At 30.7% G+C, this 432,584-nt stretch overlaps 4 protein-coding genes and 1 pseudogene across 10 annotated transcripts; 4 read left to right on the forward strand and 1 right to left on the reverse strand.

Moving 5' to 3' along the window:
* Positions 1–623: 623 nt before the first annotated feature.
* LOC126741012 (protein mesh) lies at positions 624–39,027 on the forward strand. 3 transcript variants are annotated; one of them, XM_050447264.1, is made up of 19 exons: positions 625–913; positions 2,313–2,525; positions 10,971–11,158; positions 11,213–11,408; positions 11,463–11,692; positions 11,832–11,985; positions 12,048–12,200; positions 16,504–16,764; positions 19,204–19,389; positions 19,457–19,670; positions 19,742–20,008; positions 21,567–21,841; positions 23,622–23,871; positions 23,928–24,106; positions 24,161–24,370; positions 28,558–28,820; positions 28,907–29,090; positions 36,228–36,402; positions 38,144–39,027. In XM_050447264.1, the coding sequence occupies exons 1-19, from the start codon at positions 715–717 to the stop codon at positions 38,343–38,345; spliced, it is 3,999 nt and encodes a 1,332-aa protein (XP_050303221.1). In that variant the 5' UTR covers positions 625–714; the 3' UTR covers positions 38,346–39,027. The 3 variants fall into 3 exon arrangements, with proteins under 3 accessions (XP_050303219.1, XP_050303220.1, XP_050303221.1); XM_050447262.1 differs by lacking the exons at positions 36,228–36,402; positions 38,144–39,027 and adding an exon at positions 32,359–33,201 and having other exon boundaries at positions 624–913; XM_050447263.1 differs by lacking the exons at positions 2,313–2,525; positions 36,228–36,402; positions 38,144–39,027 and adding an exon at positions 32,359–33,201 and having other exon boundaries at positions 624–913.
* Positions 39,028–58,076: 19,049 nt separating this feature from the next.
* Positions 58,077–201,622, forward strand: LOC126741233 (protein kinase C-binding protein NELL1-like). 2 transcript variants are annotated; one of them, XM_050447606.1, is made up of 14 exons: positions 58,077–58,757; positions 144,072–144,221; positions 154,240–154,400; positions 161,182–161,448; positions 165,601–165,756; positions 166,044–166,172; positions 174,098–174,191; positions 174,256–174,444; positions 174,781–174,900; positions 178,120–178,380; positions 178,436–178,672; positions 178,994–179,327; positions 180,590–180,845; positions 196,882–201,622. In XM_050447606.1, the coding sequence occupies exons 1-14, from the start codon at positions 58,688–58,690 to the stop codon at positions 197,296–197,298; spliced, it is 2,841 nt and encodes a 946-aa protein (XP_050303563.1). In that variant the 5' UTR covers positions 58,077–58,687; the 3' UTR covers positions 197,299–201,622. The 2 variants fall into 2 exon arrangements, with proteins under 2 accessions (XP_050303563.1, XP_050303564.1); XM_050447607.1 differs by lacking the exon at positions 174,781–174,900 and having other exon boundaries at positions 58,078–58,757; positions 196,882–201,620.
* A 30,609-nt stretch (positions 201,623–232,231) lies between these two features.
* On the forward strand, positions 232,232–258,572 carry LOC126741303 (nose resistant to fluoxetine protein 6-like). Its single transcript, XM_050447698.1, has 12 exons — positions 232,232–232,642; positions 241,048–241,238; positions 241,292–241,437; positions 246,475–246,551; positions 247,603–247,802; positions 247,921–248,096; positions 248,227–248,395; positions 257,312–257,499; positions 257,690–257,798; positions 257,861–258,041; positions 258,103–258,245; positions 258,298–258,572. The coding sequence occupies exons 1-12, from the start codon at positions 232,318–232,320 to the stop codon at positions 258,454–258,456; spliced, it is 2,064 nt and encodes a 687-aa protein (XP_050303655.1). The 5' UTR covers positions 232,232–232,317; the 3' UTR covers positions 258,457–258,572.
* A 17,499-nt stretch (positions 258,573–276,071) lies between these two features.
* LOC126740976 (cytosolic carboxypeptidase Nna1-like) lies at positions 276,072–356,541 on the forward strand. 4 transcript variants are annotated; one of them, XM_050447189.1, is made up of 18 exons: positions 276,072–276,183; positions 280,079–280,449; positions 304,016–304,245; positions 307,918–308,070; positions 308,481–308,710; positions 312,488–312,634; positions 326,535–326,655; positions 326,756–326,890; positions 327,784–328,064; positions 328,119–328,278; positions 328,361–328,588; positions 331,749–331,840; positions 340,904–341,099; positions 350,824–350,988; positions 351,360–351,508; positions 351,877–352,047; positions 353,320–353,433; positions 356,230–356,541. In XM_050447189.1, exons 2-18 carry the CDS (start codon positions 280,407–280,409, stop codon positions 356,465–356,467), a joined length of 2,853 nt encoding a protein of 950 aa, XP_050303146.1. In that variant the 5' UTR covers positions 276,072–276,183; positions 280,079–280,406; the 3' UTR covers positions 356,468–356,541. The 4 variants fall into 4 exon arrangements, with proteins under 4 accessions (XP_050303146.1, XP_050303144.1, XP_050303147.1 ...); XM_050447187.1 differs by having other exon boundaries at positions 276,077–276,226; XM_050447190.1 differs by having other exon boundaries at positions 276,078–276,226; positions 353,320–353,474; positions 356,230–356,404.
* A 30,904-nt stretch (positions 356,542–387,445) lies between these two features.
* Positions 387,446–388,489, reverse strand: LOC126741396 (cytochrome b-like; annotated as a pseudogene).
* Between the last annotated feature and the right edge of the window lie 44,095 nt (positions 388,490–432,584).

Below are 432,584 nucleotides of genomic sequence, written 5' to 3' on the forward strand. Positions count from 1 at the left end.
AATCAGCACCATTTTTACATTATTCTTATTCAGGGTTACTATTGGAGAAATTTACAGTTATAATTTCGGCCCTAGATAATAGTGAGGTTCTAACATAATTATACTATGGTGCCATCACATTTGCTTTTATTATAAAAGGCTTCAAACTGATCCAAACGAAAATCATTTATATTATATTTTATCTTATGTGTTTTTGAGAGTACTATAATCTGAAATTCTATATCACCATAATGGGCATTAATGTTTGAGATGTTAAAAAGTATTAAATTAAGGTAATTCGAATTGGACTTGCCATCATAATCAATAACCTGATAGTCATCGAAAAGATCATTATGATCCAGGTTATTTAGAGAAAGTGAAGAAAGTCATATTGTCAGAAAAGCCATAGAATTTTATAGAAATAAAATAGTGATTCAGGTTCTTCAGGAGGTGCTAACAGATGTTATTGATTTTGGCTTCTTAATGAATTTTTATTAACTAGTACACCTTTCTTTATGTACAGTATACATAAGCCCAGAGTAAATATTTCACAAAAATGTGTGTCACACACAAGGCATGCTCCCGCGAACATATAGTCATAGATAACGTAATTAACCTTATCTCACTGATAATTACTTATCGAGCAGTTAACGGATCATCAGTGCGATCTTAACTAACAGGTTGATTTTTCGACAACCTATGGTTTTATAGTAGTTTTACCTTCATAGTTCCAAAATGGAACGTAAATTATTATTAGGTGTAGTATTTTTTGTGCTGTGTAGTATCGCTTATAGTCAAGACATTAGTGAGGACGATGTAGAAGCAGTACCGGGAATTAGTATAGATTTAAATTCTTCAGTTGGCGACCCCATTCCAGCAGAACAGCCTGGTAGTGCAGCGCTTGGAAATGATACTTCTCAAAATGGCACATATGGTAATTTGGGGAGTTTTGCACTTATTTAATTTTTTAAAATTTATATTCCTTGTTTTTTTGGTGTGAAACTGATGGATTGTGAAATATTTTTTTGGGCGTGGCTCAGTAATTTGCCTTATTTAGGTACGTCGATTATTATTTTTATGTTTGTTTTAGTTAAAATCCCTGCTCTTAAATGGATTATTAAGCTTTATTTACTGCTTACCCTCTATAGAATTCTTTGTGTTGCTTGGCCGTCTCTCTTAGTTAAACGTAGATGCGAATATTGCTCTCTCTTTTTACACTTAATCTGGTGACTAATATGAGTTAGTTAGGCGTGACTTTGATAATTGTTATTGACAAAATAAATGTTAAGTTAATTTTTTTTGTATATTACTATATTCATAAATAAGATATTTAGTTTTTAAATAGGTCCGGGACACCCTGTATTTATTTAAATTTTCGGTAGCACTAGTTTATTCCAAAGATAGGTAACATCGTACAATAAATAAGAGTTAATAACAAGATATATTTTAAGAATCTTAAAAACAATTTAAATTTAAACAGCGTGTTTGACTACAACAAAAATGGCCCAAATATAGTACCAGCTTTCATTAGTGTTTTGCCAGACTATAAATGATGAATAGTGTGTTGCTTATTTGGTGTTGCTATATTGTTCATGTTTTGCAGGTGTAAACATTTTCACACATTGACACGATCATGATATTCATAGTTTATGTATTCAATGCTTTTCCTCTATTAATATTGCATTAATTTTGTTCATAATTCGTATTTTTATTTCATGAATATAAAATTGGCATTTAAATTTCTTATTATATTTTGCTTTACATGTTTTAACACTAAAATATTTTTGATCTATTAGTTTCACAAACTTGGTAAAACTTTAAATAGGGTGTTTTTGAAATATTGCTACAAAATTCAACGAGACGCAATCATGAAAAAGTTCTTATATAATATAACTTTTGTCATAAATATCGATGTACAGGGTTGTAAAACTTTAGAAAGATAACATTATTTTTGGTAAATTTGATACCCTTGTAGATATTTTTTGGAACGGAGTTTCTATGCATCTAGATTATTATTGTTTTATTGTAAAACGTTTTTTGCGGCCAGATTTCATCCAGCACGTCTCTGGACTTTGTGGCAATATTTAATATTCAAAATTACATTTTTACAAAAGTTCGACCACACAGTAAATCTCATTACACACTTTTTTCATTGCCCAAACCATAGATGTTTTCAAAGAATTCTATGGTTCAGACAATCACAACATTAATTCTTTTGGAACCACTTAGGTGAATATTTTAAATGGTAATTCGTATAACTGATAAAAAAGACCCTAGTTTTTAGCTAAGTGGTTTACAGGAACAATACACTAACATGCTTGTGTTTGTTGTAGATGATCACCCCGTAGATTCTCCCGATCCTAATCCCGAAAGTAGCGACACTAATAGTGAACCTAATCCTAACGAATCTGAATCATCGAAGCCGTCTTCCGACGTAGAGGCGGTTCCGGGTGAAGATGTATCCCCCATTGACGAAACTAGTTTAAAAACTGGACAGAAAATATTGCGATCTGGGAAATATGTCACTTATTACGATGCTGATTATGGTTAGTGATCATGCATTTTCTTCTTTATTTTAATTATTTATCTTGAAATATGACGTGTCTACAAAATGATGCTTTGCTTTCATTTATATTGATTATTTTTTAAATATAATTGCAATAATAAAAAAGGTCAGAATCAATCACTAAAATTTTAAAGCATAATTTGCTAAAATTTTTATTTATAAGTAACATAATTTAATAAAGACAAATTCAATCCAAGAATAAAAAAACTGCATTTTGGTCACATTTTCACAGAGATTTTAGTACTTGTTGGGGATTAGGCTTAGGTAAAATTAGGGCAAAATTTGACAAAAATACGTACATTTATTTGTTGCTTTCGGTATTTCTTATATTTATTAATTATTTATTATTATTATATTAATGATTATCTTATAAAATTTAACCATTATGAATTAATTCTTGCTGTTTGTTATAAGTGGCACAGTGCTTCATTTAGTCTCATCACTTTTGAAATAAATATTAAGTACTATGTGACATACAGGTATTTACGTCATTTGATAGCATGTACTACTTAAAACAGATTTCAAAAAAAATAGAAAACTATTATTTCCATTGATACACCGTTAAGTTCTACATACAGAGTTATTGATGATCGATGGTACGTTGGCCGTACATGGAAAACGGAATGTAGCATTTTTCTAAAAATTGGTAGCCATGGTAACAGACATGCTCTATCGTCTAAAATATTTTCAGTACTGCAGCGTTGCCGCTGATATAGAAGAATGGCAACACTTTTGATTTTTTAAATGGAATATCTTATATATTTTTAGATATTTTGATTTCCTGTTTCGTTTTGAGCCTTTTTTATCATACTTCCCTATACATATCTGTAGCAGTTTAAAAAAAAAAAAAATAGTTTTCGTGTTATTTGTTAAAAACCAGGGGATAACAATTAAATTGTATAAAACACAGGCCAATTTAATCAGCATTCTATAGGGTCATCGAAAATTAAATTAAAATTTTTCATTAACTAAAATGGCAAAAAGTCAATTTTTTAAACGAAACCCCGTATATTTTAATTTTTTATTCTTATAGATAGTTAAAATACTTCTAATTTAATATAACAAATTCATATATCTAAGGAGCCGCGTCTTAGAAAGAAATACTTATTTTCGTGAAGCTTGATAATCTTAAACTTTTTTATTTTGTAAATTACGTAGTTAGCTATTAAAATGTCACAATGGTTTAATAAAAATGCAGTGACAGTTTTAGTTATAGTATTGCCATTATGTTTTATAATAAACTTAATTTAAAAAAGAAACATTTTTATTAACTACTCAAATAAAGTTTTGATGAGAATATTTATTTTTCATGCACAATGTGCTCAAATAATAGCAAGAACATGTAAAAAGTTTAATACATTGCATATAGATTTACGACCAGTCGATAAAAAGACTATTTATACCACAAAATACTTCGTTAGTTATATGTAAAACTCATAATAAAAAACTACCAATATTCTCTTAACATTTATAAAATCGTTTTCTGGTAGACATATTTGTCGCTCTTCTAATTTCGCTGTTATCTAGCTCTTCAAAACAGGTAATAGCTCGCTGACGTAGCTCTTCTTTACTGCTTACTGGTGTTGCGTCCACCTTTTTCTTTATATTACCCCACAAATAAAAATCAAGGGGTATCAGATCTAGCGATCTCGCCGGCCAATCCCATGAACTTTTCTCCATTTTAGTAAATAAAAGATGGTATACCTGCGGTATATTTTTCTTTGTGCCTCTTATAGGGGCTGGTCTGTTTGTTTTGGTCAGTTGCTTTTTCCTGCTGACGGTTATCCAGGGACCTGCCTGTTCTTTCCCGTTATTTGAAAGTCCAAATATGGTATCAGGATCCTTGGGATCAGTGGATAATTCTTCATGGTTTCAATTTTCGGCATTTTCTATTTTGTTTTTGTTTTCAGAGTTTCCAGTGTTTTGACTTTGAATGTCACAATTCTTCTCTCTCTTTCTCTCTCTTGTTTCTTGGACTTGCCACTGTGTTATTATCCTTGTCACAAACATCATCAAAGATGATATTGACATTTGAACAAATAAATTGCATTCAATATATGTAGTTTCTGAAATTGAAAGATAGAAAGTCAGGGCAGATATTGTTTATTTTAAAGGGAAAATGTAAAATATGTGTTATTTTAATGCAGGTTTGAGAGCTTAAGAATTTTTAAACACCTCTAGTAATCTACATTTTTAGAAATAAAAAGAAAAATAAATTTCCACATTTCGCATATTCTAACAGTTTCTGAAAGAGAAACTTGTGGGAAACATATTCTGTAGTATTTTGAAGGAGAAAATTGGAACAATTACATTATATTAATACTTCTTTTCAAAAATTTAGCTGTAAAGTAACTTTTAATAATAATCCTCAAATACGTTTGATATAATTTATGATGGGCATAAAATTTTTGCCTTAAACATTTTTTTTTTCAAATATATAATTTATCCTTTGTTAAGAGCTTCAAAATTATCTAGAGTTTCGTATCGACTTTTACTGAAAATGTAGCAATACGTTTTGTTGTGTTTACTTAACATTTCAGATAACAGGTGTTATTTACTGCCTATTTCGGAAATAGAATGAGTCAGATAAGCGAATTATTACACCACATGAATCACCTATAATTTTCGTAATTTATATTACTAATATTTTTTTGCTAATTGTTTGAAAGGAGGCGTGAAGAAATATGTAAAAAAAATATGATTATTTGTTTTTTCATATAGATATTAGTCACCAAGACACCAAAGAAAAAGTAAAATACTAGAAACAGGAAAAATATCGAATCTCGCTTAGAACGTTATACAGACCACTTGAATGTTATTGAGTTAGTATGAGCCATAGTGATATTTTCTTTTATATATTGTAGTATACGATAAAAGGCTTTAAATAAGAGATTTTTGTTGTCTTATTACACTAGAAGTTTTCTAACTTCTGACTAACTGTACAGGGATCTTTTGACCTATGTTTATATTTATTGCGATTGATAAAAAATAGTAAAAATTCAATATATATTACTTATTTCAGTAAAAGCTAAAGTAATGTAAGAACCACCAGGTATCTTTTGAGTAACTTGTTGATTTGTTTAGAATGGTCTAGGGCTTTTAACTTCATCATTAAAAACTGGTTTTACATAATTACATTTTAAAACAAATTATTAAAAAAGCGTATTTTGGTTTTAATTAAAACTTATTCTATGTGTTAATGTATTTCTATGCAAGACAGGAAAATTTGTATCAAATAATGTTTTATGTTAAATATTTTTTAATCAATTGAAACGAAAATTTTAATTATGTAGCGATAAATGTACTGTTTTATCAAATTTTTTATCTTATTTACATTACACGCCATACACGAAATAATTGGGGTATATAAATAAAAAAATGTGTTACTCTAACAGTTTATGTACCAATAAAAGTCACAGGAAACCGAGGAAATAAATAAAATTTTGACTAATGTTATAAAATTATTATTTATTAATAAAATAGGGCCAAAAAATATGAAGCTTTGTCTAGTTCTCTACAAATATTGCTTTCATTTCATATTAAATAAATAGGTGTGTTGTATTAACCGATAACAACAGATAAAAGAAAAATACTATTTACCTGTTTTATTTTTGAATTAAAGGTTTTTTTTGGATTACAAGATAACACTATACGACGTATTAACTAATTACGGTGAAAAAATTAAAAGGCATATTCGGAAGCGAACTTCATCAAAAAAATCATTATAAAAAAATTAAATGACAAGTCGATCCGGAAATACATTATTTTAAAGATACAGGATTTTAAACTGTACTTAAAAAAATAGTTTAATATAATAATGAACTTATTTGTGGGATTTTTGGTAAAATTTTGCAATATTATTTACAATGATAACATTTAGACTTAATTAGATATAAATTATTAAGTTCAGTGGCGGCTGATTGACACAGTTTAGACCACATTATTAACAAGAAAAATGTATGCTACTCACATTTATTGCATGCCTCTACCTGGACTACACATTAATGGGAATAAATAATTTTTTTTCACGCATTTGGGAAATCCCACCCTATGAAAAGTGGCCAAAATAACTTGTAATTAAAGAAAAGATTTAATTGATTATTCTAGAATGTATATGCCTATCCCTGCGACCCAAGGGAGGTGTGAAACATATTTCATCATCATTTAAAATTAAAAATGTAATTTATACAATTTTGATAACTCTATAATCAGTGACAGGAGATCAATTTTTCTCCAAAAGTCAAAACAGTATTAACGAAAAGTAAATACAAAAACTTCCATTTATTTATTTTATTATCCAATGGCAGTGCTAATTACAAAATACATATATTTAACAATCACATATTTAAAAATAAGTACATCATACCGTGTAAATATTAAATTATCAGGGAAATAAACTTAACAGAACAACGACAATATCAATGGATGGTGTCCTGTACCTGCCTCAGGAATGTATGTAACCAGCCAAAGAAGTCAATTCGAGAATGTTAATTACTCAGTCTGGTGGCGCTCTAGAGATAAATTTATTTAAGTGATAATTAGTACGATGAATTGGACCGTGAAATCTAATATTGCCTCTTGTCCTTGATGGAACATGCAAATCAATTTTTCAAATTTTTTTTCAAAAATTTTTCAAATTATTCAGGTGCTGACACCCTACTATAAAAAATTATATAAAGGGTTAAGACATCTCTTTTTTAATAGCATACTGTAATAAGACCTATATTTAGCAATTCTTTGGGAATCTTCATAATTAACTAAAATACTCAGCCTTTATGCTACAAGTTTTAAGAACCTGTGCTTAACCAATTTGAGGCTGTTACTGTGAATTTCGTAGAATGGGGACCAGTTACAAGATCCGTACTTAAGGTGATAACGCACAGTAGATGATTTAAAAAAAAATATATCTCTGTATTTTTGGGTGATTCCTCTAATAAATCCAAGCATCTGAAAGATCCTAGCAATCGCATTATCCAAATGAGCAATAAACTGGAGGTTCTTGTCTAGTGCGACACCTGTCAAGATCTCTGATAACAGAGACTCTTTCAAGTTTATATCGGATAATCTTGTAATTGAATTCCATACAATGTCTAGTCTGGAAAAAGCTCATTTTAGATTTAAAAGAATTCAGTGACGTACCATTTCTCAAACACCAGTCTAATAGGTTATCCAGATTATATTGTAATTTTCCATAGCCCTGAAATGATTTGACAACACAGCTTAGTTTTGGATCATCTGCAAAAAGCAGGTAATTGCAGTAAGTAAAACATTCATTAATATCATTTATGAAGACATTGAAAAGGAGTGGTCAAAGGTGTGAGCCCTGATCCACCCAAATTACCCTAGATAGAAAACCGCTAATTCGAATAATAAACCTTCTACTGAATAAGTAACACCCAAACCAAGACCAAAGTTCCATCAATCCCAAGCAGCTTAATCAGATGCCTTGAAGAAGTTGGTGTATATTGTTTCTACCTGAAAACCTGCCTACCTATGTGAAGTCCATGTGATTAAGGAGGTTTAACTCTGTAGATCTACAAGATGTAAATCCAAGTTATTGTTGCAACTACTGTATAATGGATCCAACAGTGAGGACAGAAAGTCGCAGACCAAGCCTTCAAAAATCTTGAGAATTGCACTAAGTATTCAAAAGGGACGATAATTAGCAATAGAGGCTCTACCATCGAATCATTATATAGGTTTAATAAAGCTCTCCTTCTAAAAGTTCCAAAATACTCCTCTTTAAAAGGGAGGTTAAAGATGTAATGCAGCGGTCTAGATAAGTTAAAACTGCAATTTTTTAGAAAAAGTATAGGTATTCCATCTGGTACTGGTTTTTTTGAATTTTTTTGAACACATTCTTTTAGTTCAATAAAGAACCATATCGAAAACTTTCTGGTTGAGCAGTTCATTATGATACAACCAAGTTGAGAGAGAGCCATATCTCTGTAAAGACAATAATGCCATGATGACATGTTAGTGATAAGACAATCCAAATTAGTTTTTAATCCTTGGGTATTTAATTTTACACCCTTGGCAACTTAGCTAAATAATTAAATTATACTATTTATTATAATCAAAGATTTATAGATCTTGGTCGATTGTCTACGCAAGAATAATGTCTTATAACGTTTATAAATCTACAGTTCATACCATGTTCACCCATTGTTAAGGCTACTTGCACACCTTTTCAGAATATTTCTCAATGTACGGCGGCACACTTTACAACTTTAAAAAAATTACATTGTATCGACATATACGATCCTTTTGTCTCAAATCTACATACTTCTTGAATTTGAATTTGAATTTGAATTTTGAAAAACTACCCATGGTTGGTATAAAAATTGGAAGAATTCAGCCATGAATCCTAAAAAAAGTCATTTTGGGGTGTTCCTCATGTAATCAAACCAATTAAAAACCAATATTTTTGAAGAAAAAAATAATTTTTTTAAATCAAATTACATGATACTTTTTTACACAGGATTTGCAGGATGCAAACTAGTTGCTCCAAATCCTGATTTAATATTCTCTGGCTCATTTTGACTTACCCCTTTTCACAATCTGTCCAGTAGGTTTGGCACTTTTTTTTCGGGATTCAGCCTTGGAGACGAGATTCGTCTCTCCACTGATCGAGAATTTCTCTCCATTTTCTTTTCATTGATGCGAATACAGCAACACTAATAGGCTGCATTAAATGTGTGGTATTGGCTGGGAAGGTAGTTCTATAAATATAATTTATACCATTAGGCTCTATCACCCTCATTTTAGTCGCCGAGTGCGTAATTTATTAGACAATCGTTTTCCTGATCGTTGTATTGGCAGAGGAGGACCTCAAGTTTGGCCACCAAGGTCATCAAACTTAAATCCACTGGATTATTGCCTCTGGGGTGGATAAAAGCTCTAGGGTACGAAATACCAGTAGAAAGTCAGCAACATGCACCAGTTGGTCGTTATTCTCTCTGATGGATTCGACGTGAAGCAGGAAATGCTAGAAGAACCACATTTCGAAGAAGTTTTTGTCGCTCGCATGTTTTGTTCCTCGTGGTCTATCTTGGATACAGTTGTCATAAATATTCAAAGCTTCATATGCAACCATTGGCCGTAAAAGGTCTCCATTAGTATGCCCCCAAACTATTACTGATGGTAGCACGGGAATTCTCCTAAAGTTTTTTCACTCTTTCTGTGTTCCTCGCAACCACCACCTTCCTAAAGCTAGGATCAGTCACGTTCCAAGCTTTTCACTTCTCTAACTGCTAATCAATATTATTAAAGAAATTTAAAATTTCATTACGATCCACTGATGCTCTTTATGTTGGAAGCCATTCTGACGCTTAAATGGTTCCTTTTTATCAATGATTGTAAGAAATCAGGTCCTGGGAACTGATTTTTGAATGTTCGAACATTTTTTCCTTGTTCATTCAAGATTTTTTTTATTACCTTACGAATATCAACCTTTGTGTGAGGAAATCCCCAATAAGCGACAACACCCAATGTCTTTGAAATGAGAGCCTCTTCTTGATCACTCAACACTTTTGAACGGCAAACTTGGACTTCATCTCGCCATAATGAGCAAGTAACCCCCAATTTACGATAACTCGATTTTAATAAGATTTTGCTATTATATTATAGAAATATTTTTTAGTGCGTAAAAAGATTACATACATATATGTGTGGCAAAAGCTGTAATATAGTACAAGTGCACTAGCTATAATTAATCGTAAAACAATAGCACCTGTGCTTGAAAACTAGATATTTAAATGAACATTAAGGAACTTTACAAGACTTTCTTTGATATTAAAAGAATTAGTCAGCAAATACATAAAATATTCGTTTCTCAAACCTGCTTAAATTTTTTGTATCAGTATTTCGACATTTATCAGAACTTTTACTACTGCATCAATTTCTCAGAAAATAAAAATATTCTAAATAGGAAGAGTGGAACTGATTGCTGATGATTACCCATATTAATGTATTTAATGAATATTAAAGTAAAAATAATAGTAGGACTGACATTAGATAAATAATTTGGAATTTTAATTTTTGATTTTCAGCCATAAGTCTGAGCAGAAAAATAAGCATAATAATCAACCTTTCATTAGGGGATTCAGTGCCAACCACCATTTAGTTATAGTATTATACCTTGCTTATTTCCTCTAAATTTTTTTCTTGTGCATTATTCTGGTTTATTAAAATCGGAATGTTATGTCAAATTTTTCTAAAAATAAGTTTTAACGAAGCACGACACCCACTTTGCATAAGTTACAAGAATTTGTTTTATTTACAAAGTCTAGATTTTCTTAGAATGGTATTTGAGATTTTTGTAGACATTTAAAAAAGTTTAAATGCTTATGGTGTTTTAAATAACTGATTCATTAAACTATATGACTAACACTATATATTAAAATGTTTATTATTCGAATTGTAGATCCCATGACATCAAGAGTAGCCCCTCCTGACACAGATCAAAGAGGAGGTTCCGGTGTTCCATACACGATCACCGAAACCCGATTAAACACCATTAGAAGACTATTTATGTACCCTTACTATGATCAAGGCGGTAATGCTGACAACGAAGGAGATTACCAAAAGGAAATACAATCTTCGTCACCACAAGTAACACTTATTAAGATTTAGTGGTAAATATTTGTTTAAAATGGATATTTTTAGGTTCACAAAAATCTTAATTTCCAATTGCCCTTCTTCGGATTCCGTTTTAACTATACCAGGTTGTCACTTAATGGGTTTTTAGAATTTAGCGATCCACCACCGAACTTGGATTATCCATTAGTATTTCCAGTAAGAGATTGGCCTAAGAGAAATGATCCTTCGTTTATTGGAATCTTTTACAGCAAATGTCGAATTGGTAACCTTTTTATAGATATTTTTTCATGTATTATAATTAACTAATTATTTATAGGTAACTTAAGAGATGATGACGAAGACCGGAGGGCACCTGGAGTGTATTTCAGAATGGAAAGAGATTTAATAGGCAGGACTGATCAGATGGGTGTAGAAATTCGAGAAAGGCTTAAATGGGATATCAGGGAAGGAGTTATTGGATCAGAGGCCTTTGAACCTAAACACGCTATAATTGCCACTTGGAAGAACATATCTTTTAATGGTGGTTTTGCTAATGCTCTCTGGCAGGTAGGAAATTCGGGATAGTCTTTAAGTCGTAAAATTACAAAGTTAAATATGATGCAATATTAAAAAAAAACTTGAAATACTTGTACGTTACTGTGAAATAATAATACTTCAGTTAAATATAATTTTACTCGATTTTAAGACAAATACTTTCCAAATGGTTCTCGCTACTGATGAAGTCTATACTTACGCCATGTTTAACTACCTCAACCTTGCCTGGACCAGTCATACAGAAGCCGGAGGTGATACGAGAAGAGGCGAAGGAGGTGTGCCAGCTTTTGTCGGATTTAATGCAGGTAATTTTACAAATGCTTTGAATCTCTATAGTTATTTGTTTTTAAATATTATTTTATAATAGGCAACGGTACAAGAAGCTGGGAATATAGTCCGTACAGTCAAGCTTCCGTTATCAGGGATCTTACAGCCAGAGGATATGCCAACGGATTTCCGGGAAGACACTTGTTCCGTATTGATGAAAATATTCTTGTTGGAACATGCAACAAGGATATAGGTATGTTTTAAACAATATTCTAGATAATATTCATATTAAGTTTTACTATAGGAAGATCCTAAAAAAGTTCATAAAATGGTATGTTAATAAACTAGTAATGTCTTAAGATAATAATTATTTTGTATGTCTGACATACTATAAAATAATTAAAGTATTGGACTGATTGATTTGAACAGGAAAAGTCCTTGAAAAGAAAGATCCTCTGGATTGGATTTAATTTTGAAGATTATTTATATTTGCAATTAATTCAATTTATAGTTAAGAGGGCACTAAATTGCTAGGTAAACTTCTTTATGTAGATTACAAGTAAGTGCAATTTTTAAAACGTGTTAATGATTCTATTAGCTCTAGAGGAATTAATAAGAGGAATTATTATCTAAAAAAATGTAAATCATATAATTTTCTTAATGAAACTTTTAAAATAAATTTAATGGGTAAAATATATATTTCAATTAAAAGTTATCTGTATATTACATCGTAATTAGTAAAAAATTAAATAGTCCATTGAGCTTATAAAACCATAAAAGATCAGAATAGTTTTAGGTATACAACGTACCAATAACTTGATGCTTAAACATGTTCTCGATCACTTAACTGAAAGGTATGTAACTAACAGTAATATGTATTTTTAAAATATGAAAATGCGTTTATTTTTTGTTAATTTATTTTAAATTTTAATATTTTATCTAAGGATGAAATTTGGCTAATGTCAAAATTAAAAAATTCTTCTGAAAAAGTTACAAAATAAAATTGTTATTTTATTGTTATGTGACTAGATAAACAAAATTAATGCAAACAACTGATCATTGAATAGCAGTTATATCACCTTTATTATTGTCATGATTTTTAGTTAAATCTTCATCGAAATTTTGAATCACGATTTTTTTTTCTTTCTAATATTTGCTATAAATATTAGAAAGAAAAATTGATAGACCTTGATAATATTTCGTTCTGAAGAAAGGAGGATAAAAGGGGATTAAACTGGATAAAAAGTTTCCTTTAAATGTTTTACTGTCACCTAAAAATATAATTATTTACCAGTTTCCATAAAACTCAAATTATATTTGTCTATAAACCACAAACCTTGAAGTTATTTAAAAAACTACAAAGTTGGATTTTAGCTTTAGAATAAAGTTTTGCTTGCAATAGATACACAGGGTGAGTTTTTTTTTAAATGATAAATGCCCTGTTACTTTCCTATTTTAAACAGAATGATGTGTTTTCTATTTTAAATATCAAATCTACGTCAGGTGTGAAGCCTGTTTGCGAAAAAAAATTAATCCATCTATTAGTTACAGAATTATGACTATGTATACGTATAAGTATGTCACTGCAATAAAAGAAAAATTCTTACCATCCAATTTTTGATTATTTATCGTTTATTATGCCTAAAAAGTTATTTAAAATGACCACCTTTGACTTTCAAACAATTTTCTATTTTTTTCTTAAAATGAGTTTCGTACACCCTGTAAGATCGTTGGTGTTGCTAATAAACAAGCAGAACAAATTCTATTTTCTATGTCCACTAGAGTCGTAGGTGCAGTGGCTATTACTTTATCCTTTGTAAATTCCCTTAAATAAAAATCAAGCGGAGTCAAATCTGGCGAACGAGCAGGCCAGTTGATAGGACCACCTCGACCAATCTACCTGTTTTCAAAAATTTCATTTAAATAATTATGGGTCAATATAACGTGGAGTTACGTCCTGCTGAAACCATACTTTTGTTCTTTTTAAACACAATGTAGTTGTCAATAAGACGTGTGACATAAATATAAACATTAGTATTACAAATTTTCATGGCAACTGCTATTAGTATGGTTAAAATTATTTTTAAACTTAATTAAAATAATTTTGATCATAGTTCTGTAGCCAGCAGAGCAATTTTAAAACTTTTTTGCAAACAGACTTCACATTTAACGTAAATTCTATTTTTAAAATAAAAAGCACATCAGTCAATTTAAACTAAGAAAGTTACTCTCTGCTCCTCGTAGGTGTAAATGTCAAAAATATCAGAAAATATATCCTCCCATAAACTTATAATGTCACCAAAATGACAAAAAAAATTGCGGCCGTTCTTAACATATTGCATTGTAACACTTTAAAAAACTCGCCCTGTATACAATAGTTTTTTTTTCTGTAATTCTTTTCACAAAGTCATCGATGTCTTGAACAGGAGAGGTATGTTATACATTTCTAATACATCTCTGATATATTATGATTTAAGTTTGATCTATTTACATTAAGATGGTTTTATAAAATATACAAAAGAATTTGGTCAATATCGACTATTTGGTCGGCAACCAACATTCAGCAAAGATCCTTTGAAGTGGTTATTGAATGGATAGTTTATGTTTGTTTATAATCTTACCTGATTTTAAGTATTTATTATATTAATTAAATAATTACTTTAATTAAAAGTTCAGGGACGATGTACCAAAATACTTTTTAATGAACTAAGTTTGCATGTACTCTTACCTATCTGCTGTTTATCCTTTTTAAAAGATCATTAGATTCAGCAGTATTGCCATCTTATTTCTAAACTCCATTTAAATTAATTCCAATTTTTACATCTGGGGAAAATAATTTAATTGGTAATTACAGGAAATTGTACAGTCAGCTATTCCCAAGCTTATGAACAGTTTAATTTATGATCAGATATATTTTTATACTAGGGAGCGGTTACTTGGTGAACAACTGAATACATAAACATGGTTTTAGTCGTGATATGTGTACCGTAACCAATTTACTAGTGTTTCACACCCTTAAGAGTGTATAACAAGTCAATGTGACATATACAGACCTCTCCAGGGCTTTTAATAGAGTTGATATCACTATTTTGATGCATAAGTTATCCCAATTTATCTTTTCGCATGGTATGGTTCCTTTAGTTTTACTATTTTTTTTCTTCTAGGGTTCAGTAGGTACTAATAGTTAGTGCTAGACCACGCCTTGTCAGTACAGTATTTGGTGTTCCACAGGATGGCCACTATTGTTCCTTGTTTTTATTAATGATGTCATAGTTAGTAATAATACATTCTTATTGTTTGCTGGTGTTCTGAAATCCTATAGGCTTATTAGTTTGTTTCAAGATATATTTCTAATGCAAGACTACTTAAATAGGCTAATAGATCTACTAAGAATAAGAAATTTGACTCCTTATCTAATGAATGGTGTTAACCTTGGATATACTGACTTTGTTAATATTATTCTTACGGCGTCAAAAGTTTTGGGATTCGTGTTGCGTAATTGTAGGAAACTGTCTGTTCCAACATGTAAAAGGTTAAACCTGTTATTGGTGGTCTCAGTGTTGGAATATGGTTCCATGATATGGTCTCCTTATAATAGAAACAAGTCTTTAGCTCTTGAAAGAGTACAAAATTAATTTATTAGCTTTTATCTTTACAAACTTCATTTAGGAATCCCGGGGGACCACATATATGATGATGCTTTATGATGAATGTATTACATATGAAAACTACATCAAAGAATAAAATTAGTATATAATAAAATATAGACCTTCTTTTTATATATAAACTTCTAAACAGGCAGATGGTTTGTCCAGCTCATAAGCAGGATACCATTCAATGTTCATCATAGCACTAATTATGCAATGCACATCTATTGAAAGGACTTTAAGACTGATCATTGATTGGGGTATTGAAATTCCTTTTAGTCATTTTAAAAATTTTATTTTACTACTAACTTAGGATAGGTCTAGTGGATGTAAGACTGTAACAGGTTTATTAATGCATTGATAGTGGTAATAAGATAAGTAACTGATTAATGTGTAGCGTGGTTCTCAATTATATTTGTATATTTATTTTTTTTGTAAATTTATGAAATATATATGGTTAGTTAAGTACCTAGGTAATAGTGGTCAAGTACTAATTTTTATTTTTGTTGCATAATTTTTTGTCATGGGGTTGATCCCTTATATTTAATAAATAAATAAATCAAATTACACCTTTTGCCTCAACGATCCACTTTGGGACATAGAACTCTTGCCTACTAGTTAGTAATAATAGTATTTTCCATATTCATGGCTAATTACAAAACAAAATTAAAAAACAAAAACTCCTAAGCTTTATATAAATATCTACTAACCAGTATTAAAAACAATTGTTGCTACTGTATTGCAAAAGTTAAATTGATTAAATGATAGAGATATTTCAAATGCCAACAGTTAGTTTTAGAGAGTTAGGAAAGTAATGTTTGAAAAAAATAATGCCATATTTAAAATCTCTAATGTAGAATGATTTGATTATAATCTTCTGATATATAAATAACCAAATGCGTTTTACAGATGGTGCAAATTTACCACTAATGTTCGCCCCCGAATCTGGAAACATGTTGGGAGGCACCGTAGTAAACATAACTGGGCCGTGTTTTAATCCTACCGATCAAGTTATTTGTAAATTTGATGTTGCCGATGTGGTTTACGGTACGGTTGTGAGTAGGAATCGAGCAATTTGTATACAGCCGCCACTTATGGTAGAAGGATACGTTAGATTTGAGATTGCAATCGGACCTGGAGTTTATAAATGGAAAGGAAGATATTATGTTGGTAAGCTTTGTTTCCTTTTTTATAACCAATCCATTTTTACTTATTAATAATTTATCCTATAAAATCTTAATACTAAACTAGTAATTTTCCTTCATACTGGATTATACAAATTTAATATAATTTTGACGATCTTTTGTTTCTCTTAGTTCCTTTGAGATGTGCAGTTTATGAGATTTATTTATAATAATGATTAGATAAACGTTTGTTTATCCACATTTTTATACAAAGCTATGAGTAAAAGCAACTGTACATAACCAATAAATGTATGATTAATAACAGTTAATTTAGTTAGGGTGTACACTATATATATCTCAAGAACTTTTGACCTCCAGTTAGGAAAAAAAATCATGACAAGTATGGCAAAGAGGAATCGTCCAAATTTTTAAATTTGCAAAGTGGCCATAAGACGGCACCGTCAAATTAAAAATACAAATTTAAAATTTCCTCCAAATTACTAAATTGAGCTTCTCATTTTTAAATCGCTATATCTCGTATACTCTTTAACCAGTTTAAATGAATAAGGTGTCGTATCTTAGTGGACTTTTGCAGTGACATAAGTTAGTTTAAAAAAAGAAGTTAGATGGCGCTGTTTATCTTCAACAATTCCGTACCATACCATTCACTGTCCAACGATGTCGGATGGATACGTGATATTGTCAATTTTACGCATCCAGTGAGAATTATGATCACACCAGTAATGCGTGTTGGCCAGGTTTACTGTAGCATTGCTGGTAAATAAGGCTTCACCTGTCTATAGCACTTTATCCAAAAAACGACGATTGTCCCTTATAATATTAAGAAGCCAATGACTATAATTTAAGCGGTTATTATTTTAGTTGATTGGACTCTGTAAGTCAATAAAAATCTGGCTTGAGCCGAAATTATTGTTAAACGATTAAACACGTGCCTGGAATGATGCATCCGATTAGGGTACTGCAAAGGGATTCCCGATTCTCATTAGTTTACATGATTTTTATAGTATAAGTAGTATAAGACTGCAATATCTCATGGTTTGATATTACTTACAATTCACACAGTTAAGACTTTTTAATCTGGATAATAAGCAGACATTCTACTTGCTCAACTTAATTCCATATTTTATATATTTATTTGTTAGATGATACTTACAGTCTACAGTGAGCAACACTATAACTTCTTTTTTAAAACTAACTAATGGTACTGCAAAAGTTCATTAAGAGAAATGAAAATTATCTTTCATATTATTAGAAAAATAGGAGATTGGTGGACGTGAGGGTTGGAAGTGTTATGTATCAAGAAATCGAAACTAAATATTACAAAACTAACACCCTAACTAGTAATCTAAGCTTAGCAAAGCCAGACAGTGCGAGGCCTGACCGAGGAGAGACAAGACAGCAGTGGGCAAGGAACTCTTCCGACGAAATTTAATTTGCTTTTATTAAATCTAATTCTCAAAAGATCTAAATACAAGACTGTTTAAATGCATACAAAGGATGGCCAGAAGCCAATACACAGAGAGAAATACCTTGCTCATTAAAATTGGCTGTGTAAATTTATTTATTTAAAATTAAAGTGTACAAGATATAGCGATATAAATATGACAACACTTATTTGTTTCCCCTTCCCAATTGATTGATATTGATCCAATAAAACTTAGGCTTAAGCAGAAATCCTTCAACCATCATCAAAACTTTCCAATGACGTTATCAAACTTATTTATTATTATATATATTTATTATTATTATTTATATTTTAATTTAATAATTTTGGTCAACTTTGTATTTTTATTTTGACAGTTTTGACTTACGGCCACTTTCCAAAGTAAAATATTTTTTTGAATTAGTTTTTCTTATGAAACTTTTAACTAATTGTCCCAGGTCAAGGGTTCTTATTCTCAGTTCTATTGACGAAATGTAACAAATAAAATTTAAGCTAATAATTCAGAGATAAAAACGGTCTAAAAAGTGTGAACTAATTTAATCAAAATATAATTAAGATTAGGTACATAAATTGAGTATTTATTGTCATCTATTAATAATCTATAATTAAATAATCTATAGTGTCTCAAACTGGGGAAATACAGAAAAAATAGAGTGCATTCTCACAAATGCAATTAAATAAAAATATAAAAATATATAGCTATGTTTGTCTTTCTTTTTCATTGTCATATACTTGATATATGAGGGGTTCGATTCCAAACCTTGCCTTGTTCAGATTGAGTAAACTTTACGATACGAAAATACTTACTTGAGAAGAAGAGTAATTGATTTTCATTTAATTTTGCAGTTTCCGTCAAAATTTTAACTTGTTTAGTTTATATCACAAATCTACCAAACATATCCACTTTCTTTGAAACATCTTAATACAGTTGCTTTTTTAATACACTATAGTTAGTATATATTTCATTATTTTTACTTTATATTTGCTCACAGAATATTTTTTCTTATAAAATTTTAATAGAAACTCCAGCAAGCGCCGCTCAAAAAATATATTTCAAGGACATGAAGATTCATGATAAAAATCCTCAAGAGATTAAAATCACGTGGGAAAAGTACAATTTGACTACAAACGAAAACGCCAACATTAGGATCTCATTATGGGGTTACAGAGAAACTTCTATACGACCCACATTACTTTATATTACAGGTAATGACTTTTACTTTTATTTAGATATATCTTGTATTTATTTATTGTATTTATAAATACATTTTAGATATCGCCGAAAATGTTCAAAATACCGGTGAATACACAATTATACCGCAGCAGTATCAAAATAGAGATAACACTTTTTTGACTGACATGAAATTCGGCTTTATTCAAATAAACTTAACCGAGTCTATACCCATACAATATGATTACAGTGGAACTGGAACATCTACTTCAACATCTACCCAGACCACTACAATCAATCCAGTGGTCTGGAGCAGGTAAGTCATTAGGAATCTTTCTCTCTTGAACTATCTAACTTAGTAAATATTATTTCTTTTTTATATTTTAGGCCAGTTCCACTCGGTTGGTATTTTAACTGGCAATGGGAAAGATTATACGGTACGAACTGGCCAAAAACGTTGTGCGATGAATGGTTAAGAACGGACAGATATTTGAAGAATTTCGCTCATGAATTACCACAATGTCCCTGCACTTTAGAACAAGCCTTGGCCGACAAAGGAAAGTTTATGCCTGATTTTGATTGCGATAAAGACTCAAATCCCACTTGCTACTATAATAATCAGGCTGTACATTGCGTTAGAACTGGATCTCCAACGTAAGTCTTAAAAAAAATATACAGGGTGATTTTTATGTTGATACTTTTTTTTAACTGTGTATAGAACTCGGTAAAATAAACATTTTTTTCAAATAACTTTATTCAAAAAACCGAAAAATAAAAAAATGGCATTGCCAAAATGTTATAAAAATGAGTTCAATACGGTCCTCTCTAATTTAAATAAGTTGTTCAAAGTTGTCACCATTAACTTTAACACAACGATTTGCTTGACGTAACCACCGTTCCGTAACGGCACGCAATAGAGAAATCGGTTTTTGTCTAAGTGTTGCCGCAGCCTGCTCAATACGTGCTATTAGTTCTTCTTGTGTGTCGATAGGCGTCTTAAAAACTAAACTTTCATATACCCCCACAAAAAAAAGTCACATGGATTTAGGTCTGGCGATCTTGGTGGCCATGCAACTGGTCCATTTCGGCCAATCCACCGATTTGGGTAACTTATATCCAAAAATTCGCTCACTTGTCGTCTAAAATGGGTAGGTGCTCCATCCTGCAGGAGCCACATAGCTTGCCTGATATTCAGTGGCACGTCTTCTAACAGAACAGGCAGATTATTTTGCAAAAAGTCCAAATAAACATCTCCCGTCAAACGGTCTGGTAAGATAAATGGTCCAACAAGTATCCCATTCACAATTCCTGCCCACACATTAGCAGAAAAGAGGTGTTGACAATTGGTTCTGCGAATTGCATGGGGATTATCAACAGACGAAACATGCGTATTTCGAAAATTGTTATTTCCGTTTCGGGCGAATGTTGCCTCGTCCATGGCTAAAATTTTGTTCGAAAAATGTTGATCATTTTCATGTTGTTGTAGGAACCATTCTTAAAACTGAACTCTGCGGGGGAAGTCTTCAGACAGTAGCGCTTGGACACGTTGAACGTGAAAGGGATTAAATTGATTCTCGCGCAATGTTATCCATACTTTTGTTTGACTTAATCCGACCTGCTTTGCAACAACTCGAGTAAAATTTGTTCTTCCCTATGAACATTTTCAGGTCTTCTTCCTCTTCCTGCATGCCCTCCACGATGTTCCCGTAAATCGCCAGTATCCCTAGCCCGTTGAATAAGATTTATAAAACTTCTGGGTGTAGGATGATTCCGCAAAGGAAAGCGATCTGCGTATAATACCGAAGCAGAAGCAGCACTTTGAAGACACTCTCCATAAATAAGCAACATATCCACAAGTTCATTGTTTTCATAACGATGTGCCATTTTTAGGATTTGCAAATTTAAAATTAACAACAATAAACCAAAAGTGTCTAAGACTAACTGATCGGTACAATGCGTGATCGATAATACAAAAATTCGAGCAAAAACTAAACATAAACAGACGATGAAAAACAAACCCATAATCACTTTTTTTATTCTGTATGTCCCTTGTTTTTGAGTGTATCGAAAAAAGTTATTTGAAAAAAATTTATATTTTACCGAGTTCTATACACAGTTAAACAAAAAGTATCAATTTAAAAATCACCCTGTATAATACTTTCGAGTCTTTCTTTGTTAGAACTATCCCACATTATCTGAAACTATTTTTTAGTCTGGAAGGATCAGAACAACAATGTTGTTATGACAAAAATCACTACTTAATGTTATCGTACGATCAACAATGGGGTTCCAGTCCCAAACGTTGTCACAATTTAGGTTTAATGCCGTACCAAGAGGCTACGAAAGTACCAACTTTGTCTCAGTGGTTTAACGATATGGTACCGAAGTACTTATGCTGTTTGTGGCAAGAAGAACAAGCTGTTGGATGTGAAACTGTAAGATTTGAGAGGCGGCCTAGTCAGGATTGTGTTGCCTATCAAGCTCCAGGTAAATTAAAAACTTAGTATTTAATTATAATATCTAGATAGAATTATATTATTATTAATCAACCCTTTGGTCTATACTTTGGTGTTAAAACAAGTGAAGAGGCGAATTAAGTTGACTTGTTTGTCAAATATCTGTCTAGTGTTTACTTTGATATGTCGTATTGAGTTCCTGATTATTATGCCAATCTTAGAAAGCAATTTAATGTAAACTCAATTAATACCTGCATAGGATATGTGTTCAGTTAAATTCTTAATTTAAAATGCAACACTTTTGGTCCTGATGGTGTACCTGAATTGCTACTTAATGAGTGCGTTTGTACTTTAGCTAAACCAGTGTTTAATTTGTTTAATATATTAAAGGGTGTTTTTTCTTCTTTTGAGGGTGTAATCTAAATGGTTTAGATTTGAATATATTACAGTGATTGTGTGTGTTAAGAAGAGTAACGGTGGTAAAAGATCTTGGCATTACCTTGGATAGCAAATTATTACTGTACCACATATTGAAAAATCCATACAAAGCCCATATTAAAGTTTAGATATTGAGATTTAGTGGTGATTTTTTATGTTCTGTACTAAAAGTCTTGTTTTGTTCATTGGTACGATCTAGTTTAGAGTATGTTTGTAATGTTTGGTCTCTCTGTTATAGCTCTCTTAATTAAGAAAGCGTTTAAGGAATTGTTCCTTCAAGTTCCTAAAATTAATGGATATACTGACTATAAATCAATTTTATCTATGTTAGTAGTGAACACGTTCAAGTTAAGACAAGTGAGGGCTGATTTACGTTTTATTTTTAAATTACTGAATAGAACTATTGATTGCAATTATTTATTAAGTAGACTTAGCTTTTGTGCAAATAGACAGTCAAGACTTAAACGTTTTTATGTTAATTTCTACAAAAATACTTTCGACCAGCATAGTCCAATTACTAGTATTTGGTTTTTCGGCATTTTAATATGTATGGATTGGACTTACATGTTTCCAATTGTATATTTAAAAGTTCCCTCAAACATGTGAATTTTTAATATTTTATTTTGCTATTTAAATTTTAGTTTTTCCTTTTGTAAATTAGTTAATACCGTTAATAAAGATAAATACATAAATTAATACAACACAGGCCTGGTTTTACAAATGTCTGTTTTCTTTTATTTTCGGTTAGAAAGTATTTGTTATACAGTACAAATATCTTGGTTAAATAATTATTCATCGTACCAAGACATCGGTATTTTTCATCTGATTTACTCTGGACATAAAATAAATTATCCTAATGTAGAAATGCACCAAAATCGGGAGCACCTCGAAAAGCTATTTCTCGAAAATTAAAGTTGCCATACATATTTCCGACTCCAATTTAAAAAATGCCTTGTAAATGACAAAATTCTTATTGTTCTCAATAATAAATTGAAGTCTCTAATTCATATTCTAATTATATATACGCCGCATTAAATTGCAGAAACAAATATGTTCATCGTTCTAAAAAGTTTCCATACTTTTCTGATGTTAATACTTTAAAAGTAAAATAGCTCAAAGAGGTGTTAAAATTTCTACTCTCTAATTCATAAGTCCAATTACATCACTTACCTAACTCAATCCCCTACTTTCCTCTTCTAGAGTAAATTATAGATATTTAAATAAAATTTATACTTGGATAAAAGATTATGGCCAACAAATATTGTCAAGACTCACAATCTTGCGATGTTTAATTGTTATTTTAAGCGTTTTTTTTTCTAAATACATTTTATATAATTTAATTTATATAAACTATAGCCTAATAATTTGTCTAGGTATTGCCGGAGTCTACGGCGATCCCCACATAGTAACTTTTGACGACCTCGAGTACACCTTTAACGGTAAAGGAGAATTCGTGTTGATCAAATCCCAGGCAAGATTAGATAATATCGAGGTTCAGGGCAGATTTGAACAAATGGATCCTAATCTATATGGTGAAGTCAAAGCTACACAATTGACGTCTGTTGTTGCTCGCGGTAATAGTTCTACCGTTGTAGAAGTTAGACGAAGACCTGAATACGCTAGGTAAACATTTTACACATTAACTGTCGATTGATACAACTAATAATAATTATGTTTAGGTGGAGATACAGGTTAGATGTTATAGCTGATGGAAAGAGGGTCTACTTTGATAGACCATCTTTAAAATTCCAACATTTTCCTGGCGTTACAGTATATACTCCTACATACATTTTGAACCAATCCGAAGTAATTATGATGTTCGATAACGGAGTTGGGGTTGAAGTTTTAGATAATCAAGGTAAATCCTGACATATTTTATGTATACTGTAAGTTTCAAGTTTCAATTCTACAGGTTATATGACTGCAAGGGTATATTTGCCATGGACGTTTATCAATAAAACTGCTGGTCTATTGGGTAATTGGAGTTTTAATAAAGAAGATGATTTTACTTTACCTGATGGCAGTAAAGTTAGTGTGGTTACGAATATTAATGATATGGAGAGAGTATATAATCAGTTTGGGACATTTTGGATGGTTGATGATGTCCTGGATTCTAATAAAGGTAACTTAAACCTATTTATCTAACGAAGAGCTCTAAAATGCTCTAAAATCTATTTTTTATTTTTTATGAAAGTTAGATATTTTTATTTATTCATATATTTAAATTTTTAGTTATTACTATCCGATAGGGATAGTATTCAATTACCATATTTAAAAACACCTTTTTTCAAAACACCATTTTTACTCCCAAATATGTTGTTTGTATCTTGTATTTTTATGTTTTTCTTATGTTTTTCTCAAAAAAATCACAGTTTTCATATAATAATTTTATGGATAAGAATTAAATATCTCGATGAGTCGATATGAACACGAAATTGTTTTTTTTTAGATATATGTACTCTTTTTAAAACAATTTTTTTATTATAATAATTAATATTTATTATAATTACCTTATTTTTTATATATTTATTGTTATTTCCTATATATTTCACGATAAATAAATTGATCAACCTACCTATCAAATGAGTATTTTGAATTACAAAATACGACGAAGAAGAATTCTGCCGTATTTGCGCTATGATTAAGGTAGTTATAGAACAATTCTCTTAGCAGCAAAATCTAAGAATTTTAGGTCTACCCGAAATTAATGAAAATACTATTAAAATAATATTAAAATTTCACGTCGAAAAGCAGAAAGTACGAATAACAAAAGTACACATGGCAAAATCTTACAGGATTGGCAAAATGGGGAATAGTTCACGTACAATATTTAACTCTTAATAATTTTTCTTTAAAACAGGAAGGTTTTGCTAGAAAAGGGGAGGTTTTGCTAGAAAAGGAGTCATTTGAGCTGGTTCAAAATTTGCAGTAAAAGACTGCATTGTACTTGTTACAAAAGCAAAATTGGAGAATATCTGTGAGAATATTTTTGAACCACCTCTCAGACAGATATGGTCAATGAAACGTATGTATTTACGACCACAATCTTTAATCATATGAAGGAAGAAGAACATATAATTATTATATTGGTTGTTAAATAAATAAGGCCTTTTATTAGGTGAAATAAAATACATAGATCGAATAGTGCATGGATAGCGAAGTCTAGGAAACAAATGCTATTCTACTCAACCATACATCCATCGATATTAAACCAAAAGGAAATCAATACACTAAACTGCAGACAAATGCTATAACTACAGACCTATTGCAAACATCGCCAAGGTTTTTGAAAAAAAAATTAAACAAAGGATAATAAATTTCATTAACAGTATTCAGCCTTGTCCTATAATGAATACTGCTTTAGAGATTAAAGATCAACTTGAAAGAAGAAGGTGATTAAAAATAAACATTTTATTTATATGAGGCTTCAAAAAATTTAAAACTTTCTCTTTGCATGTTTGTTGATCTGTCGAAGGCGTTTGACATGGTCGACCATATGACCACGGCACTCGAGGATCATAGATTAATTACGATCGATCTAAGTAAAAAAAAAACAGTCAGTTCAGATACAAATCTACAAAGTATAATTTTTAACTGTTTGGTTTTTGGGGCCACGTCTTTTGTTACTTAAGTTATCCCTTTGAAAAACTCCTTATCCAAGGAAAAATTGTTAGCTATGCTCACGATACTGCCATCTTCTACTCTAGCGACTCATGGACAATAACGAAACATCAAATTGACAGGTATTTTCAGCAGGTAACATATGACTTTATAATCTCTAAATACTTTAAAAACAAAATACCTGCCATGCTTTTCCTTTACGTTCAAGACAGCAGAGGCTAAGTCAATAAAGTATTTGGGTCTTGTCATCGACTGGCATTTAAAATGGGACCTTTGTGGGGCAGAATTAACTCAAAAATTAAGGACTTTGATTTCAAAATTACGACCTAAGGGATTTTCAGTTTATAAGTGCTTAAAGATTCCTTATTTTTCCTTAACACAATTTTATTTATCTTATGTATAAAAAAAGAATAGTTATAAATAATGACTCTCCCTTGCTTTTAAAATCTATGAAAAAAAATTAATATTAGGAATCAAAATTATAATAAAATTAAATATATGTGTAAAATAATGAACTATACCACTCTGTGGTGCTACGTAGCCGGCCCCGTCTTACAGGATGAGTGATTTACAAAACATTTAGTAATAGTAATATATGATAATTATGGCATATGTAAGAAAAATAAAAGTTTATGTTACGAGTACTTAGCTACTTCCTAGGCACAGTACCCCCAAATTCCTAAGTTTGCCCCGCTACAGTTGCATCCACATAAAAAGACGACTTGATCTTATAAATCCATAGACCTATCCTTTAAATCCCATATACTTCCAAACAGGATCATCTAGTTCAAAGATTCATCAAGATACTAAGATTCGTACCAAATAACCCTAGAACAATGAGCCTCCTATTAGAGTAAAACTCACTTCTGTGACAAAGATAAAAATGCAAAACTATATTCTAAAAATGCTTACCTCTATACCAGAGGGTATAAAAACCAATGACAGTATGAGTGACGCCATTTTGCCAATAGTAGAGGCACGTGCAAAAGTTTTAGGACTAAAATCGTCGTAAAAAAAGCCAGTATAAATCCGGAAAACTAACCAAACAGCATTATGCCCATAAAGGCTAAAATTTGTAATAATTTCAAAGAGAGGACTAATGCACTTTTCGCACCATGGTGGTTGCACTCGAAAAGGGTCAACCATCTCAATTGTTCCACGAACCAGGATGACCACTTTGAAACTAGACCCAAGTTTTTAATAAGTAGTCCAAAGCTTATATATGATAAATTAAAGCAATCTTTACTACAACCTGCCAAAGCCCAGTTGACAATAAACCAAACTGTCAAAATCAATAAACTTAGTAATATCTAAATATATTCCAAAATTTATATTATAATAACATGAACTAAATCATGAACCATTATTTTAACAAAATGGAGCACAAGCTACGCGGCTCGGGCTAGCATAAATCTGCTTAAAAAAGTTTTCACAAATCGCGTAATATTCCGGAAGGGAGCCATTTTTTGGCCCGCCCGTTCACCCGACCTCACTGCATGTGATTTTTTCTTGTCGGGCTACCTAACAAACTAAGTTTTCGAAGAACCTTGGCCTCCTACTCTTGAATAATTCAAGGCGAGAATTCGTCAGGTCATTGAAATAATTCCTCAGTACATGCTCCATGATATAATGAACAATTTTAGAGAACGCCTTCGAAATCCTATTGATCGAAATAGACCTTTAAATAATAATATTATTTTTAAATACTGTTTCTGAAATGCTTTTTCACGTAAATTAACATGGTAGCAATGAAATTTGCAAAAAGTAAGCGTGTTTTTTTCTATAGTCATTTCAAAAATGCAGGTTTGACTGCTTTACCCTGTATATAAATAATAATTAGATAAAAACTGTATTGCCCGATTTTATTGTCGGCTATAAACAACCAAACAAGGGTTTTTTTACCGACTCACAACAAAATATGCCGATTAAGACTTTAATTTTATATTTTAATATATCAAGTAATTTGATACCACTTCTAATTTTAGCGGAAGTGTTATTAGTATTAACTTATTTTCAGTAGTTCTAGAGATAATAAATATTTACTTTTTGATTTTTCTCTAGTTAGTTATTATAAAAAAAAATCATAGTTTGGAGTGAAAAATAAAAATAATATTTTGGTTTAAACATATTTAATAACTCTTTAAATAATCTTGTTTCCACTATAATCAGAAATACATTGAAAGTCGATATTTGAAGTCGGTTACCTCAACAACTTTTAATACAAACTAGTACAAACCAGCTAATATTAATAATCTCTGTTTATAAATTATTTCTATTAATTATTTAGCTATATATAATATTTTAAGCTATATTTGTGCTTTTAAGGAATTCAACCATCATTAATACGGCCCAAATATATATAATTATTTATTTTAGTTTAATAAAATCTTAGATCTTTGAACATATTTCCTAATTTTGCACTCAAAACTACAATCCATATGCGTTTAGCAAATAAAGACAATGTTTAATCCGAAAAATAAATGATGTAAGTCAGATTCTTTAAGCCAGATTCACGGTTTTTCATTCATACCTATACATCATATCTATTTTAAAGCTTATAATAAATTCCAAATATAACTTATTATACTAATATTACTAATACTTTTTATCATACTTTTCTTGACAAAAGAGGTGAAATATAATAAAAAATGGCGCAGATATAACCGTTATTTTCCTTATTTCTTCCAGGAAGAGCTATGTTCCTTCGGGAAAATGGCCAAACGTCAGCTAACTTTAATAACAACAGTTTCATACCGCAATTCTTAATGATGCCTGAAGATATTATACCGGCCAATAGGACAAATATAATAGAGCGAACATACCAGATCTGTTCTACGAAAATGTACGAGTGCTATTATGATTATGCTATGACTTTAAATAGAGATCTGGCACACTTTACCCAAAATTATAAGGCGTCGATTTTCCAGTTGAAAGAGGTTTTGAGAACTAAGGTAATAAGTTGGATTATCACACAAAACTACTTGAAAAAAATAGAAAAATTCCGTGTATGCTTAATATAAAACATTCCTTTCCCTAGGTGGTTTCTTGCGGTATATTACCGACTCCAAGATTCGGTAGAAAAAGTACTTTCTTGTTCACACCAGGTACCAAAGTAACATTTGAGTGCGATCAAGATTTCGTGCTGGTAGGAGATCCTAGAAGAACATGTATGGCTACTGGTCAATGGGATATACCAGAGTATGGATACACCTACTGTTTGCGTAAGTCTAATCATTATTTACTGTTTTATTTAATCATTTAGTTTTATTGTGGCAACCAAGCATTAAAGTAAACTTATTTTATGTAAGGGGGGATGGGAGATCAGGGTAAAACATTCTATAAAACATAAAAGTTTGGTCTCTTAGAATATATCCTGGATTTCTAAAAAACTTTAAACGTTAAGATCGAATTCCTGTAGGGTTTATCTTAACTCATTAAAATCCGTTAATATTTGTTTAGTAGAAATAAAAGCAAAAGAAATGGGTCATACCACCTGCGGTACTGATAATGTGATGTCAAAAAATTAATGAAAAAAGAAAGTTAAGAAAAACGGGAAATATTAAAGAAATAGTAAGAGACTTTTAGTAAGTTGAATAGTTCGAAATAGTTATAACAGTACGGGATCCCAAAATACGGGAACCCAAAATACATTTTTTAGTCCCTGAGTATAGTGAATAAGCTAAAAAGCTGCAGATTTACAAACGTAAGTTGGACACACTTTTTTACTCTCTTTGTTTCTTTTGTTTTTTCGTTTATCCTTCCATCATTTTATTACCCAGAAAAATCTAAGTTACCAATCTTAAGCTAATATATCTTATGTTCACAAACTCTTATCTTACAACCCAAGTTCTAAAATGTCGCATGTCATAATTTTGTAAGGGACTTTATATTTAAAAGCCGTCATGTTTGCAATTCTTCTACTTACTACCAACTTTATTATTTAGGAGTGTTTTCTAAAACTTTTTAGTTTATTTTTTATGTGCAGGTCCGTATAATTTAAAGATATGACGTAGAATGAAAATATGATTTAATTCATCTACGTACATCTTACGTATATCTGGTTCTCATTTAATTGCAAATATTTTGCTTATCTATTAATGATTCATTTTCCTGTTTTTTTATTTTTATATGCTTACTTCACTTTTGCTTCTGATTTTACTTTTTTTAGCAATAGAATGAAAAAAAAATACATATTATGCTAGGGAAACAAACTTTTATTTTATTAATTTCACATTTTTAATACCATCATGTATATTTACTTTCCATGTAGTTTTTTTTTGTCTCTGATCAAGTAAGATATTAACTTTAATAAACAAACACCCTATTTAAATTGAATTAATGTGTTTTACTGCTGAGTGAGTGAGTGTGACTGAGACAACTGAACATACAGAGAATTCACGAAGCCGGCCTGATAGATTCTTTTTTTTTATCATTTAATTTGGTAGATATTAATCAGATCTAGGGAGTCGTTCTTGTTGTTTAGAACTTTTAAATCAAGTCTTTCGAACAAACTCAACTCCCTAGAAATAGTCCCTGCAAACCGGTTAGTCTTGCCGAACTATTATTTATGACAAAGCAAATACTTTTTAACAATTCTCTGAAGGTATATTCCAGTGTATTTTCAATAAACAATTACCCTATAGAAAAAGAAGAGGGAAGTGGCTGTGTTGCTCGAAGGATAAGACAAATTAATCAAACTAGTTGTATTCAAATCAATTTATTTTTAGAAGCTTAGCAGAGCGCTTTCGGCGTATGAGCGATCATCAGTGCTAACTAAAAATGAGTTAGGTGTTATATGCGTAAAAAAACATTATAGCTAAAGGTGAATGAATGGAATGTAGTCACTTGTCAGTTAAGCTGCAGTTTTTCATAGTGGAAACACATTTGATGGTATGAAAATTATTGTAAGGAATTGTTGTAGTCTAATTTGTACTACCAATTTATAACCAACTCGCACTACCTCACATCATTTATGAAAATGATATATAGACCGATCTGTCGCTACTACCACTCTGACAGGTTCGCATAATATTGAATTTAAAGTGAAGTTGACTGTAGGTTAACCTATTTTGACATAGTATTTCCCGCCATCTATGAATCACAATAAAATGTAAACAAAACACAAAGGAGACTAACGTGCTCCCCTTTTTAAATACTGTTCGTCCTGTTTAGTGTTCTGTATAGTCTTAAGTGTGTCTAAATGTACTGTCGTTCCTTACAATAATTTTCATACCATAAAATGTGTTCCCACTATGGAAAACTTCTGGGCTTAACTGACAAGTGAGTACATTCCATTCATTCACCTTTAACTATAATGTTTTTTTACGCATATAACACCCAACTCATTTTCAGTTGGCTCATACGCCGAAAGCGCTCTGCTAAGCTTCTAAAAATAAATTGCTTTGAATATAACTAGCTTAATTAATTTGAATTACCCTATGCCCAGACTTTTGCACAACAACCAGTTTAATTCTTTGTCATGCTTATTTATATCTCGATGGAAGATAACCTTGTGGTAGAAGCTGTATAAATATATTTCTCCGAAGCATTTACCAAGGTAGGCCGTTAGATATTGTTAAACAAACTGTTCAAATTCCGTAGTATATCCGTAGCATGTCCCTAAATTGCAATCAAATACAGGACGAATGTAGAAGCATTTTATTAAAAAACATCTTATTCGTTTTTAGTGCAAAGAAAACAAAAGGACACTCAGCACCAAACAGTGTAAATATGTTGAGTTTAGGCCATCTGCTTACACATCTACAGTGACAAATTTCATTAAAATGGAGCGAGTGGAACTCATAAAAGATTTAGGAGTCCTCGTTAATTCTAAACTGATATTCACTTCCTATATTTTTGCTTGCTATAGTAAGCTCCTACAGTAAGCAGAAATCTTGAAAAGAAATCCAAAGAATTTCCAACATGGACTATATTAAGTTATTATATACATTATTCATATGCCCTCATTTTAAGTGATACACTGTTGTCGGGTCTCTATCCTTTATAACATATATCAATAGATTGTACTTGTTTCATGTACTTCTCATCATTTAGACTCAGATTTGCTTTAACGTCAATTAAATCTTAAATGCCTTCTGGTGTTTGGATAGCCCATTATCCTGAATTGCGTTTTAAGTTCTGTTACTTCACAACAAAAGTTTAAGAGACAAAAATACTTTGCAGAATTGCATTTGAGTTATAAGGAATGGTAATGAGATTTCATGGTGAATTAATTTCTCTTCCAGGCTGAGAATGATCTCAGGCAAAAACTTAATATAAATATTAAGATTTATATAATTTGATTATAATATTTCTACAGTTAATTATAACATGAAGTACCCCCGGTACATCTTATTTTATTTTCCATTATCTAAAAGTTTTGCGTATGACAATGCCATACACGTATAATGTTGAAACAATTTTTTAATGCTTAGTTGCATCAACTCGCCTAACCCCCTCATTAATATTACATTTACCTTCTCTTATTAGGTCAACAAGAATACTCTCAATGGCAATTAGCTCTCGCATCAGGAGTAGTCTTTGCAGTACTCATACCGTTACTCGTTATAATAGCCTATATTGCTTATAAAGTTCTTCAAAGATTCACTAGTACCGAAGATAGTTCGTGGCAGTACCAAAAACCGTTAGGCAGAAGTCTTAGTCCGGCCCAAACCTCCGAAGCCTTCAGCAGTGACAGATCTAGCACCGACAGCATGTTTAAGAAAAAGCGGAATTACGATAAAAGTTACAGAACACATGAGCCTTTAACCGGTTTACCAGAGACAGAGTTCGAAGAGAAGGAGGTGGACCCTAACGAGCCAAGTTTTGAACCTAAAACGCCGGTTAGTCCTACGCCAAGTTCAGTGGTTTATAGTCAGCCTTTCCAGAGTCAGCCCGACTTAGTTGCTCAAGATAACCGACAAAGATTGACTTATGGGTCAGATGATTATGCTGTTCCTGTTAAAAATAAAACCTACAATAATCCAAACGTTTCACCAACAACGAAATTCCCTGGTGCTAGACTTACTGCTGCTGACAAGGCGAGGATGAGTAGCCAGAGTAGTATTATAACCGACGTGTAGGGATTTTCATTTTGACAAAATTCGTAGCATGTGGAATTTTAAAATTAATAACTATGTGATCATTCCTAAATTCATATTTTAAGGCATGCACGTTAAGTGACTTATATTTTATAAATTTTAAATTTGTTTTTTTATATCGAAATATTTATGTTTTTGTTCTGGGAGGTGTACGTACATTATGTTTATAAACACGATTTTTTTTGTATTTTAGTAAGCTCAATGTGAAATATAAAGGGTATTTTTAATATTATTTTTAGGGAAATTCCACATGCTAGGAATAATACGATTCGTACGAAATTTCACGGTAATGAGTACTGCAAGGTATATTCCTAGTTTGCGGAATAGTACCTAATGTTTTTTATTTATAATACACTAATGTCCGTCCGTCCGCCGATTTAAAATTTCGTTTTGGATTCATAGTTGTATTTGTAAAGTGGAAAAGTCCAATGTTTATTATTATATCATATGTCAATAATGGTAATAAAATTATGTTTTTTCTAAATGATTAATTAAATTACGAAAGAAAAACATTTTCTGTTACAGGATTCGGATAGTAATTTAGGAATGAAATGGTCATGTAGAAAAAAGTCGACAAACTATTTTATTTAAAATTATTTAAACAAAAATTAATATTCTAAAATATAATCCATAAATATCAAAAGTATATTTCCAGCATCCGAGTGCTCAGTTACACCTGTACGTACTTAGGAGATTTAAATATCATGTACTGATTTCTTTTTTTATGATTATTTATTTAAAACTAATAAAATGAAAAAAAAATCCCGGTATGATAATTATTGTCTACATAACAGCTATAGCATTATAAATTTATTTATAAAATTATTAATATATCTATAAAGTTATATTTTTTCTATTTAATTTAATTAATAATAATCCTTATTTTATTAGAAACCCAACACAAGACATGAACACGATTTTGCAGTAGTGCCAATAAGTACAAAGGATATATACCATAAATCCTTTCTATGACTAGCTCCCAAATTTGATAAAAAGTTTTAGACTTAAATTTTTTGCTCTAAACTTGCTCTATACACAAAACAGAGATAAGGTGCTTAACTTATTCAAAATTACTGTTTGAAAATAACGAGCAGGTTATACGTGTATTTTCCTATAGGTAATAATCAATACAAATGTAACAATTATTTTGATATTTAATATTTTTATATAGTGACATTTAACCCAATAAGGACAATACCCGAAGTGGCTGCTATTTCCACTAATGCAATCTTACTTGATTGTGACCTCTTACAAAAGAGAGACTTTAACAATCAGAATTACTTTGCTTCAGTGTTTATTGATTATATTCTGTTTTATAATTAAAAGTACTTTTTGGACTTGATAAAAAAATATTATCATAAATTCTATTTACGTATAAAAATACGAAGACAGGTTAACAAATCTGTAAGTATAAAATAGTTCAACATTTATTTTCTCTAAAAAAATAACTCTACCCATGGAATTAATAAAATACAATGATGGTTTATAAAAGATTTTCATGCCTATATCATTGGTCCATTGACTCGTATAGTAAATTTAATTTTTAAAACGGGTATAGTTCTTAATAATTTTAAAACCTCTATAATATCACCCATTTATAGAGCTGATGATAAGACTGATTATATTAACTATGGCCCGATTAGTGTTTTATTAATAATTTTACCAATGTGTTTGAGAAGTGTTTAAAGTACATATTAATAATTTTTTTACAAGCAAAATATATTACCCAAAAAATAGTTTGGCTTTGTTGGAGGGCCTAGTATATCTGATGCTGTATATGAATTGACCAAACAAGCCGGTAACAGTGTAAATAAACAATGTTTTGGCAGTGTTTTTAGACTTAGAAGAAGCTTTTAAATTTCTCTAAAAGACCTTAAATTTATATGGGGTTAGGAGTTCGTTTCCTACAGGTCATTAAAAATTATTAGGGGGTTAGAAAACAAATTTTAAAAATAAATAATGAATTTAGTCAATATACCTATGTTAAAATTAGTATTCCTCAGGGAAGAATTATTGGGCCCATACTTGATATATATTAATTCACTTACTAATATAAGTGTTAACAATAGTGCACTAATATCATGTTAAGATGACATACATTTCATATTTTCTGGAAGATAAAAGACTGGTTAATTTTTTTAATTAAGTTTAAATATTTTAAAAACCAATTATTCAACATTTTCTATCGCATAGGTCAACCGCCCAAAGTTTAACAATATTAAACCAATTCATATCAATTGAGACTAAAGAAGTTCAATTTGTCAAGTGTCAAAAAGTCAAGTATCTTGATATTATTGCTGATAAATATTTAAAGTAGGGTTAATATATCATAAAATTTACAACTAATATTCGTAAACTCATTTATTACTTTAATACAGTGCATTTACAATGAAAGGAAAAAATTCATTTTAAATTTAGGTACTATTTTCTTCTTTTATTTTCGGACACGTCAATTAGCATTATCACTTCCGCGTTTTTGGGAATAAAAATTTTCTATACTGGGTACCTCAAGAAGAAACTATGGCGAATTACCATTAAACTTTGTAGCAATTCTATGATATATTTTAAATACTGTTACACAGTTCAAATTTTATTACTAGTATAAAAAAATTACCGTATCAGCTATTTCAAACTCTCTTTTAAAGTCGAGAAATACTACTAAAACAATATTGTTATATTGTTATACCATCAATGGCGATTAGGAATCCATCACAGGTATTTACAATAGACTTGCAGGAATAATTCTAATTAATTTAAACCAATTATAGTATTTTTAATATTTTGTTTTTAAAATTTTGTAGACCAGTATTTTTTTAATAAAATATGCCAGAAAAATACAATTTCTTAAAGATCCAAAATTTAATTAATGGTAGTATTAAGAAGAAAAATTGGCATAGGAGTTATCCTAATCTGAAGATAACCATTTTATTAATAATAAAAAAATTATCAAAAAAAAATAGCTAAATATTTTATTCTGTTTGTTTTAGGGATCAATCAAAACATATAAACATTGTAGTTCTTATTGAATGGTGGTGGATTTCATATAAATAAAGAGCAATAAATTTAGAGTAGATATTTCAAAAGATATCAGCAATGTATTTAAAAAAATCCTCAATAAAAAAAGTGACATAACAAATGTCAAATTTTGATGCAAAATTAGAACACTAGAATACAATTGGAATGGACTGACTTACTAGCCTTTATATTCTATTAAAATCTATTTTTGTGTAAACTAATTAATTATATTATTAATATTAGGTCAACAAGAGTACTCTCAGTGGCAACTAGCCATTGCATCCGGGATAGTATTTATTGTCATGATCCCACTTATCCTGCTTTTCTTGTATCTGGCATACATGTTCCTTAGGAAGAAACAAAAAGAGCAGGAAGAGGAGGAGCTTGTAAACCAGCACAATGCTGCCATGAGAAAAAAGTAAGTTTTAATATATATTTTCTCTTAAAACGTAGTTTTAAAATGTGTTGTTAATTAAAACGTCTAATATTATTAAGTATAACTAAAATAAGTATGGTATTTATAACTTGGTTTGATTTTATTTTTTAACTAGTTAATATTTATAAAGTGTAACTTTTTAGTGACTTTATATTAAGTACGGCAAATTTAACCCAATCATGTATTTCTTTAAAAGTTATACAATCAAACGAAAATTCCAATACAGCAGGAGTGGTATAACGAAATATTTGGAATGAGATCCTTGTAGTTATTTCTTTTATTTCTTTTATATAGTCAACACTTTTTTCGTTCTTAAAGCTAGATAAACTTCTTATATATTTAGATTGCTTACTAGTTTTGATATTTTTTAATTTTCAATTCCTCTAGATTGGTCAGTACTTTCAGATTTTTCTATCTTTCTTTGAAGTATAGTAGACTTCATATGAACCGCTTGAACCTGGTGTTAATTGATTTTCTGGTTGCCCGATATATTTTTCTAGTAATCTTTGTAATTTATCTCAATTTGTAATATAACCCAGATTTTTCAGTTGCTAAAACTTTAGTTTTTAGATATCTCAAAAGATTTCGTTAAGCTTTGATAGACCAATCTTTGAATACTCGTCTAATTAATTCATCAATAAGTTTGTCGTCACCATTAACTCTAACCACTGATTTATTAGTGTCTTTTTTATCATTGAATCTATTAATATTTAGTAGTATTTACTGGTTAGTGCCTATGCAACAATTACATGACTGTATGTAAATGTGATACGCCTGAACAAACATTATTGTATCAAGCTGAAGGCAGAAACACCAGTGGGCAAGTTGTGGCAGTGGCAATCTTGTATCAGCAACAAAATAATTGCTGACAACAGTTAAACAATTCTATATAAAAAATAAACAATCAGTTAATCCTCTGGTCAAAACTAGCCTCCTGGCGGAAAAGAATTTACCTTAATTAACTATGTTTTGGTCAATTATTATTGCTCAATAGATGCTCTTTTCAACGATACCAAATTTGTTAAAATCTGTCAAACCGTTAAGAAGTCAAAGCAGAATATACTGGTTTGTTTTAAAAATGTGACAAAATTTTTTAGTTATTATGCGAAATTTGGTTTGAGATACCAGTCCGTTTTTATTGTGGTATTTTCAATTCTTAAAGTAATACATCTAAAAATTAATTATTCTTTCTGTTTCAGTGGTAAATTGTAATTTAGGGTGAAAAGAGTTAAAAATTTAAAAAACTGTTTGAATTTCAGTAGTTGAGACACAATATCATTACTTAATACATATCATTACTTAAGTAATGATATCGGCAGTTTTGACAAGCACTTATTTTATAGGTCCAACATGATTATATCGGCACAAACCGGGGTAAGACAGTTACCCATTGCCAATCCAAAAATCTGTTTATTGAAATTACCCCCAAAATTAAAATATTTATTTTCAAAGGTAAAATTTAATAACTGAACAAATTGATCTATTGTCGGATTGCAATGTGGTTGTATTTTGAATCAACGCTTTTTTATAAGTCGTATAGTTAGGTCAGTTGGAATATTGGTAAAAAAGGACACCACATCTAGCGAAATCATAACATCATTTGGGGGTATAATAAAAACACAATAAATACGAACTGCTATCACAAACTCATCTTTTCCAAGCGTTTTTTGTTCTAAAAAACTAAATTTGCATCGAATTTTCATCCTATTACTTTGATTTCTAGAGAAGCTCAAGAAGCTGCCGCAAAAAAATTAGCAGAGGCTCATGAGTACGACGACGACGAGACTACTAGTAACGTTACCAGTAACGTTACAACGGCCTCACCAGTTCCAACACCTGCAAATAAATCATCTAATGTGAATACGCAAAATAATAATGCAGCTCCTGCGTCACCTACTGGAAACAAGGAATCAACTATATATTAGTATTAATCTGTAATTATAATTTGTAATTAGTTTTAGTATTAATTTTTTAGTTGAGAAGAAAACCACTATTGAACAAAAGTTTTACCGAGTTTTAGTATGGTTAAGACTATATATTTTTGAAAATATCCTGACATGTTATTTAAACAGAAAACGCTTTAAATTGTATGTTTGTATTAGTTATATAATTAAGGTAGCTATATATTTCCTAAGTAACACTTTGACAATAGTTTTTCTCTGATAAATTTGACTGGAAATATCAAACCCAAAGTACAATGAATTTATATTTTAAATACCTTTTTATACGATTGTATGATATAAATTATATTAGTGTACCTTATATGTAATTAAATAAGTTATTTATATGAGACGCAGTATTCTTTTTAGACGTTTTTTTAAGTAATAAATATGATTAGAATAGCTTATTACTCTAAGAAAAACGTCACTCAATAAGTCCCAAGCCTAACCAGCAAAATTATCTTATATTTTAAACTCAATATTCTTTTTATAGAGCGATGTCTCTTTGCGAGAGCGATTCATTATTTTACCTTCATTACCTGTATTACCTTCGTCAAAAGCGTGGGTAATGCTCAAGACTTATCGAGTGAAGTGTTTTTAAGAAATTATTTTCATTCCTTATATTTCCACATTTTTTAAGGTAAAATATTAAAAGTATATCTTTTTAGTAGTACTTATATTATTTTGTTCCTAACCTCCGGTATTAGGACACTCACACAAGGTCTTTAGTTATTTCCACATAATTTAAAAAAATGGAATAAAAACTTGGTTCCTAAATATATTGTCAAAACCTATATGATTTTAAATTTAATTTAGTTAACCAAGATTTATTAGTAAAAATTTTTAAGTCTATAAAAAGCAATGCATTTGGATCTGACAATTTAAATATTAATATTATTATGATTAGCCATTCTGTGATTATTAACTCTTTTATCTCTATTTTCCGGAAAAGTTGAAAAAGACTAATATTGTTCTCTTAAACAGAATAATCCATTGGAGTATAGGAACTCATGTCCAGAAATGTGTCATTACGCCACTACGGCCCTAAGACTCGTTTAAATTTAGATAAAATATTAATTACCTAAATAGGATCTGATGCATTTATTTTTACCTTTTGTATAATATGATACCATCACAACAATTGTGATGACAACCTCAATACACCGATTTAAACGCCGCACATGATTTTGGCGGACTACACTTAAAATTTGATCCTCATTTTGAATGATTTCAAATGCTGCTGTTATTCGTCTAATTAAGTCTAGCTCTGATTCTACTCGAGTTTCGTAGACTAAAGACTTTACATGTCTCCACAAGAAAAAATCGAGTGACGTTAAATCGGGTGTTCTAGGAGGCCAAGAAACTGCTCCACCTCTAGCAATCCAACGGTGCCCAAACCGCTGAGCCAAATACTCGCGTACTTATACAGCAAAGTGAGCCGGCGCTCCATCATGCTGAAACCACATTTGCTGTCTAACGTTTAGTGGAACATTTTCAAGGAGTTCTGCGAGAACTTTCTCCAAGAAACGCAGATAAATAGGTCCTGTTAACCGTTCCGGTAGAAGGTATGGCCCAATTAAATAATCATCAACAATGCCTGCCTATACGTTGACAGACCAACGATTCCGATGTTTTCTTGGAAAAATTGCATAAGGATTTTCTTCGTCCCAAACATGGCTATTCCTACTATTAAAAATACCGTCTCTTGTGAAAGAGGCTTCATCGGTCCACAAAACATATCGTAAAAAATTTGGTTGTGCAATGATGTGATCCAGAAGCCATCGACAAAATTAAACTCTAGAATGATAATCGGCTGCAGTCATCCCTTGAACTTTCTGGAAGTTGGAGGTATGGAGTTGTTGCTCGTGTAGTACCCGCCAGACAGAAGCGTTACTCCGTATTCATATTCTTAGCGACGTCACGTGTGCTATTTGATGGTTCATCGGCAACTCGCTCAAGCACCTTTTCTTCAAATTCGACCGTTCTTACGGTTCGAGCAACACCGGTATCATGCATCTTGGTCTTAAACATGCCTGTCGATGAACCGCAATAAACTTTTTGTATCCAAGATGCTGTCGTTCGGGATAACGTTCATGATACAACGGCGATGCTGCTCGTGCATTGCAGTTTGTTGCTCCGTATGCCAAATGCATATCCGCCAATTCTTGAATGCTAAAGTTTTCCATTAGCAATAAATGTTTAAAAATTGTAAGCTATAAAATTTTTAAACATGACAATGAGAATTGATATTGATAAGCGTTAATTTCAATTGTTGTTATGGTATCATGTACAAAAGGTAAAAATAAATGCAGCAGATCCTATTTAGGTAATTAATGTTTTTATAAATTTTAACGCGTCTTAGGGCCGTAGTGGCGTAGTGACGCATTTCCGGACCAGAAGTTTGATCCCATAGTTCTGAAACACCCTGTATTTGCAAGATCATAGATAAAGCTACACAGTCCAAACTTCTCGTTCCTGTATCTAACAGGACAAATCTCAGCCTCAAAATATGGGTTTAGGTTTACAGATTTTATCTCTAAATACCTCAAAAGGATATATACTTAATAATATTTTTGGACCTAACCAAGGCATTTGACACTGCGGCGAATCCTATGTTGCTAAAACACTTAAGACCTAGAGACTAAAGCAATTAGACCAAACAGTTTCTAACTTTACATGAATGGCACAGCTATAAACTCATCATTTGCCAATGTTGTGAAGAATTGCATTTATAGATTAAGCAAAATATCTAAGGGGTCTACTATAATTTTTACCTTAGATGGGATTTACATATTCAATATATTATCACAAAAAAAAACTGTTTCATATATTTTATTAAATAAAAGTTAGTTACCAAAACAAAATATTTTAAATATATACAAATCACTTATGCAGTCTGTTTTTTCATACGGTTTAGTAGTTCAAAGTCAACGTCCCTTACAATTTTTGTACAACAAGAAATAGCTCAAACGAAAATCCTAAAACTAATATTACATAAACAAAGGGAAAAACTGAATTGACAATATTATTATGACTAACATCAAACTATCGATACTGGCAGATGCGTTTGAGCCAGTTTTGTCAGACTATAAAGGTACATCGGAATCGGTAAGAGTAACGTTATATTAGAATACGTGCTGCAATAAAAAAGCCAAATTTTGTAAGTAGACCTAACATTGGCCGGCATAATTTTTAAGGTAATTTCGGAAAACTTTGTCATTCATTTGCCAGAGATCGCAGCCAGGATCCAGATGTTAAGAAAGACGCTTAATTAGCCTTATTCGCAATGTCCCTACCATTTTGAAAAACAATATAAATCTAGATAATGCCCTTGAGGTGGCTAATGACCAGCTGTTTCGTGTTAAACATCGAATGGCCTATAACAACCTCAGTCTTAATGATACAACAGCAACAAATCTCACAAGGATCAGTTAATGAACAAGCCGTAGAATAGGCAAAATTCTTGGGCATTTGTTTAGACCCTGAGCAACGGTCCCCGCATGTCGCGTCGACTAGTGGGCTAAAAAAAATTGAAAAAATATTTATGTCCTCATATGCCTAAAAAATATAGATTTTTCAGTGATTTAATGTACAAGGAAACTGGTGCAGTCTATTGCTAAATTACCACGGAAAGGAAAATATAAAATAAATAAAATTAGGTCAGAGGGGGTCACTAGACAAATTTTAAAATGTAGTACAAGGCTGTCTAAGACAACATCTTCAAAAATGTAGAGAACAGTATATTACCCGGCACCCAAAATTTACGAGATAATTCCTTTGAATTTCAGAAATTTTAATCAGGCCTAATAAGTAACATATTATAATAAAATTCAAGAAGACATTTTTATTGTCAACGTCAAAAATTCTAACGTTAACTCGCGTTGACTGTCTGTTAATTGTTTCCAAGCTAAAAAATCACTAAACAATTAAAACCGAATAAAATGTCGAGAAATGCATTCCTTTTAAAGCCCCATGGAACAATTTATAAATGTTTAGAACTTTTTTTATTGTTTTTGCCAGAAGAGACCAATAGTTTCAAAAGAGTACTGACAGTTAAAGCAAGCAAGTCTATAAATTCTAGAAAATCTAAAATACAGGGATTTACAATAATCTAACCTAAGTAACCTAATTTGGGGTCAAAATGGTACAATCAATCAAGATGAATTACTTAAAAACTAGATACTGTAGAAGCAAACATTAAGCTAAACGTAAGTAAAACCCTAAATAAACCCTATTGATCAACTTTTAACTACAAAATACGAATAAAATAGGAGAATAATTTATGTATTTACATTTTCATAATAATATGTTTTCTATCTTTCTTTTGATCGTAAAATGTGAGAAAAAATATAAATGTCACTGAAACCAAACATATAAGACACACACATTTCAAAAGAAACCTATTGTGGATTAGATGTACCATTATTAGTACTTTTATTAATGACAATAAATATGCTTGCTTGTTGGTTTTGTCTCTATTCTTCCGTTTTTTTTTTACGAAAAAAATATTTTCCACAAATGTCACTTATGATTATGAAGTCATTTAGGGATATAAAAGAACTCACCAATGGGAGTATCACATGATCCATAATCCCATTTTTTTAAATATAAAAATAGTGGAAGCTTCCTTTGCAGGTCTAGATCAAAAACTACCTAATTATGGTTCCCCCCTCTAAACGATTCAAAATAATTTATATTTCTTTAAAAGATATGGTCCATGGTAAGTTCTCTTTGGCACATCCTGTATATAAATTCAAGAAACAGAGAAAAAATATTCCTGTAACACCAAAATTTCCGCGTTGTCGCTTCCTCGATGTCTAAAATAACATTAGAGAAGTATTACTTTCAACAGCCCATTAAAATTAAGGCAGCACACGCTCACCTTTCCACTGATGACATCTTCCGATGCCAATAAATACCGAAATTGGTAACTTTATACCAGTGGCAACTGGTCTACGGATACCCTGCATACACACGTGTCATATGAGCACGTGTGTAACGGATCTTTTATCAATTGGCCGTGTCGACTTCAAAAGGGGAGAAACCGACCGTCTTGGAACATGGTCGAACGCACCCGATTTGACAGGTGGTGCAGAATTCTTACTAGGAATACGCTACGTTACGTCATGTGGTTAAGTTAGGTCACCGGTCACCACCGAGGGTGGCACACATTAGTCTTATATGTTTGTTTGTTTTTTTAATAATACTAAATCTGGCGTTAAATAAAGAAGCATTCTTATACAGCATGTTCGAAAAATAGACGAAGATATTTCAATGGGTGATTCCTTATAAAAAAAGATGAATAAAAGTTTCTAAAAACATGGGTCCGGAAATGCACAGTGTTCAAGATACAGGGTGATAATTTTTTTTATATTATAATTTTTTATTAATATTAAAAAAAAAAGATTAACTCGCTTCTTTTGAAATTTGGCAGTATTACTTGTTGTATTAAGAGGCTAATTTAGTCCTAAGTAGATTAAAATTATAAGGTCCAGTGGCGTCCTGGGGCACTGTCTTAGCAAATATTATTGGCAAAATAATTTACGATACTGCCTTTTTTTCAACCTAATATTTGTGGTTTGATTAATTATTTAAAAATACAACTTTTTTGCCTTTTGTATTTTTTTCGTATCTCACTTCGTCTTCGACAAAAAAAATAAATTTTATTACATGCCACTAGACAAAATTGGTTTATTAATTTTTGGTAAAAAATCACAGATCCCTTGGAAAACAAAAAATCATTTCTGCATGGAGGTTTGACATTGACAAGCGTCATTTGTTCTAGAAAATAATTATTTACCTATTTTTCATGGTGAAATTTCTCTAAAAAGTTTTTATCTCGGTTTTTATGATGGAAAATTACAGTTTTGGGCAAATGCCAGACATACGTGTAATGTATGCACATGCTTACAGTAATTGTTATGCAGCGAGACGCCTGTACGCAGAAGCGTTTCCCCAACGGCAATTTCCAGATAGTAAAACCGATAATAATATACCAACTAGATCGTATAAAAGTATAGAGGTAGATTTTCTTATTTATTTGTCATGATGTTTTTGATAATAAAGTTACCTAGGAAGTTTTGCCATTCCCACCAATGATAATGGCCGGCCGAGGCCCGTAAGAACGCCTTAGTTTGAGGAAGCAGTTTTACGTGCCGTGGAAGAAAATCCTGGTGTAAGTACCAGGACTATAGCAGCTCGATTAGGGGATAATCATTCCAACAGCACTGTGTGGCAGATTCCCTTCGAACAACTCTTGTATCCGTATCATGTTCAACGTGTGCAAGCACTACTACCAAGAGACTTTCTGTCCCGTTTGCAGTTTTGCCAGTTGTATTACGAAAAAGTTAATAATAACAGAAATTTTAATAAAACCATACTTTTTACGGACGAAGCTGGATTTTGGCGTTATGGTATTATTAATTTTCATAATACTCATGCATGGAGTGACAAAAATCCCCATGCTTACGTGCAATGTAGCCACCAAGAGCAATTTTCTTTAAATGTGTGGATGGGTGTTGTTGGTGACAATTTAATTGGGCCTTTCTCTTTACCCTTAAGATTAAACGGAGAATCTTACTTAAAATTTCTTCAACAAGAATTGCCCGTATTGCTGGAATAAGTTCCTCTAAATGTACGTAATCAAATAACTCTTATACACGATGGAGCTCCTCCTCATTTTAGTATAGCGGTTAGACTTCATATTAATAACACCTTTGGGGAAAATTGGGTTGGAAGATGTGGACCAATTCAATGGCCACCTTGCTCCCCTGACTTAAATCTAATAGATTTTTATTTATGGGGACACCTTAAAAGTCTGGTTTATGCTAGTCGCATACAAACAATAGAAAAGTTAAGAAATAAAATTTTAAACGCTTGCGAAGACGTGAGAAACAGACCTCGAATTTTAGCTCGAGTGCGTCATTTAATGATTCGACGAGTGAGAAGGTGTACAGAAATGGATGGTGGACATTTTTAACATTTGTTGTAGTTATTGTTGCAATAAAAAGCTCCTAGAAATGTTTTTGATTTTTTATTTTCCAAGGTACCTGTGATTTTTTTACCAAAAATTAATAAAGCAGTTTTGTCCAGTGGCATCCAATAAAACGGTATTTATTTTTTTTGTCAAAAAAGAATTATCACGCTTTAAATTATAAAAAAAAACATGTATGGAGTGCCCTCTATAAGTGAGAACCTTGTAATATTAAATTGGAATTTACCAAGTCAAAAAACCCCCAGATGTATGCAATTTTCATTCAAATATCTGCATAACTACCAAAATTAATAAGAAAAAATAAAAATAAAAATAAAACTTTAACACCCTCTATCTTAGAAATTAAGCATTTGCGGACATAGGTTTATAGGGACTTTTTTATTATTTTTAAGCAAAGAAACTTCACTATATTTTTTCGCAATATTAATGAAACACCCTGTATATATAATTGATCTGAATGTTCAACATTAAAAACCTATTCTTTTTACAGATTATACTAGTAATGTTATTTAGTACTTGGCTTTTAGATTCTGTGTTAGATATAGTAGGGGATAATAATAAAAATATTCATAAATGGTTTTTGGCCAACAGATTTTCACTAAATGCATCGAAGGCCAAAAAGTTACACTTAAAAGGAAATTCACCTGATATACTAGGTGTGATCTCAACAAAGGAGTTATTTTGGATGCAAAATTATTACTAAAAAAAAACATGTAAATACACGGGAAATCTTTAAGCTTCAAAGGAGATTTATCAGGACCGCAGTTGGTCTGGGGTACCGAGATTGTTGTAGGCAGTACTTCAAAGACCTTCATATACTTACATTTCCTTGCACCCACATCTATCAGTGTTTAATTTACGTTGCTAATAACATCTTCTACTTTAGAACTTATTCAGATATACACCATAACAACACCACTACCCAGACAGCATAAAAACATTCCATGGATATGCCCAGAATACCTACTGGCATATTCATATATGCCAGTAATATCTTTTTATTTTTTATAGTATATTCTAGGTATATCTGTTGCATTGGGGTTATTTAATATATCATGTACCTGCAATATTTTTTCCTCTTTTATAATATCAAAGGCATATCTAACTATTTACACAGTATGTCAATTTGAAAAGTGTCAATGTGAATATTTAGTAAAATATAAAAGTGGTAAGAATGCTGTTTGGAATAACTGTCATAGAGGTTGAAAAAACTAGAACCACCATATTTTTGTCAAGATATAAATTATGCTTAAGCACCTCCCATTTCAACATTTATATTCAACCTCCCTCTTGTGTCATAATTTAAATTAACAGTTTTTTTAAATAATATTCATCTACGCAAGAAAAATTGTCCCATTTACTACTCAATGACCGTTAATTAAATTGCCAAAGGAGTATCCATAATAAGAATACCTCTTTAAAACTTATTTCAAAATGCATTTTTTCAACACAAATATGTTCTGAATTAAAAGTTGTCAATTGATACCCATTGACATTCTTCTTTTTTATTTTTTTTAATTTATAAGACTCAATTTCTTATTCTTTTCTTAAAGATCAATTCACGTCAAGATTCTTTTGCAATAAAATTGAAAAATAGCATGCAGAACAAAAAAGAATGTAAGTGTTACTTACTGTAAATTGTGATTAAAGAGAATAATAAAACATATATTTTGTAACTACAGCTTTAAATAAACATTGGTCTTGAAAACCGATAAAAACTATACATTTTATAGCAAAAAACTAAAAGAAAAAATAAAAAAAAAATATAAAAACAAACGTTAGTAGATTAAACTTACAAATTATTAAAATAAATATTTTTCAGATATTTAAACTGTTAATTTATTAGTCGCTTAATCAGCTCTACATTACACAGGTAAAAACAGTAAATATTAAAAAGCAATAAATATTTAAGAGTAAAAAAACTAAAAATAAAGAATGTTCAGTCATATTTTTTTGTTATTCTATATGTGTAATTTATCTTAGAGCTGGCTTTCAAGAATATCTCTATTTCTTAAAATGAAAAAAAAATCAGTATTGGTAATTAATTAAATCAGAGTAAACAGCGAATTAGATACATCCTTACATAGTAAATCAGAGCATAATGAAGGCAGATGACAGTCACCGATTATCGGTATTTAAATTTTCCTGAGAGCTCTGATGCTTAAGTTAAATAAATGACAATAAATCAATTGTATTGGAGCAGAAGAAAGTAACAAAAGATATAATAATTTATCTAAATAATATTTATTTTTAAAATAGTATATTAACTGCAAAACTAAAATACATAAATCCATATATATAATTCATTTATAAATATTTAAAAAAAAGTTTAATTTATTTTAAAACTTATGCCCCTGGAATATGAAAATTAAATATTCGCTGCATATCTGTTAAACATATGCCAGAAATATTGCTTTTGCATATACGATATATGGCATATTTGTGAGATATTTTATGCATATTGCAACATATTTCGTCAAATGAGATATAGGTGGCATATTCTAGGGATGTTGGGTGCCTATTACCAGAGAGCTTCCATATTAAGTAGTTTTAAAATTATCAAGGTTGTTCTGATGCTAACAAGAATGAAAAATAGGAGATAACAGATAAAGTTAGCAATTACTTGAGTATTAAAAAAATATCATTGATTTTTGTTATTTTTTTTTTAATGGAAGCAATAATACCAAAAAGATAAGGTTTTCTAAAAAACTGGAAATTGCAAATCTTGCCCTGATGCTATTGATAATAAAAATGAGAGATGTCAGTCAATCTTTTTAGCAACTGCTTTAGTATTTAAAAAAAAAAACAAAAAATTGGTTTCAATTTATTCATTAGTTCAACAGTATTAGCAGAGCTCTAAAAGTTATTGTACAAAAACACAGTTAAAATTATAAAAACTTTTACAATTTTAACTGTACTTATCTGTTACTAAATATACTTTTTATCTGTTTTTATATTTTATTACAATTGAAATGATTTAAGTCAAAAAAAACTATAATTTTTGCTGTCTTATTAAACTATTTATTATGAAACAATTTGTTAAAAAAGGCATTGTTAATTTATTAAAAATTATAAATTTACATTAAAAATTTAAAAACAAAAAAAACTATTTTGGCTTTCTCGTAAAATAAACATGATTTTTAAAATCCCCTTGTTATAAGATAAATTAGAACTCAAAATCTATTTTGTCCTTATTAGATGCATAATTTTGAATAAAGTGGCGACATAATGCAAAAAAAAATATTAATTTCCTAATTATGAATGAAGTCTTTTATTAGTGTAACCCACTTTACTATCCTGTATAAAAAATAAGACGTTTAGGACAAAGCAAATCTTATCTTTAAATATTATGGTAGAACTATTCTGCATTCCTGGGATATCCCAGAAAAAAATCTTTGTTTCCAAAACTGATATATTAAATGTAATTTGTTAGAATTTGATCATCAAACTTTTAAATTAATAAAGAAACTTGACAATATTAAAATCACACGTTTCTAATAACAAGAAAAAAGGCGTTTAAAGAAACGTCAAGAGTCAAAAATCAATATTAATTGTTTGGCATTAATTTGTAAATCTCGAATAATTGCCAAGAATAACTTTTTAGAAGAAAAAAGTTATATGGCAAATTTTGTATTGCGAATAAAATGTAGAGGTAAATAGGCTGTTATTTTTAAACGTAGCATATGTTATATCTTGAAACATCCTGTATATACCTCTTTGACTAACCAAGTTAATTTAAATTATATTTACTTGAAAAAAAATATTTAAACTCTACTATTTTAAATAAAAAGTTTATATTAGTATTATTTCTTTAATTTTTTTTGAAAAAATTAAATTAACTCCATTTAACTTTTTCTATTAAAGGGGTGCTTATAAGTCGAAAACGGAAAATGACAAGTTTTAAAATTTACCTGAAATAGGAGGAAAAAAATTGATGATTTTCAAAGGCCGATTTCTCAAAAATTTTAAATGTAACACCCTGTACTTTTTAATTTCACATGAAAACCTGTTAAATCCCCTTTCCAAAAATGTATAAATTGTCTTAAATTCATTATTTTTTTTACAGAGCCAATTTTAGTAAATGACACCTTTGTGAAAATTTTCCTAAAATACATATTCGGTGATTGATGAACATTTTCTGGTAATTACCTATGTATCGCTATAGCATGATCATAAATAAATAATTTGCGCTATTGTCATGTCTATAAAAAGTATTTATTCTGTATATTAAATTACAACTATTTACAACAATTTTAACAACAAACAATTGAAGAAATTAATTCTAATTTATAACTAATAAATTAGCTGCTGAATATGACCCCCATTTTGCTCGGAACACAAATGTAGACGGAGAAATAAGTTGCCGAAGGCGTTTTGTAGCATTCGCGGTGTAATTTGGTTGAAAACGTTTACTATGTTGTTGCGCAGTTCATCCAAATTTCTTGGGGTTGGATTCTAGCAACGGTCTTTTACATATCCCTATATACAAAAATCTGGAACCCTATTTATCTGTTTCCAAAAGCAATATCTAACGAATCCCTTGCGACCCTGGAGAAGTGTGGTGGTGTACCGTTTTGCTGGAAGTAGACCGTGTCTAAAATTCCATCCTGCTGAAGTTGAGGATAAAAAAATTTTTTCAACATATCGGTGTAATTGTTTCCATTCACTGTTGCTTCTTGAAAAAAAAATGGCCCATTAATTTTAGATTTCGATACTGCACACCAAACGTTCAGCTCAGGAGAATCACTTTCAAATTCGTTAAACACTCGAGAATTTTCATCTACCCAAATTCGGCAGTTATGCTTATTTACTCGACCACTGATGTGAAATGTTACCTCATCAGACATTATTAAATTGGTATCCGGCTCATTTCTAAAAAGATCTAGTAGTGTTTTGCACATTAAATATCTTTTTTGAAGGGCGCGATTTGATATTTTTTGGAAAGTTTGAATTTCGTAGGGTATAAACTTAATTATTTTTAGAATTTTAGGTACTTCACTTTTTGACATATTTGTCGCTTGAGCTATCTTCCTAATAGATATTTGGTTATTGTTTAAGGACAACACTTCTTTTACTAGCAAAATATCATCCAACAGATTATCTTGTCCATTTAGGTTTGTTCTAACTTTTTTTTTAACTGTTCCCTCCTGGGAAAATGGGCGTACCCAATGAAGTGTAGAATTTCGTAAAGGCGGAGCCCTTTCAAAAATCAGCCTAAATCTTCTTCTCGTCTGCGTAACTGATTTGCATTCACTAAATAATAACACACAACATGCCTTTTCCCCGGTGGTAAACATATTTAAACCTTTCAAAATCTTTACAAAATACAAAAATACATATAGAAATCAAATTATTGGGACTGCCCAACGAATAACGTTAAAAAGATTTGAGAGTAGTCGAAGCCCACAAAACAAATTGTGCAACTCACAGCCTCCTTGACAAGCTATAATTGTTATTGTTGTCACTTGATACCGAGAATATTATTTAATAGGTATTTATTGTAGGAAAATTTTCAAAAAAGTGTTGTTTACTAAAATTGGCTCTGTAAAAAAAATAATGAATTTAAGACAATTTATACATTTTCGGAAAGGGGATTTAACAGGCTTTCATGTGAAATTAAAAAGTACAGGGTGTTACGTTTAAAATTTTTGAGAAATCGGCCTTTGAAAATCATCAATTTTTTTCCTCCTATTTCAGGTAAATTTTGAAACTTGGCAACAATGTCAAAAAAAACTTTTAAAATATTGATGAAGTTCTGTGAAAGCCGCAGATTGTTGTCATTTTCTGTTCTCGACTTATAAGCAGTTAAAATGTGTCAGTTTATAAATGGACACCCTGGATTATAGCTATACTTACATCTTCATATATTTACATCATCATAAATAAGTACTATTTAATATACTCCAACTTTCTGATATAAGAACATCAAGATTTGAATACATTTTTAAATTTAAATCTCACTTTTATATAACACAAGTTACAATCAACTAGCTATTGCAGACAATATGTTCCCTTGATTCAACAACACCTGTTCAAAGCACACCAATAGTGCTCGATTCGTTTTCACCCTATTTCCGGTGTTTTAACCCTTAACAATTTACGGTATATAATAAAAATACACAACAAGATAAATGTTTTATGCGATGTAAATTCAAATAAAATTAATTTTTTATCCTAATTTTTTAATAAAAATTAATTCATGTATATGATTGTTTTTTTTATATTTGGATTTTACAGAAAAAACTATGTTTCTAAAAAATTAATATTTCTGTTGGCAAAAGTCAAGAGTAAAATAAAATTGGTTTTTAAATTTAAAAAAAAATAGGTTTTTAAAATTTATAAATTTTGATATATAATAAAGTATAATTAGGATAATATTTTTCAGAAAATCTTTTTTAACTAGTCGAGATATGCAGGTGGTTATAATAATGTGCTTACATAGAATTAATAAGTAAACCAGAATTAGAAAACTGATTAGTTTTAATTTATAATTTTTATCAGCTTTATTTGGATTCAAATTATTAAATCTCCTGTATGTTTTATATAACTTTAATTTGAGAATTTTTATGCTAGAATAACTTTAAAATTTTACACCAACTTTCAAACACCCTGAATATTAACTTATAAATATCAATATTAAATTGCTCTAAATTAATTAATAATGTAAAACTTGAGCATGTTAAGCTTAATATTTTGATAATATCCCAGTTAACTTATGTTGGGAAGTATTTTGGTAATACCTCTTTTCAGAGTTTTTTCTCCTCCAGGGTTTTTTATTCTCTACTCTTTTCATCTTTTCCTAAAAGTCTGAATAAGTCTAAGATATAAAAGAGCTTCTGCCTGACTTTACAGTTGTATTAAGAGTATTTATACTTACATTTTATTACGTATGAATTATTCTGGAGCTGCGCGGGTGTAAATAGGTACAATTATTGTACTACTTAGTTTGTAGTTGCTATATTATTCGTTACATATTCTTTTTACATATCCGGAATTTTATTGTAAAGAAAAGTTCTGAAATATTTTTTTTTATTAGACTCTCTGGGTTAGTACAACAAACTTGTTTGAATATGTATTTATTTTTTACTGTTTTTGACATAATCTTTAAAGTTACTCTTATATAAATTCCTGTAGTAGCAATATATCCAATCAATTTTTATACTTATGCTGGTAAAAGTATTCATGGACACTGTACATAGCACCTTAAGCCAAACACATACATATATGTATATGTAATATTCACAATCCATATTTTAAATGCTTGAAAACGTAATGTCATTTTTCCATCTTAGTTTTTCCTAGATAAAGATTTTAAAACCCTCATACAATAATAGATATAATATATATATAGGGTGGCCCATCGAAAACGTACCTCAAGGCATTGCAGGGTGGGAAACAACTTTTCGGCAAAATCCAAAAATACGTCAAGTATGTTTGTCAGGGGGACAACTTTTGACATAAAAACCATTTCAAAAAACTTAACCCGCTAAGCGGGGGTGATATCCCCTATTTTTTTTCAAATGGGGCGGGGGGTCAAGTGGTACTTCTTTAAAAGGGCCTTGTCATTCCCTATACAATGCTTTTTAGTTTTTAAAAATCGAGTCACTCGTTCAAGAAATATGGTTCTTTGAAAGTTAAACAATAATGTGTGACGAAAAATGCAAAAAGCGATTTAATGCTTTACCATATTAATCAAGTAAATACTTGAAGTGCTGTCCGCCAATATTCATACAGTGATACAAATTATCTTCAAACCGTTGCCGAACGTTTAGAAGCATTTGCGATGTCACTTCGCGACATTCGTTAATAATTCTTCTTTGCAACTCTTCTAATGTAGCAGGTGGAGTTTTATAAACTATGGATCTTATGTATCCCCACAAGAAAAAATCTAAGGGACTTAAATCGGGTTGCGTACATTTAGTGAGAAATTTGGAGGAGCTCCATCTTGTTGGAAAATCAATTCCTGTTCATTGTATATGCGGTCCTCTTCTATTATATTTGTTAGAGCTGAGTCGATGGAATTTTGTACCAAATCTCACTACTTATCGCCTGTTAAATTTCCAGGGTGGAAAAAAGAGCCCACAATGAAATTTACAAAAATACCAGCTCATACTTTTAACTTCTGGGGATGTTGTGTGTGTGTTTCGTAGAAAATCCTTGGATTGCTGTTAGCCCAATAACGGCAATTGTGGCGATTTACTAAACCATTTAGGAAGAAAGAAAACTCGTTTAAAAAACACACAATTAATATGAAATTATCATTGCTGCAAGCGACGTTAAAAGTCATCTTCACTCAATTATTGCACTAAGCGAATTTTATAGGTATGGAACTTGTATTTCTTCAATACCCTTTGGACACTTATTCGAGACACACCCTTTGCAATGACGAATTGGCTTGTTTTTAGCGTACTATCAACTTCCCCCAATACTGCAATCTCCATATCTTCATAAAACCCTACTACATAAAACCCTAGCTTCATAAAAATTGATATTTTTATTCACTAAATGTGCCTAAAGAGTTTGCCGCAAAAACGACAAGTTCATTTAAAAGACAAAAAAATTGTTTCTTGCATTCTTATCATTTGTTTAATTGAAATGATTAAATTAGTATTTCGACTTGCGGTAGAAATGCCTTGCGGTACGTTTTCGATGGGCCAGCCTGTATAATGAAAAGTTAGTAAGAGAAGTCCTTTCTCCCCAAATAAAAGGTTATCCTAATTTCAGGAAGAAAAATTTCGGCAAGTGTACTTGTTATCATCAGACTCTAAAATATATTAAAAATAGTTCATAATAATTTATGAATTTTTTTTTCTAACAGTTGATTTCAAAAAATACCGACTTAAATTGTAAAATTGTAAAAAATTTACAGAGAGTTACTGAACACACACACAGATTATAAACCATAACAGATAATACTTGAATAGTACATTTCACAACATCTAGTAAATAGTTAAATTTACGTTAAATTTTTGGTAAAAAACTTCGATATCGAGGGTATACCCAAAAAATTAAGGAACCCAAATTTTGGAAGTTGTTATCACGACTTTTTTGAGCATTACTTATAAAATTCCAACGGTTTTGGCTTAGTTTTATTCTTCCAAATTTAACAAAACTATCCGCAAGGTCGTAGCTCTTATATTAGCCGAGATAACGCATTTTTAGGGTCCATATTTAGGCTCAAAAACAAGGTCGAAAAATTACTTTTTCCGAACTTTTATAGTGCTCTTATTATCTTAGTTCTGTTTAAATCTTGTAATAACCTAGTGTTTTTGTGATGTAGGTAATGGAAGCAAGCCGCTGATATAGTTAGTTCGGTTTTGAAAAAAAAAACATTTTTGGTGAAAAAATTCGATACGGCGGGTTATACCCGAAAAACTAAAAAATCAAAATTTTGGTTGATATCTAAAATCTATAAAAAAATTAAAAAAAAAAGCTATAAAAGTCGATATCTCGACACCTATGAGCACTACTGAAAAAATTCCAACGGTCTTGTCTTACTTTCGAACTTCCTAATCCAACAAGACCATCCGTTGCTCTCACATTAGCTGAAATATCACATTGTACTTGAATTCTGTTGTAACCCAGTGTTTTTGGGGTTACAACAGAAGCCAATGATTTAGTTAGTTCGGTTCTGAAAAAAATAAATTTTTGGTAAAAAAGTTCGATACGGGGATTCGAAACCCCGACTTCGGCTCCTGTGGGTATTATTTGTAAACTGCCAACGGTTTTGGCTTAGTTTTATTCTTCCGAATTTAAGGAGACTATCCGCAAGGTCGTAGCTCTCATATTAGCCAAGATATCGCATTTTTAGAGCCAATTTTTGGGCTCAAAAACGAGGTCGAAAAATGACTTTTTCCAAATTTTCAAAGTGCGCCCATTCCCTTAATTCTGCTCGAATCCTGTGATACCTAGTGTTTTCGTGATGTTTTCGTGAGAAAGCCGCTGGTATACCAAATCTTGGAGGCCGTTATCTCGCCTTCTATGGGTACTATCTGAAAAATTCCAACGGTTTTGACAAAGTTTTGTTTTTCCAAACTTAATGGGATCATCCGGAATGTCGTAGCTGTCATATTAGCCGACATACCGCATTTTTAGGCCCATTTTTGGACTCAAAAGCGAGGTCGAAAAATGACTTTTTTTGCATTTTTAGAGTGCTCTCTTTACTCCTGCTTCGCTTTCTTACTGCCATCAATATGTCGAGTAGTAGAAGCTTTTTCAGTGTTCTGTCACTCTTCTTATCTTCTTTTCTCTCATTAAAATACCTTTATATTTGTGTTCGAAGATGCATATGCTATTGTTAAGCACGGTCCGTACTTATTCGTGAATAGCGAATTTGTTGCGAATATTTAATTATGAGTTTGACAGTATTGTGGTTTACCATCTGGTGCATACCGATACCATCACGATTAATGCTTATCTGAACTGGCTTATATCATTTAAAACTAGAACTGTATACGCAAGATCTACATGACAGGCAGATGCAACTTATGGATATCCAGTGCATCTGCAGACTCATAAAACCTCGCTATATCGGGATTCCTTTTTATGGAGAAGTGCAAGTCTATGGAATCAACTCCCAAAGCACGTCCTTCTTAAACATTTTCTATTACAACTTGCAGAACTCAGAAAAAAATCCACAGATGATACACAAGACACCTATGTAGTACAGGCGCTATTTGTAATACTCATAGGGCATTTATGCCCTTTTGTGCCATTGTATTCCGTAAAAAATAATTAAGTGGTTTAATAAACGGTATTATTAGGTTTGTTTTAGCAGAAGTTTGACCAATACACAAACGGTTTGGAATCTGCGCAGACAAAAGTACGCTTTCTAGCAAAACTAATCCAGGATTTTGACTGCCTGTCGACTGCCTGGGATATGCGCAAGGTATATGTCAAAACTCTGTTTTCTTTTTTTGTTTCTCATTTAGATAATCAATAAGAAATCTATATTGGATTTGGAGTTTGATCTTGTAGTTTGATCACGTTTCATTGTGGGCTGGTTTTAGAGTTAATTTACTACTGTATTTCTTAAATATCTAAAGGTATATATATAAAAAATTTAATAAAATTCGGCGTAATTTTACATTATATATTGGGTATATAAATATATCCTAATTTTTATTATTACAGGTTTTAAGAGAATCGATAATGTCATCAGACTCTTCAAGTTCGGACTCAAATCATGGATTTGATTCTAATCTATCGAGTGATGATGGACTAGTAGATATCCTGTTCCAAGGCCACAAGAAATCAAAAAAACGAAGGCTACCTCGAAGTTACTGTACCACTATACAACAATCAGGAATTTGTTGAGCATTTTCGAGTTAGCAGTCAAGTGGCTCAAGATATTGGCGATAGATTTGCAGAAAGTGAGTTTTTGAGCCTATGAACAAACATAAATTATTTTGTGGTTTGCAGGTCATAAAGCTTTTTCATTTAGAGCTGCCTTTTTTACGTTAATAAAAGGATGATACATTTCCTAAGTAGAATGTCACCAAATAGCCATCTTATATTGAACAGACAACTATTGAACAACATCTTAGAGAATATGGATTCTCAGGGGCCATTGGAGCTATTGATGGTGCTCCTATAAAGATTGATAAGCCTAAAAATGATTCAAACTCATATTTAAATAGAAAGAATTTTTACTCCATCCAGGCCAGTTAAATAAGAAATACCTATTTACAGTTTTTACTGAGTTCTACCACTTAAGCCTTTACCATTTTTTGATTAATATAATTTTGGCATATTATGTCTAAGAATTCTATTTTTTTACCTAAACAACTATTTTGTTCACTCAACATTTTAAAATTATTTTCAGATGCAAGTGGTTTGTGATCATGATTTATTGATAAGAGTTTTTGTTGGATATCCTGGCTCTGTTCATGATAGCAGAGTTTTAAAAATTCTCCTCTCTGTGCGGAATTGGTAAAGAGCTGTCAAGATTTTTATTTACTGGGAGACAGTGGCTATCCGTGTTTAAGAAATCTTTTAACTCCATATAAAGATAGAGGAAACTTTACAGTAATAGAGGGAAACTTTAATTTAAAGCTATCAATAAATCGATATGTCACTGAGCATTGTTTAGGCTTGCTGAAGCCAAAATGGCGACAACTGGACCATATCAAATTAAGCAAAATTGATAATATAGTACACTTTATTCGGGCCTGCTGTATACTACACAATTTATCTCTAATAGGAAAAAATGTAATTGCCGAAGCTGAAATAAATATAGAACTACCTTTAGCTCGGATGCCGGACAAGATGACGATAATCCAGATATTAATGATAATAGGGATGCTGCTGACCACAGACATTTTATTGCTAGACAAGTTTTAAGGCAGCCTTGGTATTAAAAGAATGTGGGTGGTTAATCAGCAAACTTGGCATAGGTACACCATGAAAAATGTTTGTGTCATCTTTATTATATAATGAAGATATTTTCTTCGCTAGAAACTGTTGTTACGGTAAAATAAGAAATTTTTGGACGCCTACAAATAAAAATATTGGCTATTTAGAGAAAGTTCCTACAGCATGGTAGTAAAATTACCATTAACATCAATGGTATGCCTTTAAAAAATAATATTTATACAGTCATAATACAATAATTACTTTTTTTCAAATATATTTATATGTACAAAATAAATAACACAAAACCTAACCAACAAACATGTTACATAAGGGTTTTGAGTTGCGAAATGTCAACGTTATGTCATAAAAAGATGTTCTAGCACATATAAGTCCGAAACTGTTTGCAACGTGGTTTCAAACTGGTCATACGCAACTGCGATATACATCAAACTAGTTTCAAACCATCCCAAAATTCCTGCTAGAACAAACCTATTATTATCTATTTCTATTCTGATTCCGCTATATTTTTCTACCCTTAGAACTTGCGTACCGTGAGTAATAACATATATCTGGTGATTTCTACATCAACAAATTATGCAAAAACATTCATCGGCAAAGGGGTGGCCCCTTGCTGCACCACGACGTCCACAACAGCAAAAGACAGATGGAAGAAGAACCGATTCACGATTCACCCCCACCGTCCGTCGTCGTCTGACGCCGCGACGGCTCGGCCGTCCTGTCCTGCGTCGAAGCGCCCCGACGATGGTGCGTCGGCAACGCGCCGGCCGGCACTTGATCCGTCAAGTCAGTCCAGTGTCGCTCCGACTGTCGCCGACGCTGTTTTCATCGAAAAACGCGCGCGCCGCCGTCTCCCGAGCCGTCGCGGATTGTCGTGCCGCCTTTTTGCCGCCCTTAGCCGCCGCCGCCCTGCCATGGGCCTTCGGCCGCCCGCCGCCCTTCTCGGCTAGATCGCCCCAGCATGGCCCTGCTCACCTGGACGCTCATCGCGGTGTTCCTGCTGTGCAGCAGCCACCGGCAGCTGACCCAAGGTGAGTCTTTCTAACCAATTCTGCTAAGTGCTGACTGCTGACACTGACTACCACTGCAACCAACCCCCCTTTTTCTTTTGACGTTGCTTATTTGCCCTAGTTTTTGGGCAGTGTGTGTTACGCGACGCACGAGGTTATTTTTTTTTAGACTTATTTATAATTTCATATAGGCATTTGTTTTCTGTCTATTATACAGAAAATTGAACATTGATTTATAATAAAAAAAAACTTATGAAGGACGGATTTAAGTTCAGTGGCAAAATTTAAATGCTAGAATATCTTAAACAAATTATAACTAAAAACGAATGCATAACTTAATAGAATATGATGATTCAACTTTGTTTAAAATGTATTTTATTTAGCTTCTATTTATGATCAATAATCGTTGCTAGAAAGAACTTGTACCAGAAAATAGTAATTTTTCGCTATATAAATTTTATTAAATAATATATAAAATATATACAAGTAGTTATTTAATAGCATGTAGACAAATTTAGAGTATATTTTTTTAAGCTTATTTATAATTTCATATAGGTATTTGTTTTCTGTCTATTATTCAGAAAATTAAAAATTGATTTATGATAAAAAGAGGCTTATTAAGGACGGACTTAAGTTCAGCAGCAAAATTTAAATGCTAGAATATTTTAAACAGTTTATAACTAAAAACGAATGCCTAACTTAATAGATTGTGATGATTCAACTTTGTTTAAAATGTATTTCATTTAGTTTCTATTTATAATCAATAATCGTTGCTAGTAAGAATTCGTACCAGAAAAAAGTATTTTTTTTAATACAAATTGTATTAGATAATATATAAAATATATACAAGGGGTTACTTTATTAGCATATAGGCAAACTAAAAAGGATGCTTCTGCAAGTGCTAAAATCTCAATCATAAATTGGTCATTTCTTTGAAAATTGATTCATAATAAAAAGAGGCCTATTTAAAATGGCTTCAGTTCTGTGGCAACTTTTAAATGATGGACAATATTTAGAAATTTATAACTAAAAACCCATGCATAATTTAATAGAATAAATAAATAAATCTGACCTTTATTAAGTGGCACTTCAAAAAATATCGAATTGACAAAGTCTAGCCAATTTTGCTATTCTACTTAACCATCATATTACATAGGAAAATTACTAGTCCATAAAGAAAATTATAAGTCCATGAGACCCTTAACAAATTATAATAATATATGAGACAAGATTACTTTTAAAATTCCAACCCTAAACTTAGCCTTAGTTTAGTGCGGTTTGAATAAAGTGTGGTTGCAACAGAAACATGGCACACATTAAATTATTAAGAGTATTTAACAAAAAAGACATAAATTGTAGTTTAAAATTATATATTGTTATTTGTAGTTTGCAGGCGGTATAAATACACGTAATAGATAGATGATTATAGCAGGCAAAATTCCTTAGTGTGTCTGATTCAAAATAAAAACTGTTTTAAACTTATACTTAAAATTTAAAATGTTAAGAGTTATAAACTCTACTGGCAACTAATTAAAAAAAAAGATATACAAAAGAAAAAGTTAAAAAAAAATTAAGTTCAAAATTTAAGAAGGTTATAAAACATGTATGCTTGGCATTAACCTTGTGATGTGTTGATCCAATAACAAAAATACTATCTAATTGCATATTTCCAGCATAAGAGTTGATAATATGATGCAAAAAGGCACCCAAATTAAGTCTCCAGTGGTTTTCCATTCTTAGCCTTCGAAGTAAACCCAATTTTTGAGCTTACATTACTTGAACTCTATTTCGTTCAAGGAAACTGAGGCAAGGATAACATATAAGGTCACGATATTTAAATTTTGAAGATCTAAAGACTCAGACCATAGCTTTCTTTTCAAATTAAAATATGAAGAATTACAATACAACAACTTTAAAGGATAATATGCTTTCTACCTAACTTGACCAACGTGACAATCAAATTTTAGTTGTGAATCCAATAATAGACCCAAATTGCGAGCCGCAACCACATGTACTCAAGCGGAATATGGTCAATACAAATCTTTATATTAATTTACTCAACCTTAGTCTTTCTTGCAAATAACGCCACGTTTAATAGAGTTTAAATTTAAATTATGTTTTGATGATAAATGGCATTTGTGCAAGTTCATTATCAGCCACATTACTGGCTTCAATGAAGTTATTCTAATCAAATAAAAAATACAATTGCATATCATCAGTATAAGGAAAAATTTTGCAACGTTTTGACGAGGTTACTAAATGCGGCGTATAGATAATAAAAAGTAAAGGACCCAAAATCGACCCTTGTGGAATTCCATATAAAATGTCTAGCTTTTCGAACTAATATGATGGTCAAACATTTATTTAAAATATAATTTATTTTAGTTTCTATTTCTGATGTTCTTGTATTAGCAAAAATACATTTAATTCAATATAAATCTAATTAAATGATAGATAAAAGTTAAAAAAAGGCATATCTTAATGACAGATAATCAAATTTATTCGCCATTTATACCTAGTTTATCAGCAATATCAATAGAACAAATTAATAATGATTTAAGCAAATTACTGAAATCTTCAGTAGATTATTTATTGATGATAAAACTTCTAAGTGATTCCATCGACAGCCATTTTATTCTGCAATAAAACTTTTAAAAACCACTTACAGAATAGTATAAGACTCAAACTAGGCAATAATTTATTAGAGTTTAAGGAATCTAAAAATCTAGTCTTAAACTTTAAACATATTACTCTTAAAGTCATTAAACTTAATCTTTAAAAAAAGCATATTCGATGTTATAACTAATTTATTCATATAGATTTTATCTATTGCAAAAATCAAAGCTATGTTCTGGGAAACACTCATTTAATCCTTTTTTAATTTTACTGATTACGTATATAGGCAATTTTTGAACAGTCTTGGTCAAAAAAAGGGTTAAAAAAGTACAACATTTCTGTTTAAGACTTATATTTGGCATAAAGCGTAGACATAGAATATCTCACAAATTATTGTCCAAAATAGTGTGGCTAATATAACTGGATCGTGTACTTTACATTCGGTAGTATGCTTTTATAAAATTATTATATTTAAATATCCTGCATATCTGCGAAATTAAATATAGCACCGGTATTCATAACATCGATATCCGAAAATTAAAAGTTGTAACTGTACCACCTCATAAGACCGAAACTTTTAAGAATTGATTTACTTATCAAATTGCCTCTGTTATTAATAAATGCACTACTTTATAAAATTATAATTAATACAGCTTTATTTAAAATAGTAATTATTTATACATCTCATAATATTATTACATCTCATAATGCTTTCTCATTTCTAATTGATCTTTCCCGTCTTCTGATTTTTTCTTTACTCCCTCTCAATCTTTTGTTCTCCCTCTTTATTTTAATTTCTCTTATTTAGTAGCTAACTATTTTGTGGCCATCTTCTTTTTTATATAATTTTTCATGTACTCTAGCACTGCCTCTCCTCGAAGCCAAATTGATGAAGCTTCAAAAAGTTTATAGTTCAATTATTAATTTTTTTATTTATAAGCATATATATTTAGAAATAAATAAATCCATATTATTGTTATTTTTATTATAAAATATATATAATAGAAATTTTTACTAAACATAAATGCATAATTTGAAGGAATATTATAATCAGATATTTGTTAATTAACAAATTTTATTATTCACGTTATACGAATCTGTTTTTATTATTTGTTGCTAGTACAAAAATATTTATTTTAATATAAATCTTCTTCAATAAAATATACTACAGGGTGATTGAAAGTATATGACCAATTTTAAAGTGGTGATTTTTAGACCAACGTTTGATATAAAAATAGGTCTGATATTTCTGCCTCTTCAAAATACAGGGCGTCAAAATTTTTTTAATGATCGTTCATCATCAAATCTTAATACTGGTAAACAATTTTTTTTAAATAATTTGGCAGTGCTGTTTATGATTAGAACTAACTGAATTTCTGGTGAAAATTCTGAAAGAGATATACTCATTTATGAAATTAATAACTACAAATAAATGGCTAAACACTAAATTTAATTCACAACATTCAATTGATAATCTTATTGCTATAAATGTATTTAATTTAAACATTAAAAAGACAAGAAATACATCGCCTAGTTTAAATGGTATTACTTATTCTATGATTGCCCGTTGATCCCATAAATGCAAAAGAAATTTGTATGTATACCATTGAATAAAATCATTTTAGAGAATAACGATTGCGAGTATATACAATAAACCAAATAGTATAAATGAATATAGGTCGATATTATTAATGTCTTGCGCCCAAAATTTGAGAATCTAAAAGCCGGTTTAAAGTGGTGCATAGAATATAATGATCAAACTCCTATGATGCAAGTTGAATCTAAGCTAATAAGGGAGTTGGAGACTATATTGCCCATTTGACTTTAAACATACAAAATTGTTTTACGAAAAATTGATTTTTCGTGTTCCTATAGGGATTTTACCTTAGGAATACAAAAAGCTGGTAGGAAAAACTAGCTTATTGAGATTAACATTATCATAAGCTTTGGATATATGAATAAATAGTATAGATATATAGTGTTTTTTTATGAAACACTAATATGGCTTAAGTCATAAAAAATTGTACGTATTGCAATCACCAAATCTCTTACCTCACTTAGAACCAGAATTCAACATACTAGTTTGATCAGAATATTTTATCCACAATTTTAATCTGACCTTTGTAATATTTTCTAAAGTTATCAGGGGCAGGTCAATATTATGACCTAAATTCAATTATTCTTTGTGGTTTGTTGATAGGTTTCATTATGATATTTTTAAGTATTTCGCGATCTTCCTCTAAAATGATTTTATTAAATGCAGTACATAATATTTCACTCATATTTTTGGATAATCATGAAATAGGTAAAACCGTCTAAACCAGCAGATGTATCTTTGAAAGTTTACATTTACTTTATATATAGCAATAGGCCTACAAACTGAATGTTGAAAATTTAACTTCATATATTTCCAGATAGTTACTTAAAAAGATAAATATATAATATTTAAAAACTAATTTGCAGGTCTGAATCTAGAGCTCAAGCTACTGCAAGCAACTGTAAGATTTAAAATCAGTCAAAAATATCTGAATTGGTTGATTGATTGCGGAAATTAGTTAGCTCGATATATACGGAATTTTCAAAGGCCTTTGAACGGCTCATTATATGATATTTTTTTGTAAGGTTAATACTTTGGTTTTTTACATTTGACCAATAATTATTGCTAGAAAGAACCACTTTTAGTAAATAGTATATAAAATATGCATAGCTTAAGAGAATATGATAATTAGAGATTTAATTAATGCATATTTCAAAGCAAGATCAAGAAAAAAAATCAAAAGAACTAGAAGCTGTTTGTTTAGTTTTTTGTAAAGTATCTTCCGAAACACCACTGAACTTTTTAAATTCAATGTAGTTAGTTCTAAGTAAATCCCTTTCTATAATAAATAATACTACCAAATTTAAAAAAAAAAGCCAAACTATTTTTATGACTTTCGTGATAGACCGTTAAAAAACCCTTAAAAGGGAATTAGTACGGAACATATATACAATTTTCGTTATAAAATCACAAAAAGAATTATCTTTTGTAATTTAGCAACATACTTAGATCTAAGACCCGATAAATATTTTTATGAAATTTATGTTAAGTAAATATTTTATTATCATAATATTTTAATTTATGCATTCATATATTAAGTCAATTATCTTTGCACTAGTACAATTTCTTTACTAGACGATCATTAAAATTAAAATTAAATACATTTTAAATAAATATTTAACGATCATATCCTTTTAAATTATGCATTCATTTCTCATTTCTCATTTCTCTTTAAAAATTGTTTTTTGACCCAAAATTACTAACCATAAGCCATAAACTAATTATAAACCATAATTTGGTACACTATTATGATGGTTTAATTTATATTTTTTTCATATAAGTGCGCTTTTAATAAAATAAATGCTGATACCTAATTTTTATACGTTTGTAATAACGTTCTTTTACGCTGTTGAGCTTATGCAGATTAGAAACAATAGAATTTTCGCCCAAAAAGGCATACTACTTTTTAATTGTTCCCAATATACTATCACAATTTCACTTGTTGCTAGTATATAAAAATATTTAATACGTCAATGATGTTGCTCAATTCATCGATTTGCAAAATTTTTGCTTATTCTTACATTTGGTTTCACATAATCGCTTATACATTTATTAATAACATAGTATGATCAGCAAAATTATCAAGTGTTATAATAAGTTTTTAATATAGTTTTTACGAAGCATTTTTATTTCTTTAAAAGTGCTTTAATAGGACATTTTTAAAAATTAGTTAAAGAACCCATAATTTATTTGGCCCTCGATACTGCAGCAGAATTCATGAAATTGAGCCGGCTATAGCACGTGGAGCAGGTTTGCAGATACAACGTTGTCATATTTCATTTTTTTTCCTGATTTTAAAGACGTGAGAGATAAAGAAAAAACATTTACTTTTTCTGTCGAACTAAGCAAATTTGTAAAACGTTGTTGCATAAATAAGCTGTTAAAATATTATTTAAAAATTTTTGTATTGCTCCGATTATCCCAATAAGCAGACCACTAGTCTCTGCCCAACAGATAACGTAAGCAAATTTAATGTTATGAATCCTAAGAAATTAATATTTTATCGTTATTTTACTTGCCTTATTTTATAAAAAAATTAAATTTTTAAACTTTAAAGACGCTTGTGGTAAAACTATAAGCTCTTTCTTCCAATTTTGGGGCGAAAAATTGCCCAGATTAGTTATTTTCTTCTCTTTTAAGCATTACTCTGTTTTTAGTAATCCACGTTGATATCTAGTGTAAAATTCGAAATAGCATTATCAAAAACTGCTATATCCAGAATTTCTACCTGAAAATTTAAAAATCCTAAACTTCTGAACCTCGTTGTGGAACAATTATTAGACGTTTCTTCATATTTTAATGTTTAACTCGATGATAATTAAAGTTTTATTTATTATGTATAAAATTAAAAATAAAAATCCTAAAATTTTGAACATCTTTGTAGAGGTTCATTTCTTAATATTTCCAAAGGTTCCTGTATACTTTTGTCTTTCTGAATTCAACGAAATTATTTGAAAAGTAGTATCTCTTACAGTTTGCGAGATATAGCATTTTAGAGGCCAATTTAATAGCAGTAAAATTGTTAAAAATAACAAATTTTAATCTTTTTTGCTGATTATATTATGACCCGCTGTTCTCATAATTTATGGGCTAAGATCTTCTATTGGTGTAGTAAGTTTGATTTCCAAAAACAAATTTGGATGTGAAGAGTGAATTTTCGACACAAATGTATGTATTGGAAGTAAGCTGATGAAGTATCTTCCCCTTCTTCCCATCTCAGATGAATGATAATTATTTGCATTATTTTTAAGGGCGAGTTAAGTATGTTAAGTCTTTACGCTCTTACCCTCTATATACAAAAACCCCTATTCTCCATTTTATAATTGACACACCCTGTATATAAAAATTAAATTAAATTCCACGAATAAATTTAAAATATTTATTATTGCAATGCGCTAAATTTATTGGTTTTAACTGCTTCTAATAGGTTTTTGTTATTTAAACCTATTAACATCCATTTCAATCTGCAAATATCAATTAAAATGTTTTTAGTAAGTAAATGTGGTACGGATCTAAAAGATTCCTCTAATCTCTTAAAGAAATTAAAATGAAAGCCCTATATTTTATAATTATTTTTGTAGAACTTTGAATGTTGCTAAAATATCAGTATGCATATTTCCAGAAAGTGTCCAAGAGGGCTATATAGTCTAACTTTTCATATCATTTACACGAAAAGATTAATTACCTAATAAAATGTTAAACTACTTAATGTGTGTGAAAAAATATTTCCAATCCCTGGACAGCTAAAAATTAGGTCAAGTGCCTGAAAAATATAAAAAAAATACTTCAAAGGACAAGAATACCGAAGAACGTGTTTAGATAATAAAAATTGAACTTTAAAATGGTTTGAAGAAACAATAATGTTAAATATAAAGCAGCGTGATCTAAATTAAGTTCTTTAATTAATTAAATCAAACTTAACAAAAACCGTAATTTAACAATTTAACTAAACATTAATTCTTAAGAAATTGATCTTTTTAAATTTTTTCACTTTGTTGAATAATTTTTTTAATTAAATATGCAAAAACAAATAATTTATAGTAATTAATAATAATTTATTTATAGTAATTAAAAAGATACTCAAAAACATAATATGCATATTAGCCTAATGTCCTTACCTAAAATCTAACTAAATCTATCTAACTGCCTTTTCCAACTCCTTTTTCCACTAACTCAGATATGGAGCTTTTCTGGATAGACCAAACTTTTTAAAAGAATTTTTAGTTTATTTGAGTTCATTTCTGAAAATGTAGCCACACAGATATTCAGATTGTTTCATTGCAGTAAACCAAGGAGTCATGTCCAAAGTGATTTGTTACATAGAGTCTGGAGTCCAACAATTCCCATTACGTCGTGTTTTATAAATAGTACGTCTCTTCCCTTTTAAAATAAGCTACTAACAGGTTACCTACATTTTTTTTTTTGTTATTTTATGGTCATTTTGATTTATCTTATAAAACATAAATCTGTTATCACATTTGTTTCTTGAGCCTTATTTCTGAAAGGCTGTCTTTTACCAAACCATAAGCGGGCAAACCAAGGGTAAAAACTGACTATACAAATACTGAGTAAACTACTTACTTACAAATATAATCGACAAATACATACAGATCACAAGTGGGTTAAATCATCTTACTATCATAAATCAGCCTTGTTCTAGAAAGCATCCCTATTAATTAACTAATTTTATAAAAAATAGATTAGTGTGTTAGGCGATATTTGGTTAGTGAGTTAGCCCAGTTCTGGTGTGTAATTTAGCCAGTCTAAGAAAAAATAAGCGATTATTCTCGCTGTTCCCAGGGCTAGGTGAATAGGCCTTTTCGTGAATTAGATAGAATAGATGGCTTCTAGGAGTTATGTAGGTGAAGGGATAGGTGGTTGGGTCAATTAGCCCACTTATAGTTTAGACTTTAATTGGATCACAGAAAATTAGAAACTAACCTGCTATTTCCAAGGTTAGTTGGAAATAGCAGGTTAATTGTTTAAGGTTAATAAAGGTGGGTTAAAAATTATGTGTTTTAGAATTAAAGTCGACAAACTCGGCTCCAGTTTTAATGAGATGCTTCTTCCTTCTGGTGGCATTACAACCCTTGGTGGGTCTTGGCAGCGTTAACGATTTGCCTTTATCAATCCTTCTTTAAATCTATAAACTCTGTTCTTTTTTCAATGCTGTCCATCCTCCATCTGAGTCTCAGCTAGCCGTTTCTTCCTTGCTGATGTCGTTGTCTGAGCATATCGTGGCTTCAAGGTACTTAACGTGTCTGATGCATTCGAAGTTATAGGCGTCCATCATTATATTCTGACCAATTCTGTCCCTGTTTGGTTATCGGGTAATGTGCAAGTGCATGTATTTGGTTTTTTCCTCGTTGACGTTAAGACCCAGTTTCTTATATTCCTTGTCAATTTTCAAAAAGTTTTCCGTGACTCAGACAGTCCACATCAATATAGCCCGCCAATGCCAGGATCATCTGTGGTCCTTGCTCTGTAAGTACTTCCGTGTTAATGTTGTCTTCTTCTCAGTCATATCATGGACTATAGTCCATGAATAGCTGGTACACGTCTTTATTGAATTCCCAATACTTCTCTAGTAGTTACCTAATAACATGTAGGAACCTAATAATAAATTTAAAAATAATGCAAGTCGCGATATTTTCTGTTTAAAAGATAAGCTAATAAAATCAATAAAAAAATTGGTAATTGATTCCCTGACTAAACTAATTAAACGTTGATTCTATAGTAACCTATTTCCAGAAATTCTTCAATCAGCTTAGGTAATACCTATTTTTGAAAAGGCTGATCGTAGCAAACCTGAAAACTATCGACACATCTTACTTTTGCCCATCTTTTCAGAGATTTTCGAGAAGTGTTTTGCTTTCCAGTTAGTAAGGTTTTTTTAAATAAATTATTTACATCCTGTCAGTTTGGTTTTCGAAAAAATTAAAATTCTGTTCCCCAAGGCTCAGTCTTGGGTCCCATACTTTGCTTACTGTACTTAAACAACTTAACTTTACTAGAGCAAAATGGTAAATTCATACTTTTTGCTGATGACACTACTGCAGCTTGTGCAGTTGACTCTATGGAGGGTACAGAGACGGAAATAAATACGATTCGGGTCTAAATACAGGAATCGTTTAACATGAACCGCCTTCACTTAAATGCAGACAAAACAAATTGTATCATTTCTACTTTAAACCAGTTAAGTTGTTAGGAGTCCAACTGGACCCTCTCCTCCAGTGGCATGCGCATTCTGACGGTGTTGCGGGAAAACTTAGTAGTTCAGTCTATGCTCTTCATTGTCTTGCTGGTTGCTCTTCTCTTACGGCTCTAGGAACAGCTTATTTTGGTACTTTCCCTCCTGTATCAACATATGATTTGGAAGAAGAAAAGCATTTAAAATTTTTGGTGAACTGAGCTTTAGGGACGACTGCAGATGTGGCTTTGCTAATATGGGCATACATATCTTTCCGTCGGTTTATATACTCGAAAATCTTCTATGAGTATACAAAAATAAGCACCAATATAGAGCACATGCAGAGGTTCATGAATACGAGACCAGGAAGATGCACAGATTAATCCCCATATACCGACTACATTTGACAAAGTATCGCGATGGTGTGGGCTTTTTGGCTGTTAAACTCTTTATTTAGTTATCTGCCAGATTTACAGAACTACCTTTTTTATAATTTAAAACTTAGCTAAAAAACATATTAATTAAAAACTCATTCTATTCAATAGAGGAATTTTTGGATTTTAATTTTAAAATCTGATGAAGAGCCTGTATAATTTGAGTAACATTTATAGTTTTATATAGTGAGACATGTTATGACTTTAATTGTTTGTGTAAGATTTATATAGGAGAATATAGTATTTCTTTGGTCTCAATTCACACTAATACTCGCCAATTTGTTCCTCGTAACTTGCACAATTTGGCTTTATATTTTGCATTTTAAATTTGTTGGCATTCAGTATCATATTATTTCTTCTTCTTTGTCCGGCTTTTCCTTCCCAATGTTTTCTTCCTAACCGGTGCTTTAATTCATTTGAGGGTGTCTTACGCCGCTTCTATGTCTTCTATTTCAGTAGTGTTTTATCGTAGTTGATTTTCCACTGCGGTACTTGATTAGATAAGTCTGTATTGGTGATCTGCTGTTCTATTGTTTTAGTGCTCTTAATTCTCAGGCGAATTTTTGTCTGTACTAGGAAATGATCAAAATCCGCGTCTGCATTCCTTGGGCTTCTCACACCCATGACATTTTTTGCATATCTCAAATTAACCAGCACTTGGTCTATCTGGTTTCGTGCTCTGTGGTCATTCGTCATCTAAGTCTCTTTATGTAAGTGTTCGTGAGCTTAAATAAAAATTGTCATGCTATAACTAAAATTAAAATGGTCGTAGCATATGTGACCATCAACATTGCAGCAGACTTCTTAATAGCTTGTTTTAAAAAGAAGCGGGGTGACTTAATGCATTTAGATTTATACATCCTATGCCAAACCTTAAAGTAGTTAAAACGCCATTATTTTTAGTATATAACCTCAAATATCTGATACCAGAGTTGTCAAGTAATCTTAGAGAACTTGAATAAAAGCTTAATCATCAAATCTTTATTTGCACTATTCTTTAATTAGAAAATGTACATGCTGCAGTATTGATTTTTGCATATTTTTTCCATATCTGAAAAAAACCAATATACCTGCTTTTATTTGAAATCCAAAATTCCGTAATATATTTCTGTTCAGCAGGAAAAAAAGTGCTGGCAACAATGTACAATACGCAACCCGTGCGTTTCGTACAAAGTGGGCCGGTCTGTCTGAAATAAGTCTGAGGAGACGTGACGCGATCGTATGATTTAGGAGAGTCAGGAAATTTCATCAGCCGGTCTTCTCAGGAATTTGGCTAATTCGCATCGCCCGATCATCAGCGGATCCCGAATAATAAATAATTGACCTCAGGGCAGTCGAGTGGATGCCGAAAAATTCCAATCATTGCTTTGATCAATTTTTGCGGGAGCCTTCGCTTTGAACTGAAGGAGCATTGTCTTTTAACAGGTCGAATAGTTTTACGATGTTTTACATAACAAGTTATTAGGTCGGAATAGGAGTCCTTTGGATTATGCATCATTTTGACGTGCGTGGGAAAAAGTTGGCCAGTTCTTCGTCTCTAAACTGATAGCGGCAATTTGTGTAGTTGCTATACATCTTAGGAAATATCGCTAGTTTATCTGGATGACTGTTATTCTGGATAAAATACTAGGTTAAGTTTCAAAAGATCATTCAATGCTTTTTCAAAAAGAAGTTCGATACTTTGGTCATGTCATTTTAAAAAATGTCCATTGATCCCTGTAAATTAGAAGATATCAGATATTAGGTACGGCTTAGTTATGGGCCCTTATATATATTACAAAAGATTTCACCCATTAGGAGTAGAATCCCTAGAAGTGGTCCCAATACAGATATTTAACCTTGGACTTCTAGTCAAACCAACAGCTGATCTTAACGTTTATCAGCAATCTTAAGGATACTTGTGTGAGAAACAACGTATTAACCTGAAAACGTCTATATTTATTAAAAAAAACCCATCAGCTTTCATAAAAAATTAAAATTAGGAAAATTGATACTGATTACCTTATAAAGCCTATGACAGTATTATGCTAAAAATGGTGGATATAAGTCTCAGAGAACTCCGATTAAACTGTACAGGCCCATGATTGACATTCTAAATGATGATTTTTATATATTAACTGACGAGAATCCAAGGTGCTTTATTGCATTGAGATAGAGCTAAAAGACGTTTTATATCACCAGGATAAACCCACAGAATTCACCTCATTTATAAATACAGTTATAGTCTTCAAGCTTTATTAAAAAGCAAGTATAGGTTTTTAAGATTTCTTCTTGTGGATGACGTTGCAAGATTTAATCTCTAATGCAGAGGCCCCAAGATTAGTTTATTGTGAAAATATTTAGAGTTTATAAAAATGAAAAGTTCTATTTGCATATTCTCTAATAAGAAATATATTTCATAGTGAGAATGCTTTGCCTCTGTTTAAGTTAAGTAAATAATATGAATCTTAGAGAATTACATCAAGTTGATCTGTAAAGGCTGACGATTGTCATAGTAGATAATGACATCTGAACTAACGATGATCCAATATTTTTCCTTGCATTGAGGTGAAACTAAAAGGATGCACTCACAGTCTGTACTTCATTTACAAAGACTTTTTACGAAAAGATTTTTTATCTCCTTAAGCTAGGACCTATTATCTAGTTTCTCCTTTAAGAACACCTAATTTACTATTTAGAGAAACACCTGAGAAATTTTTAATAATTATATTTAAGCCATTTAAGCCCCTATCGCCAACTAGAGCGCTCGAGGCAGTGACTGCATGGCTCCAGTGACTGTGGACTGCGAGGGATTCGTGACGCACATTACAGGTAGAGAGGAGTGGCAGCATTTCAACAGACCTGCATTGCTAAATAGGGGGACCATCTGGTACACAGATGGCTCCAGAATGAATAACAGAGCTGGATCAGGGCTTTGTGGTGGGATCCTACATACCAGTAGGGCATACTTGCTGGGAAAGCACGCCACTGTCTTTCAGGCCGAAGTATTCGCTGTATTAAAATGCACACAAAAAATCCCAAGCGCAATACAGTCGTATCAATATGCTCGGACAGCAAATCTGCCATTAAGGTTATCACGGCCTAAAAGGTAAGCTCCAAGTTTGTACTAGAGTGCATAAAAGTCCTGAAAAAACTGGTGCAGGTTGGCTGCAGGGTCCAGTTCGTCTGGATACTTGGCCACGCATGCCATGCAGGTAATGAGGAAGCGGACTCTCTTGCCAGTCTGGGATCCGCGAATGTGCCGATGGGGCCGGCACCCATAGTTGGTACCGCCAAATGCGTTGCGGTCGCGTCAATGAAGGGTCTGCTGGACAAGTGGACCCACCGAAGATGGACTGAGTTCCCTGGTATGAGACAGCCCAAAGCGCACATAGGTGGGCTCTCTGCCTGTCTTAACAAAAATCTACTACGCCTAAAAAGACGCGAAATTCGAAGTGACAGGTGTTTTAACCGGTCACTGGCACTTAAGAAGCCATTTCCATACTATCGGTATTGCGGACAACCCGGAATGCCGATGGTGCTGTGAGGAGGATGAAACAGTTGATGGACCGTTGATGGACCGTTGATGAAGACCATGTAGTCGGGGAGTGCCCAGCACTCACGCGCGCTAGGTTCAAATACTTGGGTAACATTTTCAGTGTACCGGTTTCTTTAAGGCGGTTGGTCTCTGGTAGCCCCCGGTGGGGCATGAAGGATCCATTAGGAGACCTATATGCATAACTGCCTTGGCAGCCCACTGTTTCGACAATTCAATTCAATTCAAGCCCATATCGGAGTTTCTTGGCAATGTTATGAAAAGGAGAAGTTTCCATTCATATTCATGAGAAATTTATTTCATAGTGAGAAAGCAGATGGCGCATCTTCACCTAAAGTAAGATCTGGAGGAGAACACTGCTATACAGAATGTTGAGAGTGTGAATTTTTAGCATTTAGCAAATTTGGATAATTTTTGGCGATTTATTTACTACAACAACAATATAGCTATTATACGATAGTTAAGAATTCTAACGTTATTTTAACTTCATTTTAAAATGTTAACATTTATTCCATTTACATAAGCCTATTTCAATGCAAGAGACCTGATAATTTTAAGTCATTTGCCAAGAGCTTATAATTCCTTATCTTAGTTCAGGATTTTGTCTTATTTAAATAGCAGTTGAAGATTTTTGTGTCAAGGTGATTACTTGAAGAATTGTTGTTGTCTGATAAAAAGTTAATTTTAAGAACGTCCAGTCATGTCACTCTTCATTTAAATCTCTATGTGTGCTACTCTATCAAAAGCCTTTGCAAAGTTCGTAAAAATAGTATATCTAAAATACTTATTGCGATAATTCTATAAAGGTAAAGCAAATATTCCAATATTTAAGATATGCTGCTAATAATCCTGAATGGCTTATTTTTTCTAAAATCTGTACTTTTTTCAGATTTAGGTAACTGAGGACTGAAATGTAGACTAGTTAAAATAAAAGTGCAATTTTGAGCAAACTATGAGGAAATTTGTCAATATCATCAAGAAGAAGAGTAAAGGAATTTGAGAAAGAGATGGATATTTTAAATATGTACCAAACATTTTAATTATTTCTTTCTGTACAGGCTGATAATTGTCATACTAAATGATAATATCTGAACTGACGATGATGCGAGACGTTTTTTTGCTTTTCTTTTAAGTGAGACCTAAAAGAAGTTTGATATTAGCAGAATGAACCTTTGTAAATACTTTATTTACAAAGACTTTTTACGAAACAGATTCCTCATTTCCCTAAGCTAAGAACCTATTATCAATTATACTTTGCTTATAGCTCACATGTGGTTAAATGTAGTGTTCCTTAACCTAAGTTATAGTCTGAGATGTGATATATCAGAGAGTTCCGCAATATTGAAATATATAAGCTGATAATTTTCATACTAAAAAATGACTTCTAAATACGATTATCGCCAAAGAATGCCCCCAGCCTGTAGGTAAAGGATTTGCAAAACCTTTTTTCGAAACAGATTCCTTATCTCTTTAGAAATATTTATTCATTCAAATATAGTCATAAGTTAAAATCTATTATCTAGTTTCTCTTCTAATTACAGATAATAATTTAGCATCTGAGAATCTTTTAAAATTGTATTTGAGTCCAAATGAGTTACTCTATTTGTAGTTAAAGCAACAACCCACATGTTGTTTAATGCTGTCTTTGTTAACCTAAATTAAAATATTCAAGCTTTATTGAAAGAATAGATCTTTAAGACTTCTTCTTATGGATATAGTTACCAAATATAGTCTTGAACATAAAATCTTTTTTTTTGCAATACGAAATTTTAAGAGTTTAAGCATTTGAAGCTTTAGCATTCACGTAATCCTGATGCTATTAGTATGCTGAGTTAGTAAATGATAGTTCGGATACAATAATCTGAATAATTCTGATGTTATTTGCTCTTCATTTCAAAATATTATAGTCCTCTTAAATCGACCTCATAAACGTGTTAAAGCAAGAAATCTGATAATGTTGGGTCAATAACATAACAGCTTATAATTGCTGTGTTTAACGCAGGTATTGGATGCTGATTAGTTACAATAGTTATATGAAAAAGTGGTAGATCAAGGTGGTAATACTTAAATAATTCTTAATGTCTGGTGAGTGCATAAAGAGAAGTGCATACAGAACGTTGAGAGTTTGAATCTTCAGCATTTGGGAAATCCTGATATTTTTAGCTAATTATTTAGTGTAAGGACTATACAGTGACTATGGCTTACTTTAGATATATCATATAGCTTATAATTGCTATTCTCAAGATAGGATTCTCCTTCATATAAATAGCAGTTGAAGAGTGATGGATCAAGTTAGTAATACTTAAAGAATTACTGGTATCTAGCTAAGAGGACTGCAATATAGGAAATCGTAATATTTTTAGCTATTTATTTACAATAAAAATGATATAGTTACTATACGATAGTTCAGGTACAAGAATTTTGATGTTATTTCATTTTCATTTTTAAATAACAAGGCCCACCTAAATCGACTTATCTCATATACCTGTGTAGATCATATAAAAGCAATAAGTCTAATAATTTTAGGTCATTAAAATAGAGCTTATAATTGCTTTTTGATGCTGCTTCATTCGAGTAATTAATCAAGGTGGTAATACTTGAAAAATTATTGCCTGAAAAAGTTTGCTTTTACTATTTGAACGTTCGGTTATGTCACTTCCAATCCAGTTCAGACCAAAATTTCCCATTATCCTGTATACTTAATTATGTAATGTAGCCTTGATAAAAAATAAATTATTTCTTTGAAATTAATAACAACATTACAGACCCTACAGAGCCAATATTTCTTCGAATATTTTAAATATTCTGCATATAATTTCCAATATCTGTACTATTTTCAGATTTGGGAAAATGAGGTTCTAGAATCGCTAGTGTAGACTAGTTAGAATTAAAGAGAAATTTTAAGGTAAATGTAAGTAAACTATGTTGTATGAAAGTTATGGTAATTTTCTTTTAAATATTTATTTAGAGCCCGTACACCAGACATTTTAATTATTTCTTCGAATAGATATAGAAGTACAAAATGCGCAAACAGTTTTTTTTCCGATAAGTAATGATTAAGTTACACTTCCGTTTAAAAATCTTACACACCATCATAATATGATATACTATGTATAAAAAAGCCAATAACGAATTTTTCTCTGTAGGGGCATTTTGCACGTACAAACGAATTTCACGGCGTGTTATTACACCAAAGGATGATAAATGACGGTGTGCGAACTGCGAACCTCCGAAGCCGCAGTTTCGTACCCCTGATAAATTTAAAGGAATTTTTAATAAGTCAAACTCGCAGACCTAATAAATCACTCCTGCTCGAGAGTCGAGGTCTCTTTGCAAATTAATATTCATGTTGAGCTTTTGACACTCATCGCAGGCTAGTCTTCTTGGGTGGCATTTTTTTTATACGTTCAATTAAATCTCGGTTATAACAGGATTACGTGGGTCTAAGTAGGAATTGCTTTTGCATACAAAGTATAATTGTGGGTAAATTTTTTTTCCCGAAAAGTACATCTATAAATCTAAACATTATGACAACTTCGAGCACGTATTGAATACTAACCTTTAAGTAATAATAAAGTTTGAACATAATTAGTGAAATTAAAATGAAAGAATTGCCTGTACATGCAAATCTACAGAAATAATATGTAATACGATATTTTCAAACCACTCTGTATATATTTAACTTGATTTCTTATTTGTTTGTTGGCGTTTCGGCGTTTCGTTCGACTCAAAAGCTTTAAAACCTCTTTAACTTGATAATTAGGTAATTGTTAAGTGTTTATATACGAATAAAGCTTTAAAACAAAACGTGTGTATTACAGGTTTTAATATATTATTATAATCAAATTTGTTCGAAAAGTTAGGTTTATATGGCTGAGATACAAATAATTTTATATTGGGAAATACAATAATTTAGCATTCATTTAATTTTTTATTTTCTTAATGTTGATTGATGAATTTTGCAGAAGTCATTTTTGCAGACTTGCAATATATTTTTTTTAATTCAAGGTGATCTTTTTATTAGTTTTTTTATATTTAATTATTTAATTTTTTTCCATTAAGTAGAATTTGAGACTAAAAGTATAGATAAGAGAACCAATTATATTATTCTCGGAGAATAACCCGTTTTAGATGAAGAACTATGCAGAACTTCAGTTTTAGCATTGGATCAGTCTAAGGCAACATAGATCGCGTAGAATCGGGTTATTTCCTTAAAGGGGTCTCAGACTTTTTCTATGACCTAATTGCAGAGGCGTATACCAATATTATCACCTGCATTCATGATTTTTGTTCTCCTGAAGTTCATGGTTAATCCTGTTTTTTCAAATGAAATTCTGAGCTCTTCCAGCATTTCTTATAATTTACCAATATCCTAACACGCACATCATCCGCAAAGCGAATATGGTTTAGATATTTTCTGTCAATTCTTATGTTCTTTCTGTCTTATTCCAGTGTCTTGAAAACGTCTTTTAATTCAAGAGTGAACAACTTTGGAGAGATGGTGTCACCCTGGCTAACTCACCATTTTATTAGTTTCTATGCTTTCTGCGATTTTTGTTATTGACATTAAGTATATCTCATATAAGCCCACAGTCTTACGAAATTGAACGCCTTAATATAGTCAACGAAACCAAAATGAAGGATTGACTGAATATGTTTAATTATTCTTAAGCCTTTACCAGTAGCAAATCAGCCTGTTAAGAGTTCATCTAATTTGTTGGTAAGTCTATTTGTTATAATCGTTGCGAGCAATTTGTATGGGTGTGGAAGTAGACTTATCGGTCGATATTTTTCTATTTTTAACTTATCACCTTTTTTTGTGTGATAGAATTAGCTGAGCATTTTGCCAGGTTTCTAGAAGAATCCTTGTGTTATTGAAGAAGCATTTTGGTTTAATCATTTTGAGACTCAATGTTGTAGTTTTGCCCAGCTCCATCGTGTCACTTGTAATATTATCGTCACCTGGTGCTTTTTTGTTCTTTATTTGTGATAGAGCTAATTGTATTTCTTCTATACTGACATTGAGCAATTCTTCGGATCCAAATTAAAAAATTTTCTGTTGCCTGCTTCTAGTAGTTTTGGAATCGTTTCTTAATATAATACGATAAAAATTTTCAGTAATATATATTAACTTACTTTTTCTTTTTGTGGTATTGTATATATTATGAGTCACCTCTTTTAATAATAATAATACTAATAATAAAAATAATAAACGTCTTTTATTTAACAAACAAATAATTTACAGTTGTGGGTATCATTCATACATTTCTATAGGGATATAAGAGAGGCAAAGTCTAGCCGTGTGGCTACTCTTACTTATTACTTAACCTACCTAATCCCTCTAAAGTGAAAATAAGACAATATCATGCAACTTATTAGCGAATAGCTCTTTAAATGTACGCACATATTGTAGAAAAAGAAAGTTACTTAAAGAATTAATGTACACAACGACAAACTTTATCCAGTAGCAGGTAGAGATTTTCCTTAAAAAGTAGATATTATACATATTGTGAAATAATTTCAAAACCTAGTCCAGTTCAGCATACAATGCCAAACCTGTTTAAATTCTTCAAATATACTATAAGGTTGGTTTATTACACAAGTTAGATATGCTTTTCTTGGTTATTTTCTCATTTTCTTTATTAAGTATTACCTCAAGATGCTCATTTTAAGTGTTTTTTTATCTTTAATAAGAAAAATAAATCCTTTCTTATTCATGATGAGTTTGTTGATTAAACAGAAACAAACGCATTTTGTATTTAAATTTATTAATATTAGATATTTTACAATTATCAGGTATGGAATTATATAAAGTGATTGCATTATATGAAAGGGATCTTTTATACATAGATGTTTTATGTAACAGGATGGAGAATTTGTTTTTGTTTCTAATATTTTGTCCATGCATGCTTGTCCTTGGCAGAAATTTATTTTTAAGAGTATTCGAGGCGTTAGTAGTATTGAGAAGCTTATGCACAAAATTTGGTTTTAAAAGATGTAGTTTTCTACGGCTTTCCATATTCAGCCAGTTAGATTCTACAATTTTATGAGTAATATGGTCATGCTTCCTGATTCCATATATCAAACGACAGCATGCGTTCTGTAGCATTTGTATTTTCTGTTTATCGAGAGCTGTAAGACATGGACCGTATATAAAGTCACCATAGTTAAAATGTGAGAGTACTAATGTGTCGCATAAACTTTTTTTCAACGAGTAGTTAAGAATGTGCCGATTATTATATAATAATTTCCGGACACAAAAGCTTTTTCTTGTTTTATTCTGAACGTGTGCACTAAATCTAAGATCTTCGTTGATAGTTAAGCCAAGATTTTTTGCACTGGATACAAATTTTAAGGTAGTATCATTTATTTTTAATTTTAAGTTGTTCTTAATAGAGTTTCTTTTGATTTTGCTGTCAATACTTTTGATTTTTGTTGACATTGCTTTTGATTTTGGTGTGAAAATTATAGCAATGGTGTAAATAATAAATAGAAGGTGACAAAATAGCTCCTTGTGGCACACCCGACAGAATATCCAATGCATTCGACGTAATATTGTTATAGACCACCTTTTGCGACCGTTTGCTTAGAAATGAATGAATTAATTGAACAGAGTCTGCGTCGAGTCCAAATATTTTAGCTATGCTAATAGGACACGGTGATCCAGAGTATCAAAGGCCTTGGAGAAGTCTAGAAGTACCAATATATTTATGTAGCCTTTATCGCAGTCCCTGAATATATCATCAAGCACAGATGCTAGAGCAGATACTGTACTAAAATTCTCTTGAAATCCAAATTGATTATCAGGTATTTTATTAATAGTTAAATAAGTGAATACTTGGTTATAAAGGATTCGCTCACAAATTTTTGATAGGGTAGGAAGAATACTTATGATCCTCAACTCAGAAAAATGGGAGGGCTGACTATTCTTTGATAGTAAGATTCCCAGAGCAGTTTTCCAGATTGTTGGAACTTGTTTCTTCTCTATGGCCGTGTTAACAATGTGTACAATTATATGATCTATTAAAGGGCTACATATTTTTAGCATTTTTGCATTAATTTGATCTGTACCAACAGCGTTAGTTTGGATGTTATGTAGAGCGGAGTGTATTTCATCTATTGTAGCTAAAGAAAATTTGAAGTTAATTTGGTGTTAATTGTCTTAAGAACTTTCAGATTTTTATTATTTTTAACAACTATTATTTACTAGTTTTGTGTGTCTTTCACTATCCCTGATTTTTGTCTTTATAATTTCATTTAGCTCATATTCAGGGGTGCCTTTAATAATTATTCTTCTTTTGTTTGTGAGGATTTTTGGTTCAATAAAATCAATGATTACTTTTTCTTTTAGGCTACGTAAATTTTTTGTTTTTTTCTTTATTCTCTTTTTTTATCTAAAATATTTTTTATGAATTTTATAAATTGACTAAGTTTATTAAATGCTTTCTCTCATGAAAATTTCTCTTAATTACTTTTGAAACCCTTTATACATTTTTTGATCAAATTTTAAAAAATTCTTAATTATTTTATATATATAAATTTTCTACACCTGAACCTTCATCCTCGAATTGTTTGTGAAAATTTTAACCTCAAAGTTTCTTTTACTGTGTTTATTATGATAGCAACAAACAATTAACTAATTATCCCAAACTCCACAGTGAGCGAAAAGAATCAATAAAAATTACAGACTATTTAGGGAAGAAAATATTCTAACCATATACAAATCGGTATTTTCTTACTTTAACTTTATTTAATGCATTCAGGACTATTGCAATATTAATTAGCACTAAAAATTAAATTTTTAGCAGACCTTCTAGACTAGACCAAACCCCCTACAATAAAATAAGCGTTCACCTGTAAAATTGGGGAGAAAATATCCAGGGTGTTTGTCATAGATCGATATAGGCACACGAGCCCTCTTGAGAGTTAGCCGAACGCGCCCTTTCTTAGAAATGCATGCACGTTTGAAAAACCTTAATTTCACAACGAAAATGGGGGTGTGTTTATTATCAGAAAAATACTTTACTATTTAAAACGTATTATTTTACATTACAATACGCAGGTTGTTGTTTTTTAATATTGCGATAAAATCAATTATAAAGGTCCCTAAGAACATTATATAACATATAATGGTTACTTTAAACATTTAAATTATGTTAACATTAACTTATTGAATAAAATCACCTGATTCTCAGTGCAATGAATTTACAATGTCAGCAACATAACGTAATATAATGTTTTGTGTGGATTTATTAATTACGGTGGCCATTCACACCCAGAGAAATTGCACACCATTCAAAAATTACTAGTTAATGTGTATTGTGTAATTAACTGGAGAATATAAATTACTTTCTAAATATTATCGATGATGCTTTTTTAGAATTTTTTTAGATAATTAAAATATATTTTTTACGTTAAATATACTGATTTAACATATATTTTTTCGATTATTGCAAATTTGACAATTTAGTGGGTTCGCAGATATAAAACAATTTTTTTAGAGATTATCCTTTCAGACCTAAAAGAAACAATAGTTTATCAAAAATGAAAATGTATTAGGCGAGCATTCTCTAATTTCCTTAAGAGCTTCCAAGTTCTGTTGGCAATTAACTAGTCTTGAAAAAAAATAATTTTCTCTTAAACTCAACTACAAATATGACAATGTTGTCCATTCTATCATCAACTGTCTTGAAAATTATAGAAATATTTATAAAACTAAAAATTATGAGTTTAATGAGAACAGCAATATTCTTATTTCAGTATCGTTTTCCAAAAGTCTTCAAAGTTATCAACTATCGATGTTATGTCTGATATGTTAAATAAAGCATATTTTATCAATTGGTGTTAAGCTGTCGTGAGAATGTCTTGTGACTGTCAACGCCTATATATATTATAAAAAATCCTTTCATTAATTTTTGGCATCTAAGGCTTACACTTCCTATTGATTAAAATAGCTAGATTATGATACGATATAATTAAAAATGATAATTATTTGAATATCTTCAAAAATGGCAACTTTAACGAGTTTTTTTGGAACGAAAATCTTGGGATTTCCAAAACTGGGATCAAAATTTTGAAGATTTGGTGAGCAGGTATCATTATGTTGGAAAAGTATCATTATATCAACGATTTTGCACAGCATAAGTTTATTACCGTAATCTAACAATATATATATTTATATTATGTATATATATATTATTTTTAACTTTTTAATTTGTTTGCAATCTTTTTCAAAAATTTTAGATTAAATAGGTAAAGGAACACCTTTCTTTTTATTAAATTACAGTTTTACTGTTCGCTTTAATTTTATTTTAAATCTTTATTAGAGTTCTAATTGAGACCTAACGGCTAAAAATAAATATAGGTAAAAATATTTTCCTAAATAAAATCTCTTGACAAATCTCTGAAAACGAAAAAAAATAGATAAAAGAAAATTGTAATCAAAATAGTATTTTTTAATTTAATATTATACTAAACAAATACAAGTGGGAATTTTAAATTATTAAAATAACAAAAATATATTTATGACAATTTTTTGTTTATTTCTCAAAAATTTAATACAAATAAAAATTAAAAAATATGTATTAAGGATAAGACAATATTAATATATAATCATTTTGCCTAAACTTAATATTTTCAAAAAAGTGTAAATATTATCCTCTAAAATTATGCCTAAAATAAAAAAAAATAATAATAATAACCGTCATTTAACAAAAATTGAAAGCAAATAATTTTGTAGAATAATTCAAAGAAAACACATTGGGTATTAATAGGTTAAATAGTGTGTATTTTTGTCAATTAATTAAAGTGAGGCTGTTGTGGGAGTGTTTTGTGACCTATGAAAAGCCTGTGACTATGTATATAAAAAAATTAATTATTTCTTGAAACTCAAGGCCTAGTCCCTCCCTATAGATTATTAAACAGTCAAAATATGATAAGATATAAATAAATTTAAGAATGACGATTTTTTGGAACTAAATTTTAAATTTTCTCGCAAAAATCAGTATTTTAATATCACGTCATAATTAAATTGTTATTGGGGTATCTCCACTTATAATAGTTATAAAAAAATTTAAATTTGAAAATTTAAAACCACTTTGTAATTAAAATAATTCAATATCGCTAGATTTTCAGCATGTGCGTATGTTATTCTTTTACCAGGTTATTTGTATATTTTTTGTAGGTACAAAAGTGTTGGGCAATGAAAAAAATGATAAAAACGAAATTAGGGGCCAGAAATCAATTTGTCAATATTCCTAATTTAAGAAAACATCAACTAAAGGAAAGACAATAACAACATTAATATTCCGTGTGACCGCCTCTGTTTTCTGATACAATGATTGATTCGCCTTGGCATTGAAGATTATCGAAGAAGATTATCGATCTCTTTTTAAAAAAATTGTTCCATTCTTCCAGTGCTGCCTCAAACAGCTCTTGAAGGGTTATTGGTGGGTTTGGTCTCCTTAATATGGATTTTCAAAGCATATCTCACAGGTGCTCAATCGGATTATATGTCTAGCGAGTGTGGTGGCCAGGTCATTTGCTGAATATATTTTGGATCCTTCTAGTACGAGGTAAATGGGCGTTATCATCCATAAAATAAATATGGGCACAAATTCCTATCTTAAATTTTTTCGACTTTCTAGGTAGATGTTTCCCGTCAGCGTTTCCGGTATATGAATAAGTAGAGTGCGATAACCATGCATATTACCTCCAAATTGGCATTTGCATACCATCCAAATTGCCTCAAATTGGCACTAGTCAGCCTTCGTCGAATTGTAGGCCCAGAAATAAATCTGCCATACGTTCTTCTGAAATGCGTTCTTACCACTGTACTGTGACTATATATTCTAATTGCATCAAACGAAACTGGCTAAATATTGATCCACTTTTTCGTCTGTAACACGATGGCGCTCACTACCATATCTCCTACTTACACCTCCAGTTTCTTAAAGGAGTTGCCCTATTTTGATAATAAACGTCGTAGGAATGCCAAACCTTGCTGAAATCCTATGATTGGGTAGTTTTGTTGATGTAGGGCGTTTATTCTAGTTCTATAAAAACTGAAATTTGATGAACAGGCATTTTTGAGAACTTGGATTGAATTATACTTTTCGAGATTTATATGAAACTGACAATTCATGATAAAATACAAAAATTTATGCGATATTATTTCTACATAAATAGAATTTTGATAAAAGTTTTAGATTTGGCGTTATCCAAGATATTTGACGCTGTATGTATTTTTGATATAAATGTTGTATCTTGTACCTAAATTAAGCCTAGTATGGTATGGAAACATTGATTAATAATAATAATAAGTTTATTCAAGTATAAAAACAAAAGTTACATAAAATAAGAAGACAATGAATAAACAAAAGCTCACTTAAGGTGTTCGTGGAAGATTTAGCATATTCTAAAAAATTAAAAATCAATCAAAGAAAACAACGAAAAATAACAAAATCAATAAAAGGGACAATAAAAAAAAGAACCTACAGCTAAAAGATTTCCAACCAAATACAGATATATATGTATTTATAAAAACTAATCATAATAGACTTAAAAATATTGAAACTAGTTACAATTATAAAAATATAGCGTGAAAAAAACTGACAGACTGATAAATTTAATTTAAATTATTTAGTTTAAGTTTTACATATATATAGTCTAAATTGTCTTTCATAAGAATATACGTTAAATCAGAATATGGATTTTAAGTGTCATATTTAGGTTTTTGGCGTAATATCTGGGTTTTATATATCCATAATATTATCTATAAAATTTCAAGAATGTCCAAATATCCATTTTTTAAGTTTTGCCTTTAATAAATAAATTGAATTTATTGTTAGGAAATCTGAGGGAAGTGAAGCATAAACTTTTGGGCTTGTGTACATATAATAAGGTTGTCCTAATGTAGTTTTAACTTTTGGTAAGTAGCCAGTCAACTTTTTAATTTGTGTATCATGTTTTTTAAATTACCACAGTATTAGGTTTTAAAAATATATTTGCCTTAAAACAACATTTGTACAGTTGCAACAACATTGTATGTAAAAAAGTAAATTGTAACTTTTTCAATTTTTTTACCAACGCATGATCGTAATTTGTTTATTACATGGTAAATATGATTATCCCATTTTAGATGTGGATCGAGTATTACACCTAAATATTTGATTTTAAACGACGATTGAGTACATATATGTTTGTCTGGCAAGGTGATGGTTAATTCAGTAAATTATGGTAATAAGTCAGCATAACATCCGAATGGCAAAAAAACGTCTTGTCACAGTTAACAGTAAGCTTTTATTATTAAACCATTTAAATATATTACATAAGTCTTTTTCAACTTTTAGTTTTAAAGCCTCCAAAAACTTGTCTATATAGATAACCACTGAATCATCAGCAAAACCAATGATATCTCCTGAGAAATGGCTGTGAAAAATATTATTTATATATAAATTAAACAAAATCGGTCCTAAAACATTTCCCTAAGGATGTCCCATGATTAGTAAGCTATAATTTATGTTCTATAGAGTCTTTTATTTTTTATTTATTATATTACATACTGGATGCCCTGAATATAGATAACACCTAATAGATAAAAAATCAAGGCTAATTTTAAAACCTCTTAACAGCTTCGACACGTTCGCCCTGTCAAACATTATAAATAATTCTACCGCACTCTTTTAACCGTTTTCACCACCGGTGGTAACACCTACTTTCAATTAAAAAGAAAAGCTAAGTAAAAAAGTGCGTCGGATGATATCCATATATTTTGATGTGGTGACCCCCGAGATGCTGAAAATAGTAGCACGAGACAGAGTCTAGACGATGTGTTTCGGCTCCTCTGATGTTTAATATTTTTTATGTAACTATTAAAGCGACCGAATAGAATTAGAAATGCGAGTGGCTATTTTTGAAAATCAACACTGTGTGTCTGGATCGGAGCAGTCGCGGTTAAAATTGAAAATCTGCAAAGACGCGACGCAAATACTGCAGGTTTCTGAAAACGGGATGTTTTTGGCTTGGTTTTTCTTACGTGTGTTAATTATTGTAAAAAAGAATTTAAGTTAATATGGAGCATGCTTCATGATTGAGTATCAATATTTCAAGAGTCTAATTTATACAGGGTGTCTCGTTGAAGTTGTAAAAACTTTTAACTGGGGTTAGGTTAAGTGGAAATAATACAAGTGCCCAGGATTAATGCTGTTTCACTTAATTACTATTTGTTTTGCTCTTATACTGTAAGAGAATTAATGAATGTTTTATCGGGCTACAAAACTTATACCTAAAAATAATAGCTTTAAGACTTATGTTAAAAAAAGCTAGAAAACAAAGCTACAAAAATTATCAAATAATTTACTACGAGCTCTTCAATCGACGCACTTGACCTTGAAGAAGCTTCAAATAAGCTAATTCGTTAAAGTTATCGGGAATTTCGACTGGACCAATTACCCTGTTGTTGACTTTTCCCATCCAAAGGTTAATTTTAAACTGGTGTTTTAATAAAATTTATCCTGCTAAATAGCATGTGGGTTTTCCACTGCCCATTCATGTACATTATGGATGTTGAATATTTCGAAACATCAACATGAGGATTCGTCACTCCAAAGAATGCTCTCAAAAAAGTCTGGATCCGAACGCATTCTTTTTAATCTATCTTGACAAAATACTACCCGTCTTCTATAATCCGCTGAAGGAAGAGCTTGTACTCTTTGAATATGAAATGGGTGCATTTGATATCTTCTTAATGTACGATGCACAGTAGTTTTTAAAATTTTCGTTCGTCGTTAAATAGCTCTCAATTTCTTGAATTCAAAGTAATATGAGATTTAACAGAAATCGTTATTCTTGTCCGTAACATAATAATAATAATAATAATATTGGTTTTAGTAATATTTTTCTAAATTATTAACTGTTTCTAAAAGAGTGTTTCGTAGTATATCAAAAAGCATAACTTTTTTATGAGATAAGACACCCGCATATTTTTTCACCATTATAAAATTAGAATGAAACAGGGAAGTTTTTAAACTGATGGTAAAACATTTATTATTTCTCTTACAGTATAAGAGCAAAGCAAATAGTAAATAAGTTAAAAAGCAATAATCCTGGGAACTCCCTGTATTATTTCCACAATAAAGAAGAACTTTGAAAAAGTGATTACTGGCCTAAGGCATTTCATGATAGGACAATATTTTAAAGTTATTAAAGTGAGACAGATATTGTCATTGGCGTAGTTTAGATTTTTTGAAAAAATTTGGTCAGAATCATGAATTTTAAAATTCAATTAGAACTCAAAAACCGTAAACATTTCACAAAGGTCATATTGACATATTTTGATAGCCCATAGGAAGACCTAGAACCCCAGTTAAAAGGTTTTACAAGTTTAACGTAACACCCTGTATATGATTTTTAAACAAAGTCCAATTTGTCAATTGCGTTAGTAATTTCCAAAAATCATTTCGTCACTTTTGCTTAATTTTAAGATTTTTAAGATTTTAAAAAAACTGTTAGTTTTGTTTGTTATTTACTTATTTTTTTAAATTATTTACTAAAAGTGTATAAAGCCACTATTTAATTTTTGTTGGTATTATATAGATTAAAACTAAAGTTACTATTTTTAAAGTTAGTATTGGTAGGTAAACTCTGATAGATACTTACTGGGATTAGAGCCTTAGATGTCAAAAATAAATTGACAAGTCCCAAAGTTAAAAAAAAGATTCTTAAAAATCAAGAGTGGATAAAAAAAATATATAAAGATAGAACTCCATGACTTGCGTTGATGTTTAAATAATTCATTCTTGAGAAATGCAAAGAAATATTCCTACTGTTTCAATTGGATAATTTTTATTTTTTTCCTCAATGAATTCATCATAGCTGCTATTAAGAAAGCTTAATAAATTGATAATCGAAGTCAGGTAAATAACCGAGTAAGTTTCAGTGATTGCAACCACGATAGACAAACACCCTTGGAAAGATCTCGTAAGATGCAATGAAGTTGGAAAAAATAATTAAAAACTTTGCAAATTATTAAAGAGAGTTAAAGACAATCCCAATAAATGAAAAAAAAAGAAAGAAAAGTAGATTTTCTATAAAGACTTATCAAATGGGGGTATAATAGATATCAGAGGAAAGCTTGAAAATGAAACTAGCTTGGGTGAAACTTTAAGAACGCAGATTTGTTCCAATATCTCGGCAGATTATGAAATTAGCAATTGAAATAAAAAAAAATAAGAAAAAACAATTGCTCTTAAAAAACTTTAGAAAGTATTAAAGAAATAAATATGTAATTATTAAAATTATTAAAGACTTATTTTTTTTAAACATATTTGACAGTTTTATAAATATAAATAAACAAAGCCTATATAGCCTAAAGCCCATTAAATTACAACTTTTTTATATAAATTCATTAATTTTGAGCATAAAAAACTACTAAAAACTTACTTTCTATTAATCAGAAAGATATTTAAGGAATACCAAAGAACCATAATGAGAAAAAAGTAAATTTCGAGTAGAAAGATGTCTTTAGAAAGAACGACACAGAAAGTGTAAAATATCATCATAAAGACCCAAATTTAAGTCACGGAGGAAACATCTACAAATTATTAAAATATACTTAAGAAAACACAACTGAGGATGTTCTTAATACAATTTAGACTGTGATCATAAATGCAGGTTTAATTGGACGTGCTGCCATACTTCCAATTATGCACCAAGTAAATTAAATAATTTAAACACAAATTTTTTTGATCTACATATAAATGTACTTATTGATGACTAATCTTGCCTATCCCAACATACTGGACTTAGCCTTGGATTAACAGATAAACTAAATAAACAGTTATTTGGTCACATGCCAATAAATTTAAATTAAGGTTATTAGAGAGCCTAACGATTCCATTTACTTTTTCTTTTTATGATATAGTAATTTTATTTAATAAAATAATTGATGAAATAAAGAAAAAAATTAAAAGGAGAGATTAGTTTTTATTGCGCTCTTTTTTTAAGCATAAATTAAATAGTTCATGCAAAGCTCCAAAAGGCATTTCTATATCGGATAAATGGCTATATGAAGTTTTAGTTCTCTTACTATTACTTTGATGGCATGAAAACTTGATAAAACATTGCTACAATAGAAAATAGGGTAAGATCATTCATAAAAAGCAAAATAAAATAAAGCCTAGACTAAAACATTGAGAACGTTTTGTGTGTCTGTCTATAAAGATCATTTGCCTCTTGAACCCAATATCGTCATTTACCACTCGTCTAAACCTAAGGTAAAGCTTCCTTAGCGATGCGTCGTCGAAAGTTTTCACAGGTCACAAAACACTGCACCAATAGACTTAGTCTTATAAATACAGAAATGCATCATATTATTCAAAACAGTTGATATTCTGCATTTTTGAAAGACTGGAAAATAGAACTATTAGGAAATAACTTTCTCTAGTCTAGGAGTGTTTTAGGATAATCGTTTTTCTCGAAAAAAGTTAATTGCCTTAGGCAAAATCAGTAAAAAACTAAGTATTGTAGAAGAATATTTGATATCATCAATACATCATCAGGTTTACAATTAGGAGCATTGATTTCAGCACTTTGCTTAGTATAATACTTTAATATTAGTTTCTTTATTATTATTTATGATTTTTGCCCTAAGTTCTTTTATTAATTTAAAGACAGTCATCGAGGAACTAATAAATGAATTAAATGATCATTTTCAGATAATACTAAATGATTTTATTTAAAAATCTTTAAAATTCGTTTCTATATGTGGCCTAGAACTCTTAGTTTTCAGGCAGCCATTACTCTTATAATTTTATTTATTATTTCGTGGCTTTGTAATGGAACTTTGGCACGAACATGCCGCTTATCCGCTTAAACGAATAATGAATTGTTTCATTGCGATTCGACACGATGAACCCTGGTATAGCCTGATATTAAGTCGATTTTTTTTTAACTTTAGTTCTAAATCAATAAGTCACGGTTTTCTATTTTAAAAATAGAATTGATTAGTGAGAAGTTCAGTATTACTAATTTTTTTAAATTTAGTTATAGATTTCCAATCAGTAGCAGCCTATTGACAAGAATTTTGAATTAGAACAGAATGGTTGAAGAATAGCAACTAATACTAGGCAAAATACAAAATTGCACCTAAGTATTTAGAACTATTTTTGTAGCCATAATATCCTTTATAACCATTTCATCTCATGTTAAAACTTTTAGTATATGCCTTTTTTGGAATATTTATGGTAGCTTTTTGGCAAAAGTAAAGCAGGTATTAGTAAGGTTTTTGACCGCTTTAAAGTCACAAAATGGAGCTTAGTACCTTTTACATCCGTGTTATTGATTCATGTGAGTTATTTGGCCAATATTAAGTAGATATTGATAAGTTTTATTGGACGGTTTATGGCCACTTAATGTACTTTACTTTTTATTTCCAGTAATTACACATAAAACATTTAATAAGTATTTTAGACACTTTAAGTCACTTAATGTATTTTAGTTTAAATTTCTAAAATTTCTTTCTGAACTATCCATTTACATCAGTAATTTCGCCATAGTAACAGGGTTTTTAATATGTTTTTGGCCCACTTTATAGTCAAAAAATTTAGTTTAGCAGTTGATACATTCATGTTATTAATTTAAATTAGTTATTTGGCCAAAGTGAAGTGGTTATTAATAAGTTTTTTGGACACTTTGTGGTCACTTAATGTAGTTTAGTTTTATTTTTAAAATGTATTTCTGAATTATTGATTTATATCAGTTATTTTATCAAAATAGTGAGATCTTTAGAAAGTTTTTTGCCCACTTTATGATCACAGAATTTAGTTTAGTCGTTGTTTCTTGAATTTAGGCTTAACTATTGATTTATATGAGTTATTTGGCAAAAGTGGCAGTCATTGTTAGTTTTTTTTTATTTATGGTCACAAAATTAATTAAGTTTCTTTTTCTGTATTTTAATCTCCCATAATTGCTCTTAAAAATAATAACGAAGTAGCTATAATTTGCATGTTTTTACTTCCTGGTTGGTTAGTTGATAAAGAGCCAACAAATATCTGTTGGCTTTTAATGTTTTACACATATAATTTTTATATAAGATTACCTACTTGTTGTAACATTATGACGCATAATGACTAGTCGTATTTGGACCATAATTTGTATTTGTGGGCCAATAACTGCAAATTTATAAGTCGTTAAACAGAAAACTATATTTTCTATTTTATAACTTAAGTACCGTCAAGGCGGAATGTTACCCATGGTTATGGCCGTATTCACTCACTACTTTATGCTTTGAACGGAGTTTGTGTAATAATAAAGCAAAAATGTAACTATAAAATAATCAGCTATTTAATGTCTGCTAACTTAGAATTCAGCATAGGCTACCGCACATTAGCACTTAATATGTGTTTTTCTTTAGGATAATAAAACCATAAATTAACTGTAAAAGTGTTCTTTTCTAGAAAGCAATTGATATTTCCCTTATTAGCGTAAATTATCATTTAATCATTTAATAATTTAATTAAATTATCAATTTACACTCATTCAGAACACACCTAGTACGTTTACTGTGTTACTCTTAACATAGGCTTCTACAGTATTCAATATGTCTTTTGTCAATTATTTTTTTAATATATTTTTTAGGGAAGATATTATTATTAACAAAAAACACTACTATTTCTAATTTTAAAAAGAGGCTTAAACTACATTGGCTCCCAATAATATATCTATCTTTTCAGATAACCATTATATTATTCTCCATTACTTAAGGCAGGGAATAACATGAATCAACAGCAACAGCCCCATAAAAATCAATTCGTATATAAACTTTATCAGTTAGTTACTTAGAGAGAAAGCTTTTGGGGTTAGGGGTTGCTCTTTTGCACCCCATTGTATACACGTGACTGGATATATTTGACGTAAAATAAAAGAAAACGCGATAACATACTTCTTTTGAGCAACACAATTCTGCCGTGGTTATTAAAAAGTTTTTCCCCAATCGTATCTTACCCTTTGTTTAAATAAAAGTTAATTAACTCCTTTATTTAAATAATAATATCAAAAAAAGCAAAGCGAATGTTTCCTCGTTTTAATATTTAAGCCAACGTTCTTAGCAAAAAGAGCGAATGTAACATACAAAGCAAATTAGCCCTTTTTATTAAACAGTATATTGGTGGAATTAATTTCACCGTTTTAAGAAAAAAGAACAAATGTTTAGTATTAAATTTATTAATTTTAAATTAGTATGCATTAACTGAATAAAAACTCAAAAAAAAGGAAAGTTTTAACTTTTATTAATATTTAACAAATATTTTTGCTAATAAAATTAACATAAAAAAATACAAAGCATGTATATATTTAAAAAAAAAAACAAACATTAATGTACATTTAACTAGTACGTCACATAAAAAAAATAACAAAAACTACATTTTAAGATAATTACTAACTGTAATTATTTTAAACGTGTGAGTACATAGTATGTATATAAACTTAAAAACTTTGGTTACTTAACCTAAAATATAAGCTAACATTATCTCTACTATTTATTCGTCAACACTTTCAATAATATAATCGTGAACTTGATTATGGACTGACAAATTGAGCCAAAATGTGCGTTTGTGCTCGGGCATTTATTTCAATAAATTTTTATTTAGTTTCTCCTTTCGATCAAAAAATACACCCTTATCGTTTTTAGCGGGTGGAGGCTTAGTAATTACAATATTTTGAGTTTGTAATTTTTTTGCAAGGCACATCAGTGATTATTCATTACCATCATTGTAACTTGTTTTAAAAAACAAATTTTTTGACCCTCTTTTTACTGTAACCACTTTCATATCTTTTATTAAAATTTGAGCGTTGTTTTTATTAATTTTTTGTATTTGGTAATTAGAAATATGGACCGGCCATTTCCTAAAATCATTGTGAGTCATTGTTTTACGTACAGGTTGCGTCTTTGATGCAAATTGAACACAATCGCAAAAATCTTTAAAATCGTAAACATACTTTTTTTCTCTTAGTTTTTTTTCAACCAGATGGTGAAAAGCATTCGCAGCCATAAAGGTATGACCCTTTTCAAAATACCAAAAAGATATTGTCTCAGCATTTATCTCGGTACTATTAATTAAATAGATTAGATAGGAAAACAGACACCAGTTTTTGTTTTGTGACTGGCAGTTATCACACCAAATAACAATGTTCTTATAATTTCTGACATATTCGGTAAAAAAGGCATTGTAGGTGCTGATTATATCCTCCTTTTTGCGACCTGACACGGCCTCATGTTAAACCGTAACGAAGGGAGGTTTATTTTGACAAAATTTTTCCATAGGTACAAAGCTCTCATGAAAAGCGATTAATCGAGGTGTAAAAATTACTTCTTTGTACATATCCAGCCTCGGAAGCATGATAACCTTCTGCAAATCAACAGCAACATGTAACTCGTTTTATTTATTTGCGCTTTTTTCGCTTTCCTTATTTAATTATTCCTTATTTTCCTTATTTATTAACTCCGTATTTCTGGCAATTTGCACAATCAGGAGATTCTTCATTAGAATGTGTTTTTTTGTGTATTTTGTTCTCGGCATACATTTCACATTCCTCATGACCAAGATGTGTAGACGATATGTTCAGTACGTTAGTCACAATATGTCGATAAGTAGGATAGCTGCCTGCGTTGGATCCATAAATTGCTGTAAACCTTATATGCACAACCTTATATATACGATAATGTGAAATCGTAGGACAAAAGGACATTATGTGTTCTTTTATTTGGTCAACATTTTCTATTTTCTTATGGTTGTTGTGTGTTCCTCTTTTGTCCTGATGGGGAGATAAGAACTTGTGCAAAGAACCATTATTTCCTTTAAATCCCAAAGTTCCAAAGTAGAAATTTTGGCATTTTGGCAAACCTTGACAAGCACTTTTTCATTGTTTTTAAAAAAAATTATGGTGTCTGTTTTCTCTCCTGGATGTCTGTCCGGTTGATTTTCTTCTTCTTTTTATTTTGACCGTTTCGCAGGTCATGTTCACAAACGTTTTTTGACCCTCATAATTCAAATTCCAAAATTTCGTATTTATTTTAATATGCATGTTTTGAGGTATTTTATCTAAGCATTTGTTGCGACATTTACATGACTCTTGAACTTTATATGACTGAAATTTTTGGGTTTTTTTAATTTTGTCCCTTTCCTCTTTTGAATGCAAATACTTTTTTTCTTCCTTGTCCCTGGTTTAATGGCAAAGAAATCGGTTTCAGAAAGAGAAGAATCTTCATCTGTTAAGTTGTGTTCGGGGATATTTTCGGATTTATTATTATAGTAGTATTCGACGTTTCTTTCCTGATTTATTAACAAACCATCATCTGATTGTTCGGTGGTCTCGGTCGTGGTATTGATCTTCGTCACTTTCCATATTTATTAAACCATCATCTGTAATTTAATATAATTAATGTAATAATATGATTGTATATTAATATTAATTTGTAATAATATTTATACCCTTATTAAAAAAGCTTCTGCAGTTAGTTTCTTTTTCAAAAAGGTCACTTTTATCAAAAATTGAAGTAGTTAGATTATTTAAAGACGTGTCGAGAAGTTCGTCAGGCATATCCTTCATGAGGGATTGATCAAAATGGTCCAGAGATGATACATTTTGCATGTTCATATCATTTTCCGTAGACTGATCTCGAATCGAAAAGTTTTGATTTGTTTTGACGAATGATTTTTGGGCAGCAACATTGGGGTTGTTAGCTTGGTTTTTTACTCGTACCATTTCCAAAATGGCTAAGGATCTTTTACTGCCAGATGGAATTGAAATCTAAAATAAAAGCAAAAAAAAGTTAAATATAAATTTATTTTTAATTTTGTATATTATTACTTTATTGGATTCTACGCAAAATACCAAAAACTTTAATGTATCACATGTCATACTTTATATTATAATTGTTTCTAATATACAGGGTGTTCAAATTTGCACTTTTCATTACTTTTAGAGGCTCTAGAGCCAATTCTATTAAAGATAGGGAAAAACGGATTTCACTTTTTTGTCTTAACTTTTTAAGACCTTTAATTTGAGATACATATCAAATATGATGAAGCATGTCAAAATTTGTGACATATTTTTTGATGGGTGTCATATTTGACATCTATCATCAAATTAAAAGTATTAAAAAGTTAATATAGGAAAGTGAAATCCGTTTTTCTCTATCTTAACAATTAATCTAACATTAATTAATAACATCTAACATTAATCTAACAGAAATAGCTCTAGAGCCTCTTAAAGTAATAAAAAGTGCAATTTTGAACAACCTGTATATTAACAATAATAATAATGTAAAGTATAACATATAATACAATAAAAATCATGAAATTTTGTGTAGAATCTAAAAAAATAATAATATGTAGTGTGTCCCATTTAAAATTTAAATGTTTTGGGTGTGTCCAGCAATTTCTGGACACCCCGGACAATATTTTAGTACATATTCGGACGGTTTAGGAAAAACTTTATAACTTTTGCATTTAAACTTTTTTTTCCATCTTATATACCAAAGCCACCAAGAGCTGTCTAATTATGTCTCATTTCCGGCACAAGCGAATGTCTCATTTCCGGGTGGTATAATGTTAAAGAAAAACAGCGAAAGTGCAATTTTTTGTTACATTCGCTCTTCTATCTAAACATTAGATCTTTTAAAGTCAGACATTCGCCAAATTTTGTTACGTTCGCTGTTCTTTCTTGAATTTATGGGCTAAAAATGGGTAGTAAGTAACATTCGCTTTTTTTCACATAAAAATTTTTTTTAAAAATAAAAAAAATACAAAAAAATTATCCTTTATTGATGTAGATTTTAAAAATATAAAAAAGTCAAAAATCGAAAAATTGTAACATTCGCTCTTTTTAATAACCACGGCAGAATTATATTTTAGCGATAGTTTTTCTTAATAAAATCCACTGATATTTAATGCCTAATAAATAAAAATTGACGCACTTAAAATGTATCCTAAGTGTTACATATAGGAGTAGAAATAAACATATACTTTTGTATGTCAGAAAGTGCTAATAAAGTGTGTATTCACATTGAAATTACTTACTCACTCCATAACATGGTTTTATTACCTAAACTAGCAGTGGATGTGTTTACGAATGAAATAAGGCATATTTTGAAATCACCAGGGAGGTCTGGCTGGATTTCAAATAAGCAGTGCAGATTTTATCGACTGCTAAAGGGGTTTGCTGATTAGCGGTGTTGAAGGAAGGAGTTTCTTAGTCACAAAGAAAAAATAATATTTAAATTGAATTTATGGGGTTTGAAAATTGATTCAAACTGCCAACAATTAGATAATAATTTTAAGGATTTTAATATTTGCTGTACGTCCCATTTTTATTTATTAGCTCACTCACTTTTAGGTGTTTCTTGACCTAAAAGGACCCTCACTTTTAGGTGTTTCTAGAAGTTCTTTCTTCCAATCAAAACAAAGACACTTCACTATCAATGCCATGTAAACTAAAATAAATCATTACAGAACTTAAAAAAAATTAATTAAACATCCGCTGCCCATTTTACTTTTAAAATTCCTTTTTTTTGGATTTACATTACATTTAATTTTCTTTTTCAGAAAATTTTGTAGGGGGAAGTTTTTTCTCCACAAGAGTCTGATGATGGCAAGAACACTTACTGAAAAGATCACGCCTTAAATTAGTATAAGCATTTAATTTATGGATAAAAGAGGTCCCCTACTAACTTCTCTGTTACATGGACTTTACTTCAGAACGGACTTTTGCCTTAATATTTAATTTTTGTTTAAATTTAAATAAAGTCGACTTAAGTCAAATTATTACGTATTTACCTGAGCCCAACGGTATCTTGGAAGTACCATATAGAATAAGAATGCTGTAAGTTCTATTAACTATTAAACCTGGTTAAAAATTTGTCACATTGTGTTTATACCAAGTGTCTCTTCATTGCCTATCACCGATGCTTTAGTTTGGTCATGTTATGCAATCTTAGAATGGGGTCATTCTCCTCATGACGTTAAGATATTTAAATTACAAAAAGGGTGCATAAGATTTTTGGCTGGACTGGGTTTCAGGGAGGACTGTCGTCATTTTTAAGTATTTATGTTCTAAAATATCTAGTGTTTGTCAAGCAGAATCTGCAGCTATTTTGGAACTCATCAGGATGTACACAACTACCCTAGAGATTTTTAGTATGTAATATGTAAAGCATCAAAGCTAAAAAGCGTTATCAATACAAAAAATCCACCACCTGATGATAATTTAATAAGTTCTTCTATTGCTGCAAATCTAAGAAAATAATCACAGTTTTACTTTTTATGTCAAAGTTTATACTTACAGTAAAAATCCTTAATTATAGCAGAGCTGAACAGATGAAATTTGACTTTTTATTATAAATTTATTTAAGGTTAAAAGTTTCTCCTTAAATTATTTTATTCCGACATAAACGTAATTTCGTTTTAGTTTACGTATAGTCTTTAACCAAATGACTTATTTAGGTTAAACACACTTTCCAAATTTCTAGCTTATACCGGCTCTTAGGTGGTTAACAAATAGCCGACTCGCGTGTTTCAATTTCGATTGTGTAACTCTCTATTTAAATGATTAAACTTGTACTAAAAAAAACTGGGTTAAATAATGTTTCGTTTCCAGGTAAATTTCCTATTTTTAGTCTGGCTAATTCCAAATGTTTCGGTATATTACTTTATCATAACACATAAACTGGAAATGGAATCCAGACGTGTGGTTTACTATAAAACTTTAATTACCTCTATTATTTAGGAAACCAACGTGTAACGTTAATTAATATTAGGAATAGTATGTATAGCAAGTATTTTTATTATGTATTATTCCTACTTTGAAGTGGTCTCTCTATTTGAAATATCTACTTTGTCCGGCTTTATTTTCTATGCAATTAAGATGGTCAATAGACTTTTTTAACAATTTATTTAGATAAGTGTGGCTTGCTTTTAGATAGATATCAATATATGCTATCTTTCCTTCTTATGTAGGTTGATAATGCTTCTGTCTCCATAGGAAAATCTAAGTCAAAATGTTAAAGGCACTATTTACAGCTTTGTATTCCAGAAAGTTCGTGAAATAGAGTCTTTCTCTAGCTAAAGATTTAGGAGCTGTGTGAAAAGCGGTTAGAGGTGGAAAAGCGATTTGTGAATAAATGCTGTGACTTTTTCCTTTCAATGTATTTTTCAAAAAATATGAAGTCTCCCAAATAGAATTATTTTTGTATTTTTTATATTTGTCTTGTTTACCAGATTAAACCCTGAAAGTGGTATTAATCAAATCTGGAAATTATTAGTTTAATAATAGCAAGAATTGTGGTAAAAATTTAAGCTAAAGTTGATGTAAAAATTTTAAATAAAAGTTAAATGTTTTTTTTTAATGCGATTTATACTACATCATTCTCTTTCATTTTCTTCCATGTTGACCTGTTTTCTGCTAGGAGCATCCAGTTCTTTCTTCCTCTTCTCCATTATCTGGCCATCTTAGCATGGGTCTTCTTCTCTTTATTCTCCGTGCTCTCCACTGCATAATGATTTTAGTCCATTTCTCATCCACTTTTTTCATTGCAGTTTGTTCTATGACATGACTTTGGTTCTTACCTGATATCCTCGTTTGTTTATCTATTTCTTAAGCTAATTCGCAGCTTTGCATACTTCATCGCACGTTGACAAACCCGTAGTTGTTGTACACTTTTGTCATGGTGACTGTCTCGAGATCGCACAATATAACTGATAGCATGCAGGCATCGTATATTTTCCATTTTAGGTTATTTGGTACCTTCAGTTCTTTGAAGATATATGCGAGTTTTCCGAATGCTGCCCACACCAAACTGGTAGCCCTCCTTGTCTCAGCTGTCTAGTTATCTTCATCTAACCTGATGTTGTTCTTACAGGATTAATAGATTTATAGTCCCTGATATAGATATATTTTTCCACTAGTTGAAGTATGCGGTTATCGATATTGTATGATATTATTATTGTTTAAGCTCTTTACTTTCATTTTCTGGAGGTTCATTTCTAGTCCTACCTTCTGTGACTGTTTTGTTCCCATACCGTCGTACTTTAAGTTTATCCATCGGCAAATCTGAGATAATTAAAAAATCTCCCATTTATATTAATTTTCTTTTGTTTTGAATCGCCTTGTCTTTCCACTCTCCGGATGACGATCTTTTCAGTTATATTGTCATCTATTTTACCATGTATTTTATCACCCTTGTAGATATCTTGTTCATATATCTTGAGTCAATCCTCGTATTACCTATTGCATCCAGTACTGCCCAGGTTTCCCCCAAAATGAAAGCTTTTTTGTTGACGACGAATACAAGGTGTAATGGGATATTATATTCTGTACGCTTCTCAATAAGAGTATGTACCATTTAAATATGATCATTTGTATTATAGCTACTTCGAAACCCGACCTGTTCCACTGACAAGGAGAAATCGAACTTTCCGTGGAGTTAGTTGATTATGATTTTGGTGAAAAGCTTATACAAAATGGACAAAAGATTGATCGGTTAAGTTTCCGATATTGGTACGCTTTCTTTTGTGAAGAGAATTATTACCTTGATATTTCTCCAAGCGTCGGAAATTTTTGACTCCTTCACACACTTGTTGTGTAAGTTGTTTCCCATTCTTCACTATTTCTATCGTAAAGTAGTCTTCTCTTGAGGCCTTTCAGTTTTTCATCTAGTTTAATGCTGTTTTTAGCTCTGCAGTATCAATTTCCGGGATGTTCTCGGACCTCACATTCTGGACTACCTGGTCTATATGATTGGCTATAGATTGAGTTCCTGATGGAAATGCTGGATAGTGAATGTGATCTGCTTCATTTCTGTCATAACTTGTTCTTGTTGGTGCTTAATTTTGTATATGAGCAATTTTTCCTTTGTTCTTTTTGATCAAAGTACTTTGATATTCATATTGTTTTCGATGGCTTCTTGTATAACCTCTGTGTTATAAGAACTTAGGTCTTTCTTAACTGCCTTCTTTACTCGTTTGTCTAGTTCTCGGTATCCTATTGAGACATTTTGCTACGTTCTGCTGAGAGTATGTTCCTCAATTTATACATCTCAATGGCTCAATGGATGATCTCAAGTTGGATCTGCATATCCTAAATTAAAGAGAATATATATGTATTGAGTAGATAAATGTAGGTACCATCATACCATGTGCATGACCATCGTACCATTAGTGTAATGTCCCGTAAACATTTAATTCTGAATTAAAGATAATTTACCATCGTACCAAAAACTCGACGTGGACATAAAAGAAATATGTTTATTACTGACGAAAAAATATTTTGTCCAGTATGAGTATGTTTGTCATAGACTACAATAAAGTATTTAGTAAAGATTTTATAAATATCTAATGAATGTTACTGAAATAAAACTAATGGCTTACAATGAATGACATTTGATTTATAGTAAAAGTATGCATTAATAAAATAAACTGATATATTAGAAGAAATAAAAATAGGGAAGTAGGTGAAATGGAGGTATGTATTGTCGCCACTCTTCTTTAATATGTTCTCTGAGAAAATCTGGATAATATTAATCGAGAAAGAAATAGTGAAATCAAAGGCCATTGAAATACCAATTAATTGCATTAAGTATGCTGACGATACTGTTATTTTAACGCGTAATCTCGACGATCTTTAAAGAATATATACAAGATAGTTAAGTTTAGTCAAGAAAATAAACTAACTATGTGATATGCAATAAAAAATCAACAGTTATGAGAATATTAAAACAATAAAATAACACCAGTTTTAAAATCAAGGAATAAAAGAAATATATAAAATATATCTGCAGGCTTTTATCACGAGTGCAGGAGTAGACCTGAAGAATAAAAAATCTAGTAATAAGGCTCATCTATCTATAGTTTAAAAACAGAAAATTGTCATTGTAGGCATGTCTGAACTGACTCAACTCTATATATTCTCAACCATATGCAATTTCAGGAGAAATCTAGCTTAGTCAATTTAATAGGGTTTTTGTGTACCAAATTGTACCACAATAATAAAAATTTTGAACGAATTCTTTTGGAGAATATGTTATCCCAAGAATTGGTTTCAGCATAAATTGGCTCTAGAGATCACCCGATCTCACACCGCTAAATTTCTTATTGATAACAAGCGAAATCTACAAAGTAGGGTATCTAGAGCTCTAGCACACAGTAGGGAATAGATATTCAGACGAATCATAGTTTGTATTGTGCAATTATCTGGGTATATGTTACATTCTATTTGCTTACTTTAAAATGTTTAGGGGTAAACCAGGCTGTTTATGATTGTTCCATAAATTAGACTAAAGCATTTGATGAAATTCGTTATGAATAACTAGTAAATAACCTCCAAAGAAAAACATAAAATATATATACCTTTGAATTATAGCAAAAGTACGCATTGATCAATATACTGTAGAGGAATGTATTACCGCCACTTTTTTTCGATACATCTTTTGAAGAATGATAAGTTTATATATAAAATTGATTTTAGAGAATTGGTTCAATAATAAATTATAACACAAGCGATTGCTCCAAATAAGTTAGAAAAAAATGAAAATAGGCATATCAATTTTAGCAAAATGAGAAAGATACTATGTTCAAGGGAATAAAAGTTGAACTAAAGAGCTAGATTAGAAGTATGGGTATACCGAAGAATCCTGCAATTATATAGGCAGAATAAACAATGAAATCTTGGAGAGAATTAAAAAGAAATTAAAACTCATATCAACCAATAAAATCACAAAACTATTTATATATACGATATTTGGGGCATATTATATAAACTTCCAATAATTATATGTGATGAAGAAAAATTAAATATATCCAATTTTAAGAGCTAGAAAGAAAAAAAATAAATGAATGATTAATACAGTTAAAAGCATTGGAGTAATTAATATAAATTGTAAAAAAATTTCTTCTAGCTTACCAAAGTACCTGGCAAATTCAGAGGAGTTTCAATAACCTGGAAAAGTGAATATTTTCCAACTCGCTGGACGAAAAAAACTTAAACAAAGGAAACTTATATAGCTTGAGTTTGGCTAAGAATCATTAAGTTAGTCAACGGCCTGGTAGTGATCAGTACAGATTCTTAAAAAAAAATTCTATTATTGATTAGCGGATTGCCTGGAAAATCTAGGAATTTGGTTGCGTAAAAAATTGAGAATCTTCCAATGGCCTGGACGAAAATAGTCCAACTGTTGAAAAAGGAGTTTGACTACGCCAGTGTGGAAACTTCAAAGCTTTCAGTTTTAATAATGTTGAAAAAGGACTCAATAAATCAAAAGCCTTGGAGTAATCAGCAAAAGTCGTAAATATTTTTTTTGATTAACGGATTACTTGGAAAATCCAGGCTTCCAACTGCCTGGAATAGGCGTAAGACCTTTCCAACTGTTTGGACGGAAAAAGTTCCAAAAGAAATTATCTAGTATGATTTTTGATCACTTTTTAATTGGCATCATATAATTTTTTATTTCTCTACTTCTGTACCTTTTTAAGCCAAGACCGATTTGGCCTAGCCTGAAAGTGTACAAATTCTGTATCTTTTAAACTGTTTATTTTTTTAAATTTTAAAAACATGAAACTCAGCATAATTAAATTAGAAAACATGCAAAGGACATTACTGGTTACCAACATTTGACTTTGGTATGTGAAATATACCTATACTTATGGCACTAAGGCAAAAATGATATAAGCGACTTCTTGCATCGCATCAATAACATTCCATTCAGAATGAAATCAACATTAAAGACACAGACTAGTCAAGCCAATCTCTAATGAACTTTATAAAGAACTCCAGTGCTAATATAGGAACATTGATCTACAGAGAGAGATCTAAGTAGCGCAGGGTAGATAAACCTATTTGCATGGGTTTTTTTGCATTTGGATTTCGCCTCTTTGCACAATTGTACAATTATGTTTAGGATAGAATTCTTTGTAAATTTAACTTAAATTGTGAAAATAAAGTCTTTATTATTATTAATATTCAATATTAATTATTCATTATTGAAATCAGACCTGTTACTTAAAAATACAACACTATGACTGCTTTTAAATCTGGGAATATATCCAGAGGTAAAAGATTTATTTCCTGAGAATATGGAGGCTAGATAGGACCCCTAGAGACAATTAGATGAAAAAGCGTAAAAAATTAACTAAAAGAGGGAATGAGGAAATAGCAGAAGATATTTGGTCAAATAGTCACAATAAACCATTGGTCACAAGTTGGGATTCTTTATAAGGAACAGTACGTAAGAAAGAGATTAAATTTCTAAAAGCGACCTACATAATGAGTATTTAGAATTCTACAGCCTACCAAGTATGAATATTATTTATATATGACTATTATTATTGGTAGGCTGTTGTGGACTATAATAAAACACATTTACCCTTGACGTCAAAACCATTAAAATTATTTTTTTATTGTTAACTAGTGGCCACAAGTGTTAAATCTTAAACTTCAGAAATCATAGTCAATTAGTGCTATCAAAGCAAATAATTTTTGGAATCTAATTAAGTCAATAAAACATATACCTCGTGACTTGCATCTTTTTCTTCTTTTAAAAATTAAAATTAGTACCTAGCAGTAATAGTACTGAATCATAGGTTTGCGTGTGTCACGTTGATTGGGGAGAATAACTAGTTTTATCATTTTTATAAAAATAATTAGTTTCATGAATTTTATTAATGTTCAATATATTTTTTTAAATTAAACTATCAGTACAATTTTTCAATCTTTGTTGTATTTAGTTTTGTTAAGTGTAGACGTTTTGACGCAACAAGAAATCGTGCACTAAATCCATTAAAAACAATCACGTACATCTTTCACACCACCCTCTAAAATCATTCTGGCACTATAAGAGAGTAAAAACGAAATTAAAGGCGCTCGGAATAGCGATTGAGTGAAACGAAGTGTGAAATGGCTTGGACACGGGCCATTAACGTGGCAGATGTACGGAGATGTCAGCAATGTTATAACGCGAGGCATTCACGTTTATTTTCTAAAGTTTAATTAAACGTTTGGGGGAAATATTTTTGATTATCCAAATGGAATAGTTCAGGGTGAAGGTTACATTATACTGTGTGATACGATAAAGTATCAGTTGCCCTGTTTTGAGGCAAAACTTTTTAAGGCAATAATATTATTAGAATCCTGAGGAACATTCCTATGCTGTATCAAGGTCAATTTCTTTCAACGACTTACGTTTAAAGCTCACTGCTTACTTACAAGGTGAGAAATAATTTTGTCTTAATGTGATCTACAGTAATCCTTATTCGAAATGTTGTATTAGTATGAATTAGGTTGATGTGAGGACAGTTATTAATATTTTTTTTCTAATCAACTGGGCTGATAGCATGAGCGCTCCTGTGAATCCATAATGTATCTTACTTTAGTCCCTAGATATAATTGCATTGATGATAACAATTATGTTGTTGCAAGATTGTCTGCAAATGTTACAAGTAATTGATCTTAAGAAAATAACAAAAAAATTGATTTAAAGAAATAAGTTGGTTTTATCATTGTCACTTAATCATAAATACTCATTATTTCAGAAGAAGGAGTTAAAGAGGCTAAATATAGACTAATATAGTTAAAGAGACTAAACTATGAATTCTATATTTTATCAATTATTATTTTATCAACTATGGAAACGATGAAATTTGCGTTCCTTTAAAAATCAGATGCAAAAGAAAAACTTAAACAATATTAAAGTAAAGTAAAAGAATTTATTTTTACAAAAATTATTATTAACATGTGCAAACATTAGCACAGCTTGTAAAGCTGAAGAAAACAAATTCAGCAAATAAAAGGATTTAAACTGCAGATTTTTGGTCTTAGCGAAATGAGATGGCTGGGCTATTCTGTAAATTATTCTGGAATAATAGATAACACTTTCCAGTATGGCGTTGGCTTTATACTGAACAAATAATTTGTAACGTGTGTTACCAACTTTGTGCCGATATCAGAAAAGATAGCTCTTCTACAAAATAATTAGCTACCTATAGAACCCACAGAAATCTTACTACAGACTACAGTAATGAGAAAATAGACCAGTTCTATAAGCAAATATCAGATTTCGTCAAAACCTTGCCACAGCATGATATAAATATCATTATGAGTGATTTGAATCCCAAACTTGGAAAAAGAAGAACTGGAGGATACATAAAGAGTAGAACTGAGCGAGAGAAATGAGCCTGGTGATACTCTGAGTACATTCGTAGCAGAACATGATTTGATTGTAACCAATAGATTCTTTCATCACCATCCTAGAAAATTCTACACATGGAAATCGAATGATCGGAAAACTAGAAATTAAATAGACTTCGTACTTATTATTAAGAGTCTTAGAAACAGAATCAGGGACATAAAAACTAACCCAGGAGCAGATATACAATCGGATCATAACGGAAAATCATATCATAGATCATAAGGAAATAATCGGAGAAAAATATGTAAGGAAATACGATTGCAGAAAATTAATAGACAGAACCACAAACAATTTGGTAAAAAATGATCTTTTGAGACTGAAGTGCAGGAAAATGACGGAGATGTAGAAAAAGACATCAAATTGCTTCAAGAAAGTATACATAAAGTCAAAGAAAAGTACTCTAGCCTAACAAACAGACGAATAAATCTTGGATGACAAACGATATCTTGCAACTGATGAAAAGAAGGATATTGCTTATAAATAAAACAAGAGAAAACATGAACATACAGAGAGAAATAGGGGAAAAATAAGAAGAGCCAAAGAAAAAGCGAAACTAGAAATAATACGGAAATCGAAGAATGCTAAGACAAATTTGATAACTTTAATCTGCACAAGAAGGTAAAAGAAATAGAGTGGATTATGACATAGTATACACAAACTAACTGGTTTTTATCCATTAAGGACCTAATATTTCTTATGGCATAATAAAGGCTACGTAATTTTAATGCCAAATCATTGCAATGTGCCTCCCATGAAAGAGTGCCATCTAGTATCAAGCCAAGAAACTTTATTGTTTGTTGACGTAGTAAGAAACTACCATTATTGCTCAAATGCATGTCAAGATCAAGATTTAATTGACCCTAATGAATGCAAAAAACCATATAATTTGTTTTCTTGGTATTAAGAAAAAGTTTATTTAGAGTAAACCAGTTATTTAGCTCGTGCAATGCTTTTCCCGCAGTAATGTGCATGTTTTCTATACTTTGTTGCCGAACAAGGTCTGATTTATCGTCCACGTTCATAGTAACGTGACTATACAGTAAATCTGTAGGCAATGAATTTACAGATATAAGAAAAAACAGAGGCTTGAGCACCAAACTTTAAGGTACTCCCAAATCAGTGTAGGATTGTTTGAACAATATGAACCTAATTTATTCCAAAGGAGGACAAAGACCAGTTCTATAAGCAAATATCAGATTTAATCAAAACCTTGCTACTAGCCTTTCTTATTAAGCTGTATTAGTGAAATATAGTAGAGGATAGTGAAAAAATGGTAAGTATTTCCAGTCAAACCCGCCATACATAAGAATTTGCATTTAATGATTAATTTTCTTATGATATCAAAGAAAAGCTGAGCACTAACTAAAGTCATCATGTGTAGGCGATAAAATTAAAAAGTAATTAGCAAAGCGCTGTTGAACACCATAATTTATTTTTATTTTTTATATTTCAAATCTACTACATTGGATTAAACCTACTAAAATAACTAAAGAAACATATTATTTTCTAAAGTTTGTATATTTTTGTAATAATTAGTTAACGTTCATCAAGAGAATCATTTTAATGCAGTTAAAAAATTAATTAATGCTTAGTAATGTAAATACGTATAGGGAATTAATGTATCAAACAATTTTCTTTACCCTTGAAGCAAATGATCAACGCAAAGTAAAATAACGTTAATTTTACATAAAAAAAAGAAAACAGAAACTCCGGGAGGCAAAATGCTCACTTTTCTCAGCACGTAGTCATTACGAATCTATTCAACCGGAGTTCAAGTAATGTTTACACTACAAGAAATTTTCTTTGTCTTTCAAGGCTACGCAGATATCTTGACCATTCCAATCTAGTAAGCATTGTGCACCCCATACAATTTGCTTAATCTCGCGCTCCGCGGGGCTCTTTTTATAAAAGAGGAAATTTACCGAGAACCTTGGATTTGCCCTCGTAAATTGCGAAAAGTAACTTTAAAAAATTAAAAAAAGCAAGCCTTCGTTACTTGAATATTATCATGATAAGAAATGTAGCTAATTTAATGTAATTCAAGGCAATAATGTGCTGTAAGTCCTTGAATCTTTAAGCATTTCAGTAATCTGTTTTGGAAAATTATATTGCAAGATACATCTTAAGTTATTATTTTATTTTTTTTTTTTTTGAAAATGTTATTAATTTGTGATTTTTCAAGCTTTTTATTTGGGGTTTAGATTTAAACATTCTAAAGGCCGTTTTGTATTTGGTCTGCCTCTATAGATAGTACTAATAACCCTAATCTCCGCTTTGACTATGTGACTTGTCCCTGCACACCTTCTGGATCTTATTATCCTAGTGATCTATAGCTGTTTAGTTATTTCCCTTACTTCACCACATGTGCGTTTTCTCTGTTGAGTTATTACTGGATCTTGTATGTGTTCACATAATTTCTTTTAAACTTTATTCTTGAAGCAGAGTAGCTTTTCTCGTTATCTATTAGTCATGGACCACGCCTCGCGTTCATACAGAATTACAGGGATCACTATTGTATTGTATTTTTTCAGTTTCACTTGTCTTTGTATATTTCGTGGTGAAAGCAAATTGACGAAGCAGCTACGACTCTATTTTCGTTATATATTTAACACTATATTTCCATTCTTATGTTATTTATTTCGTTTATCTGTGAGCCCAGGTACTTAAAGTCTTTCACTCTTTCAAAAACCCATTATTTGCTATTAGGCTTATGTCTCTATGCATTTCTGCTCAATCTAATCTTATGTATTAAGTTTTCTCTTTACTTATCCTGAGCCCTATTCTTATTTCTCTCTCTTCTATTGGCATATAGAGACTCTTCAGCTCTTGCTTTGTGTGGTACATGATCCCCAAATCGTTTGCGTGTACTAAAGCCTTGAATGCCTTGCTCATTTCTAAACCCCAATTTTTATCATCAAGCCATCTTGTCACATACTACGCTAAAAAGTAGCCCACGTAGTCTATTGAATATTTTTTTCCACTTTGAATATTGACAGATTCTGAATGTTGTTCCATCCACTTTAACTCGTTCCATCAACTTTAACCAGGATTCTATTATGCACATCTTCGTCAGGTTATTGATTTTATTTGGGAAACCAAATATTGTTTTTTATGCTGATCCATAGACTATTTCAATAGATGCTATATAGTCTACAAATAAAGCAAAGGTAGCTGGGGCATGCTCTTATTGCTCTTCCAGTATTTATCCCATATTGATGATATGATCTATTGTTCCTTTCTTCCTTCGAAACCTACACTGATATTCTTTAATACACTTTGCGTAAAAGGAAGCAATCTATTTGGTAGGACCTTAGAGAATACTTTGTAAGTCACATACGATAGTACTTTGACATACTTTTTTGAGCTTTTCTTATGAATTAGTATTATTATAGCCTTCCATTCGTATGGCATTGTCTCTTCCTCCAAATGCGTTTGATAAGATTGCGTTTTTTATATTTGGACCACCCTGCTTAATAAGTTGAATGGCATTTAGCCCTGGTGTAAGTCTTCGTTTTTAATTTTTCATGGCTTTTTGGACTTGGTTTATAGAAAAATATTACTTTTTCATAATGTAACTTAATTATCCCTTACCTCCTTTAACGGGTTATCTGATTCCTCCATCATCAACAGCTCTTTAAAATATTCTTTTTATCGCTATACTATTTATTTTCTTTCTGTGAGTTAATTTCCATTTTTGTCTTCCACCAAACCAATTTCGGGTTGAAAACCTTTCTGATTTACCTTATTTCTTCAAAAAAGTTTCTTATTTTGTCCTGATCATAGTGTTACGCTATATCATTTGATAGTGAGGGGTAACCAGATACTTTTCTTCATATTGCTTTTTATAAATAATATATATCTGAGAGATTTCTGGACAATGTCATGGTACGCGAAGTATTTTCTCCTAGAAATTTAAAGTATTTGGTAGTAATAATTTGGGCCTTAAATTATTACTACCTTAGAACTTAGAACCTTAGAACTGAATCACGAAGAGCAAAAAAATAAAAATAAAATTAAACTATGTCAATTTGAATATTGCTTTATTGCTACCTAACATAAACATGTTAACCAAAAACGCCGAAAATAAAAACCTACAAAGTAAAAAGCAAAAGCATAAAGGTAAAAACTAAAAGAGAAATATTTAAAATACAAATTGTTGCTCAAAACAAAAAAAAAAACAGTAGAGGAACATCATCCATAAAACCTAACATAAGCAAAATAAATTACAAAAAAACAATGAAAAAAACTTAAAAAATTCTTTGACAGACTAACAGATCTTAGCAGCCAGCAATCTCTAAAATCTTTTGAAATTTCTAGGTGATGTTAGGTTTTTAACAAAGAAAGGGAAATGATTAAAGATAAAAATGCTGTTATAAAAATTTTTTTTTTGTTAAATATTCCTGCTTTGATACCAGGAGTTTCTGACCATGAACTTTTCTCTGTACCTACATGGATTATTTTATAGATCTCAAGAATATAGAGATGTAGGAGAGTTATTAATTTGTTTAAGAAAAATAGAGGGCGATTAGGAATCGGGAAGGTTGCCCTACAGGTATTTTGGATGGCACGTTGTTAAATCGCAAACGTTGTTAAAGAGCCGCTTTCTATTACTCTTCATTATTGTAGCGGAATATTTTAGTTTATCCAGTATTCTAAAAAGACTTTAAAGCAAACTGTAGTTATAAATATTAAAGTTCAAGCTCATTTTATCGGATTGAGTATTGGTATAGTCTATGATTAGATTATATTTGTAAATTACAAATTTTATTAATCCTCAAACTAGAGAACTTTATCTTCATGTCTTAGATTCGCAAATAAAAGCATTTTTCTGCCAATTTTATTATACGAGTAATATTAAATTAATAACATTTTATATTATATGCTTAATTTGGGAAAAATTCAAGAGTAAATTCACATTTTTCGACTTTCTCAGCAAGAGCGAGAAAGTTTGTCAAAACAGACAGTTGAAAATTATAACTTAAAAATCCATAATACTTTTTAAACTATGGAAACTCTTTCAGATATATTTTAGAAAATAAGTTATTAACATTATATAAATTACTGGAATGAAGTCTTCAGTATATTACATATTTGATTAGTATACATCAATTAGGAGTACTTATCATGTATAAAATATAATCTAATAAATAAAATTTAAAAACTTGATCTAAAATTTACCGACCTTTCCCTAACTACTAAAACTCTTCATTAAACAGAAATAAAATTGGAAATAGGCATAACTTAAATGTACACGATGCCTACACTCTATACTTTATGAATAAAACGCTTTAATTTGTGTATTTAGCAACATAATCGTCGTTTTAATAGGCTGGTTTAATTAGAGTATGCGAAAGAAGTATTAAAAAGAATATTTTCAATATGTAAAATAAAGCTATATATATGTATATATATAGATATTAATTTACGTGTCAAAGATCAATTCTAGTTTTCATTTTCAAGAGAACCTGTAAAATGCAAACTGAGATATGATGATCTGATTTTGATGTGGACTTTCTTGAAAAGATGGAAATTACTAAAGCCAAAAAAAACTCCATGCAAACTTGAGTTAATGATGTTTTCACCTTTGAACCGGGACTCTCTTACCTTACTTTACCTTACCTAACCTTACTTGGTCTCACACTTACTTTCTTTTATTTTCAAATCATATATTAATCCTCGATAGCGCAACGGTATAAAGCTCTTGCCTATAACAAACAGATTTGGAGGCTATGGATTCAAAAATCATGATTTTCATTCTTTAATTTTTATTTTATGTTTTTTTTTGCTCCCAATATTATCGTGTAGTTGGTAGATAGCATGTGTGTGTGATGGTCTTTGACCATTCGCCTTGCAGTGAGGTGTATTTTATATTTTCCGTTTGATGATGCCTACATTTTTAGGCGAAACATTTTACCAATATTGTATTTGATTATATGGTTTTTGCATTGATACTTTGCTTTTTTTCCTTCCTTTATTTTATCTACTTTAATGTTTTCTATTAAGATCTATTAAAAAAAATCCAAAAAGTGTTGGCCTTATGTGGCAACTACTCCCTAAGTAATAAAACTATCAGAAATAAAACTGGAAATAAGCAAAACTTAAATGGATATGACGCCTATACTCTATACTTAATAAAAAAAGACTTTAATTTATGTATTTTGCAACTTAAGCGTCCTTTTGATAGTCTGGTTTGATTGTAGTATGCGAAAGAACTATTAAAATGGCTGATTTATGTAATACAGAACATTTGAAATTTTAATTATGATTTATGCTAATAAAGTAGATAAAGTATAATCTATAATTACGCCACTTAAAAGTAATTAAACAAAAAGTAAAACGCTGTTTTTATAGTATAGTTTAAACACCATTACTGCGACGTTTATTTTTAGTGTATTGTCGCATGCTCAATCTTCCCCTCCATGGTATCATGCTCTCGCCAATCACTAATTTTTTTCTAGACCATAAAATAGATTGAAATTTTTAATTAAGTTGATCTAAAACAAGTCTTATGCAAAACAGATGATCGTTTGATGCGTTTAGATTTCCATTATAATTAAAATGAAGGTCCTGCAGCAATATTAAGAACTTATCTTGTGAATTTTGAATAAATGAATTTGCTGCGATAAAGATTGTTCTTAGTTCAATAGAACTCAACATATGGAACTTCTACAAGTCGCAAGCAAACTATAAGGTCAAGAAATTTATATTTCCTAGAAAATTGGTATCTGACTAACATTTTAATCCTGACTTACTTTTCAAGCTTTCTGCGTTTACTTTTTGTAAGGTATATTTGTTTGTAACTGTAACTATCAAATCTTTAATGTCCTGATTTCTATTAAAAATAATTAAAGAAAGTGAAAAAAAATTGTCTAAAATATATTAATCACTTTTCAAATAATAACATAATCATCAAACAGCAATATAATTGAAAATACGCATAACCTAAATGGATACGACGCCTACACTCAACACTTTATAAAGCAAACACTTCAATGTTTGTATGTAGCAACTTAATCGTCCTTTTAATAGGGTGGTTTGATTGTAATATGCGAAAGAACTATTAAAAAGGTTATTTTATGTAATACAGAATATTCGATACATTAATCATGATTTATGCTGACTATTATTTAATCTAAAACTATAAATAGCGCTACTAAGAAGTAATTAGCTAACTAGAAAATGCTGTTATTATAGTATAGTTTAATACCATAACTATGACGTTTATTTTTAATGTATTGTCGTAATAATGTATGGTCAACCTTCTCCTTCAACTCTCGTCAATAATTTTTTTCCAGTCGTTAAAATTGATTAAAATTTATCATTAAAGTATTCTACAATAGGTGTTATACAAAACACACGTTCGCTGCATGTATTTAGATTTCAATTATTATTATTATGCAGCAATAATAAAAACCTTTTTCTAATGATCTTGGAACAAATGAACTTGTTGAAATACAGATCATTTAGAGACCAATAAAATACAATAGATGGAACCTTTATAAGCCCTATGCAAACTGTGAGGCCAACAAATTTATATACATCCTGAGAACTGATCTTTGAGCAACATTTTAAACATGACTTACTTTTAGCACCTTGTACGTTTATTTATTGTAAAGCATATTTGTTTGTAATTGTAATTGATTAAAGAAGATTTGAAAAACTGTGCGAAATTACACCAGCCACTCCCTAAATGAAAAAACTATCATCAAATAGAAATAAAATTGGAAATAGGCATACCTTAAATGAATACGAGGCCTAGGCTCTATATTTTATGTAGGAAACGCTTTAAATTGTATATTTAGCAACTAAATCGTCCTTTTAATAGGGTGGTTTGATTGTAGTGTGCCAATGAACTATTAAAAAGGTTATTTTATATAATACAGTACATTCTAAATTTTAATGATTTATGTTGATAATGTTTAATCTATAAATAGTGCTACTAAAACGTAATTAACCGAAAAGTACAAAATTGCTGTTATTAAGATATCATGTGAAAAACAACGAATAAATTTACCAGGTCTTGAAATAAAACAGGAAATTAATTTCATAAAACTCTAATAAATTTCCATAAATTAGTATGGTATACCATAGCAGGAAAATTATTCCAAGGGTCAAACCGAAGGATCAGCTGATGCCCGCAATCGATGACGTAACGGCGTAACTGTGACAATGTCCGGACGGCGTCGTCGGCGTCTTCGAGTTTATGAGTGTCGGCAGCCAATTTCCAGCCGGGACGGCGCCGATTCCACCACCCCCTCGTATCCTCCTAAAATTTTAGGGTTGCCCTCCTTTCATACGCTTAGATATCCAGTAATATCCAGATGAAACTTATTACAGATTTATCTTAAAGATGTTATTTGGTCTGAGTGGGATGTAATTCTGGAAAAGCTTATAAGAATTAATTTTTTCGAGGAAAACTTTCAATTTGTAGTCAAGATACTTTACCATGAAACAGCGATTAAATTTGTTTGAACTCTATTCACTTTTTAAGGCACTCTACAGTAATTTATTTATGTATTTATAAACAAGGCTCTCTAACAGACATAGCTGCCCAATTACAAAAAAGCAGATTATGTTACTAAAGAAAAGAGCTATGCTATTAAACAAGTCCAAAAAACAATTCTATAAATAACGCTGTTTGTTATGAAAAAAAATTAAAAACTAAGCAAAATATAAATGCAAAAGTGGGTCAATTAGTAATCCGTCTTAAGTGTACTCTAAAACTATTAAAACTTATATTAAATTAAATCAATCAAAGCTATTATATGTACGTATGCACGTAATGATTGCAGAATTCGATAAATAGTTAAAGTATTATGTCCTTATATTAAAAGTAAGTCTATTGCGAAGAATGTGGAAACTACTCTTAAATAATAATCCATCCATTACACATGTGGATTCAGTTAAATTATGTACAACTTTGTAAATAATTATTAAATCAAAACTTCAAGTTAGTGCTGTTGCCTATTAGATATTTTATTCAAAAATTTACGCTGTACAATCTTAAAGCGATCAATATATTTCAAATATATTCGGTTCATATATCCAGATCGTTGTATCATATTCAAGGTCGAACAATTGTATTGAGCAATGTTATTAGAGATCGGACGTTGCTGAATCCCCTTAATTATTCGAAAAATAAAACCATATGACTTTCAAACACTATCCTAGAATCCAACGCTATACTCAGATCCTTTACACAGTCAATAAATATTAACTTATATAGTCATCGAATTGTTCAGCTCGTAGTGTAGGAGAGTAAAATTGGTAGCAGAGTTCATTTCTTTAGTTGGGAAATGTTAAGGTCGTCTGCCTATAAACTGTGTTTACTATTTAGAATATACTGTCCTATATCATACAGAATAATAAACAGTAAAGGATCCAGGTGCAACCTCCATGGCACCCCCGAAGTAATGGCTGTTTACCCTGATCAATTACAACATTTACAACAGGATATTAAACTCTTTTACTTAAGCAATTGTAAGCAATACACCGTGCACAGCGAAATTTTCATGTTTTAGAAAAAGTGTTGGATGGTAAACTTTATCAAACGCCTTAGAAAAATCAGTGTAAATGTTACACGTTTTAGTGCACCTTTTCATATTTTCATTCAGAAAGTTATGAATGGTACTAGATTAGTTAGTTACACCTTTTTTAAAAGAAGAGATGCTGATTTGTGTCAACCGAACCCTTAACTTCGAAAAACAGTTGATGCAAGATAAGTTTTTCAAACAATTTACCAAAGTGGCTCTGAAGGGATATCCGACGAGAATTTCTAATCACTTGATTTATATAATATAGAGACCACCTGAACCACCTTTGAAAGCTTTTTGGAAAGTGTATTATTGTAGTGGAATAGAATGGTTATAAGGTAATATTCTTACGTAGTGGAAATACATTCGTTATAAAGTAAATATAAGGCTCACAGAGAGAGGAACATAATTTTAAAAATAAAGAATGAAAATCATCCGTTCCAGAGTCTTTTTCAATATTAATGGAGCTTAAAGTTCCCTTTTACTACCTTTATCAAATAAATATCAATTTTAATTCTATATATATATATATCTATTCTATAATATCAAATTCAATTTCAAAATTCTATTCAAATAAAACTACAGGTTTATGTTAAAGATGTTATTTGGTCTGAATGGGATGCGATTTTAAAAAAGCTTATAAAAATTAATTTTTTGAAGAAAAGTTTCAATTTATAGTCAAGATATTTTATCATGGATTAGCAATTAAATTTGTTTTAATGTTATTCAGTTTCCAAGACAGTGTGCCGTAATATTCAAATGAAACTTTTACAGATTTCTCATAAGGATTTTATTTGATCTAAGTAGGACATGATTCTGGAAAGCTTATGAAAATATTTTTTTCCAAGAAAGGGTAATTGTTTGTAAACCAAGTTTTTTTATCAAAAAATAATGTTTTATTTCTTTTCAACATTACCGTTTGATCCAGTATTATTGATTTTCATTGAAAATACACACATGTAAACACTAAATATTTTTACATGTACGTATTTCAATTTTAAGATATTATATTATCAAAAAAGGATTACATTTATTCAAGCCTTTTCCCTATACAACTTTTAAAGGATTGCAGATCTTATAGATTAACTGAATTTATTTAACAGATGTTATTAATAATAATAACGACTTTATTTTGTGAAATTATTTATAACGTAACAGACAAAAAAAAATAAATTAAATTCCTTGCATTATATTTGCATGAAACTCCAAGGAGTATTTTACCTGGGATGGTACTCTTTTATTAAATCCTTGTTTTTATGAAAAAATAATAAGAATAATTATTTTTTAAACTACAACTAACTTACAAACCACCTTACCTACTTTTTATTTTACCTACAAATATAAATTTATAATTTTATCTATTTTTTTTAACTTTTTGATGTTATTAATTCACACTACTTCATCAATGAAGTATACGATTAGAGAGAGATCCAACATATTTTATAATAAACGAAAAATGTAATTCCTTTTAACATATTTGTATCTAGTTTTGTAAATACTTTAACAGTTAAGTTTTTCTAGAGTTGGTCAATATTACCTATTTTAGAAGATAGCTACCACAGAGGAATCTTCATTAAAAGCAGAGCGTCAGCTTTTTGACAATTCATCAATAAAAAAAATAGCAAAAGTCAACAAAAGATTTATAGTTTTAACAAATAACATATTCATATAAAATATTACACAAATAAAGCAAAAATTATTACTTAGTTTAATAAACTGAACAAGCACAGTGAATATTAAATAAATTATTAAATATAAAAAATAAGAAGTTCATGTAAACTTGCATATCGTCAATCTATAAACTAATTTTTGTCTTTTTTTGACTATGGTGATCAAAATAATTTCTTACTTAAAATACGCTCTTTACAGTAAACTTTACGTATTAAGATTAAAAAATTATTAAAAACAAGTGTAAGCTTCGTATACAAATGTTATTATCGGATCTCATAGATGTTTTATATTTAGTGTCAATAAATCTGTCTGTAGGATAATATTCTGAGAGTAAGCAGTTTACATGAAAGAAATAAAGGCCTACGTGACTTAAATATAGATCTGCATATAAACCTTAAAGATCTTTTGTGAACTACAAAAAGTATCTAAAAGAGTTTGTTTTCACAACTACCCCTATATCAGATGGAATTTAACCAAAGCCAAGTAAATATCTCTAGGGACTCTTTTACCCACTCATGAGCAATCTTTTTGACTAACTAAATAAATTAATAGAAAACTTAAATTGCTATTAATTAAAGATCTCAAAAAGCTTTATGATTTTTTTGAAAATAACATTTATTTTACCTTACTTTATAAAGATAAAGCTTACCTAAAGAAACTAGTCATTTAGGACCATTAAGATATGATTTTGGTTAATCTCTTATACTACTTTCAAGTGCATGGCCCTAAAAAGGAATAAAACCTTACAGTACAGTTCAATACAGTACAGTACAGAATCAACAAATAAATTTGTAAATAACAGGAATCTAGAAACTTTGCTTCTCAATATTGGATTTGGTTTCTATCTGGACAGCTGTCGGGCATTTTAGAACCATCCAGTGTAACATATTTGCACTTACTTTCGAGATCGAGCCTTTGTGTTAGGCTATTAGGTGAAAATTCTGTTGTTCGTTTTTTAAATTGCTAAAAACAAATTCAGTATTCAGTTGAAATTTAGTATTAATATCGTTGCTTTAAAGGAAGTGAATATTCCGTATGAACCAATGATTTGGATATGCTTATGGCAATTTTAAATCCGTTGGATTTTTAAAGCAACTTACTTCCTGTAAATATGACGTAGGAACGACTTACCACATAAATTCCCTACGAAATTCAGGATTATGCGGATTTCCTTCGACATTGATCGGTTTGCGGATATTAGAGCTATTTGAAAATTTAACATTCTTAAAGCATTAAGGGCAACATACAAAATTTATGCCTTTAGATTATGTCATTTTGTTAAAATGTGTCTATATAATACTTTTCAAATAGGTATAAAATTACTAAAAAGTATATGTATTTTTGAATAATTTAACGAAAATAATAAAACGAAAAAAATGAACATTATATAAAGGAACAGATATTGAAATTCATATTTCATTTAGCAAATGCCACAATAAAAAAAATCTGATAAGCATTACATAGGCTGTGCAATTTCCTGTTGGAAATCAGATAGCACCACAGTCGTTCAGACGGGGCAAAAATATAAGGGTGTTAAGCAAGCGATTTTAGCAGCACAGTTAATTTAGTTTGTTGTTACATTTTTTAAAATACTTTGTGCTCTATTTAAGGTTTAGGTCTCTATTAGTAATTTATCCTGGTATAAATGATAATATATTAACCTTCTTATGTCTTGTATGTTATATATTTATAAAGTCAAGTTAAAGTTAAAAAGACATAAACAAGTTAAAAAAAACTATAGATAAAATAACAAACCGCTTTTAAATTTATAGATACTGTAGGTAAGAATGAACATTAAAAGTGGAAAAAAAAAGGAATATAAATAAACCAATTAACTTACATTTTTACATTTTAGTTTACTTTATAACTAAAATTATAAGAATATAAAAGAAATAGCTTTGAATATCATTAAAATACTTAAACGGCTTCAAGTGCCTAAAAGAAACTTAAGATTAATTCAATTTTTTTGTGAAAAAATTGAAATAGCTTCAAATATTAGGCAAAACTAAAATTACTTTAAATTCCTGGAATAAAATTGAACTTACTCCAAATATTGTCCAACATTTGAAATCTTTATTATAATCGTCATGAGTATTTAATATAATTTATCCGCAATTAGCGAACTTTACTTGTCAGCTTTTGTACTAGAATTTGCATGTAAATCAATGATCTACCAAAAATTCATCAAATAGCACATACAGCAAGTGATTTTCCTTAGAAATTTGGAAGTCCTTTCAATCTCACAAATTCAATAACAGCAAACTCTCTTTAATGATTTTTCAGTTGAAAATTTTATTATACGATTGTCTTTTATCATACGAGATCTTTTCTTTAACTTGGATACATTTGTAAAAATGACATGTGAAGAGAGCACTGATTTAAAATTATCTAAGGTAAAAAATGTTTACTCAAGCCAATATGTGGTAAGCAAGGACTATATATAGGTTGTTGAACAAAAATCATTTTTAATTCTAGCGATCAGTCTGACCACATTCTGGAGAATAGTAACTATGGTTGGCCTTAGACCATCGGCTTATTAAAGCTATAGAGAAGGCGACTTTGGACTGAACAATGTTGCCAGAGAATTCGAGAAGTAATAAGTTTCTTGATATTTTTTTATAATTATATGTATTTTGTGATCGGAGCTGCTAATAGCATATTTTTTTAAAGACATTGGATGGAATGCATAAAAAGTAGTAGATGCTAATGCTTCGCTAAAAAGTATTTACTTTGTAGCATTTGCTTTTACATAAAAGTATCTACTTCGCCTCTGAAGTAAATACTACACTGTACGGCCCAACAGAAGTACCTACTACTTAAGAGAAAAGTATCTACTAGTGTCGCAGTAAGCGCTTGTCAAAGTTCTCAAAATTGACAAGACACTTATCAAAACTCGTTTTTCTATCAGTGCGTCTATTAGTATTAAGTGTGTTCGTGTAATTCGGTTCGGATTCAAATTTTTTAAAAGTTTAACTTATGAGTGATTCTTCAGATTCCTATGCAGCAAAAGAGCTAGGCCAAGGTAAAAACGAACAAGTATTATTTGTTACTCTACTAGAAAGTTATCAAATTTTATTTGATAAAAAGATAACACCAAAAATTAAAAACGAAAAAGAAGATGCCTTAAAAAAATTAACAACTAGTTTTAATAAAATAATGGACCTAGACACAAAACAAATTTTAAAAAAGTTTAATAACATGAAAATAAAAGTAAAAGAAAATAGTTGACTTGAAAAAAACTGGAAATAAAAAAAATTGTACTGACGGAATGGCAAAAAAAATTCTACGACTTATGAAATGTAGGCAAAAACCCAGTTCTACACAGAGTACCAGGTGCATGTCAGGCTGGTGTAAGCAATGCGATTGATTTTTTCTTCCAAAACAGTGAAGATTACTTCCTCAGTTCTAAATCTGGCTCCAAACAAGTTGAAGTCATGACACCTAAAGGTTCTAAAGCAGCTGATAAGGAGGAGACACTTATTCAACTACAAAAGACCTGTCTACGAAAACAAATTGAAGCAGCCGAGGCCCAAATTTCTGCTTCTCGAGCTCAACAGTCTTCAGCCGAAGCTCATGAACGGGCCGCGATTGCATTGGTAAATTTTGCCAAAGCTGGTGGGCAGTTAGTTGACCATTTAATTAGGCAGGACATATTGGATTATTAACAGGAATATAAAATCTACGTATGAACTTATAATTTAAATATAATATGAGGTGTAGTATACATTTATTTCTTTTATAGTTTAATATTTTGTCACAAACTTAAAATTGAAATAATTAGTTTATTTAGTTGTTACTTTTTTATACTTAGTTTATTATTGAACATTTCATAAGTTACCTATTTAGTATATAATTATCATAATAATAATAATAATAATAACTTAAATTATTAGGTCTGTTAGTTATCATTACGAAATAAAAACTCAGCAACTTCATTTCTGCGCTGTGTACCTTGATTTCGAATTTGTGCTTGATTACCCTCTGGCATTGAGATGCTGAACTTCCATCTCAATTTGATCAAAATCATGGTATGGATCTTGTAGATATTTAGCTATATTGTGAAGTACAAATGCACTCACAATATGTTCCGGAATGTTTTCAGTTGTTAGGCGAAAAGTATACTGGAGCATTGGAAAACGCCGTTTTAACTGACCAAAGCAGCGCTCTATCGTCTAGACAAATCGTTCCTTTACATGGATTAAATTATAATTTTCTTGCATTGGTGTAATTGGATTTTTATATGGTGTCAATAACTACGGGGCAACACCATATCCTTCATCACCTAATAAAGCTGCTTCGTGCACATTATTATACATAATTCCATGCACTATGGAGTTTCGCCAAATTCGACTATCGTGTACGGAGCCTGGCCAAGATGCATCCACACTTATAAACATTTCTCGGGCATTACAAGTAGCTTGAACATTTATTGAGCATACCCCCTTTCTGTTCACGTATTCATCACCGTGAATAGATGGTTTTGTTATTTTTACATGGGTACAGTCAATAACACCTATAAACCTGGGCATTCGCTCACCACGTGCTCCCTCATTAATAGCAACTCTAAGCAATTCGTTAGTGTTGGGGAACTTTATCCAATTGTTTCTTTTTGAATAAATTGCCTTAGATACCGTGGCTAAGGTTCTGGAAACAGTGCTGCTTTGATTGACGTTTAGATCAGCACCAACTCCTTGCTGAAATCCAGGATCTCCTGTAAGAAAAGTTATTTACATTTTTCAAATTACAAAGTTAATTTACTAGAAACACTTAAACTTCTCAAAAAAAACTCCATTTTCCGAGTCGGTGACAGGGCTCCACCCCTTGTTTCCACTGCTTCATTATCATCTTGGAGAAAATAATGTTCAAGCCACTCTACATTTTCTCTGTTAAATCTAAAATACCAAAGCGTGATTAGATGATTGAGATAGAAAAATCTATAAAATTTATGGTAATTACCTAAATAATTTTCGATATAAAGCATCATTATCGTATTCTCTTCTTTGTATACTTTTTGACGATGCACATCCACAAAGACTGCCATTTTTTACTAAAACACTTTGATTGCTGGGGCCGAAGTTTGTCAAACTCCAACTTCATTTAAACTGTAGTTAATACTACTATAACTAGTAGATACTTCCAAAGCATAGCACCTTCTTCTATGTATCGCGTACATAAAAGTATATGCTACAGAGAGTAGTAAATGCTTCATTAGTGTAGTATAAACTTTAGAAATGGAGTACATACTTGAAGCATTAGCATATACTACTTTTTATGCATTCCACCCATTGAATATCATCCTATTTCTTATAAGTTGAATGATTGGAAAATGTTGAAAATAATACGAGCATATTTCAGTGTGATTGTGACAAAATATATTCGCACGTGTTATGACAGGTAAATTAGGCTTAATCACTGGTCGCCTGTAAAAAAAAAAGAAATTTAAAATAAATTTTCAAAGGAAATTGGATACAAAATTCTGCAATTTTTAAAATATTGCAGCAATCAAAACAAGACATTAAGGGTAAAAAAATTACTTATTTTTAACTTACTCTCTGTTTCTGTATTGGAAGTTGTGTTTTTCTGGCATAGAATATTAAATATATAATCAAATATGTTATTCTGAGATGAATATATAAATATGAGCATTGATACTTTTCAACTTAATTTTATATTGCTATTTAGTTTTTTTATTACTGACTGATAATTTTTTGGAATTTTAATTTTTTTGGCATAATCTGTCAAGTTGGAAAAAGAAAGAATTATTTTTTTATCATATATTTGACTAAGATGAGGATTTTAAGATGGGCATTGAAATTTTGTACGTCACTTTTATATTTTCATCTATTTTTTTAACTATTATAATGTATATAATATGTCGACGTCAGACACCTAAAGAGAGCAATTACTGATCATGTAATTTCCTCCGTACTTAAATAACTATTATAAAAAAAATCATCTTTATAAAATTAATAATAATTAAGTCTGTTTTTTTTTAATTTTTGTTTTGTATTAACCCTAAGATTCCAACATTTGCCAGACCAATATTTTAAAATATTATTAATTTTTTAAATTTACTATAAGAAAAGGTAAAGCAAGTACCTTTGAATAGTAAAATCGTAATTTTCCTGATAAAGTATAAACTTAAACTACTAAATTGATACTAATAAAATAAGACACAATACAATATCCATCCCAATAGTAAGACTAGATTTATGTATATGTATTTTTAAATTAGGATGAGATCATAATTAATGGACTTTTGCCATCATGTGTTTATTCACCACAAATTCGAATTAATTTCCTTGCGTGTTTATGCAATTTAAAAACTTTAAGCGCTGGGCAACCGAAAACATATTTTTTAATCATCTAATGGCTTGTTTAGATTTCGCCTGATTTGTTTGCTAGAAAAGCATTAGTTAAATAGACATCGGTTTCTTAGAAGGCACACAATATACTATAATAAGATTTAGTATTTTTTAATTAATGAGTGTTAAGTTTTTTTTAAATATAGAGTACTTTTTGATGAATTATAGCAATTGCTAACAAAATAATTAGTGAACAAAAGCATCAGATAAGGCATTAAAAAAAGTTTCAGAATAGTTGATGATAGCAAATATAATGATAGATTACCTTCACCAAAACCGTATCTCCCTTTGTAATTTAAAATAATTATAATTTGTGATTAAAAGGTTCACAATCAGTACTTTTGGTCACATCTAACAAAAAATGTCTTAAAAAATCAGTCAGCAAAGTAGTGGATCTTAGGCTATTGATCTCAATATTTATTAGAACTGGATTATAGATTTTTGGAAAAGCATTTTTTCTCAGAAAAAAAAACCTTTAAAAAAAAGAAAATAATTGAGGAGCAGACTTTCTAGATGCATTTTGTCCATTTTTTGTAATTTTGGCAAATAAGCAAAAACTGCTACGTGTCTGGCAAGAAATTTATCAAAAATATGATATACCCGAAAAATTTATCAAAAATTATGCAAATGATGTTATTATTGCAGACAATGTCTTATATGCAGACAATCTGGTATTGATTATATCCTAAAAAACTTTGAAAAACTGTAGGACATACTGCATTTAGTTTCTCAACCTTGGACAAATTGCATTTTGTTTGTCTATACAAAGCGGCACGAATAAGTATAGCAAGGATATGAAAAAAACGTAAGTAGGTTTATAAGATCAGTATTTTATTTTTGATATACAAAATATTTTTAAATGTCATAGAGGTCCCCATCGTCATCATTGCAATCACATTAGCATGTCACCTTCTTCGCTAGCATTATCACCCTCAGTTTCATCATGGTTCACTTGATTCTCATTTTGTTCATGGTTATTAGAGAGAATAAGTTGCAACCAGTTAACTCAGGATCATTAATCCAATTTGCCCCTGATAGTTCCACCAAAGTTTTGAGAGGCTCTGGAGTTTTTTTGTTTTAAGATCATTTTGAAGCATTACAACAGGTAGCTGTAAAGTCGAAAGCTTTTTTCCGCGTTTTAATAACGTTTGAAATTACTTGGATGGATCGTCATTACTGTAGAACAACTCGGTCTTAAGTAAAATATTGCTGTTGTTCTGTGATCTCTTAATAATAATCCGTTTGGCCGGACTGATCCCTTCAATTTTCTTTAAAGAGGTTAACGCAGTTTTTATATCGTAAACAACCCAGTCCTTACCAAGTTGTCTAACCTCTCCCTTCTTGGAGTATATCTCATGATATTTTGTAGGTGTTTTTATTGTACTGTAGGATCGTGTAACTTTTTCTGTTTGCCCGAAAACACGATCCCCTGGCAAATAGGAATAGCCGCGTACCGGAAAGGTAAGACTTACCTGACATTACTTTTACGCTCTTTAGACGTAAGATTTTTTTTTCCTTTTTCTATTACTACGATCCGTATCACCAACTATATGATCCCCTGTCACAGGGAAATCCATTATTTTAAATTTATTCCGTATAAAACAAAGAACTTGAAAGTACTCAAAATAAATACTTCTAACCGCAACAAGTGTAACGCCAAACAAATGGCAATAAGTCCACGGTGCAAGGACAAACTTCTGTTAGTTTGTCTACTGGGAATGGACATATACCATATAGAAAGTCCAAGGTATTTTCATTATTTAATTTGCATGGGACAAAGTGCATTTGGAACGTCTTTTGTGGCATAATACTGGAGCAAAGTGTATATAGTTTGCAACGCCATCTTTGGTTAAAAATTTGAAAAAAAGGACGAAATACATATGGAAAGTCTGCTCCATAATTGTCAAAAAGACGTTTTTCATTAACCCTACCCTTACCCCCTCGCCCACCCCAAATAACTTAACAGTAAGAAATTATTTTCAAAAATTATTATTTTCCATAATAATACTCGTGAATGACAGCTGGTTTTTTCGTAATATCTAATCTAATAACACAGTTTGCTTATTTAAATTTGATATAATTATATACATATATGTATAGGTATTAATAAATATTTAATACAAAAACAGTGGTACTAGATTGGATTCATAGTGACATTTCCCAACTCACCTAATAGTAACTTAAATTCTGTAAACCCTTACTGACAGAAATTTGAATTTAACTTAAAATCTTTTATTTGCATATTTTGTTATAAAAGTTGCTAGAGACAAATGGGGCGAACAACAAGTATGACTCAGTAATTTGTTTCTTATTACTAGACTTTCACTATAGGTATACTTTAACATTTCGGTAATCTTCTCTGGAAAAACCATCTGCTTTATTAATAAATTAAACCAGAAAAAATCTCGTTTAAAGCGTAGCCTAGACAATTTAAATTTGCTCTTACTTTAGAAAACTACGTTGATTAGGAAATTTTTACTTTACTTCTATTACGAAAACCAAAAACCAGTTTAAAGACAAATTTACTAAGAAGTTTGAAGATGATACCTACTTTTGTTGTTTGCACATAGAGCTGAGTAGGTCACAAAAAGTTGATTCCAGTAATGAAAGTCTGATGTTAATAAATAAAAATTAACTAAACCATTTCTATAAAAATAAGACGTATTTTAATTATAATAAAAATTCTTAGGGATATGACTTAGTAAAACTTCTCATCTCAGAAAAATACGAGCGACATCATAATTCTCAAGTAAACTATGCATGGCAACTGATCGCAAAATTCATTCGGCTTGGCTAAACTCCAACTGTTGCCTTCAATTATCTGCAATCATAACTGCGACTCATTTTATGAGTTACCTGCTTAACTGACAGTATGTCGATTTGTAACAGATATTGATCTTTTTTGCTGGTGATATGTCGATTGATGGCTTCTGTAATGTAGTATTAGTATTCTTATAAAACTACATGTATCTATGGAATATTTGGCTTCTTATTGATGACAATTCATTGTAAAAGAAGGGCTTGGCTGATGCAAAATAACCATAGTAACTGATCTCCAGATTTATTACAAATGGTTTATTTTCAGCAACGTTTGTTAACGCTTATTGCTTATCTTGACTAAGAGTTACTAAGTTTCTATTATTCGGGTTCTGGAAGCTTATTGGAGTTCCACATATGAACTTTTAGTATAAAATTCTCATCAGTAGTTTACGGCATAGATAATTTAAACACAGTTTCATCGTTAGTGAGTCTCAGACCTTATTAGTTTCGAAATCCTATAGTTCGTCGACAACATAGATGAAGAAATTACTATTTTACTCATAATTGATAACATTTTTTAGCAACCAGTCTTAAAACGGACTCTCTGAGAAACCTGCGTTAGGATGCAACTTCACCCAGGATTACATTTGTAAAGCCTCATGACTCTGAAGGGCTCAGAAGATGTAAAGTACGAAAACATTCTTTCCTTAGGGCATGTCAGATATATAAGAGATAAGTTAACTCTAATAATCAATAGAACGGAAGCAGATTTAATAAAGGAAAACCTGTTAACATGTATTTCTGCTTGGATTATTTTAGGCAGTGCAATCATATAACCAAATAAAAAAGAGGGAGCAAAAAGGAATCCGAATAGGAGTGACCAACTAATTTGTGTAATCAGCGGTAGTACATCTAGTTTTGACGAAACAATTTACCATTTGCTTTAAAATTATAATAGAAGACTTTCACTGATGACTATAAAAAATAATGAATGGCTCAGCACGATCAGTTCAATTTGCGTAGGTAGTTAAAAAATTAAAAATGCAACCAAATTTAAAGTGATTCCCTTTAAAATGGATGGAAGAATTTTCGACTAATGATATAAAGGGTAAACTTGATGTTATTTTATTGTTTCTCTGTCATTTGAATGCAGAAGTCTAATTAACGAATTAGCAAGGACAAAGCGATGAAACTATTGCAGTACTAGATATTAACTACTGCTAAGAAATTAGCTAGAAAATAGTAATTAGATGATAAAAAGGTGATTTCTAGAATGCGCAGCTGTGCTTAACTAAAAGCCAACTAAAAAATTTGTGAATGAACCAAATACAACAAAAAATTAAGACATAGGATTATATACTACAGAAAAAGGAAGAGCGAGGAAGAAAGATTGAACTAGCAAATATTTCTTTAAGAAAAAATAGATGACAGCAGATTATATTACAGGATAAATAAGACAAAAAGTTAAATTAGTTCCAGAGACATTTTAAAGTATATTAACTATAGAACATCGACTGCTTAGATAAAGCCTAGCTTCAAACCATAGGCAAGCTCTTTGAGTTCACCATCGCTCAAACAATGTTGTGCGTATTTTTTAACTTTTTTTTAATTTTTTTATTTTTGGGTAAAAAAATTACTTTTTAAATTTTTTTTTATTGGCTAAATACTAACTTATACTTTAAAACTAATTAAACAAACTTTTCAGAATAAAAAGAAGAATATTCTTAACAAAAAAATTAATGATAAAAGCAACTTGGCAACGTAGAATACCATATGTTTACAATGTAAGTATCCGATGTTGCCACTTTATTTTTTTACTTAAATATTTTTGCATATATGTGAAGCTAGCATCCGATCGATATCCAGCAATCAAAATCCAAAACGGAGCATTTGAGATTTGTCAGCAAATTATTGACAGTCCACGGCCGCTATTATTTAATAGATATAATGCCCGTATCTCTTATAATTTTCACGGAATTTGAATAAGTTTTTGTCCAGATATTAATAATCAATAACTAAATCGATTTATGGTGGTTACAAACCTCTTCGAACTAATTTTTTTTGTGAAAATTATTTAAAAAGTTGAATTTTAAAGAAATGAAATATCTGGAAAAAGAAATGTCTAGACAAAAAATTTTTAAATTTTTTTAGGAATTCCAGAAAATCTATTATTCCAATATATCTACTAAATAACAGTTGGCGCGGCACGAACTTAATAAATATACCTGGACTGCCAATTCAATGAAAAGTAAATGACCACTACTTGGGGGCCGCCATTTTGCGTGCTTGTGCCCTTGGATATTGATCACTCTAACAAATTTCAGTTGTGCCAATTGTAGGGAAATAAAATAATTAAAGTTTTTGAGAGGTTATGCTTACAAATACAAAATAGAAAGTTACATTTAGTTAAGAATTTAAGATAGTTGCGTTAGATCTGTGATTTTTCTTATAAATCCTAATACCATAATACCATGAAAATGATGATCTTCATTTAAATATCTGCTTATATTTACTTAACAAATTCAGTTAAAAACACTTTTATTATCTTTCTCTGCTTACTATTACGACTTTTACTTTCCTTCTATGTTTTAGTGTTTCCACATTAATAGGTACAACCATCTATAGAAATCAAAATATAGACGATTTTATGAGGGTTTGTAATTAGCAAGGGTTTTTATAGTAAAAATGAACAAATATTATTTTATCATAAACAACACAAACAGACAATTCACAATAGTTCGGTTTTGAGAAATAGTAAATCAAATACATTTAAATAAGGATGGTGCTATATCGCCCGTTGCAGACGATATACCCAAGCGTCGTTTACAAATTGCCAAAAACTAGGCAATCCGCTATACTCACTACTGAGCGTGCTATTTAGAGTCAGTTATATCGAACCGTGATTTTAGAATCTCAATGATGGTTTAAAAACAATGTAAATGAAAAAAAAAATAATTCAAATCGTGACGGGTCACACGTCAAACGTCAGCGTCGTCAACTTCATTATCGTCATTTTTTCTTAGCAACACTAAAAATGTTCAGAGTGACCAACATCAAAAGGACATAACCACTATAAAAATGGCGGCTACCATGCAGTGGTAATTTTTGGGTATCGTGGCCACATGCATTAGCAGTCCAGGTATATTTATTAAGTTCGTGGGGTGCGGACTATAAATAGATTGCTGGCAAACGACATATGCTGCGTTCTCGATTTTGGTTGCTGGATATAGACCGGACACTAGCCCCATTTTTGCACACATTATTTTTGCGGCGTTTACTGGCTCAAATATAAAAATAATTTTTCAGATTATAACAATATACTTAATTACATATTTCTATTAATATTTTTTTAAAGAAATGTATATATATGTATGTATATATAATATATACAAATATGTCGTGTTTTATTATTAACTTAATATTATAACCTACAAGGATGATACCTAACTCGCCTGTGAAAGGAACGATTTGAATTTCCATTTTTCCGAATTAATAATAAAAGGAAGTTCTTACTTTTATTATTAATTACAAAAACGGCACTGAGATCACTTAAAATATCCGTTTTATAATAATATTATACGAAAGGTACACCATCCAAAGCTAAACAACGAGCGCAGTTGCCAATTACCTTATATAATTTATCATATTATTTTATTATCTTCTGTTAAAATTGAGTAATTACTATCAATTTGGAATACTATGCATGTTTATTAACAAAATATCTCATCGGCCCCCTGTGTAGATCTTGCGCTCAATCCAAACCAGACAATGTTAATACAAGTGTCTTCAATGTTCTCTAGGTAGGGTAAAATGGTTATTGAAGAAATGCTGATCATATTTTTTATTTCTCCCATCTCAAGCTTGTGACAAATTATTAAGACCAGAAACAGTGTGTGACAAATTATATCTTTCATTTTAAATAAATCATTCCTTTAACCTAAAAACGACCAAAAACGATAAAATAACTTCATTGCCTCGAACATTTCCCAATTTTCCTTACTGACCTGTACCTAATCGAATATTAGTGTCGCAACGTATCCGAAAAAGTTTCTCCATTTCCACTGCGTCAATAATATCCTTGGGCCGTATTCGGCGTAGTAGTGTATTACATAAGCGGCATCGGCACACTCCTTACCCCACATTTTGTTTCATTTTATAGTTACAGCTTTCGGTAACGATTTTTCCATTCCACCTGAGATCCGGCATCGGATTTGGCTACAAGCCAAAGATAACATAATATCAACATTTCAGATTGGTTGTTAATAAACCAGTCTGTTGGACTAGTGGTGTCACGTCGACGTACAACTGTCAGTGGTTTTATTGCCTGCTGGCTGTCATAAAACTGTTATCTAGGATAGCAAGTTATTTAGAATGATGTCCGTTTGAAATTTTTAAAAAAAGACGCAAAGAGTTGCATAGATACAAACATAGAAAATAATTTTTAGTAGAGGTCTTTTGATTTAACAGCCTGGAATTAAAGAGAGAGATATTGTAGTACTAGTATTTGAAACATTACTAGATCTTTTTAAGTAATTTTAAACGATAGAAGCTAAGAGAAATGGGAATTTCTTGGAGTATGACAAATATAATCAAAAAGAAACGATTGGTTTTTGTTTCAATCAAGTATGTAGGTGCAATAGGCGCTGATATGCAGCTGGTATTTAAACATTATTTGAAATATGAAAACTTAGGTAATATTAAAAATATGCCTTTTTATTGATATTTCTAGAATAAAGTTAAAAAGAGAAAGTTTTTCTAATAGCGCCATCTACAGAAATCAGCGTGATATAATCAATATTCTCTTTTAATTACCAAGACTTTCTTTTTTAAATGAGGCCAAGTTTATCAAACCCTGTTGAGCTGAACTAATATTATACATACTTTTATCAAGGACATGCCACCCTACCTAAATTATATCTTGATTACCAAAATTATATATTAATTATTCCTGTCCTAATTTATAGCAAAAGGAAGTAGAAATAGTAGTGAAATAGTAGAAAAAGAAAAAAAAACGTTATTCTACAAGGTTTTTGGTAAGATTTATGGATTTTCATTATATTTGCCATTCAATTTGTATCAAATCTTTTAAGATAAATCAAATGAAATTTTTGATATCAAGCGTTTTCAAGGTTGATTTTATAGTTAAATTCATATGGACAAAATACGTGGAATCCCAGTCTATTTCTTTAATAGTTTCAAGAAGCTCTTTAACCTTAATGGACATAATAACTATCTCAATTAGTGTTTTGCCTTTAACTCGGCATGGTAAATGAATGTTGTAAAAGCAATAAGCAACCTAATCAGACCGCTATAAGACGTCTCGTTAAAATTCGCAATCTAAGCTTTATTTTTAATAACTCTATTTTTAAATAGTCTAAATCTGCACTCATTCCTTCAGTGTTTTATCTGAATTTAACTATGAGTTGGGCTTTGATCGTTGCGATGAACCGTGATTTCTCGGATTATCCGCTACAAGATTTATGTTAATCGTTGCTTTGATGTCGGGAGGATCTGTTTGCAAAATAAAACGAATCTGCCTTGAACTACACTGATAAGTTTAACTTTTGCATGAAGTTGTGACTTTGGAATTATCGCTATTTTTAGTTTCACTAAATTTAAACTGGATTTCTGTGAGAATCAAAAAATTGAAAATTATTGTTAATTTCACTTGAAATAGCCTTATTTTTCCCTATACTAAATCAATATTAATGAAAACAGTGAATTACTTGTAGCTTTATTATTTTAAACGGTACTTAATAAATCAAAAAATCATTGATTTTATACTGCTAAAAAAGGGAATATTTTTTTTAAACTTGTGTGAATTTTCAAAAAAAATAATTGCTATAATAAATAATTATCATAAACAAGCCTATAGAAAAAAAAATAATATTAACAATCGCTTTTATGATATAACAAAATAATAAACAAAATGCAGAATGATCAGGATAAAGACTTTTATCGGATACAGCTTATGGAGTCTAAAAAATCTATGCTGATATAAAAAAATAATTTTTAAACAAATTATTAATATAAAAATCACAATTTTCTTTTTTGGCTGCTATCTATTAATGGATGTTTATGATAATTGTAAACCATTTTTCCCCATCTCTGGTGGAAAAGCTGGTAAAGCATTTCTTTCTTTTTCTGTTTAATGTTTGATATTTCGGTCTCACGCCATCCTTTTACTGCCTAAACCCCTTCTTTCCTCTCTTTTTCCTTCTCTAAATAGTTGTAGTAAATGGTACTTTTCGTTGCGTAACGCATGTCCTGGATTCTCGTTATCTTTCTATAACATTTTCTGAATCTTATTTCAAGATTAGTGCAAAGGCTACAAATAGTGTTTGTAAAAACTTCTTGAATTTCAAGAAAAGCTCCACGATTTTTACGTGTGAAGACCAGACTTTACATAACCAAGTCCTCAGGTTGTTATTCTTTTTTACTCGTTCTATGTTTTCACTATCGTACAAGAGTTTCGCAATCTGCAACTTATCTAATTTTGATTACTAGGGCTTTTTGTTTTTTTTTTTTTCTGTTAATATTTATTCCTAAGTCGACCGTATATTCCAACTATGTCCAGGAGCCTTTGGAAGTTATTTATATTAGCTGCTATCTAATAATGACTATCGTGACAAACATTTAATATTTTTTTTATTAATTAACTATTAATTTTAAGCTACTAAAGGAGAAAATTTTTTTTTACTGACTTGTGTAAATTATATTTAACGTAAACAGGCCTATTAGAAAAATGATTGAATTTTGAAAGTCAATAAAAAAAAATTTAAAAATCAACATTAAAAAATAAAGAAGTACACCTAAGAAATCACTGCTGTGATAAATAATTATTACGTTAAAGTGAATAAAGATAATTGTTATCATATCCAAACTGATCAGGTTAAAGTCTAGGTTTTAAACAGAGTGCATGTTAATCAGCCATTGACGTAGAAACAAATTTCTTTTGACTATTGATCGATGAATTTTATAAATCACTGTAGTAATTTTCGTACACAAGCCGAGTAGGAAAAGAACATTTTTTTACTGGTTACCTGTAGATGGACCTTAAAGATTACTGTAAAGATAATTCGAGATTGATTGTAAGGTTTTAGATGTAACAATTTTTTTGTGGTTATTATTGGTAATAAAATATATATGTGGTATGCCTCAATGAGTAAAAAAATCCTTTCCAAAATAAGGGATTATTGAAGAAATTTAAATTCATTTCAAATTAATGACGAAGAAGGGATTTTTTTATTGGCTAGCTGTTAATGAACTACCAAAATTATTATCCTGACATATAGTTATAGTAGTAATAGTTTTCAAGAATGCAATAGCTCTACATCCTTCTCCATTTATCCATATTATATATCCATAGTATCTGTACTGTAGACTTTTCCATTCACGATCTTATCATTATGTCAGAAATATAATAACTTTCAAGATTCATTTATTAGATACTTAAGATAATAAAAAAAATATAGTATTGCAACATAGCACCTAGATGACTAAACACCCGTAAATGCAAATATTGCTGCAATTAAAAATCAAAAACTTAAAATTAAATAAAGTAAGACTACAAAAACAAAAATAAAAATACACAGAGTAAGTTATAAATTTCATCGAGTTATAAAAAATACAATTTAACTTTGATAAATATTTGCAAAAAAATTCATCCTTAAGCAGCGGTAGACCTAGGTGATAGCAGTGCCAAAAGCAGTCATAAAAAAAGATTTTTCAAAATAAGGGTATTTTTGAAAATATATGATCTGCATTCTTTTTTATATTTTTTTGATTTTTGGACAATTTCTGATTGCATAAGGTATAAGGTTATGTATTTTTGGCGCCTAATAGTTTAGTCACTTTAAAGTAGCATTAGTATCACTTCTAGGCAACTCTATAAAATTATTTAATAATTTTTTTAGTTACGTAGCTATGACTTACATATTTTTTAGGATCATCATTTTTATAAACAAATATACTTACTTCCAATACATATGCATAAAGATCGTATATCAAAAATTTCTTTGGAATACAATAATTGTATATAGTATAGCTTACTTTTTTTATTTATTATCTTAAGATTATAATTTTGTACAACATACATTTAATGAACATAGAGCACTTTTTTACATTTCTTCCCATACAACAATTCCGTATTTTATCTGTGTACTAATCTATTGTAGAGTCATTATATAATACAATAATGCCTACAATAGATTAGTACATAAATATTATTAAGGACTGATTTATAATATTTCTTAAAATATAAAATTTGTAGATTAATTTCCCAATTTAGCTGTTAATTTTAATAAGTTTGTTTTTATTTTTAAATCTTTCTTAATAATGCGTAATTAGTAACATGTCATTAGTTTTATTGACATTCAAAGTCATTTTAAAAGTTTTAAGCCAATTTTGTACAATTTCCAATCCATTAATCATATATTCTTTTATATCATTCCAAGACTTTCCGGAAAATATTAGAGCCGTGTCATCTGTATAAGAAATAATTGAGCCATTTTTAAGTTTCAATTTAGTTAAGGTATTGATATTTAATAAACAATATTGGGCCTAATACTGTGCCTTTTGGTACGCCTATTTTAATAAATAAAAGATCACTTAATGTATTTTTTACCCTTACAAATTGAATTTTTCTATCCAAATAGCTTTTAAAAACATCCAGTACTACTCCTGTGATACCATTTTTTTCAAGAATTTCCAAAAGTAGTTGGTGCGCCACCATATCAAATGCTTTGACCAAGTCTAAAAATACTGTTATACATTTTTCGTTGATATCTATCGTTTCTGTTATAAGCTTTGCTAGATGGTAGAGGACATTTGAGGTACCTACATTATTTAAAAAGCCAAATTGGTTTTTAAGGTTTATAGGTCTATAATTATTTATTTTTGTTTTGTCACCTGATTTATAGATTGGTGTAATAACTGATATCTTAAATTGTTTGGCTTATTTTTCCTATTATTTAATTTCTACTCACAGGCCATAAGTATAAAGAGCTTAATTGATTGTTAGTTCTTTTATATTTTCTTTATCGCATTTTGGCTTTAAATTTTTTTCAGCATATCTAGGCCTATATTATTAATTGAGAATTCATTGAAATAATTTGCCATCTTTTTAGATTTGGAAATGTGCTTTATAAACTCGAGTAGCACCCTTTAAGCCTTTGGATATCCAGTGGACGTCTCCTTTTGGATAAATCAGCTATCCTATAGATTTCTGAAAATTTCTAAAATGATGGATTCAATTTTATGGAGAGTCAAACGATACACTTTTGGACATCCATTTACAATTCACTATTTCTCCTATAATGTACGCTTATTTATACCAATTTTGGATACTGATTAAAATAAAAAAAGGAAAATATTTAAATTAGATAAGTACACTATCCTTTGTTAATAAAAAGTAAGAGCAGTAGTGATCCTAGATTCAATCCTTGGCAAACACCAGATCATACTACCTATAAGTTTGACTTAAAACCACTGTAATAACCATTGATGATAAATAACATTTTCAAAATAAGATAAGTAGTTTATTAAAACCAAAAGAGCATAATTTTTTTAGTACAATCTAATGATTTATTCAATCAAAGGCCTTTCAAAGTCGATGTACACCATGTCTGACCAAAATTATTATTGGTATCACTAAGATATTGAGTGTATTAAAGATGATTTGATGACGTAGATCGTCCAGAAATAAAATCATGTTGTTAAATACAAATAAGACACTGGACCGTTAAAAAGATGTGGTTCTACAACGCCATCTCAAAAACCTTAGCAAAGCTGATTAAAATCGCGATCGGTTTGTAGTTCATACCATTCTACGTCCGTCTTTTTTAAAACTGGACACACCCTTACCATTTTCCAACAGGAACGAAATGTAGCAGTTTTTAAGGATACATTGAAAAGGTATATAAGAAGTTTGGCTAAGATGGCACTGGAATCCTTTAATAAGAAATAAAGTATAAGATCGTACACTAACGTGCATTTATTTTTTATATCCTTTAGAGTGCGCTTAACTTCCTATACATAAAACTTTAAGCACCATCTCCCATATGGTTATGCATTTTACCTGGAATTCTAGATACCATTTTTTTCTTGTATATAAATCCAGATTGTTTTTGGGTCTGCAGAAACACTCTTTTAAATTTACCTAGCTATAACTTATTACAGTTATCTATTTAAGTCTTTATGCGTGCTCCAAGCCTTTTAAACTCCGTTATATGGTACTTGTGACCTGTCTTTTTAAAAGCGTTATAACATTTTTATTCAAGTTGAATGTTAACTTTAAGTTCAAAAGAATACCAGGTTGGAAACCAGCAGTTTTTACAACTGCTATTATATAGAGGTACATATAAATCAACTAGCTGTTATAACACAATAGCTGTTAAAACTTATTACAGAATGTTCCACAAGCTAGGTTGATGCTAGCAAAATCATCCAAGAACGCCCAGCTAATATTACACAGCGACGTATAAAGACCAAGGCAATCAGCCCTTTTAAAGTTATAAGTTTTATTTATATTGTCACATAAAAAATTGCTAAATTTTAAAATTTTTCAATCAAAACACATTGATAGTGTAGGATGGCGATTATCTTCGGGCAATATTGGTAAACTGTCAGGACTGCTAAGAATTGCGAATGTTAATATTTAGTAAGTTATATATTTGTATAAGAACTATAAAATCTAAAAATTACTTTGAGTTTAAAGCTTTATTATGACTTGTAAGGAAAATTACGAATTTGAAATCAGTGCTATGATAAATAATTATCGCACTCAAAGAGTCTAATTAAATTGAATTAAGTATGAATGAAAAAAAAATTACTGCTTACTGCTCGGTGAATTTTACAAATCTTTGGTGTGGTAAGCATAAGCAAAAGAGATAATAAAACTAATATTAATAATAAAGGCATTATTAAATTTTAGCCTCCATGGAAAAAGAAAACATTTTCTTTATCATTTAAGGATCGATAAATTTTAGAATTACTATTGTGAGTGTAATCAAGGCGATTATGGGAACACAAAATTATGATATATTGCCAAAATAAATTTTACAATAAATCCTTGAGGACCACTGTCAATATAAATGGTATCCAAGCTGATCATGATAAAGATTTTTTTATAGGGTAAAGGTTATCATTGCCGAGATAAACAATAATCAAGAAAATCTAATAAAATGTCCAATTTGTCAACTACTTTTTTTAAAAATAAAATGACAATAAATATTTATTCCATATAAGCTAGTTAAGAAAAAAAATTAAATTTCTAGTAGTTTTGTTTTGAAAAAAAAGTGTTTCTTACAGGGGATAGATAAATAAGAGATTACTGTGGTGATGAGTTTTTATCGTTGTTAGGCCCATAAAGAAAAAATTAAATATATCACATAAGTTATTGATTTTAGCTCCCTGGGCAATAAAATATTTTACAATTTATTTACAAACAATGGATAAACGAACTATACCATTACTGCTGTGATAAATAGTCATACGAGCAGCTGATTGGTTATATATCTAGTTTTAGTAAAATTAAAGTAATTTATTTGCTAATATTAACTTTTATATAATTGACAAATTGCTTGCTACTGCTTTTTGATTATATAGAAAATCGTTTGTCTGTGATAAAGCAGTTGTCACGGCATAAATGAGACGAACATTTTTAAAACCAAATTCTTTATTTAATAAATGAAAACAAAATATAATGCTTCATATTAAAAAAAAACAACAACACTATATAAAATAAATGACACTAAAAATAATAAAATAGTTAAAAAATCTAATAAAAGATCGTATTTATACGATTCCAAACAAAGGAGCCAATTCTGGTCAACTTTTGAATTAGAATTAAATTAAATTTAATTACAAATCAAACTATGGTTTTATTAATCCAATTACCAAATTTATAAGTTTTTTGGAAAATTAAATTAATGATCCAATATCCTTAAAGTCATGTATCAAAAACCTTCCTATCATATATGCATTAATGCACACAAAATTATTTATTAAAAATAACCAATTAATTCAAGAGACATTTTCTAATACTATACACATTTGGAAATCGATTGCTAAATAGAAACTTTAAAATTATTACTGAGCAACCGAGAGCGTTGACAGTTTTATTTTCACCACTTGAACAAATAAACACAACAGCCTAACGAAGCCAGAACCATATAACCATCATTACAAAATGAACACGAAAATAATATAAACTAGCACAGCATTGTTCCCGTTTAGACACAATAATAATTTTCAGCTCTTGTCGTTATGGAACAGCTGACAGCTACATGAAGACATTAAATCGTTTGCAAGCATGCTTTAATGGCTCCTACTCGATGAAATACAAGGTTTACTGTTCGTTAAATGAGTTTTTGTTGGTTTTAAGGCATGATTTTAAAATAGGGTTTTATTATTATTTATTATGGGCCTTTACTGAAATGTATTGTGGTTTAATAAAATCTTTAAATGCATTTATAATTTATTGAATTTTAATTTATTAAATCAATATTATGTAAATTTATGGGGCAAATGAACTCTAAGTTTATAATTTTTTCACCCTCCGTAATTTAATTCAGTCCGCATAAATAGAAATATATTTTTGCAAAAATTGGCAAAATACGACGTCTCTTAACTTTGGGTATATAATTCATTCTTATGCATAAACAATGAGTACTTTACTATCTTTTATTAATTACCTAATTTATTTTAAATATAAATCTATTTACTTAATGGCTTTTAGCAGATATAAAAAAAACTATTATTTTAAAATGTTTAGCGCTCCCTTTAAGCTTTAAATAGTTTACTCATTTTCTTCTTAATAGAAGATACTGTTTGCATTAATTAAATTCCTGGGGGATTCTATTTATTTTAGGGATGGAATTATCTTTTCTTGACGCTCCCCTTCGAGAGTTTCCACCCTAATAGCGCATTAAACGCTTAAGTTACTAATAATGAATCGTTATAAAATTGAATTTTAATGCTTGTATTAAACTGAGATTTCTGGGGGTACAGATAGCTTTTTCTGTTATGACAGTATAGCATTTATATTACCAGAATGTTAGCAATCTTTTACTGAAAATTGTACATGTTCTGAAAGGAAATTTAATCCATTTTAAGAAAAATAATTCTAAACTATTCTAGCGTATACTCATATTTATCTGCGTTGCCTTAACTATGAGAAATGCCAACCATATATCGATCAAACACATAAATTTGAATATAGTTTCCAAGAATTCTAATAAAATATTTTAGTGCCTTAAGAGCTACACGCACGACGTTTTTTTTTTAATTTGAGGAAAACATAAAACTTTCTTGTATGTCTAATAGGTTAATGTTGAACATAATGGAAGCTATAAAAAAAACAAACATTACATTAAAAATGGCGTTATTAAAACTAGTTTTAATGTTTTTCTTATGTTGTAATTAAGGTTTGTTTAGAGGGGAGCTTATTTTACTTCCCCATTTGGTCAATTACAAAAATATTTATTAAAATACATTGAATAATCGGGGGCAGTGATCATGAACCGCAAGTGATAAAATTTTTATTTTCTAGAGATAGATCAGGGACAAGAATGTTCAAAAAAATTATGGTATTGCAAAAATACTTGCCTAGAATAATAGTGTAACGCACTAAAATAATTATACTATTAAGTGTTTTAACATCTATATACAAACTCCAATATATTTTTCTTTCTAGGTGTTAGTTTATTTATTTTTAAAAAAATTTAAAATAAATTAACTTTTAAAGTTAGTATAGACATACCAGAAATGTGCAGGACATTGAGAATATTCTGTTAACCCAGATATTGCCACTGTTCTTTTAAAAGCCATACCTGCCATTTTGCCAGAAAAAATTTTTTTTCACTTATTATTTTAGAAGATAAGAAGTACACCCCTGGCCATAAAAATAAAATAGAAAATTATTAAATTTGCCTTTCCGTGAGTCATTTGCGAGAAATTAGGTGTTCTTTTTAAGGACAGTGGCATAATGCACTACTATATAATCTCGTAAATATTTTGTTGATGGCTTACCCAGTTAAAAAAAATATGACCATAAGTAAGTATATTTATTTTATTAGAAATCTTAACACAAAACTTAACTTCTGCTAAAACTTATTTTAACAAAAAAATATCCCCGTAACATACTAATAAAGAGCCCTTAGAACAAAAAAAACTTCAAATAAACTATTCTTTTGTATGATATTGCTCGAAACAATCCTTGGGATGTAAGGCTACTTTACACTTTTTACAAAAAAAGTTGCTTTTTTTGTGACACAAAGCACAGCGAGTTTGCTTTTCTTGGTAAGCAACCAGATGAGCCACTCGATCATATTTGGAAAAAGCATGTGCTTCTTTTGGAAGTTTACTAGTCCTTCCTTCCGATTTCTTTTTGAATAATTCCAGTATTTCGACCGCAATGGACCGTCTGAATCTAAGATGATCCATTTTTCCATCATTGAATTTATGAAGACGCCACGAGTTTTGTAGAGCCATATCAACAAAATGAATAAAAAGGGGGAAGTACCATTTTTTGCCTCGAATGGATGTTCTGTATGAACTTATGTTTTGGTCTGCCCTGTCTACTCCGCCCATGTTTTCATTATATATTTTGATAATATGCGGCTGTGGGACGAGAACCACCTTGTTATCTTTCTTAGAAAATCTTTTGACTTGTATAGTTGGAAAAACCATAGAATAATTGAAAGCGATGTTGACAATACTATTGTCATGCCACTTGCAGACCACAATTTCACTCTCTTCTGTTGAAACATAGTCAAAATTACCACGTGGTTGTTTCTGTATTTCACTGGCTATCACTATTAGGTAATTTTTCGGTAAACGATTTTCCCGAATTATTCCAGTACCTTTTACGCCTCTAGATTTTAATTCAGAAAGCAGCGGCAACGACGTAAATAAATTGTCAAAAAAGATGTGGTAATTCATGTCTTTTTGAAAAGCCTTTAAAGCATCTACGAACTCAAGGACAATACTTGTGCCCATTCCTAAAGGTTTATATTCATCTGAGAGTTTAGTATTTGAGCCTTGATATGGCTCAAACCACTCAATATATCTTAATCTGTTGGTCCCAGTCCATATTTTATATCCCCAGCGAATGCGTTTCCCACGAATGAATTGTTTCGTTGGATGTCTTCCGTAGTAGGGCACCATCGACTCGTCTACACTGTGATGCTCGGCTGGAGGGGTCATATTCATAAACTTTTTATTCAAAAGATTTATCATCGGTCTAAGTTTTCGAAATTTGTCATCAGGCACAAGATTAGCATTGTCGCAACAATGTAGAATTTGTATTATATGGCGATACCGGTTTCTTGACATTGAATTAGTGACCAAGCTATTGTTAGTATCAGGAGAATTTTCCCAGTACATTTCTTGACGCGAAAGATAATTGTAGCCACTTAGTAACAATATTCCAACAAAACAACGCATTTCATCGTTTGTTACATTAGCAATTACTACTGGCATACAAATGTGTGTAAGTAACTAGCAAGTTTATCGTTTCATCGTCAAAAAATAAAAAGAACGTTTCCACTGGCAACTGTTGTTGTTTTGGCATACAAACAGCCTCCCAAGTAGTTAATCAGAATTTATGTCATTTTTGGTCCACAAAAATTTATTTTTTGCTTTTGCTGGCTTGGAATTTTTTTTTCTTTTTACAAGACGAGATAATGGTAAACTATCTTCACTATCGGAGTCAGATGTACTCTCAGGATCAACATTCTCAAAATTTATCTCAGCATTAGCTCTAAGCTGTCCTCCAGGTAGGTTATTTATGTCCACATTACCTTCATTGCCACTGTCTTCATCTGTTATATCATCGTTTTCAGGTGGAAAAATCACTATTATAGTGGGAACTGCGTCATCACAAAATTCCCACTCCTCTACATCAGCTAAGAGTTCATTGAAAGTTAAAGGTTTTTTCCAGTAGTAACTAAAAAAAAAACAAATCATACAGCGTATATTTCCTATTATTTCTTAATAACCTTTAATTAACTCAATATTGTCCTAAGCTAGTTAATAATTAGGCTCTCTATTTTTTATTTAAATTTTTGAAATGTTGAAATTAAATTATTTTTTAATTTAAAATCTTTTCCATATTAATTTAGCTTTTAATTATTTTTGTTAAATTTTTTTTCTGCATATTTTGCAAATATCTCTTTAATTCATTGTAAAAAATAAAATTAAAATTAATTTCTTTTTTAGATGCCATACTTTTTTATTGCAGAATTAATTTCTTGAAAAAATTGATTTAATTGTGCTTTTATTTAGTTAATATTCGACTTCATTAAAATAGAAAAAAAAACTCACTGATACTTTCAAAAATGTTTTATTAAATTTATAGGAGGTCACAAATTAAAAAAAATAATATTTATAATAATATATAACAAAATACTCTTTATTTTAAAATTATTTCTACAAAGCAGGTATAAAAGAAACACGATGAACTTGTAATTTTGTGTGTAATACCATTCAAAAATTATACATATATCTAGTTCGGACTCGGACAAAATGAAATTGTGGGAATTGTGAGTTGTTGATTCTTTTATAACCATGTGTCTATCTATGTCAAAGCTACCTTATCAGTCTTTCGTGAAGATTTTAATTCATTTAAGTTATGATATGATAAGGTTTTAAATAAGTAATGTAAAACTAACTAATGCAATTAATCTGCTACATCAAAAATAATAAAAATCAGTATCCCATACACCAAAACGTCTTTAAGGATGTAGAAAAAAACCTTAACGTATAGGGAGTAAATGGTATAGAAAAGGGTATCATAAGATATATCAGGTACAAATATGATATCATTAATTCAAGTCTTACGTGAGAAATCTTACACATTAGATGTTATTGATTGTAAAATTAGCGCTGTAAAAAATATGCTAATAACCATAATAATGAATTTCGTTAGACAATAATGAGGGTTAGGAGTAATCAGAAAATTAATATAAAAACTATACTTAAATAATATTGAATATTAATGAAACACATTAAATACATTAAATGTTTTGAGGCAGGAGAAAGAAAAGTCATAAAATAAAAATCATGGGGAGCAAAATGTTAGATAAAACCTTATAAATTAAGAATTTAAGTTACCCAGGTATGTTCCTCGCAAGTTATTCTTCTTGTTAGTAGTAGGATTTACTCTTTCGCTTTAAATGTCAGTGATCTTGAGTGAGAGGATTCTTAATAGCCGGTGGTTGTCACTTAGAGCTGACAAAAAAACATATCCGGCTCGAAGGATCAAATATTCAGTTTAAAAGTGCTGCCTGGCTTCTGGTGTCACTGGAAAGTAATAGTTGATTATATTTATTTGCCTTTTATATTCGTTGAGGAACTACAGCTGAACCAATTAACTTAATAAATGAAACAAACTTGTAGGTACAATACATAATATGCTCATTCATTACATCCTAAGATAGGAAAATGAAGCAGTTATTCAGTAGAGTAGATGTAAACTATGAATTAATTCTGTTGTCTTTAAATGTGCTTAACCTTGTTTGCATTTATTTTTGCTTCTAAGTAGGTAACTTTACTCACTTCTTACTAACTAGTTCTTTACCTATTTATACATAGAGAGAAATTTATACTCAGAAAGATCGGTTTTAACTAGGTTTAGAGTATAAGCGGACCTTCAGTATGTAACTAGGAGTGTTAAGATAGAGACCCGTTTTTGAATTATTAGAAGAAATAGGTAAACACTAAAACCAATTTTTCCCTGCGATCGAGGAAACGACTTGCAACTTGATTCACACATTTTCTTCGATAACTACCTCACTCGACTGTGTACTGTAACTCTTAGAGTAGTAATTGGTAATCAAGATTGTAGACTTAAATTAGTGTTTAAAAGTAAAGGAAGTAAAAGTTACTTGTCAGCAACATTCTTACTTTGAGTGCGACTACGACTCGCGATTCGACTCATCTTGGTGACAGTGCGTCAACTTCACTATAACAGCAACTGAGATTGATTGTACCAACTATACTTTTACTGTGTGACTTTTTACCAGCTTGTTTTACTTGGTTTTTACACAAAAGTGCCCCACTTTGCATATTTCATCAAAAAGGTATGAAAAAAGTGGTTAAGACCTAAGCGCCTGGCAGTGGGAATTTGTGGATTAGATTTATGGTCTTAGAGTTTAAAATTTTTACTTGAAACTAATTGTTTTATGACTTGCGAGAACCTTCTAGAGATTGATGATGTCCCTAAAATTGTAAACATAACCAAAGAAGAAAAACATCTTCATGACAGAAAAGGATACTATTGAGTTATTTCCCAATAATTGTAGAGGTGAAAATACAAGATTAAAAAAATCTAAATTATAAAACCAATTTAGTTTATTTTATAGAAACATTATTTTATTTACAGTAATAATTTGTTTCAGTTAACGGCTTGGGGTCAGTAGCCGGCTCTCCCGGCCCTCCGCTTCAGTCAATGGACCTGCTAGCCTCAATGGGACTGTCAAACGTATCGTGGCCGGGGGTGTCTTTAGCCCCCGGTTTTCTTAAAGGCAAACCCGCTTATTTATTAGAAGGTAAGTACCAAAAAGACAAAAAATCATGATTTTCTGTTTAAACTTAATTTTAAAATAAATGTTTAATGAAATAATTGGTAAATAAAAAAAGAGCAAACAATAACGCATGCAAAAAAAGGTAAGGCTATGAGAGTGATTTTGATGCAAACCCAACATAATCCTTAATTATTACTCTATCAAGGAATAATTACGAAAAAATGTCAATGTTTAATACAAAAAATTGTTATATTTTCTATATTTGTGCACCATTGTTTACAAGCGTTTTATAGGGCGTGGTAATGGGGCATATCTTAAGGTAAAATGTCAGAAAAAAGTTGTTTTATATGCAATCAATAAACCGTTATACTTAAGGTATTATAAATTAATTGGCAAATCAAACTATATCACTATAAAAATACCATAAATCTTATATTAATTATTACTATTTTTTAGACAATAAATTATTAATATAAATTATAGGAAAAGTTGTAACAGTGTATTTTAAAAAAAGTTATTTATTAGGTTTAAGGTTTTTCTTTTTATTTAATTACTCTTAAAATTAATACTCCGCTTCCCTGATGTCTCTAAATCGCGTCCTCCATACTGTTTATACTGTCAAGCTTGTTAAGGTTAATTTACAATATGTACAGTCTGTTAAGTCTTATTTACACTATCTACAACACTCAGCCATCCTGAGTATTCGTTTGACCTTAAACGTAGTCTTCAAGATATTTTAGCGTTTTCACGCCTCTCTTGGTTCTTAGGTCTGTCTTTGTAGATGTTACTGATTTACCTTTTTCACTTTATGGCTTCCATACATCTTCCAGTAAGGGATCACTACGGAAACCATCATCGTCTAGAACTGTTCCTTCTTTGCCACTTACTTCTGCAGTTTTATTTTAACTCTGGCTTCTTCACACGCCACTGTATCCCTGGTTTCAAATTCTACCTCTTTTTTCTCCAATTTACTTTCCTTATTCGTCATCTGTAGCATTTTGGTAGGGAAACAGGAGCTATGCAGGTATAGTACTAATCAGCTTCACTCAGCGTTTCAACTCTGTAAATACCAGTTGGTAAAATTTCTGATATCACAAGTGTATCCCTATATTTGTTTGGGTTTTTGTTGTTTGTCCTGTTTAAACTATTACTTTGCTAATCGCCGCAATATCTCCTAAGTTATTCTTAACACCCTGGTACTTCTTTTCATCATAATAGGTTTATATTTTGTTTGGTTTTAGTGGACTTTTTCTCGAGCATTCTTCCTCATTTCCTTTCTGGAATAAAGCTGTCCATCCCCTCGTAGAGCAACTTTTGCTAATGTTGCATCTTCGAATAGTAGACGAGATCCGGAGAGTAACTCAAATGGTGAATGTCCTATAGTCTTATTTGAAGATCAAATTTGAGGACATTTTATGGGAATTTTATCTCAAATATAGTAATAGTAATATCTTAAGACAAAAAATTTGATTAATGTTCTTTAGGTTTCTAATCTGAGGCAGGGTATAGATACACCTACAAGAATAACTCAAACCAATTCTTCTTTGATTACCATAATATGTAGTAACTTACCCCATTTACAAGATTTTGGTACGCAAGACATCGGTATCTCCTATCATATGTTGATTTATGCAAACTTTGAATTTAATGGCGATATATGCACGAGGGTTTGCCAGATTGGTCTCTTCAAAAAGTTATCTTACATTTTTTCTATAAAATGAACAGGAAAGCCAATAATTGACCCTCTTAAAATTTACATGGGTTTTCCTATGTTCCGCTCGGCGACGCACCACCCGGTATGTGCATTTCCCTTCAAACTTCTGACGAGACGACCTATATGGTCTATATGTATCTTCTGCATTGAACGATCTGGCATTTTAGGTATATGCAAAAGTTCTGGTTTCTTTCCTCCTGACACCTTTGTAAGCAAAAATTTAAAGCGACCTCGAATATGTTTTTTTTACATATCTTCTTATTTCCCTAAACCGAAATATCTTAATTATGGCCTCACGAGTATGATGCAATGATTAATAACCGCGTAAATCATAATACGTTACTTAAATTGACTTCCTCAATAAATCAGGAATCACATTCTTTTTTTATCTTCAATCGCCGATAGAGTTTACCATCATGTAATTCATATCCGCTTGACACGTTCCTTTCTTCCGGTGTCCAATCCTCATTATTATTTTGCAGATTTTAAATTATTCCTTTTCAGTAATTACTATGAACATATTGAACCTATTTTCGTATCGCATCTAGCCATCGACGAGCATTTTTAAGCTATCAATTTTCCCTATTTATTTCTCAGCATCAAATTTTACCATCAAATACCTCAACCCGCTTTTATTTATATTTGTGATATCGGGCATCACCTGATACTGTTGTTCGCTAATTCAGAATGACTGAATAGCTCATCCATGTAACTAAAATGTAGTCAAATATCTCATCTTATTTTGTAACAAAATCATAGAACACAGGCGAGAAATAACAACTCCACCAGATGCGGATGCATTCTATTAAGAGAGTTGTTGTTATTAGTCACATGAACATCATTTTTACTTCGTCAGAAATGCTATCGTGACTCGGAGTTTCTCCATTGCTCCTTGCTTGGGTTCCATTGATTCATATGAATGTCACTTACATCTAGAGCTGAAAGAAATGTAATTTCTGTCGCTAAGACACTTATGGCCAATACACATGTGTGCGTTTACTATTGTCGCTTGCTTGTGTTCGTTGTCGCGTCGCTTGTCGCTAATGTCAGTGATGCCACTTAGCAACATCGCACAAGATAAGTCACACTTTTTCTCAGAACAGTGAGAACAGGGAAAAATCAGTTTTCATTTTAGGTTTATCTTTATTTTTACGGTTTATGGTTTGAAAAAACGGCTGCTTATCCCACTTCTGAAGGAGTTGGCTATTTTCTCTCCAATCGTCTCAATTTTCAGGATGACTCAATGAATAAACAACACGTACGTCATTCGGCTCTAGGATTCGGGGTTTTGCAAATAAAACACTCTTGATTGCCTTAATTTACACTATGTACAATAAAATACAGGGTTTTTGATACTTTTGCTACACACTTAGCTTAACCTTTTAATAATTACTCTTAAAATTGCTTCCCTAACGTCTCTAAATTGCCGCCTACGTACTGTCTACACTGTCAAGTTTGTTAAGGTTAATTTACAATATGCAGTCTGTTAAGTCTTACTCATTATATCTTAACGGTATTTAGAATAAATTAATAACATAAGATATTTTATGGATTATTTCCCAAAGAAAAAAATTGTTATATTTATGGATTTTACCATATTTTACTTATACTTCAGTGAATCTTATTTTATAATAATCTTATTAATATATAAATTAAAATTTAGCTAGTGCTATTTCCTTAAAACATAGTTAACTATGAGGCCTATAAGATCAAAGGGTTACACTAAAAGTTGAAATGTTAATCTACTCAGTTTAAACCCACCCTAACCTATCCCTTAATCGATACTAATTTCATTGCTGCTATTAGACGTACATTAAACTAATTATAAAACTTACGATAAGGACTATCCCAACCCTTCCTTAGTTAATGTCATTATTTAACGTCATAATATATTTGTATATAAAAATAATATTAGTAATCTTATTTTTGGATTGAAAATGCTTCAAATAAAAAATCCTAAATACTTCGATCTGTGATTATTTATATCTTAGTTTCTTTTAATTATTGATTATTCATTAATTAATTTATTTGATCAATTTCAAATGTAATTTTCAAGTTTTTCAAGTTATATAATTAGAGAACGAATTATTTTTTACTTTTATTCAATATTTAAATCCAAAATCTATTGCGAATAAACAATTTATAATATTATTATTAACTTATTTTATTTATTAATTAAACTGTTTTTCTATATCATATTTGACCTTTTTAAGGTAAATATGTCAACATCGCCAAAAGCCTTGATAAGGTCACATTTTATAGCTCGTTAAAAAAAAATAAGACTAAATTGCATTTTAAAAAATCACTAATAAGGCCATATCTTTTTAATGACGCATAAAAATAAAATCGAGATATACAATTTTTAAATTTTTTCATATTTTAGGACCTATATAACGAAATCATACTAAAACTATTAATGTAATTTTATTTACTGTTGACAAAGCCATAGAATTTAGTAATAATAAATAATGTTGTTTAATGTTTAAAAAAAGATCCGTTATCCAGGCCAGCGACTGTCTCGAAGAGAATATTTAATGTAATGCATTTTAAATCTATCCGCTATTTTTCCGAAGGAACTTCATGGCGTTGAAATAAATTTAGAGGCACGTTGCGTCTCTCCGGGAGCAATTTATGGTAATTTACTGCCTGGCTGTTACGAATTTATGAAGTTTGTTCGGTTTTGTTTTTATTTGCGACACCCAGGCTAATATACATTAGGAAAAGCGTGGGCTAGGTCCGGAAGTACTTTAATAAAAGATCTTTATATATTTTAGGTTTTATCGGTATTAAACTGTATATAGAATTTTAGTTTAACTGTTTTAAGTTTGCAAAACTCTTAATCTATAATTATAATTATATTTTTTTTTCAATTTTAATAAGTTAATTATTTATTAACGGGGTAATAATTAAGGATTATGGTGGATTTGAATCACACACAACAAAGAGAAAATAGTGTTATTTTAGCTTTCTTTTATATATCTAATTACTACATTAATTTTATATTATCGAAAAAATACTTACTTACATTAAACAAATGTTAGGCGCCTAGTAATTTAACAATAATTTTTGACCTTCTTACACTAAATTGATAAACAGTGAGCATTCAATGAAGTACGTTAGTTATCACTGTTTCGAAAAAAGATATTAACAATTCACAAAGAATAAACATGATCAGTATATTTAATTTCAAAATCTAGAATCATCATCATTTTTTTTTTTAATTTTAATAAGGTAATTATTCCTTTAACAGGGTAATAATTTAGGATTATGTTGGATTTGAGTCATGCTCAACAAAGAAATAAATTGTTTTATTTTAGCTTTCTTCTATATATCTAATTACTACATTATTTTTATATTATCGAAAAAATACATTAAATCAATAGGTACTTACATTAAATAAATGTTGGGCGCCTATTAATTTAACAATAATTCTTGACCTTCAACTAATTTGATAAACAGTGAGCATTCAATGAAGTACGTTAGTTATCACTGTTTCAAAAGAAGATATAAACAATTTACAAAAAATAAACATGATCAGTATATTTAAATTCCGTTTGACTTAGTGCCAGATTGACTGCGATTGAGATGCGATTTTGCGATTACATTGAAAATACTTTATCAGCGATATACCACTGCAATATATGGTCCAAGGAACCTGGTGCAAATATGAAATCGCTCTTAATTACTGATAGCAGCTTGAGGACTAATGAATGGGAAATCTTAGAAGTTATGACACGTACCTGCTTTCTAGAATCCACCTCGTCCTGCGATTTTCCTTTCAGCTCGTGAGAGATTTGCATTGAGTCTGCCAGAAGGATAATATACCTTAGAAGGATGCATCAAGTCAGTTCCTATTTTGAATAAGCTCTATCCACGCCTACTTCAATATAGATTAGATTTATTCATTCCCTTTATTATTAAACTATTTAAGATCGATCTTAAGCAAGCCTACATATTAAAACAATGGCGAGAAGTGGTCATTATGAAACTAGGAAAGACACGGGCTCCAAATCTAGTCGATCATTAAACCTTAAAGACATGCTCTATGCTACTCCTTAAGGGGTTTTTTTTTGCTGCTTATCTGAGAAGGTTCAAAGCGTCTTTGGCTCTAAGATACATAGAGACTAAAGCATGAAGAGAAATCAGAGTTGGGTTTTATTCGGAACCAGGAAGGCTAGACTATCCAAATTCCAAAGTTTGTCGCCCTTTTAGCCTAACATCCTTTTGCTTAAAATCCATGGAAAGGCTGTGCGAAAGATATATAAGGAATGAAATCCCGATGTCTAACGCGCATCATCCTATCCAATACACGTACACTTCAGGGAGATTAACAGACGCAGTTCTATACTCAGTGATAGGGCCGGTGGAAAAGCTGATGGACCATAGAGTCCACCCTGGGTGTATTTATTGACATCGAGGGTGCGAAGAAAAAAACCTTCTGTAAAATAAGCCAGTAAGCCACTCACAATTAAAAACACCCGGGGCACGTTGTTCTGGTGGGTTTTCAACATGCTTTCCAAGAGAATTCTACACATTAGTGTGCAGGACATCAAAATTAGGGATATATCCGCAGAGAAAGGTGCTATCAACTTTACTGTGGCACATGATTTTGTACAGTTTCATCATCAGTCTAAATAATGATCACCACCACATAATAGCTTACGCAAATAACTTGATGGTGATTGATGGTGAGACTGAGATGGTGCTATTAACCTAAAAAAAAAGTACGTCCCTTCTGGCACCCACCAAACTATTAGCATCAAGCCTCAATAAATATTTCAGATGCATAAATAGAGTACCTAGGTGTGACCCGAACGAAAAAATGCTTACAGAAACTAATCAACTGATAGAGCACTATTAGTTCTTGTTATTAGTATTTTCAACAATAGTGCCTATCGGTGTGATTAATGCTATCAGTTCACAATAGTAAAATAAAATAATAATAAATCAATGAAAATAATGTAAATTTCATATCAAAAACTGGTTTTATTAATCAAATACACATTAAACGCATACCTAGGTATGAAGTGTCACAGTCATCTTATATAACGTGATTTGTAGAAATTCGTGATTCAAATTTTTTTATACGAACTAAGTGCAGCTTTTATTTTTTCAATTTCTGGTCAAAGTCTGGAAATTTTAAAGAGTATAATAAATCAAATAAAATCATGTAATATACAATTCAGATCCTTTAGTAAATCTAATAGGCAAACCCATAGCAATGGCAATATTGAGTTTTTTTTTGACTCGACGTCCTTGCATGTGGATTATAAGTTTCATATAACCAAAAAAATATTCTTTGTTCACCTTGAGTGAAAAAATTGTCCAACACCTTATTCAGGAATTTATCCTTACCACGATGGGTGGTGCATCTTGTGTGTGGTTTCTTGTCATATGGAGGAATATCGTTTTTATTTATATTATTTATGTTCTTGTAAAAAATAAATATATATACAATTTACATTATTCACTTTAAAATTTCTGTTTGTTAGTCTATATACGTTACCTTATTTGTTGAAATTGGACTCTCTTGACCAATATTTATTTCATGCACCAAGGAAATTATCGCCGACATTCATTTGTCAATTTCATCCAATTGATGTTGACCACTGTATTAGCTAACAAATAAATTTTTCGCCTTTCAACTAAATGTACTAAGTCAAAATGTAATGCAGTTTGCATTAGTAAGCTCATTAATTCTAAAGAAAGTGACTATTGTCATTTAAATATTATCCTACTATACTGCAGAAAATAGCTCCTACATCACATATCATGTAATTGGAAATATATATTTGTACACAAATATATAAAAATAAATTTAAATGCAAGAAAGTTATTTATTACATTCAACTTCAAATTAAATATTGGCACTTAAAGCGTCCATCTACATCCTAGGTATTACAGATAATCGTGATATTATACAATTGGTACCAGGAATAGAAGAAACAACTGACAGAAACTACAGATTTATTTATATTTATTACTTAAAAAATTATTAGTATCGTTTTTGGACTTATTTAAAAATAAACTAAAAAACCGGAATAAAAATTTGTATCTATTAATTTTATTATTACTGAAACTCACACAAACTCGCTAACATAATTAGTCTTCTGTGGTATACGAACAGCCATTTCATATTACGCTTTCGCTCCATCGGTCTGTAAACATTGGAAAAGCAAACGCTGTAGTTACCATTTAACACTTTCTATGTGACCGCCGCTAATGGAAATTAAAAATTAATTCAATTAAGCCCCTCGATAGAACAGTACCTTCAAAAAGAGGAAAGAGTTGCCTTACTTAAAAATTAAACACAGGTTTATATTTATTTTAAATTATATAAAAGATTGTTTTGACATTTTTAGGTGAAAAATTTAATAGCAATGACAAAAATCTAGAAGCTTTCCATTTTAATAAACAGCTACCTTTATAGTAAATTCCTATAGCCTATCGGGAATATAAAGTGAAGTTGACTGGAAAACGGATATATTGGGCACGACGTTAATTTGACACAAAATTGATTACGCCGTACTTTCTCCATGCTATTTACCCGGGTTAGTTTCAGGCCGTCTAACAAGACAAAGTGGTTCGGAAAATGGCATGACATAATAATTATTACTTGCTCTATTTAATACTTTGATGTTACAATCGTTTTGTTGGCTATTTCAGCTTTTTGCAAAAAGTTTTTATTTTTATGCACAGTATTCGGAAAATGGTTTGACAAATAATGATAGAAATGGGTCAGAAACTATTTAATTCGTACGCCTGATTGCTTTTGTGATTAGGATATGTAGGATATTCTCTATAATTTTGGAGTTTTGTTATTTTAAGAATTTCTGTTCTTTGAATCCGGAGCAGGTACTAGATAATTAAATGCTTAAGAACATCTACTTATTTCTGGTTTACGTACAAATCGCATAAGAGCTACTTTTAGACTTCTCTCAAATAACATTTTTAAAAGGTATCGGCTGGGACCAGATATGCTTGAAACACACAATTTATGCGTTAATATCTTAAACCTAAATTATGATCGATAGGATTTTAATTTAAAAAGTACAAACCTTATTTAAAAACATTGACATTTAAGGTTATTTTCCATAATATTAGAAAAATAAAAAATGATTTGTTAATATAATATGATTATGTAAAAATAGAAAAGATGGTATGGAATTAGAACCTCTTATTATAATATGGTTTTCCATATTCTTAGTATGTATATTATATAATCTTAAAATATCATTTCTAGGCATAACTTAAGTGGACATGACCACTCGTTTATATTATTAATTTGGTGTTATATGTAAGTTATTTCATTTTAAGTTATACACTTTTAGTTGTTAAAATATTTAATTGTACCGTTCTACTTACTTATTTTTAAATGGTGGACCTGTTTATTGGTATTCCAGCGATTTTTTTTACAAATTGCGATTTCTGTGATTTTCTCAAGTTTTAAATGCTTTCCAAGATTTTTTTGCTTTTAGATTAAAAACATTTTTTTCATTATTTTATTTTAGATCATTGGATATAAATCATTCTTTTAAGAAACAAAAACAATCGAGATTTTTATGAAATGATTTCCAAGTTGATTAGAAATAATGTGATTATCATTATATGTCCAATAGTAAACCTTCTTAATTTGTGTATAAGTGACGAAATTTTTTTTACTATCTGTGTCTTCCACTCATGTATCTGCCTATCCAGATGATGTCTCATAGATACCCCGATATTAAGACGGTTTGTAATATTTGAGCTCTTACTTCTTTCTTTAGAGATTTTCTTTTCTGTTGCTCGTTATATTTGATTCACAGTGTGAAAACACTCAATTCGATAAGAAAATTATCCAAAAAAAAGCCCTAATTAAAATTGCCTTAACTCTTTATAACCTAAACCAAGAATGACATTTTAGCTCTCAAATCTATCCTTAAGAACTAATTAAAAACATGAACGAAAATTAATTGCCTCCTAGGAAGGCCTAAGAAACCTAGTAAGTAAAAATGTTGATGTTGATTGAATTATGTAGCTCTAAAACCTTCAATGAGCCAATTTTTCTCAATTTTGCCTACAATATCCTCAAATGTCTCAATATTGCAATAAGATATCGTATAAACGTTAAGAAAGTGTCACGCTCTACCGCAGAAAACGTCTGACACATATACGGGTAAATGGAATTAATCCTGGAATATATCAAAAGCATAATTATGCTTCTAGTACGTTTCCAGTATATTTCAGTATTATAAGAGAATAAGCTTTCATTGACCTGCTATTAGTTTTATCTTCAATTATTTGCCTTTTACCGATTTTATTTTGATTATAACAAAAAATTTCTTTTAGGAAATCGCCATGATCTTCGTCTACCAGAAGACGCGTTTCGGGAAGCAGCCGCACTTCTGCAGCGAGGATCCGAATTTACTATTGGTGCGTGGCTACGGCAAGAAGTTGAAAATACGGGTACAATATTTAGCGTTTCAAGTGGCCCTATTAGATTTTTAGAGGTAAGTGAGCTTAAATTAGCATAAATAGTATTAAAAAATTGATAAGCAGAATAAAGCTTACATCTACTTTTATAGAATTTATATCAAAAACAAGATATTGTGCAATAATGATTTTCGAAAATTTCTTAAATATTTAAAAAACTAAGAAAAACGCTCTTAAATCATAGTTAGAATAATGAAAATTATAAAATTTCTGGCGCCCAACATGAGAGGGTTTTTCTGCAATAATAATTTTTATACAGCCTTACGGACTTATACAGCTTTACGTAAACTGCTACTGTTATTTTGTTTCCATATTTTAAAGGTTAGTTCACTAGTTAAGGAAAAAAAATTTATGTTGTAAGTCAACAAGTGTGCAAAGTTGTTTATTACGCTGAAGATAACGCCCTGCTAAATTATTATATGCTTATATATTTTTCACATCCTAATCATATTTTGTAAGATGATTTTCAATTAAAAACCTAAGATAGACAGACATTTAGAAACCTTAGATAAATAGACAAAATATTAGTATTAATATTTAAAATTGTTGAAAATGGGCCAAGAAATAGAGTTTTATATTAAAAAAAAAACAATCCTTTATGATTTAAAGTTACGAAAGAACACCCTGCCTATGATACATTTTTACTTTTTCGTAGAACTTTTTTCGTTACTTAAAACTCTAAATTGAAACTTTAAATTTTGATTTCATAAAGATAACTGCAAATGCTATACACGCTTAAGAAAAAAATATACGGAATTTCACATAAAATTCAAAAATATTTTTAAATACAGGATAATCCTTTAAAAATATCCATTTTTGTAACACTTTGTTTTTTTATGCACTTTTTATGCTGAAATCTAACATTAAAATTGTTCTTGTTTTTTTCTCGATTATGACGTTTTCAATTTAAATAATTAAAAAATTTTGAATGAACAAAGATCCTAATACCACTTAAGTATTTTCGTGCATAACGCATTTTGGGTACGATTTAATGCATTTTCTCTTAACAGTAATTGAAAAAAATATTCCAGTTATTTTCGCTCTATAAAGGCATATATATACTACAGGTAGACAGAAACTCTTTGTTTTATATGCAACTACGATCAAAATACAAACAACTAAATTGAACAAATAAAACCTATAAAGTCGAGCTTTTCTTTAATTTGTGTACCAGAATCCATTTCTCACAAAAATTTCAAATTACTGTAAAATATAAGTAGGAGGTCCAGGGCCATTACATTTAATTGGCATTTAATTTTGAAGATAATAAAACCAAATTTTACGGTTCTATTTTCGAGATTACTTTTTATTTATAACGCAATTGTGGGTGCTGCTTAAACGACAAACTGCGCACTGTATATTTGTTTTATAGATCTGAATGATTCATAAAAAAGGTTTCCTTAGGCTTTAAAGTGTAATAAGTACATGTCAAAATAAAACTATAATGCTATACTCTATTTCAGAAGTGTGTAGAGCAATAAAACCTCATTAGGTATGTAAAAGTGGTACCTGGTGATCCACCAATATTTTATGCCACTACCTTAGTTGGGTATTAGTTTCAATGTAAAATTCTTTCTTTTCATTGATTGCAGGTAGTGCCACCCGGTTTTGGGTCAATTTATGAGTTTTGCCCATTGTTACCCACTGATAAACATTGAAAACGGTTCGCCAAAGGCGTGCAACTGGGACTTGTTTTTTACCTTATAATTAATGTACTTAAATGCTATTTTATTTTAGAAAGTTACTTTTGTTTAAATGGAATAATATATTTTTTTCACAAATTTATTGAACATAATATGTAGAGTAAAACAGTTGAAAATGTCACTTTTGGATCTGGCACTTTTTGAACAGTGTATTACAATTTTAAATTATAATAGATTGTAGTCTTCTTCGTTATCTGACGAACTGTCATCACCTCTTGACATTATGATTAAAGGATCGACTGTCTGATCGATGAGGTTGTCAAGATCCCACATTTTGTCCTCTTGCTTAATTACATGCTGGACTGCTTTTCGCCAATTCTCTGGTGTCGCTTCCGTAATGGCTTGATCAAACAGTAGCTTAACATCTTTCATTTTAAAAGTCGTGTTTTGTCTTGCTACAAATCCTTTTACCTGCGCCCATATAAGTTCTATAGGATTTAGTTCGCAATGATATGGCGGTAAGCGCAGTACAGTTATATTATATTTTTCGGCTATATCTTCCACGGCGTATTTCATGAAACGAGTTTTGTGTAAGTTTGCTATTGCCAGCAGTTCTTTTTTTATCAAATTTGCTTCAAACGCAATACCTTTTGCAGCCAGCCAATCGATAATTTCTTGCTTTCTCCAACTTGAAGTTGGCGTCTTCTCTATTCGCCGTGAATGATAGCTTGCGTTATCCATAACCACCACCGAATTAGCCGGTAGAAATTTTATCATTTCACCAAAATAGTCCTCGAAAACGTCTGAGTTCATGTCTTCATGGTAATCTCCTGTGCGAGTCGACTCAAAGGTTAGCAGACCTTCTTTTAAAAATCCCTCTTCGCTTCCAATATGTGTGATTATAAGTCTTTTTCCTTTTCCCGAAGGTACTTTAATACCCGTAGACAGGCCTTCTATGAAAGCTTGGCGAGCACTGGTTATATTTTTGTCTTGCCACATTTTTTGGACTATATAACCTTCGTTAATCCACGTCTCATCAAGATAAAAAACTTTCTTTTGCTCCCTGCGGTACTGCTTGATACTTCTCAAGTATTGCCTTCTCCAACAAACAATTTCGTCGCTCTCCAGTAAAAGTGCTTTGCGGTTATGCTTTTCCCTGGCAAAATCCATATTTTTTAAAGTTTTCCATAAAAGTTTTCTACTTATCAACGGAATACTGTCATCTCGGCCAAGCTCCATTAAAATTTTGTCTAGGGTGGGTATTTCCTTTTTAAAATAAAAAGAGTGAACTTTTCTTCGAATTATACATTTAGCATTTTCATCAAGGACTTTTGTAGGTCGTCCTGGCTTTTGCTTGGGAGATTCCACTTGACCTGCTACTTTTCTTTCCCGCAACAATTTGAAAATGGTGGACTTTCCAATTCCACTCATTCGAGAACCTTTTTCAACAATTTCTTGCACAGTAAAACTAGGGTAATCGTGTTTTATGCAATCATGTACATTTAAAATAATAACTTTTTCACTCAGCGATAGTGGAGAATTTTTAGTACATCTTTTCGTTGGACTGAATACCTCCATTTTTTAAATATTGGGATAATAATATTGTGATTACACTACAGCGTAGCAGTGACTACTAACGTTTAAAATATGATTTAAAAGTATTTATAGTCTGTATATATTACCTGACCCCATTTTTGCATGTTACAAAGCGTTAAAAGATAGGTACCTATACAAAAGGATTAAAAGTATTTATTTAGTATTTAATCTCTTTCAAAATAAAGGCATTTAATGCGTGAAAATTAAATTCATAAATATTATAAGTACCTGCGCCTATGAACTACTACGAAATGTAGCCAAACAGAACGGAATTCCCCAGTTTATTGCTCTATACACTTCTGAAATAGGGTATAATTTATTCAATGAAATTATTAAATAAATTAGCTAACTTGCGTAAGAACACAAAATATGCCTTAAAGTAATTTTTGAATAATAATTTTTACGTTCGTTGTACTGGTACCCTTCTTTTTTAAAATTCTAATTATTTCCGGATATTTTTCTAAAATAAAAAAAAAATTAGAAAAAGAGTGTATCGAAAATTAAATATATATTTCTACTGCGCATTTTTGTTTCCATTTGCTCTTCATTCTATCCCTTACAGACATATCAACCCTAATATTTCCATAAATTTGGGTTTTATAAACAGTAAAGGTTTAAAATTAGTTATTTATTTCTTACAAGACATTCAATATTTAATTTAGGCAACTGATAATTCTCAATAATCAACGCAAAAATGGTAAAATTTCAGGCGATAATAAATAATAAAGCAGTAATAAATAATATATATTCCTGGGAGATTATACCAAGGTCTCGTAAATGTTTAAATATTCAGCACATTACTAGTATATTCAGTAAATATTTCTGTTGAACTTTCCATTTTAATATTAATGTGTATTTGTTTGTCCCGCTAAGTTTGTAAAATAATGTCCCTTTTATTTAAGGAAGCTTTCCAGATTCTAATAAACATTAATTCTTACAATTTTTTATAGTAATATACAAAGATGTCACTAGTTAGATGTGATTGAAAGATGTTAACAGAGAGAATAGTGAACGACAAATAAGTGTAATACACCAAAATTTACAATCGTTGGGAGATGCTGTTGATAGTGTTAATATTATGCTTAACATTAATTTAAATTGTAAAGTGTTGTGCATACCGGAACATTGAAGAATAGTGGATGAACTTAAAGTTTTAGCATTAGATAACCTCATCTTAGGTGTTTCTGACGTGAGAAGGGAAAACATGGGGATAGTACTGGTTATATACTTAGAAGCATATACTATAAACCTAGAAATAAGATAAATAAACTATGAATTGTAAATAATATTGAATGTGCTGCTGTATAATGTAAAATAAATGGCACTTTTTTATAAAACATTGCTATACAGGACATATGGACGTATTCATAAGAAACTCTTAAAAATGTCATACGTAACATATTGACAATATTAACAAAAAAAAATATTGATGACTGATGATTTTATTGAACTTGCTTGTGGTAATATTGAGTTTTAAAAATAAAATCAGGACAGCGATGATCTTTTATCATTTAACATTAACTAAATGCACTTTCACCTGTAAGTTTTTTTGTAACTTTTGAATATGTAAATAGTTAAGCTTTAGAGGTGTATATGTTGCGGCTAATGTAATTAATTCGGATATTGTATGCAATAACCGGCATATATTCATAATAGCCAGCAAGTTTGGCGAAGGTAATAAATTCGTTTGTATTAATTCTGGAAAATATGTAGAATGACTAGTGAGAGTATTCAATGAATTGAGATTTTTAAAATTTACCACTGTCTTTGGTGATTATATATATTAACCGGAGAATATACATAATAACCACTTTATTACAATAACCGTAATATATATATATATCCAATCATGTTACCCAGAAAATAACTATTATAATAAGTAAACGATGAGAATAAATTTACTTCTATATACTTCTATATACTTCTATATACTAATAGATTATTTTCACCTCAAAATAAATCAACAAGGTTGGAGGTATATAAGATTGATAAATGACCAGTAGCAAAATGTTATGAGTGTGTTTTTGAGACTAGCTAATTAATGTTTGCAGTAAAACTACTAACAACCAAATACAAAGATAATGAGCAAATTGAGGAATGCAAAGGTAGATTAAATATTTGATTACTATTAAGTCGTCATAATATTATTTACAAAAACCATTACAGAAGTATGAAAAAAAATACGATGGTTTGTAACAGGCAGCATGATCGGAAATATCTGATGGAAAAATAGAAATGTCTGATAATAAAATTAAAATTCTAAGCATAATCTCTAAAGAAATTAGTGAAAAATGCCTAAAGATAATAATTTTTGTGTAAAGGGAAATCCCATCAAACTTGCAAATGATTACACTTAAACTCATCCTGAGTAACGAAAAGACCAACATATTTAAGTTTCAAACAAACTTATTACGAGTACAGTGTAGCTTGCTTGTTATTAATGAAGAAGTAAATATAGTATAAAACATCAAATTTCTAGATCGGCATACCAATGAATTTCTGGATTGATTGTATCATATATCCAATCTTTAAAAAAAAACAGTCAGTCTGCTATGGAATACAAACCGTGGGTAGGTACATAAACCGTAGTAGGTAACGCTTCGTTTTCTTGATTCAAAGTGTCTTATAGATGTTCTGGAACAAGCTGAATTTGGTTTTATAAAGCAATTAAAAACTTGTAAAAGCGTTTTTAATAACAAAGACATTTTAATATTTGCATTTTATTTAATGGAATCATTGATTTTCTTCTTCAAAATCACAGCGGTGATTTTGAATTATAAATGTTCCATACATATAACACAAGAAGAGTAAATGTAAACTACCCAATGACAGAAAAGAGTCCGTAATAAATGTGTATTTATTTACACAATAATTTACCAGTTAATAGTCAATCTATCTCAGATAAAAAATTCTTTAAAACCAATGTAAAACAGCTTTTAATAGAATTAGAACCATATTGTTTAAATGACTATTTTCAATATAAATCATTAGATATTTATATACATACTATTTTTAGATAAACTTTCTAATTTTTTTAAATAAAAAAATTTAAATTAAAATATTTCAATACAAGATAATTCTAAAAAATGTTTAAAATTAGATAAATATTTTTTAAAAATATTATAAATATGTATTTTAGAATATGATAATTTTATTATTTGAATTAAAGCTCCAAAACAAATTCCGCTTAAAAAATTATACTGGCAAAAAGTTTATAAAAAATATCCTATCGGAAAATTAATAAGAAAAAATTAATAACATATTTTTTCTTATAAAAATCACCATTTTATATTTAAAGCTTCAAATAGCATATATTATTTCTTTATATTAAATACGGTTACTAATCTACTAATGTCTAAGGTCTTTGCAGGATCTTCCTAAGATATCTTGAATATTTTAACAGTACATTTCTGTAAGCAGGATTAATTCTTGCAGGTTGCCAATTCTTTTTTAATTCTCCTGCAATCTAGGAAATTTGCCATCAAACCTACTGCTTTGGATAAGATATAATTTTTGAATAAAGATACTAACTTAACTTCTCTTTTTATGGTATTTATAGGTACAATCAAGCGGCCGCAGAAACGAAATTCGCCTACACTACACATCTCTCCAAGACAGAAGGATATACATGGAGAGCTTTCACTATAGATTAGCGGACAATATGTGGCACCATCTAGCGGTCACTGTTAGTGGGTCACAGGTCGAATTATTGGTTGACTGTCATCCGCTTTATAAAACGGTCCTAAGGCCTGGACAGCCTGATAGGAACGTCACTGATCACCATCAAATTTGGATCGGTCAGAGACATAATCATTATTTCTTTAAGGTAAGACTGAGAAAATCTCAAAGTTGTTCAATAATAGAACTATCTCTACTAAGGCAATCTTTTCAGGCAATCAATATTAAGTCACTATTGATTCCTTAGATATGATTAGCGATTTTTTTGATAACCGCTTTCAGAAAGTAGATACTTATGACCACCCTATACAGAGAATGTACATCTTTCCTTTTTAAAAAATTAATTATTAAAATAGAAACATAATTAACACTAACACAGATCAATAAACTTCAAAGGTCACTGTTGAGAAAAGGTATACTGAATCTAAGTGGGTAATAAATAAATACAATTGTTACTGGTTATTGGCCGATACACTTACAGTAAAATAAGAACTTTTATTGGCCTCGGGTTACTTAAGTTTAAACAAATCACTGCAGCAATAAATAGTTATAGAAAATATAGTTTTCTTACTAGTTACGAGCAGTCGATAATGTTAAACAAAAAGAATTTTTATAGGTTAAAATTTTGCGCATGAAAATTAAAATCGCAGTTGAAAAATAAAATCTCTATACAGTGCTTTCCGAACTGGAAAAAAAAATACAAACACAAAAAAATAACTGCCAATATATTTGTATCATACAAGTTTAATAAATCACTCTGAGAAGATGATTTTTTATTTGATATATGCTAATAAGGAGAATTTTCTAAGAAGTTATTAACAATCAACACTCTTAACCAAAATCAAACTTTTTAAAGGTTGAGATTTATGAACTAAAGAATTGAAAGTTGAGAAATAAATGCGTATATATATTTTTTAAAGTATTTTACCTCATCTAAGTCATGATATAAAAAACTGAAATTCCATTACCAATTATTGGTTATTAAACCCTAAAATCTCTGCAAGAATGTCAAATAAGTTTGGTTGTTTGGTTTATAGAACATTTTGTAAATTTTAATTTAAAAGTATATAGGCCTTAAATGCCTCTTTGTAACTAATACCCAACCGTGTACTAAGTGCTATTAACGTTTATTAGTGGTAATAGTTATTAATCAAAGTGATAATGGAAACGAATTTTACAACAAAATTATTATTATTTAGATGCGAATCGTTTTAAATCTGAAAGTTTTTAAAGGTGAACGTATCGACGCCAAAAAAAAACACAAAAATGGTAGAAAACTTCAGCTAAATTTACATAAACTTATTTAAAAAGATTCTCACGAACTATAATAAATTAAAAATAGAGCCGTGTTTTGGGCAAACCGTTTTAGATTATACATTTCCAGAAATAAATAAAAAAAGTATTGTTTTAGTAAACGTATCGTGATATATCAGGGTTCGTGACAACATGCAACGCCTGGCTGTCCGGATTATTTCGCCCAAAATTAGTGTGTGATAGTTTCCGACGCAGACGGTTTTTTTTGCAACGCTTTTATATTTGCATAGTTAATCCGCTTTGGGATATTTTCGATGCTAGATAATCGTTGTCTACATATAAATAATAAATATGAAATATATTTTATGAAGTCAAAAACATAGGGTTAATGATCCCCTCCTTAATCCTCACCCACTCTATATTCCTGGTATTGGTATTTTAACTAGTGATAACATCCTCAGCTGCAAGTCCATTTAATTAATTGTGATTAATGAACACGATTTTTTCAAAAACCGTGAGCCCTACTAATTCAACATCATTAGAAAAATTTAGCTTTTATAATTCAAATATATTTAGTCACTTTGAGACGGAATTTAATATAAGTCTTATAACTGAAAATAAAACTGTCGATATTATAAATAAAATAGGGTCAAATGCAATAGATGGTGATGGAATTTCAATTAGAGATCTTAAACTATGTCTTCCGTTTTGTCTTAAGCCATTAATCAATATTTTAAATTCCTGCATCTTAGAAAACCAATTCCCTGATGATTGGAAAAAAGCGATATTCATTCCTTTACCAAAAATACCTTATCCAACGGATTATAAAGACATTAGACCAATAAGTATTCTGACTATCAGTTCAAAAATCGTCGAACGTCACGTATATAATAAAATAGCTGACTATGTTTTTAATTTAAACATTCTTCCTGATTGCCAGTCAGGATTTCGTATTAAGTCTTTTAGTACTATATCAAGTCTTATCAGTATTCTTAATGATAAAAGAGTTAAAGAGTATTCAAAGGAAATAACTAGCCTAACTCTTTTAGATCGAAGTAAAGCATTTGATACCATAGATCACCAAATGCATTTGGCTAAACTGCACTATTATGGTTTTTCTGTTAAAATTTATTTAGCTCTTATCTTAAAGATGGGTTACATTGTATCCGAACGGTGAATGATAGTGAATTTAAATTTTCAAGGTTTTTGTCATTTAAAAAATGGGGTGCCTCAGGGTTCTATATTAGGCCCCCTTTGTATGTTGCGGACATGAATTAGTGCATCGAAATTCTAAGCTGCACCAATTTGCTGACGACTCCAAATTTATAATTGTTTTAAAATATCAGACGTTCAGGTGGCACAGAATAAAATTAACGCCGACTTTAATCAGATTGCTTTGTTTGCTGAAAACCATAACCTTAAATTAAATGCTTCAAGGTCATGTGCAATGTTTTTTTCACAAAATAATAGTCATCTTGCATGGAAAATTTTAAAATTATTATTAATGAAACAGTTATACCAACCGTTGCGGAAAAATGTTATCTAGGGGTTATACTCGATCTAAATTTCAGCTTTGCCTCCAACATTAAGAACAAAATTAAAATTGCTAACGGTCGTTTAAAAAACTTATATTAATACAAAAATCAGTTACCATTAAACACCAAATATTTGCTTTGCAATATACTTGTACTGTCTTTGGTGGATTATGCGGACATTGTGTATGGCGACTTACTAACTGTATCTTTGTCAAGGACGGTGCAAAAACTGCAAAATAGTTATGCGTTTTTCCTTTAATATATCGTATAGGGACCACATTACTCCTTATCTAAATTCACATTTTATATTAAATATGAGAAATAGAAGGAAGTGTCATATGTATAATTTAATTTACAAAATAATTAAATCAGGTGAGCCGCCATATTTAAGAGACTTATTTTTTGACCATGATTATATACACAATGTAAGGAATCCAAACTTGATTAGAATTCCATGTCATCGAACATCAGGTTTTAAAAAATCATTCCAGTATGAAGCATTCATATATGGAACAAGTTACCGGATTACATTAAAAATAGTTCACCAAAAAAATTTATTGCATATGTTAAAGAAATTCTTTTTAATTCTCAACTAACATAGGCATTTTAAAAAATTCGCACTACCAAATTTTTATTAAAAATATAATTTAATTGCAACCATATTATCTTTGAGTTCTTACTTTTTAAATCAACACTGGTCTTGTGGATCTTGCAGGCATAAAAATAAATTTTTAAAGGGTTTATTTTGGAATACCTATTTATTTTTGCGTTGTATTGCCCTGGTTTTCCAGCCTCTATTTCAAACAAAAAATGGCTTAAAAAACTTTTATTATTGTTTTTAATAAATTACCAGGAACATCCATCCAAAAATTTGGTTATTTTTACTGGATAAATTAACAGCAGTAATTAGAACATGTAGCTGCTCACCCTAGAGCTGACGTCAAATAGATCACATCCTTCTCATAACAGAAATTAAAAATAAAGATCATTAATGGGACAAAACACGAATAACAACCAAAGATAGATTATGATAGACTTAAGGACGCAAAATCGAAAATAAAATGAGCAAAAAATTAAAAGAAACTACGACGTTAGACATGTAACAACCAACAAAGAAGATAAATCTTCATAGAGCATGGAATAACATGAAGGAAAATATGTTAAAAACAAGACGAAAGAAAAAAACACTTAGATCAGATTTAGTGCCTGATGAGTTGGGCAAATCACACAACAAATTATTATTAAGAGGCTACAAATACTTTTTATTTAAATTTACAATACAGATTTATTAACCTAATGAGTCACACTCTTAAAGTGTTTCTGGAGATTATTCACTATGAAGTGAAAATTTAGAAGAGGTCTTGGTACGAGAAATGTATTAGTCGCAACTCTTGTGATAAAATTGATAAAACTCGCCACAAATTAAGCAAAATAAGATTTTTTTCATGATATTTGATTTATCACTTTAATAAACTATCAGATGAAATATTAATTATTTAAATTTTTTCTAGGGTTTTTTACAAGACGTGAGATTAATAGAGGGCTCCCATGGAGTCTTGGCTGTGTGTCCTCAATTGGACGTGACCTGTCCCACTTGCGGACAATTTTTGAGTGTTCAGACTGCTGTACAGAATTTGGAGCGTAAACTCCTCGAGCTTTCCCAAAGGGTAGGTAGGTTTCTTTTTTATTTTTACCCCGCTCCTTCTATGGTCGAGAGATGACAGAGAGAAACCACTATTTTTATTTTAATAGTTATGATTAGTAAAATACTTATTTCAATTCTATAATTTAATGAAAATTAATTAAAATACAATTTGTGTCAAAAATTTTGTGTTTTCTGATAAGCTACTACATTCGAAAGAGGGTAAATTTATAATTACAGTTGTTTATGCTATATGAACTTTTTTTTCTAAAGAAATCTATCAGATTCCTTACATTTTGTTTAATTTTCCAGTTAGCACACGCTGAATTGAGACTTACCAGGGTTGAAGATTGTGATTGTCAGAAATCCTGTAAAACAAATGACACCATCCATGCGGATGGTTCCACGTGGCAAACTGGTTGTGAAGTGTGTTCATGTAAGGTAAATAGTATTCTTATATATTATTATTATGTTTTTTAATATTGGATTTATTGGGGTACACAGATTTTGTATTCTCAAAAAGCTAAGGTGATACCTATCTTTAAAAAGAGGCTTAAAACAAAGAAAAAATCAACTTCTCTTGCAATAACAAACTTTATAGAAATTGTGACAACGGGATTGAAAGCTAGTCTTGATTCCAATGGTTTTCACGAATACAGCCGATTATGTGTCACATGACAAATTAATTAAGAAGCCAGGTTTTTACAATTTTGACCCTAAAAGTATCACGATAATACAATCTTATCTATTCAATAAAACTCCTACCAGCATGTTGCTGTTGAGGGCAAATTCTCCGATACTGAAAACGTGAAGCATGGTGTCCCTCAGGGATTGGTCCTCGGACCACTTTTTTTATATATATATTATGACCTGATACTATTTGGATATGATACTAACAAAATTATAATCTTCATTTTACTGAACCTCTAGCTAATGTGTTGGCCAGCAAACTTAGCCTCAATATTTCTGAGACTCAACATTTAACCTTAATTTTTAGATGTGACAAGCTTCACTCAGATGTGACTTCTGAAAACCTTGATGGTCTACTTGGACACTGGTTCTACATGGAAAACTCATTTTGACCAGTTATCAGAAAAACTATCTGTCTTATTGGAAATCTCACTAGATTTGTATTCCTACCCACACTTATGACTGCATATGACGGGTAGTTCTCATGAAACATGACATATTCTATTCGTAACTGGAGCAACCCATTTCATCCAAGTTAAATTTTTACGCTACAAAGGAAATGTACACGTGTTAAAGTGGGCCTAAGGTGTCGCGATTACTGTCGAGACTCAGAAATTCTTAAGGAAATAATAAAAAAATAATAATTTCTTGTAATAAAACTTAATATGGCAGAAGATTAATATTTAGGATAAATGACAAGAAGGCATCAAATAATATTAAACAGCTTTAAGACACAGATTGCTGTGCCATATTGTAAAATGTTTCAATAAATCATATAAAGAGCCACTCAGAAAAAGCAAAATTCTTATAATAAAAGGTTAAAATAGTTAATTGGGAATGAAGACATCAAAGACTTTTGAGAAATCATTATAGATGAACTTACTAACTTCTGCTGTTACAAATTAAAAGATTATCTTTAATAAATGCAAATTGATGCCTGTCAGTAAAGTAATTACTCAGCCACTGAGTAATTATACCTAAGTGTTATACTTTCCGATACGCATTTCTGCTTTTTGGCATCTTCAGAGCAGAGCAGCTAGAATTCCGAAAGAAAAAAGAATAATAACATAAGGGATCATGAACATGAGTGGTATCTAAGTGTTTCTCCTTCTTGGCTTTTTCAGAACAGGATAACTAAAAAAAACGAAAAAAAATAAATGCAGTTTGTCATTCATAGATTTGGTTTAATTACCAAAATGCATTACGTGTCCTGTATCGTACTCTTTTCTCAAATATTTTTTATTATTTTTCTCTACTTTTGTTCCTTTTTTGAGTTAACCTTGGGATTTCTTGGCTAACTACTGATTCTCATTGGTCTTTTAATCCATAAACGCATTGGAAAGTATTGGAACATCTTGCTATTCATTGAGTTAGATTTTGCAGTAAGAAATCATGTAAATATTACATTCGTTTAATTAATACTAGATGAAGATTTTAAATTTAGTGTTAATAAAACTAAGATTTGAACTTGGGTGTGCAGTAGTCTTAGAGAGATGCTAACTTAGGATCCTGATCAGATACTTATATAATTTTATATGTAGTTTGAAGAAGAATTTATCTAAGCTTTATAAACTCATAGCTATATAGAAATGATGGCATTGTAGGAATCATCTATTTAATGAGCAAGATGGTATTACTTAGGTTAACTCTAATTTTACGAACTTTAACACGTTAGCTGCCGAATATAATTAATAGTATTTCACTACACGCCGCATGTTCCGCTGGCTCTCATAGGTATTAGTTATTAGTTATTCACATGCCGCTTGGCCGCACACATCTCGTGAGAGTCTTGACTTAAAACTTTTGTTGGTCGCTGGCGGACAAATCCCTGTATAAACTACTATTAGTAGGAATGGCTTGGCAAATAACAAATGCTATGGTTTGGTGGTTCGGAGATACAGGCATCACTAATGGTATTTTAGGTGCATAGAGTAGTAAAAATTAAAAATATTAAAAAATGCAGTAAGCTTTCTAAAATATTTTTTTTTTCCAAAATAAACATCAAAGTTGCAAATAGTAGATGTTTTTAAGACAACTGAAATCTATTGATTGCTTACAAACCCGTTTGAATAAAAGAAAAGTAAAAAATATATTTATATCAAAGTATCAAAAGTTCTTAAAAAATGCAAATAAAAACAGGTATTCCTAAAAAAAAATTCAAACTTAGAAATGGGTTGGACAACAAGTAATACATATAAATGGTTTGACGTTGCAAGTATCACAAAATGTGGTTACTTTCTTCGCTTTTGCGGCTTCAGCTATTCCTCCGGCTGCTACTAGCCTCGTGTAGCATTCTATACACCTCGTTCTAATCTTTTGATTCCTTTTACATTTGTCTATTGTTTCCTTCAATATATCTGCTTTTTTTACATTTTTTTTGTAACGGTTCACTAGTGGCGCCGTTTTCTTCCCAAAACAGGCTATTGATTAGTTCTTCACGGAATTGTGTAATCGAAATTTTAGATTCTGGATGTACAGTCTTATATATAATAAAAGAATTAACCACAGCTGTTCCCATAAGAAACTCTATTGCAACCTTATGGTATTATTTAATAGATTTTCTCGCAGGAGAAGAGTACGCTGACATTTGATCAGAAAGATCAATTCCAGCCTTTCCAGAATTATAATCAATGATGCAAGTAGGTTTTATTATATTTTCATTTTTTCTGTTTTTCTTTCCGGTATCTCTATTTCTAGATCATGGTATATTGAAAGCATTAGGACGTCGCTCTTATCCTTCCATTTTGACACCACTATTCCGTTTTCGTTTTCTCTTCCCACTATTTTACCCTTTTTTATTTTTGCATTTACAACTTCTTTGGGTAACACCTTCCTATTTTTTCTTAGTGTTCCCAAGTTATGATTATCTTCTATTTTACCTTTTAAGTTAAACTTCAACAATCCTTTTTCTATAAAAAAATTCTTTTAAATTAACTGAACATTTATTTCCTATCCAGATACCACCCCAATCCTGGCTTATCTCTTTTGATATTACTAACTTGTTTCCGAGCATATCTCCGAGTGATTGCATTTCAATACTCAGAGAATTACTTTATACTAACACTAATTTACCCAGTCATTTCATTTTGGATTTGTGTTCTCTAGTCAATTGTGTGCTCCTTCAAAACTTAATTTTTAATTTTAACAATAATTTTTTCGAACAAAAAACTGGACTAGCAATGGGCTCTAATTTGTCCCTTTCTTAGCCGAATTGTTTATGTATAAACTAGAAAAACAAATTTCGGAACACCATTTATTTAAAAACATATAAAAACATGGATTCGCTACGTAGACGACATTTTTACTATTTTTAATGGAACCAAAGACGACCTAGAAAACTTTGTTGATTTCATTAATTCACACATCTCGTGAGAGTAATTTACCTATGACTTAGAGAAAGAATCAAGTTTGCCATTCTTAGACCTTTTAATCACTAATCACAATAACCATTTTGAATTTCAAATATATTGTAAACCTACGGCCACAGATACAGTAATACCCTTTACCTCTAATCATCCCTTTAGCCAAAAATTTGCCGCTTTTAATTGTCTTTTTCATAGATTGTTCAATATTCCACTAAACGATATTAATTTCAAAAAAGAATATAATATAATTTTACAAATCGCTCGAAACAATAGATATCCTAAAAATATTATTAAGAAGCTATACAACAAACATTTTTTCAAAAAACTTAATAAACCATTACTCAGTAAACCCAACGCCCTCGGATCCTATCGATCTATTACTTACTTTGGCAACGTTTCTTCTAGTGTCGCACAGTGTTTTAAGTCCAATGAATTTGTCACTAAACCTAATATTTGTTTTAAAACCAAAAACAACTTGGCAAAACATTTAGTAAACACTAAAGATAAAATACCGATAACACACCGATCTGGAGTTTACAAGTTAACTTGTTCCCACCCATTATGTGATATCTGTTATGTCGGTCAAAGCGAAAGGAAAATTAAAGTCAGAGTCAATGAACATTTAAGACTTATCACGCGAAATAAAAATACTCTTATTAACAATACCAATTCTCCTTTTGCGAAGCACATGAACACTAAGGTTCTGCATGTTTGTGAGAAATGGTTACAGTTGGACTTGTTGGAAGAATTTCAAATAAATAGGGCCGTAAACTCCCCAGACTGCACTTGCATTAATGAGCAAACTAAGATTGACAGCTTACGCTTTTTTGATTCAATTATCCCTAGAAAATAACTTTTACTTTTATTGTTTTTAACTCTTTCATCTTATAACATTTGTATTAGTCAAAATTTAAAATCTTTTCTTCAACGCAACGCTAATATACAATAGTTCCTTATAGTACCTTCTTTTAATATGTAGAACTCTGTATCGTCCTAAGTATAAATTTTATATTTTGAATCGTAGATGTCCTTTTTGTACTATATTTTTAATTTTAATTATTTTATTTATTGTTGTTTTTTTTCCCAATAATGGGTAATTTTTGTTTTATTTGGTGAACGTATATGTTTTTTGTAATGTTCTGGTAATTTCTAAATCTATATTATTATAGCGAATAAGCTCTTTTTTAAAACTGTCTTGAATTACCTGTATTTTATTTTAGTATCTGATGATGGCTGTTTACACAGCCGAAATGCATAATACATTTACCTAAGTGACCTACATGCATTTTTCTTGGAGATAAAGACTTCCACTATTTGTAATCTTTATATACACATTCTCCTACAAAATATGGACTTCTGTTCAACTTCCCAAGTTATGTGTTTTTCCATCAACTTGTTTTTTTACAAGATGCAAGTTTGTGTAAAAGTTATCATTTACAACTACTCTGCCGTTATCTAAATAGTTTTCACAATGTTTTAAAACAATGTTTGTCGGTAAGGAATTTTCTACTGCCTCATTCTTTCCTGCATATACAGGTACAGAATGGGTATATCCTTTTTGGTCACACATTTTTAATAGTTTTGCTCCATATTCGTGCTTCTTTGGTTTATATTGCCTAAAATTGAGCCTACCGCGAAATGGTACCATGCTTTCATCGACAGCAATTATTCGTCCTGGCTTTACATTTTTTTTGAATTTAGAAGTTCCAATAGCGGCTGAAGTTTATGAAGACGATTGTTTTGAGCTAAAGGATCCTCATTATTTGAAAAATGCCAGAACTTTAGTATTGCCTGAAATCTGTTTCGGTACATAACAGGCGGAACGACTGTATTTTTATAAATTTTTTTCTGACTCCAATTTTTTTTTTCTGCTTCTATGGAAAGATAAATCACCATACCCATGAAGAGGATGATTCCCATAAATGATTTTATGTCATTCTTGTTTACCGGCTTCCAAACTGCTAAACGACTTTTGGGTTTAAGCCGACCTTTTTTTTAAATGAATTGCTCAGCATTTCGGTTTGTTTCCAACACCATTATTTCCAACAAATCATCAGTAACAAACAGAAAATAGAAGTCAATAATACACATATTTGTAAAATCAATATTGGAGTTTAGACCATGGCTACCACTAAGAATAAAGATTTTTTGGTTATCGCCAGTGCCTTCTTTCCATTCGGTAGAAATGTTATTTGGTGTAGGGATTCCATCCCCTGAAGCTAGCGTAACCACTTCCTCTATATCCTCTAAAGCAGAACTTTCGCTTTTGGAGCTTGAGGCAACATAATCGCGATCTTCATCCGAAAAAAGATCTTCATCGAGATAACGCAGTACCTCCTCATCGTTCAAAGGTCTCCTTTATCGTAATTTTATACCTGATGAACCAGGCAAATCCTTAGCACCAATCTTAAAAAAAAATAAGTAAAAAGTGACTTACGATAATACCATAATTGTCACTATACCTTTTATAAAACAGTTATAAGTTGATAATATTTCACAATCACGATAACAAAAAAAAATTAAGTTGGCAAATATGGAAAACGCGTATTATAACGACGCCACGTGGACGCGGGCGGCCAAATAAATATTTACCCCAAACAAATCACTACTTCAACAAAACTAAAAAGATTATACTTTTCTAAGTCCTTTAAATATCTCAGATAAGGAAAAAGTGGGAGGCCGACGTCGGCGCGATATCAATGAGCCCGTCGATTAGTTCGGCAACCAACTGCACATGTAGTTTGCCCGCCGGCGGTACATGCGGTAGCTAACGTGTTTAATACAGTAGAGTACTGCATCATTTTTAAAACATCTTGAATATTTATTTATAGATTGGCGAGGCCCTTTTTATTCTTAAGTACCTGTTTACTTTTAACCTTCTCGAAAACTTGTAAAAGAAACATTCTGAAATTATCTTCAAAGATTTAAGAATGCGCAGGATGAAATATACAGCTCTCTTGAAATTGTTCTTTTTTATATGAACTGGAGTGGCATGTCTGCAACGGCTTTTTATGTTCTGTCTGAGGCCTTTGATTGTGTTGATCACAGAAATCTGCTAACAAAGCTAAAAAGAATTCCCTAGGGCTCTGTTTTAGAACAAATCGTGTTCTTACTTTAAAATATTGACCTTCTTAAAGTTAGTGTCTTATGAAGAATATATCTTTTTTGCCGACGACAAATTAATTCTCTTAAAAAATGAGCTCAAGATTACAAAGAAATGGTTCGCCTCTAATAGTCTTTATTTAAATTTATGTAAGACTCATATAGTTGGGTTTAAATATAAGGTAACTAGCTGAGTATTGGATGGCAATCCATTGGCAAAGATATATCTAAGTTTCTGGACACTCTTGATCAGGAATTACGCTTCGAAGGTCATATATTATTGTCAGATAGGAAAGTTGCATCAGGATGTGTTGATATGCGAATGATAAGAGTGAACGAAATTAAAAACTAGCATGGTCAGTTTATTTTTCTTGTTATACTATTATTGGATGTTGCTTGTGTCTACTAAATGTAATTTTCATAAAAAACAGCCTGCTTTATTGCCCAAAATTATATTAGAGAGATAAGAGAATCTTTTAGACCACACTTATTGATGAATACTAACTCTTACTCTCATTTTCACATCGAGACGTGATCCCTAATTTTTAAAAAGCCGTTGTGCAACTCAAAAACTTACTCCTTAGCACGAGATATGTCAGACTTATTTTCTACCTCTACTAGTTCCCAAATTTATCTTATTATAAAATCAGTAATTGATCATGATAATATTTTATTTTATACTTATATATTCAAATCTTAACTTTCATAAGCAAAATTAATAGTTTTTTATTATTCTTTAATTTCTAGTTATAGTGCGGGATATTGGGTGGATTTTATCATTTTTATTGATTGCTCAAAAGCCTTCGACATGATCATCCATTAATTCCAACATGATTCTGACTCAATTGATCCATGTTTATATAAGACTACTATGGTAATACTTACCACTGCATATATAGGTTAAGAAATAAAAGGTATACTAGCTTCTTAGAGGAAATAGGACTTTTTAAAAAACAACCAGGGAATTTTCAAATCTTTTGTGATTTTTTAGGATTAATATAATATGACCCTTAAAGCCACGTCTTTAAACTGATTCACTCAGTTAATGATACTTACATTGTCAAATATTCATTAGTCAATTGAGGCTTAAAAGATGCATTAAAAGTAAAAATCATAACAAAATTATAGCAATTAGTATCATAAATGACTGATGTTAATAGCTTAGACGTACAACGTTTTTTTTTTAAATATGTCTTATTTTACCCACAGGGAGGTAATATATCATGCAATCCAGTAGAATGTGCACCCACATATTGTAAGAATCCAATAAAACTGGATGGACTATGTTGTCAGACATGTTTGAGTGAGTAACAAAATTGTCGTCATAACTTGAATTCCGATTAATGATCCATAACAATTTTTTATAGAACAATGCTATTTCAATGGTCAACTTTATGACCACGACGAGGTGGTAACTGTAGAAAAATGTAAAGACTGCAAGTGTATCGATGGCTCTATGGACTGCAAGGTTTACGACCCCAAAGACTGCCCGGTATTAAACTGCGCTCTGGATCAACAAATTCGAGTTTCTGGAAGCTGTTGCCCGATCTGTAAAGGTAAAACTTTCTTTTTATTACTAAACATTTTTAAAGTAAATACGCTTAAATGGCATTTTAGAATTGGCCTATAATATTACGTGTTAAAAATTCATTACATGATATAAATTAATGTTTTCTTTTTTGGTTGCTATAGTACACCTTATTGGTAAGTTTACTTACACTATTATAGCCATTTCTAGAATGCACATTGAAAAGTAACTTAACTGATCACCTTTCCAGCTTTCTAAATATTAATATATTTTTTAATTTTTATGCCTTTATCTGTGCTTTACTAACAATTTAACCATGCCTAACTCGCCATTTTCTGTCTTTCTTTCGCTAACATCATAACAGGAGTCGATTATTGTGCCAAGGGTCATTTCTGCCACTCTAACGCTACCTGCCGGAACTTACAAACAACTTACGCTTGTCAATGTGATCAAGGCTTCAGAGGGGACGGCCGGATGTGTACTGGTAATTGCTTTTGCTCTTGTACTAATATTTAATTTTGTTTCTGTTAGTTATTAATAATTTTAATAAAAAAATCACCAAATCCATATATAAGAGTAAATACGCTTAAACAAGAATTTTAAAAGCTTAGTAATTTTTTTTTGTAAATTTTACAAGCTCTCTTACTTCTAGCATTATATGGCAACAACGCTTGCACTATCAATCACGAGCCTTGACGAAATGACACGACTTACCTAAACGCTAAGGCCTGTGGTCAGATCTCCGATGTCTAATCCGAAAAGTAACCAATGATAAGAACTGATGGTACCAATAGTTACTTTTAATAATATAATAATTGGAATAACCAATGGTTACTTTTCGGATTAGACATCGGAGATTTTAACAAGATTACGTGTACTCCTTAATAGTTGGGCCTAGTTCGCTTTAATAACAGTCGTAAATCAAGTGCTGTTGCCACATGTTGACGAGAACTATAAGAGGAGAACCCGTTCATATAAATCATAAGCTGGTACTCTTCCAATTAAATTAACTAAGATCTGAAACAGTTTCTTAGCGTTACAAGGTCATGATGAACCATAAAATTAGCATTTAATCTATCCTACTGGAAGTTACAGAGAAGTAGATAGAGGAAAACGGAATGTTGGTCTTTGACCTTAACAAATTCTGCACAGATAGAGGTTTTCTAAGATCTCCTATGCCTTGCCATACATCTGTCAGATCAGATTCCAACCAAAACCAACCTAACCTGATACTGACGCGAGACCTGGAAATGACTAAAACAGTGAAATAGTCTAAGTTAAAGAGAACAAACATTTTTCGGTCTCAGGTCCTATTAGCGGATTTACGGATGTCATCCCAGAGATTTTAATTAACTAGTTAACACAAATGAGCACATTCTAGACTGGCTTAGTTGAAGAAAGAACAAAGCTTGTATTAAAGAAAGACGGCCTAGCTGAACAAAAGAGGAAATTGGAGCAGGTCTCAGTTCCTCTTACAAGGTCTTTTCCTGTAGTTTGTGACTAGAGGATTTAAAAAACGTTAAGGGATGCCTTGCCAAAACCCAAGAAAATTATTCAGTTTTCTCGCTTTTACTTATCTTAAAGTGTTTAGAAGGGTTGGAGTATGTTGAATCTTTTTTTTTTCATCTTTGAGCGATGTAGAAGAGAAAAATAAACTATACTCTAAGCTAACATGAGTATTCTAACATAGCAGATCAACAAAATATTGAGTAACTAGAAATTAACAGTCTTGTTATTACATAGAAATTTTAAACTTAACATGTGACTACCAAAGAGTATAATCCTACCGACTGCACCAAATTTAAACCAATAACGACGAATTTCAAAACGGATCCGCAGGTTTTCAAATTTCAATCGGAATGTAATTTCATCGACCTATTTTAATTATTAATTTTATCAATTGTTTGCAGATTTCTTATGACCTCAATTACCTGGAAAAAAAATTAGTCAGGATTAAAGTAGCAATTTTTATATTTTTTTTATATTTTTAAAGGTTTAAAAAATGTTGCTATGGAGATTTAAATTTAGAACGCCTTCCTTATTTACAATATACCATCTTTATGCACTACAAGGTTGCCACGTCGATTGAAAAATTTAGCAAATATGGAAATTCGGCAGGCATTAGTTCGGATTTTTCTTATCACCTCAACTGCCTGAAAGAAGTTTTTTTTAGCATTTTTTAAAAATTTCGAGGCAATTAAAGGTAGTTTTTTTTTAGGAAAGTTCTTATAAAATCAAATACCTGAACTTTGTTTTTTTATTGTCAAAGGGTTTATATTTCTTTTTCTATTTTAATAGGTACTGTTGAGAACCATACACTTGTCAAATATTGTATAGGATAGTGCACAAGGAATACATTTTGCTTCGTGGCGAGTTGCAAATATTTTACCTCATACCAATATAATGATGAACAGTTCGAATTATCGTTACTGAAATCATGGGATTTATGAATTAGGGAAGAAAGTCAGCTTTCGGAAACTCTCTTAACCAGTAACTTTTCAGCACCATTTACTATCCAATCTATTCTACTAAAACTTACAGAGTAGTTAGAAAAACAAAATTTTGGTCATTACGTTTACAAACTCTGCACTGGTGGAGATTCTTTAAGGTCTGCTGTAAATAAGCCACATTTGTCAAATCAGATCTTAAACAGAAATAATTGAATCGGATGCTGATGCTCTAACTTGCTAACTGACATTATTAAATTTGAGTGAAAGACTTGATAAGTTAAATGATTAGAACTAGAATAAGTTATAGCAGTGCAGCCATGTAGAAGGAAAAAACTCAATAAATATATTAGACGAAAAAAATTATTTGGTGAGTATAGACCAACTGATAAGGATGGATTTTTTAAGAGTACTTTTCTGCATCAAAAATCTCTATTCAGTTGTAACGCAAACTAAAGTCCAATTTTATTTTACAAAACATTCAACTACATTCATGTTACTATTAGACTCTTTCCTTCTTGTTCTTTTAATAATGAAGGTGTTGGAGAAGAATGATTCCTTTAAGGTTACCTTCCTCTTATTCTGTGGTTGATGTATAAAAGTAGGATAATATAAAATTAGGATGGCTTGAAGAGATTAGAAGTTTGACTATGACAAATCTGCTAGAGAGGGCCTTGCCAAAACAAAGAGCATCCAGAATTTTTTGATAGGTTGGTGTCCGATCTTTTCTTTCTTCTTGGAGCGATAAAGGAGTTAGTAAAGATGATTCTACTAAAAATTCTACTTAAGCTCAAATGAGTACTTTTAAATTAGCAGATCACCAGAGTGCCGAGTAATCGGAGAATAACTTTCTTGTCATTAGATGGAAGTCCCGTATACATTTTGAGGGTGAAATATTATACCATATATGTAAAGCAGCTCAAATTATCGTTAATCCACATGAAATTATTAAACTAGTCCATATGCTTCATGAGTTGGGAAAGGGAGCCTGCTTACCAAGACTCACTAAATAAATATTTAAACTTGACTAAAATTTATTGGTCAGGCAAATGTAGAAACGGTCCTTTCTAGTCAAAAAAGTTTTAAAAAAGTCCTGGGCGCTTCGTAGCCTTATAATATTTTAAAAACAGTTGATACTATTCTCAACTTTCTTACGCGTTTAAATTACTAGTTAGTTAGTCTTACCTTACTTATAACATTTTGCAAAATCCTTCCATACAACACTTACTAACTAGGCTCTTGCTTATTTCAAATAGACATAGATGAATGCCAACAAGAAGGAGGTAGAGAAGGACACCACTGCCACTCAAACACTCGCTGCGTAAACACTCCTGGCTCGTACGAGTGCCAATGTATAGATGGTTACGTGCGAGTGGATCGGTTTAATTGTGCAGAACTAGACGAATGCTCAACAGGCGCACATAATTGTGATTTAAATGCTGATTGTGTCAATACTGAAGGCAGCTACAAGTGTCAATGTAGAGAAGGATATGAGGGAGATGGATATCAATGCAGCCGTAAGTTTTAGCAAGAAAAACTCGAGTGTTTAGTACAAAAAAAATTATATTTTAGCGATTTGCATGCCAAAGTGTTTAAATGGTGGTGTATGTCTTAAGCCAGGACAGTGTTCTTGTCCAGGCGGTTATACCGGCACATCGTGTGAAAGAGATTTGGATGAATGTGCTGCAAACGCACATAGGTGCACAAATTCTTCGACTTGTGTCAATATGATGGGCTGGTATTATTGCAAGTGCAAACCAGGATATGAAGGCCCTGTACCAGATAATAATCTTGGTACTTCTTGTATAGGTAAGTTGAGCACCGAAGACATTCTCCTAAAAGCAAAACTATAAAAAATTACTCTAACCCAGATTAAATTAAGTATTTCGAGTCTTCGTCGCATCCCATCTTTTAGCACGCGATCTCATTTTAAGTACTTGAAATATATTTTTTATGTCTACGGTTATAATTTTGCACTAATATACAGAAAAAAGAGGTATGTTAGGCCTATTCAAGCTAAATGATAACAATTTGCAACATAACAGAAATCGATTCGCGTTTATGACAAATATCTTGGTTAGAGTGATTAGTACCCTAACATTAACATGAGTAACTACTTCCTACTTTTAGATATTAACGAATGTGACGAGTCACGTCATACCTGTCACTCGACAGCTCAGTGCATCAACAAGGATGGCGGATTCGAATGCGCATGTCCAAGTGGATCCGCAGACTGTCGGTACAGCTGTATATTCGAAGATGCCGAGGTTGCACATGGCGTTAGTGTTTTATCAAAATTTAACCCTTGCTTAAGCTGTAGCTGTCATAAGGGAGTAATTACCTGCGAAAAACCAAAATGTGACTGTAGCAAACCGCGTGCCGACCATTGCTGTCCGCAGTGTGATTCCCGATATGCTTGCAAACATCAGGAGTTAAATGATGTTATTTTTATGCATGGTGAAAAGTAAGTATGAAACTGGAACATTTCGATAGGTTTTGATAAATTAACAGCTTCATTCTGTAATTACTGTGAAAATAAGTATTCTTAACTTCTTGTTTCGAAACGCTGTAAAATTCTCCTTTTCTTCACTTGTCTTGGAATACTTATGGCGCCATCTAACAGTCCTGCCTCAAAAAGCGTGAATTAGAGTCACTTGATCTGAAAAGGTAAACCATTGAAACAAAATTTTATATTATGTTTCTACGAATAAGTATCGAAAAATTGTAGATTTTCTTTTGTCTTTTACTGTTCACCAAATTGCTTTTCCATGTAGTGATTAGCATTTACTCACTTAGCATAGTACTATTATTTGTAGAAAAAATGTTAAAAGAGAAATGTTTTTCGTAAACTTTTAGCGTTTTTTAAGTTCATTTTGGTATTTTACAATAGAGTATCCGAGTAAAAGGGTCCTCCTTAAACCATAATTCTTTTATTAAGGTTTTTGGTTTTAATCAATTATTTTTACTTTTATACCATATCACAATTTAAAATCTAGGCTTCAGCATATGGATTAAGGTCACTCTTGTCTTTTACCATATTGCAAAATGTCTTTTCATCAGAAGGAACTTACAGGTAATAATTAACCCTTCTTTCATTATGATAATAATATAAGACTTTCGTCGTAATATTTTCTAAAAGAAATGCTCCATAATTTTTAAAATTGATTTAGGTACCACAGTATCCGAATTGTAGAAGAATTCTCCGAGAATTCAATTCTACACTAGCGTTTTTTCTCATATTGAATCTTTTTGCAACGGAAAACCTGAAATGTGTTGCCACATTTTTTTCGTTTTTTGTAAAATTTGAATAGGATAAATTTTACCGTAAAGCACCTCATATTTCGTCTCCCGTATTTAACGACCCCTTTCGACTCCAGATACCTTAATTCATGGTTTATAGCATAATTGGTAGATGGCAGCATGGTATAAAAATGAAAATAAGACGAATGACCTTAACTCATGTCTTAAACCATGATTCTTAGATGGCGCCACAGGGATGGCCTCCGAAACAAGTCCCAGAATATTTATTCCCGCCCTGATCAAAAGCTATATCGAATATATTTCGTAATTATCGCATTAAATATAATTTATCGTTTTAATTCGTTTATATCACTAACAGTAGAACGTTTATTAGTTTTAATTTTAGAATATGTGATTAAAATATCCCTTTGATTACTGTTTATTAAGTATGTTCCAAATTTTTTAAATTTGAGTACAAATTTACAGATGGTCTTACCAATGCCAAACTTGTGAGTGTCTCTACGGCGAGATTGACTGCTGGGAACTAAAATGTCCTCCACTTATCTGTTCCAACCCCATTCACTCGCCTGGGGATTGTTGTCCCCATTGCGGTGACCTCTGCTCCCTGGGGGGTAATTACTCCTTAGGATTGGGAAGAAATTGCACTTTTAAAGATGTTTTATACCCGTCAGGTTCGGATTTCTTAGATCCGCAAGATCCATGTACCACTTGCAAGTGCAAGGTAAGTTGGTGAATTAAGTGTAAATAGTTTTATATTAACAATTGTTGTTACTAATAGTGTACTATTAAGTTTTTAGAGTTTACTCACATATTTGATAGCAAATTGAAGCAAAAACTTGTTAAAGGATTGACAGTTTAGGTTATTGAGCCTTTGTTGATATGTAAATATTAACAAAATATATTTTATGGCTTAGTTGCATAATAAATTAATAATAAAATATTAGTGTGCTTCGATGTTGCCTATTGTCGTTATTATTTTTTTATTCATTTTTATCATTTGATTATTGAGGGCATTTTTTACTAGACCTTTCTACATTGAACAAATTATTTTTATATTTATATCTGGTTGCCTATATACTGCTGTACTATGCAATGCAGGATAGGCAACATTCAAAACAACTATTCTGATTTCAAATTATATTTTGCCATCCAAAATGAAGAATAAGAAATATTTTGAATCGTTTCTTATTCAAATAAAGCAATACCTATCCAGCGATTATAATCCATGACATTTGTGACTTTTTCGCATTTTATGGTTACATAGGTCGAAAAAAAAAATAAAGATTAGTACTGAGATGGTATTTCTTAAGCATCTAATTCTTTCGCACGCCTTTTCATGTTGAGTATGAAAATGATTAAATGACAAAAAGTCTTGTAATATTAAATTCTTAGTCATGAGAATGACTCTCCATGCATTTGGTTTCTTAATCGTTTATTCTGTAAGGCCACTTCAAATATTTTATTATTTGTTTTACATTAACATAAATGAGTTCCTAGGAATGAATTTGTGCCTAAAAACGTGATTTTGGTTTAGTGATTTCAGTATGTAGGGCATTTTTCGTTGGGATCTTTTTTTGGTAATTTCCTTAGCGATTTTCATTAACCTTGAGCATATTTTTGCAAAGTTTTAGAAGAATATTCTTTAGAAAATTAGAATAAAAAACCCTCAAGCAGATGGCAAAAATATTAATAAAACTAAATATTAAAGTAATTATCATTTCTTATGTTTTAGTCTAATGAGCTATTTGACACCTTCGACATTTATTAATTACAATTTCTCAGGTTGATAGCCTCTAAACAATTTAACCAGAATAGTAGGACTGGATAATTGTCATTCAGCGAATGCTCCAGCCATATCTAAATTATTTAAATTAAAAATACAATTTCTTTTTAAAATAGGTATTTTACGTCACTTTATCATTTATTTATATAGGCTTGGTCTTTAGCAACGAACAAATTTCATGGTTAGGCACAATCAGTACTAATTTTAACCAAAAATGTAAAGTTTTTTGTGTCGTCTAAGTCTCTTTTTTTAATGACAAAAGCACCTTATTAGAGTTTGGATACTTGGTTTGTATCATCACCAGGCTAATAATTGAATTAATCAGGAAAATCGAAATAATGTAAACGCCTAATGTGAAAACCTATCTCTAAATTACCAAAAATTAAATAACAAAAAGAAACTTGTTATTCATTTTATAGTTACATTAAGAAAAAAAAATAAATGTGAAACTATGATTATATTATCAAGAAATGAATAAAAAAAATTGAAACAGTCTTTAATTGGAATTTTAAATTAATATATTTTTTTTTAAATTTAACAATTACAAAGTCAGAGAATTAAATTAAAAATGTTTAACTAAATATAGGGTAATAATGATTACCATTATATGTAGAGGGATTGTAATTATTACTAATTTAGACGTTAATGAAAAATAAGGCATAGCTCGTTTCAAAAAAAATGTTTACTACTAGATAGTGATCTATTAATGTTGCCGCTTAGATCAAAAAGTAACAGGACCTTTAATTTCCTATATATTATACCTTGTATATTATACATTTGTTTGATTCTCTATTTAATTCTATATATATATATATATATATATATATATATATATATATATATATATATATATTTAAATATTTTTGCAATATTGCTTCCTGTAATTATCTGCTGCTGTTTTCGAGGAAAAACTAATTTATTAAATTTCTTTCTGAAAATGTAGGTGAAGTAATTTGCTTTCTCATCAAACAGTGGACAAGTTCACTGTTTAATAAATACCTCTCTCAATATTCTCTATTTTTTTTGATCCTAAGCAGCATGAATCCAGTTTGTAGAGATGCTTTTCACATCATCTGTCCATAATGGTTATTCATTGCATTCAAGCAAGCCATTCGCTCTACCATATCTGAGGGGTTCCATTCCAAAACTTGCCTTCTCCATATTGGGTAAAATTTCACATTGGCAAAAAATGTTTTAGAAGATTTTCAAATACAAATTTATACAAATTTAATATGTATGGATTTACTATAATCATTTGTGTGCTAATTTTAGCATTCATTTAAATCCTGTTTATTTAATTTCTATAAAATTTATTAAAACAATATGGACAAGACAAATTTTGGCATGACTGCATGGATAAGACAAGTTTTGGCACGAAAAAGTACAGCAATTGACTGATCTTATTTTTTTTATTAAAAAAAGATAACATTATTTAAAAAATCGTAATTTCTTAAATTCTTAGCGAAATATCTTCTTCCACTTCTCCTTCACAAAATTCATTATTTTCAGTTTCTTCTCCCCATCCAATCTTCCCCATAATGAGCAACTAATAACTTTTTGACATCTTGAACTTTTTTTTTCATTACCCGCCACTCCTTTATCAATGTTACCCACTTCTATTTGATTCAATCGTTTCCCACGTTTAAAAATTGTCTTGGATTCTACAACATCACTGTTGTAGTGTTCTGTGCCTCTAACTGTTATTTTATCACAATTTTTCTCAATAACAATCCTTTTCGCTTCAGAAAATTTAAAGTGCCAAGACTGCATACCTTTCAGATACTCCTTTGCAACAGATTTGACACCAGAATCTGTTAAATTAATGACGGTTCCTCTTTCCTTAAAGATATCGATATACGTGTTGGGGTTTGTGATTTCGCTAAGTTTTCTTAATTTTTTTTCGATGATACCAATACCATGGTAGGAATGAATGACCTCTAATGAGAAAAACCAGCTTGATTTCACCAATATGGGGCGATGCGATATTCTCCAAGAAGTAAATGCACATTGCAACCGTTATGGAGTTTCTGTTTTGCCCTCCGCAGCCATCTGCACACAATCTTATTTTGCTGTAACCCGACAAATTTATGAGATCACGTAGGCAATGGAAAACAGCTGAGGCAATTTCGTTCGAGCCCTTATGGAACTCGTGTTCCATCCAGGTGTAAACGAACACGTTATTATTTTATAATTTAGTTTTTGAAGAACCCTTAACAATGGTAAAGTTATAAGTGTAGAGCTGGCGGCTATAATAGGCGATCTGATCTTGGACTTTTGGATTTACCAAGTTTTTTTGACAGTCAAAAGATAAGATGAGCATGTTTTCCTTTGTTTCCCTCAACTTGGAAAAAAAAACTTTGCCTTTTAAGATATGATCTCTTTTTTTAATTTAAAGCTGACTACGTTTGTCATTATCCTTTTCTTGTTTAATTTTTTCTGTTAAAGAACTGCAACGAGAGCAAATGTCGGATGCTGGTGATCCAAAACTAATATTATATTCAAGGCAGAATATATTCCTAAAAAAAAGTTTTTTTGACTTTTAATTTACTTTCAGGCACTTGGTTATTATACATATTTAACAATTTGTTTATAGTTAAATCAAAAGCCAAATACCATCTGTTGCTTTGTTCTCTACAATAATGTACATCAGAACATTGTAGTTTCTCAATAAATATTTTAACAGCCTTTTTTTTTGGGCATACATAGGTTTTTGTTTTGAGCCACCACGATTTTCTTTAGGTGGTAAGTCAGTTAACAGTAGAAAAACTCGTCCAATTCTTTGAATGCGATCCTTAGAAACTTGCAGAACACCTTTAAATGTATTTTGACATACCTGTATTTTGAAATTCTTTGTTTCTCCTATTTTAATAAAATACTCGTTCGCCACCAACAACCTAGATAAATCAGGTTTTCTCGCTCTTGATCTGGATGGAATCTCAACAGAAATATATTTTAAAATAAAATTGTCTTGTCCAATCTTTGTCCTGGTCGTATTGTTTCATTGTGAACTCTATCCTTTATTGTAACTCCCAATAGAGAACGTTCCATGGCGCGTTATATATTTCTTTGCCCACGATATTCCAATTCTCCGCTGGATTTTGCATATTTCATTATCTCTACCGATTCTGATCTCATCTTCTAGATATTTATATGTCACTTAGCAGATCTCTTTTCTATGTAGCAGAAGGTTTTGGCTAAAAAGCAGATTTGTCATGATTTTAGTTTTTGTTGCGTTGATGTTGAGACCAACTTTGTGTGAGGTAGATGTTAGTTTTCACACATCTTTTCCATTTTACCTAGGCAATCTAATATCAATAGAACGTCGTCTATGAACTGGAGGTGATTAAGATCTTTTTCATCCATATTTATACCTAGACTGTCTAGCTCAATAGTTTTGAATATGTATTCCAGAAGCGTAATAAGCAGCTTAGGCGAGACAGTGTCTTCCTGTAAAACTCCACCTAAAAAAAAACAAATAAAAAAAATATTTGAATTTAAAATGGAAAATTAAAATAATTTGGCAAATAAATTATAAAAACATCCAAAAAATCAGTTCAATTCTAACAAAATAAAATTCTGTAAATTAAAAAATTTTAACTTAGTTTACATCTTCTTGTCACTCTTATTAACACTTTTTAACAAATGTCGAAAAATAGCTTTTGAGCTCTATAATCAGAAGCTATTTAAAAAAATGCCCTCCTTAGTCATCCCAATTAACTTTGCCATGTCATTGTAATCTAATCTACTAAACCCGGCCATCTAGCTCAGCTATAGCTGCAGATTTCCAAAAAAAAAATAGAAATAAAAAAAATCGTGCTTGTTGCTCTCTAGCTAAGCTAGCTAACTAACAATTTTAACACTCCGTTCCCTTGCAGGTGCCGTTCTGCGCAGAACTGGTGAGCAATACCGCGTGTTGTGTGCATCGGTAATCACATCACTCTAATACACATATGACATTACACACCTCTAGTAGTGCCTGATTTATTATTAAAATGGCGTCAATGTGATGCGCTATAGACGGGTTTTTTATAATATTCAATTTTTAGTTATAATTCATACCTGCCTGCGCTAGTCATTTTTTGGTCGTGTAATCTATAAACATTCTTTTGTGTTTGGAGAAAAAGTGGTTTTTATGCATTTTATATTTTTTTTTATGATATTAAATTTGTACTGTTTTACCCTTTAGTGGTCGTTTGATGCGTATAACAATTTTTTTTTCTATTTTAAGTAGTACGCATTTTTGAAAATTGCATACGAAAGCTTTCTTATATCTTTTGAATTGAAAAAAAATGCAAATAAGCTACAGATTTTTTTGGCCATTGATCAATAACACATGAAAGTGTAAATATTTATTTTTCTGTATATTTTGTTAATATCTTTGTCCGTAGTTTTTTAATAAATATAGAATATAAATTCTAATTTAAATTTTGGAATTTAGCTTATTTTTGTTATACTCTTATAATATCTGAATTAAAAGAATTTTTGCTAAATAAATAAATATTGTCAGAATTTCTTAATTTTTAAATGAAATATTTATATAAAAAATATTACATAGAAAACGATTCAATATTTAAGAAAATTAAGATCCTTGAGAAAAAACATAAAAGATTTTAAGAATATTATTATATTTAGAAAAGTTTACTAACATTTAACAGAACAAAAGAAAATCTCGAAATTAGTGAAAAACAAGATATTCTTAAATATTTCAAATTAAATTTTGCAAACTAATAAATAATTAAATATTTAAAAAATTGATATTAGTGAAAAATTAAAAATCTTTAAAACTCAATATTTAATTAGAATTTTTTAACAAATGAAAATTTTAGAAAATATATTATAAAAAGTTTAAATTTAAAAATTTGTCTTTAAAATACGTTAATGTTATTATTACGCTTAAATATTCTTAAATATTTTAAATTAAATTTTGAAAATATATAAATAATTAAATACTTAAAAAAATTTGATATTTGTAATATCAAATTTTTAACAAATGAAAATCTTAGAAAATATATTAAAAAAGGATTTAATTAAAAAATGTGTCTTTAAAATACGTTATTGTTATTATACGTTTTAATTTTTTTTTAATTTTTTAGTAATTCATATTTTAGGTTATAAAAATGTCCGCTTTTCTAGAAGAGTCTTATTATATTAAAAAAATAAATAACTAAATTTTATATAAAATAGGAAACTAACTTAAAAACCGTTTTTCTTTAATTTAAAAGAAATGTATTTTTTTTAAATTAAATATATAACTAAAATGAAATTTTATAGTATAAATATAAATATTTAAATGACACAGACTTAAAAAAATTAATTTAATGATTAACGAAATGTGCGAAATTTAATTAAAAAAATATATTTAACTTTAATTTCCCATTTTAATCATAATTAAAATATTTGAGATTTATCTTTTGAATCTTGCAGTACTTAGAAAAAACAACACCAAAAAAATAAAATAGATAGAAAAACCAAATTTAAGACACAATTAATTAAGAAAATACGTAATACAAAGTTTGCACCTTATTAAAGTAAATTATTAACTGTTAAAAGATATGAAATTAATTTTAATATAAAAATTTCAAGGCAGTTTAATTTAATAAAGATATTTTAATTTTTTTTTGAGTTTAAATTATAAATTTAAACAAAAAATAAAATATACATAACAGGAGAAAATTAAGTTTAAAAAAAAGTTTTAATAATAATTAATGTTAGTTAGTTTCAGATTTTTTAATATAAATTATAAATATTTATTTTTCATATGAAATTTATTTAAAATATACTTTTAAACAAAAAAATAATACCATTTTTTAAATTTACAATCTCATTATTACATTCGTTTTTTAAGTATTTATATAATATTTATATTCATATAGCATTCGCAGTAAATATTCTAATTATTAAACGATCTGCAATATTTATTAACAATTAAATGACTACTAAAAATTATCATTTTATACCTTTTTAACTATTAAATTTAAATAAAAATAACTAATTTTAAAAATTTACATAGAAAGGGAAATAGGTTTATTAAAAAATATAATTATTATAATGTAAATAAAAATAAATATCCTAAAGAAAAAAAATTAATTAGAAATAATATGGTTTCTATATTCCAATCAAAAAGAAGTTTGTAAAATAAAAAAAAATTAAAATGTATCTTTATTAATTATATAATTTTTTTTACAATTTTTGATGTGAAAGTGTTTTTTAAAAAGTAATAAATAAAAAAATATATTAAACTTCTGATTTGCAATGGCATAATTTTATTTACAAATTAAAACATAATATTAAATAAAATCTGAAGTTTTTCGTAAAATCTCAGCCAGAATTTATAAATGTATATTACTACTTAATATCTCCAAATACTTAAACACCAAACATAAACCAACTACTAACACACATCAATATAAAATTCAGTTATCTTACCTATTTCTAAAAAAAAAATTGAAGATCGTTGATTATTTTATTCATGTTTTTTATATGTTGATGATTTTTGTTGTTTTATGTCTGCATAGTGTACTTCTTACTGCTCCAGAAGAAAATATCTGAGCTTTACTTTCGAACCAATCGAAATATTCTCTCCTTAAAGGTAACTGATTTTTAAAAAATAATATTTGAAACACACCTTACAATACCGAACCTAATACACAAAACCCATTTACACATTGAATGGAAATATTGAAAGCACTCCTATAGATGTGTACTGCTACCTTTAAAACGCATGCTTTTAGTATTTTTGTTTTCCTGTATTGTTTGTAGACCTATATGCATTTTTGCTATGTTTTGGTTTGGTTTGGTAGAAATTACTAATTACTTTCATATTAGTTATAAAAGTTTAAATTTACTATGATATACTTACATCACAAGTTTCAAACATTGCACTATATTTCGAAAATTGTTAACCACTTTTCTTTCAGATACTACGAATTTATGGTTATCATCTGTATATTGGACAATGTAATATATAGTTGCGTAATTTGATGATCTTAAGATGTAACATTACTAGTACTTTCGAAGATATTATAAAATAATAGAATGGAAGGATTTTGTTTTTTTTTTCTATTTATTGAATTTATCGGAAAACTTTATAGTCACAAACATCATCAGCACCAATATTATCATCATACTAAGGAAGCATTACATATCTATGGAGACCATCACTATTTTACTTTTTTTGTGTCTATTTCTGACTAATTGAAATGATATCATATCTTTCAAATGCCATAATTTATTCTTTTGCTTTTTGGATCCTGCTCACACAAATATTTTTTTAACTTTCTTTTTGTATTCTTCTAATAAGAAAATTATATCAAAATTCCAGGTTATTTGGTTTTCACTGATATGTATTCCACTTTATAGTTAAGTATTAATTTTACTTTCTTTTAGGTTTATCTGAGAGTACTGATAATATTGGCATTTTAAAGCATCAAATCGCAAAATACTTACTGGATTCCATTGATCAGATATCAAACTTAAATGACATAAATATAAAAAAAATTTCTTATAAATTGGCTTAAAATCTGCGTCATTTATAAAGTGCTCTTACCATGCTAACTAACGGAAATTGAACTAAATTTTAAAAGATACCTTTACAATATATTTATCAAGTTTTAAGCTTATTTACACGTTTTAACATTCCACTTTTACTTTTTAAACACCGGTCTTATTTGGACCTTATGAAAAATTTAAGCACCATAATATAGCACCTTTTCACGATTTCTTTAGATTTTATTTTGCAGAGGGGCCTAGTATCAAAAAAAAATTTTTTTATGAAATAGAGGACAAAATTTAAGAATATAATAATGTTCTTGTGGTTTTTCTTATTACATTTTATTATATTATTATTTTTTTCATTTTATTTGATACTCTTTAAGACGTTATAAGCTACCTCAAAATTTTGAAATTATGTATTTTTATATATTTTATTTCTTTTAATTTATTTTAGAATCTCAAAAATTTAATTTTTTTAACATATTTTTCCTTCTGTGAAAAATTTAAATTTAATTTAGAAATTTAAGTAAACTTTATATTTAAAATAATAAAATTTAGTTATGAGATCTTGAAATCCTCATTTTGTTAGTGGTTTTTTTTATCGTGTTTTTATAATATTTATTATAAAACAATAATTTTGTTAAACAGTTATTAACATTAAATGTATACAACGTGTTCGATTAAGACTGGATACTGGTCTAAGATGAAAAACTATTGGTCATGTCGATTTTTAGTAAAAGTGATTACGAGAAATATAATTACAATAAATTTTTTCAAAAATTACCACAAGAAGATGCAAATCATAGTTTCAGGTAAAATATTTAAAAATTAACAATATGGAACAAAAAACATCGTGTTTCTATTGACCTATTTTTTCCCAGAGTTCCGATATTGGAAATGTCATTATTGTCCCGTTGTTCCAAAATCGGAATGACCACGTTGTCCCCCTCTCTTTTCTGAGAAGCGTGCTCTTAACTATCTTTCCGTCGCGCGGTTTGATGTGCGTTTTTGCAAATTTTCCGCATTTAGTGTACTAATTACTGATTTTTTTTAAAGTTCACAATATGTCGTTAAAAAAGTAAGTATAATTTTTATCGTTTTGATAATTAAATTGTTCTACTGCAAAGAATTTATTGTAAGTGATGTAATTCAAGATATTTTATATACCCAATACGAATCTTATTGAAAGTTACTAAATGATTTGATCATTTTAGGTTGTTTCTACATATATTGGAACACTGGAAACAAATGGGGATATAATTTTTTATTTTTATTGTAGGTATTACACGACCCAAGAACTAATTGATTTAGTTGAAGATGAGCAGTTTTGGGCTGCAGATGTTTTTATCACACCTCCAAACGATGGAAGGGATTTTGAAGAGGATTCTAATGAAGTTCCTGCAGCTAATGTAAATCGCCTTAGTGGTCGTCAAATGCAGTCAGAAGCTTGTGCTATAATAAAGAACATTGATGGAGTAGTTTATATTGGAGATAATGATCAGGATAAAAATATTAAGGAAATCTTCGCAATCGATTCGCAACCAGGAACCTCAGGCCATTCTATCGTAAACGATAACTCTCCTGAATTATCTGATGGTAATACAAGCGACGATAGTAATAATATACCTTTAGTTCGCTTGGTAACCCAAGCTAATATAAACAGAACAAATTTAGAAAGAAGCTGGAAAAAAGTGGAATTGAATAACTCCTTCTCACAATTTGTTTTTTCGGAAGAGCCTGGCGCGTCCCCATATTTCCAGATGCTGTTGCGTGCTTTGAATCATTTTTTGATATGGAAATATGTAATTATTTAGTAGAAATGTTTAATTTGTATGCTAGACAAAAAGACAATCATAATTTTAGTACTGATGCAGGAGAACTAAAATGCTTTATTGGTATTTTATATTTATCCGGGCATTTACAAGTTCCAAGATGGCGTATGCTTTGGGAGGTGTATACTGATATATACAATCCATTAATAACAAACGCAATGCAAAGAAATCGGTTTGAATTGTTAAAAAAATTTGCGCATTGTGCTGATAATAATCCAAAAATGCAAAAAATGTCCCATTTAAAATTTATGGCGACAGATATTTTTCCTCCCTAAAATTAGTCAATTCGCTCCAGAAGATCGGAGTAGGATATACAAGTACACTCAACGGGAATAGATTAGAGAATTGTCCTTTGCGCAATAAAATGCAAGAAAAAAGAGTACAAGAGGCAGCTTTGATTATTCTACAGACGCTAATTCTCAAATAACAGTTACCTTATGGAATAATAACCGTCCTGTTCTAATTGTAAGTAGTTGCGATCCGGTGAATCCTGTTGGTCAAGTTAGTCAGTGGATTTCCAGTGAGAAAAAAAATGCCTGGTTCCTCAGCCTTTTGTAGTCGGGCAATAGAATAAATAAATATGAGTGGAGTGGACCGAATGGATCAAAATATACACACCTATAGAATTGGAGTTCGTTTCAAGAAATGGTGGTGGAGTCTTTTCGCATTTTGCTTGGACTCGTGCATGCATAACGCCTGGCAGTATTACAGACTTCCACCAAATGGCGAAAAAGTCGATTTTTTAAAGTTTCGAAGAGAAGTGGTGCATATTTAAAAAAATATGAAAGGCTTATTTTAACTGGAGGACGATCTAAGACATCAAAGCCGTTAGAGGCTCGGAACCATAATCAAATTAGGTATATATAATGGTGTATGAATAGGTGCACCCTATGTCGCAAAAACTCGACTAAGATGTGTGAGAAATGCAACCTCAATTTACATGAGGCTTGTTTTAAAGACTATTATGATTGTGTCCACTTAATAATTATTTTATGATTTTTTAAATTAAACTTGACTTTTGTTCATAAAAATTAAAGTTGGTTTTTATGCAACCACGTGTTTCAAAAATGGAACATCAATTTAAAAAATAAAAAAAAAATATTTAGAAACAAAAAAACAAATTTTCACAGAAAAATATAATTAGTTAATTTGATTTTTTCTAAAAATATAATTTTCAAAAGTTTTGCAAAACTCGGGCAAAACAGGTTATTTTAATTTATTTAAACTTGGGAATAAATGGGTTAGGGAAGATTTATTAATTACAGTCAGAATATAGATATATTAATCGTAATTTTCAGTCTTAAGAAACAATATGTCGCGATGTGCCTATAAACATATTATATGCAATATTTAAATTGAAAGATATAATCTTTACTGTCTTTGGTCAATCAATTTTACTAGATAAAATTATTTATCTATTAAAATAATTTTTTTAAAAATTTTTATCTTTTCTATAACAATTATAATAAATGATAATTTTCTTTAGATGCAATAAATAAAATGCTAATTTATATTAGGTTAAAATTAAATATTTATTTACAGGTTTAGATGTGTTCTAAATGGTATATGAACTTACAATTAATCTCAATATTCTTTTTTATGCAGTGCTTTTTTTCAAAAGACTTCTCTAATACTCCTACTTTCAACTACACTTAAAACCTCTTAAAAAAAAACACATGAATTTAGATCTACAGGCTCTTTCATATATAGTAAGACAAACTTATGGGGGTTGTAAAGAGCCTTAAAATAAGCAACTTTGCGCAATAAACTCCCATTCAAAAATCATTAGATTTATTAAATGTAAATCATCTTTATGTAATGGATTTGATGAAGAAGTTTCAAGAAATAGTCAGTACAAAACAGAAAAAATTAAGTTCAGTGTACAGTGAGAAACGAAGTTGTGGAAATTGCAGTGTTGAGTCATGTTGGATGCAATGTTGGATCATGTTAAGAAAAATTGCCACGGCATCTGGCGTGTCTAAAAATATTGTTAACAAAATTTTAAAATTACACAAATATCAGGCCTACATGAGCTAAATGATGATGATTTTGATCGTCATGTGCAATTTTATGAGTACTTTAGTGATTGAAGGTTAAATTGTGAAAGAAATTTGCGGTGCAATGTCTGTTCACGGACGAATGTTTCTAATATTTCCATAATAAAGTCAATTGACACAACTGTCGACACTGGAGCGACACTAATACTAATTTATTTCGAGAAACAAATACAACCATTAAAAACTTAATGTATGAGCTCGTATCCTGGGAGATCATATTGTTCGACCTTTATTAATAATTACAAATCTTAATGCTGAAAATTATTTTCAACTTCTACAAGACGCTATCAATCCCAGAATAAGTTACTTGACCAAGATGATATCCTTCTAGAAAATAAATGATGTTTCAACATAATGGACTACCACATCATTATGCTGCTACCGTTCTTCATACATTTCTTCGACAATAAATTAGCCGGGAGGTACCGTAGAATGGCCTGCTAGGTCTTCTGATCTTACCCGTTTGGGCTTTTTATGTGGTCATCTAAAAACCAAGGTCTTTGCCACAAAGCCTGATGCCCTTGAAGGTCTTTGAAATAAAATTATTGAAGAATTAATAAAATAAAAATTTGGCTATGTAGAGAATAAAATTATTTTTAATTCAAGGTATCACTCGACTCCTATTCCCATTTTGAAAAAATGACTTGGAGACTCTGGGGGGTGAAAGGATGACGTCAGAAAAATACAATTTCTGTCAATAAAAACCACCTCAATATAAAATTGAACATATGGATGATTAAGAGCCAATATTCAGAACGAATAGGCACCATAAGAAGAAGATGCCAATTCACGTCTATGAAAAGTATTTATTGAGGATTTCTCGAATTCTGCTGAAAAAAACAAATTATTATGGCTGTTAACCAGTTCATTTAGGAGAAAAAGTGATTTGTCACTAAAGCAATCGCTACAACACTAGAACTAAAGATCAGCACTAGAATTTGAAAGTCCCCAATTATTTAATTTACTCATATGGAATTTATAATTCGACTGGACAAAAGCTTATATAAAGTCAAGGTAGATGACATCAACTTGGTCTGTCATGAACTAAGAACTTAAAAACTTTACAGAAATTATAAATAATATGTAAAGGTTAATATATTTAATCTATTAAGGTTATATGATATAATTATTTACAACAGATCTATCATGCCTAAAAATTATTCTTATAAATAAAATAAAAATTTAACGAAAATATACCTGTAATAATTGCACAAACAATAAATGCACGAATGAAATTCGGATCAGTTTAAAATTAAGTTTTGGTTTATTTTTTGTTGTGAGTATCTTGCATTCAGAAAAAAATATATATTAGGCGTATGATTTACGAATTGTATAACAAATATATACAGTGTGTCCCCTTTAAAATAGTTAAAAATGCTACAGTATATACAAGAACAAAAAAAAAGTAGTTTGAGAACATCGATGGTCGGAAGTATCTCATTTCCAAAATATAGAGTGTTAAAATTTTTCAAAAAATTCGTTATTTTCTTATTGTATTAAAAACGCTTTAAGAGATTTAAATGAATTTTTTAGGTTTTAAATGATAGGTAGTGAGGCAACCTTTGGAGGAATTGTAAGTAATTTGACTTGTCCAGGGTCGGACTTGGAGCAAATTAAATTACGTTAAATTTTTTATAAAATAAAACCGGTACGCCACTCTTTTAAAAAAAAATCAGAATATTTTGTTTATTTCTGACAAAACGCAGCACTCGCATTTTTGCGGTCCGACACAACGTTTTAGTGCAAAAAATGAAATCCATGCCAGAGTTCTTTATTTTATTAGTTTTTTTTTATTATTATAAATAATAATAATAACAAAGTGTGTACATGTTTTTGTTACGTTTAGTGTCAGTGCATACGTACTATCGTATTTTTACGGTTTGGGAGTCAATTCTCAAGTCAATCTCAGTCAAAAGTCACAATTTTGGCAGAAGATCGAGATACCATACCCAATTGCAAATAATGTCACACAGAATATTAGAGATCAGAGAGAACTCTGATAATAATATAATGGCTATCCAGCGCATTTCGCTCGTACTGTAAGGCCTTTCTTAGAACAGCACTACAACAACAGGTGGATTGGTAGAGGTGGTCCAGTCCCTTATCCAGCAAGGTCACCTGATCTGACACCCTTTGACTTTTTGTTTAGGGCGCCATGGAATAGTTTATCTACACAAAAATAGAAAAGACCTAGTTGCTAGAGTTGTGGTGGCTGAGGACTTTCTAAGAAACGACCCAGGGATCGCATAAATCTTGAGTAAACAGGTGCAGAAAACGTGTGGAAATTCTTGAAGGACACTTTGAGCATTTGGTTTAAATTGTTTAAATAATTTTTTATTGCTTATTATTTAAATTATGTTTTTTTATTTTACTTGGCCATTGTTTATTTAAATTATTAATTTCTTATTGTAATGATATTAAAATTTTCATTGTGAGAAAAAAGTTTTGAAGCATCCTTGTTGGAATGGATTTTGTGCGTCGGAGCGCAAAAATGCAAGAAAGTTGTTTTATTAAAAATGAACAAGATATTTCGGAAACATTTTTTTTCAAAACAACCGTGGCGTATCTTTTTTTTTAATAAAAAAATTAACATAGATCTGCTGCAACTCCGTCCCAAGACAGGTCAAATCCCCTACAATTCCTCAAAAAATTGCCTCGTTACATATCATTGAAAGTTTCATTCAAATCGCTATAGGCGTTTTTAATACAGAGGAACAAATCGATTTTTTTGAAAATTTTCAAGGCTTGTATTTTTGAAACGACGCTCTTCCGATCATCGGTGTCCTATCTCAAACTACTTTTTTATGGCTCCTGCATATACTCTAGCATTTTTGAATATTTGAAAGGGAACACCCTGTATATATATATCAGTAGTATTACAAATTCGTGTTTCGGAGTAAAATATATTTTCAGGGGTACATTTAGTATTTTTTACACTGATTATTTTTTATTGGACCTAGTTATTTTCTCGTAAATATCCAGGCATGTTTTTGATTAAAAAATTATTGGAAAAGAATAAATTATTAAACTGGTTTCTTTCAGAGAGGTCTATTTTTTTAAGAGGTCAATGCAAAGTAAGAATATAATATTTTTGAAGTTAACGTAGGATTTCAAATTACTAATATTAGCATAATATCAATGAAAAAAAAATCATTCAATCAACTTGAATAATCAGTTAATTATATTCTATACAAAGTTTTAAAACAAACAAGTTTTTCTTGCAAATTTTTTTTCGTGCTGCTAGTGCTTATTATAAAATTAAGAAAAAAAGATTACGCTTACTTGTGGTAATTTTAAAAACGCAAAAATACTTGTATTATATTTCTCGTAGCCAAGTTAATATGAACAATAGTTTTTCTTTAAAGCCAGCCTCAATTAAACCTTGTATATACTTTACATTGCTAGAATTGTATTTAAGTATAAATAATTGTACGCAAAATTAAATAAACTCCTAATATATTTACATACCTATAATATGACTAAAATATGTAATAGGTCACTCTGTAAACCTTCACATTATTTGCAAAATTTTCGCACTAATCCATTCTGCCTGTCCAACAATGAAAACTAAAATGTCTTTTTTAATTTTAATAGGACGGGGAGCTATGCTGCAATTTTAATTACCATTGCGGCGACTCTTCACCACGACCGATGGGCTATGACGGACTGGTTGCGTCCAATAGCAATGGGCCTGTATCTCTTGTATCGACAAATAGTCCCGATCAATTGGCAACGACTCGCCAGAGCACTAGCACGAGCGCTGTCCGACGACCGAGACACTCTCCTTACCTTAATTTACCTGCAACACCTCAAATCGTATCTGCGACAACTAAACCTCCTAAACACATTATCAAACGTAGCGCCCGTATCGGTAGATTTACGCGTAATTCAGCTACGGCTAGTCATGAACTTTCAAAGTATGGTAGCGGTACTGACTTGTTTAGTGTTAGATCCATGGAAAGTGGCGACAATTATAGACAATTCAAAAAAATGTTACCCCCGGGTGGCTGAAGCCGGTCCCGAACAACTTAGGGGGAAAACATTGTTAGGTGTTTCGTAGCAGGAAGTATTCTGACGCAAATAATGGGTTCTCTTGGTCAATTTTTGACAATTGTTAGGGAGAAAAGGCTGAAATGAGTATTATAACTATTACTAATTATTACGCAGAAAATTGTTTCTTAAAAAAAAATAGCCAATTTCGCAGATTATAGGTTAATAATATTTTGCCCCCAAGTGGGTGTTGTTGAACTGAGCGTTTTAGTAGTGGTCGCTTGCCTATGTGTCCAAATAAGATTTATGCTGTTCGATATCAACGAAATAATATCATGTAAATAGCTTTCCTAATAAAAGCGTTCGTAAAGGGTTTTAAATTAATTCATTAATTTACATTTTAAAATATAATCATAGCACTTAACTATTTAGGATTTAAGAATAAAACACTAATTGGATTTTATATGCTTTGCATGAGAGATACAATACAAACTTTCCATTTTCTTAGAGTTCTTAAAGACAATAAAACACAATGATTTCAGTTTGTATTGGTTAGTCAAAGATGATGTGTGTTTCTCCCATTAGGAGGCATTAGTAAATCTATGGTTAAAAATAAAACAAAAAAAATCTTATATAAATAAAAATACTACTTGAAGGATGCTCGAAGTTAAAAATGTGAAAAAAAAATTTCACCCAGTTTCAAGTAAATTTAAATTGGTTGGGCACCAAACTTCTATGACGAAGTTCAAATTTTATATTCAACTACAAAATTTTATATCATTTTATTTCTTATTATAATACACTGTTATTATTATATTTATATATACTTTCTTATCTTACTTTATGTCGTAACTTTTCTATATTTTTGTTTTTAAAAATCTGTCGCAAGTAGTTCCATTAATTTTTTTTTTATTTTTTAGCTAATTGTTGATCCTTATTAAAAGTTTTAATAAGTAAAGTCCTTTATGTTTGTTTTTATTTAAATAGTTATTAATAATGTGATTTTTTTGATTGATAAGTTTTACTTATTTAGGTAACTTATATTTTTAAGAATTCCTTTTCTTTATAACTATAGGTCTGATAATGTCCGTTAGGAGATGAAACATGTGTCACCTTTGAGTAAGACACAATGGTTTTAGTCTATAATGGTTAATCAAAATTACACGTATTTTGCCTACTCAAATGCATCATAATGATCTATGATTAAAAGGAACAGAAAAAGAAACATGTATAAAAAAAAACAAATTAAATGATTGTTTTAAGTTAAACGCAATCTAGTCTAGGTTTGACCGCAGTTTCAAGCAAATTTATCGCAAATTGGTTGGGCAATAAATTTCTAAGTCATGGGTTCAAATCTTGTATTTAACAAAAAACTTGTTTACTTATAATTTAATTTTTTAATAAAATTTTTCGGATCACTTTATAAAATAACCTCTTTTATTTGACTATTTATTAAAATATCTTACCTGTAGTTCAATAAATTTTTTCTAAATTTGTTTTACTGTTTTTCTCTTCATTTTAACCATAAATCCGATAATGTCTTCTAATAGGCGAAACACATCAAATATGATTCTGATTAACTATTTTAAACTTAAATTATTACCCCTTGTCGCTTATTTTATTTTAATTTTATTGTATTTAATTTATTTCCAAATAATTGTAAATTTTATTTTTTAGATTTGTTCTAAATTTATCTGCTGATAATCGACTTGATTCATTCTTTTAATAAATTAAAGTACTCATTTTTAAAATCTGTAATTTAAAAACTATTTTCGTTTAATTTTTTTAAATTTTATTTCTATTTTTATATAAACTAGGCACAAATGTCATTAACAATTAAAATAAATGTAGCTTAATTAATCTTTAAATAAAGCCAATTTCTAAAAATAAAAAAATTGATATTTTAAATTATTTTAATATAAATTGATAGAGCAATGTAGTTGTTATTAGAAAACTGTTAAATAATCATAAATAAAATCGTTAAAGATTATGATATATGCTTAAATGGGATAAATAATTTTACAATTAGTTAACGGCTCGAATATAGTTATGACATAATGACAAAAAATTTGTATTAATTTATATACGAATCCAAATTTTACACAAATAAAAAAAGGTATAAGAGGCCCTCAAAACTATTATTTTACAAAATATTTGCAGTATACCCATTGTTACTCTAAGCACTTTTAAAAATGTTTAATTACCTTTAAAGATTATATTTTGTTAGTAAATGCAGGCTAAATCTTGCACAAATAAAAACAACTAAAGACAATAAAAAAATTTAACGGTACTCGAGTCAAACAAGTGAAGTTTTGAAAGAAAAATTAAAAATCGTTAAACTCTTGAACATAATTATAGGATCACTGAATTGAATCACTATAGACCAAATGTAACATTTTAGAAACAGTAAACAAACAGACAAAAAACAATGTCACGGTCTCATAAGCAAATTTTATTGGCTACACGTGTTTCGCCTTATAAGCAGGGTATCATCAAGCCTTAGGACCTACATATACACTGTAAAACTAACAATAATATTAAACAAAAAAGTAAATACATAAATAAAACTTATTGTGTAGCCAATAAAATTTGCTTATGAGACCGTGACATTGTATTTCGTTTGTTTACATTTTGTGTGGTATCTTGGAAAAAATAGATGAGGATTTTATGTTTAACATTTTAGAGTTTTGTGTCTTAGCTGGAAGTTTATATTTTTATTTATAAGGAGTTTAAAGATGATTGCTCTTAATTGATCTATTCTATATCTAAACTTTTACTCTGGGTCATAACTTTGGCTTTAATAAATGCATCACTTGCCTGTATTCTGAATTGTGAAAAATCAGTCTTGCTCAGAATCATAAACTTTGAGGCCCAACCTTGTGCTTGTTTCAATTACGCGATTCGATTATTCATATAGATCGTTTGCATTATCCACGATTATTACAGTATCATTTGCAGGTTCCACTACACATTGATAATTATGTGAATGTCTTTACCATCTAGACCCAGCTCCTTAATGTTTAGTATTAGGAGATTACGTTCTACATTGTCAAAGGCCCTCTCATAATCGCTGAAACATGAAAACATCCTTTCTTTCGTCCTGCCAAATTTGGACCAAGAAAGAGACCTCTGAATATCGCTTCTCTTGTTCCACAACCATTTTTAAACCTAAACTGAATTCTGCCGCTAGCTTCTTTGCATTTTTATAGAGCCTCGTATGCAAAATTTGCAGAAACAGCTTCAAGAAATGGCTCATTATAAGCTGGTAATCTTTACATGTGTATTATCCATGTCATATTCAAAACACAACTTGATTTCATGAAGCTTCTGCAATACACATTGCTCCAGGGTTACATTATCCAAATGATGCCATCTGCAAAAAGTATTATATTTAATAGTATTAATATTCAACAGAGCAAAATCATGGTCCTAAAACTGAGCTTTGAGGGATATCTACAATAATCTTCTTTCATTGATTTCACAGATTCTAACCAATAAATAGTCTTAACCAATTTAAAATTTTAACTAAAATAGATAACTATAACAGTTTTCTTAATTATCCTAAGTTTTTATTAAATTAAAAGAAAAAGTGACTTATCTCCATTTAAGTTATGCATAATTTATATGTTATGTTTTTTACTTATTTGAAGAAAAAAAGCGTATATGCTAAGAAAGTGAGTATCTTACTATAGTTTTTAAGTAATAAAATCGCTTTCCTAAATAAATATAATAACGTTACAGGATGAAAAATAAAAATAATAAAAAGTTAATGTATAATAAAAAAAAATTAAGCCTTATAGATAATAAAATTAAATAAAGCAATTGTTATAGTTTGAGTTATTTAAGCAAATGCTTTTCACTGGGCTTAACTCTGTGAAAAAAAAACAATTTACTAAATCTAAGATCAAATAAAGGTGTAGCATAATACTTATTTGGAACTAGTAGGTATGAAAAGGTGTAGATAGCAAAATTGGTGCATTTTACAACGATTTTTTATTAAGATTCTTAACGTATAGTACATAATATTTGTAGATATGCCATAAATTATAATAAGGTAGTACATGAAACTAAATAGAAGAAGCAAAACGTTTGCCATATGTCTTAAACTTTTAGTTCCTAGACGACAAAAGAATTTTGTAAAAATTATAATTTTTTTTTAATTAGGTGTCTTCGAGGTTATAATTAGTTTAGTTTTACGAATCAAATAAGATTTGAAGTAGGTTTATTTGTAAAAAATACTTTTTATATAGGTCTTGTTCAGTGTTGACTTTTTGTAATAACTTTGTATGTTGTAAGTAATCAATTTGTGTAAATAAATATTCTTAACTGGATTTATTTTATAAAGAATGTTATTCGATTTTTTTTAGCCTGCAGACGTTTTTTTAAACGACTTTCAACTTGGATTAACAGGTATGATATATTCTATAAAAAATTATTAATAAACGATTTTCATCCGAACGTCTTAACCATTTTAACTCGCGAAAGTAGTAACTTTTAATAAATAGACAAATACATTTTTAGAAAAATTAAGTAGATTAATATTCTTTATTATTATTTTTTTCTTTGTTAGTCTTTGGCTTAGAACCCAAAGTTTTAACCAACTACTCGTTTGTCTGATGTTCTCTTCATTGGACAGCAAAAGGGTTGTAATCGTTAGACTTTTTATGTTTTTTTTTTAGACAAGAATTTTTTTAATTAAGATTTACTTTTTATGAAGATATAAGCCTAGCTCATACAAATATGTGGAGAATAACCTTCGATAATTTATTGTGTTATTTAATGACATACAAATATTTCGGAGGGTAATTTGGAGCGTTATACAGGGCGGAAAGTTTACATTTTTTTCACGTACTTTGCATTTTATTTATGACATATATTGCTAATTGATTCAAATTTGGTTCGTCATTATTTTTTAGAATCTACAATAAAGTATTTAACCTTTTGGTTATGTATATGACTAAAAAATTTTTTATGTCTAAAATTACTAACAATGCAACTTAACACGAAACAAGGCTTAGAATAATTTGTTAGTAGAAAGTCGTCAAACTTGGACCGGAGATACTCCTTAAATGAGCAAAGTACATTTTTAATTAGGCTCCCCTTAGTCTTGGTCTTAATACAGTAGCGACCAGATTCTTCGGTCTCAACAGAGACAGACAACATAATGAAAAACTGTAGACCGTAGTAAAATGTGCCATTACGGGATCTGTAAAGCTTCTGATACCGGGGTAGCAAGAAGTTCCTGGTATACTGTGAGTGAATACCAGCTTGGCTCATAATAAATAGGAGCTATACGAGCGTATAGACACAAGGCAGTGTAAAAATTCTCAGTCAATAGCACTCACTATAGTTCAGACTAGCAATTACCTTTTATACATCTGCGTTGTAAGACGAGACGACTTAGATTAAAGTTCACGAACATGCGACCTTCAGGTTAATCCCAAATTCAGAGTAACATTAGAGAAAGTTTAATTTTATCCAGAGTCTGTTGACCATAACTACAATCTTTATGGGCTGTTATCAATAATCAAGGATGTTGTGTCATCGGCATAAAGATAAAATAAAAACCCACGATGATAGCTGGGAAGATTATTGACATATACCAGAAAGAGAATGGTCCCAAGAACAAACTCTACGGCACGCCAAGTGTTATCAGTAAACTCTAGAAATGACCACTCACTAATTTAATATAATAAACAAGAAAATTTGCTTAACACAATCGGAAGCTTTTGACAAATTTTAAAATATTGCCTGAGAGTGGAAGCTATATCCAAGCCTCTTCAGAATATTGTCACATAAATCCCTAGCCGCTGTATCCGTTGAGTCTTGATGTGTGAAACAATGAATTTTGCTCAAAGTAGTCTTCTATGTGACTTACCAGTGTTAAGAAGGAGGTATAAGGATTTTACCAAAAATTGAGACTAAAGAAATTCATCGATAATTTTCGGGGTCTATCCTAGATCCTCTATTTATGTATCCATATGACTTTGCAACTTGAAGACAATCAGAGAAAATGCCATTTTGCCATTTTGATAGCCAAGTTAATCATGTTTTGTTAGCAGAATAATAGTCAAGTTTTTTTCGGTTATAACTATCTATTGTTCATAAACTTACTTAAGTATAAGTCATTGCAGAGAAAGCAAAGCCCGAACTACAATTATCAGTCAAATAGGTCAAAGGGTTTCTAGAACGGGAAGATTTAAGTATTAATTTTATTATGTCGGCTTTAATTTTATCTTTCAGAAGTTCTTTTGGAGCATCATGTCAGATCTTTATCATAAATTTTTTTTTTCTTCCTTTGTTTAGCTTTTTGTTTTCTTGCACTATTCTCGTATTTTTCCACCTACCATTCGCGCACCGTTTTCGATTTTATTAATTAAAATGCCTGTCACCTTGCAAAATGCACGCTTCATGGACTGACAAATTTTGCCAAATATTCCAGTGTGCAGTGATATTGCATTAAATTATTATTCGGTTTTTTAAATCCTTCTCTGTCTAAACTGTGGTCTAATAAAATAATGTTTTCAGGTGTAGGGGATCCATGAGGTTATTTCATTTCCAATTGTTGTTAAAAGTTTCCTTGGGAAAGTTTTTCACCTCTAGGCTTAAGTGCCTTAGTGTACCATCGTGCAAGAATCACATTTGGTTTCTAATAAGAATTGTTACCTCTTTTAGCAGCATTTAAGGTTCGTCTTGAAGATATTGTCCGTTTTAAAAGATGCTGTCAAATATTCTATAATAATACCGGCTCATAGATCTACTAAGAACTATTCATCAAAAATATTTTCTGTTATCAAATGCGGGTTCAATTTTGGTCAAGAAGAGTCATGCAAATTGTTATTATACCTTGCTAAAGTTGGTTCATTACTGAATCAAATAACAAATTTTGGCATAGAATTTATATTGGCAAATATTTAAATATGAAAAGTCACTTGGAAGCGGAGCTTGAACGCTTTGGCTATAGTAAGGATACATTAAAATATTTATTAAAATTCTTCTGATAAGTGGTAGTAGCGGGATCATTTTTTACTGGTTTCTTAACCTCGGAAGTCCTAACCATTCTATTTGCTATACATTTCCGAATCTCTATTGTTGCAAGTAATTTAAAAATAATGACAAATACAAGAATAATACGAGAGACCCGGTATCTAAACAAAGGATTAGAGAGTTTAAATTTCATGTCGAAATCCGTACAAGGTACTCCAAAAGCAAGTTCTAAGAGATACAATGGTAGCCATTTCAATGTAACACTCTATATGACCAAATATTTTACTACTTTATTATAAAAATTCTAAAGAATAATTCATCTACCAAATTTAATAAAAATCATAAAACATGAGAAAAAAATTGCAAAATACGACAAAAGAATTAAGCTTTCACCGCTTGTATAATAAAAACGACGACTTTTAGACGATGCATATATATATTGCTATTTCTTCATAATTTAACAAGTACTAATATCGCCTGAAATGTCTGCATGACATCTTATATAATCTAAGATTACAGCATTTCAATCGCTTGCACAATTTCTCTTCGAAGAACAGATTTTTGAATAATAAAATTTAATAAATTAATACCATTATTTAATCCTACAGCCTCTCATAGAGACTAAATGATTCGCACAATGTTTCTCAAATAACGCTTTCATTTTCATATTTCCCCATATTACTCCTTCTCTTTTTCTTTTCTAACGTCTTTCTTCCCCTTCTGATTTCTATAATTCTAAATCTCTCTTTTCAGGTTGGCCCTATAGTTTTTACATACTGTTTGCTTTATTTTTTATTGATAGCCCCAAATGCTAACGCTTTTGTCATAATCGTGCTTAACTTAATCATATTTGACGATGAATTTGGGTATTCTGTATTAATATAGCTGTAAATCTTTATTCACACATAGTGTCGTAATCTTATATGTGATCCAGCGAAAGTTACCAAAAGAGTAAAAAGTAAAAAAGATGATTCTGGTAGCGGGTCGAGTAAATGCCAAGTTTTAATAGAGTTTTGATCTATTATCTCTTTTACTAAGTACTTGCATCATAGGTATTTTGTAAACTAGTAAGCAGTATTTTCAGGTGAATTCAGTCTATGCTTTTGATATAAACCTTAGAACCTGAAGTTAACCTTGGACTTAAATTAATAACGGGATAATAATTTCATGGAAATTAATGCGGAAATTAATGGGAATTAAGTTATTTTGCCTAAATAATTTCCGTTTAACAGAAAATTGTAATCAAATTTAAAAAAATATACCCGTATATAAGTCACACGTAGGTTTAAAAAATTATTCAGTAAAAGAAAGCTGTAATATTCAAGTTGTAATTTAACTCCTTATACCTTTTTCACAGTTAAGTCAAAATACAATTCAAATAAAATCAATAAAGTTTATTCAATTAAATATTGTTCTTAGATGCTTTGAAAATTTTGTTGATTGATTAGGAATTATTCTAAACATTTTTTAGACAGTAAATAAATTATCAGTATAAATATTTTCTTAAATTTTGGGTATTTAAAAAAATATATATAAGAAAACAGAGCAGGTTTAAAAACAACGTTTTTATTTTCTTATATCAAATTTTGGAAAATAGATTTATATACTACACGGTGATTAATTACTAGTTCAAAAAATATATAATTTATGCTCCTATGTCGCCCAGCTTTCTTTCCTCACTAAACCGTGCAATTAAATCTATAGATAGACTACATTATAATGTAGAAAACTTTAGCTTTGGATAACATTTTCTTAGTGCATAAAAGAGTATAAATTCACTTAAACTTGAATAAAGAAAAAAACTTAAGTACTCTAACGATTACCACTCGTTTGCTGATACATCCTAAAGAAATCTTATAACTCTATATTTATTTTCAGTTTCTTTTCTAGCAGCTTACATATAAACTTATTGTATTATTTTTAAAGGCAGTTTCGTTATTTAACGACTAAACAAAATCCGTAAAATGTCCTGTTTTAATAGTACATTAAGTTCCACTGCTAGTTTTATAGTGGCGCCAAAAGTTCATTAAAAATGTGTCATAGCAATAAGTTTTTAAGGCAGTTTTACTGCTCAAAGCTACACCGCCATGCAAATTTAAAAAAATTTGATAAATTATAAATTGCATTTGAATACGTGGGTGGAATTTTTATTCAGGGTCATAAAGGTAAATTGTACAATAAATGATAAAATCTGATGAACGACATGAGCTTGAAATAGGTCCAAGCCACATAAGTTATATTTAAATAATCGCTGTAAAGACATGGTTTTGGCCATATAGAGCACTAAGTTGACACAATGGGATTTTTAATTAAGTTTTTTTTATATTCTGCCTATAATAATTTTTGTCAAAAATAAGCAATTTTGGAGAAAACGTTCGAAATCAGATTGATCTTTACGTCAACGATAATGGTCCCATTTAAAGAAGTAACGATAACAAGTTAGTCGTATAAAAAAAACAAACTTTTTCTGAATATCTCTAAACCTATATATTATGGACGAGTATTCCATAATATTTGCAAACTGGCTTAATATATTATTTATTTATATGGAAAAATTTAGAATCTTGGATTACCTAATTGGATCGAGAATTCGTTCTCTCAGACTATCTGCATAATTAATCTAATTATATTATTATTGTTATATAATCCTCTATATTGAGGGTTTCTCTAACTGTTTGTCTACGCTAATTTGATATTACTCACACATACTTAAATTAACTTTATCATATATTTCAGTGGATTGAAGAAAACATTTTACATTTAAAGGTATACCCTATAACCTAAGGGTAAAGAGGTCCAACAGATCTTTTTAATATTGAACATTCATAAAATATTCATAAAATTGACATTATACTCCAGACCATTTTAAAGCACGTTTTTCTCTGGAGGGCATATTTCTTACTATCTGAGTCTTTTAATTTCATCAACCCGGTCTTTGAAGGCTAGTAAGTGTTTTTTAAGGAAGTTGTTGAGACACCTATCAACATCTATTACTTGGTCTCAAGATACTTAAAAATAGATTTATTTATGCTTAGATTTCGTAAAAAGGTATTTGTAAAACACATAACTAACTTGTATGATGTCAACCCAAGTACAAAAGTACAAATCAGCAAATAAACAGGATTTCGTTGAAACTTAGCAAAGGTAAGATCTTGAGGTCAGCAGCGAGAAGCAATAATCCTTAATGGGACTATCTAGAAAGGCAATTCTTTGTACAATGGGATCTGACCAGCATCTTATGCCTTACAACGTCATCAAAATTATTGTTAATTAGAACTAGCGGTTTTAATTAACAAATATTTTATTGCAAGATATAAAATAGTAAAAATTTGTTAATTCTTACAATAAACATTATTTAATTTGCTAACCAGTTGCTGATTCCAGTTATTTCTGTAAAGTAATACTAGATTTTCTTTAGGTATTTTTATAATATTGTCTATAATATCTTTTACTAAAAACTAAGACCTTTTGGAAAGATTTTAAAAAGTCAGAATAGTTCCCAAATAACTTTCTAGAAAACTCATCAGTAGGGTCTGTGTATTAGGGTTAGCTGGCAGCGAAACATTATATAAAAAATTAAAAAAAACATACATCTATTTATTTATGTAGTATTTGCGTACATAATATTTGAACACAGCAGTATTTGCACTTTTTTGATGAAAAAATTCAAGAATCTTTCTAAGGGGAAGTAAGAAATTCACTATCATGATCTATCTGTATAATAATGTTGGTTTTTTAAATATAGAATATTTAAACTTGAAATAGCTTGACAATATACACACCCCACAAAAATTATCGCATCACTTATTATTTCTTAAATATTTTAAATTTTTGGCCTGTTTTTTAAAATTTTATTGATATTGATAATTAAATCACCAAATAATACAACTTTTGCAACATTTATTTTAAATCAGTTCAATCTACAGAGGACAAACATTTTGATTTACCAATAAATACAAAAATCAAAAAAATTGTACAAAACATGTATACAAAAAAAATGAACTTTATCCCCTGGCTCTAATTACAGCTTCCATTCGTCTTCGAAGGCTTCTAAACAGGTTCTGTAGGTATTCTTACGGCACGTTTGCCCAGAAGGCAAAAAGAACATTTTGAAGATCATCTAGTGTTCTTATTAGTGCTAAATGTTGCTGAATTTGCCATCCTAGATGGTCCCAGACATGTTCTATCGGATTAAGGTTCGGGCTACGTGCAGGACAATTTAAGGTGGGTATCTCGACCTCTTCTAAGTATTGCCGAACAACTCTAGCAGCGTGTGCACTAGCATAGAATTATCAACGATATATGGCATATAGGGCACTACATGGGCTTCTAGGATATCGGTTATGTACCTGCCAGCATTTAGTCTTCCATCATTCACTGGTACTAGCTCCGTGCGACCCTCAAAAGAAATTCCTCCCCAAACCATGATAGAGCCACCACCAAAGCTTTCAGTTTGACAAAAATTAACCTGATCGTGCCATTCACCACGTCGCCTATATACTGGTACACGCCTATCTGATGAATATAGACAAAATGTTGATTCATCCGTGAATAAAATATTGGATCAATCGTGAATATTCCAATTTGCGTGTTCTCTAGCAAATTGCAATCTTGCTACTCGATGTTCTCTGGTAAGACGTGGACCTCTAGCTGGCACTCTGGCTAGTAAATCTGCTTCACTCAGCCTATTTCGAAGTGTCTGTAGGCTTATTCGGAGCCAACAGATCTGTTTGCAGGCTTCTAGAGGTGGTATGCCTAATTCTTAAAGCCGTTAACCTTAAATAACGATCATCTACTGCCGAAGTTACCCTTCTGCGGCCTTGTCCGGGTCATCTGGATAGTTGTCCTGTTTCTTGGTAGCGATTAACAACTCTGGATATGGGGCTTTGTTGAACTCCCCATATCCGAGCGACGTATCTTTAACTGCGGTCATCTTCTATGAGCGCAATGATTCTAGCGGCTTCTTCATTAGTTGCATGTCTTGTTAAACGTTCAGGCACATCCATTAGAAATTAGAAATTACTCCTGAAAAACATTGAACGCTACAAAAGATCTAATGAAGAAAAATTCGAACTAAGAACCTAATCGGAAAATAACCCAAAAATTTGTTTTCTTCTATTACTTCATGGATTGTAGATCACAAATTGTCCTACATGGGGACAATTAACCACATCATATGGTCTGAACTTAACTTCAGCCCTATTTCTTTAAGGTCCATAGGTGCAGTTGGATCTTGCTCATTAAAATCTGAAAAACAAACTGACTTGCAAATTTATAGAGGTAAGAACTGAAGGGACAGCAAACTGAAAATTGATGGAAATTATAAAAAAAGAATACAGGTCAGCACTAGGAAACGTAGATTATAAATGGCACAATATAGGGATAATTTTTTTGTAAGAATTCTAACGGCAGTTTGAACATGGCAAATAGGATGGCCTACATGATGTCTTCGTTATTTTTATTATTGGACTTTTTTTTGAGAAATGTACCTTTCTTTATGCAAAAATAATTTGGCTGACTCTATAGGTCACATTTGAGAAAAGACTAGTTTGAAATACATTAGTCCAAAACCAAGATTCAATAAATAAAAGATCTGTCTTGATACATACAGTGGCTTCATTCCAACATCAATAGCTTTTTCTTTATTTTAATAGCATCGACTCGAAAAATATTGCTTCGTAGAAGCATTATTAATTGGTGGTAAAAGCTTCCTTGCTGCCTTGATTTGAGCACACTACAAATTAAAAATAATTGATATAAGATTGATTTGTTAAAAACTATTTAGGAAAGCCACCTTTGTAGCTTTTTCTAAGAGTTTCCAACCAAATAAATAAAATAATTTTACAAAAATTTGGTTACGCACTCGTTTTCTTGATCTATTTGTATAAGGAAGTTTTTTTGAGAGTTTGTTATAAAACCGTTCCTTGTTCGACCCCAAGTGAACCCACAAAGTATGAAATATATTGTGGGTAAACGATTTCTTAAAATATAATAATAATAATTAAGACTTTATTTTCACAATTTAGGTTAGATTAACAAATAATTCTATCCTAAATATGATTGTACTATTGTGAAAAGAGGCGAAGTCCAGATGTAAAAAAACCTATACAAATAGGTTTATCTACTCTGCTCTACTTAACCTTAGATATCCATAGTACCTTAATTTTAGAGAAAAATTACAAAACATATATAAGAATATATTATCAATAGGCCATATATTTTAAAAATATAATTTTAAAATTTCCTTATGCGAATTCAGCACAGACCCTGAGTTCACACAACATTCTAAAAGAGTTTAATAAATTTGACCGCCGCTGATGATAGAAACTGTTTTTTTCAAGTCCAGTGAACGTGTGAGTAAAAATAGTAATGTCTCTAAATTAAAGGCTATTCTAATAGGAATTTACCTTTAGGCTAAATTTTAGGAAAACTTTAAATTTTTTTTAAAAATTATTGTGCAAATTAACCTTTCGAACTTGTAAAAAAATTAATCACTTAAAAGTTAATACCTTACAGTATCTTTATATCTATATTATTGCTCAAAAAAACGTAAATATCATTTTTTTAAAACCTATCTGTATCAAATCCACTTATATTTATGCCTAAGTCACCTTAACAAACATTCAGTTTATAAATATCCAATAATACGTACATCTTTATCTTTCAAGTGTGTCGCTACAACAATGGACCTCATCTTAAATAGATCCGTTACAAAGATGCTTTAAATTATTTTCTTAAATCATGCAACTTCAAGGATTTTTTTTCCAATCGTACTAAAAACTAGATAAGAATCCTATAAAGATACTTACATGGAGCTGACAAAAAGTTTAAAAATGCGCTCTGAAAAACCGGCAAGATTTAAGTATCATACAGCCAAAATATATCATACTTTTTTTTCCAAAGGCAGTACTTCATATAATAACTTTTTTTAGACCAGTGACTGATAAAAGTAGATACTAGTGAAATCATCCACCAAAAAAAAAATTCTGGTTTTAATCTCACCTGTCTGGGATATCACTGATTAGAGTTTGCGTTTTATAAAAAAAAATGACGCAAAAATTACAAAAAAAAATATATTAGTATCTGTTTATATTATATGTATAATAGTTTTGTGTCTAAAATTTTAAAGAGAGATTAAGGGGGCGTAATTCAAGTAATTTTGAGAAATGAATGAAATTACTAAAAAAATATTTAAAGACCTAAAATACTAATAAAGAAGCTTCCTAACTTCTTTCTGCAATCAAAATTCAAATTTAATATTTGGATACAATTAGTTTTTTATTTGTTACCTGAAATAAGACTGGCATTTAATTTTTAATTTTTATTTACAACAAATAGGTATTCTTTGATTATCAGATGTATACTCGTATGAGATAAAAATTATCAAATAGTTCGAGACAATAAAGAATCTCTCATAAGATGACTAGAACTTTTATTAAATTGGTTACGATCAGACGAATTTGTTACGTTTGGTTCAATAGTTGTATGAACCACAATAATATAAATGTTAGTAAACTTATTGATATATAGTGTGCAAAAATAGTAAAATTTTCTGTAAATACCAAAATGCAACAATCTTTAAAATACCTCACGTTCGCTACCGGAGCTTAAGAAGAAAATCTTGTTCCACAGGCCATGGAAATTTTTCTTATGAAATGACTTTAAATGGCATCGGATTTTTCAATATTATATTTATAGCATTGAAATAAAGCAAAATGAGCTATTTTTCAACCTGACGCATATTTGCGACACTGGTCTAGGGATATCTAAAGGACCACATGTTATATGTATTTAGTGAAAGGAATGTAATTGTAGAGTAATGGTTAAATAAAAAAACAAAATTTTAAATCCAAAAGATATAATTTATTATTTTTCAAAAAAATTAAAAAAAACATTCATCAACACATAGGCCAATGGGTAATTTAATATTTGTCTTACAAATTCCGCAGGAATAAAAAGTTTCTTTCCACAGCTTTTTAGTGCTACTTACTCAGCATCTTATTTTTTATCCAGTTTTTTAGGAAAATGGTGTTTCTGATGTTTTGTTATTAAATGGAAGCACATTTAATATGTTATCAGCATTCAGTAATTTTCTGGCAAGATCATTTCTAAACTCTAAGTAATTCATTTTACTGAAATGAGTTCTGTTATGTAAGAAGCAAGCATTCCAAATTAAAATATCCGTTACATGAAAAAATAATTTGATATACCATCGTAACGTCTTCCTAGGAGAAGAATAGTAGGAGATCATTTGGTCTGATCTATCTATATTCAACATATTGCAATTATAATCTACAATAGTAAAAGGCTTATTTACTAATTTCCCATTTTTAAACTTAACCTCTTTGAATGAAGCATTATGTTTAGTGGACATTGTTAAGACATCTCGTTTGTCTTCCATTTTTGCGCACCAATATATTATTATTCCCAGCAAAAACAGATTCTCCCTTTTTTAGATTTTTGGCAATTACACATTTTGGATTACCTTTACGATTTTTCCTAAGAGTTCCGACAACGTGTGTCTGGTCTCTATAAAGCGAAGCGACTAATTGCACACTGTTATAATAGTTCTCCATGTAAACTGTGTGCCCTTTTTCCAAATAATTTTGTAACAACTTATACACAACACTATAAATATGACCAATTTCATTACTAACCATCTCTTTTCCACAATATATAAAAAAATTCAAGACGAAACTATCAGGAGTACACAATTCATAGATTTTTATTCCAAATGTAGCTTTTTTCAGTGGAATATATTGTCTAAATAGTAAACGGCCTCGCCATAATAGTAACGCTTCAACTAAAGATAAGTTTTCTCCAGGATAATAAACGTTTTCAATATTTGTGATCAGATGATCTAACACCTCAGATATTTTATAAAGGCAACTGGTTTTATTTTTGTATTTTTTACTTTTGTCCAAATATAGGGTGATAGTACAGAATATCATTACTCCAATACGCCTTGAGATTTGGCATACGAATATTGCCTATTAAAATACACAAACCTAAAAATTTCTTCATCTTATCGACCGTAACGTTTTTCCAATTCTTTAAATTGGATTCACTTGAAATATTTGCTGTAAGTCTAATAATATGTTAGCGTGGGTGTTTGTCCATTTCACAATTTTTTCAAATAAATTAGTATTAAACAATAAAAAAAAATATCTAAAGTTGTAGTTTTTGGAAATAAATTCACTTTTAATCCTTCTTTGCCGATAAAATCGAGTAATGCTGGATCTGAATCTACTTCTGTCCCCTGTGAATTACTTTCTGAAACATTGATAGTACTGCCACCGTTAGTATTATTTGAATTGTCTTCAAAATTTTCACTTTCACTGCAGCTTGATGAGCTGCTCCTATCCTCATAGTCCGTAAAGCTATGGTTTTCATTTGATTTATTTGTAATTTCGGTTATATCTTCTTTACTTGAATATATAACACGGCTTTTCTTCATTGTGGATTACTTACGTAGGGTTGACATCTTGTAAACGCAAAAAGTATATTCTAATTCAATTCAATTTGCTTTAATACTATCAACACTGAACTGCCAAATTCAACTGCTTCTCATGGACTAACAAATGTTATTATCTTCAGACCAAGAACATTTTACAGTTATTTCATTATTCTATAACCTATTAAATCTGGTTTTGCCTCAAAAATAGTGCAATACCGTAGCAAAAACTGATAAGGCAGTCACGCCACACATTTGCAACGCCGGGCTCAAAAGCAAGAACCGATGTGTCGCATATATGCGACGCTGGTAGCGAACGCGTTAAGGTAGAGCAAAAAAGGGTCTTAAGATTAATGTCAAGACTTTATCGTGGAGTTTCGAAATGTTCCCTGGAGATGCGAAAAAAGGGAAAATGGCAACTTTTACTTAGATAATGAAAAAACAGCTAATTTACTGAAAAGAAACAGGTAGATACAGAAATGGAATCGACATTAGGATTTGGGCAAATGAACAGTTTCATGTAAAGAATTTGAATGATTTATAGTGGTGAAATATATAATTATCTTTTGAAGTAAGGTTAAGTTAGTTAAGGATCATTTATTTAAGTGAAAATATTCAGAGGGAATGAATGACAATTAAAGAACTGACTTATAAATAAATAAAAACTAATAGCATGGAATACTTGGAGCAAAACAGATTTTTCATTTCTAATAAATCTTCCATTGGTGTTTCAATAGGTAAAATCGTTAATATGTATCAACTCCGAGACGTAGTTGAGAACAGGACAAAGCAGATGATTTTGTTAAGAAAACAGATTAAAATTCCTTTATGAATTTGACAAGTTAAATAAAATAATACAATAGAGAATATATTATAAGCATTTATCATAAATAAAAAAATATCAGGAATCAAAATACAAAGATTTAAAGAGACTAATTGAAAAATGAATTGCAACTGGCAGTTAAGAAAAGTCTTGACTTCAAAAGGTCAAATTAAGTAAGGTATATAATATTGGTCTTTATTGAATACATATAGTGACTAAAAGAATAAGCTGATGACAAAGCCAATATTGCAAAAATTAAATAATTATGCAAAATTTTACAGTTGACAGATATGATATTGTTGGTATAAATAAAGAAATTATTGTCGAATTTTGATCAATTTTGACAGATTTAGTAATTGAGGTTAGTTAACTCAAAAAATTCATGCATTATCCCAAAGATGCTGGTCATACACTTTTATAAAAAAATCTACAGCATCACAAATACATTAATTAAAATTACAAAGGTTACATGTTTCGCTCGACTAGAGCATTATCAGACCATAACATACACAAAACACCTGACAATAAATAGGTATTCTTTGATTATCAGATGTATACTCGTATGAGATAAGAATTATCAAATAGTTCGAGATAATAAAGAATCTCTCATAAGATTACTAGAACTTTTATTAAATTAGTTACGATCAGATGAATTTGTTACGTTTGGTTCAATAGTCGTATGAACCATAATATTACAAACGTTAGTAACCATATTTATATATAGGGTGGAAAAATAGTAAAATTTTCTGTAAATACCAAAATGCAACAATCTTTAAAATAGCTTAAGGTAGAGCAAAAAAGGGGCTAAAGATTAATGTCAAGACTTTATAGTGGAATATCGAAATATTCCCTGGAGATGCGAAAAAAGAGAAAATGGCAATTTTTACTTGGATAATGAAAAAGCAGCTAATTTACTAAATTCCTAATTTACATTAGGATTTGGGCACATGGACAGTTTTATGTTAACAATTTGAAGAACTGACTTATAAATAAATAAAAACTCAAGGCATAAAATACTTGGAGCAAAAGAGATTTTCCATTTTTAATAAATCTTCCATTGGTGTTTCAATAGATAAAATCGTTAATATGTATCATCTTCAAAACGTAGTTGAGAACAGGACAAAGTAGATGAACTTGTTAGAAGAACAGATCAAAATTTTCTGAATTTGACAAGTTAAATAAAATAATACAATAGGCAAAATATTATAAACATTTATCATAAATAAAAGAATATCCAGGAATTATTGGCAATGATTTAAAAAGACTAATTGAAAAATTACTTGTAACTAGCAATTAAGAAAAGTCTTGACTTGAAAAGGTTAAAATAAGGTAAATAATATTGGTTTTTATTGAATACACAGAAATACATATAGTGACTGAAAAAATAAGCTGGTGACAAAGCCAATATTGCAAGTGTCAATCTAACGGAGTTATTTTCACAGTTGACAGATACGATATTGTTGGTATAAGTACAAAAATTATCATCGAATTTTTATTAACCTTGACAGATTTAATAAGTGACATTAGTGCCTAAATAATGAAGAAACCAATGTTGCGACTAATAATCTAAAGGAGTATTCATAGGCATGAAATAATTATGCAACATAACCGTTGACAGATATAATATGAAATTCGAAGAATTTGTTTCTTAAAAGGAGATAGCATATAATATTTGGGAGAAATAAACATGTAACCAAAAAACTTTTAATAGGTTAAGTTAAGTTACTGTGTATACAGTAAATTTTTTTATACTAATATATTTTCGGAGTCATGGCATAACCTGTGATCTGATTGAGGTTTGTGATATTACTCTAATAATGAACAAAATAGCCAATATAAGACCTGTAAAGTAAAAGTTTGTTGTTATAAAAAAATAAAAGTTGTTTATTTTCAAATTCAAGATCAGATCTAGTACTACAAGCATACAACAGTAAACGTAGAATCATTTATAGAAATGCCACTTATTAAAATTTATGTAATTATATTTATCTAAATGATAATATTTTCTAGACATTTTTTAAAGAGGAGCAAAGGTTATCACAGATATAAAGAATTAAGAACATATGTAAATGCAATTTAAAGCTTGTAAAAATTGTCTCTAAGCATTATGCAATGAATTTGTATGACAAATCGAAAATTCTATCTACACTTCATTAATGTATAATTATATAATATATTTAAATATATTTCATTAATTAAAAAAAAAAACTTATTATTATGACACATTTATTGTTTAAAACGAAATAAATTAAGCTAGAATTTACCTAGTAATATAATATATGATGCATAAAAAGTACGTCTAAATAGAATTTAAAATCAGTAATAGTAAATAATTAACTAATCTTTTTTAAAGACAATAATAATATTAAAACACTAAATATTGTGCAGAAATACGAGGCCTACTTATACCTATTATTACCAGAGTTCAGTTTTAATGAACTCTATGCTGGTATGTATCTTTCATAGTTAGGCTGAGTGTAAATGAATTGTATTGCCTTTTAGATAATTAGAATACTATAATATTATAATTTTTTAATAGTTTAATTGCTCATATTAGAATGGTACAATTAATTTTATAATTAAAGTTCTATTAATTATTTTTTTATAATAATTATATATAGTTCTGGGATATCTAATTAATATTCTATGAAGATGGAAATATTTCGGTTAAGTTAAATATTACTGAGATATAGGTTATTTACCGAAGTAACTAATATATACATTAACGCTTATTGAGCAACATCACATCAAAATGGTCCAGGGAACACATACAAATATGTTAATATTTTTGAGAAGATTGGAAAAAAGTTAATTATTGCAATTTTTTTACATAATTCGAATAAAATAACAATATAATTATTAACTTTTTTTTGTAGATTATAATCTACTCATAATTTAGGGCCCAAATAAAAATAAAGAACAAAATCCCATTTATAACCGTTTATTAAAAAAAATTATAAAAATAAAAATTTACCAAATACAAATTAAACTAGTAGCCAGATGGTCCACCTCTATTATTAATAACACTTTGGCATCGCCTAGGCATACTTAAAATTAAATTATTAATTAATTCTTGGGGCAACTCCTCCCAAACATGTGTCACAGCAAGACGAAGCTCCAGAGCGCTTTGAAAAAAGTCAAATCATTGAAGAAGTGTCCTTTTTAACCAATTCCAAACATGCTCAATTGGATTAAGGTCCGGTGAGGTAGAGGACCAGGGTAGAAGATTGATTTGATTTTCCTCAATAGCGATTCGCACAAGCCGTGCTCGATGTGGTGAGGCATTATCTTGTTGCAACAACGAATTTGGGCTCATTTCGCGTAAATATGGAACAATTACAGGCAGTAGTATATTATCCCTATAACTTATTCCAGTCATCGTATTTTCCGCAAAAATGAGGTTTGTTTTTACGTCAAGTCTAATGCCACCCCAAAACATTAGTGATCCACCACGTTGCGTTACTACTTCCCGGGCATGACGCAAACGACTTTTATTTCCTTTCTCTCTCCAGACACGAATTCTACCAGAATCACGATAAAATGAAAATCGAGACTCATCCGTAAAAAGAACTGTGGCCCATCTTTCTTGATTCCAATTAACATATTCTTGGCACCACGTTAATCTTGCACCTCGATTTCCTAAAGTTAACCGAGGAACCCTTAGGGGTCTTCTGGCATGAAGTCCTCTCTCATGCAAACGGTCTCTAATAGTTTGACCTGAAACCTCGACGTTATGCACTCGTGAGAGCTGCTGAATCAAAACAGAGGCTGTTACCGTGGGATTTCTTTGAGCTTGCAAAGTTATAAAACGGTCTTGGGCAGGTATGGTAACTCGCGACGGGCCTTGATGCCGTTCTCTAACATCATTTGTCTCTCTACATCTTGTCCACAAACGGTTAATTACACTGGGAGATGTATCCAAAGCTCTTGTAACGTCTCTTTGACTTGTTCCTGCCTCAAGCATTCCAAATGCTCTTGGCATTTCCTCTCGAGTTAAATGTCATCTTTCCATTTTTATTAAATAAAAACTAAATCACAATGGTTTGGTTGGAACCACAGAAAATGCGATATTGCGTTAGAATTTAAAAATTATAATCTGCGTTATTTCGACAAAATGTGCAAGTAGCAAAAAACGCTGTTCTGGCATGATTTTTTGTACCCAAATATTTATTTTACTTCGTTGGTATCTTAATATTAAAGGTAGTATCTATTCCGTATGAAAATATAAATATATAAAAATTTATAAGGTGAAAAAAACTATTTTTCTAAGTGTTCCTTAGACCATTTTGATGTGTATATTATAAATAAAATATGTATATTTCTTATGGTTTAAGAAATATTTTTTTAGTTGTGTCTTTTAGAAATAAACTTTATTTCAAAATGTTTAAATATTTTAATGCTTAAATTAATTTTTGAATTTGAAAATCTATTTTTTTTTTCTTATATTAAAACTACTAAAATAAAAACAAATCTAATTTATTACTGTTAAATAAAACTAAAAAAATAAATTTGTAGATTAATTAATTAGAACATTTTTATTTTAATTAAGGTATTTAAATAATAATTTTGGAAATTATAAAAATAGAGATTTTAATGTGAACATATTTTTTTAAACTTTAAGAAGTTTTCGACTGATTACACAAAGAGCTTTTAAATTTAATAAAATAAGTTAAATATTTATATAAAATATTTATCAAAAAATAAAACCACTATTAATTATAATTAAAAAAAGAGTTTTTAACAGTTATTAATTAGATAAATGCAAAAATCGAAAATAATAAAAAAAATGATTTTTTTAAATCTTAGGATTTCCTTATTCAAATTACAAAACTAAATTTCAAAATTTATTTATTTTTTGAACTTTAGTTTTCAAATACTTATAAAGAAAAGTCAAAATAAAAAAACTAAATATTAGAAAAGCGTTTAACTTAAACGCTAAATTCTCTATCTAATTATTTATAAATTTTATTAAAACATTTATTTAGAAATAAAAGCAATTTTAATTACAGTTGAAAATTTAAACAGATTTCCATTTTTTTTAAAGTAATAATATAAATATTTACCAGACTTATATTTAATTAATAATAAAAGAGTCCTTATAAGTAAAAAAAATAATTAGGCAAATTTTAAATAGATTTAAAATATTTAAATTCAAGAAAAAGTTTAAAAAATAAATTTTTTAATTTAGTTTTCTAATATAACTTAATTAAAAAAAAGTTTTTACGCTAAATTAAATAAATATACTTAAATATTTATAAAAAAATTACACCAATTTTTACTAGAGTTAAAAAAATTAAGCAGAAACAATTTTTTTAGACTATGATTTTTTTGTAAGTAATAATATATGTATAAAATGGTTATATTTTAAGCTAAGTAAAATAATTTAAAAAAATTATATTAAAAGGACTCTTATATTAAATTAAAAAGAATGATGCAAATTTTAAAATAACTATAAAAAGTAAAACATATTATAACTAAATTCATTATTTAGTATTCAATATTAAATATTCAAATAAAAGAAAAAGCATTAAACTCTAACTAATATGTAAAAAGTAAAATATTTAATTAAAATGCTTATAAAAAAATAAAACAAATTTTAATTACAGTTAAAAAATTTAAACAGAAATAATTTTATTTAGACTATTATCTTTTGGACCCTTATATAAAATTTTAAAAAATGCAGAAAATCTGAATTTATTAAAAAATTTAATGTTTATTAAAATATGATGTTTTTATAAAAAGAAATATATAAAAATATATTTTTATTTGTTTTTAATTATCTAAAGCTCCTTAAGATAATATATTTTTTAATACGTCAATTGCCACATGACGTCATATCGATATGTCGTAGGGATTTTCTTAACCAATATTCTGGCTTTAATACTTTTTATACCGTTTCTACGTCACAGCAATTATAAATTCTTACGGCAGAATAAATGCATGGCCTGCTAAACTTAAAATCATTTAGTGTATTAGTTTTATTTGTGCTCTATCCCCAAAAATTACCATGTTTATTATTCCTTATGTAACTACTACACTATACTTATAATTATAATTTTACTTAAGTATAGAGTAGAATAGGAGTTTATTGCAATATTCAGAAGCAGTTAATGAAGATTCCTTATGTTATCACAAGTTTTATGTAGAGAGATCTGTAATATCCTTAGTAAAAATTTTTGTAATATTCTTTACTTTTATAGTCTTTTTTGTAATAAGGAAAAACTACGTTAAATATCAAAAACATCAAATTTCATATTATGACGGATGCATAATTCTATGCATCATAGTAGGCATATTTTAAGAAAAATCGATTAAAAAATCTATTTATTCTTCTTAATCCCTACTTTAAATAATAAACATGTAAGATCAAATTTTTTAATTTTAATTATAAAATTTGGATAATATTGTTTTCTAATATGATAAAAAAGGTTTTCTATTAAAACATATATATTTGGTTTATCGTTTATTTTTAAAACATCCTCTAAAAAAAACTAAAATATATATGCGTGCATAAGTCTTTTCAATTTGCGTCATATGATTTTGAGAGAAAAACCTATGACTCAAAACTCGAAAAAGTAAATCATGCTTTCAATACATTACGCTTATAACAAGTTATCTGATTACCGAACTTTATTATCTTTTATTTATTTTAAGCTTTTCTTAAAAATATTTACACCTGCACCGCAAGGTGTAAGTACTTATCTAAAAAGAGCAAACATGCATGTTTTAATAAAAAACAAAGAAAATAGACGTCGATAAGTCAATAAGAACATTATCGAGCCAGTGTCAATGAAAATACACAGAATGTTGCAAACTTATTGGGCACTCCGCTATATTATTTAATTAATTTCAAGTTTTTCGGTATACTTTTTTTTTATAAAACTCTATGGATTTGACAACGTAAAATTTAATGATTCTTAGCAAAAAATTTCTAATATGAGCAATTAAACGAGGAAAAAAAGTTCACGTTTTTATATAAAAAAAAATAGCTATATACCTAGTTTAGGGCATATTGGAACCGGAAGTTTTAAACGAATTCCTTAGACATTTTTAACAAAGTGATCTTAAAGCATTTTTGATGTACATAGAAAGATATACATACATAAATGTTTATTAGGTAAAAATATACACTGTGTATTTTATGGCATTATATTACTTTTAGCTGTTTGATGTCGCATTAAATTTACGTACGTGTAATTAGATATTTATTGTAAATTTTTTTAGTAATAAGTTACTTTGATACATTTTGCTACTTTTCATACTGGACATACATACATAGGTATGCATTTATGTATACATATTCGGTACATACGTATCGATGTATGAGGGTATATTGTATATTATATCGTTTGTTAAACACCAAATTTACGGAAAATTGTGAAATGTTAGTTATTCAATCAAAAATAACTAATATAATATTATTTAAATTAAATTTTGGCCAAGACCCTAATATTATGTAATAGCACTAGAAATTATAAGTTTTCGATATATCTAAACTAAAAAACCTACTGTAGACTTTTTATAATTTAAATGTTGGCCATGACTTAATTTAATATGAACTATATAAGCAGTAACTATGAGATTTTTTTTGTAAACCCAGTATCATTTATTTTTATTACAAAATTTTGATCGTAGTTAAGAAAGCTTATTAATTGTATTTTTGTTTTATAATGTAATTTCTTCTAAAATAGATTTATTGTAATAAACAATCGTGTTAATAAAATATTATTCTATGTGTTTTTTTATAAATACATATTGAGCCATATTTAAATTGTCTTTAGTAGTAGCCCTTTGAGGCATTGTGTCTTATGGGGACGATACCATATAAACTCAAAAAAAAATTAAAATTAATCTTTTATCATGTAATCTCATAATAGGCGATTTATATAAAATGTTTCTTTAACTGAGAACAAGGTTAGGCGTATATCTGCTTTATAATGGATATTTACAACCTCGGAGAGTTGAAATAGTGTCACAAAAAAACTGACTTGATAATTGAGCTTATGAAGGCCTTAAATTATAATACTCTAATAAAAGAATTATGTCTTATGGGAGTGTTACCATGTGAGACCTTTTCTTAATACAGTGTTCTAAAAAATATTCCTCGGTCTCTCTATTTGTCCATTTAATAAGTATTGATAAAGTTGATTTTAAGACTATACGGATGTATGGGAATTATGTCTTTCAGGCATTTTTTATTTGATTTAATTTATTTATTTAATGTACACTGTTTAACAGGATAACTTAATTACAAAGAAAGGAGTAAAGAATAAATCAAAATAAAAACTTACATGCCCTAGAAACGTAAAATCCTAAATAAAAAAACAATTTATCAGATACTAACACAGATAGAAATACTGACAAACTAATGCACCAAAGCAGAGGTATATAAATATATACAATAATTACTTAAATAATACAATAATTTTAACAGGCAAGTTAGGTGAAGAAGGAAATATACATATTAGGTATACTGAATATAAAAGAGCTCTATCTACCTGCTAAAATGTCTAAGGTAAAATGCTTGGGGATAGAGCAAATACAGGTGTTAAAAATATCGTTAGTAATAATAGTACAATTAATATTATTAATAAATAAATAGTAAAGTTATTACTTAAAGTGTTATATGTAGTACACATAGCATAAATATTAATGAAATTAAGTTTTTCTTGTTAAGAATGACTGCATATTAAGAAAACTTATTTCTGGGAATCCTTGAGGTGGATAATTGGCGTGAGTTTTAAAGAATAGTAATTTAAGAAACCTTCTCTAAATCCTCCAGATCCTCAATATGTAAATGGTATTCAAAAGCTCAAATAATAGAAGCATATATCAGCTTATATTTGATAAAAGCAAAATAGATAATAGAAACGGTATTTATATTATGAAATGCATGGCTTGGCATAGAGATAAAGCCATAGATCTTGTATATAATGGTTTCAAAGTGTTTGGTGCAAGAAATTTAACTTTTACGAAATTTTACTTGGGTCGTCTTTTATTTGCTGTTTAGTTTAATTTACGTAATTCTCATAGGCAGTCACAAGTAGTGTAGAAAATTATTGATATGTTATATTATATTTCGTTTTTTTGTAATCTTGTGTAGTTTGTTCTTCAGTTTAATGTTTAGTTACATTTAAACATTGTACCAATTTGAATACTTGGTCTTGCATTTGGGAGCATGTGTTGGCAAAAGGATATCCAGAGTTGAGTAAACAAATCTCTAAAAAATATCACAGGTACTTTTTAAGTCTTTGTGGAAAAGCTCATGGTATCGTCTTTGAAAATTTGCTTTTTTAAATTGATACAGCAAAAGTTTGTGTGGTTTGTGTGGTTTTAAGTTTTTGTAATTTATTATAACTTTGTTATAACTGAAGCCACTTTTCTCTCCTTAAGGTAGTGGAATTTATTTCACGACTTTTTGTAGGTTTTTATTTAAGGCATTTTTATTTTCTTTTAATCAGTTGAAGCTGTTGATAATTAATTCCAGAAAATTGATTTTCATTATAATTTTTTTCAAAAAGTTTAAGCCATTTTTCGCTTTTCACAGAGCCTTGAATATGTTTTTGATATTTTTAGATAACTGAAGTCATTTTAAGAAAATTTAATCAGTAGTTACCCAATAACAACTATTAGAAACTTTAAATCTCCTAGCACCGCAAGTTTTGGTAGAAGATTCACGATATCAAACGATGCCTATTGGATTCTAAGGTAAGCTTAATCAGTAAGTAAAACTAGCGACCAGAAAAATACTGTGGGTTATAAGGAGACGACGCCAAAAAACAGTTATCCAAGATTTGTGTGAGGATCAACTAATAACGTGGATATCTGAGTAAAAGCAAATGAAAAAATAAGTCAGTTGAGCTGAGAAGTAACTCAATACTTATTTATTACTTACTTCCTTAATTTGTGTCTATTCGAGGAGAATAACTGTAGGAATATATTGATTATAATTTTGATCAATATAAACCTTACATTTTTTGACTCAATATTTAATGAAATGTTGACGAAGCTCCTGTTGTTTTAGACTTTAATATAATGCAATCACTATATAAATAATTTTTCGATTAGTAAAATCTAAGTTAATTAACTATATAGAAAGACTAAGCTTTAAGCACTCACAGAGGCAATTGCTACCTGCCTGTCTTTGGATGATGCTCTCTTTTGCATACTAGCTATTTCTTTAAATATTTATTTAAAACTATGGAGAAACTGCTAATTCTTCTTCATATTTAAATAAATATCTTTAAGAACGTAGGAGGACAAATAGTAAAAAAGTTCACCGACCTCAATGTAAACTAAGTTAGTAATCGAAGGAAAATTTTGCTTAGATAAACAAACTACAATTTTCTAGTAAATGTCTACGTAGCCTAAGAAATAACATTATTTGGAAGCTTATTGTGGATTCAGCGAGCCTATCTTGTATAGGCATGCACAGTAACATGTTAATACATATAAAAGAAAATTTTGCTTTACTGAGTATCCTATACCTCTTAGGGGTATTTTCCTGTAAGTATATTATGTGCTAATATGACGTTAGGACTTACAGCTATATAAGTGTCTACATGTCAAGTAAAATATTACATAGTATGTAATACCTCACTGTAATGAAAATATTTACTAGAGAACGATAACTAATTCAAAGCTGTATATTAGAGTTGTCTAAAAAATTAAATCTAAATGTCTCCTAAAACATTGTAATTCATATAAAAAGCCAAGTTTTATGGCTAGGATTAAAGGCGATAAGCCACTAAGTACATTTCAACTAAAAAGGTAATGAATTAAGAAAGCTTGGATGAAGGTCATAAATATTTAGGGATTTGATTACAGTAGCAAGATTACTAATAAATAGGTTGTTTAAAAATTGAATTTTTAAGTAATGCGTCTAATACCTTATCTTAACATTAATAATAATTAATGGGTCCAAAGGTTATATTTGTAATATGAAAATCGCATTTATTTATAATTAGGTTTATAGATTACTGCATGAAATTCCAAAATCTCTTATTGGTTATTTTTTAAAAATTATTTGACATAAAAGTAAGTAATAAGTAATTGTAGTAAGTAATAAAAACCGAAATTTCTAACAATGTATTATATTTGTATCATATACTTTATTTATAAGAGCCTCTATAATACCCACATGCAACTAAGCTAGATCAATTGTAAAAATGATCAAATGACCGTTCTTATATCTTTGACAAATTGATTGAGTTTAAAATCAACCTAAATTTTGACATCTTAAAAACAAACATATTTAAAAAAAATAAAATTTAAAATACCTGCTAAAACATGTTTTATGAAAAATTTAATAAGCGAATTTATAAAAAAAAAAAACTATGGCGCGATGAAGCTTTCATCATTTTTTCATTCGAGTTTAATTCGAGTTTAATTAAATTATAAATTTTTTGATTTAACGAACTTTGATAAAATGTTAGTGTTACTAAATTTAAATAAATTATCCTTTAAAGTATAAGCGGTTAAAAAAAAATTATGGATATTTTCCATGTTCACGCTCATCATCTAAGTCAATATAATCAAAAATAACTTACGAATAAAATATTTTTAATATTATTTCTTTTAATTTAGCTTACCATATTTCAAATTTTTAAAATTCAGCTATTATTTTAAATAAAAAATGGATATGTTTGGTCATGTTTGAGTAGATTTTTTAGGCTTAGCTGCAATAAAAAAATCCTTATACGTTAATTTTCTAAAAATACGGCGTTAATAAACTTAGTTATAATTTTTTTTATTCTTATTAAAAAAATAATAATAATATAAAATAAAACTAATATAAAATTTTAATTGTATGCATTTAAGTTATGCATATTTTATTTTAACAGCCATTAGTAATAAGTCGGTATTATTGGGTTTAATTATACCAAAGTAAGGTTAGTGAGTAACTTGATTTAAACTTGTAAGCTGTTATATAGTACCCACCCCCATAAAACTCCACGCAATATTTAGGAGCATTACCGCCATAGACATTTTACTGCAAGTATTTTGTTTGTTGTCTTTAACTTCATTCCCGTAGGAAAGCAAAATTGACTTACATTTTGTAGATATAATAAAAAATGAGATGAGGTATCTGAATGAATATAGATGAAGGACCTAAAAAAGAATTCATGCTGCACTCATTGATGCTTAAAATATAGGAAAAATAGGTTTAGCTATTTGACAATGTCACAAACAAATTCAAAAGTTTGTAAAAAACAAGAAAAGTACTTTCTGAAAATGACTGAAAGAAGTCATAATTAAATTCAATCTTCTAGAATTGTTAGCTACTGCTAGAGAAATCTTAGCTTCCCTTTATATTGTGATCTACTTTTAATTGCTTGAAACAGTTCTTTAGATTTTCAGGATTCATAGAACATAGAAAAAAATTCAACTATCTACAAGACTTTAAGAATAAGATCAACTATCTAAATAAATGCAAAGAAAAACTCGCACAAAAGATACAGAGGCAGAGATGCACGAGAGAGAAAGTCAAGGTCATGTCGCACTAGAGAGAGAAGCTTAGACTCGTACGAGAGATAGAAACAGACATGCACCAGAGAGAGAAAGTCAAGGCCACTCTCTCAAATCTCTATCTCTCTCTTTCATGCGATGTGACCTGCAGTAAGAGTCCTAAAAAAAATTAGGATCTACCACTACACACTTTTTTATATTTGCAATGATAAGGAGCTTTATCCCATTAGCCCGTAGTGTTACATATACAGATGTTACATATACAGTGTTACATATATATAGCTATGAAATGGCTATATATTAGGAACAAAAGACTGAATGTAAAAATGCTAAAAACGTTTTTTATAAAACAAAGAGAAAACATATTATCTCACCCTTATCTGCAACCCATTGGACAGCATGTTGTACATCCCTTAAATCTTAAATAGAAAGAGGGGTCGAGTGATACATTATCTTAAAGCTCTTGAAAAGTGCTTTCCAATTACATCATAGAAAGCCACATTTGAGAATATTCTTCTCTATTTATAAAGGAAAACAATAAATAATAACGAATTTTTTAAAATTTTTATAATTATTTTATTAAATATTAAAAAAGATGGCTACCGATATAGTGGCATGTCTATTAGCAATTTTATAAAGATTTATTATTTTAATTAATCCAATACTTATACCAGATTTAATCAATTTTAAGACCAAATTTAAATGGCGACATGTATGCTGAAATGCTATGGAAGTCTAACGAACCACTAAGAGTGCAATAATTAGAAAATCACAGCGACATACAGGGAAATTTATCATTAGAGGAACGCTTACTATAATTCCAACAAGATGGAGCACCTCCTTATTGTATAGTTTTTGTTAGGCAATGGTCGGATGCTCATTATCATAACTAGTGGATTGGAAAAAGAGGTCCTATTGAATTGCCATCTAGAACCCGGACCTAACAACTCTGGACTTCTTTTGTAGGATTACCTCAAAATCTGTGGTTTTTAAAACACAACCTGAGTCGCTAGAGCAACGTCAGCATATTCAACAAAGCCATCGAGAAACATTTGTTAATGTACGTGAAGAATTTGAAAGTAGGCTTTATTATTGTCTTTGCCATACCAAAAATCGATGTCAACATTTAATTAAGTAATAATAAAAATTTGAAAATAGTGTTTTTCTTGATAAACAGAGAAAATTTTTCTAAAATATGGCTTTCTATTCTGATATTATTGGAAAGCATTTTTCAAGATAATATTAAACTCGACTTCCCTTTTTATTTAAGATTTTAGGAGTGGATCTCACTATGTCTAAAGATTTGTAGATAAGGGTAAAATAACATGCTTATTTTTGTTCCCCCTTTATTTCATAAAAACCGCTTTTAGCGTTTGCTTATTCAGTTTTTCGTATCTAATAAATAGCCAAATTTAAATTTTTAAATTGTCACTCTGCATGTAAAATAGTGCCATCTAAGCATGTGTTATGTCACTGAAACTGTAAATTGCTGAATTCTCGAGCAAATTAGTTGCTATCAGGAGCCAGTGCGTGCCGATTCGGGTAGCCGTAAAATTTTTATACACGTCTTAAATTTTTTTCTCCCATTAAGTAATTACTTTTTTTAGATCCCTTGCTGCAATTTTCCAAAAAAACCTTACTATCCAAAAGGCTATCTATATATCCTTTAGCGAAATTCTTCTTTCCACGCTGTTTTCAATGAAAGTTGATGATCACATTGGCAAATGCGTGTCTCAGTCAAATGCTCAATTATTATTTGGGGTAACTCATACTTTTCATGCCTGAGTAGGTGGTCTAAGTATGCTGTTTTCCTTACGTCTATGATATGTAGTAGCTTTCGCTTACCACTTATTCTCCGAAGTACTCCATCGTTTGTAATGTTTTTCGTCGAATGAATGCCCAGTATTCGTCGGTAGTACCTAAGACTTAAACGCGTAAACGTTTCCAGTCTGATAATCGTATTCCTTGTTCTTATTTATGCTTGTCAGAATTTCCATGTTTAAAACTCTCCTCAATCGAAATCACCTGTTCGCATCTCTTGCTCATTAGCCTAATCAACCTAAAGTCATTGCATTGACGAGAATTTCGTATATATCGAATAATTCTGTTGGAATTTTATCAGAGTTATATATTTGGTTTAGTAGTTTTAGGAAGAGATCCAAGTTTTCTTCATCAATTAACTTAATAATTTCGAAGTAAATATTGTCTAATCCCGTGATTTTATAGATCTTCAGTTGACATGTAAGATCAAATTCATTTATGGTGGAAGCTTCATTTTTAATGCTAGTATGTGGCAGTTTTAGTAAATCGGCATAAATCTCGGATGTTATTTTCCTATTTTTTATTCCTTGGCGATATCTTTTGCTTATTGATAGTTATTATCAAACAATCTATATTGTGTTTGTCGGTTATTTGCTCCAGCTATTTCCTTTATTTTTTTATGCAAGTTAAAGCTTTATTTTCGCTTAATAATCGCAGTAGAATATAAACTATATATTCTACTGGGTTTTTGTTTTTGCATTTTCCATGCTTATCCTTTAGCTCCAGAATTTCTTCAGTCATTTATTGCTCCTTTTTCTTAATCTCTGATTTAAGGTGTTTAGTGTTTATGACCTTCTCTAATATATTAGATATTTTAGTCCAGGTCGCGTCAGCGTCATCTGCTCTCAGTTGGCTTTGATTAACCTGACTTTTCTTTTAATGGCTGTACATTAATTTATGGTGTCTTCGTAAGCGATAATCAGATCCTATGTTTGCACCGAAATGGCTTTTGCATTTTTTTGCTCAGCTGCAGAACTTGTGATTTACCATGATATAGTTAATTTTGTTTCGCTGTATGTCATTATTATATTGAGATGTTCACGTATTGAGCTATTGCGGGTGTTGCTTGAACCAAGTATTTAAGATAACAAACTTGTTTTCCTGACACAGCTATCAGTCTATCCCCTCTGACATTTTTTTGGCCCAATCAAAAACTTCCAATAATCTCTGATGAGTTTCCCTTCTCGATCCTCGCATTTAGGTCACCCATAACATAGGCAATTTCTTGTTCTTCAAAGGTATTTTCTTGTACAACTTGGTAGTTCTTTAAGGGTTAATACACTATCAAGCTAATCCAATAGTATATCGCTTGATCAAATAATAATATTATTTGATCAAGCGATATATACCTGAGGTCGCTATGTAGGACTTTAGTAAGATTCTGGGATGGATTCTAATAATTATAAAAGTTTTTTGTTTGAAGTCGCGATCGATCCTGAGCCTGGCCATCGCTTTACAAATAACTCATACCAGTTATTTGCAAGCTTGTCTCCATCGAACAGTTCCATGTCGCTATTCTGTAAGTGTGGTTCTTAATTTTCAACCTGGGGATTCTTCGCACCCTTGGACCACTGAAGGTCTGCCGGAGACTGATAACCATTCTTTGTAAGTTCTTACCATTTTAGTTTACGCTGGATAGTAAATGGAGTGATTTCCTGTTACCTGTTTCATCGCAGTATTAAGGCCGTCAAATACTGTTATAGTCGAGCCCTTCACTATACTCACTTGAAGTAGCCCAAGATCAGCACTTTGTGCTTCAACTTAGTACTGAGCAGCAGCATCATCTTTAATCTGGATATCTTGGGAGACATTCCTCTATCCACTACCTGAAGAGGTACCCGATGAGGAATCTAGCGACACCCCTGTGAGGTTTGCTGGATATTGATAATTTTTTTTACATTTTTTGGTAAGCTAGACGAGTTAAATGACTTTATACAGGCAATTTTTATAGCACTAATCGATCATTATTACTCATATTTTACTGGTTTCGATCGAATAGAGATAATCAATGATTAATATTGCATTAAGATGACGTAATCTTAAAAACTGATATAGCTATCTCTCCAGTTCATTTACAATACCCAAAATTTCTGATGTTCGGGACTGGATCTAAGGCAATTTAATATACAATCAGAAAAAATTTCCTGAAACTGATTATTCAATTCAGATTTTTTTATATAAAGAGGCTATCATATAATTAGTAGAGAAAACTAATAAACATAGGAACTATCCTTTTGTAGCTAAAAAAGATCTTGAACAAAATGAGAGAGGGTAGTTTAAAAGCACTGTTAGCTGAACAAATATTATTTAATATTTGTTCAAATATATTTTAATTTCCAAGTGGGTAGATAAATTATTTATATTTATTTACAGATTATATTTCTACTAATAAATATGACGTCTGACAAATTTAAAAGTTTACTTACAAAAATTAATCAATAAAAGTGTTAAATAATCCAGAATTCAAATAAGAAACAGAAAATGGTACTGAGCCTTATTTACGTGACTTTTTAATGTTTTAATCAACAATGCATGGTACTTATATCGAAAAGCAAACAACCCTGAATTATCTCAATTAGATTTAAGAAAAAATATCGTGCAAGTTTACTAAAAGAAATGTGTTTCACTTCCCAAAGCTGCTGGACTAACTCTATCTTCATCTTCTATATTAATAGAGATAAGCGATGAATTCTAGTATAGTAGAATACATCACCTTGTTGAGACAATACCAAAAGAGAAGAGAAGACGTTTTGCTGGAACATATTGTAAGAGGTCAACTTGCATACAATCTAGAAAATTTAATATTCGTCTATGTACTCCTATTGAGTTTCTCTCGAGTTTTACGTCTTACTACACAAAAGATATGTCAAAAAAATGTGTGTTCTTTAAATTTACTGGAGTAAAATTGTGTAATAGTGTTTTTTGCACTCACTAGTTCTTAGTGTTATATTTTCATTTAAGTACAACCAATTTACAGAAAAAAATTATAAAAATTTATTTGGCCACTAATGAATTAAGCTCTTTAATTTTTATTAAATAATGAATTCCTATCTATTCTCATATATTTACGTCAAATTATCATTTTATTTTTTGAGTTAAATTAAGGGAATTCTGCCATATTCCATCTAGCTTCTGAACCTTTGTATTTCTAAGCATACATTTAATTTATCAATTAACTTGTATCAATTTGCCTTGGCGATCTTATACATACCTAAGATACCTATTTATATAGATTCTTTTCATATACATACATTTTATTTTATGCTGCCACCATATACATTTTTGCAGTATCATAATAATCGGTACTTCAAACTTTATTTTATCAATTCATTTAAGAAAAAAACTTATCTACGTATTTCAAGTACTTCATTTTGTTATAATCACACAAAATTGAAATAGCTATTTGATCTTTTGTTATAACATCCTGATCAATTCGCCCGATAATCAGTACCAGAAGCGTTGATGTGAACATATCATTTTTTTTAAAATGGGATATCTGTGCCGCCCTGTTAGTACTTTAGTGGGTTTTTATTTGTGCTTCTTACCTTTTGTTTTGAGTGCAAATGTACACAGTTTTAATAATAACCTCGTGAGTTCTAACTCGGTGATTGATTTTTCCAAAGTTTATAATGGTGTAAATATAACTGATTTGAAAAAAACCATTTTTAATACCAGCCTAAACTTTACGGATGAAGTATTTAAATTTCTAAAATCGTCTGACGATTTAACACCTACTCAATCCGTGGGCTCTGCGTGCATTGCTCAGTTATGGGCTTTAATTGATGAAGAAAATTGGGATTTGCTATCACAAAGTAAGTCAATATGTATATAATGCTAATAAATATCTATCTTTATTAGGATTTACAAAAAAACTAGATTTTTTAAAATATGTTATAAATGAATTTAGTTGATAACTCATTCCTCGTGACGTCACTAAGCCATAATTATTCATTATTTTGGTGCTATTCCACCAGGTGAACTTAATATTATTAAGAGTCATTTTCACTTATATTGAAGAAACTTACAGTATATTAAGATAACAAGTGTCTATGAATAATTGACTGAACTGATTAAAATAAATTTTTACTCAATGGTATACAGATTTCACTATCGCACATAGGTTTATCGATTGACTTTCTAGTCGTTCGTCGTTTAATTTCAGTGAAAGTTTTCTTCCAAGGTGCTTATTAATACAGGAACATTCTTATCGTTTTAAGCAATAATATCCTTGATTTATTTTGACATGAAAATCTAATCGTCTTACTTTTTGTCCTTTTTGTTTCACTATTGATATTTTTAATTCTGTACTGCTAGTTCACTAAAATGTTTGACTCTCGATGTTCTATTAAATATCCCCAGATGAATCTTAAATGATTACAGCCATTCCAGTTTTTTCCAAGTTGTTAATGGGCTTGTTCCTAAAGTTTTTTTCAAGCAATCATGGTATTCTTAATTTTTTTTCGTTTATTTGGTGCCAATACTTCAATTTATTATATTTCTACTACTCTTTATGCTGCAAGTCTCGTGCATTTGATAATAGGGAAAATTAATTTTCCTGCTTTGTTGGACTTAAAATCATTGTTCCAGTACGAGTTTTCCTTCATATTTCATATGACTTTGTGTGCCTCTAAATTCTAAGGGTTTTCTTAGAGTGAGACTAATCCTCCAGAGAATTATTTTCTTAATTTGTTACACTATCGATTACACTATCACACACAAGCTAAATGCAAAATCTCTTTCTTTTCGTCATTGTTTGTATGCTAATCGTTATATTTTTTTGTCCTTTAGAAGACTTTAATTGATTAATAGATTAATCGGTTCTTTTATGGATAAAATCTATTTCGCAATAACATATATTCTAATTATGCATCCTTTCGTTTCGGAATAATATCACATATAAGTAACCACTTGATTTTCGGGCCAACTCATTGCTCGTGTAGCTCTACAGCAATGGAATAGCGTATCAAATACATTTAAGTGTAGCATATATCATAAACCCCTTAAAAGATTACATCAGTCATTCTTTATTAAATAATTCCATTAAATGTTAGAAGCATATATACATACACTTAATACTAGGAACATCGCGGGAAAACTAAAGCCAACATAGAGAGATATGTATATTAGAGGACTATGTTAAAATGCATAAGTCACAGTGGATTGGCTTTACTGCGCATGCTTGAAAAATTCTTCATTAGCCAAAGATTGAACCACCGATAATCGTTATTTTGAAATGATGGAGAATCATTGATCTTCTTTCCTAATAGATTCATCAATGGATGATTTAATAGATTTTTTTACATAATTCTATAAGTAGCCCTCTCCATATTAGTTTTTTCTCTCTGAAGTTGTTCTTTAGCATTTTAGAGAATAATTTTCCTGATTTCTTGCAGTAATTTCATTTTTCATTATATCCTACTATTACTTGTAATTTTCTTTTCTTTTTGTCTTTTATTCAGGTTCTTATGTCTATCTAGCATCAGAAACCATACACATCTGACAAATTTCTTTGGAAGCAAAAATTGTCTAGTTTGTACCTAAAACCTCCATTGGCCAGAACGGTATATAGCGTAAGAAAAATCATATATAAAACAGGTATAGAAATTCGCGTGATTTAATTTCGAGATTTTTTGGTTATTGTCATCAGATTCTTTAGAGGTATTTGGCAAAAATCGTGTTGACAGGACCACTGTGATTTAAAGCCAAGATATCTAAGCATATAGTTACTTCACTAAAAAAACGCCTTAACCCTTTCCTCCCGAACGGTACACATATGTACCAGGCAAATTTAAAAATTTCTGTTTGTAAAATAAAGCGTTTTATTTGGTATAAATGTGTACCGGTCCGGTGTATCAGGCTTCCGCAGAGTACCTACAATATGGATAGTGGTAAATGTGTTATTATGTTGATTTAGTTAGCACGTGTATTTAGTAGCGGCAGTATTGCTGCAATAAAATTAGTTATTTAGGACACTCAAACTGCTTATTTATGCAGTTTTTTTATTAAGTTTTATTTATTATTCAATTGCAAGTGCAGTGCTGTTACAAAGGTAGGTCAAAACTATGTTTTATTTTTGTATTTTTGGGTATGTTCGTGTGGTACATATATGTACCAGCAGGTGTTTATGATGATACACATGTATACCAACAAGTTTGTAATTACATTTATTTGATTTCAGCTTCAATATGGATCGCCGCCGTCCGCTTTCACGAAAAAGCTGGAAAAGCTTATTAAAGAATCCTCAGATTCGGAACCATTTTCTGCTGGCTTCAGTGATAATTATGAACCAGATTCCAATGAAGAAGCTGGCAGTGATACGTACGATATATCTTCGTTGTCTTTATCGGAACCAATGCAAACCACTGTGCATCGAAACTCAAACATAAACTCTGCGCAACAATAATTGTTGATAGAAACCTAGTTCTTGACTGGGTCATTCCTGACGAAAAATTTGAGCCTGCTAAAATCCTTCCTCCTGAAAGAGAGTGTATGCTGGCTCCAGATATCACCAAGCAGTTGACACCTATGCAAAATTTTCATAAAGTATTTCCTCATTCTCTTTATTTGCACATTGCAAATTGTACAAATGAACGTCTGAAAATCCTAAACCAATTAAAAAAAAAGGAATGAGAAAATGACTGACAAAGGAGAAATACAGAAATTATTTGGCTGCATGTTCATTATGTGCTACAATTGCCTTTCAAGCCTAAAAAATTATTGGAGCAAGAAGGAGTCAATGGGAAATAGCACAATTCAAAAAACTTTTTTAAGAGATCGTTACATGAGCACAAAAATGTACTTTGCTTCTCCTCAAAAACCCCCAAATGCTTCAAAAACATATTATGTTAAAGATTTATTATCTTATTTCAAATACACATTTCCAAAATATCGCCAGGATAGCCAGTATCAAAGTATCGACGAATCTATGACCAAATTCAAGGGTCGATCTTCTTTGAAACAATATATGCCCCTTAAACCAACCAAGAGGGGCATAAAACTATGGCTTCGCTGCGATCGAGATTCCGGCTATACGTATGATATCAATGTATATTCTGGAAAAGGGGACCCAATTCCCGCTAAAAATCAATCCCTAACTTTAGGAGAGCGAGTCGTTTCAGCTCTTGTGTCTATAGTTAAAGAAATTGATGTTGTGTTGTGGTTTGATGGCTTTTTTACAAGTGTAAATTTATTACTTTCACTAGGCTATGCAGCCTTAGGAACTTGCATGTCCAATTGCAAGAATGTACCAACTATGGGAGACAAACTTTAAAAAGAGGAATCTCAATTTAGATGCACTTCTTCGGGATTACTTTGTGTAAAGTGGCAGGACACAAAGGAAGTTTTGCTAATGAGTAACTGTTATAAGCCTAATTTGACAACAATTATCAAAAAAAGCAAAACGGGTGAACAACAAAATATTGAATGTCCGGAGGCCATTTCTTTTTACAGAAAAAGAATGCAAGGGGTTGATCGGGTTGATCAATTTATTGGGCTCTATATATAAAGTGGTGGAAAAAGGTGTTTTACATATTCCTCAATATGTGAGTAGTAAGTTCGTGGATAATGTATAATGAACTGAGACGTAAAAATGAGAGCATTTCTTTTCTTTCCTTCCTTACCTCACTTGCAGAAGAATTAGTAGCAGAAGGTATACGATATACAAGCTTACCATTACCGAAACAAGGCGCTCCTTTAAGAAAAAGAAAATTATACGGATCTTCAGCATGACATCTGCCTGTCAAGGGATCAACCAGAAGAAGATGCACTAGATGTTCTGAAGAGAAAAAACAAACAAGAACAAATACTCTTTGCCGAGAGTGCAATATTCCATTGTGCAAGTTCTGTTTTATGTTATATCAAAAATAGTTAATTAGGTTCATTTTCTAGTTTGCAAAGCCGTTTTTGTATTTATTTTTTTAAATAAATGTTAGTATAGCATTTTTTTTTTGTTTTTATGAAATTATCGTCATACCTGTTGGTACACATGTGTACCACCATAAATACCTGCTGGTAAATATATGAAACATCCCCTCCACCATTCCCTGACTATTGACAAAAATTTATATTAACACGTTAACTGCCACGTGAATCAAGTGTGTCTCATAGACAGCATATTAGTTTATGCCACGTGAATCAGCTGTGATTTACAGGAAAACTCTTGTAATTATGCCTGTAGCTCGCCGGTGATTCTCAGTAGCCATATAAATCAATGGTAATTTAAAAAGCGTGGCCTGGCGGACAAAATGTAATGATTAGCACATTAAATTTTTGTATACCTAAATGGCGTTAAATGCAAAGTTTTTTAATTTTTGTCGAATAAAAACAAAATATTATTTTGGAAGTGAAACAAACAAGAAATAGCTTTTGGCTCGTGGGATAAAAAAAATTGTATTGTGGCAGTTAACGTGTTAACCCATTCACAGACACGTCTACATATGCAGACAGACATACAGGGACACGCCTGCATATGAAGACGTAATTTGATCGTCCCCAGAGGACAAGTCTTCAATTGCAGTCGTTATTAGCGTGTACTAAGGTTTAGAAAGATCTGTCTTGTCCCAATAAATACTACAATAATACTGAGAATCGTCCCACGAAGCGTATAGTATGCATATATGTAACCTGCGCATGTGTTGACAGTCAGCTGATCTTTTGGCGCCAAGACTGGAAGTACAGACAAAATCTACATAAGGTTAGACAATCAGACGTGGTTTGTGTCCCAATAAAGTGCACCTTTGTTCGGTAAGTTTTAGAGGTGAAAAATAAGTAGTAGGGGCTCATATTTTTTTTGGAAATTTATTTGTATTTACATATGGTTTTGGCCAGTTTCAATCTGGAGTTGGTGGTGATAATAGAAAACTAACATTGAAAAGTAGCGCACACAATAAATAACTAAGGCACAGTATAATATTTTGTTTTTACACGTTTTTGTTTATGTAGCTGCAGCTGTGTAGCCCGAAAATTCGTTTTCGATAAAAAACATCTCATTGCATGAGCTCCTTCTCGCCAGAAAATCTAGGCAAGTACATACTATGAATGGACATTCTGTATTATATTAGCTACTTGTCTTGGCAGTACCAGTAAAATTCTATTTTTTATGCAGAAAAATAGATGAAAAAGAAGAAGCTAGGCTGTTGAAGTTTTATGATAAAGTCGAGACTGTTAAATCAGCATCGTCTAGTTCGGATGAGGCTAGTCAACAAAGTGATGAGGATCCTTATCATAACTCTGAAAGTGGGGATGAAGACTATGTTCCATCAAATAATAGCTCTGATGAAACTCAAGAAAGTACCGTTTGTGAGAACGAGGATATCAGTTTAGCATCGAATGACGCAGAACCTTGGTTACCATCGCCAAGCTCTAATCAGTCAGACAGCGATAAGGAATGACACAGCGACATTGAAGACATTCCGGATTTCAACTTTGACAACGCAAATGCTGGGATCAAATTAAGATTTGATCATGTACCATCACCGCTGGAAGTTTTCAAAACTTTGTGGGATGATGAAGTGATGGATCTTTTGACATCATGCACTAATGAGTATGGGAAAAAAATGGAAACGACCGGAAAAAAAAACGGAAGAAATGTGTAAGTTTTTTGGATTGTCACTTCTTCAAGCCCAAGTACGTTTTCCAACTCTGCGAAAAATACTCTACTTGGATCCGCTTTACTATCATCCCATATTTTCCAATGTAATGACTGGAAGGAGGTATGAGCAATTACTACGGGCGTTCAACTGCACCAAGGAAAAAGGAAATGTCGATCGTCTGAATAAAGTTACTTCACTGCTACAAATTTTGATACGCAATTATCAAAAAGCCTTTTCCCCAGAAGAGGCATCAGCATCACTTGATAATGGACAATTATTATAATAGCGTGGGGTTGTCCAAAATTCTCCTTCGTAGAAAAACTCACACGACAGGTACTTTGAGATCAAATCGAAAACAAATCCCAAAATTAGTTACGACAAAAAAACTCAAAAGAGGCGACCATATTTGGAAAAGAAATGGTAAAGTGTATGTCAGCAAATAGAAGGACAAGCGCGATGTTTTGTGCATTACTACCAAATTTCACTCAACGATAATAGAGGTTTCGATTTCTTATGGGAAAAAACTACAAAAGCCAAAAGAAATTCACGAATATAATATGAATATGTCAGGGGTAGACAGATGTGATCAGTTTACTTCCTATTATAGCTGCCCCAGAAAATCAATCAGATGGTACAAAAAGGTGATATTTCATCTGTTAGATGTTACAGTTATAAATAGTTTCTTGCTGTATCGAGATATCACAAAATCAAAAACAAATTTACTTCAATTTCGGAAGAGTATCATTAGGGGATTACTTGGGATTCCAAACAATTTGAGAGACGGAAGAAAACTGGTGAACCAAGGTGCAGCTGCAAAAGTTTCAGTCCCTGCGGCACACGTTACAGCTGAGGAGACAATTGTACCTGAAGTTCTACATGTCTTAGAAAAAATACCAGTCCCATCCAACTCTAAACGCAAAAGTCATTTCCTGCGATGCCGGGAGTGTTCTAAGCATGACAAACGTGGGCAGACATCATATAGATGTAGGGTTTGCGAAACGCATCCCCCATTGTGTATTGAGCAATGCTTTGAAAATTTTCATTCCAATAAATAAATTTCGGTTTTTTTAATACCTATGTTATAAGCATATGAATTAATATTTTTGTAGTTTCTTACTTTTGTGAATAAAAACTTTTATTTTTATACATGATGTATTATTTCGTAGTACCTATGCAACCTTTCAATAAATATATTGTCTGCATAAGCAGTCTTGTCCCTATATAACGCAAGTTGTTATCCAAAGGGACAGGTCTGCAATAGCAGTCTGGCTGTTTCTTTACGAAAAAACACCACAAACAAAAAAATTCTAACTGACATATAATTTATGACCTTAAGACATGCCAATTTTAAAAAAAAATGTCCCAGGAAGATCCGAAAACATTTTGTTTTGTCTGCGAATGGGTTAATAGAAACTTATTGTTAGGCATCCCGACAATAATACTTTACACTATTTATTACTTAAACTAAAATATTTTAATTCAGGGACGAAAGGGTTAAACCACTTTTATAGAGAAAGTCTGATCAATAAATTTGTTATTTAAGACTTTTTTGTATTACGAACAGACACTGTGATATTTGGCAAAAATGATGTTAACAGAACCACTGTGCTTTAAAGAAGAATTTTCTCGAGATCTAATCACTACTAAAAAAAATGAATGGACCCTGCTGATTGAGAAGAATCCAGCCAATAAACTTGTTATTTATTACTTTTTTTATTGCAAAATAAACTGAGATACTTAGTAAAAATTGTGTTAGCAGAACCACTGTAATATAAATTGGAGATATCTTAAGGTAAATTACTTTACGAAAAAAACGCATTTTGATAGAGAAGAATCTAATCGATACATTTATTATATAATACTTTTTTACCAACAAAAACTGTGATATTTGGCAAAAATTATGTTGACAGGATCACTGTGCTTTAAAGTAGAACTTTCTCGAGATCTAGTCACTACGAAAAAAATTAAATGAACCATGTTGATTAAGAGGAATCCAGCTGATAAACTTCTTATTTATTACTTTTTTATTGCAAAAGAAACTAAGATGATTAGAAAAAATGGTGTTAAACGAACCACTGTGACAGAAATTCGAGATATCTTGGGATATAATTACTTTACGGAAAAACGTTTAGGATCATTTTGATAGAGAGGAGTCTTGTTGATAAATTAGTTATTTAATACTTTTTTGTATTATTAACAGAAACTGGGACATTTGGCAAAAATTGTGTTGAATAGACCACTGTGACTTAAAGTCGAGATGCCTTAAAATATAGTTACTTTACGATAAAAGCGCTTGGAACCGTTTTATTAGAAAAGGATCCAGTTGATAAATTTATTAGATTTTTCGTGTATGACGTTCTAAGAAATATTTTTTTTTCATGTATGAAGTTTTTTTTTGAAATGTTCAAAAGAATTGTTCATACTTTTTAATAAATTATGGTTCCTGCTCTTGTCTGCAGAATATAGTCTACCAGGTGCGTTTGATGTTATTAAAAGTTTTACTGAATCGTTCTATTAAAAGCTTTTATCCGTTCCAATAATTTTACTCTCCAAGAGTTTCTTCTTAGTATAACATTATTTCAAGAAACAGTTTTTTCATTATTATAATTAACTGAATTTATTTTTAGTGACAGACGCATGGTCCAAATTTCCATACTCAGGACTACTAAAAGCATCAAGATCTGATTTCGGTGATTATGATCAATGCTTTGCGATAAAACGTCACACAACAGATGCTGGTAAAATTTTGGGAAAGCAATGTACATACGGTTTTATTATTCCTGATATTTCGCAGCCCAATTCATCAGCCATGATAGAGGTAATATAAATTAGGGCCATATTAAAAAAAAAAACGTATATGATAATTTTTAGCAAGCGTGGAGACTGTCGTACTGCGCTCCACATCTTTGTTCTGCCTACGATATTGGTAACATTACACAGCTTCCAATTTTTAATGATATCGTTTGCAGCCATCAGGAATCCCGAGAAGATTTAGATGCTGGAGCTATAGTTAGTATGTAAGCAACATTTTTTGTTATTTATTTTTTTTTGTATAAAAAAAAATAAAATTGTCTAATTTAATGGTCAAAAAAGCCATAGGAGTTCATAAATTCTAAAAAAGCAGCAAAAGTGAAGTGACACTAAGTGAAGCAAACAGGGAAGTCATTGATAAAATTGATGAATGCCTTCGTGTTACCTCTCTCAAGTATATAACAAATAAAGCGGCAAATCTATAATTAAGAGAAAAATTAACTTTAATGGAATATGCATATAAACATACTCGTTGAGGTCAATATTATGGTGGAATCAAAAGAGAAAACTCAAAGACTCTGAATGCATATTAGTCAGTATTTTTGATAATGGTCCTTTTAAAGAGTAATAATTTTGATGGTTGAATTGTTTAGACTTAATATAATAATAGTTATATAACAAATAAGTAATCACAGCCAAGATCATCAAAATATAAAAGAAGAAATGCAAAGAAACTGCAGAACTTTAGTGCGAAGAAAAATTATTAAATTACATTTATTAGTACTGTAAGAAAAACTTAGAAGAAAAGGCACATTTAATAAGACTGATTCAATAAAAAATGGTTGAAACATGTTGAGTGAATATCAAAATGAAGTGTATTTTATCTGATTTAAATTAATTTGATGAACTGATTCAGAAAATGTTTATAAGGAAACTTAGATACTAATAAAGACTTGAAGAAAAGAAAAATAACCTTTGTAAAAAATATCAAGAAACCTGGTAAAAGAAGGACAATAATATATGAAGACTAAAATTGACTTTACATAATATTTTGCATCTATCTTTGAGTCGATCGAAAAAGAAAAAATGAAAATGCACGACCAAGTAAGAAAAATAATAATAAAATTAAAATATATAAAGGTTAAAATAATTTGGTTAAGGTTGAAGAAATTGTATACAAGATAAGGTTGTAAAGGTTAAAAAAATTGTATACAAGATTTACTAAATAAGAAAATCTCTTATGAAATGCCTGAGTATGATAACAACAAAATTTTTAAATCTGATCAGTCCTAAATATTTTAGAAAATAAGAAAAATACTAACTTATGTTTAAACTATAAACTATTTTTTTTTAGATTCTTTTTTCTATAGACGTATTGGCGAACTGAGAACAAAATCTTACAGTGAAAAACAGACAAGTCTTTGACCTAAACTATCAGCCAATATTTTCAGAACATTCTAATCTATGCTCCTAAAAAGTATAACTATACTGGTATTATAGAAGGAAAACAGACACGTGCAGTTTTTGTGGATCATATGTGGTTCTCATATGAAAACTGTTTAATGTCTTTACAGCAGTATAGCAAAAGTCTTTAAAGAACAGTAAATGATGACAAAAGCAATTAAATCATTAACATCGGTATTGATAATGGAAGAATAATATAGGATCAAAATTTATAATGCAATGAGGGAAACTAAACCAGCAATTGGAGCAGAAGTCTGATAGATTAAGAAAAAATAAAAGAAGAGCTTCCTAAATTAAAAATTAGAAGCCTAAGAAGCTAAGCAGAAACATCTAGAATAAATAGTCTAAGAGTGGAAGATTAAGTCAGATAAATATAGGAAGAAGAATTAAAGAAGGTATATATAGAACAGAGCTCAGGCAGTATGCATATAGTTGAATAAAAGGATGATTACATTGAGCTGAATTAAAGGAAAAATATATATTCTAGAGATACCTACTTTAATCTAAATTTAAATAAAGCAGTAATATAGATGCACAATACAGGGTGTTTCAGAACTATGGGATCAAACTTCAGCAGTGCAACAGTAGAATCCATTTGAGTATAGGAACCCATGTCCGGAAATGTGTTACTACGCCACTACGGCCCTAAGACGCATTTAAATTTAGAAAAAATATTAATTACCTAAATAGGATCTGATGCATTTATTTTTACCTTTTGTATATGATACCATCACAACAATTGTTCAAAATGTCTTCCTCTAACCTCAATACACCGATTTAAACGCCGCACATGATTTCGGCGGACTACACTAAAAATTTAATCCTCGTTTTGAATGATTTCAAATGCTGCTGTTATTCGTCCAATTAAGTCTAGCTCTGATTATACTGGAGTTTCGTAGACTAAAGACATGTCTCCACAAGAAAGAATCGAGCGACGTTAAATCGGGTGACCTAGGAGGCCAAGAAACTGCTCCACCTGTGGCAATCCAATGGTGCCCAAACCGCTGAGCCAAATACTACCCGGCGCTTCATCATGCTGAAATCACATTTGCTGTCTAACGTTTAGTGGAATATTTTCAAGGAGTTCTGAGAGAACTTCCTCCAAGAAACGCAGATAAATAGGTCCTGTTAATCGTTCCGGTAGAAGGTATGACCCAATTAAATAATCATTAACAATGCCTGCCCATACGTTGACAGACCAACGATTTTGATGTTTTCTTGGAAAAATTGCATAAGGATTTTCTTCGTCCCAAACATGGCTATTCCTACTATTAAAAATACCGTCTCTTGTGAAAGAGCTTCATCGGCCCACAAAACATATCGTAAAAAATTTGGTTGTGCAATGATGTGATCCAGCAGCCATCGACAAAATTGAATTCTAGGATCATAATCGGCTGCAGTCTTACCTTGAACTTTCTTAAAGTGGTAAAGATGGAGTTGTTGCTCGTGTAGCACCCGCCAGACAGAAGCGTTACTCGTATTCATATTCTTAGCGACGTCATGTGTGTTATTTGATGGTTCATCGGCAACTCGCTGAAGCACCCCTTTTTTAAATTCGACCGTTCTTACGGATCGAGCAACACCAGTATCATGCATCTTGGTCTTAAACATGCCTGTCTCAGCGAGCCGCCGATGAACCGAAATAAACTTTTTGTTAGGATGCTGTCGTTCGGGATAACATTCATGATTCAACCGCGATGCTGCTTGTGCATTGCAGTTTGTTGCTCCGTATGCCAAATGCATATCCGCCAATTCTTGATTGGTAAAGTTTTCCATTAGCAATAAATGTTTAAAAATTGTAAGCTATAAAATTTTTAAACATGACATTGAGAATTGACATTGATAAGCGTTGATTTTAAATAATTGTTGTTATGGTATCATGTACAAAAGATAAAAATAAATGCAGTAAATCCTATCTAGATAATTAATGTTTTTAATAAATTTTAACGTGTCTTAGCGCCGTAGTGGCGTAGTGACGCATTGCCGGACATGGGTTCCTATTATACTCAAATGGATTTTTCTGTTGCACTGAACAACCCCCAGAAGTTTGAGCCCATAGTTCTGAAATACCCTGTATAGTTTAGGCAAGATTGGCGATACTCTTATAACCTAAAATATAATTGAAAACTGAATATTGTATTGCCGTTCCACTGTTTCACATACCATTTTATATACTGATGCCGAAGATTTTGTCGTTGATAAAAATTTTAATTAAAAATACGGATAACAGAGACTAAGGAATAGAAACTAAAAAAATTAGGATTACAGATATTAGGAAGATCAACAAAAAAATATTATCTAAAGGAAAGGAAGAATCTGAAGGAAAAAATGGGCTAGGTCTATAAAACTCCAAAAAAAACAGTCACATTAAAAACAAAGTACAAAACTCCGTAGTAAGAAGAAAAACCACTGAACTTACTTTAAGTAACGCTGTAAGAAAAAAGTAAAAAAAAAATCAGATTAATCAGAGTGATTTAATGAGAAAGTGGTTGACATATGTTATATCATCAAAATGAATTGCATTTGCTTTGTACATTGACAAAGAAAACTTGAATTGATTGATTCAAATTGAGTGTCATAACCAATCTAATGAACTCAATTGAGTTTATATAAAATAGTTAGGGATAAAGAACACAGAAGAATACAAATGCAAACAGACAATATTTACAATAAACAATAGTAACTAGATTTAGGAAAGGAAAAAAGAATTTTGGAAAAAAAATATGATGGAAGAATACGAAGTAAATATTAAAACTTGATTTATTACAGTGTGGTAAAAAAAGTTAGTGGAAGAAAATGCAAGTGAAAAGTTATTTAAAAGTAATGCTTTGTATCTATGTTTGAGTTGACATTTATAAGATCTGCATCTTAACAAACAAAAAGATCAAAATAGACAATTGATTTTGAAGTTATAAGAATGATAATAAAACACCTTAAAATATACAACATTAATTCAGTACGAAAACCTCAAATGAAATAATTTCTTTAAACCTGTAAGAAGTCTAAATAGGGTAACAAAAAATTAATAAATCTGATAAATCCTTAAAAGTCAAGCGAATAAAGAGGTCCGAGTTTGCTCTATAAATTCTTGCTTCTATAGACCTTTTGGCATTCTAAAAATTAAATATCATTCTAGAAAATAGACGGCCCTTTGAGCTGAATATCAGCCAATATTTTTAGAAAATTTTAAGCTATTTTTAAGTAGACGAATTTGGTATGGTATTGGTTTATATTGTATAGTAGGAAAAAAAAATTTTTTTGAGCATTTTACTAAAACCTGCGATCCAGTTCTCATGCAAAAACTATTTGATATTCTAAAGAAAAAGACTTTCAGAATACTAAGTAAATGATGACAAATACGAATAAAATAATTAACCGTTGTTTTTACTGGAGCAAGAATATAATAAATACATATTTGCAATGAGTGAAAGCCACTAGTAAACTACTAATGGCATAAGGAGATATAAGTAGAGTATTTGTGGATGCACAGATTTAACTAGCTAACGCAAGTTTGTTGTTTTTTTTGTTGCAAGTTGCGTTAGCTAGTTAAATCTGTGGTGGACGTAATCAAAGCATATGATACCGTTTCTATATAAAATAATAATATTTTTACAGTGGTAAGGTTAGTAATTTGATGTTACTTTAAGTAAACCATTGAAATAACAAAACTAGAAAAACCCTTATATCCTAGATATAGTTGAAGATTTTGAAGCTATTGCATCCTAGTTTTAAATGAATACCTATTTATTATTCATATTTGAAGTTTAGAGCGCGGATTTAGTTTACTATATTTGTTAAGATATTTATTTTTTTATTATAGTAAAAATTTATTTTTTTAGAACAATATTTGCAATATTCGGAGTGCTCATAATATTGTCTACACTTTATGACTCATTTGTGTATAAATCTGATAGCTGTAAGTATGCTTAAAATTATATTATTTATTTATATTTTAATTTGTTTGAATTTATACAATTATCTTCTGCGACATAAATTTAAAAAAAAACTGAAATTTTTTTATTTTTTTTGCAAATTAAAAAGAATGCTAAGTAGTACTTTACCTCAAAAGAATTTGAAAGATTATCCGATCATTTTTTTAAATTAAGTTTTATATATTGTTTAGTACTTAAATAAAAAAAATGAAAAAAATATTATTTAAACTGAGTTCCTACCTTGATTATTTTAATAATAATTTTTGATTTTAATTAAACTATTTGTAAGTTTAATATTTAAGTAGGCCATAAATTTTTTTAAGATTTAGTATATAATTCTGTACCCTAACTATAATTCTTTTTTAGTTATTGTACGTTTTATCATAACATAAACCAATAAAAATGAAAAACTAGTATTTTAAGATAAAAGATCTTTCACAAATTAGTATTTCTGTTAGAAAATAGACACAAGCAAACTTTAGGTCATTTTACAGGATTTTTGATCCCAAAGATCATTAAGCTTTGATTTTTCTTATGAATAATTTTAAATAAAAAGACTTTCTTCATTCACTTTTTGATTTTGTACGGAATGTGCCAAACTCAAATATGTTCAATTTTCGATCTCAGAAACTAAAATGTTTAGTTTGAGTAATTAAAAGGGCTATCTAACTATTTTTATTATTTTGGTATAATCCAGTACGCTGCTCATAATTAAATAAAAATTATAATGAAAAAACACGAAACGTCGCATAATTAATTTTAAATCATAATCATATCAGGCGAAAATAGTTGCGAGTTACTAAAAAATTACTACTTGAAAAAAAAGTCAGAAAAAAATATATTTTTTGAATTTTCAATTTTTTTAGGATATTTTCGGAAATAATTCAATTTTTTAAACTTTTTGTCATATTTTTAGACCGACTTATTATTTTTTACAATTCTTGTATTCCTCCCTCAAATTTTAGACATCATGTATAACTATTGCGATTCTTTCTTTTTTAATTGATTTTTACTTGATTTAAAATGATGTTTTAGTGCTGGCCAATAAATTCATCTTAACAGCATTTTCAATAAGAGCAAACGGAAAAAGTCTTCTATCTTATGTCAAGAAATCAAATGAGCAAATATTATGCTTCCACGGGTTGAAGTTTATAAGCATGTGGTGGATTTTGGCCGGACATAATGGGGTTTCATGGCAATTTTATTCAAATTATGATGCCGCCGCCGCTGCTAAGGTAAAATAAAAATATATTTTTCAGATGTTGTAATATAATAAAATGTTGAATGTAAATTATGGGTACTCAGGCAACATGTATATTATTAGTATATACTTTTATGGTATTAATGTTTTAGTGGCAAGAGAGCTATTCAGCATTCTACCTGATGACGGCTCACTTGGCTGTGGATACATTTTTCTTTATATCAGGATTTCTTTTATCCTACTTGTATTTTAAGAACAGTATAAGCAAAAAGTCATTTGGTACTCAAGCCATGGCCGTGCCCATGATGGTACTCCATAGGTATTTGAGGTAAGTGAAAAAACTCAAATTTGTAATTACAATTTGTCATGTTTTGATAAACACTTAAAAAAAAATTAAAGTTATTGATTTTTTTATAATTTTTCTGACATTTCTATCAATGGTGTTTTTATTTTGACAGATTGACTCCATCGGTATTAATGACTTACCTTTTTTATACATTCATACTGCCGTATATTGGGGATGCTCCATTTTATCAATATGAAGCTAAGACTCTAACTGACCCGTGCAAAGAATATTGGTTTTCCATATTTACCTATATACAAAATTATTACAACAAAGACAATTTGGTAAGTGCCGATAAAATATTAAGGGTTTCTTGGGTGGTTTTCTTAAGTCTTATATAGAACAGTAAATATATCTAATTAAAATTACCCTTGTAGACGTATACCAATATACTTTAGTTATTGGTGTATGTCTATGATACAGCTATATGTCTATGATAGTATGATCTGCAGCTTATATGTAAGACCTTTTTGAAAGATTTCATACAAAAGCATCTTAATATTAGGAATTCAAAGAATGAAAGAAAGCAGTGATTTAGACAAGTACAAAATAAAACGTAAAAAATATGGAAAGGCGTATGCAATGCTTGCTAGTTGCAATAAAAAAATAGAAGTTGGATAAGAAAAGAGTTACTGTATCTACATTTACTCCTTTATATCTATACTCCTTAACAGAAACTTTTCCCATCAAATCTGATGTAAAGAATTTAGCAAGGCTTATATACAGAATTTGGAACATTTCAGCTGTCAAATGATTACTTAAAAAATACCTACTAGCTATTTTTCTAAAATTAATTATGAAAATTAAGTAATTATCGGGAATACTAATATATTTAAATACTTGTAAGCTTATAGCTTTTATTTGCTTGTATATATGAGGCTTTAGAATGTGGAATCATCTTCATTTCTACTTCTATAAAAATGTATATTTGCGGTAGGTTCAGCAGCATTTCGCTAGTGTACGACTTGTTCTCATAGCTCTGGTAATGATAAATAACTTTAAAGAACCTGCAGTTGCCTAATTTTGGTGGTTTGTGGAAGTGACCTTCCTTTCCCTGTTGATTGACCATGTGACAACACTATACACAATTTCATATAGCCATATTTAATTTTTGGACTGTAGTCGTAATTTCTCTTATCCACTTTCCTGCATCTGAGCAGGTTTTGCCTCGAAGATAGCCTTGTATGGCCCTCAGATTATCCTCTGAAGATGATAATAGGAGAGACTAAGAGAGAATTTTGAGAAAAACTTAAAGTTTAACTGTTAATTTTCACATCTGAAGGAAACCTTACATTAATAATTAAAAATTAAGTTAAGGCTCTGGTAGTGAAACCCTGAAAATTATAGCCGATACATGAAAAACTTTTTAATTTATAAAATGGTTCAAAGTGTAAAGGACATAAAATATCAAAATAAAATAGTAAAAACTATGAGATCTTAGGAAATCAATACATAAGGGCTTTGCTAAAAAACTATACTTGTTTACGGATTGCTGTACCAGAAAAATTGACACAGGTATTTTCTTGCTAGTGTTATTTTACGAATAAGACAAATTAATCCACAATGCATGAACAACGTAAAAAGACTAGACAAGCTTTTGATTGTAATCATAGGCAAATAAGACTACTACATAAACACAGATATAAACCAGTCGTCTATTTTCTGTAGTATAGCAGGGAATATCTAACAAAATAAAATTAAAATCATTTATTAAGAGTTGTTAAGGATAAAATAATTTCCTTGAAATAGACCTCTCCATAACTCCCCTTAGGAACTTAAATAGTAAATTGCTAGTTTTAAGTTAAGCCTTATGGATACTTAAATTATTGGAGCTGGAATTTAAAAAGTGTTAATCATAGGCATTTAAGTTATGCAGGAGACTTTTTATTTTTTTGACAGAAAATGTATAAATTAAAGTGTATTCAAATAAGATGAGTTTTTAGAACACTCAATTTAAGACCTATATGGCCTTAAAATAACGTTACTTTATGTCTTTAGGCGTTATTTTGCTATTTTAGGATACAGACCGTGTCTCTGACTTAGATCTGTAGATTGGATATAAAAACATCTTTAAATTTACATAATATTGTTACTGTACTAATTTATGGTGATTCTAATGCTTGAGGTTTCTCTTCTCTCAGGTATTCTGAGCTCGTCATACAACACCTGTGGTTATGTGTTTAGTAATGTTACAGCCCAGACCTTATGTAATTATGCATTTCCTCTCTGCTAATTGTTAACTATACGAAGAATGATGTTGTTGTTGTTTGTCTTGTTTTTTCTTGTACATTGTCATCTTTTTCCGAAATTAAATCCTTGCTATCAATAGGCAGGATAAGTAATGTAATTGTATGTATTAAATGCGATTTTAACAAGTGCTCAAAAAGCAGATATTACAATACAATCCATTTTATGAATTCTTTCATCTGTAACCGTAACTTTTTTGTGAAAATAATTACTAATGTTAGTCAAAATTTTAGGTACCGTCACTCTGCCAAATCTATGTGGAAACTTTTATCTTTATATGTTAAAAATACTTTTTTGTCATCCAAATTAGTATTAGCAATTTTGGGTATTAGCAGTAGTAAGATAATCAGTGATACACCCTTGATCGAAGGTAGGTCTTCGGTTACGCCTCAACTAGACCAATCTATAGACACCCTTGCTATTGGATCTTCATCTTTTTTAATAGAAACTCCACCATAATCAAGGTGCCCTAGCATTTTTTAATATTCAATCTGTGCGTTCAGAAGTTAGCGAATTAGAACTATTTTTAGAATCGGTTAACTTTCCTAGTGTGTTAATTCTTGTTGAACACTGGTTGAGGTTTGACGAGCCTATTGATATCCCTGGTTATGTACTAATTTCCAAATTTTCACGCAAGCAATATACACATGGTGGTAATCTTATTATGTTAAAGAAAGCTTTTTTAACTAAGTTTATGTTTATTACTATTGACGGATTTGATCATCTATTGACAGATTTGATCATCTATTGCTTGAAAAGGTGTACGAGTTTTCTATTGTATTTAGCAGTAAGTTAAATTTGTATATTTTAGGATTATATCGATCTCAATCTGCTAATTTAGATTTCTTTTTAGACAGGTTGGAGATCCTCTTAAGTGAAATTTCGGTTAATGCGATGTTGATTCTGACTGGCGATCTTAATGCAAATTTTCTAGACAAGTCTAATGGATGAAATCGAATGCTTTTTAATCTGTTAAACTCATTTAATTTTAAGATGCACGTGGATCAGCCAACTGTATTCTGTACGAATTTCAACTAACACGAAAATCAGTGTATAATAATCAATGCCGATTTGTCTGACCATGAGGCAATAGTGGGATTAGTAAAGCTTAATAGCGCAGCTAATGAGAATAATTTTAGACGCGGTAGACTTTATACTAGAGCTAATTTCCGCAAATTCTCTTTGCTTTGCAATATGTCAAGTTGGAATAATGTATTGACTGCTGTTAACCCACTGCATAGCTTTAATTGTTTAATAGTATTAAACAATTTTAACACTGCTTTTCCTGTTGTCAATATTAAAAAACCTTGGTATACTAAGGGTTTCGAGTATCTGGGAAAAATATGCGCTCCCTTTTTTACATTAGGAAATACGCTATGAATAATGCAACATTTTTAAATTACTATAATAGATACCGCAAGATTTACAGAAACTCAATCAAAATGGCTAAGTGGAACTACTTTCAAAGGAGGATAAATAGTTCCTCCAATAGAGCAAAAGAGTCTTGGAAGATTCTAAATGAGTTAAGGGGTAAAAATAATGTCTTGGTTATTCCAAGTACCTTAGATTCCAATGTCCTCAATTCCTTCTACTGTGATATTGCTAGTAACCTTGCAGCCAATATCTCACAAGAAATAGATCCCAGGAGCTATCTTAGTAATGTGGTAGTAGCCGAATCTTTGTTTTTTTGCCCCCACAAGTGTTAAAGAGGTTACACAGTTAATGGTTAATATTAAGAATAAGAGTTCATCAGGTTAGGATGGGCGTTCTCTTATAATATTTTCTGCTTTACCTCTTGTTGCTTTGCAAGTCTTGGCCGAGTCAATTGACTTTTTATTTATGTCTGGAGTTTTCCTAGAGTGCTTAAAAAGAGCAATTCTTATTCCTTATTCTTTACAAGGGTGGTGATCGAGACTGTCCTTCTAACTTTAGACCTATAGCGTTATTGCCAAGATAGTGGAATAGCTCGTTAAGGTGAGGATGGTTTCATTTTTAAATAGGTTTGGCCTATTGAGTCTTCCGCAGTTTGGCTTTCGTAAATCTATGAGCACAAATGATGCTATCTTTAGCTTTCTAGAGCACCTGTACAACCGACTGAATGTTGGTGAAGTTGCAGCAGCGGTATTCTGTGACTTGTCCAAGGCATTTGACTGTGTGAGTCATAGAGTGCTGCTGATGAAACTGGTGCTCTATGGTTTTAAAGGAACTGCCCTTAAGTGGATTTGTTCCTACTTATCAAATCGTGTCCAGGCTATCAAACTTAATGGTGATATCTCTAAGGAACTTATTATAAATGTGGGTGTTCCGCAAGGATCAGTACTTGGTCCTCTACTTTTTCTCATTTATGTGAACGATCTGCCACAAGTGCAAGTAACTGGCAAATTGACATTGTTTGCCGATGATACCACCATCCTCTGGCACGACTCTGATGTTCTCAAATGGAGGCCAATATACGTGCAAATTTTTTAAAAATGAAAGACTGGTGTGATGCAAATTTTTTGGCATTTAATGTTTCTAAAACAAATATCCTTAATTTTAAATGTAATACAAATGATATATTATGTTTGAATAATGAAGCCATCATCATGCCACCGTTCAATAAGTTTTTGGGTCTTTCCATAGACAAGTTCCTTAGATTTGAAGACCATATTGTGAATGTATGTAGAAAAGTCTCATCAGGCTGCTACGCCCTAAGGGTTATTGCCACCAGTCTTAATTTCATCGCCAGATCTGCATACTTCGCGATTATCGAGTCGCACCTTCGATATGGAATTTGCTTTTGGGGTTCATGTTCAAATTCACTTTTTAATTCAGTGTCTGTACTCCAGAAAAGGGCCATTAAATATCTAGGTGGGGCCAAGCCTCGTGACTCATGTCGCCCGCTTTTTGTAAGACATTATGTTTTAACCCTGTGTTGTATTTTTATTTTGGAAATAGTTTGCTTAGTTTTTAGAAAATATAAACAGGAACTCCACTTAGGAAGCCACTATAATACGCGACAAAATTATTTGTTGAGGCTACCCATTCCTCATTTTGAACTTTTTTGAGCTCTATCACATATGGAGGTAAAAAGCTGTTTAATAAACTTCCACTAGAAATAAGACAACTTAAGAATGAAAAAAGCCTACGTATGAGGACGAAAATATTTCTTGCTAGTAAAGCGTACTATAGTTTAAGTGAATTTTTTGATGATTAGCATTTAAGTATTTTTTATTTTATTTTAAATTAGTTTCTCGTTTTTATTCCTTTAATGTACAGTCTATTGGTTTTGTCTACAACTTCTATGTTTATGTTGACAAAAAAGCATTTTTTGAGTTGAGTTGAATATTTTAAAGGCGTTTAATAATTTCTAATGTCTAAACTATTAACCTTATTATTTTAAGAGTCTGGAGCGAAATTCACACAACATGCTACATATAATCTTAAAATAATCATCGCTAAACCTCTAATACTTGTGTAATGTTGTTCAAGGAAGAGATGAGGAGAAAATCAATATAGTTGACAAAAACTTAATGCAAAAACATATCAGTTGCAACAAATATAATATAAATGTAAAAGTACTAGAAACCAAAGTCTCATTTCTAAACCTCTAATGTTTTCATTTCAAATTTAGCGAAACGTTTTATTTGGCAAGCATCTACAGCTTTTATCAAGTGTAAACTAACAACTGTTCTATAAGCTTAAACACTAGAGTTCCAGTGTTGCCCGTTGTACAAAATTTTTCCAATATATGTCGTGGTCATTAAACCAAAGGTATTATGTTATTTCTGATCTGTAAGTCCTTCCTATTTGGTCTACGTTCAATGTTCTTTTAACCTGACTTCCAGTGGTCCCTTCATCTCGCCTAAATGTATGCCTCCACATTGATAGAGAATTTGGTATATGCAGCTTTTGGTGTTCTGTAAGTCTTTGATTATGCAGATGGTAATTTTGTATTTCCTTCTTTAGGTTAACATTCTTGTTGATTTTTATGGCTGCCTTTCTATGCAGGGTTTTAATGATTTCCACCTATGTTGAAACGGGATAATTAGAGTTGTAATATAGGTGTTGTTACTGTTGTTCTTGACCAGAACATCTAAGAATCTATAGTGCTAACTCAGTTTCCAACTTCATTTTGAACTTGATGCTTGGCTTATTAGTATAATTTTGCTCCAGAAAGTTTGCTTGCTCTATGTCGCTTTTGTCCCAAAGGAGTTACAAAGCCAAACTTCCAAAAGGTCATCTTTCACTTCTACATCTATCACTTCCTTCAGTGGAAGTTCCTTGCATTCTCGAAGTGTCGCTTTCTGTCTCATTCAAAGGAGTCTGTGTTCCCTTGTAGCTAGTAAGATAGTGCTCAACATGAAATTGAAGTTCATGAATTAGACTTTAGTACTTTTACGACGCCTACGACGCCTACCACTTTTACAAACATACTAAAAATCATGCATACAAATAAAATGAAAAAATATTTGCAGAATCCTTAAGCTTTTGATCTCAAAGAAATACTTTTGTTCATCTATTACATCTGGTAACTTAGCGCTTAGCAAATAAAGCAGATTTAAAATACCCTACAAAATTCCCCTAATCAATTATTTTGTTTCACTTTTTGGAAACTATAGCAGTATATTAGATCAGTGTACCAAGCATAGCCAGAGATAGGTTAGCTTATATTGCAACAGGAAATAAAGAAACTAAAGCTTTCTTCGATGTCCTCCACAATAACTCTGAACACATAACTGAACAGTTATTTTTTTAAAATCTATTCGCAAGATGACTTAAGTTATTGTGGTGCTTAGTGTTGTTTAGAAAATTTGATCTTTTACTGCTACAGGGCAAAGTTTTTTTAGATAGTTCAATTTTCCATATCATGATGACATAATTGAGCTTTTATTTACGTAAATACAGGACAACCTCGCAGAGGGAAAGTATTTCAAATTTACATATAAAGCGAAAAGCAATTTAAATGTTATTAAAACTTTTTTTGCAAAACGTTTCTGTTTGAATAATTCAACGGTTTGTCAAAAGGATTCAAGAAAAAAACTATTTGTAGAGTCCTAGAATTAAGCCTAACACGATACATCAGAAGTGTTAGATAGTGTTAGAAATTAGTGTTAGAAGTGGAAGATAATTCTTAATCAATTGCGATGAATGGAATTTGTGAAATTCTTAAGAGAAGAAATAATCCTGATGAATGTTTTTTAGAAACATTCTCTTTACAGATGAATAATCTCTCTCAATAAATGGCAAACGCTGTTTGTTTATTTTTTTTAGTTATCGTCCAGTTCAAGTTATATGAAAATGAGCATAGGACCTTAGAAATTCTTACCCAGCATCTTTAAAAACTAAAGATTTGGGCAGGTGTTGTTGCAGACCATGTAATAGTATCATTTAATATTATTTACTCCTTGAATGCCCAAAAATATTTAGACCTTCAACGAAACCAGATTCCTTCTGCCGTTTAAATTCTCCTCGATGTAGATTTGTAATTGCTACACCTTCAGCAAGACGGATATCTTATTCATAATTTGGTTAAAGTAAAAGAATTTTTAAGTAGTTGTTTTCTTAACCGTCTTATTATTGGGACCGATGATATTAGGTGGCGACCTAGATCTTCTGATTTTTCCAAACGACTCTCTTTTTTTTTGGGGTTATCTAGTAAATCTACATTCACCACGGTAGTCATTTTTTGAGGAATATGTATTACATTTATAGACGTAGGCCTCCTTTATATCTTTCCATTTATTACTTAGGTTCATTTGCCTTGGTAATGTCTTCACTATAGCAAATTTTTTTGTCCATCATCATTTCTGTATTCTGGCCACATGACCTACAAAACCCCATTTAACGTCAGCTAATTTCTCACCAACATCTTTAACTTAAGTTACACGTCCGATGTGTTTATTTTACTTTCTATCAAGTAGTAGACAGTCGAAGCATTTATCTTTCCAACATACGCTGTGCCATTCTGAGTGCTTCTAGTGATTTTTTTTCATTACTAGTAAAACGCATTGGTCACATAGGTTACATAGTCGTTTTCTTAGATGTATTGTAAGTTTTCTATCTTTTAGAGCGTTCTTTAGTTTTCCAAAGGACTCTTTTTCTTCTTTTTTCTATCTCTTGAATTTAATTTTTTCTTTCCAGTAAAATGGCAAGGTATATATTATTTGATACGTCTCTATTTTTTGGCATCCAATTTTGATTTAAGGGATTTCTCCACATTGCACCTTTGTCTTGGCAAGGGTCATCTGGAGTCCGATTGCTGTTGTCTTCTTCTCTAGTTCCATTAACATTTTTCCTACTTCTCTCTTTACTAAGGTCAATGATTTTGGAGATAGCGTATCCCCTTGTCTTATGTCTCTTTGTATTTAGATAGGTTTCGTAAAACTATTCAACTAAATGATAAAGGTTGCATTTTTGTATATGTGTTTAATGAGACCAGAATACCTGTTGTGTATTTTTGCATTTGCAAGCGATAGCAATCTCGCCCACAGTTTAGCGCTATCAATAAAAATCTACGAAGGTCAAACAGATGTTTAATCGCCTTTTCCACTTCCATCCTCATTATCAAAAGATGGTTTGTCTTGTAAAAAAAAATAATTTATGTTTTATTTAAAATATTAAAATAACGCTTTAATTATCGTAATGCATTACTTAGCATAAAACATTTTATCAAATCTCGCCCATACAATCATATATATAAAACCTATATTGAAAATGGTTTAATATTCTATTCCATCCAAATAAAATTAGTGGATTGAAATTTTAATAATAAAAAATAAGATGAACCAGCTTCAGTTTATCAGTCTTTTCGTTCTACTTTTCATCTCTTGCAATAAACATAAACTGTTTAAAGAAAGTAAAGTATGAAACCAGATCAGAGTGCCAAGTACAGATAAGGAACACCGATAGTAAAGCCAGCCTTCATATTATTTCTGACATCAGAGGAAAATTTTAATACGTTTACGTTTTAGTGCTTGACAACATTATGGTACGTCTCCGCAGATATGCAACTTTTCCTAGTTTCACCACTAATCATTATTCCGGTTGCTCTATTGAACAGCAGATCCTATAAAACAGCTATGGCAGCATTATTTTCGGTCAACGTCATATTTGTTGTATTACCAATATTAACCAAGCTCGTTTGGAGAGACTATGATCCGTAAGTAGGTTTTAAAGCTAAACTAACTAATACTAGGATAAAAGTAACACACTTTAAGCATAATAGGGAGAAAAAGTTTTACAGTTATAGAATTTAAAGCTGCGACGACCTTTGATTGATACTTATGCTTAATTAATTTTAAACTTCTAAATGGTACATGAGTGGTTTTCATTTTAAGCATTTTTTCTAGAAATTTTGACGAATTTGATGCTCACGCCAGACTAACAGATTATTTCATAGGAGTAATGATGGGCCTGTTTATTCGTCAGAATAAAGAAACCCCATTTAAACTAAGCAAGGTAACTCAAATCATTTAGGGTAAGCATAGTCTGATAAAATATCTTCGTTGGTTTTTTTTTAGAATTTAAACTCTCTTTTATGGATACTTACTATTGCAGTAATGTTTGCTTGCACATTTGTTACCCAAGTAATAAATATTGAATGTGGATATGTAGCTAAAGCACTTACTTATAGCATTACAAGACCTGCATGGTGTTTAGGACTTTGTTGGATAACATACTCCTCTTTTAAAGGACATGGTGGTAAGAGCTTTTCGGTAGATTTTTATATTTTAAGGATTAATGGCATTTACTATTTTTTAAGGTTTAATACACAAACTCCTCTCAAATAGAATAATGCAATTGGGAGGAAAGCTTACCTTTTGTATTTATTTGGTGCACGGACCTTTAATTAGCTACTTTACCCTTAACGTGAGAACGAGGCGAATGTTTACTGATCTTCATATGGTAATCACTTACTTTTTGTTCAGAGATTGTTTTCTTTATATTTTTTTTTTAGTTTTATGACTGGGCTGGGCATATGGTTCTATCATTGGTCTTCGCTACAATCTGGGCCTTATCGTTTGAGTTCCCGATGGTAACTGTGGAAAAATACATATTTGGAGGAAAGAAGAAAACAGAAAAACCAAAGCCGAAAGAAGCAAGTGCGATACAATAAGGTCAATTATTTATGTAAAATTTTGTTATTTTGTGAATTTATCTGTAGTAAGTGAGTCGAATCTTATCCTAAAAAAATACTCTAGTTGTGAATAAAATGTGTTTTTTTAAATGTAATATATCTGTCATTGCATGTATCCTTTAGTCTTGATTCTTGTGGTGTATGTAGACGGTCTTACTTCCTTAAAGACAATTATACTTCTCATCACATTTATACGCTTGATGTTTACTTGCTTTATATTTTAAGTAGCTAAGAAACTTTACACGAAATAATTAACATAATGACTAATAGAGTCCTTACTTCTTCAATGCCTAGACAAATTCATTGGTTCTAAAACACTTCTACGACTATTAATTCTTCTAAAAAGTTTTTCGTATTTCAAGGCATAACTATTAGATAGTCAATCTACTAAATAAAACGGGATGCATTTTAACATTCCGGTATAGGATTTGTTACCCAGGCGAATTTAATTGGTCGATTTGAGTTCGTTTCGCCAATAAATGTGAAGTGCCAAAATTAGGGTCAGAATGTTGGACGATGCAATGTGGTTGGCGCGGTTTTTCTATTAAATAGGCTGACCACGTGTCAACAACCCTTGAATGCGTTCTCTGTTCGTGCAGTATTACAGTGCAATATTACTTCGTTACAATTCGTGCAATATTAGAGTGTAATAATTAATTAATTATGGGGAGACTAATAAAAGTTACCGAAAATTTGTATAGGGGCAACATGAAAAATGAAAAAGATGTCGTGGAATGGTTGAATGAATGAGGAACAGACATTTTCGTCATGGCGTTATAAGTCCAGTATTAAAAATGCTAAAAAATTTGCATACAGGTAATCTAAATATTTCTTAGCTAAAAATTCCCATTAATTTATGTAATAGGTTAATAATTGGTATAAGCGGTATACTATCGTTTACAAGGTTGCTTGGCAGTAAACGCATTTTATGAAGAGAGTTTTTTTGAGTATAATGAATTAGAGGGTAGCGTTCTATTCTGATTGAAGGAACCATTTTTAATTTATGATTAGAAAAACGTCGTATCAAAAATAGGTTAGCACTTAGTTCGATGTTAAAACAATAAATAATTGTTATTATTCAATTTTTTTGATTTTTTAAACTTTTTCTGTAGATATGATTTGAATAATGACGTGTCAGTAAGGGGTTTAACACCTGGTCCGATGTTAGAAAAGTTCATAAAATATGATATAATAATGCACTACTATATTTATTTTATATTATTATACCGGGTGTATCACTCATGACTACAAATATTCTAAGTGGTGAAACTACATCAAAATTTAAGCAAAAAAGTCAAATAACTTTTATTTTATTCGCCACGGTTTTTTTCTAAATAACATTGAAATTGTGCAAACGATAGTCCACTTTAAATTTAATGTACTGTTTTGTGTTTAAATAATTATTTTCATTGTATTCAGTAAATTTTGTAGATATTACACTGTCTAATGAGATAACTTACTTAAAATACAATTACCATCTATGATTATTTAAAACGGTAATTAATTTGCTTATTACTCAAAATATTAACTGAAGGCTAATTGAAAGTACACAACTCCTTTAATAATATTTCTCAGTAACTAATAATTAACTTTCAGAAAAAAACTATTTGCCATCACAGTGGCTATAAGAGGATTAAGATGGAAAACAATAAAAGAGCAAAATTAAAAAATACAGGATGTCAAGCGCAACTAATCATCACAATAAAGTTGTCTACCAAGAATACAAAGAAAAAAGACTCTTATACAATCAATATATTACAATCTGCGTTTGTGGGATATAGGGTGATTCTATAAGACAGTGAAAAAACTTAAAGGCACCCTGTACTTCAGAAACTCGAGGTTCTATGAAAATTCTACTAAAATTTTGCTAGCGAAAACTCTTTTTTCTTAATCAATAATTGTGAAAATTTTATTTAAAATATCTATTTTTCTTTTTAACGGAGAACAGACTTATGTATTTTAAAATATCCTAATTTTTTCTATGTAGGATGTATATGCAGCGGCTATTGAGTTTAAAGGAGAACATAACCATACTCTAATGACTGCAGAGGCAGCTTCTTTTTGTCGTCCCAAAGATGACGTTAGATCACGTTTTGAATCATATTTTAGTGATGGGTTGGGCTTGACTGAATCTATCAATTTTCACGAGTTAAAATTAGAATTAGAATTTGGAATAGATAGTTCTGAGCTTGCTAATGCGAGAATAAATCCAAAATATCGCACTGTGCAGCATTGGTTTAATGAATGACGAACAAGAATTTGGGTCGCGCTTTGGAGTAGGTTGTATAGAGGTCTGTTTAAGTGATACAAGGATTTCCTGATTTACTATTTGCTAATTTTTAATTTTTTTAGAAATTGAAAGAAAAGCGAGATATATACATTAAGAAGGGCATCATACTTGAATATCAAGAGGATCCCTATTGCATATTAATCGTAACAAAACTTATGCAAAGAGCTCACCAGTTAGATTTTGCAAAAGACATAGTGTTTGTTGATAGCACAACTTCTTGTGATGCAAGTGGTCATTCAGTGACATTTATTTTAACTCCTTATGCAGTAGGAGCTATGCCTCTTGCTATTTTCATTACAAAAGGACAGACAGAAAAAGACTATAAAGCTGGATTTACAAAATTAAAATCTAGTTTACCATTTACCTTTAATGGTCAGGGTTATCCAAAAATATTTGTTACGGATGACAGTGATGCCGAAAGGAGTGCAATTAAACATGTTTTTTCTGAGTCTAAAACATTCTTATGCCGATTTTATATCCTCAAGCAGTGTGGCGTTGGTTATTTGAAAAAAAAAACACAATATAGACGCAAATAGTCGCCGGACACTTTACAATGGATTTAGAGATATTTTAAACTCAAAAGATATACAGAAAGCAACTTATTTTTTTAATATCGCTACAGGAGTAGATTCCGCAAATAGCTATCAAACTAGCTTACCTGCAAATGGGTTTGACGGAGATGAACAAATTAATATTAATTCAAAAATAGAAGTGTTTAGAAGATACCCACAATGGATCTTTTACGTGGGAAAATAGTGGGACAGAAAAGAAGATTGGTGCTTGGCCTTTTGTGATTCATCTACCCATGGTCATCAGACTAACAACTTCTGTGAAGTAAGCATCTGGTTGTTTAAAGATGTTGTTTTGTTGCGTAATAAGGCATATAATGCAATGGGCCTAATTGACTTTATCGCTACATGCTTGGAAGAATATTACCAAAAAAGGATAAGAAACTTTCTTCATTCAAGAAATGCAACGGCAAGACACATCTACTAAAATAACCTATTAAAAAGAGCCTTTGGAATTAATAAAAATGATATTGAATGCATCAGCCCAAAAATGTACAAAGTTCTTAGCATAACCAATAAAGGCGAATTTCATTATGTTGGCGGAAATATTGGATTTTGTACTTGCTCCAGTGGAAAAATTGGTCGATTTTGCAAGCATCAAGGAATAATTTATTTTTATTTTAAAGAAGCAATATTAAATGCTCCTCCAGTAAGCTTGGAATCGCGATATTCCATGGCGAAATTGGCTTTCGGAGAAAATGTTCAACCAATATCATACGAGCCTCTAGTGGTTTCAGAAGTTGAAAATACTAAAAGAATTCAAAATACTGAAACTAGCTTGGATGTCAATAATATTTCTGCCAATAATATTATTTCAGTGTCACCAAAAAATAATAACCCAAGCGGTTGCAGACAAGACTCTGAAGGAACTAAATAATAACCTTAATGAAAGAACATCACAATACTTTTGACATAACAGATTTAACCAAAGAAAGATTTCTTAAAGGTAAATAGGTTAATTTACTGCAATAATCTACGAAAGTGTACTAACAATAGTGTACGACATATCACCAATTGGACAAATGGAAATAAAATAATGTTTTTTTGGTTTAATACATTTATTAGGTATTTAATTTTCCTGGAAAAAAAAATTACTTAAAATGATATACATAATATTCAATAATTCATTATAACAGACATTATATAAATTATAATTTATCTAAAAATGTTTAAAATTATTTTGTTAGCACTGAACTACCCTAATTTTATACAGATTAGAAAAGGTTGTCAACATTTTTGTGCTATTTTCTCATAATACATCTAAACGCATTCCCATTATAAGGTTATAGGTTAATAATTAATAGTAGGCATTATAGGTTAATAATATCCTCATTTTATTAACACATAGAGTCAATAGAGGATGAATTATTCTTATTTAATATTTACTTGTATCTGTTTCCTAAAGAAAAATTAAACAGATTTTAAAATAATTTAAATTATAATCTATATTATCGAAAGAAGCAATATATCCATGGACAAAACAAAATAAACTCTTTGAAAATAAAAACAACTTTTTAGTATAAACATATATCACTTACGAGTACATAGTATATATTTGTTGGTCTCTTATAATACTAACAACATATCTTGGAACTATAATATTACTAAAAACTTAATTCAAGGATAGATGTTTACATAAAATAAAAAGAAACTCTTAAAAAAACAAGTTGTAAGAAAAACATTAATTCTGATCCATTCCTGGTGCTCAGGTCTCTTAGCCGCTATACCTATGTCTTGTCTCAGTGAACACAGGAAGTGGTATGATACAAGCAGGAAATAAAATAAAAAAATAGACAGTGCAAACCTTATAAATCAATTTACTAAATGATTCATGTAAAAAAAAAGACAAAATAAATGTTTAAATAAATATGTATTGTAGTGTAAAGCCAGGGGTATCAGCATTATTAAAATTTGTGGAGAACTGATCAGAAGAAATTCTATAGCTCAAAGTGTTAATAATATTTCCATTGCATATCCCTCTCCATGTTTTTCTTGTAATATGAACTGAAGGAAATTAAAAAAATCTTTTATTACTGTTTCTCGGAAACATTTAAAATATACATACTCTTACATCAAGGTCAGGAAAATTTCAATCAGTTTTTAATTGTTGAATAGAAAATAAGAGGCCAGACATTTTGTAATATGTATTTATAATAATCAAGTTAAAAATTAAATACTTGAAAAGTGAAACTTCTTCATTGAAATCAACTGAATTTGATTTTATTAAAGACTAAAGAATGACAATACAAAAACATAATAGTAATAAATAAAATCAGATTTTCTTACCAGAAACCTGGAATTGCTTGCCGCAAATTAATTAAAACACTACTCCCAATATTGAAAGAGAACTTTTTAGAAAAAAAGTCATAAATTTAAAATAACATCCAAATAGCATATTAAAATAAATTAATTTTAACATATTAAAATTAATAATTTAAAATAAATAAATTAATTTTAACAAATAGCAAACTCAACACACGCTGGTATTCATTGAAAATATTAAAATGAAAAACAAACTCAAATGGTATGACAATGACAAATGATGTTCTATCAGTCAGCTCCCTGTCAATTTTGCCAAGCAAGATGGCCGATATACGATTCCGATTTTCACCATACAAGTTTCATCCATGTGTTAAGAACTACTAGAGGTTGTAAAAGGCTTCCAGTAGGTAGTCCACCAGAGGGAGAATAGGTAAGGTTTAAAAAACGAAAACGTAATTTGGCAACTAACGTGGCGCAAAATCAGGCAAATGCCAAGTCCTATGGATCAGGACACTAACACAGTTTTTTTTTAAATAAGTTATTTAAAACATTTGTGTCACAAAAAAAACTGGAGTTTTAAAAATAAAAAAATATAAAAAGAAATTTAAAGTGTGTTTTTTTTTGATGATAAAAAAACTAAAATATCTATATCTTATATGAAATCAAAATGTTCTAAGTGGCTTAGACTATCACCTCTTTTCGGCTTTGCATCATGTTACCAAACACCCTGTATATCCTTAAGATTCAACTCAAGAATATTTTTGTATTAAGTCTTAAAGTTAAATTTGCCAATTCATGAAAAGCCTAATAATTTCATATAACGTCAGCATATACCTAGCATAAAGAAAAAACATTGTTATGCTATCTGCCAAAAACTATGACAAACTACCTTAACTGTTCTTATTAAAATATATATATTAAATAATTATTTGTTTTTAATAAGAACAGCTACTGTAGTTTAGATAAGCTGTTTATTTTAACATTTGTATATGCAAAAAGTAACGCGCAACATTCTGACCAGCATTTAAGCACCGTTCAATATTCTGCCATCGTTTTCAGCACTACTTTGTGATTAGTTGATTATTTGAAATGGACCAATCAAATTCGCCCAAGTGTCAAATCCTATACCAGAATATTTAAATGCAAACGGGATATATTATCAAATTCAATGACCTTAATTTATATTTTGAAGCTTAATTCCTAGATGGCGCCACAGTGGAGGGATGAATACTCTCGCACTGACCTCCTTCATAAAAAAATACTATTTAAAAATGTATATATTGCGTATTTAATAGTTCTGTCACTTTTTTTTCAAACAGTGTGGGTTTAAAAACAGAATAACTTAACTCGGAACAAATACGGAAATTAATACTCTAGCCATCTAAAAAGCATTCGTTCAAACATAAATTAAGGTTACTGGATCTGAGAAAGTAAAATATTTAAAAAAAAGCAGATAAGCAGTACAATTTATGAAGAAATTACAAATGAGAGCAAATAAGTTAACTATTTCAAAAGCTTTCATAGATATTATAAATGAAAAAATAAAAGAAACATTTTTTTGAAAAAAAAGTTCCTTTACCATTTAAGTTGCGAAAAGTTGCGTTTTCATTAATATTTCTTGCTCTCTTTCAGTTTTACTGCAATCCATTCAATAAGCTTATCTTAAATATCAATCCCTTAAATGACTAATCATCCACGTAAATGAATTTCTGTGAATGAGAATCGCATGTAGGAAGCGGGTTATAATGAGCTTTTACCATGGCAACTGAAGTTTTATGACTGCAGTTTTATATTCAGCAATAAATTACGTGGAAACAGAATAGTTTCAAGGAATAAATTATGCACCGACACTGTGATAAATTTATTTTTATGTATGCTTGACAAAGCATTGAATGAGGTCACGACTTTAACAGATAAATAATTTAGCAAATCGAGTAAATGCATGTTGAGTTTCATTTGTTCGTAATAAAAATAAAAGTAGAACAAATATGAAGAAGAAATAGACATCTACTTATTTCATATATATTGCTGCTTTTTTAGGGCTAAGATAGATATATAGATCATTTAAAATTCTTTTAAGAAAGCATGTAGGATTATTTTTACAATGTTAATAGCCACGAATATTTCAGCAGCAGCTGGTATTCTGAATTTTTCGGCATTCGAGAATCATCTCGTTCGTCGCCTAGACTTGAAGGTACGACAAGGATGGTGCAACCATACGGGGATACCGCGTAACATCTCGGGACATATATAGAAAGATGGCGAATGTTCCGGAATGGTGGTTCACCTAATATATAAGGAGCCTTCATGGCTAAGATTCAGTTCAATTCTGAATATTGACTTTTACGTAGGAATAAATAGTGGGAAATTAATACAATGCAAATAAATATAGTAAATTTCTGTTTTAAGTCATTGTGTTTAGTGTGTAGGTGTGTAATAATTGTTTGATAAATGCGTAATAAATACAGTAAAATCGCTTTAGTATTCATAGGTCTTTTATTAAGTATATGATGAGCCAGAAGGAATAAGGATGAAAGTCCATGAAACATAAAATCGAAATATCGATAAAATTAAGTTTGAAACCATTCTATATTTAGCGTTAAAACTATTTACTGAATAAATAAGTACTATTGGGTAGTTCAACGTAAGGCTCTAGAACAATAAAAAACAAAAAATTCTAGCAGAGATCGCAAAAAACTGAGAAAGAAAGATGAGGGTCCAGTGACTTTCATCGATATTTCCTCTTATTATCAAGAACTTAGACGGTTTTTCAATAAAAGCTCAATTTTACAAAATAAATATTTATTGTTTGGTGACAAAATGGAGACTCCGAAATAAAATAGAAATTCTCAATTGTGTGGCAGGCTGCAAATATACTCCTGTGCCGATTCTCCACAAAATCTTGCAAGCTTAGTTAGATCTTTGAACTTAGCACCTGATAAAAGGAGTAGACCTGAAACAAGACAAACTGGATAAGGTAAAATCTCATCGGAAAACGCATACAAATTTATACCTTCGTAAAAAATTCCAGGTAATTCAAACTCCCCCCTATTGTTTGGCACCAATGGTTTTCCGACGATACCGGCTGACTGCAACTCCCCGTTGAATGTTGTCCGGAAATACATAAGCCTTGTATTTTCCTTTGAAAATTTTATTTCCCTAATAACTCTAGTTGGAAAGGGGCTTTTTTTTTGTAAAATGTATTTAGAAGCACTTTCCATTGCCGGAAAATGTGTGGTTGAACATTTTCAGTTTTAAAGTGCGATGGTTTATTCCAACTTGACTCGAAAGCCTCTATCCAGTCTTGCGGTATTTCTGCTCTATGCTTTTGATTCACTGCGGCGAAGTCCTTGTCGCACTCCATATATGAATGGCCTCGAATCGGAAATGTCATTTGAATAAAGTCCAAACGTTTCTGGAAATGTATAACATAATGCACGTATCTAAACATAGTCCAGTTTTTATTTTGTCCTGGGCATGAGTCACAGAAAATGTTTAGTTTCCTTGTTTGCTGATTTAGATGATTGTACAGCATATGGGTGCAATAACGAACAAACATCCGAGCTTCCCTTTTTGCCTATTACTTCTGAATACATATAGAAAATAGCTTGATTATCCAATAAAATGTGAATAATAAATGAATAATAATAAACTGTATAAATAAATAATTGTATATATATATAATAAATTGTAATAAATAATAATAAATTGACAGTTGACGGCAATAATACACGTCATTTATGGTAATATTTTTTTAACTGGCAAGTTCTTGGCATAATCGATGCATATTGATTCAATTTCTATTGTCTTTCTACCCTCATTCTTCGCAGCTGTTTTCCTTTTGTAAAAGGTATCTGCTTTCCTCAAATGAATATCTTTATCCAGTTGCAGTTTCTTCAGTTCTCTGAGAATTTCAGTAGTCCTTTTTTCCGTCTTTGAGAGTTTTGAATGAAGATTATGTATTTTGACGTTTATCTCGTCACAGAAGGAACAGGTATCTGAACGAGGGTACCCAAAACTAATGTTGAAGTTCTTGTTAAAAATTTCTCGATAGCTGTCGTAAGATAATTTCATATCATGATGTTTTTGTTTAAGCAGATTATGCATTTTTGCAACATTTAGGTCCTCCAATAGATACGTTTTCTTAGACTTACTTAAGCTGTAACGGGTGCTACGGGATTTGAAAGACGAGATGTGCTGCTTTACACACGCAATTGTTTCCTTGGACAGAGCATGCTTTCTATTTCTGTGCTTACCTCTGTTCTCAACTGGAGAAACACCTGTCATTTTTAATGACCTTTGAATTGTTTGGAAACGCACTTATTCCGTGAATTGACAGGAACGCTTTGAAGCATATCTGAACGTTAGAAGTGACACAGTCTTGCCCCAAGTCTCTAACTCTATATTTGCATGATGACTGATTAAACTTAGTGACTTCATTTTGCGGTTTACGGGGTCGTCGTCGCTGAATGGACAGTACGGAACTTAGTCCGGCAAGATACGAATTCTGCTCATTGTATAATAATAAAGAATTATTGAATTCACGCAAAATTATAAGACGTGTTTCTTCGTTTACAATAGAAAAACATTTCAAATTCTTACACTTACAATTACTGCCAGTCTCATTAGATTTCAAGCGAAGTTTCTTTGTAGCGTCACAAATACGTCCATCTTTCCTTCGTTTTTTCGTCAGAGCGCTAGGCAAACTATTCTCCATAACCTCAAAAATGCACGTGTTTACAATATTTATCAGTTATCACTCACAACAACACAGTCGCACTAATTTAAAAGTGATATTTTTATAATATTATGAAGTAATATTTTTAAAGGCGCCATTCAATTCATATGGGACTCTCAGCGTTTCTTCCGCTGACGGATGGACTTTCAGCGTTCTTTCCTAATACATCTAATTTTATTTCGATTATAACTTTGGACTGTCATCTTTGCTTCTTCTTATACTGTAACCCGATAAAATAGAGGCTATAAGCATCGTTTTGCATTGAATACTTTATTTTTCGTTAAATGTGGACTGTCATCGTTCTTCCTCCTGACTCTTTATATAGTGTTTCCAAGTTCTTTCAGAAAACCATATTAAATATTTTAGAGGTGGAGCATAATTAGTTCAATAACAGGATTTACGAAGAGTCATAGCAGATTGAGTAGGTCTAAGAGGTTGGGAAGTGAATAAGGACAATATTCTAAGGAACTTAGTTATTAAAAAGAAAAATTATCAATCAGAATTTTAGTAAACAGAAAGGAACGATGGCTTCATAAAGTCTTGATACTCAAAGTATATAGCTGAATATGTACATAACATATCTTAAAATTCTGCTCTAGATTTGTTCAAGTTCTAGATTTATGACATACATGTGATGGAATCCAGATACACTTGCAGTACGTTGTACGGGTTTAATCAATAGGCAATATACAACGTATTGCGCTAATGATTTGCACGCGATAATAAACTCATCCCGATTTGGTAATCACTTGTCAATGGTCTTTGTGTCGCATGAAAAGTTAGAACTGAAAAACATACAACTTTGTTTATATCAATATATTCATACATTAAGGTGAAATTTAAGCTTATGATAATACTCGACTAACTCAAACATGTTACAAAATCTGAGTCACTATTACAATTATATTACTTAAAAATTAAACAATATTTATTTACTTATATTATATTGAACCTTAATGTTTCTAAACTTAAATGATTGACAGAGCATCTAAGTCCTCTCTGCCCAAGAGCTCTTGAACCAAGATAATAGAAATCTGGTAGTGCTAAAGAGTTCAAGCCTACTTACTATATAATTCGCTTTGTCAAAAGCTTTTGAGAAATCCATAAAGACTGAATGCACCAAATGCAACAATCCTTTATAAAACCCCCCGATAGATACACAAATAGCAAATTAACTTTGGTGGATACTTACTTATCTTGTAATAGCCGAAAGCATACATGATGCACCAAGCGAATTAATTAATAATACTATGCAGATGATACAACATTATTGGGAAAAATAAAGAATGATTTCTTTATACTTGAAGATAAAGTAAAAAACAGCTTGGAGTGTTAGGCCCAATAGTCTGAGAAAATGGTAATAAAAACCTGATTATGGTTTGTAGTAACAGCTACTTGTACAAAAAATGTATATTTCAAGATTATTCAGATACTGATGGATAAATGAATTCTAGTAGAAAGTCAAAAGTTGACGTTTACCTTGTAACTAAATGATAATATTTTACCTGGAAAATCAAAGAATAAATAAGAATTGCAATAACTGTAAAAGCTTATATTTGTTCACTGCTTGATGTTTATAAATTTTTGGATAAAATTGTACATTTAATGTCGGAGAGGATCAGAGTCAAAGTCAGTTGCAAAAATTGAATAAAATCATGATAGCGGCAATAAGTATATAGATTCTGGAAGCACAACAAATTAATATTTACCCATTAGTAAGTAAAATTAGACATTTTAGGTATAAGAATCAGCATTATTCAAAATAGAATAAAATTACTTATGTTAGAAAAATTGCCATGTCTGTGGGATCTGATTTATTATACAGCTAGCAGGCTAATTAAATTATAGATGGTACGTAAGTCCTTGTTGAATCAAGAATATTTATGTCTCTCTCAAAAATATTTATCATATATATTACCTATAAATTTCTTTAGACCATGACTTATTCCAACGTTAATTGTCAAAAGTCTTGCAAGCGTTTATTTTAGGAAAAAGTGTTTTAATTTTCTGATTGTTCAGAAAGTCATTCAATAATGAGTAAAGCGCATTCTGTGTTCAGAAAGCTTTATAAATATAAATTGATTAACGCTTTGTTTTCAAAATACATAATGTTAATATTTTTAATTGAATATTCTAAAAGAAAAAATAGAATGCCACTGCTTTTTCTAAAAACAAAATTTATTTCCAAAAGCCCTTTTCGGTTTGGATCAAATTTAAATCGCGGCCTTTTGTTCGTATCATCCAAGGTTTTGTGTTAAAAAAATAAAAACTATGTATATTCTGCAATGATCTTCTTCAGGAAAAGGTGAGACAAGCTCAAGATCTTTACACTTAGGTCTAACGTGACATCAAGATAACTCATAAGCAAGTTCTTTGGCCTCTGATAATTCTGGGTGGGTCTCTACAGATCTACCTGGAACCTTATGCGAACTTCTGATTTCTATTAGAAGTTTTAATGGAGAGAATTAATTCATTATTAAAGCCTTTAGCTAAAATCAGTAGTTTAAAGGACTACTGCGACCTTAGACCTATATCCATTCTTTCAGTAATTTCGAAAGTTTTGGAAAAGTTTATTCAGTCACAGATTTATCATTTCTTTATCACAGATAACATAATCCCGCAGGGTCAGTCTGGTTTCCTAAAGCGGCACAGCACCACATCTGCCTTGCTAGTTATAGAAATCATTGAGGCTTTGAATAGAGGTGATACTACGGCGTTCGTGTTACTTGACTTTTCCAAAGCTTTCGATACGTTGAATCACAGCCTGCTTTTAGCAAAATTGACCTATCATGGATTCAACAATAACTCATTAAACTCCTTTAGGTCTTATCTTTCTGAAGAAAAGCAACTAGTGGTATTAGAAAATCAAGCTTAGTCAAACCACTTTTATACAAGTTCTGGGATACTACAAGGATCCGTCTTGGGTCCTATATTATTTCTAAAGTACATAGCAGACATGTATAAGGTTGTTAAATATTGCAGTATTCAGGGCTTTGCGGATGATACGCAAATTTATTATTCTTTTAAAGCTGATGATGTATTGGGGGGTTGTAGTAGAATAAATGAAGATTTGTCATGTATTTCAACTTTCTCGTCGATCAATAATTTAAAACTAAATCTTAGCAAGTCTGTAATGTATTTCTTTTCAAAGAATAAGAAAAAAATTGTCTTGGAAAATTTACAACTATTTGTGGGCGAAACCCAGTTGAGGGAAACCCCCTAAAAATAGTTGATTACATTAAAAATCTTGGTGGAATTTTCGAGGAGGACTTGAGATTCAAAATACACGTTCCTGACATAATTAAGAAATTCTGTTTCGCGCTTAAATCATTGTACGGTAATAGAAGTATCATTAACTAAAAAGTACGAAAGAAATTACGCGAGTCCTTAGTACTTCCTATTATGAACTACTGTATCAATGCTTATTTTTCAATTCAAGGTAGATTTTATGGATCGCACGGGTTTCCTACAATCTTCTTTCTATAACTACTAATTATGTAATTTGGTATATATTTTTGTTTATGTAATTAGAGCTTAAGTTGATTAGCTCTAGGCTTGAATTCGCCTTTGTACGTTTTGGTATAATAAATACTTTATTTATTTATTTATTTTATTTATTTATTTTTTAAGAGTAAACTCTAATTTCAGGACCTTATTTATGCCCACGAATGTTAGATCAAGTTAGAATTCCTTAGAGACGTTCGGATGTTCTGCAAAGAAATTCTTCATTCAATTCAGAGAAGGATGAGATAAGGCAAGGCTCTTTACTCCTAAGTATAACGTAAAACTAATATGACGTATTAGCATTTTCAAATTCTTTGACCTCTAATAACTCTAAGAACTTCTAAAAGTTTACTGTAAAGTTCTACTAAATAAATCATGTATAAATTGAATAACCTATACAGGGTGTTTCAGAACTATGGGATCAAACTTCTAGGGGTTGTTCAGTGCAACAGTCGAATCCATTTGAGTATAGAAACCCATGTCCGAAAATGTGTCAGTACGCCACTACGGCCCTAAGACGTGTTTATATTTAGAAAAAATATTAATTACTCAAATAGGATTTGATGCATTTATTTTTACCTTTTGTATATGATACCATCACAACAATTGTTCAAAATTTCTTCCTCCAACATCAATATATCGATTTAAACGCCGCACATGATTTCGGCGGACTACACTAAAAATTTGATGCTCGTTTTGAATGATTTCAAATGCTGCTGTTATTTGTCCAATTACGTCTAGCTCTGATTCTACTGGAGTTTCGTAGACTAAAGACTTTACATGTCCCCACAAGAAAAAATCGAGCGACGTTAAATCGGGGGGTGACCTAGGGAGCCAAGAAACTACTCCACCTCTGCCAATCCAACGGTGCCCAAACCGCTGAGCCAAATACTCGCGTACTTGTACAGCAAAGTGAGCCGGCGGTCCATCATGCTGAAACCACATTTGCTGTCTAACGTTTAGTGGAACATTTTCAAGGAGTTCTGGGAGAACTTTCTCCAAGAAATGCAGATAAATAGGTCCTGTTAACCGTCCCGGTAGAATGTATGGCCCCATTAAATAATCATCAACAATGCCTGCCCATACGTTGACAGACCAATGATTCTGATGTTTTCTTGGAAAAATTGCATCAGAATTTTCTTCGTCCCAAACATGGCTATTACTACTATTAAAAATATCCTTAAAAAAAATAAAATATTATTAAAAAAAAATATATGGTCCACAAAACATATCGTAAAAAATTTGGTTGTGCAATGATGTGATCCAGAAGCCATCGACAAAATTGAACTCTAGGATGATAATCGGCTGCAGTCATACCTTGAACTTTCTGGAAGTGGTAAGGATGGAGTTGTTGCTCGTGTAGTACCCGCCAGACAGAAGCGTTACTCGTATTCATATTCTAAGCGACGTCACGTGTGCTATTTGATTTTTCATCGGCAACTCGCTGAAACACCTCTTCTTCAAATTCGACCGTTCTTACGGTTCGAGCAACACCAGTATCATGCATCTTGGTCTTAAACATGCCTGTCTCAGCGAGCCGCCGATGAACCGTAATAAACTTTTTGTATCCAGGATGCTGTCGTTCGGGATAACGTTCATGATACAACCGCGATGCTGCTCGTGCATTGCAGTTTATTGCTCCGTATGCCAAATGCATATCCGCCAATTCTTGATTGGTAAAGTTTTCCATTAGCAATAAATGATTGAAATAGCTTACAATTGAAATAAAAATTGTAATCTATAAAATTTTCAAACATGACAAAAAAAGTACGTTAAAATTATTTATATTTTTTATTTCAATATTTGTTAACACCTAGTTTTTTGCGATTTTTGTTTAATAGATCCAGAGTTTTCGTTTTTACTTACTGATCAAACATTATCCATTATTGCTCTGACAATATTTGGTGCAGGTTTCTGTTTTTGCACATATGGTATAGCGAATGTATATCTTCTTGCAACATAAGGGAGGTCGCAGAAGTACATGACCGGACATAGAGATAGCGGTAGTTGTTTAAAAAATATCATTGTAATAAAAATTACAGAGTCTATAAAGCATATTTTTCCAGTTTGAAGAAGCCACATTATTTAGTAACTCTTTGGCAGCCATTACTAGTGAAAATGGAGAAAATAACTCAAATTTATGTGGTACAATACTATTGTAACGAAACTCGGGAACACACTTTTATTGTCAACGTCAAAAACACTAACATAACTCACCTTGATTGTCGTTTAATTGTGTCCAAGGTAAAAACTGATTAAACAATTAAAACTGAATGAATTGTCACGAAGCGCGTCCTCTTTAAAACCCGATAAAACAGTTTCGAAATATTTAGAATTATCTTCATTGTTTTTGCCGAAAAAGACCAATAATTTTAGGAGAATACTGACAGTCAAAGCAAGCAAGTATACAAATTCTAGAAAATTAAAACTACAGGGATTTACAATAATATAACCTAAATTGGGGCAAGATGAACTACTTAAAAACTAAACACTATAGATAAAAATAATAAACCAAACGTAAGTAGAACCCTAATGAAACCCTACGAATCAACTTTAACTACAGAATACTAATAAAAATAGTACAAAAACTAGCAGAATAATTAACGTATTTACATTTTCATAATACTATTTGAATTACCATAGTAGCATAACCAGTATAACTAATTAACGAATTAAAGTTTAAGTTGCTATTATTTCATGCACACTATTCGCCTTGATTTAGTCCCCTCTGATTATTTTTTATTTCTAAACCTGGAAAAATGGCTGAGTGGTCAGACATAAGTGAAGAAGTGATGTCGGTAGTTAATGGTTATTTAAGGTGCAAGACAGTTTTTATTATGAAAAGGGTATCTAACTTATTTTATACCAGTAGGAAAAGTGTAAAGAGCTAAGAGGAAATTATGTTGAACAATAAAAAAAATCTAAATTTTTGTATTTTCTTTGTTGGGTTGGGACTTTGTTTACTTCTAGAACCACCCTCGTAACTTTATCACATTCTTTCATCGCTATCCGAATTGCCTATTATAAATACTAAAGAAATACTACTAAAATAGATCTTTTTCTACAAGAAATCAAAAATTAATAATAATAATAATAATCTCAATATGGGAAAAAAAATATTTTTTAACCACCAACAAACATTGTTCACATAAAATTAAAACCCATAAAAACCATTTGACTACAAGGCGTTATTTATGAAATTTACTAATACTTTTAGGTAGAACCTCAAGATGCAATGTTAAGGATGTATTTACATTCGAAACAAAGTTAATATTTACTTCAGGTATAACCAGATATGCAAAAATTATTAAAATGTTTCATTTTTATAATTTTTTAGTGTTTTTCCCAATATTTTTCCGCGTTTATTATTTAATACATTTATGTAATTCCCAGAGAAATACCCTGTATATTAAGACATTTATAAATTTTTCTCAATATCGTTTTTAGAACAGAACTTAAAGGCATAAAAGGGTAAAAGGCATAAAACTTATAAAAAAATTGACTTGGTTCAATGTTATCATATTTTTCACTAGTTATGTGTTCGCTAGTATGCAATTTTTTTAGTTCTACCTGAATTGAAAGCTCTTGCCACTACGTTTACCGGCAGCTTTCCTTTAGAGTAATCATTAACGCTGTTTTATTTTTGATTAAAAGATATTTTATACTTAAAACATATTTATTTAAAACCTTGTGCACTACAAACGTAGGAGAAAGAACTTAAGTAAAGCTTACAAATGCTAGCACATATTGATCTTCTGCACATAAAGACATTGACATGACAAAGGTCGTTTGCTTTTGGTTAAGCTACGTGTAAATAAGTGTCTAAAATTAAACGACCATTTACAGGTAATACATTAACAAAAGCATCCAACTGAAAAGGCATTTATATCTTATGAATATTGTTAAGTCAAAATTGTATATTTTACTTAATATTGTTTGATTTATACTGGAAAGCAAATCCAATTATGTAGTGTTATGTATCCATAATACATAACACTAAAGCTTAAAAAATATGTATAACAATATAAAAGAAACACTTGGTACAATCCAAATATGTTAATCATCAAAAATAACAAATGAAATTATTTTTTAACGGTCACAGCCTCATGACCAAGTTCAAATAGCTTTTATTCTGGATAACGAGTATGAAGCATTACGAACTAGGTGATTGGTCAGTTGCCAAAAAATTTCTTAGAAATGTTTGCCAGATACTTAAACTTATGTTTTTCCTTTGCTTACTTTTCATTATATTGTCGGACGTTATACCGAGGTTTGTGTATACGCGATTTGAATTAGCCGCGTCAGTTAAAAAGTGTCTGCAACTGTTTTTTTTTCTCATAAATGTGAGTGAGTGTGTTCGGGGTTAACGATACTTATTAATATCCCGTAGGTAATTTTAAACCTATTTTTTGTTTTTTTTTATATCTAATGTAATAATAAAAAAAGGTGTTTTATTTTGAATATTAAGACAATTTTTATTATTAAGCAAAAAGGAACTTTTATACTGTAAAAATTTATTTTCACGATTACATTACATAGAGGAATTTCAGAAAAAAAAACACAAAAATTTATTCAAATTAATTAATGGTTTATTGCATATAGGTAGAAATAAGTAATAAATTGGTACTCAGTCTAACATTAATATTAAAGATATTAATTTTTTTAGTAATTCAATACACTAATGTTTACAGGTTCTTTGAATCCTGATTATCAATTTTAAGAATCACAATATTCAAATTACAAATCAAAATATGTAATTTTATTCCCTAAGCCTTAGGAAACCAAACAAACCACAATATTGCACTTCTTCAATTAACTGTAAAATAACAATCAATAAAGACTTTTCAACTGAAAGAAATCAAATCAAGTCACAATGGCCTTGTTGGTCTCCTAGGTTATTTATATATCGTATTTCGCACCTTAGAATAGATCTATAACAACCCAAAATAATATCAAAATAACTTAATTAAATTTCCCTAGGATTCACTTAATGAATAATGATTCGATAAATCTTATATTCTGGCACGATAGGCGGAAAATTTAGGTTTGATCACCTAAAAACATTGTGCCATACTTACGGTGCAAATTGTCTCTGTCCTAGAATTACTCACCTGTCTAAATTGATTAAATTTGGCAGCTGTGTTGTACAAGTCTGTGCCACGTAATTCTGAAGGTATTTATGTATATTATATTTTGGGCCTAAAAATACTTAAAGCTTGTGAAACTAACAATAGTGATAAAATATTTCTAGTTGATACATAAATGCCCTGTCGGACAAATATAAATTACTATAGCTCTTAGGAAATTAATAAAGAAGCAAAAAAATTTTTTGAGTCCATTAAAAGTAAAATAATTTTTTCTCTGCTTACATCTCAATTACGTATTAAAATCATTGCAAATCAAAAAATGTATTTTATCACTCTGAAGCTGTTATTTAATAAAATCACTGGTGAAATAACAATTTTTATATTACCAGGTGAACGCAAAATAATTCTAGTTAATAATGAAATAAATATATGTCTCTCTAATAATTCTAAAAATTTATCTCGTCAGGGTATAAATAGTAAATAAGATATTATTTTTACTATATGTAGGTCGATAAATAATTTAAATCACTGTCGTGATAAATAATATTTTCAAACTCGTAGTGAGTAAGAAAGTAGTCAATGAGCTTACAAAATCAATATTAGTATAATTTATTTGAAATTCGAAATCTCTTATTTATCTGTATTATCAAGTATTTCAGAAGTATGGCATCATCAACCAAATAAATCTTCCAATGTCCAATCTCCAATGAGACTATTTTTTTTATTATTAGTTATAAAATAGATATTATTGCAGCGAAACCATTTACCCAATTTTTCAGAAAACACTAAGTACTAAATATTTTATTTGTTGTCAATGTTTTTATTTTATTATTTGCCTGTAAACATTTTATATTTTTTTTTTACAAATTTAGGTGATAAATACTAGTGGGTGTAAAAAGACCTCCTTTTTAAATAAACTAAAAAAAACCTAAAAATTTCGTTTGTGCCCAATCAACAAATAGCACTGGTGAGTATGCCAATATGCGGATGGCGTTTGTGCTAATCAGTTTTTAAATTAACGGTCACGCTTGTAAAAGTCGCGCTTGTTAGCAAAAATAAGCAAAGGAACTTAAAACTATTTCATATAAATAAAAAAGCTAGTAACAAAAACATCTATTTAGTAAAAAGTTAAGTTGATAGGTACTGTAAAAACCCATGATCTTGTCTTTGCGATGTTTTTCCTTCTGCCCTCGATACCTTTAAGTTAAATATTTCTCAAACCATAGACAATTTAAAAAATTTTCGACAAAGATGTTACTTACGATTATTATTTAGTAATGAGCAACTGCTACAATTTTCAGAATTATAAATTGTTTATTTATCAGTGAAAAATTTTATGGGCATTAAAGGAACCTACCTACTTTCGCTAATATTTAATAAACAATTTAAGGTTCTAGAAATTTTGCAGTTGCTTATTACTAAATACTGTCGCTCTTCTAGTAGAATTTTTAAAATGTAGTTGGTTTAGGAAAATATAAGCGTCTAATTTTAAAGTTTTGAGAGGCACTGGCAAATAGGTTAATCTTCAATCTTCATCTTCTATGACATTATTTTATTTATTATTTTAAAATTAATTATTTTAAAATAATTTTTTAATCCATTCTTTGAGATTTTTAGTTTTTCTTATTTTCTGTAAAATGGTTTAAAAGTAACATGTGCTGTTTCTCAAATGACCGATTCAAATATTTGACGTCTTCCAGAAGCCTTTTTCAATTCCGTTTAAGACGTCTTTCAGCCCTTATTTAGGACTTCATTTTGGATGTGACATTAATTGTACGTTACTTAAAGCTAGTAAGGACGTTTAAATGACTCGTCATGTAAACCAGAAAGTACAAAAAATGACGTATTTAAGACGTTATTTGGTTACCTAGAAAATAATGCATATATGGTATATCCAGAACATCTTTAATGGATATAGGTACCTATATACCTTAGAAATATTTATTATATACCCTGGAATATTAAAAATGTATTTGTATATTCTATACAAATACATTTTTAAAGGTACATGTAACAGATACATAGAATATAATAGATGTTTATGAGACATCCATAGAATATAACCCTTGGATATAGTTTAAATATCTGGTATATTCAGGATATGCACAATATATACTAATAGTAGATTCCATGTATTACCTAGTGTGTGACAAATGTATATTTATTTCATATCCATAAAATAAACAGAGCATTAAAAATAGATATTGTATGTATATACGTCAGAATAAATAAAATATTCAAATATTCATAATATAAAATAATAATATTCATAATATAAAATATTCATTATTTCAAGATATTTTCACTTACTATTTGCTTACACATTTACCGATTTTATTTTTTTTAGTACCGTTAAATAGAGAATTTTTTGTTAGTTTTATAATATGTGTGTGTGTAGCACGCCACTGAACCTAATTTCAATCTAGTGACAGCTAAATAAGCGTCTTATAACTTCAAATAACTGCACCAAATTTCAACCAAATCAGTTTAAGGATAGTTATAGTATTTTTAAAATACTGTTATATTTTTGAACCTTCATCGCCCTCTGTATCTCAAAAACAAAGCAACTCCCGACATACGTTCATAGGAACTTTTTTTCATAAAACGACCTAACGATTCACCCTGTATAGTTTCGTACCGTAGTTAGGAAACACCCTGTATTTATATACATTTAGATAGACACATTATTGATTTATAGAAAATTTGGATATTTAATAGATTAAGTTCATTATACAATATCTTATTAATATATTTGTTGATGGCAGAATAATTATATACATTTAGGGTTAGGATATAATTTATTTTGTAATTTTGTTAGAATGGAGACATCCCGTGAATAAATAAATAAATAATTAAATATAATCGTTTTTAAATTAATTTTATTTAGCATCTTGTGTTACAGTTCATATTTCTAGAGTAAATGAGACTTTCACATAGAACTGCTCATTCTAATTTTCTTGCTTTTTTACTTTTCAATTTTCATAGTTCTGCTATTATATATTATAGTACACTAATACCAAGTTCTATAATAAAAACTAATATCCATACCTCCAAAATGTCTTTAACCCTGCAAGGGTCTATTAACGACGCCCTATAGAAAGTTTAAAGACGTCTCCAGTTAACACCGTCAAACCTTTTTTTTTTCTTACAGCAAAATACACACATTTTAGTCCATTGTCTCGACCAAGGATCGATCGTCCAAATCTTACCTTTAAACCGGCATCAAACGGCGAATCAGTTCTGCTAAAATACACCTTTGACTCAACGCAACCTGTAGATGAAATATTGATCCATCATCAATTACCATGGAAATAGAAGAAAGTGGGCCCACTGTTGTTAGACAAACGAAAAACCTGTCAGTGGTGTAATAAAGCGCGCTCCCTTTTGAGCATTTTTTTAGCTTAGCCGATACGCTTTGGAGTGGATATATTTTCAAATTTTTGATACCATGAAAAGCTGATAACGACAAACTGGAAGGGATGGAGACTATGAGCGTGGAAAACGAGTGTATAGGGGATGCAGGTTAGTCAGTTAAATCAACTTTAAAATATTAGAAGGTTTTGAAAATTAGGTTTATTAATAATTTAATTTTGTTTTTGTATACTGTGGTCTTACTCTGGATGTTTATAGATTTTTCTATGAATCTCTATTTATCATATTTGATTTGTTTGTTTATGTTTTGTATTTCAATAATTATAATAACCTAGTTAAGTCAAATATTTAACAGTTTTTTAATTGTCAGAAATTTATTAAATGAGGGTGTGATCGAGAATCTTATAGGGTATGAAGACTAGAGCAGGACGAACAATATAGTAATGTCTTATCAAAAATCTCTTAGAAATACTAAATGTTTATTAAAATTTGAATCTTGTACGATTTTGTTTAAAAAAAATTCTGGAAAATAATTTTTTTTAATTAATATTAAAAGGTGATCTTTTAAGGTTTAAAAATCTTTGCTTTCTAAAGTACAGTGTATTAAATGTCTCTCTCTTCTCTTATCTTTGCTTTCCTACTTTCACTTTATTGCAGGAAACACAGTATATATTGATAATTTATAATAGCTATTATTGCAAATACTGTAGAATTAAAAAATGAAAGAAAGCAATGACTAGCATTGTTATACATGCTTCGTATATTTCTTAATATAACTTTAATTTGATTGCCAATTAGATTTTACCCAGCACGTTGTCAGTAACTTCCTAATCATTCAGGCAAATGTCAGAAAGACTGTACAAAATTCTAGGCCATATTCCTAAGTCAATTTAAAGCAACTTACCTTAGACCAAAGGTGCTTCGTTTTTTAATTATTGGGTGTTAAATTTAAAAAATAAAAATCGATTTTATTCAATTGTTTTAACATTTTGTGACATTTAAAATTGGTAGCTAGGGGTTTTTTGGTATGAGAAACTTGAAAATGCCGATAGAGAGTGCTGCATTCTGGATTGTTGATGGTGTAAAATGGTCACAACTTTTTTGCAAGTGTAGTTGTTAAAAGGGCTAAAAGGTACAATTTTCCCAAAATTATGGATATGGTATTGGTTTTTAGGTATTGTGAAGGAAATGGCCGAGAAAGTGTTGGATTTATGGGCAAATATTTCCAAATTGACGTATACCAAATCATTAATCATTTACTGCTATTGAAAAACGCGTTCGCGAAACCGGTTATGTTACTCCTGTAGCTGTCAATTATGGACGGCACCGTATGATAAGGACTCGTTAGATGGAGGAACAAATTTTGAAAATTTGAAAGAATCCATGAAGATCCTATATTAAGCGCCAGACGCTAGGTTTAAAAGTAGGAGCATCTAAGAAAGCATCTTTATCCATACCATATCCAAAAGGTATAAGGTCTTTTGTCTTTGAATTTTGACCAACGTTTATGCTTCTGTCATTTTGTCAATAAAAACAGATTATAAAATTTAAATTTTGCTAAGCAAATATTGTTTACAGATAAAGCATTCTTTACGAGAAGTGGAGTAACTAATTTTCATAATAAACATATAGGGTCTACCAATAAGAATGATAAAAGTTTAAATTGCTAAAAAATTAAACCGAATTGGTTAATTTCTATGATTGATATTTTATGTTGTAGTTTATTATGTAACATTGTGTTTTAAACAAAATATCATTAAGAATGTCCACCTCGGCTACGGCGGCAGATGTTTAGACGATGAACCCAATTTTCAATCACTATTTCTAACAAGTTGGGCTGAATTTCGCGAGTAACCCTAGTTATGTTAACTTTCAACTTTTTGATGGTTTGAGGATTGTTAGAATACACTTTCGACTTCACATATCCCCAAAAAAAAAAGTCCAGGGGAGTAAGATCACAGGATCTTGGTGGCCAGTTGATATTGCCATGTCGCGAAATTATTCGATCTTCAAAACGCTCGCCTAATAAATTAATTGTGGCTCGGGCGGTGTGTGATGTTACTCCATCCTGTTAAAACCAATTCTGTTCGAAGTCTCCACCATCAATTGCAGGCCAAAGAAAGTTTGTTATCATTTTGCAGTAGCGCTCTTCATTGACTGTTACAGTACGCCCCCCTGCATCCTCAAAAAAGTATGGACCGATAATTCCACCGACATGCAAACCACACCACACAGTCACTTTTAACGGGTGTAATGGCACCTGTACTAATTTCTGGGGATTGTTCTGACACCAGAAGCGGCAATTTTGCGTATTGACAACGCCACTAAGACGAAAATGGGCTTCATCTGAAAAGATAATTTGTTTCCCAAAATCGGCGTTTTGTTCTAATTGCAACAGGGCCCAGTCGGTAAACGTTCTTCGCAAACCATGGTCAGCGGGCTTTAATTCTTGAGTTAGAATCATCTTATATGGATGTAGGCCTAAGTCTTTCTTCAAAATGCGCCACAGAGACATTGGTAAAATGCCTAATTGCTGAGAATGGCGCAAAACAGACACATTGTTATTCGCGTCAACACTTTCTTTTGCAGCGGCGATATTTTCAGCGGTCCTTGCACTTTTTTGTCGCGTTGGTGGCTTATTATCCAGAAGAGTGTACTCTTGTTCAAACTTATTAATTGTGCGCCTTATTGCAAGCTCAGAAGGCCGTCCACGATGGCCAAAATCTTCTCTAAGAGCACGATAACAGGCTCTAACCGATTGCGCGTTTTCGTAATACCTTTTTACGATAGCTATACGTTGCTCTTGACTTAAACGATTTATGATGAAATGTCAAGGTATACGTAACACAACTGACGCTTGATCCGCGTTTTGACACATACCATTTTGCGTACATGGCCCACTAAACTTCTATCACTTCTATTGGTAGACCCATTATTAATACTGCAAAAATCCTAATGCTACTAAAGTAACTCATTTTCAATATGAGTTTAGGGTCAATGTGTGGGTGGGAATCAGTGGCAATTTTATAATCAGTCCTGTAATTTTACCAGAAAGGCTAACTGGTGTGAATTATTTAGAACAATTACAAAATGCGCTACCAGATTTACTAGAAAAATTGTCATTGCAACTTCCAAGATATGTGGTTCATGCATGATGGTGCTTCACCGCATTTTACTTTAAATGTTCGAAATTATTTGCCTCAACAATATCCAAATACATAGACTAGAAGAGAAAATGACGCTCCTGTAAACTGGCCACCACGCTCACCGGACTTGACTTCAATAGATTATTTTTTGTAGGGGTCTTTAAAAATACAAATATGAATCGTTTATTTGTCAAAATAAGAAAAAGAAAGAATACATTTAATGAAAGAAAAAAGTATGACAAAAAGGACAGTTCATCGATTATTAAAAAAACCGCTTCACATGCTTCTTATATTAAGGAAAGTGCGCAGCAACAAAAGAGAATGAGCGTTGAAATGATGCTGTATGATGCTGAGGGATTACAAATTTGTGATTAAACCTAGTGTTGCGAATATGACTGGCAGGCCTTAAAATATTTCTTAAATAGGGAGGCTTATTATTATTTATAATGCGGTAAATAAAATTATACATATGAAGTTTTCTCCGGTTTTCCATATTTAAAATATTTACTCTATTCATATGTGATGTAATGTGTTCTCTAAAATTTATATTAAAAGAAAGTCTTAGACAGGTATTTTGTACCTTTTGTATCATTCCTTTTACGCGTGACAGCAAATAATTATTGTATACAGTGTCACCATAATCAAAAAAGAGACAGAACTAAAGTGTCACACAACAAATACCTTTGCCTAGAGGGAATATATTTTTTTAGCTTATATAGATTTTTAAGACGCAAATAGGCAGCTTTTAATTTTATTTTAATATGAGGCTCAAAAGTAAGGGCATTATTATAATACCGAGATTTTTTGCTTGGTTAACAACTGGAATTTTATTACCTGAAATGCTTATATCTAAATTATGTTCAACATCTCTTCTGATGTTTTTACTTCCTAGCACTATAACTTGCGTTTTAGCGGAATTTAATTTAAGATTGTGGTCTCTTGCGAAGGTTTCAATGCTTTTTAGATCGGATATGAGGGAGTTTTGTATCGTTTCAATATTTTCATTATTTATTGGTATATAGATTTGTGAATCGTCAGCATATTGTTGTAAAGTAGCATGTTTGACTACCTAATACATATCCGCAACATAAATTCAAAATAATAAAGGTGAAATGACTGAGCCTTGTGGCACCCCGCAAGAGATTACCTGAAACTCTGAAACCTGATAACTGAAATCATTTTTAAAAAATCGTACAGTGTTCGCTGAGAGGCCAAAATAGTGCAATTTCGCTAGTAACAAGTCGTGATTTACTGTGTCAAAGGCCTTACTAAAGTCGAGTAGAGCCATACACGTGCCAAATTTCTGTTCCTCACTGGAGCGAACATCATTTAATATTTTTGTAAGTACAAGTACTTGTGCTGTATCCCAAGCGAAATCCTGACTGGCATTCTGGAAGAATTTTATGGACTTCTGCAAAATGACCAAGCTCAATGGAAATGTTTTTTTTAATAATTTTCGACATAGCAGGTAAAATACTGATTGGTCTAAGATCCTTTAGTTCTAGGGGATTTAAACTTTTGAAATTAGTTTGATTATGGCTCTTTTTTAAATTGTGGGATATCTGTCATTAACAATACATGAATTTAAAATATTTAACAGCGGAATTAAGCAAAAAGGCAAACACAACTTTACGTTTCTTATTTAAACTTCGTGACTAGAGTTTAAACATTAAACTTAGTAGAGGTTTAAAGAGATTGTGCTAATACCTTAATATTAACACGCCACTACGAAAGGACTGACATAAGGCTAGTAAATAAAATTTCCATCAAATTTTCTCCTAAATATCTTATATTAAATATAAAAACGTTAATTTTCTTTAAACAACTAAAAACCTAAAACTTATTACTAAGTAAACACACTCATTCCAGCAAGCACTCGAATAAAATTAAATTTTAAATTTAAATAAACACCAAGACAAAGTAATTAACTAAATTAAACCCTTTGGCCTTAATACAAATAGCGTAACAAAATTATTATTGTTTAAAATAAAACACACAAGTGAAAATTACAAAGGTACCTTGTTTCTATGTGAAGACACAGAAAAACAAAATCCAATACACTGCTGCTTCCACACTATACGCTTCCACAAAATGTTCAATAGTCTTATCCTTGGTTCAGTAACAGTCTCCTCACTAGTTATTAAAAATGTTCATGGAAAATGTCATAAATTTTGACTTTTCTGTTCACAACTTTATATTCTTACGAAGCGCCCACAAAATAATATGCTTTAACTAAAAGGCAATTTAATAGCTAGTTTACAACGCTTTTAACTGCAACGCTCAATTTTGCAACATAAATTTGCTTTTTATTTAAATTTATTAAATACAGGAAACAGATCTTTCCCATTTAAAGATATGGACAGGAAAGGTTTTATACCATTTCCGTCAAAAGACACAAACTGTTAACTAACTCTTTAAGAAGATCAACTTATGTGAAACAAAATTAACATCGACTTCGATGTTTTGGGTTTATGATTTTACGTCGCTGGCTGGACGGAGCAGAGATCTTGCCTGGTTTGCATTTATCGTCATACTGGGTGTGGTGCGGGGTAAATTTCGTGTCGCCGCGGCTTGATCGGGGCAAGACAGACCCAGACACCAATTCCAGGTATCGGAGAGTTTTTGTAGACTGTAGTTATTATTTGAGACAAATTTAATTTGTCTGTGTTGAGAAATTGATTTCGCAACATTTTGGGGCCCGGTTGGAGCAAATTGCTCCAAACTACATAAGTATCCCCAACTAATTTAATGAGGACAAAAAGGTTTCAGGTATATCTTGTTGAGGCAAAGGACAGACCTTGGCCACACTTCGAGTAAAAACTCCGTCCTTGTTTTTAAGTTTCACAACTCTTACTTTACCATCATCTCCGGGAATGACTTCTATGACTCTGGAAAGTGACCAATGAAATGGTGGAGAGTTATCTTCCTTCAGAAGAACAAGTGAGTTGAGTTCTATATTTGGAAATTCTTGAAACCATTTTGGTCGATTTTGCAAACGATTTAGGTAGTCTTTAGTCCACTTTTTCCAAAACAATTGTTTTATTTGAGTAATACGTTTCCAAAGCGTTAATCTGTTTTCAGGGATTAAAGAAATGTCTTTTTCAGGATATGACATCAAACTAGTACCAATTAGCAAATGACCAGGAGTCAAAACTTGAAAGTCATTTGGGTCATTTGATAAGGGACATAAGGGCCGTGAATTAAGAATTGCTTCTATCTGTACAAGTATGGTATAGAAAGCCTCAAAGGTAAAATGACTTTGACCAATAATACGATGGATATGATGCTTGGCACTTTTAACGGCAGCTTCCCATATTCCTCCCCAATGAGGACTTCGTGGAGGAATAAACTTAAATTTTATTTCGCTCTGGGACAAAAATTCCTTAATTTGATTAGAAGTTTCAATTTTATTAAAGAATGAATAAATATCATATAATTGGTTCTTAGCACCTATAAAGTTGGTCCCATTATCACTGAAGATCATAGATGGGTTACCACGACGACTTATGAATCGCTTCAAAGCACATAGGTAGTCTTCAGTGGTCATGCTGGAGACTACTTCCAGGTGAACGGCCTTAGAAGACATGCAAACAAAAATAGCCAAGTAAGCCTTTATTCTAGGAGCCTTACGAAGGTTGGAAGATTTTATGGTAAATGGCCCTGCATAGTCTACACCAACATGACTAAAAGGTCTAGATACTAACACCCTGTCCTTGGGAAGGTTTGCCATGATTTGTTGAGCTGGTTGCGCTTTAAAACGATAACATGTGACACATTTTGAAATTATTCTCTTAAGGTCTCTAAGACCATTAAGTGGCCAATATCTGGATCGGAAATTTGAAGAACATTTTGAGCACCTGCGTGTCCAAGTCGCTGATGCTCATATTTCAACATCAATGACACAATATAGTTATGAGACGGTAGAAGTAATGGATGTTTGTGGTCAAACGGGATATTAGCATTTTCCAATCTTCCACCAACTCTTAGAAACCCATATGAATCAATAAAGGGGTTCAGTTTTCTCAAAGTCTTATCCGAAATATTTTTATTTGACTTTAACTCAGAAATTTGCTTTAAAAAATATTTGGATTGTATGACCTGTATTATTTGGTTAAGAGAATCTCTTAATTCTTGGACCTTTAAAGGGTCAGAATTTTTAATGTTTTTATTTCTGCAATTATGTAAGAACCTAAGCATATATGCTACTGTACGTTGCAATTTCAAGAAACTTGAAAAGCGTTTGAAAATGTTAGACCAAAAAACATCCTGATTTAATACTTCAGTACTAAGTAACGAAATTTTTCTTTCTTCTGGCAAGTCATTTAAACTCTGAAATTTTTTAGACTTTGTCAAATCAAGATCTGGAAGCTCTAGAAAGGCTGGTCCATGAAACCACATTTTAGAAGTTAAAAGATCAGTAATAGAAATACCTCGAGAGGGTAGATCTGCTGGATTGTCAGAGGATTTAATATGCCGCCAAGTAAATTCAGAGGTTAATTCCTGTATCTTGGATACGCGATTTGAAATAAATATATTCCAACGGGATGCATGAGACTCAATCCAAGATAAGGCTATCTCGGAATCAGACCATAGATTTACTGAATCTACTTTAAATCTATTAGCATAAATGTTTATGAGTTTTGTGATTAATTGTGAGAGCAGAAGCATAGCGCAAAGCTCTAATCGAGGAAGTGTAATACTTTTTAGAGGAGAGACTCTAGACTTTGATGAGACCAGAAAACTAGAAATGCTACCATCCGAATAGGATGTGCGTAGATAAACGCAGGCAGCATAGGCTTTCATGTTTGCATCTGCGAAGCCGTGTAACTGAATTTCCTTTAAGGGTTTATCCAAAAAGAAATATCTTGGAATTTTGAGATGTTGAAGAAGATGTAAATTGTCAACAAAGTTTTTCCACTGGATAATTACATTACTATCCTTTAAGGGTGTATCCCAATCAATTTTTAAAGTCCAGATATGCTGAATAATCAGCTTACCAATAACAATAACTGGTGACAAGAATCCGATAGGATCGTAGCACTGTGCTACTGTTGAAAGGATTTTTCTTTTAGTAAAGGGTTCAGGAAAAGTCTTCTTAGGACTTGAAATTAAAAAATAATCGACTACTGGATTCCATTTTAATCCGAGAACTTTATTTAGGGTTGAATGAAATTTAAATTCCAATTCTGAATAATAAAGTTGGTCAGTACATGCTGACAAAAATTGTGGTGAATTGCTGCACCATTTATGCAATGGAAATCCATGCTTATTTAATAGGGAGTTGAGTTGATCGTACAGAATTTTAAGATCATTAAAATCATCAACACCTCCTAAAATATCATCACAATAAGTTTGGTTTAGAAGAGCATTTGATGCGACTGAATAGTCAGATGAGTTGTTCTGTGCTATTTCAGTTAACACACGAGTGGCTAAAAAAGGAGCATTATTAGTGCCATAAGTAACCGTTAACAATTCAATGCATTTGAGTTGATCCTCAGGTCTTTCTCTCCAAAGAATATTCAATAAAAAGGTTTGCTCAGGATTAACCAATATTTGTCTAAACATCTTTTCAATATCACAAGTCAGAACATACTTAAACGAGCGAAAACGACACAAAATATCGTATAAATCTGGCTGTACTTGAAAACCCTTTAACATTATGTCATTGAGAGAATACCCTGTTGAAGTTTTACAAGAGCCGTCAAACACAACACGCAATTTAGTGGTTGCACTGTCCTCTCTAATCACTGCATGATGTGGAAAAAAGTATTTTTGTTGGGAAAACTCATTACATTGAGTAAGAGGAACAAATCTTGCATGACCTAGGGACACATATTCCTCGATAAATTGTTTATACTGTATATAATATTCTGGACTTTTCTCAAACCTTTTCTCAAGATTTTCAAACCTTTTACGAGCAATTGAAATTGAATCACCTAACTTGAGGTGCTCATCTTCATTTTTAAGAGGTAAGTTTACTTGGAAAGTTCCATTTTCTAAGATTTTTGTAGTATTTACAAATATAGATTCTGCCAAGTCATCATCTGGGGTGCGAAGCTTAACAGGTGGAAGTTCTTCTAACTCCCAAAACTTTGCAACAATGGTTTCAAGGCATTTTTGTTCATCGTTTTGAGCAAAAAGGGCAACAGAGTCTTGACCTGATTGAATTACGTTCAGATGTGCAGTAGAAATATTTGAATTGGAATTTGAAGGATATAAACCTCCAATTACCCAACCAAGATGAGTGTTAAGTAGGGTAGGCATTTTGTTTCCCAAACTAATCATACCAGGGGTAAGTAATTGATAATATAGGTCTGAGCCTATAAGAAGATCAATTTCTGAGGGTATGTTAAAGTTGGGATCAGCTAAGAATATATTACTTGGAATATTCCATGCATATGTATTAATTTCTATATGAGGAAGGGAACATGTAATATTGGGAAGCACTACACAACTTAACTTAAAAGATTTTTGATTAAAATTGGAATGTAAAATGACATCCACCATTTTTTGTGAGACGCTATGAGACAGGGCAATACCTGAAACTCGTGTTGTTTTGTTATATGGAATATATTTTAGTTTTTCAATAAGAGAACTTGTTATATAGGAGTTTTGAGATCCATTATCTAAAATACCCTTGACGGTAACTGGGTTGCCATCGGCATCTAACAAGGTTAAACAGACGGTAGCTAGAAGGACTTGACAGTTTTTGGTAGACAAATTTGAAACTGTGTGGGTCTCTTCGGAATGTTGACTCACTTCATTTTGTGATACATTAGCAGCAGTTAGATTATTATTCTGCCTGCAATTATTGTGTGAAGTAAATTCTTGATCGACCATAGAATGGTTTTGATTATTGTTTATTTGGGAATGAATATTGTTCGTATGATTTCTGGCAGATTGATTATTTTGGAAATTTCCATGTATTGATCCTTGGTTAGATCTGGTTGGAAATCGTGAAGTCTGGCTAAAACGATTCTGATTAACATTGTTTTGTAAATTCAAGCTTGGACTATGGGATTGCTGAAAATCGTGAAGAAGGGAATGGTGTCTTTTGCCACAATAAATACAAGTTTTATTAGAAGGGCAATTACTTAAATTGTGCTGAGAAGCCAAGCAATTATAACATAACTGTTTTGATGAAACAGTTTGTCTCTTTCCTGTAAGTGATAAACCTTTAAATTTATTACAGCCTAAAATTACATGTGAAATTTCATTACAGTATACACATTTCTTATTGTTACCTTGATTTGTATTTGTGTGTAGGGAAGTATGGGTTCGAACCCTATTTGGTTTTTGAACTTGAGGTTCATTACTTGACAAATTTTCTAGAGTTACACATTTTCTTTCAACAAATTTAATAAAGTCAGTAACACTAGGCAACTGGTCTTGTCTACGTTCACTTTCATAAGCTTTGCGTGTACCTATGTCTACCTTTTTTATCCACAGATAAATTACTAAAACATCAAACAATTCTTCTTTAGTATAGTTTAAGTTATTTAAAGACCCTATACTACCTTTGCATTTATTAACAAAATCTCTAAGATTAGCTGAGTTAACCTTTGAAACAACTGGAACATCTAAAATTGCACCAATGTGTGCATTAAGGACAGTTATTTTATTTTCATACCTTTCTTTAAGATAAGCTAAAGCTGTAGTAAAATTTTCATTAGTAAAAGATAAATGCTCAACTATTTCAAGTGGCTCACCTCGTAAACAGGATTTTAAATAAGCAAATTTTTGTATATCTGATAATGTGTTATCTTGTATAACAATTGACTCAAACATTTGCATAAAGGAAGGGTATTCTGACATGTTACCCGTAAAATGTTTAATTTTTATTATTTGTAAAATATTCGTAGAAGGAGACATCATTGATTTTCCTACTACTGCTGGCGATGCATTAGAACGCTGTAAAGAAGTATTTAAAGTACCTGACAACTCTTTAATTTTATTATGACACAAAACAAATCCTGTATCACATTTTTCATCTATTAATACCCTATCTTCATCATCTGGTTCACTATTATCTAAAGTTGAATTCAGCTCGAACTGATATTCAATTTCATCTTGAGCTAAATTATAAGTATCTAACGCATTTTGCAACTGATTTATTTTGGTTTCAAAAAAAGTTATATCAATTTCAATATCTTTTTTCTTATCAAGTGAATTTAAAACCCTTGATATTTTACTTTTGGCCAAAGTACGGTTCTTTTTTAACTGATTAATATCCATTTTGAACTATGGATAATTTAAAAATAGTACTTAAAAAGGTAAACCTTTAAATAAAAACTCAGTAAAGGTATTGATTTGCTCAACAAAATTTGACTGGACTAAATTAGAATCTAATCTATTACTAATTTTACTGGATGTAAAATTAAATATAATGGGTGCTGGAAATATGTTTTATTTAGAAAACTTGATGGAACATCCGGCTCGAAGGACCATATTTAAACTTCGTGACTAGAGTTTAAACATTAAACTTAGTAGAGGTTTAAAGAGATTGTGCTAATACCTTAATATTAACACGCCACTACGAAAGGACTGACATAAGGCTAGTAAATAAAATTTCCATCAAATTTTCTCCTAAATATCTTATATTAAATATAAAAACGTTAATTTTCTTTAAACAACTAAAAACCTAAAACTTATTACTAAGTAAACACACTCATTCCAGCAAGCACTCGAATAAAATTAAATTTTAAATTTAAATAAACACCAAGACAAAGTAATTAACTAAATTAAACCCTTTGGCCTTAATACAAATAGCGTAACAAAATTATTATTGTTTAAAATAAAACACACAAGTGAAAATTACAAAGGTACCTTGTTTCTATGTGAAGACACAGAAAAACAAAATCCAATACACTGCTGCTTCCACACTATACGCTTCCACAAAATGTTCAATAGTCTTATCCTTGGTTCAGTAACAGTCTCCTCACTAGTTATTAAAAATGTTCATGGAAAATGTCATAAATTTTGACTTTTCTGTTCACAACTTTATATTCTTACGAAGCGCCCACAAAATAATATGCTTTAACTAAAAGGCAATTTAATAGCTAGTTTACAACGCTTTTAACTGCAACGCTCAATTTTGCAACATAAATTTGCTTTTTATTTAAATTTATTAAATACAGGAAACAGATCTTTCCCATTTAAAGATATGGACAGGAAAGGTTTTATACCATTTCCGTCAAAAGACACAAACTGTTAACTAACTCTTTAAGAAGATCAACTTATGTGAAACAAAATTAACATCGACTTCGATGTTTTGGGTTTATGATTTTACGTCGCTGGCTGGACGGAGCAGAGATCTTGCCTGGTTTGCATTTATCGTCATACTGGGTGTGGTGCGGGGTAAATTTCGTGTCGCCGCGGCTTGATCGGGGCAAGACAGACCCAGACACCAATTCCAGGTATCGGAGAGTTTTTGTAGACTGTAGTTATTATTTGAGACAAATTTAATTTGTCTGTGTTGAGAAATTGATTTCGCAACATTTCTCATTGATATACCATCCGTACCGGTTGCGTTAGACTTTAAGTTAAAAATATTTTTTTTAAGGTATCAGAGTCTAATAGAGGAATGCTCAAGATCTTATTAGTAAATCTACTATTTTTGTAAAAATTTAGTAGCTCTAATGATGTAGAGTCAGCCATATTGAAGTGGCTCAAAAAGAAATCATGAATGAGAGAAGCAGTTCAAATAGATGGTTTTTATCACCTGTTAGTTTTAGCTTGCCAGCAGTTACCCAAAATTCTTTTCCTCTTTGATGCGCTACTTGCTTAAAGAATGCTATTTTTTCTCTGATAATTGCATGCTTAGTGTAGTTTCTTTGTCACAGTTGCCTCTAATATTGTAAGTGCGCTTCTGATTTTGATTTTGGGTATTTTTTGAGAGCCTTATGATAAAAAATGATGGTGTGCTCTAGAGTAGTTATTTCAGAGGAAGAGTAATGGGCAAGGATTCAAAATGCAGTCAACATACTGAAGAATGATGATGAGTTAAAGCAAAGAGTACTTTTTAACTTTGTACGCCGTGTTAATATGTGTATTTATGTTGACGGTGGTCATTTTGAACAATTATTAAAAGTTTATAATAATTTAAATTACTTTAAATAAATTATTGTCTCTCATTAAATTTAAGAAATATTTCTGTAAACTACGTTAAAAAAACAATACAAAAAATATTATTCAATTTTTTTATTATTCCGATGCGGCATTAAACAGTCAAACACGAAATAACTTGGTAACAGTTAATTTTAGCGGGTTTTACCAGGAGTATCTTTGTTAGCCAAAAGCGTTGGTCAATTGCTTCCTTTGCAAAAAAAAATAAGAACCACACTCGCTAAACAGTTATTACACCATCAACAGTGCAGTATGGAAAGCCCTCTATCGGCCATAGTAAAAAGATACCCGTTTTCGAGTTTCCTATATCAAAAAACCCTTAGGTACTAATTTTCAAAGTGGTATGTCGCAAAATGTTAAAAAAATTAAATACTATCGATATTTATTTTTTAAATTTAATATGCTATAACTAAGAAACGAACCAACTTTAGACTAAAATTAGTTACTTTAAATCGGCTTATTTTAACCTCAGGAATATGTTCTAAGTTTTTGTATAGAACTTTTAGAGACCCTGTATAAAAAGGGATGAGGAGATCGTGATTTCCCAAGTATATTCGAGTCTAAATCTTCTTTAATTAACTTTTGATACCTTTGTGGTACCCTAATTCAAAGTTTAGATCTTACAGATTTAAGCTACTGTTGTCCAAAAATTTTTCTCCTGAGAATTTTTAGCTGTTTCAGCAAACTCCCAAAATATGGTTTTGACTTCTCTCTTAAGTTTCCAACTATAACTTCTTTCTAAGTTGATTTTCTATAATTGGAATTACCACTAAATTACCTGTCGACCGTTTCTCAGTAGTCTTCTTGCTTCACAGCCATTGTTGTCTGATATTATTTCCTTATTAATATCTTGGAATGCCTTTTTAGATTTTGCCGGACTTACTTCCTATAAAAATCAAGCCAGGGTTCTTGTAGTGTCTAATCTCCATCACTACACATTCACATGTATTACAGATTAGATGTTACCACGGGATTGCTACCGAACAATGAAGGTGCTAAATACTTTGACTTATATTTCTGAATATCAGATGATTGATAAAGGTTAAATTATGTCATTTTTTTTTAAAGTATACCATTTTGAACATTATCACATCCCCTAAGATATTTCTGCAGTTTTAAAGTAGCACCATTGAAGTAGAACCATCTTAGAACATTGAAAGTTAGAATTAGTAGATACCAACTTTTTTTGAGTTCAACATGTGCACAGGAGTAAGGGGGTGTTTTGTTTACAAACATATACATTGATTCTCTGTTGTCAAGTTTACACGCATTTTCAAACGAGGAAAAAAAAGCAAAAAAAATTATTAACATTCTTATTTCTAAAACCGTTTCTAAAAAATTTGAAATGGCAATACTGCAAGCAAAAGCTAATGGTCATCTTTTAAAATGTCATCTTGACAAACGGCTTTGTATTTACTTTCGGCATTTGTAAAGTTCTGTGTTTTTTCTTTAGTTTTTGGTTGAAAAAGGAAAAAAGTTGAGTCATTTCAGTGCTTTTGTGAAATGTTACGATAGTTAAAACTTGTGCGGTTTTTGCCGCATCATAGAAAAATATTTAATTATAATATTTTTTCAATATGATAATATAATATTTTCCTAATAATAGCTTGACAGCAATGCTAATTCTAGCCTTTCAATGTTCTAAGGTACTTTTATTAGGGTACTATAATATACAAATTCTCCTAATTATTAAGGCTTTATTATATTTTTAATAAAATCCCAACTCCATATATTTTCTAATACTTTACCCAGATTCATATATTAAATAATAATAACTTCTCTTTGCCAAATCGCTTCCAGATTTTAAACTCTATGTAGATTTAATTTTTGGCATCTTACCTTATGACTAACTTTTTTCTTTGTGTTAGCCAGTCATTTACAATAAATACGCACGCAGCGCACATTATGCATGACATATTTCTTTTTAATGCCAGTTTTCCAAATGAACGGAGTGTCCTTGCACTTTGCCGTTATATTTAAAATATTGCCTTACCAAATGCAATCAATTAATGTTGATATAAACTTGGCGTGTTCCACCGGAAAATTCGATAATAATGTAATTTGCCACTTTGACCGTGAATCGCACAATAGACGGGATATTTTTAACTCACAAGAATATACGTATTTATAGATGTGTAATATTAAATCACGCTATTATATAGTTTTCTTTAAATTTATTATTATAACAAGATTTATTGCATATATTTAATCAAACGTTCTATGCAAAAATATGATGACGCAACGTTTTTTTGCTGTTCCACTGGTTAATTAGGAGCAGTCATTTAAACTGATAGAAAATTACACATTTTTGTATTTGCTCTGAATAATTCTATATTTCAGTTATGTGTGTTTTTTCATTGCAACATGACAGCTGTCAGGTCTAAAAATTTTAAATTATTGTTTATTTTGAAATAGTTATTTATTTTGGGGCCACGGGCATGGTTGGAAACTAGATATTTTTTTAATCAATTACGATAGATATTTTAAGTTTTTGGATGTATTTTTTTGTGTAAAAAAAATTGATTGAGGGATGTAATGGACTTTTACATGAGTTTATTCAGTCTCCGATTTTTAATTTGTTTTTAATAGTTAATATAAACAGTTAATGCTTATTAATATTTTAGATTTTTAAGTGCGATGTTTACTCAAGCATTATAAAACTTTTTCCAGCTTAAAAACTCTTCAATACTGCAAAATATTCCAATAAAAGTTAACATATTGCAGAGTGTTTACATTGCAATATTCTGAAACTAAGAAGCTTTATTGACAACTAGTCGATCTAAAGAAAAAAATGCTTAATTGCATTGTTTTTTTTTTATTGTTGTACGTTTTTCACTTTTTCAAGTTGTGTTTGTTATATACAAGGTGCTCAATATAAGGAGCCTAAGCTTGAGGATCTTGATACCTGCTGAAAATACAACTAACCATAAATTAGGAAAAATTGCGTCCTTTAAAGCGTATTTACATGCCGGTAAGAAACTTAAAAAATTTGTATAGGCTGCTAATAGAAAGGAGACAACAGCTCAATGGGTGGATGAGAAGGTTTCATCATAAATAAGAAACTTGCAAATAAAGTTGTCCAGTTATATAGTAGATTTAAAAGTATTCTAAAAGTTACTCAGATCTATGCCCCAATAACAAAACATTCAAATGAAGAAACACAGACTTTTATAAGAACGCTGTGGCAAAAACACCAACTAAGTACATATTTACTATAGGAGATCTGAATGCAAAACTTGGATTTAAAAAAAAATATGCTGAGTCTACTATGATTAGCATACCACGAGCTTTTTTTAAGAAGAGCAAATAGAAACGCTGGACTTGGCAAGCCTAGATGGAATTATCACAAATAAGATTTATTATGTGGTGACTGTTAAGAAAGATATTTTGCAAGATGTCAACGTACTGAGTCAATTTTTATTCAATACTGACAATAAAATGGTAAGAGTAAAAGTGACTATCAATACCAAGTGAGAGAGGACAAATATGATTAGGAGGCAAGCACCTTAAAGGTGGTCTGAGGTTAAAAACCTAAGTGAGTACCAGACAGAGGTAGATCTTAAACTGCAAAACTCTGGATTTGCTGAAAATAAGAATATAAATATCATAGCAGTGAATAGAAAAATTAAAAGAATTTCAAAAGACGCACAGAAACTATGAATTGCTCAAGAAATAAGAAGCCAAAGGATAGGCTTAGCAAAAGTACAAAAACTGTTATGAGACAGAGAAGGGAACGGAATTTTAACTAGCATGCCACAAATGCAGACCAACTACGAATCCTAAATAAAAATATCTCAAAGAGCGTTAAAAGAGACATAAGAAAGTTTAAATCTAAAAAAATCTGAAGATCTTTTTAAGAAACTTCTGTTTTGGTACCAAGAACTTTATACAGAATTATGCAAGAGAAGAAGCACAATTTGCCTAAGAAATTTCCTTATGTACAGGGTGTCCCAAATTCGAGCCTCACCATTCGGATCTCGTACACTAGAAGAGATACGAGGTCGGTTAAATTGAGGTAAAGTTGCACAATTTGGTGCTTATTAAAACGCTCTTTTGAAATTTAAAAAATTTCGAATACCAATGATATTTAGAAAAAACCGAATAATGGCGATTTCATTTTTATTTATTTATGAATCTATTTAAATAAATACAACAAAATAAATTACTTATTCTCATTGCTACTTTCTCTATATTACAAAATAGTGTCATCAGATTTTCAACCCGAAGTTTCGTATTTGAGCTGTCATCATCAAGTTTGTTTTTTTAAATATGGTCCTGGATTTTTTATTAAGGATTTTAAGAGCCCCTTATATTCCTAAACCAAAACTTATTCAAAAATTTCTTAATAACATAAAAGTAATGGGATTAAAAACAAACTTTTTTATATATTAACGTATTAATAAAAAAAGCTTAAACAGAGGTATAAAACTAATACAATTAAAGCTCATATTTAAATATAATTATAGTAATCCGCCTGCTTGGATGCATTTTCGTGTAAATCTGTGAATTTTATGTATCGCACGCTGAATAATTCTTACAGGGATAGCCCTGTAGAATATCTCCCTTGCTAGGTCTTGACGTAAGGCTTCAAGATTTCAAGAAAGACGGTTTTGAAGAAATCCCCAAATAAAGTAGTCTACGGAGTTTAGGTCGGGGCTTCTAGGTGGCCAACGTACAGGTCCTTGGTTTTCAATCCATTTTTTAGGAAACAATTCATTTAATAAATTGGTGACGCATCGTCTATTATGGGGTGGTGCACCGTCCTGTTACCACCATAGTTATATATACGTAATATATAGTCTTCTATCATATTGGTCCTTATTAATTCTGCATATCTTTCGGATGTTAGATTTCTTTCTACGTTAGGCGCGTGGATATTACTGACACGGTTAGGCGCGTGGGCTACAGTGGTAGCAACCCAAATTATAACCCAATTTATTTATTTATTTTAATCGATTTGTCCAAACTTAAGACTTTTACTAGAAAAAAGTTTAAAAATTAGTTTTTTTAAATGTTATTAAGATAGTAACATGTAAATATTGCAAAAGAAAACAAAAAATGCTTTAATTTCCAGCCCGCCCCGGTAGCGCGGTGGGTATATACCTGCCTAGCAGTCGTGTGGCCCTGGGTTCGAGTCCCAGACTTGGCATGGTCGTTTGTGATGTCCGATTTAGTTTAGGTACTAAAAAAAATTATATAGAGGTATTTCGTGACTAAATGTGCTCAGCACAAGGTCAATAAATTAAAAAAAAAAAAAGCTTTTAATTTAATTTATTTAACTTATTTTATTTCATTTATGAAGTTAATCTTGCACTTAAATACAAAAATAAGTTTTAAAAAAATTCTCCTAATTTTGGCAGAAAAAAACATAAACATCATATAAAACGTGGAATAACAAAATTTATCCTAAAGCGAAACAAAAAAATAAACATTTATTCTCCATTACATAACAAAGACAAAACTGGTCTAAATTTACTGCATGCACTCTACACAGATCTCATTCGTGTGTTCTTTACAGGCGTATCTTTGACATTTTTTACAATATTTTCGAGTGGACTTATCGCGATTCCTGGCACAAAATGAACAACGTCTGACAGTATTTCTATTTACAGGTGGGAGAGGTGTTACCACTTCTGAAATTGGATAAGTGTAGCTCTAAATTCAATTTGAGGCCTAATCAATTCCCATGCAAGTTCTTTCATAAAATCTGACTGTGCTATCTTTCTGTTCCAATTATTAGACTTATAAATGCATAAAGCATTTATTGCTGAAATATTTAGCAGGTCATAAAAGATTATCATCGGATGTCGGCGAGTATTTCTTGATACATCATATTTTGCACACAATTGGTCTGGCCGATCCACGGCAAACTTCGTTTGGTTATATATTGTGATTATTTAAGGTTTTCTAGCGTCTCCAGTTTCAGCAACAATTGCATTATCATGGTGCATACTTGAAATCAACATTACAGATTTACTTTTCTTTGGACAATACGACACAATTGTGCAGTCTTTCTGAAATCCAAAAATAGAAAATCCCACTTCTTTACTTTCGTTTGGCAAAAATTCCTTTGGTAATTATACTTTATTTTTTCGCATTGTGCCAATATAAGTTAGCTTTTTTTAAATAAGTAATTTTTTAACCAATAGCGCACTAGTAAACCAGTTATCGCCAGTTATGTTGTGGTTAGTGTTTGCCACTGGTTCTACTAATCTAAGGACATTTCTTCTCCGGAATTTTAAAATTTATATGGTCCTTCAGGTTGGGTCCCTACATACGTCTTAAGGTTGAATGTATAACCAGATTTGACGTCCACCGAAGCAAACACTTTCACACCATATCGAGCCGGTTTACTTGGTATATATTACTTAAATGAGCAACGTCCACCAAATGCCAGAAGTTGCTCATCGACAGTCAAATATTCACTTGCAATAAAATATCTTTAAAAATTGGCCAGAAATTGTTCAAAAATCTCCCTAATAGGAGCCATTTTATCAATTTCTCTTCTTAGATTTCTGTCTCTAATGTCATCAAAACGCATGCATCGCAAAAGAAACCTAAAACGTTTCTCACTCATTGCCAAGTAACATACTTCTACGCCACTTCCTTTTGAGTTATCCCAAATTTTATGTAAGTTTTTTCGAGATGATCTTAATACACCGATCAAATAGAGAATCCCTATAAATGCCCTTATCTCTCTTTCATCTGTATTTCTTGCATCCCGTTCTCGTTCAAGTCGTTCTTTTATACTTTCAATATAAATATTGGTACAGGTAGTAATGGTTCGTATGATAGACTCATCTAGTAAAAGATTTAAACACTCATTCGCCGTTATTTCTGCATTTCAAGCAATTCCCTTCGGACCAGGCAAATGGGTAATGATGTTATGAGCTCTGGTTCTTATATGAACATTAGAAGTTTCTTTTCTTTATTTTGTTTTTTTGTTCTTCCCCGTAAAATAAATATTTGGTTGTTCAGACTCACCGTCATCGTCAAATTCATTTCCGGAACTATTCTCACTAGCCTCTTGATCCTATAAAGAATCATGCTCACTTTCGTTTACTGTATCTTCTTCAGGATTACCAACTTCATCTTCACTGTCAGTCATCACCTCGCTTTGGTCACTTGACATTTCGTCAAACCATTGTGACCAAACAGCTGGATCTTTGGATGTTTCACTATGCCTCCTCTTTTCTTGGGACATCTTGCTATTTTATTTCTCTAGAAAAAATTAAATCCAAATTTCAAATCAAGATTACAAAATTTTAAAATTAAAAAAATAATAAATTTTAATAAAGTACAAATAACAAATATTTCGCCTTTTCTCAAATTCTTAATTTTCTATTAATAAAAAAACCATTTACGAGCCAATAATTTTATTGTGCTTCATACCATATATTAAATGATTGTTGTCCCTGAGGTCTTACTTCTTGATTTTGCCTTGGGTTTTCTATTAACCAATAGTGTTCGTTATAAAATTATGAAACAGTTTTACCACTAACCAAAACTCTTTATTTTTACTCCCGACACGTCTTTCGCTAACTATGTTAGCATTTTTGGGAGAAGATTAAAACTAAATATACTAGAACTGTAACGAAAACGTTTTTAATCCTATTAAAAGTATTTTTTTCGTCTTTCTCTTTAACACATGAGTCCTTATTGAAGTATCCATTAATATACAATTTTTTTGAATAAGTGCAATACACCAATGGTTTAGGAACATAAGGGGCTCTTAAAATCTTTTAAAGACTCTTAAGTCGGAGCATGTGTATTTAAGCTGTAATTTATATTAAATTAAAAGCTGTAAAATATGTTCATTAATAAACTGCACTTTGTCATTAATATCTCTAAGGCTATACCACAGATGTAAGTAGCTCCGCACGCGGAGTGCGGAGCTTTTTACATCTGTGGCTATACATCTGATCCTAAATTTATAAGCAAACCATCGTTTATAAAATTTTCCATATTTATGTTGTTATAATCTCTAAAAGTCTGAAAAAAAAATGGATTTTTTTTAATCCTTTATGTCATCATATTGAAATATTGAATAAATCATATTATAATCCATGATTGTTTCTGCTATGGCAAGCGACTCAGAGTTTAATGGCACCAACTCATTACTGCAAATTATATAATCAATGAGTATCATCACCAGTGTTCATGTTCATTCTTGTTGGTTCTGTAATACGCTGTGAAACATTAAAATACTCCAAAATAGGTTTTAATCTATTTGAATATGTATTTTGTTTAAAAAAATGCCTGTGATAGTTTCCTCAGAGCCGTTGACAATGGTAATTTTGTACTAGCTGTATTTTTAGATTTCAAACGAGTATTTGGAACAATTGATAAGACTATTTTATTGGAAAAACTTTATAGTCTTGGAGTTAGAGATAGTGTGTTGCACTGGTTTAGGTCATATTTATCTAATAGGGTACAACGAGTTTTATTTAAGAATAGTATGTCTGAATTGATTAATGTGGAATATGGTGTGCCACAAAGAACAGTTTTGGGACCATTATTGTTCCTATTATATATAAATGATATAGTAAGAGTAGCTACCAAATGTAATATTTAGTTGTTTGCTGATGATACAATGCTTTATATTAAGAGAAATAACTTACAACAAATGCAAAATAAAATTAATAGTGATCTTAAATACTTATTTAATTGGCTTTGTGTAAATAAATTATGTTTAAACATAAAAAAATGTAAATTTTATGTTTTTACAAAAAAAAAACTAAAATGGAACAGTTGGACATTCAGGGTTTGCATATTATGGTAAATGGGGAAAAAATCTTATACGATAAAGAAATAAAGTATTTGGGTACAATATTGTATTGTAATCTAAGTTTGTATGGGCATTTTGATTACATATTAAGAAAATTTTCTAAAAAAGTTGGATTTATTAGCCGAATAGGCAAAGAATTATCTATAAATAAAAAATTGTCCCTGTATAATGCAATAGCACTACCCCATTTGCAGTTCTGCTCAACTTTATTGTCCAATTTGCCGAAATTTAAAATAAAACAATTGGAAGTAATACAAAACAGAGCTTTAAGAGTAATTTTGCGTTGTAATCGTTATACCCCTATAGAAGCCATGTTAACTATCCTAAATGTGTTGTCAGTTAAGCAAAGAATCGCGTATAATGCTCATGTATTTGTGTTTAAATCGAAACATAACCATATAACACCAGAAATCGTAATGATTTTATATTACTCGACAGATGCCAGACAGCCCAAATGTATAATTCGGTGTTACATAATAACTGTTAACTGTTTATATTTCTTTTTTAGCTTTAAGTTTTATATTCTTTATCATGCTGTTATTGTTATTGTTATTCTTATAGTTGGTTTTATTTTTTTTGACAATTTTAATAACTTTTTAAATTTAGCTTTATTTTTATCTTATTTTTATGTTTAATGTTGAGGATATTTTATTTAATTTTTTAGGTTTTATTTTTACAATCTTTTATTTATTTAAGTTTAGGTCTAAGGTTTATGTACTATCTATACAATGCACCTTTATCGTATAACATTTATTTTTATTTTGATCTGTGTCCACGTTAGCTAGGCCTCCTTTTAGATTCGACATTTGTACATACGTAGATTGATTTTTTTAGTCATTAATTATTAATCAAACATCTTTGTATATTTTTATTTTTATTTTTTTTGTATGTAGCACTCTTTGCTAAATAAAGAAAGATTATTTTTAAGTCGCCTGTTATAATTACGAATCGAAATTTAAAGTTAACCTAAAAAATCCAAAAATGCCATCCTAAATTGGCAGGTGCACGATATATCGTAGTGACGGCGAAAGATCGTTTATTAATTGTAAATTATAAGCCCAATACTTCAAAATTATTAAAAGCCAAATTTAAGTTGTTAAATGTTACATAATTTTTCATACATAATATTTAATGCAATTCCTTCACCTCGACCTTCTTGTCTTATTAACTTATATCATATTAAAAAGCTTTTTAAAACTTGTGGCATATTACTTGAACAGTTTTCTATACGGCCGTATAAGGTTATTTCAATTAATTTAACAACTCCGTTATTTTTCTGCCTTTCAAGATTCATAAGGATAATAAACTAATAGCTCGTTAGACCTGTAGTTCCTTATAGAGAGTCACCTGCTTCGAAACTGTTTTCTTGGCTACCATCAATATCTAATATATTTAAATATGAAAACTATAACAGAAAAGCTTAATTTACCAGTAAAACTAAAAGTTTTTAAAGTAAAATATGCAGAATTGATTGACAGTGATCCATTTAAGCAAACTGTTTCCATAATTTGGATCAATCTTTAAAACAGATACAGTTCCAACGGAAATACCGAATATCGACATATGACATTGGTTTTTGCGTTTGAATACACATTTGATCATAAGTTATGAAAAATTTATAATAAAGTAATACAGTATTTTTTTAAATAATATTTAGAGTTAGAAGCCAGCGTAAAGACGCTACAAGCCTGCCTATTTCCTCCCCAACTGACTTCAAACAGCAGCTACTTTTCCAATTTTTTTGTGAAAAGCTGCCAGACTGAAATCGAAGATAATGAAGAGTTACGCATAAAAATTAAGGAATCCTTTTCTTTCAAAGAAATATTTCCAGCTGCTCGAGACACTGCCTTTGTTTTACAGCCGCCGAGATGGCCAACAGAATGTCAGGTAATTTTTTTTTATATTTTATATCTTACAAATACAGATAATTTAATTATCGGAAAGATAAGGTATGCAAAAACTAAGTTTTCAACCTCCGACAAATGTATGTTTATAGAATTTACATTAATTTTTGAGTTATAAGCTCTTTCCGATGTCTTGGCAAAATTATTTTATATTTTCTTTATAGAGCAGAGTATCCTAGAATTTCTTTATTTTAAAAAAATTCCAGTATAAAATTTTGTTTAGTTGGAATAAAAAGTAGATCGTAAAAGTTAAAATATCTGAGTAACATTCAGTTTGCCCAACGATATAACATTTTTTAGACCAGAGTACCTCATGGCTTTTTAACTGTCCACCTTATTGAAAATCAAGAGCGTTATGATCAAGAAAAAAGTCTAATAGAAATACTGTAATACCGATCATAGTACTTATTGTAATTGATCATAGTACGTGAGAAAAATAGCATGATACTGGACATCAATCTCTTTTTGGTAAAAACAAAGGAAAAATCTTTAATCATCCAGAGGATTTTTTCCAGTGGAGTCAATTTATGAATTCTCTGGATGACGGTAACGGGGATGTGCCTTGAGAAATAGTCAACTTTTTATATCAGATATTCTGGACTTAAATAGCGACGATAAAAATCTATCCAGGTGTAGGTGAGTTTTGTTAAAAAATAGAGCCGGCTGCGAGAGTGCATGGGAGTAAAAAATGGATAAAGATAATAGTAAGGCATTTGGCATAAATAGACCAAGGAAGTTTTATTATGGATAAATCAGTAATGCTAAAGTTTAATCTGATGCAGATGGCAGGACTGTCGGGGCTTTCGGTCTTAGTAAAAGAAACTCTAGAAGCGATTGGCTTGCACAGTTTTGTAATGCGTATAATCGTTTTATCCTCAGTGTTTTCTATAAGCAACATCCCAGACGCTTATGTACCTAGATATACCCTGCAGAAAATAGATTAAGAGATTGGAAATAAAAACAAGTTATACTTCACATAAATTTCTTCTAAAATATTTTTACCTTTTAGCTTAGTATTGGTCTTTAACCCTATCCGTCCCAAAATAATAATATTTTTTTGGATCCCAGAATCCGGTCAAAATTGACCCTTTTTTTTTGTAAAATTTTTATTTCAAAAAATATGGGAATCATAATAAATGATGTTTATATATTTTGCTTTACATTTATTACAAAAATAAACAACTAAAACTCTTTATTCTAAAGACATATACCCAAAAAGCGTACGAAAACGAATAACAAACTAAATATTTACTTTTATTTGTCTAAAAAATTACATTAGCCCTTATTCTCCATTCTCGTCTTTTAAACAATAGGAGCATACTACTGTTTTAGAAATTTTAATTTCTGAGTGTGTGGGACAAACAAATTTTTGACACTTGTCACATTTTGTGGAATATTTATTATAATTTCGCCGGCACTAAAAACATCTACTTCTTTTTGCGCCCGCGTGGGAATTGGACTGCTCCTTTTTTACTGGAACTCCCGCAGTTTCAATAGCTTGATATGTAGCTGCGGAAAACCCTCTAACATCTGCATGAATTTTTTCTGCTCGCCGAATAATATTATCATGGGTCAACATGTTACCTAGTTCTTCTAAAAAAAGTTTCCTTCTTATTTTCAAGTTACCATTAGAACTTTTCCAGTCTGGGTTTTTTATAATCCAGATAACAATGGTATTATATGAAGCGACATCAAGCCAATTACAGTACCACAAATTTTTTGGGTTTCATAACGCAGGACACTGAATTAAGATTTTGTATGAAAAGAAACTGTGAAGAATACGTTGCTTTTTCGCGAATATCCAGTAAGCACTTTGGCAGGTCTTTGCGAGTTTTGCGGACCGTCCCCACAATTGTTAGATTCTGGGACAAAAGATCTTCTGCTAAAGTGATGTCGGTGAAAAAATTATCAGTGGTTATATTTCGTCCACAACGGTACCAGTGGCTTGCTAAAGTTTTAGCAACTCGAGATCCTTGATTCTTTTCTACTATTCCATTTATTTTTCCTAAATACACTTGCAGCAATAAAAATTTTCAGCATCACAAAGGGCCCATACTTTTATACCATATTTGCCCGGTTTACTTGGTATGTAAACTTTGAATGACCAACGACCCCGGAAAGTTACCAATTGCTTAGTCAATTGTCAGTGAACCTATTTCTGGATAAAGTAGCCTGATAAATAGGCCTGGTGAATGCATTGTTTGTAGTCGACCGTACACTTTCTATAAGCTACGTACACTTTCTCTTGATTCCTCAATCCATGATTCCATCTTGACTTCATGACTTTTATTATTATAGGTGTTTATAAAGTCTTTAGCTTGTTTATTTGTGTATTTTATAATAATATCTAATAAATCATTAGAAAAGAACAGCTTAAAACAGTCAATGAGAATTTATATCTTTTTATCTGTGAGAACTTTATTTTCTTGCAAGATATTACATGTTCTGGATTTTTCTGTTTTATGTGCAATATACCAAGTGCAATTATCAACATCGTACGACTGTTTATTGCTCACTGTTTCGTTTTCTAATGGATCAGGTAAATGCATTTTTCCTTCTTCTAACTCTTGAAATGAAAGATTGCCGTCATGTATCTCAGACTCTTCATCCGAGGTGTCATCATCATCTGACAAATCACTAAATGCCTGTTCCAAAGGTATTTCGGTTTCGCACTCGTCATCTGAAGAATGCATCAATATTTCGTAGAGTTCCTTGTCGGATAAACCCCTATTTTTAGAACACATGGCACTTTACTATTTATTATTGAAAAATAAAATAACCCTCTCATAGTAACGTTCGACAGTAAACTGAACAACAAAGCAATAAATTGGAAATATACGCAACTTATCTTGTTTAGATCTGTAAAAAAGGAAGTTTTAGCATATACCTATTTATCCCAAAACCGGGTCGTCGGTGACTCATCCATCATTTTTTGAAGAAAAAATTAGTTTTTTCTTAAATTTTTACCAAATAAAGCATTGTTATAATAAAATTTGAGAATTCATGGACACTTACTGAAAAAAAATCAGGAAAGCAAAAGATATTTCAGGATTTTTAAGTTTCGGGTCATCGAAGATCCATATTCGGTACGGTGAGGCTTAATCAGTGAAATAACTATTCAGTGTTGCAAGAATTAAATCAGAATCTGGTAAATATAAATTTGGCGGGTGGAACAATCGAAAATCTGATCCAAGAGTGCGATTTTAACGAATTTCATAAACGAGTCAATATCTTGAAAACCATCGAGTTTATACGTACTTAGGTCATTTAAATTTCCATGGACCCCTATGAGTTGCTTTAACATCCCTTTTTGTAAGAATGATTCGTATCATTGATACGAATACAATCCATCTTTACTTCGAGGTATTGATAATCATGTTATTTAATTTTTTTTAATTTTATGGCAAGCATTAAGGTGTATTTTTAGGATTTGATGTGAAAATCGCGTATCATGCAAAAAGGTAAAAAAAAATAACTTGTCGTGAAACGATTTAAAAATGCTTTTCAATTTAGGAAAAAAGCAGTAGCGTATATTACTGCTGTAATTAAAACTTATTTTTTTTAGGCTTAAATATATTTCAGTTTTTATAATTTTAAACAACTTTATTTCTAAACCACCCTATAGAATATTAAAAAACAGTTATTTTTTTCATAGGTGTTAGAAGAAAAAATTAAACATATCAACTACGTTCCTGCCTCCTCAGAACCGTATTACTCGGTGAGTGGAAATGAGTGTCAGCCAAAACCTTCAGGGGAAGAGTTTGGGGTAATTGTGTACCAGTATACACCAATTAGTGCTGTTAATTATGTAAGTTTTTTTAGGATAAGCATCAATTTTGTATTTTACTCTTGACTATATTTCATACCAAATAAATGATGCATTAAATATTTTTTTTATACCAAAATAATCTACTCAATAGTTACTTAAACATATACTTATGATAAACAGTTTTTAATTGTAAGATAAAAATTTAAAAAAAACATAAGATTTGCAATAACAAAATGTAATTAAGCAAATCAACTTAAAAAGCAGAAATTAATATGTCATTGGCCCCAAAGATCAATTGTCAATAAAGAAGCGGAAAATTTAAATTTATATAGTTTGTTGTTACAACTAAGTTACATAATATGCTTCAAAGTTTTTTTAATACAAATCATACTTTCTTTACTACTTTTATACATTCACAAGAAGTTACACGTAACTTAACAAATAAATAGTTTAGTAGATCAAGTGTGGGAGGTAGTAGATATCTCCTTACATCCGCCATCTGTCCAGAAGACGACAGTCTAAGGTTCGAGTCTAGATTTGAATCTGGAAATTTAGCCAGAGCCATCCGAATTACTTCAAGCTACTACGAACTTCATCTGAGATCGGATCTCTATACAAATCGTCATATGCAATGGTTCTATTTTAGGGTCACGAATATGAAAAAGAATTTTTTGTATAGGTAAGTAATATTTTCGTATCATGATCCAAATGTTATTATAATCATTTGCTTATAACTGAATTCTAGATAGCTAGAAAAAATATGTTAATTCAAGCATACATTTCATCGCCTTTAAAATTTTATAAAAAATTATTGGGATTGAGATCTGCTGACTAGTGACTGAGTTGGCTTCTTTAGAATCTAAAAATGACGCTTCTGATCCACCCTTGCACTGCACAACATAGATTCTTTATTTCTGATATAAGAAACTTCTTAAGGAGAAACCAGCACAATTCAGTATAATTTTTTCTTGCTTACTTTTTACCTTCTTTAAGTTCAAGCATTACGTACCTGTTTTATCCCTTTTAATGTTTCTAATCTTTCAGTGCCTTGATTTCATATTATATTCATATTTTTTCCACGATGGCACTCTGTGGAGTTTTCTTTGATCATCATTTTTCTCATCTTCAGACTTTTTTCATTTATAAAGTGATCCACTGATCATCATTGACATGCTCCACTAGTGTTAATTTTAGTTACAGAAGCGGTTTCCATATTGGGTCATTAAGTTAATGCCCATCCAAAAAAAAAATTAAAAAGTATTTCTGTGATAAAATTACTTTAAATTCTTGAAGGTAAAAAGGCCAAAAGTATAAAAAATTGCGGACTAAAAGAAATGAAAGATTAAAAAAAAATGTAAAAAATAACATTAATTTTTTATATTCTAAAAGGTTTGCACAAAGTGAATTTCGAGGGTTGTACCCCAAAGAAAATCTGGATGGTTGTGAGGCACGGCACAATAAATCCCAGTAATAAGAGAATAGAGGCCATGAACATCAGACTACCCGAGATTAAAGAGCTTATTTTTAATAGTGAGGATCTGCCTAATGAGTATACAGGGTGTTTCAGAACTATGGGATCAAACTTCTGGGGGTTGTTCAGTGCAACAGAAGAATCCATTTGAGTATAGGAACCCATGACCGGAAATGCGTCACTATGCCACTATGGCCCTAAGATGCGTTAAAATTTATAAAAAACATTATTTACCTAAATAGGATCTGCTGCATTTATTTTTACCTTTTGTACATGATACCATAATAACAATTGTTTGAAATCAATGCTTATCAATGTCAATTCTTAATGTCATGTTAAAAAATTTTATAGCTTACAATTTTTAAACCTTTATTGCTAATGGAAAACTTTACCAATCAAGAATTGGTGGATATGCATTTGGCATACGGAGCAACAAACTGCAATGCACGAGCAGCATCGCGGTTGTATCATGAACGTTATCTCGAACGACAGCATCCTGGATACAAAAAGTTTATTGCGGTTCATCGGCGGCTCGCTGAGACAGGCATGTTTAAGACCAAGATGCATGATACTGGTGTTGCTCGAACCGTAAGAACGGTCCTATTTGAAGAAGAGGTGCTTCAGTGAGTTGCCGATGAACCATCAAATAGCACGCGTGACCTCGCTAAGAATATGAATACAAGTAACGCTTCTGTCTAGCGGGTACCACACGAGTAACAACTCCATCTTTACCATTTCCAGAAAGTTCAAGGTATGACTGCAGCCGATTATCATCCTAGAGTTCAATTTTGTCGATGGCTTCTGGATCACATCATTACACAACCAAATTTTTTACGATATTTTTTGTGGACCGATGTAGCCTCTTTCACAAGAGACGGTATTTTTAATAGTAGGAATAGCCATGTTTGGGACGAAGAAAATCCTTATGCAATTTTTTCAAGAAAACATCAGAATCGTTGGTCTGTCAACGTATGGGCAGGCATTGTTGATGATTATTTAATTGGGCCACACCTTCTACCGGAACGGTTAACAGGACCTATTTTTCTGCGTTTCTTAGAGAAAGTTCTCCCAGAACTCCTTGAAAATGTTCCACTAATCGTTAGACAGCAACTGTGGTTTCAGCATGATGTAGCGCCGGCTCACTTTGCTGTACAAGTACGCGAGTATTAAGCTCAGCGGTTTGGGCACCGTTGGATTGCCAGGGGTGGAGCAGTTTCTTGGCCTCCTAGGTCACCCGATTTAACGTCGCTCGATTTTTTCTTGTGGGGACATGTAAAGTATTTAATCTACAAAACTTCAGTAGAATCAGAGCTAGACTTAATTAAACAAATAACAGCAGCATTAGAAATTATTCAAAACGAGGATCACATTTTTAGTGTAATCCGCCGAAATCACGTGCGGCGTTTAAATCGGTATATTGAGGTTGGAGGAAGACATTTTGAATAATTTTTGTGATGGTATCATATACAAAAAGTAAAAATAAATGCATCAGATGCTATTTAGGTAATTGATATTTTTTCTAAATTTAAACGCGTCTTAGGGCCGTAGTGGCGTAGTGACACATTTCCGGACATGGATTCCTATATTCAAATGGATTCTACTGTTGCACTGAACAACCCCTAGAAGTTTGATCCCATAGTTCTGAAACACCCTGTATAAAGCATCGTGACTTGGACTTATTCCGTAAATTAAAATCTACTTTGGATATCAGATATGAAAATAAATTAATTGAATGTTAGCTGATATTGAATCCCTAGGAAAAATAAGAAAAAATACTCCAATAGCTAAGAACACAACAAACCATCAAATTCAAATTTTGGAAAAACATGGAAAATTATTACCTTAAGAGAGTCAGAAAAATATACAAAATTATTTCAAATTCATAAAATATCATCAAATGCCTAAAATAAAATAAAAAATTAATCAAATCCCTAGACATATATAAAAAAGTATTTCCAATTCATGTAAGACAATATCTGGAAGAACACTTGCTATTAGAAAATTACTTTGTAATAATATACATTATACAAGGTGTTCCACAATCAACGTCATAGACTGTAACTTTTTTATTTTTAAATATAATTTTTTTTAAGAGAATGTACTTTTAATAGCTATAGGACCACTACACAAAGTTACTTAAAAAACTATTTCTAACAAATTCATCCCCTTAAAACCAGCACTTAAGTTTAAGCATCATCATTATTTATTCTAATGTTTGGAATGCTTGTTAAATTATAAATTTAATTTTACGGAAAAAAAATCATGTGTTAATATCAACGTAAGGAATTTAAAAATTTTAAAATTAAAATGTTACTGGTGCAAAAATTAAAATACCAAGTTTGACTTTAAATTCAATTTATTTATTAAAAAATATTCTAATTAAATGAATCTGTTTTAAAAAATTTCTATAAAGTCTATTATTTAATTAAATGCTTAAATTGAGCTCCATCAGCCTCCACGCAAGCTTCATATCGCTAGACTTCTCTCATACAAGCTACAGTAATCACGAGAGCAGTTATTGTTCGACAGGCTTCACGAATTCAGTTTTTAAGAAGCTATTCAAGATTATTGGATGGTCGTTGATAAACAACATCCTTTAAATAACCACAGACAAAAAAAATCCATTGGGGTCATATCTGGAAAGCGAGTTGGCCACCTAAAAAGACCCCTATGTACAATCCATCAATGAGGGAATCTATTGTCTAAATAATTTGTAATACTTAGTAATTCTTATAATTTATCTTTACTGGATATTTTTTTAATTTTACTAGCATTAAATTTTACCTATTGCAAATTATTTAAAATTTATTAAACCAAGATATTAGATTTTGTGATATTTATTGTCAAGATTGTTGTTGTTTAAAATATTCTAGTTTGTTAAACCTTTAAGTTTTGTAGCAAAACACTTTGTACATTTATAATTAATTTATTCAAACTTTTTTACTCTCTACGTCTTCTTTTTTTTTAATTTTATATATATTTTAGATTTTCCATCACAAATTGTTCAAAAGAAAGCAGTTTGTATACAGAAGGCATGCGACCTTTGTTGTACTCCAAGAAGGATTCACAACTACATTCAATAGGATGGAAAAGGTGTGGACAGAATATAACCTACTTTTGCAATGAAAATATGTAAGTAATTTATTATTTTTTTAAATGTATATAACTTTCTAGAATATTGTACAACTTAATGTTTAATCATATTTATAGACAAAACAAAGACATAATTGCATTTGTTTAATGAACCCAGTTAGTTTCACCGTCTGAAGTATTAATAGCTAAAGTTTCGGCTAAATTTAGATTGATCTTAGAAAAGTTTCATATAATGGAATTACGGTAACCATCGCATATCACGCGAAGTTCCCATAAATCAATTACTAAAGTTCTGGGAAGGGTAGACAAACTATACGAATTTTAAAGTTTTTGTTTATTTTTTTTGTTGTCAAATATAATTTTGACAGCTTAAGGTAATTTATAGTTTTTATGATTTACGATTTAAAATAGACACAACGCCACTGGTTGTTGTTCCAATTTTTTTATATTTGTGGTCTTGTGGAGATTGTATAGAGATATATATAATAAAAATAATTTTATAGGCTCGATAAATAAAAGTAACTTTTTTAGGACAAGGTCCAACTCAACTATAGTACAATGTAAAAAAAAACACTTTTTTAACATGTGGTAAGGTTGTTATTGCATACTAATTGAGTTCAGCACTCAAAAGCTTCGTTGCCAGACCGGTATACATAGACAGCAAAACTATTTTGGCCAAAGTCAAGTAAATAAGTAGAATCATTGAAAATTAAACTAATATATAAAAATAATAAGAACTCGAAACAGTAAAAAAAGAGACGAAGTTAAATACTTTTTTGTACTTAAAAAAAAATTTTTTTTACTATTTTTTTTTGTTCACTAGTCTAGTTAGTAAAGGATAGTAAAAAAGACACTTTTTTAACTTATGACTTAAACTTATTAATGCATGCTAATTGACTTCTGCACTCAAGACCATTATTTAGCAGATCGGTATAAATATATACGTGAACAGCAATGCCTCCTGTTATTTCGACTAAGGATAAGCAAACCAATAACTGTCATTATTGTCTGATTAAATTTGCAACAAAAATTAATAGGCAAAGAGATATTCTAAAACAGAACGGCAATGCTTCACCAATTTACTTATAATTGTTGAAGTCTCGAATATCTCTTTTATATAGTTTATAATGTAGTTATTAAAGGGAAATAAAGAAATGCTAGCGCTTTTTCAACTTAGGACTTAAACTAGTTATTAAATACTAATTGACTTCCGCACTTAAGACCATTGTTTGACAGACTGGTATATATGTTTTTGGATAGCAATATCTCCTGTTGTTTCGACTAAGATCAATCAAATAGATAAGTGCCATTTAATTAAATAATTATTATTACCTATTAAACTAAGGGGCAGCTTTGTTTCAATAATTGTACTTTTTTATAAATGCTGTGCAATGATAGTGGTTGTACAGGGTGGCCCAAATTTGACCCTCACCATTGGGATCTCGGAAACCGTAAGAGATACAAGATCGGTTAAATTATGGTAAAATTACTAAATTTGGTACTTAACAAAATGCCGTTTTAAAATTTAAAAAATTTCAAATAGTTCCGAAGATATCCGAAAAAGACCGAAATCTAGAAAAATATGTTTTATTTTTTTATGGCATTATTTAAAATCGTATAATAAAATAAATAACACTCTGTTAAGGGCACTTTTTCTTCTTTACAAGATGGTGTTTTCAGAATTAAAATACGACGTTTCGTTTTTGAGATACCATCATCAACTTTTTTTCTTCAAATACGGCTCTAGATTTCTATTACCTTATTTTGTTGACCTACATTTTTATAAAACCTATGACGTATCAAACTTTTTTATTTTTAACCAACTTAATCGCAAAAACTGAGAATTTCCATAATTCTCATAACTTCCATAAAAAATATTAATACAGACCTGCTTCCATTTTTTTTTCTTTTAATTATAAGTAGAACTTATTATTAATAAAAACCTGTCCACCCCATGATTTAATTTTATAAAGTACATATGACATATCATCAATATTATCATCAAAGTTAATATTAAAAACCCACATTTTTTACAAAAACCTTAAAATTACCAAAAATATATAAACTAAATAAACTATGCTTTAAACATTTAACATCTTTTAAAAAAACTACTGCAACAAAAAGCAAAAAAAAATATATATATTAGTAAAAATGACGTACTTTTTGTCGAATCCTGCCACCCAAAAAGCCAAATAATAATTAAACGTTTAACACTAATTAAATTTTGATTATATTAAAAAAAAACTACATGAAATGCTCAAATAATCCTCCTTTAACTTCGATGCATTTCTGAATCCGCCGGCGCAGATTACTCGTGACTGCCCGTTGGATCATTCTTCCTCTTAAATAAGTTATTTACTACTCTCTCGCATTTACACAATACTCTTAATGCTGGAAATTTTAGGATACCTCAACATAGAACAAGTAACTTCAACAAGTCATTTTCGGTTGTCGGAGTTACAATGTGGAATAACTTAATAATATTAAAGATTTGTTACTTAATAAATTTTACACCAAGGTTAAGCAAATTCTTCTCGACTCCCAACGAGATGCCTAGTAGTATGACTAGTAGTAGATACCTAGTAGTATAAACTGCAAAATCAACTAAGACCAAAGATAAGCTGGCCTGTTCAATCTTTTTTTTGTGGTTGTTTTTTGTCTATTCTTGTTGCCTTCCGTCGCATGCCAGCCAAATTGCTTTGCCATTTTTTGTTTCTGCCCTCTTTAGTTTTAGTTGTTTTTTATTCTTTTTTAGGTTAATTAGGAATTTTTTTTGTGTTTATTTATAATATTTACAAGGCCTGTTTCACGCAAATTGCGCTATCGGTTTTATATAATCGCGAAGCAGTTCCTTTTACCAAAAATTGTCAATTTTTTTTCTCATGTAGCTAATTATATTTATAACTATTTTTTTGGTAATAAACTTTTTTGACTTTGACTTTTGACTTGACTCTTGCCCATAAATTTGTGATTTCCACAATAAAACTGTGGCGTAAAATATTTATATTTCGAGGACTTTCTTTAAATACACGGCCTTTTAAATATACCCATAAAAAATAATCAAGATGTGACAAATCGGGGCTTTTGACAGGCCAGCGAAAGGTTCCTTGGCTTCCAATCAACTTATTGAGAAAAGTTTGATTAAGAAACTGAGACATGGCAATACCATTATGTGGTGGTGGGTGCTCAATCCTGTTGCCACCATAATTGCTGAACAATATTTAACGGCTCATCATCTAGGGCATCAAATATATCGTTTTATAGCAAATTTAGGTATCGTCTGGAATTCAAATTTCCATTATAGAAAACTGGCCCAAAAATTTTGTTTCCATATAGCCTAATCCAAACATTAAATGACTCCCGTCCCTGTCTTCGAATTTGCTGATTTTGATACGGATTTTTGACTGCGCAATAATGCTCATTATTTGTGTTAAAAAAACTACTCGTGGAAAAATTGCATTCATCCGTCCATATTTTTTTATTCAAAAAATGTTCATCTTCATGTAACATTGCGTTATGCCAATTGCAAAATTCAAGCTTTCTTGCTATTTCTTAAATCTAGGTATATTCAGCTTCAAAGAAAATGTATGTGAGAAACTGCCAGGATTTACCGCAGCCTTTAACAAAATGTCTTACTTATTATATTATTTTAAAACGTGGCTTTAAAATATTAAGGTTGCTCTCTACCTTTTTTTTGTTCAAAATTCGAAAATATAATATTTACAAATATTGAAGCATTTGTCTTGATCTTGTTCCTAACATTGCCATTTTTTTTGCGAAATCAAGCCTAAAATTGTACAATACGCGATGTTATGCCCTACATTTATTCCAGGCCCTAAGATCGCAAAAGTTCGGTATAATTACTATTGTTTAATATGAATAAGACAGTCATAAAATGTTACGTGGTCCGAACGATTTTGGTAAAATTTTAGGACTGTATTTTGTTATTTTGTGTTAAAAACTCACGAAGTGGAGAGCGTATGTCATATTTTGACGGCAAGCGAAGGCAATCTTTTGTTTGTTTCACGCCGCCTTTTTAATTTTGTTTTAATATTGGAGATCAAAAAATATCAGCGCGTTGAATTTCGTCCACGTTTGCCAACATTCGCCAGCTTATTGATAGTTGTTGATGAAATTGCCAATTGCAAAAATATACGGGGTGCATTAGTTTTAATTGATAATAAGTGAATATTAAATACTTAATTAAAAAAAATAAATAAAAGCAGGTTCGTATTAAGATTTTTTTTTTAATTATGGAAAATCTCAGTTTTTGCTAATAAATCGGTTAAAAGTAAAAATGTTTGATACGTGATAGGTTTTATAAAAATGTAAGTCAATAAAATAAGGTAATAGAAATCCAGTGCCGTATTTGAAAAAACATTCTTGACTAGTACATTTTTGTACTAGAGTATTTACTAACTACTTAACTGACTATAGAGCGATATTATTTGGCTAAAATATAAATAGCGAATAGCTTAAAACTCAATTGAAAATAATCTCTAGTTCTGCGTTTTGGAAATTGACTGTAACTATTTAATTAAATACGTTAAAGACAAGAAATTAAAAACAAAACTAATAATTAAACAGTTGAAGAAAATATTTTATTCATTACTTAACCGTAAATCATTTGGCCCTTAAAATTAAACTTGTTAATTCTCGTTCTTCCTGAGGCAACAAAAGAGCGTTTTAAAAAATGCTGTAATGCTCGCGGCACCTGGATATCTAGTCTGTAAAGCAACTGTATCTGATTCCATCATTTCTGAATCGGTTCCTATGTTTTTCTCTTTATATAAATAGAGGATTTTAACGTCTGATGGTAACGAGTTTTCATCTTGCGTTTTATCCAAAGAGTTTTCTTCGGGTTCTTTGTTAATCGCTGCAAAGACATTTATATTTGTATTATAGTAGCATTTATCATTAATTTCTGGATAGGTCTTTGATTTCTCTAACGTGATCGTTTTAACTTCGAAAAGTAAATTTTTTTCTTCAGAATATGCGGTGTCTGCTATAGATTTCGATTGAGTCATTGAATAAAAGTTTCGTGAATGTTTTGGATGGGATGCTGATATGACACGAGAATTTGACAAATGATCTGGACGACAGCGATGATTATATACCTGTTATACTAATTGTTGGCACAGGAACAATTTATTTAGTCTCGTTCGAAAAATGTTATTTAATGAGGAGACAAAAACATACTTTGCAAATAGGCATTTAAAACTTTTTTTTAGGATAAATGTTAAAAAACTGTCATTTTAGTTGATAAATAAAATAAAGTTGATTCGATGTCTAAAGAACAAAATGCTGTGGATTCAAAAAATAGATTCGTATTTTCTCGCATTAGATCATTTAAGAAGTAAAAAGGAGACTGTTGTGTATTTGCCAAAAATATATGATAATATACAAAGAGACAATGTTGATTCATAAAAAAGTTTTGATAACATTTGCCTAAAATAGTAAGATTAATAGCAAAAATATAAAAGATAAGGAGACTTAAGATTTTTTTTGCTTATGTTCAATTTCTTATTAAAACAATTTAAAGAAGGTTGATTCTATAAGTAGAAAAGACAAAACTGGTTTATTACTGGATTAAAATATTGCTTTGAAATTAAATGTGGACATCTCATAAACCATTAAAAATTATGTAGCATTTTTTACTATTCGTTTAGGTGTAAATTGAAATACTTATAGCATAATTATTATACAGGTACATTTTAAAAATAAAGATTAAGACTGCTAGAAATATTTATTTTCACTATATTTTTTACCTACTATTTTATTCAATTCAAAAGTGGCGCCAATATTCAGACTTAAACTAGCCTCCTAGCGGCAAGGGCTCCTCGTATATTAGGTAGATCATTGTTGAACAGCTGTTATGTAACAATAGGGTTGATCTAGATGTGGTTTTATTAGTTAAGACCGAAAAACTATATCGCCTTGAGTTTAAAAAAAATTAAATTATTAAAGGGTAAGCAAGGTTATGATTCTCCTAACAATAAAATGCAAAACATCTTTAAATCTGCAGAAAAAATGTATTAATTATTATTTTTTTATTTACGAGGGCTCATTCATTCAAAAATCGCAAACTGGTTATTGCAGTCTATTTATTGACGCAAATATAATTATGAGATTAAGTAGCTCTATTTATAAATCTTCGAATAAGTTCAATTTTGACCCCTTTTAATAGACATGAAGGATTTCTGTATTGGGTCCCGGATCAAAATTATGACCTGACTCTAGAATATGGTTAGCGAAAGGAGAATAATTGGTGTTTATGATAAAAGTATTTTTACTTCTGGTACCGTAAAATGGGGTTACTTTGGCAGTTTTGAACCTATTATTGGACTATAACTCACAAACAAATTAAAAATTAAAATATTTTATATTTTCACTGTGCCTTATGTACAAAATAGAGTAAGTCACCCAATTATGGTTTTGTTTTATCGAGGGGGTATATATATATTTTTGGGTGCCAAAGTAGGCTTTATTATTGGGGTTACTTTGGCAGGGGTTGTTGTCATTATAGACTTATTGCTAACCCTACTTTGGCACCAAAAAAAAAGCCTATTGCATTTTTTTTTGTGAAAATTATTTTTAGTCACATAGTTAAACTTTATTAAAACTCATTAATAGAAAATTAACTTATCATTTATTACAAAAACCCAATAACAGAAAATTAACATATTATTTTTATGTAGAAACCGAAAAAAAAAACAAAGAAATTATAACTGATGTTTTTAAATACAGAAGTCCTTATCCTTCACACTGTCGTCGGAATTAAAATCAACATTTGTGCAGTCTATGCAGACGTAAAATTGATCTACACTTTCTTCGTTACAAATTCCGCAAATCCATTTACAACACTGACAGCACCGAATCCAATCAGGACCTTGGCAGTTTTTCCATTTTTTAAAGCAAATTGCACAATTACCATCGTTTTTAGTTTTCACTTTTCTTTTTCTTGGCTCCCTTGAAGGTAATGCTTTGCTAGAAGCTGTTTGAAATGTTATCAGTGCAAGATCGTCGCTATCTTCATCACTGGTTTCTATAATCATCTTTTGAGTTCCTAAGGAACCAGCCACTGGTTCTGCCGGTTCTGCATCTAAGTGTTCATTATTTATTGGTTCCTCGGTTCAAAGTTGTTTTCCAGGTTCTACTTTCTTCCTACATTTTCTAACAGTTTTTTCCTTATTAGAACCGCGTAAGTCCTAAAGGACATCAATTAGGCTTTGACTCATTGTTTCTTGCACCTCTTCAACATTTTCTGAAAGAGCCCCTGGGATCCTTCTGTCAAAACTTCGGAAGGGTCATATGGACAAAGCCCTGTAGCTCTAAAGCCTGATTTAAGGTTGTTGCTCATATTTTCGTTCACATAATTCCATAGTCTTGTTAAGAAGGTGGAGAAATATTCTTTAGGAATGGACACGCTGGACTTAGTTTCATTTCTCCATTTGTCCAAGATTTCCCGCCATTTTTTTTATGGGTGGGAAGACTGCAACATCTAATGGTTGCATTATATGCGTGCTATTTGGGGGTAAAGTTGTCATATAAATATTGTTCTGCTCGCATGCCTGGATTACTAAAGGAGAGAAATGAGAGGCTAAGTTATCTCCGATTACAACTTTTTTCCCAGGAGTGTTCATATCTTTAATTTTAGGCAGCAGAATATCGAAAAAGCATTTCTCGAATTGAATCATATCAAACCAACCACTAAATGTATTGGCATAAATCGTTCTAGGCGGACCCCTTGAGTCCAATTCGCATACAAATTTCCGGCTTTGTAAACAACCATTGGCGGCAAAAGCTCACCTGCGGCATTGCCGCATACCCTAATGCTAACCGATGCTTTCGAATGTTGCTGGACCCGTTCAACGCGTTTTGTTCCCCTGGGGACCACCATCTTCTTAGCTCCAGGGTCATCCTGAACGTTGGTCTCATCATAGTTGAAGATCAGTCCAGAATCTGAATCCATTAAAACGTCTTTAATATTCTCAAAAAACTCATTTATAGCATTTGGTCCTACCGCTGCACGTGTTCGTTTGATATTCGCGGCTAAACGAACACTAATGTTATTTCTGGTAATAAAAAGTGTTCCAGAAAATCACTACCTGGAACATTGTCCTTAAATTCTTTAACAACACGACCTTTTTTTCTAAATATTTATGCAACACTTGCCGAATATCCGCTTTTGTAAAGGAAAAACCCCAATCACTCACTGTACTCAATGTCTTTGTCAACAAGTTCTCCTCCATGGGGGTAAACACGGTTGGGTGACCTGGGTGCCGTTCGTGGCTGCCCTTCAACTTGTTTTGAAGGGTTCCCGGCGAAATTTTAAATTTTTTGCTTATCTTTGCTTGCGACATACCACCCCTAATGGCGGCAAGTATATTTTGTAAATCAGCTGTTGCATAATTGGCGTAGGTACGCCCCCCCCACTTTTTTCTTATAATGTCTTGGCATTTTTACCTTATTTACACCTGCAAAAAAAGAGAATCACTGTAAAAAAAATAAATAAATAAGGAGGGGAATTTTAAAATATACATAAATTTATATAGCAACCTGCCAAAGTAGGTTGAGGGTGCCAAAGTAACCCCGATTTACGGTAATAAATGAATTGTCTGAAGTGTTCATTTACTCTGACCTCAATTCTCCTTCCGCTTTGACCTACGAAACAAACACCATAATATTCTCGATGAAAACACTCAATTTGGTAATCATATTATTATTTAAAATAATCTATGTATAACTGGAGCTCTATCATTGATGTAGAGATCTGTTTTGCTAAGGTGTTATTTTCTTGAAGAGATATCTCTTCAAAGAAAAAACAAGACTTAATAGAAAGAATAAGGCTTTAGTTTTGATTCATTAGAGCGAAAACACAGCAACAATGGAAGAGACATTCATAAAATAAACTAAGAAATGTTATGTTATAGAGGTTTCCGCAGTTTGCACCAAAAGCAGTGATTTTTTCAGTTATGAAGGTGTTTCTTGTATAACCATTTGATTGCGTGCATAGTGTAATCATTATTATAAGCCACTTGCAAAAAGATATTCTATTCTTTCTAGAACTTTTCCTCGGATAGCAAGACTTTAGCCAATCTGCAAAAGAGTGAATTAAAGGCTGCTAATTTTTGATTAAGTCACAGACATGTTCTAATATGTTTTTCAAAAAGATTAGTTTCACTAGTTTTTTATTCCATACTATTCATATAAATATTTCAGAATGAAATGGAGAAAGATTGCATCCATAGCTAAGCCCGACCTTTGTTCAAATAAACGACCATTAAGATGGAAAAAAATTTAAAGTATACTCAAACTCAAATTAAAAAAATGCTTTATTGTCAACATAAACATAGAAGTTGTAGACAAAGCCAATAGACTGTACATTAAAGGAATAAAAACGAGAAACTAATTTAAAATAAAATAAAATTATATAAAACTTTGAAAAATACTTAAATGCTAATGATTAAAAAATTCACTTAAACTATAGTGCGCTTTACTAGCAAGAAATATTTTCGTCCTTATATTAGTTTAAAATGAGGAACGGGCAGCCTCATTAAATAATTTTGTCGTGTATTATAGTGGCTTCCTAAGTGGAGTTCCGGCTTATATTTTCTAAAAACTAAGCAAACTGTTTCCAAAATAAAAATACAACACAGGGTTAAAATATTATGACTTACAAAAAGCGGGCGACATGAGTCACGAGGCTTGGCCCCACATAAATCTCTAATGTCCCTTTTCTGGAATACAAAGACTGAATTAAAAATTGAATTTGAACATGAACCCCAAAAGAAAATTCCATATCGAAGGTGCGACTCGATGATCGTGAAGTATGCAGATCTGGCGATGGCGAAATTAGGATTGGTGGCAATAACCCTTAGGGCGTAGCAGCCTGATGAGACTTTTCTACATACATTCACAATATGGTCTTCAAATTTAAGGAACTTGTCTATGGAAAGCCCTAAAAACTTACTGAACGGTGGCATGGTGATGGCTTCATTATTCAAACATATAACATTTGTATTACATTTAAAATTAAGGATATTTGTTTTAGAAACATTAAATGTCAAAAAATTTGCATCACACCAATCTTTTATTTTTAACAAATCTGCACGTATATTGGCCTCCATTTGAGAAACATCAGAGTCGTGCCAGAGGATGGTGGTATCATTGGTAAACAATGTAAATTTGCCAGTTACCTGCAGTTGTGGCAGATCGTTAACATAAATGTAGGTTTTTTTCTTTATAGCTAGAGATATTATTGGGTTCTTTTAGGAAATAAAAGTCTGGATGGCAGAACAACAAAAGAAAGAGTTTATTAAATAAGTGAATCAAGTGAAGTTAATAACATGAATAATAAAGTGTGATGATAAAACTTGTTTTACATAAAACCCGCTTAATTAACGTCACACTACATGACAGCTTCTTATTATATTTACGTCTTCAATTTATTAAAAAAATCCGTCTTAGTTACGTCTTAATTCGTCTTTAAAATACTCGAAATTATAAAACCGGGAGCCATCTTCTCCCATTATAATTATGAAGCTCTTGCACGGTACCAAAACCATCTTTTTTGGTGATCCCACGACTTTACGTCTTAAACCGCCAGATTAGATCGACTTTTACTCTTCAAAGACTTCGACTGACTGCCTGTTTTTCGTGTCCTTATTTTTTAATACGTATTAAGTACTGAGTCAGCTTTTTTTATTATTCCCCTTTAATCGCCGTCGTACCGTTAACAGAAATGAAACGGGTTTTTGAGTCAGCAGTTTCCACAGATTCGGTTCGGCAGTATCAATTTTCTGAGAACCTTAAATATTGTTTTAACGAGCGCAAATTATATATCACATCATCATTTTGAAAGAAAAAATACTTTTAGAATATAAAGATAAAGAAAAGCTTACACTAACTGATTATGTTATGTTAATTATAAAAAAAATACTATCCTACATAAATGAGAAAAAGTAGGACCAAGTACTGATCCTTGCGGAACACCCACATTTATATTAAGTTCCTTAGAGATATCACCATTAAGTTTGACAGCCTGGACACGATTTGATAAGTAGGGACGAAACCACTCAAGGGCAGTTCCTCTGAAACCATTGAGCTCCAGTTTCATCAGCAGCACTCTGTGACTCAGGCAGTCAAATGCCTTGGACAAGTCACAGAATACCGCTGCTGCAACTGCACCAACATTCAGTCGGTTGTACAGGTGCTCTAGAAAGCTAAAGATAGCATCATTTGTGCTCACAGACTCACGGAAGCCAAACTGCTGAAGACTCAATAGGCAAAACCTATTTAAAAATGAAACCATCCTCACCTTAACGAGCCGTTCCACTATCTTGGCTAAAGTAGGCAATAACACTATAGGTCTAAAGTTAGAAAGACAGTAGCGATCGCCACCCTTGTAAAGAGGAATAATCATTGCCCTTTTTAAGCACTCTGGGAAAACTCCAGTCATAAATGAAAAGTCAATTTGCTCGGCCAAGACTTGCAAAGAAGTAAAGCAGAAAATATTATAAGAGAAAGCCCATCCCAACCTGATGAACTCTTATTCTTAATATTAACCATTAACTGTATAAGCTCTTACACACTTGTGGGGGCAAAAAAGAAAAATTCGACCACTACCACATTGCTGAGATAGCTCCTGGGATCTATTTTTTGTGAGATATTGTCTGCAAGGTTACTAGCAATATCACAGTAGAAGGATTGAGGACATTGAAATCAACCAATAAGCGTTCCAATATCAAGTGAGGAGCTACTTTGTTCAAATTAAAAAACGTTTCTCTGATTATAACAATACAATCATCGGGGGGTCCGCTAGGAAAAAAAATTATCATAACAAAAATATAAGCCAGAATTGGAGTGGTACTCGCAGAGTTGATAAATCTTTAATTAGTAAAAGATTATTTTATACAAAAAGAGTTTTAAAAAATTTAATGAGAGGGTAATAAAGATGCTAGCGAAGAAGAAAATGTAGAAGCAAGAGTATTTATGTAAGTAACTACTGGACGAACGGGTCAATCAAGCTTAAGTTTTTTGTCAGATATAGAGAAATGTTGAAGGGTTAAAAATCATTCTTTAAGTTTCAGTAAGGAAGTAAATTTGAAAGTCGGATATAAGTTTAAGAAACTGAAGGTGTCACCGTTTATAAAATTGTTGATGTTTGACATATAAGTCCCTTTATCAGCTTTGATTAAAAAGAAATTATCCTTTTCTGTTTTACCTTTTACATTTTTAAGAACTTGTTTATTGGTTATATAATAAGATTAAACATTATTGTTATTATAATTTATGTTGTAATTCAAATACTTATTAATTTTATATGACATATCACCTCTTACACCTCTTACCTCTGGGTTACCGAATTCACTTGTTTTAAGAATTGCATCTGATCTGACCGAAAATAAATTGTTCATAGATCTGATTTAAAAGATGCATTTCTTAATTAGAAAATTTTATATTGTATAAGAACTCTCGAAATTTATGATTACAAACATCAACATTATCGGGTTTACATGACTTATTGTCGTTGTTTTTCTTTAAGACACAGTAGTTTAAAATAAGAAAATATTTTTAACTTTTTAAATTATTATTTTAATTTCGTATTTTCACAAATCTGTTTAAGTTTCTATATTTCCGGATAAGCTAGACTAGCAGATTTAATAGTAGTATAATAGCAGTCCATACTGAGCAGAGAAGAACTATAAAGTTACGCAAAGTTGCCGTTTGCCCTAGAATAAAATGCAAAACACCTTAAACCTATGTATTATGCATTTCGGCTATTGTAAATTAATAAATGCCAATTATTACATTCTTAAAAATCAATTTTGCTTCTATCAATATACGTACGCAAGAGATCCTTATCACAATTTAGTTTATTTTACATAAATTGTAAATACTTATTAAGTCTGACTATAAAGATGTTTTGTATTATTTAATTGTGGAAGAACGACAATCTTGCTTAAGCTTTATAGTTCCACTCCCTTACGTATTACAACTTCTATATTATTATAAAAATGAATAGTTACATTTGTAAGCAAAGGGCATAGTTGGAATAGGAAATAAGAAGGTTTAACTATGATGAGGTTAAATATAATTCAATAGTGAAAGAGAAAAGAGGTCTTTGGGCAAAAAGTCGATGAATAAATAAACTATTTTTACTTTTATTGTAATATAGCTAGAATAGTAAAGAGAGAAAAAATGCAAGAGAGAGACATAGAGGAAGTACTGGAAGAGATTATCCCATAGATAACATAAAATCAGGTTCCTAAGTTTATAAGTCCGTGGTTATCTGATTTTGGCCTACTGCTAGGTACATTTTGTATTTTTTTTTTCACTCGGTAAAGTATTTTTTGTTTTTTAGGCAAATAAAAAACTTTTAAATTTGAATTGAAATTTATTACTGATTGATTTATATTTTTGTTTAATATTATGCTCATTCCGTGGTAATTCACTAATTCTTAGTATATCTATATTTAGTCCATCCATTTCCATGATTGTATTTTGTATTTTTTCAGATTGGTATAAACTCCTAATATTGTAAGTCACTTTGGCGATTAAGGGGGCTTTGTCATCTTAATTTCCTTCCTAAAAATAAAATCTTAAAATCCTTTCGGTGAAAAAACTAGGGATGCTCTTTTTGAGCCTTTAATGCATTGGACATTTATTCATCTTCGATGTGGTATTTCATTTAGCATTACCCAGGGTGTATAAATGAAATATCGCTCTACACCCCATCATTTGGTAGAGTAATATCTTTTTTAAGGCTTTTCTAAAGTTCAAATTAAAGTAAAAAAATTAAAAACCGTTTTAAAAATAGGAAAAAAAATTGATTTTCTTTCGACAAATAAAAAAAGAACAGTCAAATTATTTAATTTTTATAAAAATTAGGGAAATAACTATATTGAAGAACTCATATAAAGTATATATGTTTTAGGTGTTCCGAAGATCCTGATCAACCCCAAACATACACATTAACGTTTACAGTAACATTTCCACATGATGATGATGAAGTCTATTTGGCACACTGTTATCCATATACTTACTCAGACCTTCAGGTAAATATAGTCCATGTACAAAAATGTGTTAAAAAATATATTTTTTATTATTTACTAATTATGTAAAGTAATCTAAATGTCTAAATATATATGTTTGTAGGATCATCTTGCTGAAATACGGGCTCATCCAGTTAAGCAAACGTATAGTACAGTACGATTATTATGTAGATCTTTAGCAGGAAATGACGTTTACTTTGTGACAATTACGTCACCACAAGTTCCTGGAGATTTAAAGGTAATTTACGATAATGAGATCACGCCTTATATACTATAACACAGTCAAACTTTATTAACCAGCAAAAAAAAAACAATAGCAAAGCATTAGGTGTAGGTCAAGGAAGATGAGATGTATAAATTTTATTCTGTTTAAGTCCAGACCAACATGAATATATACAGGTTTGGTTAACTTAGTTCTTGGGTGCAGAAATCAACAAAATAATCTGAAGTTACAAACCTAAGGCACTAGTTAAAGAAGGAAACGTAGTGATTTTTTTAGTCCTGCTCAACTGAGTAGAGTTTGAATCGAATTGTCTAACCAATGTCAAGTTTTATCGCATAAATTTAGCCTCTCAAAATCGGGATACATGGACATTTTGGCACCGAAATTACCGTCACAATGTTTATCGTATTTCATTAAAGTACCATATACCATCTCTGATGAATTAAATCTCTTAATTATATACTACGGTAAATCCTTAATATCCTTTGAAAATGGACTAAAGAAATTAGGAAATCCTATTGCTTATTTAACTTTGCAGTCTCAACAGTTCTTTACAATTAAATAATTTTTTTATTATATATATATAATATACAAACAGATGATGAGAGCGAATTGTACAAAACTTATTGCTATAAATTGGCTTGATGATCTAAGACGGACTTTAATTCCTATTCTGCCTATTTCAGTTTTAATCTGTATGCTCCGACATATTATGTAAAGGATATTTTGCAAGTAGAAATATTGAAAAAATAAATAAAAATTATAACTTGATAATACTTTCTTATTCATTAAAGATCTGTTGCTTATCAATGAAACAAAAAATTTTATTAATTTTTATGCCTTATATCTTGCGAAAAAGAAGTAACTTTTTGTACTATAGAATATCAAATATAAAAAAATTATTTTAGAAAAAACGGGCTGTAGTAATTACTGCCAGAGTCCATCCGGGAGAAACACCATCCTCCTGGATCATGAAGGGTATTTTGGACTTCCTTACGGGAGATTCCGCTCCAGCCAAAGACCTCAGGGATAAATTTATATTTAAGATAGTTCCTATGCTTAATCCGGATGGGGTCATTGTGGGAAATAATCGATGCTCTTTATCCGCCAAGGACCTTAATAGACAATACAGAACTGTGATGCGCGACGCGTACCCATCGATTTGGTATACTAAACTTATGGTTAGAAGGTAATTTAAGTAAATGAAATTCATTTTAAAAGCACTAATTATTTTGGTTATTAGGCTTTTGGAGGAATGTGGAGTAGCATTGTATTGTGACTTACATGCCCACTCAAGAAAACATAATATTTTTATATATGGTTGTGAAAATAGGAGAGGAGGTGACCGAAGACTGCAAGAACAAGTGTTTCCTTTAATGTTACATAAGAACACTGCCGATAAGGTAATTATTCCCATAATGTTCATAAATATAAGTAATTTTTTTTTAACAAAATAGTACTATTACTTTATTTTTCTCTTTGCAGTTTTCCTTTGAAAGTTGCAAATTTCGTATTCAGAAAGCTAAAGAAGGGACGGGCAGAGTCGTTATGTGGATGATGGGTATAGCAAACAGTTATACCTTGGAAGCTTCATTTGCTGGTTCCACTTTGAGTGCCAGAGTTGACACTCATTTTACTACGCAGGATTATGAGCTAATGGGAAGGTCTTTCTGTCAGACATTGCTGGACTTTTACGATGAGGATCCTAGAAAAGTGAGTTTTTGCAAGTTTAATTATTTTAATACAAACAATGGATGGATTGGATGATGGATATGATGATGAGGTCTTAAACAAAGATTGAACATAAAAGACAATCACATTTAACTTTGAAATTTTGAAGTTAGATTCACTAACTAAAAAAGCGTGGATAAACTATTTGGGATAAAAATAGATTAAATCCCGTAATTCCTTATAATATAATCAAAAGACTCAAAGCTACTTCTTCCTTAGTTCCTTATTTAAAAATTAAAATTTTACAAGTTCCAATTACTTACTACCACCGGTATAATTGCAATATTTTAAAAATGTATGTAAACTAAAGATATTTTAATTTTTAATAATGACAAGGTATAAATATATCATAAGTAAATATTTCATAATCACACACAAGTTGTTTTTATTGGAATGCTAACAAAAGCAGGTATTGCCTAAAAATTGAAAAAACGTTTAGGCCATTTCAATTAAATTTTTTTTATTTTGAATGTAGAAATACGTTTCATGTATTGGCAAGTTACCCACTTAGAAGAAAACATGAATAATTGTAAAACTAAAGGGATCAAATTAAAACTCGTACATAAAAATAAATAAAGATTCAATAGTGACTATACAAAACAGAAAGAACAAAATTTTTAATAAATTTATTTTGTCATTAGTTCTTAAAAAAGAAGAAAAAAAACTAAAAAGTAATAATAATATTTTTCTAAAATTATAAAATAATAAAATTATACCAAAAATTCACAAAAAAGATGTTCCATTGATACTTTATCGAGTTTTTAACTTATCAATTAACAAAGTTTTTAGCCAGTTTAATTAATGCTGCCTTTGAGATAGATCATCAATATACAAAAAAATTCTTTAAGGTGGTCAACTTATTTCAAGATTTTTAATAACCACCAAATTATGCCTTAGTATGATAAGATGTTATTTCTTTGTTAACAAATATTTCAACAGACTTCGTCATTATAATTCCAAATTAAAGTCCAAACAATTTGTTTTATGTATATATAATATTGAATAATTCTCTCTTAAAACTATATATACAAAAATTAATGCCTATAGGAAGCTTGCAAAATTTTAATAAAATATATAAAAATTTACAAAAGTATTTTTTTTTAATTTGGCCATGAATTATTTTAACATGCCTAGAAATTCGCAGTTACCGTATAATCTCCTATAGTAGTAAGATTTTTAAATAGAAAAATCAGAATTAAAAAAAATGCATCTTTCTCGCACTTCATTAATTTATTCCTTAGTTATTTGCAAGTTGTTAAATTACAATCTTTTATACTAGTTGAGGCTGACATATATTATATCATATACAAAAGTAAAAAAAACGTTAAAAAAAATAACTATGAATTTCCAGGAAGGTAAGGGATTATTATTCACTCATTTTTCTTTGAAATATTACTAAGGTTTAACTTTTAATTTTTTTATACATACATTAAGAACGCCATTTTATTTTTAGATAAATAAAATTGTTTCCAATATAAATTACGTTTATTAATTATAGAACATTGTCATTTTCAAAGGTCCATTACCACTAATTTGTTGCTTTACCAAACAGCTTTGTCGGGGGCCTTGGATGATTCCATATATACTAACTTTTCCAAGGCCTCTGACAGGGTTGATCATTCTCTCCTGGTTGCAAAGTTGTCACTCTATGGCATTGGTGGTTGTCTTTTGGCCTGGTTGAAATCATATCTGTTTGGAAGAACACAGATTGTAAATATAAATAACTTTTATTCTAGTCCTTTTCCAGTGACTTCTGGGATTCCTCAGGGTGCCCATCTTGCCCCTTCTTGATTTAATCTTTTTATTAATGATGTTGTTCATTGTTTTGATTATTGTAATGTGTTGCTTTTTGTTGATAATGTTAAGATTTTTAGAATTATGGACAGTAACTTGGCACATCATAAACTTTGTTCTGATCTTCACAAATTTGAATTATGGTGCAAGAACAATAGAATGGTCCTAAATGCTAAAAAATGCAAATATATTCAATTTACTAGGAGTTTTAGTCCACCATTTCATCAGTACCATCTAATGAGTTCACTTATTGAGAAGGTTTCAGAGATGCGTGATCTTGGGGTACTTTTTGATTGCAGACTAGCTTTTTCAAAGAATATTGAAAACCTGTGTAATAAGGCTTACAAAATGTTGGGTTTTATTAAGAGGCACACTCATAATTTCAGCAGTATTGTTTCCATCAAACTTCTGTATTTTTCATTGGTTCGCAGTCAACTTGAGTCGAATTCATATATATGGTGACCTTATTATGCTAAATATATAATGTGTTTAGAATAAGTTCAACGTAAATTCATAAGATACATTGCTTACAAGCTTAATATTCCTTGTATTGATATTAACTATAGTGAAATGTATAGATTGCTGAACATTGAAAAGTTGGAGACTTGACGTAAAAACTGCGATATTGTCACAACATACAAGATTCTTAACAATGTAATACAGACTCCTGAGTTGTTGTGTCAGCTTAATTTAAATGTTCCTCCTACTACAGTGCTCAGACAGATTAGATTATTCTACCTTGAACAACATCGTACATTGTATGTTGAAAACTGTGCAATAGGTAGAATGATGATTAACTCAAATAATGTCAGCATAGATTTGTTTCATTGTTCTCTGAGTTCACTTCGACGAGTTTTAAAATCTACTTAAGTGCAATATAATTTTATATCTTGACTTTGCTTAAAGTGTGTTTTCTTTTCTATTGCAGTTACTCTGTTTTAAACCATTGTTGTTCTTATATTTTATTTATTTTTATTGATGTTACCTGTCATCTGTTATTTATGCTAGATATTTAATGATAGTACTAATACTTCAAGTGCCTTATTGCGATATAAAATCTTATTTTGTTGAATATTTTATATACTATATTTATTTTGTAAATTGGTTAATTACCGTAATATATACTAAAAAACATTCATTTGAATATACGTAATTAAATTAATCTCCAAGTCCCCTAGATCATTTAAATGTGTGTACTTTCATTATAAGTTTAATGAAAGAATATTATAAGTAAATGGAAAAAAATTATAACTTGATCCCTTATATGAAGGAGAAAAAACTTTTATATATTGACTTAAATTGAAATAAAGATATTGTCATATTTAAGATTTTTTTTTTTAATTTTTAGGAGAAACTCCGCGTAAAAATAGTGGAAAGATTAACTAAAGAAGGATCAAACGCAGATGAGCCGACCAACATTCCCCTCAGCGATTACTCGAGGTATAGGAAAAAGTCAAAAGGCAAACGTCACACTCCACCTCCGCACCTTAGACACACAATTACTTCTTCCCAAGTAAATCCTTTAGAGTTAAACAACTTTTGACGACTCGAACACGGTAAAGGGTTGCTCTTAGCCTTTGACGAAATGCTAGCCTGTGTTTTTTCCTGTCTTCGTCTATACTGGCATCAGTGTTACTTGCACATGCTACCTTCATTATTATTTTACTTTTCTCATATTTAGACAGGCTTATGATAGAGAAACTCATAAGGTAAACTTTAGAAATTATACACGATGTCTTATAAAAGATGTTTTTTTTCAAACAAAAAAATATATTATTTTGACAGTGTTATACTATAATAATGTTTTCAGAAATATTTGTAAGTGCCACAAGAAAACTATCAACAGAAAGATTATTTATGATGCCTTTCTAATAATATCAAAACTATCCAAAATTTTGCAAAAATAGATGCTAAAATCATCAGGAGTGTTAGAATACCCTAATTTTATTTATTATTATAACTTTAATTTTAGTGGCTAAACGGAAATTTCTAGATAATACGAGTAAAATTTTCCTATTAAATCCAGGAAAATCCTAATAATCAATAAGAGAATATTTTTAGATAATATGTAATAAATTTTAAGCTAACCAATGGATACCAATAAGGTAAATTTGGCTAAATTATTCGTATATAAGTCTTACAAATATAATTTTTCATAATTTCGATTCATTATTCGAAAATATCTAAATATTATTTACAAATTTTCAGTCGGTATCTAAAAATTTACACTTGAATAGTTAATAATGTAAGGATAAGGCATTTAAAATAAGACCGTGATTAAAATATTTTTAAAATTTATAAGCAAATTTAGATTAATGAGTGAACATTTGATGTATTCATATTTTTAAATAACAAAGTTTTACAATACTTATTCTTGTTATAGGTTATTATCTAGAAATGTTTAATGAATATAAGTATATAAGGTAAAAAGTACACATTTTACAAATCAAGCAAATATTTTCAGAGACTAAGAGGAAATTTCTAGATATTTGTTATACCGACTATATCTGTTCTGTTCTAATACTATTTTTTGACACTAATAATTCAAATTATAGCTACTATTATTTCATGTAAATATTACGAAGAATTACATAGTATATACAATGCCTTTAATTATCAGGTGATAAAATATTGTTTGATAATTATTGCTCTATTTTTCTACTGAGTATAGTCAGTCTCAAATTTTCTTTTGCGATTTGATTTTGAGATTTTTTTTGCGATTATGTGAGGATCTTACAATACTAAGCAAAAAGTACTGCGGTAATGCAATTTTTAGCACTTTTAACCACTTTATTAATACCTAAAATTTAATAAAAGTGTATTGGCCTTTTTATGGACTTGAGTAAGGCTTTTGATTTAATATATCATCAACTAGCCTTCCTGTAGAAACTGTCGAAACCGTTGAAATTTTCAGAATTTCTTTTTGAAAATTTTATTTCAATAATATACTACGTGCTAAAAATCTGTATTACAGCCGCAAAATAAATAACAACTGTATTACTTTCTTAATCTAAATCACTTAAATTATGCTTTCGATCAGTAACTCTAATAAGATTTTCCGAGGATAAGTAAAATTTATCACATTCTAAACTATCAATCAGCGATTCAATACTCTCAGTGCATAATTTAAATGGCTATAGAATATATTTTCTGATTATTAAACCCTCAAAGAGTTTATATATAAAAGAGTGTGTATCATAGCTATTTGAGTTATGTACAGAGAAGCGAAATCTCTTCTAATATTATTGTTTCATAACTTGTCGCACTGTATATGTACTGTGCTAAATCTATCATAGTTTTTATATTTAAAAATAATTAAGATACAATATATAAAAAATCACAGCCTGTTTGTTTCTTCTGTCTAGTACATTTATGAACTAGCAGCTGTTCCTGTATGGGACCAAATATAATTATGGGTTTTTCTGAGAAAGAGGTTTGAGCTACAGTAGGTTAGTAAGTAGCAATGGAGGGCTACCACTTAACCACACATATTGCATTTAACGAAAACTAAAAATATATAGTATGTTCCGTTTAAATTAACGACGTTATACTTCAGGTATAACAGTAAAATACACTATTAAAATATTGTAGCTGTTTATTTCCCAATGACAAGATTGTCAATATTTTCCTATTTATAAAACAATGAGCCTATATGAAAGAATATTAAAATATTGACGTTACAAGGCAATAGATATAAATGATATAAAATATCATATCATAAATCCTGTGAATATTGTTTGTGTTTCTAAAAAGGAAAATAATCAAGCAATTATTGCAAGAAGTTAAAACATGATCGCTTAATCACCTATTTTTTCTTATATTCTATACGTATGAAAAAAAGCTGGAGAATTTAAAAGTCCCATGCATATACTCTCAATGCATAATTTAAATGGCTATAAAACATATTTTCTGATTATTATACCCTCAATGCAGTTTATGTTTAAAAAACTTTGTATCATAGCCATTTGAGTTATGTACAGAGAAGCAAAATCTCTTCTAATATTGTTGTTTCATAACTTAGAGTTTTATTTGTGCAGCTATAAAAGCTATACTGCAGCTACAGAATCAATAACTATTGTTTTATTTTATAATACAGATATTTTTAGAAGCTCAGGCATATGAGAGATGTTTCTAGAACAGACCAAAAGAAAATTTCGAGTATTTTGAATGAAGTTTTTATGTACTAGAAATATTGATTTGTGTAAATTAAAAAATTGAACAGTATTGCAAGACTTGCATGCGTATAGGTTAAGATTTAATACCAATTTGCAAGTGCGTGATTACAATCTAGCTCTTTTTGAAAAGAATCTTCGTTATAGGTGTAAGACTGTTTAAGAAATTTCCTATTCATATAAAAAAGATAATTTATACTATAATTAAAAATAATATTTCAAAGTGTCTGGTATCTTCGGTATTATATAACTTAGAAAGAATAGGTTTGCCCTAATCTGTTTCTTTAAATAGTTCTTCGTAGTCTACTCTTGGCCATATGCATCCCCTGCCATTTTCTATGCTACTTTGTCTTATGCTATCTGATGCCAAGCTTTACCAACCTTCTTTGAAAGAAGTATTAATAAACTACCAAACTTTTGTAGTTTATAAATACTTCTTTTGTGCAGTCGGGTTCTCCATTGTATTAACTTTGCTTCATTTTAACTGGGTTATACGTGTTATGATGTCCTTAACTTTGGTTCTTTATCTAATTTCTATTTGTAATATGGTCCTTAAGACTTAGTCCTAACATCATTCGTTCGATGGCCTTTTGCATTATTTTAAGTATATTTTGAGTAGTTGTTTCCATTCCGTAAGTCATAACGGGGAGCCCTCAAGTATTGAACTTCCTTTCAACTTTATTGGGGTATTTTTATCCTTTAGTATATGTGATAGGGTAAGCTGTGGGTCGCTGCCCATATTTGTTGGATTTGTCTGTTAATTTCGACGCTTTGATTTTCCTTTCTCAGTTGAATAATATGTCCCAGATAGACGTAATCTTTGGCTTTTTCATAGACTTGATAATTCACCAATATCCTTACTGCCAAGCACAACATCATTCACAAAGCAAAGATGGTTTAGATATTTCCCGTCAACTCTTATGCCCTTTCTTTTCCATTCCTATATATATTTTTCAATAGACCTTTATACCTCGAATCAAGTCTAGCATTGTTTTATATTCGGCAAGGCTTCAAAGATAGCCCATAGTTCTACGGAATCGAAGGCCTTAATATAGTCAACAAAAGCAAGATAGAGTGGTTTGTTGTATTCGTTGAATTTTTCTACTAATGATCGGGTGAACTAAATATGTTCAATTGCACGTAAGACTTTATTAAATCCAGTCTGTTCAGGAGGTTGATAATCATCTAATTTATTTGAAAGTCTATTTGTCATAATCCGTGTAAGCAATTTGTACAGTAGTAGACTCATTAAACATTTTTATTTCCTATTTTTAATTTATCACGTTTTTGTGTAATAGAATAAACTGAGCGTTCTGGCAAGTTTCTAAAATAATACATGGACTGATCATTTATCTTTAATATTTGGATTTGAAATATTCATTTTTTTTCTCTTCTGAATAGTATTATCTACTTTTAAATTAAAAAGCCTTATGTATAATGCTAATAAGTATGTTTGCAATGCCATTTTATATCGGTTTTATAAAATAAAAGCTTTATAAGCTTAATATTTATCGTCCATATCTGGAAATATCTAGTAGTAGGTAAATTTTACGTAATATCTGAAAATTATTGCTTTCTATCTAGAAATACATAACTAAACAACTATTTGGAAACTGGTTTTTTAAAAATATCCTCTAGAGCCCTACTTTATTAAAAATACTATCAGCTTTAGATATAAATTTAACTCTCATTAATGGAATGAAAATATTACTTAGTAGAGTTTGACGAAAGATTTGGCAAAGGTTCCTATTGATTATTTGGAAATATCCATATAGTATCGGAATTTACCATTTTAAATCTAGAAATGTTCACATAATATCTGGAGTTTTTAACTTAATGAAAATCTGGCATCTAGGAAATTAAAGAGTTTTATAGTGATCTTGTCGTAAGAATGAAATCCTAGCACAAACTCTTTTTAATTATCCTATTTAATATTTATGTCTCCTTTTTTATCGCCCATGCAAGATACAGATGAAATATATTTCTTCTTATCATTTGAATTCTTTAACAATTAGTTGAAACGATTGATTTTTGATTTGATTTGATTTTTTTTAAATTAATTGTTTTTAATAAAAATATGAATAAATGTAAAAAATTAATTAGGAAAATTAGAAATTAAGGGTTTAAGAAATTTATATAAAATATATATATTTTTTTTAAAAAATCCCTAAATTTCAAATGAAATTATCGATAGATTTCTGCAGAACAACAATATGTTTAATCTCTCATACTTTAACAGGCAATCTAAAAACTTAAATAATTTAAACCATTTTGCTGTAAATCTATAGAAATTTTACAGAAAAACTGCCATTTATGATATTTATGAACATTTTTCTATGTCAGAATTTTTTTTCTCTGTCTACTATATTGGTGTACAGTTTCATTTCTTGTAGTCTCGTATACACTCTGTAGGATTTTTCTCTTTGCAATTCTAAGCAGTCCCACAGGCGTACCTCAGAATTGGTCTAACAATGGAATGATATATTCTAATTTTAATCGTCCAAAATATATTTTTAGATATTATCCTGATATTAATTTCCTTGATGATCTTATCATTGTCTGACGTGATAGTAGATCCCAGATCTTTAAATTCATAGACTCTTTTCAAGTTGTCGATCGTTACATTTTGTTCTATCCGATAACTTCCGACTAAGTTCTTGATGTGGTCATGTACTTGTTGTTACTCTTATTTACTGTTTGGAATATATTTTCTGTCGCAGATTTAGTTTTTTATAAATTCTTCCTTTAGGCTCACAATTAAGTTTCCAACGATGTTTCTGTATCTTTCTGGATAAAAGTTCCGTCTTTGCCTCCCTCACTACCTTTTCTGTAGCTCTGTTAAGACAGATTGCGTCTCCTTTTAGATCATTAATTATAGTAAAAAAGGTTTAAAGCCCGATTCGTACTATACTCTGTGCTTACGGAGCCTTCCATGCTGAACCTTGTTAACCTGACATGTTTATTTGAGATTCCTAGTTTTAACATAGAAGCTGTTAAATGCTTCACCCTCAGGGCGTTGTCATACGCTTGTGTAAAGTCAATAAAGAGTTAAGGTAAAGACTTTATCGTATTCCAAGTACTTTTCCAATAACTGACGGATTATAAAGATTTAATCTACGGTAAATCGCTTTTTTCTGACCTCTGATTGGTAGTCATCTAATTGATGCTCTATGTAGAAAGTTAGTATTTCGAATAGAACTAGGGACCAAACGTTATATTCAGTATTTATTTTATGATGTCTCTTAATAATTGGAAATTTCAAGCCTATGGAAGTGTTTGAAAAAGCTTTTCCATCAAATTTGATACACTCTGCTGATATTGTGCATTATTATTATTATTATTGTGCGATGCATTATTACTTTTCGACCTGCTGATCGCCATCATTAGGTACCTCTTCAAGAGTTGGATCTTCGACCAGTGGTTCTACGGTATTGTAGGTGACCTTGTCTCTCTCTTGGTCTTGTTGTGCGTTTAGTAATTAGTCAAAGTAACTTCTCCATACCTCCATCACCTCGCTATTATTTGTTACCGATCTTCCGTTATCTATTTTAAGAAGCATGTCAGTTTTTGGTCTGAAGCCTTCGTTAATGATTCTCCCTTCTTGAACAAATTTTCTAACTTGGTCTCTAACTTTTTTAACATTTTTTGTTCATGTGCTCCTTTCTTTTCTCTCAATGTTCTTCGTACTGTTGTTCTTATTTTTCAGTATTTTTCTCTATTGTCTTTGCTTGGGTTTTGCAGCATCTCTAGTCAAGCCATGTTTCTTACCCTTATTTTCTCTTCATAGCTACCTCCTTTTAGCCCTTTTCTTTCTCACTATCTTTTGCGTACTTTCTGCTACTCACCTCATAATGTTCCACCATATCTTGTCAACATCCTCCTATCTGCATATTGACTCAAGGTGAGCTGTTAGATTCTTTTGGGATTCCCGTTTTTTGCTATCATATTTACTTGTTTCAGTATTCCATGTAGGCGGCTGAACTATTTGGTTAATTATATTCCTGCCGTATCTTACATTAATTAGGACATGGTGAATTTGCTTCTTTATTGCTCCATCGTAAGATATCCAAGATTGTTTGTGAATGTTCTTGTGTTCGAACATTATTGATCTGATCAGTAAGTTGTTGTTGGATGCTGTCTACTAGGCGGATTTTGTTAACGTTGCAGTCTGGTATAAAGGTATCCTCTTTTTCTATTTTGGTATTGAAGTCTCCCAGCATTATTGTATATTATTCCTGTGCAAAGTTGTTTCCAGTTTATCGAATACTTAATTGTAATTTTTTTCTTCAGTTGGGGCGTATTCAGATAACATCGGATAGTTATACCACTTGCGTACAAATCTAGTTTGATTAATCCACTCATTAACAGATCCTACTAGTTCCTTTAGTATGATAAAACCAGTTCCAAATTCTTGGCATTGATTTCAACTTTCGCTATAAAATACAGTGGACTTTCCAATCCGTTGGTGTCCTCTCAGTCTGTCCACCAGATCTGCTGGGTTACCATGATATTATCCATACCGACTAACTGTTCTATTATTTTTTGCTTTGCTCCAAGCATGTACCAGTTTAGTACAGTCAGGGTTCCAATACGCATATCCTTTTTACATAGCGATGGTCATCGTCTTTTGTCCGTCCTATTCCGAGGCAAAGCGTTGGTTTTCATAACAATATTTTTGTTACAATGTAGGGTTTATTAGCCCCTATGCTTAACCCCTCTTTCTTACCCGGGTTTGAGACCACTAGAAATGGCCTTTAGACTACTCAGTTGATCCAAAGAACCACTCCAGGCGGAATTGACAATTTTTGCATCAAAATAATAAAAAATTAAGAACTAACTAAAGTAAAAGAAGAAATTCACATAATTATATATAAACGTTTAAGTTGCCCTATTGGAAAGCGATAATAGCTTTAAACTACATTCTTTATCGGTTTTTAGAAAATAATTTTAATTCAACAATTTATTTCAATCACAAATAGTTTTTGCAAATCCAAATTTTTTAAACTCAAGCAATTTTTAGCATAAGGTTCTTTATCAAAAATTAACTAATCCATAACGAGATTTTTAGTGTGATGTATCAGATTTTTTTTAGACTAAAAAGATAATTTTTATACTTCTTTGAATTTATTTTAAAAAACTTATTTTTGCTAAAATTTAACTTTAACAGAACAAAATTTAACAGATATGACAATTCATTAAAAAAAAACACTGAATATTAAACAAATCTTAAAATATCTTGGATATTTACATCAAATACTAAAATTGCCAGTTAATCTTAATCATTAATTTTAATTTTATAGAACCATTCGTAAAACTAAAAAAAAGAGTTTCTCTATTATTTAAAATTTAGAAGAAAAAGCTTAGTATTGCTAAAATTTAAACAGATTTAAAAAATCATAAAAAACAGAAATTATCGAAAAGTTACTATTAAATTATAATCATTAAATAATTTAGACGTAAAACTAAAAAAAAGAGTTTCTCTATTATTTAAAATTTAGAAGAAAAAGCTTAGTATTGCTAAAATTTAAACAGATTTAAAAAATCATAAAAAACAGAAATTATCGAAAAGTTACTATTAAATTATAATCATTAAATAATTAAGATTAAACTTTTGTATTTTTTATTTCATAACTTCGTCAAAAATTAATGATGAAAAAAATTTATACGTAAGTGTCCTTGTTACCATTTGCACAGTAGCTCTTAGTCTCTTTATTTTAACATTCTCACACCTTTATATTCATAATCATGTATCCTGCACTTTGTTTAATCCAATAGTTTATTTAAATAATTAGTTTATTAAATACCTATTTTATAAAAGCATGCGTAAAACTAAAAACACAATAGACTTATATATAGAACTTGTTTACAATTTTAATAAAATGGGTGTGAAGAAGGATAAACTAATATAAGTGTTTTTATTTGTCAATTTTTTCTATATTCACATGATTAAAATTCATTTAAAAATTAAAGAATTAATTTTAAATTCAATGAATTACATAAATATAGTTCACTTAAAAAGCCGCCATTTGAAGTTGAAGTAAATACTACCTTACTAGTGCTTATGAAATAAACTCTATTTTCCTGAAATCTGCAATAAAATTTTATAAATGTCTATATTTTAGAAATATTTATCAACCTAATAGTACATTAGTTCTTATCAATAATTGCACGAGTAAATATCAAACTTTAGCCAAAACACTTAGTTGACTTCCACCATTCTTTTTCAGAATTTTATTTCCTGTTTTTATCGCTACTTTTCCTTAATATTTTCTTAATACTGTTTGCCTTTAAAATAACTTATAAACAAATATTCTAAAATATTTTAATTTAGTGACGAAGGTGATACGTCAAGCAGCAGCAACGAAGTTGGACAAGAAGAAAAAGAGTTGGTGGAGATGCCCGTACCTCAACCTCCACCACCATCACCAACGGTGATCAAAAAATCCGCTCGAGCAACTCACTCGTCTCCAAATAGGAAACTCAAGACCACCTCTCGCAGCCCTGGAGCTCCTCGGAAACCCCTACCGGTGAATAAAAAATATGACCTAGAAATTAGAGAATACACGCAATATGAAATAGATCATCCTGAGTATGATTGCGACCCTATTGTAGAACAAAAAGTGGTGTGGACTAAAGCACAAAAGGCACAGAGTGTTACTGTAGTTAGTATAAAGCCTATGATCAGCACGGTGCACTGTGAAAGTAATGATAAAGATGATGATGCTTGATAGATTGGTTGTAATTGTTTTTTGAATAATATATTAAAAAGTAATGATTTTTTAATAACTTTTTTATCCCCTTAATTATTTAACAGACGATAAAACAAATTTATTTAAACTAACATATTTTTTAATTTTATTAATTATTAAATCTTTTATTAATGTTGTTAATCTTAATAAATATACTGAAAGTCATCATTCTATGTCTTTCCCTTATATACACCCAAGCCTTATAGTACACTGTGTCCTATTTTAGTTGTTATTTAAAGGTATCTCTCGTTACTATTAAAGATCTAAGCTTAAAACTTTAATAACAATCTCTACTAGGCCCTCAAAAAATATAATTAGTTTCAAAATTTGGAAACTTTTCAATTAAATTATTATTTAATTGAAAATGGTAGATATTATATTAGTTAACAAATTTATAAATTTGTATCGATAAAGCATGGAATATAGCAACTTACACAATGAAACATAAACTGCAACAAGTACCTAGTTAAAAGGTTTGAATAAATTTTTGCAATGAAATCCTAAATTTAAAAAATAAGCAAAGAAAACAAAAAAAATCTTATAAAGTCAAATGCAATTTAACAAACGACGAACAGTGGGAAGACATACATTTAATATGGGAAGATATACATTTTAAGACATCGTATATAATGTGATTTCTTCATAAAAATTCTTAGGAATAGGTAGCGGTAAATTAACATTTTTACAAGTATTATAAAGAGGAGAAGAAGTCTGAAGCGTGCAGCGATTTTAAAAAAAGAAAAGTAGATGTCTCTAGACTAAAAAGAGATTTAGGGGTTAGAATTTTCTGAGTTACAAAACGTGGTCGACAAGAATCTCTCTGATTTATATTAACAATAAATCGCAGTGCTTTTTTCTGGAGAACATACTTAGGAGTCTCTGAATAGAAACATCGTAGAATCGGATACCATAGTTCAAGTAGGACTCAAACAGTGCAAAGTAAAAATTTGGCGCTACTATTCATCTGCGGTAACTATAACCGCGACGAAAGGGGGAAAAAGGCCATAAATACTGTAAAAAAACCCATTTCGAACTTGTTCTACAGGCATTTTCAGTGGCGCACACTATCAATTAAAAAAATATTGGATATTTTATCTTTTTGCTTTCTACTTACCTGGTTTTTTTGTTTTTATAACCAAAAATAAAAGCAATTGATTTTGTACACCTATATTAATGTACTCTTTCTTAACCTTTCAGCGGTCGCGCCCATTTTCAAAAAAATAGTGGTCGCTGCGGACTCAGAGTCCGCAGCAACCATTTGTAGCTAAAAGGATCATTTCTTTTAAAATAAAAACTAAAAATATTTTTGGTTTGAATAAAAAATACATTTTAACGCTAGTAACATTTATTTCAACTGTTTGTTTCTTATTTTAACATAATTGGAAGTAATTATACAAGAGAAAAAAAAAACTAACGGGATTAAAAAAACCTAAAACTAAAAGATCAATTTTCCCACTCAGCTGTTTCAAAGCAATCTGGACATGTGGTGATAGCATGCTCTAAGCATACAGCTGCATTGCATTTTTTGCAAAAATATCGGGTAGGACGATTTTTTTTTCTGTCGCATAAAATACAACGTCCGCGTCGATTTGGTACATTTTCAACTGGATTTTCTGCAGTCTCTGTTCCAAGGATCTCGTGAATTCTAAGTTTGATAAATTTTATTATACGAGCTTTAAGTTGAGCTTCAATAAGCTTGAATGAAAGTTGACTTAAAAATTCTTTGCGCTTTATTTTTGCATCTGGATCATTAGCTTTGTACACAACTAATGAATTTATTCCGGCAACATTTAACATACTATAAAATATGACCATCGGCCAGCTTCGAGTAGCGCGGGCACAATTATAAACTGAACATAACTTATCCACCGTATCGACCCCTCCTTTAGTTTGATTGTACATTGTAATGATCTCCGGTTTTCCATTTTCAGAATCCAAAGCATTATCCTTGTGTAAACTGGACATTAGCAAAACATTTCTACTCGTCTTGGGTATATAGGATACAAGTGTACAGATTTCATTAAATCCAAACATTGATGCTTTTTCTCGACGATTTATGGGTTGTGAAAATTCGATCGGAAGTTCTCTTTTATTTTTTCTTACTGTTCCTATTAAAGTTAGCCTAAAATGTTGCTTTAAATTCTCTATAAGGCTGTAACTGATAAACCAATTATCAGTTGTTACATTCCTACCAGTACCTCTAATTGTTTCACACAATCTTTGTACAACAGCATCTGGAAAGTTGCTAGCTTGAAAAGGGCCTTTAGGTTGTTTACTAACATAAACTTCCATACTACATGTATGAAACACCTTTGAGTCACACATAGCGAACACTTTTAGTCCATATTTATTCCGTTTGCTGGGTATGTATTGAAGAAAACTGCACCGACTACGAAAGGCTTCTAGTTTTCCATCCACAGTAACATAATGAAATGGAGTAAATCCAGATTTACATTTTTGCATAAAGATATTAAAAACAGCCCTTTTTGGCGCCAACTTGTCTATGGCTCTAGGAGTTTCACGTGTCTCCATATCGTCAAAACGTAAATGTCTTAATAAAAAGCGAAATCTTTGTAAGGACATTATAAGCCTAAAAATTTCAACACCAGTGCCATCGGTTTTCCACAAATCTTCAGGATTTAAATGACTGCTTTTTTAACAATCCACCTAAATAAACGAGACCTATCAAAGCAAGCAATTCAACAGAATCTGTGGGTTTAGCATCTTTTTCGCGTGAATAATTGCCACGGACGGATTCAATATGCTGATTTGTATACTGGATAATGGTATTTACTATCTCTTCAGAAAAAAAGTGCTGCCATATTTTTATTGGAGATGTTTGATTTTTTAAATCTCCTTTGGGACCAGGCAAATGCGTAACCAAATTTTTGGCCAGTGTTTGGATAGCTTTTGAAGGACAATGCTTTCGCCACTTTGTAGTCTTGTCTTTGCCTTTAAAAAAGGGACCTTTATTGTATTCATTTACTTCAATTTCAGTATCCGAAATATCCTGTTCACTATCAGGATCATAAACCTCTGTTTCGACGACGCGTTCTTCTTCATCATCAGATTCATCCAGAGGCAATTCTTCTTCAGAGTCATTTTCCAAACATTCCTGCATTAATTTTTTTAGTATGTCTTGCTCCTTTTGATACAAAGCCATTCTAAAGGTTAAAGAAAAGTAAACTATTAGTAAATAGATCAAAAATAGGCAATATTTATATACCTTTTAGCAATAAAATAATTATTTACTAAAAACGATTTTCGACACGCCGCTAGTGGCTGCGGACTGATACTCCGCAAATATAAATATCTCTCTAACGCACTACAACTGAACGCTCCCGAGTTTAGCGGTACACTAATAATGCTATTTCATTAAGGTACTTTTACTTAACACGATTTGAAGTAAATTTTTTAATTGTTTTTATTTTCATCATAAAACAAAAAAAAATTAAACAAAACACAAAATTAAACACTACAATCTAACTTATAAGACTTTATACATAATGAATAATATATATGTATAATTATACAAATAGTAATTTTACTTAAATTAATACTAATAAACAAAAAACACTAAACACAAAAAAATTGTCATTGTTTCCTAATCAGAATCAGAATAAATGTTTTCTTTTTCCCAATCGGCTAACTTATCAGAGCTAGTATCACTTTTATCATCATCCTCTTTGATAACTAAGTTTTCGGCAGTAGCGAAAGTCGCAAGTAGCGACCACTCAAACTAATGTTTTCTGCTATTCCGAATATTCCATTAAAAGTTTGCGCCAGTATTGACATCTTTTCCAATATAATCCATTACTTTTCATATGGAAATTCAATTTTCTCCTTAATTTTCACCACTATCTTTCCAAAAGTTGGTATTACTTTATATTCTGTATAAAATTTCTCAATAATTCTTCTTATTACGCCAAAATCAGTATCGTCAATTTTTTTCAGTACTGATAATCGCTCAAGTATTTCTACTGGAGTCAATAAAGGCTCTGTAGGGTCAAACTCACGTCGATGTTGATCTTCTTTTCTAATTTTAATTATAGTAGATCGCCCTATTCTAAGATGCTTGTTCTGTTTTATTTTTTAAGGGCAACTTAAAAGCAAAAGCATGTTCCATATTACTGATTAAGAAACTACGATACCGCACAAAAACTAATATAAGCACCAAGGAACAAAATTAACGCGATATCACAAGATTATCAATAACTGAAAATTTAAACAGACACTTTTAGAAAAAGATCGGTGGTTCTAAAATAGTAGGTGTGTACCTCTGTAGGTAAAAGGCCACATTAGCAGGTTCTAATAAAAGAAGCAAATAATAACCCTGACTCCAAACCATTTACTAATATGAATATATATCATAAATAATTAGATTAAAACATGTTTGGTTTACGTACTGTTATCAAATTAGCCCTTTGAAATATAACTGGTAAATAATAAAAGGTATAAAAAGGATACAAAAGGATTAACGGTAGGCTTAGGTCATAAATTAATAATTATTTTATGAATATATAGATACTAAATTTCCCTTTCCTTAATAATTCAACTATTAAAATTTCCTAATAAATTGATAATTAAACTAATATAATACCTGCATATACATACACCATCATTTACCGATAATTCCCAGTGGGATGGCAGCGGGTTATTTTTTCCTTTCCTAACCTATTGAAAATGTTACGGCTCTCGCGATATACTCGTAAAAGTTCATTGTTAAACATTTAAAAAAAAGCCCTGTTGTCAGTCTTATTTTTTTTTATTAAGATTCAAATGGAATAAACTAAAAAGTATGCATAATACAGCTCAAATTGGCAAACCGGTTGAACCCAACTATTGCATTGTTAACATTTTTTTGCCGGCTACAGACTCAATAGATGAATAGTAGTTGTGGTTTAAATACCTCTCTTGCAAGTTGATAAGAGTTTCTTACTTTAGCTTAAAATATGGTCTTTAAAATTCAACTCACCATCAATTAGCACGCTAAGAACAATAGTTACTAAAGTATATGTAAGAACATATACGTCCAACATCAGCTCTACAACAGCACACTTAAACCCAACGATCTGAGTATTACGAAAATTTAAGCAAAGGCGATTAGCATTGAACCATTCTTAAATAAGTTTCAACTAGTTTGCTAGAATCTCTTTCAGTTTTGCTTAAGTTTTGCTAGATTGCTGTTTTTCGAAAATATTAAGATGTAATCAGCAAAAATAGTAAAGATTCCAGAGATTTTAAGAGAGACAAGGTCATTGATGAAACCATATACTGGTACTGGACTTGAAACAGAGCCCTGCGGAAATCCACAGTCAATTCCCGAGACAAAACGCCTTTGAGTTGAATTCGCCATAGCTTGAGAGTAGATCTTAAGATAAAATTTAAACCAGGAGTAAGCCACACCTCGAAAGCCATATAATTCGAGCTATGCAAGCAGTATCTGTGATCCAGACAATCAAAAGGCTTGGACAGACCATAGAACACCGCTGGACATGTCCTACTCTGGTGGCATCATGGGTCCCTTTTGATCTTTAAAATACTCATTGCTTATTAGTTATTAAGCTAAAGGACAAAATGTAATGTTAGACCCTTTTCTTTACCAGTTTTTTATAAGTAATCTAGAGATTGGGCGGTTAGAAAGAGCTTCAGAGTCCTACGCTTCAATACTGGGATTACTAAAGATGACTTCAGGCCAGTAAAAAATACTCCGCTAGACGAACTTCACCAGAGATTTTGTCATCATTTCTTTGCTGAGGCAAAAGTAGAACGATATGAACTTATAATGTATAAATTAAACTTCCTGCAAGAATTGGTTATTAAAATTCGAGACTCCTTAATTAGAATTAGTGTCCCATCACTAATAAAATACTTCCTGCATGACATGACTATCGGTTTATACTAATTTAGTTTAAAACATTCATCTGGCTTTAGTCAGTGTTTAATAATAAAAACAATGTCAGTATATCATACGACCTACACTATCTAGAAATATATACAAACTCTCACACTTAAGCCTTAAGGGAAAAGAGGAAGTTTTGGTGAAGTGCAAAATCGTACTATTTTTATTTTTGATAAATGTTACCGTCAATATAAAAAAATTATAGATTTTGCATAAAGTCAATTATTCAAGATAAATGCAATATTTCGAGTTTTCCTACTGTTTTTATTTTTTATTTATGCCTAAGTTATTTAATTTTTAAGAAACATAATATATTCTAAATAACTTAGAATTTTTCAAGGTTAAAAATTAGGATAATTTTAAGAATTTTACACTTAAATATCCGCATTTAAAATTTTTTTTTCGGTGATATTTTTTATTTTTTTTTTGTTGCGCCATCTAGCTTTTACATACATATCGTCGGCTCAAAACCAGATGAGTAATATTTTGCGTTGAATGTGCGCTACCACACCTGGTTATAAGCAATAAATTTATACCCACATTTTGGTTACGAAAATGCACTAAACCTAAAAATGGTAAAAATCTACTTATCTTGTTTTGGCAGGGAACCGACGATATGTGGTTAAACTTTTTGCAGTTAAAAATTTTAAATCCTTTTATTTTTTTTTTAATTTAAACATTTTAGTATTAATTTCTACCCCAATAGTTCTTATTAAGAATCCAGAAACTTTTGTGAATTAAGTTTAAAAAATATATTTTTGTAACGTTTAAGTGATTTGTTTGAAATATAAATTGTAGAGAAATAATATATTTTTATTTTATATTTATCAAATATGTGTATACGGCCTACAATTTAGCCAAAAAATCAAATTTCGTTGCCCCTTTTAACTCTTAAATTGCTTGGTAGCTTTGATTCATAATTAAGAACTTGATAACTTTAAACCCAAGGTTCGTTATAATTGATTACTCTTAAACTTGGAAATATTCGAACCCTATGCTGGAACAACGTTGTAACCGCCAATATGTGTAAATACGGTATTTCCGTGGAACAACGTTGTATGCGACCTAAATAATCCGTCGACAAAGGACAATTTTCTGGTGGTTTTTAGGCGCCATTTTAATTAGACTAATTCATTTGTTTTGTGAAACAACGTTGTATGTGCCGCCAACGTTTTAAAGTTTCAGACACGTGTTTTATTAATACGTGTGTTAGGTGCGCTGTTCATTGTTATAAGCCGAAATGGATGGTATTTTGACAAGCTCTGTGATGACACAGATTAATAGGGGAAAAAGGCGAAAGATGCAGATTGACAATTGGAAACAGAATGCCAGAAAACGGTGCAGACGCTTACGTTTCATCTAGAAATGTCCCTAAAGGAGCTTTAAAACCCCCAGATGAAGTAAGTTAATTTAAAGGTCCTACTATTTAAAATTCAGTACCAGTGTTAATTTTTAGAGACGTGTATGCAAGTGTTCTCAGTCGCTTAATGGGTGCTCTGCTGAATTATTGGTTGGAAAGCACCAAATATTATTCCAAAATTTCAGACTGCTAAGTTATGATAGTCAATCACAATACCTATCACAAATTATTTCTATTCAAGAGTCGAAGAGAAGGAGGGTTGAGGAGGCAATATCCCGCCGCCAAACCACTGTGAAATACGCCATAAATAATATACCCGTATGCAAATCAACAGTTTGTTATATATTCTCAATCACCCAGAGACGACTTCAGTGCCTTGTGGATAAAATAAAATCTGGTGCAAATATAACTGACCAACGTGGAAAGCATATGAATTGCCCAAAAAAACTAAAGCTAACAGATGCAGAGAAAATATGTGAACATAATAATTCATTTCCACAGCAGGAAAATCATTATGGCAGAAATGCATCCACAAAGAACTGCCTCCCAGCTGATTCGAGCATCTCAAAAATGTATAGACTGTTCTTGGAAAAATACCCACAAAGTAAAGTCTCATTAAGGACTTATCATCTTACTTTTAATTATGATATATTTAAAAGTAAATTTAACCTGCGTTTTGGACATCCCGGATCAGACACCTGTTCATATTGTGACAAGCTGTTCATGAAACTTTGCTCAACGAACGATGAACATGAAATAAGGGAAATCGAAAATGAAAGTAAAATCCATCACATGCGAGCAGAAGCAGGCTACCAGGCATTAAGATAAGATACCGAAATGGCTTAGATAAATCCTAATTATGTGGTTTTATGCACAGATTTGCAGTAAGTACTTTTTTGCTCAAACCTAACCCATTCGTCCATTTTCTATCAGAGCAGAGGTGTTCATAATATGGAAAATAGTATAGCTACAATGATGTTATGGCATGAAGTAATGGCACATCGAGGTTCTACTGAGATTGCATCGGCATTACTATTTTATGTCACCCAAAATTTCAATCGTCTTGGTCGAGGGCAGGAAAGAAAACTTGGGGTTTGATCGGACCGACGCGTAGGACAAAATAACAATTGGAAGATGACAACATTGCTTCGACTATTACTGAAAGAAACATATTTTACCCAGGTGGAGCAAAAGTTTTTGATTAGTGGACATAGCTTTTTACCCTGTGATAGACACTTTGCTCAGATTGAAAGGGTCAAAAAACTTTCCTCGGTTTATGTTCCATTCTAGTGGGCAGATGTGATCGCCAAATCAAAAGTAAACAATCCCTTCACAGTTATTTACATGCATCAGACATTTTTCAAAGATTTTATTGATGCAGACAATTCAATTTGGAAGGATCCTAAATGCAAAATAATACAGGAAGTGTGGATTCAAATAACATCGGATGACCCGAACAGTACCCGGATAAGAAAATCCCATAACACAATTCAACCATGGATGTCGTATTCGCTAAAATTACCCAAGAAAACGATGGTTGAAGTATCTCTGAATGACCTACGGGAGGCCTTTAATGAACCTCTTCCAATCAAAAAAGAGAAACTTGCCAACTTATTACATATGTGTGATTATATTCCATTAAAATATATCAATTTCTATCATAATATTAAAAGCGGTGCCTGAAAATATGTAGTTTCGTTTTATTTTTGATTGACATGAAAAATAAAAATTATTTTTTCACTTTAACTTTAACTTTAACTGTATTTTTAATCCTAAAACAACGTTGTAACAGCCTTATTTCCCTAAAACAATGTTGTAGCCGACGTAGATATACAACGTTGTTTTATTGAAATAAGGAAAATATTCTCGTAAATCCGAATTCTGTATGTGGTCAAGTCTGCAATGCCTCTCTGTGGTTAAGTTCTTTAGTGTTATTGATATTAGCCATATATTAAATTCATTTGATTAAGCAATCTGTTATTTTTCGTTTTTTGTCGATTTCCCAACAAAACAATATTTGGCGGTTACAACGTTGTTCCAGCATTGGGTTCATTTTAAGATTAATTAGTACCTATTTACTAATTCAAAAAAATGACAATTTATTTTTTTAAGATATAATATTTAACGTTTTGTGTGTTGATTTCTGATCGCTTATCGGGCTAAAATATTTTATTTAGTTCAAATATACAATTCAATAATTAATTTGACCTATTTAATAATGTCTTTAATATTTTATTTAGATTTGCAAGGCGACACTAAAACTATCACTCTCTGATAAAGAGTATATAGATAGTAGTTCGTCAGAAAGTGGAGAAGATGACGAGGAAGAAAAAATTATAAAGATGCCTAGTAAAGTATTCAGGAAGAGAAAAAAGAAGAAAAAAATTGTTAAAAGGCGATCTCAGGTAATTATTTAGTGTGTTCTTTTTGAAACTGCTAAGAATAATTTAATTTAAAAATAGTCGTAAATGTTAAATAGTACGTAATAAACCATTAGAGGTATATGGTAAAATCCAAAATATTTTTTATATAACAAAAGAATTTCTAGAAGTGAAATTATATTTTATCATAATTTTCAAATTTGTTTATAATCGCTGTCACACTATATTTTAATATATTTTTTTACTACTTTATTATACCTCAGCTTTTATTTTATAAAAAAATATATTAAATCTCTTATTATTTTTTGGGACTTGAAATGTTCTCTGCATGTTTTTTTTTTTGTTTCCCAATCCCTAGTTTTATTTGCCAGCATTAATGTACCGTACATTTTTAGACTCATGCAGAACATTCCGATAGTGAAGTAAATTACAAAAAAACGACTATGGCATCCCAAAGTAGTTTATCCGTATTTGATTTAATCGCAAATGAGAAGATTCCTTGTTGTCAAAGTACCACGCAACGAGCCAAGACCTCCCAGCCCAAGTAAGTAGAATTAAAAAATAGTCTAAAATTTTTGAAAATACTAGATTTTTTTTTGGAGACATTATATTATATTTCACTTTTTTTTAATAAAAGTTATCGAAACGCATATATTACATGGAAAAAGAGCCCTAAGATTTAGCGAAATTCATCATTGCATCCAACGCATTCTATACAGAAATTTAAATCGAAAGAATTAATAACATTTCCATAGGTATCCCAAGAGATTACTTTTATTTTCTCCCAATAATTTTTTTATTGACTCTGACGTACCTGGCTTTTTCTCAAATATTTTTACAATTTGACTCCCACCCTGAGGATTAATATACACCACACGTATAAATTTATAACTAAAGTTTTTATCATTTTAGGATTCACTTGGAAAGAAAAAACGAGATTACCAAACAGTTAGCGGAAGTTCAAGCGAAGCTGTACTCTTTAAAGAATAAACTTTGGTTTGGCGTAGGACAAGGTGACTCTCCATTATCATGGGGTGGAAGCCAAGTTTTCTTTTCGGCTCATCAGAATTCGCCACCACAAAAGTACGTATGTATTTTTTAGCTTTTCCTGCATTAGAATATTGAAATTTATCCAAAAAAATCTGCATTGGTAATTAAATTAACTAAGTACTTTTGTAAAGTTTTTATTTATTTAGATACTTTGAAACAACGACAAAAGTTATTGAAAAGCTCATATTTATGCACTTATTCCATTTGTTATGACCGCAAATTAAATTATTGAAGATTCGCTTGCGTAATCCATCTGTATATTGATTTGTTTTTTGTGCCTTTTGTTCCTGTTTGTATTGGATGTGGCAAATATATAAATTATCGGAGACCTAAGAAATCTCGGATGTAGTGAATTTTTTTTTAACTTCTGGCCAAAATAAGAAAAATGGATTGACTTTGGATCTCCTGCGCTGCAGCAGTATTTTGGGGTCTGCAAACAGTTAATAGATAATGGACCCCAGACTTGCAGAATACGCTGAGTAGTCAAGAAATTGCAAGCACAATATGTTCAATTTGACGATCGTTATCATTTTTGACCTGTCACAAATTTAATTGGTAAAACAGCACTTTTTTCTTTTGCTTTGGTGATATATTTTGTAAAAACTCTTTATTTAGACGTTTGCAATATATTTCTCTCAACACTACTAAATAGTTAAACTGTTGCTACCGCAAAATCAGATGAACCCTTTTTTTTCTTTATAATGCCGTTTTAAAAGGATTTGTGGGAACTAATTATAGCTTATTTTAACCCCCTTACTGGAGAAGAATATTAATTGATAAACGCAACTGGCCGTTCTTCATTTAATATTCCAAAAAAAAGTTAAATGTGACTTTTGTTGTATTTAAGTGACAATGTTAATTCATGGATCTTATGCTAAAGACTAAAACATCTACATTCCTGGTCTATATTTCACGAGATTAGATCACTAGGTTATAATCATTTTCGCACAAAATATATAAAATGGATTTTTCCAAAATAATGTTGAAACAAACTAACATTTCAGCAGCTATCCATTAATATACAATTAATTTTAAAATATTTAAAAAAATATTACAAAAAGGCTCTAAAATTAAACAAAAATCAATCAAAAAGTCAAAAATATAATACAGGCAAAACTTGTATAACATACTTAAATGTGAAAATATTTAGTTTTACGCATTTTACTTAAAATTATAAGAATATGTTTATATTTTCTAATTAAATATCATTATTAAATAAATAGATATGTAACTAAATAATTATTGATGCTTTATTTAAATAGTTCTATAAATATTTTATAAAAATTAATTCATTTTATTTTTTAGGATAGTGAAAAAACAACAAAAGAAAAGCGCAAAAAAAATAGATAAGACCATCAAAAAAGAGACCAAATTGAGCAACGAAAGAATTGAAAAATCCGGAACGAAAATTCTAAATGGGTATACTATTATAACATTAACATTACCGTCGATTACTGAAAGTTAGTTTTTTATTATGTTTGTATATACTTTTGCGTAGTCCGCAAGTTTTATGTTTAACCCCCATTTCACTCATTCGGTAATCGGCACTTATTCACTAAGCAAATATGTCTTTCACTTACTCATGCCTGACTCATACATTTATTACAAATTTGTATACAAGGTGTTCTTTAAATATTGCGATAAGATTTACTGATGTGTGAAATCAACCAAAATAGTTTCTATGAATATATGTCTACATATTTTCATATTTTCATTTCATTTATATTATACCTTTTAGCGGTCGCGCCCATTTTCAGAAAAATAGTGCGCGCTGCGGACTAAGAGTCCGCAGCAAACACTTGTAGCTAAAAAGATCATTTCTTTTAAAATAAAAACAAAAAATATTTATGGTATGAATAAAAAATACATTTTAACATTAGTAACATTTATTTCAACTGTTTGTTTTTTATTTTAATATAATTCGCGAGTAATTATACAAGAGAAAAAAATAAACGAGATTAAAAAAACCTCAAAACTAAAAGGTCAATTTTCCCACTCAGCTGTTTCAAAGCAATCTGGACATGTGGTGATAGCATGCTCTAAGCATATAGCTGCATTGCATTTTTTGCAAAAATATAGGGTAGGACGATTTTTTTTCTGTCGCATAAAATACAACGTCCGCGTCGATTTGGTACATTTTCAACTGGATTTTCTGAAGTCTATGTTCCAAGGATCTCGTGGATTCTAAGTTTGGTAACTTTTGATATATTTGGAATCTCTACACGAGCATTAAGTTGAGCTTCAATAAGCTTGAATGAAAGTTGACGGAAAAATTCTTTACGCTTTATTTTTGCATCTGGATCATTAGCTTTGTACACAAATAATGAATTTATTCCAGCAACATTTAACATACTTTAAAATATGACCATTGGCCATCTTCGAGTAGCGCGGGCACAATTATAAACTGAACATAACTTATCCACCGTATCGTCCCCTCCTTTAGCTTGATTGTACACTGTAATGATCTCCGGTTTTCTATTTTCAGAATCCAAAGCATCATCCTTGTGTAAACTGGACATTAGCAAAACATTTTTACTCCATTATTACCTTGGATATATAGGATTCAAGTGTACAGGTTTCATTAAATCCAAACATTGATGATTTTTCTCGACGATTTATGGGTTGTGAAAATTCGATCGGAAGTACTCTTTTATTTTTTCTTACTGTTCCTATTAAAGTTAGTCTATAATGTTGCTTTAAATTCTCTATAAGGCTGTAACTGGTAAACCAGTTATCAGTTGTTACATTCCTACCAGTACCACTAATTGTTTCACCCAATCTTTATACAACAGCATCTGGAGAGTTGCTAGCTTGAAAGAGGCCTTCAGCTTATTTACCCACATAAACTTCCATACTACATGTATAAAATACCTGAGTGAGTGACCACCACAATGAGTCACACATAGCGAACACTTTTAGTACATATTTATTCGGTTTGCTTGGTATGTATTGAAGAAAACTGCACCGACCGCAAAAGCTTCTAGTTTTTCATTCACAGTAACATATTGAAATGGAGTAAATCCAGATTTACATTTTTGTACGAAGTTATTAAAAACAGCCCTTATTGGCGCCAACTTGTCTATGGCTCTACGAGTTTCACGTGTCTCCATATCGTCAAAACGTAAACGTCTTAATAAAAAGCAAATTCTTTGTAAGGACATTGAAAGCCTAAAAACTTCAACACCAGTGCCATCGGTTTTCCACAAGTCTTCAGCATTTAAATAACTGCTTTTTAACAATCCACCTAAATAAAGGAGACCTATCAAAGCAAGCAATTGAACAGAATCTGTGGGTTTAGCATCTCTTTCGCGTGATTAATTGCCACGGACAGATTCAATATGCTGGTTTGTATACTGGACAATGGTATTTACTCTCTCTTAAGAAAAAAAGTGCTGCCATACTTTTATTGGAGATTTTTGATTTTTTAAATCTCCTTTGGGACCAGGCAAATACGTAACCACATTTTCGGCCGGTGTTCGGACAGCTTTTGAAGGACAATGCTTTCGCCACTTTGTGGTCTTGTCTTTGCCTATAAAAAAGGGATCTTCATTGTATTCATTTACTTCAATTTCAGTATCCGAAATATCCTGTTCACTATCAGGATCATAAACCTCTGTTTCGACGACGTGTTCTTCTTCATCATCAGATTCATCCAGAGGCAATTCTTCTTCAAAGTCATTTTCAAAACATTCCTGCATTATTTTTTTTAGTCTGTCTTGCTCCTTTTTATACGAAGCCATTCTAAAGGTTAAACAAAAGTAAACTATTAGTAAATAGATCGAAAATAGGCAATATTTACATACCTTTTAGCAATAAAATATTTATTTACTAAAAACGATTTTCGACACGCCGCTAGTCGCTGCGGACTAATACTCCGCAAATATAAATATCTCTCTAGCGCACAACTGAATGCTCCCGAGTTTAGCGGTACACTAATAATGCTATTTTCTTAAGGTACTGACAACCGCAGCTTGAGGTGCGCAGTAACTTTTAGTCAATAACCAAAAACATTTTAAAATGGAGCGAGAGACCGCGCGCGACCACTGAAAGGTTAAACTTAGCAAAAAACGAGTTTATTTTCAATTTTATCGCCCTGTACTGCAAAATCTTAGAACTTTCTTGGTTTATTTCATTTTAGCAACACATTCCTAAATTTTGTTGCAATTTTAATTAAACACTCAATATACTTTAAACTAATATTTTTTAAATTTTTAGCTTGAAAAGACAAGCGGCCGTGTCATGGATCGCAGCAGGAAAATCAAACTTAAGAAAGTCAAAAAGTCTACCGGACGCATCCAGTTTATTAGGGGAAAAAATCAAAAATATCTCCCTCAATGACGAACGACAAGTGCGAACTGAAAAATCGAAGAAAAAAAAGAAAAAAGGAAAATTTTCGAAAAAAGCTAAAGCTGTCAGCAACGCTAAGATTTTCGTTACACCTACACGAGACTGATTTATAATATTAAGTCGTGTTTTCAACTTGTATTGTTTATTTGTAATTATTTTAAATAAAATATAGGAAATTTATGAGATGAGTTTTTGAGTTTCGTGAAACTCACATGTGAGTTTTTGCCCTATTATTAATTTATGTTTTATTTATTACTGTTCGCAATATTTTTAGAATACAAAAGTATCTATTTGGTCAGCTATTTTAATATATTCACCCAAATTACTCCGAAAGTAAGCGAGATACAGAAAAATGTTTAAGACTAAAGTTGTTCAGAATAAAAGCGGAAATGTTGAGATCGTTTTTTAAGGTCAATTTAAGATCAGAGTAATTTTTTAAAGCAGGACCAATGTTTTTTTTTAGCTAATTCGAAAGGAGCGTGATATTTTACGTTAAAAATATTACTTTAAACTTTGTTATCGTAACTCTGAAAAGGTCAAATAAGGTTTTCTGTTTCAATTAGACATTTTAAAAATACTGTAATGGATCGATCAAGTAGAAATGTTCAAATAAGCTTATCTTAAGCTTGAGGTTAGTTATCAAGGTTATTTTCAGGTTGGAGTGATTTCATTTAATAAGGTTTCTGTTTAGGCTGGCTTTTTGGATAACACTTCAATAAACCAGCTGTTGAGGATGACCACTAATTATAAAGCACAAAAATAATTGTTTAAAAAAAAACTAAAAGATTAATTTAAATTAAAGTAAAAAGCGTGGAGTGCAGTTTACTTAATAATATTGTCATATTAAATATGTCGAGCACCCCACGCTTTTAATTATGATTTGAATATTTTTTTTAATTGCGTAAATTTTAATATGATTTTATTTGATGTAATTAATGAATGATTGTCCGACGTTCTACTACTGTAATAAAAACTCTTTGTAATTAAAAATAATTTTCTACTTTTTAGTATGATTAGCAATAAAAGCGTATTTTTTTAACTATTATCTATTATCTTGTTAAAAACATCTCATATTACCTAGATACCTTTAGATACGGGCGGTTCAAATTTTTTATATTCATATTATTAAAATCGATAAAATGAATGTTAAACTGAAAACGTAGGGGAGAATGTTCCACAATCAGACAAAGCATGTAATTTTGAAATTCCCGCCGCAAGTTTGACGTTTTTCGTTCGAATAGTGCGGTTATACACTCCGAAGTGGTAAACAAATTTTGAACGCTGTTCTCTTGGTTTTGTGCATTTTTTAATAAAAAATCGTTTTTCAAGGTAAGTTTTTTCAATCGTTGATATGATATTATATGCTCTCATTTTTCTTCTGAAACTAGTAGTATAAAAACAACCTTTACATCAGATTTTGTCTGATTTCCACAATCAGACAGTGTGGAACACAACGCTTGTTTGGAGTGTTGTTGAAAAAGTAATTGTTTTTGTAAATATTTAATTTATATTTCAGGAAAAATGGCTCGAGGACGTCAGCGAAAAAGCGATAAAGGGCAATTTGATGAACAATCCATGAGAGCTGCTGTTAGAGCAGTCACCGAAGAGAAGATATCTTTAAGACAAGCAGCTAAAAGATACAATTTAAAATTTCAGACGGTTTATGAATATGTAAAAAGGCAAAAACAGATTCCCACCAAAGAGATTAAAATTGTTCCAAATTATGCTTGTAGAATTTTTTTTTCTGAAAATCAAGAAAAAGCCCTAGCCGATTACGTATTAACTTGCTCAAAAATGTGTTACGGACAAACGGTCATTAATATCAGAAAACTGGCTTATGGAATGGCAACTATTAATAATTGTAAAATTCCGGAAAATTGGCAAATAAACAAGGAAGCTGGACGCGAATGGTTCCTTGGATGTATGTCAAGATATGCAGAATTAAGTCTTCGCCAGCCGGAAGGATGTAGCCTCTCCAGAGCGACATCATTCAACAAACACAATGTTGGACTTTTTTTCAAAAATTTGGAAAAAGTGTTTCAGAACCATGGAAATGTTTACAGCGATATAAGAATTTATAATTTAGATAAAACTGCCACCACAACCGTCCAAAAACCGAAAAAGATTGTTGCTTAGAGAGGGATCAAGCAGGTCTCTTCCTGCACGAGCGCCGAACGAGGTTTACTGGCCACCACTTGTTGTATTATATTAGCATCCGACACAATACAATACCACCACCGGTCATGATTTTTCCACGAAAAAAGTTTAATCCTTGAATGACTTATAGAGCACCGCATGGTACTTTGAGATTGGTTTCCGATTCTGGATGGATGACTGGTGAATTGTTTCCGTTGTAAGGCACTTTATTAAACATACATCCAGCACAGAAGAAAACCCTTCTCTCCTAATTTTTGACAATCACGAGAGTCATCTAACGATAGAGGGAATAAATCTAGCCAAGGAAAATGGAGTGATCATTTTGACCTTACCGCCACATACTTCCAACAAGCTGCAACCATTGTGTATTTTTCGTTTAAATCATTCTACAATACTGCCTTACAAACATGGCTTTTAGAGCACCCTGGGATATCTGTTTCTATTTTTAATATCGCTGGCTGAGTTACTTATGCATTTGAAAAATCCAGGACTCCCACTAATATCAAATCCGGACTTCGAAAAACTGGGATTTATCCCTTCGATAAATTCATATTTACAGATGACGACTTTGCAATTAGCAGCGTAACTGATAGGAATGTGGATCATAACAATGAAGAAGCTCAACGACTTATGGATCCATATCAAATATCAACATCAAAATGCATTCAAGAAAATATAATGTCAGACTCCTTATCAGACACCTACATAAAATCACAAAGAAACTTTCATAAGTCCACAACAATTTAAAGGATACCCAAAAGCTGAAGAACGAAAAAATCAGAGAAAGAAGAGAGAAAAAGCTAAAAGTATTATTGCCACGAACACTCTAGAAAAGATCGCCCTAGAAGCTAAACAAATGGAGCGAGAAAGAAAAAAAAAGTGTTAAGAAGAATAAGGTCGTGAAAAGAAAAGTAATCGATGAAGACTCAACAGACGAAGAAAATGAAGACGCGGCGATGCTTGTAACCGAAAGTTCCGATGATGATATTGATTTTGTAGGAGAAATCGATCCACCACCACTTCTAGATAATCTTAATAAAGAGCCAGAAGTTGGCGATTTTATTTTGATAGAATTTATGGACAAAAAGAAAAAAATTTATTACATAGCTGAAGTGTTCTGTTGGATGCAACACAACACTACTGGGGGGGATCACTTACTTATCCCAGATACCTCCGATGTCAAAAGGAATAAGCTCTATGGTCTGTGGGGGCTTTTTCAGTGCCCTTAAGTGACCTGAAATGTAGAGTTATCTCCTAGGAATTTTCCGGTGCTGCGAGCAGTTGCCAGTTCCTAGTTGTTTAAAGTATTCCAGTAGACTCTTTGGTATTACACTCGTTGTCGATATAATAATTGGGATGGTCTAAACATTATCCATTCTCCATTGCCTTTCGATTTGAATTTCTAGATCTCTGTATTTGGCGATTTTCTCAGTGTGTTTCTCTTGCAGATTATTGTTGTTCGGTATGGCTATGTCAATTAGAGTTGTTTTCCTGGAAATTTTATCTATTAAAATAAGATCTGGTCTATTATGCCTTACATGTTGATCGGTAAGTACACTGCGGTCCCAATATAACTTATATCGGCCATTTTCCACTATGGGTTCTGGAGTATATTTATAATACGGAACCTTATCTGTTGTAATATATTCCAACTTCATTGCCAGCTCTTGATGTAAAATTTTCCCAGCTGAGTCGTGCCATTCTTTGTATTCTGTCACTGCAAAGGCCTGACATCCTCCTGTTATGTGCTGGATTCTCTCTGATGTTTGGCATCCATACCGGCATTTGTCGTTTTGTACGGACGGATCTCTGACGATGTGCTTGAGATAATTTCTTGTTGGTATAACCTGATCTTCGATGGCGAGTAGAAAGCCCTCGGTTTCTGGAAACATCTTGCCTGATACCAACCAATAGTTCGACGAAGCAGTGTCGACATGATTTTGGCTGATCTCATTAGGATGCCGCCCATGAAGGGGCTTCTCCATCCAGATGCCGAGTTTTTCCTGGTCCGTATGATGGTAGCTGCGCGCTTCCTCGCTCTTAAGTTATAGAGGAGTGGAATCATCTATTTGATTTATTGCGCGATGCAGCGTGGAATTTTCTCCTTGCCTGTAAAAATAGGACCTTAAGTTAGTGATTTGTTCTTCAAGCTGTTTACCCAAATCTATTAATCCTCTGCCTCCAAGGTGGCGGGGAAGCATTGTTCTTTCAGTGGCACTTCGAGGGTGGTGGTTGTGCGTTTTTAGTAAGTAGCGTCCTCACTTTTCTTTGTAGCCTTTCTATGTCTGTCCTACTCCAATTAATTACCCCAAAAGAATAACTAAAGGCTGAACGTGATAGGAGTTAAGTGCCTTAAACATATTTTTGCTGTTGAGATTGGTTCTCAAAACTTGTCTTACCCTTTTTATAAACTCGTTAGTCAGTTTGCATTTCTTGTTGCATTGCATTGTTTGTTGTTCAATCGTTTGTGATTGTTTCATCCCCAAGTATTTGTAAATTTCGTGTTCGCCCATGGCCTCGATGGTCTGGAAATTCTGCATCTGATATTCTCCTGGCTAAATTTTTCCTCGGATTATATTGAGAGTACGGCATTTATCTAGTCCAAATTGCATGCCGATGTCGTTGGAGAACTCTTCTACTATATGCAGCATTTGGTTTAGCTGGTTCCTAGTTGCAGCTATTATTTTTAAATCATCCATATACAGTAAGTGATTTAACTTTGCCATCTCGGTGTTATTATCTCGGATGCTAAACCCATAGTTGGTAGAGTTAAGACAATTCGAAAGAGGGTTCATAGCAAGGCAGAACCATAATGGGCTCAGTAAGTCCCCTTGGAAGATTCCTGTTCGAATTGGAATGTTTTTTGTACTTACTGCGCTTTTACCATGTACTTCGAGCTGGATCGTTATTCTCCAACTTGTCATAGTACTCTCTAGAAAAGACAAAGTATTACCATCAACTTTATACACTTTTAAAATGTTTATAAGCCATTCATGTGGCACTGAGTCGAAGGCTTTCTTATAGTCGACGTAGGCATTAAAAATATTTCTCTTGTTGTAATATGCCTGGTTGTTGATGACAGAGTCGATAATAAGTTGTTCTTTACAGCCCATAGAACCTTTAGCGCATCCTTTTTGTTGTGCGGCTATGATGTTGTTTTCCTCACAGTGTTGATAAATGCGCTGTGTTAAACATGAAGTGATAATTTTATACAAAGTAGGTAGGCACGTTACCGGTCGGTACTTAGACGTATCTTGTGTGTTGTTCTGGTCTTTAGGCAGTAGATAGGTTACTTCTTGCGTTAGGAACGCTGGCATTTCCTGTGGGTTAAAAATACCGTGGTTAATTAATTAATTCTGAGAGTTTAGGATGCATACTCCGTAGTTTCTTTAGCCAAAAGTTATGAACTCCATCTGGGCCACTTGATTTCCAATTATACAATTTGGATAATCTGGTTGACTTCCTCGATAGTGAATGATCGATGTTCCATCTGGTTATATTTATTACTGTTTTGTTTCTCTTCATTAACCCAGCTTGCGTTGATATTGCATGTTGTTTGAGTTGCAAGTTGTTTGGCCCAAAAATCTTGAATTTGTTCTTTCGTGGGGTATTGCTTATCTGGGTGATCTGATTTTGAATTTAGCTCTCTATAAAATTGTTTTTCGGCTTTTTCAAAATGAAGATTGTCACGTTTTCGGTTATTACTGGTCTTGTATCTTCGTAGGCACCCTAAAAATAAGGAAAGTTTCTGTTTTAGAGTATCCAGGCATTCTTGAGCTGTATTATTTTCTGGTTCATGCCGAGTATGGATGTTGTTTCTCTGCAAAATTTCACCAACTTTCTGTTTTAGTCTGTTTGTTCGTGTACCCCTCAGATATTCTGTTAGTTGGCCGATATCTTTTCGAAACCTCTGAATTTTTCGTTGAAGTCTGGTCTCCTATGGCGGTATCAGGAGCTCGGTTCTTGCAGAGTCATAGTGGATACTTATCTTAATCTTCATGGTTTTAGCAACGGCAGTTGCTGCGCTATAAACTAAAAGGTAAAGAGATTGCATATTATTAATATTTAAAAGATAAGGTGGAAGAATTTTGGTGTTTAAAAGTTCCATAATTTGGCCTAGTTTTTTTGAAGAGTTTACTATCAGTGGGTTGGTTTCCTCAAATTCTAGCATCGCACGTGCCATTTCTGCAGATAGTTCGTGATATAGCTCAGAATTGTCATCTTGGGTGTTTTCGGTAGTGTTAGGTTCCTGTGTGTTATTTAATACGTTTTCTATTGCAGGTTGCTCCTAAGCTGGTTCATTGTTAGCGGGGTCTTGTTCGTTGTTAATTTGCGCTTGTATTTCTTCTTTAATGGTCTTGAGTCTTGTCTCTGGAATTAGGTGATTACGCATTATTATCCGATACTGGTCTGCTACTCTCTGTTCGGTGATTTGGAGATGTGGATAGATTCTCCTAAATTTGGCATGTAAAGGTTGTCTGTAGCCGATCATTTCTCGTCCCAGGTTGGTCACTTTATAAAAGCTGCGCATGACGGTTTCATTGTCTGACTGTCTTTGTAGTCCCGCCTGGGTGAGCGCTGGCTGAATTTCCTGCGCAGCACCTTCAGCGAGGGAGGCTCGTGATAGTGTTGGGCCCTCCTGGTCGTTTTGTTATTGAAGAGGAGAAGGTGTAGTTTTTTGAATGACAGGTTGCCGCCTCCTTAACTCCCTGCCATCGACGGTCCACATACTGTCATGTCCAGCGCCGGCACCAGACATGCCCTGGCGATCCCCAGGCAGCGACTATTATTATTATTATTATTATCGAATGAAATCTGAAAAATTAAAAATTGGATGATACAAAGTCAAAGTTCGTAACATTGACTTGCAACTCATTATTAGACATTATTGTTTCTCAGTAAGAGCTTAGGAGATAATTATAATTCAAAGTAAAATCTGCATGTTTAAAATCATAGAAGTCGCTGGTGGAGTTAAATATTTGAACGTACTACAAGGCAGTACCAGTTCAAAAGAAGGGTAGTATGGATCTGGATAAATAAGACCATTACATTTGATTTTAAATAGTAAATCAAAATTTGAAAAGCAGAGATCAAGAATTATCCTATATTTATTAGTCTCCTCATTTAACTTAGACAAACCTGAAAAAGCAAATTAATTACAGAAAACTGAATCACTGCCAAATAATATGTTAGTAGCACGTGGACTAGATCCAAGACATTTTTATACAGGTCACAAAATTTTGCAATAATTATAATAGTACTTTTGATTAATAGATATGTCCATGGTGGCAGAAATATAAATACAACCAAGACAATATTCATCATGGTTGCCTAGAGGAGCTAGAATTTAAATCTCTTCTATAGATGGGTCAGCAATATCGAATAATGTAGTTTTTGACATCAAGAAGCACATCTCAACTTTAACTTTTGATACTATTATCAACATTACGGTCTATTCCAAAAACGTTGCAACTAGAATCACAAAATTCTAAATTTTTTAATATTAGAATCCAACCAAGTTTTTATGGTAGATATATTACTATGATCCTCAGCCTGAGCATTGCGAAGCAGACTTTAAGTTTAGTTTTCAGGCCTCTCACATTTTATTAAAAAAAGAGAACATTCTCATCTACCTTTGACATTCTGTAGATGTCTACTGAAAATATATTTAAAGATCTTTCGATTAAAAGAAAATGACGAAGGCGCTGGCCTAAGCCTATATCTCCACGTTAACGAATAATTAAACATACTTAATAAGGGTTTTTTTAAGTTCCTTGTAATTTTTTAAATAATTTAAATGTTGTAGTTGGACGCGTGTTCTCAAGGTCATTTATAGGTCAGCTTGATTACTTTCCTAAAAAGTTCGTGTTTTTGGTTTGCATTTTTACCAAACTTCTTTCATCAATAGATAAAATAAATAACATGAGTAATCTACTTTTTTATGACCTTGACGTATGTTTCGAAGATTTTTAAATATGATAATTCAATTTAAAAATAGTCATGGACTTTAAAAACAGTACTTGATATTGTGTCAAATTCACGTAATATACCGAATAGGTTTAAGGAAATTTTATTTTTTATTTTTTAAATTAGATTTATAATAAACTCTTAGCTTTTCCCAATAGAACTTTAAGTATCTGTTGAAAACTTAGAGATTTTATTTACACAGTACTATTTTTTAAGGTTCTTAGAGGTATTGATCACAAATGTCAAGCTAGAATTACAAATAAACCCTAGCTTTCGTACTATACAGCAGGGCTTTACTACTACAAATCTAAGAACCACCCTTCAGCGATTTTCAATAACAGAAAACTTGGACTTAGTTGGAACCTTATCTCAGATTATGAATAAAAAAATGTTGTTCTTGAAAAATGCAAAGCAAAAAATGGGTTTAATTCACAAATCATTGGGTTGACCTTCACGGCCACAGCTAAGATCATCACTTTTATCGCATTCTTACAACTTTTATCTTAAGTAAATGGCCTAAAATTGCGATGTTAGGTCAGCATATACTACACAAGTAAGTTAAAAATCATGCAACAATAGCTAATTTTGGGATCAGAGTGCACATGAGACCTACATTGGACGTGTTTTTTTATGACTAACCTGTTAGAATAATATATATTTCACTTGTATATAGTTCAAAATAATATCTTAAAAACACATATAATTTACAAGCCTTTATATCATGTTACTGTCTAAGTATTGAACAAAATATACGCTCAAATTACCTATAAATAAGAAAAAGAAAATCCGTGTATCACTGGACTTTAGATTTTTAATTATAAACTGAAGTAACCAGCCGGGGGCTATAGGAGAAAAGATAAATCGTCTCTACCTGCCATTAGATTAAACAATTTCCGGTGGATTTTTTAACTTTAGACCAGTTTTTCTTCGCCGGAATCAAGGACTGGGAACAGAGCAGTAGTTAATTAATTAACCATTTAAAAATATATGACAAGTAACAAACAAATAAGTTAAAAAAATACATTGTTACAAATTCCAGTGTAGATACGAGGTTTTAATATAGCGTTATTTAATATTACGTGTCTTAATGTATATGCCAATATTCAAGAATTGCCGATTTCACCGAAAGTTACCTAAAAAATGACAATTTTTTATTCCTCGCGTTTCTTTTTATATTTGAAAAATAGAAATTGTATATTAGACTGAAAAATTAAATAGTTGGACAAACAGCAATTAGCGCTAAAAGATACAGAAACGATTAGCGCTAAAACAAAACAAGATATGCTGATCGTACTCGTGAACCTCACCTCTAAATTGGGTAGAAAACATGCACTCAGGCCACATGTTTTAAAACACAGCCTCCACATTATTTCAAATGATAACGGTTAACAGGACTAGCAGCGACCAATAATCTAATGGTTGGATCAACGATGTTTGACTCCACAAAAACATACACAAAGAGACGTGGGTATTGAATTATTGCAAAATACAAAACCAGATAGACCATATGCTAGTCAATACTCTGTATGTAAAAAATCTCATGATATGAGAAGCCGAAGGGGTGCAGACGCGGACTCTTTTAAAGACAGAAACGGCATGGGACACCTTCAAGTCAACTGTAGTGGCTATATTTAAAACATTAAAAGACTATTTTAGCAATCTTGCCAATGTAGATAACGGCATAATTACAGAGACCACAATATACCAGACTGAGGAAACAGTCCTCCTCTACGTCTAGAATATCTAAAGTATGGAGGAACATAACGCTACAAAGAACTACATAATTATATACTAGAAATATGGAAATAGGAAGCTTTGCCAAATGAATAGAATGAAGTTATTGTTATCCCCCTCCATAAGAAAAGAGACCGCATAAAAGGTATCAACTAAAGAAGAATATCAGTACCGATACTGAACATAGCATACAAGATAACAATGTTCTATTAATGTGTATATTAGCCTTATGCGAAGAAATAAATTGGCGACTATCAGGGTGAATTTAGACTAAAGAGGTCAACAGTGGACCAGATATTTATAATAGAGACCAGGTATCGCACTAAAGTAGAATATCATATAACAGACAAATTTTCGATCTTGAGTGGATGGAGAGAGGGAGACGGACTGTCGCCTCTACTCTTTAACATAGTCCTAGATATGGCTATCAAAAAGAACATCACCACAGAAATATTAACTAATAAGAGGAAACAGAGGGTACTAGTATTCGGATGACATTGACACAATCAGAAGAAGTACAGTTGGAGTCAAGGAACGCTTTCTGAAAATCGAAAAGGAATGTAAGAAAGTGGGCCTCAACATTAACGAGGAAAGGAACCAAATATATGCACGTTACCTGAAAATCAACCAGGGACAGAATCGGTTAGAATATAGCCGGTTTGTGGATAAACAGTTATAACTAAAATAGCACTTAAATGCTCAAACTATAAAAAAATTTAGTTTATTTTACCATTTAAGTTATGTATATTTAAAGAAAACACCACACAAAAATTGATCAAAAAAGAACTTTGTACATAAACTCTATTATTTTAAAGGCACGTCTGTCTGTACTATTTTGCTAATATATATCTCTTCTATACTAATATTTTAGTAATATAAATTCAAATTACGGCTAATCTATAAGCTATGTTATAATAGCTCTGATGCTAATTGATTCGTTGCTTACTTTCTTAGTACGAAGTCACCATAAAAGAACTAAAATAATTGTTTTAGTAAACTAAAATTAGTTATTTTAATATTATAGCGAGTTATAGAGCAGCTAAGTAACTAAATTTATATTTTTTAAAAATGCATACATTTCTTACAACCTTTACCATTATTTTAAATATAAATTTTAATTAGCTATTTATAACAAAGAATAACGTACATTCCACCACAAAACCACGAATATATTACATTTCCTTTAAAGTTGCCCTTAGAAACTATGTCGTAACTATAGTAATAAATTTAGCTATGGTAGCCTAGGTGAAGTACATAAAATAGTTTATTGATAAAATTAGTTCCTAGCTAGTTTCGTTAAGTACACTATAAATTATATTAGTTAGGTTATGACTAGCGTTTCCTTGTTTGATCTATTTGCTTGAGCACTGTTTTTTTGTTAACATACATTACTTAAACAACTAGTTGCCACAATATTTACGTTCTAAATAAAAATCATCTGAGTTATTAGAAGAAGTAACACTAATCTAGTAAACAATTACTCTAGAGAAAAGATAGGTCGCACGTTTGGAGGGCTTATAGCATTACATAGATGAGACCAGGGTGGACACCACAAAAGGACCAGGGCACATAGCCGGTGGGACCTGAAATAAATTAACTACTGCCCCGACTTTTTTTTCTTTTTTTTTAGTTTTCAGTTATAATACGTAAAGTCTTAGCTATGCCTAAAGACATTACAGTACTGATTTTAAGTATTAAAACTAACCAAACAAATCTTGCAAATGTAATTTACTAAATAAAATCCAGTAAGCTTGATTTGTTTGCTTAATTTTGTATACATGACGGCTCGCTTTAGACTCGATGAAATTTCATGAACATTCTCGATTTTTATCTGAAGCTGCAGTGTATTCGGTCTTTATATTGTATACTTAAAAGTTTAAAAAAATATATACGGGTTTTTGCTATCGCTTTTGCTACTTTAATGCCTCAATAGAAAAATCTAGAGTCAAGCGGGAGAATATGCCGCATCGGGTAATATGCCTCAGTTCGCTCATAGCTCACTCTGGCGGTTACGCCATCGCACTACCATAGTAACCTATCGACATTAACGTAGTCAACCACTTGTTTACTGATTTCCTATAATTTTCATCATTTAGTGCACGATATACCCCAAAAACTGGTAAGTACCCACCAAAAATTATTTTTATACGATATATGGTAGGAGTTTTTAAAAGTTTTTGTGATCCGATTGAAATATTCCACGTTGCTGTGGCGAAGTGAGATTTATAACCTAACATTTAACACCTTCGCCGCTGACCGTATTTACACCGGGTTTCTGCTTTTCAGTTGAAACGTTGGTGTTGCACCGTGGGGTAATATGCCGCACTTGTATTTTCATGCGGCATATTACCCCAAGTACTTTTTTGATAGGTATAGCTGATGGTGATTCGTATTTTTTTATCATTCTAGATAAACACAATGCCACGTCTTATATTCGGAAAAATAGAAGGGCCCAATGGTCAGAAGTAGATCTTCGAAATGCAGTAAGTGATATTCGTGCAGGCAAAGGGTCGGTTCGGGAAATAAGTCGTACTTATAATGTACCAGTTAGAACCTTAATGAGAAGAATGCGTTCCGGAAATTTGTATAAGATGGCATTACGTCGCAAAGGCTCACTTACTATGAAGCAAGTTTAGCCAAATATATACAAAACATGACATTTCACGGCTTTGCTTTAACTGCTCATGATATAAGACAGTTTGCTTATTCTTTTGTAGTCCAACAAAATATTCCACATAAATTCAATACTAAACGGAAAATGGCAGGACAAGACTGGTTTCTAGCCTTATGAGAAGACACCCTGTACTGGCCGTTCGTAAGGCTCAAGGTACGTCTACTGCCAGGGCCAAAGGCATGACAAAACAAGAATATACACAATATTTTGACTTACTGGGAAACGTTCTTAGAGAAAATAATTTATTGAATACCCTACAAAAGATTTTTAATCTCGATGAAACAGGATTGCAATTGAATAACAATCCAGGCAAAGTTGTGGTAACAAAAGGCGCTAAAATGGTAATTTTTTTTCGGAGAACTCCAGAAGTATCCGGAATTTTAAAATTTTTTAAACATCATTTTATTAGGCTCCCAATTGCGCAACTTTAACTTTTTTTAATCGACACTGTAACTCTTATGATTTCCGAGATTCCAGTGGTCACCCTCGAATTTGGGACACCTTGTACAACGAGCACCTGATGAGTGACTGACCGATCATCTAAATAAATAACTGGAAGGAAGCCATGATGAACCTGGACCGATGTAGACAAATCGAAATCGCTGCCAAGACCCACCAAGGGTTATAAAACTACCAAAAAAAAAAAAATGTTAAAAAAGGAAATGCGGTAGCAACCGAAAAAAACGCACTTTTTTCCCATAAAATTTTTTAAACTTTTAAAACATTTAAATGTTTAAACATAAAAATTCATTCCAGACTCACGAGTCATTGACGATTGCTATGAAATTATGTTTTTCATACCTAGTTACTTCAGCTACATAATAAAAATAAGATTCAAAATAATTCACGATGTAATTAAAAAATTAAAAGGAAAATAATATTCAAGGAACATTTATAAGGTAGCTTCGTTCCTTGTTGATCCAACAACATATGAAAAATTACAAGAAAAGATAATTTACAAGGTATTTGAAAAATTTAATGCAGTAGGATCGTGTGACACCAAAGGTTCCAACCAGAGGTCTTCATCTTTTTTTTTCTTCAGCCACTGCTTAATTTAAGACCTGAATATAGACCTCCCCAACTTCGTTCCATGTCTTTCTTTTCTGTGCTATCTGTAACTAGTTTCTACCCGCAATTTTCTTTACATTATTAGCTCATCTCTTCTGAATGCTTTTTTTTGTTTCTTTCGGTTTCTCTTGTTAGTTTTGATGTTCATCTATCTGTGACAGTTCTTGTTATATACCCTGCCCCCTATTCTTTCTCTTACATCAATAATACAAGAACGAAGGTGGTTTTTCCTCTTGTCTTTTTATTATATATTTTGTCTCTTAGACTCCGAATTTTTCAGCAGTTCTTTTTGGGATAGTCATGATTTCCAGTCCGTAAGTTGTTATTGGGGATATACAGCTATAATTTACCTTCTATTAAAATTTATTGATATATCTTTAGTTGTAAGAATATACAGCGTGTCTATTTAGTACTCCCTTCCTCTATTGTAGCTATATTTTTTATGCAAAAATATCATTTAGTTGTCATTAGTACAAAATTGTTTGGGTTTATATAGGGTGGTCATAACGGGCGTGGTGAGAGAAATTTATGTTTTTTTTTATTGGAAAAATTTATTTAATCATTAATTTTTAAATTCTTTTTAAAATTCCGAGAAATTTGATGTCATGTATGTCATACTTTAATCTGGTTTTTGAATTAAAGACAGTTGAAATTTGCAATTTTTTCCAACTTTAAGAAAGCTACAGAGCCATAACTACTTCTCATACGATAAAATGATTTTTATATTCGTGTCTAAACTTTTTAAAATATATTTAATAAAAGAAAAAAAATGCTACTGTCACTTGTTTTTTTTATCCTAAAAATATTAAAAAATTCCATGGTTAACCTAGCTAAAAATGTATGTCAGAAGATAAGTCTTAAAAAGTAAAGAATCATTTTGTCCTAAAATAAAAACTATTGGATTAAAGTACAACACATAGTACGGCAAATTGTTCGAATTTTGTCACAGAATCAAAAAATTAAATATTATATATGTTCTATTTAAAAAAAAACATAAGTTCTTCTGTCACGCCTTTTATGAACACCCTATATATGGCAAAATAATTGAGTTTTTTTGGTTCAAAAATAGCGACAATGAAGGAAGGGAGTATTAAATGTAGACGCTGTATACTCCATTTTTCCAAATGCAAAGCAGGTTAGTACATTTCTTTTTTTAATTTCTGCTGTCTAATTGTCCTTTTCTATTCTTACCTCCCAAATATATGAACTTGCTGACCTTTTTTATTTTTTTGTTGTCAATAAACACTTTAATTCAAAACATTATCATTAAAAAAATAGAGGGAATTTTGTAATTCTCGTCAATATTAATTCCAAAATGTTCCTATGGTAGCTTTATAAAGATATCCTCCAAGAAGGCTAAGGTAAACAATTTGGAAGAGGTAGTATCTTCTTGTCTTACTCCTCTCTGTGTTTTGATTTTATCTATTATTAAATCTTCTTCGCTTTTTACTTGCAAGGTAGAGTGCTCATATATGTTTTTAGTAATAAGGGTGGATCTAGAGCGTATTCTAGTGTAAACATGTGGCCAAAGTTTACAGAATATACTATACAGAATATACTTAACCTTTAATATGGCTTTCTTATTCTTATTGATATTTATCCCTAGTACTTTTAATTCTTCGTTTGTGGGAAATCTTCTGGTTTTTTGAATAGTTTCTTTCTTCCAATTTTGGTTTAATTTTCAAAATTGCTCTTAATGCCCTGTCATCGCTACCGGGGTCAAGTCGATTAACAATGGTGGCATCTCGACAGATTTTTCTATAGTTTCAGAAACCGTAGTCAATTTCTTTTTTTTTTCTTGCTATCTGGGTTTTGCCATATCCATTTTCTATGTGGATGCTTTTTATAAAGGGGTGTTAAGGCAACACAAACTCAATCCAAAATTTACGATGTGTTTCTCTTCCCAATATTTCCATTCAGGTCTTCCATTACGACTGTATAGAATGTCTTCTTCAGTTTTCCTGAAAGTGTTATGACTTTTATAATTATTCTACCTCAAGGTCGTCTGCTGTATTTGTTAGAGCATAGGTTTGAATTATTTGCACATTTTATTGCTTGTTAGCCATAGGACTATAAAGAATCATTGCAAAAACTGTGAATTGATGTTTCTTACCTTAAGCTGATTTAACTACAAAAGAAAAATAATATTTAAAGATTATTTAGGATATATTCGAAAAACTAAATGTAGTAGAAACCGAAAAATATGTATTTAATTCATCTTACGTATTTGCATAATTTCTCATTAAAAATATTCTAAATAAAAACAAAGTTCAATGAAACTAACAAATTCACCGCTTTCTAACATCAGAAATTATTTAATTTATTAAAGATATAATTAAAAGTCTATTCACATTTTTAATTATCATCTTATAACTTTAAATAACAAATGAAAAATAATTTGATATTAATGATCCGTTATTTAACATCCGTTAATAATTAATGGGTAATTCCAGGATTTTGTTTTTTATTATGATAATCATAAGATGTTTAATCAGGATCCTTTTAAAAGGTTATTTATATGGTGCCATAACTACTCGTTCCTACATAAGAGCGAGAATAAATATTTCCTTAATTATTTTATTTTCCTTTTTTCAAAAACCTTTATATGCATTTATTTCGGAATCGTTGTGCAACATATTACTTTAAATATTTGAACTGCATGAGTTTGATCTATTATGCAAATTTAAATTTAAAAAATCACAACTGCAAAACAAATACATCATTGTCTTCACGCTTATTATGATTATCAAGTGCGATTAAATGTCACACAACGAAACAAGATGATCAATCTTATCCGGATGTCGTTATTTTTAATAGACAAAATTTTTTCTACCCACTTAAATAAAATTAGAAGGTTTTTTAACTAGTCAAGCATATAATATTCTTACCATCAACATAATACACATGCTTATCTTATAATTATTATTACATTATCGTGGTTTTGCTTTATTTCGCATATAGTCAGCAATAAAATCATAAGTTTATTTAATCACTATTTTACAATATTTACATTGAAATGCTGAATGTACATTAAATGCCTTACGTAGGCTTACAAGTTAAAGAATTGCTAAAAAATATGATATTTTTAAAAAATAAGAAAACTATTTTATTATAGAAAACAGTAGAAGGTTCATTTTTATCTTTAAATTTATGTTTTTCAAATTTTATAATGATGAAAATATTAATAGAATTTTTTATGTTTTTATATAATAACCTAATTTTTTCGTCCGACATGCGGTAGATACGCATCCGTTTCTAATGTACTTAAATGTATGGCGATACATGTTCCGGTTGTAACGCGCGTTTTTAGTAATTTTCACCAAAATTATTACATAAAATATCTTATTTTAACACAGTTTATAATTCGCCAAATTTTTAAAACACTCTGTAATAATTTAAAAAAATTATAATTATACTGCAAAATATTTTTATAAAATTTTTCGATTTTTTTTCTGCACCACTTTCAAAATATGGATGCCCTTAATGTTTACGTTATACTGACTCGCAAAAAATCTTCTGCCTAAAGACCACAAAAAATTTCTTAGCAATGAAGACATTATTTCTCAATGAAAATCTCGAAGCAATTAAATTTTGGAATTTTTCTTAGTGCATATCCGTTTTTAACGGAGTGTGTATCGCGTATATCCCAAAAACGGATGCGTTTCTACCGCATCCGTTAAGACCGGATCGTGTATACCCGCACTAAGAACTAAAACAAACAAAACTTAGTAACTCCTGTTTGTTTCAAATTTATAACGCGTATCTGTACGTGCTTCCTTCAATATTCTTATAAGGCTAAATCTCTTAAACAAACAAGGGTCAGTTTTTTAATTCAAATAACACTAATCCTTACATAGCTTGCCTTGGGTCGTACACTCTGTATTTTTAAGCAAAAGAAAAGTAATTCAACGGCGTATTGAATAGAAGCGGTCGAAAATCTTAATCCCGTCTGTGCACTTCCTATGAAGTACTTCCGGCCCATTCACGGTGCATCCTCCCGCTCGTCGTTTGCCGCATCCGTTTGCCGTTCATTGGCTCGCTTAGTTCATACTGTCTTATTATATTTTATCTATGGTTCGCTCATTCATTTTATGCCGATGGCGTCGAGTTGCTTATGCCTCGGGACCATCCTATTATTTACAGGATGATCTGGTAGTTTTATTTTTTTTTTTATTTGTTTAGAGGTTATTTGGTACAAGCAAAAGAAAAATTTATCAATAGCGGCCTTTACACATAACGTTTTAACCACGCGCCTGCGGAACGCGCGATTGCTCGCATGCAAATTTGGACGCTCAAAACTGCGATCAAAATTGTGGCTCAAAAAAACTCGTAATTTACCAAGAAAATCTTGCGTTTGGTTAAAACTGTTTGGAATGAATAGCGAGCGTAAATCCTTACCTGTAAAGGATAAATAGCGCGCGATTACGTGGCGCGTGGAACGAGACGTGGAATTTGTATTTTTTGAAAAGGTTTAGGAGAGGTTTTTTTATATTAATTTATATAATTTTTTTTCTAAATATTAATTATTTAATTTGTATATTCAAATATGTCGGTATCTGAGGAAAATAAATGTATAATTGCTATAGTGGCAGCTGGAATAACAATGATGCCCAAAAAATCGAATAAGCGGAAGCGTAGTGTTTGGGTTAAGGATTACCGGTAAGACTTATGTTTAATTACTTTTTTTATATGTAACGTTTGTAACTATTACTTCGTTTCTTCATCAAAATAATATTCCAGGTCCCGGTATAATGATATTCCATTAATTCAATATTTGTGAGAAAACTATCCTGAAGATTAAAGAGAAATTACCTATGAATGGACAATACTTGTTTTGACTATTTGCTGAATTTGGTAAAAGTGAGAAAGCCATTGGTACAAAGAAAAACTAGTTGCTACTTTGAGATTGAGAGAAGTTTTAAGCATTGCCATTGAAAAAGATTATACAAATTACTATTAATAAAAGTTTGAAACGAGATGTCTACTTTTAGCACAAATTTGCAATATATCTATTTAAAGCATGATATTTTTAATAAAAAACAAAAGTTATCGGGTTGAAATGTATAAACTAAATTAAATTATTCTAGTGTTTGTTTTTGTTGAAGAAAAGTTATTAAAATTCTTCTTCAGTATCACAAGAAGCTTCAACTCCTCTATTAGTTGAACAATCCTGACAAGGCAGTTCTTGATAAAACGATCGAAATTCTTCAGGAAGACCCTGAGGTTTAATCGTAAATAAAAAGTTAAGATCATTATATTTCTTTTTTTTAAAACCTAGCAGTCCCATATATAGTGGTTCCAGAACAATGGATGTAGTGCGTGTCTTCCTTTGGCAATTATAGTATCTAAATTCGTCATCAAAATCTTCTTTAAAAAGTAAAGTATTAGGTAAATTTTTAGAAAAATTTTTTGATATTTTTTGCCAACCTACGGGTTTTCTATTGCCGTCTTCTTTTCAAAAAATATAAGCCCGCTCAGAATACTTCTTCCAGTCAAAAATATCTTTGTGTGTGACGTTATGAATTATGTATGGTTTGTCCCCCTTTCTCCGAGCACATCTCGTGATTGTTCTCCAGTCAGAAAGAATAATTACCTTGCCGACTCTTTTAAATTCGGTAGCTATGGCAGCATGCATTGAGTCGCATTCCATTTCGCTGTGTCCTTTTACCAAGAACTTCAAATCTATAGTTTCCAAGTGAGGAATTTCTTGAACTGCTTTCAAGCACATACTTGCTACATACTTGTTTAAGTTTTGACCTCCACATCTGTCGCTGTAGCAAACGATATGGTTAACTGCTTCTGGCAAATATCTAAAATAAGAATAGAGCCAACTAGCAATTTCGCAGCTGCCTCTTTTTCCTTCGATTTCGCTCCACATAAAACAATCACCTTGATGAGAAACGGTGTCATAGATTGTAAAATTGTAGGTTTTAAGTCTTTGCTTATAAAATAGCGCATTATTAGTTTTGTCACTCAGAACCAAAAGAACTTGCTGCAAATCAAAGTTGCAGCAAACAACATTTCCTTCAGACTCGGCTGCTTTTTCTTTGTCAGATTTTTTTTCCTCACGGGCTCTATTTTTCGCAGTTATGTGTGCTTGATATTCAGACTCTAAACTACTCTGATCACTTCCAGGGGTATTATAGGCCATGCATATTCTACACTGATCTTTTCGTGGACGAAAAAAGCCCAAATTGTAGTCATTGCAAAATACCTTTCTGTAAGTAGCTGCAGTTCCAAATTCAATATTTCGCTCTTCACAATCTTTTTTATACATACCGTACATTATTGTTATGTTTAAGTCTGGATATAAGTATTTTCTTTGCGTCTTTTCACGGCAATAGTGGGAAGCCATTACTGGAAATTTCGCAATGTGACTTCTAATTGCTCGAATTATTTCAGGAGATGTTGATTTTTTCACGTGTTTTCCTCTGTTGTCACTCGTACTTAAATTGCCTTCAGTTCTTTTATTCAAAGCTATGTCCACGACACCTTTGTGTATACCAAGAGTATTAATAAATATTTTTTTGCAAACTTGAAGTTTGTTATCAGTTCGAGGTAAATAAAATAAAATTGTGCTATCCCGTCTTGAATATTATGTAATGGTCTATTTTTTCTTAATTTTTTCCGTGTTGCTATTAATAAAGTTTCTTTGCTTTTCATAAGAATCCAACTTGTAGTAATTCTGAAATACTTTAAGCCTTTCTTCATAGGAAACCTTATTGCTGCACTTACGTCTACAAGTTGGTGGACAAGGATCTTTTAAAGATGTTCCAGGTACAAATTTTCCTTTTGATGAAACATAGGCCTCCCCGTGCAGTCTTCTTTTTTGATACATTTTGGTTCCAATTGTTAATATACTTTTTTCTTTTCCTAGGTTTGCTAGTTCTAGTTGGAAATTCCTCCATACCTTCTAATTCTTTTTGAGGTTTGGCAAAATCTACTTCTTCAATAATGGTCCTCGCAATTTTTTTTGGTTGCTTAGATGTTGCGGATTTCTTATACGTAGTTGTCTTTTTCCTAGGAGGAGCTTTCTTTGAAATTGTTTTTAATTCCATGTCCGAATCGCTTGAAGAGCTTGATGGAATAAAATCAGAATGTTCCGGCAAAAAGGGCTCAACATCTGATTCAACGCAAAAGCCACTTGGTCCAGGTTGCATAATAGCCATATGTACCCTTTCTGCGAAACCATTGTTAGCATCTAGAAAAAATAATAGCCATTTTGATTTAGGAACAGCTTTTAGTAAAGTATTTTTATACCTTGGGCATCACTGATAATGGCTATAGTACTGGGTGCAGGCCGGCATTCAATCGTTGCGAAATTAGGAATGTCCTTTGCTTTTGGTAACACATTATCGGCTGCGATAAAAATCATAATTAGTTGTTAAATGTTGTTCTATTTTACAAGTGTCGTTTATACTTTAAACCGAAGTTTAAACTGCAAATTACAATGCAAGCATGTGCAGTTTAAACTTCGGTTTGAGATTAAACGGCACTTGTAAAATAGGCCCTTAAACTATAAAAGCAACTTACTTCCGTTATCCGTTAAGGGTGATTGGGGCTGCTATCTAAATGGAAATAACTCCGTTGATTCATTTACTTCAGCTTCTAGAAGAAAGAATTAGGGTGCAGAGGTTATAAGGTTACTTATAAACAACAATATTAATTTGTGTGTTATTTTACATAACCTCACTTTTTTAGACTCCAATTATTATTCACGAGAATTGCTTTTTTAGGCTTATTTTAACTTACCTTTAATATGCTTTAATGCCAGAATTTTTTTACCTCTAGAAGTCATATTTTATATTTAAATAAACTCGTTCCGCAAGAAAAAAACAAGAAAACACACTCTCATCACTAATCGGTAACTGGTAACTGGATATCTCAACTAACCAGAGAAGAGGACATCCAAGTAGATTTAAAAAATAAAGCAAGAACTAGATAATTTAAGTTATCTCTATTGGCATTGTCAAATGATTTTATTATTTTAATGCAACAACTAGGCAACTTGAAATATCCTACTATAGAACGAAAAAAGATAGGAATGTCGAAGTTAACTACTTTTTGCAACTTTATTTAAATACCTTTTAGTCATTCTAGGAGATATCTAGTTATAGCATTAAAAAGGAGACAAAATATTTAATGGGAAATTATAGATAACTCAAAATAGCCCAAAATCAAGTTTAGCATTGAGGGGGCGATATGAAGGTAATAATGTAAAGAGTAATTATAATGTTTCACATTATTTTGCAAACTGTGTTCTATTTTTACTTCACTACTATTTAAATATGACGGAAATATTACTCCACCAGGGGATGGTGTAGGGGTTGGTATGTACTGATTTTGAGACGTTGACCAGCTCGCAGATGAAAAACTTCTTAAGTTGCAAGAGTTTTGGCACATATTTGTATTTTCAGATAATTGATTTCTTAATCCTTTTAATAGTGCAGAATTTATTATGGACTCTGCATATAGTGCTTGATCGGGTTGCATTCTTTGTAATTTTTTGGCAATATTACAACCTATGGCGTCAAATTCACTCATATTTTTCTGGGACGTCAATGCCGTTGTGCAGACTTTCATAAATTCATGCTGGGTCTCCTCAATTGTTCTTTTATTTATTAGTTTTTTAATAACGGGTTTGGGCAAGTTTCTAACGAAATTCCTTTATTTTCCTCTCCCTAAAACGAATAAAATATATGCATATATACAGGGTGTTTCAGAACTATGGGATCAAACTTCTGGGGGTTGTTCAGTGCAACACAAGAATCCATTTGAGTATAGGAACCCATGTCCGAAAATGCCTCACTACGCCACTACGGCCCTAAGACGCGTTAAAATTTATAAAAAACATTAATTACCTAAAGAGGATCTGATGCATTTATTTTTACCTTTTGCACATGATACCATAACAACAATTGTTTAAAATCAATGCTTATCATTGTCAATTCGCAACAAACTGCAATGCACGAGCAGCAACGCGGTTGTATCATGAACGTTATCCCGAACGAAAGCATCCTGGATACAAAAAGTTTATTGCGGTTCATCGATGGCTCGCTGAGACAGGCATGTTAAAGACCAAGATGCATGATGAGCAACACCAGTAGTTGTTCGACCGTAAAAACAGTCGAATTTGAAGAAGGGGTGCTTCAGCGAGTTGCTGATGAACCATCAAATAGCACACGTGACGTCGCTAAGAATATGAATACGAGTAACGCTTTTGTCTGGCGGGTACTACACGAGCAACAACTCCATCCTTACCACTTCCAGAAAGTTTAAGGTATGACTGCAGCTGATTATCATCCTAGAGTTCAATTTTGTCGATGGCTTCTGAATCACATCATTGCACAACCAAATTTTTTACGATATGTTTTGTGGATCGTTGAAGCCTCTTTCACAAGAGACTGTATTTTTAATAGTAGGAATAGCCATGTTTGGGATGAAGAAAATCTTTATGCAATTTTTCCAAGAAATAATTAGAATCGTTGGTCTGTCAACGTATGGGCAGGCATTGTTAACACAACAGCATTGAACGGTTAACAGGACCTATTTATCTGCGTTTCTTGGAGAAAGTTTTCCCAGAATTCCTTGAAAATGTTCCACTAAACGTTAGACAGCAAATGTGGTTTCAGCATGATGGAGCGCCGGCTCACTTTACTGTACAAGTACGCGAGTACTTGGCTCAGCGGTTTGGGCACCGTTGGATTGCCAGAGGTGGAGCAGTTTCTTGGCCTCCTAGTTCACCCGATTTAACGTCGCTCGATTTTTTCTTGGGGAGACATGTAAAGTCTTTAGTCTACAAAACTCCAGTAGAATCAGAGCTAGACTTAATTGGATGAATATTAGCAGCATTTGAGAAATCACTCAATACGAGGATCAAAATTTTAGTGTAGTCCACCGAAATCATGTGCGGCGTTTAAATCGGTGTATTGAGGTTGGAGCAAGACATTTTGAACAATTGTTGTGATGGTATCATATACAAAAGGTAAAAATAAATGCATCAGATCCTATTTAGGCAATTAATATTTTTTCTAAATTTAAACGCGTCTTAGGGCCGTAGTGACACATTTGCGGACATGGGTTCCTATAACTCGAATGGATTCTACTGTTACACTGAACAACCCCTAAAAGTTTGATCCCATAGTTCTGAAACACCCTGTATATATATTTTTTTTAGTTTCCCCCGACGGAGGAAGCATGGATGCTAATTGCAAAACGATTGTAAAACTTAAAAAAAAAAGTATCATTCTTCTTGCCTTGGTAAACAGTAATTACAAATTTATTTACGTGAACGTTAGGAAAAACGAAAGATTGTCAGACGGGGGAGTTATAAGTTATACTGACTTTTATAAAAAAATATTGACTAAAAACCTTAACTTACCCGATAATACAAAAACTATTAAGAATTTAAATTTTGTATTCATTGGAGATGAGACATTTCCCCTGAATGAACATATCTTAAAACCTTATGCTCAAATAGAATTAGACAAGGAAAAACGAATTTTTAACTACAGATTGTCGCGCGCCAGAAATGTAGTGGAAAATGCAATTTAGAATTGCTTCTAGGTTTCAGATATTCCATAGACCTATTAATATGAAACATGAAAATATTTGTTATGTTGTTCTGGCCATTTATGCCTTACATAATTTTCTTCGTAATAGCTCCACTTCTTATGTTAGTGCAACAACTTTTGATAGGGAAGACACATCACATAATTTGTTAAAAAAAAGGTGACTGGCGAAATAATTCAGTTAATATTACAAATATGCAACCAAGTAGATTTACAAATCCAACATCTGCATCAAAAGAAAACAGGGACAATTTTAAATCGTATTTTAACAGCGCCCAAGGTGCAATTCCTTGGCAAGAAGAAATGATTAAGTTGGGAAAATGTTAGTAATCAATAAAATATGTTTGTTTGAAAATAAATAATACTTACATCGTTTTTCTGTTGATTATTATTAGGCTGTGACGTAGTAGATGCGTTAATATTAGATTCTTTACCATATTCAGATTCAATCAGATCTTCGGTAGTTTCCTCGTCAATATTCGATACACTATTAGCCGGAATCTCTTCATCCATGGTGAATTGAAGGAGGTCAAAATACCAAAGCACTGGTGTATATAAATCATCCTGCGACATTCCAGATCTTTTGCTATCCTTCATTTTTTTCAACTCTTTTCTAAACGATCCTCTTAGACTCTGAATTTTTTTAACAACAAAATCTTTGTTGGCCTCCGGAAACCCAGCTTCTTTACAGAATTTACCGAGTTTATCATAGGCGACATTTTTAAGATTTCGGTTGCTTTTTATTTGCCAAAGGCATGGATATTTTCGGTAAATATTAATAGAATTTGTAACAGCTTCTTTGCTCCAACAACGTGCGACATAACGCGCTCCAAAAAGAAACAGTTCAACTGGAACAAATATGTATCTAAATTAAAAACATGATCTTTTTATATCGCTCAGTTAAAACCTTACGTGTAAAGACTTGTCGAAATTTCGCGGGTGCTTGTTTAGAGAAAATCACGCGTTTAAACCTCTCAGATTTATTAACAATCACGCGTGCGATTGATCGTGCATTTCGAAAATCGCGCAGTTAAAATTTTCGTTGTAAAGGCCTATGCAAAATTGAATATATTAAAATTGTGAACTTCTAGTTATGCATCCTATCTATGAGGAAAAAAAGACAGACAACATTCCAGCTGATACACATTTACAACTATAATGTTACTAACTAGAGATAGATGTTCAAGTACTCTGGGATGGATCTATCGCTCCTTGTGTCCCTATGTTTTGAAGCATTTTCTCCAATGTTAATTCGATGCTGCACCAAATCAGTATTTATCGTGCAAGAAAAATACATATTAATATTTTTCAATAAAACGTGGCAATTTACTACTCTATTGTTGATCATATCCACTACCATTCTTGTACCTAACCATATTAAGTCCCAGCTAAATCAAACAACCACTCTGCATCCAGAAGAAATATTTAATAATTAAAAACGTCTACTGTTTCCTTGGATCTTTGAGATATAGGTTTCTTTTGTGAAAATTTCCTTTATTTTTAAATTTCATTTCTCTAGTAGAATTACAGCTTCTCTTTTCTCTTCTCTTTTTTATCACAAGAAATTTTAATGTTTTCTAGTCCTACTTCTTGTACAACTTATTTAAAACATTTTTGGTTATTTCTTTAATAATGACACCAGAATCATGCGTGGTGATTCTTAGTCGTGATAGCGACTTTTACGATTTGTCTGCAAATGGATCTCTTACGAATAGATTTTACTGCTTCCAAGAAGGGAGGACTTATTTTGTTTAAGTTAGCAGGTTTGACTCCAAAAACCATTTTATTATCTTCCTCCATACTTTCTCTTTATTTTGTTTCTTGCTAACTTAATTGAATGTAGAGCCAAATAAAACTTGAGTATTTAAATTTTAATATTGTTGAAGTTTCCGCACTTCCTATTTATTTTACTCCTAAATATCACCAAAGGCACTTGAGCAACTACGCTCAACACAAAAATTTCTGCACTAAATGATTACATTGGATCTCCTTCTTTGACTTATTCTAATTAGTACACTTATTCAATTGAATCAATTTATTTCATTGATATTGACTTTAGGTTTATAAGATGTTATCCTTAAGGGACTTAAAAATGTAGGTATTTCTAGACAATAACCTAAGGATATCTAAGAAAGTTAAGATATTGTTAGGCTTGCCAGATCGATAACCTTAAAGTAGTTAAAATTTTAGATTTATACAGGTTGGCAGGATCGATTTAAAAGCTTAAAAGCTGCAAAGGCAGAAACGCAAAGTCAAATAAGTAAGTTAGATTCAATGTAAATTGTGGTAAAAAATTAGTCGCAATTCCACAATAGTAGTCATTTAGGTTCTTGAGGGGAGTCACTGTACTGGAAGCCTAGAAAGGCTATAGAGATGGAAATAATGAAGCAATCTCTTGGAAACCATTGCGTACAAGTTTCTTGAATAAGATCTCAGGAGTCAGAAAGTCAAATGCGTTAGAGAAATCGTAAAACACCACCGCCAATGCGTGGCCTCTATTAATGTATCGGTCATTCTTAAGAAGATATTTTCCTTGAGTTACAAGTTTCTGTATTAATCTCAATAAAGTTGACCTGAAACACGATGGATCTATTAGGATTGCCCTGCCAGGCATAATTTATTATCCTCAACAAAGTCACACTCCTAACCAGAGCTGTGTTTTTAGGTTGGTGAGATCGACTTAAGCTTGGGAGACCTGAAAATATAAGTAATTTCATTTTAACAAGGGTCAATTTAGTCCTAATAGCCTTCTTCTTCTTCTTTATTACTAAGCCCTAAAAGACTAAATCTGTTATCTTATAGAAACTGAAAAATGTAAATATTATCAGTCTAGAGTAACAAGATCAATTTAAACTTATAAAATAAAAATTTTAAATATCTTTAGGCTAACTTAATTGATTAAACATAATAGTAAAAATTTTAGATATTATCGATTTATAAGGCTTAAAATTGTAGGTTCTTCTAGATCCTTAAGATGGCTAACAGGATTAATTCAGCCTTAAAAAACTCAAAATCTTAGATATTTTTATATAGCCTAAAAACTGAGATCATAAGAAATAAATTACATCTAGTACGGCTTTGGAGATACGCTGACAACAAGAGATGCAGGATTTTTGTTAATCATCAAAGATAGCTATTAGGCCTTTAGGCCTCTATCATAAAAATTTAATTTTTCGACCAATTTCTCTAACATTTTTTTCATCGAGAATAATAAATTACGAAATTACGAAGCGATTGTTAAATAAAAAATTACATAAGAACGATGCGAGCAAAATAAATATTACGGCGCGTAATCGTAAATAGAACCGTTTGTTGTAATGCCGCGATCCCGCGCTTGCATCACAACACTATTTTAGATGAAAATAAAATTTTGTCAATGAATAGGGCAATTGTGAAAGCGATCCGAGCCGGGTCACTAAAATAGGAAGTCGGATCTATATGGGGGGACATCAGATAAATCCAGTTTCACTGGATGGAATAATGATGTCTTGGTATTAATTTATTACGGTGATTTATAAAGGATGTAGACATGCTTTTAATGTATGCCGTGCTATCCTTTAATGGACTTTGTAAGGTACTTGTACCGTCAAGTTCTTGATCTTTAAAACTATGTAGTTCCTATTTAAAGTCGTTTCTTATCCCAAATCAATGTTATGTTTTATGCACATTAATGGCGGTACAAATAAGGAGTCTACTGGTAATAGAAAAAGTTTTTTTATTAGAAATGATTTATTTGCTTCTGTTTATGTTAGGTTTAATTTTAGTAAGATATTTTTTATAGAGTATAAATCTTCATGTCATTCATAAATTACTTAGATTTTTAATGTTGAACATCTTTTAGCAGCATTAACAAAAAAAGCAATTTTTTAAGTAATTCTTTACACATGTGCACTACAACTTAAATTATTTAGTATAACTACTTCAAAGTGTTAATATTTAGTAACTACTTTTACTTTTACATTTTTCTAGTACAAATTAGAATCAGGTATTAAAGACATTCAGGTACAACGATGTCACAGGCTTTTTGAAGATCTATGAATATAGTGAGAACATACTTCCTTTGGTTTATTTCAGTTACTGTGTTCTTTAAAATCATATTGGTTGATGTTCATGAAATTCAGATACAGGGTGAGTCATTATAATTGCCCAAAATATTTTAGGGCGTATTCCTTAACTCAAAATATTAAAAAATTTTGCTATAAACCTATATTCAAAAATGCTTCCCTACGGAGATACAGGGCGCTGAAATTTTAATTCAATTTTCAAATTTTTTAAATAATTTGAAAGTAAACGAGAATAGTCAATCATATGCTGATCCAGCAAATCCACAAGTATCAGCTAATATCCAGTGGTTCCAGCAAGATGGAGCACTACCCCGTCATCAAATCAATTTCCAGCAGAATCTCAACCGAATATTTCCAAATCGGTGGATAGGGAAATGAGGATTCATGGAATGGCCTGCACAATCCCCTGATCTGTCAAAAATATTATTTACACAACTAAACCTTTGACTTAGCTAACTTAAAAAGATTAATAACGGTTGCGATTAGTGCGGTCCTATATTGACAGTTTTTTTTTGGTTTAATTAGTTAAGAGATAAACATTATTAGTTTATTTTGATTAAATTATCATTATGTAACTAAATAATTCTATGTCTTTAATGTTAATTTTTGCAATCAAGCGGAAAATGTTTATTATCTCCGAAACAGTTGAAAATTGGTATACGACATTAAATATGCAATATGTCTAGAATACTTTTAGAAACCCAAAAAATGAGTAATATACAGGCTTCCGAATTTAAATTAAAAACATAATTATTAACCTCTGTTTCATGACACATCTTGTATATATTTTTTTTTTAAGAAATAGGCAAGTAAACATACCAATCGACGTGTCTAAACCTCTTCTTAAAAATGTCCCAATTTGTTTATCATGGAATTAGCTCTATTTAGCTGATACACACTATATAATAAAATATTAATTTTTACCAATAGTTTTAACTTTGTTGCAGACTATCTATTTCCCACTACCAAGGTACTAAACAGCCCATTTCCGGTAGAGAGAGAGACCCATCGTGGGAATTTTTAAATCACGACCGAAATGTTTTCGTAGTAAAAAACTATTTAAGGAAACTATTAAAATCTCCCCGTAAATGATTCTACACCTAATTAATAAAACACTCGTTTGCATACCATTACCTGCTATATTTTTTATCGCCCCTTTTTTCCGGTCAATATATTCGTAGGAGAGTCTCACCTGTTAAAATTTAAGTGTCTTACTGATTTATGATTATTAGAAGATTTTATGATAAAAAAGGATAAGGCATGGGTTTTATTTAATTGTTGTTGTGCTGTGGTTTTATTGCCCTTTGTTTATCTTTAGTATATTGCCAATATTTAAAACCCTTATATGCTGAAATATTTTTTCTCTTCAAATACTTTTAATTTTTACCGTAACTTATACAATTTTAGAGTCAATTCTAGTAGTAGCTATAATAATGTCAAATTACCTTTTAATAAAACCTATTATTAAAGAAAAAGCATTATAGATCCGAGCAGGATAAAAATAGTAGAGTTTGATCTGCACATTAGTAGGGTTTGATAAGGATGTATCTCCATAACCTTGAACTACTGTTTAACGTTGTGGCAGCAGTTCACTGAAATTGCGAAGATTTTTAATGGCTATACAAGATCAAGTCATTCCAATGAGAAACTATTTGAAATTGGTTATGGGTTACCACGCAGTCTGATAGATGTAGATACGGAAGTAAAACACTGGAGTCTATCTAGCATTTTACACAAAGTTGTTAGATATTTATGTCAACAAAATATAAAAAGACTGGTAAAACTTAATGGTAGTACTCAATTAACAACTAGCAGGAAAATTAAACCTTTTACCTAAGGTTACACTATATCACAAATATATCATGTAACTTAACGTAGACTGTACGTAACAATCAGCAAGAAAATAATAATATAGCTAGATTTTGGAAAAATAATTCAACATTTATATTACTACCCTGAACAACGACTTAAAAGCAAAATATAAAAAAGGACATTATAAAACCAAAATTTTTATTTCATACTATCTAAATTTGCTAAGTTAATATACATAATTGGCAAATTTAACAAAAAAAACCAAATAATATAATGTCATTGGAAGTAACACACGTTAAAAGTAATCATAGATTCTTTCGCAATTATCGAAGATGAATATATTTTCGAAATAGACTACAACGATATAAAAATCTGCTACTACCAAAATATTGGACTAAAAAAGGCATAAACTGAATGGACACGATTTTCCATTTATATTAAAGGTACAAATTAAATGTGTTAAATTATAATTTTTTTTAGAATTTGTATATTTTATTTTAAAAAGTAACTATCAACATCATTATAATAACATATTATCAATTAAGCATACGTGTGCGACTAAGAATAAAACAATCTCAGTAAATATAAAAAAATAGTAATTAATTTAAAAAGTAAGTATTCTAGCAATTTTTTAGCCGAGCTACTCTTTGAAATGAGTAGAACTTATAAAGATAGATACTCTCCTTTTCTTGTCTCTTTACATTCTAATTGCTTAGATCGTAGTTCTCCATCCTTTTCTATCTTGAGCTGCAAGAGAAGCTTTCTGCAGATAGTGACTAATGATTTTTTTGCTTTTGTCCACCCAGCTTGTCGGAGATTTTTCTCTTGGTCATTTATTATTGATTTTCTCTTTCAAAATAAGTTTTTCCAGCTTATTTGTTCTTTTTAAAATGTGTTGAAAATACCGCAGGTATCATTGGTTTATTCTGGTTGATAGCCTGTAGTGACACGTTAGTATAATGTTCTATATACTATATTTATGTTAATCTTCTGCAGGCTCACATTTCAAATTCATCTATTATTCTTTGATTGCTAATTTATAGTCTAATAGACAAAGCTGATACTATGACTAAAAATCCAACTAAATCCTTAAATGTAAAATATGGGTGTAAAGAAACTTTTTCTATGTTTCTATTTCTGTCAAGTGGATTGTTAGATCCAGTTTGATAAAGAAAAAGTAAATGGGTCATTACTAAGGCTGACACAATAAAAGGTAGGAGAAAATAAAATGCAAAAAATCGGGTAAGAGTGGCGTTATCTACTGCAAATCCCGCTCATAGTCATTGTAAAATTATTCTTTCTATGTAAGGAATAGCTGATACTAGATTAGTAATAACTGTTGCCCCTCAAAATGATATTTGCCCTCAAGGCAATACATATCCTAGGAACGCAGTTGCTGTTACTAAAAAAATTGTTACCCCTGATATTTAGGTTTTAATCAAATTGTAAGATCCATAATATAATCTTCGGCCAATGTGGATATTATTACAAATAAGAAAAAAGGAAGCCCCATTAGCATAAAGAGTTCGAATTAGTCAGCCATAATTGACATTACGACAAATATGAACAACTCTCTTAAAAGCCAAATCAATATTTGGGCAATAATGTATAGCTAACAAAATTCCTGTTAAAATTTGGATTAAAAGGCGTAAACCTAATAATCTACCAAAATTTCAAAGTGTAGAAATATTAGATGGGGCAGGTAGGTGCACTAAATACGGTGTAAAAATTTTAATTAGTGCATTTTTTTAAATTGTGCCATGGTCAGTCTGCATTTGATTTCTCCGGCACAGCTGCTTTTGTGTATAATTAGTGATCCTAAATAGTTAAATTTTTCAATTACTTCAAAACCATTGATCTGTCTAATATTAGCAGGGTTGCGGCTTTTTGTTATAATTTTCGTTTTCTTTTTGTTCAAGTTCAGACCATGTTCTCTGCTGCTATTCATTTTCCTCATAATTTCCCTGAGTTCTTCTTCCGAACGCAATCATCTGCATATCTGAGGTTAATAATGCTTTTTCCTCCTATGGTTAATCCTTCTTACTAGCCTTGCTCTCCGTGTCGAAGAGAATCGGTGTCATAATCCAGCCCTGTCTTATACAGTATGAATATAGATAGCGTGTTGAGTTTCTTCTTCCCGCAAATGTTGTCTTAGAGACTTTTAAGCAAAATAATCATGTTTCCTAATATTCTTCCATCTTACAAATTTGAATGCCTTATAATCCACAAAGCAAAAATAAGTTTTTATGCTAAATTCAGGATTTGTTTCCTTGTTTCTTTTTCTGGCATGTTTGTTTCAAATCGGTGATAGCAAACAAGGTCTTGAACGGTTGTTTATGATATGAAGCAGAATTTTGCTTGCATGTCATAAGAGCTCTATTTTTTTGGAGTATTAGCAGTCTGTAAGAGAGCCTTTCTTGTTTAGCGGCATGTACACGGATTTATACCATTATTTAGCCATGTCCTAGTTTGCCAGTTTTTAACAGACAGTTTGTAAATGCATCATCACTAACCTTTTTCTACCTCATCATTTTTTGATACTATAATATTTGGCTTTATCAGTAGAAAAAAATTCTAAAAAAAGTATTGCCTCCAGACTTCTGCTATATTATCGGCATTTGTAATTGTTTCTCCGTTGTAATTGTTTATTATTTATATTTGCGGCTTAAATTTTAAGCTAGATACTTTATTTGTTTAAATTGCTAGATAAACTAAATGAACACGACTCTATTATTGATTATATTTTTTTTACCAAATCCCTGCATTTTATGATTGCTATCCAGTTCTTAGTAATCCTCTATTTCATTTGCTTCATTGCAAATATGCAAATGCGGTCCTATTTATAAAGAAAAATCGGACATCACAAACCATAGACAACAACAACGAATAACTTTGATAAAGTTTTTGAGATTGTAATCTATAATAGTATATGTGTGCATATTCTGCATATATCCTATGGTATTTAGACAACTCCCTGAAACTTAGTCAATATGGATTGATCAAAAATCGTTTAAAAAAACTATTTCTAATTTGCTCGTAATAACACAGTACATTGCAGAGACAAGGAAGGTAAGACTTATGGTTCTGGCGGGAGTATAAGAAAGGATAAAAGGTGCAATATTTCTGAAAAATTAATTTTGTTATTTAAAATTTTATATAGTATTATCTGAGAGGAATTGTTGCTTCTAGTTTTTAGGAACAGAGTTTACATTGATGTATTTAAAAGTTCAGCATGAAGATAACCTTGCGACGGGTAAATTTTTTGGCAAGTTTCTAAATGATCTTTAAAAGTTTGATGTATCGGAGATCAAACTGCATATTCTAATTATGTTTTAGTAAGTCGAAAAAAAATTATTTTAATAACATTGATAGTCTTAAAATCACGAGTTCACGTTATTAGAAAACAACAAATTCCGGACGATTTAGTAACCGTCGACTCAATACGGTCCACAAATGTCATTTTACTGTCAAATAATACGCCAATGTCTCTAAAGTTTGTCGTCTTATCCAATAATATTAGCAGTATGATAGTCATATTAAATCATGTTTTTTAATCTGCAGTATAAGTCATGTTTTTATAATTTTTTAATATTCAGATTTAGCCGATTCCTTAAACCATTGGTGAAATTCCTGTAAATTTCTTTGAATATTCTCATAGTCTTCCACTGTTTTCAGCTTTAACCAAATTTTGAAATCATGGTCGTATAACAAAAAGTCAGTGTTTAGGATTTAACCAGTATCATTCATAAAAATATTAAAAAGTAAAGACCCTAGTACCGAGATCTTGAACTGACTAAGTAAACCTCTGACCTATGACTATACACTATATGATTTCATCTATGTATAACTGTAAGGAGGAAATCATTCTAAATAAAGGGTATTAAAGACAAAAATGTCAAATTTATTAACTAGAATTGCATGGTCCTGGCGATTAACGACTTCGAAAAGTCTGTATTTACTACATCGACTTTTCTTGGTTATATAGCCTCTGTAATGTGCTGTGTAATTACTAAGAAGTTAAAAACAGAAGAAAAATTTGAAATAAACCCATATTGGTTAGGTATGAGTTTCCATAATGATAATCTCATATATATGATAATAATCGACCAAAAAATTGCTATAGTTCTATTTTTTAAATTAATTACTTTTTTTTTCAAAATTTTCGTATTCGTATGCTTAATTGAAAATGTGTTTTTATATTAAGCTTAATAGTTACTTTTTAAAAAAGAATATACACATTATAAAAAAATAATATGAAAAACATTTAAGTAAAGGTTCTATAGTAAATGAAGAATCATGTCCATTTAGTTTATGCCGTTTTTTAATTCAATATATCGGTAGTAACGAATTTTTATCTTTGAAGCCTATTTTGGAAAGATATTAATCTTGATAATTTGTGATTTATAAAGTATTCGAATATTTGTAATAAAATTGCAGGAAATCATTTTAAGTCCTGCGAAAAATTCTATGATTACGTTTAATGTGTGTTATTTGCAATGATATTGTAAAATTAATTTTATATTTTTATTTTTATTCTTTTGTTATTTGGAAATAAAAGTTTGGCTTATTCAAAGCTGAACTTAGAGTTGCCTTTAAAAGAAAATTCATATAGTTTTTACTTACAATAACCAAAATTTGCATTAAGATGATTGACCCCAACGGTAATCAACGAATAATAAATTAGAAAAAACTGACCCATATTAAGTAAAATATTATAAAGTATAAAGTCAAAGTTTTGTTCTAAAAACCAGCTTTCAATTGAAAGGTGATACCGAATCAAAGTGCTGCCATTTTTAATTAAATTATAATTTAAATCTGCCGGTGTTGTTATCTAACATCCGTCTTTATCCTATAAGCTACACGTCCACCGATTATTAAAAACCACTTTTTCTCACGGCACACCGGATTATGAGGTATTTATAAGATTTTAAGCTCGTATGTAATTAGAGTTTTGTCAATAGGAATTATAAGCGTAAGGAGATATGCGTAATTAGCCGTTGATCGATTATACGTTTGATTTCCGTTTGTGATTCAGTATGTGGATACGGATTGACTTACTAATTGCGATCTAGTTTGAAAAATTATGTGTACCTGTAGTTTGCTTAATAGGTATGCAGTCGTATATATATATATATATATATATATATATATATATATATATATATATATATATATATATATATTCATATATATATATATATATATATATATATATTATAAAAGCTTCAATTCAAGGTAAGGAAATCCAAGCCTAAAATAAAAATAACCGTTTTGTAAAAAAATAGTATAAACCCGATTAGAATCTGAAAAGAAGATGGCAGATTTACCTAATGCTTTACACCGTATATGTTGGAATGAGAAGGTAAATCCAATGGTTTGTGCCATAAATGCATCAACTGAAAATTATTTAAGACTGTATCAAATTTTACCTTTGTTATTCCTATGCTTAACGTATTCGGATTGTTATTAGTTTCACATGTACAGTCGGCAGTACATGTGGACTTATTAAACACACACAAAAAAAATATTATTTCATACGAATACAAATAAATTCTATTATAAATGAAGAATGGTATCCATTTAGCTTATTTTGATTAAATAAATAAATATTTTTTGAGGATATTTCTTTTAAGATAACTTTTAAGTATTGCATTTTTTTAAATAATTCTGGTGTATAATTTGGATATTTTAAAAATACTATACCAATACAAACATTGTTTTTTAATATATTTTTATATTTTTCTATTTGTATTATTATTAAGCTTTATAAAGGTATTATATTTTTATTACTGAAGCTACTTAGAATTAACTAAAATAAAATTAATTTTGATCCCAATTTTTGGAATAAGTTTTCTGTTTATGTACATTTGACAAATTGTTAAATTCGATTATTTTAATAAGATTTGTTGTTGACGCTTTAGTCTTAATTTGGGAATTCAATTTGTAATGAACGTAATTTATCATTAACAAAATTAAAAATTATATTAACAAAACCTAAATAAATTATAAAAATAAAAACATTATAATTGGTTAAGGTAATAAAATACATTTATAAATATTTATAAAGAAAAGTAACAAATTAATTATATATGTGATTTTGATGAACTTATATATACAGAAAATATTCAGGTATCTCTAACATTTTTAAAATAGCTCATTTTGGCGTTTCCTGAAATACTTTACTTAAATTTGATGGGTGTGATTTATACAAATTTTGCAAATGCAACCTTTTCATTTATTATTTAGGTCGTTTTAATTAGATTTAAATATTAATTAAAAGCAGTTGGTCTTAATATTGATAATAGCTTATGATTGGTTTGAGTTTTATTTTAAAAAAATGTATACTGATCTATAGTAGTATTTTCATTGCCTCTACAAATCAAATAGAAACGTATCATTCATTTTACTCTAAGAGACTAAACAAAAACAAAACAAAGGTAAGAACACAAAGTCACGATCTCATCAAATCCATATAATTTGTTCAAAGTTACACGTGTTTCGCTCCTATCGGAGCATCATCAGGCCTAAACCTACACAGATCACATGCTTATACCATAATAATATTATAAGCGTTGATTGAATATTTGGGAATATATATAATAATAAATATTCAAACATTCAATATAATTCCAAATATTCAATACGTTCCAAACGTTATAAGTCAAGAATCGTATCCATTCAGTTTATGAATTTTCTATTGTAATTATGGCAAAATTATAAAAAAGGTTATAGTTTATTCAAAATAGCACATCTCCATAACAATATTAGTCTAAATTAGCTCATAAAATTGAAAAAAAAAATTAAAGAAAAAAATAAAATAAGAAAATATTGCCTTAAAATTAAGAAAAAAATACATTTTATTAAAAATCTATTATTCAAGTTTAGGGAAACCGAATCCGAAAAAAACTTAACGATTTAATAAATATTATATAAAATGTAATAAAATCTTTAAAAAAGAAGATAACACATGTTAACTAAGGCCTCACACATGACATATATGATGTAAGAATGAATATAAATACGAAAAAATACGAAAAGTCTTAAATATTAATTTTACTAAGATGTGACAGAAAAAAGAAGTTCTATAATATTCAAAGCAAAAATAATGATTTTTATGATAAAGTTTAGCATTTCAAAAGTGTCAGTTTTTTAATTTTAAATCTATTATAAATGGAAAATCGTGTCCATTTTACTTATGCAGTTTTTTAAATGTATTGGTAGTATTGAATTTTTATAGCTTTTTTGCAGCCTTTTGCAGATTGGCTCTAAATTTATTATATTTGTTTTTTAGTGTATTTTATTTATTGTTATTATTAATATTTCTTTTATTTTTAATACTCTTTTAAATTTTATTAGATAAAAGTTATCAAATTAAAACAAACAGCCTTTGATCACCACTTTTAGGTATAAATTTAAATTTCCATAAATAGCAGACGGGATAAAATATTTTTATGTTTAACTATCTCGATTACTTAATTAAGATGAACTTTGAAATTAAAATCTTTACTGAGGAATTTGACATATTTAAAATTAATTTATTAATAAAACTTCGTACATGGATGTAGACAAAATATATATTTATTACAATACATATGTATTATATATGTATTTAGAAATGAAATTAAAAATCGAATTTCATATTTTCAGTCTCACTCTCACACATACAATAAATTAAAAAAAAATAATAAATTAACGTTAATCATTTTAAGCTTTCCTAAATAAAATATGCATTGTGACCCATATTAGAAGTAATTTTATTATGTTAAATAAATAATATTTTAAACGCAAAATCATATATACATAGTTAATGCATTTTTCTATTAGCCTTATTAATAGGCTTCTTATTTAGATTTTTTCTTAAACTGATTAATGCTGATTAAATTAAAAGAACGACTTGATCAAACATATTTTGGTAAAAGATTTAAATTACTACAAATCTCACTAATTTTTAAAGTGAATTCGATAAATTCGATATACTTGTTTTTATATTAAAGACATTTATATTTGTGTTAGAATTTTTGAAAATTTCACGTATGTAAAATTTTAAATTACATTTTACTTATTTTTTGCTATTAGTTGAAATGAACTAAAACTCAATATTTCGGGTTGATTAAAGATAAAATCTATAAAAACACTTATTAACTTAGTAAAGTTACGTTTTTTTAATTACTCTGTTATTATGCAAATTTGACTGTAAATGGATTTTTTTTAAATTTCAGTAATACCTAAGTATTTCTTAGAAATATATTTGCTTATAATTTACAAATATCTCCCTAGAATAAAATATACATTTTGCTTATATTACGTTCTCTGTAAAAGCTTCGAGGCATTCTTGACCTTTTTTATATTTTTTTGCAAAGATTCAAAGATTATTCAAAGATTCAAAATAAGAGTGACCCCATAGAAGAACTTCGCCCATAAGCATTTATTTATATTTAGTAACTTTAATCACTATTTAGAAGTAGAAATTATGGACAAAATATCATAAGTACGCCGTTGTTTTTCCCGAACATCAATCGCTTGTCCATTGAATTTTATGAAAACCAGTTCTGCCTTTATTATAGAACTATCTTTTTATTTTAAAAAATTTTATATTTTTTAAATTTATTTAAAAAAAATCTTTACAGATTTAAAATCCTACGCATCTCACTTAATAGGCGGTAAAGTGACAAGCCTTTATCACCAGATTACTTCACAATTCCGCACTGACGTACTTAAAAACAATTTTCTCCTTGTCTCAATGACCGTATCAATTGTCTCCTACGTTACACTTAGCCATATTAAAAAAATACATAAAAATTGTAAAAATAACCGTTTCCTTGTCACGTTGTCCACCCAAGATAAACAAGTTTGCCGAAGTCTATATTAATCTACAAACAGGATGCGTAGAGACTATTTCCGGATATGTGCTTTTAAACCCTTTGGCGCAGTGGGATGTCTCTCATTAAATTCTTGCCATAAGATTCATAGTCGCAATAATAGCGGCGCTTACATGATATTTGGGTAATATTAAGTTAAATTGCTTAAAATGTTTTATTTTTAAATACTTAATAAAATATTCTTTAAAAAAAATATAATTAAACTTCATTTAAAAGTAAAATCCTAAAACTCTGAGATACTAAGCTGATTTAGAACTAAGAAATTAATAAAAGGGATATTTTGTATTAAACAAAGTGTCAGTGTATTATATAATTATTTATGTTTTTATAATGTATCTTTTTGGTGAAGGGACAATATTTAGGAAACTTGCAAATGAATGAAAGACAAATTCAATTCCGGATAGGCATCTTAATTTGGATTGTGTGGTTTTTTTATACACTGAAGTACAAGAACCCTCTAGTAATTTTCTTTCTAGAAAATACGTAAGCCCTGAATTTATATCTGTAAAAGCCCCTAGTTTATTCCTTTATACTCTTAGATTTATATTTATTGTACCTACGTACTAGTTATTTTTTTAGAAACGCCTAGTCTTTTTACCATAAACTGTTTTAACTACGAAATGGGTTATCACCCACTAGTTTTTTTCAGAATCCCCTATTTTCTTCCGTTATTCATTTTGAATTACGTTTAATTTTATAATGACCAACTAGTCATTTGTTTAGAAACCCCTAGTTTTTTCATGATGAACTTTTTCTTAACTTTAAACATGGTATGGAAATATGGCAAAAATGTTATTACTGTAGTTTTTAAAATAAATTTAGGTAGCACTTTGCAAGTAGTACATCATGTCCTGTACTTAGTACAAACGATTAAAAATGTTTGAAGAAAAGTGAACCACAAATGAGAGTAATACACCGAAATGTACATCCGTCGGGAAATTCTGTTGATGGTGTCTTTAAATTCACACTTCCAACCCAGACTTCCACTGCACATATTAATTACATTATAAATAAGTAGAATTATTAATTGATGATTAACTTGAATTTATTAAACGTAGTACCAGAAATTTTAATCACAGTAACTCTTTACAATGATCAAGATTTTCATGAGAATACCCTCTACTCAATATTGAATCTTGAAACCTTATTAGCTAGAAGAATGCAGAAATACTTAAAAATTCTCTGTAGGTTAGTCCATTTAACCATAAATTGTCCCTATTTCGCTTCACAAATCACATTACATCTACCATCTTGCAATACACGTTTTATTGAAACTTTCCATGACCTTTTTATAGGATAAACTGTGCCAAATATTCATTCATTTCTCGAACATTAAAACTAAGCAATGAGCTACATAGCATTGACTATAAGCCTTTTCTGAGACCTTCATTTGGCTTTCATTTATAATGTAAGTTTATTGTTATTAAATCTTTTTATCCTTTTTTTTGTTTTTAAATTTTGATTTTTGTTACATGTGCTTATATTTAGTTACTTACATAGTTTTGTATCAGGCTTGGCGCGTTATTAAATAAATAATAAATTTGGTATAGCACAGGTAGTATATTGAGTCCTATTTTATTCACAACTTTTTTATCAATGATCTTTACTTAATAGAAGATGGTTATACAGAAAATAAATAAGAAATATATTCTCATTCTCAATACTCATAAAGCATTTAAGTGACTTATGTAAGTCATAACTTCCAGAATTACATGCAAAAACAAACAAATTGTCAAATACAGACAAACTACATATTAACATAGTCATTTATTTAAGATATAAGCATGTATTATTAATGTAAGGGTTTAAAATATAAATTGTCAATTTCTACACATATAAAACTGCGATGCAAAAAAAATTATACAAATCAACGAATTTAATTACCATTTTAATTAATACCTTTTTCACTATGCTTCTTAAATTTTTTTAATGGTGATCTTACTACAAAAGAAAAGTAAATAAATAATTTTCTACTGATATAAAAAACTATTTTTAGGGCTAATAATGATATTGGTAAATTAATGTTAAAAGAGGAACTACTTCGGTTATTGTTAAGATTGATAACCAAGGAATATTTTCTGTGCAGTAGACAAACTGTGTCGAGAATAAAAATTGATAGCAGTGTTATTTTGTCAGAAACAAAAAACAGCCTATATACAGGATTCTCTACTGCCAATATTACATAAACATGGTGCACTTTTGCAAGACAAACACAAACTGAAAAGATCCTCTAAAGCAATTTTTGTAAGAGCTGATCCCATAATGCAAATGCGAGTCAATAATGCAAAATTGGTACTTTTTGCTATGCTCTTTTGTCAATTTGGCTATTAGTGATTCTTATTGTAAAACATCCTGATACTCGCCTAAGCAGCATTGGTTTAACATGCTTATTAAATTATCTATTACTAGACCTAAAAAAAAATATTAAAATTTGCGGGCAAAGCAAGCTCAGCTACAGTACATTGTCAATCGTACATTAAAAGATAAAAAATTAGAATCACACCACCTTTGTATAATTGCTAAACCCTCGTTTAACTTTATAGAGAATAGAGAATATTTAAATATGTCAAAAAAATCTACAAATGCTATTTGCAGTTTTGTGAAGAACAAGAGAAACGTCCTGTTAAAGAGTGGCTTTATCGTGAGATTTTTAGCACGGAATTTAATCTCATATTTCATCAACCGCACACTGATACATGCAATAAATGCGACAGTTTTGATATTTTACTGAAATCTGGAGATGAGGAACAGAGAAGGAAGGTACAAATAGAAAAAGACGTTCATCAACGGAAAGCAGAGAATGCACAGGAAGAAAAAAGACGGGCGAAGAAGCTTGCTCAAGAGTCTGCAGGTGAAACTGTGGTCATTTGCTTCGACCTTCAAAAAACACTACCATCTCCTCGTTTAACGACGAATAAAGTATATTACCTGAGAACTCTATGGCTTTTATGTATACGTGGGATGAAAGCATCGCTTGTAGAGGATCTTCCGAGGTTGCGTCTTGTTTATTGAAGTTTGTTAAGCAACTGCCAAAGACGACAAAAATTATAGCCTTCAGTGACTCCTGCGGGGGCAAAAATAAGAATAAGAATGTATTAAAATTTTGGATGTACGTTGTTCAAAATTTTGACATACAATCTGTGGACCATAAATTCTTAGAGCCGGGGCACACTTATATGGAGTGCGATGAAGACTTTGTATTAATTAAGAAGCACAAGCGCCACGTTCAGTACGTACATGTACCTACTGAATGGAATGAAGCCATTAAAGAGAGTTGCAAGAAATTCTCTGTAACACAAATGACATCGGCTGACTTTTTCTGCTTTTCAGAGCTTCAAGGTATAACTACCATTGTTCGCAATGTCAAAGAAAAAAGGAAGATTGCCTGGAGGCAAATTAGATGGATAAGACTTGAAAAAGATCAACCATTTAATGAAATTTAAAGACACTCTAAGTGCAATAATTGAATTTTATGAAGCAGATTAGGCCCTAAGAAGCAAAGGAAGACCATCGGCACAAAAACTTTGCCCCTTGTATAATGAGGCACCAAAAATAAAATTTCTTAAATAACAAAATCTTCAAGAGCTGTTGCAGTTTGTACATCCGGTATACCACAATTTTTACAAGAATTTGGCACATGAAGATTCAAAAAGTCAAAAACGGAGCAGGCAAGAAACCGCACCTAAAAAGAAAACCAAAGCAGGTGCTGGCAGTACAGAAGAGCGACGTGACAGCGACGAAGATATAGTAGATAAAAGTGACAGGATTATTCTAGAATCTGATGAAGACTAGATAAGACAAATTGTATTCATTATACTTTTTTTTCACTTCTTTGTTTCAGAATGTTTAAATAAAGTATCTTTTATGTCACTTATACTTCTTTTACCCCAAATCATCATGTATGGCAAAATGGTACAAGTGAGAAAAACTAAGTTTTTTAGAAAAATACAATATTTTTAAAACCCGGATATATAAGTCCAGAAAACATTAGAATTTTTTAAATACATATACGTAACCATTCTTGGATTAACTTTTACTAGGATTTTACTATTAGCCATTAACTTTGACCTTAGATTACTCAAAATCATGTCAATGTTACTTATACCACTTTTCCACTGACCCCCTCTTATCATGACAGAGCAAGGTAGTATCATCGGCAAAAGATTAGCCGAGAAAAAAAGAAGAGATAACATATATTAAAAAAAGACCTATGTAATACTGGAGTGTCACAGTGATGTGATACTAAGTTAATTGAAAACTTCACCTTTATTCACCAAATATTACTATCTAGGACCTATTTGCTAGATAAGACTTAAACCACTGCAAAATAAATTACCTAAATTTATAGATTTTGAATTTTTGCAACCGTACATCATGTGATACAGAGTCTTAGATTGAGTTTTAGATAGAGCTTTTCCAACATCTAAAAAATATCAGTCGTATTCTTGGATGATTGAAAACCAAACTGAGAATCATTGAGGACATAAGCAATTTCCTTATGTTCTTATTCAGAGAATGCAACATCCGCTCCTTAATTAAAAATGGAATTTACAGTGGCCTCCTTTAGAAATTCTGCAAAGTTGCTCGTTAAAATGGAATTATTAAGAAAATACGCTAATGATGATGCTGAAATAGGGAGATTTTGAAATTATTTCATGGAAATACGATCAAGTATTTTAAGCTTCTCTCCGCAATTCGTAGGCGTTTGATAATTAATGATTTTTTTTATTTGATATTTTATCTCTATAAGACGTCTATGAAACCTGAGTAATAGATTACCTTGGCTTCTGAAAATCCCCCATTTAAAACAGGTATGTCGCTTAACCATATTTATGAAAACATAATCTAATATACCGAAAAACTTTTTCTTATTCTTGTAAAAGAATCCACATGCATTTCTTGTCCAAATAGATATTGAGCATTAAGTAGACCCACATTTTTATCAGCATAATCAATATTAAGATTTAAAGCCAGAATAATAGATGCAGGTGAAGGTAATTCTCTTAAGATTGCTTCCAATTAACCAAAAATTGTATGGGTACAGGAATAAGAAGAACATGAAATGCATAATATATATAAATTAATATTTTTCGAAAATATCGCAGAATGCTTAAAACTCATTTCATAAAAAAATTTACTACAATCATTTTTTTTCCTTATTACTAATTATTACTAATCTATTTTATACCCCCTCCTAAAAACTGTCATCCTAGAACCTCCATATAAACAGAAACCTCTACAAATGGCGAAAGAATATTATATTTTGTAATATATATTGGCTCTTTAATTAACTTTAATGTTCTGTAATTAACATTGATGGGTTATTTAGTTCATTCCGAAATTGCTCCAATTTATTGAGTTTTTATCTTGTTGATTGTATAAGTAGAAGTTTATTAAATTTAGAATTATGTCGAAAAAAGGCACCATTTTTAGAGTTACTGTAATTTAATATATTTTGCAAAAGTTCTAAATCAGATGTTAACTTAGTATCAGTTACTCTCGCAACTTCATGGATGCTTTGACTTAGGCATTCACCCTTTTGCCTTCTGAATACTTTACACAAATGAAAACAGATATGCTTATTCTTATATGGAGTATAAACTGTGTGTAGGTACATGAGGGAAAACATGCAACAATGAATGTATTTTCTAAATTTTGAATCCATTTTAAGGTATAGTATAATTTTTTAAGGAAGTAACAAGGGTAAAAAGCATATTTGCTGCTCAGAAAAGAATAACAAGATGTTTTAAGAAAATATAGTATAGGATAAGTTGTAGAGGAAATTTTATAACTGAGGGCATTTTACTTGTATATACACTTTTTATAATGAAATGTGCCAGCTTCGTCGATTCTCTTTTTCAATCACAGAAAAGATTTTGAAATACGAATGTTCCATACATTTTAATACATAAGACAGCAGTCCGTATTACAAGTTTTTATGTTTACCCCATAATTTACCATTCAATATTCAATCCATCTTAGGCAAACTCTCAAACTCGTTAAAACCAAAGCGAAGCAGCTTTTAATAGAATTATTGTAAAGATATTTTACAATATAATATATATTATATTATAACTTTTATATTTATTTGTCTATTTTTAACGTTGTTTTATAACGCTCACTTATACAGGGTGATTTTCACCCTATGCGCATAAACTTGGGAAATGGTAGATGAAGGTCAATAATAAGTAATAATAAGAAAAAAATGTAGTAAAATATTTTTGGTTTCCGAAATAAAGTTAAGCAAATATCAACAGAAAGTGTATCAGACGAACTTATTTTGTTTATTAATAACTGATAGTAAACAAGTCATAATGTTTGAAATTTGTTGTTTGGAATCTTTAGCAGTACCTAGTTTGTTGGTGGCTGTGGTCGTTTTCGATCGTTATTTTCACACGAACAAAATAAAAGCGTCAAATGTAATGGTGCACATTTTTACAAACGAAGGACTTGTCGACATGGTTTTGGTTTACGGAGAAACGCATCAGAATGCAAAGGCAGCAGCTGATCTGTATGCCCAAAGATTTCCCCGAAGATATCACCGAAGAGACGTGGGGCTTTCTTACGTGTTATTCAGCGGGGTAGAGAAACTGGCAATTTGCGGCCGCGGCCTAGACAAGATGGAGGAGCTATTAGACCTAGGCACATTCTAAATCTGGAGGAGGATATTTTAGAAGTTATCGAAAAACAACCTGGAATTAGCACTAGGACAATTGCAGCGCGATTTGGAATATCGCAATCTACAAGTTGGCAAATTTTAAGTCACGAGTTGTTGTACCCGTTTCATGTCAAGAGATTTGCCGCTTCGAGTACACTTTTGTAAGTGGTTGTTATATGACCAGCAGTTAAGCCCAAACCTAACCATGAACATTTTAGTTACGGATGAGGCAAATTTTACGCGCAATGGAATTTTCAAGTTTCATAACACTCATTACTGGGCTTTGGAAAATCCGCATATTACACGGAGAACATACTTTCAACAACGTTTTTCTGTAAATATATGGGCTGGAATTCTGAACGGGATGCTCATCGGACCTTTTATTCTGGAAAATCGTTTGACTGGTGCTCGGTATTTAGAATTTTTGTGCAACAATTTACCAGTGCTCCTTGACAATGTGAATCTCAACGTTTTTAACGACCAGTGCGACAACATTTAGATCGTGTGTTTCCCGGACGATGGATAGGCCGTGATGGTCCAGTTGGGTGGCCCCCTCGCTCGCCTGACCTTAATCCATTAGACTTTTATTTGTGGGGTCATATGAAAACAATGGTGTATGTAAACGAAGTTGATACTGTGCAAGAGCTACGACATCGCATAAACGCTGCCAGTGACGCAATTCGCCTACAGCCTGGTTTGGCCCGTGCTTGTACGTCTTCATGGATTCGACGAGCTCAAGTCTGTATCGAAAATAATGGAAACAACTTCGAACAGTTGCTTTAAATCAGTTTAAATTAAACACGTTAAAAAATACACGTTTTTTATTTAAAAAAATATGGATATCTCCAAAACTAAAAATATTTTACGAATTTTTTTTTTCATTATTACTCATTATTACTCATCAGCTATCATTTCCCAAGTTTATGCGCATAGGTTGAAAATCATCCTGTATTGAGATTGTATCTTATGCATATAGTGTAACATAATTAGAAATAAAAAAAAATTGAGCTTAAGTTTGCCACTCTGTAGTTTATATGCAGATTCCTAAAATTTTAAATATAAATAAATAGGTGCTTATTATATTTAAGGTTTGGATTTTCGATAAACTCAATTTGGGCCAACATAAAATACACAAAATTCAGTACATAATTTTATCCAATTTGCAATGTCAATTACCGGGAGTGCGAAGGCGCCAAACATTGTTACACGACGGCAATAAAAATTACCATATAAACGATTACAATAGCGAAATAAATAAATCTAAAAAAGAAAAAAAAGCAGAGGCTTAAATCGTCGACATGGCCGGACATAGACGTCATTAAATACTTGTTATTTCGGCTACTTATACTTTACATATCGTACCGATCTACCTACTTACATTAAGAACACGCGGCTATTTTCTGTTATTTGCTCAAGACGGAGCCAAGCCTTTAAATTTGAGACATACTGGTAATCTTAATAGTCTAAAAATAGGCGGACGCCAAAGTGTAACTCATTAATGAAAGGAGTAAAAATATTTTTATGATCGTACAAACGACCCGGCATACAGTGGGACAATTACTGAAAATTAGAAGTAACTTTTTCTTTCTAAAGGGTATTAATTAAGTACCTGACATAGCTTAAGTGCTAATCGTTTGTCAATTCTATACCTACTTTATCACACCAATAACTTGTTTGTCGTTTTATTATTTTTCTTTTATCCACCATAAATATTAGAAAAAAAAATTTTAAGCAAAAGTTGAAAACATTGTTTCAAATTTGGGCTTGTTGACAATTTGTTTTTGTTTAACTTGGCAAAAAAAAACAAATGCGCATCGTAAAATCAAAAAACTATATTTATGTTGATTTTAGAGATATATAGTGTATCAGCAATTATTCAAGCTATTCTTAAATAAGGATAAAAAATTTAAAAAAATAAATTAATATGCAACCTATTTTTTAAATATTACTGGCAAGTTTTAATTATCTTGAATTTGAATTTATTATAGTGATTTATCCATGGATTGCATATGTGTCATTTGAAACGTATACGTTTTAAAAATAAAACTTGACAAATGGCCGGCTAATAGCTATGAATTACACTCTTTAGATTTTTGTATGGAGATATCTGAAAAATTAAATTTATGTTGATATACCTCAAATCAAGATAGTAGATATATAAAAGAAATAAAGAAGTCAAAAATATGTTTTATTATCACAAAAACTAGTAGCGCTATCTTTTTTCCAAAACCATTCAATTCAAAAAAAAAACTCTGAATGTAATGCATACTAATTTTTAAGAAAAGGGGTATTTCTACAACGGTATGAAATTTCATAAAAAAATCTTTTTTTTTTTCTTATAAATTTTCCATTTTGTAACATCGGTTATATTATTGAATGGGTTACGTTAAATTAATATTGTTTTTTTATTCTTTTTGCTTGATTACTCATTACCAATTATCATTTTAATGAAGTTTTTAAGATCTGGCAGTAATGTTTAAAAAATAGTCTAGACTTTATAGCACTAGTTTTTTGTACTATTTTTATCTATGTAGCTTTTTGCTAAATAAAGATTATTATTATTATTCTTAAAAGCCTGATTTTGTTCCATGGTAGGTTTAAAATACAGCTAAGTTTTTTAAAATAAAATTCATATTAGTAAATTAAAAAGACTATCTAAATAAAAAATTATGGTTAAACGTATACCTTTAAAATTGTAACAAAACGCTTGCATGTTTCGATTGATGATAAGTCACAGACTCGAGCTAAAATCGCGTTTTAGTTTAAAATTTCCATTAAGGTTTAAGCACATTCGATTACTATTTTCTTAGCAAGATTTCCGCTTAAAAAAGGAAAAACTATCTTATTCCTTGGTCACTGCAATATCGATAATTATGACAGTTATACCATACGAAGAAATAATTAAATTTTTTTTATCGAAAACGATTATACGTTTATTGCTTATAACTAAGTGTTTTTATATAATATACCTTATAAATAACTCGAGTTTACGTACTAATTAATATTTTGAAAGATTACTTATGTCAAGAACCAATATTACCAAAAGAAGCATAACTTAAATGGAAATGTTACAAATTTTTTTTTAAGAAAGAAAATATTTGTCACGCACTAAGAACTGAGAGACTTAGGTGCTATACCAATTTGCTAAAAATTTATAGATGAGTGAAAATAGCTAAAATAAGCTGAAATTCAAAGATCATAGTTCATATAAATAAAAAGTTGGCTATTCGACAATAAGCCCTTATAGGCATATTTTAAACCAACAAACAAAATCATGCTTTGTGAATCTTTAGTGACTTTTCCTATGAATTTTTGTAATATTATATATGGCTTTAGTTTGGAATCGTCAGATATTCAATGAATACAACACCCTGGCTTGCGTTTCATTTTTGGTACGAACGAGTCTCTTATAAATTAAGCAAAAGTGGATAGTTAAATATGTATAATGGAAAAATACTGAATGCTTTACGTTTTTCTTTATTAAAATATAAAATATTTTATTTGACTAATAAAATAAATTAACGTAGCAAATATTGATATTTAATTCATAAGGTTCTATCTAAGTAGATTTCTATAATTTAATAATTCATAATTTTAGCTGAATGAAATTATCTTTTATTACGTCCTATCTAAGTTTTGATCCAGTTTTTTAACTTAACTTCTACTTAAGAACGCCCATATTACTTACAAACGTCATTTTCTTTAGGAACTATAAAAAAAGTAGATAATTTTTTAATATTAAAGAAAGAGTGAATTACATCGCTATTGTTAATGTCAGTCTTTAAACCAATTTTAACATTCGATTTCGATACTTTTTTAGGTTTGAGCTAATTTGAAACTACTTGAAGTTTGCTAGATTTTTCTTGAATTTTAGTTTTTTCTTTTCTCCCCCTTTTACATTTTTCTGCCTAACTATGTAATAAACTCCTTGATTTCTACTTTAGTAACCTCAGTTAGGTCTTTTTTCCTTTCAAGTTTATTACAAGAGTCGATCATCACCGCTGTTTCCAATTTCTTGCTGCTTTTCGTAAGATGGGGCAAATGATCTGCTTTGTTAAAATCTAATTTCTCATTTTCAATGGCCGTAGATTCTGCCGTTATTCCTCTTTTTTTTTCAGTAAGTCTTTGTCAACCCTGGATTTTTCAGGATATTTGTACCCTTCAAATATTACTGATTTATTCAATTGTATATAAATATAACCCAATGAATATAATATGAAGTAAAAACATATTCGAACTATTTCAGCTCATAATTAATAAACATTACAAACGGTCAATAAGAACAAAATAACATATTTTTTAGTCAGCCTGCATCCTTCAAGAAAAATATTTAAAAGTCATAAATATGTCTTACGAGCTATTTTGAAAAGTAAATATACTTAAAATAAATGAGATGGAAAACTATGCAAATTAGTATTTCTTTTAAATTTTATCTGTATAATGTGAGTTGGTATTAACTTTTCATCTTATTTTTTATTCGTATTTTAATATATTGTGTTTATTATGTATTGTTTTTGTTTTGTTGTTTTTGTTAAGTTTAAATAATTAAGTTTATTTTATATAATGTCTGTTTCTTTTAATAGTTAGTCAAGTTACTAACTTTTTCTAATTCTTGATTTTTAATTTAATTTTTTTTGTTTAAATAAATATTTGTGTAATAGGGTTTAACACCATCATGTAAACATGTTAACACTTTATTCCGAAAAACTAAAATCTAGGCTTTTAAACCATGGGTAAGTATGTTTAACTACGTTTTTATATTAACACATTTTTTGTTAAATTAAATATGTTTTTTGTTCTGTGAGTTAATAAATATTTAATTAATATTATTACTTTTATTACTAATCAATAAAAAATATTCACGTGTAGGCTTTCCGCTAATAGAGCGGGCAGTCAAATTTTTAATTAGTATCCATTTGAGTTATGCATTCAGGTTTTTTATAAAATTTTAACTATTAAAAAAGGAAACAATCTCATATGTTATAAGTAGATGCGATAAAAATATATAGATTTTAATATCATAATTGATAAATATAGGAAATACATCTTACTTTTTTAAATTTTAATTCAATAGTTAGTATAAAAAATATTACGAAAACTCAAATCCCAGTTAAAAAATCTCTAGATAATTATTATTTTTTTTAAATTTGGTCAAGGTATACAATAATATAATTTTTTTAAATCCAAAAATAAAAACAACTTAATTATAGGAAAAATCCCTCTTGCAATTTTAACCAAAAAAAATCTTTAAGCATAGTAATATTAATTATTTAGAAATAATATATATTAAAACAAAAAAAATTAAGAAGAAAATAGCGGAAACCGGAAGAAATTATAATTGCTTAAGCACATATATTAATTTAAATGCAAATTTTATATTCCTAAAAAAAATTAAATATATCATGATTCTTGATTTGAAGAGAAGTATTTGAACGTTTGATAAACAAGTCTCGATCAAATACATTAAGAAGATAATTAATGAGCAGTTTTAATTTTTTCTTAAAAATAAAATACCCTAACGTAGAGTAATTATAGTTATTTACTTGTAATCAACCGGAAATGAGAAATCTGTTACCACTAATGGTGGTCATTTGTAACTGTGTTTGTATAGGCCTTTTGTTAAACAATATTGCGCGCCTACAGAGTTTGATTTATTTCAGTTGTTGGTTAACTGTTTTTATTTATGGGGAATTTTAAAAAAGTAGATTTTTAACCATCAGTCAATTGTACTGAAAGTGTAGTATTTACCATGAAGAATGTAGTCAATTAGCATAAGTTCCTTAGGAAGAAAACAATAAAATAACTTAAATATTTTTTAATATTTTTTATAAAATGCATACGACATGTCTCATGAATATACTTTTCTTTATCAAAATATGAAAATCCCTGACGGAGGCTTTGAAGGTAAACACGTGGTCATAAAATAAGGAGCTATAATACTTAGGGTTATTTCGTAAAAGCATTTTTTTTCTAATTTTAATGGAAAATTCCAAATAAGCCTTTATCGCTAGTAGATGAAAAAGATTAAGCACACAAAACATTAACCTTAAGAAAATAATTTTTATTCTTTAATTCTGCATGACTAAAAATTTGAAAATACATCTTTAATCCAATAGGCTCACTAAGCAATAAATTAAAGTAAAACATCGTGAGTAAATCATATGAACAATGATTCTTAAAAACGTTGCTGAAATACCATCAGTCCTTCCATTTAATAATAGAAAAAGGGAGATGTAAAAATTAAATATTGGTTGTTTAAAAAATATATAAATTATCAGCCCTCAGTGTTTACATAGATGCGCATTTTAGTAGCGCATGTAACGTACATGACTAGAAAGTCAAAAAATCCTTTGGAATAAATCAATGCAGCTCTGCCGAGGCTTATGCTATTATTGATGTTCTAGACTATACAACTCAGCATCCGATATCCAGACAGTATTTTATTTACTCAATTTCCAGACTCAATGTCCCGGTTAAAAACCTTGAACAACAGAATCAAAAATATATATACAAATCCAATTATTTTTAAAATATTACAAAGAGTTTAAAAGTTGTAAACCATTGGCACTTTCAAAGTCAGTCAAAACAACGGGCATTCGCTTTTTTAAACCAAGAACTGGTAAAATTAAATGTGTTACCAAAGAATGCATATCAATTAGTAAATATATAAAAGAAAGACTATTTAAGAAAGAAGAAGACTATTTAGAAACTATTTATAAGATAATTTTATATAAATGGCGGAACAATAGCTTTAAGTTATGTAACACTTCTTATTCTCCCAATCGGTCCAGTATTGGGTGTATATAAGTCGCCTTTACGGACCTCTTGGCGTAAAAAGTAGATAACATACAACATACATATAGATCATGTAAAGGTAGTGACTGAATGCAGGATGTGCAAAGCCAAAAAAAAAGGAAATGCATAACTATGTTACAAAATCAATAATAAAATGCATTTGCTATAACTTTATATTTATACCTTGATGACAACTTTCAAATCTAATTTTATTTTTTAGTAAATTATCGTAGCCAATTAAGTTATGCCTAAATAATATATTTTACGGTTATACAGTATACGTATTAGTATTGTGAAAAGACATGTTTTAATTAATTCTCTTTAACATGTATTTTATATATTCACATTAAGTCAACAAATCATTTTTATTATTCTCTAAATATATTATGTTGTAAAAACGTCAAATCTTTTAAACACATTCTTATTCTATGATCACATTTTCCATGAAAAAATAATTTTAGAAGCTAATTAAGGATGGCATGTTATTCTCTGAAGAACCTTTAATTTTTTTCTAGAAAATAATAGTGCGAAGATCTTAATATCCTTTTACTGTGTATTAGATTCCATTGGTAATAAGGTATATTGATTCATCATTTATCAATTGTTCATTAATTCTTTCAAGTTTCAATTTTATTTACTACCCTCAATTACATCTGTTAATTTAATAGAAGTTTTATTGATGAACATATTGCCATCTTATTAGCATTTGTCTTAAATTTTCCTCAGAATCTGTAAGTAAGCATCAATTTTTTTTTAAATATTATGGTTCAAGGCCTAGAGAGATAAGCCAATTAAATCCTAAGTTATGATCTATCTATAATCTGTCAGTATAATATATTTACTTCTTGTGCTAAAGAGTTTTCCATTTTTTTTTCAAGTTTAGTGGCATAGAGTAGGTTTATTGTGAATGGTCGATTAATAGCCCTTCTTAGCCCCTACTTTAGATTTCTGCAATAATATCTGCTGAAGTAATATTATATTTCTCGCTGGTGGTAAGATAGTGCCTAGGACCTGCCTGATTTTCTCCATATGTGTCATCATTTTCTTGGTTGCCTGTTGGTTGATTGACTCTATTTTGACGTCAGTTATTTACAGCCTATATGTGGGGTTGAAGGACTCACCCTAGAGGTAGAGATGCATGGAAGTCAACCCGACTAGCATCTTTAGTTAAAGGTGGTTCAGTTTTGCTGCTCAATGGCAGAGTTATCATTTTGTGGGTTAGTGAACATTTCTTTTCAACCATTTGAGTTTGATGTATAGCACCTCTTAAATAACCGAAGATTATCTCCCTTGACAACGATTATTAGATTATCAGCATATGGACTTTCACTTTCTATAGTTAAACGATAGCAAGCAGATTATTGATCATTCTAAGTTAGCTTCTTTGTAGCAGATCCACTCCTGTCTGAAAAAGAACCGGAAAATCAGAGGAGTATAAATATTGGTACATATTAAGAATATGGCACATTTAATTAATTTTTAAACGTCTGCACTATGCCGCTCAGATCAAAAGACATATAAATGTGAATCTATAGTCAAGAGTAGAATTAAGCCTTTGAAAAAAATAATAATTGACCGTATTCTTGATTTTTGATTTTACCTAAAAGAACAAAGGTACTTCATATAGATAGTAGAGGTTTGTGCACACACTTTCTACCCAACCAATACGCCACCAAATATCATTTACGCAATTTACAACTTTTTCCTCGAAAAATGTCGTAAGAAGTAAGTCAATAATACGGACAATCATTAAATGAAAAATTTTTAGTAAGAGTGGGCGATTTCCTAGAATCTTATTTTAATAATGAATAAACGCGAGCGGGCGTCTGGTTAATTGAAAGACTTATACACTGCCTTAAGAAGTTTAGAATTCAATTAACCAGATTAATTTACCTTAAATAACTATTACAGAATCTTAGTTATTACGATAACAAAGGTGCTTACGCTAAGCACTTACTAAAAAACTTGTATACTAATAAAAAATTAATAGATCGTATATAAGTTGGTTGGGAAAAACTAGGTAGATTTTCTTGTTTTAGGCAGTGTAATAAACACATTCATTCATGACAGTTTTGCGACGTAATCGTAAAGCAATCAATTGAAAATAGAGTAGCGCTTAAAACAAGTATTTTCGTTTTGTGCACGTTGCTGCAAGCGGTTTTTTATGTAGGTTTTAAATGAATTAGTAGACGTTTAATTAATATGTTTTTTTTAATGATTGCGTAGGGTATAACTAAATTTATTATTATCATAGACTAATAAAGTAATTTTTATTTTAGAGTTTTGATTTTTACCCAATTCAAACTTTTGTAGCAAAAAGTTTATTTTCGTCACCAAGATTACAAGTAATTTTTTCAAAATCATATAAGTCTATCTTTTAATAGACAAGAAAGATAATATCAACCATGCTAATCCGAAAATTAAAATAAAAATCTTATCGTTTTTAGGTTAATATTCATATTGCTACCTCAAAAAAGTAAAAAAATTTCAAGAAAAAATATTTAAAAATGCCGAGCCTTGAGGCTAAAATCCATCTTGTTAGTCCAAAAATTTATTTTACGTACCCAGAATGATCGAAACTTTGAGCTAGAAAAGTTATCAACTCTTAACTCTTTGTAGTTACGGGTTTGCTAATAAAAAATGCTGAGCATTTCTACGCTAAAATTGATATTACTAGCCTAAAAAAGTCAAGTGTATTTAAGTTCAAATTATTTTTCCTATCGTAAAAAGATTTAAAATTTTGAGTTTTTCTATGCAAAAAATGAACTTGCTGCTCCAAAAAGGGTTAAAATTTTGGAGTATTTTTGGACCAAAACCGATTTTTTTAGCCTAATCAACTTTTCTCTTAAAAAAATCTGACTTGTTTTTTAATCGATCCTGCTAGCCCAAAAAGGTTAATACTCACTCTTCCCAGTGTTTGCAAGGTTTCATTTTTTACGCACTAGTACCTAAAAGAGTTTTTTTACGCACTAGTGTAAGAAATTTGGTATTTTTTATTTTTTTTGGTTTTCGTCGGTAGTAGGAAAATTTTTGTATGGTACACGTGTGTAAAATCCCCTTTTTTTATTTATCAAAATTGTCGCATGAGCCGTAGGCGAATCATATTTTTATTTTAAAGAATAAATTTTCCATTCATAAAAAAAGGATCATTTTACACATGTGTTACATAAATAACTATTTAAACTCGGTAGCCTAAAAAGATACACAACTTTTTAGTTTTTTTAAGTTAAATCCAAATTTGCTGCACCAGAAAAGGATTTTAAGTCTTTTTAGCTTAAAATGGATCTAGTCCAGAAAGACTGACTTTTTTTAGGCTCCAACCGATCCAGAAAGGGTAAACAAATTCCGAGTCTTCCTGAAATAAAATTAATCTTGCTAGCCCAAATAACTTAAAAACTTCTTTAAGAAAACAATGCTTTTAAGCTAGATTCGACCTTACTATCCCAAAAAGCCAAAACACATCTCACGACCTTCTAGCAGTTCTCGGATCCTAATATTAAAGCGGAAATATTTGCAATGTATTTGGGACCGCAATATTAGTGAAATTTTTACTCATTTTTGCCAATTTTGGACTTGGCATAGTTTGGCTCTGGGGTAGAGAATTAGTTCATCGAATATAAGTCTGCTGGAAGAAAAGTCACCTACGAGAGGGTGGAGTAAGCAGTAAAACATTCTTTCCCTTCAAATCTCCGGGCATGGGTGGCTTATATCCATGCCTTCTACAAAACAGATCCACATATCGTTAGACTATTCAGGACTTGCCTTGCTCAGGGCTATGCTCCAGAGCAAGTTATTGCGTAAGGTGAAAGTTGTCTTTATCCCAAAACCAGGAAAAAATTACTACATAGACTCCAAATCATACCGAACATACAGCCTTAAAAGCTTTCTGCTATAGAACGTGGACTGATTAACCGATATCGTAAAGAGGGCATCCTGGTCGAAAGTACAACAATACGCCCACCAGTTGGGCAAATCCACATACCTAATCCTACACCATCTCGTAAAGAAGGTGAAGGGTTCACTAGGCAATAGTAAGTCTGTCTATACTCTGTCTATGTGCGTTTCCAGATATTGAAGAAGCATTTAGTAACATCCCTTACGAAGTAACCTGCCAGCACTCGAGTGCCATGTTCAAAACCCTGTTTACTGAGTTGGATAGATGCCATACTCTTGCAGCCTTATCTATCCGCCGAGCTCTAAAGGCTACCTGCAAGAAGGAGTATTATCCCAGTTCTTGTGGTGCATAGTTGCCGATCGCTTGACTGAATTTTTAAACAAGGCTACAGGCCTACGCTGATGACCTGGTAATCCTGTGCCCGGGGAAGGACGCCGCCAATGCAGAACCCGAGGATGACGGCCCTGCGTATAGTGGACAAATGGTGCCTCTGGGAGGAGTTTCAGTATCAACTTCAAAAAAGCACAAGGACATGTAACTTTGGCACACTACCTGCTGTCTCTCTGGATGGAGTCGAGTTGCAATACTCCAGGACAGTTTGGATTTCTGGGCATCATAATAGATTCCAAAATTTTCTGGCACGATCTTGCAGATGCCGGAATTAAGAAGACCACCGGCGCACTATGGGCCTGCAAAAGGGCTTTTAGTAAGGCCTGGAATCTGTTTCCTAAGATCCTTCACTGGATTATTATTCATCTATTATTAAACCACTTCTTATATGTGGGGCTATTGTTTGGTGGCCGTGTATAGAGAAAGGAAAAACCCGGGCCTAACTGGATAGAGTCTAGTATCTTGCATGTCTCAGGTTCCATGCGAACGGGGCCAACTAGAGCGCTAGAAACTCGGTTAAGCCTTTCGCCATTGGACCTGGTGGTGTAATAATTCGATGCAATAAGGACTGCGCATAAGCTACATGTTCTTGGTGAACTATGGGCTAGTGAGACTGGTCTGGTAAAAATATGTTCAAAGGCCGTACAGGAATACCCTCTCTGATGCAGTGAGGCATCTGAGACTGTTTATAGATTACAAGGGTTTTGTCATGGCGTCACAAGACTTCTATATACGCTTTTGTTATATGGAGCCCTTACTATGAAATTCATAAGTATTCGATAGAAAACATTCAACGAAAGTTTCTATCCTTTCAAGTTGATGGTTTGTACCCTCCACAGAGCATTTCATATAATCTGCTTTTAACTCGATTCTCCCTGGAATGACTTGAATTCAGGAGAAACAAAGCCTCAGTTGTGTTGTTGCATAGAATTCTGCGTGGGGATATTGACTGCTTTGAATTGCTAGATAAATTAAATTTTTGTGTACCACGATTAAATTCTAGGAATACTAAAACCTTCTACTGTACCAAGGCAAATACGAATATACTCTTATATTCACCCCTGTATGTAATGTGCAATAACGCTAATAGAGTCACACAATATTGTGATTTATTTGTGTGCTCTGGTGCTGAAGTTGTAAGAGCATTTTTGGGATTATCCAATTAGCTTTGCTAATTGTATTGTTTATGTTTTTTTTTCTCTCTTTGAGATTTAGGTATAAGGGTATTTGTTTTGCTTGGAGTTTATAATTTGTGGTTGCTTATTTTTATATAGGAAGCTTAAGATTGTTGCTATAAATTGTTAAAATATAGTTTATACTATGATGTCGCGGAGAATATTTTAATTTTAATATATGTGTGTCTTTATTATATCTTAAAAATTATTAAAACATTATTGTAACCTTTCGCTCTGTAAATGGTTTATACTGTTGGGCTGTATTGTTAAAAATAAATAAATAAATAAATATTGTAAGGTCCCATGTACCAGCAGAGCATACTCGCTGGGAGAGCATACTACTGTCTTCCAACCTGAAGTTTTTGCTGTGTTGAAATGCAGACAAGAAATCCCAAATAACGAACATTGCAACACAAGCGTATCAATTAAGATAAAGGAGATGTCATTAAGGCTATTACGACCGAAAAGCTCCAAGTTCGTACTGAAGTGCATAGAAGTCCTGGAGAAACTGGTAAAGTTGGGCTGGATTGAGCATATCTGGCTGCCTAAGGACTTATGCGATGCTGAAAATGAGAAAGCGGACTCCCTTGCTAGGCTAGGATTTGCGAAAGAGCTTAAAATCTAGCCTTTTTAATATCTACTGGTAGAGCATTAAAATATTTATTTGCCCAATATCCTGGACTACTTTTCAGTCTTAAATATGCCGATACTAAATTTTCTGTGTCTCTGATATGATGTTTTCCCGAACTTAGAGAAGATTATTTAAGAGATACAACGAAGGCAATGTTAGTATACTTAAGCATTAAAAGCTCTGTCTACAATCATTCCTAAATCCCAAACCACTTACCACTCAGACAAATTTCCTCTGTAAGACGGACAAATGTTTGGCATTTGGGGTATGGCTCTACGTAAGCATAGCATATGATAAATGGGAATGAAAAGTGTCAAAATAAGCAAATTTCAGTGCTTTTCTTGAAACGTTATCTGCAAGGCGAGAAAGCAGAAAAAGACTCTTGCTCAGATTTGAGGTCAGAACTTCCAATTATGCATTCTATCGTGTCTGTCAAATTATAGTCAAAGAAACTTTGCTTGGTAAATAGGGCTATCCACGGCTCGCAGATTAAGACCATGAGTAATTTGTTAGAAATAAACATACTTTCAGCCCTCGACTGTTGGTTCCTAGAACCTCGCAGTCCTTGCGACCACAGAGATAGTAGTGCCATCCGCAAAGAGGGTATAATTTAAGTATTTATCCAAGAGAGGCAAATAATTTTTTATAGATAAAAAATAGAATTGGGCTCGATAATGAATCCCTGGGCACTCTTATCCTAATTTCGCTATCATTAGATAACACTTCATCAAATGCATTTATTATGTCCGACATCAAGAGCCCTTCTCGAGCATTAAGGAAAAGCTTTATTTCGGATACATAAACTTAGTATGGTTGTAAGTCGCACAAGAATTATATTTAGAACTGACTTTATAACCCTGACATTAAAATCAAATACTATGTCCCTATTATTTTTATTTTTTAAGTCGTTATGTACCTGACTTTGTTAAAGCTTATTTTACAGAATGAAAACGAATCACCCACAGTAGTCGTTGTTAACTTATTCATTAAATTAAGATTATGTGAGAATTGAATAATTTTCCACGTGGTTATTGTTGGGTTGGCTAAAGTTTCTATTCAAGAATGATTTATATATATATTGGCTACTCTTATGGCTTCTTATAGCCATTTTAAAGTGTGCTATAGTAGTTTAAATTATTAGCTGTATTATATTACCCCAAAAGAATTTAGATATTCCCTTATTGCGCTTAATTCTTGATTATCACCCCCTGGCTTAACTGTACACCATTTTTCAGAAAAACATTTATTATATGCCTTATTGCGATTATTGACAAACTATTCACATGTATTACCAGGATCACATGAGTTACCAACAAAGTCCTATGAACAACTTAGTCTTTAAATTTTTTAGTCTTTTTTGTCTCCAATCGATCTTGCTAGCCTAAAAAGATGTGTGATTTTGTAGGCTAAATACAAACTGCTACCTTAAAAAAAGTTGAAATATTTTTTTTTAACTTAAAATCGATACAAGCCCAAAATTATTTAAAAATTTCAAGTATTTCTTGACTAAACATGATCCAGGAAGCCCAAAAAGGAGTATTTTTAGATTAAAATTATTCTTGCCTAGCCAACGTACTACTAATATTTATAGAAATCTTATTCTATAGCATACTTTAAAAACTAATTAATTTTTTGAAATCTTCTTTAAACTTTTGCCTTACATAATTATGCCGCCTAATCATAAATATTAAAAGATAATAATTACAATTTATAAATAATATAAGATCTCAAACAGTTTGTCAATGAAAATATTTGTGTGTATGTATGTAGCAAAATTGATTAATGGCGGTCCCGATAACCTTTGCCTTATTTTTTTACATCCAGACAAATTTATACTATCGTATGTAAAATTATGATGTGTCAGATAAAACATAGACGAAATTAGATAGAATTTAAAAAAGAATCGAACTTAAATAAATAAGAGAATATGCAATGTAATTTAAATTTTTTAGTTTAACATTTAAGCTTTAAAATTCCATCTGATTTTACAAATAAATACTATTTTGAAGGGTAATTTTTATTGTGTTTGTTAATATTAATTAGACCGAGGTCAGATAAGGTTAAATATAATTAGAATTTATTAAGAAAATGGTTAAATTTATATTTTAAACAGATTTTTATTATTTTTTAACTATCATTAGAGCTAATAAATTTCAGGAGGTTTTAAATATAAGGGACCATTATGGAAACTTTAAGGCCAAAGAAATAAAAGCAGTAACGTCACCTAAGATTTATTATGAAATGAAATATAAAATACCTTCCATCTAAGATATTATTATTCTTACTACAGATTTAAATAAATATAACTTTAAAACTTAGCTCAGAAACGTATTTTCTAACATAATATAAAATTAAACTAACGTCACTGGTTTAATGCGAAAAAGAAAAAATAAATAGGGTCCATCTCTTTGTAGTACGCCAATGTGGTCCACGTATGTTGTACAAACCTCTTTCAACAGAGGCATTTATTTCTACAAAAACTATCGTGGGCTTACGGCTGTTTCCGTTCTCCATCTCTCTTTCAAACCCTCCTTGTCTCTTTTTTCATATTTGTCGTTTTTTTGTACGTTCACGTTTTTAAATTCCAACCTGATGTGGGATGATGAACATAAATTTTATTTTGTATAAAATTTAAATGAATATTATATATCAGGTTAGTTTTGTGTAATTCTTTATTCTAGTTAATTATATATAGTTAGTTTAATAGTTGAAAGTTATTTGCTAGGCATATTTTGTAAGAATTTCAGGAATATTTGAAAAAATATCTGATCTATCTATAGTATTTCAGACAGATTTTATGAGAACCTTCACTGAAGCTTAATTTCCCTGTGTTTTATTATATTTTGAATTTTAATTAGACTTTACTTCTCAGAACACTTCATAGATTCTAGTGATTTTATTAAATCTCATCGTGAAATATGAAAGTTCCTATGTAAATTTCTTCTTACACAGAAGACAAATTACATTTTTCTGGAGGTTAACATTACGGCTTACATTTTAATGCTCTTTTATTTGCTGGGACCTTTTCTTTATGTTTCTTAGTTCCCTATTACTTTTGTTTTATTTAGCTGTCATCACTATTATTGCGACGATATGCAATCCTACATTATTTTTGAACCAGATAAATCGGAACAAGCTGTAGTCGCTTTTAATTATAATCTGGAAAATGTCCACGAAATGTCAAAAAAATATTGCTTAAAACTGAATACATCAAAATTAGGAATAATAGTATTTTGCCAAAAAAGCGTAGGAAGGAATTTGAGCGATCGTACAAAAACAAAATATTATTAAACTTTGAACTGATACTCTTTTTCAACAAAATTAGAAACTTGGTGCTAGTGATCGACCAGGAATTCGAACAGGGATATTTTAATTTAAAGTTAATTTACCAACATAAAAAATCTCTGACGAAAAGACCTAAGGTACTACTTTGGAAAAGTTATGTTTTATCGAAATTAAACTATTGCGATATAATCCGTGATCCTTGTTTTAAGAAAGTTAAACGTGCGTAGAATCCAGACGTTATAAAATTCCTACTTAAGACTTATACACGGACTATGTAAATGTGACCAAGTCATACTTTAAAATCCACCAATTAGCTTAATATGCATAATAGACGGCGTTTACACTCCACGGTCTTATTTTTTAAAGTTATTAATAAAAAGCTAGCGCTAGACCTGCTCAAAAAAATAAGGATGGACGTAAACTATTTGAACCTTCAAAGGTATACTAACAATACCGAGACATTCATCACTTTAAATGGATTTTCTTACCAAATCGCTAGTATATGGAACAAGCTACCACAAAATATAAAAATTACTTTCCTTCAGTCTTTTAAAAACAAATATTTAATGATTTTTGTACAGAGCAAAACATATCCTTCAATCATTAGCCAGTTTTAAAAGTCCTTCATCTTTATCATATTCTTATTAACTTTTTGCATGTACGTACATACTATTTTTTATTGGTTTTATCACAACCGTAGTTTCACATTCAAATTTGGTTTCTTTTTTTCCTCTACAAGTAATATTTATAGGTGTTAAAGGTGTATAAGTAAATATTAAAAATATTTTTTCATAATTTTAATGTACTTTATTTACATACTTAGATTAAGTCGGGTTTAGTTGGTTAGGTAGAAAAACACATCATCTGTTTCTCTGTATAGCAAATTAATAAATTGAATCTTGTGTAATTGATAATTTTGTATATTTTATTTGTATTTATAATTAATAAAAGACCTTTAATTATTATTAAAAGCAGTAGCTTATATTTTTTTCTGAAAATCCTTTATGTGACTTGATTTTTATTCTATCATCATCTATGACAAGTATTAAGAGAAAATCAATATTTCTTTACTTTTGGCCTTATAATTATTCTCGATGTCTTAATTTTAAAGATCCTAAAAGAACCTAGGAAACCCTATTAAAGGACCTATTATTAAGGTTCTGTCAAAACTCATTAAGAGATTCGATGCTATTTACAGCAAGCATCACCATACTCTTACTTTTTTCACATCATATTCCTCTATGGCCTTAGAAGTAATGATGTTTATACCTGCTGTAGACTTCTATATTAAAAGTTAGAAATTTTTGCCAATAGTGAATCTTTCATCTGTGCTTCTTTACATTTTGAGTTCAACATGCTCCGAGGACGTATTACTCAAACATTAACATACTAAGTATGCTGAATAGGGCGGAGCAATAAAAAAAATTTTAAACATCCCCGGGTGTCGAATAGTTGCCTTTTAAGGATATAATTTAATGAAAAAAAAAATTTTCATTGTGCGATGACGTCTTCAGATTCCTTTTTGAATGCAAAAATTTAGAAAACTTTGATAAATCCAATATTGTGGCAATCTAGGTTTCTCAAATTTTACTTCAAGTATTAGGAGAATTGCCTTTGAATAATGTGCGGCGTACAAAATATTAAGTAATTAGCAAAAAAATAACATAAAATATAAAAAGCAATATTACAACCAAGGCAGTTTTAAAGACTTTAGAAAGAAAAGAGTTAAAAAAAAAGATTTGAGACGAAAATTGAAAAAAGTAAAGACTCGAATTTAGTCTGTATTAGGATTCAAAATGAAAGTAAAGAAACAGAGGACGACTACTGCAACCCGATCTATAACAAAGAATCTGCCGATTGTGCCAAGTCTTAAGAGTCACAAGCATCAACGTCTTCAAGAATGCCTCACAAAAAAGGATTAGTTTTATCTAATGTGGCTGAGGTATGTAACAGGGGTAGACTCTCAGATCGAAATGCGTCTCTCCTGGTAAATGCTGTACTTAAAGATTTCAATTCAGTAAGTGACGAGGACCCATCCCTAATAATCGATAGAAGTAAAATTAGAAGAGAAAGAAAGACGTAGGGATAATTTAGCTAAAATGGAGAGGGACCAGCTAAAAGAAATTTCCGGAATTTACTTCGACGGTAAAAAGGATAAGACTCTGGTGGTTGAGAAAATTGGATTTTCGTATCACAATAAGCAAATAACCTAGGAACATGTAGTTCTTGTTGCAGAGCCAGGTTCAATTTACTTAGGTCATGTGACGCCTACTTCCGGGAGTGCCAGTAGTATCAAGACAAGTCTTTTTAATTTCCTTCAAAATCATTTGGGTGAAAATTTTAACACCATTTCGGTTGTAGGATGTGATGGCACAGTTGTAAATACAGGGTTTAAGAATAGTGTTATAAAACAGTTAGAAGTATGCTTAGGAAAACCAGTTCATTGATTTATATGTCTGTTGCACTGTAATGAACTTCACCTTCGTCACTTAGTTCTAGAAATAGATGGTAAGACCAATGATCCTAGAGGATTTACTGGTCCCATAGGAAAGCAACTAGGTAATTGTAAAAAAAATCTTGTTGTGCCATTTCGGATTATTAAACCTGACTTCAAATTGCCTCCAATAAATTTTACCGATTTAAGTCAGACCAAAAGTACTTATATAAAATGGTTTTAGCAATAGGAGAAGGTAATACTTCCTCTCAGTTGAGCGCTAAACAACCAGGAAAGATGTCCCATGTACGACGGTTGACAACAACTAACAGAATATTAAGACTGTAATTTACAATAGAACAACCATCGACTGAATTAAATATATTACCCGAGTTTGTTGTTAAGGTATATGCTACAACCTGGTTCATGATAAAGCATAAACCTGCTTGTAAGTATGGACCCAAACATTTATTCCATTTGATTTAAGCTTCTCGATATTTACCGACAAAATTTAAAAAGATTGTAAATAAAGTTATCCAAAGAAACGCATTTTTTGCCCGTTCAGAAAACATTTTAATTGCAATGCTGGGAGAGAGCTGGCCTTGCGCCGAATTTTAAAATATCGTAGTTCTAAAACTAATTACCAGCTTCGTGATTTTAAAGTGCCAAAACTAAACTTTGATGCTACCGATTATACAGAGCTTATTGATTGGTAATCAGATGAAGTTACGGAGCCTCCATTGACAAAAGGCATGTCAGAAATAAATCTTAGAGAAATGGTTGCTAATGTTCCCGATACCATAGAAATTCTAAATTTCTCATGCCACACTCAGGCAGTCGAACGACATATTAAGATGGTGACTGAAGCGTCTACATCAGTATGTGGAAATACGGCTAGAGATGGCTTTATTCGAGCAAAAATTGCTTCTAGAAAAGCTATACCCAAGATGGAGAAAAAAAAAGATTTTACTTAGTAGGTTTTTAGACTAATGGGAGGATAGGTGAGGGAGGGAGGGGGTGGAATCCGCTTTGCAGCCACCTCCTCGAGGTAGATTCTGGGTTGTTTTTTTTTAATTAATAAAATTATTATTTTTTATTTAAAAAAAACAAGCAAATAGCTGCAACAAAAAATGCATTTTGTTAGATTTTTCGCGATTTTAAAATAAAAAAAGGAACCTGAAGGACCAAATATTTGTTGACAAAAATTCACCAATTTACTTAACTAACTAAAAGGCAATTATTCCGAACCCAGGCTAAATAAAAAAAGGATTTTTTTTTTAATTATAACCATTGCTCCGCCCTAATGCTGAACTACTTAGTTTAGTAAATTATAGCTAATAATGATTTCAACTAGACTTTTGTTTTCCATGTTACAATTTTCATGTCATGTTCATTTCTCCTGCTATTTTTCCAATATATTGAAAGAAAGTTAGGTAATCTATATGATAAGCCAATTTTTTTCCCATACATTAATATGAACTAAAAACTCATATGTGTCCGTCTCCGCCTTTTTTACAATTAGTTCTAGAGACAGAAGCATTATCGTTTTCTTTACTTTTAAAATCTGTAATTATTGTTATTACGTGACTTACCGCAGTTAAAACTTGAGTTGCTCAGACGTGTATATACGATTACTAATAGGCTGCCATAAATAGCCCTCTAGATATATTCATGCATACATATACATCCAAGATTATGGAAAAGTTATGATAAAACTAGAGTTGTTAGATATAAAACCATAATAAATATGAATTAAAACAAAGCTAGAAGTCATCCAAGATAGCCCGTATATCTTCAATATAAATCTTCTAACAATCAAATATTTACTTAAGCCTTCTCCTCAAGAACTTTTAGCTAAGGCTATAGTAGTATTTATGAAGAAGACCCAATAGAGGACAGCAGTACCTTAGGATTGTATCTGTAGAAGTTATGAATATTCTAAGGTTCTCAATTTCTTAATTCACCAAGAAATTTGACAGCAGAAATCTGTAATCATTATTAGGATTTTCTCGATTCTCTCAATTTTGGGGAGAGATAGGCTTTTCAAGGTTTTACTGTTGATATCTTTTATAAAATGCATGGTTTTAGCATTTTGTTTGACCAGTAGTCAATAGTTGTTTACAAATAAAAATAGTTGTTTAAATTACAACTAGAATTTCAAAAAATTTCATCAAGCTCTACCAAAGTTATTACGGGCGTCGTTAAATCTTTAATTCTGTAGTTAAATAAACCAATCTAACCTCTGTTATGCTTCCTGTTACTAAAGATTCCAAAACTCAAATTAGATTAACATAATTTGGCGGATTCCCGTGACCTTAACAAAACGGCTGCAAACAAACTCTATGGATGTTAAGTATCATTTTTATTTAACTTTAATAAGCGTTTAGAACTATATACACTTTAGCCCAAGTAAGTAATAAAATTGTAAATAACATACAAATTAACTAAAATATAAGCGCGCGGTTTATGCGAACCTAGACATATTAATAGCAGTTTTAGTAAGTTACATTTGATCGCGTGCTTAATATTGGATGCTGTGGTACCTGACACTAGTTGGGATGTGACGAAAAAGAGATTTACATATTTTTTGCTACTCAGTTGATCAGTTAACTGAATATAAATAGTAATTACTCCCATACTTCATTACTTATTTCTTATAAATTATTCTCATAATACACATCTCAGGGATCCTGTTTGGGGCACTTCCTAGCTAAGGTACTTGATCTGGATTTACCAAATAAAGATAATCCCACTACATCGATTACATGTTCTAACTTAACGGTTATATAATATTTATAAGAGAACTATTAAACATCGGAAATAGTGGGCCTAAAGATTTCCCCAAGTCATTAATAACTTCTTGTATAAGTCTGTTATAGTCTGTAATTAAATGAACCAATCTTAAGACAAAAATAGGTATCAACTATGGAGCTAATTTTATTTCAGTGCATTTCATTAATTTGCCTACACATAATGAAAGAACGGCAAAATCAAAATGACTAGATTTACTTGGCAATTTACAAAATTAGTCGTTTTCTTAAAACATAAAATTATACTATGCTAATCAATTACTAGGATACTGCTAATGGTGCTATTATTAAGGAAAAAAAATGATTTTCGCCTTACCTAAAAAACAATGTCAAAGGACACTAATAGATACCTTTTAATTATTATGAAATAAATCTGATCAAGTATTGAATTTTTGTAAACTAAATATGATGGAAGTATGAAGTAGGGTAGCATGGATATGTAGGATGAAAATGTTGAGTAGGAAGACCGGCGACGTTATTAGAAATTATTTTTACTTGAATCTCGTCGCCGTATGGTGCTTATATGGAATCTTGATAATATACGACACAGACGACATAATAAATACCTACATGTGTTTAGATTATCTTAACGATAAATAATATAGACTTCACCTATAATTTTTTGATTTAAACTAGTAGGATTTCAATATTTTTTATTTGCAAAATTAAACTTATGTGATTGGTAAGCTTTATATTTGAAGAAAATAAACAGAAAATCGACATATCTGTGATATTAATTAATCCTTGGAGAATTGCAATAAAATTTACGTAAGCAAAATAAGAACGGTACAAATTTCATTGTTTTTGACTTTTTGTCTTTATTTATATGTGACACATAATAAACATATGATTTTCTACTATATTCATGAACTGATTCACCACATGCAATGATCTAAATTTTTTCTTGTAAATTTAAAATTTTACCCTTGTTAGTTTTAATTTTTTAGGATTATAGGCTTAGAGTTCCTAGATAGAATACAGTAATAAGGCAACAATACAAAAATTAATTAAGAAAAATTAAAAAGACTAAAAAAATATTAAAAAATTCTTAATTAAATATTTAAAAGATGGTCGTAAATCGACGCTTCTGGCATATTTGTGTAAAGTATTTACGCAAAAATTTATCTCAAGACTTTTAAGACAGCTACAGCTATTAAAAACTATGGTAAAATAAGAAGAAATCACAGATCAATCAACAGAAGAGCTGCTTTATCCTTATGGTGTGCCCTGAATGGCCGGAAGATGACCTAAAAGCTATAGACTCAGTTAGACCTATTTCGAATGTATATAGGATAAAAAACCATGAAAACCAAATTGAAAAAACTAATATTACTGGTTTAATTATTAGTCAACAAGCGACCTACTGTGAGTTACGAGCTTCATTCTAAGTTAACGATCTTCTTTTATAATTACTCATAATAAATCTGGTTTTATCATAGCGTACTTACTGTACTTGCCCAAGATACCAATTCATCAATTTATGAGGTAGCATAATCAACTATTTGTCATTGCAATCAAGAGTTTTCTAATTTTTTTTAATAATAGTTCATAAGTGATCCATATTTCAAATGTTTCCAACATCACTACATTTTTTCTCTGATCGTAACAATTCTGAACCAACACTTGGGTTGTGACAGTGCTCCTCTCGTACCGAGACCTCTTCTAAATCCGAATTGCGAGGATCCAATAGCGCTTTTGTATTTTGTGGAAATGCTGTAGTAAATGACTTTCGAAAACACTTTCAGTCACCAAGCTGATCAATCTGCAATTTTTACATCTTGTTGCGTTATTCTTTTTTTTGGAAGTAAGATAAAAAGAGATGTAAGCCACTTGGTTTGAAATGTTTCTGTGCTGTACTTAACTCCACTTGGATACCTGCTGGGTAGATTGAGTAGCCCAGCAGTTATGTTATCGGTGCGAAGCCCGGGTAAAGAAGGAGGGTTCTGAGGTAAGGCTAGCAACCTGCCTTGGGTAAAAAACTATAACTTCCCATAGAATAAAGGAAGTAGCCTCGTATAGGATGATGGAGAAAAGTTATGACGACCCGACAAGATTAAGCAACAAACGATTTTGGAAACGAGAAAAACTACGAATAGCCACATGGAATGTCACATCTGTAACGAATAAAGATTAAGAAATAATAATAGAGTTAGGGAACCATAAAATAGATAAATGTGCATTGTCTGGGACGCAAAAGAAAGGCAAACAAAATTTAAAAATAGTAGAGTATATATTGATCTATAGTGGAAGACCATGATAGAGCAGCCTCAGGAGTGGGTTTGCTTGCATACGAGAAGAACATATTAAACAACTAATCCAATTTTATGCACATATTGAGTTGCAGATCAATAATACATTCTATTTACATAAACAACAACATAAATACATCTTCGAAAATACTAGGAGGCGAAAATCAACAAACAATGCAAATAGATTAAATCATCACAAACCAGAATCTTCACCTTCGAAAATATTGGATATAAGGATACTAAGCTCAGCAAATACAGGAACCAACCAAGGATTAGTATTAGCTAAATTAAGGAGATGTATACAAAGAAAACCAAAAGATAAACCCATAAACCACACTCCAGATCTCTCTTGTATTCTGAAGATATTCCAAATATTAGAACTTTGTATATTTATTCTGTGTCCCAACTTATTTATGCCAAGCCATCCTTTGCTGCAACAGTTAACCACTCCCATAGAACTAGAAATAACATCAATAATCAATAATCTTGTTGTACCAAGCAGTAATTCCGAGGGTAATTCTAATATTCATTTAAGATTCTTTAATTACCTAGCCCTTAAGTTATATTAGGAACATACATAGAAAAAAAAATTTTAAGCAACAATGTTTACATTTTATAGTTGAAAATTTAAATTTGTTTCTGGTCCTACTGTAGTTATAGTATTTTTATACTAAATATATTTAAACTAGTTTTTTCTTCTCATTCAAATATTTACTGATTCTAGTTAGCTACTTATTATAGAATGTTTAAATCTATATAGTGATTATAACTACACAAACAGATATTTATATCTAGGTGTAGTGTAGATATTAAGACAAATGTAATTACTTCTAGAATTACCTATGTAAAATGTTTTAAATTATGTCAGTATTATATTCATTCATTCATTCATTTATTCATTCATAATAGTGGAAAAACTTAACATAGAAACCATCAGCGATGCTACCGCATAGTGCTTATACCAGCAAAGATGAAGCAGAAAATTAATGAACATAAAATACAAAATAGTCAAAAAGTCAAACTATAACAGTGTCGTAAATCGGAAAAATTGTCGGTACTGGTCAGTGTCAAATCCACACTGGGCAACTGAGGCTCATACACAATACCGTAAATCTATTAATGTTTGAGTTGGTATCGTGGAAAGTAAAGTAATAGGGCCATACTTTTTCGAAGAAAACTTAACAGGACAACGCTATTTGAATTTTCTTTAAGAAGATCTTATCCCTGCTTTGGCTGCCCTATACCCAGACGAACAAGACCCTGCTGTCCCGACAGATAATTTGTGGTTTCAGCAAGACGGCGCACCGCCACATTTCTTTCGAGATGACCGTAATTACTTGGACACAGTGTTCCCAGGAAGATGGATAGGACGAAGAGGGCCAATAGAATGGCCGGCCAGGTCACCAGACCTAAATCCCAGCGACTATTTTCTATAAGGTTACCTGAAAAGTAAAGTTTATATTGAGAGCAACAAAATTTAAGAAGCTAAAATTAAGTGAAGTGAAGAAACTAATATTCGTATGCTTGTTCGTAAAGATGGAATAGGTTTTGGACAAGGTTATAAAAGGTGTAATTGTAGTAAAATGTGTAGATCAAAAAGATGCAAATGTTTACAAAACAACTATATATGTAATTCGGCAATTACACAAATTCGGTGTAACATATATACAAAACAAATTTTAAAAAATTCGAAACTCATTTTCATTTAATTATTATAATGCAGTCTTATACCATCCATCCCGATTGAGTTTCTAAATAAGAAAATTCTTATAATAAATATTTCATGAAATAATAGTAAATGAAAAAAGTGAATAAAACTTCACGTCCATTCATTAAATAGCTAAAAACGGCCCACAAGGACGAGATCAGGAGTCACCTTGTTCGATTGTGGTGACCATATGCAGCCGGGCAGCGTCAGTTCGGGCTAAACGGCAGCCGGTGGGCCATTATACCTGTTCGTCTGTTCGTGTTACCTGTCAGGGACCGGATGCAGCCCGTAAAGACGCCCGAGAGACCCACAGAATAAGGGCCCCAACCGACCGAGTACGGACATAAGCACCTCACGATGGCCAACGCAGCCCGTTCGATTTTTCCCGATAATTGAACTGAGCTTTACTAACCAGCGGCGGCCGTCCTAACACTTTTTTGAAAATCTGTTTTTACATTTTACACAATGTTGTTTTTAATTACATTGTTATAATTAAAATAGATCAATTAAATATTAGTTTAATAATTAATTATTGAACGAGAAACTTTTAGTACACGATGGAAGAAGCCGTAAGATCACCGTAAGGGTCAAGAAAAAATAGGAAGGTTATGGGTGAGATTTGAGCAGACTGGTGGTATAAGAAAAAAACATCTTGTCACATCGTTGTCTATGAAAAACAACGAAGTCTATAGATGCATGATAGGTTTATTCTCCGAGCGTTGCAAAACTCCAATATTACTGCCAACCAGCTAAAAAGCAATTGTGGCGTTAGTGTCACTGTTTAAACTTTGGAAAATTATCTAAAAAGGTATAACGACCTTTTTCCCTTTTATGACGATAATCATGCTAAGCAATTATGACTCCAAATAGAAAACTTGTGAAAAATAAATAGGTGATATCCACAGCTTCCATTTCAACATAAACAAGAATCTTTATTCCATTTGATCAAGAAATAAAGATAGAAGTTTTCAGTATTTCATCTATATTTGTGGATAATCATAACAGGTTTGTTAACATCCATATTTACGACTCGTCAAAGATAGACCTATTAAAGGAATTATATAGTGGTCTGCGTAAAGTAAACCAAATGGTACAAACCATAAAGAAGTAAGCTGCCAAAGATACGCCCAGTATTAACAGCCACTAAAAAAAATAACTTTTTACGACGAAATTTTGACTTTTTAGATAAAGAAGATATTAAAAAAAATTCTTCTCCTTCTTCCTCTTCTTCTTTCAACAACCCTTCACAGTCCACTACTGGATATAAATCGCCTCTATATTATTCCATGTTTTTTTGTCCTGTGCCAGTTGATGCCATCTGTTGCCCACTTGGTTTTTGATCTCGTCGAGCCAGCGCAAACTGTGGTCTGCCCACAGTTTGTATATGTATGCGAAGCCTCCCTTAAATGATGCATCTTGACCATCTTAAGTCGTCCCGTCGGTCAATGTGTCTTACTGAGCTCCATTTCAGGTGGGCTATGCGCTATTAACCCCTATAAACTGTTTATCTATGGCTATGCGTGTTATGACGTCTTCAACATTATCTCTGGGTGGTCGTAAGCGTATTAGCTGATTTAACAGTAAGTGTCCTGTGGCAATAAACAGGCATTGAAAACATTTCTCTTGAAATTCATTGGAATAGTTCGATTTCTCAAGACGTGTGACCACGTGTAAGCTATGTGGCGGCCCATAGGCATGTCAAACGAACACTTCTGGTTATTTCGGCAGTTTAATTTTCTTTGCCTGATTTGATGCAATGTCCGAAATGTATATAGTTCTCGACGTTGTCAACGGTTTGGTCTCCAATATACATTTGTATATTATCGCGTGTCATGATTTATGTTTTATTTCAAATCATAGTTAATCCTATTTTTGCTGATTCTCTTTGAAGTTCTGTTAACATCTCTTGTAACTCCATTAAACTCAAGCGTAAAAAGCACTATATCATCCGCAAAACGTAGATGGTTCATATATTTACCGGCAATTTTAGTGCCTTTCTTATTCCAGTCTAGAGTTTTAAAAACTTCTTCCAGTGCAAGTGTGAACAGCTTTGGCGAGATAGCGTCGCCTTATATTACTCCTCTTCATACTTGAATTTTGTTTGTTTATATATTAAAGATGGCCCACAATTTTACCGAGTCAAAGGCTTTGTTATAGTCAACAAATACGAGATGTTGTGTTCGTTGTACTCGTTACATTTTTCTATTATGGTGCGAAAGGATTGTATGTACTCTGTCGCGGAAGCCAGTAGCTTGTTCTGAAGGTTGGTAGACACCTAACCTGGTTGCAAGTCTATTTGTTACTATAATTTCTGCTGTTTCATCTTCCCCTGGTGCTTTACCGTTTTTTACTTGAAATAATGCTAGTTCTACTTCGGACGTATATTAAAAATTGTTTCATCAGATTATGGGTTGTCTTGTGTGTATAGTATGTGTATAGTACGCTGCAGAAATTTTCCAAGATATCCATTAAATCTTTTCTGTCTTCTTTGATGTTTCCGTTTATAGATTTGGTAATATCGTTATATTCAAGAGTCCATTTCTCCAAGATCCTTTTGTTCGCACTGAGTTTTCTCGTCTTATTTTTTATTTTTGAATTGATTTTCTTGATAGCGGTACATATCTTTTTGATCGTCATCCTAATGTCAATACTTGATAGAACCCAGTCCGAATTTACCCACCATATTGATTTTGGTTTGCCGCTGGTACTGGTAGTTTAGCATTGAATTTTATTTGTAGTGTGCTTGTCTATTGCCAGCACCTGTAAAATGTCATTATAGAAGTTCTTTACCTCTTTATCGGGTACAGAGCTCGTAAGGGCATATACTTGAATTATTTGGATACTATATTTTTCCGATATTTTTACTACTTTAGATGACTCTACTCGATATGGATTTTATCTTCGTAATTAGCTGCTTTATGCTCTTACGAAACATTATCACTATTCCTCTAATAAGTGAGTTTTCCTCCCTGTTGTTTCGATAAAAAAAGATTGCCTGGTTTTAGTGTGATGCATTTTTCGTCAGACAACATAGTTTCGCATAGGCCCAAAATTTTCCATTTGATATGGGATCGTTTCACCTCTAGTTTTTTTAGATGTTTGGTTGATCTCATTGTTCGAATATTATGGGTGGCAAGGTGAAGTTCAAATATGTTCTATCTGTATATTGAATGGGATAAATATTTATCTTCCCCAGAATCCTTAAGGCTGTCCCTGTTGCGGGTGTGGGACTTCTCATGTGATGATCTTCCTACCTAGGGTGCTAATCAGTTTGTTTTAAAACCCATCATGGTTTACGGAGGCTTCTGACCCGTAATATTCCATGCTAGCTAGATGGGTTACAAGATGTGGGTATCAATTCTGACATAAAGAACAAACGCTGTCTGCAGCCGTCCATTTGGGATAAGATGCTACGTGGGAACATCTTAGCTTCACCTTTAACACTTTGAAACCTTACCAGTATAATAATATGTAGCTTTATTGATAGCTATGCTACAGCTGGCATTGCTTTCCAGTTACTAAGCCTTCTCATCAATGACAAGATGATAGTTCTCCTAGCAAGGGATAAAAGAAATTTATTCCTCAAACAAAATTAATTATCATAATTATTATAAGAATTATTTCTCCCCCCTGCAAATGCTCCTTACAAGAAGAATGGCGTTAAGTGGTATATCAAGCAGCTTGCACACCATGTAAGAGAAAAATTTGGAACTATTTACTTTATACGATGTTTCCCAATGCTAAAGAATGGGGACAGTTCAGACTCAGATTTTAAATTAGGAATGCAAAATGAAAACCACTAAAGCTGCTAAAAGACCCAACTATGTGGCCACAAGGTACCGCAATAGATGGTCAAAAAGTAAGTTAGTATACCCAGTTAGCTTTGATGCCCCAAAAAACAACACCGCCGATGTCACATACTCGGACTACAGAAAAAATTGCGTTGTTTCAATTTTTGGATATCTTTACTTGTTCGATACATTTTTCAAATAGTATGCACAATTTTGACTCAATACATCCCCTCCTTCTATCAGAATCTCATTTTCACCCTGTGGTTATTATTTTTTATATGTTTTCAGTTGTTTTCATATTTAGTCTCATCCACAGTTATTTTCAGGTTCTCTTTTGATCCTACATTGATAGTTTTATTATTTTCTTGCATTACGGTGGTTATATATTACATTTTTGTAGTGTATAAATTACTGTAAAACTGTTTGGCTGTTGGTATTATTTCTTCTCTATTATTAATTTCGTTTCTCAGTTCATCTTTAAGAGCTCTTATTTATTTTTTAAAGTTCTTCTTGCTGAGACTTCTAAGGCCTTTATTTTTCTCTAATTGTTTTCGTATTTTATTTAGATCGTGCTTCACCATCTTTCTTGTTGCTTTTACTAAAAAGAGTTAATAAAAATATAGTTTAATACATTTTTATTAATAATTAAAAAAATGCATAATACAAGATAATATAAAAACAGTGTTTAATAAAAATATAAACAGTCTTTCTATTTAATACACTTAATAAACTGGCGATATCAGATAAAAACCAATATTGAATTTAAGGAAAAAGAAATCTAGTAACGTGTGTTGCAAAATATCTTTACTGCCAGTTAAAGAAACCCTATCAAGCAGCTTTCTATTCCTTGTGGCTTTTTAAAGATTTTCCTCCCCAGAGCATAATAGACCCTACTCCGAAGTTGATTGAATGTATTATATTGAACTAAAAATAGTGCTCATTATCTTGTCTGTAAACATATATTCATCCATCTAAGGAGTTTATAGCAAAATCTCGGCTGCAAAGCTGCGAAGAGCACACTACTCCTATCATTTACATTACAAGTTATGTTGAAAAGTTAGTAGGGGAAGTTTTTTCTCCACAAATAAAATGCTAATCCTCTAATTTCAGGAGTGATGTATGTCGGCAAGTGTTCTTGCCATCATCAGACTTGAGTTACTTAACACATACACAAATTCTAAACAATAACCCTTGACTCCACTTTAGAATGGGCCTTTTCCTTAATACAAATTATGTGCTGTCTTGCGAATGGTAACCGTGCTACCCGGTGCTCTGTAGTGAGGCGAGGAGTAGTGACAGCTAGTCTGGCTCTTATTCCAGATTTCTCAGGATGTGTCTTACGGTTTCTGATAATATTCGTACGTTAAAACTGGCAGCTAACTTATGTTGGAGCTGAGTTACAGTAGCATGTCTTCGACGAGGAGCTTGCAAAATGAAAAATCTATTATCTAGGGGTGTAGTTGATAGAAGCTAAAC

The sequence above is a fragment of the Anthonomus grandis genome, chromosome 10 (assembly GCF_022605725.1).
Source record: "Anthonomus grandis grandis chromosome 10, icAntGran1.3, whole genome shotgun sequence".
Classification (NCBI taxonomy): domain Eukaryota; kingdom Metazoa; phylum Arthropoda; class Insecta; order Coleoptera; family Curculionidae; genus Anthonomus; species Anthonomus grandis.

What these genes read in the sequence shown, in the direction of transcription:
- LOC126740976 (XM_050447189.1), top strand. Translation starts at nt 280,407, where the DNA reads ATGGAGACTATGAGCGTGGAAAACGAGTGTATAGGGGATGCAG. An exon ending in GATGGCCAACAGAATGTCAG is followed by an intron (nt 304,246 to 307,917) that starts GTAATTTTTTTT and finishes TTTTTTTCATAG; the next exon opens with GTGTTAGAAGAAAAAATTAA. An exon ending in GGAACGAAAATTCTAAATGG is followed by an intron (nt 353,434 to 356,229) that starts GTATACTATTAT and finishes TTAAATTTTTAG; the next exon opens with CTTGAAAAGACAAGCGGCCG.
- LOC126741303 (XM_050447698.1), top strand. Translation starts at nt 232,318, where the DNA reads ATGGGATATCTGTGCCGCCCTGTTAGTACTTTAGTGGGTTTTTATTTG. An exon ending in ATGCCGCCGCCGCTGCTAAG is followed by an intron (nt 247,803 to 247,920) that starts GTAAAATAAAAA and finishes TTAATGTTTTAG; the next exon opens with TGGCAAGAGAGCTATTCAGC. An exon ending in TGTTTACTGATCTTCATATG is followed by an intron (nt 258,246 to 258,297) that starts GTAATCACTTAC and finishes TTTTTTTTTTAG; the next exon opens with TTTTATGACTGGGCTGGGCA.
- LOC126741012 (XM_050447262.1), top strand. Translation starts at nt 715, where the DNA reads ATGGAACGTAAATTATTATTAGGTGTAGTATTTTTTGTGCTGTGTAGT. An exon ending in TTTTGTCGGATTTAATGCAG is followed by an intron (nt 11,986 to 12,047) that starts GTAATTTTACAA and finishes ATTTTATAATAG; the next exon opens with GCAACGGTACAAGAAGCTGG. An exon ending in AATCCAGTGGTCTGGAGCAG is followed by an intron (nt 19,671 to 19,741) that starts GTAAGTCATTAG and finishes TTTATATTTTAG; the next exon opens with GCCAGTTCCACTCGGTTGGT.
- LOC126741233 (XM_050447606.1), top strand. Translation starts at nt 58,688, where the DNA reads ATGGCCCTGCTCACCTGGACGCTCATCGCGGTGTTCCTGCTGTGCAGC. An exon ending in CCACCGGCAGCTGACCCAAG is followed by an intron (nt 58,758 to 144,071) that starts GTGAGTCTTTCT and finishes AATTTGTTTCAG; the next exon opens with TTAACGGCTTGGGGTCAGTA. An exon ending in TCCTCGAGCTTTCCCAAAGG is followed by an intron (nt 165,757 to 166,043) that starts GTAGGTAGGTTT and finishes TTAATTTTCCAG; the next exon opens with TTAGCACACGCTGAATTGAG.